This window comes from Betta splendens, chromosome 6, assembly GCF_900634795.4.
Source record: "Betta splendens chromosome 6, fBetSpl5.4, whole genome shotgun sequence".
NCBI lineage: Eukaryota > Metazoa > Chordata > Actinopteri > Anabantiformes > Osphronemidae > Betta > Betta splendens.
This window is the reverse complement of record NC_040886.2, coordinates 11,702,448-12,207,089: the sequence shown is the minus strand read 5'-3', so window position 1 is coordinate 12,207,089 and position 504,642 is coordinate 11,702,448. Positions and strand designations below refer to the sequence as shown.

Genomic DNA, 504,642 nt, shown 5'->3' with positions numbered 1-504,642 from the left:
TTTTTCAGAGCGCAAAATAGATTTTTTTTTACATTTTCTTATTTGTTTTTAGAGGCGTGAATACAAATCTGCCTCCTCTATAGAAAGCAACAGCCTATTCCGGGGTATTAAACAAATACATTAGAATTCCGTCACTTTATGCAATCGAGTAGATCAAATAAAGGGTCTCGGGCCACTTCATTCTCCCTCATTCACTTCAATTGAAAGTGCAAAGAATAGCAAACTTAGACTGGGCCACCAATGTAGATTTAGCCTTTTTTCCAGCAAGACAAAAAGACTGATTTTTCACAAACACATTGCTGACTGGGGAACTAGGAAACGAGCTGCGAGACCCTTTTGGAATTTAAATCCACCCCTCCCCCACGGACTGTTTGTACAACAGTGTTAGTTTTTTTTCTCCCCATTTGGTGAGTGTGTTTGTGTGTGTGTGTGTAGCATTAATTGTGACTTTGGATGTTTACATGACTTAAAATTGCAACAACACATTACAAGCTTTATTGTTTTTTCTTGACGTGAAAACCACATTAGAAAAACCTGGAACATTTTCGTTAGGGTTTAAAAACAGTTCACTCTTTTACCACCTGTTTCACACAGGTAAAAGCTGTAACAACGTCCAAATTGAAATTTCCCATACATTTTTATATTTATTCTGATCCCTCTGTATTTAACTTTGTCTTATTGGTAGCCTGTGTATTGCACTTTTATGATTAATATGTTAATTAACGTCTTTCATTGTAAATTCATCTCAAAATGTGTAAAAACAACTAAAAGGTTCCATTTGATGCATCATGTGTTAAATAAATGCAATATAACAAATGTTATCATTTAAAATGCAACATCCCTTTTCATAAGTACTGTTGGACCACATAAATGTTACACATCAGTGGCAGGAACTCAGTCTAGGCAAATACATGAGGCTGCTGTTCCAGCTGTTGTATATGAAACAACGCTCATTAAAACAAAATAAAAAGTCTGGCAAATGAAGTTGCGTTTTTTCCCGACATAATTCACTTAAAACCTGTTGTGAGTGTTTGTGCAGTGCAGACCACACAGCATCAGCGTAATGTGAGTCTGCATCGTCCTTGTTCCCTCCACTACATTACACAAAGAAGAAGGTCGTAGGAGGCAGGGGATGAAATATAGACCACATGCAAAACCCCAATGTTGTAGTTTAATTAAAATAATTCATTAAAGTGGTGGCCCAAGGTAATTAGCATGTATAATTTATGATTTGCTTAATGCATGCAGGCAGTGGCCTCCGCAATAAACTCAACTTAACCTCAAGTAGGGAACTGATACGGACAGGGTGTTATTTACTGTGTGTTTATTGTTTGGATGTTTGTCAAGTAGGAAGCAAGTGTTTCATAAAACCCTGGCCAGTGTCTGGCTTCCTCTGGATAAAACAACTTATTTGTTTATGCATTTATCTTGTGGATTTATGCTCACTCATAAGTGGAAGCTGTCACGCTGGTGGTGAGGGAAGCACATTTGCTATCGCCCTCACCTCTTTGCTGATGTGTATGTATTTATAGAACCGCTCGCTGGTCAGTTGGCGGGAAAATAAAGTTTACGCCGCCTCTGTGAGCTGACAGAATGAGGACGTGCGAGGTAGCGCCCCCCCCCCCCCCCCACCGCAGGCTGTCAGCGCTGACTTTTAGGAGAAGCCAGATAATCAGGGATAGACAAAAGTTGCATTAATTATGCTCCGCAAACGTGTCAATCCCTGACAGGCCTTTGACACCTTAAAATACGGCTATTGGCTATATTTTAGGTTTCCCCGCGAGTGCATGCGGTGTTGCAAGGCGTAAAAACAACAAGCTAAAACAAATATTTTCAGACGGAGCCGCGGACCACGGTAAACAGATTTATTTCAGTGCTAAGTGGAGCAGCGGTGCTACGTCGCCGCTCGTCACAGGCGCCGGACTGCGAAATAACCAGCCGTCCGGGCTGAAGGCCGAGTGGAGGGGCCAAAGGGCAGGTATAGTGGGCCGCTGCAGGGAGAGGCAGGGCATTCAGGGCTGGATCAGCCAAACACCCGTGTGTGCATGAAATTAGAGTGTCAACATCTGATTCATGCTGCTGGGTGGCGACTGTGAAACAAATTATGTCAGCGGGTGGCAGCGGCAGAGCTGCACCGAGCGGCAGCAGACAGCGGTTACGCGGGTGCCGTTTCATGAGCCGGGACCAAGCTGTCTGGGCCTACGTGACACGTTTAAAGGGTCGAGTGAAGCCACGGGGACATTTTAGGGCTTTAAATGGAGGCAGATCTAACGGCTGTGGGACGTGGGGCTGATAAGTGGGAGGATGAGTTTGCATGTTTTTTTTCATGTTTTTCTACAGATGTTGCGTTCAGGAACACAAAATAACCCGTAAAACATCATTTTTCAAACATTGACATGCTTTTGACGTTCATTCATCTTTCCTTTTCCATTCCCTCTACTTTGGGATCCCTGCCGTATCAACGGGCCTCGCTGTCCCAGCCTAGTGGCGGTGGGTCACGGTCAGGTGTTCATCCGTGCCGTCTGATTGGCTCCTCAGCCGCGCCGGTCGTGTTGAGACAGGGCGCCGAACGCAGAGCGCTGTTCATCACGGGTCGGGCTCCAGCCCTGTCATCCTGCACCTCCAGACATGACATCTGACACCTCACGTGCGCTGCTCGGGTTCGGCATCAAAGCCCGACACCTGATAGAATCTATATGTTCTCCACATTTACCTGCCTCACCATTTTGAACATTTTTGCTGGAACCCGGGGAACGTCGGGCCTTCGTCGCGCTCTGCCCCGTGTTGCATGCCTGTGCAGGGTGTGTTCCAGCTCCACTCCAAGCTGCCGCCCTGTTCCAGCTTGTCTCCCCTAGTGCATCTGTTGCACTTGCAGCATTTCGGATAATTATATTTGTTATTTCTTCAAAGAAGCTGGAGTTTGAGTGTGGGAATCCGGCCAAGTCCTCCTACAAACAAGTTGCTTTAATGAAGGTACTTAACAGATCTGACACTACAATGTTTTTGCTTTCTGAGTGCGTTAGCCGTTAGGTGTTAGACCTGTAACGGATCCTGTGGATTTTAGCAGCCTGCTATTTCCCCCCTCCCTGTTAAATGTGGGACGAGGAGCTAATTTATCACCTTTCCTGGGGATCTTATCGCACCATAGCCTCTCCAGCCATAAACTAACACTTACACATGACTTCAAAGGTGCGCTAGGTAGCAGAGGTGAGAAAAGAGCCCACATCCACTTGAGGCCAGTTCCTTCAAGAGATGAGATGGAGCTGATTAACAGGAGTGCGCAGCAAAGCCCCGTGGGGCAGCAGCTGGAGGAGCGGTCCCCACGGGAGGGGGGGGTAGGTGTGAGTTTTGACAGCTCCCGTCTCTCCCCCCTCTGGATACTGCAGGGTCAGGGCGGCCTCAGCGGGCCCGGGCCCCGCGCTGGATAGGAAGTGGGCAGTAATTGCCGTTCGGCCGGTGGGACAGAAGCGGAGGCAACAATGAGCAGCGAAGAGCACGCGGGCCGGTCCCTCCTTTGTCCGAGCGCGTTTGAGGAAGGATGCTACCTCCTCTCCGGCACAACAAAGACGCAATAAAGGCCTCCCAGTCCGACCCGGCGCGGCCGAAGCTGGCGAGCGGCGTGCACGGGGCTGCGCACGCGGACCCTTCTCCCTTCTGCAGGGCCCAGATGGCTGCTGGTTATTGCATAACAAGGCTGCATTGTTTTGCTAATGTAACTTCATCTGTCTTTGATGTAATCGCATGTTGTCGTGGCCGGTGTGAAAATCCCCATTAAGTGCATGATCCTGTACCGCGCTCATTGTGATTGTGATAATCTCCCGCATTGAGATTCCACTTTGTTCCTTTGTTTCTTTGTTAGCGGACACAATGCGAGGTTAATTAGCAGCCACTGGTAACCTCCGCGTTCCTGGATGCTTCATCACAGCTAAGTGTACTCCTCATTGAGGAACGCGGCCGCCGACACGGACGAGACCAAACGCGGGGCTTTGAGGCCGAATACAAATGTGGCGGCGACTTAATCCCTTTCAGACGAACACGCGGGCCCCTAAAGCGTCGACTGTGATACTGCCTTCGTGTCAATAATTGCTCTCGTCATTGTTTCTGTCCGCGGCCTGAAAACACACAGAGGTTTAAGTGAACGACTTCGGCGTCAGGAAGATGTGCGCTCGCAGTAAAGGCTGTGTACATTCTATTAACGCTGCTGTGGTTATCATGCGAATCCAGTGTGTCAGTGTGTAATTCTCAGTTTCCTCCCTGGCACAGAAACTCACAGAACAGTGCATTTATCTGCAGCATTGCCCTTCCGCCACTTCAGATCTCCCCAGTCCCTGGTGGTCTAATTTATGTTAAGTCACAAACCTCCCCTATGGCTGTTTTGAAATGTTCAGAATGGAGACTGTGTGCTCCAGGTTTATGCCAGCGCCACAATCCCCTGTGTAATTGTTCTCTATGGGAAAGCACATCTCGGTGAAACCATCTGCAAGTCCATGGGGCAGTTTCCTAAGAATGAGTGGACTTCTTAGGGGGTTCCACCGCAATCCAGTTTCTCTTGTGAAGCAAGTAATTAATTCAAATCTCAGGAAGTCAATAGCTGCCCGGATCAGAGGCACGTAGCACGCAGCTGCTGATCGCTGCGAACACACCGCGCAGGAAGCAGCCAGACAAAAAGGTTACAGCGGTTTGCTCGCACCCACACGAGGCTCGGATAACACTGGGAGCGCCGTGCACGGCCATCGCAAGCCGTGCACGTCATTGATCTCAAATTGCAGTGACGATAAGCGCCGTGAACGCACATGGGAACCGGCTTCTTCATGAATGATGTAATGTGCGGCCAATAAACAAGCTTTCAAGGTTCTGAGGGTCCTCTAGCGATAATTATTTCATTTTTGTTTTTTACATTAAAACAAGAGACTACCTGCTGCAGACGATTTGGGAGCATGCATGACATATATTTATTACATATATATTTCATTTTCACATAGTTGAGCCCTGGGTGTGGCGGGTTTTGTGATTATGCGCGTTTTCGGGGGTCGTTACACTCATCAGCCAACACACAGGATGATGAAATGTGATGAAAGCGCCGAGGCGGCGCTTTAAGAACCGCCAGCCGACGTGCTGCCGTCCTTTCCGTCCACGAGCCGCGGAGCGACGGCGCTCTCCGAGGCGTCCAGCCGCGTCCACCTTTGTAAAAAGACAGCAAAAAAAATAAAAATCAAGGGGGGAACCTGAACGTGTCGGACTATTTCCAGACGCCAGTACGATCTCAGAGGAGAAGAGAGGGAGCGCCTCCACTTCACGTGTGGGAGCCCAGAGTTCGACTCGCAGGCTCCTGGAGACGGGGCAGGGCCGGGCTGAATGCCTCGCTGGGCTGCTCCCTCCAGCTCATTGTTCTCCGGCCCGTGGAGGAAGCCACTGCTGTGCTTCCAGCCTGTCTCTGACAACAAGTGTAAATAAGGATCTAAATAACAAACAGAGGAATGCGGCTTCACAGGGCCCCGTCCTGGCCCTGCAATGTTCACCTTAATGGCTCTGTCAAAGGGAGCGTGCAACGGTCGGCTAATTTCCTTTCTTTGGCGCCGTTAGATGACACTGTAGCGGACAAATTGAAAGCGGGGGCCTGTGCACGTGTGCGTGTCGTGAGCAGAAGCCCACGCTGGTGAATGAGGCCGCTGTTCGGGTTAGACGATGGGACATTCTGGGGGAAAATTCCTGTGCGCGGCGTGATTGACGCGGCGTCTGGGCCCCGCAGCCACGTATGAATTATAAGTCTTATTTATGATTCACGCTCGGTGAGTATATAGTGTAAAGGTTGTGATAGATTCACTGCTCAGTCGTGTACGCGGAGCTTTACGAGCTATGTTCGACACGTCACCTGCGGTCCCCAACACCTGTTTTTGAAACTTCACGTCAGCGTCGGTGTTTCTGATGAGAGAAAACGTATACACTGGTATTTGCGTGTCGCTTTTTTCGAGTGCTCGCGGCGTCGTCCGAGTCTCCCGCCACTTGACCTCCGGCGGTCAGGAGCCGCTCCTCACTCCACTGAGGGCCCTCGAACGCATCAGCCTCCGTCTGACGGCCTCCCCGCTCTCTGGCGGCAGCATTGTGTGCGGGGCTGGAAAAGGGCCTGGCCTTCTGGCCACAAATCAGCAGGGAAAGCGAGCCTGCATCTTCAAAGGGCGGGCGTCCCCCCGTGATTTACAACCCCCACGGAGATGAAGTTAGGCACGGCCACTGTCTCTGCACCTGGGCCTTTATCAAGCAGCCAGGATGAGCTCTTTGCAGAAGACATTCAAATGTACAAGGAGCAGATTAGGCTGACTCAATCTTCTTTTGCTTGGAAAGAGCGGGGGGGGGGGGGGGGGACCCGACTGACTTCAAAAAGACCCCTTTCCCCCTGCTTCTTGAATGAGTGAAAGGGTTTGGGGATGAAAACAGCCTTGTGTATTCAAAGTGCTAATTCACAACTTATTCCTCTAATACACTCATGAAGCACTCTTAATTGTGTTAGTTCGCATTCCAAAGACATGTTTGTAGCTTTTAATTGGTGGTCTCTTTGAAATCATTGAAATGCATGACTTGTGGGGCCAACTTAAACAGTTCTCATGTGCTTGGCTTGAAGTCTTGCTGCTTTTAATTCCCAGGTCTGAGCAGCAACCAAATATTGGCTCCCGGAGAAAAAGTCGTCAACAGTCATTTGTGCTGAATTTCTCTTTTCTTACAGGTCATTTTGAAATATTTACAGGCAGTAACACTTCAAATTTAACTATATACTTTACAACAGGTGGATGTTTAATGCACTGATTCTTAATATATTCAATAATAAGGAGTTTATTTTCCTCATCCATAAAAAAATGTGGAAACAGCTGGAATCAAATGTAAAATATTTATCACTGATATGTGAAATATTTCAGTGTGTGAACACCTACACACCCTGAATGGAATGGTGTGTGTGTGCGTGTGTGTGTGTGTGTGTGTGTGTGCGTGCGTGCGTGCGTGCGTGCGTGTGTGTGTGTGTGTGTGTGTGAGAGAGAGAGAAAGAGAGAGAGGATGGAAGGGACTACAGCATATTTCTCTGTCAATCCCCACACATGTCCACAGTGGTAAACACACTCTGGCAGCCTCTGCTGATCTCAGTTACTTTTTTCAGATGAACTCTCTCTCCTTGAATGGACTCTTTCTTAAGCCGTTCTGCCGTCCTCTCCTGAACCATCCTTTAATCAAAAGAAAAGGCCCCGAGAACTGGCTGTCATTTAACGCCGCCACTGCCAGGACTCTTAGCTTAAATAAAGTCAGTGTAGCATGAATCTAATTCTGTGGATGTATGGGCCTGGGACGGTGAAGAGCCGGTCCTCCTCAAAACCTCCGTGCGAATGCCTGGCGACTGCACAGTTACCACAGTGAAAGGACCACCCACTTAGGGTTGAGAGGGGATTTGAAGCTTCCCTGCCTGCTCATTCCTTTCCAGGCCTTTCGGATACTGTTTGTAGCTCATCCAATTGTGCCCCTCTTAATGTTACTCTATAGCTTTCTGAAAGTAAGCTCCAACTGTCAGTCTTTCTTTGGGGACAATGCCCGAGTGTGTTGATACATCTTGAAGGATTTTCTCATAGATTTAAGTATACTTTATTAAATCTTGTTAATAGTTAAGTTCACAACAAACACAGACAATGCAAATATTGAGCTTAGACTGTGGGATTTAAGCAGAGACTACGCAAATGCTGCCCCTCACTTTACGAACGTAGCTGAGTCGAAATGCATTTAACGACGTTACTCATTCTTTTGCACTAAACTGTGTTTAGACAATCCAACGTTTAAGTGTGCAGACTTCTGAATCGCGGGCGTCGTTCGAATCCCAGCGCGTCACAGCCGCCGTCCCCGGGGGCCGCTCGGCTCTCGCTTTCGCCAGTTCGCTTTGAGGTCTTGTATATTTGGATTTCCCGCTTCACTGCTCCACCCCAACATGTTCATTTCCAACTGCCCGTCTCCATTTACAACCTGTTTTTATCAACTTTTTCCACAAAGCGCAACAAAACAAAGGGAGGGGAGCTGCGCTGCTTGTGGGGGGCTAACACAGCCTGGAACATTGTCCATGAACTTCTCCTCATCTCCATCCCCCAGTGTTATAGACAAACAATCCTTTCCATATGCAGTGGAAGGGGTCATGGCGTTAACAGAGGGAGGAATGCTTTGGGGAGAAAATATTGTTCAGCAATGACACAGAAGTAATTTGGGTCTCACTGAGTGATTTCATCAGGGTCTTTTGTTGCCTCAAAGTGTTTGACCCAGAGGTCCCTGTCAGCCGTGTTGTTAATGGGAGCCGGAGCAGAGTGACAGGCCCAGAAAGTAAAACATTTTACTACTAATAGCGGGCCTCCAGAGGCTTAGGCATAAATATTTAAGCTCTTCTCCCTTGTCCCAAATACTGGGGGGTCTCCATGGTGCATTTATCTATAATGCAAGAAAAAGAGCAAATATATCCGCTGGATGCTACTATACCGGCTTGCTGGCATTTGTTTCCCAGCTTTGTTAAGTGGAATAGGAGCACAAGCTGGAAAACGCTAAGAAATTGAAGGGAAGCAGCGGTGGAGCCTGAGTATTACTCTGGAAAACAGCTATGCTCAGTGAGCTCTGAGAGGATTTCCCTAATGTAGCTTGGCGTGAAGGAAAGGTACGAGCACTGGCCTATTTCTCAAAGTAAACTTCATTAAAAAGGCTATGTGGCTTGTGAAGGTGGTCTGACGTGCCTTGAATGATGGTCTCCACAAACAAAGCTGCTACACAAGCCACCGAATTATCTCTGTCAAACTTTGGCGTAATCTGAGCTGATCCTCTTAAAAATATTTAAATGAAAACATTAGCACATCAATGGACGCCATGGCAACGCAGTGTGTATTCTTCTTCGGGGTGCCTCTTTAACACTGAGCTTTAGAAAAGCACATCTCCTCTGTTGTGTTGACAAACAACAAAACAAACAATATTAAATGGAGGCGCTGGGGCTTTTTTTTCCACATCGCTGATGGATGGAGGAATCTGAAAGGGCCGAAGGAGCCTCGAGTTGAATGAACACTCAAGTTTGAGACGCCGGTAATTGTATGATTGGTGCTCGGGATGTGTCGTTATACACAGGCGATAAAGCAGAGCGAGGGCGTGTTGAATGAGACGGCCGAGGTTGCGAGAGTGAATTTAACGCCGGACTCTTGAGCCTCCTCATCAGTGCTTTACGGCTGCATATCATTGCCCTGTGAGGAGCACTTCTCCCCCTAGCGGCAGGAAACGAATCCGCATGCATGAACTCAACCCCATCTCCTGCTGCTCAGGCTTTCACGGCGCCTCTGAATACATTAGGACATTCTTGCGGGTGCAACTGTTGCAACAAAATGTGATTATGTTTGTGAAAATAATAGTGCTTCCGCGGCGCTTCCTCTGCACTCTGGGAAACGGGCCACGGATTAATATCGCTCGTGGCTTCATTGAGTTTTGGATGGTGGATTAATTAATTTGTGGCTAATAGGCACAAACACGGGGAAAACAAACTTCTTTACTTAAAGCTCACGCTGTACATGCATTTAAGTAAGTAATGTAAATTATGCAGAATGTGTTGATTATTCTGACAAAGAGGTTTTTGTAAGAGGTGCTTTACAAGATTACTCCTTCCTGGCATTTTATCAATTGTACACTTCCATAAATAAGTTATGCAGCAGATTTGAATTATTAGCTCGCTTTGCTCTAACAAATACTGCGCAGTGATTAATGGCACGGGTGGTTTATAAGTGAGCTAATATCATTAATTTTACCGATACAACAACGTGTAGTATATTTGATTCACCATAAATACAAGTGTACAGCAGATGTGAGAGGACTGCAGCTGCCGCCCTACAGTATCACAGTGCTGAGACCTCTACTCCATGCAGGACGTGTGTGTTTTAAAGTTCACTTTACTTCTTTGTTCTTTAAACCCTCACTTTGGTTTGCCCAGGAGAAACCCCATGTCTGACGCAACTTGAAAGAAGATGTGGAGTCTGTACGTAACCGTGCTGCAATCCGTGCCTGCGAACCGATAGCTCACAGAAATAGAGCCCCTCTGGTCCTCGGCTTAGAATGTGCTTTAATCAGCAGAACATCAATTAACACTCGCAGACAAAATGTCACCTTGCCGTTTCAGGGGAGAAGGCGTCTCCCCTCAAGCTTGAGTCGGAAAACTTTCACAATCTTTCTTATGGTAATTTTCTCGTGGCACTGTGAGCTAATGCCATCTTCATCTACTGGGGCGTTAATTATATTTGCAAAGTTTTAAAACTCAAGAAAGAAAAAGCAATTATAGCCAAAATTTTATTGGTTTGATACAACCAACAGAAATGAGTTTGAAAAGATGGACTAGGTGGACAGTGTGGAGACTTTAAGGGATATTAAATAAGCATAACTACTTTGATGCAGAGCTCTAACAGGCACACAGAAAAACAAAGACACTCCAGCTAATTAAGAAATTCAACTCAAAGGATCCATTCTCCCAAACACAGACCAATTTGATGCCACAGTGATGATGGGACACTTTTGTTTGGTAAAGCGGGTAAAGGTCACACTTTATCTGGAGGTTTGGTCCAAATGACAGATTTGGCAAAAATGCAGCGCGTGTGCGGTGATGTTCGCTGGAACCGAGCAGCATTTATCAACCCACTGCCGCCTGTGTGATAATTCTCCAAAGTTAAACAGCCATAAAAGGCTTGAGAACTCTGACCTTCACGAACGAACTAAGCAGGAGAAGCCAATGACGTGGAACGGGCCCGTCGCAGCACTCGCACCATGACAAACTACGCCCCAGCTTTGCTAAAAAATAACTGTATGTCTTCAATGACATATATAGCGCCAGCATTTCAATACGATCCCAATTTATTTTGCACTAAAACGGTTTATTGTCGGCTATAAAGCATATGCAGCGAGAGGCGGAAGGACGGGGCTGCTGCGCCGCAGCGCGCGTCTCAAAGGCACATTGTTCCCCTCAGCTCGTCTCAGTGACGCGCCTCGGCTCCGCGCGAAGGCCCTAAAAACTATCAAAACTTATAAAGCTTATCATTAGTCTGCCTCTTGTCACTCATTCCTGCTACTTTGCTCACAGTTCGCTGTTTTCCTTCCGCGACTTTCTAGCGACTTGTGAGAAACTTGTGTAGCGTGCGCGCGCACGGGAAATTTGGCACAACAAAAACTAATTTTGATCTCATAAGGGGTGTTTTAGAACAACCCCACCTCCGCCCCACACACACACACACACACACACACACACACACACACACACACACACACACACACACACACACACACACACAAATACAATGAATTTACAGACATTTAGGGCTCCCGAGCAGTATTTGTCACTTTCCGTCAAAAAGTTATTATAGAGAATAAAATGAAAGACAAAAAGAGGCTTTGCGTGTTTGTGAGGCGCTGTCACAACGCGGGGTCATTTACAATCCCATAACATATTCAGACACTGAGCAGATGAGCGAGCGATACATCTTTCACCACGCCTGCCCTTCACACTTGTCATAGCAGCACCATAAACAGCATCCATAACAATTGAACCCACAGAGGGAAAACCTCCAATATGCAGAGGAGCCTGGAGCTAGGGCACACTTCGCTAACAAACTGATATGTTTCTTCAAGTCGCTGTGGAAGTATGAAAAACATCGTGCTTTTGACAAGCGATACATCCTCAGCAGGAATTTCACCGCGCAGCAAACAGCCCTATAATTAATGAATAATGTAGTGTTTAGTGAGAGCGCTGTATTATTTGTATACTTGGTTGAGGAGATCTATATGGGTGTGTAATTAATCTTAATTAAGAAGATTTTGACAAGAGCTCAGGGACAGAGCAGACAAAGCCCTCTTTCTATATTCCCAGCGAGGCCGCAGTGAAGTGATGGGAGAGGAACGCACGCAGCTAATGAGATGTGTTTCCACCAGGTCTTCTTCTGGGCTCTGGTTTCCGTGCGTTGGGGGGGGGATCATGGAGGGTTACCACCGCTGGCTGGAGAAGGGAGGATGCCGAGGATCCTCCTTGTGTCTCTGAGCCGCCTCCCTAGATCTATTACAGTGCACTCCACGAGGCTAAGTACCATTTAATTTAGTCGCCCTCACATATTTATCTGCTGCTTGTGATTTATAGGGTCAGAATCCGTGAGGTAGAAATGTGGGGTGCGTCGGCCCACAGACGTTCACGCAGCTCCGCTTCCCTCGATTACGTGTTAGTTCATTAGCAGCACATGTAATAATTATTTAGAAATGATTTCTTAGCGTGTGTTTAGGTCGTTTCTGGTGGAAGTTTGAATATTACATATCATAACATAATCCCCACAGCAGCATCATAAAACATAAAAAGCTTCTCTCCTGAGGCCAGTGCTGAACTTTGACCTCTGTATATTTGACCTTGTCTTGTACATTGTGTTGAGTGAGACCAGTAAAGTTCTCATATGCTGCATAATGTACATGTATAAACATTAAATACACGCTGAAACATCTTTGGAACATCTGCATTGTTTGATATATTATGATTTCTAATAATAAAGTAGAAAACAAAAAATCGAATGCGCGCCACCGGCTCTCTAGCATCTACACCTAAAGGGAATGTGAACACATCCTGAACTCACAGCCGGAGAGAGAAGCACTGATTAGACAGAGGTCAGCAACCTTAACATGGGGGAGAGTTCCTGGGTGACAGGAGCCTGTCAGCACCTGTGTGTGTGCGTGTGTGTGTGTGTGTGCGTGCGTGTGTGTGTGTGACTGGTCAAAGGTGTGGAGTTCACTGATTAAAGTCCTGAGCCTCTTGAAAGCCCAGAGAGCGTAAGACACGGCGGCGCCCCGTGACAGGCGACCTCGGCCCTCGGCCCTCCTCTCTAATTTTCCTTTGATTGCAGTTAGCGCGTCTGCTCGTCTGTTAGTTAATTACTTTTGTGGAGCGGCGCTGAGGAGGTGTCTGACGGAGCGGGCCGACCATCTGCAGCAGCTGCTCGCTGGATGCCCCGGGAGCACGCGTGCTGTCCTGACGCCGGCAGCCTCCAGCCGGCGCCGCTCCTCCGGTCGGGGCCACTAACACCTCTGGTTGAATAATTCAGCCAGTCACCAGCGATCCTCTGTGAAGGCGGCCCGGGGGCGTGGCCTGGGGGCGTGGCCTGGGGGGCGTGGCCCAGGGGCGCCACCGCTTACACGTGTTCCACGCGGTGCCGTAAACGACGACGTGGGTTCTGTTCAAAGCTATTGATCGATTGATAGTCAGACTAGCGATGGCGTCGGCTTCTGATGCAGAGGAGTGGAGATGTGTTGAGCGATCAGGAGAGCTGTCCCACTTGGCGAAGCGCTGAGTTGTGTTTGATTTCATAAATAATTGCAGTCATTGGGGACACACATTGTTTTAGGCTTAACCGTGTTGTTTACCCATGCCACATGTCTGAGGGAGAGACACTGTTGTGGATACACATCGCCCTCAAGGAAGCTTACCAGGGGCTCACGGTTGGCAAGCGTAATAAAGGCTTCTCCAGTGTGTGTGTGTGTGTGTGTGTGTGTGTGTGTGTGCGTGTGACAACAACTGAGGAAGAGAACTTAAAAGGGAGAGAAAAACAACACGCATGCAGCACTTGAGGTATTTGGGTGAAGCTGTAAGCAAACACATCCGCAGCTAATGAGGCTTGGCGTATGGAGTAATGATTGAAATTCATCATAGCTCACTGTTGCTCCGCTGCAGCGGCGTCGTGCTCCGTCACTCAGACAACCACTGAAAGGAGCTCTTCTCCTGCCCCGGTGTTAACAAATTAATCGACACATATGTGAGCCAACAAAAGAAAACCGAGAAGAAAGGTGATTGATTGCTCCCTCGTTGCCTTCCTGTCGGCAGAGGATACATGAAAGATGGAGACTACCAGCGCCTCTGGCGCAAATCCCACTTTGCGCTAACAAACGTAGAAATTCTTCGAAAACAACAAAAAAGCGAGCAACTTTTTCTCGTCCTCGTGACCCCAAGAGTTTTCAAGAGCGAAGAGGAAATTTCTTCTGAAGGAGGTGCGGCGTTCGCTTGTGCGTTTGTTCACGGCGAGCCTCGCGAGGACGTCTCCGGTGAGCCGCGTGCGCGTTACATCCCCGCGTGCGTACGCGTAACTTCGCGCTTGTGCGTGCGTGTGCGCGCGCGCGCGGCACGCTACGCCAACCCACGCGTGGCGCCCGCAGATGAAAGGCACTGGAGGTGGAGGTGTGGGTGCAGGTGCGCGCGAGGCGCCGCGCGCAGCGGAGGGACCGCCGCGTCCCTATTATGGGCGAGCGCGGCGAGCTCCGCGGTGCCAGCCGCCCCTCGAAGAACAGCAGCTCGGTGACGGCGGCACGGTGCCAATTAGGATGGAGCGAGCAAACACATGCCCCGCTCAAAAAATCATGATGAAAGTGCATATTGATGTCATAAATTAGCGGAGAACAATAGATTGTTGGGTGTTTGTGAGTAAATGTTTAATTAACCTGCTTGCCTACATCGCTGCTGCGCTTTGCAGCTCAGGAATCAATCTATTTAGCAGCCCATTTAACAAGGCGAGGCCTTGCATGACACATTCACTGGGGACAGCAGAGCCGCTGTTAATGTCTCCAGATTAACAAAGCCATTAACCCAAGTGATAATGGTCTGTTATGTGTGTATGTGCAGGTTGTCCAAGGACGATAACTCTGTATAAAACCTTGATCTAATTTTCTTTATGGCTTGAAGTGAATTATCTGTAACTTTAATGATCCCAGGATGCTAATCACCGAGGATGCGCCCAAACCGAATGTGTTTAATCAGCAATGGCGACGGAAGCATCTAGTGGTGAAATAATAATCAAATGTTTGTGTTGTCTTGAATTTCACTAATTCAAATATTTATCCAACATTTCATTATTGCATGTGAACACCGCGCTTATGGAAATATTTAGACAAATCTTCTTAGCAGCCGCTAAGTTCATGCCGCACACTCTGTTTTTGTCTCCGGTGAAACTCTGACACGAGCAGACTGCACCCCCCTCCTCCTCGGCAGAGATCACAGCCGTCGGAGGGGGCCGCGATGACCCCCATCCCAGAGGAGCCCGCTGTTTTTTGCCTGCGAGCTACGGGAGCTGGGATGCAGAGGAGTGTTTTGATTTAATCACCGCGCCGCGCGGAGCACCATGCGCGCGAGGAGGAGATGGCAATTATAGCGCCCGGGCCGGCCTGCTGTCCTGCCCCGCGCGCGCGCTGGTGACGTATTCCCCGAGGCACCGCGGGGAGACGGTGGCGGGGGCACCGCTGCCATGAAAGAGCGCGAGCGCACACACACGCGCGAGCGCACGCACGCACGCGCGCGCGCACGACAGGCTTATCAGAGGCGATGACGCGCCGCATCACTTAGTTGGAGCGGAATAAACACACAAAACAAGGTGCGGGCTGTTTTTGGTGCCACTCCAGAAACTGACCCACTTCTCATCCCTCCTCTCAAATCAATGTGATTACGCGTCCTCTCATCCTCGCATTAATGCTGGATTTTAAAAAACGCCCTTTTGATTGTATTGTTTATACTAAGAGGAGAGGATATGGTTTTATGATACAATATTGATATTGCCATAAATAAGTCCTAGCGCCAGCTCTCCCACATACTGCACTCGTCAGACTTTTTCACACTGAGAGGAACTAGCTCAACAACTTTTCATATTGGATCAATCCTACAAGGAATATCGTTGTTTATTGGCAAACATCCTGACACATCATCATACACAATGAAGCGGCCATGAATAATTAATATCGTCTCACACAAAATATTCACTCGCGCTCCAATGGTGTTTACTCCCCTGCAGACATGCACGCTGAGGATAACCTCTGCTGTTCACAGGAGCGCTCCTCTGCTGCTGAATGCTGAGAAGCTACAAGAGGCGCGGCAGCGGCTTGAAACGCGTCGGGAAATAGATCAGTAAATACGCAGCGGTGGTGTTTAAAGAATGGCTGGCGTTTTGTGGAACCAGGGAAACGTGGCAGAAGCGGTGGCTGCAGACGCGACGAGGCTTCGCATTATCAGCGGCGGTGATAATGAATCCGGATCTCGTTTCGAAGGCAAAGGCCGCCATTAGAACATTATCTGATGATTTCGGGGTGATTCTTAATACTTTTCTCACATTCAGAGACATTTGTGTGCACGTTAGCATCCGGTTGAGCCCTAAACCCACAGCTGAGTGAATGTTGTATACCTTAGTGAGTGCAACCCGCTCGGCTCCTGTAGACAGTGTGCAGCCGAACGCGCAGCCGCTGACTGACTGATGGAAGGTGGCGCAGCCCCTGGGAGACGTCTTTGCGGGAGTAGTGACACTCCCCTTGGAAGTCTCGGAAGTCAATGCTATCACACTGTCAAACTCAGAACTCGCTTCCAGCATTTCTTTCATTCAACCCCCCCAACACACACACACACACATCCCCCCACCGCCCCTCGTCTCCGCATTCGAAATCATTCCCACAGCCTACAGCTACGAGCGCAGACTTTTAGTGCACGTCCGCTCTGGAAGGGAAGTGGTGGTGGTGGGGAGGGGGGGGGGTGGGGGGGGGGGGGTACATCCTGGGCCACCCTCACCAGGGAAAGTGACAGCCCGGATAATTGGCACTAATCAAGCGGGCGCCGGCGCTGAGCGAATGCAAGCGTCTGCACGGAGAGGGGAACGGGTTGACCCGCGGAGGCAGAGCCCGAGGCCCGGTAGGTTCTGTCAATCCAACGCCGCGTGACAGTCGCCGTCCGTCAGCGCCAACCTTCTTTTGGTCAACGTGCAAAATAATAATAATAAAAAAAAAAGAATAAAGTCAGAGATGGAGGAGGAACGATGGAGGGGGTGGTGGGAGACGGCAGGGAGAAAGAGAGACATTTTGTATTTCACATCAGAACTGGGGAGCATGTTATGGGGAGAATACTACATTATTCTTTTTTATAATTCCTCTCACAGCTATTGCTTTGAATTACAGAGGACATTTTGTCAAGAGTGAGAAGGAGATGAATCAAAAATTCATCTGAAGAACTTCTGCATAGGTTGAGGCGAATATACCTCTGGTGGAACCAACATTTGCAAAAGTTCTATCTCCTTAAGCAATTATTAGCGGTGATAGTTTGACATGTACAAGAGTTGTCAACAACTGACTTTAAACAAAGTACAAAGCAGAAGTAAACACTGCCGCGGGCAGAATTAACTTGGGGGACTCGCCACCTCATGAATTATAGATGGCTCTCTATTACTGCAGCGAGCGGAGCTATCAGGAGGCTTCATTCAGTGGAAGAGGCTAACCTATTTTCAATCTATCTGAGAGGCAAGTGACAGCGAGGATGCAGTTGAGGGAAAAATGAGCCTGTTATTTAGTAAACGACTTGTGTAATTTCTAAATTGTAGCAAAGTAACCATGGAAACCCTCGGGGGCTGGTGTCGTCTGCCGTACGTGTCCGCCTGCTGACTGCCATTCACTTGCAAATGAATTCCCTTCGCACGGCACGTTTTAATCCGGCCAATTACCAAAGTGGCCGACGCGTAAAAACCTCTGTTTTTGCCTTTTTGGATCCTCACCTCGCTGCTCCTGCCTGGAAATGAGTGACGCGGCCTCGTCTGAGCTCGGAGTCAGCGTGGCTCCCACTAGACGCGTGCTCCTCGAGCGCGTCTGTGGACGAACGCCGCCTCGCCGCGCGTCTCGGGAGAAGCCGACGTTTCCTCTCCACATACCTTCAGAGCATTTCCTTTGCTGCAAGTCTCACGGTGGCAATCCAGTTCACCCCATGACCCCCGACGACGGAGACGAGGGAGCGGAGGAGCTCCCAGACGCGGCCGGTCGGCGCCGGCGCCGGAGCGGCATCTCCCCGGACCCGGCGCCGCAACCACCAGTGGACCCTGGACCCCGAGCTGCAAAACAAGCCACACAGCAAAGGCTCCTCGAGATGAAAGTCAATTAAACAGAGCGGACTCCCGAGTGGTGGAGGAATATTCATATGCGGCTAAATGAGCGTCACCTTTTTGTTTGATGTGACACATTCATCAGCTTTTCTCACGCTCGCACGGTTTTTAAGCGAAGCTGCAGTTTTCCCCCTCCTGTCACAAAGGGACCGGGCGCCGAAAATCTGCCTAGTTTGTCTTTCGCTCAGCACAAACGCCACGCAGCAGCCGGATCGGCGCCCGCGCGTTCCCTCTTCCCGCCACGTCTCCCTTTTTTGCAATTTGAAAAGCTTTGCGCAGCACGCGCAGCTCTGCCTCATCTTCAAACGCCCGGTAAATACAATCCTTTTACACCGGTGGAAGTAAATACATAGCTGGGTACAGTAGGAAAACAGGGCTGTGATCGAGCTCTACAAACACGGTGATTGGCAGGTGCGCGGCACAAAGGGCGCATCCAAGCGCAGCTTCACAGGTTAATTGTAGTTACGGTTAAAGGGTGTTAACCAATATATATTCAATGCTCCCTTTTTAGACCGGGTTCTGAGGAGTCACTCTTCAAGCACGGCGCTGTTGCGTGAGCCGCCGCCGTGGATTTCAGGGGACTTGAAACAGCGTTTGGAGTCAGGAGCGTCACTGCAGAACAACATGCCCTCCAGCTGTTTATTGGCAACAAAATAAACTAAAATAACTTCAGTTTGTTTTGAATTGAAAGTCTCCATAAATGAAAATAAACAGCACTGCAGCGATGTGCTGCAGAAGATTCCTCCCCTCACAAATGAATACATGTGTTTACCTTTAATGCTGCAGCGCGCGCGCGCTTCTTTAATTTGCTCTGACTTGGAGTTTTGATGAAACTCAACTTCAGTCGCGTCTCTGGACGCGCGGAGGCCTTTGTGTCTCCCTCCGTCTGTGTTTCTGATTAAGGGCTTCAGTTTCAGCTCTATGCTAATGTGCAGAACACAGCGTTTGGATGAAAGTAGCCGAGGCCTAATAAAAGGACAGTGAACACAACACTGCATACTATTAGCAAGGTGCAGCCACTTCCACCGACTCATAATTGTCCAAAATGCCTCGGAGACACGCGACGCACCAAAAATCCCAGCTCCTTGTTTTGCATAATACGCAGCTTTGCATCAAAGCGAGGAGGGGCAGGTGCCACTGATCTTCCCAGTGTCTCCAAGTCATTTTGTTTATCATTCAAATGAAACCTTGTTCCATTATCCATAAGGGACCGGCAGTAATGCGTTAACGCGTGTGGTGGCGTGGGCTGACATCCATGTCACCGATGATGAGAGACAAAAGGCAGAGCGGGCGGCGAGAACAGGTAATTACCTCATACCTACACTCCCCTCAGCGCTCATGTTCCTGTGTATTATAATTAGGCCAACCAGGCCGCAGTCTGCGATGCGTTCGAGGACACGCCGACTTGGGGACTTTGATGAATTCCGGGGTGTCAAGCTGATGAAGGGACCGCAGCACTTTGGCCCCTTCACTCGGGCTCGCGTTCAGCGAAGGAGCCGCTCTGCCTTCATGGCGCCGGTTGTGATTGATTATTTAGAGGAAAACTCCGCAGCGCAAATCAGTGTGAAGCCCGCAAATAAAGTCAAATAACAAGGGAGAGAGCAGGTCTGAGGGAGGGAAAGATCTCAAGATGTTTTTTGAAGCGAGTCAGAGTAGCCAAAGGCGAGAAGATCTTCACGCTTTCATATCCCCGCTTTTTAATATTTCTGCCCCGTTTTAATGATGTGCTTCCTATCCTTGAGTAAAGTTCTTCATAGCCACTGTTTTTGCCAGAGAGGATTTTTTTCTCTTTGAAATAAAATGTAAGTATATATTTAGTCTCCTAGTTTAGAGGCTTACAGACCAAGGCAGAAATTCAAATTTCTGCTTTTATGAATAAGCACACTGATGCATGTCTGGCGATCGCTAAAATGATAAGAATATATTAATAAACAGTGGGTGAGTTCTGCTCTTGAGCTTCACTTCAATCTGCAAATGAGCACAAATAATCACATTTAAACAATATACGTTGGGATCACTCCCATTATCTGCACAAATAGATGCACGCATTCAATGCATAACTCATAAAATATACAATGTTAAGTATGCACATACATAAGGCTGCATGTAGGTAAATGAGGATCCAGCAGGAGAGCAAGGAAAAAATCAAATATTGATGATAACAGTGGAGAAAAAACAATGAAATCGAAGGGAGCAGGCGGCTGTCATTACATCTCCTGTAAGTATCAGGGGCTGAGACATATCAAAGTCTCCCCCGTTTGATACAACCAGTCTCACAGAGTCGGCTCTGCCTTAAACACATCCATAATGAAGGCGTCTCATCGCACCGTGTCCGACTCAATTACGGGCAGGAGCCTTGTACTCGCAGCCGCAGAGCCCGAGGCCGGACGGGCACCTGCACCTCAGACTGGGAGACACCGGGCGCCGCGCACTTGAAAGAAGGCGCAGCCACTAAAGTTGGGACAGGAACAAGCAGCAGGAAGATGAAAGAGTCACTGTCACAACGTGAGAGGAGGCTCTGGACAAAAGAACGTTACACACGATGTTATATGAAATCACTGTTGAGTGTGTTTCTCTATATTGTACAGTTGCAATATGAACAACTTCCTGGCGGAGGAAGACGTATAGAGACCCCCCCCCTCCATGTCTTAAGGCACAGATAGCCAGTGAAAAAGTGCTGCTTCAGTCTCCCTCTGTCTCTGGGCATCGCTTTGATCAGTCCCACCTCCAGACTTCTCCTGGAGGGAGCGCTGCACCCCCATTCTCCGTGGCTAATCACACTTCCTGTCTTTGTCTTTATGTGCTTTAGACGAGCGTCAAATAGAAGCACAGGAACAGATTTGCCCCGAGAACCGGGAGAATAGAGCCTCTGGTTGTGCTGCGGCTCGTCTTCTCCAGCGCCTTTGCTCATGAATATTTCTGCTGTTTTGAGTGGTGGATTTCAAGCCGCTGCTGCTTTGAGAAAAGCGAAACGACTGTTTTGTGTGCGTGCGTGCGTGCGTGCGTGCGTGCGTGCGTGTGTGTGTGAGAGAGAGAGAGAGAGAGTGAGCGAGAAGCTTCTGAGAGTTCAAAATGTCAGCGCAGGTGTGCGTGGCGTCAGCCGAGCGCGTATTTTTAGCTGTTCCTACAGAGGCTGGTGACGAGGCCAGAGGTTGGATCGACGCAAGCGGTGAAACGGTTAACGGAGTCGTTTCTCATGCACGGCATATCCTGAAAGACTGTTGGGCTCGGGCGATATTGCTGCGCCTTTCACCAGTGGCGCTTTCTCACATCAGCCCAGAAAAGACCATTTCAGCCAGGAGCCAAAAAAAGAATGAAAAGAAATAGACAAAAATGTTTTTGTGGTTTTTTTCAGGGATGTTGACGGCCATGAAAAGCCGCTCCGGGCTCTAGGTCTGAAGTGATTTCCATATGCATGGCCACCTGAGGTAGGTCGGGCTGCTGCGGCCAACTTCCTCCCAGGGAGCTGTGACAGGGACACAAACCTCCTTCCATCCCGTCCAGCGCCCGCGTCACTCATGCTCCTCGCATGAGAAACAGAAACAGTCAAATCATTTTTCCTTTCACCCCCCTTTCTGCTTCAAAGCCAGCAACTCTGCTCTGTGCCCTAGGGCTAATTAATATGAAGCAAACAGCTACGATCAGAGAGAATGGAAAGTCTCCAAAGGTTAAGTGGCACATGTGAAACGTGTTGTCAGAAGAAGGAGAGGCTGGATTTTCTTTTTCCCTCCATGTTCACAGTCTGAATGAAAGCGTGGAGTTGAACTGAGGGGAGATTTGTAGACACCTTTCCAAAACTTTGCATTTCCCTGTCAGAGGAGCTGCGCTTCACAGGCCCCGGTTCAAGCTCAGTCTGTAATTCCACGACGGTTTGATGAACAAAAGGAGTCGTCAGCTTCCCGGCGCCGTCCTCGCCTGTCGACCGACGCGCTCAGCCTCTTGTGGAATATGGTTCTAATGCGCTTTAGAGAAGTACACAACACGCAGCTCCATAGTGTCATAAGCAAAAGACTGCAGAAGAAACAAGAGGCAAAAAAAATAAAAAATAAAAAGCACACAGTTAATCACTGCTTTTAAAGACCTACTCATTGAGATTGCGTCTCCTCTTGGTTCATCCCCAGCGGGGGAAAAAAGAAAATGACTTCATGATCCATCGATATCCTGGATGGGATGTGATGCAGGTGAGACGTTATGATTTCTCCGTGTAATAATTAACATGGGCTCCTCTTCTCTCCCTGTGGCTTGTCACTGACATTTGGTTCATGCTTGAGTGTCTGCCTGGCTGATTTCAATCTCCTGCATGAAGGTTAGTGTGTGTGTGTGTGTGTGTGTGTGTGTGTGTGTGTGTGTGTGTGTGTGTGTGTGTGTGTGTGTGTGTGTGTGTGTGTGTGGCGTCCAGTGGCCAGTTCAACAAGGACACTGGTCCTGTCTAGTCTTTGTCTCCACTAGATTGGATTAGGCATCATGACAATAAGGATTAAAGCCCCACTCAGCCAGTCTCCAACCACCAACAGGTTAGAGGCTGAAAGCCACACACTGAAACACAAATGAGTCTTGTCGCTGTGTTTGCCTTCACGCTGAAGTCGTATCTCGCTCCCTTCTGAATATATATTTTCACTATTCCCGAATTTATCACACCGGTGTCTTCACATTGTGTCCACGGTGACGCCACGTGCTGATTTACACCCGTCTCTGCGGATGGGAACACCTCTGAATGGTCACCTCGTCCCCCGCAGCAACAGGCCTTATTTTACATTATTACATTACGTATGCAGGCTTGAGTACGGATAATGGATGCATCTACAGCAAAGCAGTTTAATTACCCACCATCACTCTGTCGCGCCTAGCTGCACAGCACACATCTTATTAGCCAGGGTGTAAATAAACATTAATATGCCAGGCTGATAGAGGCAGTCCTCCCCCTCGCTCTCCTTAGTCACCACAAAGCACACAGACCCGAACTGATCCGGTGTCATGTGCAAACAATGGAGGAGCCGGGCCGAGATCCATCACAAGCGCTTCGTCGTCGGTGCGCGGGGCTGGAGGCCGCGTCGGACGAGGAAGACGCTCCAGCCGGCGTGGCTCCCGCGTGCACGGGGCCGTCCCTGCGCTAAGCTAGCCCGCCGCCGGGCGCTCCCAGACGGGACGCTTCCAGCGAACACAAAGCTCAGCATCCGGTCCGGCCCTCGGCGCCCATTTCTGCTGATCTGATGAACTGTAGAAAAGTCTGGTTTTGTCTGCGGGCGGGATCTTTGACGAACTGGCTTGTGAGCGATTGATCCAAAGCACAGTTAATAACAAGGCATCACCTGTTCTGACGGCGGACGGCGTCTTGTGTGTCAATACTGCACTGAAGCGGCTGGAGGCGAACTGCGCCTCAGAAATCACCTTGCAGAGAATCTGCTCGGCCCGTCAACATGACGGGCGCTGCGCTCTTCAAAGACGCGCAGCGTGTTGCGTGCACACAAAGCTCCTTTATAAACTCCTCCATACGTCTCTCCTGTCTGCGGATGGACCGGCTGCAGCCAGAACCCGAGGAGGAGACAGGCCGCATTCTGCTTTCTTACGCCGCTTCAATCACCCGTCTACTGTACAAAGGCAGCGGCCCGACGGCGTGACGACGGCACACCACTCATTTGCCTGCGCCGTCGTCTCAGTTTGAGGCTCATAAAAGGAAGCGGGCCTGGCGCTGCCAGAGGCAGGGGATCCGGCGCCGCGGTCTGAGCATAGAAGCGGCGGCGGAGTGCCGCTCTTTAGAGGGAGGTGTCCTTCAGTGTGGTGCCAACGCTCCCTGGGGCGGCAGCATGAGACGCAGCCTCTTATTTACCATATACAGGATCTCTCCGTGCCCCTAATGAGCCAGGATATTCAGCATCACTGAGACAAAGGTCACACTTTCACTGGAGAAGCCGGAGTTTTGCTGAATTAAATAATGATAATTAAGAAAATATTAATCAAACTCCGGCTCTCTGGGCCCTGTAGATGTGTTGGGGGAGCGGGTCTTCCAGCTTAGCCTGTAGGACTTCTCCTTTAGAACAAGCCCGCGACCTATAGGGCTGCAGGCAAACACACCCACGCGCAAACACACAGATGTACACAATTAAGAGCAGACATCGGTGTCCTACTCCTCTATAATTAAACACCCCATGGTGCTCCGCAGCAGAACGCCGGGACGGGTTCAGATGAGTCAAGGAGAGGAATGAAAGGAAGCGTTCGGAAGCTGTTGATTCTCTAGGTTGCGAGTTGTGTTTAATGCAATGCATTAATAAAAAGCACAAACTAATACCTTCCCAGTGTGCAGTTGCTATGTCTGGGGGGGCAGCAGCAGCTACACAGCTGTACCGTGAAAGTTTAATGTAGCTGCGCGCCTGCAGCGCTGCCTGGGCTTTGTCTCGGAGATGAAGGGCAGGAGGGTGGGCGTCCCACACGTTCCATCTGGGACGGGATTCAGAAGCGCAGGAGTTTTCGGACCCTTAAAACGACGAGGACTCGCACGTCTGACAGTCAGGAATCATCATCATCGACTCCTTATTGGCACATTTTCATGCAGCGTTTTCAGGACGATAACGTAACGCTGCTCGTCACCTTTTAGGCTTGGGAGTGTTTGTCATTTGACTCTGGTTGTTATGGTAATGTGACGCGTCCCATCTCCTTCCCAGCATGCTCGGTGTTTGACATTCATGGGGTTAAAGTCCTCTGAATGATGAAGTGCCAGCGTTTGGGACGGTAAATTGCATCGTTTCAATTGAGAAGAGAGTTCCCCTTGGGTTTGCTGGAGGTCCCCACGGCCTGGCCTTGAACAGAACAGCATGTTGTACATCCATATAAAAAAAGGGGGGAAAAATACGGTGGCACTTTTCTCTTTATGATGCAAAGATTAATCTGTCACCGTATTCACACATAAATCTCCTCGTCTGCTTTGCAAAATACTGTTTTACCCTACTTTACACTATATTTTATTTTTTTTTATTGCCTATAAACATAAACCATCACAAAGGGCTAATGTTCTCATCAATATTATTACAAAATGATCATAAATCCAATGCCTTGTTAAAATTTGCAGCCATTCCTGGCGTCAGCTACTGAACCAGAGGAAATATTAGACAGAAGCATTATTTTAGGAGGCAATTTCTCCCCTAATAATAGATTATCTTCTGTGATATGAGCTGCACTACACCACTTTTCCATTTGATTATTAAGTCCGTGCTTTCCTTCACATCCCTTCCCTCATTGCTGTGTTCAGCAGTGCTGATCTTGCCTTTTGGGGCCTTTTTTTTCTTATACTTCAGTAGAAATGCCTTGACAACACTGTGGTGGTTATTTCATCCTAAGAGACCACAAACTAAACAGCAGAAACACAGTGTATAGACGCTTGTTTAGTGGTATGCAAATTATTTAGCTGGAGGTAAAATTAACATTTTTAATTAAAATATTAGCACCAAACAAACACAGAAAAACACACTAATGATTAAATCATCTTGATAGGACTCGATAGTGAAAGATGAGGAAGATTTCTCATGATTTTAAATGCTATATATTGTAGATCAAACACTGCTCCATTCTTAGTAATAAACATTTATACTTTCAAACAGCACGGATGAATATTTATTTGAAGTTGTAATTTCTCTCTTTTTTTTTAAATGTTATGAGTAAAATCTTTTATTTTTTCCTATTAAATCTTTTAATGTGCATGTATTAACTATGTAGACCACACTGTAGGTTTTACTCTAGATCATTTCAGTATTTTAACATGTAACAGCATGTTGTTTCATATCGAAATGTTGTGTGTAAAACATTCAATCTGTACCTTTCTTGAGCTGGTATCGAACATAACGAGGCCTAGAGAAGCGGAAGACCCGGAGCCAATGAAGCTGATTATAATACTATGGCGCCACCTGGTGGTCGTCCAGCAGAACATCAGGTGAGACACAAGGAACAGGAACAGTCCAGCAAAGAGACTTTATTGTCATCTCGATGTAACGAAGTAAGTAATAATACAGATGGTTCACTTTAGCCAAAGAAGAATGATGAGAGTTAATGTGTTAATGTGCAAAAGCAGGACTTTATCCTAATCCATCACTCCATATTTAGACATGATGATGATGATGATGATGATGATGATGATTCATTCTTAGTCCTCTGGTCCACACAAGCCCAGCAGAACCTTCTGGTAGTCTCCCTTGGTGTGCTCCTGCAGAAAGGGTGCATCATAGAATAAGGCCCATGTTCCATCGTTCATAGGTCAGAAGTGTGTTGGAAGGACCACTCACCGATATAGTCTTCTGCAGAGACTGTCCAAAGTGGGCCTTGTACTCGGAGCAGACCTTCTTCAGGTCCACCTCGCAGCGTGACACAATGATTCTGGTCACAACCTTCTCTTTTGCCCCTTTACTCTGAGCAGACGAGCACAAGTCAGCACTTTCTCAAGTCGCACACGCTCCTCGCTTAACTACAGCAGCTGATGTAACACTGGGGTAAGACAACTTTTGCCAACTTTGGTTTCTGTGTTCCTCAAGCAAAATTGCACTTTCATGAGCAGATACACTTCTTTGTTTGGGGGGGGGTTAACACATTAGAAGAAAAAGATGAGCATTATAACTACCTTCATGGCTTCATTGAGCCTGTTGGCGAAGAACAGCTGTTTGTTTTCAAAGCATTGAACTGGAGGGAAACAAGAACAAAATGGCTAAATATACACTAGAATACACTTTGCTGTCCATTTATAATATCACATTTTGTCTTAATTACATTCATTAGCCATGAAGTGATCAGTAAATGCAGCGTTGCCTACGAGATTGTAGGAATAACTGTGGTTGGTTTCATTCTCACCAAGTTGTACTTATGTGAATTACTAATAAATAATTGTACCTAGCACCAGGAAAGACGCCTGCAGATCTCCTTTGACCTCCTTCTTAATACTCTCCTGCATGTCGTAGGGGCTGTAGCTCTTGTACCTCTGAAATACTATCAAGCAAAAAAAAAGTTATTTAACTTATGTGCACATTTTACAAATATGAAAAGAAATATCAACAGTCAAGTTGTCACTGGGTAATAAAAACACGCTGCGGCACCTTTTTGCAGGTGAGGTACGCTTCTCTCTGTCATAATTGAAATCCAGGTCGGCACGTCGGTTCCTTTGATCTTTACTCCGGCGTCATAGAGCGCCTGAGTGAATGAAAACACAACCTTTAAACACTGACACACTCGACCCAACAATAAGCAAAGCCTGGATGTTCAGATACTAGAATTCAAACTTACTCTGGCATCTGTATCTATCTTGTCATAGTCCACAATAGAAGATGGATCATCTCTCTTGGTCTTAACATGAGTGAGACATGACTGAGGTTAGTTACAGCGTTATAAACAAGTACATGTTCAAAGGAAGCCATCAAGACAGTTCAAACTCACTTGAACCAAAGCCAGGAGCAGCTTAGCGAAGTTCCCAGATGTGTCGCCTGCAACGTCTTTCTCCAGTTCCTTTTTGAACACTGACGCACATCAAGTTTGTTTTAGATTTTCATTTCTCTCAGTATATAATCAGAGCAAGAGTCCGGCTAGGATGGAACAAGCCTGCAGCGTTTCACTTACACTCTTTGTAGACCTTCTTGATCTCCACCAGCTCATCATTGCTGCGTGAGCACAAAATCTCAATCAGGGATTCTTCATCTGTCCCCAGGCCCTGCGGCACAAAGAAACCACGCACAACCACGACACCACAGTCAGACGCTGCAAAGCTCCTTCTGCTGTATGTCCAGCAGAGGGCAGTGTCATCATCCAGTCACGTGGAGTCATCCTGTACCTTGATAGATTCTCTGATGGCTGTGGCATCGTACTGGGTCGGACTCTTCATCAGTCCAAGGATGACAGTTTCTAGGGAGCCAGACAGAGCCGCCTTCAGGGCCGAGATCAGATCCTAGAAACACAAGAATATTGCCTGACTCCACATAATCAGAGCAGTGAAGCAGTGTTGAGCTTCTGTCCAGGCCGTACTGTACCTTCTTTGCCCGCTGTTCATACGCAAAGGCAATCTCTCTCCTTTGGTTATAGGTCCGCTTTGTCAGCACATCGATGATGGTCTGCTCATCCACCCCTAATGACAGAGTGGAACATAAGCTTGATTGCTGGAGGCAGGAATAACGTTTCAAACCAAAGCGCTGGCGTGAATGAGACGATTTTAAATACACAGTCCAAGTCTGGTAGCAAACCTTCGTGCTGCTCCTAGCTGCCAACACTAAGGCCTCAACCTGGAGCAGTTCCCAGCCTGGTCGAATGGTGACTCATAAATACCAGCTACTCATTTGTAGAGAGAAGTTTAAAAAAACACAGAATTCCTTGACAGTATTGTGTGCGTCTTGCCTTTGGTTTTGATAGCAGTCTCTATTCTAGCAGCGTCTCGGTGAGGATCAAAGTCCAGAGCTGGTACCACAGACGGGTACTTAGGATCACTGGCCTGAGGATTCAATGAGCAGTGAGAAAGAAAAAAGACTTTATCAGTATAAAACCAAATACTTTGTACTGGATATGTTAGAGAGTAAGTTACTTTACCCCAAAGCTGAGAGACAGCTGTCCCAAATATTCTGCTACCAAAGCCATTGTTGTCCTGGAAAAAGTGACAAAACCAAATTGTACTAAAAACAAGTCAGGTCAAACCACTGCAAGAGATAATCAAGCCTTTCAGTGATATGATACATGAACATGTAGTTTCTAGCAAAGTGGATGAACACTGTTCTCTCAGTCGCTCACACGCCCTTAACAGCAGCCTCAGGGACACACCCTGGAAAAGTGGCCGTGCAATGCAGCCAGCTACAGGAAAACCGAGCTCACACAAAAACAGTCTAACAATAGAGAAGTGAAGCAATAGAGAGCTGGAATTTAGTCATATCGGAACAAAAGTTAAAGACTGAACACATTAAGTGAATGAACTACTCATGATTTCAATCCCCCATCTGTGATGTAAAGTTAATCTCAACTGCAAACACTAGTGTTTCACCTTAGAGAGCAGTGTTAGAGTGAACTTACCTGGGTTGTAAAGGTTGAGATGAAGAGGATCTGACCTGGCGACGTCTGAGTGTCCGTGGACGTTTAACTTTCCTGACAGAGCAAAACGCTTCCCCTTTAAACGCCCCGACTCAGACTGCCTCCTCTTGAGTTACAACTCCACCCTGCTCCAACGAGGCAGCTCCAAAGCTCCACAGCACAAAAACCCTTTTACCTCCAGGCCATTTTCAAGCAGAGGTGGGTTTTACACAGCCCAGAAAACACAAACAGTCACCACACAAACACGAGTTTATTGCTGCTGTTTTCCTTATTTACAAAATACACAAAACATGATTCGAAGGAAGTGCTCATTTTCATCCACATCCAGGCTCGTTTCCAGTGAGGAGCCTAATCCTGTTTTTCCTCTTCTAGTCAGTACAAGTTTTGAATTATGAATTATTATAAAATGACATATCGACCTCCATAATAGATGCAAGTCAGACGGACTTATGAAGTAGTTTTTTAATATACTTGTTGCGCTTGGCTGCACGTTTTCTTTTGTTCTTTGAGGTTTTTCCTGCATTAGGCTGTCCAGGGCTGTGATTGTTGAACTGCGACGGCCGCTCCTTTGCTTCCTGTGAGAATAAAATAGAAAAAAAGAATAAAAACACTCCTTTAAAATGCAGCAAACATATTCAGGTGAAATTTATTTTAGCTCTAGATTTTCTTGAAGTACAGGAAAAGTTTATTTGCTTTGTTTTTAAAAGTTAAATGTGTTAACATTCCTACTGAATACTTCATCACCGGCTCTAAACCTGCTTTTGTCCCTATTATCAAATTGGGCTTGCGCAGCCCAAGTATGCAGTGTGTCAGTTCAGCCTGTTTGATAAGAAACCTGCGAAGGGCTTAGCACCAACCACAGCTTATTGTGGTATGAGCTGAATGTCACATATCTTGTATATACGAGTTTCTGTTGCTCCAGCGTTAACAACTTTCTGTCACACAAATCAAATACTCACCTTCAGGAACGCTTTTGGTGGGAAGGTGCAGGGGACGCGACCGTGCTCCTGGTGGAAGGGCAGGACCACAGCTGAATCAACAGGTATCCAGGGCACGTGGTTAGAGGCGGGAGGCTGTGGGACAGAGCCGTGCATCTGCTGCAGGTTGTACACGCCCCGACTCGCTTTCCCGGTAGCTGCTTTCAACAAGGTGACAAATGGCTCCCCAGCTTTGTGCACAATCAGGTACTGTCCTTCATCTAAGCTGACACCACATGGAGTAACAGAGGGTGTGTGTGTTAAAGCCACAAGTCACACAATGAAACATGTTGAAGCACTAGAGGCAGACAGCGCCTTGAAAAGTCACAGGATAACACACCTTTTGTCTGGTTAAGTAATCAGTTGTGCAACTCTCCAAAATGAAGATGAAGTCATATTAAAGGCTGCACAAAACTAACATCACCTTAAACAGAGCATGAAGACAAACGTGCCCATGCAACTGACATGACCAGATTCTTCTAGATTTCTTTGGAATGAACAGTCAAACTATTCAATACAGAAAATAAAGTTATAATCATTAAAAGTCATTACAACCACTGTTACATTGAAAACCAACCTAAACTGGATTCCTTTCAGCATAAATTATTTCACTGTAAACTGTAATAAAAGATAATACATTTGCAATAAAAGCAGATGTGCAGAGTGAAGGAGCTCTGCAGTAATTCTGCACCGTAACAACTTACCCAATTATCTTTTTCAGTAGGTGGTGAAGTATATTCAGGGATTTGGATGGTCTGTGGAGGGAGGGGAGACACCATGAAGGTACACTGTTCACTTTATTAGAATCTGAATTTTAACAAAAATGGAGATCACAGAATGGAGGCAACAACAGCAATGGTTGATGAATAGTCCTGGACCTGAATTGATAAACTGAATAAATCCTTAACTAGCCCAATCACACAGCAGTGATTGGGTTAATCATCTAAACCATCAGCACACATCTGATGTAATGACACTCACTTGAACTCGCAGGAGATGTTCTGTCTCCAGTCGTCAGGCAGCTTCCTCAGCAAAGCGACTTTTGATGTGTGTGCATTGATGTGAGCTACAGAGATGGAGAGGGAGGGTGAGAGATGCACTGAGAAAAGAACAAGAGCTAATGAGCATGCACATCAAGAGCTTCACTTCATCATCAATGCGATTCCTAGTGCTTACAAAATAATTAGTCTGTGATGGCTGCGTTGTTACAAGCTCGAGTGGGGGATAAGAAACGCTTGTTGGTCCTGTCTCCTTCCCTGCCTCCCACTCCAGCTTGTAATGCCTGCTTATTAAACAGTGCCTACCTTCAATTACAGACTGATGTAGAGCCAGCCATAAACACAGGGTTGGAGGATGCCTTGTGATAAAGCACATGATGAACTATGAACCACTAAGCAAAGAAGGAAGTCTGAGTCAGAGGTCATCACTGCAGCATAAACTGCTAACCGCTCATATCATTTAGCTTGGTGATGTTTTCTCACAGGGTATTGTATTTTGTTGTTTGCAGTAGGTTAAGGGTGTAGCTCAATATGAAAACAGAGCCCGTGTAGGGAACAGGGATGCACTTTCTCACCAAGTACGCTGTGTCAGTTATGCCACTAGGCTGGATAGGGCTACAATTCAAAGCCTGGTGTTGAAACAGCTATACGTTACACAACAGATGATGTACATTCTGTGCAATCACAAGGTCAACAAATCAATCTAGCACTGCTCGAACAGGAAAAAAGGGTGGAGGAGTTGCCAGTATGTGGCGCCCTGGGTGAGTCGCACATGTGAGCTGGCAGCAAACACCAAGATAGTTTATTCTGAACACAAAACAATATTTAGCTGAACTGTGCACATCGTCGTCATCCTGTTTTTCCCAGCACTGAATTGTGGCTGCAGTTATGGCAACAAAGTAAACTGAAGCACTACACATTCACAGCAGGATGGTGAGTCATCTGCAGACTATTCTTCTGGTTAGCTGAACCAATAGAACCCAGAGAGGAAGGGAGTACTTCTGTGCAACATGTTACTTACTATAATCTAGCTCTGTTAAGCTAAATAGAGACTTTACACAATAGCGTAAAAGTGAAAGCTAAGGGTTATTGTATTAAAGCTCAATTTAGAGAGAGTAGTATTTCAACAGTAATGAGAGTAGAGAGTAGGCTGTACCAATGTAGGAAACTGTGCTGGAGTGGAGCAACGTCTCTGTCCAAAGCTGGCAGGCCTCACTGTTGGTCAGGCACTCAACACCATAACTCATCTGGTACTCCAGCTTGGGCAACACTTTCACTGGCACATACTGTTTGGGAAGGGACAAAAGGCCCATTTAAAACCGTTCAACCACTTCAAACTGCAAAGTAAGAAATGAATGATCGTGCATACCTGGTTCTGGTTGCTGCCCACGTTTCTGGTATGGGTCAGTGACACAGAGCTGCGCACCATAAGCAGCAGATCTTGCAGGCTGTAGAGCTTGTAGAGCAGGTTGCCCCCCTCTGGGGCATCATAGTCGTGTTCATCTTCTGCACCAGCCTGCAGTTCTTGTGACAGTATTCCTGAGGGGCATTCATATATTATAGCAATAGGATTTTAGACACAAATATGAGCATGAACAACAATATTTTAAACTGACTTTTGTGCTCTGTAGAAACAATGTTCACCAGTGGTGGAGACTGAAGAGGGCCAGCACTGGCCTCTCCCTCCTGGTTCTGGGTCCTCTCCAAATATGAGGTCACGCAGGGCTTAACTAGAGACGTTGGGTGAGAGTGAACTGTGGGTGCTGGGTTTTGGGAGGACGGGTTTGTCTCTGGGCACATGGTGGAACATTTGGGTGTGTCACTGGCAGAGTGAGAGAACATTGCGGTCTGCATTCGCAGGATCTCTCCTAGTTGATCACCAGTCACTTTAGGTGGCTTGGGCTGTCGGGTCCGCCTTTTACCTTTTTGAGGGGAAGGTAAATCTGGGGTTGCGTCAGACCCAGTGGTAATGAGGGAGGGTGCAGTGTTTTGTGTATGTTGTGTCGTAGGTGTTGCAGATGGAGAAACGTTGTCATCAATGACTAGCTTGTCGTCGTCGTCATCGTCCTCATCACCAGCACCAGAGTCTTCTGTAGATGCCAGGTGTTCATTGCTTTCCTGTGCACAGTCCTGTATCCGGGAATTACTCAGAGGCAGAACGGTTTGCTCCGTCGTTGGATCGTCGATATCTGTGGAGGAAGTGTTCATTCCACTTTTATCCAGAAGCTCACTGGACCTGTTACTCTTCTTTAACGTCTGGGAACCTTCACATTTTTTACTTTTGACAACAGCATTCTTGTCATTCTGCTTTTTTTGAAGCTTGGAGGTTTTGCTGGGTGCCACCTCTCCAAATGTTTCCAGGTCGGTGAGATCCACCTCAAAGTCCAGACCCGTGTTTTCAAAAGACACTAAATTTCTGTGTGAGCTCTCCTGATTTAGGGAAAAAAAACAATCCTCAGTTTAATAGTTTAAACCAAATACTACACATATTGCATGCTACACTCATTTGTACATTAACACACCTCAGATAATTGCTTCTCATCCACTGGACGTTCTGTCATTAAATGAAACACATCCTTACTTCCATTCTTTTTAATGGACAGCTTCAAACTCTCCTCATGGTAAATATGACTCCTGTCTCTTGTTGTAGCTTCAGTCTTAAGAAGAGGTGAGTCTATATACACAGTCTTCTTCTGGCTACTGCCTGTAAAAAAATGTGGTATAGCACCATGCATATTAACATGTGATATAAACTAAAGTATCAAAGTTTTTGATTTGTTGGTGTTACACCACACATGCATATCCTCTACTCTTTTTACACAGTAGAAGCAGGCCCAGCGTTAATGAAACCATCTTCCACAGAGACATCATGATTATGTACCTTTGGCTTGGTTTAATTTGACCAAAACAGGCAGTTCCCAGTTCTCCTTAAAGTCAGGGCCATGGTTGTCCAACAGCCTAACTAGAGCATCTCGCGTTAGACACACATGAGGCTCATACCGGGAGCTCAGCTTTTCTGCATTTATGTCACTGCTGATTGTCTGTAGAGAGAAAAAACACAAATCACTTTCAGGACATCAGTAGAACCCACAAAAATAACACAATACACCAAAGTACCATCTGGATTGTAAGTGGACTCATTGTACTATGCGACAGCTAACATCCTTCAGGAACGGCCTTAGTGCTGGTTCTGCTGAGGAAGACATTAACACCCTCTGGTGTCTTTTGTGAAAACTGCAAGAGCTGAAATGGTATTCCAATAGACCTGCGGCCATGAATCCTATTCTAGCAGTAAAACATCTTTGCAACTTACTTTATTGGAGTAATTATAAAAGTGAGACAATTGCTTACAGCGTGCATGTCCTTAGCCTTTTTAGCTGGAGGAGACACTGATGAAACACTTTGATAATCCGATGCAAGCTGTGCATCAGCAGGCACTATCTTGTGGTCTGTAATATCCACATTACCCTGGAGAAATAAAGGGTGCGAAGTGAATCAACACAAAACGACTGATTCTGCAATACAGTGAAAATCTGAATATAACACTGGACAATGACATGTACAAACAACTGAAAAATCAGAACTTGTAGTCTCAAACTAAAACTTGAGGAGCTGCTCTGTATATAAGGTACTTATCAAAAGGTACATTACCATAATCAGCAGCTGTTTTTCAAAAGTCAGCATCAGCCCTGGGTTGAATGTTCCCCCGGTCAAACTAGTCATCTCATGGATCTGGTAGCTCTGAGGTAATGTCTTAATGTACTCCAAACAGTCCTTAAAGAAATCCTGACAAACAAACATAGGCTATGAGGTTCAACACGTACAATCACACAGTAGAAGCTGGTGACAGATACAGTCCTTGTAGTGTCTGTACCTCGGAATACTGCATAGCTCCTTGTGATATGAAATTGTAGTCATCAGCACAGATTCTGGCCACGTCTTGCAGGTACATCCTAAACTGCATCACTTCGTTATGTACTCGTGCACTTAGGTTCTGAAGTATTAAAATAGGTTGTGTTAAGGTAATACTGTAAAAGTAATGGCAGGATTAAAGGAGGAGTGGCAAGCTGCTACCTGTGGCGGATCCTTGGACTTCTTACTCGTCAAAAAGCCAAGATAAGTGATCTGGTCTTTGCTGGACAAGCTGGACAAACAGGGGAAGGGCAGCCTGGGCTCAGGGTAGGGAACACCAGGTTTCACTTTAGATTTTTTGGTGTCCTCACATTCATCTGCACGTTCAAATGCGTTGCCTGGATCGTTATCACAGCTGTCTCGAAAGGACTCCTTGCTCTCACAACCGTTGTCTTCAAACTCGGCATCATCTTCATTGGAAGCAGCACCACCATCACATTCCTGTTTGGTGTTCTCCACATCACTTAGAAAACAGAAAAGGAATTGGCGAAAAGTGTGTCAGACTGAAACCCACTTACTAGGCTTTAAAAAGCAAATCGGTCAGTATGTTGTGACATGTCTTACCTGTTGAGAAGGAGCCACAGTTCTCTGACATTGGGGGCAAGGGAATATTTGTCATAGAGCTCTTTAGTGAAGAACGCGCCGTCATGAGCTGGTGGGTCCTCCCTTTAATTAGACATAGAGATATTACCTATAACCCTGCGATAAAGACCTGTCCCGTGTTTATTCCAAAACGCTTCAAGCTAACGTTACTAATACCAGTGAACGTTTCTCCTGTGCTACGGAGCTCGTTAGCATCAGTAACAGCGTGGCTGTCAGCCACGACTCTTAAGGCACTGACGTTAAAGTGCAGTTTATTAGAGACCGCTATACGATAACATCAGTTAGCCCAAAGTTGGTTTACGTATTTAAACTGACAAAAATCTACATGTGTGACATTCGGTACAAGTTTGCAGTAAAAATACCACTCACCACACCAGATCCATTTGTGTTAGTCACTTTTTAGCGGCACCCAGAATGAAAACATGCCGCGTTAGCATTGTTTAGCTAACCAGGCTTCTTCTTCTCCTGCTTTTTTTCTTTTTCTTCTTCTGCGGGGTTTTACGGCAGCCGGGAATCTAACTGTGCCATTGCTGCCATCTTCTGGTTTTAATCTCTTCCTACATACACGACTCTTTAATAACAGTTCTCAGTTCTTTTTCATGTTTAAAATAATCACAATTAAATCCAACAATTTTTCAAGAAAGCCTAAAACACGCACACATTGCATCTTTTTTTCTACATGCAATTCCCATTCCCTTGCTCATTGTTTCTGCTCAAACTGTCCTGTGCTCCCTTTAACCATGAATTAACTGATGTCAAACACTTGATAAGCTGTTGCTGTGATCAAAGGACCTGAAAAAAATGCAAGTCAATCTGTTGATGTGACATCCTGATCAAATGCACAATTCTCAGCCGGTAAAACATAAAAAAAACGCATAACTTGCATATAGTTTATATGTTTTAAGAAGAGAACTTATTCAAAATTCATAACAATTATTCTACAGCTTCATCTCATTAGAATGACCAAGGTATTATGATGGAAAACTAGATGAATCCTTAATAACGCCTGCAGGGAACTTGAGTCATTCATTAAAATAAAAGACATTTTACGCCGAAAGCTTAAAATCTGGAAAATTACAAATTGTTACCACAGTTATTTCATTACCCTCTAATTAGACAAAACGCAAATGGTCAGATATTTAAATTTAATAGCTCTGGATCTCAAACAGTTTGATTGACTCATGTTCTGCTTTAAGGGAGATTTTTTAAACATATTCTGATGAATCTTGCAGCAAGAATGTTAATGTCTCACTTTTGATAAATTTCATTATAAGTAAAGTTCTCATATTACATAATGGTTTCCAGCTGCATGTACGTTCCCTGATATTTTTAAGATGAGAGAGAGACACTCGCAGAGAAAGAGACGGAGACAGTTAATCAGTCAGGAAATAAAAGCCCATTACAAGCGGTAAATTTTATTATGGGATAACAGCACATAAAGCACATCTAAAATCGATGTGTCCAATGCACTTTTAATAAAGGTAATATTAAAGGTACAGTTTCTAAGTACAATATAACAACATTCATATTAGAATGAAAAGTATTTAAAAGACAACATTAAATTTCTTATTTTTCTTTACAGCTGTATTTACAAAATGAATCAAAATACTTATTTTCATATTTAAGAATCAGACAAGAAGGAGCAAAACTACGTTTGTGAATAGACTACCTGCTAAAGAGAGTTCAAAAGAGCTGGATAAAAAGGTACATGATCATCTGTCCCCATTTTAACATCAGTAGCAAACGTGTGACCTAGAAATATATGACGACCACACACTAGTTTCGGCTTTCCCATAATTTGTACGACTTTTCCATGAAAAAAAAAAAGTCCAACCCTGCTTCGCCCACCCTTCATGCGAAGTTCCCCCAACCAACTGAGTGTACATTAAACACAGAACATTAAAGAAATCCAGGTGTGTTGTAAGTCTTCTTTTACAAACACACAAGTTATGCATCAGTATGTTTTCTGCTCTGGGCGAATTAAAAGTCAATGTAAACAAACACAAAATGTAGAATGGTGGACTGCCCGATTAAAAAAAAAAGGGTGAAATTATCTGTGAGTTTTTATTCGATCGTTGGAGATCAACATGAAACGAACTTGGAGGTTTCTCAAACGGGGCGAGGGGGTGACGTGTACGCTCTAAATGTACCGCCTACTGTATCCATCCGAACCCATTAACATAGTGCATCGACCCACGAGAACATGATGAACAACACGCAAAGAAAGAATCAGAAACAGTGAAGTAGGTGAAAGTCAAAATTCATCCTCATGTACAAAATACATTGTCACTTCAGTACTTGTGTGGAAAACAACAAAAAGAGACAATCGAGACCATGTATGCATCCTGTTACACCGAGAGGCACTCAGTGTGATACGTTGTGTATTATTGCAAGCATATCTTTACTGATATTTGCTACAGAATTGTGAGAAAAGGTCAACTTTGTCCTCAAATCGTAACACTTCCTTCTATATTGACTGAGGAAACCGCTTTGCTGAATGTGTTGTAAAATAGGGGATAACAGAAACACACTGAGGCCCCATTGAATCAAATCCGAGCACCGCTTTCCTGCATCAGCCGAAAAACTATGCAGACACAAGAGAGGTAAATATTTAGCATCCTAAAACCTGACGGACTACAGCCTCAGTGAGTGGTTTTGTACAATCAGACAAAGAAAAAAAACACAATACTGCTGTTTCAGTTTGAATATTATAATTTTTCCACAAACCAGGAAAGCAATCTTAAATAGCTTGTTAATTAGCAGATACTAGCTTTGCTATAAGTCAGAAGGAAATAAGTGCCTTATCCCAAGTCCAGCACACTGATACAGGTACTGGCTGGGTCATTTTACCACTATCATTTTAATTATCATTATTATTATTATCATCATTATTTATTGCATCCTAATATCAATAATACCTTAATATGCAATGAAATGAATGGACTAATAGGGCGGCCAGGCTTAGGAATCAATGCTTTGTTCACAAAATTAACTTTACCTAGCACCACACGATAGGGCAACACAAAGTAAATGCACACCCTATGTCTATCAAACTAATCCTAAAGAAGGGAAGCAACCTAGAAACAGAGTTATCGTACAATATGGTGTAATCCATAAACAGATAAATATTTTCACTGGGTAGGCCTTAGTAGCAGTATTTTCCTCTTACCTATACAGACAGAAGTTACAAAGCTACCTTTATACATGTGATCAATAATAACATTAAATAGTGTGAATAAACAGCTGAGAATGGGGGAGAGAGAAAGAGCGAGAAAAGAAGATCTACAGCATACAGGCCATGTCGGGTTCTCAGTTCTCCACCTGGGAACAGAACCGGTCAAATATACACATGAGACATAAAAACAGCCACAAAATTCGAAGGAAACAAAACAAAACAAAAAAACTAAAACGTGATAAATAAGAGGTGTATTTACATGCAGATGCTCAAAGACTACTATGAACCAAAGGATCAAAAATAATACACCACATATATTATTGCTTGACATTCGATTATGGCTAAAAGTTGCTTCTCGTTTTTTTCTTTTATTATTCTTATATTCTTAAACGTATTTTTAATCATAAATCCTTACAGCTGTGCTTTGGAAAAGATGAGTTCTGTTAAATCGCGACGACTGACTCGTAAGTTCTGGGCACCACACCGACACTCCAGCGCAACTGGAAGCGTGACATAACACTGGTCTTCACAACTCTGTGGTCCGGGCGACTCGTTTTTACAATTCACAGCCGAAAGCGCGGCTTGAGCTCAGGCTGTGCTGGACTCCGTCACTGTGGAGCGGGTCAAGGCCGCCCCACAGAACTCTGCAGACCTCTGAGTTGCTGAGGGCTTTATGTCACGCTTTAAAAAAAAACAAACAAAAAAAACAAAAACAACTTACTCCTATCGCGGATGGATCAAGCTCAGCGTTTTTTCAAAATAAAAGTCCAGACCTCCTCGTCCACATAACCCTGTTCCTCTGTAATTATTAAAGCCTTGTCTGGGGTTTCTTTTATTCACACACTGTGAGAACAAACACACACACGCACACACTATTGCTTTTTACAAACAGACAACAGAGCAGAGACAGAAGGACCAGCACATTTTACTGTTTACTATACACTGATTGAATAGCACACGTAGCATCGATCCCTTACTTAAAGCGGGATATCTGAAGTGAGAATATACAGGAGGACATCACTTTACAGGCCTGTGAGAAGGCGCAGGTTATAGTTATAGTTGTGGACACAAGTACTCATGTGTTTGATGACTATTTTTCTGCTTAATGGGGCTTTAGAAAAAAGCTATCAGATTGAGTCAGCTGACGGAATAAAGTCAATTCAAAAGGACGATGACTTCACTGAAGAGACCCGTAATTGTAACACAAGGCATATTGCTTGTTGAACATATTATAAGTCATTCAACTATTTAAAAAAACTAACTTACACTTTATGAGACTTCGTGTCCGCTGATCAGATTTGGCATTACACAAGACTGAATAATGTCCATGAAACAAATCATTTTTTGCAAATACATAAGAGGAAATCATCCAAATCTCTGCCTAGTCTTTACTCTCTGCTGTACTGCGTGTTCAGTGTGCTATGCCGAAGAGTTCCGCCTCCTCTCATCCTTTGAGTGCTTTTTAATTCCATCAGTTTTTAGACCTCGTAAAATTCGCCGCCGAGCGAGTAAGATGCTCCGCGGCCGTCCGGAGGAAAGCGAGCGGCTTCTTCGGTCTACCTGTTACCTCCCTGAGCGTTTACGCCTCATCCTCTTCGCTGATCTTGCCGGGCCACTGGGCCTCTCAACCTGGATTGTCTAGCAGTGTTCCAGACTGGGTTTCTTTTGCTGGGAGACTGAGGTTTACTTGTCGTAGAGGGCTTGTGCATATCCAAATAGCATTGGATCATAACAGAGATTATTACTTAGGTACAGCATATCTACTACAACCCAAACACAACAGATTTGATATTGCATAAGAATATTTGGTTTTTTCTATAACAAAGAGGGTTAGCATTTTTAAAGACCCTGATGACACCATTGGAAACCAAACAGGAATATGCCGTGTGCTGAAAAAACTCTGGTTTGTAAAAGTGATGGGGTTTAGTTACACACATTTTTTCCCCACTGCTGTGGGGGAGCACTGTGTTTGAGTCTCTGGGGGCGCCCGCTAGGACACCAGCAACGCAAAATACCGAACAACTCAGTGATTAATAGTCAAATATGTGAATCTCAACCGCGCCTCATAGAATGTCCCTGAACAAAAACATGAACTGAACCTAATGAGTACAAACAAATGTCGTCTGGAAACAGAAAGCGCAAAAGAAACCTTTCCCTGAGGGGTGACAGCACGAGGCACTAACGCCTCGTGCAAATTGCACGGCGGCGGAATGATCATGTGCAAACAGAAAACAAAGGACAAACAACTGGATCGTGTGTGACGGTTGGTGACAGATGTGTTAACATGCTTTGTTGGATTTCTAAAGGGATATCATTTTTTTTTGTTTCTCTTTTTTTTTGCCTTTTCTGCTTTTTCCTCTTTTTGTAAAGATATTTCTAGAAGCCGCTACCGACACTGCTGGAATGTCTTAGGAATCCATTCTACACTACAGACGAGTAGACTGGAAAGCGGAAGCAACGACTACCGTTTGGCACATCCAGGGTTTTTTCTACCACTTTACTACCACACTGACAAGAAAGACACATTCAACGAAACAGAAGCACGACAACAAAGCATTCTGAAAATAGCACTTATCCTACCATTTCTGCGTTTCTCCCCTAATCGCACAAACAACAGCTATTCTAATTATTGCGGGAATATGGTTAAGTGCTACCTGACATCTTTTTCTCTCCCTCGTTCTCTTTCGTGGGTTTATTAACCAAAACGTGTTACAAAAATAGAAGCTTTACTACCAGACAAGGCTTTGAATATTCACTTTCCCTTCACGGTTTCCTCGGCGTCCTGTTGCGGCGCTGCTGGGCGGAGGCGGCGGCGAGGAGGCAGGCAGAGTCGCCGAAAACCAACCCGAAGGCCGACCCCGAGGTCGGACCTGGTGCCGGTCGCCTGCTGTATCACCACCTTCCACTAGATGGAACAATAGGATTACGGCTGACGCGCGATCGGTCCGGCCCGAACACGGGGCCGGACGGGAGCGTTCGGGCCTGGCTGGGAATAACGCTCGTTCTCCTGCGGCTTCCTCGAGTTCCTCTCACAGTTTGAAACACTTATAATAAAGGGAAAAGTCTTAAATAAACAGGGCACGGGCCAGGTCTGCTCATGACAGAACACAATACTGACTGCGATGCGATTCCTGGGTTGTTAAAAAAAAAAAGAAGGTGGTGCCAGAGCGATTGACGGGTGTCAGGCCGCCAGCGTCTCTAACCTGCCTTCTCAGCCGAGCCTCTTTGTTCAGCAGCGAGCAGCCGCGGCAGCAGCCGTCCTAGCAGACAGCCCTCACGCTCCCAGACTTCCAGCATCACCCGCAGCTCCCAGGACTAAGCCTCTGTGACCACGCTTCCACTTGGGTTTCTTGTGCACATGCAACACATCACTAGGTAAATATACAAGTCTTAAATTAAAGAAAGGTGTAAATAAAAGTGCCTTATCAATTCAACAATTAAGAATGGTCTAACTACTAATATCATACATGTTATTTAAAATAGATTCTATAAACATTACTTTTTTCTGTATAGTAAGTACTTATGACCATATACCCTGTAGTACATTATAAAACAGGTGGAATGGACCCTTTTCTTTGTGTTGGTGCCCGTGCTCCTCCAGGGCACCTGTCCAGAGAAGGATTAATAGCAGATGGCCTTACATGATTTCACTATGCAACAATGGCGGATGGATGGAGTCTTTGACAGCTAAAATCATTGCGTTTTCATTAGAATTACCAGAATTCTAGGTTTCTTTTTTTGTTGCTGCTGCTGCTGCTGTTGTTGTTGTTGTTGTTTTAAACGATTGTCCAGAGAGAGGTGCTGATTGCATCACCATGCCGATGGAACCTTCCCTCCAAGTCGGTGTGAGTTTTCGATCCGAGCGCTGGACGTGAGAGAAACGGCTGAACTTGACCAAAGTGTGCGCATTTATGGGCTGTTGGTTTCAGCCTGATGACGGTGTGACGGAGATAGGGACTATTACAAATTTTGCATACAAAAATATGTTTTGGGGAGAAAAATCTGAACAACACTGATGTGCATTTATCTTTTAATTGAAGAGGGGGAGAGTCATCTATTTTTACTCAAAAAGTGGCTGATAATTTGTTTATATAATGACAATACGGATGCGCAGTTAAATCATAATAATGTGATGCAATAAATAGAGGTGGGAATGAAAGAAAGGTTTAAAGGAGTCTTGAGCTGGATGTTAAAAATGCGCACAGAAAGCTCAAATTCAACCGGACAGAAATCATTCGTCCCTATCTCCTCCTGGTGTCCCATGGGGTGTCGGGTTCCACAAGTCTTCCAAAGAGAACAAATTCGATAAAGTAAACTTTGAGATTCAACTCCCTAAGCCCTCGCCCCTCCACTGCAAAAGAAGAAGTTGAACAGCGTGCCGTCTGTCCACTCTGGTTTGTCCAGGGCACCGGTAAAGTGTCTCAGATTCCTCCTCCACATTCCCCTACGGTGGGCGCACTGGCACCGGGCGGGGACGCTACCCGTCAACGGGCATGGACTGCTCAAAGTCTGATCCGAACAGCTCCTTGTATAAGGGGGGGAAGTGGGCACGCACAATGTCTGGGTATATTGCTTTGAAAGCCGTGAGCTTCTCTGTATGCCTGCTGCACAGCGCTCGCAGTGTTGACACTTTGCATATCAACTGTGGAGAGAGAGGAGACAGGCTGTTTAGATTCACAGGGAGGCAAGGACATGGAGCAGTGGTAGCGAAAAACATCCCTCCCTACAGTGTATTCCCGCGCATACCGGGGCAAACAGACTTGTAAATATTGAGACAAGCGCTCAGGCGTGAAGAAAACTTGACACCTCGCATTATGGAGCGGGTGCAATTGATAAATAGCCACTTCTCTGCTGATAAAAAAAGACATTTCATGTAATGTCCTGGAATCTGTTGGTTTAATCTGATTCGCTAAACTGGCTCCGGCTACTTGTGGATAAAGATCCTGAACAGTGGGAGATTACAGCGCGACAAGGGGAGCGCGCGCTCAGCCGACAGCCACTCGCAGGGATAATGGATGTGTGTGTGCGTGTGTGTGTGTGTGTGTGTGTGTGTGTGTGTGTGTGTGTGCGCGCGCGCACCTTTGTGAGAATGCCGTCCTCTCTGTGGTTCTTCTGCAGCACATGCTGGAGGGCGAGCTGGATTTTCTGCTGCAGCTTCTCCACCTTCACCTTCTCCTGGAGCCAGGATCGGTCTGGAGGGAGAGGGAGCACACGCACGCGGGCCGGTTAGACGTCAGCCGGGCTCAAAGCGCTGGGAGATTAATTGGCGGTGGGGAAACAGGAGGGTGACAGCATTTGGAATGTGCGCCTGCCGTTCCCCATCCCTTTGCACCGTGAGTGACACCTACCAGCAGACATCAACACAAAGGCGGAGAACAGGGCGATCTCATCCTCAGACAGGTGCATAGAACACAAGTTTTTCCCAAACTCGAAGACGGAGCTGATCAAGTCGTCACAGCCTGCCACAGCAAAGGACACAGAGAGAGGGCTTACGACGGGGAAGACCAAAGAACAACATTCAGTCTTGATCTTTATTGGGAGAGAGGCGTGCAGGGGAGGGGGAGGGAGGGGGAGGGAAATAGAGCGGCGTGCTGACAGCACATGGGAGCGTCTTAAGCAAAACAGGCAACACTTTTACTGAGTTTTGCCTCCCAGACGAACCACTTTTGGCAGCTGGGTGGCGTTACACAAGGCGAAATGAGGCCACTATTGAGGCTTTTAGTTAAATCAATTACGGGAGACGGAGAGAGACAGGCGGACGCCAGCGCGGCTCGGGACGCCCGTCACTCCGCCTCCCCTCGCCGCGGAGCCCTCTGTGCACAACGCACAGGACACCAGGGCAGCGTCTCGCAGAGACTCGGGGATTGATAATCCGGCAGGAAGAAACCGATTTCAGCGTTTTTACAGCCACACTGGGACGCATTTACTTGGTTCCCATCAAAAAGTGGTTGGAAACGCGAGAAAACCCATGGTGGGAGACTCACAGCAATGTCACGGCAGTCAAACAGGAAGTATTTTATTTTGCCGGAGACGTTTTATGTCAGACTATCAATGGCGGTTTTGATAGCGGCCTCCCTGAAGACACTCCGTCTGGCTTTATTTATTCCACAGTTACACGAAGCCCCACTAACATCTCTGTTCTACTATAAATAACTGTTGCAGAGACAGCAATGCCAGGTGAGATCGGAGCGAGCGCAGGCCCTGAGCATCGTACGCAGCACAGCAGCCAGCTCTAATTTTGGCTGTTACACAGAGGAAAGAAGAAAACACACACACACACACACACACACACACACACACACACACACACACACACACACACACACACACACACACACACACACACACACACACACACTCACTCACTCACTCACTCACTCACTCACTCACTCACTCACTCACTCACTCACTCACTCACTCACTCACTCACTCACTCACTCACTCACTCACTCACTCACTCACTCTCCACTTACCTAATGACTTGAACACATCAGGTCCGGCATATTTTCCATCAAAATAGACTGTGTTGTTTTGCGAGTCAAAGGCACGGCACATTCTGACAAACACAACTTCCAAAGAGCCTGTGGAGACAGACAGGAACAAGATGCTGAATCTGAGCTTTGCCTCTTTTCCTTTTTCTCCCTCCTCCTCCTCTAACAGTTACACATCAGTCAGGGATGCAAAAACACATGATTGTGCTTTGTGCTGCTCTTCTGCGATATGAGTAACAGAAGCACTTTGAAATGAAGGCGCCTGCTGTCACAGGAGGTAAAAAAAATCACCTCTGCAGACGATAATATCACAAACAGAAGGCTACTCTGCTATAATGACATGCCAGATAAATGCGCTTCATTCAGCAGTGACACTGCGCATTCATTCAAGCTTTATTTAGCAAAATAGTGGAGGAATTTATTCTATCCTGCAAATTGTCCCACTCTGTGGGAGTGGATAAGAGGATCAACAAACTGTAACACAAACCATTACTTCCTCTATGAGAGTTGCTATGGGAGTCATGTCTGACAAGGGATCCCAGCCTTTATTTCATTATTCATATTGGCTGCTCCAATGTAAATAATACGGGGGAAAAAGCCCAGGAGAGGTGTTTGTATGCTCACGGCTGCCGTCTGTGTATTTATGTATAAATATGGGTGACGGCGTGCACGGAGCCCGATCTGGGTTTAACAACGTGCGAGTATGTGTATATACGTTGCGGTGCTGCGCGCCGTCTGCGCGTCGTCTGCGCTCATCTAACGCTACAGACTGCGTGCGGCGCCCACAAGGCCTCTCCTCCGTGACGCCGCGTGTGCGTGTGAAGCAGAGGGCTTTGTGCAGTCAGGTCAGCTACGCCCTTGTGACAATGCCAGAGGGGGGTGGTGGTGGTGGTGGTGGGCGAGTCTGGCGGCAGCAGGCCATGTTGACAAGCTGTCATACCTGCTTTCAGCAGCACTATCTGATCGTTCTGACACAGCTCCATGAAGCCGTCGATGCGCTTGGCGAACTCCACCACGTACTGGATGGCCTCCGTGATTTTGATAGCGCACAGCTGCCACATGACTTCCCGGGGCTGCGGGGCAGAGAGGACAGAGGAATGGGCGATCCGCCGTTGGATGCGGCGGGCCGCGGTTACCGTGGCGACGGGGCCCGCTCCTACCTTGCTCTGGTAGCTCTCCACCTCCTCCTGCAGGAAGGCCTGCCAGGTCATCTGCTGCAGCTCCTCCCGCAGGTACTGACATGTCTCCATGTGTGACTTGGAGATGTTCTGGGCCAGGTGCTCTGAAACACACGCGTGATTACAAACCCGCAACGTCACAGCGAGGATGTGGAGGTTTCTCGCAGGGCTACGCGAGAGCGAGGACCTCACAGATGAAATTCGCCACGGGGAAGGAAGATTTATTTACTGAGCTTTCAAGAAGGAGGAGAGGCGGATACATGTGGGCTCTTTTTGACTGCGAAAAGGCTTGTTGACATTTCCTTTTACAGCCCGCAGGAAGCTCATAGCTTAAGGTTGAGGCAAAGCCAATCTAGTTATGACACAAATGCATGAAGTGGAGGAGGGGCGCGAAGTTACTCACTGAAACAAAGGTCACATTTTCTCTGGGAGAAATATTGAGTATAAGAATTTAAATGGTTTTGAAAACACATCTGTTAAAAGAAGTTCCTAGGCACAGGGGAGCCTAAAAAAATGATTTCCCCAGACGCCTGCCCTGCTGGATCCTGATTGGCCCTAATTAATGGAAACTAATTACAAAAAAGAGGCTCTTTTAATGAGTGTTGAAGATGAGTCTCCAACCTCCTGCTATTTTAAGCAACCTTTGTGTCGTTTGCCCCACGGTTGAGTTGTTCTCCCCCGCCTCCCCCCCTCCTCCATCTTGCCGCCGCTCGTCCCGCCTGCCCCCGTCTCCCTCTCCCGCTCCTCACCTAGTTCAGCCATGGACACGGTGGGGGAGGTCTCGCCGTTGGTGAAGGAGCAGTAGGGGAAGAAGCCGGAGCCGGGGGCGAAGTCGCAGATGGGCTCCGGCTTTATGCCGTTGATGTCCAGGCCCGACTGGTCGGGGGACGGCTGGATGTCCAGGTAGAAGCTGCTGACGGCCGAGTCGGGCTTGCTGCCGTCCGGGGTGTGTCCGTCCATGTAGCCGCTGAGGTCGTCGTGCAGCTCCGTGAGGCCGTTGGCTGACAGGCCGTAGCTGGGTGTGAGCGGCTCCGCCTCCCCGGGCTGCTGCTGGTGGTCACGCTGCTGCTGCTGCAGCCGGTGCTTCTGGACCTCAGCGTACAGACTGTCGCGCTGCTTCTTGGACATGCGGCCGAACTTCACCGCTGTGATTGGAAGCAAATGTAGCAGATGAGGCTACTAGGTTCCTTTTATGAGCAGGTACAGACTCTGGTCCTGGTTAATAAGTGGATATTAATGGAAATTACACATCTAGGTCGTGAATTCTCACAGTAACTGACTCATTTTATCAATTCTGCTCTTCAGTCTGAAACATGCCTTCCTGTGTGTGTGTTAAATAGTCTCAGCAGCAGGATAATAAGTCTACATAGACTCATTTCAATCATCTTCTGAATATCCTTTTTTAAAATTGTAACCTCTTTAATCCACTCTTCAAGGTTTCCATGTACCACACTAGCATCTGATATGGCCCAGAGTGGAATATCTTGCGGAACCAATCAAATTATCTCACACTATTGGCTAAAGTCTTATTGCTTTGAAGCAAAAAATAAATCTCAGCACGTGAGTCTGAGACTAAATACCTTGTCTAGACATCAAGGGGAATCTTTGGTCACATAAACACTCCACTGGCTTTCAATTGTCTAACACATTCAAAGGTCATCTGTTGATATCTGCCTCTAAACTGTCATCACACTGGAAGGAACTTTCCCAATAGTGCGTCTATGGTAACGTGAATTAAAGCCGGTGCAGAAATGCGCCGGCGTCAGGTTTTCACACGTCTGCGCGCATTCCTGCTTAAAACGGAGCGAGACGTTGCAGCGCCGCTCCGTTCTGATGGAATCTCTGCCTAGTCTGGACCGGCCCGGCGCCGGAACCGCACCTGTGTGAGCCCACCACTGCGTCTCCCATTACATCACAAATTAGGCCCCAGACAGCGTTCACCCGCAGACACAGAGCGGGCGCTGGGCAACACGTTCACGACAACTGCTCCCAGACCTGTTTCCTACGCATTTAGGAGAATAATGCCCGTCAGGATGTGGCTCTGAAAGAGTTATGGAGGCGCTGTATTTCTGTTCTGGCAGCCCTGAAGCCCTGGCTCAAAGGCAGCGCAGGCTGCTGACCTCTGACCCCTCCCTCCTCCCACGTGCACCCCTCCTCCCTCACCGTCTCGTGACATGCCCACTGCCAGGCACTTCTGCAGACGGCAGTGCTGGCAGCGGTTGCGGCTGGTGCGGTCGATCAGGCAGTTCTTCTGACGGGGGCAGGAGTAGGCTGCATTGCTCTGTTGACTCCTCCTGAAGAAACCCTGCAAAGGGGAACGAGAGCGCAGAGACAGGACGATCAGCACGTGCCGTGGATGCGTTTCAGCACTGGCAAAATTCATTTGTGATTGATGGGGAATTATTGTGTTCCTAGTGGTGCTATTTCATTCTACTGCTGCCAAACAGATTAGATAATAACACTGGTGTGGCTCTACTTTCCTGGCCTGTAATATCTTGTAAAGGCACCATATTTCATCAGTGTGTACAACATGAGGGTGGTGTGTTTGGGTAGCGGCGATAACAGTGGATGGCATTTTGCTACACTCGGGTTATTAGCGTTGATTAACGCAGAGCTGGCATGCGCGGCGCCGAAGGATTGCGACTGCACACCGACTGGATTCCTCATCCTTTGACTTAATGAATTGATTCCAGCACATCATTAACATGCCCCACTCTCCTGCTCCACACACATATGTCTTAATTTGCTGCTCATTGGCTGTTTAATTACAAGAAAACAGCTGACAGCTGCCAAGTTGCTTCATAATGGAAGCCATTATGGAAACAGGCTATAACTGCCGGTGACAAGCAGAACTCCTTAATAATGCCATGATTTATGGTCCAAACTTTTGTAGTTGCACATATCATTAAAGGCCTCTCTGCCTGGACTAATTAGCGATCATTGAAGATAGATTTCAGCATTTTATTCTTTAGCGTTTTGTTCCTTCCAGCTCCTGTGTGCGAGAGAGGATGAGATCAGCTGAAAGAAGCAACCTCTCTCTATCGCTCTCTCTCTGGTTCACACACACACACACACACACACACACACACACACACACACACACACACACACACACACACACACACACACACACACACACACACACACACACACACACACACACACACACACACACACACACACACACACACACACACACACACACACACAGCAAAGGTGCAGGCTGGCTGAGGAATGCTAATGATGTGCCTGGTGACAAGCGCGGGGACGAGAATACACTCTAAGCACAAAATTCCCCTCACTGTGAATGGCTGGTGCATTTGAAACAGTACAAAAGGCGGCTTCAATGGAAGCAACACACTGTAGCAAACAGCCAACAATCTGCTATAATTCAAAGCACTCTCCTTTTGATCATTTCATTTCAAGAGCCGGCTGCAGCAGAAGCAAGAAGCTGCAGAATCACATGTCCCTGGGAGGGAGAGGCAGCGGAAGGCAGAGGACTGGCTTTGTCCTACTAATTGTGCTGTTCTGTGATGTCCTCTGTGCTGCTTGACCACTTTAATGATCGTGTTCTTAGTGTTTACACTTCGCCGTCCCGACTCTGCATCTGCGTAAAACTTCAACAACATTTTCAAACGTGTTTTTTTTTTTTTTTTTTCCTGGCAAGCAACTTTCTTTCCGCCCGTCTTCCCCCTCTCTCTCGGCTCCCCGTCCCTCACGCGCTCCCGTCAGGTCCCGTCTGCCGGTGCTTACCTTACAGCCTTCACATGTTATCACGCCGTAATGGATGCCTGATGATTTGTCTCCACAGATCTTGCAGGGAATTATTTCGATTTGAGCTGCAGCGGAGAAAGAAAAAAAAAATCACATTTTGCTGTCACAAGTCACTGTACAACACCCTCACCATGGATCCATGTTGGTACATGAAAGAGCACTGTGCTTCTAAAAACATCTCATCCGGTGGCTTTTGAATCCTCACTTCCACAGAGGATTACATGAATATTTACAGAGTGTGTGTGTGTGGGGGGGGGGAGTGTGTGTACTGTATGCTGTGTGAGGGGAGGGAGGCCATTTTAAGACCTCCAATACAGTCACTTTAAACTTTGTGTCAATTTGCATCCCAAACTTAACTCACATGAAGCCCAGCTTCCCACAAATGCTAATAGGCCATATTAGTGCTAATACCGGCCTCATGTGATGACAAAGGCTCGTTTAGCCACATGACGAGACGTATTCCCAGCTGGAAAACTTGACTTCACGAAGCCTCTTAAACTTCAAACCCGCCCCAAACCTCAGATGTAAATCCACTGTGGCCACAGAGCATCGCCACGCGCCCGCGCTGGATGACTGGTGTGTTTGCGCGTTCGCACGCGCTACAGAGGAAGGGTTCAGTGGGGGTTTGGCCGGGGAGCCGCGCCGCTGACAGGCCTGTGATTCACACGCCACAGAGGACAAAAGCACAGAGAGGACAGGCCTCATCCATCGCTGGCCTTCTCTGCAGGAGGAGACCACAGGGCAACGCGGGAGAACAGACAGAACACACAGACATCAGAGACGCAGAACTCCCAGCTTGTCCCATTGCTCTCAGCTTTATCACTGCAGCCACTGATGCCCCCCCCCCTCTCTTTTTTCTCCCCCTCCCTCCAGAGATCTCTATCTCGCAGCCCTCCTCCACATCTCCAGCATCTTCGTGCCGCCATGCCAGCAGTGCACCGCAGCGCCAGACAAACGCCGCTATCTGATCCAAATCGAGGAAAGATCACCGCGGGATATTTTCTCACGATATAATGGCTTTCTCCAACCAGCCATGCAGCCAGAGAGCCAGTCAGGGCACAAGGAGGTATTGCAACACAAGTCTAGAGCAATTAGGGGGAGGAACACTAAGATTTAGCCTTAATAAGAAATGATGATCTAATTAAGGCAATGCAATAAAATTAGAATTATTGTAAAACGTGGTGGTACACTGGCGATGTCGTGGCGTTACATCAGCCACTCGCCCCTGGCGGACTATAAAGCCTCGCGTCTCTTCCCAAGACTCCTCACATATCCCTCGTACACCTTAACAACCAGCCTCTTTAAACTAGTTTGATCACATCAAAAGTGATTTGTTGGGGTTCAATCCAGAGATCCCGGCCCATTTTAATCAGCTGCCGAGGAGCCCGCAGCGGGCCATGTGGATAATGTCCTCGTCCCCGCGGCATGCCCAGGAGAGGCCCTTAACACAGAGCCTCTAATCCACTAACCCCACAGCTTCGCTCTATTCATCCTGGAATCAGCGTCTGTTCTTCTCGCGCTGCTGGAGTCAACAACGCCGGCCATGTTTACATCGAATTAGCCTACATTTTAGCAAAGTGAACAAAAGGGAGTTGTGGAATATGCACAATTAATTCTCCTCCAGACAACACCTCCTGCGATTTGGGGATTCTCGCGCACAATGGAGGGCACGGCACCACATCGGCCCGGATTAGAGTGAAACCCAGACAGGAGGCGGGCCCGGAGAACCTAACTGAGAGGGTTAATTTATAATTAATCGTTTCCTTACTGTGCACAGTTGCTTGTTGTGTCGGTTAGGTCTGTCTCTGTATGAGTGCACTCTATTGTTTGTTTTGTGTTCTCCCTGCATGAGCATTAGCGGTGCAGTGTGTTTCAACTCCTTTAGCATTTTCAGCCTCATTACTTACATAATTTGTTCTGACATGCACTCACAACAACTGAAGCGTGCTGTAATTATGACTAGCTGCGGTTAGAGTGAACCAACGGCTGCAGTGTCGGGCCCCAGCCATTGGGTGGCAGTGCAGGGCTGTGGCCACGGTCGTCTTGCCAAGTTAAGCCAATCTTCCACCCACCCTCTCCAGCCCACAGGCTTTTGGCTCTGAGCTCCAGCCTCTGATAGCTCCGGGCTTAGGCTGCTGCTAGCTTCCCCCACCCCCACAGCATAGCTGTGAGATGCCTTCATCTCTCCTGAAGAAGCGGAGCTGGCTGGGCACTCGCTCAGGCCCGACAGAGGCTGTGCCACATCAGGTGAAAGCAGTGGGAGTAGAGACGTGGGGGGTGGGGGGTGGGTCGGGGGCGCCAGGCCGGGCAGGGCACACACACACACACGCCTCACAAAGCCCTATCTGCAGCAGGAAGGCCCTGAGTGCATGCAGACTCACCCGCGAAGACCCCTCTCACTCCACTGCTGCACGAGCCCCTGGCTGCTCAGTGCACTCAGCAGTGAAAAAGGTTTGTCTCTGGGCTCCGTAGATTCTTGCATGAGACAAAGATCTTGGTCTAAACACGCAGTTACTGTATGTCCACACTGGGAAAAGGCAGCTGTCAGAAGCCAGGGGTTTGTAGTCATCTACACCATCAACCCGAGCGAACGCGCATATGCAGTCTCTGCATGGCTGTGCTCACCCTCCTCCTGAGAGACCGCTCATAAGCTGCACACAGGATGATTTCGAGAGAACACACTCGACGCAAAAGGCCCGTGCTTGTACTGCGAGCGCCCGCGATCTGGCAGTCAATATCTATTGACACGAGCTGCAGCGCTAACTGTCTCTTGGTGTGAAACAGACAGCTGCTGGCTCACTTGAGCTTGACCAGCGCGGTGTCACTGATCCCATTCACCGCGCCTGCCTGCCCCCCCACCCCCGCCCCCCGCCAGCCAGCCCTGCCTGCTCTGTTTACGACATCAAAGCCAGGCACAGTCAGACGGGCAGCCGTGCTAAAGCCCATCCCAGCAGCAGCCCTGCCGCTCGTCACAGCGCCGTGAGATGGCCTCCGCGCGCCGCCCACTTCAAAGACACCTGCCGAGATGCCCGGATTATGAATCGCGCCACGTGCGCGGCCGGACGTCGGCGCGGGAGCGGTCTCGGACAATGGGCACGGCGGAGAGAGCGGACGGCGGAGCTGAATGTCGGCGCTTGTTCTTTGTCCGCGGCTGAGCAGTTCAAGGACACTGATTCACCAGCCCAGAGGGGGTGACGTGTCACTCAGAGCGCACGCACGGCGGCGCGGGGCGGCGCTCGCCCGGCGCCCTTCACCGGCCCCTCCGCAGCCGTGACATCAACCCACTCGAAAACCACGCGTCATTATCACAGACCTGCGAAGTGACAGTCAAACAGGAACACCCAGAACAATTTGCCAAATGCACACTAGCAGCTTACAGGGGCCTTGTCACGGTTTATTTCAGTCGGAGCGTTGAACAGACAGGCGGTGTCAGATGGAACGCCGTCTCCTGATGCTCCTGATACAAATGTCACATTGTTTCATTCAAAAATAATACTAATCACTCGCAGCACACCAGAAGACTGTAAAGATGAGAACGACAGGAGCGGAGCAGGGGATGTTTGCCTCCCAATAAGATGTTATTCAGATTTTAAAATCCAATCTAATCACAGACTCCGTGCAAAATAAACTAAACTGAAAATCCTACAGGCTGCAAAGAAGCAAAATCTGTGAAAATATCCTGGCTGTACCCACTGAACCCCTGGACTACTGACATAACGTTGAGGGATTAAGATTATCCCTTACATTAGAGACCCATGCCCAGGCCGCCGTCATAATGCTGAAAGCTTAATCCATTATTTGATTGGTCCATTAAATCATTTTCTTATGACCTGATGATTCATGATAAACGTACACAATAAGTGAGGTCTGAAACGGAGGCGTCTGAACTGCTCCGTGCACGTCAGGCTGAGGGAAAACGTGAATGGGCTGCAGGAGAAAACAGAGCTTCTGTGCACGGTGGTGTGTGTGTGTGTGTGTGTGTGTGTGTGTGTGTGTGTGTGTGTGTGTGTGTGTGTGTGTGTGTTGTGCTGACAGCTGTCAATGTGTGACGCAAGCCAGTGGGCTCATGTCTGTGATTATGTAAGGAACTGGACAGGGCACCGCATTATGAGCAGATTAACAATTCTCCTGTCATCAGACAAGCTTTGTATCATTTCTGCAACAAACCTCAACCAATAATTCATGACGTTTGCCTTCCTGCTCAGGACTGTTACCCAAAATGGCACATTTCTTTAGAAACACACAAAAAAAAAGCATCGACACATAATCAATAACTGAAACACCGCAGGCACCGAGCTAAACTGCAAATGTTCACTAAGCAATAGTTCCGCCGCCTTTCTCTGCAGCTCTTTATTTATTTATTTCCCCAACACGACACTCTCATTTGGTGATGGAGATCAGCTGTCTGCTGATAAACACAGCCTCCTCTAAACAGAGACCCGTGGCAGTCAGATCTAGCTGCAGTGAGACGACAGCCTAACAAGAGCTGGAATCAGGATTCTGCCTCTTTTCATCTGCCGGGGCTCTGCTGTCATGTGAAGTTGCACAACACAATGCTTCTTCCTCTTTTTTTCCTCCCGTTTATGCAGCGGGAGAAAGGTTATTTGAATGTCAGTGGCAAAGGACAGTGGTGGCACGGCGCACGGGCTGAATGGTATGAATGTGTTATTTGTTTGGGGCTGGCAGCCTGTTACCGCGGAGCTGTTTTAATGGCGGTAGCGCACGACGCACCTGCACAGCAAACCTCTAGATCATCATTTTAAACAGCTCCCATTCAACCTCCAAACATGCTGCAGTCATCACAATTGTTCGGACCGTGGGGATTAGCCCCGAGACATAATTGACACATTCTGATGTCTCTATGCTGCGTCTACTAATTCCCCCCCCCCATTGTCATTTAGCTGCAGAAGCTGTGATACTCCTCCACTGGAGACGAGCTATGTTTGAAGGGATGTTTGGTTTGAAAGGACGGGCCCTTTAAGCCGCCCTCCATTCTTCTTCCACGGCGGCGCAGTGACTTTGCTGGAGCTCAGGTCTGGACCGTCGCCCTGGGCTGCTTTTTGGATCAACTCATGCGTACATCTCTGTGTTTGTTTGTGTGTGAGGCCTATTAATATTTCAACACTGCCCAACTCCAGATGCCTGTACAACACAGCAGCGCCTCTCTCTTCATGTCGCTCCCTGTATTTACTTGAGTGTTTTATTGAAGTGGATGCCGACACCCTCATTGGGTGGGGGTGGGGGTGCAGCGGGAGAAGGGGGGAGGGGTGTATTCCCAAATCGCAGCACAAGACATCTCTCTCCGCGTCGCTCTCTCCACCGGCGTGACGGTAATTTGGGCCCTAATTTATGTGTTGTTGTGGCAAAGATTGACAAGCTTCCTGACTGGGAGTCGGCACACCTGCACTCTGGGGGAAACAACAAACGCCCGGCAGACGAGCAGACGAGCGCCGCGGAGGGGAGCATGTGTGCGGCGCCCCCCCCCCCTTCGCGGGCCCCACCTGAGCTCCCCGCCCACCTCTGCCCCCTTTCTCGTCTCGTCTGCGGTGACGAGTGAAGTTGCGCCCGGGTGCTGGGGACCGGAGGGCGCGCCCCTTCTGTGCTGCTGGGCCTCCGCTTGCGCGTCTACCGGCCCCTAGTTAGTCATAGAGAGCTGAGAGATGAAGTTGGAAATATTTATGTATATATGATTTGTCATTTGTCACCATTTCCACCACCTGGTTTCAAATGTGACGCACATTCTGTCGCGGCGGCGTTTAAAATGCCTCAACGCTGCGGGTTTGAATGCGGGACTGCCCGTGCATTGTTTGGTTTGCTCATTCATTGTGCACCAAGGCACTGGGTTGCATCAAAAGTCAGAGTCACTGAGGCTGAAATCGCACAGGACTGACTGATTGACTGGTGCAGACGATGCCGTTTGAATCCTGAGCCCGAGCCCAGGATTACGTGCTGCCTGCGAACCTCTGGTCTGACCGCTAGCACTAAGCGGGCCGCGGTTAAGCACCTGTCAGCCCTCCCGTCTGCCTGCAGGGACGGAAAGCATGGGGAAATATAAATAATTAATCCCCCACCGCAAACACACGCGCGCGCATAAAGCTTTACATAACAACAGAAATCCTTGTTCCACCGCGCCGGGGGAATTTGCTCCTGCCACACTATACAAGTTTATTCCTTGTGCAATTGCTGTATTAGTATTCATTTCTGTAAGACAACAAGGACTCTGCTGTGGGTTTTTGAATAGGATCTTTATACTGTTTCACACAAAGAAATCAAAACTTACATCCATACGGCTTCCTTTTGCCAGAGGGTTGACACAGTATATGAGCATTTCATTAGCACAGTGCGTATCTGGATGCCTCAGATACGCTGGATGTTGTCGGAGGAGCAGTGGGGGGTGTGATGGGGGGGGGGGGGGTCGCGGCTCATGCTGCTGCTCATAGTCAGTGGGTCAGGGGCACGCAGCCAGAACACACATGGAGAGCAGGCCGAGCAGTTCAGCTGACTGTAATTGTCCCTCTGTGGTCTCTTATGAAAAACACGTTTCCAGACGCCGCAGCCCGACAGCGATCGGGGTCCTGATTCGCTCCAGTCGAGGAGCGACGCTCAGCGCCAGCGGCCTCCAGCCACGGCGCGACTCACCGTTTCCACTGGGGCTGAAGCCGGGGGAGCGACGCATGTGTTAATAAATCAGACGATTAGTCTTATACCGAAACGTTTGGGAATCATCCTCTGCGAGACAAAGAGGAGTCGTGCCAATAGTGTCATCACTATTCATCGATCCGACCAATAGGAACTCACGGTGAAAGCGTGTGTCAAACACTGGAGGCCAGGAAAGTCTGAGACTTCATCCCACATTAACTAATCACTTTCTTGGTCTTTTTCAGATTTCGAGCAACCCTTGCCTGAAACGCACATAACGACTGGATCAGAATGTGAGAAACTAACAACCTTTTTTAATGGCAAACACAGCCGAGATAAAAGGTGAACATATTCTCAGCCGCTAACGACGGCGAGCGGAGAAGTGTCAAAGCGAACCTCAAAATCAAACCGTCCGTCGCCTAAACACGCGCACGTCTTTCTTCTCCTAATGGAACTCGGAAAAAGTTACCGGCCGCACACTTCAGCGATGAATGCTCCATATAGCAGCGCTGATGAGCGGTTTTTACAGCACCTATGCCATTCTGCTTGAAGGTCTTGGGTTTTTTTTATCTGCTGAAAGAGAGCAGGCAAGGACAGGGAAGATGAATGACATCAATGGCCAGCCGATACTTCCAGGGACGTGTGATTGAGATAAATGAGCCTTGTTACATTAGCTGGGATACTGAATCCCGCTGCTCAAAGATCCACAGCTTGATAGAGTAGAAACCAGAGGCAGTCAACCTTTCCGCAGATCACCAGTGTCACACGGGCCCAGATGAAGACGCCTGCTCTTTCAGTTTTCACCAGCACCAATTACACTTCCTCTTCATGAAAGTCCTATTTCATCTGCTCTTTTATAAGTATATTTAGCAGTGGAAGGTTTCTGGACCCCTCCCCCCCCACCGGTCCCAGAGCCATTATCTAATCCATACACTGCGCCGCTGGCTATTACTGTTTTAATAAGTGACTGGGGTCCTTCCATCATGCCTCATTTATCCCCAGTGCTGACAAATATGCATAATTGTGATTGTGACCATGTAAAGTACTTATTTGTGATGAAATGTGAAAATCATTTTACAAATCAATGTGTTTGTTTAATTTAGCCCCGGGCAGTATCAGGACCACGATAAGTAGACTGAGGCAATTAATGTAAATAGCTTGTTTAAGCTTCAGCCCACTTTATCAGTTTATCAGATTACACACACACAAACACGCACACGCACACGCACACGCACACACACACACACACACACACACACACACACAGGAAGCAAGGAATGGCCATTGCGCTCGGTTATAAAACCCCTGAATGATCTGGTTGATTAAGCAACAAGCCACTGCATTTGTATTTTCTTTCTGTTTGGGAAACGTGGTTTCACAGATTTGCAGCGGGCGCGCACAGCAATCTCCCGTGTGCTCTGCCGAGGAGCTGCAGCGCCGCTCCGCCGTCGTCCTCCCTCCCCTCCGTCGTAGCAGACCATATAAAAGGCATTCCTAGACAACAGGGGCGTGCGAGGAGTTTCTCCTGCCACGCAGAGTTCACAGACTGCTCACAGTGAGCGAGGCGCGTTCCCTCTGCACCGCTGTTTTCATAGTCCTACAGACACTGGCCTGGTTTTGTTTAACATGGCAGGATTAAGCAGCCATGCACAAAGCATGCTTCCCTCCTTGCACGCTTTGCTTACAGTGGAAGGCCCGAGTGCCCGCCGCTACCTTTTAGTGAACCAGGTTCCCCGACTGCTGGTGAACGCACCACGGCGCTCTAATCCCAGGCAAATAAACAAGTGCCAAGATTAATGATTGCATAAACACATCCCAAAGCCCTGGAATAACAATCATCTCCTCAGCCTGTTCTGCTGCCATGCAGGAGCTCTTGGAGTCAGCTGACAGCCTGCATATATCCCTCGCTCACTTCCTGCTGTCTCACAACAGCCAGAAACTGTCTAGGCTTTGTTGCTTCATTAACAACAGGAAGCTGTCAATATTTTTCACATGAGAGTGGATATGTGTAGCAGTGCAATAGGAGGGAGACTTGGGGTCTTCAGTTCATCCTTCTTTTTAGAATCCAAGACCGCTTCACAGCACGTCCGGCCTTCAGAGCCTCTCGTGACGTCAGCTCGCTTTGAAGGAAGCGTGCTCTCATTGCAACCTGCTCCTCATTATGAGATCTGAAACAATAATATCCTTGACTTGTTGTAAAAAAGCACAGTCAAGTACAGTAGACATCCAGGAGGGCATCACATGTGTTTGTACAGCCATAAATCACAGCCAACAGATCAAACAGGGCCATTAAAATGACATTAGGAGCATGGACCAGCCTCTCATCCCTGTCATCGTCGGTCTGCGACTATGAGGAAAGCTGCTTTATAATGAGAGTAGAGCAGGGGAGATTGGGGGGGGGGGGGGGGGGGGGGGGGGGGGGGGGGGGGGCAGACAGTGGAAAAGAGAAGAGACAGAGGTAAGGAGAGAGAGCAGCGCAGTCCAGTGCAGGGCAGGGGAGCGTGGGACGTTCAGATGAAGTGGGAGGCCCCTCTCCAGGAGGTTGCTCCTCAGCATGAAGGCAGAAGCAGCACCCCGCCTAATGAGGGGTGAAGTGGAGCCCCCTGTGGGACCCCCTCAGGCACATTCATTAGCAGATGAAAAAGCGTTTCCCCGCAGCAGAACAACTTTCTGCCTCGGCTCGGACATGTTTAATTTAGGGCCGCGCAGAAACACAAGGCCACACCCGCCAGGTCCGCCACGACCGGCCCGGCAACAGCACGCAGGTCCGCTGAGCCGGACCTGGACCCGCGTGTCATGGAGGTTTAGGCTGCGATGCTTCCTTTTAAGTCCTCACATAATGAAGGTGAAGTAAACTGATACTTCCAACAGAGCAGTAGGTAAAAGGGCCATTATATATGATATTATCACACGTTTCATTCCCTTTTAATGCATTGCATTTTGTTGCATCTTTCGGGCTCCGGGCAAAAATAATAGATTCATTTAGCCAGTGGTGGTTTTTAGAAGGGAACCAAGGATTATGGTAATGCAGCACTCAATGCTGCGAGCGAAATACAGTAAGAGAGAAAGTGCTGCAGTAAGAGACAGGAAGAATATCTGAGATGTTAATCTCGGTGATTGCACAAATCTGCGTGCGCGCATGCATCTGGAAGCCTCCGCGCAACTTGTGCCGCTCGCGAAGACAACGGAGGAGACGGCGCCCGTCGCCCTCCGCTGTGCGCAGAAGTTGGGTTCTCACGGCCATTCTCACGCGTGTCCGTTATCACAGCGTCTCATCCGTGTTCCCGACCAATCCTCAAATTTATTAAGGCTGTCTTCCTGCCCTGTTAGATATGTATAACCAATCTCCTGTAATTAGCAACTGCTAACCTTTGGGGTGCTAATCCCCCGTGAATTGTGGATTTGTACATCAAAGCCCACTCACTCCCATATAGCTGGTGCTTGAAATTACACTCGATTTGAAACCTGCAATTATTTGTATAGCATGGATGCAAACAGTCTCCTCTTTTATGTCTCTAAGAATCCCGTGGGTTTGCAGTAAAGAATCCTTAATCCACTCCAATGGAATCCAAATATAGAGTTAACACTAGCTCCCGAAAATTTAGATGCGCAGCCAAACGCCTGTTTTACGTAGAGTGAAGGGAGCTTCCATCTCTCCCTCTCTTTGCATAGTTAAGATTAGATTTCTTGGAGGCTTAGACGCATCATATAGGAAGCGAAGGGGCTCCGGCGACGCGGCGTCGCTACACTTACAGTTGTGATCGTCTCGTTTTCACAGGTCATAATTACGAGTCGAACAAAGCGACGGGCTTCCTCTTTTGTTTATCGTAATCACCCGTCCAGGCCGCTCTCTCAACAGGGTGAGCGCTCTGCTATAATTTCCAATTCAAGGCCAGGCTAAATCCATTGTGCAAGGAAAGAGAGATTACAGGGAGGGAAAACAACTGAGACCGCTTCCCACACACACGCACACGCACGCGCGCGCACACGCACACACACACACACACACACACACACACACACACACACACACACACACACACACACACACACACGCGCACACACTCGAACTCGACGCTTGCAGGGAGGATGCCCGAAGCATTTATTTTCTTTAATGAGAGACACGAGTCTCACTTGTGTCAGTGATGCACAGCATGGGAACAATAGGGTGGGCTTTAATTCCATCAATCTACTGCATTTATCCTCGTGCCGCATCAGTACCTGTCAGTTAAGCGGGATGAGATAAATCATGTCAAGCAGCCGGAGCCGGGGCCACACTGAGCTCAGTAAATATGCAGAGTTAAGGCTCATCTCGAAACTTGAACGTGGACGTAGTCAGACAGTCAGATTAGGACAAATTCAGAGCACGGGTCTAATACGAGATTACCTATTGGGACAACATGACAGAGAGATCATCCGAGCCGCACGTACTCTAGTAAGTGATTAAATAGCTATGAATTAACAATGATGTTGTTAGGTATTTAGAGGGAACGCTACACCTCAGCTGTCACCTAAGCCTCCTATGGAAATCTCCTTACTTACTTTACTGTCACAGGGATCTCACAGTTACACTTCTCCTACCGGCCCAAATTGGAACCGACACCCCACCTTGTGACACCCCGCATGAAGTGTGCGCGCTGAAGAGTGGCCGGGCAGCTATCGAATGACACGGAAAACTTCACTGTGACGAGCGGGACGGCGTTTCAAGGGAAGCCGGCGAGCGGCGAATCTGCGGCGGCTTCACGTGCGAGCGGAGAAAATAACATACGTGCAATAACATCAGATTTATCGTCAGATAACGAAAAAAAAAAATAAAAAAATGGAGGATTGGCTTTGAGCGATGGCAATAACCCTGCAGGCGGCCAAATGATGATTTATATACTTTGGCTTTGAGAGCGCACGGGGCAGTAATGTATATGTCTATGGTTGCTGGGCTTCCCACTGTAGCATGGAGCGACTCAGGGAGAATACATTTGGTGTAAAATTGCTTCATCTGTTTACAATTCCATTTGGAGTTTATGAGAAAGACTGGCAAACACAGGCTGATATATTGCCCCTGTGTCACGGCATGGCAGGAGCATCCACACAAAGATTCATCTCTCACTTAGAAGCCAAATGATACGTCTAATTTGCTGCGAGCACAGTTATTTTTAACCTCTCCAGCTGTCAGATAATGGAGCTTGACTGTCAGCGCTGGTGTGCGCGAGCGTGTTAAAAGGTTGCAAACTCTTTTCAATCCACCACTCGCTTTGAGTGAATTACAAAACGCGCGTCCCCATTAGTCGGCCTGATTGACGTCGCTTTTTTTTTCTCGCAGGGTTTAAATAACAGTGAATTAAGAGACTTCCAGCAGCACGTGCTGCTGTGTTGTCAATAAAGCGAGAGCCCCTCAGGAATCACACAGGGGCGCGCTGTCACGCGTGTTAATTGGACAACGTGGCGTGTTTTCATTTATCGTAGAGCGCAGGAGGTTGTGCGCAGAACGCCACACTTTCCTGCTAATGTCAAAGCCTCCACCGTTCCACCTCCATCCATCCAGCCTCACAGGGAGGTGAGTCACTGGGTTAAACAATGTCAGGTCTAATCTCGTCATTCGGGCAGGTTTCCTCTAATGCAGCTGCAGAGAAGTGTGTGGAATTAAAGCTGAGGCCACTGGTGACGGGTCTTAACCAGTGAGCTGGTTAGTGGGCCGCGTACTGGTGCCACTGGAGCTGCTGACGCTGCTTAAAGTGGGCGGAGGCTAACGAATTACCCAGCGTGTCCTCATCAGAAAATGGCGTACTGTAAATACAGTAACAGCACCTTCACATTTCTGCTGTTTTGGATCTTCCCGTTACGGAGGCTCGCGTCAACAGCGCTCTCTCCACCGCAAACAGGGCTTCAGTGAGTGACTGTCCCAATAACCAGCTGACCTCTAATGTTTGCTAACTCCGGCTTAACGGGGCGTTACGTAACCGAGCGGAGGGGACATGTGGGGACTGAGCGGCGCTGGCTTCGACCGGGCCAGCGGGGCAGCCGCCTGCCTTTGTGTGGGGGAAAAGCAGCCTCTCAGCGGGTACTGACACTTCACACTGACCAGGTCTGATTCAGCTTTCAGGTAACTGGAGACACAAAGCCCAGCTGCTCGCAGCCGCGGGCTCAAGTGAACAGTTACGGAACAGTTTGTGACCTGGTGATAAACTCGAATCTCAGACTGTTATTGATTCAGTCTCTGCAAAGACGCAACCTGGCGCTATAATACCTGCTGTGTTTGTACTGTATGTTGCATTTAATTAAGGATCGGCCTCATTCCGCGTCACGCCGCTTTATGCCAGTCACAGTCTGGAGGAGTGCGCTGTTCGGAGGCACGAATTAAAAAATGATGTGCTGCGTCTGGAAGAAATCAAAAAAAGGTATTGCGCTCGGAAATAAAAGGGAGATGGTCTCTTTTCTTTGCCTTCAAAAGATGCATGCTTATCAAAACAAGGTTTCTGCAAACAGGCTGATGCGGTACAATCTCCAGAAACCTGCTGAAAAAGCCTTTGTGGACTCCAAGCAAGCGCCCGCACGCCGCGCTGCAGCCAGTCAGCAGGCGCTAGCGCGCCGCTAATGCTAACGCCTCACCTCGGAGGTGCCTGGGCTCCGTCCTCTTTAAGGGTTACATAACCACGCCGGGACCTAATCCTCGGAGGCAACGCGATCCGCCACAACAACTTTCTACATGTTGCCCCAGCCCGGCGGGAAACATAACACTCTTTATGAATCGAAACAAAGCGCGTGGTCTGTTGACTAACAGGAAGAATGACTCCTCTCCCCCTGCCTGTTCTCCACACACCAGATCCATTTCTCTGCCTGTTCGGCTGGCACGAACCACCCCCCCGTTACAAAAGAACACCAAGGCCCGGGGAATACGCTGCAAAACGCGTTGCAATTCTTCTCCACACTGGTTAATTTACAGAAGAGGTCACAGCAGGGGGGACTTCGGAACACAGCTACCAATCAACTGCAGCAATTCTCCCGGTGTGTTTGTCAACACCGCTGCCTGGTGTAATTGGCATAATTGTCAGGTTGGAGCTGGGAACGAACCGGGCGTCCTGTTGGCGAGCGCGGGCTGTGTCATTAAAGGGACATGTTTCTGGAGGCGCTCCCGGCGACACATAACACGCGAGCGCGTTGGAGAGACAGCTCTCCTGATAAAATGGCTGCCTCTTATCTCCACTATGCATATGAAAGGCTTATGCCTTCTCCTTGACAGATTCTTTGCCTCATCACCACGGGATTTGCCCAGATACACCAGAACAGAAGCTGGGAGAAAAACAATGTATCACATGTATAGCTGCATCTTAACACTGTCAACGGAGTGTGTGTGTGTGTGTGTGTGTATCCTTTCCGAACAACACAGAGTGAACACAAACTAAATCAGCGGGCCATGATTTCCACAGTAATTCCCTGTTTATTGGCAGCACAGTGAACGTGGCAGTGGTGGAGCAAGCTTCAATTATCTTGATAAAATAATGATACAGTATCCATAATTACCATGATGAGGTGGGGTAGAGTGCGCTAAAAAATAATCATTTATATCATCACCACTGGGTCGCAGCGTTATTAATCTGACAGCACTCGTAAAGCGCTTTGTTTGTTTTCTCTGATTGCTCTTTTACTACCAAAATAAACAACGCGGCTCCTCTGAGTTGCGGCGGTGTAATTTGCAGGAGCAGCGGCGGCATTTATCTATAAATTTATTTTCAATTTGAGGTAAGCTGCAGTCGCGAACGCTAAATCACTACCAGGGAGAAGATTATTCTAATTACTAACCAACTGTCGCACGTGCCGCACGAGCACAGGATGTGTCAGAACACGGAGCGGCCCCGTAATCAGCTTCACAGAATCATCTGAGCTCACATTTGCATCTCGCGCTAAATGTTGAACATGAAATTGTCTTCATTTGTATGGTAATGTTGGAAAACTAGCAGCGGCATGTGCCAGATTTAGACACACGAACGCCACGGTCAGTGCAATGTGGGTGTTTATGAATTAAAGGGAAGGTGAGTCCAAACATCCACCGTGATCCAGCTCCGAAGACACAGAGGAACGATTCTCCTCATGTGAAATTCTGTCTCTTCCGTGCGGAATTAGACCGTGATGCTAGCGCGGCCCGGTCCCTGGGGTTTTCTTTGCCATTTGCACTGCTAGCGCTGCAATCCCCCTGACAGGCCTGTTTATGACTGCTCCGCTATCAGAGGGCTGAGCGGAGCCAGGGACGAGCCTTCATTAGAGATTAAAGTGACCGTCACGAAGTCCAAAATCATCACCGCTTCCCAGACACTGAATGGGTTTAAGCCCGCGCGTCAACAACAACTCCGTATCGGACGCGTCCTCGGCTTAGCACGCGAGTTCGTTTTAAATTTCAATATGCGTTGCGAATGACATTTTACTTTTTTTTTTTTTTTTTAAATCGGCCACAATCAATCTCTCATCGCAAACATGGCCTCGGCTGCATTAGCATAAAGAGGAGAGGCCTTTCGCTGGATGCCACGTGACATTATCTTCTAATAGCAGCAATGGTTGCAGTCAAAACATTTGTGGTTCAGTAATTTGGGACTTGTATAATATCAAGACACCAGTGCTGTCACACTTGACTTCCACTGACCGTGGAAGTTGTTCCCTTTAGAACTTTAGCCGATCTGTGTCCTGATCCAGACATTACTGCCGATAGAAATGAGACAGACCACAACCACTCAACATGCCTGTATGTCACTGGACTCATTTCAGACATGTGTCTGTGTGTGTGTGGGGGGGGGGCTCACTGATGAAGTTCTTTTGCACGCACACGCACACTGTAGGTAACAAAGAGCGACGGAACGCATAACAATACTGCCCAGAAATAACGGCGGGCCGAGGTTAAACAAAGCAACAAAGACTTTATACACATTACACGCTGGTTTCTCCTTCCATCAAAATTCCTGCTGTAACTCCAGAACAAAGCCGCTATTCTCAGAGGAACATGAAAGACAGACACCTGTCAGTCACCGCTGCCGTGACGCCATATTTTCTGTGTCAGAGGCTGCAGGATGGAGAAATGTGCAATATTCTGATAATATTTCATGCAAACTAATGCAAGTCAGAACACTTCCCTGCTGGCCAGAAGGAGGGGAAATGAGAACAGGTAATTATCGGATTGCCTCAAGGCAAGAAATGATAGAGATTGCAGAGAACGGGGATATTTAGCCCTGCTAATGAAGGCCCATGTTTTGGGAGCACCAGGACGGGGGAGCCGAGGAGAGCTAGGCTGTGGCTCAGCAGGAGGCAGAGCCTGATAAGACCGTCTTACATAATGGCCACATCCAGGCCTGGTCTGCTGCTTGGACCCAGGCTCCCCGTCCTTCATGTTCCCTCCTATACACTCCACGGTCCAGTCAGCCGCGGAAGCGGAACATTGCTTGCGTTTTCACTTTCCTTAAACATAACCATTCAATACGTCCGTCCACAAAGGTGGCGCTGGATGATTTACAGTGTTGATAAAAGCACAATATCGGTAGCAATGCAAATTTGAAACCAATTACATTGTGGGAAGAGCAACAAAGACCTCAAATGAAGGACCCCCCCCCCAACAAACTTGGCCTTGCCCATTTAACCCTACTGAAGGGTTTATGTTTGCCCATTTCGACAGCCTAACTTAAAGTGCTGAAAAATAAAAAGAGATTGCTTATTTTGTATATGCAGCACTTCCCCCGGACGGATATGAAAGTTTAATCACGGCATTAGGATTCACAGGCATTCCCTTGCCAGACCTGCTTGCAGACATCAGAATTGCTAATTTGCTGGTTTGCCCAGGAAGGGCTGGCTCGTGGCAGAGGAGGGGATGAATGGAAACAGGAGTCTGATTTGTCCAGATAACCTTGAACCCCGAATGCTCAGCTTCCTGTGGTTGTACAGAGCTCAATCAGTCCCTCTTTATCATGTTGATCTGAGCCACTGTCCAGTGCCGCGGCCCGCACAGCGCCGCACTCGCTCCTACCTGACCGCTCTGAAAGAGTGTCATCAGCCAAAGTCATTTCCCGCTCGCTCGTCTGACACCACCATTAACTTGCACTGAACGGATAAACGTGGCACAATAACTTCTTTCAAAGACGAGGCGATGCTCTGCAGCGCGAGCCCGATCAGATAGCGACATTAAGCCAAAACAAAGCCTTTGACAAAAAATCACAGCAACTGTGGCTCGGTTTCTAATCCCAATAATTAATTTCGTTTTCACGTGATGGGAGCCGACGAGGAGCGCAGACAGGATAAAGGAAAAAGGTCCTGACAGGGTCGTGAGTCAGCGAAGATGTGAAATTCAAATTGGCCAAGCCAAGCAGTTTGGAGCTGACGGTGATTCGAGGAGACTCACTGGTCAGTACAGTACAGAACAAGAGCCCAGGGCTGAAAGATGGCTGAGTTACTCATAGGTACAGGTGCTTCATCAGCAGATCACATGTGAGGGTTGAAGCACTAATAACGCCATGCTTCATCCAATGATACTCCTCACGAGTTAAAGTCAATTATGAGTTATCGTCGTCATCAAGCAAACACGTCCGGTGTTTATTAGGCAAGGGTTGATGAGCGGGTGAAAAGCGATCGGAACAGCAGCCGCTCTGAGTCCGTAGCGCGCGCTGGAGTCACGCTATTAACAAAATTAAAGCGAGCATCTATCGCAGGCAGGGGAAGACGGAGCAGCAGGAGCGCAGCGCTCGCTGTTCCCTGTCACAGCCTCAGCTGTGCACACGCGCTCTCTCCTCGCACGCCGCCATCGCTCACTCCGCCCGCGCTCGCCTCCTCGCCCGCGGCGCCCGCCGGGCCTGGGCGGCGCCGCCGCTGCCAAACGTCCATTTACTCCCCGCAGGACGCCACGCGCCCCTGAAGCCGGCCCGTCAGCCAGACCCGATTGGAGTCCGATCGGGCGTGAGCACGCGGAATTAAGCGTTTGGTTTAAAATGTGCTCCGATGATTTCTCCGGTCCCACCTTGTCAGGCTGACCGGCCCGACTCGGTGGAGGGCGGTAATTGCATCCCTGTGGGGAGCGTGGAAACCTGTGAGTGATTGTGTGGAATTACTGTACAGCACACGTGCCCAGTGGATCCAGCCAGTCAGAGCTGAAAGCACACTCATTTTACACAACACACCGTATATGTGCGTCCGTATGTGTTTGTGCACCCATGTGTTTAAAGGTTTCGGGCTCTGGGAGCAAACATGCAAACATCAGTTGACTAATATATGTGCAGCGCGACCTGAGGAGTCCCACCTCCAAGATCTTAGCCTGGAGGAAGGACCCAACCTGCAATGATGCCTTTGTCTTTGCAACGGAGCAACGGATGCGGCAGCAAAGATGGATTTGTTGGATGCTTTCAGGAATTATTAATGGCACGTTACGATCCCACGTGACCTTCAGCAAACAGTCTCCCAGCACCGGGGTACGCAGACACGCGGGTCAATGCAGAAGCACTGAGACTTCTGCTACTGTACTTTGGAAGGTCTGCTTCCATTTTAAACACAATTAAAATGCAAAAGCATCAAATCACGTTAAACACAATTGTACGTTTCAGGAATTTATTTGAGATTTATGCAGCAAACGCACTAATTCTGTAAAACCCAATTTGCTTCCCGCACAATGGGGAATGTAGACTTGAATTAATCTGCACAAAGCCTTTCCTGTAGTTTTAAAAATAAACCCTTCATCATCGGAAGCTTTTGTGGCTGCTCAAGGGATGAACAATAGTGACATCAAATCTATCTTACAACAACACATCACTAATAGCCACAGAATATCAGTTCAGCGATTAGTTTACGACAAACTGGATCAGTTCTGGATTGGTTGAGAGGGAAACAATTTTACTATTTATAATAAAATATAAATAAGGCCCAAAAACATGTACAATATCTGCAATTAATGTCAACATATGATCACTGACTAGTTCATTTCAAACCACTTTGGGACTTGCACAAGTATCTTTGTGCTTGAAGTTAAGATTATTAGTTTTATTTTGACTAATGTGAAATCTAAAATTTCACCAGTGATAAACCAGTCACACTTTACAATGATGTGTCTGCATATTTTACCAGATGCTGCTTACAAAATGCATTCTGCAAACACCAAGCATCTGTGTGCCTCAGTGAAATAAGCTATGCATAAACTATGAATGCTGCTACAAAGTGCCTGTCTTACACATGCATGGGTTCAACTGGGGTCATGCGGTGGCGGCCTTCTGGGGAAACCGTGCACAATTAAGATGATTTAGGTAACGGCTTGTAGTAAAGTTTGTACAGTACATGCAAAGCTTGCAGCCTTCGGTTAGAGAACGAATGCGATGTCGGTTCTCTTATAAGACACAGCACATCTTCAAAGAGCTACATCTAAGAGAGGAATTGATCAGACACTTTTTCTCACACTCGGTAAGAAGAGAAAGGAATAAATTATTTGAACGGTGTCTATCTCCTGATATATCACAGCCTCTGATTAATTACCTCAGGGCCCACTAATGAGAATGTGTAAATGAATACAATGTTAATCTACTATGTTTACCCAAGTTTGCTGAGGCCCAGGAATAAGAAAAAACAAAAACAAAATCCCTTAGGTATAAATTATTATAATCCCACATCAAGCGAAAGGAAAAAAAAAAATCTGCTGAGATCAAAGAAGGAAGGCCCGATGCAATCATGTGTCAAAAGATCAAAAAACAACTTCCTTACCGACTGGAGTGGACAAGGTATGTCAAACGTATAGTAGTTTTACTCTGATCATCCTGAATTGGAAGGAAATTTGCTTCACCTTCCTCCCATCATGCCTTTACTCGTTCCCCCCCCCGTTACTCACATTTTATCCACAGTGACAGCTCACGTGACTCACAACAATGAGGCTGACAGATGATGAGGAGCCTCTGCAATGTGCATGTTTTTTAATTACCACAGAAATACGACTCAAAACAAAATGTCTGTGAATTTAGATCCAGTCAGTGTCTGGAATTTACTCTATATTCTTATTTCATGTATAGTTCCAGTTAGAAACCGCTGTATAGGTGTAAAATATACACAACTAATAACAACTCATATTATTCAATTTCATAAATGCATAATTGTTCCTTATTATTTACCATCGCACACACAGACTCACGCTTGCAGAGTTTGGGAGGAGCTTGTCACCGTGCTTTGACACAAAACATGTCTGGCGTCTTCTACCACAGCAGTAGCACCTCATAATATTACATTTATACACACACAACAGCAGAGCTCAGACAATGGCCATTTGTTTACGATGACTGATGGATCTCAAAGTCCATTAGCTTTGCAGATCGAGGTGCCACGACATTAGCTCCAAATTATCTTGTCAAAAAGACCTAAAAGAAGAGAAAGTGACAGATATTCAGTTTACCAAATATGTGCATCTGCGTTTGAACCTGTGTTGTTTGTCGGACTGAATATTAATCACATTTCGTATTTCCGCGCTCCAGCAGTGAACCAGTGGCTTCTGCATTTGACTGTGAGACGTTATTAGTTGTGGGCTGTGCAGTGTTGATAGTAATTGAGGATGCTCTGTTTGGGTATATTCCTCCTCTGTTGCCCCAAGTCACACATTAAAGGCATTAAAACAGCCATCAGCACAGTAGGGAACGGGACTGTCTTCCTCTCCCCTGCAACTATTGACAAAAACAAAACTTGGAGACGACAGCTGCTGATTTGTAAGTAAGCGACAGATCCCTCCAAGCAAATGAAGCCGCTGTGCCAGTCTTTTTGCTAGAAAACTCTATTTGTTTCGCCGTGACAGAAACCCATTGAACAGCACATAAACCCTTAGACGTTTACATAAGGATACGTTTTTTTTTCTGAGGAGCTATTTCTTTCAATTTATCTGATGCCTTTGTCACATGTATTTGATTTCTGCGAGCTCTGAAAAATGAGCATGGATGGCTTTTTTTTTTACATAAAAAGGACCAGGATCCTGTTTTATGCCCAAATTAAGCTCGCGCAAGAGCGTGATCACAAGCACATCCCAAGACTTTGAGCGAGGGTCTCTGCTGACGCGGCCGTTGTTGAGGCTGGACGGGGCTGAGCTGAGCAGCGGCGTTGACAAGGACCTGTGCTCAGCACTAGGAAAGCTCTCATCCAGAAACGAGAAGCCCGGGGGAACAAAGGCAACAATATGCTAAAAAACCCACTTGAAAACAACAAAACAACCCCCGAAAAAGCCTCCAAAAGAGTCAGTGGTGGGTGATTGCCAGCTGCACTCCAGATTACCAGGCTCTCTGAGAGTCTTTCAGCAATTTTCTGAGAGCTGTAGCATCATCCCCAGCTCCTTAATCAGTTCAGCTGGGGAGGGATGGATCCTGACATGCAAAAGGCTCAGCACGATGGGGAATAAACTCATAATCAGCAATCAGATATTCTACATTGCTTGAGGGGGCGGAGAGCTCATCTCAGATAGGTCAAGGATCTCTCCACAGCCAGTTAACCCTTTTCGCTCCAACATCCACACACTCGCAGGCTGGGACACGCATTGTTTAGCTGCCTCTGAGGCCCGACTCGCCCAATTGGGAGTGTGAGACTGAAACGTGCGGTAGGAGAGCATGTTTTCCCCCTCCTGCATATGAAGCGTGTAAACAGTTTCACTTTGAAAAACACTTTCTTTAAAGCAGCGGTTGGCACCGTCACCTCACAGGAAGAGGGTCCAACTGGGGCCTTTGTGTAGCGTTTGCACGGCTCCCCCCCTAGTGGGTTTCCCCCCATGTAGGTTAAGTTAAAGTGTGACTCTAAAACTTTCTCTGTACTGCGTGTGAATGTGAGCGGGTACGGTTCTGCGGGTCCGTGCCGTCACGCCTGCGCCGGCACCACCAGCCTCCGGAGCGGACGGCCTCCACCAGCTCGCAAATGAGGCGGAATCTCATTAAAGCACCGTGTCCCTGAATAAGCCACGCGCCGCGCCTTTAAACAAAGTTCATTGCTTCGCACATTCTCCCGCCTTTCATCTTTGTAATTAGCACTGAAGCAGCATTTCTTTTATTTCAAATGAATGCATGTGCATAAAACTCAATCCTAAGCAGACTGTTCTCGCAAGGCTGTTTTTCTTTGTTATTTGTGACGAACAATGCTTTTGGAGCAGCTGAGCCGCTAACGGTGAGAGGTATTTCTCATTCCGGCCGACACGGGCTCCTCCGGGAGATCAAACACGCTGTGGAGTCTGCTGGTGCACTGTAAGATGACAATGATGTCAGGTGTCTGAATTAAGTCCTAATCGCAAGCAGACGTCTGGTGTCTTTCCCGGAGAGCACCCCCTAGTGCTCCGGAGGATTCACGTGCTTTGTTTGTGCACCGGCGCAGACGCCGGATCAGGTGTAAATGACGCCATCCTACGAGCAGAAGCCTTAATGGCCTATGTTGGGACGTGTAATCAAAAGGCTCGCACGCGTCTCCCCCTTCCGTGATCAAGCGGCGGAGCGCGTGTTGCGACGACCTTTGTTATAACGCTGCCTGTTCCCCGATCTCATCTAAATTCCGCGCGCCTCTCATTTTTCATTCTTTGTTCTCTGCCAGGGTCCTATGATGCCACAGTCGCTCTCCATGGAGCAGAGGGGAGTGTGACTTAGCACGCCGTGACCTCTGACCCTGCCCCCTTCCCTGAATCTACAGCCCACGTTTGCTGCACAACTTAAGTCCTTCACGCAAAAAACCCAGGAAATCGGCGTCTCGCCGGCGCTGGACCGACACGAGAGGAGGATGGAGGTGATGAACAACACAAACAATGCTCCTCGCCCTCGCCAGCACGCCTGCCTTACAGAGAGATCTGATTACAACTGAGAAGAGAGCAGCTTGGTGTTGCACCGAAAAGCAGGTCAACTGGAGAGTGCTGTCAGACCTCGGGAGTTTCTGGGCTGATGGAGGAGGAGGAAAAGCAATCCGACGTGGCGGGGAGAGATGGAGGATCGTCTCCAGACGTACAGTAATGGGCTTTATTTAGGCTAACATTAGGAAAAACAAACGAGAGCAGAGGAAAGATGGACACAGGAGGCACTGAGCATGTGACTCGGGGGAGAGGCGCATTAGTGTAGTCTGGTGTGCCTCCTCACCTTCTAGTCTCTCCCTCATCTGCCTGGCTTTTACACACAGGAGACGGAGCTGCCCCACTGCCAACACCTTACTCCTTATGTGTTTTTCTGTCCTCGCTGTTCGAGTCAGACAAAACGTAAAATCAATAATGCTTTTTCTCCCCCATTTCCTCTTTGATGCAACTTCAAAAAGCCAATGGGCAGCCCTCCCGAGGCCCGCAGAGGAAAAAAGCCAATGGTACGAAACACGCTTCGAATGAAAAAAAGGGGGGGGGGGGACTTCCCTCTTTAAAAACACGCTTAACTTCTTAACCCCTGGTGGAAAAACAAAGCAGGCTGAAGGGAATGTAATTTAATCTTACTAGGTAGATATTTCATTTCGCATTCTTTTAGGCCTTCAACAACTTCAGACTATGACATTTTAAATAATCACAAAGAGAACAATAACGGGATGAATATCCACTCTCCATCCTCTCTCTCACTATAAATGTAAAGCAAAAATGTTCTTTAACTCCACGGACTGTGGTGTATGATTATCTAAGGAGTGCTGACAGAGGAAGTGTTCTATCAGCAGCTAAATGCTGCATGACAGGGAGACACTTCAAAGGATCTATAAGTGACTCCTGAAATACTGAGTGAGAGTAAAGCAGGAAATTACCCTTAAGTTGGAGGCATTTGACTAAGCCCAGGTAGGTGTTTTACCTGACTGGGGAGCCAAACCGAGAACCCTGAATGAACTCTGTGGGAATGTTTCAGAATGAACAAACGAATCATCTCACGTTGCCTCGCAGCTACCTGGAGCCACGGCTGCTGCCCGGACCCCGCTGCTTGATTGGGCCGAGGACAGCGGAGCCATTTAACCTCGTCTGTGATTGAACTAAACTGGCATCAAAGTGTGACTGACAAGACACGATGACTGAGGGAGTTCACAGCTCTGAGATTACTTACATTAGAATAGAAATTTGAGTTTGAATTTGGATCTTGTTTTTGGTCATTTTTCTTATTTGTGATTTTCATATTAAGTGTTTTTTGGTCTACTTAAGCAGAGAAAGTACCAAATCATCAATTAAAAATCACAACACGATAAAAAATAAAATATTAGTTATAGTTCATTCAAACCACAAAACCATCAAATTTAGAAATTAGGGCCCATTACTCCTCTCCCCTCGTCTCCAAAGTGCACCACCCTCTTTTTCCAACTTCTCTGGAGCCAAATCAAAAATCCATGCTCTCAATGGGCAGTCAATATCTCATTAACCAGTCCCCCCACATACAGTCAGGCAGCCAGGATGTTCGTCTCAGTGTGCAGAGCGCAGACTGGCACACCTCACACACTCTAATAACCTGTGGGGACACCACTCCACTCCTGCAGCCAGCTAAGAGGCAAAGGCGAGGGGCTAAAGCTCACATCCTCCATCTGGACCAGTGACTCTTGTCTTGCCTTTTCCTCTGCTCACTTACTTTTCTTTTTAATTTGACTGTAACATGTAAATTGTCCCTTAGGGGGGGTTAAATGGAATCAATGAATGCAAGTTCTTGGAGCTGTAGGACAGTGAGACCACACACCACGTTATTTCACAATTTGCTTTTGTACACGAGAGCAGCTCTTAAAATACCCCTTCTTTGTAATTAGGTCTTGTTGTAAATCCTTGCAGGTGCTATATTTGCCTCCACCTTAATCTGTGGCCATGGTTTTTCCTCGGCTCTCCGCGTCCTCCGTCCCCACCTGGATAATAGCCAATCTTGTTAACCTCTGCTTTAATGCGAGAGCCTGCAGCAGCGGCCAGCGAGCGCTTCAATCGGCCACTGATCGAAAGCGACACAAAGTACTGAATCTCCAGCAAATATTTACAGCCTTGTTAACAACAGCCTTAAAGCGCCTTTCATAAGATATTTGCCTTTACCTTCTCTGTGGCCCCAAAACATTTCTTCCAGTCTAGTACACTTGTGTTGAATCACATATTTATGTGCAGTCTGCCCGTTAGTGGCTTTGCTTTTGATTCTCTCAAAACAACTACTCGCCCCAGTGATGCCCCCATTTTCTGAAGGATTAATTATATGTACGGTGGGAGAGACACACTTTTTTACCTTTTCTGTCGATCCACACATCAAACAACTTTCTTTAATTATGTAATTGGAATTTTCATCTTAATTGTGCTGAGTAGACTGGCTAATTTGCATGGGGTAATGAGAGGGATGTTTCCATTACAGGTAATTAGGTACTTGAGAGGCAGTGGTGTGGTAGTGAGGCTGAATAGAAGGGGAGGGGTGATTTGAGGGAGGACGGGGGGGGGGTTGTGAAAGACAGAGACAAAGCCACAGAGACACAAGATGTGTGGCATAAAGCCTGAGCATGATTTTTTTTTTCATATGAGAAATGATAACTTAAAAAAAACAAACAGGCTCTTCCAGTGCGATTGTGTAACAATAGTAACACAGAGACGAGTCTTTGTGCTGTTCATCCATTTCACTGACCGTTTTGAGGAAGAAATTACCACTGCCGTTTTAAATTAGTTTCCAATTATACAGCTTGTTCACATTTTAATTTAATTTCTGACATTCTGGGATGACACCAGCCTGAAAGTCCCAATAATGGGAAAGACTGAGCTAAAAGGGAAAGATGAAGGCTGGCTGCTAAACAGGAAGACATTCAAAACCACACAAAATGTCAGCAGGGCACATATTGATCCATTTATCAAAGTTTCATATTTTAAATTCAATAATCACGCAGTTAAAATATGCACAAACTTCTACACAAAGGCAGAGTAAGAAATATACATTTATGGAAATATAATACTGTATATAGGACACTTTTAAAAAAGCCACAACAAGCTACACAGTGGCAGACTTTTGATTCTGTTCAAAATGTGATTTCATAAAGCCCTTCACTCTAAATTGCTTTTAAAAGGACATTAGGTCAAAGGCCACTTTTCATATGTCTCACTGAAAATATGTTACAGCCCTGCATCTCTCAATTTCACACTCACCCAAATCACAAATGATTGTTAGCATCACTTCATAAATGATTTTTACGCACTCTGTGGAAGAGTAAAAAAAAAAAAAAAACTAGAGCTGCCAGTCAGACAGTGAGACGTTCAGGTTCCTAACAAGACTGGAAGAATAAAGAAATCAGCATATGACCTATGGGTTAATAATAATAGAATAGAATAAATAGAAATAGATTAAATAAATTCCAGCATATCTCCACACAGATGAGCTTGTAGCTGATACATGTCCAGAGCTATTTTGAATAGCATTTGAATATATTTTGACAGTAAACGTAACAAAACCCACGTATGTAAATGTTCTGTCTGGACAGGTGTGATCAAAACAGCAGAGAAGTATCAAATCTAACGACGGCGATGTTCTCCATTTAACACAGAGTGACAGCTGAACACGCCTCGACGTGGTTATTGCAGCGTGTGCGCGTGGCGCACATATGTTTGGATGCGGCTGCTCGTATTTCTCTATGTGAGGGCGTCCATGTGTGTCATGAACGCGATTATTGGCATGTCCGTGTGGACGCGTTCGCTCAGGGGGCTCTGCACTTGCAGCGTGTGAGTCTGTGTGTGCGCGCCCGTGCGACAGAGGGGGTGGAGGAGCCTGGATTAAGCCGACTAGATCAACATCACAGCGACTGGGAGCACCCAGTCCCGCGCTCGTGGCCACACATGTAAACCCGACTATCCAAAAAATAGGTCAGTGGAACACAACACGCTCACACTCGTAGAAATATACGCACGCACACACACACACACACACGCACCGGTATCAACTCAAAGAATCACAGTCTGCCAGTCGCGCCGCTGCCGTGTCGCCTGTCTGCGACCCACGTTCAGCACTGCCACGCACATCTTCCCGCGGAACAGACACGTCCTCTGGACTGGAACAACAGGATTAAGAAAGGGGCAGAATGGAAGAGCACCCCCCACCCCCCGTCTCCCTTTTGACCCTCGCCCCCCCCCCCATCCACGCCAAAAAAACTTCTGCTCAGAAGCTCAGGAGCTGTTCTTGTAAGAGACGCGCGTGCAAGGACCAACCCCACTGGTTTCACAACATCCCACACAACAGTAGCAGTGAGAAAACAAACACTGAGAATTACCAAATCAAAGGCGCATGCACTATATATAATTTAACAATAATAAAAAAAATCACTCTGGCATTTTCTGAATTTATAAAAACCTGTCCATGCACAAAAGGAGATTTGCAGCAAAGCTTATTTCAGTTCTCTTGCACACACAAACACAGTGTTACTGTATTCCTCTTCCCTCCCTCCCTCTCTCCCTCTCCCTCTGTCACACTCATGCCTTGCAAATGAAATGCAAAGAGTTGGCAGGCTATGAATAGCCGAGCCGCACTTCCCTACTTGTTACTCTGGGTGCAGATCAGCATGCGTTTCCCTTCTTACCTTTCATAGCTGAAATCACAAAATACATCATTAAGCTTCGAGTCCATAAGAGAGGAACTATCACCAGCGCAAAGCCCTCCACTGCTGTCTCAGCAGCAGCTGGCCAGCACAGCTCTGTCTCTCAGCCTCCGAGCATGACCACACCAGAATCCATGTGACTGTGACATCAGCGTTCATGTCTGGCTGCTCCCCACCCACTCGCCTTTGATTGGCACAGCGTGCAGCCAGTAGGGGCGCTGAGAGCTCAGGCAGGGAAGCTGGCCCTCTTCCCACTGATTGCAAGCAGAGCCTTGTAGACCTGCTTGCTAGACACAGCACACTGGCTATCATGTGCTCCTTATCTCTTATACAGTCGGCGCCTTATCTAGCAGACGCTATATTTGATGCCCTTTTTACCGACTTGGGCTCCTTTGCTTGTAAAACTGGTGCAAGGAGGTGGAAAATAACGTCAAAGGAAGGCGGTAAAGAGAGTGTGAACACTGAAAGAGGGCGATCTGTGCTATTTCTGCTGCTCAAAGATTGAAGCGCTCCTCCTCCTCCTCCCTGTCTGAAGATATGAGTGATCAGTGTGAGGCCAGATGTCTGAGAGCAGCGGTGGGCCCTGCACAGAGAGAAGATGAGTGGAGCCACAGCTTCTTCCCCTGACCTCTCAGAGGACCCACACGGGCCCCTCCCCTACACACACGCACACACACACACACACACACACACACACACACACACACCCTCACTCGCTCTGCCAGCTCTCACACTCTCTTTTTGACAGGTGAAGGAGGGGAGATAGCGTCGGAGGAGTTTGGATGATCCCCTCCACCCCACAGCGACCAGGCGATGAGTTCCCTGCTACAATTTCTCCCTCACGAGCCCCTCGCTCGCTCGCTCGCCCGCTCCCCATCCCAGACCGCCGCTCTCGCTCGGTCTCACCGACTCCCCCTTTCCTCTCCTCGCTCATCCTCTCTCATATGATAATCTGTTCTGACTCCTAAACAGCTGCCTCTCTCTGATACAATATTCTGGTTTTAGTGCAATCCAGCCTTGGCCCATAACCACGGTGCATTTGGCATTTCCATGAATAAGCTGGTGCTTGTATCATCTCGTCTCAAGACAAACATCGAGTAGCTTCAGTGTCAAACACTGTTATATTTAAAGTGTGAAAATTTAATTAAGAAAAAAATCTTTACACTGTTAATATTTTTTGTTTAGATATTTCAATTATTACTGTATTTCACATTTTGTTTTGAAAATAATAACCCTCCTTCCCACATTAACACTATGGCTCCAGACAATTTACACTGTAAATATCCATATTCATTTTATGTCTTCTATCATATTCTGTTCATTAAATAACGGCTCTTCTAAATACATATAAAATGGAAATGAGGACTGAGCAGCTTGCAACATAAATCTTCCCATGACAATGTTTCATTAGGACCTCTATGATCCATTAGAGACACTAAACACATTAACGCAGGTTGTGTCAACACTGGTCTCTTATTGCACACCGTCTAATGAACAAAATATCATTCCGAGGCTGATGGCGTCAAATGGAGCGTGCCCGGGTTACGGGAGGCGCAGACAGGTCCCGGTGAACTGTTCAAAACAATGTGATGTCAGAGGCTCATTTTAATGCCTCCCACAAAATGTTCAGAGTTCACCAGATGAGTCAGGGCCGAGGCCCACGCAGGAACGGGCTCAACTGCCACTATCTGTGGTCGTCCCGCGGGCGCCGGCTGCTGCAGCAGCTTCTCTGGAACCAGCTGTGACCGAGCTGCAGTTCAGGGGAACGGCAGAGGGTGAGCGTGACGCCGGGTCGGTCCAGAACGTGCGAGAGGACGATAATGCTCTTATCGCGACCTGAGCATCGGGAGCTGAAAGCGGCGCGTCCCCTGCCTGCAGAAGCCGCATGCGCTGGAAGTGAGGACTGTGAGAGGAAATTGGGAAAATGACTCTCACAACTGCTTTGTGACTAGTGAACAAACATATTAAATGCACTTTGCATAGTAAAATAAAGATATGGCCATGACTGAAATGCTGCAGGATGTGTCTTTTTAAAATGAAATCCCTTTCAGTTCTATTAAACTGTAAGGTTAAACAAGGTCACCTGAGGTGTCACATCCTGCTGACTTGCCTTTTGACGCTTCCATTTTTGAAAATCATATTCTAACCGCAAAATGTTATCCTTTCCTTTCAATGACTAATCTAGAAGAACACTGTGTTTAGAGTTTAATGCTGTGAGCAACACAAAGTAAAGTCTATTCATTTCTAGTGTTGTGGCAGCAAAAAATCCTCCAACAGCCACATCCCTTCAGGTGTCATTTGTTTATGATTTTGTTCAGCTGACAGAACTAGATTAACTATTCTGGATGTGGTCCTATCATTTCACGGTGACTCTTAATTGTATATAATGGTGCTTAAAAGCCCAGAATCCCTGAGGACAGATGTTTCCAATGAAGCTGCTTCATTGGCTCTTGATCACACTCTCCCTTGACTGCGTCGCATTAGCACTGACAGTATGTCAATACACGGCTGATACTTCATTAGAGCACTGATTAGGCCACAAAGACACTGATGCTCAAATGCTGTTATGTGGTGATGTGCAGACATCAACAAAATCATATTAGGTTTTAATATTTTTGAGTAGAAGAGGAATTCCAGGTCTTATGAGTGACATAGTTGAGCCACAGACACACACTGGACTCCACCACGAAGATTGGCCGCGTCATGTGTCTCACACTCCTCTCGCTAATTCAAGCAAATGTATTTGCTGTAAACAAGCCCTGTGCAGTAGAATTCAATTGAGTTGAGGTGCGGAGCATCTACTGGTGGCCCCGGAGGAGAGCAGAGGACCCGAGCTGATAATGGCCTCATTAGCAGTCTGTCACTAGCTATTCCACGCACAGACTCACCACGCAGCTGATCCACGTTAACTCTTACAACTCCGGGCTGGGCTCCAACTCAACACTGGGGGGGGGGGGGGCAGCGTGCCGTTGCAGCCTGTGACCTTTGACCCCCACGTGAGCGGCGGCGTCATTCCTTTGTTTGCATCCTGGCACCTTTTCAAGGTACCGTACCTTAAGAGGACCGAGGCTTTTATTCCACCACGGAGCCGCCCGCGTGCTCGAGACTCCACCGCCAGCCCGGAGCAGCGGCAGAATTAACAAGCTCCAACAGGCACTCCATGAAAACAATACAGATCAATTTAATATAGATGCCAAGGAGTGGAGGGCATAATATTAGAACCATAACAGCACCGGCCCACACCACACAATCATAAACCAATTTAGGGCCATTCCAGGCAATTTCCTGGGGGCTTCCACTTCTGGGAAGACTTCAATAAATCACACAGACAACAAAGGGAATATCTTTTTCAGTGAAAGTAGAGGACACTATTGGGTTATGTCCAGAGGACGGTGCAGGGCTGCATTAAAAGACATGCTTAAACAGGAGGAGGGAGTAAGATATGCTACACGCCGCTGCTGTGTGCGGATTTTATAGAATAATTGCAGCTACAGTACAGAAAATGCTGTTAACTCATTACGGCTAATGGATTTTCCATGGAGCAGAACAATGTGTCTAGTCTAGCGAGGCAGCAGCTGTTGGGGAGTCTTGCTTTGTTACGTTCCTCCAATCTTTCCACTCGGATCAAACGGCTCTATATTAGCGCCTGTATACACTGCCCTCCGTCCTTTATATGCACAGCAGCCTCAGGGCCAGCTCAGCACTATTTTCTGTCTCTTCTCTCCAGCTGTCACTCAGCACACATACACACAAATACAATATTTATAGAACGGCGGGGTCAAAGGGAAGCGATATGAAAGCGCATCATCCCTACATAGGTGAAGTGTACACCTGTCAACTGTCGTGTAATCACAATCAACATCGCGGCTCGTATAGCGAGTGCTTGACAAGGCTACGGCCTTTTGTTTTACTGTTATTTATAGAGAGAAATTTAAAATCTGCTTTTTGCAAACGTGAAAATAAAAGACGCCGGTGTTTCCAAAACTACTGAGCCCAGTGTGTTACTGTCTGGCTTGGTCCCGGTCCACGTTAGACGACCTCTTGGTGTTGGGGACAGCGTGATGAAAGCCAATGAACACCTTCCTTTCTCTGACTGATCGACACCAGGAATGTGAGGCTGGACACCTGAATGATCCGGCCTTCAAATACGACACACGCCGACCGTGGCGACCTTATGTAAATAAACCCGTTTCCGCGTTTATCACACGAGGAGGAGGTGGGAACGAGAGATCACGGGCGCCGCCGGAGTGCCATCATACAACGCACGGGACAATTTTTCAATAGATCAATAGAAATCCGATTCAACAATGACTTGCGCTGCATCTCAATTGTGCGAGGCCGCCTTTGGGGATGGGAAAGGGGGAAAGGGATGGGAGGATGGAGGGAGAGAAAGCGAGCGGGAAGGAGCGAGCGGGAACGAGGAGGGGAGATTATCGCAGGCATGGCAGCCTGTGTGAGAAGCTTAGCCCGGCGAGGCAGGGAGGTGGAACCCTGTGAATTCTAATGAACTGGCAAGACTCCCCCGAAACCAGCTCCATCTCCACGGCGCGGGGACGACAGGAGGGAAAGGAGGAGGTGATTAGGAGGGTGCAGCCCCTCTGCAGAAAACCAAACAGAGCAGGTAATTTTCCCTGTGATAATTATGGCTATAACCAGGCATGAGGGATTGGTAATGGACCTGCTTATTCTTCACGCGCTGCAAAGGCAACCGCTGCGCTTGTCAAGGGGAAAAGCACGGCGATACCTTCTGTTTTTTCACTCGGGCAGGAGCCGCAATGGCCGCCGAAAAGGGCAGCGGGGGAAACGTGGCCTTTGAGGGAGAAGTTAACGAATGAACTTCATTATTGAGGAGCATACCAGGGAGACCCCCCGGAGTGTGTGATGTATTACCTGGCGTCAAACCTGCACACTCCCCCAACATCACCGATATAGAGCGACGCCGGCTCTGGGGGGAGGCAAGTGTGTAAACTAAAATAGTTAACCTCCTGGCTTAAGGCGAGAGGAAGACACCAAAGCAGACACGCTCGACTGTGGAGGACGTCACTCACGTCAATAACGTCCAGGTCTGTTTGAAAACCTCCAAACTCGCTATTTTTTCTCCACTTAAATCATTTCTCTTCTCTGTCCTGCATCACCGCGGTGAATAATGAGGCCCGAGCCTTTTCCCGTGACTGCTCCGCGCGGAAAACCCTCGGAAGAAAACGGTTTTAGCTTAAACTAACACATATTTAATGTTCTCCCCGCGACTGCAGGTAATGCAGCGGGTCCGCGGAGGCGCTCCGCATCCACGCAGCGGAGATCACGCTCATTTATTAAAAAAAAGCAGCTCTGCTCGAGCATGACAGGAACTTTTCCTAAGTTCTACAAGCTTTGGGAAAACAAGGGATCCACCAGAGGGACTGATGTTTTCCTCAAGATTGAGGGAGATCTTCGGGCTATGCCCCCCCCCCCTCCATCCTCCAGGTCTGGATGGAGTTTCTCAACGGTGGACTGGACGAAGGAGCTCTGTTAGCGAGCGCACTCTCAACACTTTTACTCTTGACTTATGAGGATGCCATGGGTGCAGGGAAGTGATTCATCACTGGGTGTGCTCCTCGTGCACCCTCACACATTAGTAATGTGGTCCGCTGAGGAGGAGTCCTGTCATCAGTCTGTACCTGGACCCTCTGAACAAGGTAGGTCAACAGGAGGCAGCGGCGGCTGGCCCACTTTTAGTCTTTCACAGCACCTTTAAGTTTCCTCCAGCTCTACCACAGCCGAGCCCGACGGACCAGGACCGGGACCGGGACCGGCCCGGTCAAGGGGAGACACTGCTACTGTATCTGTTGACTCAGTGGAGCTCGCCCTCACAGTGAAACTGAGGCGAAGTCAGAGGGAACGTTGATTTAAGTAGAGAGATGAAGGACTAACAAGAAATGACTAACAGTTTGGACAAAAAGTTTCCAGATTCAACCGTCCGAAAGCCCCAGAGGGAATTTCATCACAAGACTCCACGGTCTTCTGTAACACAACCGCAGCTAAATAAGTGGCAAGCACATGATCATCTGCTCTTTCACAAACGCAGCGCCACTTTAAGTCAGTGTAAGCCTTTGACCTCAGCATCGCAGGTAATGCACATTTAAATACCTACCTCAGTATTCATGTTTGTCATTTTACTTGTGAAGATTAGGTGTAAAAAGGCTATTTGAAACCAAAACACAGGATTAAAGGATAATGCTGCTCTGTGTCTTGTGAGTCGACCTTGATTCTGTAATCCAGCACAATACTGGGGAACAGCACATTTCTCTCTCTTGTACATTCAATACTCTCGCTGTAGAACGGCTCACACTGATGTAATGGCAAAAGCATTATGGCACCAGGCTGAAAAAAGGAAAGGAATCTGAATTAGGGAACCTCATTGTAATAGAAGCGAAAATAGTTTTACAAGATTTGCGCAAAAGGAAAAACATAATTGACTTTGCATTGAGTAGATGTTAAAGGGAAGACGAGTGGAAGCGGGGGCTGAGAGAGGAAACACACACCCACACCCACACACACACACACACACACACACACACACACACACACACACGCTCGCACTTTAACGATCATAGTAAGGAATGAATTTGATCTTTAGGAGCAAAACTTGCAGTCGGCCGTTGTGTCATTAAAAAACGCACCACTTAATCAGCGAGGACGCCAATTTAGCAAGCTGCTAACTACACGGGGACGCTGGCAGCGCGGAGCACAGTCACCTGACACGCGAGCAGCTACGTACACAAGCGCTCCTCTCTTCCCGGCGCCTGGCTTATTTTCCTGACTCCGTATCTTCTTCTGCCTTCACTGTGCTGCAGACACAGTACAATGAAAACCTGCCTTTGATGTCTGGGATCCTATAATGCTGAGCTGTAGAAATCCGCATGCCTGTTATCTGTAGAATCTTAATGATGACGGCTAACTTCACAATGGGTTAACCACATGTCTCTGTTCTTGCACTGCACACCCAAAGAAACACAAATTAATAGCAACGGGGAAAAACAGCAATTCTCTAATAAAGCAGATTCAACAAAATGCGCACAATGCGATCAGCACAAATGTCAATGTATAATATCACCGAAAGCTTTTGTGAGCACTTCTGCTTTCTTCTCTGCCGATGCAACTTTTTATTCTTACTTTAGTTTCTGAACAAAATAACATTACTTGCCAGGCGGATACGACGTTCACTTCAAATCTACCTAATTGGCCTACAATCAACATCTGAGTCGGTTGACGCTGTGTTTGATACATTGTAACAAATATTATTGATCTTAGAATTATTCCTACAAGATATTTCAAAGAATCATCTAATCTGGGACAACTTACTCATTGCATGGTTTATTCAACAACATTCTTCTGAATTATTTAGGAATTAAATTATATATGTTAATTTCGCCCGCCTCTATTCATGCATAATATTGCATCAGAATTTTCACATTCTAAAAAATCCATAATGGAATATTTCTGACTTTTTTTTCTGCTGTGCTTTGGTTTAGCATAATGTGTTTCGATGTGCACTTCAGTGAGAAAGTGAAAGCCATCAATATACAAACCAGTCAGGGCGATAAGCTCAGACCGCGGAAGACGGCTGCGAGTCCCGACGCCGACGACGGCACAAGGACATTTAATTACGCTCCTCATCTTGACGCGCCCCCCACCAGCATTAGTCAGGATCATATCTGGAGGAGCTCCATGACCTCCGCCTCCGTCGCCCTCCATGAATCAAACCTTTCAGCGCGCGCGGACACTCCTGGCCCGTGCCGGTGGCGCGTGCGCCATGGGAAAGCGAGGAGGCGTCGGAAACCTGATGAGTGATGGATAAGCTGCGCTTTTACAAAGGCCGGCGGACGGCGAGCGGGGGCCGTCCGCGCACCCCCCCACCCCATGCCAACTGCTCCCCCTGGCAGACGCCGCCATCTCAGGCAGCACAGCCCTCGCCCCTTGGCCCCCCTCTCACCTGAGGCGGGAGAAAGCCGGCAGGAGAGCAATCGCTGGCAGCAGATGGGGCCACTTACTTTGGCTGGCCCATCCGAGCATTGTGTCCTTGTCACATGTCACTTACTCTTGTTTTTCTGCTCTGACAACACTTCAAGACAGGGCTTTTCAGTTTTTGGAGGAGACACAAAAGGGAAAGGGAGCGGGGTAAGGAAGAGCTGACGAGGCCTCCCTTTGCTCCCGCTCAGACTCTCTGACAGAGCCGACACCAAGAGAGGAACCAGCTTAAGGACCAACAAAAGCAGAGCACCCCCAGCCCCACAAAAAGCTGTCATGCACCCCTACAGCTCCGCTCAGCGCTCTCCTTATAAAACACCCCGAATCCCCCAACACAGAAGCCTATGCAAAGAAAGCGCGTGTGCAAAGGCCATTTGCAATTTTACAAAATGGCAGACATAATGCTTCTACTGAAAAATGAGGACCTGCCATATTGTGTTGGAGAGGAAAAAGTATGGGAGAATGGGAAAAATAGAGAAAAATCACGCTGGCCTGGTTTACGACAAATAGATAGCTCTATTGATTTCCCTTTTACTGTGACTGTCCATCTCTCACTGTTGTGATTACACTGACCTATTTCAGAAAAAATAGCCATCTATTATAGATTAAACCAAAATGTCCAAAAAGAAAATACTCTTTGTGGAACAAACAAATGGAGTAAGATGAAACATAACCTACAGTACAGAGGGAGAAAAAGATTGTGTCAATTTGAGCGTTTAATGTTGCTCTGGGAGGAGAGGAAACAACGAGTTCTAGCACCACGCTGAGAATCAAATAACTTTCCACAGAAGGAGCGCTTGTGCTGAGTGGGGCCCTGCGTGGTCAATTTGGGCTCCGACAAAACGGCAACAACAATGAAATGATTGCAATATCGTTGGAGCAACAGTTAAACATAGCGGCGAGTTTCCAGTGAGAGCAGCGTATTCCATAATCTGCTCTACTGTACGTGCTACTGTATAGTGGTTTACTCTAATGCATGCGGGGCTGCATGCTTTGTGCTGATGATTCCTCTGCGTCCGTGTGTGTGTGTGTGTGTGTGTGTGTGTGTGTGTGTGTGTGTGCTCGTCCTGCTCCATTATGTCTGCGCCGCGCGTCTCACCAGACTCTCTCTCTCTCCCCGCGCGGCTCAGGGGACTCCGGCTGGCTGATCTTCATTATCAGCCCTAGCTTAACAATGTACTGGATGCACTTCCCACATGAGTGCAACTAACAAATCCCCACAGAGCTGAATCAAGGCAACAATGTGATGAAATACCTTCAAACAACCACTGAGCATGGAACACTGAGCTATGCAGAGACAACTCACACTGCCTCGGGCGATTCCACAGGAGTGCGCCTGTTGCCAAGCAAAATTAGACAGCAACTGGGACATATTATTCTCCTAAATTGGCAATGTACAGCACTATTAAGGGCCATAAATCTCATGTTTGATTAACTGAAAACACCTCAACTCACAGAGCCAATGCATTAACATTCGACAAACTAATAAAGCCAAGCGGGATCTGCGTGTCATTTAGCGTTAGAGCAGATGCTTTACAAGTGTAAAAGCTGTCATGGTGCTTCGCGAACACACGGAGCGTTATTGGGATTAATAACGCTGTTATGCAGCTCCAAACACAGGAGCGCAGGACTGCTTTCACGAGGAGGAATTTGAACTTCACAAAAGGCACGGAGCTCTGTCTCTTCCTGTCTTTTATTTTGTTAACTCTGATATCATTCCACTGCTTTTCCAAGGTGGCGCAGAGGAATCCACATCACCCGCTTCCCTTAAAACAAATGAGCGCAGACCCTTGACGAGAGAAACTCGATACAAGCTGCTAGCAAATATATGGCGATGCGGAGCAGGGCCATGTTTCTCAATCAGTGTACGGCGACTGTCACCACAATGGAGATAAATGTAGTGGGGGAAAAAAGTGCCTGTACACTGGTTGTGTGGGGCTGAAGGGAGGAAGCCTCATCTGTCTCCTCCTCTCCTTCCCTGCATTACGTTTGTACTACTGCCTCCCTCTGGCCACTCTATTCCCAACCTAACCCCAGACACACATATTCTACACGTGGGCCAAGATAATGAAGAAAATCATTTTAACAGCTCTAAAACATGAAGAAGTGGAATAAAATATTACTGCATGATTAGCGTATGTCTTATGTCACACTGTTCTCAACTGGGTTTTATTATTATCAGACGTTCCTCTTATTTGGACAATTTAGTCTTTAGTACGAGGAGCTGTGCAGCTTGAGTGGACGGGCAAGCTCTGATCCGGTGTTTCGCCGTGTCAGCAAAGTATCAGGATACTGTACACGCACAGCCGCGAGCGAGCGAGAGGATCCAAGTAATCGAGCGATCTGCCGCGGCCGCCGAAGAGCATCCTGGCTGCGCGGCCTGCGTGCGTGTGCGCCGGCTAGCTCGCCGCTGTTCGAGGCCCCAGGCTGCTGATGGTAGATTAGAGGTGAGACGTCTAATCGCAGCGTGATCAGCCCAGCGAGCAGCCTCTCTCAACAGGTCCAAACAGAAAGTGGTCTCACGGCCCGTCGAGGGAGAAGGTGACGGCACGTATCTGGTCCAACATCACAGATAAAACTATGTAAAAAAAAATTCAACAAAGCTGCTGATCTGTTCTCTCATCTGTCGTCAACAGAAGCTGTATTAGACGTCATGTACTGTACAGTCACTACCATGGAAAGTCAATAAAACAGAGCATATGTAAAACTGTCAGGGAAATGTACAGGAAAACCACAGCTGACATCTTGCTGAGAATTACAGCCTTGTGGTGAGTGCTGGCGAGGGGCCGCCCCTTATGGTGACTGAAGAAAGAAGGGGATACACAGAGAGAGAAGCCAGGATGCTGCCTCTGAGAGAAAACACAGCGAGGAGGCCAACGGGTTGTCAAAATAGGAGTGTTTGTGAGAGGAGAGGAGACGAGAGGAGAGGAGAGGAGACGAGAGGAGAGGAAACGAGTCTGCCAGTGAACAGCTGCCCCTGTAATTTATATTGATGAGGGGACTGGCATGGCAGGGAGCTTCTAGCAGTTTGATCACTCAGGCAGAGTGGGGAGTTAGTCAGAGACACGGCCCATCCCTGTGGTCTGGCTTGGACTGGGAAGACCTCCTAAACACACACCAGGAGACACACACACACACACACACACACACACGCACGCACACAGAAGTCTGCCAAGCTCCCGGCGCGAGCGGCGGCGTGCACCAGCATATTGGGGGAAGCCAATGTTTTCACTCTGAGAGCAGAAATAGATCCACAGCCCCACTATAACCATGTAGGGCACAGCCGTCTCCCCCATTATTACTCCACCAGCCAAATAATCACTAGGCTCCTTTACAAAAAAAAAAAAAAAAAAAGGCCACCCCTCCACATGCTCAATGACCATTAGCGGCTTCTCGTACACGCATCTCTGATGAGGTTCTACAGACGCTTCCTGTCTGTGAGGTACAGCAATCAGCGACTTGTTAGGGGGCTTCACTTTGATTTCCTCACACGGACAAGATTTGAATATTTCCCAGTGAAATGAGACGGCGTAGTCCAGTCTCTGCCCAAGGCTTTGAACCCAAGACTCCTAAATCATGCTCTTTGATTTGAGCCACCTTCCAGTGTAGAGGTGCTTAGCGCCGCACTAATTAAGATAGTGTGTGTGTGTGTGTGTGTGTGTGTGTGTGGGGGGGGGGGGGGGGGGGGGGGGGGGGTCAGGTCAAAGACTTTCTGTTTTACCTTGAAGACATCCTGATACAAACACGAACACCGACACACATCAAAAAACACCATCACCCTCCAGACAAGCAAATAGCTTAACACGCAACCGCGCTGCTGTTTTGACGGGGGTTGTTTGAGCAAAGGTAGATCTGTCTGGGATGGAGGATCGCAGCCTCTGCCCCGCTGTCTGATGTAAGAAAGAGGTGTAAGAGGGTGTTTTTCCAGGGCGAGCCTCTCACAATCAAAACCGCCAACTGGTCTTACAGAAAAGCCCTCTGGCCTTCCCTCCCTACAAGTTTCATCAGAGTGATCAGAGTGAAGGGATAGCCTTCAGGGCTGGTTTCTTCAATTCACACAGTGGGGTATGAAGACACACACACACACACACACACACACACACACACACACACACACACACACACACACACACACACACACACACACACAGCAGTGCGCTGCACAAAAGCGCCTTTACATGCTTTTCAATTGCGCTTCACACATGTCAAAACGAACTACAAATCTCCTGGAAGTCATCGATTCATCCGGCTTCGACTGTTCATCAATTCTTCATGAGCAAACTCGAGCTGAACAGACAGCGACGGGCAGGAGAGGCGAAGCTCGCTGGCGCGCGGCTGTGGCGCCCCGACCAACCCCTGCATGCGTCTGTGCATGTGCCTCTCAATAGCAGCGATACGATCAGAAGAATACAAACTGGTAGTTAATGCAGCCTCAGAGGTTAAAAACCACCGCACAACACCACATCCGTGTTGTTCAGCTGCAAGGCCCTGCAGAAAACAAAGAGGAGCCTCAACACTCTGTCTGCCTCAGCTCTGCAGTCATAAGACGGCGCAGCATTTGACTCGGCTCGCTGGGGTTATCATCTATTCTCTTCAGCAGGAAGGTGGAGAAATACTAAATAATCTAAGTGAGTAGTAATCACAGATCTAATTAAAGGTACTGGTTTATTACCATACTACTAAAGCAATAATATGCTAATAGGCAGTGATGAAATGGCTCAGACAGAAGAAAGTGCCTGATTAGTAAAAAAGTGTTGGTACTCACAAGTATGTGTCTTCTTTGTTACTGAGATACCTGAAAAAGAAAAGCAAACATGTCATGAAAACATGAAAATAGAAATCGACTATAAAGTATCAAGCACATCCCACTATTAACATGAACGTGTTTAGCCCTGACTGATGTTCTAATAGTGATGAATAAAGCGCCCCTGTGGTCCAACAGACTGTGGCTGTCCAAGGTCAGCGAGGTGGCGGGTCCGGGGTAATTAATGGTGCAGGCTGGTGTCCGACCCGCGGACACGCCGGCATCCACAACAAGGTGGCTGAGACTTTGAGCTCTGCGGGCGACGCATGGAAATTTATACCACAGCACACAACACGTGGAATACTAATGTTGTGCGCAGCCACACTGATTAGGCCGGAGCGCATGAGTAGGACAGCAGCCCAGAGCGAGGTCAGGGCCCCTTGACCTCAACGCTAGGTAGTTACCTCTTACATCATCCAATCAACCACTTCTATTGTATAGATATAATACTAAACATTAGCAGCTGTGAAGCCCTCTCAGATACTCAGATACAACCTTGGAGGAGCTACAGCTGTGACAGGACCAGAGTCGGGGCCGCCCGGCGTGATTCAGCCGGAGCTCTGCCGCCGCTGCCCGTGCAGCCCCCCCCCCCCCCCCCCCCCTTCGGGTGTCAACTCATCCAATGAGCCACTTTGGTTCCCGCCGCGGCCCCGTCTGCGGCAGCGGTCCGATGCCCCCGGAGCCTGACGTGGACGGGCGCACAGTCAGCCGCGGTCCCCGGCGGCCCGCTGGATGCTCATGCTTTGCGGGGCGAGAGCACACTAATAGATCTCACTTGTCATGCGGAAGCAATGGCTAATTTTTCTACAGCTTGCGTCCGAAACTCGGGGGACGGCCGGCTGACATGATTCAATAACTCTCTGCGGAAAAAAAAAAAGGCGTCTGGCCGGCGATAACAATGTTTCAGACACGTTTGAGGGGAAACGAGTCAAAGAGCAACGAGGGGGAAAACAAATAAGCCCCTCAGCCGCCTATAGACACACACATAGAAAGACATAACTGATATCAACTCCACTGAGCGGAAAGAGGGAAAACAGTCACCTAGGGGCCGACACTCTGTGATTGAGCTCTAACATTGTTCCAGTGCTCAGGGCCAAAAGCTTCCGCTCTGTCCAACGGTGACATTACCAGAGGAGGAAAATAAACAGCGAGCCGCTCTTAATTCTGCACTTCAGTCAAACACGGAGGCCAGCGAGGCCAGTGATGGCCCATTACAGGAGCAGTGGTTTCAAGGTGCTGCAACACGAGGCGGCTGGAAAAGGCTGCATGAAGCAGTTAACGGGCTCAGACAAGTCCTTAGACCATGTAAGGATCACAGCGGCTGCACTTAGTGGAAAATCTATTAGGGGGAAACAGCAATAGAAACCACAATAGAAATGACTTAAATCCACGGGTTGGTTTTAAATGCGCTGCACACGGCGTACACAAGGCTCCGAACGCGGTAGAGGAAAAAAATGACGCCTGGTTTCCTCAGAACTGATGCCTCTGACCAAACACCCTATTGTCATAAACAACCCTTTGATTTGCAAAATGTTTATGAGCAGAGGAAGTGGAAGAAACACTGACTCCGAGGTGTGCATACAGTGCATATGCCCAGGGTTAGCCACAAGCACCACGCTGCTGTCAGCGATAAAGTCAGGAAGCAACAGCTCGTCTGCTCTGGGACCAAGGCCAACGTGTGTGCACCTCAGAGTTCTAGACTTACAAACGTTGTCGTAGACCGTTCGTTATCAATGATTTTAGATGGAAGTAGTATTTTTTTTTTAATTCATACACTCCCATCTATCTCGCTTTTTACAGTAGCCACACACAGCATTTCAGGAAAACTACCGCCTTCACCAACGTGGCCTTCGGCCTGTTGCTAAGCAGGATGGAGGGAGCGGGAGGGCGGTTCTCGGGCCGGCTTCCTCCTCCACGTGTCATTCAGAACCCTGTGATTGGAGGTGGCAAGGAGAAGGGGCCGCGGCGTCAGCGGGTGAGTCAGACGGTGAGGAGGACGGCGTTAGCTCCGGGCGCTGACATCGGCGATGGCTGCCAGCTCGCGTCTCCTCCGCCGGATGGCGGCTCAGAGGTCGGTCTGGAGGTGAAGCTCTCCTTGGCTGACGAACTGGCGGCTGGAAACAACTTAGCAAGTTGGGGGTGGCCTGATGAAAGCCTACCTGCCTTGTTGGAACTGTACACCGTAAAGGAATGAAGCAAAAGGTGGCCGGGGTCTGTGCAAAGATGCAGCCCCTCATGGAGCGAGGGACGGTCGTCGCCTGCGATCAGTCATATTTTCCCCTCGCATTGGTAAACAATTGAGCCTGTTCTCGTGAGAGTCTGCCCATGCTATGGAGGAAGAGGTGGTTAACCTCCGCCACATCTATGTGCAGGGGGGCCGCACATCCTGTAAACATGCCACTGAGACAGGAGCAGAGTGAGCCCGGCGCCGTCAGCCGCGGCGCTGCAGCCGCTCGCTGAGCGCCAAGCGCCGGCGCCTCAAAGTGACAGCGTTGTAATGAAGTCTGAGGCGCACGCCGGGCTGTACGTCATAATTTCAGGTTCCTTAAAGCCTGACAGGGAATGATTATCATGGATGGTTATTGTCACCCTGCCTCGCTGGGAGACGAGGCGTGCTCTGGGGTTGTTGCACCGTGACATTCAAAGTTACAGTCTCCTTCATATAATGGAGCTGTCCTCTCAGCTCGCTAATGGGAGCGATCCATTTAACCTGTGCCAGAAACACACAGACGAGGAAGTTCCTAATGCGAGGCCTCTCCCGTGGGGACGTCACACTCCCCCCCTGGCTGCTCCCTTCCTGTTGCTTGATTCATTGACTGGCGCTCCTCACTTATCCTCATTCACTGCTCAGTCTGGGGAGACAGGGAGGCTCGCTTCCTGCCGCCTGCTCCACATGCCGCTGCTGCACGCCCGCCGCTCACAAGGACACAGCCGCCGCGGGAAGACGGGCCTGGTCAACACTATGGGCCTTGGTAATGGAAGCCGTACCCGGACCCGGCAGTACCGGAGCTCCACGACTTTACAGTCCCCATAGGCTCCTTAGATAGCAAAAGACACTGTACAGTAATTAGAAGATTTGCTTATTGTTCCGCCTTAATGACGGCTGTTATGTGGGACTGGTAATTTTAGACTACTCCTGAGGTTGCCGGTAATGATAGTGTCTAAGCCATGGTCTTCTTAAAGAGTAATAGATGTGGCCACGTTCAGCAGTCCATCTTTTGACTGGTGCCACCGGCCCCACTGACGAATTGCCCCCGCGTTCCGGAGAGAAAACAATTAGAAGCAATTAATGTGCTCCTCGTCGTCACCACGGCTGAGCTCCCAGAACAGCTCCAACTGCTTCCAAAGCATGTTCAACTGCAGTCAATGACGCTGTGCACTGGTATTAGCCCAAATGTACAGTCAGGCTTTGAGTGAAGTTGAATTTCAGCAGGCGGCGGCTTCCAGTAGTTTATTACTTGGGTGTTGACGACGTCTGAGCTGAATTCAGGACCTCTCTGCTGCTCTAACTTTGTGAAGGCCAACTTCCATATACAAAGTCATTTAAACAATCCTCCCATTCGCTGTGACACACTTATTAGCTATTATACTAATATAAACTATACATGCAAAAATTTAATGATTAAAAAAGCGCAATGATTCTAATCAGCTGCCCCATAATATACTAAAACACTTAATCCATGGAGAGACCAACTCTCTGAGGAGGCTCAAGAGAAAAATGACTTCTCTGTCTCCAGGCGCTGTTATTTCTGGTCATTTCTAATTGGTTTTAACTAAAAGCAACCACTCCGAGACTCCACAGGTTACTCCAATGCATCGCTGCGGAATTGTCTGCAAATAGAAGATATACATCCAAATTAGTTTTAGAGGACACCAGAGTTGCCTTTCAAAAAAGATGAAAGGAGAAAGGTCAGGGGGAAATAAAAGGAGACATGGCTTCCTGAAAAAAGGCAAGAAGCCAGAAGATCCCGATGGGGAAGGGGTTCTACCAGGGTGACCCTGAGATCGTTAAGCCTCGGCCGACTTGAGCTAGTGTCCCCCCCCCACAAATGTCTTCCAGGTAGAACATCTTCCCCTATGATCCGCAGTTCTGCATTGCTGGGCTCCAGAGTCTCCAGGTGAGTCCTCTGTGTTGTTTGGTGGCTCGTGAATTATACATGGCGGCAGAGGAATTGACGGTGGCCCAGGAGGCCCGGCGAACAGCAGGTATGGCTGCGAGGCAGATTGAAGACTCTGATGGAATTTTAATTGTACCACGGGGAACGTGGCAGTAAGTGCCACTGTTATATGTAAGACTACACAGGCTCGGCTTAAAAAAACGACGGGCGCCAAGAAACAAGGCGGCCGTACATCGTCCAAGCCAACGCGGCCAACAGTCACTGCCTGGTCTGAGGAGGACGTGACCCGTCTACTAAAATCTATCACCACACGTACTGTACAGTCCTCAAACCGCTCCCATTCAGTTCTGACGGGGCTCAGGTGAAGCGTCGGGCTTTCTGCTGCTCTCGACTTGTTCAAGCTCTATCCCAGGCTTTGGGCGGCGCTATACAGTAATTCTGCTGCGAGTGCGAGCCGGTCCCAGGGGGCCCGACGGATGCAGGAAGGCCCTCGGCTCTGGTCAAAGCGAGGCCGGGGGCACAGGCAGACCTCTGTGTGCTCTCCCTGCCCTGGCGGTTCCCAGCCCAGCAGTAATCTCCCAGTGATCCTGCCTCAACCACACATGAAACCCAATAGCCCTTCAGCCCGCACCATAAATAAAGACAAACCGCACTCAGACCACCCCGGCTTACTTCCCTGTTACTGAGGCGCAGTGAACAGCAGCCCGGGTAAGCCCGCGGAGGCCGTGTTTACACACTTACAGATTATGTGAAGCCTTTAACTACATAGATTCGAAATAGACGCCTTGTCGAATGGCTGTTTATTTCGAGTGTCGCAATTGCACGAAGCCATCGGCTCTCTTTTTAAACTGACAGAACGTAAACAGAGGAGAGACACCGCCACTGCCAATAACACAGTGCAGGTTGGAGGTTCACATTCCCTAGAGGTAACACTATATATTGCTGTACCACAACACAGTGTGGGGGGATTCAGCCGGGGAATACAATTACGGCACGTTTGGCTAAACATTTACAGCTCAGAGCGCGCAGCAGTGAAATAATGGCCGTCTCAAATTTAGATTCCTGTATGAAATCGCTTGTCTCCGCTTTTGTCTTAAAGGACGGCGCACGGGGCCACGTACTGGGGCGCATCACGCGGGGCGGCGCTCAGCTCATGTTTCATTGGCGTAGTAAAAAGAAACTATCGGAGTGGGTGAGCTCATGTGCGACAATCTGCTACCACAACCGCCCAGACGGTGCATGCGGGCGCGCTGCGATCACCTGGGGGGAGGCAAGACGCGCTCTGATGACAAACTAATGTCAGCTAATATCAGCTCCACAACGGCTGACTCAGAAATATATTGGAACCCTTTCATTACCATCACTCATTCAGTCTCTACCCTCATCCTGTAAAGTACAGTACAGCAGGCACTTGTCTAATGAACAAGGGCCTGTGGGGAAGGATCGTTCTACGCGAGTGTGTTGGAAGTCAAGGTCCCACAACAGTGGACTCGTGGCTCTGCTGATAAGGACTTGGCTGTAATTGCTCAAAAGGGAGGGAACTGCAGCCCCATTAGGTCTGGTCTTAGCACTTGCCAATAAGCCAAACGGCTCCTCTGAAGCCTCCCATGTAATGAAAACTTCCTCTGAGATGAATTACATATCTGTCAATCCACTAATTAATATCATGGACTTGTCGTTTTTGCCTCGCTGCAGTAGCGAAGCGAGTGAGGGCGGGCGGGCGGGCGGTTGAGCGAGCGAGGAGGCTCCTCTAAACACTAGACTTAGAGGAAGGAAGGAAGGGAGGCGAGCCAGCGAGAGCAACGCTCCTGTGATTCACTGCAGTCATGGTCTGCACTTAGTGCGGCATCTATTTTTCATGTATTTCATAATTAAAACCTGCGAGTTCTGTGAGCCTCTGTGCTCCACGCAGATCAAAGGTAGTCCTATTAGCGGGGAGTTCATCAGCGGAGCCACTCTTCCATTTCCAGGCAACCGAGTCATGCTTAAAGCACAAATACAGCGTAATTACACACATGTAGACTAACGGGACAGCCGCCGCCGAGCTGGACTATGATTAATAGAACACAGATCACCGCGTTCAAAGCTAACACAACAGACGCCTTTGCACACACCGAGAGCCCGCGTGCGGCGGCTTAAAGAGCTGGATGAAATGAAACGCTGGATGCATATTTCACCCGCCGCCTCTCGCGGTGCAGGTGGAGGGTGCTTCAGTTTGTTGCCTTCTCCCTCCCCGCTGCATTCTCTATGTAAATGTAATCGGAGGATAACACGGGATAAAGCTCGGCAGAGCAGAGACGCGATGCCTGCCTTCTGCGGGGATAGAAGGATACAAACCAAGCCCACGTGGTGCAATCAACCAGTGCGCGGCGGTGTGTTATTTAGCTGTCCCAGTGCCTTCTGGGTAAACCGACGCCACAGGGCGTGATGTCTGAATGTTCTCACCGACGCTGCTCATCACTACTGGGATCCTACCTGCTCCTAATTTAGGACAATCAAGAAACATTCAAATTGTTTGGGTTAGTTTATTGTATTTTTACAAGTCATTACAAAATAAAAGTCTAAATAAAACTACACACAAGTACTCAATTTCAATAATACTCTAGTCCCTAAATCCTATACTTTAATAATTATACTTGTGGTACTTTCCACTACTGGCAATTTGACCTGATCGTCACTGACAAACAAAACACAAACAATTACCTTTACCTTTAACATGTCTACAGGATCTGTCACTATAAAGCTTCCTGCTGCCGATCGGGTTATTCTTACGCCATTGCATAACAATGAACTTGTGGTGAAGTCGCATGAAAGAGGAGCTATAATTAGCCAGACGAGCGTTTGCACACTCGCCGGCGTCGTGGTGACGTCTGTGCCTCTTTTCCATACGGAACGCATACGAACGCATGGCTGAAGGAAGTCCAGGCTCCTGAGGTCAGACTGCCCCCGTGCACCCCAGCGAGGTTCACAGTCGGACCATGATAATGCTTTCATTCGCTTCTACAAACAGGGCGTTTGACCAGAAGGCGCAGCAAGATAACACATCAGCCAAGTCAGGTTACGAAGAGGACAGATCACGAAGGATAGCTTCCCCTGCGCTGCCTGGTGAAACTTTGCATTCACTACATATATTCCTGTATAGCACCTGCAGAGGAGCAGTCTGACCCTGTGACTGTATATCTGCTATAAGTGAAGCAGGGTCTAAGGTTGAGCCCCGGGTCATGTGCACACTGCAGCCGCGGCCATACGTTGTTAGCAATGCGAGAGCTCGCAGCCGTGCCCAGCAGTAATAATTAATAGCATAGTCTATAAGCATTCCATTAGGTGCAAGCAGCTGTCATAAACATCTTAATTAATTTACAAAGCAAGCAACTGGGGAATTATGGCGACGTAGAAATCTGCTTCCCTCTGCCGCTCCATAGCACTGGAACAGATCGGGCTTTTAAATTTTTAAACATGCCTTTCATGTTCTCTAGAGCACTAAAAAGCCTTTGAACAGTCGGCTTGTTAGGAGATGCACCTAGCAGCCCAACACCTACGGGTCGTCTCGCTATTCTTTTCACACGGTGACACCGGGTTCTGGGCTTCGCTTTGCCGCTCTGGCTTGACTCGAGGAATCTCTCTTTTCCCGAACCCCCCCCACCCCCTCCCTCCCTCGTAGTTCGCTTGTCACGGTGACATAACCGCACTGTTTTTCTGTCAGGCACACATTGCACGCGTGCGGCACGCTCCCACTTACACGGACGACTCATATTTACAGTGGAAATCACGATCAGCAGCTGTTTTAACACGTTTCCTGCAGTCGCAGTTAAGTTTCCATGTGATGCAACAAACAAGGCTTCGAGTAATGGAAGACCCCCCCCATCGCCCCCCCGCTGTGCGACTTATGTAAGAGTGACGTGACCCCTAAACAAGCTGGGAAGGAATAAGGTGCTGTAGCCAAAGCCGCGGCCGAAGCGCTCCTCTTCACCTGCTCTCGCTCACAAGGGCCAAGATTAGAGCGGCCACTCCATTATAGGAGAAAGGCTTAAGAGCATTTCCACTTTCAGAGCTGGGGTATCAGCAGCTTCTGACACTAAGCAGGGCTGACCCATCGTTTTGGAGGGGACTGGGAGCAGCGTCTCAGCCGTCTGCCCGGCAAAGCAGCAGAATCATTTTGTCCCGACCACACGAGTCCTTTCACAGAAATCCACCCGCAACATACGACCACAGCACACGTGTGATTGTTCCATTAGGAAGCAGGCCAACACCTCCTCGTGTCATTAATATATATGTATTCATCATCTGCAATTAGGAATCAATTTAACTATGCATAACATTACACTACACTATGCCATTTACCAAGCGGACATTGAATTTTAATGTGCCCATTACTCTCTGATGATAGCCGGGCATCACGTAACCCCCCCCCCCCCCCCCCCCCCCCCTTTTTTTTTTCTCACTCCCATTCTAACCTGTCTCTTTCTCTCCATCTCTCTCCATTTCAGCCCATGCCATATTTGCTTAACCCAGCCACTGTGACAGCACTCAATGCTAAAGCACTCCCAAGGCAGATGATCAAAGTCAGCAGTCAATTCACATTACAATGCATTGATTTGATGTTTCCTAACCTCCCAGGCCTTTCTCAAATGCTGCCAAGGACCTTGAGGATATTTCACAGTGTACCTCCTTCCCCAGCTTTTCTCTATCTCCCTCTCTCCCTCTCCCTCTCTCTCCCCATCTGTGTGTGAGACTGCAGCTGAAAATATGGTTGACAGAGATGCTTCTCTGGTCGTATTTGCATATGGTTTGAGTCTACATTATGCCTGGTTAAAAAAAAAACGTATTATTTAAAAATAACACACCCGACTCAAAGCCCAGAAGTAATTCATATGAGGGCGACCACTTCAAAACCATCCTCCTTTTACAATGTAATTACCGCCTTTCATTCACCTGCTGTTTCAAATATTGTTTTAGAGTAAATCACTCCCTTGTTCTCATATAGCACACTTCGTTTGCTTCTCATCACTTATTCATTTCCAATTCTTTATTGAGTCGACTTCTATGCTTTAGTGAGTGCCATTTCCCTCTGAGGGGATGTTCGGAGCACTTCCATGTTTTATTCAATTATGAAAACCTAATATGGTGGAAAGGTGTGCACAGCTCTCACTCATATCCATGCATTATTGCACACATATTTATTCCGTCTCTCGGTTGTTGGGTGGCGAGGATTTGAAGAGGCAGCAGAAAACACAAAGCCGCCCTTTTGTTTCTGCCTTTAACCCTGGCGTGTGCAGGGTTAATAATGACAGAGACAGAGAGCGAGAGAGAGTGAGCAAGAGAGAGAGTCGCCATATCCGTGTGTAACATCTGAATCTATTGCATCTGTTTTGCTGTGGAAGGGTGGAGAGTTATTTTATTCTTTTCTACTCAAAGGTTGTCAAAGAGCGTGAGCATCATGGCCACGGCACAGTGACACACTGACCTACAAGCACAAAGGAGAACTCGTCTGCCTTGATAAACACACGCACACACGTGTACACGCGAACACAGAGAGAGAGAGAGGGAGAGGGGAGAAGGGGCGAGCGAGTGCGAAAGAGACAAGAGCAGAGTGGAATAAGAATTATTGATTCATGTAAGAGAGGCATTCCTTCAACAGCATTAGTCATCATGGTTGTGTGCAGCGAGCAGCCTCTTTAATTATTCCTCACAAGCCAGACAAACTCACTGCCGCGTGAAGAGCGCCTATTGATTCCTGCCTGACAGATGGGACACATTGACTTATGCTGTAGCTATTCATAGACGCTACACATGTTAAGACAGAGGCGCTCGTATTCAAACTACAGAGCAGAGCAACGTTACGCTCGGACGTCGGGCAGCCGAGGTCAAACTGCAGAGCTGAGAACCTGTTGTTGAGTTGGACTGGAGATGATCAACATGTTAAGCAATGGGAGGGTTGATAAATGAATGATGATTGTATATGAGTTTCTATAAGTGTGTTTATATATACGTATCAGAACATTTGTGACCAACTAATTATATAAATTAAATGAATGGCACCTGCTCCAGGCAGCTTTACTTTTATATATTAATAACTAAGTGCAAAGCTGTGAATCATCACATCAGGGAACCAGTTTCTGCTGAACAGATGACAAATATATTATCAGCATAGTAAATCTTCACTGGACTCACTCGTGTGCTGGCATGTCTGCCCGTGCCTATGCGTACGTGTGCAAAAGACACACGTATGTGGTACATGGTGTACTGCATGTGAGGAAGCATACAGTATTTCGAGGGTGTAATCAAAAGTAAACGCCGGGACAAATATCCCACACTGTGGTGTGAGACCGCTGGATGAACCAAATGTGCTGTACGATATTAAAATCACACTCGAAACAGGAGGAAAGCGTTAGCGTTGAACTTGAACCGCAGGCCTGGTGAGGCTTTTTCCTGCCCATTCTCTGTGAGGTCTGTGCTTTAAAGTGCACCTCTATTGTTATTTCATGAGCGGGGCCCAGCACAGAGCCGGGGCCATGTCTGCGCTGTGCAGGGAGAATTCCCCTGCATGGCTACACAATACACAGACAGCACATTTAGACATGTCAGCCCCTAACTAGAGAACAGTCAGCGAGGTGAACTCACTAACCCCCGCGTCTTTACCACGTCTAGCCTGGCTGCTCTGGAAACCCCGGTTAAAAATGCAGCGGGCGGAGCTGATGCTGTGGGCAGAGCGTGCTGCTAACATGTGCTACGCACAACCCCGGTTAGGAAAATGCCACTACTGTACGCCTCATCACCGCTGCTACTTCTGTACTTACATAATTTACACACGCGGGGGGTGGGGGGTGCGGGAGCACAGAGGCAGGGGCTACAGGGAGCTCACGTCCAATCGGTTTGATCGTGCGGAGAGCACGGTGTGTGTGTGTGTGTGTGTGGGGGGGTGGGGGGTGTTCATGCCACAGTGGGCTGTGAGGACTACATGCTGAGATGCCCCTACGACATGCTGATAGACAGTGGAAAGACCCCACCCCTCCTCCTGCAGCTCCAGCAAAACATAGACGCAACAGGAACAAGGCACAGAGTCTGAGCACATTAGAGGCGCACTGATCCAAGACCATGGCATGGTTATTTATTAATCAGCTGAGCTTAGCTAAATGCCTGCTTAGATGAGGAGCAGGGAGCTCGCGGAACACTGCCGCATCGGCCCGCAGACGGCGGCGCTGTTGACATAATGCAACTTAAAATACATGATGCATTAACTTCAGATAAAGCTATTTGCCACAGCCGCTTCGTGCATTGCTTTTATTTTGGCGGGGCAAGCGCCGCTTCTCCATTAGCGCTCACGGAGAGTGTGAAAATAATGCAATCTAATACAGAGAGAGGGAAAAAAATCTAAAGCTTAGCATTGTGAATCCATTTGTGCTTATTTGGCTACAAAACGAAACATTACTACGCGATCCAAAGTAAACACAGCGAGAGCACACGGCAAACAAAGACTGTTTGCCCATTTGCACATTATTCATCTCCTAGGGTGATGGCAGTGATGAGTAACAGCATGGCGATGTTGTCAGTAAATATACTCTAACGTACACAAAATCACCCCTTTCATGTTGTACTTTGGAGTTCACTGGCACCGCAACACTGTGCGATGATAGCGTTTTTTTTGCCAATTTCAACACCTCACAGTTGGGGTGTCAGCACATTGAAATGGTGTTGAGAAACACAGCCTTTTAACTGAGAAGAAACATCTCTTGGAGGAGAAAAAAGAGAGGAGAGGAAAAACAGAATGGGATGCTATTCTCCAGAGTGAATCCCCCTCATGTCTCTTCCACTGTTTTTTGGCAGGCGGGGTAATATACAGGAAAGCACTGGCACACAACACTCCCTCTACCTGAGCACAAAGGGAAACATCTCAGCCTGGAGTTGGGGCTTCAGAGACTAATAGGAGGCTTGCACATCACCACGGGGAAACTGAGTGTTAAGCTCTCCGCTGGCTTATCCTGTTGATGCAAGCTTTACAGACCGAAGGTTTTTTTTTTTTCTTCGCTAACTTCTTCATTACTTCAGGAGCCTTTAAAAGGAGGAGCCACGAAGGAGTGATGGAGGTTTTTTAAAAACATTTGAGGAACTCTGCAGCAGGCACGAGAGGCGGGAAGCTGATGTGGTCATTACTAGACACTTCCTTTCATCATTTCTGAGACTACCTCACACACACACACACACACACACACACACACACACACACACACACACACACACACACACACACACACACACACACACACACACACACACACACACACACACACACACAGACTTCTGCAGCACTGAGCTGGGAGAGCCTAAGCCTCTTGGACAGTTCATTTAGGATAATGCAGTGATGAGAAATGGTGTGGGGGTGGGGTGGGGGGGGTGGGGGGGGGGGGCATACGTGTGTGTCTGCGTGTGCCAACTCGTGTCCGATAAATGTATCTTTTCAAAATGTCTAATCTGACTCAAAGACATTTCAAGCGAGATGCAAAACACGTCAGCAATGACAAGAATGATTATTTTCATAACCTGCTGAAACATAAAAAGGCAATCCAAAGTGCAGACTTATAATTATTTTATGAATTCAAATGAACAACACAAAAAGGATGTTTCTCAAAAGAAATTTTCACATAAAAAGGATGGGACAGAAATTATCTAGGGGCTTTTTTTCCTTTCTTCAGACTTCAGAAAAGAGAAATTTATTTCTGCCTTCATCTCTAAATTGGATGCAATTTATTGCCTCTCCAAAGCTCATTTTTCACTGGCTTGCAGGATCCATGGGCCATGGCAGGCAATGCGTATCTGCCCGCCTCCCCTGGCCTCGGGTGCTAATATGTGGAAACTGGCCGGGGGATATGAAGCCCAACCAATGGAAGAGGAGGCAGCGGGACAGAGGAGAGAATCAATCCCTAATCGCAGAAGAGTAGGCAGTAGGAGGGGTGTAGAGGAAGTGAAAGCAAAAAAAAAAAAAAAAAAAGAATCAGGAGAGAGGAAAGACAGAAAGCAGTGTGTTTACCAGCAGACATTTGGATGCTGTCAGCTGACTGCAAGAGCTCTGGGATATCAGGAAAAGAAAAGGGAGTTATATAACCAGGCTGTTAGAGCAGGGAGAGAGAGTGCAGGCGACAGGCAGACCGAGACAGAGGATGAGAAAGGGACGCACGCACACACGCACGCACGCACACGCGCACACACACACACACACACACGCGTGCACACACACAAACACGCACGCACGCACGCACGCACACACACAAACGCACACACATGCATATATGCACGCTCGCACACACACGCACATGCATATATGCACGCACACACACACGCACACACACACACGCACACACGCACGCATATACGCACGCGCACACACACACACGCGTGTGCACACACACACACACACACACACGCATGCACACACACACGCACAAACACGCACGCACGCACGCACACACACAAACGCACACACATGCATATATGCACGCTCGCACACACACGCACATGCATATATGCACGCACACACACACACACACACACACACACACACACACACACACACACACAGTGCCATTTAAAGTGACAGAGACAACATGATCAAAGGGAGCAGAGCGAGCGGTGCACTGTGTCGCCTGCACAGACACCACGCGCAGACAGGTGAACGTCCAACGCACACTTTGGGAGCGCACGGCGTGAGAGCAGCACCGAGGTTATTCCATCCGTCACGTCGGCGCTGACGCGGAGGACGGCGTGAGGCTGCGGAGGTTTCCAGCCAGACCCAAACACTCTATCCGCTATTGTGACTGGGGCAGGACGTAGAAATAGGGAGTTAATGTGAGAAAGCAGCGTCTGACAGCACGCATGCGGCGCTGCCAAACGTAAACATTACGCGCACTTAGCTCAAGGTGCATTCTGTCCTGTGACCTTGCTGTTACTCTTCCACAGCGCAATGAATAACTATCGCATTTCTTTGGCTGACAGCTGACACCAAGAGGCCCAGGTGATATACGAGACATGACAAGTGATTCTAATTAAATGTAGGGCTTGTGGATGTAAAGTGGCAGGAAGGGAACAAATCCTGTCCAGGCAGCGAGCGGCAAAGCGGCGTGCCTCGCTCCAAACGAGATGAGCCGGGCTGTCAGGGCTGCCTCAGCTGTCCTGTAAACCCGGGCCCCGGTTCCCCAGGGGGAGTGACAGGTTTCAGCTGGAGGGGAGAAGGCTCACCGCGAGCCTCCTGCCCTTCCGCAAAAACAAACGCGTGACACACACAAACAGGCAAAGCAAAAAAAAAAAACAAAAACACAACACACACAACATGTGCACCATGTGCATTTGTCACATAACTGTGTACTAACAAGGTACAAAGCGTGGTCGTCGGAGTATCCGGCGCCCAGAAGAAGCCTGTCATGAATGCATCGGCTCCACTGTGATTTGGTGACTGAATGGAAAAACAGGCTACAATCACAAAGAAACAGTAGCTACAGGAAGGAAGACACCTCTGTTGATGCTGCATCCCGCTTGTGCTTTCACCATGACTGTATTCATCCAGCTCAGCTTGAGAACAAAGGCCTAGACACGGTGAGAGGTTCTTTTTTTTCTCTCACAGACATCAGTTTTTTTTTTTGGGTTGATGTTGTTTTTCAGGACATGGCAGAGGACCCATTGGTACTCAAGGCAAACATCAGAGTGTCAGTATGTGACACAGGACTGCACTTTACAGAGGACACTCACGGGGGCCCTCCGCTTCCCAATCAGACCCCCGGAGACAGGCCTCACCGAACCAGTTAACCTCTGACCCGTCTCGAACAGCTCCAGCCCCGAGAGTAACGGTCACCCAGTTAAAACGAGCTCGCGGACTGACGGGCCCAGTCATGGTGGTTGGCATCTGTCCACTCTCAAATATGAAGGACGGCCAGGAAATTTCCCACATACAGTAATTCAAAGTCACGGTTCGGCGGCTCCTGTTCTCTCCAGCAAGACAAAGTTCTAAGTGGACACATGTGGTGATAACCTGTGGATGTTTCCACCAGGACGGGATAATGTAATGTCTTCAGCATGACAGCGAGAGTGATTTAAAGGCTGCGCTTTGGAACGTGGGCTGTTGCTGCCTGGTTTTTCCCTTTGCCGCTCCAGAAACACAAACACAACTTCTCCTGCAAGTTATTAGTTCCAATGTTTGAAGTTATCTGGAAAAAAAGAGAGGTGCTAATAAATAATTACACCCTGAAGGAGGGTGGAAAAGTATTTCATACAGATTTAAGCCTAAGGTCAAAAACAGCTTATGCATAAAACTTGTTTTGATACCCTCAAAATTCTAATAATGTAGTCTCATGGCCCATTATAACACACATTAGGATGATATTTATCTCTGATGTTTTGTCACATGACTCTGCTTATGGAATATGGAATTATTATTATTATTTTGTACTTATGAAACAGGAGCTAGGGGCATCTGAGAGAGTTATTGCAGCTGAGTGCATAGGAATGTACAGGTACAGTAGCTCCCAGACAATCCCTCAGTCACAACCCTCCACCAAATCTAACATTAAATCTGTACTAAAGAGGCCACAAGGCCAAAAGTAACAAACAAAGCTGGATTGAAGTATGTGTCCAAATGAAGGCGAGCCTCTCTTTTACTGTTGATGTAGTGGCGTTAGCAACCATCGCTGGCTTTGGTTTTTCACGTCCATAAACTGGAAGAGGGGGCCAGGGATGATTCTAATGCACCACAGGTCCACCAGTTATTCCGATGTGTGTAGTCAGGGGTTTTTGGCCCTTTCCTGCCCAACATCTGTCTTTTCAGACACTTGCTGCAGGGCCTCGATCCATTTCCTCGGCCCTCAGTAACTCCGCCCCTTGTCCAGCCCGCAATCCCTCTATTTTGGGTGTCTCGCAAAGTCGCTGATGTGATTAGAGCGGATGATGATTACAGTTACATAACAGAATCAAATTAATGTGTGGACCGAACACAGCGGTGGCAGCAGGAAATCACTCCAGCCTCCCTCTCTCATGGTCGCTCCCCTGCTCCCCGTCCTCACCCGCCGCCCCCTCCAGGAGCACGCGGACACACCCCTCGCTCCTCCCTGCCCCTCCCTCCAGTCAATTAAAGTCACATCGAGGGATTACGAGGAAGTAGGTCAGTGGAGCATTGCTAGGGGAAAAATGCAACGCACCACGTCAGAAGTCACTGCATCGACCTTGTGGGAGACCGAACCAGCAGCATGCTCCCTGTGATGTCATCCTGCCTGCAACCAACGCCGGGGCTCCTCACTGAAACCAGGATCAGTTCCCTCAGACTACCTTGGACCTCATCTGGATTATTGTGCAGGAAACCCCCCTGGACGGGAGGCAGGGGAGCTGGGCCTAGGAGGTGGACATGTGATATTCCTCTATTCCTGAACGAACCCGCCTTCTGTGCAGGATTATACAGAAGCAGTGGTGCAGGCGAGTAGAGCCCCACTGTGGTGCAGACAGCGGCCCCCGTGTAAAGGCCCAGATCCTCCACACAGGTTAAACTGTCCCCCAGTCACTGTGTGAACAACACGAGTGGCCTCCACTGTGTGAGGGACGCTCAGCAGGGGGCGCGAGCGGCGAGAAGCTGCGCTCGTGCCACGAAAGAGCGGCGCAGCTGTCAACATATTGTACCGCATTTGTCCAACTTAATCTGCCTCACACGCGCCGATTCTACAGAGGAGCCAAAAATAATGGGAAAGCAAGTAACAAGCTTGTCACCGTGGCGCATTAACAAGTGAAAATTATCACCAGCTCGCCAGCTGTGAACGACTTGACAACTAATGTAAAGAGGGTTTTTTTCCCCCTGTGACAGTTACAGACGTGTCGGCTCGTTTAGCAGCGCCACATATCGAGATGACACCGGATCTGAAGTGAAGGGATGCTGAGTTATCGCTCTGTAATAGTCCGACTCCGATCAAAGTAAATTTCAGCAACAGTGTCCATAAACATTTAGTATATTTTAGTTCTGTGTGTAGTTAGTGTATCCATAAACTGGTCAGTTTGTGCTGGTTTGTTATTTTTATTATCAGGACTTCATCATTTGAATGAAGGTCTATTAAAAGGTTTCTAACCTAAGGCATGAACATAGGCTGAAATGCAAATACTAGAAGGTAAGAAGCACTTGATGTTGATCCATGTTAATATAAAGCTGCTGCACCGACAAATCTTATTATGACTAAGCTTCCTGAATGGCAAAGATTAAATGTACACTGCAGAGAAAATGTACCAGCGCGTGTAAACAAACAGAAACTATAGCAACCGCTGCTTAGAGCTGAGGTGCTGAAGCAGTTGTGACTCGGCCCCTGACTCCTGTCTCGTCAACAGGTGAGCAAGAAGCAACACTTCATGTAGAAAAAGATAAAAAAGAGCCTTTTGAGTGCACACACTGGGATCTGGGATGCAGACAGTGTACACACAAACAATATGATTTTCAGACTGTAATATTCTCAGCTCAGTGTGGATGAATGTGATGATCCACTTGGTGGAATGCAGCAGGGTGCCTGACGACTCGCTCCATCACTTCACTTGTTCACAGAACTTAACAAGGCTACGTCGCCGCACAAGGTTTTCATCAGGACGTCCACATAAAACGCAAATGGCCCTAGTCGCACTCGAAGCAGCGTTTTTCGCTAGATGATGATGATGATGATGATGATGATGGGCTAATCAGCCTCAGACGCACACTGACTCAACTCCTCCTCTCCTAAAATGAAACGCTGCATTGTTGGAGACATTTCTGATTAAAAAGTGGTCAGGGCTGCCGCATCGAGATGCCGTCAGGGCAAAACCTTTGTGGGGGGGGTCGCTCAAGTCCATCCCTTCAGACAGGCCCCATAATGACCATGTTATCTATCTTGATTTCAATTAGAGCAAGACACAGATCTCGACAGCTGCATGTTAAAGTGCCTGCACCTCGGGATTCCCCGCTGTTATCAGATGAAGTGATGACTGAGACAAACCTGATTGGTTCTGTGACAAATCGCTGCGGGTCACGGTTGGAAACTGACTCGAGAATCCATTCGCTGTGCCTATCACATAAAGAAATCACGAGATGTGATGATATGACAATTTTGATTCCCTAAGTGTTGTCGAGGATAAACCAACGTCTGGTTCCAACATCTCGCTCTACGTGAGGCTGAAATCCGGCGGATGCTTTCAGCCCTCAGTTCAAACAATGACTGTTGATACGAAACCACAAGGGGAATTCTTATACATTATATATATATATATATATATATATATATATATATATATATATATATATATACACACACACACACACACACACACACATATATATATACATATATATATATATACATATATACACACACACACACACACACACACACAGTATATACACTGTATATATACTCTATATATAGTGTTTTATATATATACTGTATATATATAAAACACTATATATACTGATATATACTGTATATATATATCGTGTTATAAATATACAAAGGAGTAAGCCGTCGTGTGATCCTCCCTCTGATCTCAAGGTCTAACACATTCGCAGCCACTTAATTATGTAGACAAAAACAACTCTGCGGTTTTTGGTTATTTTATCAAAGCCTCATCAACAACAACAACAACAACAACAAAAACCCTTCAAATATATATTTTAGAGGTAAAAATGAAAGGAAAGATAGTAATATTGCTAGCGAGATTAGCCGTCCTGACCCTTTGAAGAAATGGCTGTGACAGTGTGAAATTCCACAGACTCCTCAATGTTAGGATGAAAGTCTAAGAAAAGCAAAGGATGAAATCTGCATCCCCGAAAGAGCCTGCTGCTCTAATCTTTGCATTGTGAAGGCGAAAGACGAGTGAGTCAGATTTACGTCACTGTTTGTTTGCTCTTTTTTTTTCCACCCACAAATGCCTCTTCTTGCTTCCTCTTTCAGACTCGCCTTAAGGAGATGAATCGCTTTACAGTTTAGCTCCTCGTTTAAATGAAGTGGGCGGGATGTGGGGAGGGTATTTTAATCACTTATATAAATATTTGCATTCACATGGGCTGACCCTTGGAATAGTCTATTACTTCATCTCTTTCACCCGCTGGCCCCCACCGCTCATCCAGACACGCTTATTTACCTCTCCTGCTCACCCATTCAATAAGACTCCAACCAGCCTAGAGACATTAGCATAGCCACACAGCTCCACAGACCAGACAGCTATGCAGCTTTGTTCTCCGCTTTGTTCTGAGGGGAGAAATAAAGCCTGCTATGTGAGACTAGTAGCAGAGGAGGAGAGAAGGGGGGGGTTGGACCACTAGGGAGACTGGCAAGTCGTCGGTTTCTACCCTCTAATTCTTTGACAGCGAGTAATATATCGATCATAGCGTTGGGCATGACGGCGACCTTGAGATTTAAAGCAGTCGCCACGCGGCGGAGAGGCGAGGGGTGGTCACCGTCCAACGGCGGTGCGTGTGCGAAAGGCTGAGCGATAGCGATCTGGGATGGATCTCAGCAGAGACGGGGCTCCTGCATCTTTAATTGTTCAGAGGAACAGAGCCTCATCACAATTATAGAGCATTCAGGAAGCCTCCAAACTCATTTAGCTCTCCTCATCTGGGAGCAGGAATCCACTAAACACAAATTCCTCTTCTGCCGCCTGCGGCAAAAAGCCTCCTTTTTTTTTAAAGATTAATAAGATAGGAGATTCAAGAATATCCAAAAGACAGAGGAAAAGACTCATTGTTGGAAATGAAACATCTCAACGTGTCAGCATGTAAAGGGGGGGGGGGGGGGGGGGGGGCGTTATTGTCCATTTCTGATTTTAATTAAACCTTTAGTAAACCCTGAAACACATTGTTTTCTGCCCAGACGTCCCTCATTACGTCAGGTCTGATCACACGGGGACAGCGAGTGAACTCCTAATAGGAAAAACAACACAACTAACATTCATTAAAAGGCGTCCTCGTCTTCTCTGTGTACTCATAATCTACTTCCCCTTTTCGGTGCACAAGGTAAATTACAACTATAATTGAAACGTTGCACGTGTTTAGCAAAAGTGAACTCCCTCATCCATAAGGCGACGGGGTGGAGGGGGGGGGGGGGGGCAGGATGTGCATTAAAACAAATAAACTAATCAAGTCAACGCCGTCGCGGAGGATAAACACGCACGACGCCCGGTGCTGGAGCTGCACGTCGTGTCAGGAGGACGTGAGCGAGGGCGACGTTGCTGAAGTAGCTGTGAGCGTCAGCGCGCTTCCCCTCATCTTAATGGACATATTTCTCTTTGTATTGTGAGGCAGGTCCCTGGGCGGTGGAGCTGAGTGCACTCGCTGAGGCCTCGTCGCAGGATGAAGCCCCAAGGTGTGACCAGGTGCGTGTCTGTAAGATCTACACACACACACACACACACACACACACACACACACACACACACACACACACACACACACACACACACACACACACACACACACACACACACACACACTTGTACAGTATAAACGTCTGTAAAACAACGGTGATGTGAATATTGTGGCTGTGGAGCGATCAGCTGTTGCCAGCGTGCGCCTGTAGGGGGCAGAGTGATGCACGCGGGCGGCGCCGTGGTCCCGTGATGCTGACGAGAGAGGAACAGACGCGGCACAACCGTCGCCGCGGTGAGGACTCTCCCCGTGTGCGCTCGGCCGCATCCAGTGACATCACTTCCTGCGTTTCGGCACATCTCCTCCACATGTGACAGCAGCCTCTCTCTTCAAACAGGCCATTAGGTCCAACGAGAGCCGAGGCCTCGAGCCAAAGCTGCCTTTAACTGGGGGCCTTTTTACAGTAAGTTCACTGGACTCGTCTGCTGAACGCACGCCTAAACAGCACCTGGTCTGAGATCAGTGGAGGCAAGCGTTTGTACTGAGCAGAAACCAGGGTTGTGTAACACCGGCCACTCCACCAGTAGCCTTAATGAGGAGGGAGCCTTTTCAATCCGCCTCACAATGACGAGCGGCGAAGGGGAGCGCGAGGGGAGAAAAGCACCGGGCTGCAGGAATCCCATTTGTATTTTCAAGATGAGCTCCTTCAGACAAAGGTGTCGCTCGTAAGTATCACTGTGTAATGTGGCTAATCTCGCGGCGGCGATATTTTAAATGGCTGCTTAAGACCTTTCATTCATCTGCTGCACTGCTGGCACTCATCCATTCGATCGGCATCATTTAGCACGTAAACACGCTGCCGGTGACAGGTATCAGAGCCTCTCTAATCATACGCGTAGCACAGCACTGTGGCATGTCCTCATCTATCTCCCTCTCCTCAGAGGCAGCGCTGCCTCCCCGTCAGAATGGAAAATACCCCGTGGACCAACTACCACTATCTGCCCAGACAGAGCAACACGCCGCAGCTAAAAAGAGAAGACAGGCCAGGCTCATTTAGCATCGGCGTGTCGACACTAATGGACACACGGGCGACACCCTCGTGTTTGAAAATAAGGGTATTATGCAGACACGCAACTGTACCTTCGCTTTTCTCCCTAACACAAAAGGTGGTGGGGGGAAACAATTGGTTTCACGGCTGCTGTGGGGTATCATTTGGCAAGGTCGCCCTGTCTCTGCCTCGACTTTGTGAGCCGGCGCTGGTGGAGTTTAAGAGGATGGGGTATTATCTCAGACTCTTGCCAGCCCAGTGCACTCTTTGGGATAATGTTCTTATTGGGCGTGATCCCCCGACTGCAGAAGTCATGCTGTCTTTACTCAGAAAAGCAGAGGGGGTACCGGAGGTGGGTGGCTGGCTTCACCCCCAACAGATTTACAGGGGAAAAAATAAAGTTGCTGTTACACTTGCTTGAACCCACATGTTTGCGGCAAACAGAGAATTAGCAATAACAACAAAGGAAGCGATCTAATTACTTTCACAATAAAAGCAACGAGCCACATGTGAGAGATAACGGGCTTATTTTGTAATGATGATGATGAGTTTCAGGTCACCTGCACCTCAGTCTTTGCACAACTTTACAGTAAGTCAATATTTGACTCAGGCCCTTACAGGATATTCAGGGGGCCCCAGAGGGATGGAGAGTTCTATAAATATAGAGTAAAACAGAAATGCAATAACAAAATGTTGGGGCTGAGTCTAATAACGCCGTGTGAGCAAACGGTACAACCTGAGCGGACCACAGCAGCATCGCAGGCTGATGCCACCATTGTCTCCAAGCTTACAGAATTAAACATAGCATTATGTTAGCGTCTCCCCTCCAGCGTCACATCAGAGCCTCTTTTGAAGAATAAATAAACAATCTGCAAGGCTTCAGGTGACAACGCGGCGCACTGGCAGCTCCTCGGCATCTGATAAGGTCCATCTCTGCGCCCGTGGCTCACAATCGGAGAGATCAATTTCAATCTGGAGACGTGATAAAGAGAGTTGACAATGCGCCCCTGCGGCTGTAAATACACAATGTCATGTCTGAAAATAACTGATGAGAAATGATCTGAGCCCGGGATGCGCATTGATTTCATCGTCTCAATCTCATCCCGTTCCAATAATTTCAGCTTTCAGCTCCGTCAGCTGTGCGAGTCCCAAAAAAACGAAAAAAAGGAGGTAAAAATCAACAACAGGCCATTGTTCCTGCCAACATATGAATAAAAGATACTGCATTACAGCCGGTTTTCCATTGTGGTTTGCCAGTTAGCTAATCTAAACAATACATGTCACTGCATACAACAAATGTTCCTTATTAACCAGCAGACATTCTAGTCAGACTGAGGCTTGTGAGGAGGTGCTGTGTTATCTGTGAGGCCGGCTGTGCAGCTCTCCGCTGGGCTCCTGCAGCTCGAGGATTGTCCCTTACCTCTCCTACTACCCCGAGCGCCGCTTCTCCCGTGCACTCTAATTGCCTCCATTACTGTATCTGCAGTCAGATAAAGTGCTAATTTCACAGCACATTAATTTCTTCGGGCTGAACAATAAGCAACACAAAGCCCAGGCCGCCTGCCTTTGCCTGGGCAAGCGCGTCGGCAGCGCCGGGCTCCTTCCCAGCGGTGGAGGAGTGAGAGCACCATTATGCACAGGTCAATGAAATGAAGGAAAAATCCATCGATTCCACATTCGGAAAGAAAACACAGGAGAAGGGCTGAGGCAGGGTGATTTATCAGTCTCGGACGAAGTCTGGCAGTCGGGACTGGAGAGCGCTGAGGAGCAATGCTTCGTCCTCATTGGCCTGCTTCGGCCCAGCCACAAGGTGGGAACACCTGTCTGTTCAACTGCACCACGTTAAAACAGCAGGTTAATGATCTGCTGCTGGCGCCGGACTGATTCATGACTCATTTTTCTTTCTCTAATCTATTAAAGTTTCATGAGGTGAGCTACTTCCATGTCCATCATTCTTCCATCCTGGAGTTCATTGATCATCGGTATTTTCTTTGCTCAGAAGCACCCGTCTGTGTACATCAACCTAATGTCCTCATATGACATGCTTGGCTTGATTCCTCCCTCCAGCCTCCCCAACTGCCTCTGGATTAGCAAGTCCACACGCCACTTCACAAATCAAAACGTTTAACATAATAGCTCCCATCCTCTAATGGCTACACAACACACTTCATTTATTCAGCCGCGGTTTTTTAATAAGTCATTATCAAATTTTGCTTAATTCTATTCAGCCCTGCAGGACGGCGGAGGAGGAGCCGCTCGCCCCCCATGTAAAATGCGCGTTTGTTTGCGTGCACGTGCGCTCGTGCCGGCGGCCCGGCGAATCCTGACCCCGAGGACGGCCTCTCTTCCTGGGAGAGGGAGACCCGACTTCCTCCAATAAGCCCTTCACGCGAGGAGCGCCGCAGGGCTCGCTGCGGCGTGCGCCAACGTAAACAAGTCACATCAAGACACGATGCAGCGCTCTGATTAGACACTGTATTAACAGAGGTTGCTGGAATGCTAATATATCACCGGCTATTTAGTGAGGAGCATCCAGGCTGGGTCGCGTTAGGACTCCAGCAACGTCAACACGCACAGCGTCTCCACATTAGAGAGGTGGATTTAGTGTTATAGACTGTTATAGAATGGGTGAACCCTCGTGACCTCCAGCTCACAGCAAATGCATGGCAGCCGTGGCAGAAGAAGCACCTCACCGCCACCTGCAGACATGGGGATGAACAGGAGGTATGTGTTCCCTACAGCGGAACATGTACAGTATTGAGTAAGAGTCAAAGCTGGGTCACCGAGTCAAACGGCACCGCTCCACTCACACTATCACTCGGAAATGCTCGTTGACGCCGGCGTGAGTGACAGAAAACAATAACCGGCACTGAATTCACAGCTGAAGCAGGACAACCAACGGACACGGAGGTGCAGCAGGCAACTAAACGGCAGATAAAGGAGAGAAAAGCCCCTCACAGCCTTTTAGCTAAACATCAGACCACCTACTCACTGCTTTCACCACCGTCTCAACAAGCTCACTGACCCTTGTTAAGGTTCAACTGGTTTAAATGGTCCTGAACACAACTGTTCTGAATGACTGGTCCCAGGCTAACAATGAATAGCTGCTATTTAGGCTCATAACATAACATAACTATTTAGTATTTTGGTATAATTATTTTACATATCCAGGAGCTATTGTATAGTATCAATCACCTGGATCAAAGTCTATTTACTATAAATCACATTAAACAAAACAATTGTGGGTGACATATTTTTCTATTATGCAACTGTACTGTTCATAAATTCAATAACATACTATCTCCACTGCATTAATGCATCAGTTGTAAAGTGTAATGAGTCTTTTTTAAAAACTCTAATACCTCTAGTTATTAAATTCAGGAAGGTAGAAGCACTTTATTTAAAGCATTCTCCTGCCTGCTCACGTTTCCTTACAGACGCAGAGTCTAATGTAAACAGCGTGTGGACTATTACCAGTGTCAACGTTCCCACTTAACCATTTGAAAATGTTTACACGGCACCGAATTGGAGCGTAGCTGGACGTATATTGAAGTGCAGTGGGCCAGCGAAAGGCTTCAATGTGGCAAAGTGAGTTACATCACAGCCGAGCCGCTTCCCACCCCCCCCCTCCCCCCCTCCCCTTTCTAAGGCTTGTCCTGGCTGGCCTGCACGTTTCCTCCTGTTTCCATTCAAACACTGAGTGCTGTGGAAGTGTTGACAGACCGAGCACGCCTGCACTGGCTGGCTGGGGACTGGGTGGGGTGGGGAGAGAGAGGAGGAGAACGAGGGGGGGCTGAGTGGGAAGCCGCAGCCACGAGCCGCACGGGGGACAATGCATGGCATCGGCCCGGCGCTCCCAGCGTAGGAAGATATCAGTCAGGTGGTGTTTATCAAGGAGAGCTCGGCGCGGCGGACGGACCGAGAGGTGTCTCCGGTGGAGGGAGCGCTCGGCGGACGCTTGACGAACGACGGCAGGTGGGACGGCCGACGCCGCTCCCCTAATTAAACCATTACCGCGGGGCGTGGAGACTTGGAGGGGGTTACATAATGCACTCCGGCGTGCTGGAATGGGCCGGTCCCAGTGGACGGCAGGCGGCGAGGAAGACAGAGGGAAAGAGGAGAGGAGAGAGACATTTGAGGCATTTGAGATTAAGTCCCTTTCATCTTCAACCAGACTCATATTTCCTAAAGTTAAGTACTAGATGAAGACTGTGCGATTACTCTCTCCCTCATGGTCGCTCTCGCTCGCTCGCTCGCTCTCTCTCTTTCATTTCTACTTTCACACACATTCTCTCTCTCTCTCTCCTTTTTTGCCTTCAGTGGAGGACTCACGAAATGTGCATTCAAATGCTTGTGGAAGACTCAGGCCCCCAATCCCCAGTGCTAAATACAGGAATTTCTAAGAATCACAGTTCAAAAAGGAGGCACTTAGCTCTCTGCTCTCACATTTCACAAGAGAACCAGAGTCAATGGCGGGGCGAGGATGCTTGTAGTAGGTTTTACACCGTGGAGTGGATTATGGGAAATGTTTAACAGTTATTTGCTGCCATCCCCACTGTGACATTCTGGGATTAAATCAAATGCGTGTGGAAATAAATGACATAAGTGTCTGCTATTCACGGGCAAAACTGTTTCCACTAATGCAATCAAAAAGGCAGGAAAAGAAGCGTAAGGGGAGAAATATGTTGTGTTCAGAGGAAATTCAGACATGTGCTTGTATTTAGGAAAGCGCTTTTCTGAGGAGCACGACGCTTACACAATGTTGCAAACATTCTCTATGCTCAGCAAACACTTGCCTCTACCCACATGGGCCATAAGTCAGCCCCGAGGTTCCACCTACGGGGTCTCTCCCTCCTCAAAACGATAGGAAGCCGTAAAGCACGGCGGCGGCTCCGAGGGCTCGTGTGCGTAAACGGACAGGTTTCCCTAACTGCGGCGCGTGATGGAACTGTTCCAGGCCGACGCCAGGCAGGGGAGTGAATCACAGTGATTGCTCGCAAACAGCTGGATTCAGTCAAGATACGCCCGGGCCGGGGGAGCCGCCGCTCGCGTCCCCCGAGAGCCGGCGCTCCAACGCGGCCCCTCTCCACGTCAAGAGGATGGGAGAGGATGCGGTGACATGAGAAACGCCCTCGTTTGATTAAGCCGTCGCAGCAATCAGGCAGCTTCCAGGTTCCTGGAGGAGGAGGGGGGGGGGGGGGCAGAATCTGCACGAGGGCAGGGCCTGTTTGCTGAAATGCGTCTCGCGTCTCGCCAGCGACGTTCGTTCGCCGCCGCTGCCAGCTGTCTGCCACGCCATCCGCTCAACTCCGCTCCGTTCCGCTCGCCCGTTCGCCGCCGCCGCCGCCGTCCGACGCTCAGCCCCTTGTTTTCCTAACAGCTCCCGCACGGGCGGCTGGCACAGCTGTTCCGCGGGTCCCCACGGCCTTTTAAAAAAGGCAATAAATCAATCTCGGCACTCAATACAGGCGGGAAATTGACCAATTAGAGCGGCCCAAGATGCTTATGTTCAGGCAGACGATTTTACAAATTGGCCATCTATTTATACTAACACAGGCTCCGCGAGAAAAATCCACTGGCTGCTGTTAGCGCATTAATGTTTTTTGTTCTTTCTTTCAGGCAACAGACGCCACGTCCTGGTTCTCTGAAGCCCCGCTGCCTAATCACACATCCCTCATTCAACGCAGCCTTTGTATAAATACTACATGCTTTGTTACTCCCACTGTTTCTATTAGCAACATGAAGCGCGGATGCGGTCAAACATCACGTCGTGTAATTTCCCCTTTGTTTGTACATGTAGACGTTCTCGTGCGGACCTTTGATGAATCAGGTCTTATTAGACGGCAGCGCCACTTGTTTGACCAGATCTAAGAAGAGGCTGCACAAACTGCTACTAAACGATTTGCTAGAATTATATTTTCAACAAACCATGCAAATACACTATTAACTATTTATCACTTATTTATTTAACTTCTTATTAACTATTAACTATGTAATAAAAGAGATTATGTTTCTTGTTCCTTTTCCGGGCTCTAAACACCACTCTTCTGCAGCCCGGTCGCCTCCCCGACACCTTTCTCACCCCCAAACCAGGGACTGAACCCCATTACGCGCTACAGGTGCGCTGGCATCTGTGAGCAATCTGTCTGTGTACCGGCGTTTTTTCCCTCTTCTGATCTAAAAAGCATTTATTAGGAGGCTTTTCATTAAGCAGACTGAACATCGCCCCGACGCCGCTGCCGTATGATTATCAATCTCCAGGTAACAATCAAATAACAGGCTGCTCGCACCTGCATGGCTGTGTCTCCATATGCTGCTCTTACATCAGGTAACAGCAGACGTTGGTATTCATCCCCAGAACCGGCTGATGCAACGCTGGGGCTAAATCATGCATAGGATCCCGAAACGAGCCACAATGGTGGTTTTGCGGAGCCGCTGGCGAAACGCGGTAAAGCCTAATTAGTGCTACTATGTAACAAAGTCCACCGACTGCGTTGTGCAGAACGCCACCAGCACAAGCAGCGGTCCCTTATGTTATGCTAAGTAGAACTCCTGAGCATCATTATCATTCTCAGTCTGCTCGCCTGCAGACTCATTTATGCTTACATGTCACTTTCCTCCCATAAAGTCTAATCAGCTGATGAGCGCACACACACACACACACACACACACACGCGGGCGCACGCAGCCGCACAAACAGCGAAGACTTTAAAGGTTAGTGCTGCCCTTACCCTGAGCACTTAATCTAGATAACCCTCGGCGGCGGGGTTATCTAGATTAGAATAAACAGGAAATGAAAACAAATAGGCCCGTGTTGTTTTTCTCTCGCTCTCCAAAAAAAGAATGGCCTGTGGCTCCTTATCTGCAGCAAGGGAGAAAAACCCCGCGACTGCGTTCGCTCGTGACTCAATCTCCGCCGCTCGGCACGACGCGTCAGCCAGTCACTCGCGTCTCCTATTGTTATGTTGTTCGCAACCACGTTTCCAGGTCGGGTCAGTACGCGGGTCCGCTCACGTCGGAAAATCAGGGGTTGGTTTTGCTGCATTCGTAGTGAGCTTTGTGGCAGCACTATTTGAAATATTTAAATATTACAGCCGGGTTCAAACACTTCCATTTTGATGCTATCAATTACGCTCTTTATTCCTCAATTCCAGCCCCTTAAATATTAATATGATTCCATAATGAGGCTGAGTGGTCGGAATCACTCACTGTCCCTCAAGGCAGCTTCGCAGTGGACGAGTGCACAGACCTTCGCTTGATGAATAAAACCATCCCATTAAGCTACACTTCACCACTCAGACACGGCTCTGTGGAAATTTTGTCTTCCTCTTTGTCACTGGAACTAAATAAAAGGCTCCTTTCTCTGCGTGCAGGTGCCTCCCTAATACCTACATTCTTCACCTGGTGTCTTGGAGCTGCACACTGCCAAGTCAGAATTAATACATTGTAATTGCCTTACGCATTTGCATATTCAGGCCTGCACGTGTTTGGTTTTTTGTGTTTTTGGTCCCTGGCAGAAATAATCAGAACTCGAGTAAGAAAACAAAAACTTAAACGATCACTTCGCTCACTTCTTTGAGCCCCTTGATGGGTTTGAAAGGCTTTGTTCATGCTTTCAAATGAACTGCGTGATAAATCGTATGGGGTCAGTGATTTACAGGCGAAGGAGGGCCTTTCAATTACTGCCTGATGAGGCCTGAATAGACACAGTCCTCAGTGGAAGGCGCGGAATGAGAAATGAGACACTTAAGATCACTAAAATTGTTACATTTCAAAAAGCAGTTTTCTTAAATTGCTGAACAAGTTAGTAAAATCAGACACCCAATTAGGATCAGATTTTGGAGAGTGGAATTAAAGGAGTGGCTCCACTATCAGCACCGTCTGGGGTACAAGGCAACCATTGCTCATCTCCGCAGCGAGGCTTTTATGTGTAGGGCCCCGTATCACGCAACTCACACAATCTAATTAGCTCCCTCTCAAATGGAAGAACGCTCGTTTTTGAAATGCAGCTAAAAAAACGGCACAAGATAACTCGCGCTGCTGTTATTGTCGCATTTATCGACAGATCCTCCCTTTCATGTGTCATGTGAAAATGAGAAGCCATGCTACTGAATCATCACTATTTAGACAGTCAGCTAATACACTGTGAAATGAGCACCACTTCACCATCACAGAGCAAAAAAATTAATAAATAAATCATGCACTGAATAGAGCTTTGACAAGAGCGGGTATTATTTTTATAATACTAGCAGCTTCATACTTCTTGTAGTAGTACATTAACAAATCATCCTCTCTTGGAGTTGCACTGACCTTTCACTGAGCAACTTAACATAATATCCTTCAGAGAAATTAAGTGACGGCAGAATCGCACACTGTAAAAACCCAATAGTTTCACAAGCTTGTCCTTATGCCAACGCATGTACATGCATATGCAGTATTAGAGTGGAAAACACTCAGAGGCATAACAGACAAACGGAGACATGTGCGGACTCATCCAGACACGCACGCACGCTCGCACGCACACACAACCCAGAGACGAGGCAACCAGTGAACCATGAAACATCTTCATCCATCTCTGTTCCCATGGCAACAAGTGAAATCATATTCCTTTTACAACTTTGTTCTCCGTTGAAAAATGTAACCATCTGCTAAAAACATATAGTCACAGAGAAAAGTTATGTGATGAATATTTTAGGGGGCTTTGCTAGCGGCTGCAGGCATTATGGTCCCTGGCCAACGTCTTCCTTCCAGGCAGAAAACAGCCACATCCTCCCCCACTGTGGATAATGCTGAGGGGGACGTCCTTCTTCAGGAGAGTCCTGGCTGCTCGCACTCCACTCAGGCTATAATTCTTCCACCAGAACACCACAGAATTATAGCTGACCTGTCTTTTTCTCTCTCTGAGCTAAACACAATTTGTATCACAGCATATAAATAGTTTCAGGTGTTTCTTTCCGTTCCAACAGGAGTGTGCGTGGAGAGTTTCTTAAAGATTGCTACTGAAATTAAAAAAGAAAAGAGCTCATAAAAATAAATGTACCTAGTAATTAGCACTATTGTACTAATATTAATTTATCAAAAAGATTAGGTTTAGCTAGAGGTATGAAGTTAATTTATACTCAAAGCTCTTAAATCAGTAGCAGCTCTGTAGTGCTGTGGGATTTGTGTCCAGGAAAGAGTCTCTTGTTGTCTCTTCTCTGGTGTTTATCAAAGAACTAAGTGAAAAAGAGTCATTAACATCACCTTCAGACACCTTTCACTGCAAGTACTATTCCAAAAGTGTTACGACTGAATAAATGTTATTACACTGATTAAGTGTAAACACATTGTACAAAGCTGATTAATTGTCTTGATTATGCTCATTTCACATCAGTGTAATCAAATAGAAAAAAATGTATTACCGTATAATTATCAGTTCCTCCACTTGGATTAATTGAAAACAAGAAGCCCCTTTATACTTTCTCAACTCAACCAGAAAATAATAAAGACAAACATATAATTTATCTACAGTACATTGCGAGTTTACCTCAAGTCATGTTAACAACTTGTTTATGTTATTGATGGAGAAAGACACTGTAATTAAGCAAAAGCGTAAGTGGGCAGCAACACAAACCATATTATGTGTGATCACATTATACACAGGTAATATTTACACTGGTTTATAGAATATAATGCAAGGACAATATTATCGAACATTTTGATGCTGATGAGCAAATAATATAATGTGTAAGAGCAAAAAACTTTAATGTTCTGTGGAGCTGAATACAAATAAAGAGTCTGCGTTTCTTTAGATTACATAGAAAATATATATGAATACAAATAATAAGTTTAATAGCAGCTCATGTCTTTGCAAATGAATTATTGTGACATGCTGCAGGTATCAGGTGAGGATCACACCATGAGGCGTAAAGCTACTATTAGGCTTCCCCGCTGATGGCAGCAGCAAACAGGCTGCAGACGGCACAGCTTAAACTGCTCTCGCTCCCAGTCTGGACCAGCGCCAGAGAGCTTCACATGGGCTGAACCCCATTGTGTACCAGTGGGTTCGCTCGCCGCGCAATACATCACGGGCCGACAGGCCACTGCCGAGGAATAAAAAGGGACAACTGAACTAGTATATTAAGTACAGCAGCATCCAATCCATAAAAGTCAGCATTAATAGCCAGGCTGGCCATTTAATATTTCATCTACAATGAGGCCAATTTAGAGGCGTTGAAATGAGCTACTGGAAAGATGCCCGTTTTTTTAGCACTCGTGTCACAGGACACAGCAGCGTTATTTATTTCCCACTCTGCCCCCTTCACCTGCCAGAATTAATGGCTCACAAAGAGCTAATTATCCAGTTTAATCTGGATTATAATGCGTGTTCTCCTGACCGACAGCAACAGTTTGCGGAGCATGTGTAGAGAATGCGCCGCGTTCCGCTGACCCCCGTGTCCGACATTACTCTGGAGGACTGACACGCTGCAGATGGGGGGGGGGCTCCCCGCGTTCAGGAGAGTTACGAGTCTGGCTACAACAACTCACAATAACATCGCAGCCAACACATCTGCTTCATCCTGTGGCCATACTTGAACTCCACGCTGTTGCTTGTTTTTCCTACGCTGCCACTTGTCTGGTCGTCTGGGACCGACCGGGCCGGAGGAGCGGCGCGCGGCGCAGAGGAAATGTCTGCCTTATTTTCCTAAAGCGTAATGAGAAGTTCAAGTTCGGCCACAGACGTGTAATGAGCACTGTTGTGAATTTCTGGGGCAGGTTTTTTTTTCTTTCTTTGTATTTTGAAGAGGTGGAAATTACATATTCCCCGTTCAGAGTCTCTGTAACCCAAAACTCACACCCTAAAAATAAAATTAAAACCCAGCACTTCCTCCGGCGATTTCACAACACGGGAACAGAACCTCTGTCGACCCGGGGAGTCAGAACCTGACTAGGTGCTGTGTGGAAGCCGCGTGCACGCTGTCGCTTCAAGACACGAGGGCGCTCGGAGAGAGTTGTTTACCTTCGCGTTACAGCATCTCGTGGCGTCTGCAGCAGGAACACCGACACCTGCTGGGAGACGAGCGACTGCTGGCTCAACGTGGGGACAGAGGAGCCAGTTCAGCACCTTGGACCCGCAAACACCCCGCTCAAGGATTCTGCTGAGGGAGCTATAAATAATTTATCCACTTTATTCACTTAAAAATATGCCGTAATGTTTTAAAAGTGTCTGAACTAATGGCATCATAAATTCATGCAAACCCGCCAAAGTGCAGACAACAACCCGTGGTAGGATGGGGGTTGTGGGAAGTGGTGGGCACAGGATTTCAGCTTAAATACAAATACTATATCTAACCTTCCCTTGTTGACTGCATCCCCGGGCTTAGAGACAACTTAAAGTAAATCTTACTCCTTCCCTCCACCCTTCCACAACAGCTCGGCAGAGTGGAGGTGGCAGTGGGGAGGAGGAATAAATCATTTGGCACTTGAGGCCCCATGAGGAGACCAACTTTGCCTGTAAAATAATCACAAATACAAGTGAAAATGTTCCATTTTGAACAGCATGCTTCCTAATGTAAAAGTGGCAGGTGGCATATTTCAAGTGGGCTTTGATTGATCCCCAGCTGTTCGCAAAATTGTCTGTCGTCACAGAATTCAGGTCAGAGTGATAAGCATTGTGGTTCACGTGCTCTCGTCGCGGCGTCGGCGTGGCGGGCCGCGTCCGGAGCCCAGGTACCGAGCGGAGAGCAAGGTGACGGGAAACAAGTTTAAAAATAAACATCTGGAATGTGGGCCGTGACGGCGACGTGTTAACAAATGTTGTGGCTTCGTTGGAACGTTGTGCTCCTTCTTTTCCTCCTCAGAACCCGCATTACATGTAAGAAATATCAAAATTAAAGTGTCTTTTCTACGGAGCTATAACCTGAGGAGAAAGCAACGGCAGCCATGAAACGCAAGCTCATTTTAAAACAAAGTAGCATTAAAAAAGATGTCTGTTTTTTTTTTCACCATTTCTTATTTTTTTCTGCCAACCTGGCAAATAATCAAAGCCTCTCACAAAATAAGAAGGGGGGGGGGGGCAGAAAAATGAAATAAAAACTACATGAGCAGTCATACATTTCTAATGGGACTCTTTTAATCTTGCAAGGGAGACTTTCAATAGTGAATTAGTCTTTTTTGTATTCCTTTAATGCTTCCAAGAGAAATATATGCAAATCTCTGGCTAATGCTAACAGCAGTGACAAAGGAGCCATTTCCTCCCCGCTGCACTGTGTTACCCAGCCGACAGTGCGGCAGTGGCCGGAATTATGCCTCCAGATTCCAACAAGGCCCGTTGGCTGAAAACCAGGGATGAATGCATGTGGCTGTTCTGTGCGTGGAGCAGCCGGCACCTCGGTCAAAGCTTTTTGTGTCTTTTAAGCCAGCCTTCCATTCTCACCACTACTGCATTAAACGCTTTGGGACAGAGCAGACGTCTCCAGCTCCACCTTCAAAAGTTACTATGCCTCAGTTACAGGAGAAATCAACTGTTAATAGCGGAAAAAAAAATTGTGGATAAAAATATAGAGATATTTTAAATATTGTATTTTAAGATTAAATTAAAATGCTAATAAAATGCATTACATATATTGCAGATTGTCAAATAAACTCAACCTTGTTGTTGCCTGTAGTTATCGCTGAACTAATGATGAACTGATAAACGCATTTCTATATAACGTTTCAAAACACATTGATGGAGGCATTTGAAATCCATCCGTTTTCATTTTGAGGGCCTCCCTGGCAAAGTCTAAACGTGGTTAACTAGTAGAGGCAGAGTTAATCCTTTTATCTAGATCCCTGCTGCAGGGGATCCCAAACACACTCTGATTAAAAAAAGGAAACGTGGGCAATGAACAGTTTAAGAATCATGGGCCCTAAACAGATAAAGGCGGAACATCTTGTTGCTATGGCAGTGCATATGGAATGACTGGCAACAGTTCTCTCCCCATCTAATATATTCACATTATTTATGAAATATTTTATAAGTAGCATAGCAAATGCTAAATATAAATCCCAAGGAGATGCTGTGTGCCTTTCCAGCTGGAGTTGCCGAATGCCAGTGCCCGTGTTACACAGCTTCTCCTTTGCAAAGGCTGGGTGTTTGTTCACAAGACACACTGCTTTTGATTCCCCCATCCTACTATTCTCCTAGAAGAAAAAACTGTACAACAAAAAAAAAAGGAAGAAAAGGCGCCTCGATCTTTTTACATTGGCAGATAGAAACCCCCCGAACAAAAGAGACGAGATTTGATCTGCTCATGTGGGAAATCAGAGATTTACCCGATGCACTCCAGAATACAAGTAATGAGTGGCCAAACATTTTGAAATAAGCGTAGGAAATATTAATAACGTGTGGAAGAGAATCAAATGCTACATCAATATCCATAAAAATAACAGCCTTTAACTGCCAATAACAAATATTCAAGAGGAGCAGATAATAGATTTTTAAGCCTCACTGTGCGAGTCCGACTGATGTGAACTAGACATCCTGAGCTCAGGACACATTACCCCCCTCCTTCTCTATATGCTGTGACAGAGCAGGACAACTGCACTGCTATTTCTCCTGTCAATACTCTCCCAGCATCCATTTTCACCTGGCTGACACCTTTTACTGGTCAAGGGATGAATAAATCACACTTAGTGTACTCCCCTGGTAGTTTGACTAAAAAAAGGATATCAACATGAAGGAGGACTGCAGTGTTTTCCTGTCATCGCTGCCCCTGAGGTACAGTGAAAAATTACTGTCGATAAAATATCATTTTTCAAAGAGCCTTATTGCTCTTTTAATCTATCCGCCACAATGGATGGCTTCTGGGATGTGTTTCATTTCATCTGAACACAAACAATCTTTCAAAGGGCTTAATAACAGTTACACAAATGAGAGTCATTAATTACCTGCTAATGGAATAATAGATGTGTAGCTCTACAACAGGAAAGGTGTGAGGCTGTGCAAAAAAGAAAAAAAATTATCTAGGACTCCACTTGCTTTGAGGTTCATTAGTGCTCCGGCATAAGCACCATAATGCAAATACAGGCACAAAAATATGCTGATCATATTCTCTCTGATTCCAGTTATCTGTTTACATAATGACAAGAAAAATCCACGAGTAGGAATCGCTTCAGCTGCACAGGCCGAGCAAGGTAAAGAAATAATGCAAAATGCGCTTCTTCCTTATTTCTGTTTCTCCTCCACGTGAATTCCTGCCATACAATGTAATTGCGGTTTAAACTCATTCCAGGCATTAATTTGAATACATTACTTGAGTCTAAAAAAAAAACAGCCTTGCTGCAAACGACAGGGAGAAGGCGCCACCTTGGTTTTCCCGGCGACAACAAACTCTGACTGAGAGAAGGGTTCGACTTTGATTATCAAATAACACCTGACTGATGTGACACCGTCGCTCTCAGAAATCCCATTCATCTTCCTGCAGAATCAAAAACTAACACATAGGTATTTTTCATTCTAACCTTACTGATAAAACTAACAAATAGAGATGGATTTAGGGCCAGAAAAGAGTAGTTAATGAATGATGAATTAGAGACGAGGGGAAACATCATAAATTCTGACGCGCCGCTGTTGTCTGCCGGATGATAAACAGCACCGCTGGATGGAATCTGCTTCTGTGTGTATCTCTCAGACGCTGCCTGCCACTTTATCTCCTCCATCCTGCTAGATTACACCTCCAGGGTTCAGGTGGGAATCAATCATTGCTATTATTACCTGAAGTCACAAGATGCATCTATCACCACTAAGGTTACCATAACCTCAATATTAACGGAGGAAAAGCCCCTCTAATAAACAGCAGAAAGGATGGGCTGGCTGGTCGGATTTCATCTTCCTTTCACTTTTAATAAGGCACTCAGAGGAATAAAGATTACAGGCCATATTTAGCATGCAGAACAAATCAGGCTCTTCCAGGCTCTTCCTCTCTCCTCCACTTCTCATTCTGGTTAGTCATTAAGACTGAGGAGGAAGAGAGGGGGGGGGGCTCTGGTGTGAAGGCGTTCCCTGTTTCAGCAGTCATGCTGCCGCGCTCTGTGTTCTTCCACAGCCCGCAGCTGTTGTTAATAAGTCTCTTCTAAGGCCCCATATGTGTAAACTTAGTCGCGAGCCTCCGCGAGCCCGGCCCGAGCCCCGGCGCCGGCGCCGAGGCCCGTGCGGCGAGCGCTCCATCACACACATCCAGCGGAGTGGAGGGGTTAAAGTCCTGGGGACACAACCCTGTTAATGTTCATCCTCTTTTATAAGCCACCACTACACAATGGTGTCTCTGTAAAACAAGATGCAGGGCGAGAGCGAGCATCAGGGCAAAAATGGCTAAGCTTCTTTGAGGATTAATGGAATTTAGTCAAGTAGGAGTGTGTGAGTGCATAAGAGCAGCTGACACGGGGTCACCGCACCGCCGAGTGTTTTCACACGCCACCCCTGACATGAATCATTCATTGACATTCAAATGAATATCGTCTGCCGAATGAGATATCATTAGCCACTGCTAAAGTCATCCCATAATAATATACCTCCAATTAAACTATGATCAGAGCATCAAGCCTGATAATAAATTCACACCAATTAAGTTAGAAACATATTCAAAGGACTTTTCACTTTGAAACCAGTCTTGTTATTCCCCTCGACATCCAACAACAGCACTCATTACAGTGGCTCCAAAACTAGAAATGGAGAGGCCATGTAAATATTTAAAACCCTCACAAATATATAAATATTCATTCCAGAATGATTTGATGCGCTAAATAAATAATCCCTTGTTAAATAAATGACACCCTAAATAAAACTTTAAAAACAGGATCTGGGGAAATGAAGATGAGATGAATCATGAATCATAGGGGAGGCTTCTGGCGAGAGGGGAGTAAGGGGGAAATGTCAGCTATCACTCCACCCTGTTGGAATTCCTAATGGCAGCCATGCAAACGAGCCGGGCTAATTAAAGCCCAGCAACCAATTAGATTAGCTTTAGCTGAACCTTTTGGGGAGGTACCCAAGCTGCGCCACGAGAGGAGGAGGAGGGGGGGGGGGGGGGGGGGGGGGGGGGGGGGGGGGGGGGGGGGGGTTCTGTTTGCGAGGTGGAGTTACGAAGTCAACTTTCATTCCGTAACAACCCATAACACAGGTTTTCTCCCCAGCCTTTCAGATCAATAAACTGCGGGCCCTGTTTTTACCGCGCGCCAAGTGCAGCATCACGCCGGATGTGCAGGAAGGAGGCGGATGGGGAAGGGGGCATAAATAAATCAAATGTGAAAAACCTTGACTGTTTTGCATTTCTACTCTGATACTTAACGACTTTGATATAGGGCCTGTTGTGAATAATCTGTCATTGGTAATGAAATGAGAAACTGGAGGTATATTATTCATAACGCTCCAACCTCGGCGAGGAACTATCTCGCTCGACTGCTATCGGAAGTTTCCTCCTCCGTTCGGAAATTAGAACTTTTCTATCGCCCCGGCCCTGAGCCTGACCTCCGCTGATAGATGTCTGCTCCTACAGGCCTGCGCCCCCCCCACCCCGCCGCCACCACGCCGGACCAGACATAATCTAGGGTGTCGCCTGGCCCGTTCTGCCTCCCATTTGACTGCCTCCTCCAGCCTCCAGCTCTCTGGAGGGCCGGGCCTTTATGCCGCCGGAGCATGTGCTATCACACACCGGGCTGCAGGAACAGCGCTATTGTGATGGCTGTGATTAGTCTTTTGTGTTCCCAGGTAGAATTAAGATGAAATTCTACAGGCAGTCATTGTGTTCCTATCTTCAGGACACTCAAAGAAATATGTTAGGTTTTGAAGGGGTGAAATGAAGCCCGCGGGGCCTTGGCAGACCCTGCTCTGTGGGGAAATACACAGTGGAAACACAATGGGAACAATCTTGTCCTTCAGTTTCCTTTTGTGCTCTGCTGAACCTTAGTCAGTGCTGCCCATTTACTGTAGCCTCTTTTTAACAGAGCAGCATTGTCTCACTCCAGTCTGCCTTTCCCTCTTTTTTTTTTTTTTTGCTAGCTTCTGAGACAGACCCAAAGGCTGATGAGATGACAGCCACGACTTTGCCAGAGTCTGGGAGACCCTCAGGGTTTATTACCCACATTCCTCCAAGTGTTGGGTATGCAAATAAAGTTTGGGATGGCGGCTTTCAGATGTGATAATTATGGATTTATTTGTAAGCTGTCACTTCCCTTAATGCTCAGGGACATCAAAATAAGTTCAAATGCAACCATCAGAGAGGATCACATTTGCTGGTGTACCAGAGATTCAAAGAACATGTGATTCTCGCGACGCCAAAGGTCTGTCAATAACCACTCATTTAGACAGCAGTGCGCTTCGGAGACTCTCGCGGCATGCGGTCCTGCTCGAAACGTCTGCTGGAAAATATTTACATTCTCCCATTCGGTTAGATATTCAAACATCAAGGCCTTTTTATCAGCGGGTAACGCGCAAACAAAGACAGAGAGCAAATTCTTATTGCCATCTCATCCCCTGAAACAGAGAAGAGCTGTGTACAACTGTCTCAATCAAAGCTCTTATTATAAACATAAGTAGCTTTTCAGATTTATGCAGCGCGCCGAGCCAGTTGGCTTAATGTTGGAGGAGCCCAAAGTAAATACCCCTTACCCTTTAGCATTCGTAGATTACATCAGCCAGTTCGCCTGAGAGGAGTAAACGAAGAGCCGTGTACAGGGATCAAAAGCACCAAACATAAGGACTGGAACTAGTCGAATCCTCCCAGATGCTTTGCAGGAGCGAGGAGCCTCACAATGAAGTGCACATCTATCGCCGTGCCCATAAGGGGAGAGCAGGTGAGTGTTTGCAGCTGCGGCCACGGGGCCGAGCGGAGCGCTGAGCCGGCGCTACCTGCTGCCTCACATCACAGGCGGCGTGATGGAGGCAAATGGCCGACTGTCTGCTTCCCGTTCAATTCTCCAGCCCGGCCCGTCGGCCTCTGGGAGACTTCTCTGTCATCATATAAGTGCACATTAGGGCTTGATGAAAGCAATGGAAACCAGCCATCCATCCTGGTTTCACCGTTACCAAGTAGAGAGTGTGAGCACTGAAGACCTGCCGCTCAGCGGAGGAACACGGCGACAGTCGGCTATAAACAATGGCTGAGGTGTATCTGATTTAAACCGTAATTGCAGGGATGATAAATTACTGTCAGATTAGTAATTACTCCTATGATTGTTTGCTGTGAGACACCGAGGAGCTTCAACGTGCAACTGTGCCTCACATACAGTACGACACAGTTGCTCATTTACCTCGTTTGTGTTCCCATTCAAAGGATCTTGAAAACATTTAACAGTAATTACATTAATACCATCCAAACATACAGAAATGTAGAAATTTACTGACCCCAATATACTGAGATTGATGTATAGTTTTACAACTGCACTTACCTGTAAAACGTGTTGGTGATCGCACAAAGTCGCCACATGGTAGAGAGAGAGAGAGAGAGAGAGAGGGGAAGAAGTTAGGACAACGACATTCTTAGCATTAAAACTGATTTCAGTGATCCAGCTGTGCTCAAACACAGCAATAAATCCTGAAATCTGAGAGGTTGTAGACAAAGACCTTAAAACACGTGTGAATTAGCCCTCTGCTGGTTACAATCAGGAATTTAAATGATAAATGATGCCCATAATCCATCCTCCTGCTACGGAGCAGTGTGTTCACCGCAAACTAAATGAAATGTAATGATAAGAATCAGCGCAATGACAATCCGAGGTTAAATACTGTACCCTACTGGCAAATACGTGTGTTATACTGATAAATAGAGCTCGTTCCCAGAGACCGTCTCTCTGTCAGTCTCTTGGTCTCTCAGTTCCTTCCGCTCACACACACACACACACACACACACACGCACACACACACACACACACACACAGGCTCTCTCGGGGCTGTTTCACAGTGGCGCTGGGCTGCCTCAGAGCACATTCTATCACCAGCGCAAGATAGCATCTGATGACTTATGCGATGTAATTGAAGTGTAGATTACTATCTCTCATGCGCTTGCCAGATCAAAATAATAAAAATGCAGGAAGGCAGAGACGGAGAGTGGAACGTGAGCGGGCTACTCCTCTGTGGCGGAGCTGTGATGCCGCTCTGCTGCCGGAGAGAGAGAGAGAGAGAGAGAGAGAGAGAGAGAGAGAGCCTCGCCATCCTCCTCAGGAGGACGTGGTGCCACTGGAAAAGTGACCCCCCCCACTGTACGACAGGCCGGGACGTGTTCTCCTCATACAGAGCGAGGCGGCAGCCTGGCTGTGAGAGATGGAGAAGTGTTGGACGACATGGGCGTCACTGAGGGCTGAGTGACAGCGGTGACAGCGCCGAGATGTCACAAGTGGGCTTTACCGGAGTCAAACAGTTCAAGGACACCAAAGCGCTCGGGCCTCATCCAGACACCTAATGATGGACGGCCGCCTTTTTATTTTGGGAACGTATCAAAGAAATAACCCGGCGTGAATGTTAAAAGGGTGCAGGCGCACAAAGCGGGCGGAATGATAACCCAGCGAGCGACCGAGGAAGGAGCTTGGATCTCAATTCGGCCTGAAATAAAGAGCAGATCAATCAGAGGAAAACTGAGGGGAGATGGAGAAAATGGAAAAGGATGAGATTCGGGGAGAAAAAAAAAAAAAGTCGGTGCGAGGGAGAAAAAGAGACAGAAAGAGAGAGAGGGAGCGAGCGAGCGAGCAACGTGGAGCAGGAGGCAGAAAGAAGTGAGCGCACACAAAATGAGAAAATGATCGGGTTCATGCGAAGCGAGGCCACCAAATTTGTCGTTGTGTAGAAGAACCCCTCATTACCGCACCTCATGGGCACTCGGCGCGGCCTTTGAAGTGCTTTGAGGTACATCATCCCATGAAACGGGCATAGTTAATCCACTTGTTAATCAAGTGTGCTCATGAGCTTATGTCTGAAGTGGCTCTTTCTCCTCGCAAGACTCGAAGCCTTCAAAGGGAGGCCGCGGCGGGGCGGAGGAGACGAGGCATCGAAGATTTCAGACGAAGCGCGCGCCAAAACATACTGTGGACAGCACGCCGGAATGAGAAGCGGCCTCCGAATCGGGACGCTTGAGTCGCGTCTCGGCGCCGGATGCGTAGGATAAACATCTGTTATTCACCACAAACGCTGCCTGTCACCTCCTCGGGTCCCTGTTCTCGCGCTGAAGGATGAAGCCGGCTGCCGGGGAAGGTGGAGGCTGGCTTCTCATGCTTGTCTTCCTCCTCCACTCCCCCGTCCGTTCCTGATGAATGGGACGTCTCCCCCTCTCTCTCGGCAGGCAGGAAACGGACAGAAGCGGGCGAGGGACGGCTGCCTCCCCTCCGCTCTCCTCTCTCTCTCTCTCCCCCTCGCTCGCTCGCTCGTCCCCCCCCGCAGCCCGTGGGCCGCTCCGAGGCCCGCCGCCGCCGCTTCCCCCCGCTGCGCCAACAAGTCTCCCTTTCACTTCGATTAATTAGCCATAAATAACCCAATGAAGGTGTCAACAAAGAGCACCATTTATCACGGCTTTCGCCGGCTCCGGTCCGTGTGACGGGGAGGGCTCGCTCCCAGCCTACAGCTCGCCCAAACAAAGACAATGCAGGAGGAGAGAGATTTATTCCTGGACGAGCGCTACAGCCTGGAATCCATCTTGCGCGGGGACTCTCACAGGTGCAGTGATTTGACAAATACAGTCAGACTAGCAATAAATTTGGTTAAGAGTGGGGGGACAACGCTCTCACAAATCTCCCAAGAGGCTGCCAGGGAGCCCATGTTAAAGACACTTCCTTCTGTCTCACTCTACTTTGGGGCTTTGGATCACAAAAGGCAGCCTGGGTCTCACATAAAAAAAGAAAGAGCAAACACAAATGAATGAGAAAATCTGTTGAAAATACCGCGCTGGTCTAAGCAGCAGGAAGAATTGCTTTATCAGGGTGTCCCATAAATGTCACTTTGAGTCAACGAAGAGGAAAAAAATATATATACACCAGTGAATCATAGACCCTCCTCTGAACCGAATGGCTCCCAGAATCATGCAGCAAGCAGAGGTACAGTAGGAGAGCGAAGTGCTCGGGAGAAAAGACGAAAAACCCCTGAATAATATATGACAGCTTGGGTTTTGAATCCAACATTAAAAGTGATGATGTGAGTACAAACTCAGCTCTGCTTCATCTCAGATCCACAAATCAAAACCTCGGGCATAAAAGTAAACGGTAAACAGTCCATCTTCACACTCGGAGCATTTCCAGTGTGAGAAGCCATAGTAATAACAACAACAACAACAACAACGCGCTGGAGCTTTTTGAACAGACCTGAAAGCATCTTCGCTAAGCCGGAACTAGCGTGTGTCCGATGCTGCTAAACCGATTAACGCTTCCTGTTAACCCACTCATCTTTGGCCCCCCAAGATGAGTGACTGTGATTCTAAATAATACAGCGGGACGTCCCCTCTCCGCCGCGCAGCCCACACACGCTCCCCACAAAGACGCACAAAAATCGTCACTTCAACCTCTCAAACCACGGACGCACACTTCAACCGCGGGGAGCGTCGCGCGCCCTTTGTCTGGCTGCGCAGAGAATCGGCCGATCTGCACGCGTGCCAGACGCGTCGACGGCGTCCGACGCGCGCGGCGCCCGGGGAGTGGGACGAGTTGAGGGAAACAAAATCAGATCCGCGGCAGGAAAAAGGCATATTAGGTGGCGTTATCGCAGGGAAACATAGCATTTGTACCACTTTCCAAGCCCCCCCCCCCCCCAGTGATATAAATGTCCAGCAACCGTAATCAGTCTGGGTTACAGACGCGGCCAGAAAGCCGCGATAAATGACATTTCCCAAAATCACGCTGACATTTCCTCTTATCAAGCAGCAGGCACTGGCGTGGGGAGAGCAGGCTTGTCAATCAGAGGCAGACAGGCCTCACACCTTATCACAAGGGCACTCAGCCTCTGTGGAGCTAATGCCGAGGCCGGGATCGAGTTTAGGGACGGGGGCTCAGGGGGCGAGGGCCGAATCCGAGGCCACCTCCCACCAAACGCCGGAGAGCATAATTGCGGCGGGTCTCGGGGCGTTTGGAAGCAGCGACGGGTAACTGGACTCTCAGATGAGGCCGATGTGGGGGTGGGGGGGGGGGGGGGGGGGGGGGGGCACCGCCGCCGCCTGTGCTTTGGGTGAGCCCGACTTTAAAGCAGCGGATGCAGATAAGGCTGATGCCACAGCCCCCCCCCCCCACAACCTCCCCCCCGCCCGCCGCCGCTCTTCCACTCAGCCTCCCTCGGAAGCAGACGCGGAGCGGAAAATTAAATATTTAAGGTTGATAATGACGCTCTTCATTAACATGTGATTCCGAATAAAAAGTGGAATACATAAATAAAGAAATAATAGAATGCCTATAAGCGGACACGTCGAATGAATTGCGGCGGTGATAAAAGGGAGCGGGCGAGAGGGATTTCTTGGTCGGGGAGAAAATGATTGAGGCAAAAAGGGGGAAGAGATCAGAAAGAAATGAAAGTCTGGGGAAAAATTCAACATATAGTGTGCCGTACTGATTGTCATGGTTTTCCTGCAAACTCCTTACAGAGCTCTAGCATCTGTATTTATTTTCCAGCTTGTTGTGGCCCTGATGTGTTACATTCTGCAATTCATTACATTAAAGTACTTCTGTTCCATCGTTTGGGTACAGATGGACCTCGGCTTGTATCAAAGCGGCTGCTTTAGCTTCACGGCGTCCACCGGCGTCACACAGACGCGCGCGGTGAGTGGTACCTCCTCCAGCTTCGCCCGGAGGCCCGGGTGGTGGTGAACGGACGAGGCCGCGTTGGCACTGGAAGGTGGGGAGACGGGCGTCTTGCGGCGGCGCGGTGGCAGCGAGACAGTCGAAGTGGGGGTGAGCGCCTCCATCCCCGGCAGCACACGCTGGAGCCGGTGCAGCGGATCCCGCTAAGCCGCGGTGACTCACGGCGCGGCTCGCAGCGCCAGGCGTCAGCCGCGTTCCTCTGATGTGCGGCAGCCTTTCCAAGGCGAAGGCATTACTCCAGGAACGCGGGGCTCGAGTCTGCGAGGAGCGGAGGCGCCGGCAAATAAACAGCGGTGTTTGTGAGACAGGCACGTACAGTACGGGGACGCGTGGCGTTCGAGGGGAGCTCGTGGCTCGCGCCGCCGTCTCACGCCGTTCGTCTTTTCAGCCCCCAGCTGAGCAGCGCTGGGATTCCAGCTCCCAGTTAACTGTGCACAGGGAGGTGACGGATAGGTTAACAGGGTATGAATTATATAACAGCAGGTAAACGCAACGCGCTCATTAGATTCCAATGCTTTTATTTTCCCCAGGAGTAGCTACAGTAATTGATGTCTCGCTCTTCTGTCTGTTTGTTTTATCCTGACAGAATCAGTGAGATAATTCACACCCGGCTGCCACGCTGGCACTAAATACAAAGCACCAGTGTTTGTCCTGACTGCGTGGAATAAGCGGCGACTACAAGGGAATGTGGTTTGGGATTCGGTGATGAAGTCAGAACTGTAAAAATAAAAAGAAATAAAAAACGTGGAGGCGCTGTATGCATGGATTTCACCACGACAGCTCTGAATATGGTCAAATATGTGATAAACATGTGATTATATAAGATAAATATAAGATAAACGTCTGCAAGGACTGAAAATTTTAAGAGGTGCAATAAAGGAAGGAAAAACAAACAAGGCTGGGTGAAGCCGTCAGCTGACTTCCTGTTTCACACAGGAAGGATCCACAAGTACTGGAATCCAAATTCCAGCGGATTGAGTTTCTGTAACGGCCCACGGTTTGATACCGCGGCTGAAAACCCAGCACAGGAACGCCACTGTTTACTCCTGCCCGTCTCTGGAGTCCGTATGTTATGATGGTGTTTATGCTCCAGTGTGCAACAGTGACTTCGCTGCCGCCGCAGAAAGACACACAACGAGAAATTATTCATCACGCTCACACGCGCGGCGCGTCTCCGGCCGGATCCTGCGCCGGAGCCAGCGTTTCCGCGACGACGGTAGGTGCAATTTGGTTGAATTTTGCTAGTGTTTCAGTAATGGTCAAATATGTATTGCAAAGAAAAAGAGTGAATTAAAAATTAAACAAGGCCCCCCGTGCTAATGTTCAGCGGGAGAGTGTCAGTAAATCTCCCAGCAAGGCTTGGAACCACCGCCTGTTTTCCCTTCTGCCGTCTGTAATTCGCTCCCTTCAGTGAAGTCATCATCCCAGACAGCCCAACATGACAACGGAGCAAAACAAAGGGGAGCGCTCCACATTGTGTGGAGCCTATGGATTGCGATTTCTCTTTACAGTGGTCATGAAGGTTCATTTTCAGCATCTATTCCGGAGGCTGGGCTCCTCCAAGCCCCCAGTCTGTACACAGAGACGCTGATGGGACATTGGGTCCCACTCGCCTCCTTCTGACATTCTTCCTTTATTATACATTGTGTTGCGCCTCCAGACACAGTGGGCTCGCTCCCTGTCCACTCTCTTAAGTCTCTAAATGGGGCAGCACAACTGAGAAAATGTTTTTTTTAAAGTAATTTAGACTGTACTTACTCAACGGAAGAACAGGCCAAGACGTAAATAAGGCTGATCAGAAATGATAACGTCAAAGAGATTAAATTACAGCTGGAAAATCACTAACGGAAAAGTGGACGTTTTCTATTAAGAGCGAACAAAACACACTGACTGGCTGCGACGGCGCCTGCGAGGAGCTCCTCTGCCACCCAAAAAAAAGAAACTTAAAAAAAAAAAAAAAAAAAAAAAAAGCAGCCACGCTCACCATTTGACATTCATTTTTCATGGGACGTATCTGACGCCCAGCACAGTAGCTGTGATCAATATCTAATCTGGAGAAATAAATTGCCGCTGTTTGTCTTTCATCTTTGAGGAAATGTATAAGCATTCTGACAACACCATGGAAGCATTAATCAAATAATGAAATAATGATTTGGGGAGGAGGGGAAGGAACGGCAGCGCGCTGTAGTCTGCTGTGATGTTCACTGTGACCTAACGCTGTTGACATCCTTGCATCTCGGATCACGTCTTGTTACTTCAGTGCAGTCGGGGGAACTTCAGCAGAGATCATCTCCTCTCTTTGTCAGAAAGCAAAGCGATGAATTGGATATCTAAGAAAAGGTATCAGTCCCCTGTGAACGCTGCGAATAAAACACTGTAACGTGCATGGATGTCATAGACTTGTGATTCTGACCTTCCTCTATCTGACAGTAAAGAACTCTCTCTCTCTCTCTCTCTTCCTTTTTTTTATTCTCAGCCCTTGTCTTTGCAATTACCATGTTCCAATCTCGCCTTGTCCCCACAGTCACCCGCAATACCCAGAAGGATCGGCAGTCTTTCTTCTGGTGCAGCAATTACCGCCCCTATCTCTCTGAAACAAAAAGTTTGGTGTAGGATATTAGAAAATGTCAAATTCAGGTTATATTTCACTTAAGTCCAAAGGCGATACGGTGTGCACTCAGGAAACACTATTTTCACAGCCTCTGCATTATGCATGAAGCTTGAGGTCCATCATTATTTTCTACAGGAGGCAAAGGAGGACTGTTTGCTATCAGCGGCGTGCGGAATACACGGCTGAAAAACCCACACAGTAGATATTGACATTCACAGGCGAGACAGAAAAAAAAAGTTGTGCTACTGAAGGAAGCACATCTCGCCCGATCAATTTCACCAGCTCAATTATCAAACGGGAGGTGATCAACTTGCTTTTTTTCCCCTCCCTCAGCTTTATTAAGTGTCACTTTCCAGGAGTTGAGTTAAATAGTTCCCCCCTCGCTGATATGCATGAACTGTGGCCCCTTATCACCATCCTGCAGGACAGACTAATCACATTGCAGTCTTTCACCTGCATGCCTGACATGCTTTGCTAGAGCTCATGATGAACCTTCTCAGGCAGGCATGACACCGCTCTGTCATCGCCGGTGCCAGGCGCCCGTCCGCGGATATGTGCTCCTGCCACCGCTGCTCGCGCCGCAACCATCTGTTACAAGAACAAGGCTGATACTGGTGATGATTATTTAGGGAGGATCATTTCACCCCTTCCAGTTCTACGCGTTCACCTTGGCGGTCACGCCGCATCTTCACATTAAAAGCTCAAAACTATAAAAAAAAAAAAAATAGACTCAAAATGAAACCCTAAGTAAGCAGGGACAGTAGCGGGCCAAGCGTTTTAACTGGGGGTTCAATACGGAAATAGCCTTTTAAACAAATCACTAAAACCACTCGCAGTCCCTGTGGTGATGCATTTTTAATCAGCAAGAAGTTAAATACATAATTTCTCAGAGTTCAGAAGATCTGAACGCAAGAAGAGCAACTCGACAAACTTAATGAGGGGTGTTTGTGTGCTCACACGTTACAGTAGTTTAAAGCTTGACCACTTTTCTCCACCTAGCTTGGGTTTGTCATTGTTTGAAATTAATTATATTCCTGCAATTTTAGCAGTTTTTTTGAATCCAACATTCTATAAAAAGGAGCTTTGCAGCCTCGGTTCTTTTTTGGGATCTTTCACAGACTGTAGTGTTACAGTACTGCAGGTCAGCAAAAACAAAGTGATTAACAAAGTGGGAGAAGGCAAACAATAGTACTAGTATGTGTACAAATACTGTGTGCAGGGCACATGGATGTCAGGTTGTCAGCATCACACTTTGCACCAACGTGTGCTAATACTGGACATAAATGTCAGAACATTTAATGACATTTCTCAGGATTGTATTTATTCTGCCTTGTGGAAAAACTGCTTTCAGCCAAACCTCAGTAAATATTTAAGACCGAACCTCAGTGTGTTCAGCGAGTCTAGTCAACTGAGTACGTGTGGCCTGATTGAAAAGTGGAAAAGTCTGGTGATGTAACAGGCTCTGAGGCAAAGTGCTCCACACCCTGTTCCTGTCGTTACAACCTTTCATGAGACTTTGTTTCCTCCCAGTTCTATTGTTGCGTCTGTAAACCCTGACAAAGCAGAAACACAGCGTTGCTGATTTTGGACTAAATGTTGATGTGTTTTTTTCCAGGGTGGCATATGCAAAGTCTGCTCTTTAATTAAAAAGCTTCCCTGATGAGGTCACTCCTCACGGTGAAATCTGAAGCCGCTTGAAAAAGAGGATTTGAAGTGAAAAGGTATAAAGCCGTGTAAGAAAAAACCTTTGGAGTAGATCTGGCAAACAGTGCAGGGACATCTGTTTTCTGCTAGTTTAGCAACTTTATACTTGGTCAGGCTTGGTAAGGCCAAGCGAAGTGTTGGAGTTGCTATAGAAACAAAACAGGATGGACAGTATTGTTAGCTGTGGTTGAAGGCCTGGGACGAAAAGGCTTTCATTGTGTTCTCTGCTCGGCCATTTGAGGGAGTTTGTAATTAAAAAACCTCTTCTGTAATATCCTGTTTTGGCCATAGCATAGTTTGTTTAACCTTTAACCCAAGATGTCAGCTGTCGGGAGGAAAAGGAACAGCGAGCCACCAGCCTGCTCCTGGTTTGGGACGGTTCAGATGAGGGGGTCCGAACCCAGAGAGGTGCAACCAAAAGTCACCGTGGACGACGGCGGTGCCGCAGATTGAGACTCAGCACTTTGAGTGACATCGGGCAAAGGAAACAACAGTAGCAGACACAGGTCATCTTCATTCACACACACACACACACACACACACACACACACACACACACACACACACACACACACAGAGCAGAGAACAAAGCTCCGTTATTACCTGACCTCCGAGATGAGCTGTATTCTCTGTACCATCAGCGAACGCACACTTTTCAATTACTGCACCCAGGCTGGAAACAGCTCTGGGCTGCCGAACGGGTGAGCAGAGCCAGACAAGACAGAAATTAAGCTTGTTACAGGCTGATTTTCAACTTCACTTAATTCAGCTTCCCTTTACAGATCCCTCCCATAACCCCCCCCCCACCCCCACACACTCCTCAACATGGAAGCGGGATTTACATATTGCAGGTAAACTGGGGAATAAAGAATGCAGATCCAATTAAACCTCTAGGGAGCTAATTAGTTACAATTAAGTTTCTGCTTCACTTGTTGTGTGGGATTATTTGGTAAACACCTACAGAATTTTGAAAGAATCTTGGCCTTTTCCCTGAACTTGAGAGGAGCTCTATTCATCTAGCGGAAACTTAGCCTTCATAAAGATTTTTTATCACATTAATTAATCTGCGAGGATCCTGCGGTGCGTTTTTGACATCAAAGTTGATAGAGACGTGGAGAAGGAGCTGAATAGTCGGCCCGTGCCCGTGGCTTTTTGAGGAACCTATAGTGGGCACAGTGTCATTATCAAAGGCAACGACGGAGCCAATGCAAAACCAAGGGCATTGTCTGAATCGCGTGTTGACTTAGTTAACCTTGTCGATCGCCATCGAGGCTAATTCACGCCTACCACTTGCCCTGTGACAGATCACTACACTACACGTTCTCCTTCCAGCAGCCCTTCCCCGCTCCCTCACTACCTGCAAACCTCGTCTCAGAGCTCGAACCCGGGCGACGGCCGCCGCCCGCTCGGCCGAGCCGCTCGCGACCGGCACGGAGCTTGTCACGCGGCATTAACAGCGAGGGGCGCGGCGGCATTTCACCTGCCTCCGCGGACCAGCCCGGAGCCAGTCGTAGGTGTGTTCGCTGGCTTTGTCCTGTCATCACCGATCACCGTTCATTTGCACATTACATGCTTCCACACAACACGTCCCCTCCTGTTACACTGCCCACAAGTGACAGCGTTTCAGCTGCTCTGTCAAAACGTCCCCCACGTGTCGGAGATAAGCAACAGTATGAACACGACAAGCTTGTGTGTTTTACAAAATGTATAAATATAAGGTAGGAAAAGGTAGGTGTTGCGTTTTATTTAAGACTGAAGCGATAATGGAGTTCAGAGACTCACCGTAGCACCACCCGAGCAGGTGGAGGAGGTGGGGAGGACGTCTGTGAGCTACATGCCTAAGTTAACATTGGCATTCAGGGCGCTGGCAATGCAAAGTGTTTCATATTATGGCAGAGGGGGAAATGGCCCCTGCTGGGCAAACACGCCGTATATTGTAATGTAGCTTAGCAGCACTTGCCCAGCTCGTTGCACTACAAAGCAGTCCATCAAAGTGAGATCTGAGGGGGAGAGAGAAGAAGATCATGACTCCTTTCACACCTTGTCAGGCTGACTCGCCTCTTCCAGTTCCAGACAAGTCAGTGGTTTTTCCTCTGCGCCTGAGCAGCGCCGAGCTCAGCTGGCCGGAGTGAGACGGGCTTTAATCAGAGCGCTGAACTTTCTTTGCACTTTTTTGAGATTTAGCAGAAATGAAAGGTATCCTCTGACTAATGACTAACCTGATTTTAGTGAGGAACATGATTTATTCTACAGATTAAATTTATAGTAGTGAAGCTCCTACAATAACAGCTTTTTACTGACGACTGTGTGATATTGAACTGGTAAAATATTCACTAGAAAAATGTCTGCACTGCAAACAAAGGCCGTAATCTGTCCGGTAAACGGAGGAAACATGAGGAGAAACATGGCTTTTCATTGGGAAATGCAATAAAGCTAAAGCAGGCTAATTTCCATATTAATGGCCTGCTTGATGAAGCTCATTTAAATGATAAAAATGTTGTGAAATACCACTCTTTCACTGTAATTAACAAAGCACAGTGGGGCTGTGCACGTAGTCTTTATGTCTTTGTGCCGCACACTCCGAGAGGAGCGTTACACTGATTGTATATTCTATTCTCAGCGGCGTCGTGGTTACGACTGTGGAGTTTGCAGGTGTGCAGCAGGTTCTCTCCATCTTTCCTCCAACGGTCCAATAAGAAGTCATCCTAATCAGAAACTGTGAATTTCCCCTGGATGTGAGCGTGACTCTTTGTGGCCTGCCCATAGGAAAAATCCCATTTGAGCATTTGTTTTTGCGATGCAGTTCACAGCCATGCAATAAATTCTGCCTCATAAACTGCACGAGAGGCGTTTATTAATCTGTAAAGCGCTGCCAGTCGTGACATCATAATTTGCAGTACAGTGTGCGATCGCCGGCCTGCAAAGACACCGTATCACAACATCAGACTGTTAAAGATCTTCCACAGGCGGATTCCGAACCACACCGAGCACTCCCGCTGTGCAGGGGCCCGCGAAATGTCACAGGAAAAGCTTTGCCACATGCCAAAGGCACTCGTCTCCATTAGCGCTGCGCCAGGGGAGACTTACTTAGACTGACAGGCGGCAACAATACTGAAAACTCTCCCGACTGTGAGAAGAAAGGCACAAAATGAAGAGAAGTGAGAAAAATGAGTTTGGAACTTTCATTGTCCTGCGCCTTTCCCTCCGCGCAGATGCGCGGCTGAGTCGGTGCAGCTGGCCGACTGACAAATGGGAAAAAATAGTCCAATTTGAGCTGGTCGTTAGCAGTCGGAGCCCGGCATTCCAGATAAATGAGCGGCTGCCTCAGGTATGGCAGCAGATCTTCCGGAAGCATTCCTGGGAGACCGGCCTGTACCACGGCAACCCCTTAGCCATGCCTTCGATCCGACAGGCCCGACACTCCGGCAGAGGTGACCTTGGCGTGCCGCTCCTGCCGGGCTTCTTATTTTTACACTGCCCCTCACAACCCCCTCTCCTCTCTTGGCCTGCTCTCGTCTTTTTTCTTTTTTTTTTTTTTTTCTAATTCCCATTTAAAGAGACAGTGCAGTGTGTTTTTTTTTTTTTAATGTCATTAACTTTCCCGTCCCACCACTTTTGTCCGCGCGCACAGGCGGCAGCGAACAGCGAGCGAGTGGGAGGAGAGAGAGAGAGAGCGACGGCGGAGCTGCGTCGGGGCTGGATCCAGCGTGAAGGGTGGAGGGAGAGCCAACTCCATTAAGCGCGTCTACGAGGGGTTGAGCCGAGTCAAACGCTCGCTACAGATGTTTGGACAGTGACTCTCCCCTCGTCGACGCTCGGCGAGGCGCTGCGTGCGCTCGTGGCTCTCTGTGTGTGCCAGCGTGTGCCACGGTGCCTAAGTACAGATGTTTCGGTGCCAGACGCCAGAGCGAGGCCACTCTTCTCCCCCACACCCACTGTGGCCTGTGGGGCCGTAATTTCTGTCAATGCCACGCCGGTTACATCTCGCGAGGGCCCCGAACAAACGCAGACATGCTTGATTCTGCTTGTTTTTCCACTCTATTTACAGCACGGGGCGACTGTAGCGCGAGCCCCATCCAAAGGCGGCGTTTAGACTCCACCAGACTGGAGACGCGTCACAAGCCAATTTGGTTAGTGGCTGAATACCCTTGATGAACCGTCTGCGGAGACCACATGCGAGGAAGCAGAATGAGAAGCGCGTTAAAACAAACAGGCCGACAACGTCGCCATCAAAGCAGTTTCAATGTCGGAAAACAACCAGCGTCGCCACGGTAACCGCTGCACACGTGCGCACAGCGTATTCCTGGCCTCAGTTGAAACAAATCGCCTTCCTCTCCGCGGACACTCTTACGAAAGAGTGTGCGTCTCTCATCGGGCTCCTCACTTCCTGACAGCGACTTCATTGAATAAATCATGACTATTGATTAACATGCACACAAACGTCTGCGCGGGCACATTCGGAGGTTTGTTTCTTGAGTGCCAAAACTCATTTAACATGGGCTCTTTCATGTGAGTAATTGTGTGCTGCTTCTAGCCATCTACAGTGCCCCCCACACACACACACACCCTCGTATAAAAGAGAAAATCCCACAGCTATTTCTCCCACAGAAATGAGAGAATTGTGATGAGGCAAATTGAATCAATTATTGCCTTAAGGTCAAAACCTATTAAAAACTGTTTTTTCCCTGTTGCCATCAATTAACTTTGCTGATATATTCAATTTGTGCGCTTTAACAATCTGCGACACACCTTGTGATTGTAATTATCTGTTAGCCTCCTCGTCTTTAAATTCTGTAGCGTTCGTCATGGCAACAGACTCAAACAGGACTATGACTACATGAATGAATGCTTTGGTGAGGATTTCAAAAGTTATCATCATGCAATGCTTTTCAACAGGCGTGTTTTGAAACATCTTTGCTAAACCTTGTTTTTTCATGAGCAAAATAAAACGAATTCTATCTTTCAGAACGTCAACAACGAAGATGTACGGGAAATATTCCTTTTTACTATACGACCCGTGCAGCTGCACAGGGAGCAGAGAGGAGGATGCAGAGTCTGTCGCAGTTTGGACTTCTAGACGACGAGCGCTCTGGGATTTGTTGGGTCACCCCAGCGCTACAGTGAGCGCGTACATCCCGTCAGCCGTCCATAGGTCTCCGCTTCCTCCAGCAACCAACAAATGAGCCGGGCCTCTCTTGGACAGACACGCTCATTATAAATGAGGATGTGCATTTGTGGAGGTGTGTGTGGGGCGGGGTGGGATGGGGGGGGATTTCCTTACACTCTGCCCATCCTTCTCTCGCTCTTTTCCTCTTGTGGAAAGCTGAAGACCAGTAGAGGAGGGTGAAAGCATCTGGATCATGACCTTTCCTCAGGCGCACTGAGACAAATTAAAGCCAGACATCTGATGAGAGGAGACTGAGGAGACCTTCCAAGCTGCTTCAAGAGCAGCCTCGACGCTGCCACGCTTCCACGTCACTGCACATATAAAGCAGGTTACATTGTCCAGCTATTTTAATACCAAGCTGTGTGCCAGCGTCACCTTTCTCCGCCATCCAGATCACAGAGACTTCTCGGTAGGGTCATGAATAAATTACTTTTATTATGTGTTGATGAAGAAATAAAAACCAAGTGTCTTATTACTGAAAACCAGAAGAGAGACGTTTAACTGTGAGGAACTACATCTTCTCAATGACACAGCACAAGTCTCAGACTCCGAGGGAGAATTCAAGCACATAACACACTACCTCAGCTATGGAACTAATTGTTTCCATTTCAAAGCCGATTAGCAGCCTCAGGGAAACTCTGACAGTTGGACACCACAGAACCAAACACCCAGAAAGAGGAGCTGTGGCTGGCGCTCAAGCCGATCAACCGGCACATCTGCTTCCCTGCACTCTGGCATGGATGGAGGCTCACTTAGGCATCGTGGTCCATCTCAGTCAAGACCAAAAGGAGCTGCGCATTACAGCCTGGCTAGACTAAATAAAGCCTTCTCCCCGAAGTGGAAATGGAAAGAGACTCCTGGAAAGTCCATTCTGCAACGTCTTAATTGCTCAGGAAAACCGAGAGGCTGTTGCCTCACGATACATACGAGCGCTGAGATTGAGTTGTTACGGACGTAATTAACCATGGATCCAGACCGAACATGCAGATTTGGTTTAAAGTTGCAGTTTTTAGTAGAAAATGACAAGCAACTGAGGTTAGTGAACATGAGATGAGTTGATAAAACATCCAGGAAATGCATTCATGTTATTGTGATGGGGCCGAGTTAGAGCCCTTTCCTTCGTGATGGTCCTAATGATGATGATGAACTATATGACTCAGGTACAGTAAGATGTGTTAAATGCATGATAATAAAAAGGATAATAAGAAAAACAAACATTACAATAAAAACAGTTCCTTACCTGAGGTACAGAAGAAGGATGAGGTAATCAACAGGTCGACAGGTCAGCAGCGTAAGGAAAGAAAAGAGGACATCAGTAATTAGGCGCCTTGGGCTGGTGAGACAACATGCATTGGGCTCTATAATCTCTACGTACACAGCAGTTCACTGAGAACCGTGGAAAGGAAAGGTGAGCATCCCTCCTGCCCAACATTGTGTTTTGTATCTGTTACTGTTTAGCCCATATGTCCCATAGGACCAAACAAGTTTCCTTCCTGCTTCCTTTGAGTCTCATGTCTGTAGACTTTCTTTTTCAATCACACCCTCCCTCCTACGCTACGTGTTAACATAAGAGTCAGTGCGGGCAAAACAGTCCTGTTTGAAGCACAGATCATGTAGTGAAGGCAGTTGTTACACAAAGGCAAGGTTTGCGAAGCTGTAATGGAGGGGACGTGTCGGCAGGAGAGCCTTCAGCCAGGACTGAATACTGATGTGTCTGACTGATTGCCACGTCGCCGCGATCTAATTTGAAAGGTGGACAGTGATGAATGTCTTTCCTCTACGTCCTGGCCGTCTGATGTATTATGCATCCCCATCTGATCAGAGAAGCTGATGAGGCGCGGGGAGACTAGGGGTGTCCATGTCCGACGCACCCTGACATTGGTTATATAAATGACTGCACCTCCACGCCTTTCATTTCCCACCTCACAGGTCACAGGAGGAGCTAATAGGGCCGTCGTTAATAGGGGATGACTGACTTCAGCTGGGGCCGCCCGTGCATTTTGATGGCCTGCACATTTGACAAAGTCTCTTAACACACTGGCTGAACCGTGCTCCCCTGTCAGCCCGGAGTCTAATTGTCGGAGACACAAACGTGGGCAGCAGCCCGGGGATAGCGCTATCGGCTGCCCGGCCGCCACTGTGATCGTCTGTCTGTGTGCATCTTGGCTCTGCATGAGAAAAGGTGCGCTCGCCGCCGTTTGTTTGGCTGACAGACGCGGAGGAAAAAAAAAAAAAAAAAAAAAAAAGGAGCCTCGTTGTTACAGACTGCCAGCCGCGGAACCCGTGATTTAGGCCTCTCGCTTTGATCTGTGGATACCTGATAGCGCTTTTTGCTGCCGACATGGCGTTGCCTGGTGAAGCGCTGCTATTAACCTGTAAGGCGACGCCGGCGCGCCGCCCCGTGTTTTGTTCTCTCCCCAGGAAAAAGAGGGCAGGTAATTGTGGCTGAAGTGGGCTCGTTGTTTGTTTAAGTGTCCACCAGGAGAGCACTCTGACACAGCCAGGGCTCCTGAGCGCCCATCACCAGCACATTTTAATGTGCTGAAGCAATATTAAACACAGCGGCAAATAAAAAAAAAAAGGGGGCCCAGCTCAGGCAGGCTCCACGTGGGCCTTAACAAGTTTATGGCCGCCCTAATTGAGCCATTTTCACATCAGCTGCTGTTTTGGCAGATCGGGAGCCATCCCTCCGCTCCCGGCTGAGGTTTTCTCCCCAGCAGTCGGCTCACAGCCTCCACACAATGGAAGGTCATCGCCGGTGCAGATAAACCTAGTCACAGAGGCCCACAGACTGACACACCCCGGGAAAATATCTGAAAATCTGAGGCCGACGTCTCCTGGAAATACAAAACAGGATGTCATGGTTTATCGCAGCCGATAAGGAGTCCAAAGGTTGACAGGGATTTGAAGGAGCGAGTGCAAAAGTCTCTCTGATTCCAGATTCGCTGATTTTTATGCCTTTAACTTTCAGCCATTATGTGAAGTTTGAATTTATCCATGGCACTCATTTGTATAAATCCGCATGCTGATTATGCAGCAAACAGCAGTGTTTACCAGCCAGGGAGCAGGAAAAGCCATCTTTAATTCATTAGAAAAACACACTTTGTAGGAAGACTTTCAGTGGAGGCTTTACATTATAGGGCTGTTTAATGCATGCTCAGTATGCAGAGGAGGCCCGAGTTAAAGTAGGGGATAATAGGTGAAACAGGCTGGGCTGGAAATCAGTCCTCTTCCAATGAGCCATTAATTAGCGCTGAAGAAGGTGAACGACGTGTTCAAAAGCCAAGGATTCTTCATTAGTCATAGGCCGACTCAACGAGTCATAGAGAAACGCAATTAGGACTCCCAGTCGGCCTGGACGAGGCCACGGGGCGGCGTCAGCGCCGGCACCGTCCAAGCGCGGCGTCGGCGTCAGCGGTTCCTCCAACCGGCCTTCTCCGTCACATCCCCGCTTTGATTTAAAATACATGCGTCCCATTATGGCATATCTGGTCGTTATAATTAGACGATGGAGCTGATTTCACGAGGAGGCGCCGCATGTGATCCAATTAGCATTGTATTAAAGCAGCAAATCAAAGTGAATGCTTTTGTTAGAGACTTCTTTCATCTTTGGGGGATTGTTGTAAAGATTGTTCATGTCATTAATCTGTCTTGGAGATGCTAAATGAGTCAGATTATTAAGTACATGATTGACATAGTGTAGCCCAGCTGGATGTGGTACAATACACACAGTTTTTAACAGTCCTTACAATGTTTAAGCGGAATTTTTGTATTAAATAGGAATAATGTTGTTCAATTAAAATGATCAAAATACGTTTTCGTATCCCCCATCATCAAGACAAACTACTACGCCACAACGCAAACAGGAAGGGGATGTGGTTTGCGTGGAGGCTGGTGCTTCTGGTGAACTTCACAAGGTTCCGCTCTGGACATGTGTGGCATCAGCAGAGACAAGAGCAGCATGGTAGATAGGAGAGAGGGGAAAAAAGGCTGTAGCACGACGACAGGCTCCTCTGAGCCCAACATATTCCTCTACCATCATGCAAAACACACCCGCGTGCACACACACACACGCACGCACAAGCAGAGTCGCTCAAACAGGCTCCCGTCACTGATAGCCCTACAACTTTATTTTATTTTATTTTTATTTTTTTTACATTTTATTTAGCTGCTCCCTGTCGCGATGTGCTGATAAGTGGCAAAGAGACCAAACAGCGAAAAGTAAGAAAACAACAGCAATATAGACATTTACAGGGAATCTATTTTCAGTCAGGGACAGCTTCTCTCTCCGTTGCTGAATTAATCAAATCCAAAGGACATCATCTTCAAACTCGACATCCCCCTAAAGGCGAGCATCTCATTCTGTATGCAGCTGAGGAAGCTTCACAACATCCTAAAAATACAGCGCTCCTGGAAGAGAGGTGCTCTTCCAGTCTGAAGGGAAGCATGAAGAGCTAGCGGGCCCGTGGGAATAGACATTGTGATTAGATGCAAAAACTCTGCTTTCATAAACAGCATTAGTTCTTGTTAGACATCGCAACCCTCCCACAGATGCAAGCCCTCTGTGTCTCTGCAAAGCAGGGAGAAGGCATTATTATCTTATTTGCATTTTCCTTTCCTGAGCTCTCTACCCCCTCGTGTTAAACACCGGTGGGCACACAGGTGTTTGGACTCGGCGTCTGCCGGTCCCCATCTCTGGCGAGAAGGAGCCGCGCGAATGGCCATTTTATTCCTGTTTTACCCACTGCCTCTCTGAACTAATCAATTTGCTCCAGGCTATTGCTCTGCTGTGATCACATAATGTGGGTCCAATAAAAAGGCCTAATGCAGCGCTTGGATCAGCTTATTTTGTTTCATCATCAGCGTTGGCTGATGTGTGGATCATTTCATATGTGCACATTTACACACCATATATTTTCTGTCCTAATCAATTTTCTGTTTCTGGTGATGTAAAACAAGTTCTTCAAACACCGATTAAGCGCCTTCACCATGAATACAGATGATATGAGACCAGTATTTCAATTCCAACAGGTAATAGGAGCCAAAACGCTGCCCATCACTCAGTGTCAGCGGCGTCTATCAACAAATTTGTCTATCTGCCAGTTTGTCATTCTCTGGACTTCCTATTAGTCTTCTGCCTTCATTTAAGACTATATCTAATTTTAGATACAAAGTGACCTTCAACATTTCTGTCAACAAAAAAATAATCATATCGTATATAACCATAATCAAGTTTCAGGTGCAAATAAAGACTTATTTATCAAGTTTCTCTGGTTTACATTATTTTTAGAAAGGTCCATACAACAGAAAAATGGAAATTCATCCCGTGGTCCCACCATTTTCCAGCTGTGAGGCAAGTGAAAATGAGTGTTCCTACGTAATACAGTATATGCGATACTGATACTGTATGAACGTGAACTTTAAAAGCCCCGTGGATGAAATGAAATATGAATGTTACTTTCAGGCTAACGCTGTTCCAGCTGCCTTCCATTCTGGAGTTATTGTATAATAACAATTTGTAAACGCACTGAATGGAGCCCGCGGGCAGCGTTCATACCGTTTCCAAACAGCCAGAAGAAAGACACAAAAAAATTCCATAATCCATTTTGATTACATTGTGGTTTCCTCTAATTTAAAGAGGCATCTAAAAATGAGGCAGTGCTCTGCTCATTCATACTGGGCCCGTTATTTTGGTCTAATGTGTTTTGAATGTGGATAGAACCCCATCCTTGTAGCCTGCAGTCAGGGCATGTACTGTATTGTCTCCCGCGTTACCAACCGTTTGTATTTGAGCAGTTTAAACAAGTGTCAATTAAGAGACTTTTAATTATTACTCATGTGGAAGATAATATTTAAATATATTTGCTGTGCATAGATGAAGTGTGGGTTTTATATACAGTATATTATGGAAAAGTGACTTTAAGGCCTGTAAAACTGGACTAAACAATTCAATCCATTAGAGACAAACCTGCCTGAACAGCACATTCACCACTGTTGTTCCCAAGTGTGTGTTCCCATGTGTTTGTGCCACACGCCTGTTAAACCCTCATGTCCGTCAGTATTGAGAGCTTATGGATGAAGCCATTTTGTGAGAATAGATCTTACAACATGAAGTGTATATAAAGTAATAGCATTCAGGAGGGTCTCCTCTCTGCACTATGAATGAGTCGCTCCCGCCGTAGGGAGACGGTGACATGATTGTGATTGGACGAGACACAGAGAATCCAGATCAAAGCAATCTCTAGTGTTTTGGCCCCCAGCGCCGTGTAGAGCAGGCCCCCACACACACACACACACACACACACACACACACACACACACACACACACACACACACACACACACACACACACACACACACACACACACACACACACACACACACACACACACACACACACACACACACACACAACTGTATATAAGTGTGTACACTTGCACCAACACTGGAATGACACATGCATCCTCTTTACCTTTCCACTCTACACGCATGTACACTCGCATTCGGTGTCACATTTATGGGGTCTGCCTCACAAATTCAGTTTCTGTCTCCTGCAGCCAACACACTAATGCACTCAGCGGCTGCAGAGTGTTGATTTGGATGAGAACGCTTGAAGGACACCGCTGTCACATTCCACAGCAAAATATATGCAAACTGTGAAAACTATCTGTGATCATTTATGTGAAAGAAAAAAATAATGCTATGGAGCCGGTAAAATGGAATCGAATCGAACAACACAAAATGAACAGTTTCATTTACGTGCAGCTCCCACTTCCTTAAGTCTCTCCTGTTGTTGTTTCTACAGTATTCCTGCTCTCTGCGAGGAGCTGAGGTGAATCTGAGGTGATGATGAGGAAACGTGCCGCCTGTGGTGCGCAACAGCAGCACACATTCACCACGCTGCCGTCTCAGCTTCCTCTGTGCCTCTTTACTTAAACAAACCATTTGCAATACAAATACAATTATTTTGCACTTATATTTGCGCAGTGGGTAATGATGTGGCCGCGGCGAACCGCCACGGTGCAAGCAACACCATCAGCTGCAGCGCACGTGGGCCCGTGTCACTTTTTCCTCGTCATCCAGCCCCGCTCGGACTCGTGCTTCCTTTGTAACGCACAAAGAGCAGCAGAACCTACTGCAGGGGCTGAACGCGGGACCCAGCCGGTGACACGAGGGCCGAGCGTGCGCTGCGAGCAGCGCGGATGGAGAGCTGCGGAACGACGCAAACACTGCAATAAGAGCGGGGCACAGTTACCAGACGCTCCGGCTGATTTCATTCTTTCCAGTGGCTGCAGTTAAATTAATATTTTCTGTTTCAACCATCCCATAAATGGAAACCTCAATTTAATTGCTTTCACATGGTTAATCCAAATTAAGCTCGCCGGCAAAGTGAGATATTGCATCTCATCAAGATTCCAAGAAATCTTTCTTTTCCTCCTCTGTATGAGACAATTCTGAACGAATCTTGGGGAAAAAAAAACTAATTTGGGGCAAAACTGTAAGTGCAAGACAATCCTCTATACTTTCCATGGCATGAACGCTGAACGCAGCAGCAGCAGCGGAGTGTTTTGTGGCTCAGACAAAGTACATTCCGGCTGGAAAAAGTTCTTTAATTGAACGGGATATTCTATTGTGTAACATTCACATCCGTCCTCCGAAACCAAGAGAGCAGAAATTAACGTGTTAAACAGCCAAAAAGAATGACAGAATTATCTTCATGTCGCGATTCGTGCGACTCTCTGCGCCTGCTGATTTATCTCAGCAGTGGTCGGATACATTTCCTCCTTCATAATCAGCGATGAAGAGGGAATTAGAGCTGCGTTCATTAAAATCAAACACTTTCTTTATGCTGGCGCTTCCAGGCCGTGCCGGGCGGGAAGTTAAGTTGCCAAAGAGCGCGTGCGGTGACACGTTGTGATCACGTCGCCCGACCTGCCGGGGAAACGGTTAACCAGATGTTGCTGAAGACGAGACAGACTCGGGTTCGCAGATACTTGAAGGGGCCTGTCTTTGGTTTCAAGCCGTAAACTATTAGTATGAGCTCTGCTGTCTGTTTTGTCTTCACTTACAGGCAGAAGGAGAGGGAGACCTTTTTTCTCCCTACAAAGGACTTGCTCTGTCACACAGGGAGTGCTACCACCGCTCACAAAAGGGACAGGGGCCTTCAAGTCGGGAAAGCACTCCTTCCCTTTCTTCTTTTCTCCCAGCTTCACACTTGATTCCCACAGGCTTCCATTGATTCATGTGCTACAGTGTTGATGGAGAGCAAACAGATATCCCCTTCCTCAGTGTACCAAGTCTGTGTTCGCCTTTTTAACCTGCCTTTTGATAGAATTTCCTGGTTTTGAGTCCTAGGCATACTTACACAGAAAAAATAAGGCATCATTCGTATTCTACACAAACCTGCCTTATTCCGAGCATAAAAATCAGCCCTGTAAGCACAAACATTGCTGAACGGGAACGGAGAGCAAGGCCGTGGACGCGCTCCTCCCTTAGACCGCGGACAACGGGAGATGAAGCTCAGAGGAACCTCTGTGGACCGAGCGGTCCAGCCAGTCTCAGGGTGACTCAGTTTGCAAGTTCAGCCCGGGACACACGTCAACAGCTGGCTCTACGAGAGCTCTTGTGTAATTATCAACAGCAGCAGCAGCAGCAGGGAAAGTAGAAGAGCGGCCAAGCTTTACGTCATCCAGTAGGAAAACACCGCAGCCGGTGCCTGTGTCTGAAATTTACGTTGAAGCGTCCGCGAAGAAAACACTCCACTGAGCGAGCATCAGGTGCCGCCGTCCGAATCACACACGTGATGGGGCACTTTAACGGACGGTATCGCACGCTTACACCTATAAAAGGCGATAGGCGGAGGCGCGTTTACATTAACTCGTTGTAGATCGAATAATGCGGCACAAACTTGGGAGGATTCGCTGCTTATCTGGTGGGGCTGCATAGTAGAGTATCAGCAGCTGAAAGCCATCTGGTGTGGAGGAAGAACTGGCTGCCTTAACAAGTAGGCAAACTGTCAGAGAGGATTAATGCTCTACCTTAAACCTGAGTTAATAATAAATGGGCTGTTTACTTGTTCAAGGGGGAGGCCATAGATAACAGCATTCAAAACCCCTCCTCTTACTGCCAAAAAGATAAATTCTGGTTAAGTGGGGACTTGCCTGCATTGTGGCCTCCAGTTCCCTAATCATTATGAACAAAACAAGAGTTTTACTCTCACTTACTAATGGAAAAGGTCAGATTGAGCACATTTTTAGGACCCTTTTGGTATATTTAGTTCAGCGTTTCCCAAAAGGAAATGCACCTTCTCAAAATCTGAAGTAAAAAAAAATACTTTGTCATTATACCCAATAAGACATTTGCCAAGGACACTGTACAGTTGATGACCACCTGCCCGCCATCCTGCCTCCAGATCTCTCCCGACGTCGAGCCTCGACAGGATGCTGAGGGCGGCTTCAAAACCAGCGATGTGCATCACCTTCTTAGCTGCTGATGCATGCAAGAAAATGTGGGAAAGAAACCCCTGAGAAGGAGTCAAAGAAATGTCTTCCTCTCTCCCCCTCTCTCCTTCATTCCTAGAGGGCTGTATTAGCCCACGGTGGGGATTTAACTAATGAGCCTAGCTGCTCTCCACTGAGGGTATCCCAAGACAGCCTTTCTCCTACAATTGGTTCCAAAGGGTTTAAACGCACTGGTCGCTGCAAAGCTCCACTCTGTCCAGGAGATTATAAGGTAATAAAATAGATGGGAGCGATGTTGTAGAGGGGTACGCTTGCACATTATTTGCTGTTATGATGATCGCCGGGCCTACAAAGGCATGCCGGTAAGTCAATAAATTTGATCACTGAACAGTTACACGCAAGCGTTTTGCACCTGTGTATCTTTTATGCATCTGCACCAAGAAAAACACAAAAAGGCAACTCATGGAAAATAACTCTAAACTATCGTACAGGTTAAAACGAGCTGGAAGCTGTGGGAAAGCGAAGCGAGAAGGTGAACTTGATATTCACTTATGGTATAAAGAGGTGCAATGCATTGAGGACCACAGATTCTCTTCCTCATGCCTAAAGTCTTTACCCTGAGTGATCACTTGTTGCAGCTACCGCTGCTGGACTCCAATGGAGATCACAGCCACTGCTTCATTTCCTGCTAGTTTCTGGCTCTAAGGAGAATTTGTCTCAGGTTAGCTTTAAAAAGATATCACTTAAGTGCTCCCAAAACTCAGTCCTGACTGTTGGGGCCAAAATAGAACACTATGAAATGTTCCCCCAAAATAACAACAATGAGGATTTTAATGTTGCAACCTGAGATTTAGTTGACGCAACATGCGAATAGCTGTGATGGACAACACTCAAATGTGTCTAAGCATTGTCTTCACGTTAATCATGCCAACATCCGGAGAGACACGGTACTGTACATGGGCAACCTCTCTTTATATTGTTTATTTACTATTAGCATAGCTCGTTTCCATCATGATTGGCACCAGCGTACTCCGCGTGTTGGCGGTGACCGACACAGATGGGCGACACTGCATTTGTGAACAGTCATTCAGACGGAGCTCCCAGAAGATATTTTCCCCAAACATGAACATGATGTTTGCGCACAAAGACTAAAAACACAACATCAATCCAAGAGATTGTTACATTATACCCGCACACGCCTGTAATTGTATAATAACACTAAGCATTTTTTCATACCTGGGAGAAAATGGGAGATATTTTCACTCAAGTATCCATCTCGGCAAAAGAGCGATTCATTCAGAAAGATCCATTTCATTTTCTCTTTTTGTGGCCAGCGTGCAAACAAAACCTGTTATAATCCTGACTAGGGTACTAGGTTGTGTGTGTGTGTGTGTGTGTGTGTGTGTGTGTGTGTGTGTGTGTGTGTGTGTGTGTGTGTGTGTGTGTGTGTGTGTGTGTGTGTGTGTGTGTGTGTGTGTGTGTGCGCGCATGTGAGGATTGGATTCTCTTGACTGTTCCTGTAACATGAACAGCTGACAAAGAGCTTATCACAGAGGATTAACTGCTGCTTTTCAAGGTGTTTTTCCACATCAAAACTGCACTTTCTGGCACTCCACCAAAGAGCATGGGTGTGGCATGCAGCAAATCTCTTCCTCTCCCCAAATCCCCCCCTTGTGATGGTCGAGACTTTAGACAAGCCCAGCATGACAAGTTGTCTAACAGCAAGCAAGGTAAGCATTTACAATGCGTATGGAGCAGATGAAACCTGACACCCACCCTGATTACATGTGTATGCAAAGCCTGGGAATATATTACGCCGAGGTATCAGGAGGGATGCCCACTGATTATAAGGGCGTGTGGATTCAGCCACGGCGGGCTTGTCATCGCCGCGCAGCTACACTTTACTGTACTTCACCCAAACGGAGCTGTGACGCGGGCGTGTCCCCGTTCAATAGCCGCTGCCTGGTTTTCATGACAACCACTAACAAACAGACCTTCAACGCTGAATCATCCACCTCGCCAGCTCCAAGCCCGAGTTACACAACCTGGTGTCTGAGGCGATAGCTCGCAACCAGGCACAAGTACTTAGGCTGTCATCTCAGCAAACAGGAAACAAAGGCGTGTAATGCATTTTTTTTTTTTTTTTTTGCTCAGACCAAGCAAAGGGACGCGTCTTTCTCCGCTCCTCATCCTCCCATTAGGCGTCCAAGGGACACTCATTTGCGAAGCAGAAATGACGCTGTGAATATCACCCTCAACTGCTAATTCTCAGAGGTCTTGGCGCCGGTATAAATCATTAAGACAGTTGCTCCTCGGAGATGCTGCGGTGGTCACACACCTCTCGCATCAAAACACGTTTGATGCCGCTCGCCCGACGCCGGGTCTTTGCAAATTGCACAGAACGCAGCGCGATGTTAAATGTTAACGCGGCACCGCTTGCATCCCCGTTTGGGCTCATTTAAACACGGTGGCAGGATCTGCAGAAGGGGAGCGTGGGGAAGTCTGAGCGCATTACACAGGCCGAGCTATACGGTACACAACGTGTCACTGGAGTGGTTTACAATCCCGTCCCGTCCTGACGCTTAAAGGTGAGCTATCCATCTGCAGCAGATACAGTCATGTGCTATACAGAGGATGCTCATTGTGCGGGAACCATTGTTCTACTGCTAATCCTGGCTCAGCTTCTCAAGCGAGCGCCACTGAAAGCGCTGAAAAAACGAAGCAGCTCGCTTTAATTCTCCACTTTGCGCCGTTGTTGTTTTGCTCTCCTCGTAAATAATAATCGAACGGGCTCCAGAAACGGGGGCCCCGCGCCTGAATATGCATCACGGCTGTAGAAATGCATTGTGACTTGCATATCGAGTTTATTTTTTCCTCCTTGCCTCAGACTGGCGCTTGTCGTCTGCCAGGAGACGTGCAGTGGCAGAGATATGACTCTGGTGTCGAAGAGTACATCAAAGACGGGGCCTATGAGAGGTCTGCTTTACCTTTGAACACAGAATAGGATTGGAGGCTGCGCCAGCTCTCTGCTCAGACTGATCAGAGGCTGCCCAGCGCAGCAAATGCAGCAGCAGTAGGCACAAACACTCATACTATAGTCAGTTTCAAAGGAGCCCTTCTACCCACCACTGATAGCCTACACACAGAGTGATCGCGGAGGAAAACTGAAACTGTATGCCAAAGCATAGCACCCCGCTGAGCCGAGGCAGTGTCAAATGGAACAAAGTTACTGATTCAACAGTCTCTCACATGGTTCTTCCTAAATACTGCATTTCCCAATATGCCAAGCCAGCATGGGGAAAAAAGATAAGTGCATACTTGAACACCAGCTCTCAGAGGGAGGTTCACAGTGTCCACAACATTATTCAGAAAAACAAGCCGTACGTACGCACACCTCTGCGTCTGCACCAGGCAACGGGAGCTGGCGAGCAGAGATAAATCTATCCTGCTCTTCTGACCTGTTCCCAGGGATTCATTCAATTAAAATTAGCTTTATGTGGTTTTTTTTTTTCCAATCCTTCTTCAACTTCTTCTGCAGAAAATATTAATTACATGAATCGCAGTTCACACTCTACCAGTTAATTGTTCAGCAGCGGAGCGTTTCACGAGGCCGCAGCTGAGGCCTGGGAGACGACAACTGGAGGATGCGAGGGAGTCGGGGAATGATGGACGGCCACCGTGACTAAAAATGCATATGGGACCAGTCGGCAGAGAAACAAGCACCTTCACAATCACACAAGATATGCAATTACAAGTGCTGTGTCCACGTCTTTACCAGTAGCTAATATAAAATAGCATTTAGTGACGCTGTCAGTGTAGAGCTGCTTCCTCTTCCTATTTTCAGTAACATGATAACAGCTTTAATCACTGTGAATGCTCTTGTAACTTCGCAGCACTGATTGTTTTAAAATCATCCTGCAAATTATCTCACAAAAATGTGAGTGTGGGCAGAGGCGTGTTCACGAGCACAAACCATTATCAGGTTAGGCCGACAAAAGCCATGAGCCGGCAGTTTGCCTGCTTTGTAATCTCTACCCCCATATCTTTGCAACAAATTTAGTGCGGACTCCTCGTCTTACAAAGAGCGGCCGTATTCTGGCAGTTGCCCACCAATTAAACAGATAATTATGCAAATGTAGCCTTTACTTAGTCAGCGAGTGGGCAGCGGCGGCAGCAGCCGGCGCCTTCCACGGGGCAAAGGCTACCGCTGCAATCACACGGGAGAGTCTCTGCTTGAGCCACGCGCTCGCTTTCATTTGCACACACGCTTGCACACACTTCACCTTTAATTATTGGAAACAGGAAGCTTACAAGCTGAAGTCAATGACCACAGGGGGAAAAAGAAACGGCCATGCTGACTGAGCATAAATAACGGCGAATGCCACAGCGCTGTAAGTAGATATTGAATGAGTAATGGCTGTTTTTTTTCCTCCAGAACTGATAAAGGCACAAAGGCAAACGTCTTTTTCTAATGTGTGTTATTGCTTGTGTCAGTCTGTCAACAGCACACCACTTGTCACGATTCAAATAAATGAGGTTGGGAAAACAAAGCGCGACTGTAAAGTGACATAAGTGCCGATGTAGTTTTAGTATCAAAGCGGCCTCATTAGTATTGGATGAAGCGCTTTTTAAGACGCCTGCCAGAAAGAACACTTCTAGACGCACGCAGCCATTGGAGATGAACAGCACAACAAAATGCTAATGGAAGACATAAAGCAATGTGCTGACAGGATTTCAATACAGGGACTGTTAACAGGCAGAAATAGAGACGGCTGTGTCCCCGAGTGCCCGGATCCAAGCCGCCGATCTGCACGCTGGGGGGAAGAGACCAAGACGGAGCCCAGGACGTTCAATATCTGCATCTGTTTGACTGCATCTCAGCCGCATCAATGGGGGGCAGTGTCTCTGTGGCAAGGTGAAGCAGCATGGCTCGAGGAGTGCAGGATTAGACCAGACTCTGCGGGCAGACCTCACAGCACTCCGCTGAAACATTCATGAGCTTGCCAGCATGGAGGCGCGGAGGCAGCGGCCAGCGTCTGATCCTGCCTCAACCGGACCCCCAGCTGCTGCTGAACCAGGGTGAGTGTGACAAGCCCCCTCACGCAGCCCATCAGCCGCCGGCTGCGGGGCTCTGCTGGGACTCGAGTGGGCTCCGCGGGTACCGCCTGCTCACCGAGCGTCCTCCCGGGAGGGTCTGGTCGCCACGCTGAGGCCCTGTTTAGGCTGAGAGGTATCGCGCTCGGGAGGGGAGGAGGAGGAGGAGGAGGTCGGTGCTTTGCGCTTGCTGCACATGCGTTTGTTCCTCGGTGACTAACGGAGCGCCGCTTGTGCCTGAGGAAAAGACACGGTGGGGCTGACATGTTTGTATTAGAGGGTGGCCCGGCTTGTCTGCATGTCACCGTGAGGGGACACAGGGCTACTATGAGGCTAATACTTACAGAGGGAATAGTTCTCGCTGCAAAACACCAGGATGTTTTTATACTAGGTGTTCACAGAGTAACAGAAAGGTCAAGCACGTACTGGAAGTTGGCAGTAATTCTTACCTAATCTTTTTCCCAGCACTCAGAGCCTCTGTGTCCCTCCATTCGTTCAGCTCCTTTATTTCCAGACATGCTGTACGTACATCTGCGCCGTGGACCCGTGCGTTGCACAATTTGTGGGGCTGTCAAATAATTTCCCCTATTTTCCGCTGCTTACCTGACCTCGGCGAGAAGCTTTGCCAGATGTGTCAAAAGCAATATCATGAATGATTTCTGCCTCCTCACAAGCAGAAAGGTCTGAGCGTCTGAAGAGCTCAGGCCTCTCCTCTTCATTACTACAGTCATTCAACTAAGAAGAAGCTTTCGCTCCCCTTCAAACTCACCAGCAACCACACACTACAGCCCCCCCACTGCTGGGTAACTGGCAATCAGAAGTTAACTCACCTGTAGAACAGCAGCCTGAGTGTCTTGTCTTTATTTTCATGCATTTGGTGTAAAGCAAACTATAAACAGTGAATATACTGTAGGAAGTGTGGAGCAGTTAACAGGTCACATGCGCCGTAAAGATTCTGACGCCGTCGATGTAGCGAAGCAGCACAGTCAAATTTCAAAATCCCAGCGTCTCCGTTGCTGCCGCCACACTGCATGACAATCACAGCAGTGCAGACATAAAGTCAAGCTGTATTAATTTGAGCGCTACGTATCCACGGGCAATCTGCAGAAAGACACCAATTACACAGAGTTTTAAAGTGTCTAATTGAGGCCCTTCAGTCTGAATATGTTATTACCAGTTCTGATTCAAGGATGAAGACAACATGCTCGGCTGCAGCCTGCTGCTTGCTCTTCAAGGGATGCGTGGTGTTAATGGGATGGATGCTCAGCCTTTGCTTCGGCGTCCTCCTACTGAACCAACGCGCCGCCGGGTGATAATCCTTATTTTGTTGCACTGACTTATTACAATGCCAGCAGTAAATTTTGCATTTAACCACAGGCCCTGGCTGCTTGATGTGAGAGCAACCCTCTGGGGGGAGTGTCAAATATACAGAATATCATGAAATGGCCTATTATGATGTTAAGAAAACTTTTAGTTGTGAGAAAAATTATGCTTGGAAAAAACTAAGCATCACTGTTGAGGAAAACAGCCGAGCATTCTTCCTTTAGACATTAATTATGGCCATCATCGAATCGATGTTGCATTATACCCAAAATAACGACTTGTGAGTGTAAAGGTACACGCGAAGACAGACTTAAAACGACAGGACTGTGATGAATGTGAGCGATTTTAGGACTTGGAAAAAAAAACCTCTAAATTGCAGTGCTGACGAACTTGGTTGGCCTTTAATTCCACTCATGCTGCTCTGCAAACGCAAAGCTTTGTCCACAGACTCAAGTACGGGTCACGCTGATTTCCATGATTCCAACTCCAAAAACAGCCACCAGACTCTCATTAGGAACCCCATGTTGGAGAACATGAATAATGCAGCACACTTAGAACACTGGCCAGCGTCTGTACATTCACCAGTGTGTTTGATCTTGTCAAGTTTAGCTCACATTCCTTCGTTTATTCTGTGGCGTTTAACTAAGCAAGTTCCCCGAATGCACACAAGGGTGTTGCAGGCAGTCACTGGTATTTGATGGGTATAAATATGGGAACGTTTGAAGATTAACCCAAAAGATGAATGCCGCTGTAACACTTGCAACGAGGAGATCAGCTAATGAGAAGCCAGCCCTGGTCTTTGGCATCATAAACATTTTACCAAATGTATTCCAAACCCCCTGGAAGAAGTGTCTGGAGGGTTCTTCCCCTGATGCGCTGTACTTCATCTCCTTACTAGAAAGAGTCAAAAACATCGGCACCAACATTGAAGCTCAGAGCGCCCCGATAGCCACAAGGCACAAAGGTGAGCGCTGGCAGATTCAGATAAAAGTTCTAAATAGTCCATTGCGTCCGCTCGCTGGTGTGTTACAAAATACAAAGCGAACGGGCAGTTAGAACAAGTGCAAAGAAGGTCATTTTAAAAGAGATCCAGCAAAGCAGGTTAGAGTTTACACACTTGGATCTGTTGTCACTGCCTTGGTTCCTTAATTTCACACAAGTGGATCTAAAGAAAGAAGAGAAACAATAAAGAAAACGGCTGTGGCTTAGTTTTACGTAACTGTATCCGGATGTTAAATGCTCGGTGTATAGTTCGTCCCACATAATTGTTGGTGAAATGTAAAAGTGAGGCTGGATTGTTTGAGGGAATGGAAACATGTTAGCTGAGGTTCTGTAAAGTCCAATGGAATCAAGAACAATTAGGCCTTAAGAAAAGGCAGGAAAACTGAGCCTTTATGTTACGAGTCCACTGAATAGAAAAGACTTGAGCAAAAAGGGGGAAATAGGCACGTCAAGCTTAGCTTTATTGAAGGTCAGAGTAGCCTACTTGCAATGTGGGCAATCTTCCCCTTAAGTCATTTAGCTTTAATTTCCACATCTGATATCACAAAACGTGCTCCCTGTAAGAGGGATAAGCTTAGCATTGGCCAGAGCTAAAAATAATAAGTCTTAGATGTTAAGAGACCAAGGTTTGTTCTCCCAAGTCATTAGCTGAGATAGCCGTTATACTGACTTTTATTCCCTGAGAGGAGCGCGGGAGGAACGGTGCGCCGCCTGCTTCAAAGTCACTCCAAAGAGTTTGGTCTCCTCGAAATGAAAGTAGCCCTTTTCACAATTTCCAAGAAATAAGATTCCAAAACAAAATAATAAAAGATTACAGACGTGATCAAGGTCCCTTTTGTCAGTTAAATGTGACACTAAAATAACACTAGTTACTTATTTAGTCACCGAGTCGCAACCTATCAAGTCACTTTAATGATGATTATCCAGATAAACTCCCCGACGGATGACAAGCTGCATCAGCTGCATGAAGATAAGACCATCTTCAATGCACGCTGGGGAGATACTATCAATCCCCCCGTGAAAGCCGAGATGAGAAAGTTCAGCAGAATTACCGAGCGCTCGCTCAAGAACTCAATTACAGTAAACAAGAATAGTTAATTCCTTGCCAGCAGATAATCTAACTGGATTAAGCTGATAAAGAAATGATTTTTAAGATCCTGTGGCAGTGAACGTGGTGCGTGAGCCAAAAGTTCCTCCTTAAAGCAACACATTGGGACATTTGATACACAGTCACTCATCCTGCCCCTTTGACGGCAATGGAGGTAAAAAGTTGGGGGCTATAAAAATGATATACATGACAACGGCATTTCATCATGCGTTGTACCAGCTCCCAGATACTCTCTGTTAGCTCAGGACCCAGAGGAGCTTCTGTATCTCCATGATAAACTCATCTGGCATGATTTATTAACCAGTGAATCACACTCTGCTCTTGCTTCGTAACACACACACACACACACTTCTCTGGAACAGTAAGCCTTTCCACAGGGACAGTCAAAGTCATTAGTACCTCCAAACTTTTTCCATGCTAATTCCTGCTTTGATATGCTGGTAGCTCATTTAAAACATAGTTCAGAAACACGGCGCTAATGTTCAACTTTTCACAACCAATACAACTTTTCCGCCACCCCGACATGATAGAAGTCTCTAGACAAATTGCTCAAATGTTAATAATGCTTCTCGGAAGTGTCACGTTTTAAAAAATAATGACTTGCTTCGCTTTCAACTAATCGGCCTTTCCATGGATGCAGGGTGTCGCCGCCGCTCAGCACCCAATGCTGGATCGGGACAGGATGACCTTGTGGAGGTTAGGCTAAGGCAGCTGTCTTATCACATCGGCCCTGCCCCGGTCTCGAGCGGTCCGTCGAGTGCACTGCTGGCACCAGACCGCACAAAGAATGCTGGCATGGTTTTATTCTTTGAGCCTCCATCTGCCACGACTCTGACCAAGGGGCTACTTCTTATTTTAGACCATCTATTCACATCCCTGCGTCCGAGGCGGCTCATGCGGACCCCCCCTCCGGCCCATCACCCCCCGTCCCATTTACCCCTCACATCCGCTCTTCAAACGCAAAACTTGCGCTCCCAAGGCGGAGCCACGATGAACTCTATGAAGTAGACTGGAAACATCCGTGTCCTTTCCTAAACTTTGTCAGGTGAAGGATAGTGGTTCTGCTCTAATGGACAGAGGAGCAGCTTTGCTCTCTCTCGCAGCACTTTAAAAGGAAATCCCAGTCAGGCAGTGGCAGAGCAACATCCACAATACACACGCTGATCACTCTGCAAGCAGCGGTACTTTCATTAGCTAAAAACGCGCAGGTCAATTTGCTTAAGTTACACTTGTGCGTCCTGTGTGGATGCAATTGTATATTATATTCACCAACAATCTGACACGATTATATATGACAAATGTTCATGGGAGTTCTGAGCGCTTGTTCTGGTTCACTTCTATTCATCCATAAAGCATCTACAGTACGCTCCATATGGTGCCGGCTCTGTTAGGGAATATGTACAGTGCATTTTCATGACTTCTGTAACTGTTTGACACGCGAGACTGGAGACCACAACATCTGTGGCGATGAACAGCTTTCATATTAAAGATATCAAAGTAACCTCATAAAAACATACATTCTGTGTGACAGATATATATTACCGAGGGGAACGGCTGCACATAATTGAATACATATGCGACTTGAGTGAGATCTGGCCTGAAGCCCTGCAGAAACTTTACACAACAGAGAACGTGCAAAGACCAAATATTTGGTAAACCAAGCCCGATTTCCTTTGCAAATCTAAAAATGGACTTTGGCTCTTGGGAATTTCTGTCTCTGGCTATCACAACTATTAATGTATGCAAAGATGCATACATGAAAAAGGGTGTAATGATCATCTAACACAACCTGACATGTGTATGCTTCAGCACTGTTTGCCGCTTTAACCACCTTGTTGGCTGAGCTCGTACGTGCAGACACGGAGCCAAGTCAAGTAGTGAAAGATTGCCAAAGAAATGTCTGGCAGAAAACAATATTTCTCTCCTGCTGGAGGAATCTCCACGGTAGAAAAGTACACCTGAAGCCATTACTGTACCAGAACAGTTGACTTTGACTTTTTCCTTCCTGTAGTCTCACAGGTGGGACCAAATTAACTGTAATCATACCCGGCTACAAAATTACTACACTCCTTAAAGCATTAGCAACAAACTTGATAGCAGAAGCTTTTACTTTCTTTGGTAAAGTGGCTCCCTACCTTCTGGAGCTCAGCTCTTCTTATGCCGTACACCTTGTTAGACTGCCTAAATAGTCCACTGAAGATAAACTTTATGTCCATGACCTCCACATCTCCTGGCTCTGGGACTCTGGTTCACGGTGTCCCCTGGCTGCCCTGTTCTAACACGGTACATTGTCTCTTCTCCGGCACTTAGTGAAGACACGACTTCAGTGGATCTGAACTGTTCTGTGTTTCAGGATTACTCCCTAGAGTGTGCAACATAGACCCACACCGTTCAGCCTGGAATTTAAAGAAGTGCAGATTAATAAATCATAATCCCAAACTCAGCACTGCTCAGTCACCTTTTTTGTTATATCTAACACCCCAATTCCCGCAGGGCTGGGCAAAGAAAGGCACGTAAGATCTGCGCTGGAAACAAACAGGTGGCGTAAACCTCGGCGGGCCCGGCATCGCCGCACAAAGCCTCTGTGGCTCTGTCCTATCAAAGCAGGTTGTAAGACCTTGCTGCAGTTCCCTGGTAGTCCCCTCGCTATGCACGCTTTGCAGCCCCTGGGAAAAACACTCCAGGTGCTCACTGGGTTGCGTGAAGAGTGACTTTTTTTTCTCACGCTGGAGCGTTGGAAAGACTGATGAGTTGCTATTGATCTCCTGCAGCAGATGCCTTTTCTCAGGCACAAAGAGGATCATATAATAAGTAATGATTTCACCAATTATCTTATCTGGTTAATTTTCCAGCACGCCTGAGACGTTTAAGGCAGGAGAAGCCGTTTGAAATTCTCTTTAATGGTGAATGAAGCTTGTGAATCATCTGATACATGAACAATGTGCATGGAATTGGTAAAGTAGACTATTACCCATGAGTGCTGCAAGATGCCCAGCGTAAGTGAGATGCCGTTTGCTTTCAAGGACACTTAGGATCCCAAGGTACTTGTTGAAGAGGAGGAATATTATTAACCCCCCTGGCATGGCTTTCCAATTCTTTATATTTCACAGGCAGAACTGTCAAACCATTATAGTACAACGTTTCTTTGAATCGCGAAAGCTAATTTGACTTGGGGAAAATTGTTCTGCGTAAGGTCAAAACAATGCCACAACAATGGCGGAAATGGGGCATTTTAAAAATAACTAGACGGGAGGAAACTTCAGCAACACAAGCTGTTCTTTTTTTCTAGGCCAGTGTGCACCAGCTTGCCATGACTAGACACTTGTCTAAGTTTTCTTAAAAAAAGGGGGGAGCTAACACACTTTTACTTTAGAGAGAAGCCAGATGAGAGTTGATAGATGCAAAACTTTAGATTTTCAGTTCCACCATTCACTTTGGGAAACTTTGTAAAGGACCTTGAAAATAATGTACTTAGGTGACAAATTTGCCTTTCTAACGAATTAAAATACTCTTCTTGAGGGAACAGAAGCACTTACTCTAGCCGTGAATATTAGAGAAAATCTTCAAACCAGCTGAAGTGACCTTTTTCAAACTTGTTTAATATGTTTTGAAGCCCTATTTGTCGCCCTGAAGAGCTGCAGCATTCATTACACTACGATACAAAATATTAACAAACATCATGCTAGAGGGGTCAAATGCACAAAAGGTCACTGAATAAAAAAGTTCAGTTTTTTGTAGAAAGTATGAATATGAACACAAAGTGGGCATCTCCAATGTAGATGAAATGTTGTATGTTTAAGTGGAAATATTTCTAAAGGAAAGACGATGATGGAGATCCCCAAGGTTCATCCTCTGGTGACCATTTATTTTGGTGGCGTTATTAAAAATATGTGGCCAACAGTTATTTTGTGTACGTAGATATCTTGATGCAGGAGGGGTACCAAAGAAAAGGTCATATGATGACCACATGGTCAGAGATCCTCCAGGGACTATGACAGTATTCACTTATATTCATGGTAATGTGCCCTTTAAATTTTAAGGAACGTTATGTTCAAGTGAAAACTTTGGCCTGAGGGCAGTAAAGGAAAGGTCAACGGGTCACAGTAGTGAATCACAAATGTGCTTCCCAGAGGACAGCGGGAGGATATGAGCATGAGTTCTTACGTATATAAAATAAGATTAGTCTGATGACTAGACCGAAGGCCTTTAATCATACTTCCGGGACAGTAAATTGAATTTTTTACGCCGGTAGCTAGATGATAATACCTTGTGTACATAGTGGACCATTTGAGGTAATGCCTGCACTGGTGCTGCTCATGATACAGGTCCCCGTGATGCCTGATGGCAGAAAACCAACAAGTACTTTTACAACTATTAGTCAAGGAAGGCATTTTAACATCATGATGGCATTGCTCCAAAGGTCAGGGGGTCACCCACCACAATCACTACACAAAACCTAATTGCAATTCTGCCAGCAACACAAATGCACAAGGTCTGTTCAATGGAAGCCAGGGACGGAGGGGTGGGTGGGTGTCTGGTTGGGTTCTAAAGACAGTTTCCACTCTTAAAGTTCATTTCAGAGTAGAATGAGTGTGGCAAAGACAAACGTGGCAGAAACTATGGGTGCGCAGGTGTGTTTTTACTCTGGTCTTTTCTGCATAGGACATGGCAGAATGACAATATTCTGTCTGCCATCCTTAGTGACACAAGACTCTGGAGCTCCCCTATAATTAACCCTGGCTGAGCTCCAGCGCAGGTAAGGCAGCAGAGAAGGCCCGCTGACTGCCAGCATGTCTGGCAGACACCATCCATTCCCCAAAACCTGGAGATGATCCTGCACAGGAGACACTTTGACACTCTCCACCACATACACAGTGGACTCAGCAGAGCTTCAGCCAACAAACCCATCTGTGGAACTCATTATTAGATCACTGCTAAAGACTCAAGCAAGACCCACCACACTGAAGCTCAGTACTGTGAGCTGTCTGCCTGAGATATCACTATTCCAACAGCTCATTAAGTGGATGCTTTTCACTTCCTCATTCATTTTGTATTCATTGTGTATACAGTATGCAGAGAGGTGTGGATGCATTGTGATGCTTACATTCAGCTGGTAATAGGCTAATGAAATGAAAAGACTTTAAGGTGTGAGCGGTGTGGCGCTCCCACAGTATTATACAGTGTATAAAGGATCGTGGAGGCACTTCCACAGCGAGCAGAAGTGCTGAGTGCATGCATCAGCATTTCTTAAAAGGGCCCACAAGAGCTGTAACAGTCGGGGTATCATCTCAGTCGTCGTTGGATAAAGAGAATCCACAAGCCCCTCATTGTTTGCAGTTTGACCAGGTGCTTGGCACGTAAAACCCCTGCATTCGTCTGCCAAAAGCTGCTGGCCCACACACAAGACTGCACGCTCCACTCCTTGTGCTCCCCGCTCAGAAAATACGTTTCTGAGGACGCCACGCACGCCGTGGGACAAACAAAGTTGGTAATTAAATAAATATCCTGCCTGTAGCCTTATTATAACGGGTCATCATTCATTTATCTGTTGTTTCCCATAATCTGTTAAACGCACATCGCCACACATAAATCACACTAATCATACTTGCGATATACTCTAATGGTCCTGGGCAGAATGCACAGCAGCCCCGTGCGATGGTGTCTCTCTGCTGTTTTCTGATGAATGAACGTGAACCTGGGGTCAACCTCTTCCTTACAAGGACCAGGAATCAATTAATATTTAATTTGACTGCAAATTAGCCGTTGAAAAAACAGGAGGGCTTAGATTAAATTGAAGTGTTTTGGAATCAAAGGTAGCATCACTCCTCATCTGGCACAGTTCTAGCTTCACTTTGCTTTCAGAGTGATTGATTCGGGAACGCGTGGCTGCACAGGCCTGGTGCGCAACAGTGTTTCTTTCATGCTGCTAACACAATCTGCTTTTACATATCTTGGAATGTCTCTCACATAACACAAAGCACATTTGATTAAAAGCAGGTGGGGCTAATAATTCAAATATAGGGCCGGTGTTAGACATCTGTTGTGGAACAGTAGCTTTATTGTTATAACTTCATATTAGGTTATACCATGCTGATCGGCTTTGCTGGATTTAGTCTTTAAACTCAAATCATATTGTTCAAAAATTTACTGACTTTGTGTAACAGTCATGGACACTGAGCGGTGGTGTAGACTTTTAACAGGCTCCTCTGGGCCAGTATGACTCTAATTAAATTATACAATGCATCCTCAGCATCTGATTCCCACAGAAGAACTCTGATGTAGTTCAGTCACCCTGATGTTTCATGTTCTCATACACAACCTGGTCACACTAGGCATCTGATAGAAGAAATATAATTGTAAGTTCCAAGAAGAAGTTCCTAGTATACTGACTTTTTAAAGTTTAATATTTACGTGCTGTCAATGGAACTCTCAAAAACGAAACATTCGAAAGCCTGCAGCAGTCTTTGTTAAGCTTCAACATGTTCAGCATATCCAGCTGGCAGACCATCGCTACACAGAATCAGCGTTGCCAGCGATGCCCTCTCAGCACAAGCAGAAATGATGATCATCTCCTTATATTTAAATTCTCCTATCTAAATAGCTATCGAGACCTGTTGGATCAATTATTACATCCAACTTCCTCCATGTGGTTTCAAATTGAAATCCAATTTGACGGTCCCTGCTAAATACAGAGAGATACCGATCATGGAATAGATGGCTGAACGTGGGCTGACATTAAAGGTCTAACAATATCCAAATGTACGAGACAGGTTGAAACTGCGGAGCGCTCTGCAAATCAGCTGGGCACAAAATATCCTTCTGTTCCCACTGTCACCTCCTGGTACCTTCACGCTCTGTGCAGATATCTGGGAGGGAGGGGGGAGGCAGGGGAGAGCCAGAAACCAGGGGCTGAGGCCGACGAGCCTGGATAAATTAGCCAAACCACTTAGGTGATTTCTGCTAAAATTAGCAGTGCTGCCTGTGGGCTCCATCAATTCTGAACTTGCTCAAACTCTGACAAGCATGGGGGGTACTTTCTCCCCCTGGCCCCGCAATCTAGGAGCCCCTTCTGTCTGGGTCTCTCGCTCTCCCCCTCACACCTTACATCCCATTTCACTACTCAGAGCTCCAATTAGCTCTCACAACCATTTCCCATTATTAGTGTTGTTCATAACAAGGGACTGTATTGAATTCAAATCCAGAGCGTCCGTTGAAAGTCACTGGAGGAGCGCTCTTTTAAAGTTCTGAATGAATCGTCTCATTATTTCTGAGCTGCGCTGTGCTCACACTGCGGCTCCATGGTCACAGGTGCTTGTTCTGTCTGTTGACACACAACAGTGCGGTAGCTGAGAAACCGCTTGATCCAAACACTGCGGAGAACAAAGAAATTTTAAGCTAAAATACAAATGTGAGCAGCAGCAAAGACATGCGCTTTTAACCATGCAACAATGTTGATCTGATACTGTGCAAATAAAATAATGTGATTTATAATGTGGTGATATATGGTCACATTTGGTTCTCCTTGTGGCTTCAGTATTTACAGTGTAAACTAAAGAGAAGTGGATGTGGGGAAGTGTAAACGTGCGTCTCTCTAAAAGCAGCAGTGAACCTTTTATTATTTAAGAAAAAGGCAAAGACAAAAACGGCGTCAATTCAAGCTGAATTGCCACAAAAACCTCATGTTTGATGTGGAAAACATCTCCGTATCCACATATGTTTATGAAACGCGCCGCACACATTTTAAGGTGATTTATTTTAGTGTAATTAATTGCTCACAGTAGTTCAAGCTGCAGGGTGAACAGCGCTTTTCATTGCTAATCAGACAGCAACTCATCAGCACCCAGATGGCATGCGTACTGAAACAGAGCACGGGAGCATGAAAACCTAAACACATGTGCACACACGCGCACGCACACGCACACGCACACACAGAATGACAGCATTTAAAGTGATACTACCATGACTCACTGAGACATTCAATCAGACATGTAAACATGCATAAAATAGTGACGGATCACATTTGCTGCACGAGCGGCTGCCGGAGCCCACGGAGGCCGAGCAGATGAAGACAAAGGCGCTTCATGGGAGGAGATGCAGGGCTCCAACCAGCCGAGCGGACTAAATTGACCTATTCCTTAATCGCTTTTAATGAAGACAATGTGAGCCTTGAGTGCCGCCGAGACCCCGAGCGCTGGCTGCACGCGCCGCCGCGAACCTGGCTGCCACACAAACAAAGCCGGGCGGCTGATTTTTAATTCTAAATTGCAAATTCCAAAACATCTCTGCCACAGATTACCTTTTCCCCCAGCAGAGTCTCTCTAATTTGTTCAATTAATGGGACTAGTGTTCCAATTAAAATGTCATATCCACATGAATTTAATTTGAAATGAAACTGCCTGTGACAACTGGATGGTGAGAGACCTCTGACGACGGCAGCGAACGAAGCAGATGCAGTGGCTTCATCCATACTTTTTCCCTTATTTTATTTATACTCTAGAAATTTTAAAAATGGTCAATGAAAACCTCCCTTTAATGATCAGGTCCTCGTACGTCCGGCTCGTCCATCACAAACACCTGAGTGTCTCGGACTCATTCTGTTTTGTAGACACTGCACCACTAAGACAACGAGGTCAGATCAAACTAAAACTATGCGATTTGAACCCCAGCCAGCTGCCTGTTTTTCTTCTTGCCATTATGCAACTGCTAACATCTGCTACTTCTTCACAGACATTATGTGCAGCCTAATAAAGCTGCAGCATTATACGCCGCACAAGACCAAGAGCTCAAATTAAACAGGATGGAGCAATGAGGACCATTTACTCATTTAATGACTGACTCAAACATCACCAGGATAAAGGTTCAAACGTGCAAACTGGATGACGTCCCCCGTGTCCCAAGTGAAATGACTTATTTGCCCACTTGCATTCGAAATTAATTCATTTTGTCCCAACTCCCATTTTCTAGTGGGCCAGCACTGGTGAAAAAATGTTCTCTTCTGGGGAATGTCTAGCGGAGGACGTTTCTCAGGGAATATGCGAACATTCTTTATTCGCCGTAACGGCTCCTATTGTTTTGAGTTGACAAGGTGCTCCACGGAAGCGCGTCAGCTCTTATATCAAATTCGCCATTCTGACCTTCGCCCTAGTTTCAAAAGGGGGGAAGAGGAAAAAAAAAAAAGAAAAAAGAAACGAAGCGTGCACGTGAAACGGAGTGGGAGAGCGAGGGGGGGCCGGAGAGAGCGGAGACAGGAGAAGTTAGAGAGAGGAGACTTCCAAGGACAACTCCAACTTATAATGGAGTCTCCAGAAGCTGCGGACCGGTGCAGCGGCGAGCGAGAGGGCAACAGGTACAACAGCTCCCTCTGAGGGGCAACGGCGGCGCGGTGCTACGTGCTAGCCGTCAGATGAGGATCCATGCGGGAATCTTTACTCCGCTGTCAACTGGCGTTGAGCGTTAGGACATGATCTCCGGCAATCGTCGGCAGCGCTGACAGCATTTTAAAAATATCAGCCCGCTCTCCACCTTGAGAACTAGCCCGTTGCTTCCTCTCGGCTTGGTCTAAACTATGGAAGCATGAAGTATGCAAACTGTCAAGGGACCCAATTTCACACTGCTACTTATGTTGTTATTACAGACCTCCCGGTTCTAAGCTCTCCATGAGTGCTGACGGACTCCTTGCGCAGGCAAAGCATAAGGATACAACATTAACAAGGGGGGAGAGATTGTTTCTGCTTCCTTTCATTGCATCATAGAACATTTTGGCAAAGTATAACATGCACCTCCTGAAATCAGATGCAAAAAAGAAAAAAAAAACGGAGCCTGTCGACACCTTTTATAATTGAATGCAGCCGCAGCAGCATCGCTTTTCAATATCTATACGCTTGTTCACGCTACACAAATCTGTGGCCGCAATTGTATCAGAGAGGAAGATATAAAACAACATTAAGACAAATCGCTTTTGTCTCCTGTTATTTCTAGAATGACAAAGTGCTGAAAATGTCACCATTGCAACACTGTCTCCATATGCCGCCAGACGCCATCAAAAGACTATTTTTACTTTTTATTGGTAAATCGTCAACTTTTATTTGAGAGTAAAACAAATGACAGACGTTTCAGCCCCTTGGCGCTCCATCATGTGGGCAGGACAGCAAAGCCGGGCAGGCTGACGAATGCGCGGCCAAGGCAAGCTGGAGGGAAGTAAAAGGACACTCCTCCTCAAACGGCCTCGGCGCCGTTCAAAGCGGCAGCCATTAGCAGGCGCCCATCAAGCGGGAGCAGGGGCCCGTCCGTCCCCCCGGTGAGGCGGCCACAATGCCGCGGCGGTGGGAGGGAGGCGGGGGACTGCGGAGATGAGCCCCGGACCCAGTGGTGTTTGCAAGCGGAGTCAAGCCGTACGTCCCAGGCTCGCTCAATTCCCAGCCCAACTGTCACTGCTGGCACTCAATTCAGCCCCTTCAAGCGCATAATCTGTGCTCGTATGGCTGTTAAACACCACACACTCCGGTCCTTCACTCATCCCGTGCCACAGTATTGTTGTGTGCGCCGTCTCTCTGTCTATTATTGAGCCATTAAAGGATTTGGATGGAGGACCCCTTCTCAGCATATGGTGTCTTGATCAGCAGCAAGGAAACGTAAGGACAATAGTTTCCTTGCGCATTTAGAAGGTCTTTTTTTCCTGTACAGGAGGTAATTCGGAGAACCTGCCCAGATGCACGCCTGTAGCCCATTCTAGATCCTGGTGTATCTGCCTCTATCGTGGTTCCTGCAGCACAATCAGCCAGAACGGGAGAGCGAGCCGACAGAGGCTGCTGCAAGTCAGGAGGACGATCGCCGGATTAATCTCCGCGAGCACAGTAGGGTCCACGGTGGCGCGCCGCCACTTACGGCCATTCCTCCCGATGACAGAGCAATAATGTCACGAGAGTCCAGGTGAGCGCAAAACGCCAGAGTTCTTGATGCTCGGCCGGCCGCTTTAATTGGCTAAAACAAAGTCAATTGAGAGCGGTATGGGGGGGCACGCGGGGGTAAATGACGGGACAGAAGGTCACCGCTTCTCTTTTACTCCGCCGAGCGCCGTCCGCCGACACTCCCAGCATGTTCTACCGCTAATATCCAGATCTATTATACACTAGCCTTTCACCATCTGCTTCGCACGCCGAGAACCCATGCTGCACACCTTGTTATTGAATAAAAAAAAATAATAAAAAGTGGGCTCTGCTACGTGGTACAGTGTGTGGGACTGAGGATGCGGCGGCACACTTTGATTCGCGGGGATCATACGACACTCAGATGCTACTGATGGTGGGTAAATTATAACAAATGACGTAACCGCATCAAAGCTTTTAGAGTGCAAAGAGACGAGCGTTTGTTTTTCCTTTCCTTAGTTGCCCTCGGTATCCATATGGTGCAGCCGGAGCAGGGAACAATCCAGCATGATCCCACAATGAAGACTGTTATTACTCTCCAGCTTCTACGGCAGTTTGATCTTTTGATAACGTCTGTACTTTTTTTATACTTTTTAAAACTTTTATTTTATTGAAGACATGTGAGACGTGAGGGAAGCATTGGATCCTGTTCGTGTACTTTATGACCAAGCGCAGTGACAACACTTCCTTAAAACTTGTGTAGCTGTGTGTTCACGTGCATCTCGATACCCCTGCGTTAAACAAATGACCCCCCACGCCTGTGTGGGTTTCTCCCAGGTGTGCCTGATGCATGGATCACGCGGCACCGAGCGCTCGAGGGGCCACGTCGGCTCAATCGTCCTGGGATCGTCTCTGAATGTGGCCCCGAATTTGCATTGAGTGAAGGAGCGGTTCACCTCCTCGGCGCTGCCTTCGACGGAGGGGGGGGGGGTGTGCTGGAGCAACCCCCTGCAGGCAGAATCAGGTGTTATCTGTCTGACTGAGGACAACGCCATCAATCTCTCCTGTCCACTTCCCTTTGCCCAGAATCAAATCAGCGCAGGGTAATACATCTGCGGCGGCGACGCGCGGACAAGATAAGCAAGCGAGTTTCTCAAAACTTTGCCACGTGCCCGATGCGTGGAAAGAGGAGCGATAAGGTCTTTAACGCTCAACACGACTGCTGAAGTGACTGGAGGATCAAATGAACCGCCGTCGACTAAAATACAAGGTTCAGGTTCAGGTTTTATCAGATTAGATTTAGCGCAGGTGTTGCAGGCAGCGAAACATGATGTTTCCTCCACTGGAAGAACTCAAACCTAACACGTTTCATCTACAATTAAATCTGGAATGAGACAAACACAAGAAGTCTTTCATCTTTTTTGCCGTCTGACTTCTTTTCCTGTCACCGATCACACGTCGGCTTCACTCCTCCGGCTCATTCAACATTCAGCAGTTAGTCTTTCAACTGATTCCGACAGACAAAGTAACACCGCTCCGTTTGCCGCTTTTTTCATTGGTTACCAGTCGGATGAAGCATTGATCTTACAAGCTCTGCAAGGTCTGAACTCCACTGCAGACCCTCTGCGCCTCCTGTGACGGCCTCGGATTCTCCTGCTGGCTGGAGAAAACGCAGCATTCTTAAATGGTGCTAGTCTGGTTGTCGTCATCCTTTAACAACTCAAACTATTATTTCAAAATCATTTAGGGTTTTATAATAAAATGATTCAGTTTATAGTAAAAGTAAGTCTGAATTAAACAATAAAAGTTCCACAGTGGTACTAACACAAGCATTTGCTTAGACATCAGGAACACAAAACCTAGAAAAACTAAAACGTGATGCAGGAAAGCAGCGAGTAGAGGCGCAAAAGCCTCGATGCAAAAGCACGATGATCTGATGCATTTGAGGGATATGAGTTTGAAAGGCACTTTGTCCAATTAGAAGTGTGCAGCAAATTTCCACCTGCCCCTGACAGAGATGAAGTGGCTCTTTGAGACGACACTGTGGCACCGATCCAGCGACGAGAGCCCAAACACGGCAAGTGGAGCGAGCAGGAATTAACGAGCATCGCGAGCCGCACTTGTTCAACACGCGGCGACGCCGGAGGAAAAGTCCCTCAGGTCCGTTCCATATTACAATTACGCAAACAAATGAGGAACCTGAGTAAAACTGTGCTGCGCGACAATCTCTGGCTAAGTTCAGGGGCCAGAGAACATCTGCACGCCGCACCGCTATCAACAGCAACCGGCCGCCTTCATCTTCCTATTTCTGTATGTCTATTTCTGTCTGTCACATAAAAATAGGCTTTTAACAACCCAGCGTGGCGTTAATTATTGCCTCTTAGGCACCGCATTAGTAAAATAAAGCTGCAAATATTGATTGATCAGACGCCATATTTGTCAGGGGCTGGGTGCAGGACGGGAGCAGCGTACAGTGCGTGGTGAGGAGTCAGTGTCTTTCAATCACTGTCAGGAAGCAGCAGCATCTCCACATTGATTGAGGCCCGTCGTACCGTCCCGCACTCCGTCTCAGCCCGCCTCCTAAAGCGATCAATCCACAGACGAGCCAAGAAGCAAATATTCATTAGTGACTTATTCATATTCAAAAGCTGCCTTTGAACGTAACAAAGGAGCAGAGTTGTCTTTGACAGGCACATTACAATCACTTCATGACATTCTGTGTGAGGCTTGGATGATTCTGATCATCTTCCATTATTGTGGGTAAAGAGTTGCGCTCATTGTCTGCTGGATGAGTCAACGCGTGCGAACAGCCAGATTACTTACAACGATGATAGAGTTGTAATTCACCAGAAACAGGCTAAATGCTGCGATTTAACACAAACACAAGCGGCTGCTGGATTTGACAAATACTCCACATTCAGGTTGGCTTAATTTAACAAGGTCAGCGAAACTCCCCGTGTTTGGACAAGTCACTTAGTGGTGGAGCGGACGATGTTTCAGTAAGAAGCTAATAGTTTCTCACAGACTGATTCAACATGATTAATACTTATGGGTATTGTTTAACTACTCCAGCCCGTTAGTCCTCTGCAACTGGCAAAAAAAAAAGCGAGAGTTGAGCTTCGATGTTAATAATTAGTTGGTTCTGCGCTCAAAAAAAATTCTGTCCAACCTCACCAGATTTTAATCAAAGGCTGAAAATAGTAGCTGATTGTAATCGGCACTCAGAAGTCACCAGGGGTGTTTGAAGAGCCCGTCAAGCCTGAGAGTGGAGCTAATTCGATTAAGTGGCGGCAGTACCTGGAGGGGACGGATCTGTATCTCTCTCTTTTTTATTTATGAGATTAAGTTGCGCTTGTTATTCCAATATAAATAATCAAGGCAACAGAAATGACGCTGATTTTTCAAGTTGTATTATCGCCCGGGTCCCGGAAAGTTTTCCTGTTCATCACAGGTGACAAATAAACTTTGTTGAGCGATATTTGAAATCTAGTACGGCGTGTGGCAGCAATAAAGGTAAAAAAAAAAAAAAGAGACAGTATTACTGCTCGAACCAAAGGGACGCGCTGCTCCAGCTGCAATCTGCGGCAAATATTTTCATTTCCGCTTGAGTCTGCTGCGTTCCAGCACCCAGAGATCTCAAACCAGTGCTGCCTCGAGAGCCATTTAGCCAGAGAAAGCCTGACGCGGAGCAGTGAAGTGGCTCTTAAGGTGCGTTGTTTGAATAACACGCTTTGGATCCCACTACGTTCTTCTTCTCACCTGTTCAACACTCACTATGTTGCATTAAGCAGCAAAGTCCGCATCATTCGACCCACACGCGTCCGGCACCGTTCTCTTCCCAGCAGAGCCGAGGCTGTTGGTCAGTGCTGGTTTCCGGCGCCGGGGCCGTACCTGACTGCTTGACAGCTCCGCAGCCTCCACACTGATGGAGCTGTGAAAGCCTTGGCCCTGCATGTGACATACTAATTCCTCTGAGTGGCCCTTTAGGCCCCTCTCACCACCTCTTATGAGGGGCCCACTTCATATCAGAGAGCAGAGAGCAGCATGGAGCCAAGCGGCAGCACTTAGGTCACAGTGTACCACATTAAATTTAGACTCCTTTAACAGCCTCCAATAATGTATCTGGAGTATTTCCGGTCATTACTATTCAGACTTTTCTATCGAAGATACAACTTCTGTAAATGGGCCATGCATCTGAGCTATCATTCACCACTGGAGACTTCACATCAAATCTGGTGTCTGTCACTAGTTCTAACTTCCTCGCCAGCCCCAGTTAAGCCACTGGTGATTCAAACTCCAAAATAAAATGCCCCGCAAGAATTCGACTTTCAGATGTGGTCTAGGTTAAGTTTGACATTTCTAAACTTTTATAAATTCATATAGTCTGATGCGGCTTTCGCTGCAAGTTTAATTCATTTTACTTCCATTAACTGCGTCTTACAGTAGCTTGGGTGCTGCTTTATTTGACTTTTGCTCCGCAGTTGCTGTTTGTATCCCGCCCTGTTTAACAAGCGCTTTGTGATGCATCGAAAGTACAACTTATACAACTTCACTTCCAAACAAACAGCCTCAAACAACCTCAGTAAACAACAATATGCACAGGAAACACACAAACCCACTGTATGTGTAGTGACACATAGTGTCATCCTGAAGATTCGACCGCTACGCGGAAACAAAAGCAGTCGCCTCTCAGGCTTTTACTGCTGCCAGAGGAGCTTAAAGCCTTTTGCTCTCGAAACCTTCAGTTAACAGGTCCCATAAAATCATTTATGAGGGAAATGTTATTGCCCACAAAGCTGAGGCGGGATTTGAAGTCAGGGGGAATTTTTATTTTATTATTTCAACATTTAACAAGTAAATAGAAGCGCTTTGTGACAACTCAGAGGGACTGTTTTATATTGGTCAGACAGTAGCTTCTATGCATACACACAGCAGATAATATGATATACACAATAGAGAAACGGAGCAGAATAGAGATGATTTCTGTTTTATTGGAACTTGCGTCACATTAGAAAATTCAGCTTACTTTTATTTTAATAATGGCAGCATTGTCATCACTGTTGACTTTACTCCAAATCCTGATCCTATGAATGCTGACAGTCACCCTGGTTTATTGTGCTGCTGCTGCTGATTCAATTTAGTCTGACCTTTGAGGTGCATATGAACACAACTTTTTTTTTTCATACAGTAAGAGCAAATGTCACCAGCTCCGTGTAAACCAAGCAAACATTGTTCGTCTTTTTCATCCATCATTTTTTTTATCCCCAAACTGAGCTTTTATACTTTGGGGAAAAGGAGAAGTTAACGTGAACAGATCAAATAATGCATTTTGACTTCAAACGGGAAAACATCTAACAATGTTAACTGTCTGACAGTTACCAATAAAAGAGAAGAGTTTATGATGTTATCTCCTAACCCACGTTTAGGAATTGAAAACGCGAGAGGACTGAAACTCGATATTATGCTACAGTACAGAGAGCCAGCCAGGAAAAGCAAGGAAAGAACCCTAATGGCTCCTCTCCTGCACGTGTCCGAGCTCAAGGCTCAGCTACAAGCCTTCACCTGTGTCTTCCTGCTCTCCGGTGGGCAGCGAGCCCTCATTCACTGAATCTGAGAATGCCACAGCCTCAATAATGCTGCTGTCCAGTGGAGTGGCATGCGCGCCTCGTGCCAACTCCGTGATTCGGGTAAAACCTTTTTCAAAATGCCTCTGTGTCCCTGAACCTCATGAAAGTCTGTGTTCATTAAGAAAATACTGAATATCTGTAATTTCTGGCTTACTTAATACCAAATCAGCTGCTTCCTCTTAGGAAAATGTCAACACAAAATGTTTGATAAAATAAAATCCACGTGACTGGACAACGTCACAGAACAAGGTAAAAAGCAGTTTTAATGCAGTTTTAATAGGATTCATCTAGACATGATGACACACAGACGTAAAAAAGGGCTCAGGAACCTGGAGCTCATTTCACATCTGCCGCTTTAAATGTGAGGTTTCAAACTTCTGCAAACACAATGTCCAGTATAAAAGTCTGAGTGTAAAAGAGGAAGAAGTGTGACTACGTCCCACGGATCTGTCTATTAACTACACCTATTAACCATTTTTTATTAATGAATCCTGCAATTAACAGTTCCAATGCAATGAAGCAACTGTGCTTAGACTCTTATTAAACACTTACACTTACTATATTTAACTTTACTGCAGGTGATGCATGTGTCAACGTGCAAATGCAAGATTAATACATTAAAAGAAATCAAGCACCAAGCGCTAAAACATCCTTTGACAATTAAACGAGTTGCCTAACACGAAATGCACCTTAAGATTCGAACTACGCACTTTTAATGTAATCGAAGAAAAAAAAACAGTAAATTGAAAAAAACAAATCAATACCAATATTCAACTTTACATGTTTAGGGATTTATCTTAACTTGCTCTAAGTTTTTTTAAAGTTCTCCAAACTTTTATTCTCTGCAGCTAACGCTGTCTAACAATTATTCTCAGCAAAAAGGTCGAAATGCAGTGAAGTTCCAGCGCAGGGGAACTCCTTCAAAGCTGCAGAGGTTGTCCCACTCTTTTTTTTTCACTCATTCAGCATTACATAACAGACCAAAGGCGTTCTTTTTCCTGTCTTTCTCTTTGCCAGACGCACTTTAATCCTGTGCATAAAAGGGTGGGGTGAATATGGGTCAGCAGGTTAGGAGTGTCTCAAAGTCAGACTTGTGAAGGAGAGAGGAGGAAAAAAAAAGAGAAAGAAATCAATCCACGAAGCCTCGCAACTACCTGTCTTTGCCCCGCTATTACATAAGTGCTCAGACGGTGCCAGCCCAGAGAGTCGCACAGTTCTCCTTCAGAGCTTCGCGAGCGCGCGCTAAAGCGGAGCGATTACTTTAATTAAACAACTGTGGCGACCACGAAGAATGGGGGGGGGTGACTTTCTACTCCTGTGGAAAGTGAGGAGATCCGATGATTTTTGCCCTCGCTTGCGCGCCTCTGTTTATGGCTAAACCTGTTACATAACCAGCTTACATTCCACATTCACCATATCACACTCTAAATATACCCCTGCGCGCACGAGGAGCGCGGAGGGGACGGAGACGCGCCGCGCGACCGCTCAGCGTACACGTATTAAACGCCTGTCGCGTCCGCGTCGCACGGAACCGTCGTCGCCGAGAAAGAGCGACGGAGCCAGTATATCTTTGAACTCGGCGGAGCCCGGTCCGCCCGTGCTCGAGACGGCGGAGAGGGGGTGTGGTTAAATACTGTCTGTACTGTACAACATGGACGGGACGTGGTGGATAAATCACGTCTGCTGAACTGGCGCTCGGCAGCAATGCACACACTTCTGTCGGGGCTGTTTGACAGCGCAGGCCCGTGTCATATTGAATGATCCGACCACGGCGAGGTTCCGTTGAAAACGCCGTGCAGCGCCCTCGTGCCCGCAAACGCCGTTTGCACGCTGGCGCTAAACAAATTCCAGCTGCCGGGGCGTCTTTTTGCGCACGGGGTGTAAGCGAAATGTGCAGCGGGCTCCGTCCAGACGGCTGCGTGTTGTCTGGCGGACGCTGGAGCCCCCGTCCCCGCATAAAGGCGAGCGGGACTGATCGATGAACTAGTGCACAGTTTTCCAAAAGTTCACTTTTGACACTTTGACAATATCGCGCCGCAGCGGCCGGCTGGGAATAAACGGTGCTGGTCAGTTTGGAGTTGGCGGACTGATTTATGTTGCGGTCTGAGCAAATGTGACATCTGTGACCGTATCGCCCCCCTATGATTCGAGCTGTCAGCGGAGCCCGGACGTGAGCAACGCACACGCCGAGGAATAATTGCCGCCGATCGGCCAAAAGCCGCGGTGGTCCTGCACGAGCAGCCGCGTCCCCGCGGCGTCTATTTGGACGGGGTGCAGTTATTTATGGGGAAGCGATCTAATTCATTTTGAAGTTTGCTTCTAAAATCCCCCCGTCGCGCTTCATTCCTCGCGCAGCCGAACGCCGAACGTGCTCCGCTTACCTCTGTTGGTGCTGGAGCAGGTCTGCCTTCGAACCGGGGCTGGATGGTCCGCTTTCCGGAGCGTCTCCAGGTTTACCGGGGTTTCCCTGACCGGGGTAGCCGGCTCCGAGGCGCTGTTGCCCGGGTCGCTCGCTGGATCTGGAGGGGACTCCATGTTGAATTTCAGATTTGCTGTTTAACTAGCGCTAATACTTGAAACTAATTCTGTGCGATCAGTGAGCTCCGACACTACGTCTTGCTATCTAATTTAGACTAGAAGTAAGAAATGAGAAATGCGAGTGTGTCTGGAGGTGGGTGTGTAGGTTTGATTGTCCACTAGCAGCGCTAGTGAGAGCTCCAGTCATGCAAACTGGAAAGGGAGAGGTTGTCAATAGCCGAAGAATAGATGTAGGCCTGAAAGTCATCCAGGCTTATCGACCCGGCGCACATTTGCATGGAATTCGCAATATTTAATTGCGCTGTGACCTTGTGCAGCCGCTTTCTGGGTGTCTGTGTTATTTTATTACGAGCCTGGGCGCATCGTGACGTTACCACCTACAGGCTGCAGCGGAATTAGGAACTGAAAACTGTCCAAAACGGTCAAAATACATCGGCGTGACACGCAATTGCATCAGTGCATTATCCAGGCTGTTTTATTATGCAATAAAACGGAGGACAATGAATATGAGCGCTGGCAACCCCGCGGCTATTCTGCGTTTAATCACAACATATAGGTCTGTCCCTGCTAAATGCGGCCCCTTTCGTCATTATTATTATTATTATTTTATTTTCCTCATCGCTATCATCACAAGCGCACAGCCAGAAGCTGCAAAGGTCCAGGGATCGTTTATCTGTTGCAGACTCCTCTCAGTGTGGACGCCTCGCGTGCAGCAGCATGGAGGTTTCTCCCGACCACAACACAACTTTCATGTCGAAGAATTCAAACAAGACTATAGCTGAAGCGCCAGTCATTATTTCCATCATCATCACAACCATTATAATCATCATCATCATCATCATCATCATCATCATCTCCGGCGTCCTGTGGGAGGAGCGGACCGGCGTTCTGAGTAGTCTGCCGAAGCTGATGAAAGCGCTCTTCCCTGTTCTCACTGAATAACCTGCGCGTCCTCGCGCTGCCTGATTAAAATGAAGATTGACAGCAGTTTGGAGGGGAAGCGCTTTAAGACACAGCTGCCGTCAAACGTCGCTCCGGTAACCGGCGCCGGCGCACCGGTGGAGCAGGATTACAAACGCCATGCTCGCCGCATGTGATCTGCGGGCAGCGGCAGGCGCGACCCCGCCTCTTCAAAGCCGCGCACGTGGACTTTGACATGGCGCTGCCCCGCGCGCACGGGGGCGGGCCGCTGACGCGCCAGGCCGACGCAGAGCGCTGTGCGCAAACGCTACTGCGCCTGTAACGCGAACCCGTAATAGAAGGCTGTCTGTTTGCTCTCCAAAACGACGCTTTGTTTGCATATTAATATTCATTATGCTGCAGGTGGTTCACGGAGTTCAGCAGTTCCATTGCACAACTTCTTATAAATTCAATTGTTCCAGACAAGGTTTCCTGTTAATACACACAACAAAAAGACGACAGGCTATAAACACTGTGTTCCAATATAATATTCAGATCGTGTGTGCGGTTCAGTTGGAAAAACATATTCCTTTTCTCTATGGCTTAAATTGGACTGTGATGTATTAAAGTGTTATAAAGTAAATAAATACAACATAGTGCAAATGAGCTATTTGTTAGTCTCTGGTAAATACCATGGGCCCTGCCCAAGGAAATCAGACTCAGAGATGACGGCACTGCAGGAATAACAGGAATCTTGTTTGCTAATATCTTTGGCCAAACCAAAATACTAATGGTCGAGATAATAAAATCACAATTTGAAGACTGAACCATATACATTACACTTCCCACAGTGCATCAGTGCTAAGGCCAATTCACCTGTGAGCATGAACTAGTGCTAAAAACCCACAAATGACCCCAGAGAGACTTATTGAACCCACGTGGTCATACTGAATGCATCACATTCTCTAAGATCTATCTTGGCTTGGTCACAGGGAGGGACCGTGTCAGAGATGATCTATTTCATGTTTCCAACGCAGGGCTCCTTGCATGTAACTCACCAAAGAGCGCATGATCTAACTTCTGGAGCGGAGCTGCACTGACGGCCAGCCTTTTGACAGAAAGCCAGAAGGTATTTCTCACTGCCTAGTGAGGAGGCCAACTTCCATTCCCTCTGCTCAGCCTCAGCTCCTCCAGTTTTCCCTGACCTCCTGACCCGGTGCAGTTTCACTGCGTGAGCCCCACACTGACATTCCAGCCTGTTGACTGTCCAGCGTTGAACCTGACAAACTTAAACTTCAGACAGACATAAGCTGAGCTGCTTCTTTTGTCTCTCAAACACACAAATAACATGTCTGACTGAGTGGAACAACACTACATGCTTATACATGCAAGCACGCCCAGGTTTGTTATAAACTGTTTTATTACTTTGCACACAGCTCGCACACGCAAGGGCATGCATTTCATAAGAGCAGGATGTGTTACTAAATGAATACATAAACAAAATGGATGTAAAGTCAGAGTGAGTCCAAAACTCTGCCCCGTGTTGCGTTTCAACCACAAGCGATGCAAGGACAAGTTTGATGCTACCGGTTTAATTTCTGCGTTAAAATGAATTATGCTGCTGTCACATTGTTGAGCAGTGGAAGGATGCGGCGGATGTGAAGCGAGTAGAGTAAGCATGCCTGCCTGTGTTTAAAAATGATTGATTAAGCTGACACCGGCTCAGGGGTGCAACACCGCTCTATTTTTCTCCCTCATTATGTAAGGCTATATTTCAAATCAGGAGCGCACTGGAGGAAGACACCAGAGACACCAGACAGGACACCCTTCAAACAAAAAGTTTATCAGACAACAGCCAAGGAGACTGATGAGGGTCCGTCTAATCTTGTCGAGGGAGTGGTGCTAGAAACGAATGGAATGTTTACTGATAGAATTGAATACTCGTGTAGTATACTAGCAAATATCTAATCATAATTTGAAAATATAATATAATGATGCAATATAAAAATAACGATTGCTGTGATGCTGCCTCTCCTCCTTCACTTCCTGTCTATTTAAGCAGCAGGAACGAAACACAAACCATCAGGACGAGACTTTTTTTCCCGCGGACATGGTGACATATCTTTGTTGCCTTACAAATCGGACATCAGAACCCGCGCCTGGCAAACACGCAGCTCTTTGCATGCTCATGCAGTGCAGGGAGCCAGAGTGTAATGAAAGAGACATATTAATGGCCTCTCACTTATTCATGTGTCGGAAATGAAGAGGCACAGTCACATTTTGAAACGGTTGACAGAATAAAGAGCCAACATTGGGGAAATGATTGTATTTATGATTTCACTCTGACAGATGAAGGGAGCGAGAGGGAGAGTGACTGACACATTTCTGACAGTTCAAAGTGTTAAATGATATGATGTATGGCAACATACAGTACTCAGGCGCGGGGGCACTTGCTCTGACTCTATACAGTATATCTTCACTTTCAGGAATCAGAGCCTGATGAGTGCAGACCTCGGAGGCAGCTGGAAAAAAAAAAACTGCTGTGATTTCAGCAAGCCGAAAAACTGCTGTACGGTTGTACAAGCATAAAACTGAATTTTAGTGTCGTCACTCCACTCACTTGCTTGGTTTATATTTATACAGTGTCAGCAAACACCTTAATCTACAGTGTTCCTTTACTGAGTGTCGAGCCTCTACCTGAGAGGCTGCGCTAACAATAGCACCACCTAGCAGCAGCTGGACCACAGTAGATCAGTGTCCACCCGATGCATGCTCTGCAGTGCGTCTGTTTGTTTATTAAAATCTGTTACAGTCCAGGAGAAAAATTAAATTATGCATTTGTCGAAATCTTAAATTTTCATCCATTTTTTTAAAATTAGATTAGCAAAAAATGAAAGGATTTCTGCAGTCTAAAAGCCACGGCAGTCGGAGTAAACCTCTTCTGTCAGAGCGAGGACTGACTCATGGCATGTGTGTAGAGTTCATAGAACTGGGGACCAGAATGATTTTCTCAGTTAAAAATCAGAAGGTGAAAAATGGTGTGGTTATTTGCGCCTGACAGAAGTTAAGAGCTGTTCCCCACGGCCCGCCGTCTCCCCGCTGACCCGCCAGGCAGCCCTCTCCTGCAGCATGTGCTCACCTTGCGAGATCACACCTCTCTGCACCGCGCTGTCTGGGCATTTAGCGCCGGGCGTCCGCTGCCTCCTCCACTTCGTGCGTCGCCACGGCCCCGCTTGCGCTCGCTGGCGACGCGTCTGCAGAAGTTGAAACGGGCGGTAAAGCGAAACAGCAGGTGACTTAAGCGCAAGGTCAAGGTTGGATACTGGTGTAATTAGCGGTGTAATTGCTGCCTGGATCTGAGGGTTATCAGAGAATCCTGCGTGTCGCACGCGGGTCCCACAGGAGGACTTCAAAGCAGTGTCGGGGGAAGAGGGATCTCCATTAGATTTTACGTTTTAAAGGTTAAGAGGAGAGGAAGAAAGCCCACATCCAGGCCAGAAGACTTCACATGGACCAATAACTGCACATGAATATACATGATACCAGAGCCGGCCACAACAACAATCACAACATACTGTAATTGTTCTGTATGTATAATTACTGAGATCGTAGACTGTAGGTCCTATAAATGCTCCAGTATTAAGGCACACTGTGGTTGAAATAACTGAACTTAAACACGTTTTTTTTTTTTACCTCCATATTTTCATGTGAGAAATTTGAGAAAACAATCTGCAAATCTCACAATACGGCAAAAATTAATCGGACTCGTCTGTCAACACAGCACCGTGGTCGTCGGCCCTCGCTGCTGCACGTGATGATGAAAACCAGACAGTAGCGCGCCGCCAGCCTGATCCTATCTGACAATCCTCGCCCATCTGACATTACTGTGCGGTCTCTGATGTTGGGCGGCTGCTAATTTAGCCTTTAGCTCCATGGTACCGTAAATCACAACACTCAGGAAGACAAATGTCAGAACACATGTTGCCAGACTGTGTCTTTGAGCAGAAGATTCCTTTAATTGGGTGTGCAGGGACTGGGTCCAATCCCCAGCACCCTCTTCGTCTTCCTCCTTCCTCACTCTCCCTTTCTCTTTGCCTCTCTCAACATACTAACAAAAGGCAGAGAGATGAAAAAGACAGCGCCAACCCATCCCTACTTTGTGCCATTATAGAAAAGACACACTAGGGGTAAAGAGGTACGATGCTGAACATCAAGGAGAGCTTTATATAACTCTCTTTTTATTCGCCTTGTTTCATGTTTATTTTACTTCTTCAAGCTATCATGTCTGATTGACACTGCTCCCTGTCATAACAACCATTATTCATCGAACCAGTTTATGGAATACAGTGATAGCTTCTGGATATATTTGTCTGAGTTTAGGAAAATGTGTAAAGAATCAAAAATGCTCTCCAAAGTATGTTCGGTGTCATCTCATCATCAGTGTTATGATTCCACCCTTCCCCTTCCTCCGCTCACGCACACTCTGAACTTCAGCAGAGGGAATAGAGATCATAAAGAATAGATATTCAAAGGCTTTAACACAAAAAGACTTTCCTCAAAGCCTGCCTCTCTCTGGATCCACTGGGCTATGGAGGGCGAAATGTCCACACCGAGAAATCACAGGGTTCAAGTCAGAAAATGTTAATTCTGCTCAAACTTATTGTTGACAATTGAGATATGTGAGCAGCAGAGGGGCGTTTCATCATGTGATACCAGGTCTGAACATGTGTACAAATGTGAAAACTCCCATTTTATCAACACTGAAGTTCACATGGATAAAACTCCTTGTTATTAGAACTCACACAACGTTTGAAAACTTATGCGAGTGTAAAATCCAGAGCGCTTGATCATCAAACTACACAAAGTCGCAGGTTGCTCACTTAAACCAACACACTGTACCACCCAACATACATATAATTACTCGCTAGGTCATTAACCGAAGGCCATTGAACGGACTTACTTGTTGCACTTGTTAAATGAATGAAGTTTGCTGGGCTCGGAGTAAGAGTGTACAGAAGCAGCAGCAGGTTCTAAAACTGCAGCATGTGGATAGAACATGCACTGCAGCTTTTTTTTAAAGGTGACTGTTTAAATTTACATTTTAATCAATTATTAAAATAATGAAAATGAAATTCATTAAGATCTAATATTTATAATGTAAGTCGGGTTCAGATTTTTCAGATTTTGAGGCCAATACAGATATTAATAATCTGATCCAGACATCAGAAAAGCTGTAGCGCTAAGTCATTACATATCTTAATCTTGACTACAAATGTCCTGACTGGATTGGTCTTCTGGGAAATAAGAGGCTTTAATGACATCAGTCCTTCAATACAATTTGATACGATTACAACAACACTGACTGCGAATCATAACCATCCCCCTACATAAATATTGCAAGATTGTATGCCGCAGTGTATTAAACATATTATTTCTGCATAAACAGAACTAAACTATATTACAGTGATAATGTGAAACAAGCAACAGGGTCAAGGTGGTGATAAGACACATCAGCAAACGCTTTTCTTCGTGGAATCCCATCCTCAAAGTAATATTTCTGGACCTAAGTCATGGCTCACACAAGCAACACTTATTTGCTGAAATCCTCTGACATGCGATTGACATCATGAGTGTTTGTTTAGGCCCTGCATAGCTGTGGGAGTGACAGGCCATGAGCTGCACAGCACCGCTCTAATGGGCAGAGCTGGACACAGACAAAGAGAGGCTGGACTGCCTTCGGTGTCTCTGCCCGTTAACTGGCTCGCGTCCAGGATCCAGAAATTAATTTTTATTCCTTTCGGTGGCTCTGGTTCCCAGTACATTACTCTGTCTACAAGGATGTGCAAACTTCAATTAATACACCTTGAATCAATATGGCGTCTTCTGTGTTACTGTCAGAATCTGAGGAGGGAACTTATTTACTGAAGTCAAATAATTTAGCCACAGACAATATTGTATAAATCAATATACCAGCAGGACTGTGGCTCTCGAGGACCAGGGTTGGCCACCACTGGTATATATAGTCTAACCATGCTTAAAGAATGTAATATATAAAACAGAATATAATGAAAATGTGTGTGTTTTCTCTGTATATGACAATCAGTAAAAATACATAAATATATAAAATAAAAATAGCTCCTAAAAACAAAAACATCCAAATATTGCATTGATGAACACCAATATTGTATCATCCCAGAGTAACTGTCCCAAACTGTCAATCCTGACAAAGCTTTCCACAGTATGCAAAAAGTTCACAGGTGGTGAATTTATGGTCTTTATGAGTAGAAGACATCATCATTATTCACTTTAAAAGTGAAGTGTGACCAAACTTTTCAAAACTATGCTTTTTTTTTATGAAAAAAGTGTGGGCTGCTAAACAACAGACTAAAATTCACCAAGACGAAAATAGACAGCCTGTAAAGAAAATTACATAGAGACAACAGCCAAAGCTGTCGTTTTCCCCAAGGTTTTCTAACGCCTGAATTGTTCACAGTAATGTTTGTCTTCAACAACAAAACAAGTCTCTTCTCTTTTTCCTAGGTGGGTTTTTTTCCCCCGCCAGACCCCATAGTGAGCAGCAGGCACCTTTTATTGATCAACACAAAGTCCCAAATAAATGAGCGCAGAATGAGAGCTATGCTCCAGGGAGTTCAGGGGAGCTGCAGCTCCATAGGTTCCCATCAATTTTAATCACTCCACTAATGAAGAGGCTCCTCTCTGCTGGGTGTCCATAACTCACGGTGCCGGAGCTACAGTACCTCCACCGCCTCATTTCTACACAGCCCGCTTCCCTTTACAACTCTAATGACCTTTTCAAAATAAACAATGCCTGCCTTAACGGAGCTGAAACGCCGTTAATAAGAATAAAGAAGTGTTTGACAAAAGGAACGCGAGGCCGAGACGCGGCAGCTAATCAGGCTCCCTTCAACCCGTGCGGCAAGACACAAAGCGCTCCTAATGCGTTCACAATGCGTAAATCACCCCGTGAAGACGCGCAAGATGCACGGCGGTCTCAGGTAAAGCCACTTGAAAAAAGGCTAATAAGAACTAATTAAAAGTGATCATTTCTTGCAAAACATTAATTAGTTGCAACAAAAAAATATTGGATTTGATTAAAAAAAAAAAACATGTGGTTCAAATATCCAATAATATGCTCTTTGTATCATCTGCTGTACTGTACATGTGTTTTATATTTTCTTGTTTCCATTGTGTCAATAAGTCAAACCTCAAGCTCATAAATAAAACCTGACTGATCTGGGCCCTTCTGATAGTGTGTAATCGCTTCCTCTCGACCATTTTTTATCCTCCCAAGTTTTTCAGAAGTTATTGAAACTCCAGAATTCCGTGAACTAGCGATTCATGTGCGCACACATCCTGTGCACACAAACACCCACACTCATATTTTACTTCTCGTGACGTCCAGAATCTTTCTCCAGCATCTGCTCCGCTCACTGTAGGTAAAGGGAAAAATCCATCACCTTCCCCCTGGGTTTGCATAAGCCTCTCAAAGAGGTGAGTCACTGCCATTGGGCTATTTGTTGCCACGTTCTGGGATTCGCCCTGTCTTTTCACATTTGATATCTGAACTGTGCGTTGCAGGCACGTTGGCTCAGATTTGACCCAGGGTGATAAGGAGCATTAGGCATTTGCATTATAAGTTGCTCCTTGATACTTCTGTATGTGCGATAATGCAGTAAACATATCTGGAGAGTTTCTTTTACAAATGTATCCAAACAGCTCATATGATGTCACTGTAGCACGATAACAGAGACACAACAAAAAGCCTGGAGTTTAACTGGAGCACTCTCTGAGTGACCCCTCAAGTGGAACACATTACATTCACTGTGATTAAGAGCCTGCTCCGAGAGCCTATGGTGAACATTGATGTTTGATCTTTCATTTGTGATGTAGCACATGGGGCGCTCTTTGTGTGTAGTTGTCATAGCCTGTGGGCACACTGAGCTGTGTGCGCAGGCCGGGGCAGTGGGCCAAGTGGACAGAGACGTTGCTCCGGCGTCTGCGGCTGGACCGACCGGTTCCTGCATCCACAGTACCACGGGTCCAGCTCCGGCGTTGCTCTTTAGACGAGATATATAGATATAGATATCTTTGGAAGCTAGTTGTCATTTCCACAGCTTGACACGATGCATCCTGTACACAAACAAGGGCAAAATATTTTCCCTGCAAAACTAAAATTAAAGAGCACCATAATGACTACAAGCTGATGAATGAGTTGGCGTGGCAAGCATGTCTATGCTAAGATGTGCTGGTGATTATCGATCAAACTAAGCAACCTGATGGAGCCGACTGAAAGTCACCTTGATATAATTCTGGCTATCAATCACTGCGAGTGCACTCTTAGTCATGGTTGGCAGTGCCATTAGCATCACCATGGCATTGTTTGGTGAAGACGACAGGGCTGTTCCACAGTGATTAACACAATGAAGAATCATATCCTCCTGTCCCACTGCAGCGTCTATTGTTTCCCATTTAGCTCGCTAATCTCCTCTGGAAGCTTCATCTGCGCATTGTAACTATCCCAAAATGTCTCACATGTCACAGAAACATACTGCTCTTGCCTGTGTTTGTATTTTGAAGCCTCGAATTGTGGAGCAGTTGTATCACAATGAGGAAATCTACCGTGGATAATTTGCTGAGAGTAAGGTACCGCGCTGCCAGGAGATGGCTGAAGGTTTTTCCTTTTTTTAAACAGACCTCTTAAGCCCTTCCCTTTGCTTTTGTAAACAACACGGGATGTTCAAAAGGCATTTACATTAACTGGAATTAGCCAAGACCAGAACTACATCCCAGATCAATTTCCATGTGCTTCATTCGATTTGTGTTTCATCTATACAATTACAGTATCACCCCTGAGATACTATCGTCAGCAAGTTGCAATTAAGCTTCACTGCAGCACTATTTCCAGAGCAACACACCGGCCCTCTGGACACAGGAACACACACTCGCCATCATTACCTTTATTATACACCAACGTCCAGGTATGAGCTGCTTCAGCGCCAGCGTCCGCTCGCTCAACACCTGGTCCAGGTTCAAAGAGCACGACGCATTTGCCCTTCACTCTCCCATGGTCTGCATTCGGAGGTGAACTATGGGCTTCCTAAAGGTTCTGTGTGGTTGGGAGACATATGGCTCAGCCTGGTGTTATGTAACCCTCAACCCTCACCATCTGCCTGGAGGCCCAGGTGTGCAGAGCCTGCCAGCCTCCTACTGATTCCAACACCACTGGCGCTCTGTCATTCATGGCTTTTTAATCTCGCCGCCATCCCTTCCCTTGTTCCAATTACCAGACATAGACGCGTACAAATAAGCCGTATTATTACCTTCACAGAGGAAGTAAGGATCAAAAAAAAAAAAAAAAAAGCTGTGTTCGGCTGTGAACGTGGGAGGGAAGACGTAGCGGGATAGTCGTGCCCAGCGTTTGTTGACAGGAGGGTCCAGTGCACAGAGCAGGCTGGGAGTTATTGGAAAATAAATCATAAATCATCTCACCTCAGTGACAAGGAAAGGGCCTCGCAGAGAGCACATCTCCTGTGTGGCCGGTATGACTTCAGCTGATCGCCTGCCTCTGTAATGCTCATGCTAATACAGCTCTAACGAGTATGCACGCACCACACCAAGGGTGGATCATTAAGGAGAAGGGCTGAGACATGGACGGGGAAGGAAGACTCGAGTCCCACTAGCAAGAAATAACTTTGACCTCTCTACGAGCGCAACTAAAAGTCCATCTCACAAACCCGCCCAATTCCCATGAGGCATCTAGGCTAGTTTCTACCCCGAGGTGATTTAGCCAGCAACTCATTCTTTCAAAAAAAATCTATAGTGGAACTTGAAACATGGTGGGTGGTTTAATATCCAACGCCCTGACAGGCTGGTAGGGAGAGTGCAAATGCTGCAAAACCAACAAATGTATTTGACTTTACAAATACAGTGCATCCAGTCAGGTGATCAAGCCTTTAGTAAATATTGAGCGGAGGGGTGTCCCAGCAGCGTGGTCTGCAGATTTATCTGTGGAGAGGAGTACAAAGATGAGCCCTCGCGAGGATTCAGGGAGAGATGGCTCGTGTTTGATCACCCATCAGGTGTCAGCGATGTTTCGGCTGTTAAAAACACAGGAGAGGCTGCCGCTCTTGTTTGTGCCAAGCACATCTCTTCAAAGCGCCTCGGAAGCTCTGTAGCTCCTCATTTAAATTGGAAAGTTTCTTTCAGCTGATAGCGAGCACTGGTGGATCTCCTGTTGACACAGGACATTTTTTCCTGTGAAAACACATCACTGTTGTTTTTCTGTCTTGTGGTGAGATGGTGATTAATGACCAATTTTGAGACTCTATCAAAGCATCTGTGCTGCTCTGCAAATCCACCCTAATTACTACACATTGTTACGAGTGTAGGAGAAAGAGAATATCACATGAATGTTGAGACCAGAGGAAAGGAGGAGGTTTTTGTTCTTCATAAATATTTATATATTTAAAACACTTTAAACAAAGCTGACTTATTTCTGCTTAGATAATAAGTTAATTCCTGGCTTTATTTTCTTGTACTGTGTAAAAAAAGCTTGCTCGCAGCACATGCTTGATCAGTTTTAATTGCCACAGTTCTCACCTCTCCGATATAAACAGAAAGTTGAAAGTAAAAGAAAAGGGAAAAAAGCGAGCATGAAATGTATTCCCGCGTACTACGATATGGTAAATGTTAGCGCCCGCTGCATCGCACTCCATATCACTTCGCTCCATATGAAAAATAGTTTGCTATTTTGGAACCCCCTGGCAGCCATAGTGGATCACCACAGACCCAGAGCTCATTTATCTTTTGTCAGAGATGAAGCCAAACTAACGCCATCTCCTGAAGCTGCTAAAGAATGAGGAGGGACGTAGGGAGGGTAAAAATAAACCTGGAGCCCAGGTAGCTACACAAAGAAGTCATTCTACAAGTAATGGGTGGCTTCTGAAAGTGGAACTCTATGCGGAGCTGCTTCTCCACTTGGAAACGAGACTGTTTAATGCCGAAGTGTATTCAGCCACCGTTGTTGCCTCTTACGAGAGGGGGTTGCATAATGAGGAATGGGAGGGGGGTAATAATAATGTTTCCTGCCAAGATACAGGACCAATTAAATTATGATTTTGTTAGGTCCCATTTAAAGCCGCTACAAATTCATCAACGTTAGAGTCAAAAGAAAGGATGCGTCTATACGTCATAATAAGGTGCTGCCAGACCACTCTCACAGCACCTCACCATCAAATTAATTATTGCAGTAAAGACAAAACTGGTAAATGCAGATAGCAATGCTCCATTCCTACATTCAATTATTTGTTTAACAATATTCTTCATTATATGCCAGCATTAATTATTTGCTTTTGAATTTTACTATATAAATGGAATATTTAAACATCATGTTAACAGTTCAGGGACCCTTCAGATACAGTTACAGTAACAGCATTAGTCATTACACTAATGCTACTGTATGGTAAATGTTCTTATTGTGGATTAGTCAAGTCTTTGCATGATTTTTAATTGGTTATTTTTATGTATTTATTCTTTTTGTTAAGTTACCAATAAAAAGTATCTACACAGTACTAACACAAATCTATGAATGTCCAAAAGAGAACATTGATTGATTGATAGATAGTGACAGGCTGCAAACTCTATGCAACTTTCTCTAATACTGATTCTAGTCAGAAATATAATTATGTAGAAATGTACTCATAAGGTTCCTTATAGTGCAACAGTATTAAGAATCCAACTAATTTGATTTTGTCTTGAGCAGCCAGTCATGTTTTACAAAGCACAGCACCATTTCATTAGGTCTTTGCATTGCTCACAAATCAGGATATTGATTACTGTATATTATTTTAGAAATTTAAAGTTAATTGTGCCAAAGCTTCATTCAATCCCTTGTGATGTATTACAATAGCACCACAGTGGGATGTGGTCAAAACAATTTGCAAAACTTGGCAATATAAAGAAATGCAGCCACAGGTAAGAACATTTCAGTTCCATTTCAGCCCAGGTAAAGCATCATCCCTTCACAGCACCAGGTGAGACACACAGAGCCAACCCTGAAAGCTGGGTTTGCATGCGCAGACTACCTGGCTGTCGGCCATACTCTGTTCAAAATCTTACTTGGCTTCAGCTGTTTACACAAACCTTTGATACCCTGCAAACGTATATATCCCTGTTGCCATGAATAAGCCAGTTAAAAGAATATTCCTTTACACCTGTGGTGCCCCAGATACCATGGTCTGCCAGCAGAAAGACATCGCCACCAGCTACTGCCTCATGCTTTGACTCAGCTCTACTATGGCTCTATGGTTATGGTACTAAGATAATCTTAGTGGTATAACTAGAATTAAAACTTGCAGAGAAGCATTTAGGAATATATACGATATGTATATATTACAGTTTTTACAGATGAGAAATAAAGCAAATGTTTTAATGAGTGATGTTGGTGTGAGGATTTATAGTAATGTCACGTACAGTATCAAACAATTCACCACACGACTAACAATTTCACAAGGTAGAAAAGGGAAATACACAGGAAAAGACTTTGTCAGGCCTCAAATGGAAAAGACAGTTCAGCAATAAAATCAGCTCAGCAACTCATTCCACCATGAAACAGCCACAGAAATGAAGTTTTTCCTAACTGCATCATTACTGTGCATCTTCCTACTGTACTCTCAGTTCAGCATATAAACATCATCTTCTTTCTTCTGATAGCTGTTATCTAGAAATAGCAAATGCATTTGGAGGGGAAATGCCAAGCGTAATGCTATATGTCACAGAATAAATCATCCCACATATTCACAGGCCATGTGATTAGCCATGCTATGCATTTTTTTCAGCTCTCTACATGATTGAACAGATCTACGGTGCAAAAACTGGAGCTGTAGCACAGCCCATCTCTCTGACAAGGCAATGATAGACCAGTCTGTGTCGGCTCAGAATGAGCCATCTGTGGGTCCCAGTGCAGAGCTGCTTGTGGACAATATGACAGTCCTCAGGTATATCTCGCAGCATGGTGCAGGCTTATGGTGTAGCGGGCTGGTGTGATACACTGCTTGGTTACTGTTACAGATGAGTGACCCTGATGTGTCTGACTCGCCGTCTGCCTACACTGCCGTCTTTTATCTGCGGACCGCGTAGAAGTTCCACTGTGGAGGTAGGCAGACAAACACACCCAGGACACAGCCGGTGGGCCTGTCATTGGGAGAAACACACCATGACTAAAAAAGGCCCAGCAGTGATTGCCTCTCCATGCCTGATGTGGTCTGATGATGGCTCATCCCTGGCCCGGAGATGAGAACCCCGATGAACCGTCAGGAGCCCAACCGCTTTAAATGAGAAATCAACAGGCAAGAGCTGCATAGCGGGAACATAACAGACGCAGTGAAATGCGCAGACATTTCCTTGCAGGTAGTAATATGATGACTTTTCTGTCTCTGCCTTCACCACCACCAGTACTGTAGGTCGACATATCGCCTTCAATCCTCTCTGCTTAAATACAACAAGTAGCTACGGTTCCACTACAGTGTCTTGTTAATTATAAAACTGCTGAAACAGACTGTATGCATTGTTTCATGTTGCACAGCTTTTATCAAAGAAATTTATTATTCTTTCTCGCGGTAAAAGATTTCATCACATCTGCAGAGCTCGGGAGCCGGTTGACTTTGATCTCAACGTGTCGTTTTAATCAAGTTCCAAAAAAAGACGTCTTCATTGTTGCAGGCCGTGGCCAGACTGCACTGGGAGACATATGCTAAGTTTATCTTCACCAAATACATCAGCAGCGCTTTAATATTTTTCCTCTATAATGGTGTTCTTTCCCATTGCACTGGGCCCATTTGGCATTATTTGCTGCTGGGCATGACTTCTTAATAGAAACGAAATTCCAATTTGACTCTCCCGCTTACGAGCCTTAATTTAAAGACAGGCTGTCCATAGCCTTGGAAAGTGGAGGGGAGTAATTTGAGCGGATCCCTGTAGCTTTGCCACTGCTGAATAAAGCATAATTCCTGTTTTTTCCCCTTTTTATTCTTTGAAGGCTACAAATGAATTAACCGCTTTTTTTCTGTTTTCTCTCTATTCACTGAGATTACACCGCATTGTCCTGTGAAATTCAACTAATGCTGGTATGAAGAGATGTTCTTTCATTTTGTTTGTCCCCCCCGCAGAGTGGTCAAAGTATAGGGTCATGGTGGGGCTGGGGTTCGACGACTTTCACCCGTTTGTTCAAGGATACTTTAAAAGGATGGATGTATCCTGTCAAGGGTACCTGAACTCAAACCTTAGGGATGAAGGAGCACCAGATCACCGCCGTCGAACTTCGGAGCTTTGAAATTCGCAGACTGAATCCCTCAGCAGAAAGAACTACTGTAAGTTTGCTCACCTCAGCTGTAACAGCAAGAGTATTCATAATGAAATATTAGCTTTAAGGCAACAGACACAATAGAGCTGCTAATTGAGTGTATAATTACCAGAACACAGAGAGAGGCACAGTGGCTCGTGAGCTCTAACAAGCTTGTGACCAGCAGCTTTCTTGAGAAGCTCTAGGAGCATTCTAGGACATTTCTTTATGCTTGACTCTTACTGTATGCGCAACGATAGAAACTACAGAGACAACAAATTCTGAAAATTCCGAGAAAGGACTGCTGTTCATTCCCTTCTCATTAATCGATAAATTTAAAGATAACGTATTCTGTGTATTTACACATAATTAACCCAATCAATATACTGTAGGTAGCCTAATATAACCACACAGTCAGAGGAGGATCAGTGTGTTTATCATGGCTGGATGAAGAGGGGGAAAAGGAGAGAGATGAAGGGAGCGATGGCTGCCCAGTCTGCTGGCACTCAGACCCAGCTGGGTTGTGTGGAGGCAGTGGCTGCCTAATGAGCCTCTCTCACCCTGGAGAGCTCACCCCACTCCTCCCCCTAGAGTCCCTAATATAAGGATGAAGGGCTGCGCACACTCCATCACTATCACATGTGTTGCTTTTCCAACACGCAGCGGGGGGGGGGGGGGGGGGGGGGGGGGGGGGGTGACTTGATGAAAACACAATCTTCATCCGCAAAACAGCCACTTGTCTCACCAGTTAGAGCTGTCTTAAACCACAGGAGAAACACAGTAAGCACTTCCTGTTTGCAGAGACACATTTACAACTGAGCCATTTTAATCACGCCCTCCTCAGTGTCAGCTTTCACCAAGACCGTTCGGAAAACACACTCAGGGGATCTGCTTTTCACAATAAAAGCACCATAATGTCATTATTAATGACCGCCAGCGCTAATGTAGTCGTGGTGGACGCCGCTCTCTGCTTAGAGAAACACTGTAAACACATTTGGCTCGGCAGATTTAAAATTCATGGCTTGTCAATGAAGTCTTGTTTCTTTCTTAGGCTTGTGAAAACTGCTTAATGGCCTTTGCTTTGTAAGGCCAAAGCCGCAGTTCAACCTCTGCACGGGAATAGTCCCCAGACAGTTGTAAATTCCAATAAAAGGTTCATGCCAAAGTGAGCATGAGTGAGTTATTCTGTTACAGAGGGTAGTGGGCAGAACTCCAGTGGGCCTTCTTTCCATTATTGCAGCTCCCCAGTGCCTAATGGTCAAGGCCTGTCTCCGCTGGGTAAATGTTTATCCTACAATGAGAAAAGAAGTGGCTCACCACAAGCAGGAATACAGAGGCCAGCATGGGCACGGAGATAATGAGCTACTATCAGCCTCCCTGCCTAAGCCACAGCCAATGCTCATTACAGCCCTGGTGATGGGCAGGACAGCTGAATGCACTCAGTCAAGTGGTTTCCACTCTAACACAGAGAAGCCTGCCTTCATATTCAAAACCAGAGCGAAGGAATCAACAGAGAAAATATTTGAACAATCTATTCAAACACCTTGTGGATTGTACTGGAGGCAGGCGGCCAGAGAGCAGTTGTTGAGAATGGGCAATGAAGAGACTCCGGCAGTTCACTGGGTTTTTTTTGTCATGGGCTGCCAAAATGGCTTTGATTTACTGAGGGACCTATTGATAATTAATTGTATCATCTGTTTCCTCCTCCACTCAAGCCAAGAAAAGCGAACCCCAACTCTTCATCAGAGGCTTGGGCACAATTCATCCCATCAGAGAGGGTGATTGGAGCGAAGCTGGCTGCGCAGGCTGTCAGCAGATGGCAGCTAAAACTAAACACCTTTCACACTCAGCCCCAACAAGAACACGCACTTGTGAGCCCAGAACTTTGCCAAGGTATGGAGGAAACAATTAATAGTCTACTTGTGAATTCCCCACTATGGCTGCCGCTTGCCTAATTAAACAGGTTGGAAGGTAGGGAGCGGCCTACCGCCTGGTCCCCTGTAGGGGCTGACTCTGCAAACAGTCCTCCCTATTTCATAATTCCTTAATTCAGCCAGTTAAATATGGCAGGTTTGGGCTATCATCAACAGTTGCGACTGTCTGAGGATTTAATCGCTGCTGTCTGCACTGCTGTTCCGCACGAACCCAGATCTCCCACACATCTATGAAATTGTTGCTGTCTACAGCAAGCTACAGCACACGGCCGTATATGGAACATACTTTTAGCTCAATAATTCATAATCTTGGAGGGATGCTGAATAATTAAAGTGAACTTGGAGGCCTTTCAGCTCAGAAGAGCTTTGCATGTGGCTGATGGATCTGTGGGATTCAATGCACATTACAGGGGGAGAGGGGAAATATAGTGCTAAGCTGTGTTTCTGTTTTCACTGCTCATTCATTGATCAATTATTCAGCCGGGCCTTTTCACTGTGACCCACAGTTCTGAGAAAAGGCCCGAGCCTTCTCAGACTTAGACGGGTCTGTGACAGCATTTACTTCTCTTATTGTGCTGCATTTTATGCCCCAGCCAACGTGGCCCCTATACATGGCATTTCATAGGACGTATTGAACCAATCTCTGGATAGTGTTTTTTTGTTGTTCAGCTCTGGTGGCAATGGCTTCAAAAATGACAGGAGCTGCCTTTCATCTTCTTAAATGAGTCAAAGTGGTGAAGCTGCTTATGAAATAGGCATCATGGCCACTTCAGGCAACTCTGCCTCTTTCCTTGTTCTCCTTTAGTCTGGGGAAAGAGGTGAAAAGAGAAGCAGTCTGCCTTTAAAAGCTGGGGGGTCCAGTTCCCCAACTGAGCGTGGCTTTATCACACAGGCCTTCTCATGAGTGCTGGATCTTTTAATCAAAGACAGTTTTACACCAAAACCAGCCTCGCAGCCAAGATGACTGGGAGTGTCTAATTAATACAAAGGAAAAACACGGCACTAGTCCCTAAAAACACCGACCTCCACCACTGCATCTGGGATCCCTCCACTCGCTGAGAATACTGCTTTTCACAGGCTGGACTGTGAATACACAGTGCTTTTAATGGGTAAAACAAATATGGCATGTCTACTATAGGACTTGAGATAAGGTGCAGTACACTCTTCCGTATCATGTCCACTTCTGGTACAATAAGTACAGATCGAGGTGCTGAATAAAAACACAATGTCCATTATGCAGATTCAGTCCTCTGGGATCAACTTTGCATTGTTTAAAGCTCAAATAAAGTAAGTGCACCTATTGAGGCCAGAAGACATCCACACTGATTCAGAACAGCCTGATATACAACCGTTTAGAGGTCAAGCTGAGCTTTGTCTGCAATGATTTATGATCCACTCGCTCACCTACAGCTGTAGGGGAGAATACATGTCATATAACATTGCTTTGTTAGAAAAACACAGTTTGATACCGTGTTGATAGATGGATTTGAAGTTACTTGGGTTTTCTGACATGAGCTGAGTGTGTTTTAGACAGAGGTGTTTAATCTTCATCCTGACTGGTAGGCTCCTCACGTCCCCTGAGCTTCTTGTTTTCCTGTATTGATTAAAATCTGCCCTATCCACCTTCCTGGTGTAAGAACTCCTTCAAAGAAGGCTCGGTGGGATTATTCAGTAAGAAAAACTTACCCCAGTCTTTGTTCTGCTGCTTGCTCTACCTTGTTCAATGAGGCAAGTCCATGGGCCAATAGCGGTAAAGACAAACCTTGTTTATGAACGAGCAGCGAGTCCCTCTGTGAATGTTACATTTTCATAATGTATATCATGTAATTTATCATAAAGTTACATTAATAAGCGTGTTTGGAATATCGCAAAGTCAACAAGAGGAACCTAAAGGTGACCTTGGCACAGCTGTTATTTCAGTTTGACCCTTGAAGCTGTAGCCTGCGCGGAGCAAATGAAGCACGGATTGAAACAGGGGATTAGTTTGGAAATGAGCCCTGCCCTATCTTTAAACACGGACTGGCTGAGCTGGGTAGCTTACTTCTTATCGTTTTCCATTGTTGCCAGAGTTAAGGAAATAATTTGAACACACACATTCACAGGTCCTTGTCTGTGGGTATGTTCTACAAAGGTATGGTGGCAACAACCACTTAATTCGTGATTAGGGCTTTATTCAAAGCCGTGTTTATTCTCCCAGGAATTCATTAGATCCAGAAGCTGCTTCATTTTTTTCCCCCTTTCCTGCGACTCATTCCCCCAGTGAGGTGATTTAATGCTAGTCTCTAGGTGATAAAAAACTGAAGAGCATGACCACAAATACACTGAATACATTAGCTCCTTTTTTCTTCCAAACACAAGGAAGGTTATTCTATCATGCAAATTACCCAGCGCACAAACACATTTCTCATGCGTCTCATTCCACAGACATCAAATTATTTTAGGTTTAGTGCCAGGTGACTTACCTGTACTGTTTTAATGTTACTGTAGAAAAAGAAAAAACTAATGCTGTTGTTGTGGCAGATACAACTATTTGAAAAACATTCTGTGCCATGAACTTTTCAATGAGGATTAATACAATATACTCCTGCAAAAGTAAACACTTTAATATGAATAAAGTCCTGTTCCTAAGGTTAGGAGACGGTGCTCAGCTTCCCAGTAGCAGTTAAAAATAAATTCACTTCAATACATTTATTTTCTTTTTATACGTGTTTACTTTAACCCTTTAACTTCGAACTTGACAAATGGCATTTTTTTACATGGTATAATCAAAAATATATATAAACAACCTATAATTTTATTTGTCATTATAGCTCATAAAAGCCTATTTTCCTAACTTTGGATTTGGATTACAGTGTCTAAAAATGACCAAGGCGCTGCTTACATTTGAAATGACAGGATTTTACCTACAGTACATACATTAATTTACATATTGAACGATACAATTTTTCATTCTGAAGTGAGACTTTTACCAGAGAACAGACAAATTCTTTCTCTGCATTTTTAACAAGTAACTGGATTAGAAATACTGCAACAACTCTTTTATCTTATACATACACTGCAGTATATCCTGAAATGAATGCTGAAATATAATATATCCAAGACGGGACACGCTTCTGCGTGAATACGCACAAATCCAACGCGTGGCTTCAAAGACAGAGCCACCTAAGGCTGCGTCAGAATGTTTAAAGCATGGCACCACAAAGTGCTGCAGCTTATGAATTCAATTAGATACTTTTATCAGTTAATCTTATTATTCCTTTATTTCATAAATTTTTAAAGCGTCATGACAGGCACATACTTTACCAAATTAAAAAAAGACAAATATATCACGTGGTCAATTTTGATCTCCGTAAAGATCTGATGCAGATATCTTTCACATTTTGTTTTGGTGTTTAATTATAGTAATTAATAAAGTGACGTTGTAAATGTAATAGTACAGTAAAACAAATGCTTTTGTTACCTATTACCACTCATTTAGAGTGGACTCCTCCTGTGCCTGAGCAGTATTAAAGGCTTGCTCTGCGAGGGGATGATACAGTTTGTTGGCTGCTAGGGCCGTACAGTATATACCTACACTTCTGAGCGGAGTTGCCATGCACCATCTGTAGCAGCCAAGGGGACAACTGTTGCTCATTAAATTAGCCAGTTCCATCATTCTGATGCATCAGAGGAAGACCTGGGATCTCTGTGACCTTTATCCCCACCACAACCAAGTCATTTCCTTCACTAATATAGATGCAAACTCAAGTAGGTCAAGCACCAGGTATAAATCTTTCTTGGCAAGCCGCTGCAGCTTTTGCCAGGTATGCTCCACACGCTGGAGCAACGGGCTGCAAGTCAAGGTGTGGCTCAGGCTTGAACCGGGCACATGGTGGCTGCGGCCAGCAGGCTGGGACCAGATTGCCGCTGGCCGAAGGGTTTGCCTCCTACATAGGAACCAGTTGGCTGCTACAATGTGTTTCTGGAAACTGATATTTGTCATCAGAATTAAGCTGACGATGCATTTGGTTGCTGCAAAAGCTCCACTGCGCACAAAATCTGTAGTAGCATCAAACTTAAGTATTAATATATGCATTATACACCAATAAATAACTGCCATGGCCATAAACCTCATTTTTATAAGTTACTGTATACAGTCTGATTTAACACTACTGCAATCGATTTTGACCTTTGAAGTCCTACTGCAGAAACAGGGGTAATGCTCCATAAAATAAGTGCAATTAACACAGTGGCTGGGAAGAAGGGAAGGTGGATCTCATCTGGATCTGCACAACACACTAAGGCACTGATCATAATGACACCTACTGCATCTGCTAAACATTTTTTAAATGGTTAGTCCTTTTTTCTGTACCTGGGAATTAAACAGTACGGGTCAAAATCCCACATGATGAAGACAAAAGAAAACAACATGCTTTTTCTTAGTATAGCTTATCAAAATCAAACTTACAGTAAGTCTCATAGCCCACAGTCTTGGCCTGTGACACCCTTTTGGGATATTCTATTACTGAGGTCTTAAAGTGGGATGTGCACACTGGCCATTCATGTGAACACACACATTTGGTGTCACATTTCCAAAGGCCCTTCAGGAAGACTCTAAACTCCTCTCTTCTATTCCACATACAAAGGGGAAACCAAGGGAAAAACAAGGGTCCTCAGTTGTGTACATGATCATGGTATTTGATTAAATCAGTCATTTGATTACAATATCATGGTAAAATACAGCACAGATGAAACAAACTGCATTACTAATATGCATTTGGTCAGAAAAGCTATCATTAATCTGTGTGACTCCTACAGTATGTAGATTGATTGGTTCGCATGTGGGTTTGTACTGAAAACATAAGAAAACAAGTAATCTAAGAAACTATAGCATTGTTTGTAAAATCACAACATAATAACCAATGTTTACAAATATAGTCATATGTTTACTTCAATTAAATCACTTCACACTCAGGTGCAGCTCACCACAGAGAAAGTTAGTGGAAATTTTTCAGGGTGTTATAGAAAAGACATTAGTAAATCCCTTAGTGTAATAACACTAATAACAATATTAGTGTGGTAACAATATTTATTGTCAGAATAATAAAGCTCAAATTTTCAGGCTTATTCCTGAATTAATCACAGTCCACTTTGGCAAATTCTGAACAAATCAATGGCTGTATTTTTGATCATCAGAAAGATTTTAACAAAGGAATATAAAACACAATTACTGTGGCTTATTTAAAAAGATATAATATTGTAATCTACAATCATGAGCAGCAGCAAACTAAAGATAAAATATAGCTTAATAAAACTGACTTAAATGCCCTTGTTCTCCCCATCTCAACTGTATCAACTATCTTAAACAAAATGAACTGCATGAAATATATGAAAAAAATATGAAACAAACACCACATAAGAAGTTACTTTCTGTAGTTTTTGATTTGTTATGTGTATGAGAAATCTTTATTATCCAGGGGACAAAACTGACTGGACAGATTTTTCATTAAAAGGCCAAATGTGTCCAACTTATTCACAACTCAAACACTACAAACAACTAATGTGTGTCTGAGCGCAGTAAACAAATATTTTCTCCCTCTTAACTTTCTGTACTACCTTCAAAATAGAACACTGACACAAATAAAAGATGTCTAGAGGAGTGCACCCAGAGTTTCAGAGGTTGAGGAGAGTTAGCAGAGGTTGCCGTGCTTAGCCAGTATAAAAAATGGAGGCCTGTATTGAGTTTGTAGGCCTGCAGCTCCGGGCAATGGTGATAAATCCACCTGTGAGAGAGCTTGTATCAGACAGGCCCAGGCCACTGGCAGATAAATCGACTGGCCCGTGCCCTGACTGGGAGAAGCATCCCCGTGGGCTTCCCTGCCGCTGAGAGTTATATTTCCAGCTCTGTCCCTCGTAGGTTGGAGCAGTGCTCCAGGATACGGGCAAGCTAAATGAAACACTAATACACCAAGTTTCCCATCAGAAATTTCCATAATTCATTTCCACACGTTTCCTTGAGAGCACACTGTGGGATTCGAGGGAGGGGCTGGGAATCTAAATGCGCCAGCTGTGTGAAAAGCGGTGTCTGATCAACGGCTCCGTGGCTGGGGCCTTATGGTGGGAGCCAGCCACCTGACCTTACAGGTGTACTCCCTGTTTTTCTAACAAGGAATGTTTGATTTTTTTTCTCCCCCCTATCGCGGCGCAAGCAGCAGTCGGTGCAGTCAAAATGTGCTGTGCCTCCTCCCCCAGCCTCTTTGGATTTAGAGTTTATGGAGTTGAGAAAATCTATTATTTTATGTTTCGCATATCAAAGAAATCCCCTTTCTCAGCCATTTCATTTTCATCAATAAATAAGCCAGATTCTGCACTTTCATTCAGCGCTTGAATCTATGTTGAATGATTTGAGGGGCTTAAAAGTGCTTCAGCAGTTCCCTTTGTGTTCCTGGTTAAATGTTTCCCTCCAGTTTGTTTTTGTTGCTGTTAAACTACTTACTAAAACCATTTGTTCTCTGGAAAAGTAATTCTCTCTTGGATGGCGGCGCAATGAAGATATTACTTTTGATGTTGTTCTCTCAGACCAGAGGCTGTTTGTGCCTGTTGGTATATTGAACTGAAGCCCGAGATGTCCAATATTACGCCGTGCTCAAAAGGTTCAGAGCATATTTCATATAAAAGAACATGTCCAAGCTTCAGATCCGGTGTAGCAGAGTACAGTACTTGTCCCTAAGCCTTTGTGGTGGGATTATGATTCATTTACCCAGCATCCATGTAGAATAAATAATAACGAAAGAGAATAAGACTTTTTCAAACTTTCAAACTGGATGTAAATTTTAAATAACCCGTAATTTGTTCTGTAACAATAACATTTAAGATGGGTGAAAAATCCTTCAAGAAAAAAGGGAGCAGTAATGAGGCTTTGCACACATTGTTGGATGGAGAACAAATGTTTTGTACCAACAGTGTTTAGAACACAGAAATAGTCTGAACACCAGGTGCTGTAGAACAATATTCCCTGCAGTGTGATGAATTGGTTGACTAAAGAGGGTATTCATCCAAAAGCACCACAGTCTGCAATATGTGATTGCTAAACCTGACAAAGTCTATAAGAAATGGCATTTTTTACAATCTGCAATACATCAAGCTTATTCTGAAGGATTATAATGACATCAATTTCACACTGTCAACAGCAAACAAAATTATATTTTCCGTATCAACTCCCAGCAGTCATCACGATTGTCACAATTAATGTTCACTGTCAAAACCAAACAGCAGACAAAGTGACAGGCACAGTTTTGGATGAAAGCATGTCACTAAACTGCCTCTTGTTTCTTTTCACAACACTTTGCCAAAGTCACGAGCTGAATAAACGATCCGGTGGTAAAATGAAGATAAGTTTACTCCTGTGTTCCATTGTCTGGGAAACAATTCTTAGGAGCCTTCCTTCCTGGGTTGGTAAAGACAAAAGAGAAAAAAGGAAAACAATCCTCCGGGGGAGCTTTTGCCCGAGGTAAGACACAGGTGGATGGAGCCCAGAGCAGGGTCACAGTAAAGATTTATACTATGTACAAAGTAAAGAACAGAAGAAAAATGGCTGCTCGTGTAGCGTCTCAGTGAAGCGAGTGAAACAGCTGTTCATGGAGTGAGGACGTGGTCAGGTAAGACAGGCCTGGAAATAATAATCACAAGCCCATCTGCTGACCTGGGACTGCATGGCCCCCGGGCTCCCAGCACAGGCCCTCCGTATGGAGCACAGCACAGCCCTCGCCCCAGGAAACCTGGCCACGCCGCACTAGGCTGCTGACACTGCCACATGCTCGCTTTCTGTGGCCGGACCAGCCTGCAAGCCCGTGTGCTCTCTCTGGATGATGCATTCACGTTGAGGTGCCACTGCGGTTACTATCTATAACCGTATGACTGCTCGTAGACATGTTGTGCTCCCGGAAGCTCTTTATCCCGTACTTGTACCTCTGGGAGGATATTTTAAAGGTACAAAAGACCCGAAACAATCTTAGGTTAGTTGCGATGATAAATTGATGTTGAACAGTGAGTTCCATTAAAAGAAATGGGTTCATTAGACACGAGGACAAAGTTTTGGAGCAAAATGACCAACAACAGAGGATCAAGAGCCAGTCTCGTTCCAAATGCCAAGCCGGTGAATTCTGATCATTAATTTAGTGAATAATAGCAGCGTACGATGGCATTTTAATGTAACTCTGAATAAAAACACATTCATCACATTAGAGAGCATATCAGCGATTTCCTGGTTGCGCATCCTTGATGGTTCCTCCAGGAACAAATCAATATTGCGCTGTAATTGAGCGATGAGGAGGGTGAGAAGTGTGAACACCCTAATCATAATTAAAGAGCGGGCTGCGGAACGCGAGAGCGAGCGGGAGGCTGTGAAAACAAGGCGGCGGCAGTAAAGACAAAAGCAAGGTTCGTTACAAGTTCGGCGTCGTCGATTTAAAGAGAGCCCGGGTAAAACCACCCACCCTGTTTGTTCTGCGACAGAAAACGCGAGTTACAGTGAGGCAGCAAGATTGCTTTAATGAAGCATCTCTACAGGTGAAGGTACAGAATCAAAGGGGTGATAATATTCCTGTTGTCAGTACTGTATATCTGCAATCCAGTATTAAGACTAATCATAATTAGTCCCCAAATTCACTTCACAGTCTGCGGATAAACTTCAAAACCACTTAAAGGGAGCAGATCCTTCCCCCAAAATCCACCTGCTCACACTTTAAGCAAACGCATATAAACAAGCTCGCACTTAATCACTCACTCCGCCTTTATGTCTCTCTCACGCGAGCGCGTGCACATCACACGCAGACACATTATCTTTGCTCTATGACATGCCGTCAAAGCGCACAACACAAAGGCCCCTTTAATGTATTGGAGGAGAACGTGGTAAACAGATTTGCATCACTAGCTCACATTATCTGCTGACACTCTGAAATGATTTGTTTTATGCTCGCTTGGCCTTGATGTTCGCGCGCAGGTTGTCAGTGATGATAGAATTGAGGTAAATGGTGTAGACGGAGAAAACAACAACTTTGCTGAGGTCCCCACTTTGAGTTGGAAGGCGAACTGCTTAACGCAAAAAGGCAATTTTAATTGTATCGATTCAGCCATACAAATGTAGAATTCTCTTCAAAAGTGCGCGAGTCAGCACAGTTTCTGTCTTCTAACGCAGCCGAAAGGAGCTAGTTTATTTTGTAAAGCACCTCTACCCAAGAAGACGGCGCACAATCACAGGGTGGGTTTTAGTTTTGCATGATCCAACACAATGCTCAAAAAGTTATTGGACAGAAAATAGTGAAGATTGTTCAAAGACCTGTTTAAATATGATCAGCGTTGCAAAATGCAAACAGCTGGATAAATGTGATTTTTTTTTGCACTTGCAGCTTTATGTCGTTCTTCAGGTTGGGAAACGCAAAGCAGTCTTTGTTGCTTTTTTAATAGCTGAAAACTTCTTTTCTCAATGTGCAAATAAAGAACATTTAAATATGAAATATCAGAAAATAACTGAAAATACTGACAGAACCCGGACTTACAATTACGGCACCAAGGTAACAACTCATGTATTAACAAGGAGGATTTGTAGAAATACTGTAACGAGCACAAGCTGTTCCAGTGACTCACACTAGTAAGTTATGCTTTGTTTTCTATTTTATGTCAAAAATAGTTTTTGACCTGTGAACAGTTTGATGTTCAGACACTATCAAGCTATGAATCAACAAACACAAACACATGAGTCAGAGTATTTACATATTAGAAACTCCTCTCACATTTATGTAGTTCAAAAGCAGAAACATGGCCCTTTCATATTTTACATTTCCCTCTGATTATACTTTTGCTTTGGTTTCTTTCTGTTGCAAATAGTTGTGTCAAGTGAGTTAGCAAGTTACTAAAATATACAAAATCTGTGCAAAGCATTAATCATACAACCGTACAATGTACAGTAGTAATTCATTACTCAATATTAAACGAAAAAAAATGAGCCACTGTTAATATTAGCAACATGGTAATTTCACCGTATAATATTATAAACTCCAATAAAACTGTTGAACTCACTGCAGAGTTTCTGCGTCACATCACATTAGACCTCACAGGCTGTACCTAATAAAGTGGTTGGTGATTATTTTTGGTTCACTATTACATTTAAAATGTGAACCTGCTGTTGTTTCTATTTTTGGTGTGGTTGAACATATAGCACCTGTGTATTGATGTGCATCTGCACTTGCACGCTTGCTTGTGCACGGGTTTATATGCAAGTGCACGTTTGTGCGCGCGTGTGCGTCCTTGTGTGTGTGTGTGTGTGTGTGTGTGTGTGTGTGTGTGTGTGTGTGTGTGTGTGTGTGTGTGTGTGTGTGTGTGTGTGTGTGTGTAAAAGCAGGCGGTGCCGTGAATGTGTTTGTCTTTGTTGTGTCTTTGTTTACACACGCAGCCTATCAGACCATACGACGCTGCCTTGCTCTGACATGTGGTAGATGACAGGCCGGTCTGATGGGGATGGTCATTTCCCAGGTAGATGTGGGCTCACGGTGAGGGATGGCTTCTGTGAGGCTGTCACTAGATATTACAAGACGGCACATACTGCTCCACGCACACCACAAGCCCATGAAGATGATCACATTTGATACACAGATGACATTCTATCCCTGCTGTGACAACACAGGCTCATTTTTCTGCTCTGACATCCGTTGCTGTGTGGGTGTTATTCAAGTCAAATCTATCATTTTAATGGAGAACTAGTCAGACCTGAGGATTATTTGAGGGATAAATATATCATTGTCTGTTCGTTTGGTATCGACCGAATGTCACCGTGCCCTGACTGACTCTTTCAACAGGAATGCCTTTACATACCATGAAAGATATATAGACACAGTAGGTTCTATACCATCAAACATCAAGTGAACAAGTGCATCAAGCTGTAAAAGCGTAAGCTCTGATAAGGGGCTCTTTAACACAATAGCAGAGGGGCAAGGATCAGGGTAATTATGTTATCCTTGGTGAGTACAAAGAAACAATAGACCCATCAATTAAGAATCCTCAGCACTGCTCTTGTTTAGCGCTATGAGTGTAACAAAGTGAACTGTCCAACATGATTTCAACTTTTAGCAAATGTCTTTAGCGCCGTAGATCTGATGAAACTCCAATTTGCCAGTAACCCGTGCATGGGGGCACAATGGAGGATTCCAGCATATTGCTTAAACCACGGCCTCTGAAAGCACCACTAATTGCATGTGGGATTTGGTTATCCAATCCCACAGTGCATTGCAGCTGGGCGAGGAGCAAGGAGGGGGTGAATTAGAGGCTGGCGGGGTGATGCTTCTGCTTGCTGAAGCCTTGACAGTGCTTTGTTCTGAATGATTGTTCTCCAGACAGCTGACGGAGGTAGCAGCGCACACAGAGTTGTTTGAAAGCCCAAAAGGATATGCGGCTGCATCATCAAAGTCCAGCAAGTCTTCCATGTGTCAGGGAGAGATTAAGCTCTTCCAGAGAGGGCAACGCCTCTGATCACTCTATTCAATCGATGGGATTTGAATAAAGGAATAAAAGATCAGGCATTGTGTATCTGGGTGCAGTGCAACCGCTGGATAGGATTAAGGCATGTTGGAGCTGTAACAGTGACAGATGCCATCAATCATAAGTTCCCTACACTAGTTAGCTAAAGTTGATATTAGCCCTAAATAGGACACATCTGTTTGTTGCTGCACACTCTCTGACTTTAATTAATTCTCAAGTCATTTTATTTTTAGGCACGGGTTTTTATTTGTTGCTGCTCCTGTACATGTGCACAAAAATGTAAATTGCATCCTTCCTTTGCTCACAGTGAGGGGCTCACACACACTGTGATACTGCAAATTAAGCACGCACACTTAGGTTCACGTGCGCGGCGGAGCGCGCACACGGACACACCGCCCGTGTGCGTGCGCACAAACACAAACAATATGAAAGTCACTGTGCAAACAAACTTTGGTGTGGTGGTACGCTCTCGGCCTCATTTCCGTGGCTGAGTTCTCTATCATCGCCCAGCGTCTCCTCCACAGGCTGTGTCAGATAATAGCTTAGTTTCTCCACTTTTCAAGAGAGAATGAGTCTATTCCCTAGGAACCCAGTTCAAGGGTAGGTCTGTGTAACCCAGTGAGACAGACTCTTGCCAAGACCTTGGCTTCAGAGCCTGGAAATGGCCTAGTGTGTTTTATGCCCAATTTCCACACGTTCGCCGCACTGACCAGGAGCGCACCTCTCCCACATCAGGCGGAGGTGTTGATCCACCTCAGGTGCCTGAACTGCCCTTGCCATCCTACCCTTTAAGCCTAACCCACCACTAATTGTCCTGACTGTCATCTTGTTGCATCAGAAAAAGTGGTAGTTTCCACAGTTGCACAGAGATAACAACTTGGGCAATGCTCTGACTTGTCACATTGTTTTTTCCCCTCTCTATTGTCTTCTCTCTCTGAACCCTCTCCTCTACTCCTTTCACCCATCATGTCTCACAGTGGGGCATAATTACTAGAATACTTTGCCTGGCTGTGCCTTCCTATTATTAGCCTAGCGTTTAAAGCCCTCACCCTGGTCAGATGGTCAATGCTTGAGGGCAATATGTCACACTCCATGGGCACAAAAGGTAGCCAAACAATGCCTGTTGAGGATCAGGTGCCATCGCAGTAATACCATTTGGCTGCCGTTCACTATTGTGGTGCTCTGTGCTTGTTGATAAAATGCATTAATGGCTTGTGGTTTCAAGCAACCATTTTAATTAATGCACCCACGGACAAGGTGTGTGCACTCAACTGTCCATAGAAGCTATTACGGCAGTTGTCTGGATTAGCTCGTTGGCATCCTTGAATGACTCATAAAGACACAGTCACAGAACGGGGGGAATATGGCTACGCTGCACATAAAAGAATATCCAGTAATAGTTGTCCCCGCATTACGGTGGCTTTTCATCATTACGCTGCAAGAGAGAAAGGGCCTTTTTTTGTGCAGATATTCTTAGAGATAAATCAGGCTCTTTAATGATGTTTTGGAGCTAGTTATGTTTTAGTGCTCACTCAAAGGAATGAATTTGATTGGTATTCCTGACATTCAGTTTTATTCTATTGTCCTTAAATGCGCTGTCTATGACATAAAGCATTAACATGAACTTCACGCTGCAACAAAACAATTGCTTCTCTTTGTTTCCAATTTAAATGACAAACCAGTTTTTCCAGCCAAAAAACAGAGTGGACAAATGAAGTCCACAAACAAAACTGACATTAGCCAATATTCAATTTACAGGGATATGATAAATGTTCTTTATTTTGAAAAGTATTAGTCATATTGTCAATTAATAACTTTTATAATTAACACACATTCCAAATAGTTTGTTCACTGATAATTAATTGGCTTTTGTTAGTTATATACAGTATGTATTGCCTCATGTGAGCACCACTGGGGATATTTACAGGGTCTTTGACTGTGGGGTGCATGGAATCAAGGCATCTGTAGGTCTGGGTCACACTGTCTGCAGCAGCAGCCTACATCCTGAATAAGGGTAGCAGACCCCAGTCTCTTTATTTACAGCCCGATGGAGCAAGAGGTCGATACACACCTGAACCCTCCCCAGCACACAGCGGGCCGCAGGGCCCGGCAACACACAGGACAGCCGACCTGCTTTGACCTCTCCTCTGCTGTGGGCCCCTGGGACCACCAATAAGCCCAGGGACCACTCACAACCTCTGTGTTAACACACTCTGCCCCCTCAGAACCTCGGCCGAGGAGTGCAGAGCTATTCAAACACGCTCCCATTCAGGCAAACACAATGTACACATAAACAAAGAGACATCCTCAGACATTATACAGGCATCACATGTGCCTCATGCAAACACAATCTGTCACGCAGCGATGTTGCACATCTCCATCTCTACCTCTGTGTCTGTCTCAGACTCAGACTGTCCCTCCCTCTCTCTCTTACATGGAGGTAGGTGCTTTAAACTGGTGAACATCTCCATCTTGTGGACAAGGTTTTTTTCCTGAAAGATGTTGTGGGACAAACGTTTGTTGTCTGTTTAAGCTGCAGGTCAGACAGGGTCAGAGCACTGACAGATGTTTGACATCTGCTATAACATTTTAATAATGTACTTACAGTATGCTTAAGGATTATCAGCCCATCTACACTATGATATGATTTTGCTGAAACTAGCCAGTAAGCTAACTGTCAACGCTGTACACAAGTTATGTTCATGTGTGAAATAATTTGTCACATCCACAGCGTTCCAGGGTCAAAGAGGCGGCAGGGTGACTTTATCTTGAATGTCACTTTGTTTTTGGTTGGTTAGACAGTCCCCCTGTTGGATTGGCTTCTCGGATGAAGGCACAGGTGAGGCCCACAGAGGAGCAGGCCACTCTCTCTCCACAGCAGTACCTCTGCTACAACAGCCCTACATTTTAATATGCAACATCTGTGCCGGGAGAGCCTTCCAAAATGGCTGCTCCTTGGAGGATGACGGTAGAGTCTGCTCAAACTTGGGGTTGGGGCATTTGGTACTGCAAGGTTCTGCACAGATGTTAGCATTCACAATGTCACTCTGTCCTTTGCTTCAGTACCCAGGGAGGTCTATTTTAAGGGAGGGTGGTGTGTTTTCTTCCTTAGTTTCCTGAGATCACTTTATCTGCAACTGTCAATGTAAGAATTCTACATAGGCTTGTTCAACTGAGCTGGGTCTCTGATCAGTAAGCTATGAAGGAGCTTTCTCTCTGTTAATTTATCATTTGGTCTGCACCTACTAGCAGAAGTGCTTTATAATTAGCTTGGTTCCATGCAGTCACAAAACACCAAGTTGCAGTACAGCAGCACATATTAGCTAATCCCATTAAAAAGCCTTCCTATAGATATTGGAAACAGTAAGGAATGCCAAAGCAAAGCCACTGTCATAACACTGGTCATTGGACTTGCATTCGTAAAGAACATTAGCTTAGTCGCTTAGTCGCACAGAGCTGTGTTTGTGCTGTGCTTTCACAAAGAATTGCGAATATTTTCTGAACAGAGATGCCATGACCTAAAGGCTGCTTGTCAGTCGGATTATTCAACCAATTCTCAAACAAGACCCGAGACAAGGCTGCGGAAAATCAGAAAGGGAAAGAAAAGACCAAAAGGGAGAGAAAGCAAAAGCAAGGAGAGGGACATGTAGGGCGCCTAATGCATCGCTTACACAAAGAAGATGTTCATATTTAATGCTCATCATTAAAGCAGGGTTTGAGCATGGAAGACGCTTCTGCTATTTTCCCACACCCCTTGAGCCAAGTCCTTGTGACAGCCCTCCACTGCATCCCGGCAAATTATCCGCATGAGCTGCGGCGAACAAAAACAGCCCAGTGCGGGGGAAGTGAGGGCCAGCCTCAGCTCCACTACTGTGATGGGGAGGCACGTCACTTCACATCAGCTCCAGCCCTCCAAACCACATCATCTTCAAATGAGGAGAACGAGACCACTCTGTGGGGAGAGGACAGTTGAAGAGAACAAGGCAGATAAGAAGAAAGACGATAAGGAGTAACAGAACAGAGAAGGTGCCGAGTCGGAGGCACCTGAGTGCAGTCAATGCCAAGTAATGAGTGGAACTGAAACATAATTAAGCAAACAGGGCTACGATACTGATTTCTATAAAATACTCCTGCCACATGACTTACCACAGCCTTGGGCTCTAAACTGCATGACAAATGAATCACTTACATTGTAAATACTGTATTACCCAGAGCTGACTTGTGTTATGTGTGTGAAAAACATAATAGGTACATCAATAAGCAAACTGGAGATCACATTTATTACAAATAAGACAGAATCCCATTAAGAAAATTTCATCCAAAACAGCTTGGGAAATATCCTGTGATGTGCCTTGCTAGTTTTTAGTCTTCCCCATTGTTGGCGCTGAGCAACACAGTGTTAAACAGAGGCAGGGCACACTCTGCTGGACACTGATGAACCTACAGGACCCGTGTTCTCAGACGCTGGCTTCTTCGCAGAGAACTGCTTGATTTTAGATCTTTAGAAAAGTACACATGCCTGTGGCCTCCTTCTCAAGGATACATCCCGACGGCCAAGGAGACCTGAGAAAAATTGAGTTACACCAAAATAAACCTGTCTTCCAAGATGCATGTTCTCTAAGCCTAAATTGGCCTATTTAAAGCCATAACCATAGACAGCCTTTGAATAATATTGACTTGCAAAGTATGCTTAGGTCAAGGACAGGAAGCTAGTTGGCACCAAAGTGATAGAAAGTAAACTAGATACACTTAAGACTGGTGCAAAATAAAAGTTTGAGTGCTTTTACAGTATAAATAACAAATGACTGGATTTCTACAATGAATAAATAAGCTTATGGTGGAAGAACAAAAAACATTAATTATAAATATGTGGTAGTATTTTGTAGTAAAATTAAATATTTTATTGATTATTTCTTAAGAATTACATTTTACATTTTATAGTCCATTAGCATTTTATTTTTTCTTATTAGCAGCATGTGTCAAGATCATAGATCTATTACTGTACTTTTATTGTGAGCAGGATATATTTGTTATATCTTAAGATGTTAAACATTATGTGCTTTAGACAAGGATGCAAATATTCCAGCACACTACAAAATCGTTTTGTGGAGCCAACTAAGGAATTGAGTTATTCCTGTGGCTTGTGAAACATATGTGGTTTCCATATATTTATATCATTTATCAGCCATCAGGCACAATGAACTTGAAGCTGAAACTAACAGTAAAATAAGTGTCATTTTTATTGTAAGGTAAAGTGTAGTAAATGGTGACGGTACTGTAAACGGTATTGCAACAGCGTCTCTGAAAAACACATCAGAATGCAATTTTCACAGAAAGTAAAACATGTTTAACGTCCAAGGTTCCTTCAGTGTTTAGGCTTTGGAAAACGGTCTAGTATTTATTGAACACAAACACAGTACGTTCAGGCTGTCTTTCTGAATCATTGCTCACTTTGCTGCAAACCACTCTGCACAGCCAAGCACACTATCCATATTCATGTGATTTTTGCCGGAAGGCATTGGTGTCTACTAAAAATAGCATGGGCGAGAGAAAGGGTCTCACACTGTGTATCCTAACATTCATGAGCCTGGTCCTTGTGATCGCTTGTAAACAAATGTCTCTTTGCTACGACCATCTTTCATGTTGTTGAGCAAACACTTGAGGCCACACTGGGAACACATTGTACATGCAGAGCCTAAATCCACCTAGTCAAGCACAACTTGAGTCACCTTTATTTTAATTGTTATCACACCTAAGTGAAGCAAATGCTGCATGGTAAGTGTATTTATACCCAGGGAAAATGTTCTTTATCGTTTATTGTCTACTTGTATGACAGTGTTGGAGCTTTTTTATACACAAATATATATTTGTGTTCATGAGTAGCCATAGTATTCTTATACATTCTGTTGGTTTTCTGAAAAAAAAAATAGTAAGCACCAGATTGTGAGTGAATATAAAATGAAATCCCATCACAGCTGCCTTTTCACAGTTTCAACAAGAATCCATTACTTTAGGTTCAACATGCTGAGTAAGTGACACCAGCAGATGGCAGCACACATCAAGCATCATGAAGCCGGCTGCCTCATGACAACACGTAGCTGTTCTCATCTGGTTCTGCTAACAGATAACAATAATGATAGGATGCTATTAGTAACACATCCCTCTCATCAGTATATGAACGTAATCTAATCAGTGAAAGTGAATGAGTCACTCTGCAGTGTTTCTCATCAGAAGTCGCCCTATTCTCTATCTACTTTCACTTAGTTTATTATCAGTCAAATAAACTGAAACAGAGCCCACAACAAACTGTTTCTAATCACTATTAGAATTAAGCACTGGAACGTGCAGAGCTAAAACGGGTCATTTTCTATTCTGAGACAAATACTTTACATATAGATTCTCACACACCCAAAGGAAGTACATTGAGAATATGCACATACTAATGTGGCATTTCCTTTTTGAAGAACTAAAAGGCGTTGGTGCCTCGGGCTATGACTTGCCTGGAACCGGACATGGAAAATCTGACAGAATTAGGATGTGGCTGTGTGGCTGTTTTCTAGCTGACAAGACTCCAGTCAGGCCTGGGAAGGACCAGATTCACTACTGGCCCTACACTAAAAACACAACACGAGGATCATCTGACTGTTAGTGTACATACACATGGGAACCACATTAAACTGCAGCTCAAAGTGTAAAGATAACATTTTACCCAACTAACAACAGATCAGCTGCAGTAGATTTAGCCCTAGTGGCCCTTAAGACCTTGACTTATAGATTTCAGCTTGCCAGACAGTTGGGCCATCGCTGATGCATGCGATGTGTTGGCTTTCATTAGTTTCATTAGTTCCTCCAACCAGTCTTTCCTCACTCCAAACCCTGCTTTGTTTCTTTATCAGTAACATAATGTGCACCTAAAGTCCCATACAGTTAATACCACATATGAAATCCTTTTAATAAAATTATGAGATTATGACAAGTGTCATTGTATTTATGTGTGACAGTAAAAGCCATGGTGTTGAGACTGCAAGAAGCAAGTGTGATGGATCATTAGCACAGAAACTGACCAATTCCTTTGTCCACAAGCTTTTAAAACGTGTATTTAATGTGGCCTTTAGCCTTTCAACACACCTCATCAAGGCAGAAATGCTGCTCTCCAGGCACATACACTCTACACACACACACACACACACACACACACACACACACACACACACACACACACACACACACACACACACACACACACCGTGTTTCTGCAGAGGTGACATGTGCATGAACACATGCAGCCCCACACGATGAAAAACATGTGCCCTGCTGAGATCTGAGCTTTGTGCCCTTTAAATCGTGCTCGCTGCATGAGGCAAAGAATGCCCAGCTGTGAAAAATATGCATTATTGTAGCTCTCAAAGAAAACGGGGGAAATTCACCAATTGAATAAATTAAAGTTTTGATCAGACAAGCAAATTAGTGATTCACTAAGCTTCCGGCAGATTAACACGCCTGCAGTGCTAATCACAACACATTTTTCCATTGTTCATGGCGACAGTGGGGCAGAAGAGCAATTGAAGTGAATAATTATCCAACAATTCACAGAAACAGTGGTGTGAGCTACTATTTAGTAGTGAGGCTTTGTTTTAGTGAATTAGTTGGCAGTCACAGATGCCAACTAATACGTTTGGGTTTATACTTTATTTTCAAGTTCAGTGCCTGTGACAAAACAGTGAATATACTGTAAATATAGTGATAATAGAAAATATATTGATAATAGTCAGATAATACAGTAGATAGAATAGATAATAATGACTATGTTGCAGTTAGTTAGAATCACTGTATTAAAATTTGTGCAGTCATTTAAAATAGGGTAAGCTTTAAATTTAAATTAGACAATGAAAAAAAAAGATTCCAGTAGCATCGCACAAACTGAAATACTACTAATGCAAAAGACTCGACGCTCACGTGAAGCTGGTGAAGCTGACACAAATGTGTTAAATGAGCATTAGGAACCCAATGCAAATCACCCAAGAAAACAGCATCACTGATTCCCAGTGAACCGAATGAATAGAAACACAATCAGCAGTCCACCCAAAAAGACATATAAATGATCAACACTTCAAAGCTAGTGGTAGCACCTCGTTTTGGAGGGCTGGCTGTTTTTCTCACTTTCACAGTTAATTGATTCTATTACAGACTGGGACTGGTGCCAAACATGGCCTGAAACTGAGACGGACTATTTTTAATCTGGTTTATATGATTTGAAAATTTATGTGAATAACTAAAACTGTATTTGTTATGACAATCTAGTATCAATTACAGGTTCAGAAACCTATGAAGTTGAATAAGGTTTAAAGGGTTTACTGCATTAGTTAACAATAAATAATAATAATACTTTGTATTTATGGGCATCTTGTGACAAGGTCACCGTTCAGATTGAATAATAGTAGAATAGCATCAGTAGCGAGATGAAAAAAAGTATCTTATGCTTGTCTAATGTCTAATAAAACTTTGGCCTTACCTCGACCCGGTGAAGCAGACAACTCTAGAGCCATCAGCAGGAAAATGAACGTGTCTGAGAAGATCCACTGACCCAAACTAGCGAACTCCGCCGTGGCCTTGACGAGCCCGTCGTAGGCTAGCACTCGGTGTCACGACTTCTGAGCGAATCCCGACTTTAAAAAAAAAAGCTGCACATCTTAATTTCTCTAAAACTCGGTTCCGTGTGTTTAAGACGTCAGTACACAAACGTGTTAACGGTGTTCTGTTGAGCAGGAAGCGTTCTCGCCGGTGTTTTATTAGAGAGGGCTAGCATGTTGTGCTAAGAGGCTGCGGCTACAGTAGCTAAAGCGGCGCGCGGGCGGCGTTCAAACGGGTACGCTTGTTTTACCGATCGGCTCGTCCGGTGTGTATCACACCTTATGGTCAATTCGAGGGTCTCGGCACGGAGTGGAGCTGATCACGTATTTTTTTTATTAATTGCATTTAATTGTGTCTCGCAGTATATCTTAAATTGCTTTGATTCAGGTTAGAAGCACTTTTACTCACTGCCGTCAATAAAATGTAAATAAGAGAAGCTGCCTGTATGAAGTATATTTCATGTGTGATGATAGATTCACTGTCTTGGCTGGCACCTCTCACTTCCAACCCTCCTACTCACTGAAAGGCATGTTTATCTGCACCGTGTGAAGGCTGGATCACAGAATAACGGGGGTTGTACCTTCCACGCGGTTGTTTTTGATACAGCAATTCTTCTCCTCCGGATACAAATAGCTCGTCTGCACATGAGATGCCTATCACCGGTGTGACAAAGACATCAGAGTGGGTTTTAGGTGCAGGAAAAATACTGCATACTGCAAATAACAGATTTCATATTAATACGGAGGCAGAGGCAATAGTTTAGTTTTATGGCGCCGTACAGAGGATCTCATGTTTAAAGCTGCTATAGTTTTATTAGTCCCTGGAGGCAAGGCATAATTCTGACACTTTGTGACTGTTACATGTTTGGAGATCCCTAATTGAAACAGAACCTGGATTTTCTTAACAGTGCAAAGCAAAGGCTTTGGTTTTTATAGCCTGCCCCATGACACCTGGGCGTCTGCACTTTGAACACAGCGCTTACAACGTAAGATGAGAATTATTTTATTTATTTTTTTTAAGGAGGGCCAAAAACAGACAGCTCTTCCCACTCCGTATTTACTGCCGCCGCGGCCCATTTGACAGGCGTGGAAAATTACAGTCGGCTTATTCTAACTTGAAAGTGAATTCTCTGAAAGCTCGGAGTGTGAATGTACTGTATGAAAGCTGAATTCTACCCTGGTTTGTTTCAGTGCGTTGCCCAGTAAACATCACCCGCTGCAGCTTCCATGTTTACCCTCAGCTCACTGTGTCCAGAGGCTGTGGCCGCTCTGTTATCTGTCGGCCCTGATGTATTGTTGTATTAATGAGTCATGTTCAGTATGTTCGTGTACCCGTGGGAAGTGATTTGTGTAAAACCTCATGTAGCTTATTGGTGAAGTACTTTTATATGACATGGTACTTCCCTTTGCTGTAAAGTTACTTGCTTTCCATTACGTAACCTTCATAAACCACCAAACACGCCAAGGTTTGTGCAACCTCATAGTTTACTGGAAATGCTTTTAAAATCATGACAGAGGGGTCTGTGAATTTTTATCTGACAGTGGAAATAACAATTATATAACTTTGGAGTTTTGAGAGTTTTTTTGATTAAACAAAACTTTAGGTTGACATATGGAATAGGATGAGACCATAAGTTGACCTCCCCACCCCCACAAAAAAAGCTAGCTCCCCAGTCCCCAACTTTTATAATACCTCAAAGTCAGGGACAAACAAAGCGGGGGAATAGGAAGCCCCTCAGTGATTTGGATGTTCTTTGTGTAAGTGGATCAAGTAAGTAGGACAGTAAAATGACACAGACAGGCCTAGATGTGTCTCATTGCCTCCCCCTCTAAGGAAATCCGATCAGGCACCAGACTGCGTGTGGACTGGGTAGACAAAACATTCCAGCTAATGGCCACGGCCAAAGGGTCTGGACACATGGAGCTTTCACATGAAGCAAAATGCGATACCTGCTTTGGAAAAAATTAAGACACATGATTGGTAGATTTTTAATCTTATCAGCATTTTGGTATTTTTGTAGACATAATAATCATATCACTCAATGAACCCCTCCCACACACACACACACACACACACACACACACACACACACACACACACACACACACACACACACACACACACACACACACACACACACACGCGTACATGCATTTATTGACAGCTGGCTTTGGATTCAGGCTGCATGACTAAAAACGAGATGTGCCTGAATCAAACACAGAGTGAGGCAGCCTCAATCAACTTATGTGTAGAATCAAAAGCATCTCACACATGAAAGGCAAGATCTCCATGGTTTCCCCTGGAGCTGGGTCCCGTTGCCATGGGAGTGAAAAGCGCAGGCAGACAGGCAGGAAGACGGGGCCGTCTCTCCGTGCATCTACTGCTCCAGAATGAAGACTTTCGTGAGTTTTTAATACGCTATTCATTGTGTTGTTTATTTTAAACAAGAATGTTTAATTGAGTAAGGAATGTATTTTTGTATATGTTAGCCATACTCTGTAAAAGCTCCGCCCCCACCCCGCCCCCCCCACACTGTCACCCATCACTTCACCTGCACTGCACATGACTGTTTACCTAACCAGTTAATGGCTATTCAGACGATACGGCGTGAGTCCTGTTCTGAATGTCCTAATGCAATTAACGTCCCCTCTCCATGAACCTGTTCTCGAATGTGCTCAGACCCACGACACAGGGCGCCCACCAAACGAAAGCGGTGTTACACAAGGTCTAATGATGAGTTATTATTAGCCTTGTCAATATGGTGAGTAACCCAACCAAAGCGTGTGAGCACAGTAATGGCTTTCTACGGAGACTCAGCACCCGCCAGGCATAGCAGGGTGAACAAGTGCAAACAGCTTGGTTCTGTTTATATAGGTCTGGTCAGATTTGAGGAAGCGCCACATGCACTATATCTGGTTGTTATGTACCAAACAGGTCACGCTTGGATTCAGCTCCATACAGAGCCTGGCTTGATTGAGTGGGTGGTGTAACGTAGGGCAGGTGCACTGAGTGTGAGCCTGCTACGTGCAGACGCAGCATGTTGCTGTTGGCCTTATCATCATCATCAGTGAATATCTATACAGATGTTAATATGCTAGATGTTGGAAAAAATAAACATCGGGACAAAAGTAGGATTTAAAGCTTATTTTTGCGTAATCAAATATTCAGACTGTAGCAGAAGTGCTAAGGTTGTGTGTGTGTGTGTGTGTGTGTGTGTGTGTGTGTGTGTGTGTGTGTGTGTGTGTGTGTGTGTGTGTGTGAGCCAGACCTGAGCTCATCTTACGCGACATGTCCTCAAACAAGCTAATGACGCAGGTAAATTATATCATATAGTCGGCTGTCTTCCTCTAATCTGGTGCACAGCAGTGTTTACCGGTTTGATTGGTGGCTCATAAACGGTGATGTCAAGGCCCTGAAACAACAAAGCAACACCGCTGGACTGACATCATGGAAGATTCTGACCCCTCTGAACCATGCGATTCAATGGAAGCTGTTTATTATTGTAACTTAAGGCTAAATCTGACCTTTGAAGAGATTGTATATCGCTTGTATATATGCAGTATGTTCAGCTGTCTATTTTTACCCCTGGAACATAAAAAGGTGGAGTAATGGTGCTAGTGGTGACGACTCCAATGACTCAACATGTGTACAGTGACATTTTAAGGCCTATGTTATATGCTTTGGCACAATAGATGAGAGCCTGGTAAAACAGAAAACAAAGATAAGGAAACTGGTTTAAACACACACGTAGGAAGCTGTAAAACAGAGATATGGGAAAGGAAGGAGATAGTGTAGCGGGTACCTCTGGTTAAGAAACGAAAGGAGCTGAATGTCAGAGAGGAGTATACCTATTACTGAAGTACACCAATATTATCTAAACATAGTTGTTGTCAGTTCCAGCTCATTACTTTGGCATAGTAAATAGCCATTAGCTGGGCAGAGGCATCCTGGTGAATGGAGGTAACCAGGCAACTGTGTTTAGACACTCCAGATTAAGCTAGTGCACTTCCCCTGCTGTGCCTGACATTCATGATGCACAGGGAGACAGATGTTTCCTAGAGATAGTATCAAATCACTTGTGATCACTGTTGAGCACAAAACACCAAAATCATATCAGTTTTACACTTAAAAAGGCAAATAAAACACCAACATTATTAACTAGAGTTGTAATTAGAGTTGTGTGGCTGTGCTGTATATTATATGTGTATACATGTGAGCTGCTGTAATGATCACAGCGTATGAATATTCATGTTAAACCACATGTTGATGAGTCATGAGAGAAAAGCACCTTGGCTCCAGCTCCTACAGAGATGAATGTCTCACGCTCCATGGTTTAGAACTACTGAAACACCACTTACTATTATCACTATTAATAATGTTTGATTATGATAGTTGCAATATCAATTCAATTGTCGGTCAGCTGTTTACCTGAGGTGCATCTTTATTACTTGTTTTTTTATTTGTGCCTATTCATACCTTGCTCTATTGATTTATTTGTTTTCAGCCGCTGGCTGTACTTTCTCTGCTCCTCCTGCTTTTCCAACTGACAGACGGGACAAAAAAAAAAAGACCTACTGAAACATTTATGATGACTTTATATCAATTGCAGCTCTTGTGTTTTCATTCTGTGCACATTGTGAGATACATTTCTCAGCAGCACGGATCAAAGCCCTACAAAGCTGTAACCAGTGCGCGCTACAAAACCCACGCCTCTGTTCTCTCCAATGAAGACAGATCCGTGGGAATCCCTTTGAATCCTATCGGGGCTTGACCAGCGGTGGGACCACGGGTAATTCTCATTTATTACAGGGCATTTCACAGCTGAGTCAACACTCAATACAAAAGTGTCAAGCGGTATCAGCCTCCTCACAGGACCTGGAAGCAGAGCCTGGGCACAGCAGCATTGAGAACATATATTTAGGTTGCCTGTGTGGGATTTTTTACAGGAGTGCTGCGATTAGTCCGGCGTATTGGAGAAACACAAAAGTTTTATAAGCGTCACAGCTCAGTCAGCTGGGCTTTTAGCTAAAGATGGAACGCGCCGTGTTTGTCTGCAGCAGCACTATCACCTGTTAGATCTAGTATAATGTTTGCATCATAAAGCATGCGTCACTACAGCTAAGCTGACTAATTAGTTTAAAACCAATATCCCACAAGGGCTTATTTGGCAGCAGAAGCATTGATTGCATATGTACAGTACTTCAAACTCTCCATCTCCATCCATTACTGTCTGTTGTTTTGGCATTCACTGTATGAATTTGTGCATTTGTCAGCTTCCTACCAGAGCGTGAGAGGATGATTAATATTTAACCAGGAGCCACAGTGGCAGCCAGCACTTTTCAGTCTTTATTGCTCAAGGCGGCAGGTCTTATTTACCTGCAGTCTAAGTGCTGCTCAGCGTGTGTGACTGGCTGACCCACTGTACCACACACCAATCATCAGTGTGATGAGTTTAATAAAGGAACTTCAATATCATTTCCTCAAAGGCTGATCTTCATGAAACGTAACAGTTTTGTATTATAAAAAAACAGCTGCGATTACAGTGATGCATACTCAACAACAAAATACTCCCTTCTATGGTTTCGTTTCTGAGCTCTGGTGATATTTATATCACTGGAAAGGTCAGGAGGAAAACAACGGGCTTTGGGGAAATATGATGCTGATGCTTCTGCTTGGTTCGAAATAAGCTGAAAGGTGAGGAATACAATTTGTGGACGGAGCGTTCGTATTTCACAGAACTCAAAGACAAGCAAACGTTTTCTCTTTCGCCATTTAATAATTAGAAATAGAAAAGAATTCCAATAAATAACTGAAAGTGGTGGGGGCATACTCAGGTTTGTAGCGTTACAATGCTGGACAGGGGCAGGTCACAGTCGCCCAGGAGGTAGTCTCGCTTCAGCGTGGACATTTTGTTCACCACTTTGAAGCGCAGCGACCGCCGGCCCAGCTCGTCCTCCGAGACGCCGTCGAAGAAGAAGTCCTCGTTGAATATGGGATTGCGGCTCTTCCTGATCACCGTGCTGCGCTGCTTCTGGGCCTTTCCGGGAACCAGGCAGAGGCTGACGCTGCAGTTGATAATCTTGGGGTCCGTCGAGAGAGGGTAGAGGCCCTCGGCGCTGATCAGCCGAACCCGCAGCCTTTGGTTTTCGGCGCAGTACTCCGCTGAGAGTCTCAGGCTGCCGTCTCTCCCCACGGGGACCATTCTCTCCTTCATTGCTCGCTCTCTGTGCAAAGTCAAGTCCATGGGGAAGATGCTGGGGGGCGCCAGGCTGTAGCTGCTGGGCAGGCCTTCCACTAACCCCTCCGATGCCCTCCTCATCACACTGGGGCTATTGTCTGTGGAACTGCCTTCATCTGTGGACAGGGAGTTGTTCCTGGACACCATTGCCTTCCTCATGTTCCTTGACAACAGCAGTTCATGGCTCAGTGCTTTGAAGAGGGAAGACTTGGCAGGGCACCTGGTCAACAGTGGCGAGTTGAAAGGAGACGACTCCGCGGAGGAAGCCGTATCGCTGTCCGGCGCCGCCTGCCAGCCCAGGGCGCAGCCCCGCGGGTACAGCCTGGAGGCGAGGCTGTTGAGGCTGAACGAGGAGGGGGACGAGGAGGGGGAGGCGGCGGGTGAGGGGGACGGGGAGGGGGGGAGCCTGCAGCACGGGCCCGATCGGCTCCTGGGCAGCAGCAGGGGCGAGGCGCCGGGGTCCGAGTGGAAGAGCGACTCCTTCCTGCGGGTGTGGGGGCTCTCCAGCAGCGTGCAGAAGCCGTAGCAGGTCTGGGCCTTGGCCAGGTGCGGCAGCGACAGGGCGGCCTGGCTCCGGGGGTCCGCGTTGGTGCTCTCCTCGTCGCTGCCGCCGCCGTCGCCGCCGTCGTCGCCGTCGTCGCCGGGGCCCTCGTCCACGCTCTCCACCTGGATGACGTGCGTGGCGAGCGCCGGGCGGCGCGCGGCCGCGGCCTCGGGGCCGCCCGCCTTGCGGGGCGGCGCCCCGGCGGGGCCGCGTCTGGGCTCCTGCAGCGACGGGAACGTCGGCGGGATGCAGAACTCGGGGATGTTGTCCGGCGTGATGACGTTGGGGCAGCGGGAAATGCCCCTGGGCTTGTCCGCTTTCTCCCCGAACATGATGTCGGCGAATTTAAAGCTGAATTCTGCGGACGGACTGGGTAGGTTGGACCTCTCCACTGACACGCGGATCTTCTCCACCACCCACATGGATTCTCTAAAAGACACAGGAGAACTCTGTAAATCCACAGTAATAGTAAACTGTGTTGAAGCCTCTCTACATTCACTTCTCTAAGTTCTCTTACCTTATGTGGAGGCGATACTGACAATCCACAAAGTCAAAGTTGGCCTAAATAGGACAGGTGGCTCTAACCAGAAGCGCCTTCAGGTTGCTCTGAGAAACCTCGGAGGTTTAGCGGCAGCAGGTGGACGTCCTCCGTCGTCAGCAGCAGCGCGTGTGTGGCGGTTTGAGCGACGGAGGCGGTCCAGATGAAGCCACAGAGGGCTGACTCTGTCACACACGCCCCCTGTAACGCTCCAGCAGATCCTCCCTCTCCTCCTCCGGACGCCGGTTACCATGACAACGCCCAAACCACAACAGGGCCCGGTGCCGCTGTGCCGTAGTAGCCGCGGTGGCGTGTAGCCAGATAAAGTTACTACTTGGAAAGCGAGCATCTGTTTGTTTGAGATGCCGGGCTTTGGGCTCACGTGCTTGTTTTTCCATCTACTTAATATAGATGCGAACAACCTCGTCCTGTGAGGATAAACAAGGTCATCTGATAAGAACTATTTCAGGAGGTCTGAAGTGCTATTAACTGTAAACGGCAGAGGTTCGAGAGATAAAGTAAAGCCACTTGACACATTTTAAACATTTCATGGCAAAAGGTTAGATTTGGATTTATTTAACAGGCATCTTGTGGCAATGGATAAAGACTGTGAAATATTTGTGTAGCAATTAAAATAAGTGGCTCCTATAGAAATATAAATGCATGAGAAGACTGATGCTTGTACGTGTGTGATAGTTTTTAGTAGTAGTAGTATTTTTATGACTCTTACTTACAGGTAGCATTTCATCATTCGTGAAGAACAGATGTGATGTTAGAGAAGCTACCATGAGCTAGAATCTGTGCCGTGTCACGTCAGTACCGCCCTCTTGTGGTGGGAAATGATGCAAGGTGATATTTTTGGGTGACCTGCTGTTACCTGTGCGTTGCAGGAACCCAGTCATTCCTCGTCGCTTCTGTTCTCCATGTTCTCTACGTCAACGAGAAAAGTCAGGAGATGGTTTTGTTTCATGGCTCACACTGAACAGGAAAGTGGGGAAATATATATATATATATATATATATATATATATATATATGCTCTGCACAGGACAAAGTTCAAGAGCAGTAACGTGGTTACTGAGTGTTACCAAGCACCGGGGGACAAAATGTTTTCAGCACTCTGACATGAGAGCAAAGTGTCCTACAATGAGTGTGATCTTCTCAGAAATGTTTTCCTAAAACATCAGCAATTCAAGTGTAAGACTTTATTATTAGGCTCATAATTCAATATGTAAATGTATAATGAATGTTAGGTGAACCCTTATACATTTAAAGATGTAAAGATCAAAAGAAATATGAATACATTTTTCAGATATTGTTTATGACCAAGCATTGAACTCGTTAATACTGTTGTCTATTAGCAGGGAAATCGTTTTAATTTTAATAACTGTTTAATAACTGTTGCCTGGTTTCCATTAACATTAAATATTAGAAACTGGCTTGGTAATATTTAGAATTCAGAAAAAAGAAAGCGTGAAACAAGGGAAATATTATGCGCATCCATGGAGGCCACTAAATAGATTATCATTCTTTTCATAACTAATACACACAGGACGAGTGCCTTAAAAATAACAACGCACTTTACACCCGGTGTTCTTATTTTCAGCAGTCTGAACATATTCGTGCGTGAAATGTGTCCATTAGGGGGCAGTGCGTATTTAGAAACCACTTAAAGGAGAAACTCAGGCTGATATAATAAATATGTTGTAGGCTACATCTGACATATCCACACCTCCCATCATTGCCTGTTGACCTGCAATCTATAACGCGCCATCCATACATTTGTCACCCAAATTACGCAAGCCTCCCATAGCAATGTGTTCTTAAATATGCCAACGCTACTGTTCCAGCCACGGCCGGTGCGTTATGGCCACCTGCACCCGCAGTTTAACCACGTTGACCTTGTGTCAGCCTGGGGTGGCGCGCAGCAGAGGCGCGCCCTCCACCCACGGACGCCTGATCTGCTGACACGCGCCGGGCAGGTGCGCTTCGCTGCACAAATTCAAAGCACTTTCAAAATAAGAGCGGACTCGCTGATTTAACCCTTTGCTGCGCCCGTCTCCTTCATGCGTGGCCAAACTACACGGCCGTCACGCCTATTCCACATCTCCATCTGTTTGATCGGGGTGCGTCTTCGCCGTTGTGAGACACCAAGCGTGCGCGTGACGCCGCTTCCTTTTTCTTTTTTCCTTTTTTTTTTTGCAGCGCGCAGACCCGTGATCGTCGTTTTTCCTCGGTTTTCCCATCTCCCCTCTCCCCGCTGTACGATAAACGAGGAGGGGCTTGGTGCCGTGGAGGAGCGAGGCGGGCGGGCGGGCGGGCGGACAGGCGAAGCGGAGCCGCTCGTAGTGTGCGTGTGTGTGCGTCGCGTGTCGCCCGCATCCATCCGAGTCCGCTCGCATGCGTTAACGAGCGACAGACGTCAGGTAGGACGCCGCCTTTCATTTTCACCGCACATCCCCTCGGTCTCGCGAAGCCGCCGTTCCTCCCTAACCGGGCGCGCTCCGGAGCGGCGGACCGCTCGGCGTGGGCTCCACGCGAGCGCTGGAACGTTTCATAGGAACTGCATGCAGACGACCTTTTGCGTAGAAGTGCGGGGTTCTGCTCTCCGCCGTGGCCCCGCTACTCTTTGGATTCGGGATTTGCCGTCGCTCGGTATTTACCGTCATTCTAAAGCTGTCAGTCCTCTCGCTTCGCCTAACGTGTGACTGACATTGACAGATAAGAGGTAACGGAATAGTATTTCATTGACCTACTTGCTTTTTTCGGCGTGGATGCTGCATATTTAATATTTATTTTGTGCACTGAAGTGGGTTAAACAGACCCTGCGCAGCTTCAACACGCTCGCCGCTCTGCACGGGGGGAAAAAAATGTGCTGTACTGTAACTTGGACTTGACCTGAATGTTATCGGGATCGGCTGAGCATCAAAGCTGACAGCGACGGCGCGAGCCCGTGAGCGCGCGTGCAGGGATGTAACCACTGATGGTTTACAGTAGGCTGGGATTTAAAAAAAAAACAAAAAACGGGCAGTATGTGCAGAGGGCGCGCTGTTGACGGCCAGCTGGGTCAAGACTGCTGGACCTGGCAACCCACAAATCATCTGCCCTGTTATTAAGAATCTCAGTGATAAGATGTCTTCCTTTGAGCACCTGCCTGCTGGAGATCAGCCTTCTCTCACCGGGCTCCGGTTCCGTTACTTCCCCCAAACATGAGCGTGCAGGCTGGGCACCGTCCGACCGAAGGACGTGGGCCGAGCCGCTGCCTCCCCTGACTTATGCTTCCACTGTGGAGATGCAATTTATGAGCTGTGACATGTGGCTGTTTCACGCAGGTACGTGGCAGTAAATGTAAAAAAAAAAACAAAAAAACGCACATCTTTCCACGGTTGGTTTTACACTCGGTCCGAGAGTTTGTGGAACAAATGCACGAGCGGTGGGATCGGGGCTCTGTGCCAAACCACGTTAGCGGCGCGTCAGCCCCTTTTGACGTGCACGAGGAGCTCGGGCTGCTCCGGTCACGTGATCAGACGAGAGGCGTCTTTAGGTTCAAGGATGCTCGCGCCGTGAGCGAGGAGCGGATGCAGAGGAGTGACACGTTGGAACCTGAATGAGGCAACGTGGAAGGTCAAGCTCTGACTCTGGGTAGCCTTAAACAATGCTGGCACAAGCTGTCGGAACCTGGTTCCAGTTAGGAGGGTTTGGACTTCACATGCACTCCCTGGTGGTACCAGGTACCAGTCAGTGATCCTCAAATGCAGCCGTGCACGTGAAAGCACACGCGCTGCTTATTAGTATGAGGAAAAACAATGGCAGATAACTGTATCTTGGTTTTTCCATAGAAGTTCTTCACAGCACAGTACATGCTGTGCAGCGTCTCGGAACCAGCAGTCTGGATTCTGACAGTTGGACGTGTTACGCTTGGCTAATGGTTGTAAAGCTGACGACTATGGTGTAAAAAATGGTTGAATACAGACTTTCTGCAGATGATATGTTTTTTGCAGAGGGCAGAGCAGGGTTTTACGTCATATACTGGGCTGTGGCTTCACCGATGCAGGGTTTCCACTGGTTACACCTGTTGGTCCGACGCGAGGGCACCGCTCGGCGCTGGAGGCGAGAGCACAAGCTCTCCCCCTCTCTCCGCCGGTGAACGGATATAATTAGATCTCAGCAGCACCAGCAGCGTCACACGCTCACACGCAGCACGGATCCGCCGGCGGCAACCGAGGAAAGTTCACTGCTCCGTCAAACAAGACTCAGGGTTAGAAAAGCAGCGTTTGGCAGATTTTGGACTCGTGCCGAAAGAACTCGGAAGAGCTTGAATCTTAAAACACTGGGAGCAGCACCGACGTAGTGATACTGTCAGAATTTCACACGTTTTCCTTTAAGCTCCTGAGTTATCGTATGACTCGGTTTCACTTTACTGTGGCAATTAAGGCCAATTGCCGTTTAAACGGCGCCTTTCTCCCACTCGTTGCCAGCTATTGAAGAGGCCATTACCACAGTGATTCTGCATTATGGGCAGCTATTAAGGGGTATCTCTGCTACAACAACTTTAGCTCACACTCTCGGCTCAGTGCCTAATTTACTGGAAATCACAAGACTCGAACACGGTCCCGAAAAGCGCTGCACGTTCTCGTGAGTCGCTTTTGGCGTCACACGGATCCACGAATAACAACAGCGAGAGGTCATGCGGCTATTTCGGTCCACGACGTGTTAAGAACTCATAATTGCTATAATAAGGACAACGCCTCGGCCTCGATCTCCTGTTGTTCGTTGGAAAGTGATTTTCCTCTCAGCTGTTGGAGCCGCTCCGTCACCAGGAACACGTTCCTGGTCGGAATTCCCCAGGAAATGTTGGGCCGGAGGGTGGGAAGAGGTCTGGAGAGTCATCGGAGAGTGTGAGCGCTGGACCATATTTAATGCATAAGAGTGGAGGAGGTGGAAACTGAAACACACCCCATGCTGTAGCCGTGACCCGGCCTTTGTGTTCGGTGCTCGCCAGCGAAACGGATCTGTCCTGTGTGTTTTCTGCCCGCTGTCTCCGTGGTCACGGCCTCTTTAGCTGCTGGCTCGTCCCCAGATCTCAGAGGTAGATATGCAGTATAAGCTCACTCCTGTCCGGTTTCAAGTTTTAAATGTGCGTTTATCTGTGCTGTTTGGTTTCTGGCTTCCTCACATGGGCCAGACGTCTCATCTTTGGCGAATGTTTGACCGGAATGTGACAGCCCGCGGATGCAGCGGCGCTATATCTGACAGCATCCTCACAAACCGGGTCCTTACTGTACATAAAGTGATGAGGCCGTGCAGGCCATGCGTACTGTAAGCACACCGAGGAAGTAGGTCAGGAGGATCCGGCGCGGTGCCGCCCGGGTCAGAGGCGGCGGCCCGGCTAACGGCGCGTCTCGTCGACCGCGGGAGCGAGATGCCAGCTCCAAGCGGCTGCGACAGCAACAGCGCCGGATTGCAGATTGCGTGAGGCGGGCACAACCCCTCAGATGAACCGGCTGCTGCTGGACTTAAGATGAAACATCTGTGTGTGGGTTTCTGTGGGGAACGGAGGGGAGGATCAGAGGAACGCAACCCCCTGAGCCTGAGGATAATTGATTATTAACAGTAGGGATCATGTGATACCTGAGCTACAGATCATGTCTCACGTAGAGTAGGGGTGGGCCCCCCGGGAACGACCGGTGCCAGGGTCAGTGGCGATGGAGGCTGGAGCGATCGAGCCGCTTGCCGTTGATGTACAGTGCGTGAGCGATGCTTCACAGCCGCCAGCGACCCGGCACCCGATGGAACTGGCTGTTTCATAACACAGCTGCTTAACTTGAGGCGCAGTGATGAGAGACGGCCTCAAGGTGAAGGAGCTCAGAGTAGGAGCTGCTGTAGGAAAGGGCAGTGGTGGGCAGATGAACCAAACATGATATTGCTGTTAAATGGCACCGTTGGTCTCTTTATGGGGAGAATTGACAAGGCAGGAAAGTTAATTAAGGGTCATCGGGTCCTTTGTGTATGTAGCAAGGGCTGTTTTGTGACTGTCTGGGGGACAGGACTCTCCTGTCTGAACAGCAGCACTGAAATTAGTGCTGTGATCCTTTACAGGCTGTGAGAGCTGCTGACAGAGCGAGAACCCTCCGTCTTCCTTGCAACCCTTCCTTCCCTCTCTCTCTCTCTCTCTCGCTCTCTCTCTGGCTCATCCCTGTGTAGTGTCAGCATCTTGAGCCTCAAAGAAATACTCTGGAATGCCCCGATGCTCCCGTTTTATATATCATCATTTTATATATATATATTGCCCGGCGGAAGCGCACTTAGCTGCTGGATGCTGCCCCGTGTGAGTGACTGTGTTACTTTAGCGCAGTATAATCAGCTCATCAGCAGCTCGGTGACCTTGTGTTAAGGGCAAAGGGAATCTCTGGTTACGCTCGGTGAAAGGCAATATCCACGATTACGCTCGTTGCTTGTTGGAGATGAAATGAAGACCTGGGCTCCAGAGGCCGATGGCGTCATTTCTGGAGATGAACAGGGACCACTGCACTGTACTGCATATACTGTATATATATATACACACTCTATTCTCACCCTCCGCGGGTGGTCTCATCCACTTTCCAAGCTCGGGTCCTCTACCAGAGGCCAGGGAGCTTGAGGGTTCTGCGCAGTATCCTTGCTGTTCCTAGGACTGCACTTTTCTGGACTGAGATTTCGGATGTTTTTCCAGGGATCTGTTGTAGCCACTCCTCCAGTTTGGGGGTCACAGCCCCTAGTGCTCCGATCACCACAGGCACCACTGTGGCCTTCACCTTCCAAGCCTTCTCCAGTTCTTCTCTGAGCCCTTGGTATTTCTCTAGTTTCTCATGTTCCTTTTTCCTGATGTTGCCATCGCTTGGTATTGCCACATCCACCACTACGGCTTTCCTCTGCTCTTTATCCACCACCACAATGTCTGGTTGGTTCGCCATTACCATTCTGTCAGTCTGGATCTGGAAGTCCCACAGGATCTTGGCTCGCTCGTTCTCTACCACCTTGGGAGGTGTTTCCCACTTTGACCTTGGGGTTTCCAGTCCATACTCCGCGCAGATGTTCCTGTATACTATGCCAGCCACTTGGTTATGGCGTTCCATGTATGCTTTCCCTGCCAGCATCTTACACCCTGCAGTTATGTGCTGGACCGTCTCAGGGGCCTCTTTGCACAGTCTACACCTTGGGTCTTGTCTGGTGTGGTAGATCTGGGCCTCTATGGCTCTGGTGCTCAGGGCCTGCTCCTGTGCAGCCAGGATGAGTGCCTCTGTGCTGTCCTTCAGCCCAGCCCTTTCAAGCCATTGGTAGGATTTGTTGAGATCAGCCACTTCAGTTATGTTCCGGTGGTACATCCCGTGTAAGGGCTTGTCCTCCCATGATGGTCCCTCTTCCAGCATCTCATCCTCTGTGCTCCACTGCCTGAGACATTCACTCAGCACGTCATCTGTCGGGGCCTTATCCTTGATGTACTTATGGATCTTGGATGTTTCATCCCGGATAGTGGCTCTCACGCTCACTAGTCCTCGGCCTCCTTCCTTGCGGCTAGCGTTTAGTCTCAGGGTGCTGGATTTGGGGTGGAACCCTCCATGCATGGTGAGGAGCTTTCGTGTCTTAACATCTGTGGTCTGTATCTCTTCCTTTGGCCACCTTATTATTCCCGCAGGGTATCTGATCACTGGCAGAGCGTAGCTGTTTATTGCCCGGGATTTGTTCTTGCCATTGAGCTGGCTTCTTAGGACTTGCCTTGTTGTATCTCGTCAATCTCAAGTTGTGATAGCAGTTGCCGTTTGTGGATGTTGGAACACTGAGCTACTAGTTGCTTCGCCGTCAGCCTTGAGTGTGGGTTTCTCCGTTCACCGCACATTCTTTGCATGTAACCCCTCTAACTAGGGTTACTTGAGTAGTAGCATTCCAACAGAGCCTTGTTCTCGCATCTCAGCCATTTCTTTCTTGTTCCAGTAGCCCATTTCTCGCCAAGGTGCTCTGGTCTTGCCCAAGGACCCACACTGGATGCCTATTCGCCCTAACGCGGATTCGAACCGGGAACCCCCCCGCATGCAAGTCCTGTGACTTTACCGATTGAGCTATCCAGCGAGCTATATATATATATAAATGCACTGTATCCAACTGCAGGGAAATGAATGAAATGAATGTTTCTTGTTTTTTATTCCTAGTCATGCAGTTGTTTTAGTGGCAGAGAAGAAATCTGTGCTGTCATCCCTCGACATACTAATAGAGTCATGCAGATGGAGCTGCCAAGATCCAGTGTTTCTTAAGAACGAGAGCGTCCGCATTCCAGTACTGACTAATGATATTATGTCATTCCCATTAAAGCTGCACTAATCACAGTCATCACAAGATAAAATCACTACAGTATGTGCGTGTGAATCGGCTGGCGAGGCCGTTCCTACAGCGGCATCACGTGTCGGGCAGCGTTAGCAGAGGTCGAGCGGCCGGTGAGCCACAGTGGAGCTCTGAGTCACTGCAGCCCACTGCCTCGAGGTCGCCGGCTAGAGTCCATGGGCTGATAGGAGCCAGAGGAAGCAAGAACCTGTAGTTTTTGTTCTACTGCCTGCAGATCACTGGAAAATCAGGCAGACGCCATTTTTAACAACGTCACCAACCGAGACTTAAAACCCGTCAAACAGCAAACAGACCTTAGACCAGTGCTTCTGGCATTTTCTTTGCATTTCCATGGCCTCTCCTTGTTAATAAGCCACAGTTCATACTGTACATGCAGTAACTCACCCATTAGCGTTTCTGTAACCTTAAATCTGTGGACACGGCTTCGGTCGTTTTGCTGGTCCATCGCAACATAACTTCTGAGCAGTCGCCTTGGGAATAGGGTCACCTGGCCAGATGGCACCAAATCATCAGTGAAGGAAGACATTTTAATTCAAGTCAGGCATTAATTATGCAAAGTCCCGGTGTTCTCTACTGAATTCTTGTTGTTCTCACAGCTGAATGGGAACTGAATGTAAATTTTGACTTTCTCCGGAGCACGCGTTGTCTGACCAGTCCAGACGAGCAGAATTCATATCTGTGCATCTTGGTCTGTATGGATTCACAAGAATTACACCTGTGAATTACAATTGTAAATGTGTAATAAAACCCTGTAAAGCAGAATATAGGAGTCATCACATCATGTGGACTTTTCAGGGAGGAGAGAGAGGCTCTAGTCCAGAGAAGCTGCTGGCAAAGTACACCAAAATAGACCATTGTATCATGTCTGCTTTACCCTGCTGCCCTGTTATCTTCCATCTAATTTGTTTCCTGTAGCTAATTCAAAGTAGCTGTGATTTAGCCTGTGTGTAAACACGGGCGCTACCGTGAAACAGGTATTTAACAAGATCAGATTGTTATTCATAGAAACATGGAAACATATTGTGGTCTAAATCATCAAAATAAATGACTCGCATGCAAGAGAATAGCTTCTGATATATAGACAAATAAATGGTTATCCAAAAGCAAGGATTTCTCCAGGCAGACACAGGTTTTGCAAACGCAGTACGTGGGATCTATTAAACATAAGTCTATAAAATGTTTTGGGAATTCGCAGCAGCACCAGTTTTATGACATTTGTATGTCGTCTGCCTGTTCATCAACAGGCGGTGGAAAGTGGAGTCAGAGCGAACCATGAAGCACCATGATATTACATACTCACCATTGTCATCAGTGCTTGTTTACAAACAGAAGTCGTCACTACTATAAAAAAACAGCATTAAAACGCGTTTTCATAGCCACTAATGTGAACAAAGTGCTTGCGGTGCCTGTGGAATGTTGTTCTAGGAGAATATCTAATGCTGACGGTTCTCAAGCTCCAACATTAGAAAAGTGTTGAGGTTGCAGACGCATGGATCTTTTCTTTGCTTAAATGGAGATGCTTGACTGAAACGACGCGGTGTTAATTTCGCGCCACCGTCGCCATCTGTTCGGTTCACTGTACGGCAGCTGCTGGTTCCTCTCTCCGTCGAGCCTCCGGTTTCCCGGCGCGGGAGATTGATGGACCTGCAGCCAATGGAGGGAGGCAGCGCTAGACAGCCAGCCGGAGGTCAGGGGTCACCTGGCGATTGGGTACGAGCGACGGGCAGTTTGATGCCTCTGGTGATCCTTCACTCCCTCTGATTTGCTTCTGCCGCCTCTCGTTCATTAGCTGCGTTCTCTGCCCTTTTCATAATCCAAAATCAGATGTGGCGCTGCCGTACGCGGGATTATTGATGCTGTTATTTAATGACTGTCAGGATCGCTGGCATTTATTTGTGATCTATGGTCTCTGTAAAGATCCCGTACTTGGAAACACGCACTATATTTACAGTTTGATTTGATTTCTCTCAGCTCAGTCGTAAATTACCCGAATCTCAGCGAGGCACTGTGAAGCTTTATAAATTCTCACCGGGGGGAGGGACAAAGGGACGGCAGAGGAGGCTGCGCTCTGAAAGAGTGATCTGTATGAGACTTCAGTGGGAGACAGGACCCTCGACACATGGCAGCATCTCAGAAGGACTCTGGCTCTGCTCTCTGTTAACCTCATTCAGAACCTCTTTGTGTAAATAGCATTATTCCAGATTTCAAAGAGTGTTTTAGGACGGAACTGCTTGCTGATGCCTTGGCTCAGATTCCCTAGATTTATTTATTCCCAGCTGTCTTTTCGCAAGCGACCATGTTTAATTCAAACCAACAGCACTAATGACGTGCTGCCAATGTCTTGTGTGCGCTCCAGGTCTGCACATCCTGGATGTCTCAATGAGATGGATCTGTCTGCCTATCTTTAGTACAGAGCCATGGGACTAATTTCATTACACATCCTCTCCTTAGCTTGCCGCTCCCACGGGACGGCACAGCTAATCATTTGGAATCTCTGTTCGTCAGCAGTAGGAGCGGTGCGCCGGCGGTTCTCCTGCAGCATCCAGGCTTCTGTCGATGACGCTTCCTCCGTAGCTACCACAGGATTACATGTCGTCACTCCAGAAAATTCTTAGCCTCTTGACCTCTAAAGGCTTTGGTGCAGCCACAGCTGCTGCCCAGATGTGCTCCCAAAGTTGCAATGTTGACTAATGAGAGAAAAGTTCTATTTGGGGAGTTTAGTGTGCGCTGCAGCATTGCATTTACATTCAAATTCAATCAGAATCAGTAACAAGGCTTATCACTTGGCACCACATGTTCTTTCACACTGCATTGAAAACACAATGAAATATTTCTAGGAAGCAGTTAGGATCAGAATGTCAGACACATAAAACAGAGTCAGGAAGAACCAAGTAGTTCAGTTTACCCAGCCACTGATGCATTGTCCTCAACATCCACAGAGCAAATCAAAGTAAAGTAATGAAACTGATTAACGATGTGTAGGAAGGAAAAACAACAGATGATAAATGAACACCAGGGGAAATAAATGTCCTGAAATGACAATAGATTTTTGTGTAATTTATGCGTCTTGATTGTCAGTCGCTGGAGGTGATGCTCGATGTTCGGTACCGGCCGTTTCACTTTACAGTCAGCACATTTTGTGGCTCTGTGCAAACCAAGCTCATGGCTTTAAACACAACATATCTCCGATGAGCAAGGCGACACTCTTTCCCTTCATTTGGTGAAACACCGGCGCTCACATCTTGCGCCTTCCTTTGTCGCTGTTTCATAAATCAGATCCGCTGCTGCATCTGTAGAGCCCGGGCTAATGAAGTAACACCCAGCGCAGAGACACAGCATTGATTTCATTTCCTGCCTCTCTGGCTGCTCCCTGGGTAGCGAGATGGAGATTACATGACGATGTCATATAATAAGGGAGATTAAAGAGTCTGTATCCAACTGGAGTGTCACAGCTGTGTGCTCAGCCTCACAATTACTGTAAATGCAGAAGTCGGAGGTGGAACTCGGCTCAAAGGGCTTCCTCTGTGTTGCTCGGCCTTCGGAGCGTGACGCGTTGTCTTGTTAGCTGACGATGGATGTTTGCGGCCTTGTTTCTTGACCACACGCCTCTGACAGTGGATCAGATGATTCTGACGAGAGTCAGAATTATCGGGCACAGAATTCGATGCCTGCTGTCGGTGAAGAACGGCCAAACAAAAGTTTTTTAAATCCACTGAAGTTCTATTATAAAAGCCTAGATTAAATGTTATCTTGCTCTCTTTTTACCTTGTGTAGTGTTTCCCATTGCCTGATGTGTGTAATCGCCTCATTCCTCATCAATTATACCCTTTTCATGAAAACGTTGAATTACGAATGGGGTTTTGATAACATACAGTTTTTGTAGGTGCTGTGTTTATTCTCGATAATGAAATGTTAGCGTAATTACTCAAAAAGCAGAAATAATAAGCATCAGCTGGATGAATGACCCCACTTAACTAATTAGAAGCCTGTGTCAGCATTAATGAGTTGTGCGCTATGGTGGCAGAATTCGCTGAGGCAATTAGTTAATTTCTGAAAGCGCGGCTCTCTTTGGCTGAGGCCGCGGCCGCACGCTGCTGCAGGACGTTCACCAGGAAACACGTGACAAAGGGACGATGTCGCGGCGCGTTAAGCTCTGCCGCAGCCAGATATTGCAGATGAGGATTCAGTTGGGAAAGAAAACAATACAAAGACAAGATTCTCAGATAAACGTTTGACACCATGTTTGCATGGACCAGGACCTGCAGATTTTGCTCCACGTGGTGCATTAAACAGGAATCTTTCAAAGACGCTGCCACTCCACTGAAAACATGATACATTATAATGTCCCACTCCTTCTATTGGAAATATGTCACATTTTGCCGTACTGTGTTTACTTCACTGTGGTTCTGGAGGCCGACTCTCTTTCTCAGAGTCTTGTGCCGAGCGGCATTATTCCGGGGGAAACTAATTCGCATGCACAGAACAGAGTCATCTCACAAAAAGCCACGAAATGAGTCCATTCTTAAGACTCATTCACTCCCATAAGGAAACAGAGATCTGCATGAGAATAGTGGCAGGTGTTTAATTTCCTCACGGCGCTTTTAGACTCGCAAGTGTGATTGTTATGTCTCCTATTCAGAGCGGAGGCGTCGTCAATAATTAAGGAAACAGTGTGCGATATATTCTAAGTGTGATTTAACCTGTGCTTCTGCTGCCACTAGGTGTTTTTCTTCCCCGCTGCATTTCAGGGACTAGCATCGCTCCTTTGTGGAGTCTGTACTGGTACATGTGTTATTTACTGATCACGAGTGGTTTAGCTACAGTAAACCAACCTCTAATCAGGTTTATTCCCTGGTGCCTTGACTTTCACCGGCCTGGAGATGCAACGTCACGTACAGTATTTGCTCTGGACTCAATCCCGTTGATAATTAAGAGCTAACAGGTTAAGATACAATCGCAACGTGAGTGTTTTGGACCTTGTCATTTTTCTTGGAAGAAAGTGGAATCACTGTGAACTGAGAGTTAGTGAGCGGAGCATCCTCGTAGATGCCTGTTAGCATCAGTCACACATCCTCCCCTGATGGGAGCTGCCGTGTTATATTATACAGTAGTAATACCCAGAATGGCCGCACTCCCCTCTGAGTCACTGCAGCTTCATGGCTTTTTAATCACCTCAGCGTCAGACATTTAAATGTGTTCCCTTCAAGGACGCGATGCTGTCATTGCTTCTGGTGATTCGAGGATCTCAACTGCTCCCGCAGTCGCCGTGTCCTTCACCAGATGCTCTGTCAAGCGAGATTACAGGGGGAATGACTGATATTATGGGTAGTTATGCATTTAAGGATGTTTAAATGGGAGTTGTGAGTTATTATGCATGAGTGCAGTGATCGTAGGGGACCTAGCTTACTGTAACTCACTGCTGTTTAGCTGCCACTTCGCTACGCTATCATGCTATCGCTATCAACAGTGTAGTGTCTGACTGTAGGCTTGAGGTCTGTGTCCTTTGAATGAAATCTGTCCAGTGGCTGAAGACTCATGACATCCGTGATCTCTGAAACATTCAGCCTGTGAGCAGACGTTTCTCTCCGAATTTGCATTGCATTATGGGAACTGTGGCCTACCTGGCCGTCGGGGTCTGTTCATGTATGTGTTCACATACGCCGCCGTGGCTGCGCGTTAATCAGTCTGTTTGCTGTAGTTTAGAGCCGCAGCTGACAACAAGAGGCACGGAGCACATTATAGCAACAATGACTCGTCTGAGCTGTTTTGGCTGAGATGCACCTTTCTTTCTCATCGGCAGCCTTCCATCGTCGTAATCACACGCTTTGGTTTATACGTTTCTCACCCGTTTGAAGGAGGCACAATGGGATTTAATTTGCCTGTGGGTTGTTCAGTGATTAAACCAAGTCAGTCACAAGTCAACTTTATTTCCATTAGGAAAAGTGACTAAATGTTCATTAAGCCCACTTTTATCGGTGTCATTATTTCATTGGCATGCTAACTTGCCTCTTTTAAGGGTGTCACCTTGCACAGATTGCAATTTCCCGTCGTCATCCAGTAATCTAGAGGCGACTTAGCCCAATGAGCCGTGGAGCCGCGCCGGGCTCGAACCCGATGATGTCTTCCTGCGTTCGGCTGCCAGCGAGGGTTAGTGAGTGACTGAGTGAGTGCGGCGTGTTTGTCTGCAGCCACATTAGATGTTGTGCATCCAGCGGTCTCTAAGCTCATTACACTAATCAGGTTAAAGAGAGGGGAACTGGGGAGCTCTTGGCCTGCAGCTTGTTTCCTCTAGACTTCCCCAGTGAGACGGCGAGTCCTCTCACACAGGCTCCGGCTGAGCTCCTGGGACCTGGTCCTGCTCCTAATGATCAGCTCCTGCTGCTTCTGTTTGTATGAAACCCACACTGGGGTCTCCAGCTGCACCCACGCCGTCCTAATGACCCGCTTGGAATTGTGAAGCCGTTCTCTTCTCGATCTCTGATCCGTTTGTTTTAGTTCTAACGCTTTTAAATGAAATAAATAAATACTGCTGCAAAATTCTGCTTTCTGCAGTTTGCAGAAAAAGCGCCAACAATGGAGCTCAGAAGAAATCCAGATGAGGCTTCAGTTTTTATTCACAAGTGCAGAAATAGCACAGTTACCTAGACGTGACCTTCATGGGAGAAGCTCTAGTTCACATCTGTTGCTTTTGGCTTCACGGTAGTGTTGGTCTTGAGTTTTTAAAAATTACATAACCAGTCCAGCAACTGCTCTTCAGCTGATGTTCAGCAGTGACATCTTGTCTCTTTAAACAGTATGTGTAGCCTCTGCTCAAACTTCAGGGGCCATCTTAAGACCCACTACTCAAAGTCTGACCTTCTGGTCCTTTACTGGTTCTGCACAGCCCAGAAAAGGCCCCTTTCGTCTTCCCCCGAATTGACGGAAGCCACCTGACTTGGGAATGGCCCAAAAATGGGGGTTGCCATGGCAACCAGCAGATGTGGAGCATAAAACTGCGAGCCTGCGATGCCTTAACTAAGCATGACAGCATCCCTTGCATGTTCCACTACGTCTTCCGTTGCTCGCCTGTGTTAGCATACGTTTCAGCTGCAAGCTGTGTCCAGAGGTGCGGCGCTGCCTCACCCACCTCCCACCCCCCCTTTAAACCCCGCTGGCGCTCAGCTGGAAGCTCGTACAAGAAGAATTTCAAGTAGTCAGCATGGCTCTCGTCAGTTGACCTTGTTGCACAATATGCAAAGGATATCCACGCTGTGTGTGTGTGTGTGTGTGTGTGTGTGTGTGTGTGTGTGTGTGTGTGTGTGTGTGTGTGTGTGTGTGTGTGTTCGTGTGTGTGTGTGTGTGTGTGTGTGTGTGTGTGTGTGTGTGTGTGTGTGTGTGTGTTCGTGTGTGTGTGTGTGTGTGTGTGTGTTCGTGTGTGTGTGTGTGTGTGTGCTTGCGGCGGGGGTTACTCGACCAGATGTTTATGAGGCGGATTGAAGCCAGAGATGTTTGTTCCTCGTAATCAAGAACACTTGGACCTATTTTATGGTTGGAAATCCAGAAGGAGCAGCAGGAATGTCTGCTTCATAATTCATGAAAATATAGTTAGTTTACTTTGGAAATTCTTTTTCTTGTAATGCTGTAATTATGTCACTTTTTCCATGTACTTCCAAAACCTTTGAACTTTGAAGTAAATAATGCAACAGGTCCTTTTATCAACCTCTTTTTTTTATGGAGGGGCCTGCGCTCGTGCTTTTGCAGCTAAATCAAGATCCAGTATATAAATAGATTTTTTTGCTTTGAACTTCATCTCCTAGCGGTGAAGTTGGCCGTGGAGTTCTTTGATAAACCTGGATTTTTTTTCCCAAAAAAAAGCATTCTTTCCCTGTAACACCTCTCTGAGGTGGGAGTCGCAGCAGTAGAAAATCGCATCTCGCTAGCGCGCTCCTCCCAGAGGATCCCCGGTTTGTCAGGACGTGTCCTGCAGACGGACTCGGCCTGATGAACTTTGACGTGCGCTGCTGTACTCAGCGTCTCCCGCCAATTTCAACATTTGATTCCCCTGTGCTTTTAGCGCTCGCTGAGAAGAAAACAAAGCGGCGAGGGGTCGCACGGCGATCCTGTGATGGAATGTGCTCCCATGTTAACTGAATGGTGGAGGTCTTTTATTTTGGCTGGCCTTGTATGGTTCGCTCCCCACTTTTATCGCTCACAGAAAACGCTGTCCGCTCGTTCATCATTTCGGGGGAGGCGGCGCTCCTGAAGGCTGTTTGCTTAACTGAGTGTGGACAAGGTTCTTGCTTAAGTGCTTAGTGCGTGCGACCGTCTCCTCCACCGCGCCGCGAGGATGCGCTCGCCGCCTTGGAGACATCGCAGACGCGCACGCCGCCCCTCCTCCTCTCTCTGCAGCTCTCGAGGTAAAACGAAAAGTTCGGTTTCCCCCGCAGAACCTTCAGCGGGACGGCTGAGAGGCCCCGTGGATGAAACCTGCAGCCGCCGGCGTGGTCAAACCTCCCCCCGTCTCTCTCTGACCCCGTCTGCTTGACATTTCAAAGCGGACTCGGGCTGAAAGTCTTCAAATCCCCGCCGAGCTCAACCCACGGCCAAATGACCCTGGAAGCAGTCGCCGCCGCGGAGCCGAGGGCCGAGCTGCTGTCCAACCTTATATGTCCAGGAAAAGGTGGGCAGAGCGGGCGCCATGGCAACCGTGGGCAGAGCCGCTGGTCTGGAAACAATGGGCCAACAACATGGCCTCTCCATGAACCTCCTCTCATGCAACAACACCATCAACAGAGGGCTTTGTTGCGCGCAGCGGCAGACGACCGCGCTGCCGCCGCCGAGCTCACCTGGACTCCAGCTACGATCGCTCCGCGATCAAAAAAAACAGGTCAGCGAATGCGCTCGCGTGCGCCGGCCGAGTCCCTCGCCGGCTCGGCACCTTGGAGCGCGGCCAGCGCGCGTTCCGTTCCGGCGCTCTTGATGCGGTGATCGGCATGCGAGCGGTGGCAGGCGGGCGGCCAACAGAGAGAGAGAGAGAGAGAGAGAGAGAGAGAGAGAGAGAGCGAGCGGAGTCACCTGATTCTCCTGACACCACACTCCGGGAGAGAATGTACCAACGGTGGGAGCCAGAGGTGTGACAGTGTGCGTTAACGCTCCCGCTGCCGGTTCCCAGTGAGCCGTTGCGGCCTCTGCAGCGTAGCGTGCAGCTCCCACACTCGCCCCTCAGCCTCTACCTGCCCCTGCCGCTCTGCTCCGCGTTAACTAAAACACGGTGCTGTTTAGTTTAGCCCGCCTCTCTGCGAGGAAACGCTGCCTCACGCTCGATCATGATGTGGGAACGTTTGTGCGCTCTGCATTTTCATCCTGACCTTTGTAATAGTGATGCAACCATTACGCGAGCCGGGTTCGCCGTGCACTTACACATCCTCACACCAATTACTGTCAGATCTGGGCTCTGTTTTCGCCGCTAATCTTCCATTGCTTGTCTGAGCACATTTAGTAAAACAGCTACTCAGTTATGTCATGCGCCGCGGTTGCCACTTCGCCCTGCTTTCACACTGTGGGACAGCGCGAGGGCTGCACATCCTCCTCCTAATTCAAGCACTGTGCCTCAAAGGGCCTAGAAGGAGGTTTTGATGCCTTTTGAAATAGATCTTACGTTCACAGAGCACAGTGGAATTTGCAATGACCACACTTCATCCTGCCGCTCTTTTGATTAGAGTAATGCAGAAGTCTGTGCACGAGGGAGCGGATTGCACACAGCTGCCACTTAGGACTGTCAGTCCACACTAGGCCGTTCAGGCGATGGGTGCATCTGGCGTTGACTCGTCCCGGGGTCCATAGTCTGTGAGAGATGAACACATTGAAGCATCAAATCCTCCCTGTGGTTTGTACTGGGCTGTGCTTTAGGAAAACCTGTGGCTGGAATGTTTGAAGCCACTTGACCAGCACCTGTTTAGTATTTCACACTCTCAAGCATGATGAAGCTTTCACTTACTCACCAAAATATTCCATGTGACGCTAAATTAATTCATGAAAGAGGTGATGCAAATGTTTTCTGATATTCATATAATGCACATTTATATTTTTAGAAGGTTCATTAGACTGTAAGTCAAACTGTTAATCATAGACTCTAAACATGTTTGGTGTCATTACATCACTGTCTGGCACTGGTTATGAGTCAGGAACCAGATGTGGGCCCCTGGCCACGTGACGTAAACGCCGCATAAGAGATTTATGGCTAAAAACGGGCTGGATAACGATAATGAAGCCAACGTGGGCCGAGCGCTTTGTTGTTTACAGCTGATCTGCATCCACGCGACGAAGTGAAAATGTTTGGGCCACTGTGAACGGCTCCCGCTGAGACGAAGCCAGGTCAAGCCGCAGTCACGGCCCCGTGTGAAGGACCGGAGGACGGCTTGACTGGCTACAGCTGCTGGGTGGAGCTCTGGTAGCGGCTCCCGTCTCCATCTATTAGGAAGCGCGTTCTTCACTCCTCCAAGAGAAGTTACACACTAAGAAATACTGTCATGACTCATCGTGTACGACCTTTGAACCCAAAATATCTCTATAGTTTATTATTTTTTGATATTAATGATGGATTTGATGTGTACTGTACAGTAAAGTTAAAGCAACACTTCATGTTTTGTATCTGTTGCCCTGTGCGGATGTTGTGGGTCTTCATCACCTGTGGCCTCTGTAGCGAAGCTTTTTAGTGTGAGGGGAGCTGCTCTCTCCCGCCCCGCGACAAGGGCAAGATTCCTAATTTCTGCCAGTATCTGTACCCTCGAATTGCATTACGGCAGCGCTGCCCGGGGACGAGCCCGTGGAGTGGGTCACGGCGGGATTAAATTTTAAATGAACGTTGCTAGAAAAATAAGTTAGTGCAACAGTGAGTGGGTGTAAATTTAGAGCACTCTGGAGAAGTCCAGATGAAAAAATAACTGGAATAAACGTTACTATAACAACCTGGTAGTAGTAATGTAATCCTGCTCCGGGCCATTGGGCTTCGTTCTGCAGGAGCACTGATGAATTGGTTCCTCAGATGTATGGAGGAAGTGATAAGCGTGGAGGTGAAAGCCTTTGACTTATTAATTAGTTGAACTGCATTCATGGAGACTCCACACGCGGTGGGTGTCTTTGCGGGGAAATGAGCCCAAGGGCATCTTGATGGAGAGGCGCAAATGACTCCTGCATGGGAAAAAGTCGACCACTGGAAAGAAAAGAGAGCCGGCTTGATTATATAGAACTGGAATGATGCACGGTTGTGGGTCGCTACAGTATTGCCACGTTTTGGATATTTGTCTAAAGAGTCAAACCCATTACAGCTGGTTGTGCATTCATTCGCTTTATGCTTGCCGCAAATCAAGGGGCCTCCTCCTCGCATTTATATGGCGGCTGATTAATGCTCGGCTCTCGCGCTGCGGCTCGGATTTACAGAATTCAAATGAGGACGCGCAGCGCTCCCAGTGAGCTGACCTTGATGGCGACAGGGACCTGCTGAGGCCAGAGATGCCTCCAGCGCCGCGGCCCCGCCTGCATTACAGCGTAGTAACAGGCCGGCGAAGGCCCGAGATAACGCATCGCAGCAAACGGCTGCGTCGCCGCTGTTTCCACACGCGTCTCAGCTCGTTACGTTCTAATTGTCAACCTTTACAACGGCGGCGCGGCGAAACGCTAATCCACCCTTTATGCCACGGTGGCTGTTTTCACACTCGCCGTAATGGTGGCTGATTGTGTGAGTACGGTGGGAGGCTGTTTGTGTTTCTGCCTGCGACGTCCAAAGCGCCTTGTTTACCGGGGCTGTGTCTCCTGGGATCCCGGTTTAATGGGCTGACCTTGAAAAGCCTGTAGCGGCGAAAGGGGGGGGGTAAACTACAGTTGGCTTCTTTAGAATTTACTACAGGTCAGGGTTTGTGTCTGCTCCTGCAATTAATGAGGAGCGTTCCGCTTCCTACTCGTTCATTTGGTCAGACGACACGCAGCATGTGTTGGTTTAACGCACAACAAGACCTGCAGCTGAAAGTGGAGGCAGCGTCGTTCGGATGCTTTGGGGTCATTGGACGTACGGGTTTCGCTCCTGACGCTGCATTTCTGTCTCTGCAGCAGACGGGCCCCTCCATTCTCATAATATGCGTTGCACTGTAGCAGCAAACAAACCTAATTCGGTGCCGGTGCCGCCGCCGCCGCGCGCTCCTCAGATGGACCCGTGATCGTCGGGGGAGATAGCGTTGCGAAATTACATTTTTAGGGTTCACCCAGCGCTGCGACGTGGAGAGGTAATAAGAATGACTCGGATTCAGCAGAGAGTCACGAGAGCGAGTTGTTTTCCCCGGTCCTCTTGCCTCCGACGTGGACCCATCCGTGCTTGAAAGCAGAGCTAATGAGGACGCGGGCGGCTGCGGTGGAGTGTTTGCATGAGGCTCCCGGTGAAAACCGTGCCATCACTACTGTAAACTCAGGGATTATCGTTATTCCCCGGGGTTGATCTCCTGCGGTCTCTGCAGCGGGTCCGGCTGTAATCTGCAGCGAACGCCGGTCATCAGCCGTAGCCGTCTGGAGACGCTCCCGCCAAAAACGCCCGCGCTTTATCTGCACGAATTGGGCGCCGCTGTCGAGCCCACACGCGCGCCCGCCGCGTTGTCAGTCTCCGGTCTCAAGCTGCTCGTCTCGGAATAGAGACCCGTGGAGGAGCCGCACCACAAAGGCTCGGTGGGGCCTCTCCAGCAGCCTGTCTGCAGGAGAGCTCATGCAGCGCTATTACCGCCTTTCTCTTCTGTCTTTCCCACTTTGTCTGGGGGGGGGGGGGGGGCGCCCAAGAGGAGCTCGCAGCCGTGACAGAGTCGGGCCCATTCAGGCTTCCATCATTATAGGAAATTCACTTCTCAGACTTCGAGGCCGTGGATGAGCGCTGGATCCTGAGCACAAAACACTCTTTGTGGTTCGTGCGGCTGTGATCTGAATCGTCTCAGTGTCGAGATTTGAACTTTCTGCCTTTTATACTTGACTGGGGGGGAAGTAGGAAAATTCCTTTGGTGCTTTGCAGGAAAAAAAAAAAGCAACCAAAGCTCGTTAGTTCACAAATTAGTCGGCGGCTACTTAATTAGTCGGCAGCGGTTTCACTCACAGCATTGTTTGGTGCGCTCCGGGCGAAGTGCGCCGGCTGCTCGCCGTTTATCGGCCTCTGTGTTAAAGCGAAGGTCGAGGGAGAGGAGAAGCTGTGCTGCATCAGCCGCTTTCCCCTGCACGGCGCTCCAATGGGTTCGCCCCCAATAGCAGCACGTGATGAAACACACCGCGGATCCGCGTCAGAGCGAGAGAGCAGGCGGGGGGACGGGCGAGCGAGGAGCGGAACGTCATCGCCTGCGCTCGGAGGCGCCGATTGGAGCGATTGGCGCTTTCTTGCCGCTGAAAGGTCGCGTTGATTGCCTGGTTCAGATAATTCCATGCACACTGCAATCAAACACAGGCTCTTTACAGGTGCAACCCTTCAGTGTCACAACAGCGAGGCTGCGGCTTCACGCCCGACGCGTTCGTGGCGATTCGATCCCCCGTTTTTAATGATGACTCGCACGAATCGACTCGTCCTGGCGCCGCGGCCTCACGCTGCTGCTGCTGCTGCTTCTCTGTGCGTTGCAGGTGTGTAGGTCTGTCCCGGCCCCCGTTCTACCACCGAGATGGTGGCCCTGTCGCTGAAGATCTGCGTGCGCCAGTGCAACGTGGTGAAGACCATGCAGTTCGAGCCGTCCACGCCGGTGTACGACGCCTGCAGGATCATCAGAGAGCGAGTGCCGGAGGCCCAGACGGGACAAGGTCAGGGGCCGCCCGCGCCCTGCACATGACGGAAACCCACAGGCGGCTGCGTTTGCATTGCTCTGCTCTGCTCTGTGTGTCCGCAGCCTCGGATTACGGCCTCTTCCTGTCCGACGACGACCCCAGGAAAGGAATCTGGCTGGAGTCTGGACGGACCCTGGATTATTACATGCTGCGGAACGGAGTAAGATTAAGTCACAGTCTCGGGTGGAGAACACTCAGCCGCATTTGTCATGTCGCGCAGTGATTTATATTTTCCGGAGGGGACCGGGGATATTTATGTCCCGCCGCTGGCTGAGGGCGGCTGGGGATGAGCAGCGGGGTCGTGGCTGTCGCTGAGCTTCCTCTGCTGTTTTCTCAGGACATTCTGGAGTACAAGAAGAAACAAAGGCCGCAGAAGATCAAGATGCTGGACGGGGCGGTGAAAACCATCATGGTGGACGACTCCAAAACCGTTGGGGAGCTGCTTGTCACTATATGCAGTAGAATTGGTATGGACTAGGATCGCTGTGACTTTTGTTTATGTGCTAGAGTCATATTTAAAATGCAGGGTCAGATCAGGTTTTGTTTAGTGCGTGATGGGTGTGATTTGTCAATCATCCTGGACTGTTCGTCCCAAGGCTTTCCTTGCCTGTCACAGAGGTCTCCCTGACCTGTGTATTTCAATTACAACAGGCCGCATGGAGGGCAGGGATGTGTATCTGGCAGATAGCTGTATTGGAACGTGTTTGTTTGGAGTCGGCCTTTCTGCTTGGCTTCTTCTCCTCCTCTGCCCCCGTTTTAGTCTGCTGGCTCCTCACCAGCTTCCCTTCACTTCCGATTCAAAGCACGGGGGGGGGGTGCGATCGAACGCGAGGGCAGGGCGATCGGTGCTCTGTCGCTATGTCACGGCTGTGCTTGCAGGCATCACCAACTACGAGGAGTACTCGCTCATCCAGGAGGAGGACAAGAGGGACGACGGGACGGCGACGCTGAGGAAGGACCGCACGCTGCTGCTGAGGGACGAGAGGAAGATGGAGAAGCTCAAGGCCAAGCTGCACACGGACGACGACTGTAAGTGGGAGCTCTCCGGACACCTGCGAATATTACGCGGCGCAAATCTCACCTCCAGCTTTGGCTAAAAAGATTTCAGCTCAACAGAGAGCATCGTCGGGCCTCATGCTGGGCGCCAGTGAGCGTCCATTCATTCAGGCGTGTGTGTTGATTGATTGATTGATTGATTGATTGATTGATTGATTGATTGATTGATTGATTGATTGATTGGGCAGTGAACTGGCTGGACCACGGACGGACGTTCCGGGAGCAAGGCGTGGAGGAGAGCGAGACGCTGCTGCTCAGGCGCAAGTTCTTCTACTCGGACCAGAACGTGGACTCGCGGGACCCCGTCCAGCTGAACCTGCTCTACGTTCAGGTAAACACAGCTGGAGAAAACGGGAGGAGAGAACGGCTCCTGCTGAGATACAAACACAGCTCACTCCTCTTTGTGGTCCAGAGCATTCAGACTATCATAGGACCAGCTAGCTGCTCCTCTGTGCTACGGTAGCTCCACCTGCCTTCCACAGGCTTCCCTCGGGGGGGTCAACTAAGTCCAGCATGAGTCAGGGTTTCTGCACATGGATGCATCCACGTTGGGTCCTGCAGCCGAGGGGAGGAGCGCTCGCCCACAGCAGGCAGGGCAGCAACGCACCAGCACAGCATGCAGGGGGTGGGGAGGAATATCTGGAAGAATGCGCGAACACTCACATATGAGCAGAGGTGTACGCGGTAGCATATCTAAAATATGTATACTTGTTCTTATTTGCCTCTGTCTTCTCAAACCCCGCTGCGCTGGGAGTTGCTGAATACGCTCATCAAAGACACGCTGCCGCTGCTGCTTTCCTCCCTCATATCTGTCGCTTCCTGTTTTTCCTCCCCTCTCCTCCGCTCCGGCTCCGTCTCCTACACATTCTGACAGAATCGCGCACACCCTCTTAGCCTGAGACACACACACACACACACACACACACACACACACACACACACACACACACACGCTCCGGCGCGGTGCATATCATGCTCTCCTCTCAACACGGACTCATATTTCCTTTCACAATAACAACCCCCCCCCCCCCCCCCCCCCCTCCCCGCTGCCCTTCCACATCTATCTCTCTCGCAGCGTCGCCCGGGCGCTGGGATCACAGGGGCTCTTCGCGTGGCCGCCGCTCTAATTTCTCATTGCGCGCGCGGAAAGGCCGGACGGAGCCGGGAGCCGGATCTGTACGAACGGCTCGCTCCTGCAGCACACGAGCCCTCGCTCCTGCTGCTTCGCTCCCGCTTCCACCGCCGCTCGCAGCCGCGGCAGCGCTGAGTAATTGAATTCAGATTGTGGCGATGATGACAGGATTGCAGACATTTCTTTGACAGAGCCTTGCTGTGGTGATTTGGTTGATTTGAAGCTTTCATGATCCTAAACCTAACCACCCACCCACCCACACACACACACACACACACACACACACAATGGAAGCTCTGCCAGTAACAGACTAATCTCCTTTAGTACTTGGCCACTCCCTCTCTGTCATGTATTTTTTTGCTAAGTCCAGGATAAACCCTCATAGCTGTAGCCTCACCCAGTGTGTTCCGGTCTTTTTCTACCACAAGGCATCATCGCCTACAGGCTCTGATGAAGAATCTGAGTTAATAGTAGTAAATGATGCCCTTGGAGTATTGATAATAATGAAGCTTAAGCCAGTGCAGGTGATTGAGTAAAGCTGAACACAAACATCTCTCTTCAGAAGAGACGTGTGTTAACTAGGCCACACGCCTGTTAAATATTCCTCCAGCCATTGATTTATCAGCGAGCGTCCGATCGAAGCGCGTGCATTTAGCTGCTTTAGCGCGCCCCTATGTCAGCGCTTATTTTTATGGCTGTATTGTGCTCGGCCGGGCCGCGGTGGACCAGTTGACCTCAGCGCTGCAGCCTCGGGCGCCGTGTGTCACGGCTTTTGATGTCTCGTCCTTTACTTTCCACTGATGCGCGCGCCATTAAAATGCCTCACGATCGGTGCCTGGATCACTCGTCTGCGGAGCAACACGTGAACACGCCGCAGACTGCAGACATTATCACCACATGCAATATTATTATATAACAATGTCGTTTCTATTACTTCACCAACCGTATGTGCACACATCGAGTGAGACCACCATAACCCGTAACCATGGTGAAGCACTGCTGCTGTAGCATGTAACACACAACTGTTGGTGTGAAGGAGCTGATGTTGTATCTTATCTGTGCATGTGCTTCTTTAAACCTCACTGATTATATTATAATCTAAACATTAGTAGGAGCCACAGTTAAGTCATTATTCTCTAAATGCTGTTTGCATCCACCAAGCGGTTATTGATTATTATTATTATTCCCCCTTGATTTCTTTTATGACGCTTCAGAATCATACAGTGTAGTGAGCGCCAGTGTGAATGGCATGTGTGAGGGCTAATTTTAGAGTGCTCCTCTTCTTTAGCGAGAGCTTATCTACTCCAGCGCGAATTGCACGGGGGAAGGGACTTGATTGTGAGTGTTGGAGATTGTTGTCCTCATTACAGCAGCGAGCGGCTGCTCAGCCCTTCGCTGACGTAACGGGACGCCGGAGCGAGCGGAGTCCGCGCTGTGCGCCGATATGGTAATGGTAAAAGCACCGATGGAGCCTTCCTCACTGTCAGCAAGGCCTCTCAGCCTCTGGAGCCATTAATTTTGCAGCAGTGAACTAGAAAGAGGGAGTGAGGGAGGCCAAAGATGGAGAGAGAGAGCGAGCGAGCGAGCGAGAGAGGCAGAGCTGACTGCCCCCTGGAGAACACAGCACACACTGACAACCGTTTGAAAGATGTCAACAAAGGTTTCTCCCTTTCCATCTGCCTGAGAGGTGAAGATAATGCAGACGGTCTGGCTGGAAACGCTGCAAACGCAGCTGAGGACATTTTGCGTTGCTGTAACTACATATTGAGGGCCATTCGGTGATGCAGACGGGGACTCGCGAGAGACAGATGCGTTCGCGTAATGTGTTTTCCTTTTTAATAGCGCGTAATGAGCGCTTGTTAGGGCTGCCGGCAAGAATGGATGTTGCTGTAAGTCCTGTTCGCCTCCGTTTCAGCGAGACGCCTTTGCTCCAGGAGCCCGCGTCCTCTGCGAAACAGCGAATTCCAAGCGCATGATGAAGCGCTCATTACGCAGCTCGGAGTCGGGTGAATTCTGGGTAATGCTCATGCCTTTGTAGTTCTATGCTTTTCCTGAACGTGTGCTTCCCCCCACCCCCCTCCCTCCCCCGGCTCTCCTCGTGTCTCCTCCAGGCTAGGGATGATATATTGAATGGATCCCACCCTGTGTCCTTTGATAAAGCCTGCGAGTTTGCAGGGATCCAGGCTCAGATCCAGTTCGGACCCCATGTGGAGCACAAGCACAAGCCCGGATTTCTGGAGTAAGCCTCTCTCATCACGAACGATGCATTACTACCAGCATTTATATTAAATGTGATATTATTATTACGTACAGTACGCAGCTGCACACGCATAGTAGTAGTAGTACTGTGGTTATCTCGAGCTACAGCTCAGGCTGTTGCTTCAGGGACTTCCTCTAGTGGAAAGCTCAGGGGTGATGTCAGCTGCTACAACTGTTTTCTTGATATGTAGGCAGCAGGGCAAGAATGACCTCATATGTAGAGGTATGTTAATAGAAAAGGAAATGCCTGTAGCGCGAAGGAGTAACTGTGTAAAAATGTCATTTATGTCCCCAGCCTAAAGGAGTTCCTACCTAAAGAGTACATTAAGCAGAGAGGCTCCGAGAAGAAAATATTCCAAGTATGTACATCAGTGTATGTTCAGAGTATTTAAATGTGTGTTTATGTGTGTTATGATTAATATGTGTTAATATGATGATCAGCATGAGAAGGTGGACTTATTGGCGCATTTTTATGCAGGAACACAAAAACTGTGGGGAGATGAGCGAGATCGAGGCCAAAGTGAAGTACGTGAAGCTGGCCAGGTCCCTGCAGACGTACGGCGTGTCCTTCTTCCTGGTGAAGGTAACACTTAAACACCGCTCACGTGTGCTTGCATGAGGTAAAACGCTGAGGAAGAGGAGGGGACGTGTGCTGTCAGATGGTGGTAGAGGTGGTAGCGAGTAAAGCTTCATACAATACCAGCAGGTGTGTTGTTGATATAACAGAATTAAAAGCTCCTAATTAAATCCAATTAATGAGATTTCCTTTTAATCATTACTGGGTTTAATGGTACATCTGCCTCTGGCCGAGAAGCGCCGCTAACGAGTGGCAGCTGTGACGAGCGGGCCGCGCTGTCACACAGGTACGAAGGCTTGTTGGAAGCACCGCAAATTCCATTATCACAGCGAATCGGCGGCTTCAGAGCCGGCGCTCGCTCGCCCGCTCGCTATTCACTCGCTGCCGCGACAATAGCAATCCTGCTCTGGTTTGGTGAGCATGAAAGAGGAATGGAAGTGCATCAAGCGAGCGCGCTTGAAGTCGCCGCGGCGGCTTTTATCAAGGCTCCCTGGCTCGGGCCCGGTTGGCCGCGAATTTGCAAGAAAAGGGAAGAAGATTGTTGTTTTCTGCTGTGGGCCCTTAATGGGCGATAAGTGGAGTCAGACTGGAGCGGGCAGATTAGCTTCGCGGGCTGGTGTGTGTGGTAAAGTGTGCACGCGTCTATGGGATGAGGAGATGTAGCGGAGGCGATTTTAGGACTCTTAAATAATTCACTTCAGGTGCTGGATGGTAGCAAAGATCCAAGCACGGATCTGAGAGCATTCGTTTCCCATCTTATAAGTACGATGTGAATGGCATCGTTGGGGTCCAATGAGTCTAAGGCTGCATTTACTGTACCTGATGAGGGACAATAGAAAACCTTCAATCATCAAGGTCAGCCTATTTTAATCAATGGACAACTTCAGCTGCTCACTTCAGATTAGATAACACAACTTCCTGTTTACTTCAACCTTGGTGATAATAATGTTCAAGGAGCAAATACGACAATGGAGGATTTGAATAAAGTAGTGTTTGAACAATAGTGATGGAGTGGATAATGTTACCTGTCCTTGTGTTTGAGAGATCTTGACTTTGACCCAGACAACAACATAACATGCACACCCCCAGTGCTGACAGTGACTAAAGCCTGTGGGGACCCTGCTCAATAGAGCAGCAGTTAAACAAGACTGAACTCTGCTGGGTCACTTCACAGCTGCCCTCCTCCTCCTCCTCCTCCTCCTCCTCCTCCGTTCAGACACAGCATGCGTGTGACGGCAGCGACCGGCGGAGCGCCGGAGCGGCGCCGCGACCCCGCGTTCGCTCCTTCAGTGAATCACGAGCGTAGGCGTCGGGCGCCGCCGTGGATGTTGTCTGATGTTTTTTTTTTGTTCCCCCCCCCCCCCCCCCCCCCCCCCCCCCCCCGTCGAACAGGAAAAGATGAAGGGCAAGAATAAGCTGGTGCCGCGGCTGCTGGGCATAACCAAAGAGTCGGTGATGCGGGTGGACGAGAAGACGAAGGACGTGGTGCAGGAGTGGCCTCTGACCACGGTCAAGCGATGGGCCGCGTCGCCCAAGAGCTTCACTCTGGTACCGTGACGCCTGCACGCAGTCAGATCCACTTCCAGTAGCAGCTCATATGCACTAATAATCCTATGCACAAACTCAATTACTCCGTGTGGCATGAGCTACAGAGCTCCGCGTCACATATTCAGTCTTTCACCCAGTTTCATTTCCCAATACAAACAGCATCCTAGAAATTGTTCAGACCTCTGACTCCAATACTGAATGTTTTCAGCTTTTCCATCTTAGTTAACAATAGATGCCCAGGGAAGAATGTGCAGAACCTGAATGTATTATTTATCTGGAGGCTTTTTCATTTTTCTTTACCTGCTATTGGCGACGGCGCTGTCAGCTTCCTGCTCGTAGTAGGAAGGAGGGCTACTCTTAAAGATTAATAGATTATGCAAATGCGGGCGACCCACTCCGAGGTACATTTGCCCACGTTGATTTGAACTGAAACGTTCCCCCTGCGTTTCTGCAGTGAACGCTTCGAAGTGAACAGTCCGCCAGACGCTTTGCCTTTTCGTCAAGACAGAAATGATGAAGGCGCCGCCAAGTTTATTTACAACCTCACCCCCAGTGAGGCGCTCCTTCATTTGCAGGCAGACTGTACGGCTCTCATTAGGTGCAGAGCACTGCAAATGGATTTGTGTTGATTCTCCGCATGTCCTCGATGCATTACAGGATTTTGGGGAGTATCAGGAGAGCTACTACTCTGTGCAGACGACAGAGGGGGAGCAGATTTCCCAACTCATCGCCGGATACATTGACATCATTCTGAAGAAGGCAAGTAATTAAGCGTGGAGGAGTGAAGCCTGGATTGAGTGCTTTGCTGCCCGCTCTGATGCGTGTGTGTGTGGATCTCGTGCCCGCAGAAGCAAAGCAAGGACCGCTTCGGCCTGGAGGGAGACGAGGAGTCCACCATGCTGGAGGAATCCGTTTCCCCGAAGAAGTAATTAAAGCCCACGTCCCACGTCCGCGTCCACAGGCCGCAGAGCGCTGACCGCTCCCACTGGGTGAACGCGCTCCGGTTTTAATGAACTTACTGTAAACGCCGCTGTTTCATTGTGTGTGTAATCACATTTCACGTGCTGGGAGTGAACAGGAACGGAGCTCAGCGCACAACTTCGGTTCATTGTAAGGTTGTTCTTTGCTTTTTGCGAATGTAAACACAAAATCCCGCCTCGGGCCAAAGCTACAGTACTAAATTATCATTTCACTTTCAAAAGGGAGCTGCATCATTTGCAGATTAAGATATCACGGCGTTTAACGAATCCTTGTGTTGGGGGCTGTTTTAATCAGTTGTTGTTGCACTCAGCTGGTTGCAGTCTCTGCTGGTTTTCCCGCGTAGCTCAGTGACTGATGGGAGTTAAGCTAAGGCTGACGGACCATGCGAAGCTCGCTGTCACTGAAAGCCCCCCAGAGCTCATGCAGTAGCGAGAGCACTCTCTCTCCGGTTGAGCGGGGCGTCGTGTCCTTGCTGGTTGTACTGCAGGCCCATCGGCTCGTTCTCGGCGTAAAAACATATTTGCTGCCTCTCAGAACCAGTCGCAATTAACCAGCGGCGTCATGAGCGTTTGTCGAGCTGAGCTCGGTTTAAAAATGGCTACTCAGCAAAAGAGCGGTCGTGAGCATTTCTGACATCTTCACCAACGAAACACTTTCATCGCTTCCTATTTCAGGTCCACTATTTTGCAGCAGCAGTTCAACCGGGTGGGTCGGGTGGAGCACGGCTCGGTGGCACTTCCGGGTATCATTCGATCCGGCTCCGTCGGCGGCCCTGACACCTTTAATGTGGGAACCATGCCCTCCGCCCAGCAGCAGATCACCACCGGGCAGATGCACCGCGGACACATGCCCCCACTGGTGAGTCTCAGCAAGCCCGATTTCTTTGTGTGTTAACGGGTTTTGATATCAAATCAGACCTTTGCACGATTAAAGCACCGTGTGAACTTCATAAGTTATGCGACAACAGCATAATGTTTCATCATTCTCACAGTTTTATGTAAATCCGCTCCCCGCTGTCGACAGCAAACCACAACCAACGATGTGACTCTGGCTGTGAATAAGAGGAGGAGAAGCCCGTCTGTCTCCTGTGGTTTATCCACGTTAGGCTGAGACAATGCTGCGCGTCGCACTGTACGCGGACGCTCGCTGTGTATTTGGATTTCTCTGTTTAGTCTGCGTGTGTCTGCTGTTTGCTGATAGAGTCTGGCCCAGCAGGCCCTGATGGGAACCATCACCAGCAGCATGCAGGCTGTGCAGCAGGCCCAAGCCGACCTGGGCCACGTGGATAATCTGCCCCCACTGGGCCACGACTTGGTGAGGACCTGTCACAATGAGTGTGTGCTGCAGAAAGCATCAAGCCGACTGCATCGAAGTCAATCGTATTTCTCAGATGTAATTGGGACGTAGATGTGCGTTGGTAAATAAGGGCGCTTCCAGAGTGTTTCCAGAGCCGTAGGTGTTCCACAGCCCTCGTCCTCTAATCATGCACAAGACAGTTTATATGACGTGAAAGTCTCCCACTGCGATGAAAGCCAAGGCTCCTTGTCTGCTCCCTCCGTGCACAGGCGTCCAGAGTGTGGGTTCAGAATAAAGTGGACGAATCCAAACACGAAATCCACTCTCAGGTAGATGCCATCACGGCGGGAACGGCCTCCGTGGTCAACCTCACTGCAGGTGAGTGGCCGAGCGGACGCTCCGGCGCCGCAGGGCCGAGCTCCAAGGTTTTCCCATGATGCTCGGCGTAACACAGGTCAAGTTCCCGCCAGCCTTTTGTGCCTTAATCCAACCTCGCCATCTGCCTGCGTGCACTTACCCTCCCTCCACTGTCTGATACTAAGTTCTTCCTCCATCAGTGGTGGAACCGCCTCCAATAGGCTTTAATTAAAACACTGATGTGTGTGTCACTGAATCGCGTTAGCAGAGGTTTGTGATCACGAGGCCTCGTGTGCAGGTGAGCCCACGGACACGGACTACACGGCGGTGGGCTGCGCCATCACCACCATCTCCTCCAACCTCACGGAGATGTCCAAGGGCGTGAAGCTGCTGGCGGCGCTGATGGACGACGAAGTGGGCAGCGGGCACAAGCTCATGGGCGCCGCCAGGATGCTGGCGGGGGCCGTGTCGGACCTCCTCAGATCTGTGGAGCCCGCGGCGGCCGAGGTGAGACGCCCGCCGGGTTGTTCTAGCGGCTCGGCTCTCCACGCTGATCCCAGGAGCTGAGCCTCACACGGTGTCGAGCCGGCGTCGCGCTTTTACATATTTGATCGGCGTCCCGTCAATGAGCTAGAACAGAAGGGATTTCTGTAAAGATCTGTGATCCAGAGTCCTGTTTCAGATCATTCATAGAGGCCTGTGTGAGTACTGGCCAGGCCGGTGTACTGACTGTGGTGATGTCATCCTCACACGCAGCCCAGACAGACGGTGCTGACTGCAGCAGGAAGTATTGGACAGGCCAGCGGGGACCTGCTCCGTCACATCGGGGAGGGCGAGACCGATGAGAAGTTCCAGGTTGGACGCCACCCACTCACTGTTCCTATGACTCTGCTGGCCAAACAGGAAGACACATGTGATTCATTTCAATGTGTCAATACACATTTATGTAATCGCCTCCAGCTCTATTATTAGACTGACGCTTCACTGTAAGTTTATTGTATAACCGTGTAAAATGGCATAGTTTATCTGCAGCTTCCACCAAATGCCTCATTTATTCCTTTACATATAATTTATTTACCTGCTACAAATCTCTTTAGGTCATTACTTAGTTCTTGTCTCTGACTGGAGGGGCTTTAAAACATTTATTTAGCCACATGTGCGCAGCTGTGCCGTGTTCCAGTGAAGGACATTGATTAATATGTTGCAGGACACGCTGATGAATCTGGCCAAAGCAGTGGCGAATGCAGCTGCTATGTTAGTCCTGAAGGCCAAGAACGTGGCCCAGGTGGCCGAGGACACCATATTGCAGAACCGGGTGATCGCAGCTGCCACTCAGTGTGCCCTGTCCACCTCGCAGCTGGTCGCCTGCACCAAGGTAATGATCCAATGTGAGACGTGTTCGTCTCAGCGGCAGAATGGGCGGAGGACGCATCCTCCAGGAAAAGGCGTGTTATAAACGTGTTATAAATGTGTTATAAACATGTTATAAATGTGTTATAAGAATGAAGTGTTTGTCTGTCATTCTGTTTCTGCTGGTATAAATACACTTTAATGAGCCGCGGCCCTGAGTTTGTGCCGTGTGCGGTGCAGGTGGTGAGTCCGACCATCAGCTCCCCGGTGTGTCAGGAGCAGCTTGTGGAGGCCGGGAAACTGGTGGACCGCTCCGTGGAGACCTGCGTGAAGTCGTGCCGCTCGGCCAGCGACGACGGCGAGCTGCTGAAGCAAGTGGGGGCCGCGGCCGGCGTGGTGAGCCAGGCCCTCGGCGACCTGCTGCAGCACGTGCGCCACTACGCCAGCTGCGGAGAGCCCATCGGGCGCTACGACCAGGCCACGGACACCATCATGAACGTGACGGAGAACATTTTCACGTCCATGGGTGACGCGGGTGAGTCCCCAAAAGCTGCTTAGATGAGTACCTGTTTGTGTACAAGGTCCCTAAGATGTGTGTGTGTGGTGAGTAAAGCGTTTTCAAAGCGAAGGCTATTTGTTATGTCGTGAGTGGTGACGCTGAAGAATTTCCAAACCCGGCCGGTTCTCAAAGAGTTGTAGGAAACATGTCATCCAAAACCACTACAGAGCTCCAAATCTGGTCTCAATCAGCGTCAGGGAGGCTTTGAAACTTAAAAGGAAACATATGACCTGGGTATTTTGGAAAAGACAGGCTTCTTTTCTTTCTTTAAATGAACAAGTGAAAAAGTTAATTCTACAGGTTGATAATAAAACGGTGGATTTCCATCTGTAGGATGCGAAGCACCTGAACGTCTCGTCTTTCACAAACCTCTCTGGGTGAACTATTTCCAGCAGCATGTGGGTGTTTGGGAACTACAGCTTTTTATAGCGGGTGTGTGGGGAAACGATACCATACTTTATATTGGACGACTTTCATTTGCGCGCGAGAGGGTGACTCACTGGAAACCTTCCGCTGTGAGAGCATGTGAAGGTGAGAACAAAGGTGTGACTTAACAGGAGGAAGACAGTTACAGACAGTAGTGGGGTGGGTGGTACGATAATAAGGTCTAGTGCCAGACATTCCATCCCACACTTGCTATATAATCATTATATCTCTGGGTGTATTAGGATCTCGGTTCTACTTTAATAGTGGATATTTATAGAGAATTTGAAACGATCTTATCAATAAAAAATGTGCCTGCGAGGCCTTTGATACTTTAAATCTAACTGCGCTAATCCTTCACTGACCTGAAAAGACACCTGACAGCTGTTTGTGCTGACAGGCGAGATGGTGCGTCAGGCCCGAGTGTTGGCCCAGGCCACGTCGGACCTGGTCAACGCCATGAGGTCCGACGCGGAGGCCGAGGTCGACGTGGACAACTCCAAGAAGCTGCTGGCCGCCGCCAAGCTGCTGGCGGACGCCACGGCTCGCATGGTGGAGGCTGCTAAGGTACGCACGCAGGTTCCCTCACGCGGCCAACATTTGGTAGCATCACAGTGCTACCAGTGCACCGGCGACTCGTGCTCCCTGGCAGGATGTGGTTTCTGGCTTTGCTGCACTGGCTGCAGCACCAGCGTCATTCCACATCTGAAATGAAAGGGTGCAGCATCAGTGACTCTTAATAAGCCCCTGGCACAGCTGAGCAGGATATTATCAGTGTGAAACACCCAAGCACTGTTTATGGCTTGTTAGATGTTTTTGATCTGTGACACATTAATCACCACATCATTGCCTTTTATCAAAACGGAAGTGGGAATCTCACACTGACGGTTTCCTTGGAAACTGACGGAAAGCGGACGGAGCTGAGCGCTTCTTTACATCTATTGCACACGACTAGCTGGAGTTGTTACCGCGTTACGGCTGACTCATAGCTACTGTGTTGTGCGCACCGCTCACCCCCGTGCGCCCGCAGGGGGCCGCGGCCTACCCGGAGAACGAGGACCAGCAGCAGCGGCTGCGGGAGGCGGCGGAGGGGCTCCGCGTCGCCACCAACGCCGCGGCTCAGAACGCCATAAAGAAGAAGCTCGTCAACCGGCTGGAGGTGAGTCCAAGGAATCACGTGCTGCACAGTCAGTCCGACCTCGGCTGCTTCTCGCCTGTCTTTGCGCGAAGCAGCGGGTTGAGATTTTCGACAGCAGGCAAACGGCTCCGCGTGCCAAAATGCAAATATGAAACACCTCAGCAATCATTTGTGCAAACATGGCCCATTTAGTAAATCTATCTGCGTTATTTCACTTTCCCCTGGCAGTGAGCTATAAATCCCATTAGTGCCGCGAATGAGCTATCTGAGAGTAAAGATCTGTGTTTAGCCCTTGGTATCAGTTTGCCCCTAATGACTAGCCCCTCTCTGCAGAGCGCAGGCACATAAACTATGCATTACCCTGGGCTGGACTCAGCCCGCTATCACATATATCTCAGTCCACCTTTCTGCATCAGATGGCCACACTAATGGTGCTAATGGTCGCCTCCATCAAAGCAGTGTTTGAGCCAGTCAAGAACATGATGTCATGAATCTGGAAGTGAACATGTAGCAATTACCGCAGGCGCATTCAGGCCCCTTGAGACCCCCTTAATCTTACCTGACATGCTGTCATTTAGTTGCTCTGCAAAAACACACAGGCTTTTATTTAGCAATATATATAAAGAGGCCGTATATAATAAAAACTCTGCCTGTCTGTCATGTAATTGCTACATGCAGCTCAGCTATTTTCCACCATTAAGACGTATTTTGTGCTTCTGTTTTTTCAACCTCGCCTCCTCTCGTTTTGACAAAGGACGCTGTTTCCTCCGTTTTCAGTCTTGTCATCGCATCATCGAAGCTTTTCTTGTATTAATGACTCGACGTGAGCTAAGTGGTACATTTTTAGTGCTTCCCTTTGGAACCGTAGCAGGAAGAAAGCAATGTTGATCACTAGAGGAAATAAGAACCACGTCGCGCTCGTCGTGTTGTTTTCTCTACTTACAGAACGTTTTGGTCTATGAGCCCTCGTACACAAAAACCAAAGTAAATGTTAGTGTACCGCCGGGCACCACTTTAGCCTAAATGCTCCCACCGTGTGTCTCCTGAACAGATTGCTGCAAAGCAGGCCGCGGCTGCCGCCACTCAGACCATCGCAGCTGCTCAAAACGCTGCTGCTTCTAATAAAAACACTGCCTCGCACCAACAGCTAGTGCACAGCTGCAAGGTACGGCCGCGCTCCTTTCTGCTATGTTTTTCAAGCTCTTGACTGAAAACACGGTCTAATAATGTGCATTGAATGTGTTCAAATTCAGGCAGTAGCAGACAGCATTCCCCAGCTGGTGCAGGGCATGAGGAGCAGCCAGGCTCAGCCTGAGGATCTGGGGGCCCAGCTCGTGCTCATCATGGCCAGTCAGAACTTCCTACAGGTTTGTGTGATCAATGCACTTAATGCACTCAGCCGTTATGCAGCTAAATCACCTCCTAGTGCAATAACTGTAGCTCTCCTGTCACTGCCCCTTAGCCTGGAAGTAAAATGGTGGCATCGGCAAAATCGGCGGTTCCAACAGTGGCCGAACAGGCTGCTGCTATGCAACTGGGCCAGTGTGCCAAAAACCTGGCTACCTGTCTGGCAGAGCTCAGGACGGCGACCCAGAAGGTATGGGCCGAACACACACGGCCGGGCCTGCATCCTGTCTGCTCTGCCCAATGGCTGCGTGCTATTTACACTGTGCATGTGTTGTGTGAAGGCTCACGAAGCGTGCGGTCCCCTGGAGATTGACTCAGCCCTGAAAACAGTGCAGACGCTCAAGAGCGAGCTCCAGGATGCCAAGATGTCAGTCATAGACGGGCAACTCAAACCTCTGCCTGGAGAAACGGTCAGTACAGTACAGTAACGCCACTTACTGTGAAGTTCAGGCTTTATTCTGTAGATATCAGAATTATTATTATTAATACGGAGGGTGAACTGATGATGTATTTGGGCATTGTCCTCCTCACACAGCTGGAGAAGTGTGCTCAGGATTTGGGAAGCACCTCCAAGACCGTGGGCTCGTCCATGGCCCAGCTGCTGACATGCGCCGCACAGGGAAATGAACATTACACAGGTAATGGAAGATTTTAATAACAATTTAGTTCTGCATTCACTGCATATAGCAAAGAAAGGCAAATAAAACTTCCTTAAACTCACACTGAGCCTCCTGATGCCGCTTTTGCTTCACACCGAGTCTTTGGCCGTCAATTCTGGCCCAATTGAAGATCTCGGGAGAAAAGAGATAAAGACAGATAGACAATAGCATTTTCTAACGATGGATCCTCCCAGGCAGCACTCCATGCTGGGGCCCAGGGTCCAGCTCGCTACTCATTAATCTTCTTTTCACTAGATTTAACATTCCATCAGCAAATGGCTCCACTTGGCTGGTTAATGCAATTTGATGCAATTTGCTGCTTTTCTTCTCGGTCCCTATGTATGATAAGTTCGGGGCACTTCCCATCTGGGGCCATATTTATGACATCAACTCGTTTATTCAGACAACAAGGGCGTTCCACTATCACACTGGGTTCCCAGCGTGGCACCTCCAGCCACTTGCCCAGACATTATGCGCGTGCTGTTAGAATTCCAGCAAAGACAGGAAATACAAATACCTCTCAATTTGGATCACTTAACCGGGCTGCTGCAAAGCAAAACTAATGAGGCCGAAATTAATGTGCTCAGTTAGACGTCTGTTTCAATTTCTGCAGGAACATGGTCACTTGGTCTCTATGCATAGCGTCTTGCAGCCCAGGAGAAATCTGTTTTCCATACGTCTGTGCTGTAAAACACCTGCTTCGCCGAGCTGTCATTACAGCGGCAGGATTAGCTCTGCTGATTTCACGCCATTGTTTGCATCTATGACTGGACGCCCGCAGGCGTGGCGGCCCGGGAGACGGCGCAGGCTCTGCGGACCTTGGCCCAAGCAGCCCGAGGCGTGGCGGCCAGCACCAAGGAGCCGCAGGCCGCGGCCGCCATGCTGGACTCGGCCCAGTGCGTCATGGAGGGCTCGGCCATGCTGATCCACGAAGCCCATCAGGCCCTCGTCCATCCGGGAGACGCCGAGAGTCAGCAGCGGCTGGCGCAGGTAGTCTGGCTCCCATTAATACATACCCCAGAGGCGGCGAGAGTCATGTAGCAGTCGCGTTGTTCCTCTCAGGTCCCGTCTCACTCCTCTGCTGATTTGTAAACATTTCTTCTTTCCATAACAATCACCCCCTCTAAGCATTGCTATTTTCTGTCTCCTGCCTCGCTTCCTCTCTCAGGAGTGCCAGAGTAAAGCTGCTCATTCTCCTGAAGCCCTTTAGGGGATAAATATATTGTTTGGCATATATCTGTGACAGCAGCATAAATTAGTGACACAGATTGCACCGCTGTGAACTCAATTTGCATTTGAGATGGTTTTTTTTTCCCTATATAGTTTTGCTCAGGGACATTGTATTGTGTAGCTAGAATGACTAATGGGGGTCCTCTGACAAAGCACTGTGCCCCATTTTCAGGTGGCCAAAGCTGTGTCACACTCCCTAAATAATTGTGTGAACTGCCTGCCGGGCCAGAAGGATGTGGACATGGCTCTCAGGAGCATCGGAGAGGCCAGCAAGAAGCTGCTGGTGGACATGGTGAGTGCTGCCAAGGGCTTCGCTTGACGTTTTGTGCGTGCGTGTGTTTGACGTGTGTCTTGTCTTTGAAGCTCCCTCCCTGCAACAAGACATTCCAGGAGGCTCAGACTGAGCTGAACCACACAGCAGCTGAACTCAACCACTCCGCAGGCGAGGTCGTCCACTCCTCCCGCGGAACCAGCGGCCAACTGGCCGCGGCCTCTGGGAAGTTCAGCCAAGACTTTGATGAGTTCCTGGACGCTGGCATTGAGATGGCAGGACACACCCAAGTAGGTTCCACGATCATGCAGCCCATCCACACATCCACGCTGAAGCAGTGTGATGATAACCTGCCGCCTCCAGTTACTTAAGAGACTTAAAGAGGAAAATTCAAACGCTTTCATGGGTGTGCTGAGGGTTCAGCGTCATATTTTTGTGTTACCTCAGGTTAAAAGTCATTTGTTAATCTCGACCTTTTTCAACTAATTAGGTTCATTATTGTCCCCGAGAGCAATAAACACAGGCAGATGTAATGAGATTGTATGATGTTCGTGTTCTGGCTATTTTGCTCATTAATTTGCAAAGATCATCTGGATTGGAGTTGATGTAGCATGAAACTGGAGCTTTAGCCAGGCCCACAGAGGAGGAAGGGGGACATGCAGTAGTAGCTGGTCGGGACACGGGAAATACTGTAGCTTGTTTAAGATGACAGATGCTAAGTGCTGTGTACAGCTACATAGCTGCATTCAAAAAAGCTCAGTTCCACTTGTTTTTTGCCTGTGCAGAGCAAAGACGACCAGATCCAAGTCATTGGGAATCTGAAGAACATCTCAATGGCGTCCAGTAAACTGCTGCTGGCCGCCAAGTCTCTGTCCGTGGATCCAGGTGCAGCCAACGCTAAGAACCTTCTAGCTGTGGCAGCAAGGTGCGACCAGGAGATGGATGGATTTGAAAATCACACCAAAATAGCTTCATTGGACCATTTTGTTGTCACTATGAATGGAAGCGTAGGTTTGGGCCTGTAGTAAATACTCATATTTAATGGTTAAATCCAGAGCTTCTCCTAAGCTGCGTCTGTCTGCTGGAGGGAGTATGAACCTCCCTCTAGTGGAGAGAAGCCAAGCAGCTGGTCCCGTAGGGCTTTGGGCCTGACTGACTCCTTTCTGTCTAATTAGGAAGATGGAAGCCTTGGCTGGAGCTCGCGTGTGTGCTCACCAAGGCTGAACACAAACTCACGACCGTCTGCGCGCTCTCCCGTGTGCGGCGCTAGCGTCAGCGGCGTGTTTGAACAGCGACGCTAAAAGATCAGTGTGTGTGTGTGTGTGTGTGAGAGAGAGCTAAGAGGTCTTGTGTGTGTGTTTCAGGGCGGTGACAGAGAGCATTAATCAGCTGATCACGCTCTGCACGCAGCAAGCGGCCGGTCAAAAAGAGTGCGACAACGCCTTGAGGGAGCTGGAGGTACAACACACTGAGTAGATTCAGATGCGTTGGTTCTACTGCACCAACAGACTGCACTTACCTTCACTTCAATGTAGTCGCTGACAACTACAACACACTGCATTTAAAACCCTGATTATTACCCGTCAACAGTGGAGCAAGCGTGATTTACGCTGCTGCTCCCTTTTGTCGAAATCTAAATGAAATAGCAGACGAACATGAGCAAATATCTTCGGCGTTGTGCCCGCTGTCATCACATTCAGTCTAATCTTTGTGTACAGGCTGTCAGAGGCCTCCTGGAGAATCCCAGCGAGCCCGTCAGCGAGCTCTCCTACTTCGACTGCATCGAGAGCGTCATGGAGAACTCAAAGGTGCGAGCTTCCCCAACAATGGCACGTCAGATTCCTTTTTTTGTTTTTGTTTTTTTTTTTATTTTTCCTCCTTTCCCGCCTGTCTCAGGTTCTGGGCGAGGCCATGGCAGGCATCTCTCAGCACTGCAAGACGGGCGACGTGGTGGCCTTCGGGGAGAGCGTGGGCGTGGCGTCCAAGGCTCTGTGTGGGCTGACGGAAGCTGCAGGACAGGTGACGGAAACGCGAGAAAGCTCACAGAAACGGCTCTCCTGCGGTGAAGACTACGAGCTCTTTACCTGTATATATATTTATAGCCTTGTCCTCCTTTCCTTCTGTAGGCATCCTATCTTGTAGGTGTGTCTGATCCCAACAGTCAGTCAGGTCATGAGGGGCTGGTGGATCCCATCCAGTTTGCAAGGGCTCACCAGGCTATACAGATGGCTTGTCAGAACTTGGTGGATCCAGCGAGTAGCCCTTCACAGGTAAGAGGGTCTACGACAGCCCTGTCGCTGGGCTAAGCGTGTGTCTCGTTTGATGGCGTTTGCTCGTCTTTCAGGTCTTGTCCGCAGCAACCATCGTAGCCAAGCACACCTCCGCCCTGTGCAACGCCTGCCGCCTGGCCTCCTCCAAGACCTCCAACCCCGTGGCGAGGAGGCAGTTCGTCCAGTCGGCCAAAGAGGTGGCCAACACCACGGCCAACCTGGTCAAGACCATCAAGGTCAACTCCCCAACGGAGCAAAACGTTGAGTGTGAATTCGTTTTATCCCGACACGTGAGGCGCCGCGTGCGCGATTCCGTCGCCTGCAGGCTCAGGCCCAAGTGATCACATGCCGTTTCCTTGTTTCAGGCCTCGGACGGGGATTTTTCCGACGAGAACAGGAACAGGTGCCGCGTGGCCACAACGCCTCTCCTGGAAGCTGTGGAGAACCTGTCGACCTTTGCCAACAACCCTGAGTTTGCGAGCATCCCGGCTCAGATCAGTAACGAGGTAGAGAACAATCCCCTTCATTTTTTACACAGCTTCCAATCACTTAGCTGAATGAAAATGAACAGCAGCCTTTAATGAGGTCCAATTCGACATTTGTTTCCACTCGTCCTACGGAGGATCTCGAAGCCGCTCTTCATAGCAGTTTAATGAATGTTTGTGACTCGTGCACTCAATCCCCTTGAAATAGACGTTCTTGCACGAGCCAACAAAGAAAGGTTAGCACCGAGAACATGATGGGAATTGGATTGAGGTCCAATTTTCCTTTTTCTTGTTTTATTTTTCCATTCTCTCACGGTCCTCTAAAAGCTTTACAGCTGTAATCTGTTGGAGGGCAGTGTTTAACTGCACTCTCCCTCAGCACAGCTGCTCTAATCTTCATCTTGTTAATCTAATTGTCGAGGGAGGTTTTGGCTCGGATCACGAAGACTGAAGGTGTTTCGTCCTGCATCTGTGTAAAGCTGCCTTTCTAATCTCACCCCTGCCTTTGATTGTACCTTTGATCTCGCCAAGGTAGTCACGGAATATTAACGGCTCCGTCATGCCGGTGGGTGTTCGCCGCCGTCGAGCTGTTACCTGATGTTTCACCTGCACCAATTCTTTAATTTCCACAGGGCTCAGCCTCACAGGAGCCCATTGTGCGCTCGGCCCGCTCCATGCTCGACAGCTCCACTTACCTTTTAGAAACAGCACGCTCTCTGGTACTCAACCCCAAAGATCCTCCTACCTGGTCCATACTCGCCGGCCACTCCAGGACGGTTTCTGACTCCATCAAGAGCCTCATCACCTCCATTAGGTTTGTATTAATCCCACCCACACCCGTGTATGTCTCTAAAGGATTATCCACGATGATAGTTTTATAAAGGTTGGCTCACACTTTGGGGAACAAAACCTGGAAGCGTATTCACTGATATCTGTTTATCTTAGCAATAAATTGCTGCTGCCTTCTAATAAATTAGTGCTTTAATACAGTGATGGGTTGATAATGAATGTGAATCACATTTCACATTTCCACCTACCTCTAGTTTCATCATCAACACCCATCTATTCATCTCACTGCCTTAAGGCTTTGACTGAACCATCGCTGGCAGTATTTTAACAGAAAACAAAGAGTTTTGTCTCCATAATAAATATCAAGGTAAACTAGCAAAGGCCAGTAAGTCTGTTTGGTCTGAATGGCGTGTTTTAATATTTCTGGTGACAGGGACAAGGCGCCAGGACAGAGGGAGTGTGATTACTCTATTGATAATATCAATAAGTGCATCCGTGACATTGAGCAAGCTTCTCTGGCTGCGGTCGGGCAGACTCTGCCCTGCAGAGATGATATCTCCATGGAAGTGAGTTCAAGTACTCCATCGGCTCTGTCTTGTCTGAGAGAACTTAATGGGATCTGTAGTCTATCCATCACGACTTATACCGTAATTCTTTGCTGTTGTAACTCACCAGGCGCTCCAGGAGCAGCTGACATCCTCCGTGCAGGAGATTGGGCATCTGATTGATCCCGTCTCCACAGCGGCTCGAGGCGAGGCTGCCCAACTAGGACACAAGGTCCTGGTCTGATCATATATCCCTTGATCCCCTCTGGATTTAGAGAGAGAAATAAACCATTGTGTGTGTTTTTATCTTGTGAACCAGACAGCTCTCTTACTTGTTCTCCCAGGTGACCCAGCTGGCTAGTTACTTTGATCCTCTCATTGTGGCATCAGTGGGCCTGGCCTCAAAGCTGCAGGACCACCAGCAGCAGATGACCATTTTGGACCAGACCAAGACCTTGTCTGAGTCTGCCCTGCAGATGCTGTATGCAGCCAAGGAAGGCGGGGGAAATCCAAAGGTGCTTATCACTTCATAACATTCAGACAGTGGATTGGCCATTGATACCATGTGATAATGACCAATAAAGGCTTTCTTTCTTTCTTTTCTTTCTTTTTTATTTAAGGGTGATCTGTGCAAGTAAAGTTCCTTTTAACTTGTTAAAGGCAGGTAAAAAAGTTTATCCACCTACCCTGAATTAAACAGCTGACCGTGTCCACAGGCGTCCCACACCCACGATGCCATATCTGAAGCAGCCCAGCTGATGAGGGAGGCTGTGGATGACATCATGGTGACTTTGAACGAGGCCGCCAGTGAAGGCGGCATGGTCGGGGGCATGGTGGAGTCCATTGCTGAGTCCATTGGAAGGGTGAGCGTGTTCCCATATCATAACACGTCTGCTCATGTGCTTTAGTGGACTTCAGGTTGATGCAGTGACACAGTACAGTAAAGTAATCAGGCTTCTTCTTATGTCCTCTTTATTTTATCCTCAGCTTAAATATAGAAAAGCAGCCACCATTAAAATACCATTAGCATATATGAAGTGAAACCACTTAAAATTATGCGCCATAAAAAAACATTTATATGTTCTTCTTAATAGCTTTTTAATTTTTAAGAAATGACAGTGCCTTCAGACCCCTTCCTTTATTTCACACGTTATTGCCTTATTTAATTTTAAATAGGTGAAACTCCCTGTACTCAATTAATAAAGTCATGTGTGCAAACTGAGCATGGGTCCGAAACAGAAACCTCCTCAATGTGAAATGTGACCCACGTTGCGACCAGGTTCATTTAGTTAATGTAATATAATTAATTGCACATAAATTAGAAAGATCCTTTATTAATATTGTTGTACATTCACTGCATCGTTCTGTCGACCTGGACAGTAAATGTTTTGCGAGGCAATGATCTAAAGCTGTTTCTAAGTCGTTGAGTGTTCTCAAGAGCGCAGTGGTTCCAAGACCATAAAATAAATGTCTGGAACCGCCAGGTTACAGTCAGAACACAGGCAAAAAGGTGCTTGTTCAGGGAGACGACAAAGAAGCAAAAGCCTCTTCAACAGAGCTTCACAAGTGCTCTGCAGAGACTGTGCTGTAGGATCTGAAGCTGCCTCTGCTGCAAAAGGCCTCTACTGTACACGGTCCTGAGGAAAGAGCCTGGATTACTAGCTTGTTTTAGGCTGCTGGGTGTTTTCTTTTGCATATTCATCTGATAGTTATTAATCCCATCTTGATTTTTGCAGCTGGACGAGGGGACGCCCCCTGAACCCGAGGGCTCTTTTGTGGACTACCAGACCACCATGGTGAAGTTCTCCAAGGCCATCGCCATCACTGCCCAGGAGATGGTGAGCGCTGACGTCCACGCCTGACCCACCGCTCTCCTCATCTGCACTGACAGGGTTTGTTACTCTGCTGCTGGTGATGACACGTGACGCGTGTGCCTTTCAGATGACTAAGTCGGTGACCTGCCCCGAGGAGCTCGGTGGCCTGGCCTCTCAGGTGACGGTGGACTACGGGCAGCTCGCGCACCAAGGACGCCTCGCCGCAGCCACGGCGGAGCCAGAGGAGGTGACGCTCTTTGTCTTTGCTGAGACTGTGGAAACAAATCACAGGACTGAACATCACGCCGTAGATCCCTTTACTGTCGCGCCCCTGAAATGTCAGAGTGAAATAGCGGCTTACTGCACGGCGGCATTTAGGGTTGGAAAAAGATGCTCTCGGAGATGGATTCGCGCGCAGTGATCAGAGCAGATGTTTGCTCTTCTTGGAAGCGATGCCCTTTCCTCGAGGCTGAGATCAAATAGAAATAACCCCGCGGCAGCTGTCACTCTCAGCACCTACACACTGCTTTTCTGTGTAGTCCATAGGATACAGTAGATGTGGGTGGAACCATTGCACTAATAAACACACAGCTCTTATCAATATCTTGTATATAACAGGCTGCTGGAAACCCTGCTGGTTACCATAGCGACATTGTGCCTCTAAAAGTCTAAAAGCCTATAGTGATGCTTATAATGAAGTACCACCCACCCATGAAGCTCTGTCTGGGAATTAAAGGTGCAGTGCCACCGTTGGGGCTCAGGTTGTGATTGTGTGGCTGTGCTTCCAGATCGGCTTCCAGATAAAGACGCGGGTGCAGGAGCTGGGCCACGGCTGCATCTACCTGGTCCAGAAGGCCGGAGCCCTGCAGCTCAGTCCCACTGACACCTTCTCCAAACGGGAGCTCATCGAATGCGCCCGCACGGTCACAGAGAAGGTAAGTCCTCGCTCCTTTTTCCTCCCACATCTAGATTTTTCAAAGCGAGTTTATTTTCGCTGTCATAGTTTCCCATCTCTTGCTGTTTGAAGTTTAGAGGCAGCGTCAACTCAGCATTAGCATTTTTATGAAAATATTTTTCACGCATCCTCGTCTTTTAGTGCATTCGCTGTTTATAATCATATTTATGAGAAAAAAAAGAGTGTTGGAGCCATGAGTGACTGGAATCAACTGCAAGACTGGAAGCAGTTCAGGTGTAAATGATTGTTTACTTGCTTGTAGTTGACAGCCCTGCTTCTTCCTGTATGTTAATGGCTGTTTTTTTTAGGTTCAGCTTCAGGCTCAGCTCTGCTCTGCCCCTCAGTCGGCAGCGTACAGGTCTAATGTGCGTTATACGAGCTAGTAATAGCTGATGCTCTCCTGTATTACTGGACCACTCATGCAGGTCATTAGAGCACGCTCTCACACTGAGCCGTTAGCACAGTAATAATACTAATGTCTCTCCACAGCAGCTAACCGGTGAATTGCTCCCCACTCTGACGCCGTGATTCGATTCTGGGCTGGTATCAGATTTGAATCATTTGTTGAGTCTTCGCTGATTATGATTGCTGAAACGTGAAGTTCACGGCTTTTTGGAAATGCACCTCTCAGGGCTTTTCCTCTTGTTTATGAGGCACGGGCAGACATCAGTCTTCGCGGGACTCGTGTGATTTGCAGTGTCAGGCTCATTGACTTATTGTGAGCGTGCCGCACACTCTGATTTATTGCATAGACAGTGCGTATATCCCCGTGCTCCTCTCACACCCAGCTTCCTCCTCTAACCCCGCCTGTGCAGATATTTCACTGTTACGTGTGATTCACAAAGCCGTCTATAACATCCTATTCAATAAACACGTGCAGTGAAGCTCGACTTAATGTTGGCTGTTAGGACACATTTGGAAACTGCATGTTTGAATTCTCCCTGTATGCATAATACACAGTCACCTGCCACTTTCTGGGTGCAGCTTGCTTATATCAAGTTAGAAAATTTGTCTTTATTTATTGCCTCAATTCGTGGAACCTAGAGATTTTGATCCGTGCATGAACTCCTACGTCATTCCAAGTGTAGCGCCTCATTCTTCTTCATTTCCACTTGCGCTGAATTGCTGCCGTGTGCGTGTGTGTGATATAGATATTTGCATTAACAAGCGACTGAGCAGACAGTAACGACACGGCGGATGAGTCAGTGTCTTTGCCTCTCGCCTTCCAGGTGTCCTTGGTTCTGTCTGCACTGCAAGCGGGCAACAAAGGCACCCAGGCCTGCATCACAGCCGCCAGCGCCGTCTCCGGCATCATCGCCGACCTGGACACCACCATCATGTTCGCCTCCGCTGGAACGCTGAACCCGGAGAACGAAGAGTCGTTTGCCGACCACAGGTGCGAAGTCACGACTCACTTAGTGGAAGTGGAGTCTGCCAGTAAAGCTGAAGGCGGTGATGCGTTTTGCATCAATTACCGACGAGCAGCAGCTTCCGTTCATGTTGCTGCTTCCTGGGTGGTCCTCAGGGAGAGCATCCTGAAGACGGCCAAGGCCCTGGTGGAAGACACCAAGCTGCTGGTGGCCGGAGCCGCGTCCACGCAGGACAAGCTGGCCCAGGCCGCCCAGTCCTCGGCCAAGACCATCACCCAGCTCACCGAGGTGGTCAAACTGGGAGCGACCAGCATGGGCTCCGAGGACCCTGAGACGCAGGCAATAAAAATCACTGGCTTTAATTTGTCTGTGGTGTCAGCGTAAGCTTGCGTTTATCTGCCACGCTCCGTATCTGTATCTGCTGCTCCTCTCAGCTGAGTCTGAAGCATCATGACTAGGTGGGAGTGATAAGAGCTGCAGTGTCAAATCCTCTCCCCAGGGTGCAGCTGATAAACCTATACTCTGACCATTGTGCTCCATTGATTCCAGCTCTATCTCCTCAGGTGGTTCTGATAAACGCGGTGCGGGACGTGGCCAAGGCTCTGGCCGAGCTCATCGGCGCCACCAAATGTGCCGCGGGCAAAGCCGCCGACGACCCGTCCATGTATCAGCTGAAGAGCGCTGCCAAGGTAGAAGGATGCTGCTCAGTCACATGAGCGTCGTGTCAGGTTCCGCTCTGTTCTGACTCACAGGCTTTGGCTGCATGTAGATGTACATTCTCTAAAGGTTCATCATTCAGCCTCACGGTCACTGATTTGAATCCCGGCTCAGTGTTGATGCTGAACCTTCACTCTGTGGTGCCTGAACTGTAGCTGGAGCTTGACGAAGCTGAATTATTCATTGAATAAAGGATTTTGCTACTGATAATAATATTAACATTGTACATTTAGGATGTGAACAAAATATACACAAGAGGCAAAAGTCACTTCACTGTATAGAGTTAAGGGATAAATGCTTTCGCCTCCAGTAGCTGCAGTGAACCAAAGATTTGAACTTGCTCAGATCTATTGTTATAGTCGCTTCCCTGATCAGTGGGTGCATGTGCTGCATGTACGTGATGCCCAGGGCTTCTTGTGCTTTTCATCTGAGAGGAATTAGGACCTCCCTCAGACCCGATTGGGTTAACAGGTTGTTTCTGTTCCTTCGACATATGGTGACCTTCAAACGGGACCTCTGCAGACCTCTCATATTGCTCAAATTCCTTACTCAGCGCCGCGCGTTGCGCTCAGCAGCTTTCAGACGGCGAGGCGCCTTCACGTGCGCTCGTCTTCGGGTGTTCGCGTGTGACGATCAGTCGCGTCGACGTCGGGATCAGCGGCTAATGTTTTTCTATTGGCTGAGCCGAGGTTCTGCAGCTGAGGGGAAAGGGCTCCACCTACTGGTGGCACCGCGCGCCTCACGCTGCGCCCCTCCTTCCACAGGTCATGGTGACCAACGTGACGTCCCTTCTGAAAACGGTGAAGGCCGTGGAGGATGAAGCCACTCGCGGGACGCGGGCGCTGGAGGCCACCATCGAGTGCATAAAGCAGGAGCTCACGGTAAGCTTCCTTTTTGTCTGTTCGGGGCTCAGCCACTCTGACACAGGCGTGAAGATGGTCAGGGATGAGAACGTCTAGTGTTCTAAACCAGGAAACCTTTTGTGCCTTTGTCTTTTATTATCTGCCCTGCTCCTATAGGATTCTCACAGCGCTTATCAGGTCCTGCGTGGCGAGAACAGGCCGGCGGAGGCGGGCAGACGAGCTGCTGTTTTTGTAATTTACTCCTAATGCTTATCAGGAGCAGGGCAGAAACAATCAAACTCATCTCAGCAACTTTTAATTACGCCGCTGCTCATGCCCAGCGTTTCAGGTTCCATGAGGGAGCCTCTTTCAGTTCGGCACCAACCTCCCGCGTCTGCCATTTGTCTTCATGTCAGGTGTTCCAGTCCAAGGACGTCCCGAGCAGATCCAACACGCCCGAGGAGTTCATCCGCATGACAAAGGGCATCACCACGGCGACCGTCAAGGCAGTGGCTGCGGGCAACTCGGCCCAGCAGGAGGACGCCATCGCCACTGCCAACCTGAGCCGCAAAGCCGTCTTTGACATGCTGACTACCTGCAAGGTGCTGATCCAGAGCGGGCCCTGCCAGAACGTGCGGCGTCAGGCTGCCGGGGAACATGAGAGCACGGAGGACGTTAGGGTCCTGGCTGCACCGTGGCTGCTCCCGCTGCTAGCGGCTGAGTCACTTTATCAAAGTCACACCAAGGAGCATCCGTCAGGATGTCCTTCTGTGACAGCAGAGCACTTGTAACGAGCCGAAGCTCGGAGAATAGAGCGCCGTGCTTTTAGAAGAAGAAAAGATGCCGATGTACAGTGAATGCCATCACAGACTCCACATAACAAGTTCTCCCCTTGGAAATAACACAGATACCAATTAACCAATTGACAATATATGCATTTTCTACTGTATTTATTCAGTTTTTTTTATTTGTGTCATATTTATTGCATCTATTTCATATTTATTCCTCTAGCAAGCGGCACATCACCCCGAGGTGAGTGAGGAATTGAGGAGCAAGGCCCTGCAGTTCGGCTCTGAATGCACCAATGGATACATCTGCCTCTTGGAGCAGGTGCTGCAGGTGAGGAGACAATCACATGTGTCATGAATAAGTGATGGAGCTACTGTACGTGTGTGTATTTTTTCAGCTATGGGTTAGTGGAGCCTGATATTTTACCACCTAGTAAGGTTTTGCAGGTCAATTGAAAAAAAAAAAACAGATTATATCCCGTCACGCTTGACAAAACTTTCCTGACTTCCCATCACTTATGCGCTGTGTTTACTGTAACATCGCTGTCAGCTGAGAGATGAACCCTACCTCCTGTGCTGCAGACGCTCACTTCTAATGGTCATACTTGAAATGAGCAAGTCATAATCGAGTGGGGAAAATATTTATGAATCTCTGACTGCAACAAATTAATAGTTACATTTTCTCACAATTCACGTTACAGCGGCAGAGCTCAGATGGACGTTTATCTCTTTGCCTCCTCCTTTCTACCATTGTTTCTGCCCTTTCACTTTTTCAGGTGCTGCAGAAGCCCACTCCCGAGCAGAAGCAGCAGCTGGCCGTGCACTCGAAGCATGTGGCGGCGTGTGTCACCGAGCTCGTCCAGACAGCGGAGGCGATGAAGGGTGAGGCCACACGCGCTGCTCCCCCACTCCCACGCAGCACACATCAAGGAGCTGCCTGTGTCCGTTTTGCTGAGTATATTTGGGATTTTAAGGTTTTATTTTGTTGAGAAGGGCATTAAATATATAATTGATATAGCATAAAAAAATTCTTTATTGTTAAATCATCATAAGACAGTTAGCTGGGACCAGGACAGAGTAGACCTAAGCTGATGATGTCATCAGGGACTGTGCTGCCTGTGTCCTCCCGTCCTCAGGAGACATGACATTTTCAAACTCCAAGTACAGGGCTGCAAGATTTTTTTAGAAGCTTGTTGCTCTCTGTTGGGTGCTGTCCAAATAATTTTTGGGTCTTCGATCTTAATTTAGAAATGGCTATTAGCCCTTATAGGTACTGCGGAGTATAAATTGGAAAAGTTGCTTTTGCCAAATAAAATGTTCTTTAAAAGCAACAGGATTCCCATCGGGAGCCAACTCAATTAGATAGAAAGACAGGAGATTAGTCAAAGGAGCCATAATGCTCTGCTGCATGAATAATATTATTGAGGCAAACCACCAGACCCGCGTGCGTCACTAATAAAGGTCACGAAAAACACTTTACAGAATTGAAACTGTGCTGCAGATCGACGGTCGCGCACATTTTTCTAACAAAGCTGCAGGGTGGTTATGACACCACCACGCCGGAGTGTTTACCGTGGACGCTGCGCCGCCGCATCAGACGAGTAATAGATTGTCGGCATGAGAATTAGATTTCAGCGTATCGCCTGCGACCCAGCTGGGCGATCCGCTTCACCTCTCTAATGTCCCATGTGTTCTCTCCCTCCCTCTCCTCTGCTCTCTCCCTGCCGCCTCAGATGGAGGTAAGTGGGATGTGGTGTGTTTTGTTCCTCCGGATCACCTTTCATAGAGCCGGAGCGGGCTAGAGGAGCAGGGCTCGGGGGGGGTGGGGGTGCACAACAGATTTCCCCAGAGCTCAACGTAATCTATAAAAACATCGCTCCATCTGCTTTAGCCAAGCTGTTGCCAAACAGCTCTGTTTTATGGGCACTTTAAAACCTATAAAAAGACGATGATCCATCAAATGTGCATTTCTGCTAACTTTTACCTTATCTTATTTAACTGTGACACATTGCAGTCGTGCTGCAAACAGTTGTTGGAGAGTTTGTATTGAAGTGGGCTGAGACCCTCTCATCTCTGATGTCTGGCTTGTATTAATGAGTTCATGAGCCTGGAGCCCCTTGTTGGATGAGATAGAATGACAGCGTGCCGGCGTGGGGATGAAAAAAGCGTGTGACAGCCGTCGCCCGGGCGCGTGTTGACCCCTCTTTCAGGATCGGAGTGCGTGGACCCCGAGGACCCCACCGTCGTCGCCGAGACCGAGCTCCTCGGAGCCGCGGCGTCCATCGAAGCGGCGGCCAAGAAGCTGGAGCAGCTGAAACCCAGAGCGAAGCCCAAGGTACAAGCAGAGTTTTGGCGAAACGCGTCGCTTTGTTGAGTGAACAGATCCTCGGAAAACGTTGCTCCACGTGGTTTTGAGCGGAAGCGCCGCGACCCCATTCAAAGCCGAGGGCCTCTGACTTATGGAACTGATTTCCTGTTTTATTGCAGTGTCGCCCGTTCCCAAACTTCCACCTCGCGCTGTGACCTCACAGACTGCGCCCGGGGCCGCGTCCTTGCCGCGCCGCTGCATGATGACTGTGTTGTGTCGTGCGTCTGTCTCTGGAGACTGGATATTTGAACTGTAGTGCTCTTCCCCCGTGTGCCTGCAGTGCCCCCCCCCCTTTCTACACCCCTTCCCGCGCAGCACACACCCCGCGACGCGATACGAAGGCACACGCCGCGTGTTTAGGTTCCCTGTTTTAGCAAAGGCCGCGTAATGCTCTGTCTCCTGCTATAATTCCTCAGCTTCAGACTGCTTCTATAAAAAGGGGGATTAGTGATTCAAAGGCTTCTCGCCGCTCAGATGTCATTGTCTCCCTCTAGCGATCTAATAGGAGGCAAATCTCACCCGGTAGCAATTTGCATTCAGCAGCACAACGTACAAATGAAGGAGCACAAAGGGCATTCAGTGGTTGTAATTAAAGCGGCATACGTGATTTTAATTTGGTCGCGAGGCAGAGGCAGGATGCATTCGATACAACTGATGCAAACACACACAGCTTGGATTCTCCTCCTTGCTCTCTCCCCTCTTTTCTCTCCTCTTCCTCCCTTCCTCCCACCCTGTAAGGAGGGGGGGGGGGGGGGGGGGGGGGGGCTCTCCTGCTCCCAGCATGTCTCCTCTGCCCTCCCTCCCTCCCTCCTCTCCTCTCTCTGAGCCATTGTAGACCTGGAAGCCTTCTCTGCAGGGCTCTGTCTGATATGTTTGATATATTAGGTTGTTATTCAGTCCAACTATATATCAAACATATTCCTACAGTGTCCCGCCCTGTCTCCAGCCACTTGTGCCTTGTGTGTTTATGGAGGTCTGTGGTCAATCAGGTGCACGTGACTGCCAATGCAGGGCGGCCGTTCATCAGCCGCCGTTGGGCCTGTCAGTTATTGTGCTCCTGGTGGTTTTTCTCCCTGCTTTTTCAGGGATTGTGGAATTTTAGGAAGGTGGAAGGGAGATTCCTCATTTAATAACCTGCTCCTAAGCTAATACGTGGTCTTCTTCCAGCAGGCCGATGAGACGCTGGATTTTGAGGAGCAGATCTTGGAGGCGGCGAAGTCCATCGCTGCAGCAACCAGCGCCCTCGTTAAATCTGCGTCTGCAGCTCAGAGGGAGCTGGTCGCTCAGGGCAAGGTCAGTCTCACACACACACACACACACAGGTGCACACACACACACAAATCCAGCGAAGTCATCCCATGTTTGCCCTCTGCTCTCGACCTCTGCCTCAGGTCGGATCCAATCTAGCCAACGCAGTGGACGACGGGCAGTGGTCGCAGGGTCTCATTTCCGCCGTAAGTTACTTTGCGAGGGTTGTTGACGCGAACCGCACGGACGTATGTAAATCCCACACCCTGTGCTTGTCGCCGGCCGCAGGCGCGCATGGTCGCAGCCGCCACCAGCAACCTGTGCGAGGCGGCCAACGCCTCGGTGCAGGGCCACGCCAGCGAGGAGAAGCTGATCTGCTCGGCCAAGCAGGTGGCGGCGTCCACGGCCCAGCTGCTGGTGGCCTGCAAGGTGAAGGCGGACCAGGACTCCGAGGCCATGAGGCGGCTGCAGGTGAGCGAGGGCGGGCGGGCGGTGGGTTAGCGTTAGCGTTAGCGTGGCGCTGAGCTAGCGCTAACGCGGAGGCCGTGTGCCCCACAGGCTGCGGGCAACGCGGTGAAGCGGGCCTCGGACAACCTGGTGAAGGCGGCGCAGAAGGCGGCGTTCGACAAGACCGAGGATGACAGCGTGGTGGTGAAGACCAAGTTCGTTGGCGGCATAGCGCAGGTGAGACGCAGGCGTGGAACGTGAACCCGCCGCGTGCCGGCGTTCGATGCGGCGAAATGCCACAGTTGTTTTCCTGAACCTGCTCCAGATAAACAGCTCATCAGCTTCATTCCTGTCAGACACCCACAGTGGCAAAACATCACACCATCAACAGTTTAGACATCTTTTTTTCTTACAGCTGGCAACTTGCTGTTTTTTTTTTATTTTCGCAGTAAAAAGGCAGTAATTGAGGAGTATCTGTTTTCAAAGCACCAGGCTGCTACTGGAAGCTTTAGTTTGCTTCTTGATTGACTGAGACCGGGTCTCAGTCAGTGACGCAGCCCAGCTGGGCTTCAGCTTCTTACTCTCCGATCTGGCTTAGTGTCTATTTAACCTTTTGGGCCTGTTGTATTATTCCAATCATATACAGCATATGTTTCATTCAATCCTAACTGCTTTGGTCCTAATGTGCATAGATCATCGCGGCTCAGGAGGAGATGCTCAGGAAGGAGCGCGAGCTGGAGGAAGCCCGGAAGAAGCTGGCTCAGATCCGACAGCAGCAGTACAAGTTCCTGCCCAGCGAGCTGAGGGAGGACGAAGGCTGATTGGCCGAGCGGGAGGGATGCGCACCGCGCCGATGAGGCCCTCTGGTTATGGGGTGACGCCGCTGACGTGCTATTGGCTGCTTCCCGCTCATGTAACCGAGGAATATACAGCACTTGAAACAGGCCTGTTTGACAAAAAGAAAACAAGTGCCTGCGCTCTGCAGTGTATTTGTGTGTATGTGTGTGTGTGTGTGTGTGTGTGTGTGTGTATGTGTGCGTGACAGAGTGTGTGTATGTGCATTTGTCATTGAATGATGTTGACGTTTTAATAAGGAGGAACTTATTACAATTACGAGAAACTAAGACAGTCGGAGAAACGCATCGTGAGCATCGCTGACTGTTACAATCACGAGCTGAAGTTGGTACAAAGGCAGAAATCCTGTATAATCACTGAATGTTTTAAAATAGCTGAGGGTTTAGAGCAAAGAAAAAAGCACTGAGACAACCTGTGCAACTGGCAGAACAAGGATCCATAGTTTCTATTCAATATGTAAAAACATAAAGGCAGAAGGACCCATTTCACCAATGACTAGCATGCACCACATTGTCTATACATATCAATGAAGCTTCTAACCAATAGAGTGGAAAGGCACTTATATTTTACTAATATATATAGATATATATGTATACACACACATACATAATTTGAAGTTTGATGCTAAACTAGCTAATTGTTATTAACCTTGACACCAAACAATGAGGTTTTCTGATCTCACCTCTGGCCAACACTCGCTGAATCCATTCATTTGTCCTGGATTGTTTTCAGTGTAATCTGGACTCAACGTGACCAAATGCATCACTGCACCCACACAGAGCTGTGAGAGGAACATGCCCATAACACACGCACGCAGACCCTGTCAAGACATTTCACCTTAGACTGTCTATAGCAATACATCCAAGCAAGGCAGAGTCTGCTCACATTGGTTGTATGTAAACACGCATACGGCTCTTTTAATGAAGTGAGCCATTAATGCACTGAAGCTGCCCACACACACATGCACTGAATGAAGAAGGCAATTAAAATCTATCCTATCTATCCTATAACGATGAGGAGGACTCTACAGGTGGCTCTTTCTATTAGCCCATGACTCTCCTCAGTTGGTCCATGCCAGTGTCTTGGTTCGCATTGTGTCCTAGTGCCTTACTCGAGCTGAAGATCAGGCCTGGGAGCCTGAGCCTTTCCCTCTGTGGGTCACCACATCACAGTATGCCAGTCTGCTGTCACCTGCTCCTTTGCCATATAATGCAATGCCTTGTGTGCTGGCCTGCCTGCCTACAACACTCTACCGCTGACATTAAAGGGCATCCCTGGATACCTTAGGACTTAGAGGCCATAGTGGGACGAGAGCACCAGACCGCATTCCATGAGCGCTCGGCGATTTGCGACTGAAGTTGGGAAAATTCATCACGCCAAGTCCCTCCGTGCTGGACTAAGTCCTTGTTCCATCCGTTAGCCACTATAAAACTACGTTTCTATCAGTAAATGTAATAATTACCCTCAAATATATCGTCTAACTGATTTGTCCGAGTATTACCAGAAATAGATCCAGTTACTAGCTCTGTAATGAATAGGTGTTGTGCTTTCTTTAACAGACTGCGTTACTTCTATGATTTGATGCTGTATGTATGATATTTATCTTGTCACAAAAGTATTTTTTGTATTCACCAAAATAAAAGGGTTTCAAACAACAGCGGCGTTAGGGTGATTTTGTGCTGTCGGACCACATACTTTCCAGCAGATGTCAGCGTTCTCCTTCCCACGTCAGCCGGTGGTTGTTTGGAGAAACCTTCTAGAGGAAGGACCGGCAACGTTGCCTGACCAAATATGGACATGGCCCGTGGGCTTTTTTTATCTGGGTTCACAGACCCTGAAGTATGCAGAGATTCTCGTGTGGATGTGGGGAATGAAGAATCCACGTTCCTCTTGTCTTGTTGGGCTGCTGCGGCCCAGAGGATGGAGCACAATGCCGCGGGCCGGCCGGGCCAGCGCCATTGTTCCACCACCATATTTGGCGGTGCCGCCGCTTTGGTCTCACGGCGGGGGAACCGAAGCCGTGCGTTTTCCTGGGAGTGCCCGTCCAGCCGCCGGCCCGCTCCCTCCGAGCCGGAGAATGTTTGTCTGGTTAACTGTGGCATTTGAATGGAGGGACCAAAACCTCAGTGGATTAATGGTGCGCAGCAGAGCCACGGTCTAGTCAAGCCCTTCCTCTCATTGTCCCGAACGTCATGATTTAAGACTAATTAGTAAACCACTGTGTTACAGCTATAATTATGTTTCCACCAGGATTAGGAATTTATAGCTTTTTTTTTTTAGAGGAAGCGTCATGGTCAGTGTGATGATTGCACAGAAAAATCTCAAATATTTGAAGCCTAAGCTGCTGCTCACGCGTCCTGAACAGCCCCTGTATGTTCTCAGCCCCATGGATCCTGTCACATACCTGCTCATAGGTACTGTAGCAGCATGAAGTGCGGCTCCACCTTAATCGCAGTGAATTCCTGTGAAGGCAGCGTGAGCTGTTTCTGTCCGGGGCTGTGCTGGTGGGGGAAACTGGGGCGCTGTGGCTAAGAACAGCCTCAGTGGAGCGGACAGCCGGCCCATGGGAAGGCCCAGTAACAGCCTGTTAATAATACCCTGAAATTTATGTTTGTCAGGTTGAACGTTTGCCATTTACGGATTTGTTTTTTAGACCAAAGAGGGAATAATTGCTTTTGAAAGTCTCTCGTACCTCGTGTTTTTGCTCTAGAGATCATGGATTAGGATCGTGCATTCAGTGATGGTTTCTCGTTTGTTATTCTCTTCATCTTGTCAGACAGAAGCGTGTGCAGAGAAGTGTGTGTGTGTGCGCGAGTTAATCCTAAAAAGCAGCCTTTTCCAGCGTCCTAGCGCTGATAAAACAGTGGAAAGCAGCGTTGTTCCTGAGCTGAAGGGCTGCAGCCAATGTTTGGCTCGGGTCCATTTTGTCAGGAAGTTCCACAGACCCAAAGATGGAGTCGTGGAGAGAAAGAAGACGGTGCTTAAGAAAATTTTCTCCCTTCTCTCCTGTTCTAGTCCATGCGTTTTATTAGCGAGCCAGCTCTTTGCGCGTGCTGTGTGTGGACCTAATGCAGTTGCAGTGATGTGGCTGAGGTCGGGCTGTTTAAAGGCTGCCCTGGGTTTACTCATACTTACGCTGGAGTCGTCTGCCTGCAGCGCTTAGCATAAACCTGGGAGACAGCAGCTGATGGATCTGAGGAAAACCTTTACCCCGGCCTGGAACACATGACTATTTTAGGTCATCAGCAGGGTTCTCAGCAATGTTTGCTCCGTAACTGACTTATTAAGAGCAGTAAACAGAGTGACGGCGTCCTATATGTCACAGCACACGACCGGAGCCGCCGTAAATGGCGCCGTGGTTGATTCTTCAACCTCCAATCTCCAATCTGACAGATGCTCAGCCGCCCGAGGCCAATTAGGCAGGATTAGGTAAAAATCAAAATCAGCGTCTCTGAAGAATCACAAATTAAGCATGTTTCCACAGCGGAGGCTTTAAATACTCAGCCACATGACATAGAAGTGATATTTTAAGTGTCATATTACAGGAACCGGCCCATATTTTGGGCCTTACTGTATGTGTGTACGCTACATCACACAGACTTCACTCGTTCCTATGAGAGAGCAGGGGGGTGCTCTGAGTGTCCGTCACCTTCCACAGCGTCCATCCTGCGCTGAGTATTTCTCCGGTGAGGCCACAGCGGCTCGTTTAGCCCTCGTGTCAGGGAAGCGGAGTATTTCTAAGTCAGCAGCGACAGCAGGGCTATATTGGGCCCGAGCTGAGGCTCACGGCTTGGGTGCTAATTTTGGCCAAGTCCACGAGTAACGGGGGTATAAATTATATCATCTGACTCCGGGGCCGTCTTTTAAAGTCAGGCTCGTCTCGCGGGCGAACGAGGGTGATTTCGCTGGGTTTCGGCCGCGTCGTGGACCCGTCTGTCTCAGACCGCGCTGCCGACTGGAACTGATCTGCAGGGTCTCCCGGGATTTAAGCTGTCTAGAGTGAAATGTGACCCTCGTCCATCCGAACCCTCCTGTCTTAATAAGGAGGCTTTGCTCAACACTTGTTAGATGACAGGCCACATTTCTGCACAGGAAAAAGTGCTTGGCTCCTGTTCTTCCCCCGCCCCCTCATTAAAGCTGAATAAACAGCTCAGTGCTCAGCAGACGTTTGATGCCAATTCCAACAGAGGATTTTAGTGTGGAGACAGTCTGAACAATTAAATATTGAAATATGTCTTCTTACACGGTCCATAGTTCCCATACAGTAGCCTGATGACCTCTACAGGACCAGGACACTCCCTGCTCATTCTTCCCTAATTGGTTTATTTCCTGGAGTGCTGCACAAGAGAACCTTTAACTCTTCCTACATTTTAGAGGAGCTTTCGTTTGAAAGCAACCAAAGCACTGTGTCCTCCACCCACTTGTGTTACTGTAAGGCTTGGTACTTTTACCGTACATTAAGTAAAGGCTCTAAGTGCGTTTCCTGTATTTTGATGTAAGTGATGTTGTCTTTCTGCAGCTTAGCAGCGTAATAACCCTCTTATCTGACTCTATATTGTTATCATTCAAGGATGTTTAAACTCAAAGCCTTTGGGCAGGAACTCACCAGGCCTAATTGTAACATCCATCCGCTTGCTTGTTGCTGTGTAGCGAGTCGGAGGCTCCCAGCATCGGGTCAAGCGCGGGGCGGCGGACACGTCCCCTATAGGTTCATTCCTCACTGCAGAGAGGCCGCTGTGACCCAGTGCCTCAGAGCACGGGCTGCGAGCGTTTAAACAGCCACTCAAAACCACACCGGAATGTCCCATCACCAGAGATGCTCACACTGCTCTGATTATGGCTTTCTCAGCCACGGTATGGTCACCGAGCAGCTTGGAACTCATGGAGAACTGGACGTGAAGCTTCTCTTTCTTATCGAATTATCAGCGTGTGACAAACAGTAACGTAAATGTTCTGTTCCCGTGACTGGAAGTCCTAAAAAATACAAACAGAAGCAGCCCTGCATCCTGCTCCTCTTGCCAGAGCTTTACTCTTTCTGTGCCACGGGGCTCCGACAGGCCGCAATGGAGGAGGGAGAGCACAGGCCGAGCTGGAAGCGCATACCAGGAAGTTTTACAGCCTGGTGGAATGGAAAGAAATATCTACGTCGTTGGACCTCACAAAAAGCCCCCGCAACAGAGCCCTCTGCTCCGTCTCTCACCTCGCTCACGGGAGAGAGAGAGAGCGAGCGAGCGAGAGAGAGAGCCCTTATATGGACACACATATGAAATGTTCTCCCTCTGTGTGTAAACAAAGAAACGTCCGGCTCCGTGACATGACGGGCAGAAGACCGAAGGCAAATATTTAAAAGAAATTACAAGCAGCTGTGAGCCGAGATGCGAGAGCCGGCGAGGTGAGAGAGGGAGAAGGTGAAGGTTTCGGATCTGAGGGACGAGTCTCTTATCTGGAGCCGGGAGAAGCTCAAGCTGCCTGTAAACAATCATTTACTCCCACTTCCCCCCGTAACTCGCCCTTCGCTGCGCACAAACAAACACACTCTAGCGAGGCGTCCTGCATGAGCCGGGAATGCATCGCGACAGCTTCACCCCTGGATGATTTCTCCTCCCCCTCCTTTGGGTCGAAGCTGAGTGAGCGGCATCAGATACGGCTGAGATTCCTGCCTCATCGACGGAGGGGGAACGCGAACAAGCGGCCTGGGCGGAGTCCTGCCGACGCCACAAATATTCCCCCATTATGACTTCTACCCACATTTGTGTTCGCAGCACTGTTGGAGTTTTTACTCCATACTCAGCTCGTTTTCTTTCGGCAACTCACAGCTATTTGCCTTCTGAGTCACTGAGGATTCTCCTCCCACTTTTACGGGCCTGCAGTCTGAGAGACGACTGATCCTTTCATTTAGCGGCCACTTGGCACGGGACGATGCAGGCCGTCTTCAGTGGAACACCTGCAGCCGCTCTGTTTGACCTTCACAGCCCAGGAATTTGACTCTTTATTAGATTAATAGACGTGGGTGCGGCGGCCTCATGCTCCACTTTCATGTTCCCGTGAAACAAACTAAATACGTGCTTAAGTGTAATTCCAACCAGCTGATGGACGTTTCTGTGGGATTTACACCTTTAATGACCGATAATGAGTCAAAGGTGTCACAGCTTTAATCCAACAATGCATCGGGTAATATTCTGTTGTTGTGGTGAAGTCTCAAGTCTCAGGGCCGCAGGTACACGTCAGTGGGGCATTACAGCAGCAGAGGAGCATCAGGTGGGCTCCGGTTTCAGCTTGGGTTCCGCCCTCCGGCGACCCCACCCCTCCTCCCCTCCCCGTTTGTGCTATGCCCAATGATTATGCCCCTGCATGGAGCTATTTAATCCCAGGGGTGCTGTCCCAGGGAGCATGGGCGTTCGCTATATATATATCTGGACGATGTCTGCAGAAATCCTCAGATGACATTTGAGCAGGAGCTCGCCAGCACCGTGCAGTGGATGTGCCCTCAACACGGAGAGGAGGTTCACTCAGTGGTTCCTCACTGTGGTGTCTATTGGAATTAATAATACATCATCAGGCAATGATCACATTATGTGACTTTACAGTCTATAGCCTCAAGCTAAAGATGAATGTGAATCTAATCACTGCAGCACAATAAATTTTTCTGTGACCTCAAATGTGTCTCTTGTTTCATTTGGGTCTGTGTACCAACATTTTTACAACAATGTTAATAGCGCTCGCTGTTGTAAAAGCTCTGGCATCTTAGGAAAGAAAAGGTAACGACAGGGAAGAGAAACCTGCTCGCTGCTCCACCTGTTCCTCTCAGCTGTTGCCTGGAGTGAATCAGGCTGTCGTAGGTGCGCTGTCTGGTCTGACCTGCTTTTTCTTTTTTACACATAACACACGTTATGTGACTCTGCCATTCCATAAAGTCAGACCACATCCTCTCGGAGCCTCCAGAGTCTTCAGAGGCATTGAGAAGCAGATTTTTTTCCGAAGAGCACAAAATTATATGTCTGGGATTGTTTTTTTTTTTTGTTGTTTTTTTACAGCCTTGAAAAAGAAAGTCTCTCTGAAGTTGTGGTGACTTTCTGAAAGTGGCCTGAAATACTGAAGGAGTTTGTCATTGCTTTAATCCTAATGCTTGAACCTCAGCTGCCCCTTACGCTCTGTAGCTCTGTTGAAACGCGAGGCCCCTTTTAATTTTCTTGGATGGCAGTAGCCTTTCAATAGCGTCTGGACACGAGGGGAGATTTGTGACTGCTTTAATCAAAACAAGCCCATTGGGCCCGGAGCTATTTTTACTGCACTAGTATGTTAAAAGAAAACACCATAATGGAGCCTATTATCGTTCCCAGAATGCCCAGTGAATCCAACATGCCATCAACACACTGAACCCCTGTCCATCTTAAGACTATTAATAATTAAAATATCCATTAAACCTGCATTTAATAACCTATATTTAAAATGCAAATGTCAGAACCATTATAATCATTATCAATATTCATATGGGGGCTGTAAACACTTCATGAAGCCAATGAATTATTTTTTGGTCTTTATTTTGAATTCTCTGACTTAACATTGTTAAAAGCAGTAATTTCCGTAATGGTTTTATTCAAAAACACTGGGCCTAAAGCCAAATTTAGCCTTTACTGTGCCTGTCAATCAAACATTAAGGTTAAGGCTGATGATTACGTTACACCAGGACAGCGAAGCAAACGTTAGGATGAGAAACATTCAACCACTACTGCTTTTTACTGTACAAACAATAATGTATGAAACAGGCCAAAGCTCGAGCAGCACAAGGATTATTTTAGGGGACATATCTAATGGCGTTGGACCTTCGACTCTTGGCACAGACTGTCGGATCCATATTACAGACGAAGGCAGGTGCAGGAAAGAGAAGGAGGTCCTAAAAATATCCTTGAGAATCTTTGAAGAGCTGAAGACACTTGGTGTGTCCTCACTCCTCACACTTGTGCCGCTCGTTTTTGGCAACAAGAAATACAGAAAACTGACAAATATATTGTCAAATATTATATATAGACTTTACCAGCATGCGCTTGCCTGCTTAGAGGCTTCATGTTTCTAAATGCACTGCATGTAAACTAGAATATAAGTCTTCAGTCAGATTTCTCAAATCCCAAGTGAATCATTGGCTGAGCTGCAGTAATTAAGACTTTCAAGGCCATCAGGTCTGGCTGGAGTCACGCACACACATCAACAGTGTACAGGGAGGATCCAATACATTATCAGGTAAACACTTCCCTGTCTCGAGCCCTCCCCAGATTGCGAACAATGCCTCTGGGGCTCGCATGGCTCATTGAAAGCATCCTCTGTCAGTCAGCTCACTCCAACTTCTCCCAAAGGAACCTTCACGCCATCACGTTCACACACACACACACACACACACACACACACACACACACACACCGGCGGCTGCGAGCTGAGGCTGAGGGGAGCCTGTTACTGCAGCTGCCTGTGGTCCCCTCCCAGCTGGACAGAAAACTCTGTCACTGACACATGGAGGGAGATCATTTTAGTCAACGTGAAGAGAAACTCCGGGAAGCTACAGGGAAAGAGAGCACATAAAAAGACAGACGGGCGAGACGGGCTGCTTTTAAATGAGTCGTCACGCTGCTAAATCAACGCTTCCTGCAGGGGTGTAATTAAATGCTCGTTCGGTAAGAAGCGGCCACGGTCTGCACCATCTGAATGGCTTTTGTTACATTACCATTTGGACGCCGTTCCGTGGGAGCTGCCCGTTTGTCCATCACGACCCATATAAAGGCGTATCAAAAGTCAAATGCTGGGAGGCAGCGAATGGCGGCGCAGAGCCTTAAAAAACGCCCGGACACCCACACACGCCTCCTCCAAAAAAGTATTGGATGTCCAAAGGAATCCAGTCACCCCCCCCTTGAAAGTACATATTTGACAGGACGGAGCGAGGCAGAGCCTGCACTCCAGCTTAGCGTTCAGTTAGGCACAGACGCCCGAGCCCCTCTCCCGCTCGCTCCTTGCTTTTCATTTGGACGGTCCGTCGGTGCAGCCGCACAGCAATAAGCAGCCATGGATGCCATCAAGAAGAAGATGCAAATGCTCAAGCTCGACAAGGAGAATGCCTTGGACAGAGCTGAGCAGGCCGAGTCGGACAAGAAAGCAGCAGAGGACAGAAGCAAACAGGTCGGCTGGTTGCTGTGTTTTTTACCTTTTTTTTTTTTTTTTTTGCTTTTGTGGAAAGTCCGAGAAAAATCCGTAGAAAAAGCGCAGGAAGACGCGTAGCAGTTTAAAGCTGCTGTAAATGGATCTCTGCCTAATTGCGGATTATTGTTTTCATGGATAAACCCAAATAAGGAGTGAATTAAGAGTTCAGACATCTTTATTTCTATTTGTGGATGCTATAAAGTCTATTTTGGCAATAACTATATTTATAATGGAATTTTTAAATGAAGGAAATGTTTAATAATAACCTGTAACAGTGCGTGTTTATTTTATACCCTGTTTAACTTTCTAATATTTCATATGCATGTGTAGTTAGAGGACGAAATAAGAGAGATGGAAAAGAAATTGCGCGTTGCTGAAGACGAAAGAGATAAAGTGTTTGAGGAGTTCCAAACCGCTGAGGAAAAGCTGCTCAGCGCAGAGGAGGTCGCCACCAAGGTATCTGGTCCTGACGTGCATGAGCTTCCCTAACTTTCCTCTTTTCTTTCTTTCCTCTGTCCTGTCTCCTCCCGTCCTGTCCTCCCGTGTTTCACTGTACGCGCTGCCTCGCGCCCCCTGCGCGCGCTCACGCCACTGCCGCCCGCGCGCTGATCACGCCTGAACCTGTCCCGCACTGAAACTCGCTCCAGCTCGAAGACGACTTGGTAGCTCTGCAGAAGAAGCTGAAGGGAACTGAGGATGAGTTGGACAAGTATTCCGAGGCTCTTAAAGATGCCCAGGAGAAACTTGAGCTGGCTGAGAAGAAAGCCACAGATGTAAGTAGGGAAGAGGGTTCACCACGCCGCCATTCCCGCACCACGCTTCCTCACACCTTCATTCTGTGAGACATTCACCCCCATATCATCTATTTGTTTCCCTCGCACAGGCCCATTCTATGACATTGTCAAACTCCAAATATATTTTCAAACCCATGTAATTAATATGATGGCAGGTCGTTCTGCTCTACCAAGAACCACGTGCACGATCGCATACAGCACAATTCGGCCCTAAGAGCGTGAAAACCCAAACGTCTCCTACAGGGTCGAATAATGTGTTTCTGACGCGGAAGTGCGCAGTCTTGTAGAGCTTTGGCCGAAGAAGAACTTTTTTTTTCCGGGGTGAGAAGGGAATGAGCCTAATGTGCAGTCTTCCCAAGAGCTCGGAGAGCGAGGGCCTGGATAAATATAGCCTACTGCTTTATATGGTCAGGCTGGAGCTCACATCTGCGGGCTGCGCGCTCCGCTTACCAAAGGCAAAACACGGTTTGCCATCAAAATGCCACAGGCAGCTTCTAATTAAGGAATAATGGGCATAAAACGCACCCAAAGCAAATAAATAAATGAACACGCTACGTGTTCTATTTAATATTAAACCCATGATGGGAAAAGTGTTCAGGATTAGAACGAGCAGACAGATATTGGTTCACAAGGCTCAGTGACAGGGATCAGTCTGCAGTGTGGCTTAGAAGCAGCCTCTAAGAAAATCAGGGTGTAATAATCCTTTAAGTGGATTTGTTGACGTCGTTAGGCCAGAAGGTTAAAACCCTGCTGCCTCCTGATTTTTACCGTATCACCAGTAGCTCTCGATCGTCATCGCGCCTGGATACCGGTGAGGCTTTAAGTTGTGGCTTTGTCAATTCTTTTTATTAACAGCGCGCAAAATCACCCAGACTAAATCCGTCTCGCCGTCCGTAATAACTGGGGACGTAATAAATGAGACCTGAAGTGTACTACTCTTGTGTTGTTTGCAGTTGGCCGGCAGAGGGCGCTCTAGCGCCATTGGTTCGCCACAAGCATGATTATTGCAGGGTGCTGGATGGGTGTGTTCCCATTATAAAAAAAAAACAAAACATTGTCATTCAGCATAAATAAAAATTCACATACTATTATGTTTTTCACGTTACGCTGCGGATGTTCCCGTTAGTGAACAACGCCCAATACTTTTACGTCTTGCAGATGTGTTTTGAAATCTGCAGTACTTCCTGGACAAATACCAAGCGTTGCAGAGTGCGTGTGTGGAAAGCCTGCGCATTCTCTCGCCTGCCCGCGCGCAGCTCCGAGCGCATTCAAGGACGTCATCTCGCTCCTTCGCAGTTTCTCGGAAATCGCGCTGCGCGTCAGAGAGGAGCCTTTTAGTCTTTTATTTGTACATAGCCGTAGAGTAAACCATGGCCGGAGCCACGTCGCTGGAGGCGGTCAAGCGGAAGATCAAATCGTTGCAGGATCAGGCGGACGGTGCTGAAGAGAGAGCCGAGAGATTACAGAAGCATTTGCTCGAGGAGAGGAAGGCGAGGGAACAAGTAAGCGTGTTTACCGCCAGACGGGGGGCTGCTTATCGGGCGCAAAATGTCACGCTGAGCTCCCGCAGCCGCTCCCGCGCCCGCGCGCGTGTGCGTGCGTGCGTGCGTTCACTTTGTGCAGCTTCAGTTGAGACGTAGCGGGATTCGTTTTCGCCTTATTCCGCAGCGCAGAAAGCGGAGCGCTGCTCGGTGGCGGTGTTTCTGGGCCGAATTCAGCGCAGCCGAGTTTTTTTTTTTTTTTTTTTTTTTTTAATTTTTTGCAGCATCTCGTTAAATTCACGTGTCCTAATCCGGTTCCCTCCGTTACTTTAGTCACGCGTTGTGTCAGAACGAGGCGCTGCCAAGATTTGACAAACTACTACCAGGTACCAGGAAGTGACAACAGAAGCGTGACAACATTCAAGGTGCCGGTTTGCGCTGTGGGTTTCTGCTCTATGACTTGCCCATATAAGGACAATAGGCTTTTCACTGCTACTACCAGTGATTTCCCCTCGTGCACACAGTGTTTTAGGCCTGGGTTCGTACCTGCTGAGCACACTTCAAAGCAGGACCGGTTCATTAGAAGCTGCTACTGTTTCTCTGCACACATTCTGAGTCCGGTGCTGACGTGATCCGGAGCGGCCCGGCCCGGTCCGGCCGCAGGTGTTCTGATCGCTGCTCCTCTCCCTCCAGGCCGAGGGCGATGTCGCCTCCCTCAACAGACGCATCCAGCTGGTGGAGGAGGAGTTGGATCGCGCTCAGGAGCGTCTGGCCACTGCCCTGACCAAGCTGGAGGAGGCCGAGAAGGCCGCTGACGAGAGCGAGAGGTGCGTGAGCGGCGCCGGCAGAACCGGGCCGTCCGTACGGGCGGCGCCGCTCACGCAGAGCTGTCTGTCTCCTCCCGCAGAGGCATGAAGGTCATTGAGAACAGGGCCATGAAGGACGAGGAGAAGATGGAGCTGCAGGAGATCCAGCTGAAGGAGGCCAAACACATCGCTGAGGAGGCCGACCGCAAATACGAGGAGGCGAGTTCTCCGGAACCAGAACCAGAACCAGAACTCCCCCCCCCCCCCCCACGTCTCTAACGCTCTGCTGTGACCCATCCACAGGTGGCCCGTAAGCTGGTCATCATTGAGGGCGACCTGGAGCGCACAGAGGAGCGCGCCGAGCTGTCAGAGAGGTAGGAGACCCCCCCCCCCCCCCCCCCCCCCCCTCACATCCACCCACCGCACACGCTCACTTTGCACCCCCACCTGCATGCGGCCTGTGGGAACAGCCGGAGCTTCCAGCACTAATACACACGTGCAGACGTAGTTTCCCTGTGGACAATGTGCTCTGTGTTCTGACTGTGTGCCGGTCATTTGCATGCCGCCCGCGCTTCGAACGGGTTCTGGCTTTGGCAACGCGCGCGCCCGCGGACGCCGCCCGCACCCCACCCCCCCCCACTAACAGACGCGCTCGGAGGGCGGAGGATGAGCTCAGGGCTTTGGAGCAAGGCGTGAAATCGTTAGACTCTTCAGTCGCGCAGGTACAAAACCGGAGACAACGCAACACAACACAACACACGTGTGTGTCCGTCTTCCGCCTCCATTCACGCTGCTGAAGGAAGCCCCTCGCTTTTGCTTGCTGCGTCCTCTCCTGTCACGTGACTCCGATGCCTCTAACACGGCAGAGACAGTGCAAGAATAACGCGCCCCATTTCTAATTATCTTAACATTTTGTGGGTGATTCTTCACATTTACGCCGCATTCTCACAGCTTTGCTCTGTTAAGGCACTTTTGACGGTACTAAGGGTTCTTTCCTCATTCAATCCCTATAGTTCTTATTTATTTTGTGTCCTCTCCCTCCCTCTCTCTCTTACTTTACCTCCACCCCCCCCCCCCCCCTCCCCCGTGTGCTTCTGGTTCTGTCCACCTTGCCCCCCCCCCCCCCCCCCCCCCCCCCCTTTCTTCTTCTCCCTCGCAACTTCATCCCCTTTTGTCTAAAACACCAGCAAATGCTCTGAGCTTGAGGAAGAGTTGAAAACTGTGACCAACAACCTGAAGTCACTGGAGGCCCAGGCTGAGAAGGTAAGCGTGCCCTGGAGGCAGTGCGACCAGTCAGACCCCGCCTCCCCCCCAGTAACCCCAGTAACCCGCTGTGGGGCAGAGGAGCCTGAAGAAGCACACATCTTAAAATAAGCAGCGTCCATTTGAATCCGTTAGTTCAGGATTTGACTCGGCCCTTGGTTTTTCGTCCCACAGTACTCACAGAAGGAGGACAAGTACGAGGAGGAGATCAAGGTCCTCACCGACAAGCTGAAGGAGGTAGGTTCCACGGGGCCTTCTGAGGGGTAGTAGGTCAGTGGTGGGGTCTGGACCCACTCATAAATCTGCCTCTCCACCACAGGCTGAGACTCGCGCTGAGTTCGCTGAGAGATCAGTAGCCAAGCTTGAGAAGACCATCGATGACTTGGAAGGTATGATTCCTTTGAGTGACTTTGGTGCAATGATTATCCGCTGGGTCGTCGTATGTGAGTAAGCGCTGCGTGTTCAGGCTCTTAGTCCATTCTTCGCTTCGCCCTTCATTCCTCTTTCTGTCAACATGACTGTTCCTCCGCACCGGGGCTTTTAATCTGGCGACTCGTCTCCACTTTAAGTCTCGCTGAGTTTTAAGGAAGAGCAGGACGGGTTTTATGCATTATCAGGAATTTGCACCTCCATTCTCTCATTTTCTGGTGTAACTCTGTTTTCCTCTTTTGTTTTCTTTTCCCGTCACCTCGTCTTGTTAATGTTCTGGGCCCTTCACCCCCACCTCCTCCTCCTGTTTTCATGTTCTCCTCCACCACTGCACCTCGTCTCCACCAATAGATGAGTTGTATGCCCAGAAACTGAAGTACAAGGCCATCAGCGAGGAGCTGGACCACGCCCTCAACGACATGACTTCCATGTAATTTCCCACTTGCTGTGCCTGCCTGTCCCTCGTCGCCCTCGTCCCACCCTCACCCCCCTCCCCCGCTGCCTCCTCCCCATCATCTCTTACACTTACCAAACCGTGAAGTGCGCCTGTTTCCACGCGGCAGCCGTGTTTTCCTGTAGCTCGACGTCGTGGGGCAGACACCGTGTTGCTCCGTGTCTGCCTACTTGACTCTGTGAGAGCGTTACTGATCCTGAGTGTCATTTGTCATGGAGATACTTTTCGACGGAAGGGCGCATGAACAGAGACAGCATGGGTCTGTTTGGACGTTTTCTCTGATCTGATCCTGTAAAACGTTTGTGAAGTCATCATCCCTGAGTTAGTATGTCCATGTTTACTGATAGGCCCCTAATTCCTGACATCTTCAGTGCTGCATGCAGGATGTCTGTTGAAATGTCATAGAATGTGTTGAGGAAGCATTTCAATTCAAGTCCCTTTGTAGTGTTTCCACTAAACCGGTTCTTCTGTGCAGAAGAAAAGCCCCCCCGTGTTGTCTTTTTGCCCGTTGAAGGCTAACTGTGTGTAACCGTTAGATTTCCCCGGTCACTCTGTGGGATGTGAAAAGGTGCAGCACTTGGGTTTGTGATGAAAACTCCTCCACCCCTAATCTGCTTGTTAGCGTCCGTGCATTTCCATTTGCGGTGCCGTGTGGTTCTGGTGTTTTCCCGTAGCTCCCGCTCCGACGTCCCTGGTTCACTGTGCGTCTTCTCTCCCACACAGATAAATTGTTTACGCCTCATCAACGAAGCCTCCCGCCAGCTGAGCAGCCTCTGTCTGCTCTCTCCGGCCTTCTCTCCATATTCCTCTCCTCCTCTGTCTGTGCTTTCCTTCCCCCCTCATGTTTTCACCCCCATCACAAAGTTAAGTGCATCCCATCTCTTGTACAGAATCCTAGAGTCTTTCTGCGTTGTGTAAAAAATAAACGTCCTTCCTTCTATGTAAGCTGTATCTCTTCACTCTTTGTTTTCCTTTTCATTTCTATTTATTTATTAGTGGCTTTAATACAACCAGGAAGCCTTGGATATAAATTATGTTTTTATTTTTTTTCTGCGTCTTTGCAGACCTTTAGTTAGGTTTACCTCTGCTTTCCTTAATGTAGTTCTGGAGATCTCAATGGACTCAATTGTAGTTTCTTCAAATACTGTTCTGTGAAGCAGCTATTTTATTAAAATCACATCAGTGCTTAGGACGAAAACCTACAACAACCACAGGTACCTGACTGAAAGCTGAGCCAAGGTGTCGTCTCTCTTGGTGCTTGAGAGTGACGCTTAGAAGCACTTTTCAATATTTAGCACTGACAGGACGAGCCGACTGGAAAGATGTAGTAACTGATTGTAATCGGGAAGATGTGTGGTAAAGTTGAGTGATGGGTGTAACGGGGGAGATGCACAGCGGTGTGTAAGGTTTGTAGAAGCGCATCTGGCTGCTGGAAAGATTGGATGAAGCTGATATCGGTGATGATGACACATGGGCTTTGTATGATACACAGTATCCTGTCATATATTTGAATAAATGTACAATTGCACGTTCTGAGTCTTTTTATTAAGTTCACTGCCATGAAGTCAGACACAGAAGGATGAGCAGCAGAAGTGAGCAGGTCTCTGGAGGTTTGTGTGGTGTGTGTGTTAAGAGCTCATAATTCAGTTGGACCAGTGGAACAACTGTTGTGTCATATCCTTAAATTCTAAGACACTTAGCCAACAGGAAGACGGGGATCAGCATATGTTAATGAGACGCAGTTGTCAGAAACAGCCACACCTCTTCATTTTCTACTTTTTTCATTTTGCTTCCTCGGTTTGTTTCCATCTCTCCTGCTCATCCTTTGTTTTCACTCAGCAAACTGTCCTTCGCCTCTGTTTGCTAAAACATCCCAACACTGTCCGATCGTGTCCGTTACGGTAAAAGATTTAAAGGGGCCGCTGGCGATCTGTTCTGAATCCAGGTAGGTGTGAACAGGCTCAGCAACGTCTCCAGTTTCTCTGATTTCCTCTCCTCTCTCTCTTTTTCAACTTGCTTTCTGACTGCAAAGATCGCCTCTACCAGCAACTCGAGAAAAATCGCCTTCTCACTAACGAACTCCGTGTGGCCTTGAATGAGGACTAAGCTGTGTGATTGTTGGCATGGATTTTAGTGTGTGTGACAATCTAATCCGGTATAAGACCCAAAAGTTCTTCCCTTTTGAATTATCCACGTGTGATGCCTGCACTGACTGAAGTTGTGTATACATACTAATATATGAACATCATCTGCTAATCTTAAAACATGTTATAACGTTAAACAGTGACACTCCTTTGTACGTTATTATTGTGTTTATGTGAAGAATAAGTTTGTTGTAGCCTGTTTGCATGGGTGCTTACTGTATCATACCATGGGCTTCCTGTAGTTCAGGATAGAAGGCACTGGTGTAATGACTGACCTGAATGATGTAGCAATGCAAATAACACTTACCCACACGTGTGAAAATAAACTTCTTCATTTGATGTTCTAACAGAAAAACTGTCAGTTGCTAAAGAAGAGAACCTCGCAATGCACCAGATGCTGGACCAGACTCTAATGGAACTGAATAATTTGTGAGAACACGGTCCGACTCCCCACGCTCTGTGGTTTTGGCTTTTTGTACTTGCACCTTGCTTACCTTAAACCCCTCCTCCCGTACTTCACTCACGGTGGAGAACAAACAGCCAGATGCTTTTCCTATCGCACCGTCCTGCCTTCAGCAGAATTCAGCCAAGGAGAGAATGCTTAGAGGAAGTCGAGCATAGCCCTTTGAGGAAGACTCAGCAGAGAAACACAGTTGATTTCGCAAGCCAGTTTTTAACTTGTAATGATGTCTGTGGTGTTTATTCCTTGGTTTTATCTTCTATTTTTTTGACAAGTCATTTGGTGACATGATATGTGCCAACGGTTGCAAAGATTTTTTTCTACATCTGTGTTCATGCTGATGTGGTACGTTCCATTCAACATTCATTATGCACATACCAAAGGACAAAGTGAAGAAATTTTGCACTTAAATAAACCTCACCGTTTTGCATTCCATGAGATTTATGTTTGGAAAAAGCATTTTCTTTTCTTTGTATACTGGTGCTACTGTTTTGTTAAGCAATGGTAGAAATATACATTACAGTATAAGTTGTTCAAAACCATCAGTCAGAATTTTTTCATTTTGTCTTTCAAGTACGATGTCAGTCATCTGGTTGTGCAGTTTGTTGTCTTAATGTAGATGTTCCAGATGTTTATCGTTTCAGAAATGTCAAAATTTGACTATAAATAAAAGCACGTTTTGAAAGTTTTCAACCTTTATTTGTGGTTTATACAAAACTTAATTTGTTCATTTTGGTGGGAAAGTAACTTAGTCAAACTATTTATAGATTTTGATGTGATTGGTTTAACTCAAGGAAACAAAAGACGTATTAATAGGCTCCGTCTTTCCCACAGAAGTGTAGGGTGCATTAAAGTTTCAGGATGAATGGAAAACTGTTCATTTTGCTGATTTATTGCATTACTTCTGGCTCATTTCTTGACTTGCAGCTGGGAGAAAAACATTGTCACGTGTTTCTTTGGTTCATTGGAGCTCAGCACTCCTGAACCGTATCAGTTCAACTTCAGAGAAATTGTGGTAAGAGATCTAACATCATTTAGGTTGTCGTAGAAGCAGCCATCATTATAATTAATTATTAATTATTTGCTGTTCCCATCAAACAGGTCTAAATATTAAGTATACCTGTACAGTTTGCCACATGCAATAGTATTTAGTACATTTTTCAGGCATGGGATTTTCTTCATGTGTGCTGACAGCAGAAAAGGATTCAGCATGACCTCTGTGAAAGCATTTTGTTGCAGCAGTGTGTAGATAAGGGTGTGTGTAAAAGGGTGAGCTGCAGCTTATGCAACAGTACAACAGACCAGGAGGATGACCTACAGATTGGTAATGTACTAAGCATACAGATATCTCAGGCATAGGCTACATGAACCTTTGTTTCCCAGATGAAGCATAATGTACTTGTGTGTTTATTTTGTTAAGTGTTAATGAAATCCGAAACTTCCAACTCCTAAAGTCAAACATTCTGTATAGTATATATTAAGTGCTATATTCAGTGTCATGACCAGAAAGCAAGCTACCCTGTCAGTCATACCTAATTTGATTAATTGGTCAATTACTCTAAAAAGTTTATTTCTTTGAACCTAGTGTAGTAACACACGGGTAGTGGTAAACAAGTAATTCGATTTCAGGGCTTTCTAAATTATTTGTTTTAATATTTGGGTGGATATTTAAAATGAAGTAACTAATAAGTAAAAGGCCTTTTACAGAATCAATGTTACCCCGTTCTGGCTGTAAATACCGCTCCGGGGTTTGATCAATCACCAATATGTCAGTCTGGGTTTATTGAAACTAGGGCACGTAATGCAAATTACATTTCTCACACTTGTGTTCAGATCTGAGCGACATAAATTACCAACAATAAAAATACATATAAAAAGACCAATGTTTTCACTACGTTGATGTATTTCTAGTCAGTAGACACATAATGATAATCTGATCAGTGATCGGTGACCTACTTTCCTCTCGATGTTTTCGGAATCTTGCTCGATTGATCTGGCCTAGTTGAGGACGCTAGCATAATGCTAACAGGCGGCTAAAGAGTTTGTTCTCGTCAACAACGAGCAATTTTCGACCAAAAAGAGGAGCCGTGTTCTTGCCATGTCGTGGCTATTTCTGCCGAACCGTGTTTGTGCCAATTGTGCCCTGTTTGCAGTGCGTGAGTCCCATTTGCTGTCGCTTCGAGCCGGAGCGAGAGTTAAACCGCGGCTCTCAGAGAAGCGGAGGGTTTTCGAACAACAGAGACGATACGTCGGGGGGTCGCACACTGCCTCTAAACACCGGTCCCGGTCCGGGGTGTGGGTGTGCGGGCTCGGCGTGGGTCTGGCTGTAGCCGTCGGCCTGAAGCACCGAACTGACACCACCGGTTCGTGTGACGCAGATGCTGAAGTAGAGGGGACGGCTCGATACAGCGCTGCCATCAGAGTTAGCAGAGAGCTCGTGGAGCGGATAAAGGTAGGCGCAGAGGTAGGCCGGCTCCTACGGTGGTTATGACCCACTCCCACGGTTCCTAAGATCCACTGGTTCACTTTAGCGCTCTGTGTTTTGCCAGGCTGAGGTGGGGGCTCCGGGTGTAGTGGTCGGAGTCTCTGTGGATGGGGTTCAGGTGTGGTGTGAAGGTTGGTGCATCTAAAGTCACTCTGAACCATGAAACCAGCCTAACTGGACCGGGTCTCTTTGTTGGGTTAGGGCCACATCTGCACCTTACAGCCCAATGAATGCCAGAACTTTTAAATATTGATTCTTGTGAACATACAATCACATCCCGGCGTGATTTCTTATTATTATCCTGCTGTACTTCAGGGCTGGGCTATGCTGATTTGGAGAACCGGGTGCCCTGCAGTCCTCAGACTGTGATGCGTATCGCCAGCATCAGTAAACCCCTCACAGCTGCAGCTGCTGCCCGACTGTGTGAGGAAGGGAAGCTGGAGCTTGATGTGCCGGTCCAGCAGTACGTCCCAGAATTTCCCCAGAAGCAATTTGATGGACGGGCTGTAAGTCGTTTTAATCAGGATAAATTACAATATTTAAGGTTTGTGTGAATGTATTGATACTCATCCTAGTAACACTTGTGTTGCTTTAGGTCACTATAACCCCCCGGATGATTCTGTCTCATCTAAGTGGTATACGCCATTATGAGAAGGATGCAAATAGGGTGAAGGAGGACAAGGAGAAGGCGAAGCGACTTTTAAAGCCACCTGTAACAAAGAAAGAGAATGACAAAAGCACTTGTGAAGACAATCACAAAACCACAACGGAACAAAACACCAAAGCCAAAGAAGCTCCTAAGGCTCAGAAGAAAAAAGAGTTTGAGCAGGAGGAGTATTACTTGAAAGACAACTTTGAAAGTGTCACTCAGGCCTTAGACCTCTTCAAGGACGATCCACTCATTTTTGAACCTGGTAAAGCTCCCTCCCTTGTTTTAAAGCATAACAGTGCAAATGTTTTGATGAATAACTTATTTATTTTTGTTTCCATTTAGGCACCACTTTTTTGTACTCCACCCACGCCTTCACGCTGCTAAGTGCTGCTATGGAGCGGGCCGCTGGCCGTCGCTTCCTGGATGTCATGATGAACATGTTCCGTGAAATCGGCATGTTGGACACGGTTCCTGATGAGAACGAGCCTATTGTTTACCACCGCTCCAGGTAAGTGATACTCATCTGTGTCAAGTTATGTACAAGTTAAAGCCAAATGGGGGAGTCCTAACTACCAGGTGATGTTCATCCACAGATTTTACCATCTTAACAAAAGAGGACGCGTTGTGAACTGCCCATATGTAGATAACTCCTACAAGTGGGCAGGAGGCGGCTTCCTGTCCACCGCCGGTGACCTGCTGCTCTTCGGAAACGCGCTGCTCTATAGCTACCAGGTTGCTCACATTAAGGACACGGAGAGCTTCCTGCCTGGCTTCCTCAAACCCCAAACTGTCATAGATTTGTGGGCACCTGTTGATGGAACAGACCCTGGCTGGGATAAAGATGGAGCGTATGCCCAGGGCTGGTTGGTGGTGGAAAAACTGCAGAAATATGGTGAATGCAGGAAGCGCAGACACTACGTGTCGCACACAGGAGGTGCTGTGGGGGCTAGCAGCGTCCTGCTGGTGTTACCTTGCGAGGAGATGTGCCCGAGCCGAGGACAAGCCCCCGTCCTCCCACAGGGGGTGGTGGTCACCATTATCACTAACATGCAGTCTGTGGGACTCAACAACACAGCGCTGAAAATTGCGCAGGCATTTGACAAAGCCCGAAGCCTGTGAGAGTAAGTTGTTTACAAAAAGGTGGGTTTACATTGTACTGAAAAGTAATTTCAGACACAACTGATGCTGTTGTGTAGTGTTCATGCTGCTTTATATATGTAGGAAACCTTTTTTTAAACACGCGTTTTACAAATGTTTTGTGAATTCTGGAAAATATTCCAACGAGGGCCTTTCTGCCACTAGGTGGAAGCAAATAATCACATTTGTTTAATACATTAAAAAAAACATCCCATTGACCTAAATTGATTTAGTGGTTTTATATGTAGAAGTATATGTAACAAAGCAATACATAAAATATGGTTCCTTTTTTTTAAAAAGCAGCTTTTTAGACTACTTGAATGTCATGTGGAATTTGAGTGTTTAGTCTCCATTGATTTTGGAAGTACTAGTTTTTCTATTGCAGTTAGATACTACTCTGTTCACAAGCGTCCTGGCGCTCCAGTGCAGTAGTGAGCCTTACAAACGATTAGCTGTGTCGTCCTTTCTTAAGCTGACTGAATTGAAGCTGATTTGATGTCACTATTCTCATTAAAAAAACTCCTGGGATCTCCTCTGACCCTGTTTTTAGCTTTAAGGGAGCTGATGACTTGGGATAAACTAATTATACAGACTCCGTCACAAAGTGCGGTGCGTGTGCTCCTGTATGCCTGCAGACTGAAGACGGTGTTGGAGAGGCCAAATACCAAATAATCACACAGTAAAATAATTCACTAGTGTTCATTATATATATATATATATTTATATGTATATATTTACACAATTACATTAATGCAAGGCTTTTTTTCCTGCTTTACAGGGTTAATATTTAGAATATTTGACAAAATTATTTTTCAATTGTCCAACTATACTTTTAAAATACATTTTAGACAAAGCATATAGATTGAAATGTGATTTCTAACATGAGTAACACCAGAGCCAACCTGATAGCTGTTAAAGAGGCTACTGTGAAAGGTGTGATTCAATTCCCGCTCACTCACACTCGTTTCACACTCCGTTTGCGTGTTAATGAATTACGCTCTTGTGTGTCTTTTCCTGTGTGGAACCTATAATTCTCATGAGAATGTTCAGCGTTCGGCAGCGCTTCACCTGCCTTGACTTGGTGAAGCAGGGTTGCTCTGCCGCTGTTTTTTTTTTTTCATTGTCATATTTTGATCATCTCATCAGACATGCGTAGGTGTGCTCATACTCGTGGGGTTCACCCTCCAATACGGCTGCGGAGTGTTCTGCTGGTTCTGCTGCTTGGCTTTCAGCGTCCTGTGTGCAGACACAAGCAGTGGCTCTTAGTTCCAAAGTAAGACATTCTGAGTAACGTACACTTCCAAATCCTAATTTAATTTTTAGATGTTTTAAGCTCGACAGAGCCATGATGTACTTACTTGTGTGTGTAGTAGATAACAACCGCCAGCACTACTAAAATTAGGAGGGCAACAATGGTCACGGCTGCAATTAACCCGGCCTCTCCAGGGTCGCTGACCTTGCTTGGGAGCTGGAAATGCTCACATCTGCCGCCTTTGTAATCCTTATTGCACCTACAGTGAGACAGTAGGGTGTGAACAGTGTTGGCAAATCATAATATATTCCTATGTAAGTATTAAAAGTTCAAAATGACAAGTTTATTCAACTTACACGCAGGAGAGAATGTATGTGCCGTCTATAGACGGTATTTTGTAGCACGTCCCCTCGTTCATGCAGTAGGAGGCTTCCTGCCCATCACAGGGGTCACCGTGCTCTACACAGACAGTAACATTTCAGTCAGTTGTCTCAGCGGGACTTCACACTCGCCTGCCACATGTTTGTCAAATTGCGTTTTTTCCCTCTCTGACGTGTTTTAGATTTACCTGCCATCGTTTAGGACGATTGTCTCGCTGTGTCCTGTGAACACGAGAAAATGTGTTGTCACGACAGAGCAACCACAACTCTCACCGCCGAGGAAAGGATCTGATGATCACAAGCTTCACATGCCAGAAAGGAAAGCATAGCTGTGTACTGTGTGCAAACATTTTCCTAAATCTAAAAAAACATCAGGCTGTCGACGACTGATATTCAGCCCTAAAAGCTGTATAACATTAACATAAACAATGAGTCTCCACTTACCAGCTTGCGGAGTCACGGCTTTTGCTGGTGTAGCTTGTAGTAGTGAAGGTGAGTCATAGTGAAGCTTTCAAACAACTCCGGACTGCTTTTTGTTCCTCTGCAGAAACTCTCCCGTGGGTGTGTTCCTCCCATTTCGTAAAAGAAATGTTGCGATTGCAGTTTGTCCACATTGTAAAGACTAAATGTCAGAATCCTCAGCGGATCATCACTAATTTGTTACCTGTGCCACAAATAGCATCATTTGCTGCTTTGCGAGTGATGACGTCATTCACAAATAGATACCAGGCATCTAAAAAGCCTCTTATGAAAAGTCTACAAGTCTGCGTCATTCTGCGCTGATGTTTTGTTGCACTATGAGACCAGGCGTGAGCTCGCTTAGAAAATTACCTGTTGCGCAGGTGAGGGCAGTCAAGCTGGGTTTGACTATGGCAGGTATGCAGAGAAGGCATGAATGGAATACTGAGCATTTATTCATTGTCTAAGCTCGCACCACTCGTGTCACACACATAATTGATAGCCGAGACTCAAAACCGTTATCAACTGGCTATTTAAGGATAATTTATCTGTGCGTATGTACACACTTCCTGTCCCGTTCATCGGGTGCAGCCCCACAAAATGATGCAATCCAGCACAGCAGAAGCTTTTTTTTAGCTTTTATTTTTAGTTCTTAATAAAGGAAACTAATTTATCGTTTACATATACTTGAACTTGTGAAAAGGAGAATAAACAGTTACATACAAAGTTTGAGGAAATTTAAAAGGTGTTCAAACGTAAGTGTATCTTGTGTATTTCTCCAGTGTTTCTGGGGCCTAATCTCTATGCAACATTCATATCTCAGCATATCAAGTGGTGCAGACTGTTATATCACAATTTAATCAAACAGTGGCAGTCATCACTAACAGAGCGCCACAGTAAGAGTGTTGTTTTTTCTGCAGGTTGTTGTTGTTATCGCGAGGAAGAGGTGAAGCGAAGCCAGTGAGTGTCTTTCCACGTCGACGCTCCCACGGCGACACGGGAAGACGGCATCTGCAGCTTGTGCGTGCTAACGTGAGGTAGACTCTTGGTTTGCCTTTTATTGGACGCGTGCTCCCGTGAGCGCGACCCGGTTTCCTCCGCGTCGACGACGCAGCTCGTCCGTCGCACATCTGTGGCCGCTGGAATCGCGTTTCAGCACCTGGACAGCTCCCGCTCCCCAGCCTCCTTGCTCCGGTCGGGCACATGGTGTCCCTGGCGTGATCGTGGGGGAAGCCCCGCGAAGACGCGATGCATCCCTAAGATGTCGTTATCTCCCCTCAGCCACTGACAGCCACGTCGCCTCCGCTGAAGGATGCTGCCTTTAATTCGGCGTTGGTGGTTTCGTCGTGCGCTGTCTTCTGAAAGGCGATACGGGTCCTTGGCCAACGCGTATTTAAGGGGAATTGCAGCCTACACACAGCAAGATCCGAGCGTCCCTCGCACCGATCCTCACCACCACCACCATCATCATCATCAGCATCGGCGATGAGGACGCTACTACCATCATCACTGCGAGGGCAAAGGAGTCACGACCGCACTTTGCACAATGTAGAGCTGGGAAACGCCGGAGGTGAGTGCGTCTTTGTGCTTCTCGCCCCGTCGGGGTTCAGTTTGGCTCCGTCGCTTTAAGCGCGACCGACACGGAGCGCGGCCTCTGAGACGCGCAGCGGCAACGCGTCCACGGCAGCGTGCAGCTGAGACTGGACGTCGGTTTGGTCGAACTGCGGTCAAGTGAGCCGTCGTTCGTTCATCCGTCGTTCAGCCAGCCGCGCTTCAGAAACGTCTTGCGCCCGTATTACACGCTTTACAGCAGAGCACAAAACACGCTCGTCGCGACTTCCTCTTTTCATAGCGACACGTCTGGTCTGTTCAAAATATTGAAAAATACGAAACAAAATATTGCATATATAGAAAAACTGTCGCCTAATAAAGATCTGTATACTTTTACTGTAAAATTAAGCATTTATTAGTATTTAAAACTACCATGTCATACTGTGAAATTTTATAATTAATAACTTAACTTTGGTGCATAGTTCCCAGGCCCAGACCACTTTCCCCTTGTTCTACTAGAGGTGTACTATTACCCCACAAAGATTCGTGTATTTTTACTGTATAGTTTATGATTTATTAGTATTCAAAACTACTATGTCATACTGTAATACAGTCAACTTTGATAATCAATAACTTGACTTTGGTGCATAGTTCCAGGCTCAGACCACTTTCCCCTTGTTCTACTAGAAGTGTACTATCACCACACAAAGATTCATGTATTTTTACTGTATAGTTTATGATTTATTAGCACTTGAAAGTACTATGTCATACTGTAATACAGTCAACTTTGATAATCAATAACTTGACTTTGGTGCATAGTTCCAGGCTCAGACCACTTTCCCCTTGTTCTACTGGAAGTGTACTATCACCACACAAAGATTCATGTATTTTTACTGTATAGTTTTGGATTTATTAGTATTCAAAACTACTATGTCATACTGTAATACAGTAAACTTTAATCATTAATAACTTGACTTTGGTGCATAGTTCCAGGCTCAGACCACTTTCCCCTTGTTCTACTAGAGGTGTACTATTACCCCACAAAGATTCGTGTATTTTTACTGTATAGTTTTGGATTTATTAGTATTCAAAACTACCATGTCATACTGTAACTGTATGGGCCGTATAGTCAACTTTAATGATCAATAACTTGACTTTGGTGCATAGTTCCAGGCCCAGACCACTTTCTCCTATTTCTGCTAGATGTGTACTATCATCACACAAAGATTCGTGTATTTTTACTGTATAGTTTTGGATTTATTAGTACTTGAAAGTACTATGTCATACTGTAATACAGTCAACTTTGATCATTAATAACTTGACTTTGGTGCATAGTTCCAGGCTCAGACCACTTTCCCCTTGTTCTACTAGAAGTGTACTATCACCCCACAAAAATTCATGTATTTTTACTGTATAGTTTAGGATTTAGCAGTACTTGAAAGTACTATGTCACACTGTAATACAGTCAACTTTGATAATCAATAACTTGACTTTGGTGCATAGTTCCAGGCTCAGACCACTTTCCCCTTGTTCTACTGGAAGTGTACTATCACCACACAAAGATTCGTGTATTTTTACTGTATAGTTTAGGATTTATTAGTATTCAAAACTACCACTTCATACTGTAACTGTATAGGCCGTATAGTCAACTTTAATGATCAATAACTTGACTTTGGTGCATAGTTCCAGGCTCAGACCACTTTCCCCTTGTTCTACTAGAGGTGTACTATTACCCCACAAAGATTCGTGTATTTTTACTGTATAGTTTATGATTTATTAGTATTCAAAACTACCATGTCATACTGTAATACAGTCAACTTTGATAATCAATAACTTGACTTTGGTGCATAGTTCCAGGCTCAGACCACTTTCCCCTTGTTCTACTGGAAGTGTACTATCACCACACAAAGATTCGTGTATTTTTACTGTATAGTTTAGGATTTATTAGTATTCAAAACTACCAGTTCATACTGTAACTGTATAGGCCGTATAGTCAACTTTAATGATCAATAACTTGACTTTGGTGCATAGTTCCAGGCCCAGACCACTTTCTCCTATTTCTGCTAGATGTGTACTATCATCACACAAAGATTCGTGTATTTTTACTGTATAGTTTAGGATTTATTAGTATTCAAAACTACCAAGTCATACTGTAACTGTATGGGCCGTATAGTCAACTTTAAATCGTTAATAACTTGACTTTGGTGCATAGTTCCAGGCCCAGAACCACTTTCCCCTTGTTCTACTAGATGTGTACTATCACCACACAAAGATTCTTGTATTTTACTGTATAGTTTTGGATTTATTAGTATTCAAAACTACCAGTTCATACTGTAATACAGTCAACTTTGATCATTAATAACTTGACTTTGGTGCATAGTTCCAGGCTCAGACCACTTTCCCCTTGTTCTACTAGAAGTGTACTATCACCACACAAAGATTCATGTATTTTTACTGTATAGTTTTGGATTTATTAGTATTCAAAACTACCATGTCATACTGTAATACAGTCAACTTTGATCATTAATAACTTGACTTTGGTGCATAGTTCCAGGCTCAGACCACTTTCCCCTTGTTCTACTAGAAGTGTACTATCACCCCACAAAGATTCGTGTTTTTTTACTGTATAGTTTTGGATTTAGCAGTACTTGAAAGTACTATGTCATACTGTAATACAGTAAACTTTAATCATTAATAACTTGACTTTGGTGCATAGTTCCAGGCTCAGACCACTTTCCTCTTGTTCTACTAGATGTGTACTATCACCCCACAAAGATTCGTGTATTTTTACTGTATAGTTTTGGATTTATTAGTATTCAAAACTACTATGTCATACTGTAATACAGTAAACTTTAATCATTAATAACTTGACTTTGGTGCATAGTTCCAGGCTCAGACCACTTTCCCCTTGTTCTACTAGAGGTGTACTATTACCCCACAAAGATTCGTGTATTTTTACTGTATAGTTTTGGATTTATTAGTATTCAAAACTACCATGTCATACTGTAATACAGTCAACTTTGATCATTAATAACTTGACCTTGGTGCATAGTTCCAGGCTCAGACCACTTTCCCCTTGTTCTACTAGAGGTGTACTATTACCCCACAAAGATTCGTGTATTTTTACTGTATAGTTTTGGATTTATTAGTATTCAAAACTACCATGTCATACTGTAACTGTATGGGCCGTATAGTCAACTTTAATGATCAATAACTTGACTTTGGTGCATAGTTCCAGGCCCAGACCACTTTCTCCTATTTCTGCTAGATGTGTACTATCATCACACAAAGATTCGTGTATTTTTACTGTATAGTTTTGGATTTATTAGTATTCAAAACTACCATGTCATACTGTAATACAGTCAACTTTGATCATTAATAACTTGACTTTGGTGCATAGTTCCAGGCTCAGACAACTTTCCCCTTGTTCTACTAGAGGTGTACTATTACCCCACAAAGATTCGTGTATTTTTACTGTATAGTTTATGATTTATTAGTACTTGAAAGTACTATGTCATACTGTAATACAGTCAACTTTGATCATTAATAACTTGACTTTGATGCATAGTTCCAGGCTCAGACCACTTTCCTCTTGTTCTACTAGATGTGTACTATCACCCCACAAAGATTCGTGTATTTTTACTGTATAGTTTTGGATTTATTAGTATTCAAAACTACCAGTTCATACTGTAATACAGTCAACTTTGATCATTAATAACTTGACTTTGGTGCATAGTTCCAGGCTCAGACCACTTTCCCCTTGTTCTACTAGAAGTGTACTATCACCACACAAAGATTCATGTATTTTTACTGTATAGTTTTGGATTTATTAGTATTCAAAACTACCATGTCATACTGTAATACAGTCAACTTTGATCATTAATAACTTGACCTTGGTGCATAGTTCCAGGCTCAGACCACTTTCCCCTTGTTCTACTAGAAGTGTACTATCACCACACAAAGATTCATGTATTTTTACTGTATAGTTTTGGATTTATTAGTATTCAAAACTACTATGTCATACTGTAATACAGTAAACTTTAATCATTAATAACTTGACTTTGGTGCATAGTTCCAGGCTCAGACCACTTTCCTCTTGTTCTACTAGATGTGTACTATCACCCCACAAAGATTCGTGTATTTTTACTGTATAGTTTTGGATTTATTAGTATTCAAAACTACCAGTTCATACTGTAATACAGTCAACTTTGATCATTAATAACTTGACTTTGGTGCATAGTTCCAGGCTCAGACCACTTTCCCCTTGTTCTACTAGAAGTGTACTATCACCACACAAAGATTCATGTATTTTTACTGTATAGTTTTGGATTTATTAGTATTCAAAACTACCATGTCATACTGTAACTGTATGGGCCGTATAGTCAACTTTAATGATCAATAACTTGACTTTGGTGCATAGTTCCAGGCCCAGACCACTTTCTCCTATTTCTGCTAGATGTGTACTATCATCACACAAAGATTCGTGTATTTTTACTGTATAGTTTAAGATTTATTAGTATTCAAAACTACCAAGTCATACTGTAACTGTATGGGCCGTATAGTCAACTTTAATCGTTAATAACTAGACTTTGGTGCATAGTTCCAGGCTCAGACCACATTCCCCATGATCTACTAGAGATGTACTATCACCCCACAAAGATCTGTGTACTTTTACTGTATAGTTTAGGATTTTAGTAGTACCATGTTATGCTGAAATATGGCCCTTACAGTCAAGCATAAAACCAATAAGTACTGCACTACAAACAGTGTTGTGTGTAACTTTCTTTTTTATTGTTTTAAGTCTGTATTGTGAAGAGAGAATAATTGCATTAAATCTAATCCTGAATATTTGGTTATATACATTTTGTATTTACATTTTAGTGTTCAAAACTAGATATTACAATGTGTAAGAACAGAGACGGCAATAACTTTGATAAAACAAACTCCAGACATGGGAAATGGTTTAATGAGAACAAATAAAGATTTCAGCATCCATCCATTTTCAACCGCTTTTTCTGGGGGCGGTCGCGGGCGCAACAGTCTAAGCAAACTCCAAACTTCCCTTTCTCCGGACACTTCCTCCAGTTCAGCCCAGCCCAGGACCTGTTTGCCTTGGGAGACCCTACCAGGGGCATTTACCCCCCGACAACATAGCTCCCAGGGTCATTCAGGCACACAAACTCCTCCACCACGTTAATGTATGTTTCACACATAAATATTCAGTTTTTGACTGTTCAATGACTTTATATTAAACATTAAACATTTAGTTTCAATATTAAAAGTCACACTTTGGAGTCCTAACAGATGGTAATAAAAGGATTTAATGTGTGTGTGCTTAGCCTCACTCACAGTTTTTTATATGAAAAGTGACATAATCTGGGCCTGGAACTATGCACTAAAGTCAAGTTATTCATCATCATAGTTGAATATAAGGCCCATAGAGTATTACAGTATGACCTGGAAGTTTTGAATACTAATAAATCCAAAACTATACAGTAAAAATACACGAATCTTTGTGTGGTGATAGTACATCACTAGTAGATCAGGGGGAATGTGGTCTGAGCCTGGAACTATGCACCAAAGTCAAGTTATTGATTATCAAAGTTGACTGTATTACAGTATGACATTGTACTTTCAAGTACTGCTAAATCCTAAACTATACAGTAAAAATACAAGAATCTTTGTGTGGTGATAGTACACATCTAGTAGAACAAGGGGAAAGTGGTCTGGGCCTGGAACTATGCACCAAAGTCAAGTTATTGATCATTAAAGTTGACTATACGGCCCATACAGTTACAGTATGACATGGTAGTTTTGAATACTAATAAATCCAAAACTATACAGTAAAAATACATGAATCTTTGTGTGGTGATAGTACACTTCTAGTAGAACAAGGGGAAAGTGGTCTGAGCCTGGAACTATGCACCAAAGTCAAGTTATTAATGATCAAAGTTGACTGTATTACAGTATGACATAGTACTTTCAAGTACTAATAAATCATAAACTATACAGTAAAAATACACGAATCTTTGTGGGGTAAGAGTACACCTCTAGTAGAACAAGGGGAAAGTGGTCTGAGCCTGGAACTATGCACCAAAGTCAAGTTATTAATGATTAAAGTTGACTATACGGCCCATACAGTTACAGTATGACATGGTAGTTTTGAATACTAATAAATCATAAACTATACAGTAAAAATACATGAATCTTTGTGGGGTGATAGTACACATCCAGTAGAACAAGGGGAAAGTGGTCTGAGCCTGGAACTATGCACCAAAGTCAAGTTATTGATTATCAAAGTTGACTGTATTACAGTATGACATAGTACTTTCAAGTACTAATAAATCATAAACTATACAGTAAAAATACATGAATCTTTGTGGGGTGATAGTACACTTCCAGTAGAACAAGGGGAAAGTGGTCTGAGCCTGGAACTATGCACCAAAGTCTAGTTATTAACGATTAAAGTTGACTATACGGCCCATACAGTTACAGTATGACATGGTAGTTTTGAATACTAATAAATCCAAAACTATACAGTAAAAATACATGAATCTTTGTGGGGTGATAGTACACTTCCAGTAGAACAAGGGGAAAGTGGTCTGAGCCTGGAACTATGCACCAAAGTCTAGTTATTAACGATTAAAGTTGACTATACGACCCATACAGTTACAGTATGACATGGTAGTTTTGAATACTAATAAATCCAAAACTATACAGTAAAAATATACAGATCTTTGTGGGGTAATAGTACACCTCTAGTAGAAATAGGAGAAAGTGGTCTGAGCCTGGAACTATGCACCAAAGTCAAGTTATTGATTATCAAAGTTGACTGTATTACAGTATGACATAGTACTTTCAAGTGCTAATAAATCATAAACTATACAGTAAAAATACATGAATCTTTGTGTGGTGATAGTACACTTCTAGTAGAACAAGGGGAAAGTGGTCTGAGCCTGGAATTATGCACCAAAGTCAAGTTATTAATGATCAAAGTTGACTGTATTACAGTATGAACTGGTAGTTTTGAATACTAATAAATCCAAAACTATACAGTAAAAATACACAAATCTTTGTGGGGTAATAGTACACCTCTAGTAGAACAAGGGGAAAGTGGTCTGAGCCTGGAACTATGCACCAAAGTTAAGTTATTAATTATAAAAATTTCACAGTATGACATGGTAGTTTTAAATACTAATAAATGCTTAATTTTACAGTAAAAGTATACAGATCTTTATTAGGCGACAGTTTTTCTATATATGCAATATTTTGTTTCGTATTTTTCAATATTTTGAACAGACCAGACGTGTCGCTATGAAAAGAGGAAGTCGCGACGAGCGTGTTTTGTGCTCTGCTGTAAAGCGCGTAATACGGGCGCAAGACGTTTCTGAAGCGCGGCTGGCTGAACGACGGATGAACGAACGACGGCTCACTTGACCGCAGTTTTGGTCGAATGGCGCTCGGGAGACGCTGCCCGCGCGTTGACAGGCGTCTCTATGATTAGGCACTAATGATCAGCAGGAGCCCAACACGCCGAGTGCGTAACTCGGTCGCTCTCGGGCTGTGACTTACTCAGGTGCGGGTGACGTGCGGTGCATTTTCACTTCAACGCACACTCACCTCTGGTTCCACTCGCCTTCCTGTGCACATTTACAGTGACTCCTTACGTGAGCCTCCTGCTGCTTCTCCCGACTGTGATGCCGCTGCAGCAAAACCGTATCACTCATAGCCCTTGAACGACCGAGGCTTTTTCTCCCGAGCAGCATTTAGTGTGCCGGGCTTCACTGTGAATGCTGACTCCTCACCTCTTCAGGTCTGAAGGTTTGTTCAGAAAATGTCGGTCAATTATGAAGCAGGGAACAACAGTGCAAACTGATTTGTGTTAGTCTTAGTTTGGCCCGGCTGTGTTGGTGGCTGCTTCTGGTCAAAGCCGTGACTGCTTTGTGACTTTCCTGTCTGGTCATGTCATGTCTGCTCCCTCCAGAGCCGCTGAAAGTGGGCTTTTCACTCGGCGGACATGAACATCAATGGCTCTCTATGCGGTGACACAAAGAGCTAGCATCCTGCTGCACTTGCTATGCAGGAGGTGCGGTGCTCCTCGGCCCCCGATTCATGCAGAAGGAGATTTAAGATCCACTACGGTTTAGTGGGACACAGGCTAAAACTATGAAGTCAGGACAGGTTGCCCACAGGAGAACATGGGCTCAGACACTGTAGACAGACTTGCACCTGCACGTCAATCCATTAAAGATAATTGATCATAATGAGATAAACGCTGTTTTATATTGTTTGTACTGCTGACATTGTTTGCATTGTCTGTAGGTGTGCTCGGAGCCGGGACTGCGCTGTGGTGAAGCCCCTCTCACACGTGGCGCCCTTTCCTGTGGATGTTTGCTCACAACAGCAAGACCCTCAACATGAGCAACCTCCAGTAAGTGCAACAAACACCCGCTCGCATGAAGCCGAGGGCGAAGGGAAGCCGCGCGTGTGTATTTGTGAGCATGCAGTCTGGCGCGAGCACGCGACTAGCAGGACGGGAGGTGCGCTTGGTCGCGTCGCTTCCTGCGAACCGGGGATCGACGGGAAGGTGCAGCGGCCGTCCCCGCCGGCGTCATTGGGCATTCAGGAGGGATGCTCACTTGTCATCTCGCTCTTATTAATAATTACTCCGTGTGTGGTCCTGGAGACGGCCCCTGCATTCTGATGACAGCCGTGGTGGGGGGGGCGAGGGGAGGGAGCGATGCGACGGAGTGAGGGGTGAATGCAAAGCGGGTCCCGCCCGCTGCATCCTGGGGTCGAGGGCGCGGGACGCGGCTTCCAGCAGACAGTGATCTCGGCGCTGGCCTCAGCAGATTAGCACCGCTGATTGATTTTCCAAGCCTCAGCGCGAAACATCTGTAACTAGATGAGAATGCAGAGAATGCGGTGACTGGTTAGCAGCACCGAGGCCCCATTTAATGCTGCTGAACGCCAGGGACTCTGTGAAGTGACAGATGGGAAACGCACATGCAGAGAAAGGCCTTTAGATTTATTTTCACTCCTGCTCCTTTGGACTCGATGCTGTAAGTCCTCGCTCTGTGTGTCTCCCATTCGCCGCCTCTGATGCGTTTCCGCTCTCGGTGGCAAAAATCATTGCACATTTAATATATTATGAACAGGAGCTTTATGTCACAGCTGCTGACCGTTGGTTCCATTTTAGCCAAGTGTCCATAAACAGTGTCAGTGAAGGAGGGAGCAGCTGGCCAGAAGCTCCGAACGACAATGATACCGATGCCCTCGGCATCGGCTCATGCTGAGGCGGCAGTCTGAGCCCCGGTGAGGCGGCAGAAGCAGAGTTTCCATCAGAGGCGATAGGCGTCAATCTCACCCCGTATGCTCATTTCATTCATTCTGCTGTCATTCAGTAACAGTCATGAGCTGGTGTTAAGCTTTCAGCTGAGCGTTCATATTAGTATGTAGTTATTGCCCATGGAGCGGTGACTCCTGTGTGAGGAAGGCTGAGTGCTGCGCTATAGGATACGTCAGCTACGGTTCCAGAGGCAATGTGAAAGGAAAGCCCACTCAGCTGCATCTGCCTCAACGATTACCTGCCAATACAGTTCAGCGGAGCGCTGGGGGCCTCACGGTTGTGTGTACAACGCACAAAATCCAGAGAAAGTACATGATAAATGAATGGGGCACGTTTATAGGACATGAACCTGTGTGAGTTTGAGCTGGTTAGAGTCGTTAGTCAGATAATGTCGGCATCGACAGGATCAAAGGCAAAGTTGCTCTATTGATTGGATGGAATTAATGTAGCTCTCGCAGACTAATCACATCCTAAAATACGTACATATGCATTCAGCCTCAATCTGAGACTCGCCTCTGGAAACTACGGCCTTCAAATGTGTCTGTAAGGGCAAAAGCACTGCACCAGCAAACAGGAATACTGGGAATACTGGGACCCCTAGTAGCCAGCCTGATTAGCCGTTTGCTAATTCCGCCTCTGAACAGATCGCCGCCTCTCAGCGTGCCGCTGCAGAGCCCCCCCCCCCCCCCCCCCCCCCCCCCCCCCCCGCTGGGCGCTGATCATCCCGCCCTCCCGGCCCCCTGCTCCGTGGCTCTCTGCAAATGGGAATTTGATGCACTAAACAGTTTGAGTCTGACACGGCCGGTTAGCGTCCTCGCTGAAGTCGGTCCGAGGGGCCAAGTGCATGTGACCATCACGAGAATGCGTGAATGAATGGCGTGTTTTAAGGCAGGAGGAGGCATGTGGGTGAGGCTATTAGGCCACAACTAGTGTACTGCAGATGAAAGACTTTTCATGTTCACTTTGCCTCCCGCGCCGCTTCACCTTCAGCACAGAGGTTATAACACTCACCTACCCGCGACTTCTTTTTCCCCTGTATCTTGTAATCAATGCCTTCCTGAAGCGTTCAGCACCCGAGTTATTGATGTCTCCACGCCGGCTGCTCTGGGACGGCTGCCAAGCTCCAAGGACCACAGCCTTCCTCACGCGTTTAAATAGAACAGTCTTATTAGCAGATATGAAGCTTTTATAGAACTGTTTGCATAAAGTTTAAATAAATATACAATGGACTTATGTGAGAAGCCAATTCAGAACATATTTCTTCAACTGAGCTCAGCTGAGCAAACTGAGCTAGTAGTGATGAATAGAAACCTGTGGTGGACCAACTCCTACCTCTTAGTCGGAAGTCCTGGCCTGGAATTTGAAATACGTGAAAGGCCGTGTGCCTGAAAGTAGTATCTATATGGTATTGTTTCTGCATGTGTGGGATGTAAATTGCCATCCTGGCTGAGACTTGCATCACTGCATACTCTGCTAATGAGTAATGCAGATCGGAAACAACTTCCAGGTAAGGTAAAAACAGGTGTATGTGTTTTCATTTTTCAGTGTGTGTGTGTTTGTGTGTGTGTCTCTCTCTCTCTCTCTCGCTCTGTCTCTCTCTCTCTCTCGCTTGCTCTCGCTCAGGGCTGCTCCCAAGGCCGGGGCCTCAGAGTTGGAGGTGATCTCCCAGCAGGTGGAGGAGGACAGTCAGTGTGTGGCCCCCGTCCAGCTGCTCAGCTTCTACAGAGACTTGCCTTTGGCCGCTCTGGACATCTCCCTCCCCGGGTCGCAGCTCATCTCCAACCCAGACGAAGAGGACAACAGAGACGGGTACGTCCCACAAATGTCCACGTCGCTGTTTTCTGAAACCGACCCCGTGGCCGTGACTGTATTAAGGGAACCTGAAGCTCACGCCATCGAATCTTACAGAAAACAGATGAGTTTGAGAGTCACCCGAAAGCCAAAAATGTAATTACACATGGATGCATGTGCAGATACAGCGTCTGCTCTGCAAAGGTGCCTGCGCTCGCTGCATTAAAGCGCTACATCCATAATTAAGGTAGAATCCCAATTACTGCCATCCATAATCTCCCTGGGCAGAAAAAAAAAATCTCTGTTGCTCGTATCGCACCTGGAATAATAAATCACCCTCATTTTATGCTTTAGGACTCGGGGATCGTTGTCGTTAGTGACACTGTTAAATCCTGGGTTTGTGTTTTCTTATCACCACACTCGTCTCACTGGGCCCCAGTGCAGGGCACAGCCCCCCAGAACCCCCTGCAGTAGGAGTCCATGGCTGAACCCACTAAAGCGCGTGAATGCGCTTCAGCTCCAGGGAGCGTGGAGGCGTTCACCGTGTCACTGCGCCCTCACGGAGCTTCTTCGATCGCAGATCCAGATTTTCTGGTCTGTCTCTGGGACGTCCCCGTCGTCGCGGTTCCATGTGGGCACCGCTCGCTCGAAGCGCCCGGCCCGGGGTCACGCGGCCACGCGGCCACGCGGCCACGCGGCGGTGGGGGTGCGGGTGGCGCCGTGGACCCAGCGGCCCCCGTTGCGTCGTGGGCCCGGTCCAGCGCTTTTCCCCGTCCCGCCGGCGTCGCGGAGGCTCCTCCACTTTCACTGTCGCTGGTGCAGAGGCGCCTGTGTTCCGTCGAGCCGACCTGCATTCCTCAGATGTTTCACATTTTAACCATGTGTGCTTCCGTCGGGCCTCGCTCGGTTTGGGCCGCGGTTCACGCCGTCAGACCGGGAAGAGTGGGGACCTGTTTGCGAGTTCAGCCTAAAACTGTGACGGGGCCTCGGCCGCTGTTTTGCGCGAGGCTGTAAAAAAGGAAGACGCAGTGAAACCAGTGCGGTGCGTTCGGTCTTGCACGGCAGCTCCTCGTGGCTCTTCAGCAGCAGACGTGGGCGGATTCTGCATGTAGGAGGTAGATGCTTTTGCAGACTACCAGGGTACAGGCAGTACTGAGCTGTGGTGAGCCGGTCGGGATTATTAATAGATTTTGGCAGAGCCGTCCTCACCAGAACTTTCTGCGAAGAGGCGGTTCGGGCCCACGTGCGCAGTCGTGTGTCAGGCGTGTTTTTTCTTCAGATGGAGTAGAAGCAGCGTGTTAAAGCCCGGTGCTTGTTACCTGGTGATGCAGCTGCTGATTGATGGGCTCAGACTCATTAAACAACACGCACGCAGTCAGAGGTTCGATAACATCATCGGACAGAAGGTAAACTGCAGAGCGTGGGACCTTGGGACACTCCACTATGAGCCGGGGCCGTAGTAGTATTTCACGTGGCTTTGGCATCCAGGCTTTACTGCACCTGTTCTGTGCTGATGGATGTCTGGACAGTGTGCGTACCAGTAGACAGAGAGAGAGAGAGAGAGAGAGACAGAGACAGACAGACAGACAGACAGACAGACAGACAGACAGACAGACAGACAGACAGACAGACAGACAGACAGACAGACAGACAGACAGACAGACAGACAGACAGACAGACAGACAGACAGACAGACAGACAGACAGAGAGAGAGAGAGAGAGAGAGAGAGAGAGAGAGAGAGAGAGAGAGAGAGAGAGGAGAGAGAGGAGGAGAGACTTGAAGAGAGAAGAGAAGAGAGGAGAGAGAGAAGAGACCGAGGAGAGAGAGAGAGAGAGAGAGAGAGAGAGAGAGAGAGAGAGAGAGAGAGAGAGAGAGAGAGGAATCCTGGGGAGCGGGAGGGAGTCGCCTCTGACATCACGGCCCAAACAATGTCCTCCTGTTCAGTCGGCCTGGCAGCAGGTCCCTGAGACGTTCCTCACGTGCTGCGACAGCGTCGGTCCAAGTAACGAGCTGAATCGGACGCAAGAGTCTCAGTTTCACTCGGCCGTGTTCGCTTTCGCGTGGGCGGGTTTTCGTGTGGGTTCAGCTCCGGATTCTGTCTAAAGTTGTTTCAGAGGCCTCATCTAAGAAAGAGTTGGTTTAATATACGGTCCAGGTTGGTTTGTTGGTAAAAGCAGGTTAAATGATGAATCCGTTCTACAGCTGGAGAGCGAGAGACAGCAACTGTTTGACATCTCTGCTTAAGACACCATGTTTGTTAACTCCTCATAAGGATATTTAATAGTGGGTCATGTGTCAAAGGTCAGTGTCCTCGTGTGCTGCGTCAGAATGAGTTTGATTTAAATCCCCAACATCAATCAAATCTTCCAATGTTTTATTTAGAGGCCTGGCGCTGGCACGGAGCTATTTTAAGCTGGGCGCATACGTCTTGTGGGAGCGGTTGCAGATGTGTGTGTGTGTGTGTGTGTGTGTGTGTGTGTGTGTGTGTGTGTGTGTGTGTGTGTGTGTGTGTGTGTGTTACAATCAATATCTCCGATGAGTTGATGGAGTCTTCTGGGCTCATTAGTTCTGAATGAATTTGCTTTAATGTTCCCCGTGCGGCCCGTGGCCTCACACACACACACACACACACACACACACACACACACACACACTCGCCCCGTCGTTTAGCTCACGGCCAGATTTCATTCCCATCTGACTCGTACCGTCTCGATTACGAGAGGCGTTTGAGGGAAGGAGATGCTGCGTGTGACGGGTTTCCTGACAGCGCGTGAAAAGCTCTGGGCCTGACGTCTCAGTTACTCTGCTGCAGGTCCTGCTCTGTGATAGTTTACCTGAGGGCACGTGCCTCACGTGAAGGAGGCTCAGCAGCCGACCAATGTCGACAAAAGATTTCCCCAGAATCAAGTTTTGAGCTTGTTCTAATCCATCACTGCCGTTTACCAGACACGCCTGCTCTTCCCAGGTTTATTAGATCCCTTCTCTGCCGCGATGGTGGTCTGTGGGTCCGGTCTAACCAGGAATGAGTGTGCAAACGACCCCCCCCCCACCTGTTTGTGGCTCCAGGTGTTGAGCTCATAAGCATCAGGGAAGGAGGGGGCGTGTAGTTCTTCTACTACTGCAAATGCTATAATAAAACACCACCACTATTATCGCTAAGCTCCAGAGTGAGCAATTCGGTTTTTCCGGTCGCAGGAAGAGATCAGAATAAATGGCCTCTCGTCGTCTGACAGGCATCGCCCATAGCTCTCTGTGGGCGACAGGTGACAACGGATAGCTGCTATTTTGGAAGGAACATACTGTCTGTCTCACTGCCGCCTCCGAGAACGGGCAGTAACCGTGCTCTCACGCACGCGCCCGCACACACACGCGCGCACACACACACCTTCGGAGAGCACATCTGAGCAGCGTCGCTTTGTGAAATGCAGAGCTGCGACAGGAAGGGAAAGCCCCGTGCGCCCCTCGGAGATTTGTCATTATTTATCGACCGTGAATCCCCGGGAGTCGCAGTCAGTCACAGTGTGCGCTTGGAAAGAGTCGGAAGGTGGCGTGGACGTGGATTCAAGGCGCCGTGGAGCCAGCACAGCACCAGGGTCGAAGGGAGACAGAAGATTCTGGTCGGGAATTCTGCACGTTCCAGATCCATTTCCCGTCCAGGCATGCAGCACGCGGGGGGGGGGGGGGGCGTTTCCCACTCCAGGCTCGGCGCACGTTCAGTGCAATTGAGCCGTGACGGGACGGGCGTGACGCAAAAACAAAGCCTTTAATGTCTGGACGTGGATTACAACAGATGCCGCGTAATCCCCTTCCAAAAATAGCAGCCTGCTGCGGGAGGTGGACCCGATAACGGCTCCAAGGGACGAAGTGGGCCACGTGGGCTCCCTGCCGATTCATCACCTCGGCGCCGATCTCCGCGTGCGCAGCCTGTCTTATTCCGCGCGTAACGGCCCGTCTCCCCCCTCAGGTCCAACTGCCTGAAGCCCTGCTGTGGACGGCGCGCGGCGCTGTGGCAGGTGTGTCTGCTGTCGGCCGGCTTCAACTGCTTCCTGGTGGCCTGCGTCGTCCTGGTGGTGGTGCTGCTGACGCTGGAGCTGCTCATCGACGCCAAGCTGCTGCAGTGTGAGTGCTAGACGCGCGCGTGCGACGCTCGTGGCTCACTTAGACAGACGTGCGTGGGTCCGGTCACTCGTGCTCATATGGAAACTGTGTCGCTGGTGATGGTTTTGGGGACCAGTCCGGCTCCAGTCACACCCCAGCATCACCCTCACCTGCGTCCGCGGCGCCGTTAGGTCTCAGTCTCAGCAGGTGAGGAGTTGCGACCCGCGTGACGTTAGAGAGTGAAGCAGCAGGAACCGAACGTATTGGTTTCCTCTCCGGTACCGACTGACTGACTGATGAGAGTGGGAAAAGTAAGACGAATGGCCGACGGGAGATTGGCAGCCACGGAACCGGGCCCCGCAGACTCGGGCGGCGGAAGATGAATGGCCTGATAGATCACTGAACACGGCAAACAAAGACGGATGGGCGGAGAGGGGGCGCGTGGCGACGAGCGCCGGTTGACGCTGTCCGCAATTAGCCTGACGAATAGACGCGGCGACGCGGACGCGCGTCCGTGCACGAACGCAGATATTTAGTCGTGCACGCGCGGGTGCCTTCATTTTCACCCCCTCGCTTCACTTTCTTCCTGTCCCACAGTTTCCAACGCGCCCCAGTTCGCCAGCATCATCCACTGGATCAGCCTGGGCGTCCTCTCCGTCTTCTTCACCGAGGTGAGAAAAAAAAACCCCACACCACACACGTGCTGACGGACCCGCTGCAACGCTCACAACGACACCGAGCGGACCCGTTCCCGTTGTTACGGCGCGAGCTCAGCCGGACCGTGCTGTTGGTGAGGCTGCAGCGCGCGCTCCCTCCCACGGCGCTGGATTGATTTACACACACACACGCGCGCACGCACGCACGCACGCACGCACGCGCGCGTTAAAATGCAGATGGAGCCTTCATGCGCCACTAGTTCTACATCATCCCGAGGCTTCAGGTGTGTTTCATTGATTGCCGTTTTCTTTACAACCCGCCACATTTGTCTCAGTTCCCTGCAGTTAGCCAGCAGCAGGGGTCCTGCGCTACTATCCGTTATACAGCTCTGAATAGTGGCTGAGTGTAGGTAAAGTAGCTGATTCTCCGGCTCTATTTATTTGGACAGGCTTCAAAATTATTAGTGGAAATGACTGCGGAGCCATATTCCACCACAACGTCCAGCCTCTGTTCTGCTTCACTGTACCTGCTGGTAATCTGCTGTCTCCCTCAGACTGTGTTCCGGATCGTGGTGTTGGGGATATGGGATTACATCGAGAACAAAGTAGAGGTGAGCTCCCACATGGCTCCCATTAGTCCCGTCACTGCAGTGTCATTGCCTCAATGTCATACATGAGCTTGGGGAAGTGCCGACGCAGGACTAATGCGCTGTGGGTGTGTTGAAGGTGTTTGACGGCGCCGTCATCGTCCTCTCTCTGGCCCCCATGGTGGCCTCCACAGTGGCCAACGGCCCCAGCAGCCCCTGGGACGCCATCGGCCTCATCGTCACCCTGCGAATCTGGAGGGTCAAAAGGATCATTGATGGTGAGGCTCTTGCCCCTTGTGAGATACTGCAGAAATGTTCACATCTACCTCAATCTGCTGCATTCAGTCCTGAGAGTCCCATTTTATATATTTTTATTTACCAGGAACCACTGAAATGAATTTCATGAACTGGGAACCATGTTTCTCCCAGCGTTGTAGCGCCCCCTTGTGGTTGCGCGTATCTCCACAGATTTCTACAGGATACTGTGGTTAAATTAAATTAAATATCCTCTCTTTAGCCTATGTGCTGCAAGTGAAGGTGGAGATGGAGATGGAGATCCAGCAGTGCGAGAAGGCCAAGGCAGTGAGGGATGAACAGCTGGACCGCCTTACCCAGATCTGCCAGGAACAGGCGGTAGGTCACCAGCAGAGGGCGCCAAAGAGCCATCAAAAAAAAAGGGTCCCTACTCAAAAAGGCTAAAACCTGATTTAATATTATCACTGTACAAAACCTTTCCCAGCAGCCTTACAGATATCCGATAGCTGGTACCATCCATTCTGCCAAAGCAATCTTCTCAATTTAATAATAATATTGGTTCTGAGCCACGTTAGCCAGCTACAGAGTATCTTTATCTTTAACCTTGCAGACTTAGCTGCATCATCCATGGCTCAGATTTCATCCCTCTGTCTGACAATCACAAAGTGTTCTCTAATCAGTCCAACTTTTCCTTTAGTTTGAAATCAGGCAGCTGAGGGCCCACCTGGCGCAGCAAGACCTGGATCTGGTAGCTGAGCGGGAAGCGGCCATGCAGATCCACCACATGTGGGGCAAACAGAACAGCAGCTTCCAGGAGGTGGACGGACTGGGCCCTGGGGCCTCCGAGCATAACGGCCCGGCCAAAGCCAGGGAGCCCGGTGGACCCGCAGGTACGGTACGGGGAGCACCTGAATGTCAACGGGCTCTCGCTGGGTGGGACTGACCTCTTTCTCCTCCAGACCCACATCAGAATTCTGGTACCACACCTAGACGGACTATAAAGCTTTCACACGGCGACAGGTCATAACTTACAGGGCTTAAAGCAACAAAGCGCAGTCAGGGCTCAACACACTGAGGCTTTTTCTTTATCAAAGCTATAAATCACAGCGCGACCTGCCATATGTCCGAGCCAGATGTATGGCAGACGCCCTGCTGCTCGTGCACTCATGTGGTATTGATCTGGAGATAATCCCTGTCACATTTTAGGCCCGACGACGAGCGGCCCCTCTCGGGATGCTCATAATATGAATATGTCAAGTCCAAACATGAATGAGCGTAAGCTTTCCAGCAGCCCGTTGGGACGCGGGGAAGCACTTAGAAGAAGCACTAGGGCTGATTTAAGACCTGTAAAACACATTCACACACTCAGCGCTGAAACAATTAATATTATTACAAGTAAAACAAATGTACCAAGACAATATTTACACATTTTGTCATCAGTAATATTTTTGGTTTACATTACTGTGTTTTTAACCTCTTCAGGTCACCACGGCCAGGATGACATGAACAACTACATCAGCCAGTACTACAGCGAGCCCAGCAGCGGTGAGCCTCCCACACATCCGCTTCCTTTCTTTTCTCCGGCCCGTGCGGCGCCGTCACATTTCAGTGCCCTGTGTGCGTTGCTCTTGCAGATATGGGCATCCCCGACCCCGCGCGCGTCATCACCACGGCGGCCATAGACGTGCACCGGCCCAACAACCCCAGCCAGCCGCTCTCCTCGCTGGCCAGCGCCGACGCGGCGCCGTCGGGCCGCCTGCGGCGCACCGGCAGCTCGCTCAGCGAGGCCTCCACCACCACGGCGTCCCGCAGCAGCTTCAGCGCGCGCCAGCACAGCGCCAGCAGCCACACGCTGGGCTCCAGCACGGACTGCAGCTCCACCGTGCGTGAGGCCTCCACCTCCACGGACTTCAGCGACCAGCGCTGCTACCCCCCGCCCTACAGCAGCCCGCTGGCCGTGGGCGCCCAGCGCGGGAGCCCCAGCGCCGTGGTGCAGGAGCTGCTCTCGTCTCTGTCCGAGGAGTCGTGTCTCACCCAGAAGGGCCTGGACCCCGTCAACCTTAAACCGCCCAGTCCGACGGGCTCCACCAAAACCAGCCCCGAGCTGGAGCACAGGGTCAACATCTACAACAAGAGGAATCAGGAAAGCCGAGTGGGGCTGCACTCCAAGCCACTCATCCATCTACAGGCCAACGAGCCTCTTCTGGAGGAGAAGTACAGGATGATGGAGCCAGTAGACGCCACAGTCAATCGACTGTCGGAGACATAGAACTGCCTGACGTGTAAAAATTCACAGCGCTCAGATCAACTGCAAGAATTAACACTCCTATTAAACTCCTCGGTGGTTGGAAGTCACTGGCACAAACTATACGTCGTCCTCTGTACTGTTGGAAACAGGAGTGTGACCTTGGCAGAGCAGCACAAACAACAAGGCAAACGTCATCAGGAAATAAACACAAAAAAATAAGCGGTGAGGGGGACGAAAGCAAAAGAAACCAGCATCAGGGCTCGAGGCCATATTCTGTGCAGAATATTTGGCTTTTGATACGTTGTGGTTTGATTTCTAGCAAGCGGTGTCAGTGAGGGGATGGTGCTGAGGCCTGAGCGCCTCAAACACTTGGAGCTGGAGATGCTGGACTGATGATGACAGATGTGATGAGTTCAGACTCGTCAGTCGAGTGTCTCCAAACTCAAAGAAAAGTCCTCTTTGATGGACTGCTGCAGGGTATATTGGCTCAGTTTTAACTTCTTTGTATCCTTTATCTTTCTATAATAGAAATGTCAACATTTTTATCTCAATTCTTTGACTGAACAGAATGAGGCAACGTTTTTGACCGATTGAGTTTTAATCCAGTTGTCACGACTGGAAGCTGACTACACGAGTCAGCGTTGACTGAGTGTTTGCAGCATGTCCCTCATGCACTTAATGATTAAGAATCTACCTGCACATGATAGATCTCATATCATTCAGGTCTAAAATACTACCTATAATAGTACCTTTTGTAATATTTGGAAGATTTGTAAATATTGGAGTGATTGTCATGTCACAGGTAAAAAGATGAGGGCCAAAAAAATTAAGTGGAGCTAAAATTAAATGTTGCAAATAAAACTAAAGCATGAGCCTTTAAGGTTTGCCAATTAAATATCACACTGTAAACAGTAAATTCTTATCTCAATCATGGAAATAGGGCATTTGCTGAATTAACCCAATAAAGGAAAACATTAAAAATAAATTTGTTATATTTTTAATGCATTGTTTCTTAGATCATCTCATTGTCAACTACATCACAGTTGAGTCTAGAGACAAATGAAGGTTTCCCAAAAAAACTTCCTGTTACTTACCAAAGGTAAGTACAACCTGTCCAGTGATATTAATGTGTACACATCAAATCTGCCATTTTGTTTTGTCAGACACTTCATACAATGACTTCCTTACAAATGCTCACAGCTTCAAAAATGTGTCAAGGCAGTAACTGAGCCTTCCCGTGCTCAAAGTTCTGCCAACCGTGAGATCCAGCTGTGTGAAGTGATGGAGGTTTGGAGGGTGCTGATATGACTGTTTATCCTCACTTGCTCAGTGCTTCTGTCATCTCAGGAACAGCCTAAAGAAAAAGCAATATTTGATTAGTGATTAATTGGATTTGATTATTCTGCGTCAACTGCTGTAAATAAGTTTAACTTCAAGTTGAAGATGAACTAAAGTCATCAGTACTGTTTATATCATAGGATTATGGCTTTATTACACTAAGCTCAACTGAAGTTTGTCATCAAGTTGAGCAACTTCAGAACTGAATTATCAGCCACTGCCAGAGTTGGTCCAAGGTATCAACTGACCATTTGGGGGGAAAAGTAGAAAGCCCATCCATTTTAATCAGCTATCTGAGGAGTGAACACATGTAAAATGATCTCACCCAGTAAGTCACAACTCTCCTGCCACTAGCTATTATTACTGATCACTTCTTGAGAGTTTGTCAGGACACCTAGGCGGCTCATGCACTGCTGCAGAGTGGCTGAATAAAACATGACCAACAGGGGACGCATGAAAATATAAGCTACTAGCCTTACACAGTCTGCGCTGGTCCCCTGTGTTAGCTGTGCCAACACCTCTGGCTCGACACTACTAAGTACCAGAATGATACAGAAAAGCAGCTGAGCGTGTAACGGGTCTGGCAAGTGGACGGTGAATACAAAACACGGGCAACCTTTGAAGTAACTACTGATCACTTATGTCTTCAGAGATAGTCATGTGTTTGTTCCTCAGCAGCACACTCTAGCCAAAACTCCCCTCTGATTAATTCAAAAGCTTAATAATTCAACGGCTACACATTTCCACGAGGTCATTAGGTGGAATAAGCCATCGTGCAAAATTTATCAGTGCAAAAGCAAATGTTATATTATGACTAACGCGCATCAAAATACACAGGGGCAAGAGTAGGAGCGCAGCAGACCTCCTTGCTGACATCTTTACTAATGTAAGAGCGGAAATTATTGCAGCATATTAGAGACTCACCTTAAAAAGATCAGCAACCAAGCCATAGTCAGCCACCTGAAAAATGGGAGCCTCTGGGTCCTTGTTGATGGCCACAATAGTCTGAATTTAATTTTAAAAAATGCAAACAGACATAATCAATATAGAATGCAGTTGTCATGCGAGTTTAAAACAAAACATGGAAAATGGATGGGAAAATCCTTGGCGCCACAGCTTTACCTTGCTATCTTTCATTCCAGCCAGGTGTTGAATAGCTCCAGAGATACCAACAGCAATGTACAACTCCTGTGGACATCAACAAAAGATAACCAGTGTTACTTACTGGTAGATGTGAAGCGTAATCTCAGGAAAAAAGCCACAACCACTGTCAGCAGAGGTGTCCGGCTGTATAAAGCCAGCAGGTGTGTAATCTATCAGACGGGGCCTGAGGTCAAACATTCCCAGCCTTACTGAATCAGCTGGGAAGCTAATCTTTGCCTCTCTGCTAAATGCAGTGTAATAGGAATATTTTAGTGCGTCAACAGTAGTGTGGCAAACGCACAAAAGCGTCAGACACAAACCACTTTGTAGCACAACCACAACTGTTCAAATGCATTTACCTCCAATGTCTGAGGCAGAAACATATCCAAGTAAATTGTATTTTATCCTATATGCTTACAAACACATACAATACACGTTATTAAACAGATTACATTTAATTAATTTAGCCAAATTTAACAGGCTAATTATAATGCGAGAATTTAAATTAGTAGTCTGGCCTTAGGCTCTAACCAGACATCCAGTGCAGACCAGCTAAGTCAGTTAAGCCACTAAAAAGTGTTTAAGTACATTTTGCAGAGCCTAATGTGTCAATAATCATAACTGTGGTAACTTGTCTGTATCACATAATGTGAATTACCAGGTTTAAACAAGCCGGAGTCCACGCCCTTAAGATGCTGAATTTGACAGTGGACTATATGGGTAAAGGTCATTTATCGCAGCAACGGATGTGTCCACTGGGACGCCAGAATAGATTATTTGTGCCAGCCATTACACACAATTGCAATCATTTGTGTTGATTCAAAATGTTCATCCATGTATTCCTTTATTTTTTTCCTATCAGATGAAGCAAATGCATAGAACCACTTCAGAAAAAGACAGTATTTACCGGCGCTACAATCTTGCCTGTCTGTCCAACCTGCATGTCATTGGGGACAAACCCAGCATCAACTGCAGCTCGCGATGCACCAACTGTTAAAAAAAAAAAAAAACAATTTAAACTTTAATAAATTACTATAACCCTAATTAGACAGCAAAACTACAGTGGGTAATAAATGACACTGATATTATCTTACCTGCAGCATTCAATTTGTCAGCAAGGTCATAAAGTAGCTTGAAGTTTTCTCCACTTTTCAACCCCCTTCCTGTAAAAAATAAATAAAAATAAAATAACCAAACTCATTAGATTTAGAAGTCAAAATCCTGTAAAATAGGTAGAGTAGTTTAGATTAATCTATTGGTGAGCCAGCTTTACACTTAGCTTTTGAGAACAAAGATGAAGAGCTGAGCCATGCGTACCTCCTGACACGACAACCTTAGCGCTCGTCAAATCTGGACGGTCGCTCTTTGTTAGACTCTGTTCAAGCCACTCAGAAATGCCAGTGGGTGAAGAGGAAGCCACTGTAGATCAGAAGATTGTAATAATTTAGTACAGGTTTATGGGTTTATGCCAAATAGCAGCTCGAACATCTGGCCCGTAACAAAATAGCTATTATACCATCTTCTGAAGTGGCACTTCCTCCCTCTGTTGAAGCAGCTTCGAAGGACGTCCCTCTGACTGTGAAGACCTTGACCGACTCATTACATTTAACTGTACTCAAAGCATTTCCTATAAAATAAAAATATGAAAAGTTCAAAAAGAAAATACATAATTAATGCAAGATTAGCTCAAATCCCTGGAAACAAACAATTACTTGTGAGTCAGTGATCAATCAAATCTAAGTAATACAAGTTAAAAAGATGAAGCACCTTAAAACAGGCAATTTACTAGATTAAAAATTATTTGGAACAAGTTTAATGCTGTGATTGGTTTACCTGCATAGATGGTTCTAACAAATGTGTCTGGAGACTTGATCTCAATAATATCTGAAATTGGTGCAACATCCAACTTCGCTGCCACTCTGGGAAGTAGATTCTGCAAACAGAATTGTAATTTGCCTGTTAAATATGCCTCAATCATATGTAGGCCTCTTTTGCTGCATCTGGACTACAATAATCAGTCAAGAATTCTTAGTTGTACATCCAAGTCATTAGATTGAAGCTCAAATGACACATGTGCCTCACCTTTCCAAATGCAGATGCACCCGCACAGATGTGGGTAAAGTTAAACTGGTTTTGTGTTGCCAAGATCAGTGGAGTCAACTCCTCTGTGGAAAAAAAGGCAGTTTTAAAAAAGTTCAAAATAAAAGCAAACATAGATACATAGATGCTCTTCACAGCTCACACCAAACATCAGCTGTGAACATGTGGAGCTGAATAATGAATCAGGCTTTTATTTAAACAACAACAACAAAAACAACAGTATATAGTGTCCCATATGACTAAACTTGAACAACAGATTAACCTTCTGTGATGTCACATACCTGGAAGGGCACCTTTGTAGGAGTCATGCTGAGCCACTAGGACTTTCTTTACACCCTGTACTTTGCTGATTTGTTCCACAACCTGACAAGAAAAACACCACATCCTTATTGTACCCATGTATTCACATGCATTTTCAAAATATAATTGTGCTAATGGTTAACTTACCTTTGCACAGTTTGTTCCAGCAACCAGACAAGACACTTCTCCACCCAGCTTGCTGGCAGCAGTGATGGCATTGAGCGTAATGGGGGTCAACTTGTCATTGTTGTGCTCTGCAACCACCAAGGTGCTTTGAAACCTTTGGAGGAGACCACTCTGTTGGAGAAAAAAAAAATCATCATTATAATCATCATCTCAGCATGAATTGCACAATTAATGCAGCTGACTTTGCTGTATTAACTGCTTTACACGTGAAATTATCACACATGATGAACCCTTAGTCTGAAAATATTACTTCAAGAGCAGGTCAATGAATTTATATTATAAAACATTTGTATGTTCTTCCACAATGTGGCCAAGTGTCAGTTATGAAAGGTCATTCAGATAAAGTCGACCAGAGAAAAAGCAGAAGTGCCACATGCAATAATTGATCTATTAAACGCTACGCGTCCCAGAACAAATCAAAAGCTTCTGACAACACGCGTGGATCATGTTGCACTTTAACTGTTGTTTAACATTTACACGGTATCATAACCACTAGGCTAGCTATGCTAACTCAAGCGACCTTTGGCTCAAATACTCAAATTCTTTACTTATATTTCAGTTACATTACGACATATCTACTAACCCAATAACAAATTACCCAAAACAACACCGCCACACGCGTAAATGTAACACACTGAATGACCGACTCGCACGACATCTGTTAGCTAATGCTACGTCTGAATTAGCCAAGCAGCTCTCAGCTCCCTAAAAACAATGCATTACAAATGTTTTCATTCACGTTTTCATTTCGTGATAGAAGCCCAATGGGTCGATGTTTCATTAACTGCGATCTTTCCCACTCTTACCAAATGTTTGAGGCTCGTTTTGCTAAAAGCCCTGTTCATCTTCACTGTAGCTGCTCGCTCCTCAGTGCTGCAGAAACTGTGCCAAAGGTTATTTAACGTTTACGACGAGTTCTCGCGAGATATGGCGAGCAACAACGCTAACTTCCGGTCACCCCGCGCTTTCAAAATCAAGGTCTGTCAATGTGTATTACATTTTAGCCAAAAACATTTTCCTGAGGAAAATTTATATCTGCAGATATTTCAAGACGCATGAAACACAATTCTGAACTGATAGACAACACTGGTTGAATATAGGCACATTGTGTATGAGCCTCTGAACGAGTCCAGGTAGAGGGCAAACAGAAAACAATTATATATGGAAATACAACACACATTGCGTTCCTCTCCAACTTAAACAATACGTGCAATTTTTGTGCTGTCCCACCTCTTTATAAACGCAAAACAGGTCTACAACCTTGTAAAATGAAAACTTAAGAGATTTGGGCTAATTAGTTTATTTCTGTCTATCTGCTATCAATCACCAGCTATATCTCATAGATTTACTTTGAGTGTGATGGTCAAATGCTAGTTGAGTTCTCCCTGACCTGCTTCAGAAGATATCTCATCCAGTAGAGGGCTCTCTACAGTGGCGCCGATGAGCCAAAGAGCAAGAAAGTTTTAATCATCAAAAGAAAATAGAGCAGTTTTTTGTAATTATTAAATTTCTACCACTGGAATGGTAAGAAGCAATGTTATAAAAATAAAGGCATTAAAAATAAAAATTGTGAATAAAATGTATAGAATAAGAAGTGAAAAAAGTAGAAAATTTCAATGTAATAACATTGACGTGTTTCCAGCAGCCTTACTCCAGACATAACGTGATGCATTTAGTTTACATCAATACAAAGCCAAATTCCCAAATAATAAGAAATTGTTTTACAAAAACTGCAATCCTACAACTAGCGACTGATGTCAAAGTTCTTGTGACTGTAAAATAAAAATCGCGTTTTTTTTTTTTCTTTCGAAACTAGAAACGTGCGGACATTGCAGTAATACCGAATTTAAAAAAAAAAACACCGTCTCTCGCAGTCAGTCGAAGAAGCCAATAGAAAAAAAGCAGGGGTCTAGGAGTGGATTTGCATGGCACCCTCTTCCCGGACCCATAGAGGTCCAGGTCTGCAGACGTCACTGGTCGAGAATCTTTGTTTTCTCTCCACCTCTCGGTGGAGGAATACAAGTTTATCATCCAGCCAGGGACGGGACGGTCTCGTCTGCCGCTCCTCTCCTGTATCTGTCGGCGTGCACTGGGCTATTTCTCCTGTATGGTGGATATTCTTCTCAACACTTCTTTCTTGGATGATATGGGGGATCATTCAAAAAGTAAGTCACTGCTCCGTTTCCATTCTGTGGATTTATTGTGCGCTTTTACCTCAATCTGTGTGTGTCTTGAATTTGAACTTTAGCTGCAGACTATTTTAATAAACGAGGGCGATTATTATAAGGCGGAAAGCCTCTACAGAAACCATACAACAATTCCATATAAACTTATTTCAGTGCTCGTGTGTTTAAAGTTGTCCGTGTCCTGTCATGGTGATATTTTTAGCATGTGCTCTGATAATATATAATATTTCAGTCGTATTCTTAGAAAGACCCACATGTTTGTTGTGATCGCTCTCCTTCAAATGAAGAGGGGGCAACAACAGACATGTCATTGGGGATTAAAAGAAATGCTGGGTTGTATTAATGGAGTCACCCCTTTAAACAGAGAAGTCGGGAATCGCAATGTGTGTGGGCTGTGGAAGTCAGATACACGACCAGTACATCCTGAGAGTCTCCCCGGACCTGGAGTGGCATGCAGCCTGCCTCAAGTGTGCAGAGTGCAGCCAGTACCTGGACGAGAGCTGCACTTGCTTCGTCCGAGACGGAAAGACTTACTGTAAAAGAGACTACGCAAGGTGAGGCTTTGTTCGGCTTGACCGGCGTGCAGAGGCGTCAGGCTGCTGAGCAGGGAGATGCGGACGGGGGCACCTGAGATTAGATTGCGTTTAAAAGGCCGATTGTAAACAGTTCATCCGTTGCACATAAACATGCAAAAAAAAAAATATGAGCACCATCCGTTGCACCGCTTGATTGCAACTTGAACCGACGCGTGATTCGCGTATTTCCAACTTAAACGCACGAGGCCACGCTCTGTTTTTCAGGTTATTTGGCATCAAGTGTGCAAAGTGCAACACGGGCTTCTGCAGCAGCGACCTGGTGATGAGAGCCAGGGACAACGTGTATCACATGGAGTGTTTTCGGTGCTCGGTGTGCAGTCGACACCTTTTGCCGGGAGACGAGTTCTCCCTGCGGGACGACGAGCTGCTGTGTCGGGCGGACCACAGTTTGCTGGTGGAGCGGGCCTCTGCAGGGAGCCCACTGAGCCCGGGGAACATCCACACCAGACCGCTGCACATTTCAGGTAGATGGATATTATTATTATTATTATTATTATTATTATTATTATTATTATTATTATTATTATTATTATTATTATTATTATTATTGTTATTGTTATTGTTATTGTTGTTATTATTATTATTATTATTATTATTATTTCTAAATGTTTCTTGGGAGCTAAATTTTAACTAAATAATAACCATGTTTTTATTATTTTATATGTCACTAACTGTGGTCAGTGTAAGTTTCAGTGTACGTTGTTTGCTTGTTTACGTTTTATAATTGTTCTTGGCAAATTAAAACAAAACATAAACACTTGTTTATGACATGTATTAAAATAAAATAATTGAGGGTTTCCTTTTTTTCATTCAGACCCGGTTTCGGTTCGCCACCCTCCCCATCATCGGAACCACGTCCACAAGCAGACCGAGAAGACCACCCGGGTACGGACGGTGCTGAACGAGAAGCAGCTCCACACACTGCGGACGTGCTACAACGCCAACCCGCGACCGGACGCCCTGATGAAGGAGCAGCTGGTGGAGATGACGGGCCTGAGCCCCAGGGTCATCCGCGTCTGGTTTCAGAACAAGCGCTGCAAAGACAAGAAGAAGTCCATCCTGATGAAGCAGCTCCAGCAGCAGCAGCACAACGACAAGACCGTGAGATAACAGTGCTTTTACGCTGCGCAGCTCCCGAGGACAAATAATGAATACTCCCTATTTTTGTGGCTGGCGCCACTTCTGGTTAATCTAGTAATTGTAGGAAAATGGGCCAAAGTCAACAGACTGCAAGAAAGAGCAGCCAAGTGATATTAAGCAATAACAAAGAAAAAAATTAAGTGTCATCACTGAAACGAAACGAAAACATAGTAGATCAGATTTTGGAGTTATATCATTAATCCAGTTTATATATTTCAAACACTGGCTTTTATTTTAACAAATAAGAAAATACACATAAATCCAGTATTCATAATAGATAAGCTTACATATTTTCTACACGCAACATCACATTTTTTCTATTTTACAGGTTTATTGAATTTTATTATGGATTTTGCACATTAGATATTTGTTAATTCTCACGAATGTCTTGTTTTATAATATTTAGTTTGTTCTATCTTATGTTGACGTCCTCGCCTTCAAAGATAAATAAAAAAAAAACAATCATAAAACACAAGTTATAAATTACATAATACAAAAATATATATTATTAGACAGTATAAGAAAGCAGGACTTGTTGAACTGAGCGTTCTCGTTTCTCCTCCAGAATCTGCAGGGCCTGACAGGCACGCCTCTGGTGGCGGGCAGCCCCATCCGACACGACAACGCCGTGCAGGGGAATCCCGTGGAGGTGCAGACCTACCAGCCACCGTGGAAGAGCCTCAGCGACTTCGCCCTGCAGAGCGACCTGGACCAACCCGCCTTCCAGCAGCTGGTAGGGTTACGACGCTCATCATAAATCAGAATACAAATGCGTAACACACACACACACACACACACACACACACACACACACACACACACACACACACACACACACACACACGCCACTTCGGCGCAAACAGGCTGATTATTGCGCAACCGTTTCGGCCCCCACGTGGAGCCAATTGATATGCTGATGGTGTCTCTGATGCGTCGTGATGTAATGTGACATATGTTTTCAATGGGTATAAAAACTAGAAAAATAAATGAAACAATCAGTTGTCCCTAAATCATTAAACCCCTCACATTCATCACACGCTGCCAAGAGGGAAACGAAGGCCTTTATTTCCGTTATTAAGCTCTGTTGTGTTCGGCAGGTGTCTTTCTCTGAATCGGGGTCTCTGGGAAACTCCTCGGGCAGCGACGTGACCTCCCTGTCGTCGCAGTTACCGGACACTCCGAACAGTATGGTCCCGAGTCCCGTCGACACGTGAGGAGACCCCCCCGGGATCAGCTGGAGCCCCCGTGGCCCTTAGAGACGCGCAAATGGCTCAGTGAGACGCAACAGCGAATAACGGATCGGGGTGGATTATCTTCGAGGTCCCCTGTGGAGTACTGGAGGCCCGACTGTTCCTTTTCACATTTAGACACTTTAGCTCACTATTTTGCTCAAGGACACTTCAGCAGGACAGCAGGACATGTTAACGGGGCGTCTGGGAACGGGACACCTTGACCTCTACATGATGCCAATGGTCGAACTGGACATAACGTGGGGAGGATGTTGTGGCAGCGCGTCAGCGTGTAGCTACTGGACGTCTCAACGTTAATGCTTAACAGTATGTTTATCAGGAAAATACAAACTGTGTAGATGTGCATGATTTCCAAGTGTCACTGTCGACTCGTGTAAATTACCTAAACTAATAACGAAACATGCGCATTGTTGGCGTTTCCTCCAGAAAATAAGTTATTATTATTTATTATGGTGACAGACATAGTCGATCTTATCAATAAAAACATAGGTCTAACTGAATATTGCATGCAAAATCCATTTGTTCCGCAAGCCGTCAGAACAATTAAAGCCGAGAAAATAAATCAGTTTTGAGGAAAACGAACACGCATCTGTTGCCTGGAAAATGCTTTAAGCCGATCTCGACGAGCTCCTGCAGGAATTTAATTAGTTTAATTTAATATAAGTTACTTGGGCAATCAGACAATGGGCATTTCAGCCACAACAAATTTTCAGTTTCTCTATTCTTCTTCTTACTCTGATTAGTTTTAGTTGCCTAAACCCTTGGCCCGCAAGGCTCGCTCAGTTTCTGGGCCAAGTGGATCAGTGACTGATGGATGACAACATATTAACCATTTGCCCCATAGGTCACTGAATCCGCCACAATAGGTGCAGGTCCCGGTTTAATGTTATTATTAATATTATGACTTCCAAGTGGCCTGCAAATACTGTTTTGTTTCCGTTATAGTAACACAACGAGAAAAAATGATCCTATTTAAACAAACGTCTTAGTGCACGTCCAACCCGAGGCCCATAGTTGCAAGTCTAGACAGAGGACAGGCAGCGGCGGCCCCTTATCTGCATCTGGCATCACCTGTAAAGGATACACTGAATGGACCCACAACAAAACGTGCAGCCGCGCAGCGCTGAGGGGACTCCCAGCCGGCGGACGCATCCTGGCGTGCCTCGAGTTTATTTTCATTCCAGTAGGTATCCTGATCGGCAAATAGCCTCTGGACAGGAGAGCAAGCAGGTCAAGCTGGGCCTGACACACTACACCCCAACAATTTGTTGGGGAGGATCGACTTTTATCAGTGAAGGAAATGGATCCTAGGTGAAATTCAAAATCTCATTAGGTCTTTAAGATATGCCGATGTAATTTATGCGGGAACAATTTATGCAAATCTGAAAAAAAAACACAAGATAAAAACTAATAAACAGATTATCAGTTTTAAAAAGCAAACAAATGCTCACTTCTGAATACATAATTGTCATAAGTGCAAAACTAGAGGCAGCAATGATGTTGACAAGTACTTCTAAACAAAAACGGTCACTGTATGTTGAATACAGGTCAAACATTGAAATATTTAAAATAATAGCCAGGTTTAGAGAGAGAAAATAATGTCCAAATATACGTTATACATTTTTTCACTCAAACCACAGGCAAAATAAACATTTTCATGATCCATTAGGTCTTAAAACCTCAGTACATAATACAAACGTGTTGGTGTTTGAATCACAGTCATTAGTAGGTTTTAATTTGTTTTGTACAGAATGAAACCAAATAGACAGTGAATAACAAAGTCTTTTATTTTATATGATGAAGGTAAATTATACAATAACTTATATTAATCTCATGTTTCTCTTAAATGAAGAGAGAAAAGGAAAAGATGTGATCTTAAAAAATAGAAATCTGAACATATATTCAAACAGATCACATAAACTGTAACTAGCATAATGTAGAATAGTTATTTTTCATTCACATGAGACACATACAATAAATTAACCTAATATTGATGAAAATATTTGGCAAATTATTACAGTTTAAATACATTATATTTCAAATTATGTTGTCACTGTTTTAAAGAGAATCTAACATTCACAACGGAACTGTTAACGTACAAAAACACGTGTGCAAAGTAATTCTTATGAGGCAGCAAACACCGAAAAAGGCTTCACAAACTTTACATTTGACAGTTCGAAGAACGTAGATCTGAAGTCAGTAAAAAGGGAACAGAAACAGAGAAACACGGACGCGTCTCAGTCCCTTTTGTAGTGTTTGTATTGTGCTTCTCCATTCTGAGCAGTGTGCAACCTCCATCATTCCTCCTGCTTCTTGAGAAAGAACTGCAGCGCAGAGTCCCACTGATCTCTTGGGAAGCGGTTGGACAACTCGCAGTAATCCAGCAGCTGGTAAACTAGAGAAAGAGAAATGAGCGACTTTATTATGTGGACGTGAAACAAAAATCCTCATGGGCAAAAAAACAGCATTTGATCAAATCACACTCAGAACAGCAAGTCTGAGTGACAAGAGAAAAATGAATAATGAATACCACAATGAAGTGCAAAATAAAAATATCAAAAACAGTTTAATTATTAATAGTTTATTTATATTATCATTATTACTTAGGTGTAAAAATAAATTAAATCAGTCCAACTAATAATGCATTTCATACAATTTCCAGAATAACGCACCTCCTTGCTTCGCCTTGTTGTCGGTGTCTTTCTCGTTAGCAGCACAGTCCTGGGGGCGATTTAATAAGGAGCATTAGCAGCTACTATAAAAAGAAATACTACAAGCACACACAGTAGGTTATTTTCAGTTTGCTAATCAATCCTACCTTTTCCGGCCAACGCCACATAGAATAGAACCGAGCTGCATCAAATTGTTTCACTGTGAGGAATGCTCTCGAGGTTAACCCAACAATGAGGGCAGCGGGGCGAGACGCCATGCATTACTGCTTGTTTGAAAGAAATGACAATGGCGCGTCTCCCTTTGAATGGGAGCTAATCTGTGTCTAAACAGTGGTGGTTGCAGGGTGGCGAGAGCCGCGTTGTCGTAGGAAGATGAAGGAGACAAGCTGTTTACTGGGAGCTGAACCAGTGGCAGGTAAATCCACTGTGAGCAAAGCCATTTATCTAAGGACCTGCCTGCTACAGATTCACCAGGATGAGCAGAGGTTGGAGGGAGGCCAGGGTTTGAATTCTGAATATCCGAGTGTGTTTTGAGACGTAGGGCGTAATTCGTATTCACATTCCCTCGGTCCGCTGTGAGGGTTCTGGTGCCGTGGCGTGTGGACCCGGTCTCCTGGAGGCTTACCTGGATGAACGTCGCCAGCAGCACGCAGCTCATCTCCTGCTGCAGGATCACCTTGTTGTGCGGGTTGTTGTAGCAGGCCGAAATGAGCGAGGGGAAGAGCACTCGGATGAGGCGCGGGTGGCTGAAGTACTGGAAGGGCAGCTGACACAGTTTCTGCAGCACGCTGGGCTGGCGGCCAGACTGCACTATCACCTGGAACACACAGGGAGCAGTCACTGAGCCGGGCGGTGGCACTGCTGCGCGTAAATCATCGCTCTGGGCCCCTCCCACATGTAAATCTGCCACTAAAACAACACACAAACAGCCATTAGAAGGTGACCTATGGAGGGGGGGGGGGCACTGCCTCCCACTACACAATTATAGGCTATAAAACACAATGATGGGGTGTTTTGTTCCTCCTTCGGCCCAACAGTAGTGAGTATACGGTTGTCAATATGAGCGGATGAAGCTACACTTTCAAGTTTTGTTCAGCAACTCGAGCACAGGACGAGTGCAGGAGGTGAGAGGGCATTCACAGTGCACCGGGGACGTGGAGGTGCGAGGCGGGCTGAGCCAACCTCCAACCGCGTGGCCACCCCCACTCTGCGGAATGAGCAATACCATTAATTGTACTTTTCACCCTGCCGACATCCTGCTCTTCATCACACCCCGTCAACCGCACAGCCCGTCGCATCCGGGCCACCGGTATTAAAACCAAATCACTCCCAGCCTCATTTGATTAGAAGGAGGGCACTGCTGCACAAGAAGAGGTCCGGGTCTAATGGTCTGGTCCCTGAGTGGCCTTTGAGAGCCAGGGGGGTCAGCACGCTAAATCCTGGCTAGAAAAAAAAAGAAGCTTTACAGGTACAGACTGTGGGACTCAATGGAAACCAGAAGGGCACAGTGAGGTCCCCGAGTCAGAGCGACATAAATTCACTAGATTTATAAGATTTTGAGAATACACTGGGTAAGACTCGGGCTCCTTTGATAGCGCGGCCGGATAAACAAAGCGATATTTCATGGCTTTTATCAGTCCAAGGTGAAGCTGCTCAGAGCTGCCCTCTACGGCGTTCAAAGCGACAGAAAGCATTTCCTACCATCATTTGTCTGAAGAATCCATGCGGACAGGTCGGACGCGTTGAACCGCGGGGCATTACAAATACTTCCAAATGTGAGGAGCGCTGCATTTGTCAATTATAAAAATATAATTTATGAAGCTGAGAGAGAGAGAAAAAAAGAAAGGCCCTGGTGTTAATTAATAAGCGCAGTGTTGAATTGGAAGAATACAGAAAAAGTGTGTGTAAAAGTGGGGAGGAACAAAATCCCCACAGTTTCACTGACTCACGAGTGTTTTTCACAAAAGGAATGTGGGACTTACTGGACAAATTTGAAGGAAGGGGAAAAAGACGAGCTCTGGTTGTTTTCAAGAGCAGAGCTGCTTCTTTTCAGTTCACCTACTTTTAGCATTTTAACGCTACTTCGCACCAAATCCCACGTCATCATATTTATCTTCTCCGTTGCAACAGAGTGAAAGGTGAACAAGGTCTGAACCAGCTGGAGATTCCTTTCATTTTTGCGTTTTTAAATTCAGGATGTTTATGGTGCGGTTATCATAATTTAACACCCTGCAAAGTGTTGGATGTTTGAACTGGGGCTCCAAGGTGATCCCACCCACAAATCACGCAGCTATCTCATAATCCTCCGCCGCGCACAGCTCCATCTTCAGCTGCCTAAACAAATTGTCCACTCTCAAGTGCCCGACGCAGAAAAGATATAAAACAAAGGCCGGTGGCAGGAGAGGCTGGAGGTAACAAAGAAACCACGTCCTCTGCCAACTTTCCACGCCTCAACCAGGTTTCCAAGCAGAGATTATGCTGCAGCGTTACTTCTCCCAGTTCAGTATTCTGCAGGCTGACATCATAAAACTAACAACAAGCATCTGAACCCGTGCGTCTGGCCTGCATAAACGCAGGCCCTGCAAAAAAAAAAAAAAAAAATCAGAGGGTCCCGCCTGCTCTGTTCTTTCTTAAGCGGGGAGAGCTGGCGTTTTCAAACAGCGCTGAGGTTTATGGCACTTCCATTACATAACTTCCTTCGCCGTCCTCAACGACAGCAGAGTGTGTAAAGTTAATGTCCCAAAACACAAACAAATTCCTGCGGAAAGCCATTGTTGAGGCAGGAAGCGAAGCTGCAGCGGTGCACGAGAACCCGATCTCAGTGCAAAATGCAAAAGATTAAATAGCATTTTAATTCATATTTCACAAAAGTGATCATTTTAAAACACTTGGAGGATTCGGAACCGTCTAGACATGACGATGCGTTCAAACACCTCAGGAGGAACCAGACGCGCAGACCTACAATATAAACCAGATCCATCCTCTTACTGATAAGACAAGCAGCACAGCAGACACCACAAAGTTAGTTAAACAACACTTTAGTGCTTCTTTACAACTTTTACAACGTCTTTGAGATGTGCACAGGACGCTGTGTTAATTACCGTTGGACAATTGGACCCTAGTGATCCAGACATTGACACAGACACTCCAACTTGACTTTTAAGGCAAACGTCAGTACCCATAAAAACCCGATGTTTACACAATAAAGCTAAATAACTCTTTATTTATCTCTATGAGCTGATGCTGTCATTCCACTCCAGATCACGCTGCTGATAATTCTGCCCTAAAACTAAGCCGACGACAGCGTTACAGACAAATGGAAACCGCTCACTGAAAGGTTGGCGGGGATAAAATGTCCTCAGCTTCACTTAAAGGCAGTTGGACCTGCGCTCACCCTTGAAGCGCAGTGTAAATCATCCACCGGGCTAACAATCAGACCCTCTCCTGCCAGTCAGCGGAGAGAGTGTCTGTCTGTGTGTCTGCGTCTGTTTACTCTGCCGGGCGATACGGAGTGTGCATTCCCCAGCGCTGGCTCCCTATGGTCTACACAGGCTGCACTTAGCCTGCAGGCAGTGAGGGCTTGGTTGTCTTGGCAGTAATGGACTGCTGAAGGGAGCGTTTCAACATCAGGTTAACAGGAATCGCAGGCACACAGGTCGGTTTGGGCCCGCGGGGCAGAGGAAACGCCTCCATAGGGAACGGGAAGGAGAGGAATGACCCTGCAGATAAGGCTAGGGGCGATCGAGAGACGATCCATAGCTCATGAAACGCTGGCCGACATGAAGACAAAGCCGTTTCCATAACATGAGCAGAGCCAGTGCTTTTACATTTTAAGGAGTGCACACACTACCTGAAACTACCTGCTTCTGTCTGTATCAGGAGAGCAGCAGCGTGTGTGGCTACGGTTTTCTCAATATTTCCACACTATCAACTTACTTGGAGTCTTGGGGAAAAAAGAACATATGAATCAGGTGGGTTAACGTGTCAACAGTTTACAATTACAGTTCCGTCAGCTCAAAGATTCAACAAATCATCACCACGGGTGAATCACACATGAATCACGGTATTCAAAGGCGGAGGAGATTACTGGGGAAGAGGAAGTACAGGTACATGTCAGCTCTGAAATCGGGCTGAGTTGTTCTTAGCTGGGGTTTGATGTGAATAGATCTCCATGGATGCACCCACCAGACAATGAAACATATGGTTACATGGCTCAGTGGCCCCCATGAGCAAAGACACACTTGAAAAACACACAAGCCTACATATGTCACTCTCCCAATGGCTTTTTATGTGACAACGTGAATTATTCATGGCCCCAGAGCAGAGGGAATACATCACCAGGCACAGCGCTGCTTCAAAGTTCTGCTTTTTATGTGAAGCCTTATTTCTAGTGGATACATACGTATACATAAACAAAAGCTGGTGTGCCGACGGTGAATCAGCAGTCTGTGCGACTGCACAAGCCTCGGGTCGGGCTGCTTTTGTGTCCTGCCAATGCTTACATTAGCTTGAGAAAAGCTCAAGCTGCTCTAAATATTCTCCTTAACGCCATCCATCTTGGTGCGGTACGGGATGGACACATTCCAGGAGCCGGACCGCTGGCAAAGATCAGCTCTGTGTGGAGGTAGTGTTGAATCCTGTTTTCCAATCATATGAAGAAGCCAATGCATTTCTTGTTGGCACTGCTTAGGCTGGATGTAGGTATATTACAGATTCTCAGCAACCTACAGGTTTTTTATTTTGGCGGGTCAAGCACAGCTGTGGTGTGTGTCAGTGTACCAAGACAAATCATCTGTCACCTGCCTAATTTAATCATTAGTCCTCATTTAATTATTCAATGTGATATGCAAATTGGATCAGCAATGACCAACAAATGCTAATCCTGTTCATCAGAATAATTAAATTGTAGGAGCGAGAGAGATGGAGCTTAGGAGCTGTACTTTAAAAAAACTTTAATTTGAAATAAAGAATCTAGCAAATCAGAATCAGCCTATAAAGTGTTCCAAAGAGGGTTTAATGTGACTGAGCAGACCATAAATGACATAACAGAGGTTTAAGTATGGAGTTGTTGCTGCAGCTTGTGTGGGTCAGGCTTAACACAATCAAAGCCCAGTCAACTGTAACATAGATAATCAGCAGCCCCGTTAGGTGGGCCATGCATGGCAGCCAATTAAACAGCAGCCAGGTCTGCTTCATCACACCCTGCTCACTTCCAAAGGGCCAGTAAGCAGCTTTAGAAGGACGGCACAGTGGGTACAGTAAGTGACGTAGAGACCAATAGTAAGAATCCTTCAGCATTTTTGTTCCAATTACGTAATATACCTTTTAGTTTTTCTCAAATGAAAACAATAAAGTTAACAAATTAACGTTATTTACCTGGTTGTCAGGGTGGTTAACCGTGAAGTATCCCACACAGATGATGACTTCGTGCAGAAGCTCTTCAGAGGAATGCTGGCTGCAGTACCAGAGCAGAGAGCTGACAATGTGCCGGAAAGCTAGAGACAGGCCCTCAGCTCCTAGAACAGACTGACGGGTCACAGACAGTAAGGACTTTATTTTATTGCATACATCATTTATAAAATGTTAGAATAACCATAATATATTACCAATGCAAAGTCATAAACGGTTTATTTATATAGTGTAGCTTGTGAAAAAACACACATGGTGTAAGAGCATAGACAACTGAAGCAGGATCCCACCATAAAAACAAAACCCAATCCTACTCAGAAATGAGATGCTAGGAGCCGCTCACAGACAGTATTTATTAAACATGTCAGCGTGACAGAGCACAACAAGATCAGCGTGAGAGTTTGGGGTGAAAGCAGTGTAACATTCATTAATGCAATTCATTTTAGTTTGCATATACAGGGATTAAAAATGTATGGAGTCTCTCTGCAAAGCAAAATGCTAACATACATTAAAAATAATTTAGCATAGTGGAAAACTTATTTTTAGCTTGAATTTTTTTATTAAAAAAATGTTTTTTTTTTTTTAATTTGTTAAAGTCTACATCAAAACGTTAATCTTGGAGTTAAAAGCCTAATTCCTGCATCCACTCCACTGCATTATGCATTAGCTGCTTGTTAATGTGAAATACAAGGTGATTACAACTGCTGGCCAAAAAAAGAATCATTATTTAAAATGTTCATAAAATGCCGACAGTGAAACGCTTTCATTTGCAGCTGTTTCCAGTTGCCCGAGTGTGGCAGGTCAGCGAGAGGAAGCTGCTTCAAAGTAATTACCGCGAGACATTAAAATAATTAACAGCATTCTTGCTCTTGTGCCTTTTCGTCTATGCGGTGTCTTAGCACAGTGAAGCTGTCGTCCTCTCCTCCTCGGCTTGGGTTATGTACAGCCCAGCTTACAGTACTAATCATTCAAACTCTGTCCTAACGAATGACCCACCAGCCTCTACGCAGCTCCAACAACTGACCTGGGGTCAGAGGGCGCCTGTGTTTATGTGCTCAGGTCAGCTTTGTCCTGAGGAGAGGAACTCCTTTTCTAATGGCTCTTTACAAAAGGAACTTCATACATTCTAAAATACTGCTATTTTTTTTAATGGAGGCACATCACTGTCTTAAAAACTTGTTTCATCCAAAACAATTTACTATTATAGAAAAACATAAAAAAAGTGTTCAAAATTAGTTGGCTCTATAATATGTCCTATTTGTTTTGTTTATTTTGTTTTTTGTGTGTGGGGGTTTTGGATTTCATAGAAATACCTGGAAAGCAGATAGGTCGATCAAGGCAAAACTGTTGAGGAAGCGGATGCCTTGCAGAGCCACCTGGATGACCCCAGCGCTGTAGGGTTCCTGACTTTGGGACGACGACTCCGGCAAGAAACTGTGCAGTAGGATGCAATACAGGGTGTGCACCACTCCCACGAGGTCCGTGGACTGCAGCAAGGCTGTAAGTCCGGTCGGGTCCTGGCGTTTGTTGTCAAATATACTGGGGGCACTGTGGGGGAAGAGACGAGCAACACATTCTGTGCAAAACTCCAAAAAAACGCTTGGAATCGAGCAAAAAAATTTGCAGCTTCTAAATTCTAAAATTGTCTGACTTGCACTGCAATAAAGATATCGAGTCCGACAGATTGGATAAGACTCCAGTGAAAACCAATGGCTAACCCAGACAATTTAAGACGGCAGCATCTATGATTTGCAGCCTACTAGAATGGAGGGTGTGTGACCTCTTGATGGAACCTACAGTGCATGCTGATACTTGATGTTAGCCAACAGGCTCTGCGTGAAATATGCTGCTAGGCAAGAACACAGCCTCCTAATGCCATTATAATCCCCTGACACAGCAACTGGCATGGACAAAATATTCTACACGCTCACAGCGCTCTCCTTATACATGACACACGGAGAATCTTGGCAGAACAGAGGCTGCTGGCCACAGTATGGACCATAACACTGGTCTCATTAAACCTACATCATATGACAGTACGGTTTCTCACAGATATACAGTGACAAACAGGAACAAGGTCCTACTGTTGTTGTCTTTCCCTATGCTGATGTGAAGCAGCTGGTGACTGTTGGTGCAGCACCTTACAGCTGGCAAGGTACAGCAGCGCACACTAAAGCTAACGACAACATCCTGGAGTGACCGCGGCTGAGTTGTGACGTTAGCGCTGCTCAGCCGCTGCCACATCGAAGCGGTTCTGGGCCTGCACCCATTGTAGGACGTCCCTCGGTGCGACTGTATGCTTAGGCTCTGTCAGCAGGACCACTGAACCTCTCCAAGTGGAGGTCACTGCGGCACACGTGGGTGGGCTCCCCCCGCGCTGCAGGCTAGGGTTTATAGTGAGTGACAGAGCGCTGGGTCAAGGAGATGCCTATCTCTATGTGCAGTAACGACAGCCTGGTCAGCTAGCCAACTAGCTGGCTGGAGAAAAAAAAAAAAACACTGCTGGCTGATTGAAGTGGAGCCACAGTGTTCCTTTGTGTAACCCTGAGCTTGTCTTCACGGAGTCTTCCCGTCAGTGACTGAGCCTCTGTCATTAGATGCGAGGAGAGGTGTCTGTTTGAAGCGTGTGCTCACCGTCCAGTTACGACAAAGCACAGCTTACACACGCTGTGCAGCAGAGCGGAGGCTTGCTGGAGGAACGAGGACATCTTGGGGTGTTCATCCACGGGCCCTTGGACAGACAGGAAGCAGCCGTACAACTTGTCGATCAAACCCATATTTACCATGTAACTGCAAGAAAGACACAAGAGGAGGAAAAACACACGGTGGTTAGTGGCAGTTCTACTAAATGCTAAAGCGAATTTCCCCTGGATGACTTGTTCGTAAAAAGCTCATCTCACACAGGCAAACAAAGGCCTTTACTGTGCATACTTCCACCAAAGTGCAGCTGAAAGCAGATACCTCAACCTAAGCCCTCGAACCCCTGCTATTACTGTGATATCTCCAATTTGTCTTTGCCAATGACAGGTCTCATGATCATGTTCCCTGTACTCTTTTAGCCACAAATCACTGCTAATAGTGTCATTAGATGGCTGATGTGGCCCCCCTGCAAGCCCAGTTCTGGGCCCTTGACAGTCTGCTGACCTAGGGCCGTCTTCTCACAGCTCCACTGTGTGCCCGGGCCCTTGGGCTTGGCTTAGATAACAAAATTCTACAGAGCGAGTGCAGCGATTGCCAATCAAGTCTTTTAAGACTGTAAAGTCGCTGTGATTCTATGATTCCGACACTATCTTTCCTTTTGTTAGAGCTGTCACTCATGGAGTTCCTGCTCAAACAGGTGATTACAGTCGTTTTTAACCTCCTCTACAGGCCATTTGACACTTGAACCTAGTCCCATTGTTTTGACTTGATCCTCTATCGCAGCTTTACTTGGGTTGAAAGGATCCGTTTTCATACTGGCCTTTTTTTTTTCAGCGTCTGCTCTCTGTTTGACAACCTGCTTGGTGGTCAAACTCGTCCCTTTGCGTCTCATTACATCAAAAACATTTACAATGACAAGGGACTAAAAGCACTGAAAGTGAGGAAGTGATCAGAGGTAAAGGAAACGATGATCTCCTTTCTATGTGATATATAGGTTGGCATAATGGGAGAGGTGTTGCAAAAGCCAAACATGTTTTGATCTTTTGTCCTTCCGCACCAGCATATACATTATACAGGCAGTTTAGGTAAATCTTGTGCTCGTACTTGGGATTATCAGTCTGACGACACCATTTTTCTCAGGCCCTCCCCTGTCTGCAGGGTTACGACTGGGTCAGTGGATGAGAGCGGTGGGCCTGTGCAGCTGCTCTGTCCACATGAAACATGGCTTGTAGGAGAGCGGCTGGAAAGACTGCACTCGTCCATAAGGCTTCACCAGACTGGGTCTGTCTTAACTCACAGGCCACATTTCTCCTGCACAGTGGAACTCCTACAGTCCAGACCAACACGGGTAGCTCAAACACCAGGTTCAAGGGGACTTTTCAAAGCTTTGGAAGTGCTCTTTGTTTATGCTACTCTGTGCCCCCCCCAAACCCATTTAACTTTAAGTGTGTGTGTGTGTGTGTGTGTGTGTGTGTGTGTGGAGCGGGGGGGGGTCACAAGCTGGAAAGATGTCAGAATATACAGTCACTACTACACAACTACCATTATAACATGATACCAGTTAAACGTGACATTTTATCACACTGATCTTTACATGAAGCTTGGAAGAGAAGAACACGCAACCCAGCAGAGTGCAGGAAATACCCACACGAAGAAATAAAAACATCCCGAGATGAAGGGGGCAAAAAGGTGCCATGTAGCAGGAAGGGAAGTGTGAGAGCAATAATAACAAAAATACCTGATTAGGTCTTGTGCGCGAGTGTTGAAGGACTCCGAGGCAGAGCTTTTGACCTTGGCATCTGGGGAGGAAATCCACATGTTTTCACCTTGTCCACATTCCGACATATGTGGCAACAGGGACCCGAGGATGGTCGCAGTGGTCTGCAGCAGCCCCGTTGTCAAGCCCTCAAAGACCTGCTTGTTCACACTGCGTCCAAAAATGGACTTGTCCTCGTCTGGGACATACAACTGTGGGAATAGAAAGGATGGTACAGAAAAGCTCAGAAAAAGTCATCACAATGGTGGTTTATTCTAGAAATATTATTCATCGTGTCCAATGAGTAATAAAGGCTCCGCTACATCCTGAAAAATGTTTTAGGTTTGAATAAAGATTCTGCAGTAGGGAAAAAAAAAGAGTCACCCATACATTTTTCTTTTTTTGCACTTCTTCAAACACAAGCAAATTTAAAATATAGTGCAGCTGTTCAACATTGAGAACGCTGTAAAGGCAAACCTTCTCATTTGGTCTAATGGTTGGGGCGAATGCTGACAGCATAGGTAAATCCACCGACATTCTCCACAAATCTAATTAAAAAGTGGACATGCTCATATGGCACCGCTACCCCCACTGCTTCACTCCGGTCCTAACTCACACGCACAGAGTGTGACGCACCACCTTCACACAAACCATTCGACACCACAGCATTTTAATGTGCGTCTGAAAATATTACAAGATTGTTGTCCGAGTTGTAACGCAAATGGTAACTCATCGTCGAGGGGTGTATAATTGTTGGATCCAATTCATAATGCGCTGGACACATGCAGCAGTTTGTTAGTCCCCTGCAGTGCTGCTGGATATGTCAGTCAGCAGAGCAGCTGCTGGGATATGTTTTATATAAACTGAGGCATACAGGCTAGCCTCTCCCCGTGTGCCCTAAGGAAATATGACAGCTCTGGATTGGAACTCTGCGCTGCAGAAGGAAACCTCAGTAGAGTTCACGCATGTAGTGCAACCCTGTTCCTTGTCCCCTCTGTGCTGCGAGTGCAGGCGGCCCCAGTGAGCCGCCATCTTTAGATGTTTGGAGTGGACTGATGTTTACAGTCCCTCGCACCGAGTGCTGAGGGATATGGGCTGACATGTCGCCGCAGTGCAGCCTGCCTGAGCGCTCACATTCCCCCAAGTCAGGAGGCATCTGCAGAGAGATTGGGCAATGGTTGCTACTTGCTAGCTCGCGTCTTGGTCTGTCTTTCATTAGCAATGTGGCAGAAACACACACCAGCAAGAAGGCAGTGATTTCTCTGTGGTGAAAGAACTGTATGTCAAAACAGAAATGAAGACAAAGCAGAGGTAATAGAGACAACACATACAAGACGTGTTGCTACCTCAGAAATAATAAGACACCATGGTAACAACAACCGTGGTGAGTGCAAGAGTGAAACCAGTCTGAAGGTAAAGTAGGTCCTTTGTGTACTGATGCAAAGACTTACAGTCAGTTGATGCAGCAGCAGGTCCATGAGGAGAGCGATCTTGTTGCTGAACAGCACGTACGAGCAGTTGAAGGGGCAGCAGGAACATGCCAGGTAGTAGGAATTTACAGCGGCACAGAGAGATCTAACACAGAAAGACGACAAACCCATATAAATCACAGGTTAAACACACACACACCCCTCATGACACACCGCTACTCCCCTCGACGTCCGTCGAAGGAGCACAACTACTGGGATGTAACCGTCTAGCCCTGGGCGCTGACTATCTGCAGTCATCAGGAAACTAAACACACTCTTCTCTATTTGTGGTTCCTTAAGGGTGTAGTTTGTCTTCACAAGTCAAAGGCATATCTCGCTGACAGCACAAGCAAAGGAAGCTGATTTGGGGAATAAAACACTCATATCGGCGACTTGTGGACACTCCCTTCACCAGAGCCATGTTCGGGGGGAGCTGGACACCATCGCCGGCCTATCTTGGCGGAGATGGTGCAGCATTTCCGCTGCAGAGATAAAACTATTCCTCTCAGCAGCCCCTCATAGCCGCGGCCAGCGCTGCGCCAGCCAGCCAGCGTGCCTCTGTATTATGTCTGCTCTAAAACCAGCCACAGAGAAGATTAATGCTTCAGATAACTGACCAATCTTTCTGCTGCGACTACGACTCCCACTCCCCCCCGTTTCATCAGTTAATATTTTCTGACAACTGTATATTTTAGCCATTGGTGAAATGGCGTATCCTATCTTCCCGCTGGAAGAATGGTATCTGTCTCTCCGGTGCCTAAAGTAGGCCGTGTTTATTTCAACTGGTAAACATTTTGATATCTACCGAAACCTTCACATCTGCTCTTCGTTTTCAGGCAAACCACGCTCGCAGAGCAAAGGAACATAGATTAGGCCGAGGCACAACCCAGTCTGTCAATAACTTTCTCTAGTCTATACTTAGCATTTGCCAGCGGGCAGATCAGTCGCTTTGCCATTTCATTATCGACGCTGGAGTGTAAAGCTGTCAGAAGTGGAATGTGGTGTTAATGTGAGAACCACTACATTTGATGTGATCGGACGGTGTCCAAATGTGGCATCTAAGCGCAGTTCAGTCCACCTGAAAACAATAACCGACCACTTGCTAAAAACGATTACACAAAACTGAGCTTTCATGTAAATTGCTGCGGCACTATAAGCCAGCAACGCTGACAGTAATTCTGTTAAAGCATTAAGACAAAGAAAGTTAAGCCATTATAGTTGAGTGGACTGGTAGAGCAGCATGTAGGGGAAAAGCGCTGAGGTAACGAGATCCCAGCCTAACTATGCTTGGGTAAAGCCATGCAGCATCAGGACTCTGATACTCTAGTAAACACAGGACTAAGATCAGCCTCTGTACAAATACCAAAATGACAACTCAAACACTGTTCCTTCAAGGTTAGCTTAGGTTACTGTTGGGGTATTTAAGATCATGTTCCCATTGAGTAAAGCAGTTAATAACAATAAGAATGTCAAATGACCAGAAATGAAAAGACGGGGCAGAACCTCAGAGAGCAGCCAGATTTGCCTTCTATAATGACTGAGATTACACTTACAGGAAGGAGTTTGTTGTTGTACCACACACACACACACACACACACACACACACACACACACACACACACACACACACACACACACACACACACACACACACACACACACACACACACACACTGTAGTGTCACCACATTGTTCACAACACCTTCCTGGAATGCTGCCATACATGTCCTAAACTGTGTGTGTAATGGGATATTTAATCTGTCCTTCAAAAAAAAAAAAAGGAATGAAGAAGAACTTTGAACTCTCTGCTCATAAAGCTCTTTCAGTTCAGCAAACAGTTTGTGTTTTGTAATGTTCTCATGGTCTAGGGAGAGACCAGCCAACTAGGAGATTTTTTCAATAAATTTTTGTTGATACACAAAATGCATATATATTTAATTTTAAATTAAAAGAAATATCCTTTATATTTTTACTTTACTGTACTTTACAACTGTACAATACTTTATCTAATGCTGTCTTTGTGAAACTCTTAATAATGAGTTATATACTAATTTTTGGTTGAGATAAAAACAACCAAAAGTAATTTTAGTTAGTAGTCAGATAAGTAAAGAAGGCTAAAGAAAAAAATTAAATAATGATCATTTAATTACAACTAGCTGTAATACAAACCAATGCTAACCAAGGGAGTGGCTGTGTTGTCCATCCCTGACCTGAACAGCATCTTCAAAATTAAATCACTTTTCTTCTGGCAAGACAAAACTGTCTCACTCAACTGCTCATGCAATTACCGTGCAATTGCTTTGTAACACAGCTAATCAGGCTTGTCTCTGGTCATCTCTGAACAAATGAGGAGCCTGTCAAAAGCATGTTTGAGTTATGCCCTTACACCAGCCTGTACAATGAACCAGCACAGTGATCTGTCTTTGGTTTCCTCCCACCTAATTGAGCTTGATGAGCGCGTCACCTGATAGCCTCCCCTCTCTGGGAATCACACTCTCTCAGTATCACCCAGTGACAGCTTCAGAAAAAGATTTTGTGGAACAATTTGGTAAAGTGCCGCACCGGCCTGTCTCATGTTGCACAAAAGCGTTGTGGGGACTGCTTTATGCCAGTCTATCTATATGCAGGCAACATCCTTCACCGTCACCTTGATGGTGTTCCATCCATCATCCAGGTTACACAGATAACACAATGACCACAGACACTATATTTACCCACGTAGGGAATCATCACTTTGTTTAAACACACAGTAGGTGCTGGTGCTGATTGAAAAGATAGAGAAATAAAGAGACAAATCATTAGTGATTGTAATCTGCACACTTACACTGAACGGCTTAACCTCAGACAGCCAGGGAAGACCCATTTCACCTGCAAAGCGATTCAGAATTATATGAGGTGGAGGGATAGGGCACACCTGATCCTGTCTCACCACCCTGCAGAGGTGAAGTCGCTACCTGGGTGGCCAATAGTCCCACACATGATATGGCAGAGGGTTGGCTGATTTGTAAAATCCTCATAAGCAACGGTCAAGGCAGTAAATACTCCAGTAGACCAGAATCTCTCCACAATGTAACTAAAAAAGCATCTATAGTGCTCATTACAGCACAAATAAGAAGCAATGGCTCTAAACTAAATTTGAATAACAGAAAAAAAGTTACTTTTGTCTAAACTTTGTATTTTATAATTAGAACATTTATTATAATAAATGGCCGACTGTCAGTTCAGCTGACAACAGGACAACAAGCATGTAGAGGACTCCTGATGCTTTTTGTCACTGCCTTGGGTTATCAAGCCAGAGATCTGTGCTCTTCAACCCAAGTCTCAGATTTCTTGCCCTCTCTGTGCGTTTCCTATGTGCACAGTCAAGCCTGACTGGAGCAACGCTGCAGAAATCTGACCAACTTCCAGATCAGGTTGAGTCCCTGCCACTTAAACAGGGTAAATTTGTGTTCAGGGGAAGAAAAAGAATCCAAAGCCAAAATAAAAGGTGAGGACCAAATCCATTCCCTTGTGCTGTCCAACAATGCCTTCATTCACTGCCATTTAAATGACATTTAATTTGATTCTGCTGTTGATCTCTCTGATACCCTGAGTGCTTCCAAGACATCCACTCTGGCTGTCGTGCCACACTGGCCAGGTATGAAGAGGAGGAAATCTGATGAGCCGTCACACAGCATCACGCACAGGAGAAGAAGGAGCACGCGCACGCGCACACACGCGCGCACACACGCGCGCACACACGCGCGCACACACGCGCGCACACACGCGCGCACACACACACACGCGCGCACACACACACACACACACACACACACACACACACACACACACACACACACACACACACACACACACACACACACACACACACACACACACACACACACACACACACACACACACACACACACACACACATCCAAATGGCGGAAAACATCCTGAAATAAAACCACAGGTAGCAGGTCTGATTTCACAGGATACACCAGGTCATGTGAGACAGAGGTGGAAATACAAATTGGCTCAACACGCAGTGTCCAGGGACTCTTCTGAGACCAACTGTTTAAAAGGTAATAACTGTTTAAAGGACTGTTTAAATTTATTCAACATCAGCGTAGTCAATGTATATCTGATATCTGAAAGCAATACAATCTGAAAACCTGACTTGAAGACCATCTGTTTTTTTGGTTTTCTAAAGCTACATAGGCACATGGATTCCTCCTCTCACATTAGATAAAATGAAGTGGATTATTTTCCACAAGTTCTGAAAATATATAACAAGTTCATAAGACAGAGTTGTGCAAATTAACTGTTGCATATAAAAAAATTAAAATTATGAAAACAATTTAACAACAAAAGAATGATTTTTGGATATGCATGGATTTAAAATATTAAAAAAAAAATCCAAATATAGCTAAATTAATTTTTTATGTATTTTGCTAAGGCCATTGTTCCTCTTGCCAGATAGCATCTTTTCAGGTGATGCTAATGACAGTGGCTGCATAAACTCCGATCTAGACATTCCAGTGACCACAGGGTTACACCAGGACATTAGCGGAGCCTCGTAAGGGAATTAGCTCATTAATGTAATGGTAACAAGATGGAATCAGCCTCCCCAGGGAGAGATATGGCAGGAGCATCTCTGCAGCTGCCGTTTTTGGTAAATCACTCTGCTTATCTGGTAGGAGGAGGTGATCAATATGGCAGCATCACTGTAAACAGATAATGTAGCGCACTCTGGGGCTAGCATCTGTGCAGCAGCCCATTAGGCCGCGCAGTCGTTCAGATGATGGATAGTGATAAGTAGACAGTGGGGCTGCGTCGTGACACTAGCTACCGACTACATTGACTGAGCTGCATTACAAGGTTAGAGGGTGACCTTTCCTACACGGTTTACAAAACAGAACAGGGAGTCAGATTCATTTGATAAAAACTTTAAGCATTCAGACGTGCACATGGAATGATAAGCAGAAATAGATCTTAGTTCGCTACACCTGCTCTTACTTTAAAAAAATCCTAATTTGTTTATTTATCCTTAATTTAAATGCACTGACTGTTTTTGGATACAAGCTAGAAAACAAACTGCATACGTTGTTGATAAATGTCACCATGTGGCGGCATCAATATGTTCATCGGGGGCTTATCACTAGTTCAACTCTCAGCTGGCAACGCTCTCAAGTGTCCGCTAGCGTTAGCAGCACAGGAGCCCAATTATAAACAAGCTACTAAAATAATGTGGTAGAAGTTGGGCATACTGTGGTGCGTCTGTCACTGGGTTAATCTAAAGCTTGTGTCAAACTGCTCTGCAGAGAAATTTGTATAGCCATGTGCGAGATTTAGCTTGAAAGAAAGGCTAATTCTTATAATTATTAATAACACACTTCAGGGCCGGTATGGACCAGTGTACACACACACACCCAAGCCTAATCTTCACTATGTCATCTTAAAAAACAGGCATTGTGTGCATCTAAGCCAAGACAACATAGATGTGCAAACAAACTCAAAACCAAAGGAAAACGTCTCCATTAAAGAGAATAACAGTTTTTTCCAATTCCAAAGTGACTACTTGAAATTCCCTCAGATTACAATGATTGAGGAACAGAGAGTACAAAAAAATCAATATACATGTTATGCCCTTTAAAAGCCTTATAAATATAAGAAGCATTTGTCCATTAGCAGAGATTCAGAGACCAGTAAATGTTAATGAATGGGAAAGCAAGGCCATTCGAGTCCATTACAAAGTCCCACTAGTGACTACAGCAACCTCTCTGAGGTTATCTACTGGCAGGCCATGCAAAACACCAGACCCACAACTCAAAAATACTCTGCACTCCAAATGATAGATAGACACGTGTGCTCTCGGAATTTTCAGAGAAAAGAATGGACACGAATTGATTAAGGAAATGGAAATGATTTCCATTTCTAGAAGCCGAGCACTGCTACGCTTTAATACAAAATGAGAGTATTTATTTAAGTGGTGCAACTATAAACACTGATAAAAGTTAGTTAGTTGAGATAAGCTCACTCGCTCTACACGATTGCAAAAGAAACCACAATTATAAAATAAAACACTGTTTTTCATGAGGTCAAAGAATGGATACACGCTACAGCTGTTCCAGGATTTAGCATTTCTAAATCGATTAAAAATTAAAGATTGTTTAAAGGCATTTCCATCATAGTAAATACAATCTGTTATAGCCCCTTTTACTTCTTTGGAATAGTTACAGTAGCATTTATCAGTGTTACATATTTTGTAGGTCAAAAATAATTTACTGGTATCTGAAATAAGATATCAGAGTAATCAATCGGGTTGTAGCTACAGATAATCCCTAAAATGCTGCCGCACAGGGAATTTCTGTCATTGCTGAACGCCCCCTCCCTCAAAAAACACAGGGTCCAATTCTGACAAACCTAAATTTAGACTGATACCTACTGGAGCCAACAACATGACGCTCACTCATGGCTAACACAGCCTCAAAAACTAATTTATCAGCATTTTCAAAATCAAATTGTGCTAATAAGCATAAGCTAAAGAGACAGCTCACCCTGCTGGCTTGAAACAGAAACTTTATTAGGTCACGTAATGTAGTGTAGGTCACAGCAACTGATTTAATCATTTACGTAAAGTTAGAAAAATGCCGTGGCTCAACATAAACTTTTATGCACTTATACATATTATGTAAATGAAAACTGAATATTCATTTACATAATATGAGCAGATTTCTCCTATAAATGCAAATACTGGTGATGGTACTCACTTGAGAGGAATGCGAGGGACTGCGGTGGGTGTGGAGGCAGCGGTGATGACCTGGAGAATTTGCTCCAGAGTTGACAGGCCGCCGCCCACTTGGAAGGCCACTTGGTCTGCATTGTTCTGTTGAGGCGAGAACAGACAGAAACAGAGGTACAGTCAAGGGACGAGGAGCCAGCGGCTGGACAGGGGATTACATGGCTCTCGCCAGGGAGGGAGCCCGTCTTTCTCCTGCGGGGCGAGGGATTGAAATCTGAAACAAAGTGATCCCTGTAGTATTCCTGTTTAATCTCAAAAGTGCACGGGCTGACTCCGCCCCACAGCAGTCAAGTTTCAGCAGAAGGCAAACGCTCTGCAGGCTCCAGGTAGCACCCGGGGTGGTCTGGGCCGACGACCACAGACAGAGTGAAAGCGAGAAAAGGCTAAGGAGAGTCCAATTAGAAAAATTCTAAAATTAAGACAACTGCTAAGAACAGTACACACTGAACTGTAACATTATCTTAGAAGACTAATATTAGAAGACATTCATTAAGGCACTGAAGGATGCCAGACCTCTCCTTTTGCATGGAATAAAAAGCCAGAAGTCCTGCATAGAGGCTTTTAAACCTTTTACACTCAAAGAGCTGCAGAGTCGCTCACAATAATTTCAGACATCTTCCCTTTTGTTACATTTGTCACTTTTAAGTGTTTTTCCTCTACTGGCCCTGTGTTTGTATTTTAATTTGCCCTGAAACTCATACATTCATAGCTAATGTAATAACTTCATATTTATAGCTTGTTCAAGAAAACTGATTAGGTTCTGTTGTATTTTTCCAATTTCATTTACAATAGAGAGAAAAGAAATGAATTCACTTGAGCCCACTGCATTAGATTTATGAACACGTGTAAAGAATTAAGTCCTGTCCTCCTGTGATGACAGAGTAACTGGCAGTACTTCAGTTTAGATGATGCTACTACAGTGTTTAATAAATCAACAAGTACAGTGTAAAGCCCGGACTAGCACTGACTATTAGGCGTATTTGTTCCTGGGCTGACAGAGACGAAAGGCGCACAAGGGGAGCTGCTGATGGAGAACCTTCTGCACATGACTGCAGAGGGCCGCGTTACACTGCCGGTCACTCCTCTACCTAATGAGGTTACAGGCTCCTTACTGCAGTGACAGCACTAAAATCCAGCCACTTCACAGCGCTTTTGTTCCACACATGGGAAGTTGCCAACAAGCCTGAACACATTGAGAGAGAAGCGCTTTACCAAATTACAGATAAGCTCTTCATCTGTCATTCATGCCGGCTGCTGGGGTAACTGCTCCTCGCGTAAGGTGGTAGGGAGCATGAAAAAAAGCATGCTGAACAGTATTTGAGGCATGGAACAACATACACCAAAGATTATTTACCTTCCACATAATGAAAAAACGTCTCCAAGACAATTTCAAGGTTTTTAGGATTGCTTGGGGAAGAAAGAACTTCATTCTGGCTTCCATGCAGTTTCCCTGCCTAATCAATTGGGTCTCACTCACTGAGCTTGGCTTAACCCCTCTCTTAACACGCACCCATCAACACACCTAGCTAAAAGCTTCTACGGTAAATGAGAAAAGGAAGGTCTTTCATAGCAGCTTATCAAACGGTATTAAAGAAGGTGACTGGGACCTGCCCGATCCTGGCTGTCTCGTGCAGAAACCAGACAAGAGTTGCTTGACTAGTCTGTGCCTTTTTTGCCTCTGCTGACAGATTTATCTGTGGTGACGATGGAACAATACCAGTGAAGAGGATTACATTTAAACTACCTGACATCCTATCTTTAGGTGGTCTACACATGCAATGGTTCACAGAAAACAAGAGAGGCACTCGAGTATTCTCGCAAGAACATACACTTCACTGAAAACAAGATGTTCAAAAGGCCCTCCCCCCACATAATAACACCTTACAAGCCAAGTTCATAAGGAAACTATACAAGCATCTGTTGACGTATTGTCCCTGTGGAGGGCAACAGAAATCTTGCTTGTATGTAATTTGTGTACTTAGAAAGTTGCTGTTGCCTACAGAAGCTAGATGCTAGTGGTTATAAAGGTCAGCAACTATTCACAAATTAAAAAAAAAAAATCCTCCACCTAGTTTTCAAATACTTCGGAGAAATAAATTCATAATAAAAAAAATGTAATTAATTGCAGGAACAAAAGGCTGGAAAAGAAAGATTTATTAAAAAGAAAAAGCTGAAAGAATGTTTTGGAGCTATGAATTGGCAACAGGTCAGTTTCTCAAAAGATGAAAAAAAGGCAGAGCTTCGCCTACAAATTTCAGCATCATCGTTTACTGTACATAAAATTGCAAAGAGTTTAAATCTGTACTGTTGATGAGGACACATTTACAGATCCTGGAAAAATGTGTGAGCAAAGCTAAGGCTGAAAGGTGATCTCTGGGTGTGATTCTGTGATGGATATGACTGCATGGGCTCAAGAATTCTGTATAATGTAACAACACTTTCTGTAATATGGAAAACTTTGCGGGGCTGAATGCTGACAGCATCTCAGATGATGAGGGTCCACTAGAGTCTATAAAATTGGCAGCACGCACATCTGGACAGTCACCATCAGTGCTGACAGATATATCCAGGTTTCAAAGCAGCATATGCTCTCATCAAGACAAAATCTTTTCAGGCAAGGCCTTGCATGTTTCAGCAAGACGATGCAAAACCTCTCATTGCATCCATCACATTGAAATAACTTTCTAAAAAAGCCTGGGTAGTAAACAGTCTAGACTTTTAACCAATACAGCAACTGGTTTTCAGACATTTATAGGCTGTTGTTAAAGGAAGACAGGATGGTAAACCATAGCAAAAACTACCCTGTCTCAGCTTCTCTGAACAAGTTGGTGCCATTTATTGAATATTCTCCCACTAAAATTGTCCTTTTCTCAGTATAAACATACAAGTTTACTATAATATACTGTGAATAAAATATTTACAAAACCAGTCTCTTCCTGTAGTTTCCACTGCTTCTGGATTGTCAAACCTCAACAGAAGCTACAATGAAAAGAAAGTAATTTTACTAAATGGGGGGGTTGGGATGAATGTGGGGTTAATGCATTGGAACAATAGGAAGTGGGCCGACTCCTGAATTATACAACAGGGGGAATCTTAACTTATCCAGTTATCAATTATTGTCCAGGGTGATCATTGTTATCCCAGCTGATCAGAAGACCAAACAGCTGGTGATTCCTGCTACAGTGTCCACAGAGCAGCACACCAGCCAGATTGCACTCTGTGCCCTCCTCCCACCAGACGCTTTAATTACAGCAGAAAGGAGGGTAGAACCTCAGCGGTCCTGTCCCACCAACAGATGGACAACAACTGGCAGAGTTCATCAATGACTGCCCTCAATTTGGATCTGCACTCTTCACCCATGAGTTCACTCCTAACAACCTAACAAAGACTGAGACAGAGACAGAGAATGACAGATCACACTCTCCTTACATGAATTTAATCTTTATACAGTCTTATTGAAAAGCCAGAGAGCTGTAAACAAATCTCTGTGGGCCGAGGAGACTATAAACCACACTATGGCTGTGGGAGTAAACAACTTAAAGTACAGTATAAACTTTTGTGTTTACAAGACATAATGGCACATGATTCAGTACATTATGAGAGTACAGGGCCAACATGGAAAGGGATAATTCCACAAATTATGTTTATTCTATCAAATGAGCCAAGATTAATCAAAAGGCCAGTGTGGCACAAAATAAATCCTGCCACAGAAACCACAGACAGCCTCCAGTTGTAACTAACACCAAGAAGCTAAACACCATTTCATCCCCTGTTGGTCTTGTGGCAACAAAATACAAATGAGACGGTTTGGGAAGACATGACTGTGTCGAGTGAGAAGATACAACAAAGCAGAACATATGTGTTGTTATAATATATATATAAATAAAATATGCAGAGTGGTTTGATGTAATAGGAAATGAATCATCACCTTATTAATGAAACACATTACTTATAAGCACAGGCAGTCAGGTTAAATAACATTTAGGAAACGTTTACCCTAAATATGGAAAATTATTTTTCTTAAACAGCCCATTTCTGAATTGATGTGAATAGCACACAGTTCCCTGGTACTCTGGGCTGTATCTGTCAGTGTGCTGGAGGCCCTGTTAACCTGCCACTGTGCCCTTCACCTTCCCCCTTACACACCCCAACTAAACTCCCACAGGTCGGCTGCACAGCCCAACCAGGTTCTGACAGCTGGCAAATGAAAATGTAAATACACTCTGCAGAATCAGAGCATGTTCCTGACAGTTCTTTACCTGTCAAACCTTTGGCCCCTTTACTAGACGGGCTTCCATTTAAAAAGGGGTAAACATTTTGGGCAGTATATAAATAAATGTGTTTAATAATAAAGCAAGGAGGCAAAAAAGCGGCACATAGCAGCAATTGCTCTTCTCAATGATCCAAACGAAAGAAAAAGATCATGTTTGACACAAAATAAACCATTAGAAGCCACAGAGGGAGACGCAGGCAGCGGTCAGAGTCTAGACGTGGCCTAGAAAACAGGGGAGTGGAGAGTGGGGGGTGGGACCCAAACGGCAGCGTATGAGCGGGTTGTCGGGTGTTGTCCAAGGAATTAGCAGAGAAAGTGGAGACTGAATCAGATACGGGGGACAAAAACAAATCTCTAGGTGAGCCAATGACATGAGAGATGCTTGTTAGGTCAAATAATATAAATGGTCGCGACTTGAAGTGACTCAGAGTCTCAGTCGGCACGGCTGTCTGGCCCCTACAGTATTTATTTGACTTTGTCCAGGGATTAGAGGAGGAAGTGCTCCCCCGTCTGCCACACTGACCAATCACACTTCTGCACAGGTCTGAGTGGACATATCTGTAAGTGGCCAGTGTAGAAAAGGTTTAAAAACTGTTTTTGGTGTTTTGGGGTTGTCTGTTACATCAAAGTTGCTGATCTGCCTCTTTGCCCATGACACCACTGTTGAATAGATGTCTTTTGTGGCCCACTGACCCTTGAACTCCCACTGGGAGTATGGGGAGCCGAGGGGAGGAGCACCCGTGTAGTGACAGCTTGCGAGCTACTCACATCACACTGGTCTCCTTCTCTTTCCTTACAGGATGCCGTACCACCCACCTCAGCAACTTCTTCCTTTGCCTCTCTGGGGAAATCCAGTAATGGCCTCTCCAGCCGTCCCACTCGTCACTGATGGGACACCATAATCTCTTTATCCTCACACTTACAAGCATGCACAGTAGGACGGTAGGATGTCTAAAACCACAGCTTGGCACAAAATTTATGTCTCATTACAGGAAGTGGGTTGTATATTGTCCTCATCATAAATATGACGGCAGGTGTTTTAGTTCCAGCTCTCAGTCCTAAACAGATTTTACTGTAGAAAATAAAATTTTAAAATAATGTAAAATAAAATGTTTACATATGTCTGCCCCTCTCTGATAATTAAACATATTTACACAATAGTGTAAAATGTTAATTTGTGGCAGAAAAGAGACAAGTCTGAGCATGTGTATCTCCTTTTTTGGTTCAGTGAAGTGCATCACTGGCATTTCATCTGGAAATCCAATTTACCATTGTCTAAACCAGCGACATCTGATTCGTGCAAGCAACAGACACAAGACAATGCTCGCTCTCGTTCTAGGAAGCTCCTCTATTGGTTCCATGTGCACAATGAAAACACGGTTAATCTGGTCTTCATTAGCCAATAACCAAAGGCAAGATGGTTTGGAGTAAGTAATACTCTATACACAGAGGGTGAGACAGATGGAGCCACAGCCAAACACAACTTCTGACTTAAGAGACATGCCAAAGGGCTGGCATGACCTTTGCACTGCTGCAGACTGTCGAGTCAAAGCAAAGCAACAAAACTGCACCGCCCCATGAAAAAAAAAGAGTTTGCAATAGGCATCTTGAAAACATTTTAGTAGAGAGAGATATGTTGAAGAACTGTTATTGTAAAAGGTGCAAAAAAGATCTGCTCAATTGTGTAAAGCCAAGAAACTGTGCATTCAGAACGATCACAGTCTACTCTATGTGATCCAAATGCTGCTCTACCTGTTTCTCCAAGATGCGAGAGATCTCTCCCAGAGTTCTGTCCAGACCAGACACTTTATTGGTGGCCCACTGGCCGCTGTCCTGGCCCTGCAGCTGTTTTAACAGGTCCTTCACCAGTCGCTGCAACCTGAACATACACAAAAGCCAAATGTTACAACAAATTCATAACAAGGAAATGGAGCAGAATCCCTTATTATAGCAATGGCCTGACAAAACACAAATCTATCCCAAAATCTGCAATACAGTTAACTGATTTAGATTTCATTAACACTAACACTAAATAATACTGTTGCAAACTTAGCTATCCTCTTGCATTTTGGGGGAAAACAAAGCAAAAGAAGAAATTATACTATTAAACACAATACTTTCAGCCATATACCCAATTATATTCACAAATGAGGTCAAATCATAACAATGAAATTGAAATGATAAGCACTTACTTGGCTTTGTATGGGGAGTCAGGGACCTGTGACTTTGTCTCTATTGACGTCTCATATTCCTTTGCTCTACAAAAAGGAAAAGTAGGGAAAAAAATGTAAGTTTAAATTCAATCAAAAGTATTTGGCCTCCTAGTAAGGGACACAGCGACCAAATGCGTGTAGAGAGTAAGGGAGAGAGAGAGAGAGAAAAAGTTGTCTGTTTATTTGGCCTGTCAGCCGTTCACCAAGTCAATTGGCTAAAATAATCAGACACTGGTTCCATGGGGACAAGTGTTTTGCTGAATTGCCGTCCACTCATTTTACCAAGACCTAATTCTCTGTTTAAGTCCTCGGGCCTATGATTCATTTTAACAAGGGAGGCTCAAATTTTATATTACTCATTGTCAAATAAACAGTTAATGAGGTTAGGAGCAACATAAGCAGTGTTTTGAATGTGTGACCTCCTTAGAGGTCATGGTCATTAGGGGACTGACACCTCTGTGGCACTACTCCAACAGCCAGATACTGAAATGAAAACTGTGCGTGTGTATGTGAGTCTCTGTCAATCAGGCTTTCCCAGACAAATAACTATTGATCAGAGATAGACTGATGGTTTTCCAGTAACACTGATAGAATCAAAGACTTCTTGGAAGTCGACAGGTGAAATCTTTCCCAAAAGATCAGTGCTGGACCAAACATAGCCCATGTCCTGGGAGAGAGATAACCAAACAGCGCAGACTTGCTTTTACAATGGCCTGAACTACTGTATACTTACCCTATTTGTCATTCACGATATTACAGTATTAATATGTGACAGGTTTATAGCTAACTAGGTTAAATAGAGAGCAATTCCTGAGCAATTCATTACTGTCAGAGGCAGCCAGCGTGAAATGGGCCTAAGGCAATAAATAAAAGAGTAGCAATAAGGAAAAAGCACAAATCTATATTGCATGTATAAATAGTTCATAACATTTCTTATACCATTCTTTTAAGAGTTTTTCTTTATTAATGCAGTAAAACCCCATAAAACAAAATATATGTTTTTACTTGCAGTAAGAAAAAAAAATACTTACAGATACACCAGTTCAGCAATTCCTCTATGAACATTTCTGTAGCTTGCTGGACCCTTATTAACACTTCATCCTGTATTTCATGTGTTTTACATACACACCATCACTTGTGTAATGTTTTACGAAAAGGACGACAACACATTAGCCTCTCTCAGAATGCATGAAGAGTCTCAGCATTGCATTACACAATGTTGGTTAGTTTGATGCCATTGTCATTCCTGAAGCACTTCCAGCACTTCACACTGCTGCATGTGGCCTACTCAGTCACAATTTAACAGACACCATAAGCATTCACATAAAACGGTTCATTTCCACTCCAGGGTGAAGCTGCTCACCTTTACGTATACTGGGGCTCAGGGTTATTTATGACCTTTGAAATCCTGCTGCCTCTAAGTGCTAGTCTCAGCATGGCTGGCGCAGCACTGACGGTGAGCAGAGACAGGCCGTGTTGTCACTTTTTCAGTCCCACAGAGCTTCAGAAAGCCAACAGTAGCAAGACTGAAAAAAAGAGGCTTTAGCAAAACGCATGTTTCAATCTGAATCTGTCTCTTGGCCCTCTTTAGGATAAGCACTTGTACCTGGAGAGCATTAGACTCAAATCTCTATTAGGATATCTTTTTGGCTGGAGACTCTATTAGAATAATTACGTCTTGCCGTAAAAACAAAAGCATAACTGTTCTCCATCACAGATAGATTAAAGTCTGGACCTTTTAGAGAGGTCATCTCAACAACACCTCTCTTCTCACCAATCACTATTTTCCTCATTTTTCTGTGAATCATTAGAAAATAAGCATCTAAACAGAGATTGAGTAAAACTGAGCGTGACTGGTTGCTTGTCCAGGTTGTATCTGGCCTCTCACCCAATGACAGCTGCAATAGCTCTTTAACCCCCTGCTACCCTTACAAGGACAAGCAGTTCATAATTGATGAATATGACATCTGTACTGAAATTATTACTAGAAAAATTATTTAATATATAATTTGCAATCTCCATCCTTCCTTCCTATTACCTCACCGTTATATTCTGCTGCTGCCTCCATGACAGATTGCACCTTTTAAAGTATGTAAGTAAGGTATTCCAATCAGACTGACCTTTTGAGGTATGTGCCGGGAGAGTAACACACCCTTTCTCTATAGCTCCGTAGCATTTTCAAAATAGTTTTTCATATGTAAATATTAGGGCGACATGGTGGTGCAGTGGGTAGCACTGTCGCCTCACAGTGAGAAGGTCCTGGGTTTGTTTCCCGGGGAGGACTAAGTGCTTTTCTGTGTGGAGTTTGCATGGTCTCCCCGTGTTTGCGTGGGTTCTCTCTGGCCAAATTGCCCGTAGGTGTGAGTGTGCGAGTGTGTGTGTGTGTGTGTGTGTGTGTTGCCCTGCGCGTACCCTGGTGTCCCCCGCCTCTCGCCTGTAGATAGCGATTAGGAAATTTGCTACCCGATCGCAGAACGTGGTGTCATAATGTAGACACATCAGTGTTACCTTCTGGATATCCATGATGGACATACCACTAGCTTTTCATCTTCTTGTCAAACACAAAACAAGTTTTGTCCTCTGTGCCTCTGACATTACTGAGACACATATTGTGACGAGACAGACACTGACAACTGTTACGTTACCTGGAGTTCATCCGGGCCCGGAGCTTCTTCGCCTTCTTCCGTGCCTTCTGACGTTCTTCTCCATCCTTTATGCTCTCTGAAGAAACAGAGCTGTCCGTCACTATATCCACAATGTATTTCTTTAAGGACAGATGCTCCTAAGAGAAGGGAAAAAAAAACCAATCTATTAAATTATACATGGTATTAAAACTACAACAGCTTATAGAAGTGATAAAAGGAAGAAGAGGTAATAATGTAATATTATGATTTACTGTTGGAAATAAAACTTGTTTATTCATAGTGAGAATTAGTTTTTCACCAAAGAATTAAAATGGCAATAAAAAAAGCCAGCAAATATTATCCTGACTAAAAGTGAAAAGGAGGTGTTCTTTGTGACATGTACTTCTACACTTCTCAATGACACCATTTTATCCCATAATTACCTCCAATACTTTGGAGTCTTTTGTAGCCACCCACCCATGGACATGCTCAAGGGCTGGAGGTGTTGCTTCCTGTCTGGCCCTGTCAGATGATTCTGATATTTCCACCAGGAGACAGGCGAACGTAACCCAATTTGAACAACATGATGCATGAGTGAGAGAGCAATTACCCAATTATGCTGTCATCCAGCACCCAAGAGGATAGGATGGCCTCACAGATAAAGGGTTTCAATTTTAAAGTCAAGCTAAATCTGTGTGGGATGCCGAAGCCTTTGGTCGCAAGGTTCGTAAATGCACCTGCTGCCTGAATAGGGCTCGTTTTAAAGAACCCAAGGCTATTGTGGGAAAAAAAGCTTATATGGGCTAAAGTGTAAAAAGTAATTTACTGCCACAAATTAGAAGGAACTGAGCCAGCTTTAGACAAATATGATCAATCAATTCTTAATAACACAAATTAGCTGAGGGTTTGGATTTTACATAATTATTTAGAACTCCAGTCAAAAGTGTTGTTTGAATATTTGATTCAAATGATGCATCATTAATTCTAAACTGGAAAGACTGACTTATTTACACACAGTGGAAGGAAAAAGCAGAAAGGGAACAACCGTAACCTTGGAAATAAACAGGCTACATCATGTGACAGCATTGGGTTTCTAAGGATAGATGTGTGTCTTTATTTGTATGCGCACCCCTCTGCCCTCTACTCCTTGATACGACAGGTCAGTTACCACTATAGCTGTCCTTCACTTGGGATGTAGCTGTTCAGTAATCTCTTTGAGAGGCAACCCAGGGCCACGGACACTCACTTAATGGAATTGTTTCAGTAACAACTCAAAAACAAAATCAGTGGAAACACAAAAAAGTAGCTGAAATATTAAACTGCCAAACTGAGTTAAGTGCTGATATACACTGTGATCCTTTTCAAATACATGTATAACAAGAGCCTATATCCTCTTTCTAGAATGAGTGCCTGAAAGGAAGTTGTGTAGACTTGGAGCGTTTGAGACAATCAAACTTGTGATGACAGACCGATGTCTGCGACTGAACTGCTATAACAAAGCAGCAAAGATGCTGACCTAAGGGCATTGCTACTACACAAAAACGAAGACGGCCTCTGGTGGGAGAAACGCGATACCACTCTAAACATCTCGCCTTTTTCCTGCCACAAAACCAGCTATCAGAGATCTAAAAGGGAGCCTACACAAGGACAGAGTCCATGGGAAATGTTCATCCGCTGCTGAAGGTTAGGATTCCCATTCAGTGTAGTTCATCTTAATAACTAGAGAAGATATGAAGCTACAGTGGCCTGAGTTACTGTCACACCAAGACGTATAATTTAAAGTTCATGGGATTTCCCTTTCGACAGCAGCTTCAATGTTATAACCAGATGAGTGCTGGATCTCAAAACAGCATGGGGAGACAGAGGTTCGCTTCAGCTGGCAGTTTGAATATTTCACCAAGGTTCTTAATATGTCGTCAGTACAGCTTCAACAAGACCTTGAGGACTATGGAGTGTATTTAGGAAGTCAGCCCTGGTGCACGGAGGCCTGGGCATTCCCTCTTCTGGCAGTGCTTGACAAACACTACAGGCAGAAGAACAGAAAAGTCTCCCCCAAAACAAATTCCCTAAGTAGTGATGTGGGGGTGTCAGGGTGCTCTCTGGCAATCCTCAAAGTGGGGGGTTTTATTTTGTGAACAGCAGCTTACCCAATTAAAAAAATAATTGCTGCATTTATAATTTAATTTTTTAGCTATTTTTCAAAAGAGTAAAAAAACTACTAAATATGACAGCTGGGCATTTGCTCCCTGCTTCTACAAAAAAATACAAAGAGTAACCTCTGCACAGATGAGCCAACCATCTTCATTTTAATTAAAAATCTTTCAGTGCTTGAAGATTTATGGACGTGCAGCCTGGAGAATAGTTGGCAGTGTATGAATAAAAATAGAAAAATGAAGGATAATATAAATAACAAAAGGGCACATAAGTCTATCTAAACAAAGTCTGCAGACATACACCTAGTGGCCAGCCTGAATAACTTACATGTGTAATGAGAAAAAGTAGATGTGGACATTTATTAGACATACTATAATGGATACAGTAGATGACCAACCCAGTAATAACCAGCTAATACTAACTGTACTGATCCACTACCTACTGTATAAGCATGTGCACTCTTTCTAATGCTATAACATTGAAGTGCTTCTCTCCACATCCTTGTTTATCATGCTGTCAAAATGAAAAAAATGAACTGCATTTGAAAGAGAAATTGTTTGAGGTTAGGGGGTGACAATTATTCTCCATTGGGAGAAAAAAAAAAGCTCTGGATGAAGAGCTGCCGGGCCAAAGGTGCTGTGTACAGCAACGACACTTGTCAGCTTCACAATGAGGAACGCAGAAAAGCCAATCTCATATTGCAGCCTAGGAGGGTACCTTGCATTAACGAGCTGCGTTCCCATGGCAAGCACTCCCTGGCAGAAATGGCCTGAAGACAAGAGGGTGATGTCACCCCTCCTCTGAAGCGCTGAACCCTAACTGTGTACATTTCGAGGCCCATTTGTAATCGCACAAAGCCAGCAACAGAGCCGTAACAGTATATAAAGGGGAGGTGCAAACATTAATAATGACCGTGCCATAAAAGTCATGAAGGCCGTGTTGCTTTGTCCTTTTACATGACACAACAGCAGCAGAGCGAGCACTATTCTTAAGCAGGAGGACTAGATGTTTGTTCCTGGCAGGAGTGGGTGATACGCACCACTTCCTCATCAGAGAGCTCCCGGCCCTGGATGCTGCTGCCGTCTCTCACCGCCTGCTGGTGCCTCTTGCCCTTGGTGTGGCTGAACAGGTGCACCTCTGAGGTGATCTGCAAACACAAACATGGTGGTCAGAGGCCACTGCTGAGAACACAATAGAGGCAGAGCTAAGAGAGGGTCAACGGGGGCCTATTGGGAATTGAAACTATATACAGCTGAAAATGACCTGCCTCTCCTGAGGGTCACAAAGGAGAGAGGATCAAGCAAAAAAGAAAAGTTCATGTGGAATACGTAAAGAATGTAGTTTAAATTGGTGTGTTTTTTATGATGATTAGAGCTCTACAGCTTTCTAAATAAAATATTAATATAATATAATAATATATTGCATGTCTAACAAATGGCCACAACAAGAGGCAGGTGTCCAGCAAAGGTTTCCCTCTTCTTTGGAAACAAGCCCATTTGCAACGGCTTGTTTAATGTCATTAAATAAAGTGCTTGCTGCTGACCCTTCCATGACCTCTGGTGTCACATGCTGGCCAAGGTCATCTGAAATTTTAAACAGAGATTCCCTGTTTCACGCCGAGCCTCCTTTTTATCCAATGCTGGCTAAAAACTCAAGGTGTCCCAATTCATGTTGCGGCGGCAGAAGGGATAGATGTGTCCGTTTGTGGATTTGTTGCCACTTGAAAAGGCATCATACCACCCAGTCATAAATCTCTGTTTAAGGGACTGTAAGGTTTAGTCAATTTATGGAAAATTGTCTTTTCCTTTTTTTTCCTTTACTGTATCCAGTCTGCCAAAAACATGCAGTAACAAAAAAAACAATATGCACAAAAAATATACACACACACACAACTAGAGAAACAGTTTAAGTGTTAGAGAAACACAGTGAACATAGTGTATATACACATATATAGTGTATATGAAGCCTTACATACCACAACCCCACATAGGGAGCACTGTTTCTTGCGCTCATATGGTGTCAGTTTGGGGGCATAGTCTGTGTTAGCATGTCGACCACTGCTGAGCTCAGCAGCCTTCTCCTTCCTCTGCTCGATCTGCTCCATGTGCCTACGGCTGCTCTCGTCGTGCTGTGGAAGAAACCAGAAACCGAGGGTCATGTGGGAAATGAGGATTCCCGAGTGGTGTCCTTTAGAGAAGGGACGTGGCACAGTATAAGCTTACCTTCATCTGAATTTTCTTCTGTAGCTCCTCCATGGCCTCCTGCTGGGCAGCACTGAGGGCAGCCAGGCGTTCTTCCCTGTCTCTTTAGAAAGAGAAGAAAAAAAAGTGTAAAACCACTGAGATATAAATGCAGGTATGGCATTAATTTAAATGACTCAAGCATGAGAACTGGTGTAGTGATGTAGGTGTGGGTGCATTCTTTCACCTTACTGATTGGAGACTACAAACCTGGCTCTTTCCCTTGCTGCATCTTCTCTGGCTTTCTCCTTTTCCTGCCTCTGCTGTTCAATACGAGCCTCCTGCTCCTTCCTCCGTATTAGTAGCTCCTCTACTCTCGCCTGCCGCTCAGCTTCCAGGACCCGTTTACGCTCCTACAGAAGTAAAACAAAAACAGTATGACAACCAATTGTCATAATTACTCTTCCAGAGGTGTTCTTTGGGTGAAAGTGTTGGTTTGTGTGTCACCTGCACGGCCTCATCTCTGGCCTGCTTCTCCTCCTGCCTCTTCTGTCTCTCCTCCTGCAGCTCATTAAGTCGCTGCTCATATTCATTTAACTTGGCAAGGGCATCGTGTCTTTTGTTCTGGGCTTCCAGAGTATTGATGAAAGCTATTTCATTCACCTGTACCAACACATTTATGCACAAGTTGTAAAAACACAGGTTTGGTGGTGTCTGTAGCACGAAAGTCAAAATATACGGCTTTGTTTAATATTAATTTAAAAAAATTATCATTTGGATAGCGTCAATCAAACTGACACATTGATAAATACTCCAAGTAATAATGTGTATGTACAAACGTAATGCAACACTATGTGAAAAATAAAATGCACGTCCTGCTTTAGTTGCAAAATTCCTCAGCTATCACGCACAGATGGTTATGGTTATACTGGGAATCCCCTCCCATACCTTGGCATCTTCTTCTTGGGCCTTCTTCACAATCGCCTGAAGCTGCAGCTCTCGCTTAAACTCGGCATGTAACAGCTTTTCCTCCATCATCCTTCGACGTTGCTCCAACAACTCCTCCTTCCATTTCCTTACCTCCTTCTCCTACAGAATGCAGAGTGAAAGTGAGACAAAATCTACAGCACATTTTCCAGGACAACACAGATAATGGGGTTCTAAGCTTTAAGCTATCATCTTTAGTTAAACCCACGTGGAGATTCATATGAATATACACCACTTCATGCATTTATGTGGCTAATCCTGATTTATTCTAGGGTTCACTCATCTTGCTATAGCACAGAGAACAAAAACAAACTTCATGAAAGCCTGTTGATTTTGGCATATTGATCTCTCGCACAACTGTCTGCGTCCAGCTGGCCTGGAAGCCACTGGAGGTGGTTGTAATATTTAGTGATTCTATCGGGCAGTTTGCTGACAGAACCTCTCATTGCAGGCCAGGCTGGGCTTAGTTCGCAGAGTTTCCTCAGGTTGCTTTCTGTCAAGTCGGCACAACTTCCTCACCCTCTCCAAAAGCTTCTGCATTTTGAGCGTCTTTTCCTCCCGGAGTTTGTCCCTCAGCTGTTGTGCTTTCAGCTGTTTCTCCTCATGTTTCTTCTTTGACTCTGCAATAGTTCTGTCACAAATATGGAAACACATCACTCATCTTATTGTAGTTCCTCATCAGCAATGCAGGTGGGCAGGATTAGGTCCTGGCATTCTGGGTGGTACACAAATATAAAACGACACTAAACAGTAAAAGGTTTTACCTTTTACGTGATGGTGAGGACAGTTTCTCATGCATATGAATCCCATGTCCAGGAGGACGAGCAGGTTCCTCTTCCACTATGTCCCCCCACGAGGTGCTTTGACGCCACGTCTCCCGTGCTGTAAAGAATAAAACATCTGTAAATGTTTCTGTAAAATGTTTGTTTGTAAATGCATTTGAGATTGAGTCCCATGCATACAATCATAATCTGCCAACATGTCACTCCAGTCCATATTTAGTCCACAACCTCCGTTGCCAATGCCAGTCTGTAAAAACAAGTTATATTTTTATGTCAACATACGACAGTGTGAAACAAAATGTGCTAAAGATTTATTTAAAGACATATGACTCTCACAGAGAAGTCACTTTCGTTGTCAGTCTCCAGATCATTGTTTTCAGCCTGAATCTCTCTGGTCAGCTGCTCCTCCTCAGCTATGGCACTGGCGATCGCCTCCTCGTTTGCCTTCTCCAGTCGGTCAGCGAGCTCCTCTTTCTTAGCCAGGACCTCTGCCATGGACTGTGGCTGAACACATGACACATTCCATCTCACACAAACATCGCAGTGCAGAAATATTATGATGTTCAACATACAGAGATAGGAAAACTGAAATCATTGAAGTATGCTGTAAGCGTGCAACAATGTAACTTATGTGTCTTAGGACAGTGTGTAACTGATCTGATTTGAACTTGTGTGCATAAATAAAACAAAATGACCATATCGACCCAATTACATGTTCTACCACATAATCATCACAAAAATCACAAGTGAGGAAGCATTCACTAGTCATGCACTGCACATTTACCATGAGGATGAAGAGATGGTGGAAGGAGGCAAATGATAGTTGGACGCTAAGGATTTAGCTGGAAGTGTGTGGTTTAATTTTAATGCCCTTGACATGTGTTGAGTGTGGAAAGATTTTAATCTAAGTGTCTTAAGCTTAACGTGCATCTTGTAGACAGAAGTTGTTTAAAAAATGAAATGCATGATAGTTTCATGATTTACAAGATACATGAGACTTCATTGTTATACAGCTGACTCAGCTGAACTTAAACATGAACCTGGTTTCACAGACCAATGATAGAAGATAGAGATAGAAGTTTTGTAACTCCTTGAATCACTTGTCACTTGTTAGTTTGTGTTTTAACTCTTGGTACAGTATACAGTAGTCAATGTTTCCTGTTGTTAAATGGCATGCATAGACACTGCTCTGTTAGTGACAACAGTTTTTTTGAACTTACACTCCAAAAATATATATAGTGATTTACAGTGGTTTAAACTTTCACAGGCCCAATTTAGACAATATCAAAAGCTATGCTAGTGTTAAATGTGTTAAGTTATGTGTACAGGCAGTGTTCGCCAGCGGTTTGATGCTCGTGAATATGAACTAGACACTCACATCAATGGCCAAAAAACAATAAAACAAGTTGGGAGATTATTTTAGGAAACACCCTGGGAGCACTTGGTTGAGTACAAAAGCCATCTACTCACAGCTATTCTTCACGGTAAATGGGGCTATAACAACACTACACAGAGCTATGCAGTCTTGACGTCACATTTGGTCTGGAGGTTTCTTTAGATTGACTTTGTTTAGGCGATGAAGGACCCATGGGGACCCCTGCCCTCCCCTCCCTCTGCTCCTCCATCTCTCAGCACTCACAGTAGAAAGCTCTGTGGGGTCCAGCACACTCTCCAGTTTCAGCGCTGCCATGGAAGTCTCTGCCTGTCCTGGAGCAGATGTGGCCATGCCCTGTGACGCGCCCCCCTCAGCCACACTGTCCCCCAAAGCCAGTGCACCAAGCCCATCCATCTGTGGAGGATCTGGGGATGGGGAGCAGGTCGGAGGGGGGACTGGGACTGACAGGGTAATGTCTGTTGGTGGGGTTGTGGCTGAGGATGGGGTGGGCTCTGGGACTTGGGAAGGGGTATGAGCTGCTATGGTGGGAGGCGCGTCTTCACAGGATGTGTCAACACACTGCTCCAAATCTCGTGCAGTCTCTGCTGGGGGCTGCACCGACAGTCACACACAAAATCAATCAGTACATGCATATTACAAGCAATTACTGAGAGCATAAACAAAAAAATTAAAATCAAAACAATACAACACACGCACAGCTGAAACACAAATCATGCAAGGAAGCTGGTATTGACATGCCCTAAACATCCATTTATGAGAAATATGTAAAAGCATGTATCTCAGAAATACTGATCTGTGTTTCAAGATTAACTGATGGTTATAATACACTCCTGCCAAATGTGTCTTGAGGCAGGGACAGCGTATTTATTTCATGAGAGTGAAAATGGGTTTTCTGCCTCTGAAATGTCAGTACACAATCAATCGCCTTAAAGCTGATATGCCTGTCTGGACAGCCTGTCTATGAATACCATGGAGCCCAAAACAAAAACAAATGTGGCTGATAAAATGGTCTAGTGTTACTCTGCTCTTTGTGAATAATTGATATCCAGGGACTGCTCTGTACGAAAGACGTCACAAGGTACTAAACCTCAGTACCTCCATCATGTCCCTGTTCTCAGGACGCCCAACCTCCTCCAGGGGTTTAGGCTCCACAGGGACTTTCTGTCCAGTGTCCGTCTGGGTCGTGTCCTTGGCCGGAGGACAAGCAGGGTGCAGTTGTGGCTGTCCCTGTGGCGGCACATGTGACTGGTTACCCTTCGTGTGGTCCTGTTTCGGGTTGACTCGAGCCAAGACAGGACTGACCTTGGCAACCATGGCAGCAGAACGAGGCTTGGCAGTTCGGCCTCGCTGGACGGTCTCCCAGCCCTCAGCATCCTTTTTACCTGGAAGATTAGCCAAAGAGACGATGATTAATCACTGTGCTCTCAATGCTGGAATAAATCTGACTCTTTCATTATAATCTTGAACGGCCTTGCAGGGATGCCTTACAGGGTTTTTCTACCAAGGATGTGGTCGGTTGACTGGAGCTAGGGACGGAATGAGTACACTTGACTCGGTCTGCCCAACTGGGTCCTGTGTGAGAAAGCCGAGTTGCAGCCAGTGTAGACGTGGGGCCACTGGAAAAAACACACATGATGCATGAGAACAGTCAAATATACACCTGTATAGAGTCAACGTATCTTCATAACACCAGCAGCAGTAGAAGCTGCTGATGTTATGCTCGTCTTTGTCTGCAGACCCGTGAACTTTCTGTCTCACCGCCCTGCACTCTCCACTCACACATCAGAGATGGCGTGGAACAGGCCTCCGTCATGATCAATATCCATTTCCTGCAGCATCCGATTACAGAGCAGTGCACGTACTGTATTGAACCAATGCTTCAGCAGCCTTTAACTGACACTTTCATCTACACCTTCTACAGAGTCTGTGGCCAAAGAGCGAAACTCAACAACTGCATTAAACAAACGCTTCACCGTCACTAATCAATGGCTGAATTGCTAGATAATACAAAGTCCATTTCCTAACCCTTTCAAAAACAGGCAGGCATCAGACGTACTGTATTGACTGGCGTATAACAGGATGCTTTATGATACAATGGAAATCAAATAAAAAGTTTGCTTGGAAATAATGCCAGTTAAACAGAGCTTACCTGAAGTTGAGGGTGCGGCGGGCACCTGGAGATGGAACCATTCTATCTGCTGAGGGGGTGGGTATTACATGGCGGCCCGGAGACATCTTACGCACCTCCCAAGCTAAAGAGGTGGGTCTGAAGAGTGAAAGCAGTAAACTTGACTCAACTAATACTACAGTTTGCCCAAAACTCATAAGCTTAGTAATACTTTGGCAAATCATTTAAACGACCGATTCACTTGCAGCAATTCATGCAATAATTGAAGCATGGAAAGGTTTCAGGTTGTCCCATTAATTAACAGTAAGCTTTAAATGAACTAATTGAGAGTCAGCACTGAGAATTTCCTTTCCTACTCAATTTACGATTGCCGTGGTCACAGTGTTAAACAGAAGCCAATATACTCAAGGATCCTTTTGTATTAAAGCCAAGACTATTGATCCAATCTGTTTGTGACTCAAAGCCAGGGACCAGTCACAGATACTTTACCTTCAGTTTCACCTCAGGGAACAATTCAAAATGGAAGGTAAATAAAGGCAACACAGAGAAGAGAACCGAAAAGAAGAGAAACTGAACATCACCTATTCTGGGCGTCCGTTTTCTCCAACTTCTCCTGAAGTTGGATCCAGTCTATGAGAGCTTTGAAGTCTCGCACATAGTTATCCAACATCATCAACACCTCCTAAAGACAGACGTTATAGAAGTTATGAAGACTGAAAAACAGCAGGCTGTAAACATAGTAATAGCTGGGTAATGAGCATGTGTTGCTACGTACAGTGTAAAACTTCTTCTCAATATGCCCACCATTGTTTTTGTATTCGTATTTAATAACCACTTAACGCAGATATAAATTAGAGATTTATTTAAATCAAGCCCAACACCTGACATTTCAAAATGCTTGAGTTCAAATCTGCCATTCAATTGCATTTAAAACCTTCTGAGGCTAATTCAATTGAAAGCTAGAAAATGTATCAGGAAAATCAGGAGTGTTGCTGACACATGTAGCATGTAGAGCAATAGGAAAGTTTGACAAAACACAGACGGACCACATTCCTTACAGCAAATGTCTATTATCTGCACTTGGACTGGCTAAAAGTGTTGGTTATCCAGAGGTGGTGAGCTGTGTGGAGCTTTTTCCCAGAGCTCTAATGAATCGGACACAGATGATTGATGGGAAGCGTGAAGGGAGTGGTAATTGAGAGTAAAGCTTCACAGTGCTTTTAGTTAATAGACAAGTCAGGCCAGTGAAAGATGTGTCCAGAAGCAGGCCTGCTGATTGGAGCTAGTTAACAGGCAAAGAACGCCACTGTGGTCCACAGTTCATTTGGCAATGAAGGCCAAAATGGAGGGGCACTAGCTGCGCCTCTGACAGATAAACCAACGGCAAGTAAAGGAACCATAAAGTGGCTTTTAGCATGTTAACAGGAACACTTAGCTAAAAACAACCTTCACATAGCATCCATAACGTTCTGAGGGGTTGCAGTATATTAGAATGGATAAGAAAGGGTTTTATCTGAACAAGAAACAGTTACAGACTAGCAATCAAACAAACAAAAAAAAAATTCCACCAAAAAAAAAAAAAATCAGGTGATGCTGCGGAGCAATAGCTGTAATGAACTTGAGGTTGTGTGTTAATGAAATGGGGGCATCATTATGAAACAGAAATGAATCATTTTCTCTGCGTGGAAAATTGTATTACATTAGCTCTGCAAACTGGTTCGAATTCAAAAGAAAGTGTTACAGTAACAGCTCCAACAACAAATTAGGCGTCATTTCCTGATGATGGTTATGTTTACGCCCATATGTTTTAGGTGGAAAATTGTGAGGCATTTGTGTGAGAGCAAACAGTGCAGATTGCCCACAGCTACACTTGGGGATTGTGGCTGGGGGCTATCGGAGCACTCTGCTTCCGTTCTAGACGACTCCATCATCTATCAGTGTCCATTAAGTCCAAGCCAGCTGGGATGGGGAATTATGACGAGCACCCAGCTCTGTGGCCATTAGACGGCATTTGGGTGTAGGGAGAGACAATGGAATGGGAAAAACAGAAATCTAGTAGCAGAGTGTAATACACAGGCCAGCTGACAACATGCCGATCACACCACAGGGAGGTGCACTGTGGCACTGACAGCAAGACGACCACACCGCAGGGAACAGGGCTATGGTACTGACCGCAGGCCCTCACCAGAACCATGTTTAGCATAATGCAGAATGGCAGAAGGATCAATAAAAACACACGCCCAGCAGTGCGACACCAGTAGAAGCTGGAGCAACATCATATTACCACAAAATGAAAGATTCTTACTATATGCTCAACTTGCAGGTGAAAGAATCATACTGGAATTCCAGGGAATGCTTGACAATACAACATACAGTATACGCAGTATCGTTTTTAGTCTGTCATCAGCTCAGCCCGCCAGAGCCCTGTGATAATTCTCTCACCAGCAGGCCTGCTGGGAGACCCAGTGACAAAAAGCAGAATTTAGAGGAATGTGAGTTCAGCTCTAAGATGAGAGATCTAGTTCAGACGTGAATGGCTCCCTCTAGTGTCAGTTATCCCACATTTAAGTCTCCCTGCCTCCTGTTTCGAACAGCTCACACACCTTTAACAAGAAATCCCATTTCCCAAGACCCCACTAACCTTGCACTCTACGACGCTCTGATCAGATTCACAGGTAACATAAATCTCGTCCACAGCGCGCCGCAGATTGTCAAAGAGGAAGGCCCAGTAGCGTGCTCGCAGATCCACCTTGCGGGGCTGCCTGGCTTTGGTGGGGCTTTTCTCTGCCCCTTTGTCCAACAACACACCAGCTATGCCCTTATTTTCCACGACATTCTGTGGAGATAAGCAGAAACAGTTTTCCATCAAGAACCCAGGTTTTTGCAAATTATATGCAAGAGCAACTAAAACTTATAACGCATTAGAAAACTGAACATCATGAACCCTAAAGATCCAACAGTGACTTTGTCTTACTGCATCTACATCAACGAAGCAGAGGACAAAGTTGCGTTAGCTTAGCCAACAGTGCCTCCTAGTGGATACAGATGATACACCAACCTGTTTCTTATTCCTCTGCTGTCCAGAATGGATCCTTTGACCTCTGGAGTTACCGCTGCAGTTGTTTTTGGACTTTGCTATGTACAGAACAGTAAGAAGGGTTTATATACAGACACAGCAGAAAGAAACAACAAAAAACAGTTGACATGTGCATGATGTTTATAGACAATCATTAAAACACTCATGGTAATGACTGATTAAGGTTTTGGCTGGGAAATACAATGTTAGATATGCACAGTAAGAGGGGGGGAACAGGAGACTCATTTTCTAAACTTCTAAAGGTAAAATTCGATTTTTATTGCTCCAGTTAAAGCATGTGATGGAACTGCTCAAATGAGTTTTAAGAGGATTCCTGGCTTTCATGACAAATTCAGCAGCAGAAAAGCAGCCTTAAATAAATGATTGAACTGACCCACAAAGAGGAGTGGGAGCCCAAGTAAAAGTAAGAAATGGTGGAAGGCGCTGGTGGAGGTTCTGAGCAGGCCGACTGACTTAAAATCAGACTTGTTTAATATGAATAATGCGAAGGCAGAAGAAAACTACAATGTCCATTTGAAGGAAGCAAGTTGGAAGGTATCATTTTTAAAGTAACAACAAATCATGTAAAGCCCGCTGGATACTGTTAGTATGCATTCACCAAACATTTAGGGGATAGAACACAATAGAACACAACATACAGCTGTATAATGTTTGTTCAGACTCAGGTGACCACAAGAGACTTTTAGTGCTTTACAACAATATCTTAGTGCAGCCATGAGACCAAAAACATAATCATTCCACTACTCCAAACAAATAACAATATAGTCCATTTTCCCTTGAATATGAATCCTTATTAAGTAACAGTAATACAGCTACTAACCTTCCTCCTCTTTACTCTCCAGCGGCACACTCCAGGCTATGAGGTTTCGAGCAGCGCGGCCCTCTTCAGCCACTATCTTGCGCACTTTGTCATGGCTGTTGGAGCGCTGAAAAGAAGCCTACAGGAGAGACAAATTCAGCGCAAATATTCCTCATTTCATCCAGGGGTCAAGGATAAGACGGCACAGAGCAGTATGGTTTGAATGTGACAAAGACAATTCAGAGAAATACCGTACATTTTTGTACTTGGGTATAGACATTTCATTTGACCTCCCTGCATTAACATGCTTTGGAGCTTCCAGAAGAGCAGGCTGACAACAAGACAACAATCCCCATCATATACAGTAAGCAACTAAATGACCCTATTCGAACTAAAGGGGTGCTACACGTGATGTTAGAACGATAACCTTGTAAGGCAGAAGCAGGCAGACCTTTAATAACCAAACTAATAACGTGAACTAAACCCAGTGACTGGATAACTAAATCCAGTCACGTTAAATAAGTAATGGTAAAAAATCTAAGAAGTATTTTCTTCATCAAGTATTTATGGTGACACACTGGAATGAATACAAACATACAAAGCATTGTTTGTGGCCAGTTTAAACTAAATGATTGGTTATCAAGTAGTCCCTCTGTATTCAAAGCCTGACATACAGCTTCTGTGCCACAGAGCTCCACATACGCCATCTGTCCTGTTCCTTTATTATGATTAGTCTGAACAGGATATTCAGATTCTGCCTGCGGCTACAAATCCACTGCTGCGAACAGCTACATGCTGGTAAACACTGCAAACTACATATTCATGGTGCATTCAGTCTTTGCCACAACCAAACAGGCTTTGGGATAAATGCCACACACAGGAAGGGACTTTTGTTATTCTTCACGGCCAGCATAATAAAGTGCTTTTATGAGTCAGCCAGAAGCATAATTGCTATTAAAGCGTTATTTGATTTTACCCTGGAAAAAGTGGAAAGCACTATCTTTAATTCCAACAGCATAATGTAATATGCCACTTTAAGTATTAGTCTGTTACATTATTTAATAATAATAAAAGCTTTAAATGTACATATGGGGTCTACTGACAGACCCCAAAAAGAAGAATTTGACACAATTTGCAAAACAAGAACAACAGAAACCAATTTACCTAGGGAAAATAACATGATGTACCAGAAATACCTGTCATCTTACATCACTGAACAGTTTGACTTCTGGAAATCTGTTAACAAACCAGCACAGGAGCTTATACCTAAGTGTTTATCGTTTTCGATCTTCCACTCACTGTGTCTGCTCCCGCTCACACTGTATCTGTCCTGCTCATAAATTATTCTAATATTGACAAAATTCCAAACCAAACTTAAAACAAAAAAGATGTGGCCTCATATTTAAAATGCATCACTACCTGAAACCAACACAAGAATGGAGAGCTAGTTCTCCTCCTAAAAGCAAATGAGTCATGGAACAAACGGGTCTCTCTTTTCCTGGCTGTCTCTAACTAGCATCGCCATTCAGACAAGAAAGCTACAGCGAAATTATTATTCCTCTGTGACACGCACCTCTGAGCTCAGAGCCTGAACACAAGATATGATAATAAAGCCTGTATTTATGCACCGATAACAATCCCAAAAGCTCATTAGGTGTTACACATGCAAAAGCAGCATGTGTGTATTTATTGGTCTGATACTATTTAATGTCCCTAAGGGAGATATCCAGCTGACCTACTTTTAGTGAGCAAAATTCTTTACATGTCGAGTGGCCTGGGCTTTAGTCCACCAAACAGAGAAGGACTGCAAAGAGATAAAAGAACATCAAACAACACAGGGTCTCTCAAAACAGCAATAACTAATGAGGTAGGCTACAGTACATCAATGCACCATATACCAACTGCAAATATTTACACTGCCTTTCCCTGTTTTGGCAGCCATTGAATGACAGATGAGTGTTGCGAGAATACCTCACCTACTCACAAGTGATGGCTGACTGTGTGCAGCAGCCTGAGAAAAAAACGGATTAGAGCAACATTCTCTTAATCCAGTTAATCAACGACAAACAAGCTATCTCCTGGGTTGAACTATAAGGAATAAGGTACATAATGGAGCATAACATCTTGTGTATTCGCTTGTCAGGCGATCTCCTCATGCGGCAGAGAAAGTGTTTATCTTCTGTGCTCTGCTGAATGAGGGGCAAGTGTAATGTTTCCCCTTTGGCAAAGACTATAAACAGCAAGCAGGAAGACAGAGAGTGACAACTGGCTCATTAGGAGAGACACAGAGAAAATTTCAAGAACCAAAGGATACATACAGAATAGAAGTAGAGTCTGTAAGCAGGTTCCTCGTCCTTGTCCAGCCCTGACATACTTTTGCAGCCCACTTCAGGCAACCTGTTCTCCCTCACGAGCACATCGTCATCTGACGAGGGGGACCAAAATAGACTCCTACTGTCCAGTCACCACCGCCACGACTTGCCCAGCTGTGTCCATGCCTCTCCCAGTGGCGACTGAGCGGCACAACTGCCTGCCAGCCCTGCCTTTCGCTTTGACTATTCTGTCTGCAATCTATCCTGAGCTCTCAGTGCCTCTGCTGAGTTAGCAGCGTCTTGTCAGGCCCAGTTCACCGCCTGCTGTTGCCTGTCCGTCTGCCTGCCACTCTTTCCTGCTCTCCACTGCATGTAGCCTCCTATATTTACAGCTTCTCTCCTCTGCTCTGCATCAGAGCTCTCACTCTCTCTCCTCCTCTGCCAAAACACTGTGCAGTCATGTGCACACAGCAGGCCTGCCGCTCTGCCCCCTATTCCGGGCTGCCAGTGATGAGTGTTGCTGCAGGCTCAGAGGCGGTGTGTGCTAATGCAAGCCGGGCATTAGCCACAGAGAGTGATGCTTTGGATCTGATTGGACTTAGCATTTGATGATTCATAGGCTTCTGGGGGGAACACACGTAGTCCACATGGCCTGTCTGCCTACAAATGGTGCAAACTTACAAAGTCTACAAGAAAGAGGGAGCTGTGACAAGCTCTGATTATTAAATAAATATACACGAAGACGCACAAATGTAATGATGCTCTATATGGATCAGAGCTAATGGGCTTGTTTGTTATCTCTGGGTAAATTTGGAGTATTATCTGGTAAAGAAAAGGACAAACAAGGACCTGGAGGGGACATCAGAGCTAACAACGTGTTACCTAGTAACAGGTACCTAGACAGGTAAGGTCACCCATTTAATCCCAGTAGCGCTACCGCTTAGCTTAAACCAGCTATAAGGCTGTAGACGGGAAATGTATGCATTTGCTGTATTTTAGCCAACAGCGGCTCATTACACACCTTCAAAGCAGTTATGGATGCATTCTTGCTCTTGCCTCCTCCGTGCGAGGAGCCGGAGCTGTTGCTACCAGACCTCTCCCTCCCGTCTCCACCTTGGCTAACTCTCGGACCGAGACGGTGCTGCCCAGCGCCACGCCGTCGCCCATCGTGGCGGTTGTCTTTGGACATCGTCCCGCTGTACGCTTAGTGCACTAAGTGGAACTAATGAGCACGGACAAAGTTGTGTTGTTGTCACGGCTGGTGAAAAAACATGTCAGATAAATACATGACAGTGAGGACAACCCAACAAAGCAGGAAGACGGCTGGTAGCTGCTGTTTTGACAGACGGGGCGGTTATCCAGTACGTTGACCGTAACTTGGATACGACAGACACGCTGGCCAATCGCGTTTAGGATAATTTGGGTCAAAAGGAGGGACAATATTTTAAGGGGCGGGACCTTGAACTTTCTGCCATGGCAACCGGGAAGATCAGGCGGGATGTTTGGTTGAGGGCCCAGAACTTGTCAAGTTAGCTAGAGCAGCAGGAAATAGCTTAAAACAGGGGGCATGCTTTCAAAATATAAGTAATTCATTCAAAGCGCAGGTAGCTTTGGTAACTTCGTGCCTCTATATAGTATTAATATGTATTGTTTAAAAAAGTCGTAAGTGTAAGCCATCATCATCTGTTGAAAGACACAAAAGACCCCAAAGAGATAAATGATTAATGCAAATCAAGCTACATTATAGTGAACTAGCAGTATTAAATTAAAATATCATCATAGAGGATGAGGACGTAGAGAATGGCCTGTCGCTATTACTAAAGTCTTGACTACATCCCCGCTTTCTCACCTGGCAGAAACGCTGCTGTGTACTGTACAGTTATTATAAACCCAAACCCTCGCCTAACCACAAACATTTATTTTGGACATTATAACCGGAAGTACATCCTGCTTCAGGGTGAATGTCACCAAGCCATTGAACGGGGGAAGTTTTCACGGTAATAGCAACATCTGAACGTTTACATTATTTTCCTATTTTATCACGTTTACTTCATCATTATTTCTGCTGAGTTGACTATACTGTGAATGTGTTTCTTTAGTGCCAGTGTTCCCTCGATTCTGACGCATCGCCGATTTGTATAAGCTATTGTCACTCACCCCCACAACAGATCATCCCCATAATCAGTAATACAGTTAAAAGAAGCAGCGATGCGTCTACTGGCTCGCTTTATTTCACCTCGTCTTGTGATCAGACGCAGTTCTTGCTACGGACAACTAATCGGTCTCACTGTTATGCAGGACGGCAGTCTGAGCTCAGCGGTGTGAACTTCGTCCAACTGACCGCCAGGTCGCACCGTTGCTTTGTGCAAAAACAACAACTGTTTTTTATTTTTGATTAAATGTGTTACAGATGACTCCCGCTGCGTTATGGGCTCTGCTGTTGCTCCAGTTCGGCCTGGTTATAGGCTCTCATAAACATTTGCATGAAGATCACTATACTGATCAGCAGCACAATCCTGAGCACGACATCAACGTTCTGCTGGGAGATGAGGTTGCCAAAATCATGTTTACTGATTTTCATATCCGCAACTCTTTCTGCAACTCACATGTTCATGTTATCCACCTGTAGAACACAGAGGAGATAAAGAAACTCAGCCCAACACAGCAGAGGAGAACAATGATGGAAATCGTGAAGAAGATTGACACAAATGCTGACAATCTGCTGAGTGCAGGTGAATCTCTTGACCTGTCAGTATTCTCACATAAATCACACTTGATGGCACTTGACTTTCTTTTCCCACAGAGGAGATCACGCTGTGGATACAACACGTCTACAGAAAATATGCCGTAGACGACGCAAAGGAGCACTTCCCGGAGTATGACGCCGACGGAGATGGAGTTGTAACATGGAGGGAATACAACACAGTCGCTCATGAGCAGCTCATTCGCTTTGATGACGGTGCTGCTGTGGAGGATCCAGAGCAGGAGTCTCTGAGACATGTAGGCACTGTCCTGTTGAATGAATTGCGTCACGGGAGGATTCAAAGTCTGTGTAAATCAACTTAATGAAGACTTGTGTGTCCATTAGCTCTATCTGAAGGAGAAGAGGCGTTTTGACTTTGCTGATGTGGACGACACTCCCGGCCTTAACGTGACAGAGTTTCTGGCCTTCACGCACCCATCGGAAGTGGATCGCATGGCTGTAAGACGGTAGCAGCTCCTACTGAGCCTGATATGTTACTGCCTTCTGCCACTTTGACGATATAACCTTTCCTTTAAAAGGATTTTGCCATTGAAGATGTGTTGAGTGAATATGACACAGACAAAGACGGATTCATCAGCTTAAGAGAATTCATCGGCGACATTCGTGGTGACGGTGCGACCACACAGACGCTTTTAAAGCGGCGCGTTTACGGTCCATAACCCAAAGTGAACTCACATGTCATCGACTTTGTGCTGCGCTCTCTATTTCTACTAGAGGAGTCACCTTCGCAGTGGGAGATTGAAGAGACGGTGCGGTTTAAAGACCTCTACGATCAAGACAAGGACGGCAAGTTGAATAGAGAAGAGCAACTTCGCTGGGTGGCGCCGAACAGCTACGGCTCAGCCAGAGAAGAGGTGAACCTCACTCTCTATCCATCTGGAAGGAAGAGTTCCATTTGAACAACCGCGTGTTCATGTAGTATCCTGCTGATTCCATTTATTTCCTACCTATGATTTCACTTCCTTCTCTCTGCTTTGCTGCCAAACAGGCTCTTCACCTCATCAAGGAAATGGACCTGGATGGAGACGGACAGATCTCACAAAGCGAGGTTTTGAAGAACCAAGAAACCTTCATGAACAGTGAAGTGACAGACTATGGCAGACACCTACACGTGTCTCATGATGAATTATAACTAATGTTTACTGGTATAAGATGTAACGTAGTCCCGGGGTTCACACCAACTCATCCTAACTTACCGTTCCATCATCAACCTACATGAGGAAAGTGAAGAAAGAAAGACAGAACTACTTGGAAGATATTGCAACAGCCGTGTTGTATGCACACATCCTCTACAACGATCCTCAGTGTTTTAACACCTCTCTGTCAGTGTCAGCACATTCTGACCGGCAGCAGCTTTGCAAAACCACGTGTTGCGAGACCTGATGATCTTTTTCTTGATTTTTTTTTATTTTGTCACTCACCACCGCCTCACGAATAAACAGGGAAACTGGGAATATTTGGCTTAAGCGGCTTTGTGGAGAATTTTAATAAATCCAAACAAAACACGGTTATTCAAATATACACCCCTGCACAGAAAAAGGACTCTGCGTGCTACAATAAAAGGCTGGTTGAGCTGCAGCTGCAGCCGTGTGGCGTTGATATTCGGTCCGTCTACTTGTGCCACAGTGCGACCCGAGGCGAGTATCAGTCCAGCTGCGGTGGCTGCTGACATGTTGCGGCTCTTCCTCATTTAAATCAAATGAGCGAGTGTTGCTGTTTGAAGGCTGGTTTCCTGAATGTGTCATGATCCGTTTCACTTGCACCCAGTGCAAGCCCTTCATGCCGCTGTGAAGCGATTTTAAAGTGGATTTTTTGGACGGGGACAATTTTAACTGCCATTAGGATGATGACCCTGCAGTTTAAAGACGCGTTCTGGGTGAGTCGGTGGGAAGTCACTGATCCATGTGTATTTTTACTCTTTATTCTTATGAGCTGAGACCTAAGTTAGTCACAGCTTTGAATCACTGGTGTTTTTGAATTATAGTGCTCGTCTTAGTGTGTGCTTAAATATCTGTAGCCATCATCCGACGCCTCATTGGTTTTCTTTCATTTTGCTGCGACAATTTTAAATCTTATTCAGCGATCAACAGAAACAGTTGATTTTATCTTTAGGTTGTAATTTTATGTATTCATTTCTAAAACCACGTGTCACACAAACTGCATCGTCTGACTCATTTCATTAAAATAGGTTTATGGTTTAAGTCCAAAAAGAATAAGCATTTGCTTTAATACAGATCGAGGCATATGGATACGATAATTGTCAAAATGTCTCATTATTGCGAGTTTTCTGTCAGCCACACAAATCTACATAATCTTTTCATATCTGAACAGAGCTTCCTTGTAGCACATACTGTACACACCCCTCGGACGAATCAGAAGTCTATGTAACCAGTTAATGCGATACATCATAATCATATCATAAGCAGTATGAACATTTGTGGTTTTCACTATTCATTCTATATTTCCATGTTAGTGACATCAGGCAGATAGTTGGTTACGCCTTCCTCTACATTTGCCTACTGGTTATTTCCATTTAGGGCTTGTGTAACGCTTTCAATTCTGATAAATGGAGATTTACATATGAAGCAAAGAAACGTGCATTTTCTTTCAGCTAAACATAAAATATAATGTTGTAAACATCTTCTCTTACTGTACACATTTTACTGTTTGGTATTCACGGTTTTTAGGGATCAGACTTCATCAGTAATATTGGGTATGAGACTATTATTCAGAGACTCAACAATGGCAGACGGACGTGCAAAGACATGGAGGAACTCCTGAAAATGAGGTGGGCTCAGAGATTATGAACGTGTGAACGGTGTTATGAACAGTGCAGTGATGTGACCGTCAGCTGGGCTGTGGGCTTGTCCTTCCAGAGCATCTGCTGAGGAGAAATATGGTAAAGAACTGGTCACGATTGCACGTAAAGCCGGAGGCACACGCGAGGCCTGGTGCGTTGGCACATTCGAATACGATTAAACTTCTCATTTCACGACGTGGGTCCGTGTGAAGTCTTTTAAGAATTTCCTGTTCTTTTGTTTCCACAGGACTTTGAGGACGTCTTTCGATGAAATGAAAGCGCGTAAGCACGCAGAAAGGTTTTGCTTTTGAAAAGAGGGCACCGTTCATTCGGATTTTCTAACTGCACGCTTTTTGCTGTTGTGTAGAAATTGAGAACATGGGAAACCTGCACATTCAGTTGTCCACGCTGCTAAAGGAGGAGGTGAAGAGGATGGAGCAGTTCAGAGAGCGACAGAAGGAGCAGAGGAAAAAGGTGCATAGGTGTTTTGCATAGAGGGGAAATCTGAAAACAGATCTGCCTCTGTCAGTGGCTGTATTTGTAATAATATGGTGATGCTCACATTTTAGTATGAAGTCATTATGGAGAAGGTTCAGAAGACAAAAGTCTCCCTCTACAAGAAAACGATAGACGTGAGTACACTTTTGTTCACCGACCACTGCACGATGACGTCTGATGCGTATTTTTATTCTCATGCTCTTTGTGCTAGTGGTGAACGGCATCTCAGAGCTTCTTTCAGTGCTGGCGAATGTTCATGTGCGTCCAGGCATCCTCCCGTCAGTTAAAACCGTGCGACGGTGAGGAAGTTACTCAAACTACCAAGAAAATGGCACGTGTAACGTTTAATAATAGAGGCCTGAGCTTATGTTTGCATCCCTCGGCTCAGAAAAAGAAGGAAGTGAGCCCTCGCTTGATGCACTTTATCTTTCCTGCACATGCACCCCCCCCCAGCCCCCTTCCTGCCACGGCCTCATAGGGCACAGAGGACCATGACTGGGTAATTTATTACTTTAATTTAACGTATGTACTGTAATGTCATGAGGCTTCTGTTCTGTCTTCCTTCCCAGTCTAAAAAAGCTTACGAGCTGCGCTGCAGAGAGGCGGACGAGGCGGAGCAAGCGGCCGAGAGGATGGAAAGCGCCCAGACATCTACACCCAAACAGAGTGATAAGGTAAATCTGTAGCGCAGTGATTTCAGTCCACCACAGGCGACGAATGAGGCCTTCACTTTCCTACGGCGCTGCTCTGTGGTTTTCAGGAGGCAGAACGATTCAGGGTGTGGAAATGCCCCACACCTTTATGAATGTGTACATACAGTACATGTTTCCACGTAACACTTGTGTAATTACATCCTGGACCCTGTTCGGCTACGGGAGAAATTATAATGTGACACAATCATGCTAGAGATTCTGTAATCTACAGGTTTATATTGAGTAAAGGCAATATGTCATTTTGCAGCTTACTTTTCTTATTTCAGGCAAAGACCAAATATAAACAGTGCAGAGAAGCTGCCGGGGAGGCCGGTAAGGACAAAGCATGAGCCGTGCAGCTTTCAAGTCACATTACTTCCCGTTTATGAGAATAAGTATATCTAGATCCAACCCAAATTCTCCTGCGTGCGTGTAGAGATCCAGTACAAGTCCAACATCGAGCAGCTCGACAAGGTCCGTCAGGAGTGGGAGTCGACCCACGTCAGCACGTGTGAGGTAAAGAGACACTGGAAGCCGTGAATACACTGCCATTCAGAAGGAGGCCAGTTTAGTCAGTGGGTTTGCGTAATACTTCCTATTTACTGCATATAAACCCACTATGTAACAGAGTGAAAATAACAGTTCATCAGAGTTGAATGTGTTGTTGTAGTATTTTGTTGTATTATGAGCTGATTGCTTCACTGATGCTGCTGTTGTCTGTGTGTACTGTGTTTTTGTCTGATGCTGAGTGAACAGTGAGTGTTATTCACACCTACTCCACGGTGTTACAGATGTTCCAGCAACAGGAAGAGGACCGCATTAGCGTGCTGAGAAATGCATTGTGGGTGCACTGCAACCATCTGTCGATGCAGTGCGTGCGAGACGACGAGGTGGGTGCAGAGGCTTCCAACCCGCCCACGGCTCACTGAGCCTGACCTTCACTGATGGAAACTCCCGCTTGCCTCTTAGTGCTACGAGGAGGCGAGGAAAGTGCTGGAAAAGTGTGACGTCATCACAGACAACAACGGCTTTGTGGAGATGAACAGAACCGGCGCCGCCCCACCAGGTATTCGGCCTGGTTTATCTCCATATCATCCGCTGCCCGGCCCTGTGGCAGGAGGCCGGCCTCGCTCAGAAACAGCTGATGGATTGCGGGCCACTCTCTTCTCATTCACAGCTCCGGTTACGTACGAGAACTACTACGACAGGGACGGCACGGCAGACCGAAACGGCAGTGCAGGGATCGTGGGGGTCATGAAAAGGTCACGCAGTTCAGAGCACATATTGTTGTATAACGGTGTTTCCTGTCAGTCACTGACGACGCTTGCTCCGTTTGCAGGTTTTCAAACCTTCTGCAGGGGAACTCCGGCTCCAGGACGAACATCGCTGAGCCGGTGACGCAACACACAGGTACGGTGTCACGCTCATTCAGGCAACCCTGCGATTTCCGAAGTCATGACAGCTTGTGGAAGCCTGTTGTGCTGACAGCACCAAGGCGAAACAGCAAAAAAAAACTAAGGCAGGATGCAGAACAACAGCCTAAAAATCCGTCCATATAAGTCTATACAAGGCGGAAGCTAGAGGCCTCGTTAGCAGAGGCCTCGTTAGCAGCGGTCTCTGACACTGGTCTCTCACAGAACTTGGGTTGATCTTTGATTTATCCTTCAGAACAGGCGCTCTTTAAATCTCAGATTTCAGGCGACACCTTCTGTGTGTCCCAAACGCTCTGATGGGTCATGTGTTGCTGGCCTTTCAGGGCTCACTGCATCCTGGAATAGTCCTCCCATTCTTTTTCTTACCACACAGTAAGAAACCCTGCCAGTCCATGTGCTGGTGGTGACGTCGGCCTGATGGGGACATTTAGGATTTGAGACATCGGCCTGTAAACTGTGCTTTTCCTTCGTTGCTCAACAGCCCTGTTGCAAAGGCCTTTGGGGAGCTCTCCATCTTTACCCTCCATCACAACTTGAAGCTGCCACACAGGGCTCAGTCTTTTTTTAACAGCCATAAGAAAACTTCAATAGTTTTTCTGTGTTGTCATATTGAGTTAACGCCAATGATTAGATATGATTTCACAATGTGTCGAATATTTCCCCCACTGCAACCAGACAGTTTTAAGGAGAGATAAAGCCTGACCATTAAGTATTTAAAGATCATGTACATTTAGATCACCACCTTATTTTGTGTTTCTTCAATGAAAGTATTTACTTATCATCAGGCAGCATCTAGTTTTAAATCTAATTAAATGCAAACTTCCTGTTTTTCTAAAACATATACAGCATCAGTTGCTCAATGCAATAACATGTCATTTTCACAGGTCTGTCAACAGAAAGGTCGGATGGCGTATATGCTTCCATCCCTGGGGTTCAGTGCTTGCTGAACAGCAGCGAATACAAGGCCTTGTATGACTACGTGGCGCAGGTGAGCGTCTCGGCCCTGGTGCCGCACTGTGAACAGAAGCTTAAACGTGCTGCCTGGTTTGTAACTAACTGCTTCTGTTCTCGTCCAGGGCCAGGGCGAGCTGTCTGTGTCCACCGGTGACGTGGTGCTGGTCGTGGAGCAGGGCGAGGACGGCTGGTGGACGGTGCAGAGGAACGGCCTCGTGGGGCTGGTTCCAGGCTCCTACCTCTCCCAAGAATGAGCTCGCGCAGCAGGGACGGCCAGGACGGAACCCTCGGGCCTCGCTTTCGTATAGTTTAGGTTCATCTGCTGTTCCTTTTCCTGTCGGGTCGCATGCATGGACTCCCCCCAGTGGTCACACAGTTAAACACAGTTACCACAAGTCAAACCGCATGAATCTAACCAGAACGAAAGCCGGGCAGCAACACCTTTTCTGTTTTATAGATCAACTTTGCATTTTATAAAGCTGTTGTCACACACGTTACATTATTTATTGCCATGATACATATTCATACTGTTAGTGCTCAAGAAACGTTTATACTTTGGTATATTTTTGTTTGGACATAATGTTTCCACTGTTGGTATTTTCACTCTAATGTGTTTGTGTAGTTATGATTTCTATTCTGAATGCTAAAAAGGACGCAATGGTAAAAATGTATGCGTCACATTTTTTTTACACAGACCGACCAAAGCGCAAACCAGTTTTGTGATGAGCTATTTAGTGCAGTGAGGACTACACTTTAAGCCACACAAAGCACTAAATACAGCCAGGGCTGCTTGTTGCGTCGTGTAGCTGAGGTGTCTGGTTACTCTGCGGTGCAACGCTGACTGTGTCTGACTCACGGCCAGAGTGGATTTCCTTTCCCACCATTTGGGGTATGAGGGTTATTTAGGGATCCCAAATGCTCTAGAAGTAGACACAGACTAGTGATCGCTGCCGACTCTGACAGCCGTGCATGTTTCATCTTAATCTAAATAGGTAAAGCCAAATACAAAGAGAACCAGAGAACGAACATTTTAGCTGAATATGTTAAACTGACTCAAGGACTGAATTGACTTTTTGCATTATTAGATTGTTGCATTGTTAAGATTTCCACAAATGGAACATTCACCTTGAACTTTCCCCTCACATTTTATTCACGTTCTTAAGTCTTCTCGTTGCTACCTAACAATCCCAAACACTAAAAGGAGATTACAGGGTTCAAACTTAATAAAAGCCAGAAAAGCAAAACTAAGTGAAGAATCAGTTTTTGTTAAAACCTGTTATGTGGACTGTGGTGTCCACTGTTACTTGACACAATACTGCTGGTGACAAGTGACCTACACCTAAGCTGTAATAGAAGTAGTAGTAATAGTAGTAGTAGTAGTAGTAGTAGTAGTAGTAGTAGTAGTAGTAGTATGAGTACAACAGTAATAGCAGTAGTATTAATAGTGGGGGTACAGAGTAAAGCTATAGACCCTTTCATTCAAGTACATGACAGATTTAAATAGTATAAAAGACAGACACAGTGCAAACCAGGACCGAGCTCCACGTGACTCCTCCTCCTCTGAGCCACGGTGCTTTCTACTTCTTATTCCCGCTGACCATTAGTTTGGTCATCAGCTTTTCTCTTCGCGTTGGAAAGACAGGTAACTCTATGCAGCTTTGATTTAGTTAGTGTGGTAAGAGGTTATTCTCATGCTCTGACATTCTGAGTGTGCGTTTAGGCGGTCTCCTTCAGGCGATCGTGCCCCCCGTGATGAGCAGCTCGTAGGCGGGATCCCTGCTTCTGCGACACAGCACCACACACGCGCAGAGCATCCCCAGCATCTAGAGGAGGAGACGGACACTTCTCATCACGCTCCTCATCAGTATTACAGTGTGTGAATTCTAAGATTCTGCAGCTTTACAGACAATAAAATGGACACCTCTTAGGAAAACCTATGTGAGAAAGGCTGTGAGAGTCATATATACCTGGATGGCAGCGAATGTCAGAGCAGTCCAAATGACGTACATCATGATTTCCTTCAGCTTCTTTACCACCAGAGCCTCACAGCCCTACGACACAAACAAACACAGCAGAGGCACTACCATTAAAACGCATGCGGCTGCATCGGTGTGGACGTGTGATGAATCTGGAGGAGACGTACTTCCTGGTAGAGGTCCTCAGGACGACTGAGGGACCCCGTGCAGCTGTCAACACTTGCTATGCAACAGCTGATGGGCACGCTGTTGTTCTTTGACTCCTCATACCAGGGTGTGTACCGCCAGTCGGAGTAGCTGTGGATCCCACAGCAGTGAAGCTGTGGATATATCAAAGCACAGGTCACGGGCGAAGCCTCGCAACGACCGACGTGGATGTGGATGTGGAGCCGGGACTCACCTGTCTCTGGACGTAGTCGATGGCGCGGCTCTGTGCGTTGCTGTTTGTACCGCTGTAGTCGTCGTACACGCTCTTGATAGAGCGGTTAACTTCATCTTCAACCTGACAAAGGTTAAAAGGGTGAGTGCAAAGCAAGCACAGAGACTCGATGAGATTATCTGGGGTCACAGATAATCCGCGCTCCTCTGGGTGCGGGTTATCAGGGAGACCTGCCCCGTTACGAGTTCTCTATCTGTAAAAAAACACTGACTTGTATTTTACTTCCTTACCTTTGCTCTGTAAACGTACCCGAGAACCACCACCGCCACCTCCGTCATGAACACCAGCAGGAGGATGACGACAAACTGCGGATTGAATCCAACAATGAGACACACAGACTGCCTCGCTCTGGCCTCCTCCAGTGACCTTCTTTATATTTTATGCCCAGTGAGTCTAATAAATGCGTAAAGCCTGCTCTCAGGTAACACATAGGTCTCAGCGCTTGTACTCACCGTGGTGAGCCCACAGTAGCTCTCCCTCACTGTAGCGCAGCATCCAATGAGCCCGATGATGAAGAGGAGGCCTCCAACTGCAATGATGACCACCGCAGGGATGAGGGTGTACACGTCTTCAAAGAAGTGATCGTAGTCATCATATGTGATGAAGACGTAGGCGCCCACGTAGCACAGGATACCAGCAGCGGCCTGTGGACGGAGAACACGAGCATCAAGACCTGATCTAAGGCCATTCTCAGACAAAAATGCACGTTGACGTAATTCTCTCCCATCCGTTGTTTACAAAAATGTGAAACCCGTCATGTACGCAGCTCATCCTGCCTGCAGATCAGTCATTTAGCAGTTTGATGATGTTTAGGTAACTTTTGTAAAACTGACACATTACACAAATACAGTAATGCGTGTTATGTCATTTCTATGAAACTACGTGCACGTATGGCTGATTCACGTCGTGTTGGTGGCTGCAGTCAAGCTGCTGCCCTGACTGGTTTTACGCAGATGGGCCTTTCCGCACCAGCAGACCGCACACGCGTCGCTCACGGCTCCGCCGCGGCCTCAACACTCCGCTGCCGTGAAGTCACTCGCCCACGGCCCGCTCCCACCCTGGCTAAACAAAGGTCGGCCGCGGAAGCTAGCCGCGGAGCCGAGCGGAGCCGAGCGGACACGTAGCCGCCGCAGCTAGCGGCCGCGCCGTGACGCACGTTCGTCAAACCGCAGCCAAATGGACAAACTCACCCAAAATATGAGGTTCAGGAAGACCAGGACCGTTTTCGACGACGTGACGCCGCACTGCCCCATCTCTCTGACGCGGCCGGTTCACTTTGGGGTAAACGTGCAGTAGGCGGCCGCAGGCAGCTGCTAGTCGGACATGTCGTGCTCTGCGCAGCGCCACCGCGCAGTCGGAGGCACCTGCGGCGCAGCGCCACCGGCGAAGCCCGTCGCAGCGCACGCAAACGAGCGTTAAGAGGCACCGGAGCACCGAAGAGTCCCTGGAATATGAAAAGTGCAACAATTTTACTTCAAGCAGCCTTTATTTGCGATTTGGAGACCGAAATGATAAAAAACTTAAATGCAACTGTGGCGATTGAGGTTTTTGTTAACTTCTACTGGATTTACAATTTGACTTTACTTTTTATTTTGCTTTTTTTCTGCATCTTTCACTGTGTAGTGTGATTTCTACATATACTGTACGTATTCATAACCCGATTTTACGAGGAATCACTGAAATGTCACAAATAAAGATTTACAGAGGAAAGGTGGGCTAATGTAAGTGTTTCTTCTCCATGTCTGAGAACACAAGAACACAAAAAATAAATTAAATTAAAGGCAAGATAATACATTTCATTTTTATTTATTTTACAGTACATAAAACAAATAAAAAGTGGGAAAAAATGCATTACATTAAAAATGTATTAAAATAAGGAAGGTTATTGTGAAGTCTAAAACCACAGGATCAGTTTCAATACAAAGAAACCAGACACAGCAGCAGAGATGCCTTTAGGTAAAGCTCAAATAGAAGCTTTTAACATAATAACGACAAAGCTACTAAAAACCAACACATCTACTTTGACAAATAAGCAAAAAGCTTTAAAAATCTAAATCTTCACATCATTTAGGGAAAAAAACAACACGCATTATAATGCACATATGTTTATGTGTAGCTGCTGTTCTTCTTCTCATTTCACAGCTGGAGCAAAGCTGAAATCAGCATGTGTTCCTAATAACTTGTCCCAGTGGCTGAAGTGTGGTGCAAAGTTGGTGTTGGGTTTCTGATGGTGCACGTCGTGTTTGCTGGGTCCTCCGTAAATGCCAAAAGGTATCAGACGGGATGTGGACCAGGGGAAGTCGTAGCCACAGTGATCCTCTATTGACACATACACATGCAGCACCATGAAAACCCACGTGGTGAGAAGATGGCATCTCAGGATCATGGGATTCAGGGTGGTCCAAAAACCCACTGTCACCAGCTCCCACCCACCAAGACACTGAGTGGCGAGAGCAAAGGGCGCTGAGTACTCGTGATGGATGGCATGAAAAGTGACATACAACCAGCGGATCCGGTGATGCAGCAGGTGCCAGATGAAGTACTGCAAGTCGAAGAGCAGGAGGCTGCCTATCACGCCGGCCAACAGCTCCAGGAGGGACGGGGCCTTCTCCGGCAGGTCCACGGGTGGCCTCCAAGCCCACTGAGCCACTGATGCCGGGAGCACAAAGAACACATGATTGTACAGGGTGACACCTGCACAGTGCATCAGCGTGGAGGCTGTCGGCCGACGTCCGGGCTGGATTTTGAATTGCTGGACCCATGCCCACCTGTCCCCCATGATGTCACAAACAAGGTAGGGAAGGCAGAAGACAAAGTAAGAAGACACAGTGAGAATAACGGGGAACAGGGGAGATCTCAGACAGTCACTGTGGTCGGTCCTCATGCTGTCCCACAATGGCTGCAGCACGGAGTCGTTTCCTAAGCATGTAATGCAGAGATCTACGATGCCACCTGTAAAATGCATCTCGGGGAAAAAAACTTACAAGGCCAGTATTTCCTAATGTCAGCGGGATGTAGGTGTTCCAGCTCAAAACAGCCGCTTTGCCAAAGACTCTGCTTGTGCTTTTCTCACTGCGCGCTATCAAATGACCGGTGATACAAATTATTCATACTCCCCGTGTAATTGTATATAGCCCTCGTTATAATATAATCCTTTAAAACGGAAAATACACTTTGTATTAATGATGGATTTGTGTTCAACTTAAAGCGAATTTATTTGTTTGACATCGTTGTTTCTATATAGATTTGGAAAGATCTGCGTAAATCCTACCCACACAGGCCAAAGCGTGATGGAGATGTGGCGCTTCCAACTTTACTAATGGGCAGCTAATTCCCGCAGAGCAGCATCGTGTCCACACCTCCACGCACACGTGTCCTGCCCGGTCAGGGTGTGCGAAACGATCCCCGAAGCGCCAGACAGACACGGCACCACCTGTAATGCGCCGCCACTCGGCTCCGTCTCCGAGGTTCTTCCACAGACGCGATGCTCGCTTGTTTTCAACACTGCATCTCCGCCACAGGCTTGCATCTTGTTCCAACTGTAGCGATCCACCACCCAGTCGTGCTACGCGATACTTAAAACAAACCAACCCCGTCTGCTGACGCTACACGCAGCAGTGAATCAATCAGAGATCAGATGGCATCCTAATTTAAAATATGACATTATGGAGGAAAATGTGGTGTGTAGGTGGTTGAGAGCATCCAGTTTCATTTAGACATGCTTTTGTTAATTGTATTAGTTTGAATTAACTTAAAAGTAACTCCAAACCTAGGTTCTAACCTGTATTCACGCCACAAGTTCGAGAACAAGATTTTATATCAGGGTATGAACGACCTCCCAGGCTGTAGGGGGCAGTAGCGTCTATTTTTATTAACTCTAGCGCCGAAACCCCTCCTCGCGTCGGCAACCAAAATCTCCGTAACGTTTACACGCCATTATCTCTCTCGGTGACGTCACGGACCCGGTGGGAACCCACTGTGATTGGGGACGTACCGTCGCACGTCATGACGCATACGGCTGCGGCGCTGTGAAGCGGCGTCGGTTACAGACGCATCAGGTACAGAGTTGTGAAGTCTTAGATCGTTATCTGTATCATTTACGAAGATAAAGTCGCCCACGCCGTTGACTTCGTGCGTTCTCAAGGTAGTTTATAGTGACTCGGTCACTTGAATCAAATCATTGAACTTTAGCAAAACAGTTCTCAGTGACGTCGTGAAGTCTAGCATTAGCTGGTGAAGTACTGTAAACCGTTAGCGTAGTTGTTTGTTGTTATTATTACATTATGATTCATTATATCATATTTTATCGTGTTGGATAATTCACAATTGAACAAAATGATCACCTGTCACACAGTTAAAAGCTAAAGTGTAAGTTAGCGTCACTGTCACAGGTTTGTCCATTTACTTTGACCTTTGTACTGTTAAGGATCTAAAACGAGGCTGTTGAGTGCTTTTTATGTCTTGCCAATATCTTCGTTGTGCTTTCCAGCGACTCCTATTTAAAGTGACACAACAATAGTTTTTAGGTTCTTGTGTTGGTAAAGGAAGTAAATACATCTTTATAATAAGTTTCTTTCTGTATTTCTGTATCTTGCTGATTCAGGAATTAATTGGTATGGAGACTGATGGTTTGATGGCAGGGGAACAAGAGCCAGTTCCTCAAACACCGCCTCTGTGCCGCTTCTTCTCTCAGGGAAGACACTGCAGTTTTGGAAAGAAGTGTAAATTTCTGCATGTAAGAGATGAAGGCGGTACCGAAGAGATGGATACGACACCAGGCCAACCAAACCCAGAGGGCCCTGCTGGATGCGAAGCTCCAAGGCCTCCTGCCACCACCAAATCTAGCGCTGCTCCGGCAGCTGGGCGCCGCCGCCCCTGCCGCTACTTCATGTCGGGCCACTGTACCATGGAGAACCGGTGTCGCTTCTGGCATCCGCCGCAGTTTCCCCCAGTGGATGACCTTCCTGTTGCAGGCAGGTGTACAGCACGTGTTCAGAGGATGCCGGCACCGCGCCCTGGCCTCCGTCAGGAGGCCAAGCTGTGTGACCTGACGGAGGAGGTGGCCAAAGAGCTACGAGACACCGAGATCAAGCAGCTGATGAAGCGTTTTCCCAAAGACCAGCTGATTGTTCAGGAACGAGACGATGGCAAAGTTACGTATTACAGGGCGACAGTAGAGGCCACTGATCCAGACTGGGTAAGTGTTTTCCCTTAGCTTTGTTTCTTTTACTCTTATGAATTATTGAAAAAATAGAGCCTTTGATTAAACTTAGTATTTTGTAAACACATACTGATCGTCTGTGTTTACGCTTGTAGCCATTTGACCTAAAAGAAGTTGACATCATGGTGACCTTCCCAGACAATTATCCACAGGAGGTAAATATAAACTAGGAAATTTAGGGAAATAACTTCAACAAAATATAGTTCTAATGTTTTTTTTTCTTAGATTTTCACACTGGACGTACCACTGGACCAGGATCTGCCACCAGTAATGGCAAAGTAAATTCACCGTGTTTTTTTTACTACATAAATAAATTAAACTGAATGATTGAAGATGCAGTCATTTCTGTAACATCTGTCCAAGCAGATATGTACAGCAAGCATCTACGGAGTGGCTTCAGGCAAAGCATGCAACTAATGAGCTTCTAGGAAAGGTGGAGCTGCTCTTCCTGCCTTTCCTTCGCTGGCTTGATCGCAGTATGGAGAGACTTTTTACTGAAGGCGCCAGGCAGGTGAGGTTGCAGTCTGCTGCGCCAGAAATGTTATTTTTGTTAATCTTATTTTAATACTAATTTTCTTGTTTTGATTTTTTCTTTTGTAGTTGAAAAAAGACATTGATTTAGAAAAGGCTGGACTGCAGTTCATACCATACCAGGATCTCCAGGCAACAGTGGGTTTGCCTGGCTCTGCTCTCGGTGCAGATCAGGACTCCAGCAATGAAAGGGAAATGGAAAAGACAGAAGTTGAGGGGTCAGTGGACGTAGACATGTTAGTGCAGCAGGAGGATCAAGGCTGTGATGAACGCGAGCAGCAGGAAGAAGCAACTCACCTGGTGGAAAACATTAGGATCAGCGATCCCCGCAAAGGCACAGAGGTGAAGTTGTTGGGACTGAGACTGGGGGAGAACACAGCCACAGTTGCTGCCCAGCAGATCACGGTTTGCCTTCAGTGTAATCGGTAAGAAAAGAGAAAAAACACGTGAAAAACATATCGTGTAGTCTAACTTATGTGTGTTGCCCTCAGGTGTAAGGTGACGGCAGACCTGACACTCACAGGAAGGACTCCCTGCACAGCTCAGTGTGAAAAGTGCAATGCAAGCATCAACGCTGCATTCAGGCCCTGCATGCTGCACCATTACAGTGATGTCATGGGATACCTGGACCTCCACAATGCTGCACCTGCTGATCTGGTGCTTCAGGAGTGTGTGCTCATTGTAGGCTGCCTCAACTGCTCCCAGGAGGCTCCTTTGCAGGTACACACAGGGCTTTTATGTCACTATCAGCACTTAGAATGTCAGCACAACATATCACTATGAAATGGCATGTTTCCTCTTCATTAGAATCTTTCCTATGGGCAAACTAAGGAGTTTAACTGTGAACAGTGCCACAACAAACTTAGTATCCTGGCTGAGAGCACAAAGTTCCAGTATATTCAGCCTCGTGTCGTCAAAACAGGTCAGAGTTCATTTCTCATCAGAAGCATGAGAGGAGGTTTTAAACACACTGCCTGCTCTGTTTATCTAAATGAAGCAGCACGGTGATTGTGTGAATAACACCCACACCCTATTTTGTGCAGATTCTAATGCTGGTAATTATAAGACAATAAGAGACCCTGCTGTGCAAAGAGGAAAAGCGCTGCCAGAAAAAGGAACATGCAAACATTTTAAACAGAGCCATCGCTGGCTAAGGTATCGTCCTAGATCATTACTCGTGCATGATGTGTTGGCAGCGACAAATACCTGCAAGGTGTCCATGGCTTTGTCCTAATGTCATTAGGTTCCCCTGCTGTGGACGCGCCTACCCCTGTGATGTGTGCCATGACGAGGATCAGGACCACCCCATGGAACTTGCCACGAGGATGATCTGTGGATTCTGTGCCAAGGAACAGGTGCGCTATAGGTTTAATGTTTGTTAGTTGCCTTCACTGGCTCAGTTCAGTCTTTAATCAAAACCAAATGACTAAATCTGATTTCACTTATAAGCATTGATGCATACAACTGATTTTACATTTCAATGGACACTAAATTGTAGCCTATGATCTGACATCTTGCAGCCGTATGGAAATGGAAAACCTTGCGTCAGCTGTGGAAGCATGATGACACGCGGCACACGCACCAGCCACTGGGAGGGAGGACTGGGCTGCAGAAACAAAGCCAAAATGAGCAGGTACACCCGCCCACGCCAGTAGGGACTCATGGAAAAAAACAAAGCTAGAAATATGGTTTCAATTGTTTTCCCCATTTTTAACCCCCTAGAAACGATCGACAGAAGTACAACAACATCAACAAAACTGTCTCGAAGAAAGCAGCCAACGAAAAGAAGTAGAAGTGCATTTATCTGAGAACAGATGTGACGAACCATAATTTCAATGAAATTAAATAATGAATCCTTAAATCGTCCTGTCACTGAATGAATAATCGGTTCAATCAGAAACACTCAGATCAAATGTTTGTGAATCAAACTAAAATGATCAATAAACACACCACATTTAAATAATATCTTTATTTGTCACAGGAAATAAAAAAGCAAACCAAGAATGTACTCTATCAGTGAAGACTCTTATTTAAATACTGCACAAACATGTTGGAGATTTGTCCCGTGTTCTCCGTTGGGTGCGTCTTGGTGTAGCTGATGAACTGACGCCGCAGTTTGCGCAGCTCTGCCATGTTGACGCTCCTGCTGAGCTCAATGTTTACCACCAGGTTAAGGACGTGTGAACTTTGAATCACGTGTCTCCACTGAACACAGGAGACGCAATAACTCGACGTATCTGAAGGTCACAGTGTCGCAGCGTAACCCTGTAGGAATGCACCTTAAAGCTGGTTTCTGCTTGGACCGTCATGTTCAAAGGGGGAAAAAAATCAAAGTGTGAGACGCACACGCTGCCAATGAAAAAGAACTCTACTGATCTAAACAGTTCAGTCAACCTCCACCGTACAAATCCAGCAGCACAGACCTTTAGCAGCGACGGCTGCTGTGACTTTCATTTCTGTCCTTTGATGTGATCCCCTTCTAACAATCCACTTAACACCTCCCACTGATGACGAACCAACAGGCTGACGTACAGTATTAGTTATGAGTGATTGGCTGTAACAGATCACTGCTGCTGCACAAAACATTTCCAGAGGAAAAGTTTTTAAACTGAACATTTGAATTACAGGTAAAAAGGATATTTTTTCTGTGGCTCCTGGAACTGGAATGAGATCCCCAGGAACACTCGTCTTCTGTGCGTTAAAAATCGCCTGAAATCATGAAATTGCAGTAACTTAATAAAGGTTACACATTGGTTTGAGTTGGTCTGAGAGGTTTATGACGCGCAATGAACGTACCATTAACACATCTTGTGTGATCTTGTCCAGCTCGTACAGGAAGTTCACAGACGACAATGGTTGCTGAAGAGAAAAGATATAAATTAATACTACAACCAGAGAGCGCGCGCACACACACGCGCACACACACACGTCGGACGCTCACACTCTGAGTGGACTGATTGGGTGGGGGGGCTTTTCTTTTGAAGAGCGCATCAGAAATGGCTTCGAACGGAGGCACGTCGTCCTTCAGGACGGTGAAGAGAGGACTGTCCCATCGGTTTCTTGAGTCCGGAGCTTCGAATCTTAGAACTAATGCGTCAAATCTGCCAAAATATAAAATCAACATGAGGAAAAAAAAATCACAAAAACTGACATATGCATGAATGACCATGTAGAGTTGGAGTCCCCTCACATGTCCTGCGTGTACTGCTCAGCAGCCGGCCTGCAGGCGTTCCAGGAGGAGCTCTGCTCATCTGATGTCAGACAGTAGACCTTCAGAGAAAGCACAACACCTGCCTCATCTCCTGTTCACCTCTACAAGCGTGAGCTGTGAGCAGACGGCCCCTTCTTACCAGGCAGTGCGGCGTCTGTGCATGTTTAGTGAGACAGAACAGTTCGTAGCGGTAGCCTGGAAGCAAACAACGTGCCATCACTCATCTTTTAGTAGGAACAACAGAGTAGTCGTCACGTCACTACTGACCTTTTATGTAATTTAATGAGTCCAGAATTACAATGTCATCCTTGTTCACTTTTCTAAAGGAGAAATAAAAGTTAGAGACGCAGAGGGTGTAAAACGTCAGCAGTGTGAAAGTGATGAAACCCACCTCTCCACTTCAGCTTTCAGAGCTGCTCTCACGTCTTTTTCCTTTTGTGAATCTGAAACATAGTCAACAGGATGTAGATGGTTCACTACTAATGAGAATCACGTAAGAGAAAAAGGATTAATTGTAGAATATGTCTACATCATAAACTCCAAAACTGTAAAAGTATAATTGGTTTTTCAGAGGCCAAGAATTAATCTATTGTAAGTTTATGTTTATGAGAGTTATTGTACATTCAGCTTGGTGGAACCTAACACACCTGGACCTGGTTATTCACAAAGGTCCAGGCTACACACACGGACTCGCACCAGCTTCACTCGCCTGCGTAAACAGTGTTTCTGTGAACGTCCAGCGCCGCGTCTCCCACGACGTGGACCCTCCTCCCAGGGTTCTGCTCTAAATGAGCCTTCAGCTCCTCCGCCCGCCGCGTCTTACCGCTGCAGGGGTACCCGCACATCACGACCAGCGGCATCGCTCCCGTGTGCTGTCAAATGAACCGGTGGAAACGCCGCGTTCACCCGGATGTGATCGTTAAACGCGTGCCCGGTGCGACCAGCAGGGGGCGACACAAACACACCGGAGCCCGGAGTTCTGACACTGGCGCAAAAACGGAACACGCGTCTTCCTTTTTTTAATTTTTTATTAAAATAAACCCGTATTTGCAGGAAAATGTTTACAAACAATAAATTAACACTAGTGAATATGACACAAGAACAAAGCATTGCAGACTGGTAATATCCATTATGACATTACATTAAAAAACAAACACACCAAACACTTTATGTTACAATGTATCTTCACAGTTTTTAAAGGTGTTCTTTTTCAAATGGTGAAAAAGTTCCATCCCTCAAACAGGATCTGCATCTCCTCTAAATGAATGGAAATATATAATTAGTTACACAGCAGCAACAATAAGAACATAACAAATCTGATGGTAATATTAATTATCATAACAAACTAACATGTCCAGTTTGTGTTTCTGTTGCATTTGTTGAGCAGCTTTCAGCATCTGAACGAGCAGCGTCTTCAGGTCTTTCACTCTGTGCACAGGTTGACCAGCTCTGACTTCAGCAGGAACACCCACATCTCCAAAGGCAGACTCCGTGAAGGAGCCAATGCTTTTCTTTCCCATGAAATGTCCTTTTTAAGCAAAGCATACATTCACAAATAAGAGAATAACTTTAAATACCACATCAGAATAAAGCTATTTCTCTTACCTGTTGCCCACAGTTTCCCCCTTGGATTGACTTTGATTTTCGATACTTTATTTCTCAGCTCCGGTAAATCAAGAGTCATTGACGAGGTCATAGCAGCGTAAGTGATTATGATGAAAGAAGCCAGAAGTCCTGCTCTGCAGATGTTTGTCAACGTGCCTTTCATTCCTTCGTGCTCGATGTGACTTAGTTAATTAAAACCTCCTTGCCTTCGTGTTCCCTCAGAAGCAGTCAGTCACCGAGATATGACCGGCTTAATATTCTAAGAGGACGAAAGCGCCCATCTGTGGTTGGACTCTTATTGGACGCGTGAGGCAGAGCAGGGAACCCTGGGCAGCTTTGATTCGCTGTGACCACAGTCAAATATGCAAATTCAAAACCATTTTACATCTAAACCCATCACCCTCCCCCATTGTCCAGTTAAAAAAATGTCTGCAAGACAAACAAACACATATGTAATTAAATGCAATGATTTATTTGTTAGTACTGTGTAAACATAACAGCAAGGCACAAGTGCCACTGCATGCTGAATAGATGTAATGGCTTAAGAAATGCTGTGAATCCTGTTCATTGACTACTGTATGTACAAAGGTTCCTATCCTACACAAGTCCTCACTGTACACAGTATCAAAAGTACAAATGTCTTTCAACAAGCATTAGAAAAGAACAAGTTACTCTTTTCAGCCTCTGCAGACTCAGAAGCTGCAGTTGGTGATTCAAGGACGCAAGATTACAGAGAAACAAAGCTGACACAACACTGCCATAGACGCCAGTTCAGTCAATATGACCATATAGTCTGAGCTGCTTTCCCATAATAATTTATAAAATTTAATAATGTGGGATAATACACATTTTATGAACTAATGTTTTACATTGCACTAAGATCACCTGCAACGCTTCAAAGCCTTTCACCGTTTAACAATCAGATATTTACCACGGAGGTAGAATCCGTCGTCTACTGAGGTTGGTAGTGCTCATGTGAAAGATGTTCACCCCTTGAGTCTCCGTGTTCAACACATTCCTCGTGTTTTTAGTGGGTGATTTTATGCCACCAAGCCTGACCTTCACACCTTCGGGATGATCTGAAATAATTCACCCTGACTTCTTGACATTGACCGTTCACCTGCCTGAAAAATACACTTCTGGCAATATGAGGTATTTTCAATACTGCTGCACCACACATCCAATACCTCTCCACGTTTCCTCCGCATACTCATAAAAAACAATATATTTTTTTAAAAATGCGACATGTGCACCCACAAGTCAAGACATGTTCCATAACTGTGAAAATTAGCATTTCAGAATGTTCACATATGCTTCACACAGCGCTTTGAGCTGAATACTGAATTACACCAGTCTCTGATAAATGGACACCAAATCTTCTATTTCAGATCTGAACAATTATTGCATTTCATAAAACGTCCACCTGAATCTCATTCAGGTGATAGTGTGTAGCATTAAACATTCTAGATTAGCTGTTTAATCTATTTAAATTACTCCAATTACAAAAACAAAATAAAACAAGAGACTCTGGACTCTTTTCATGGTGAATGGAAAGAACATAGCATAAAAACAAACAAAGTAGTATTACTGCAATTGTGTATAAAAGGCAAAAATAATATATTATCAACATGCAAAGTTAAATAAAATGATTAATAATTTGTCCTCTTATTGATGAAAATACTGTATGAAATGTTACACCACACAGCCTCAAAACAATTAAAGGCCACTTGGTACCAACTCATCACCCATCTGTTGCTTTCAAGTGGCCAATTAAGACATTGAAGTAGGTTTAAAAAGGTGGTGACATATCACTAACAGAGGGACACTGATTGTGTCTGCGAGTGTGTGTTCAGGTTCAAATTGCAGCCCGTGTTTTTGTCACAGTGCAGATGTGTTGTCTCGTCCGTCTGTAGCGGCTCAGTTTTGCTTTGCTCCGTTAACCAGTTATTCACCTCAGCAGTCTCCTCTGATCGAGTCGACTGATTATCCGGCTCCTTCTCCTCCACCCCTGCCTCCTTCTCCTCTTTGTCTTCTTTCCGTTCCTCTGGATGCTTGATTTTGTGGACAATGAAAAGGTGTCTGCTCAGAGACAGCAGGGATGTGAAACACAAGCCACAGTGGAGACATTGAGGAGTGTTTTCATCCATTTTGTGCTGAGGTATATGTTGCTGGAACTGGGCACCGTCTTCTGTGATGAAGCCACACTTTGAACAGCGTAACTGAGGCTTCAGTCGTTTTGCTGACGGAGGCTCCAGGCGAGCAGTGGCATCCTGCCCCTGGTCCTGTGTGCCAGCAGGTGTTTCTGATTCAAGCACCTGCGAAGCACAGACGCCATGCAAAAAAAAAGAAAGAAAAAGCAGTCACACCTAATGGTCATGTTTTATCGTTTAGTGGTAACGCACCATACACAGCTGCTGACAGAAGGTAGTTACCTGGTCATGGCGTGCTTTGGATTCCTGAATGGCTGTTTTTGCCATCTGTCCAAGGTCAGGGTTTTTGATTCCGTGCATTAAACTTAGGTGATTCCTCAACATCACACTCGAGGTGAATGTTTTCTTTGTATCCGTACAATAGCTTAAGTAAAAAAAAAAAAAAAGGATTACAAATGAAATGACTTTTAGGGGATCATCTTGTCATGAGACTGTGGTGTGGCAAAGCAATATGTTCAAAAATATAAATGTTACCAGCAAGTGTAAATTTTCCTTTTCCCGTCGTGGTCACTACGATTATGTCGTCTCAGGCTGGTTGCAGAATTGAATGACTGCTCACAATGTCGACACGGATACTTTTTTACTAACTGTTGGAAATTATATGGTCAAATGAAAAAAAGCAACATATTAGGGTATTAAAAGGTCAAGAAAACCCTTTTCATTAGTATTAAACATCTTAAAAAAACATGTTTGCCTGTAAACAGCTCATTTCAGCAGGGTGCATTTACGACCCCTCACCTTTCCATGTGTGGTCTTAATATGAGAAACATACGATTCTCTTTCAGGAAACCACTGGACGCACTCGCCACACGTCCAGCCGGTGGGCTTCACACGTGGCCGGCTGTGGTCAGCCTTTTTCCTCTGACTGTCTTTGTGTTTAACACGACCAGGGCTCTTCTGGTCAGGTTGGACAGAGGGAGTATCCTGGTCGCAGTCGGCCTTGACAGATTGTTTACGCTCCTCCTCTGTCTCTACCGTCATGACTCCTATGTGCACGCCCTGCAAAGCACAACAAATGGTCACAACAGAGAAGATGCTTTTTCTCCTGCTCATCATTATATACTTTACTTCAAGCTGACAATATACGTGCACAATAACATACAAACCTTGAAATGCTGCATTAAGAGCTGCTTTTGTGGAAACACAGAGTTGCATTCTGGACACTTAAATACACACGTCATGCGTTTGCTGGCATTGTGATGGAAATGCTGAAACAGCAACTGCTTCTTCTTGAAAATGGTTTCACATGAACACTTGAAGATTATCCTGGAAAGGAGAGAGAAATCGGGTAAAGCCAAGTTTAAAGCAAGTACAAGGACAACTTTCAACAGAAATGTCAACTCACTGAGCGGATAATTTTCCAGCACTGTGGTTATTTTGTAAGTGAGATTCACAGCTGTCAGAGGTCTTGAAGGCAACTGGACAGATGGAACACTTGTAAAAGACTTCACAATGTTTCTCTTCGATGTGAGTCTTCTGTCCTTGAAGGGTCTTGAAAACCATATCACAATGAAGACATCTGCAAACACAAGGAACGCAGAATACCACTTTTCTGGAACTTTGCACTGGTTGTCATCAGCTCTGAGGTGCTTCTGTGTTTCATGCTTGCTTACTTGTACCAAGCTTTTCTTGCATAGTGCAGACAGTTTTCCTTGACGTGCTTCTGGATGTCTGCGGAGCGACTCAGGGCGCCACACTCAGGACAGCAGTAAGGAGACTTGTGTGCATGAATGCGCTGGTGAGCTCTGAAGCTGCACTTGTTCGGCAACAACATCGAGCACACCTTACACAGCTGAAAACAAACAAACACAAGGCCACAAAAATATAAATGTGAACCTTTAAAAACAGAAATGCTGCTTACGAAGCTTTAGCTACATTCTCTCATTGCTATCAAATAAATATTGACCATTTCACACTACAGTGCTTTCAGTACAGAGTCAACCTGCTTTATACTGTAACATTTGAATAAAATATCTACTCACTAGTGCTTCCACATCTTCTGAAGGCCTCTGATAATGACCTGCAAGTGCTCGGTAGTCAGGTAACTGCTTGTTACACTCAAGGCATCGGTGTCGGTGGTAATCGACGTTGTCTGGATACAAGGGCAGGACAGGCTGGCTTTTACATGAGGCGGATGGGGAGGCGTAAGCGTGTGCCTTCGCCCGCTCAGTGCTCAGGGGGACAAACATCTGCTCCTCCGCTATGGGCTTCACGTTGACCTGCGTGCACTGCATCACGGTGCCGTTGTTCTTGTGCTCCCGAGCGTGGGCCATCAAGGCGCACTTGTTGAAGAACACCAATGTCTGTGCGCAGTGCGTGCATCCCACTTCGATGTGTACGCTCCTTCTGCCGTAATGATGCGCCAGACTCCGCTCCACGCCGAACGAGTCCCCGCACTCGAGGCAGCAGTACCCACGCGGTGGGAGGCTGATGTTGCTCTCTGGAGGGGGAGTCAGGTTGGGCACGTATGTAGGCACAGGCTTGGCATTGTTCAACAGGCGGTTCAGGGTTCCTGCTGTTGTGTTGGAGCCGGACACGCGAGGACCGGCTGATTTCACCTGATGCACCAACGGGACAGTGCTGCACACGGTAGAGGAGAGCGTGCGTTGGCTTTGCTGATGGGAGGTGGATCGGGCAGCGACTGAAGCAGCAACACTGTGGGGGACCAGATTCAGGCTCGCTAAGTGCATTGCTTTGGGGAGATAATTCGTGCTAGTTGTATGCGCTGCTGTGGCTGATCCTCGCTTTGGTTTCTGCCCCTTCTGCACAACGGACCGTTTCACATGACCACCCGTAGTATGAAACACAGCTGCAGAGCGCTTTGTGCCAGGTCTCCTGCTGCAGGCTTCTGATTTGTTGTGCAACACTTTCAGCAAAGACGCACTTGCTGGGAAGCCTTTAGTGTGTGTTCCAAAAATGCCATCAGCAGCCACACCGTGAGACTGATGAGGAGACATGTTGCAGTAGGAATCATCACTTATCATACTCTGGGAGGGCGAGGATTCATACGCAGAGTGAAATTCATCGGTTTCAGAATCGGGCACCACACTCGTGACTGTGCGCCGGATCTGCCCGGTTGTGGTCTTGATGGTCTTAATTCTGACCCTCGGGATGGCAGGTGGTGACCCAGATGCAACTGCAGGCGATGCTTTGCCGCTACTATCGCTGCAGATGCTTACGGGGCTATCGGAGGGTTTCATCAGCCGCTTCACCACTTCAAGTGGACTTCTCGGACTCCGTGGGGATATTGGCACCTTTGGGCTAACTTTTATGCAATCATTCTGACCCACTGATGGCTCTCTGGGGTTTGGTTGCTCACCCAGATCCTTTCTAGCATTTAGAGCCACAAGAGCCTCAAGGCAGGAGGATAGTTTAGTTGTTTGAGATTTGGCAGGTGAAACAGAGCTGTGAACGTGCATTGAGCTTCCCATCTTGTAATTGTTCTCGACAGAGTTCAAGTTACCACTTTGCAGAGGAGGTGCCTTGTGTCCTCCAGCTGTTTTATCAGTCTCATTATTGGCACAGATGTCAATGGACGCCTCGCGTCTATTACTTTCGGCTCTGCTCTGTTGGATGTTCCTGTAAATCTCAGAGTCCCTCGGACAGTTGACGAACATGCTGAGGTCCAGGTCTTTTGAACTTTCTGGGACTGATGGTTCCACCAAACCCGAGGCCTTTGAGAAACAAGGCATCTCGTGTCTCGAGCGCATTTCATTCCTGCTACATTGTGCATCTTCACACTCGGGGCTGGAAACGGGACTAAAACGAGAAACTGACTGGGAAAATATCGGCGTTCCATCCGGTTTGTGCTGAACAGGAGCCTTTCCAAGCAGCTCTCTGGAGCTTTGTCCGTTTAGAGAAGACGCAAATGACCTGGAGAAACCAGCGTTTACTGCCTCAACGCTGTCAGTGGAGGTGTCCTGTGCCCTGAATCCATTTTGTAACACCTGTCCTGGGTGAAGCTTGTCACTAAAACCTTCCAGTGACTCCTGGCGACTTGTGTTTTTCACAATAACACTCACAACGGGAATGTCCGCTGTTGTGACTGCTTGGTCACTCAGCAGGTTGTCGTCCAGACATATCCCCGTGTGTTTGAGCTGACAGTCCGTCTCCTCGTGACTCCCCTGGATGGGCTCCTTAGCGTCCAGCCCGGTGGCATCCGGGATGTCAAAGGCTGCCAGAAGATCATCAAAATCTGGGGTTTTCATGTCACCCATGGCTGCACAGTCTCACCAACCTGCAGACGCACACACGGCCACAGGCTGTTTTATTATTGCACAAGCTGCACGTTCTTGGCAGAGCATTAAGCAGCTGTATTATAATGGGGCTAATAGGTAACTGTTTAGCAGTTGGGTTAAGCTAACGGTCTGACGTTAGCTTTAGCCAGCAAGCTAAACGTTGACAAGCTCTGTGGGTCTTCGCTCATGCAGCGATGTTGCAGCCAAACACGCATTAACAGTCGTCAACAATGACTTAGCATTGAATGCAATCCAGCACACGTACAGAATCACCAAATGCCTATTCTTTCCAAATTACATATAAGGAATTATTGCATTAGTGCAGCTAACAGTTAGCCGAGTAGCCACACAGCATAGTCAAACAGCCGTTTAGCAAAAGAGCCTAGCAATATGCTAACGCGCTAATAATTCACGCAAACCAATATGTGTGTCAGTTACTGGCATTTAAATGCACTCACCATTTGATCTGGTTATGTAAAACAGTGGTAGCAAATAAGCTCCACACTCCTGTCAACTGTAGCGGAGGCTAGAGTTAGCAGCTGCAGGGTTTCATAGCTAGGCTACAAGCTACTAGCTAGCGTTAACTTGGCTTTTCTTTTCCTGTTGCGGGGGAATTCAAACCCTGAGCGCCGTCTCCCAGACGTGAGGCGGTGCCACTCGCCGTCTGAAACGTTACTTACAGCATGTCCCGCAAGAGGAGGGAGGGTTTCTCAGACTCGGCCGCTGAAGTATAGCTGCAGACGCCAGATCGCCGATACAGTGTGTTGTAAGTTATCAAATTTAGGGGATGTTGCGTAACGCACCATGTTTATACCAAGGTTAAGCTCACTAGCCAGCAGGTTAACCTTGTTCTAAATTGACTTACGCCAAAATAGTAAAAAGAGTGAAAGATGCAGATGTTTCTGTTTAAATTATGTAAATTGAATTATTGATTTCCAGCAATACTGTACTCATAACCAGGATGTTAATAAAGGTGAGCAAGCAGCGGCTGTTTGTTCCCGTAAGTAGCTGGATGTGGTGGAAACCACAGCATTACAGATAAGCCTTACAAAGATAAGCTGGTTTGCTGTTTATTTATAATTCATGCACGTGCGTCTCCCCACGGTTGATAATGAATGGAGAGGTTCTACAGGTACGTAACAAAATAAAGAGAGTTTAAATGTCAGTCTAGGTAATAATATGCTATACACGCTCCCAAGGAAACAATGAGCTGCTAAAGGACACGTTTGAGTCATATCCTATCAGACTCATGAGACTCATTAACCTGCCCTCCCACTCCTGTCGAGGTTATAGACACAGATGCTTGATGCTACGTATGATCCGACCAAAAATAAAATAACTTTGTGAGTAACAACTGCAGCAATGATGGAACAGGATCATAAGAGCTATTGCACTTTACAGCCTAAACTTACCAGCTGGTCAGATTATTTGAGACATGAACATATTACATTCAAGAAGTAATTTACATTATAAAAAATGTTGATTGAATGATTAAATAAGACTAAATGCAACAAAGGCACTAAACTGCATGTATGCACAGTCATGCACATATAAGTGCTAGATATAAATACCCAAATAGGTCTTTTGCCAAGTGAGCGGATGGTGGATAAATGTATTCAGTTCAGGATCATTTCAAGCTTTTTGACGCCATTCTGACATCATTCTGTACTTTAACGAACAATTAAAGTTTATCACCTTGGTTCAGCCAGACGGAGGTGCCATGGAGGGATACCACCCATGAAATAACTATTTCTGAAGCTGTCTGGATTTCTTTGTGTGTGACAGCAAGTGGAACAAATAGTTGTTCTTATAGTTAGACATTTATTATCACCCTGAAAGTGAAGTGCAAATGGAGTAGCAATAGGTTTAATGAGCCTGATAAAAGCCATTCGCAGGAGGGAATACTGCAGGATACTTCACTAGATACAGTTTGATATGTTTATGTGTATGCACATAGTTTTATCATATTGGTTTAATCACAAGACAAGAATAGTGTTAGGTAGGTGTCACTTATTGTGCTGTGCATGTCACAAGAATATTTTTACAAACTCTTACACTTGATCACTTGAAGCATGGGTGGAGCTCACCCACCTACAGATAAACAGACTCATGATAAACGTATCATCATCACATCATCAGCTTTTCAGGCTCAGAGTCCACTCCTGTGTATTTATCTACTAAAGACTCTTATCATCGGCTGCTGTTGTGATTTTGTAAATGACGAACGTGGCATATGAATTAATACTTATCACACGTCTGCGTGCTTCCTGGGGCAGACCTCGGCAGGACGTATGTGTCTGTTAATTAATGATCAGATGAGATGAGGGCAAAGTATGCTTCACCTGCCGTGTATTGCAGCGCAGCATTGACAGCTGGATTGAGGAAGACGCACAATGTGTAAGCCATTAGCTCTGCTTTTCCTTGAATTAAGCCGTTTGTTTTGCTGTTGTGAGCTGGTATTTTTATGCCTGAGATAAGCCTCCAGGACTATGTGTGCTTAATTTAAGGCTGTATCTCACACAGGAACACATAGAAACTGTTTACTTCTGTTCAGGTTGTTCAAGTCGAGGCTGCTTTCCCAAAGCTTACAACATAGTGGTAACTGATATTCTGCTTTTCAGCTGAAGCCAGCAGGGTCCGAAAAGTGAGCCAGACTAATGGAACTGGCGTGGACAACCAGGCCTTTGAAATAGAGGTACTGTATGTTTCACTTAGTGCCATTACAGAAAATAACACCTGATTTTTGTTTTATTAAAAAAAATACTAAAACATTTTCCCAGGAGGATAACATCACTGATAGTATCAGTGTCAAAAGCCAGACAGAAAAGAAGAAGAAGAAGGGACTGGGATCATACTTAGGGTAAGTCAGTGTATTCCAACACAAATGCAGGAATAATTGTGTGTGTGGAGAACCGGGTGCAGTTTGTATATCAGGTGTGTGTTTGTGCGGCATGTGCATTATTCATTAAAGTCAAGGCTAAGCTACTGTTTTCTGTGCTACTGTAGTTTTTGTGATTACAAGATACAAAAATATGTGTTTGAAGCACATATACAGAAATGGGAATAAAGGCATTTATATTCAAGTTTTGAGAAAAAAATTTTATTTGAACTTTGTTGGATCTGTTCTGTGCTTCAGCAAAGTTTCCAAGCCGATAAACGCCACAGAGGATTACATCAAGTCTCACTCGAAAACCTTCAAATACGTCGTGCTTGGAATCCTGGGAGCAGGTAATGTGCAAGTTTCACAGTCTGCAGGGGTTGACTTAATGGAAACACGATGAGCAAAGTGGGCTAATAGTGGTTTCTGCTAACGAGCTCCTTCCTCCACTCTGCAGGTTATGTGGCTTACTTCATCGCAGCCTGTGTACTGGATTTCCACAGGGCCCTTGCTCTGGTGGTTCTGACCAGTTTGGCTGTTGTAATTACATCACTTGAACTTTTAAAGAAGTACAAAGGAGAAAGCATCAGTCGGTGTTTCAAACCTGCAGTCAGATGCTTTAAAGCAAACCTCCGGTGGATCAAATGGTGAGTAGACGTCCGGTCTTTGCCTGTTTGGTCTTTGTTGAAATAAAATGAGTGAATGTGTAATTGTTTTTGTGCCTACAGGGTTTTCATACTGGTGGTTGTGGTTCTGCTTGTGCTGTGGCTCGCCTTAGACACAAGCCAGCGTCCGGAGCAGCTTATCTCGTTTGGAGGCGTGTGCATGTTCATCCTGCTCCTTTTCCTCTTCTCCGCACACAGAACAGCAGTGAGTTCATTCAAACACCTGCTCTAATCCAGGATAACAGTGTGCGGATGTCTCATAGCAGCACATTGTTTGTCTGTTGAATCTCTAGGTGTCATGGAGGACTGTGTTTTGGGGGATGGGGATGCAGTTCTGTATTGGCCTTTTTGTTATTAGAACCAACCCTGGACTCGTAGCCTTCCAGTGGCTCGGGGATCAAGTGAAGGTTGGGTGTTTTCATTCGTGTAGCATAAATAATTCCATTCAACGCATGCAATTGTAGTATAACCAGGTAGTAGACAAGCTAAATATTAAAATAAATAGCAAATTAGCAGTATTTGTTTGAAGACTTGAGACTTTAAGATAAAATTCTTTATTTTCTGTTTCATAATTCCAGTATTTCCTCGACTATACCAGAGCTGGGTCATCGTTTGTCTTTGGGGGTCTGATTGATGACATTTTTGCCTTTCAAGTAAGTGGATGATGACTGAGTCAGTGACTCAGTGACTGATAATGTGTAATTATTTTTAAATACAAACACCACGAACACACCAAGATCGTGAATGATTAAACTGACTGAGTTCAACTTCCCTCAACAGGCTTTGCCCATCATTGTGTTCTTCAGCAGCGTCATGTCAGTGCTCTACTTTTTGGGGGTGATGCAGTGGCTCATCCTGAAGGTAAAAAGGCTAAAAACGTCTCCGTCTTCCTGCACAGTAGGCGTAGATGCCGTATGCTTGTATTCTTTGACCGGGAGCCACATGTTTTGTGTCCACGCAGATCTCATGGGTTATGCAGATAACGATGGGAACCTCACCAACAGAGACCTTGAGTGTGGCAGGCAATATATTTGTTGGACAGGTATTAAAGCATAACAGGACCATGGTTATCTAGAATAAGAAACCTCCTGTTCCTTACTATGTTACATTTGCATGTGTTTTCAGACTGAAGCTCCGCTGCTGGTCCGCCCCTATTTAAAGAACATGACCAAGTCTGAGATCCATGCTGTTATGACTGGAGGATTTGCTACAATAGCAGGCAGCGTCATGGGGGCGTTCATCTCCTTTGGGGTGAGTGGAATAAGGCAGCGCTACTGTACCCGCACCATGATTGACTGACTGGAAATGACTCTTTGCCACAGTTGTCCAGCAAAAGAATGCCAGCATGTAACCTAAGGATCTGTGTGATTTGGTTTGCTTCAGCTACTAAGACAAAAGGACTTTTAGAGATATTGAGTTGAGACCATGCACAGATACTATATGTGAAATCATATTTAGTCTATAAGTCTCTTTTTTGTTAATACCCAACTGCAGCTACAGTAGGTGTAATGGTGCCTGGAGGGGCAGACGAGCCTAACACACGTTCCTTCATTTGGAGTTGTTTTCCAAATTCACGTTACTGGTTCAAAGTGCTTTGACAGAACAAGGCAGACTGTGCGAACTCATGTTTGAAGGCTGCTGGAGAGAAGCCAGCGTGGGAGTCAGTCGGACCTCCCTGAGCATGCTGCTGAGGTCAAGAGCCCTCAGAACAGGAAGAGGACGAGCCTGAGGTTAGGGAGGACTGGGTCAGACTCTTCTTGAACTTGATGTCTTTTTTTCTTTGCAGATTGATGCATCTTCCCTAATATCAGCTTCGGTGATGGCTGCACCTTGTGCGCTGGCCATCTCCAAGCTTTCTTATCCAGAGACAGAGGAGAGTCCCTTCAAATCAGACAAAAACATCAAAGTGGCTTCTGGGTGTGTACAAACTATCTGTCCTTCAACTCATACCTTTAATGACTCTTTTTGGTCAATTTTTGTGAACTACATTTTCTTTCTTGCTAGTGATGAACAGAACATTTTGGAGGCTGTTAGCAGTGGAGCGTCCGCCTCCATTGGCCTTGTTGCCAACATCGCAGCAAACCTGATAGCTTTCCTCGCCATCCTCGAATTCATAAATCAGGCTCTGAGTTGGTTTGGAGGTATGGTGGGGTACCCTGAGGTCACGTTTAAGGTACGATGTAGTGGAAGTCTACTGTAGCTCAAGGCTGACATGAATTGAATTTAGACTATAGCAAAACTGTATTAACTTAATGTATGATGCTTTTTTATGTTTTTGTAACAGATATTTGAAATAACTATTTTTTTGTTTTTGTTCTTAGTTCATTTGTTCGTACGTCTTCATGCCTGTGACCTTCATGATGGGAATTCCATATGCAGAAAGTTTTAAAGTGGCTGAACTAATTGGCACGAAGCTCTTCCTCAACGAGTTTGTGGCCTATGAGGCATTGTCTAAGCTGAAGAGCAACAGGCTCAACGGGCTGGATGAAGTCATCGGAGGTGATAGACAGTGGATATCTGTGAGTAAATGTCTCAGCTGGAGATCGAACTTTGTGAGTACGAGTGAAGTGAGCGCAGTTGACATGTTTTTACTCTGCCTTGTTTCAGGTCCGATCTGAAGTAATCACCACTTACGCTCTTTGTGGCTTTGCCAACTTCAGCTCACTGGGCATCGTGATCGGTGGTCTGTGTGAGTATTTGCTGTTCTGCTTTCATCTCAGCTCCGCCGTGCAGTTCATCGGTACATGACTTGTAACTAAATACTTTCTCCTGTAAAGCCTCCATTTGCCCGCAGAGGAGAGGCGATATTTCAGCCTTGGTGCTGAGAGCCATGATCACTGGGACTTGTGTGTCGCTTGTCAACGCTTGTATTGCAGGTAAAGACTTTTCACTCACATTCGATGTACTTTTGCCTGCAGCACCGTTTAACTGAGTTTTGTTTCAGGGATCCTCTTTGTTTCTGAACTTGACTGTGTCGAGCTCTTCAAGACGTCTGTTTTCAATGCCACCAATGCAGATATTCAGACCTGCTGTCAAGAACTCTTTGACAGGTGCGTACTTATGTTTTTCATATAAAATGTTTTACACATGGTTTGCTGAGAAAAGGTCCATTCAATGTCTACTCTGTCTTTTATCTCCCTGTGATGTGTTGTTATTCTGTTTGTACTTACATTTCACATGTGTTGTTTTACAGCACTGTGAACAATGGGACCATCTCATTTACAGGCTCATGGAGCACAGTAGCTAATGTCACACAGTTCTTCTCTAACTGCTGCCAGTGTTGTGGTCTAACTTCTGTGGAAGTTTGTCAATAGTGGAAACAAATGTCACTCATTGTATTCAGAGCCTCCTGACATGTCTCATCTGGTTAATATACATCAGGATGAGTGTGTAATATATTGTAAATGAATTCAGATACAAGGATTTATTTAAACTCAAAGATTGGAAGGACACACCTTAAGAAATATACCTCAAGAAATACTCCAGCAACACTCTGACGAATGTAAATATGTCAAATGTAGAAAATAAGTTCATTACTTTGATAATAATTTCTAATGTCATACATTTAAAACATATAATAAAAAACTATGTACATTTAAATGCAAATCATGTTTTGGACACAAATGTTTGATATATTTATTTAGAAAAACATTTGTTGATGCCGTGTAACATACCAAAGACAGTCTACACTAAACACACCTTTGTCTCCTCACTTACACATTCACACTCTCACACACATTTACCGCTTTTCTTCACACTACTTTAGATATTTAGTCTGACTTTATATACACATAAACACAACGTAGCAGTTTGCCTGCATGAAGTCACACCTTAAGGTTACAGTGTTTTCACCAGCATCAGGCAATTACAAATTTTTGCTATTCAAAATATTCCACTCGTGTGTAGTTTATTTTATTATGTTTAAATGCAATTCAATAAATTGGGGGGAGAGTGGCTCAAATGGATTTGTTTGAAGACTTTCACTGATCATTAACAAACCACCAGTAACAGAGATTCTGTTTAGTTCTTCATTGTTTTCTTAAAGGGAGCTGACCTTTGCTGGAATTTAACCACGATTGATCGCACAGTTCACAAACAGCAGCCTGGCGATGCTCACGGCCCCACTGCTCAGTTAAAGGTAACAAAGGTGCCATAAAACATTACACACCTTCCAGGAAGAATGCCTGAGTGATCAATGGGCTTCTAAAGATCCTGAGTCGGCTTTTTCTCCTATTTTCTTCATTGTGTATAGGTCAGGTTCAAATAACTCAGCTTCATTAGCATCAGCATGCCTAGATATGAGGTTAATAGTAAGACCCTTACTGCTTATTGAGGAAGTGGCATTCGCCGGCATACTGTATATTCTAACACACTAGAGGCCGACCGCCTCTAATACAACCAGACAGCAAAACATCTAGAAGGACATGGCAAAAACAAAGTGCACACAAATGGCTCAAAACGTGCTGTTACTCCTCATTATGAGCTCAACGTTGCTGTGTAAAGAAATGCTGTTCTGTCCCACACACGTACTGTACATCACAGATGAACATGCAGTGCTATTCATGGCTCTCACTTGAAAACTTCACAGTTGTTTTTAAAATCAAAACGCTAAAATGTTGACATCCTCTCAATAAATAATGCGTGATATGTGGTTGTTTTTCCATTATTAGTATTATTATTATAAGCTTGCAGAGTTGGTAATCCACTCATAGAGATGAGAAGACCCCAAGGCATGACGTAAATAACTAACATTATGTCAACTCTTATGTGCTTTGTTTTGTTTTTCATTCTCTTCATTAAAAAGTCTTGATCAAATCTTACTGTTTGGCACCTTTGAGCTATAAAGTCAAAACCTTGTGCCCATCTTTCCAAACATCCACATAAACTGTTTCGTTAAAAGGTGACTGTCAACAAACATTCTTCAGCTTTGGTAGCCAAAAAGTAACAGGTTATACAAAAATAATTAAAACCAAAAAAAAGTACTAGAAACCAAACAGGCCCTGCTTTCTACCTCGCCTCCATAGCATCAACAGTCTCTGTAGATTTGGGTTTAGTGTCTGACTTATTGTCTTCTTTCTCTTGAACCTTTCTACCTGCTTTCGGGCTACAGTTTGGCTTCCTAGACGTCTGAGGGCTCCCAGAACCCAGCTTGCGGTTGAGCAGGGGGCTCCTGGAGCCCTTCATCTTAGTGGGCTGCTGGAGACTTTCCATAGTCTTAAGGGGGCGTAGGCCAAGAAGTCCACAGTAGTAGTTACACTGATGGTGTGTCAGGAACTGCTCGAATATTTCAGGAGATCCACTCTCGGTTAATCCTTGGTATCTGAAATAGAAAGAATCTTTTCCAGCTGTACAACCAGAAATAACATCAAATTCAACTTTGCTGACTGAAATACAAACCCCTTTGACTTGGTCACGACTCTAACATTGGTAAGCTTCGTTTCAACACCTGCAGACACGTATGAGATTACTCATATTTGTTTTTCAATGTATAGATGCGATTTGTGTCATAAATGTAAGTGTGGCTAACCTTCCAGGCGAGTGACGAGCAAATTTCCATGTGTCCACTGATGGATCCAGTGCTGGAAGGTGCTACACTTCTGCTCCACCTCAGAGGCCGTGTGTGTAATCAGCTTGCCTTTAGGATCCATCGTACAGTACGTGCTGAAGACACCTTCCATGTCAGCCTCCACCGATGCATAAGGCACAGAGTTGGCAGGCCGGTACATCAGATACTGAGAAATCACTCTACCCAAAGGGACAACGGGTTGATTGTGAGCAGTAATGTTTAATTAGGTGTCAACTGTGAGGTACCGTGTGATACTTACTCTAGCGAAAATCCAAAATTCTCACTAACTCTTGCTTCAGCCGCAAAGATTTTGCAGTACTCACGAATCATGTTTTGCACCTTGCATTCCTGACAACACAGAGTAGATGCATCTATAATCACTGGAGATGTCCTGGGAGTAACGCTCCCACAGCTGGCTGAGCAGCCGCGCACCGCTCACCTGCTTAGTTATCTGCAGACTCCTCTCTGCAAGAGTGTTGTCCTGCTTGGTCCCGTAGGCGATGGGGTTTTGAACTTTCATGATGCAGCTGCTTCCGGATTCGAAGACGGGATCCAGACCGTAAATGACCTTGACCCTGCTGGCCTTGTGAGCGCAGCCAGCCCCAATGTGCACGGCCTGTGTCATAATGCGGCCGAAGTACTTGTCGCCCCAGCTGCCACAGTCACCCAGGCCTTTGGCAAACACCATGGGTGTCATCTCTATCTCCTCTCCGACTGCAAAACAAATATTCATGGTGAACCATAATGTCACGACAAATTGTAGAACGGGCTGATCAGTGCAGTAGTGTTCAGATGAGTGTACCTTCCAAATCATCTTTTAGTAGTATCTCAGACAGAACTGTAGGCCAGAAGACAAATGCAGACTTGTTAAAGCATTTTCAGCGTTTGGTTTAGATTTTACGCTCCAGGCACATTGTGTCATACCGTCTTCACTGAGCAGGAAGTCAGTGCTGTCCATCCCATATTCATTTTTAATGGTGCAGCCATATACTCCACAGTCTGGACTGGTGGCCAGGACAATAGCCAGCGCTACTTGACTTTCATCTCCTCCACTTGAGAACAGAAGAGGGAGAGTAACATGTCAGGCTGAGTGGGTGGTCAGAGATTCAGCAACAACCCACAAGGTGCCGCTGTGAGACAGCCACACTGTGTGTGTCTGCTGACGCAGCAGCTCACACATATATAGACCTTTAATGCCCCCCGGAGAAGGGAAAATTATTGTGTCAGGTTACAGCTTGTGTCTAGCCAGAGATTCACCTCTCTGTGCCACAGCTGTGGGTTCACAGTCACATGAGCCGGACATCTCTCCAGGGACAGCATGAGAACGACAGCGGGTCAAATAAATCCTGTTCTTCAAGGGCCGCAAATGTATTGTTTCTCATTTGATACCTACCCATATTATAAGTCCCATAAGATTTTTCCCAGCTGAATAACAGCAGGGAGAAAAGGTGAAAAGGTGTTACGCTATTAACGGCGAATCATTTATAGTGTGTGATACTGCGGTTCGTTTGTGTAACGTGTGGTTAGACTTGTGTTAACACTGTAAGAGAAGAAGGGGGTTTACCATCGTTTTAGCTCTAGGATTTCTTCTTCATCTCGGTACCATTTGATGGTGGAGTCGCTGAGCACGTTGAAGAACTGGCACCACAGCTTCAGGTGTCCGGAGGCATCAGGAAACGGCTCTCCCCTGATCTTACGGATGACCTGCGGCGCTGTGGGCGCACGAGAGAGGGGGCCCAAGGTAAACATATACGGCACCGGAGAGCGGAGACTTTCTAATGTTTCCGCTTCCTCAAGTGCCAGTCTAGCCGTCAGACTCACCTGCTGACAAACGCCAAAACAAACACAAATAATTGGTATTCTATTCACGTCCACGTGCACCGTTACCTTTCAAAGGGTCTGGTTTCTTCTCCTCCCGCTTGGTGCTGGCCGGCTCCTCTTTGGGCGTCTCCTCCATGACCTTTGGGACCTCCAAGGTGGCCTTCCTGCGGCCCAGCAGCGGGGAGCGCCTCTCCATGGGCGGCGTGTTCTGACCCGGCGGGGCCTGCAGCAGCGCCGCCCTGCGGGCCTGGCTGGGCGACATGTAGGGGGTCTCCTTCTTGCCCGGCGTGTCCAGCCCGCCCAGCGCCGCCCCCTCCCCGTCTTCCTTCGCTTTGGGCATGAATATCTTCCGGCGGGCTCCCGAGGCCAGCTCCTCGGGCGTGGCCGAGCGGATCAGGGTCAGGCTGTCCCTGCGCTTCAGCCGCGGGCTGCTCTCGCAGGAGAGGGAGGATGTCGGCGTCGAGCCGCCGCTGAGGTCCTCGTCCGCCTTGTCGCCGTCTGGGTCTGCGGCAGCTCTGGACATGAATTTGCGTAGACTGCCCGGGCTCAGTGACGGATGCGCTGGCGGCTTACAGGTGAGTCTCTCAACAGAAACTTTGTTCTTGAGCAGATCATCAAGAGACACAACGCTCTCTGTCTTAATAGGAGGTTTTACTGACGTTTCCACAGCACTGTCTTCTGGTGATTTACTAAACAGTGGCTTATTTTCTCTAACCTTTGGTGTTAGAGCTTCATCTCCTGGGGAAGACGTGATTTTGCTTCTTGACCTTTCTTCCATTTCCAGAAGCGTCTGATTTGTACTGTAACTTTTTTCAGGCTTCACAGTGTCATCAGTGCCAACATCTGTCTTTGTTCCTCTTTGAGTCACCAACAAAGTTTCTATTTCCTGACAAGTGGCTGAGATTGGTAGCACTTCGAACACAGGCACAGATGGAGTTTCAGTAGGGTGAGGTGTACTTGACTCCTGGACAGGAGCCTCCTTGTCGTCAGTACACGACACGTTTATGACAGGAATGGACGAACAGTCCGTTTGAGGGAGCTGTTCGCAGCCTTTTTGGTGTTCAAGCTTTCCTGTCTCGTCACATAATTGCGAAACTTCCGTTACTTTCTCTGTCAGCGAGAGGTTATAGTCATTCTGCACGCTTCTTTGTGTGGGCAACGTGCCCAGAGGTTGAGCCGGCCCCGGGTCTTGGATTCTTATCTCTGACATACGAGTTACATCATCATGTTTTTGCTCAATAGCAGGCTCTGACTCTGGCTTGTTCAGAGCCAGAATACTCAGCGGCACGCTGCATTCTTTGTACTCAGGTTCCATTACTTCAATTGTTGGGATTATAAACCGTTCATTTTGGGTTTCATGTGTTGCTGTTGGTATTATATCTGGGGTGTCGTCTGTTGTAGATATGTGGATTTGAGGAACCTGGTCTAAGGACCAGCCCAACCCTTCTTCACTGCCATCTAGATATATATCATTACTGCAGTTCTCTAAAGCATTAGTATTGTTTCCCTCTTTTTGTGTTACCGAAAGGACCTTTGGTTTGTCCAACTCTACATTCTGTCCTGATTCCACCGCTAACTGTGACCTCTCATCTATCACATCCTTGCCCTCATCTTCTGCAACGGCCTCCTCCTCTGCTTTTATATTTTCCTCCAAAGCAAAATTGAACACCTCCCCAAAATGATTTGACTTTTCACACTGGCTAAAAGTTGAAGTCGGTACTGCACCGGTGCTATTCGTGTCAGTGCTTTCCTCTACTACAGATACAGTGTGTTCATTCTTTATTTTTAGGTCACCCATCTCTAAATTCTCTGAGGCTGCTGTGGGCGGAACTCCTACATGCACTTCCTGAACAAGCAAGGTACATTTGGTCTCTTCTTTTGCATTCTGTCTCTCTGGCCCGGCATGCAGTGGTGAAAGCACCTGATGCGGTGCATTAGATTCACACGGGTCTGTTCTTCCTTCTAGTGTAGATGTTGTTAAATCAGTCATGTCTGGTGGGTTTATAAATGAACACGGCTGTTTGCTCGATTTCACTTCAGCTTTCTCTTCCTCACATAACTTAGACTCTGTGTCAGGTTCTTCTTTGCCCACCTTATCGACCTTCATCTCCTCGTCTTGCATAGTGGGTGCCTCTTTCAGGCTGTGACTGTCTGATATAATAATCTCGGGGGGAGTCCAGCTTTCTTCCAGACTAATGAGGGTTGGTGTAGGAGGGCATTCTTCTTCATAAGCGGCTTTGGTCTGTGGAAAGCTTGATATGTTTTCCCTGGGCGCAGACTCATCTCTTTTTTGATTAGGATGTGGTGAAGAGAGACAATCTGGCTCTTGCCGGTTTACAGGAACCTCTTTGATAACAGTGACTACCAGAGAATCTTTGTCTTCCTGTTTTTAAAAAAAAGTAAACAAAAGACTATCAGTATATGTTTCTGTTGCAGATTCAGAGTTTGTCCTTTACAGGACATTACATATAGAGTAGCACACTGTCCTTTTTATCTATGCAAAATATTTGCACCTGTTTCATTGATTTTGCACAATTAAAAATAGTTGTTGTATTGCAGTGTCAGTGTAACAGTGTAAAAAATCATTAAAGAGCACTATCCTGTAAAAATTGGTACTACACTAAAGCAAGACATTTTTGTGTCATGCTATTATAGAAATATGCAGGGCAGCTGAATATCCAGAATTATGATCACTGCGAATGATCATGAACGTCTTATTTAAAACTTATTATGTGGCATCCTTCATGTTTGTGGTTTAGGCAGATATGAACATTTGATTTGACATTTGATTGGGAGTTTCTTTGTGTACTCTGTGACCTAAGGTAAAACATGCTCAAGGAAAATCCCCTGGGCATCTATTAACATGTGAAATGAGTAAACTAAACACTAAGGAGTGACAGCTTGTCAACAAGAGAATAACAGGATTGAAAATATATGCCATACACATTTGTATTTAAATATGCTTAGTTATTAATAATACTAAATTCAGAAAAAAAGAATTTGACCTGGCAATGAATGTGAACCTGCAAGATGTTGTTGGGTTTTCCCCCTCACTCTCCCTGTTGCTGCCATTCACACCGTTAAATTGTGCATAAGAATGAGGCCACGTGCCGCCTCGTGACAGCCTGTTTGGCCAGAAGCGGCTACCAAGAAATAAAGAAGTTGTTGCTTTCGATGGAAGGGAACTGGTGTCACATATAGTCTAAAAATGAAGCTCTGGTCACTATCACACTTCCATGTGTAAACAAATGTCACATCGGTGTGAGAAAACATTATTTAAATCAATCTTTTGACTTCCTTCACTCAGCCACTCATGCATGAAGCAGTTCCACATTATGGACAGACAAAATGTTACACAGCAACAATATAATTGTGTAACATGATGATAATATTTGAACATGGCAAATTTAGTTCCTGTTTCCACATGTCACTCTTACCAGAAACTGCCTAGTAATGCAGATATATATAGTGTATATTGCTTTATTTAAAATGTCACAATGGATGGGGTTCATCAGATGAATCCTTTAAAATTATTCTAGCAATCATTTTTAACTTTCAGAAATGATACTATTTAGCCGATACAAACAAAACAATGATCGTTTTATGAGGGCATAAAACTACTAACTTTTCAAGTGAGGTCAGGTAAGTAAACATTTAAAAAGAACTTCACAAAAAGCCAAAATCCAATCATAAAAGTTCATCACGGCAACCATAAAAATACCAGGCGTAAGAAGTCTCAGCTTTCTTAATGTACGACTTAACGTGTACAGCCCTTCAATAATACTATGATAATCCAAACTCCCTAGACATTAATTAAGTGACATGACACAATTCTAGCTGAATGCTGAGATGAAGTACCGCCTTCCTCCCCCTTCTCTATTTTAAGACGTGGGGAGGGAAGGGGGGGAGGAATGTGTCCAGTGTGACAGACCCTCCTTTCATGCTGAAACCGGCTGAAGGACTCGCTCTACTACGCAGTCGCCTCTCACGCAAAGCTCCGCCTGTAACGTGAGAACTGCTTCTGACATTCAGTTTCATCATGATCTCTGACGCACTGCTCTCCCAGTTGTGGCAGCCAATATGTGAGATATTCCCCATCCCGTCTTACAGTTTGCACTGGTGATACACAACATCCCCCACTCCCACATGCTTTTAGTTCAGCCTGTTCTGCTCTCATAATTGCGTGCGTCTGGTTGTTTCGGCTGCTCCTGTGCAATACTGCGTGAAACCATTTGCTCATGTAGCCAAACTGATTCACCACACCACTACATTTTATACTGTATATTATAAAGTGTCTGTATGTCTGTCCCACACTGTCCTGTGAAGATAATACCTTCAGATGTCTATTATCAACCACATGTATAACCAGCAGCAGAGGCTCAAAGCCAGAAGTGTTTTATAGCCGACACAGGAGTAGTAGAAGTAGCTCATCTTGTCACACAAGCAGCTGAGTACTGTACATACCTCATTTAGACCTTGAATCCCAGACTCTTCGCTGGGACTGCTACTCCTTCCTGTCTCTTCCTGGGACACCTCCATGGCGTCCACGGCATCGCCAGCCTCCTTGACCCGCTGCCCCGCGCGCTCCTGGCTGTCAGACGGCGGGGCATGAGCCGATGGCCGAGCCACCTGCAGGTCACTGTCGTCCTGCTTGTGTTCATGCAGCTCCAGTGTCGCCGACCGCTCTTCTACCGCCACGCTTCCAGATGACTGAATGCTCGGTTTATCGGTTTCCATAGGCTCGCACACGCCTGTATTGTGTTGGGGTTGCAGTCGAAATGACGGTGGCGTTCCAGAGACAGGAGGCTGTGTTGTGTCCAACTCTCTCTCACAGGAGTCTCTTTTGCTCTTACCAAAGAAAAAGTCTTTGACCGTGTGGAGCATGGAGGAGATGGAAGCCTGGATGTTGTGGTGGTCATCCTTGTGGGCTTTGCTGTGATGTTTGACTTCTGAACCATGTTTATTGTGAGCTGTTGCATGAGCTACGTCCAGTGGACTTTCTTCTTCTCTTGATATGGACAGATCCACTTCTCTCCTCTTCTCTCTCTCTTGCTCTTGTACTTTTTCCTCTTCTCCCTTCTCATTTTGCATCGTGTCTTGCTCCCTCCCATTCCGTGCACTGACATTTAAAACGTGTGCATCCAGCTCTTGAGGTTTGTCCTCAGCTGCTTTCGACTGAATCGTCTCAGCCAGAAACTGTGCTAAACTCATTCCTCCATCATAACAGTTTTCATTTCCATTCACCATCATATGACTTTTGCTACTACTGCTGCTATTAATGTCTGCATCTAAACCATTTGAGATCTTTATTTTCTTGTTGGCCAAGGCCTCCTCAGGTGGAGGTATTTCCTTGTCCAGACCACTTTCTATAAGTTCAGGGCCAATGCCATTAGGTTCTGCAGTTGCCCCCAGTTGTTCTGCAGCCTCAGGCTGTTTTACAGCCAGCCTATCCTGTGGTAGTGGGACATGCCGCTTCCTCGGAGGGCGCTCTGGGGTACTCACGGGTTTCTCTCCCTGCTTGTTTTCTTTATCTTTTTGATCCTCCATAGATTTCTTTTTCTTCTCTGCTTTCTGCTTCAGCTTAGCAAAGAACCGCTGGTGGATTTTGTACTCGTCCATGATGCCAACCTCTAGAACTCCCGAGCAAGAGACAATCCCTTTACTGTTGCTGGCTGATGCTTGATAAATGGCTGCGTCATCCAATGTGCAGCTGTAAACAGAATCATCCATTAGTGTTATACTTAAATGAATGTGTGCAAAAATACAAAGGCTATAAATCTGTACTAGTGTACGTATTGTCACACATACTTGTAAATATGGAGGGTGTGGGTTTTTCCATTCCGATGAATTTCATACTTTGGGAGCCCACAGTACCGATCCATTTGCATATCATCCTTATACCATTTGAGTTCTGGAGCTGGGTACCCTGGGTACAACAAGGACTAATTGTAATACACATATGCTTATATAGAGCTATTACAGCACTAGTACTATTCATATGACTGCCTCATGTAAAATATCATCTGATATGAATGACTACTGGGAAAATACTAGTAAACAATGATGTTTGCAACAGGTGATGTGTCACACAAGAGCAGCTGCTCCTGGGCAGCTTGCCTGTAGTCAGAATAAATCACCTTGAACAAAGAGCTTGTATATTTTCTATTACAATAAAAAAGAAATCAGGAAGAATTCAGTAGATTACACTGTGGTTTAAACTAAAACCCGTCCTTTGTTCTGAGATTACTCACATCCTGTCTTTTCACACCACACACAAACAGAAAAGTTTCAGTTACTCCGGCAAACACAAAGTAAAAGTGTTCAAAGACGCTGAACCCACCTGATACCACGCAGGTGAACTTCACGTTACAATTTTCTGATACAGATTTTGATTTCAAGGTGGTCTCAAAGGATGGCTGTATGTCCTCACTCAGCTGAGCCATGACGCTGCACAGTGTGCTCCTACAAAGAAACACTAACGCATTAGATTGTTCATGACCTTTGTTTTAAGTAGGAGACATTTTCATGTTCCAGTCACATTTCGGTGACCTCTTCACCTCTGTGCAGTACAGTACATTCCAGTCATTTAGGAACAGATGTTAAAGAGAAGTTCTGGTAGTGAATAGAGTATAAAATTGTGACAAAAAGACTTGTGAGATTTCAGGCAAACCAAAAGTGTCAATCCAACCGATTATCATCAAATCACTAATAATAGACGTGACGTCGAACAAACTGGACATTACATTACACTTAAAATATATGAAAATGTTAGTCGGGAGGAATGTTTCAAAAATATAGTTTACCTCAACGGCCTGTAGTGAGAATACCTTGAATAGCTATTCAGAAGGAGGCAAATGAATGGACGTCAGTGATGAAATAAGATCAATGTGTATATGGAAGCCACCTAAATAAAAAGGTTCACCAACAGGCCCCACTTTGGAAAACTTGTGATACGTTGCATGTCTGTGTTTAAAAATACATTTGTATAGCACAATGTAAATGCTCTTTGCATAATGTGACATTTGATGCTATCTACAGTACCTGTTTTCAGGCCTCACATCTGAGAGGTACGGATTGCGGCTTTCTGAGCGTCCATTGGAAGAGTTACCCTCCTCTTCACTGAAGCTGCTCGACCTCCCATTGCCAGAAAAAGAGCGTGTCATTGGCCTTCTAGAAGTCATTGTTCAACTAAGCAGTTACCAGAAAGGCAAACTCCAAGGAAAAAGAGTCACCCGAAGGAGAAAACTGCTCCGTGTCCAAATTCAAAACTTGTTAAAGTATGAACTGAATGTTGTCCATATGAAATAGCACCTAGACAAGAAAAAGAAAGACTTTAGAACAGGATCAAAACCTGTAGGAAGGTAAATGACAGGAAGTTTGGATTAATTGTGACTAAAAACCAAAAGACATAGTTCAATCCCAGTGCTTGTTCATTCTGACCAAGCAAAGTCCCTGCATTAAAGCAAGATAAAAATAGGATCAGCTATCGACTGAAGGTCTGTTAGTGGTTAAACACAACTTCAATAAATTGTAATTATATGTACATGTTGAAATGCAGTTCGAATATAACTTGGTCCCCTTAAAACATGACCAGTTTTCCCACTTACCCCTGAGATGTTGTCAATGTTGCTTTGAAGCCAGAGTCTGTGTAGAAAATCTCTGTAACTGCTTATCATAGACGAGCATGTGTTGCCAGCAGGGACCTATTTATAGTAGACCTACAAATAGGTGCAAGAGCACATCTGATTTTCCTAAACTAGACTTTAGACACAGCAATAAAAAAATTAACTAACAGACATGTTCAAAATATTAAATACACCCACTTAAAATCAAAAAAGTATTTGTGCTGTGCCCTATTTGTTATCCTATCTTTGTAGGACACGGTAGTATTTGTAGAACATGTAGGCTTTCAAAACATGTTTAGTTCATGATGTAGCTGATGACAGCCAGCAGACTATGCTTTGCTCAAGGCTTTCTAAGGCACAGCCCCCTCTCACTATTGCAACACATGGTCAAAAATTTGACCCACTTGCTGCTCGCATTTCACATCAATTAGACGAAAATAGGCTTAGCTGACAAAACCCAAGCTTTGATTTAATGGTGTAATGCAACTCTTATGTGTTGTGAATTTATTAAAAAAATAAAAAAAAATTAATCGTGAAATATGTAATCAAATATGCTCTTCTTCAAAAGGCCATTATATAAGTTTAACTGCATATCCTATTTCAAAATCTGACATGTATATATAATATGTATGTCAAAAAATAATGTAAATATTCCATTATGTATTTATCAGTTGAAAGAATAACAACAATAGCCTTGTATAAATTGATTATTATAAGACTTTAATTACATAAGGTAACAATGATTTTTTGAAATTGCGTCATGGATGTTTACATACACATTATTTGCTTTGAGGTTGGGCAACAATTTTTAATTCTAGATTTTTGTTTGTCCTTCTGCTTTTGAATAAATCACCAGACACCAGTCTGGCGTATAAATCAACTGTCAACTGTGTTGTGTTTGCTTTTGTCTTAAAATGCACTAATTATGCAATTTTCCAAAATTCCAACAAACAACTTCATTGTTTGGCACCTGACCAAAAGCCAGATTGCTCATAACCGTAATGTCAAATAATTCAGCTCTATTTGCCCTTCTTTGTGACATGTATTAATAATACAACCAACACAAGGTCTGTCAGTGTAATTAACGACATCTTCTGATTCTGAAATAACAACAAACATCAGTGAGTTTTATGTATGCCATGGCTGGGAAAGTCAATATACTCTAGTAGCCTCTCATACTACAGTCTTTACGGTAATGCGTGTGTACGCTGTGTCGTTCCGGGAAAGGGGAAGAGTTTACTCAAGACAAATTCAGTTATGAGGATAGAAAGAAGGAAAATAGACTCTGTCTGAGGTCCGACGGCTGCTCAGGTGTTACGGGGCCGGCAGGTATGCGCTAAAGCGTGTGTGTGAATGCTGACTACTGTCCTTTCTACCGCAGTTAGACGCGACTCTGTGGCGGACACTTAACAGCTGACTCCACTAGACAGAAAGCGGTTCAGCGCTCGGGCTCGGAATGGAATCAGCGCTTTAGCGCTTGCGGATAAATTATACCGGTTTCCCGTTGTGTGTTCGTACTTGGAGGTTATGAGTTTCAACTGCTGATTTTAAACTTTGATTTTTTTTTACAGTGTGGTAGACTAAGAAGAGGAAAATGCACTGATGACTGTATTCCGCACAGAAGCAGTTCCAAAATGATCAGAGGTGAGCCGCGTTCTTTCTCCTCAACATTTAGGCATTTAGGCGACAGTTACATATGTAGCGCCGCACGCTTTGAGCTGACTGTGATTCCCCGTGATCTGTTTCAGACATTGTCATAGTGAGGCATCCTGTCTCGGTGTGTGTGCCAGTGAACCACCTGGTGACTCTCAGTGTCTGCGCTGAGGGCACAGGTGTCCTCCAGTACCAGTGGTTCACTGACCAAGAAAACGAGGTGACACAGGTTTGTGAATAGGACGAACGTGTTCCCAGCTGCTTGTTGTGCATAGGTGTCTTTAAAAACACACTAATTGTTACTTTTCATTTTTGAGGTGCTGGATGGGACTGAAGCAAACCTGACCTTCAAAGCAGAAAAAACGAAGCTCTATGTGTGTCGTGTGAACGATCTCTTTTGTAACTCCGTTTCCAGTGAATGGGTCAAAGTGAAGGTGCTGGACATTGATAAACCAGGTATACACCAATGATTTTATGACACTGATTCATACTGTAATTATAATATAATAAATTGTGTTCAGCCTGGTACATTACAGTTTATTGCCGTGTCTTCTGTCAAACAGGCTTGCCGGTACACTGGCAGGGTGAGCCACACATCGCTGTCAACCCTAAACCCCAGACAGCCCGACATGGTACAAAAGTCACCCTCCAGTGCATCGCCTTCGGCATCCCCACTCCTCACTATCAGTGGTACAGAAACGGACGGCCCCTAGCGAAAAAGACGAGCGATACGCTGCAGGTACAGAAAAAAACAGCACGTGGTTGTTTATTCATGACAAGGCTGAGAGTCATTGTTCACACTGTGCTATGCAATATCATGTTTTTACCAAAGGTGTGATTCATGGTTGAGTAATCTAACATTGTAATTTTTCGTGATACTTGCAGATTGACTGTGCAACAGCTGAACACAAGGGATCATACCTATGCTCAGTTTCTAATGTGCTAGAAGAGAGCTGGACAGAACCTGTTGACGTTGACATTGGTAAGTCAAATTAAACTTTTATTAACTATCATAAGACCCGTAAAAGTATTTTCCTATGTTCTTGAGTATATTGATCTCAGATTTTACTTACTCCTTTCATTCCACCGATGCAGCACGGAGGCTTGAGGTTGTTTCCATTGTGCTAGGGGTACTTTCCCATTTCTATAAACTAAAAAGGAAGTTGTTAGACTCCAAATAGTACTTGGTCCTTCTCTTAGACACCCAACAGGAAAGTGATGTAAAGAGAAACTAGTCTTTGCAGCATTTTCTCATGTTTATTTAAACAAACAAGCATTACACAAAAATGTGGTCACATTGTTAAACTGTACTCCCCTGTACCGCCTCTTCCCCCAACCCCTTTGTGATTCTATTCTTTCATATCCTCTAGTGAAAACTGATCAACTACCTCCGGCAGCACTTACAGGTACAGTTTAATGGAAATGATCCTCCACACTATTCTTACTGTGGTAGAGGAGAAACCTATTGTGTAAAGTATGTGAGAATTTCCTTGAGTTGCTATAATTGGATATCTCTTCTTGTCACAGCCACTGATAAAGTTGCCCTGCTGATTGGCAACCTGAATTATTCCAACCACATGGGCTTGATGGCTCCCATTATGGATGTACACGAGCTGGCCAACCTCCTACAGCAGCTTGGCTTCAGGGTGGTTTCGCTGCTGGATCTCACCAGAGAGGAGATGATGGCTGCTATTGATAAGTTCATTCAGCTTCTTGACAGAGGAGTTTATGGTGAGCATTAGTTTAAAATGGTAAATCATAGTTTTATTGTTTTGCTTTGATCAGTGGTTTTCTACTAGTCGTGACACATATGATTTACAGGATAGTATTTTGTTTTAAGTGGGGTGTGTGTAAGGGCAGATAAGGAAAAAGTGCCGTTTCGATGACCGATGTTCAATGTTCACTTTGTAAGCGTGTAGGTACTCTGTAGCATTACCCAAATTCCTGTAAAACTTACTAATAAGACAGATTTAAGTTTATAAGTGAAAAGTAAACTAAACTCATTTTGCGTTCAATACTGTAATAATACAGCTCTGTTTATAGAGTAGGAATGTGTAGTTGTAAGAGATACCAACTTTTATTCATTAATATCCTAATGGTCATAGGAAGTGAGTCACTCATTTTATTACTCAGCAGACATGTACACTGGTATCCTTCAGACAAGTGTATAAATATGAAATTTTCAAGGAATTATGTTGACGCGTGTCATACTTGTGTGTTTCACAACGTTGATGTCAATTACTAGATGAACATGGGCATGTCTTATGAAGCATATGGTTCTGTTTATACATTGGTATCCTTATCTATGACCACAGTAGTTATCCTCATGCAGTGTCTTTCTGACTGTCTGTTTCCAGGCCTTTTCTACTATGCGGGTCATGGGTATGAGCGTGCTGGGAGGAATTACCTGGTAGCTGTTGACGCTCCACAGCCATACCAGCCTGAAAACTGTGTCTGCGTGCAGAGGGTCATGCAGAGCATGCAGCAAAGACGGACTGCATTGAGTGTGATCCTACTGGACACCTGTAGAAAATGGTAGGATATAATAATAATGACTATTTGTCTATTTGCATTTGCCGATTGTGAGATACATATCAGTTGCTCTTGTCATGATACAGTATCTCTGTTCTAAAAACGGCGTTTCACTTGTTTCCCTCTAAAGGTACAACCAGGATTGCATACCCTCAATCATCATGCCACTGAAACCCAGTGGAAATACTGTTTATGGTTATGGCACGTATGTACTTTTTTAAACTTACTTCTTTAACTAACTGATAAAGAAACAGAACTATTATATATAGAAACATTCAAAGCCAAGTCACTATGTTTCTGAATAAAGTGCCTTTTAATTAGACTTTTTTCAAATCAGTAAACATTCTGTGAAAATGAAAGTTCTATATTTAGACATAGATTTAAAAATAATGAAACTACTGTAAGCCTTTGAGTTTCAGTGGCGGTCTAACATTTCTATTATGAATGTTCACAGATGTGAAGATGCCGAGGCTTATGAGGTCCAGGATGGAGGGAAAAGTACTGGAATCTTCACTAAGTACTTGAACAAGCACATTTTACAAGCCAAGAAGGTCACACACGTTCTGGAAAAGGTGTCTGAGGGTTAGTATTTCTCTTTTATACAACATGCATTAGTCCAGGAATAATCATTGTGACTATGCATTAGTCAATATGCAGTACGTAGAGAAAATGACTGTTTCAACTGAACATTTTACCATAATTGAAAGTAAATTAATCTAGTTCAGATACAAGCAATTCTATTTACAATAATTGCAATGCAATTTTAATATTTTGTAATGCTATTATATTACCAAAAATTAAAGACAATGTTAGAGTAAATAACATACAAGGAAATTGATTGTTCTGTACTGTGTTACGTGGACTGACAGTCTTATTAACCCTGGGAACTTATTTTTGAGCTACTGGTTATGGTTTATAGTCTCATTTGTTTCTAATACTATTGAAATTCATAGCTACAGTTCAGTAATTTCTCTGGGAGTCGTATTATCTGGGACCTATTTACAGATGGAAAAAGAGATGCTGATGATGAGCTGCTGGCTCGTCATCTATTATGGTAGCATAGTGAAGACAGGCTACCTAAAATATTCCTGGCATAAAATCTTCCGAAAAGCCAAGCGTAAGCGTGTATCAGTTATCCAAGCTACTACTGACCAGCCTTTATACCCGCTAATCCTCAGAATGATTCCCGTGTTTGCATGTATTTAATTTGACAGGGGGCTTTCTCAAATTAACTTCTCAAATAAGTTCCCCAAAACAAGCCATGCACATCTAATGAAGGTTTTCTAAAACCCTCATTCTTCGCTCACTGTGCTTGTTCCGTATCCGTAAAAACAGTAGTCAATAATTAAAAATATGAGATTATTCGTAAACAAATAAAACACCCTAGAAATATGTATGTGAAGTTACTTTGTAGTTGTGTGCTTTTAGTTTGATAGGCATCTGACTTATACACATTTTGTTAATATCTCCTCACCAGATCTCGGTAAAGACCCTTTAGTCACAGGCAAGCAGGCAGTGGAGATCAAACACACCCTGAAAGAACCTCGATCCCTTGTCGATCCAATTCGGACCACAGGCCACACAAGGGAACTACATATACGAGACGCCTGCTGGAGACAAGCAAATGGTGAGATGGGGGAATATTGCCCCACCTGTTTATTTCTATGTTCCAGTAAAACGACATTTCATTAGGTTTTATTTTCCAATAATTTGTGATAAAGCTTGTTCCCTCTTAATGAGAGAAATTGTGGTGATGACTTTGCCTCACACCTCCTACACAACAGCATGTGACAAATCAGGTACAGATAATGTGGTTTCGTGTAGTATTTTCAGCACCATTCACAAGGTGCTTTTAAGAAATGAAAACAGGAAAGTTCCACTTTTTACTACAGTGTAATTATGTGCTCAGGGAATGGGAGTTTTTTTAATACATAGTTAATACTAAATCATGCCTTTTATTATGGAATCTTGATAACATGGGCTTATCTGAGAATCGACCGTCAGTTTAAGATAAATGTCTGCAGGTTTAATTACCAAAGCAACTGAAAAGTCCCCTTTGTAGGTTAGTCAGTAGCTCAGTGAAACCAGTCACTATGAATGACTGTTGTGTTGAATACATTTAGTCTTAAATAAAAAACATCATACACTTCTTTTATCTTTATATCTTTCAGAGGTACCGGAAAAGATGGGGCTTTTGTTTCTGTGTGGAGTAGACGTGCAAGTCAGCTTCTCGGCTTTGTTCTCTAACATCTTGGTGGCTTTTGCCACCATAAAGAATACAGGACCCCGAACCGAAGACTGCACCGTCACGCTGAGCAGCGTACCTGTAAATATTTATATTTCTTTCATACTGTCTACTTAACTTTATGTAGCCTATTTGTCCTTCTTAAACATCTAAACGGTGATAGAGACCTACTAAAAGGAAAAAATGAATAATTTATCTAAGCACATAACTGCCACCTCAGTCAATATTGAACATAAAAGTTGCAAGCATTAACTACATCATAAATTCCACATTGCTACCACGCGGCACATTGTCACTTTCCATTAGCCAGCAGAAATTTCTTGCCGATGACCAGTCAGGCCCACGTTTCACAAGTTTGAGGAAGTCCTGCCCATATATAGACTTTCAGTCTGAAACCACAAAGTCACAGCAGGAAGTAGACGGTTAAACTTAAACATCCACTGTTAGATTACGGAATATTTGGCCATACTGACATCTAGTGGGTCATGCAGTCAGACAACTGGTACATGGATTCTTTTGTGAATTACTAAATTTAGGAAATACCAATTTATTTATGACATGTTTAATAAAAATACATGATATTAATCAACTTTTTTGCGTTCTACATTCCTAGCCTATGGAAGATATTTTTTCCGGCCCTGGCAGGTCAGAGGAGATGGAGAGCCTACTATTTAAAACATCCGATAACCCAGATTGTACTCTAAGACTTTGTGCTCTTCAGAAGCTGAAGGTATGCAGTCTGTATGATGGGAACTGTGCTGCTATAAAGTGTTAAATATACACAAATTACTCCTGGTCTGCACATGTGAAAATACTTCGTCATTTGACTTTGACAGGAATCACTAGTCATCAAGGTGGATCTACACTATACTCACACAGACAGCAAGCTGCGCCACACAGAAAGTCAACTACTGGACATAGGGAAACCTCTGGTGGCATCGTGTAAACTGCACAGAATGAGGAGTCAGGCAGCGACAGACAAAAAATGCGAAGGTGCTTCCGCTCAAACTATGGGGAACCTCTCAAGAAGCAGACCCGTCCTGCATCAGACTCTGGCCGGCCCATGTCGCCCCTTCACCAGGAAGGCGGAGTGTGCCACTAAAGTGGCAGTTTCCAGGTGCAACGAACCGGAAGAGAACGATGAAAACGAACTGCATGACTTCAGCCGTCATTGTTAGTCCCACCTGCTCCTACTCTGTACTTTTTACTAGTGTGATCTGGAAATCCTCAGCTGATGAGCATGCGTTTTGACTGGCAGTGGTTGATGATACTGAATGAGTGAATGATTGGAATTTGTGTTTAGTTTGTCTTAGCCTTAAATTCTTAGGTTAACACTGAATAAATATGAACACTTTTGCTAAGCACTGATTACACCATAATCTGTTGATAATATATAATATATTACTTATGTGTGACACTTTTTACTGTATCAGTGACAAGCTGGCTAGCCTAATTTATCAATAAAAACTGTTAATATAAATAATTTATCGAATAAAGTCTGATAGGTGAATTACCATGTTGTATGATATTGTATGATGTTATCTTAACATTTGTATTCTCTTTTCATGGTGAACGTCTCATTATAAACTAGCTCTACAATCTCTCAAAACCTACCTAAAACGTAACTTATCTGGCAACAATTAGTTAAACTTTTCCAAACTTACATACATTTTATTAACAGCTGAGTGGACTAGAGTGTAGTAGAGGTTGCACTTAGCGCTACATGTTTTAACTTATAATATATAGAAATTTATAAACTCTGTTATTTGTCCTATGGTTAGTTAAAGTTTCGCTAGTTTGGGTTAAGTGCACTGTATTAGCTAAATCACGTTAGCATCTCTGCAACAGACAGAAATATGTTAAAAGTACGTATTTCTTAGGCTCGTTACTGACGTTTATTATTAAGGTAATTCACATTAAAACAACCAACCTGGCGTTAAGCTGTCTGGCTTTCTGTGAAGTCGGTAAATGCCTGCTAGGAAATGTAAGCGTGAGGTAAAGTTCTAACGTTAAATATCTTCATCGTGGCATATAAAAAGATAATAAACTTAAAAATAACATAGCTTGGTTATAAGGACAACATTCTGTGCACCGTCCCAAGTCCCCGCTAGCTCGCCGTGATCGTATAGTGGTTAGTACTCTGCGTTGTGGCCGCAGCAACCCCGGTTCGAATCCGGGTCACGGCAGGAGAATTAGTGATAAGGGACTTTATTTTACTTCTATTCCAGGTAAACTCCTCAGCTGTAGTCCTAATAAGGAGATATTATATGGATAATGAAGCTGTTTTATTACCAGGCTGCAATATATAAAAAGACGCTTTGTTATATCCCACACAGTACCCTCAGTGTATAATATTAGAATGGATTATGTTACACGGCTGTTATTAAATACAACAAATACATATTTGCTTTATTATTTGACTTAAACCCATGAAAACTAATTTAGCAATGCAATACATCTGAAAATAATCGATGGCATGTTTATGGTTTATCTACACTGGAGTGTTCGGCGCGCACCAATAACGACTGACCTACAGGTGGCAGTAGAGTTCACGTTATACTGACCCGCTATGAGAAATGAGCCCTTCGGCAAACCAGACCATCTGTTTATCAGTGAAGTACTGGCTCACCTGAGGCCAGCGGCTGTAGTGTTACAAAAACACCGTAAATGTTTGAGATATGTTCACTTTAAATGCAAGGTTGCGCACATTTTTTAATGTATATTTGATGTTTGATGATCAGTCACCCCCTGTCTGGGTTTTCTGAAATAATGCATTTTTGCATAGTGCCGTTTTAGCAGAACAGCACGATTAGCATCGAGGAAATGTTTTATATAGAACAGTATAAAAACACACAAAACCCGAATCAAAACAATAATATTGGCAAGAGCCACACGCTCCAGTTGGCTGACTTTGACGTCAGTTTTCTCTGGGACCCGCCCGCCAGCTCAAGTGGCAGCGGTGAGTGGGGAGAGAGAGAGGTAATCCTCAGCTCGACCACAGACGGGCAGAACGCTGGACTGAGCCGCCTCTGGATCTGGATGCGGGCATCCTCGGATTCTGCCGCCTGCTCGGGCCCACTGCGCGCAAACTTAGCGGGACAGCAATGGTGCACGCCTCGGCGGCGCAATCGGCGGCTCCCGGTCGTGTAGAGGAGCGGCGAATGCGCTCAATGTGACGCTCGGCCGCGCGCGTGGTGTCGAGTTTATTGTTCTGGTCCGAGACGCGGAGCGACGAGTCCCCGCGAAGATGTTGAGCCGATTCATGAGTGGCAGCATCAGGAATCTCGAGCGGGAATACAGCTGCACCGTCAGGCTGCTGGACGACACGGAATATACGTGCACCATTCAGGTTGGTCACCTGTCGACTCTTTATTCCCTGAATAGCGGCGATTGTGTCCGACTTAGTGTCCGCACGTCCCGCTGCTGGTGTATAGACTAGGGTAGAAATGGGTGAATAGAAACCCGTCGCTGTGACAAGTCTGAACAGGGGGGTGGGTGTATTGTTCCAACATGACCCACTATCGCCCGCACCCCCATCTGTGAGCTCGGTGGGAGGCTCTGAGACGCCAGGCTGCTCCGTAGCGCACATATTCCCTTTAAGCTGAGCTCGACGAGCCCGCTGCGCCTCGTATTTCTGAATGGACGTGCAGCAATAATGCGCCAGTTTGTCCGCTGCTGGTGGAAATCACCACCGTTCAGAGCTGCAGCTCAGGCGGTGTGTTAGTGAACCTGTGACATCAATAATGCACGGGGGGGGGATCCCATTGCTAGTCTGGGGCCAAGTTTCACCCTGTGGCTGTTGAAGATTTACACCTAATATTATGAGTTAGTGAGTGAATGTGTGCGTGCATCCTGAGACGGGTTCCCCTCATTGAAGTCTACTGCAGATGCTCTCATCGGAGACACCATGCTTTGAAATGCAAAGCGACGCTAGGCCCTGATATTAAAAATGTCATTCCATTCCTTTTGTGTCTCCACTACAAGCTATGCTTTGATGACTACGCGGCTTTGTGCTCTCCCTGATTTCAGACAAAGTCAGCGAGACGGCCTGTCACATCAATTACAGGGAAAAGTTATTCCCCTTTGCGGGATCTTCAGGGGATTCTCTGCCCAGTCAGCAACACGTTCATCCCGCTGCGTGGACGATCACACATTAATACCACGCGCTTGCCCCCTAATGTCTGCCGCCATTGTTTGCTCCATTCTGCCGCGAGCGGCTGTGAAACGGACACCGCAATTACTGCAGGATGGCGACTGTGCGCGCGGGTTGTAAACAGACCCGCGGTCCTGTTCGGGGAGCCGAGCCAGAGACGGACTGTGGAGCCGGCAGGTGTGGAAGCCTGCGGTCTGGGCGGCTGACGTCAGCAGCCTGGAGGCAGAGGGGTGGGGGGTGGGGGGGTGGGGGGGGGGGGGGGGGGTAGGAGGGAGCAGGCCCATCCGCTCGCTCCCAGCTCCGCTCGGCGTCTGCATTTAGGGACAACTTCCTCTGGTCGTCCTTCCCTCCAACGTCTCCCGGGATTTCAGGGCAGCTACACTGGGGGATTCAAAGCCAGAGACGTAACTAGGTCATATATTCTCACAATTGCCTCTCTCTCCTTTCACCTTCCCATGCAGTTTCCAGTGTGCTGAGGTTCTATTCCCACCGGAGCCGTTTCCATTATACTCTGATCCTTTCCCTAAACTGTCTAATGGCTCCAACCTCAGATTTGCCTCTGGCTCAGATTAGCCTCCTTCTCTTGGCTGACATTGAGCCAGGTGTCGGGGCGAGGGACATCGCCACGGCGACCACGTTAATAAAGCCATAATGAAGCGGGGATGGAGAACGCACGAAATGAGCGAGCATCGAGGAAAAACAGCGAGCGCTTTCAGAGGAAGGGCTGCAGCTGTGATGCATTACGTTAAGTTAGGCTTTAATGAATTATGGATCTTCTCTCTGGGTAAAACGTGAGCGCCCTTGATTGCACAGCGCTGCATTTGGCTCTGGCCTAAGTCACCGGTTCATGGAGGTGAAGTCCCCGTCGGCCTTCAGGCTTCTGCTGCTGCAGCGGAGCGCAATATCAAACACTGAACCTGGGATTGTTTACTTTGACTCATTTACTCGTACAGAAGCCTCAAATATGCCACTGTCAACGCGTCAGCTGCCAGTGTGAATGCTGTGTAGGCAATAAATGAATGAGTCTCCGCATTGTTTGGCCTGTTTAAGTTGTCTTCCACCGGCCCCTGCTCTACAAAATGCCCGGAGCGATGCCAACGCGTTCTTCTTAACTGTAGCAGCGTTTCGTCACCGTGCTTGTAATTAATTATAGATTTATTGAATAGCTGTCAGCACTGTAATCTGGCCCACTCAGATGCAGAGGTAATTATAGTTTACACCCGTTGCAATGTGTGATTTCTGCTTTTTGCTTTCTTATTAATGGTTAAAGAAGCTATGCTGAAACCAAGAGCTCTCCGGTTGCCGCCCTTTGACGACATCAAAAATCTAGAGAAACCTACAAAACATGGCAAATCTTCTCAAATCTGTGTTTTAAGGAGGAAATGAATGTGTTTCTGCCCGTGGACCAAAACTAGTGGATTACAGGCTCTCTGGAGGTTTGTCCTAATGTCCCAGCAGGCACGTTGTCAGGAGATGGTGGCATCTGTGTGTGTGTGTGTGTGTGTGTGTGTGTGTGTGTGTGTGTGTGTGTGTGTGTGTGTGTGTGTGTGTGTGTGTGTGTGTGTGTGTGTGTGTGTGTGTGTGTGTGTGTGTACCGAGGGGTGCCTAACTTTGAAGCACGGCTCCAGGATATCAGCTGTTGCTACGGCGTCTCCACGGTTACTCAAACAGAATGAGAGCACGCTCGCCGGTCAGGATTCCCCTCGCTGAGGTCCGACAAAGCCTCGGCTGTTCGCCCTCCCAGGAAGAGCCACCGAGCGTCTGGGGACCGTCCCGCCTTCAGAAGTTGTAATTGCAGATGTTCACGTCTAGATTGAATTTCGTGCATGTAGGGTTAGCAATCACGTTAAATGTGTCAGTACAGAAGCACAGGTACAGAGGATACAGTCAAGGATTGATGGATTCGCTCGTGCTGACTTCAGGCCCCGTAGGATATTAGCAACACCTGTACTTCTCTGAAAACACATTATCTGATAATGACAGTGGAAATGCTGGCAGATGTTTTGTTATTGTGAAACAGGATGCGTTGGTGTTCTGGGTGTTTGTGAGCTGTGTGTTCTTCTTGCGGGTCCTGTAGGTTTTTATGAAGAGCGACCTCGAGGGGACGCCACTCGTGTGGTGTTCGTGTGCACGGGACAGCGCCGGCCCGCGGCCGTCTCCAGCCGCTTTCATGGGGTTCTGACACGTGGGCAGTCACTTGCCAGTTTCACTCTATGGGTCTCGTCTCGCTGACAGTAATGGAGCTGATGCGTCATGCGAAGGTTGCAGGGAGTCGGCGCTCCGTCGCTGCCTTTAGTCCTCACGCTTGCATTTCCGTGCGTTTTTTCCATCACAGGGAATTTAAACTCTGCCTGACCTGAACTGGCTCACTGGGATTCATGAAAGAGCTCGGCTGAAGTCACGATGCCAGATGAGTGTACACTCTCACCAGCTCTCATCGTGTCTTCCTTCGCACGCGCCAGGATGCTCGGGCCGCAGAACGCAGGCGTCCGACTCAGCAGGGGGCCCCTCTCGTGTTCCCTGGTGTGTGTCTGTCCCTCCATTGTGCTGCCTGAGATGCATTGTGTGACAGAGAGAAACGGAGGGAGGGCGCCTGAGGTTGCACTCTGCACAGACCCACGACTATCAAACCAGAGCAATATCCTCCTCATTGTGACTACTCAGCTGATGAGAGTGGAGAGGGAGGGGACGAGGCCATATTTATACATTTTGGTGCCTCCTGAATGAAGTAACAGGACGCGGTGCTAGGCTCGAAGACGAAGGGGGAATGTGGCAAGGCCGCAACTCGTGAATGAGCCTCGGCTGCGTTCTGCGGCACAAAAGTTGCTTTGTGATGGAGATTTGCAATATTGCGTGGTGTCGTCGGGTCCAGATCAGATGTGGAGTGACGGGCGCGGCCAGAGCAGAGCGGGGAGGAATCTGGAGGAGCGCTGGGATTCGTTGAATCCTTACCTCTCAGTGGGGTCTTTGTCTCACCTAAGTTTGATGGGGGGGGGTCTTCCTGTTCATGAGCTCTCCTCCCTCTCCCCCCTCTCCTCCCTCCTGCTGCTCATCCCACCCTTGTCTGCTCTCCACCCGCTCTTTCTTTGCATCCGCAGGCTCTCTGCGGGGGCTTTTGAGCTAATGGCTCCTCTTCCCCTCCTTTTCCAGCGCCGTGTCTTTTATTCCTTCTGCCAGATTCACCTGCTCACGCCTGTGATGTTTCCAGCGGACGCTCTGCAGCCAACGTGTCACTATCCCAGTTCTTTTAAGGACATGGTTGACCACACGTATGCAAAGTTCTTGCACGTGCACATACATGTATGATACCATGTGCTTTGGGTAACAAAGCACCACGCTGTCGTGTCCACTGGGTCCACGTACTGGATCTCACCCTGTGGTTCAGGTGATTTTCATAGGCCTGTCTGAAACATGGATCATGTTGCTGTGGGATTTAGCTTTAAAAGTGTTACCTCAGTGACTTTGTTTCAGCTGGATAATGTCACAAATAATGAATTCAGCAAAGGGTATTTGAAGCGTTTAGCCGGCTCCTCTGTGTGAAAGCTGTCAGGTCCTTCAGTCTTTGTGCTGAGCCTACACAATTTTTTTTCTCTTCGTAGAAACGCTATTCAGATGTTTCACACTCACCGTATAGGCTCAATATTCACCTTGTAGATTGCTCAATACGAAATATAAATAAAGAACTAGCTCTCCCAGACAGTGAGTCACGCATAAATAAAACATAAGCATAAATGCCGACAGGGTTAATAAATTCATCAGTGTAAATAGTTTGCTCTGTGGTCCATGTTTTAAGCAGCGAGTTTGTGCTCAGTAGATATTATTTCGCTGGGAGATGTGCTATAAAAAAAGAGTAATACGTCAGCAACAGGCCCTCATCGATGCTAGAGGTGGAGCAAGGTCTGCAGATTTGCATGATCGTATCTGAGGCTGTGCTCCGATTGTCCTCCTGTAGGTAAGAACGAGGACGTGAGACCCGTGAGGACGTTTATTTAAAGACACGTGGGCTTTTTTTCCTCCCGCCTCCTGCTGTGTTTGAATGAACGCGAACGATCCCGACACTGGTTGACCGACTGCCTGTTTGCCGCGTCCTCCACAGATGGAGTCATGTTTGCATAGATGCTGCCTGAGAGACAGTGTTCCGTGTGGGCATGTGCATTATTTACAATGTTTTATTCGATCTTCAAATCAAATAAGGGCTCAGGTGACTTCTCTTGGTCCAAATGCACACGTCTGGGCCTGCAGATTACACCAGCAGCCATTCATGCATGCAATCAGTCTCCTGGTCTTTTGTGTGTGTGTCAGCACAGCAGTCAGAGGAGATGAGTGTCTCTGGAGAGAAAGATAGATGAATACGCACACGAGACAAAGAGCCGGGCCTGTGGAAATGCACAGCAAGCCAAACGCAAAGCGCGCCGCCCTCTGCAGCTTCTGCAGCCTTACTTCACTGCCACATTCTCAGCTGGGAAGAGCCGTCCAACCTGCAAATCACCGCGTCACAAAGAGAATTTGGCATTTTGCTACTATTCTTTAGTTGAATCTCTCCCATCCTGACCAGCATATAAACCAGACAAACTCTCTGTTTCAATTAGCAGGAGCACTCCTGTTGCTGCATATTTCCCAGGTGTCTCCAACTCAACCCCACTGCTGGAAACGAGCGAGGCCTCATCCTCCCCTCTCGTCTCCTCTCCTCTCGCCTCTCGCCATATGGCTGCATTAGCGCTGAACAAGCTTTGCTGTCTTAAAATGGGTTTTTAGGCCAGTAGTGACACGGGTGTAGGGTTTAACGGTGGCGCCTCGGCGTGTCACCGCGCTTGTTGTGTGGCGACGGAACAAAGAGCGCACAGCTCTGAGCGATGTTTGCGTTCGCTGGGGGGGAGTTGACGAAATTTAACATGATTCAAGCTATTTTGAGTCAGATCTGTGCTTTGAATGTAGTTGTGCCACTGTGTTCCTGCCTGAAAGCTGCATATCAGTGCGTCCCATGTGTATTACACTGAGCTTTCCAGCTTCTAACCCTGCAGTTCAGACACGCATGAGGCGATGCCTCAAACGCAGCCTCCAGATTAAGTTCATGGTTCTAATTGTGTATTAGTGTATGAGTGGACTGTGGAGCTGCAGGAAACGTGGAGAATCTAAAAAGAAAAGACCCGGGGAAATAATTTAGTCCTTTGGTGGCAGCCCGGCGTCTTTGTTTTGACTGAGTACTCAGACATATGGCAGCAGAATAGCGCGTCCCCACCGTCCCGAGGGTGCGAGACAGGTGCTGCTGAAGGGAATTAAGGGCTGTTTGCACAGCCAGGCAGCAGTCAGACGCCGTCCAGCTGTGCATACAAGGGGCAGCAGTTCAGCTCATGTGAAATGGTGAGGCGTTGCAGAGGGCCTGCAGTCCATTTCCTCTATCATACTGTGATGTAAGCCTTATACTAACCGACAAGTCAGCCCAGCGGGTGCACGGGTCGATGCCGTCCCGTGGCCTGTGGGGAAAGCGATGACGCCGCGCGCGGTCCACTTTCTGGCGAGCGTAGCTGTTTCTGTAGTACGAGCCATTCCTCAGCGCAGGTACAGGGAATAAACTACAGAGGAGTTGGCCTCGCCACCTCCGCCCACACGCCACTGCCTCGGGCTCAGTGCAGCCTAATGAATCACGAACACAGTCTTTGACTATCGTTCCGTGGTCTGTCGGCGCCTCGGTGCGAGCGGGAGGACGCGCTGATACGCCTCGGATTGATTGCGCTGCTGATACGAGGCCACGCTTTTATTGCCTTTTTAGCTGGAAAGAGGCTTTGAAGGTTTGCGGCGTTACATAATGCCCTGCCTATAGGCACGTCCTCCGATGGAGGTCACAACTGGGGAAGCTAATCCAATGACAATGATGGGAATTAGCACAGCTGCGACTTTGCCGGGCGGCACTCAGGATTTTTATTTTATTATGACGTAACATAGGTGGAAGGTGTTGTTTTCACATGTGTGACCGCTCAGCGTGCTGTAAGCTGTGGGGTGAGGGGAACCACGATGCGGTGGTCAACAGAGCAGGTATCGACCTTCGCAGTCACGGCCATCGAGCCTGTGGCTTGAGTTCTGTCTGCGCGCAGCAGGAAGCAGCGATGGCCGATGAGTGACCTGCAGAGTTTGGCGTCAGCATCCTTCTCGCCGCTCCTGCGGCTGTGGGCGTTGCTCAGACCTCTCTCATACGCTGGATGACATAATGCGGGTGGGAGGGGCTTTCAGGACATCCCCTTACACACCTCCTCACAGCTGCTGCTCTCGGCTGGGGGGGGGGGGGGATGACCTGGGGCTGGTTTGGATACAGATCTACTGTATATGTCAGTATATCATTTCTGTTGTTTTGTCAAAGATTAACCTTCAGGAGATTTGTAAGATTATGGGATGGATGGGATTCCTCTTCTTCTGTTGGTGCCTGAGATGAATGCATCTGTATTACGATATCACTTCCTACCTCTTCCTTCGTGTTCCCCGGGCTGATTATTGGTAACTCATGCCAGGTTCTGAGCTTTCCTCTGAACTGCAGTGTGGGCTAAAAATGCATGTTTGAGTCTGGGCCAAGGCCGTGCCCTTCTGCGGCCGGCGCGGTCACAACCGCCCAGCTGTCGGCTGCTGTTTGCTCGTCCAGACTCCGCTGTCGGTTGAGTTGGATTTGAGTCGTTGACGCTTGTCTGAACCCGAGTGTGAGACAAGGCCTCTGAAGACTCACGCAACCAGAACCGCCGTATAAAGACGATACTCAGAGCAGTGTCCCGTCGGCTTAACTGCGAGGTGTTTGGATGAAGCATGTTCCTCCGGCCCCGTTCGAACCGACACAGGCTTTTTTGGCAGCCGTCCTCCGTACGTGCTGCACATTTGTCCCTCAGGACAGAGTTTGGCACATTGCACATGCTCCACTTTTTCCTCCCTCCGTCCTTATTCACTTAACACAGATATAAAGAAACTGGAGGGCGCAGCGTTTCCTAGCCGTTCACTGGATCAGCTCGACGAGCCTGAATCACCCGCCTGTGAGCTGGTTCGGACGCCGCGGAGCGCTCGGCAGAATCCTCCGTAGACGTCCGGAAAGTGAAGCATGACTAAATAAATGTTTGGAGGCCCCCGCGATTAGGGAGATGACAGATGGAGGGGAAGCGAAGGCCAGTTCTAAAGTGCTTCGTGAATCTTGTGAGTGTTGCTATGCTGCGCGTGGGTGCTGAGGGTCATTTGTCAAGGTTATCGCCTGATGAGTCACTGCGAGAGGGAAGGAGCGAGGCGGCCGACTGGATCCTTCACTATGTCGACACCACAGGAAGTCACATGATGCCTCGCTCCATCCATGAAGTAAGGTATCAGGGAGGCAGCAGGCATTTAGTTCACAGATAATTAAATAAGCGATAGATAAAAGGTTTAAGCGTTATTTATCCTTATAAGAGAAAATAAGTGGCAAATTTGAAAATAATTTAGTCTTATGAGCGGTTGTGGCCAGTTTTACTCCAGGTTTTCAAGCTCTTCTGCTTCGCCACTTTCTTCCACACACACAGAACGTTATGTTTAGATCACAGCCCACTCGCCAGGTTTTCTCTCTGTGACCCTGTTCTGATATCCAGTCGTGGATTATTTCTCTCTCAATCAAGATGTTTTATGTAAGCGCCGGCCCGAGGGGATTAACCAGAAACATTCTGCTTTCAGGTTTTAGCCCAATGAACCACGAAGACGTAGCTTCAGTCATATGCTGGACGCCAGCGATAATCCTTCTGGTGTGAAATGTGCCTGATTGGACATTTGTGAGGGATAAATGGAAAACTAACTTTAAATATGTATGAAATGTCCCCAGAACGTCCCGCTTGGTCACGCGTGCAGACGATGTCCTGCAGCCGCTCGTGTCGCGTCTCTGGGTGGCAGCCAAGGAGTAAAAATGGCATTTCCACGTCCTTGGAGTTCTGGGATGCTGTAGCAGCGCGTCGCCATGGCAACTGTTGATTTCGTCACTGCTCCCCAGGTGTGCAGTGTAAGACGTGCCCAAACTCTCTCTCACCTCGCGCGGCACTCGCTCAACTCCTCCCGCGCTCGCTGTTTAATGACGCTCCTTTGTTTATGGGAAGCTTTTACTCTTTGCTTCCTCACCTAATTTGTGAGCCACCACCATAGTCGGTATGCAGACGGGTGTCAGACCTGTTATCTTCGGGAGTTTTACACCGACTTCCCTTCATGTATTAGGGAAATTCAGCCTTCCAGTAAATAGTGGGAGAACAACATGAAGGAGCGAGACATCACAGTGAGCAACGCAGCCCGCAGATGAAAATCCACTTGTTCTGGTACAGTAATTAGTGCCTGAAGGGCGCAGCATTAGCACATACTGCTAATCTATTGTCAGTGCTCCAGCGGGCTCAAGGCTGGGAGAGTAGGACAGAATCCCACTAGAGCAGAGGGATGACGTGACGTGAGGGGGCCCTGATCATTAAAAGGGCAGATTACATGGCAGTAATGAGATCAGCATTTTGGGCTTGAGGCTGGAGGTTTGCAAGAATTCAGTTCTTTTTGAGCTCTTACAGCTTTTTTTTTCTCGCATAAATTTGACTCAAAGTCGCGTTTGTCTTACGGGAATTTATTGCCCTCCACACTCTGTGTTCTGACATTGCCCAAATTAACAAATCTCACAATTTTTCTAACACCTCGTCCGTTAGAAGCTACAATAATAATGACGATTATTAACATCGCAGGTGTACGTTAACTAATAACATCTGGCATTTTAAAAAAAAGGTGATGCATCATTTAAGAGCCTTTTTCACCCGCCTTCATTCATCACTGTCACTGCAGCAGACAGCCTGTCACAGATGGTGATGATGTATGCGTGCACATTAGTTATAGGTGTGTGTGTGTGTGTGTGTGTGTGTGTGTGTGTGTGTGTGTGTGTGTGTGTGTGTGTGTGTGTGGTTTATGCAAATGATTGTCTTAGTTGCCGACTGTGTGTTTCCGTTGAGCCTAACACACGCACACATGTTTGGACTGTGTGCTTTTTCTTATTGGTGAAACCTTTAATGTGACTTTGTTAATTCACCTATGGATCATCAGCTGTTTGTCTCTCTCCTGAATTCAAGTAATGAACATGAATGGGTGGTTGTACGCTCCCTGGTTGATCCCAGAACAGGGATTACAGTTTGATTACAAGTATTTATTAATTAGGGGAAGTCAAAAAGCCTCCTTTGGCAGGATTAATGCAGATTTAGTGACTGTGCTGAATCTGTGGGATGGAAACAACTTGGCTCCATTCACTTTCCTTGCACTCACATACTGCAGTGAGTGAATGTAGACTGAATGTATTTCAGGACAGTTTGGATACGAAAAGCACTTGTCATGTTTTTTAAAAGCATGAATCAGTGTAGCTTTTAGCAAAAGATGCAATATTGGTCACAAATAAAATGACTTAATTATTACTATTTTCAGTTTTTGGCTTTCTGGTTTCCTGGTATGTGAAGCAAATGTTTTGTTCTGTAAATGCATCATCATCAGTTGACACTGAGGATGACTAAGCTAATGGCTGATATTTACCCACGACTTTCTACCAGGCACTGGAATAAACAGGCATATTTGGGCCTTTGTCTGAATCTCGGCGTCTGTGCAGGGCCTTTTGGAGAAGCTCACAAGGACGGCTGCCCACTGCCCGCGGTGCTGGATGACGTCATTGTTCTCAGAGAGCGGCAGGACAGAGTAGAGGTTGGAGGGGGGGTCTGCAGCCTCCCACAGCACCCCAGCCCCAGCAACACCAGACCGCATGCCACCCTGTGCAGCCAAGCCATGCCATTCCAGCCCCCCCACCGGGGGGGCTGGAATGGCATGGCTAACAAAGACCCCTTTCAGGCCAATCCCTACTGTGATCATACAGAGCAGAAGCAATCTGTTCCTCTTGGCTGCTTGCTGTGAAGTGACCCAGCCTTTTCCCCGCTACGGCATCGCTCAACAAGCCAGGCCGGGTTCTGTACTGTACAGAAGCAGAGACGACACCTCCTCGACGGGCGACACATCAGTGTGTGTGTGTGATTTTCATTTCTAGGCCTGAAGCTGGTGGTCTTGTGGTCTCTCATTCATTCTGAGCGTTCTGGGACAGTAGAAGAGTAGCTCAAAGTATTTTGCTGACCCACCTTCCTGATGCATTTGGACGCTCCAGGGTCAGAATGCCATTTGTTTGAGTGATGAGGTCCCGGCAGGACAACTTGGAACAGCATGCACATCTTCACGCTCCCCTGAGTATTAAAACATCCATCACTGCATTTTAAAGGCTTACAGAAACACTGATACGGCAATAACTTATGAATATTTGCATTTTGCATGAAAGGATTTTCTCTGCTGACGTCCACTATGTGGATCTTAGAAACTTTGCTTGCGTTCACGTATAATGATGACAAAAACACCCAGCTCTCACTAATTTGAACTCTGCTAATTGGAGCTGTCAGCGACTGTGTCTGAACCGTTTCTTAGTGCTTACACCATTATAGGAGATGTTCAAAGGGGAGGTATGAGAACTAGGGTCTTTCATAATTAGTACATGGCTTATCCAAAGTAACCTGACAGTACTTGAAATGGGACAGAAGTTGAACAGAAACGTCAGTCACCACGATTGTCACACTGCAACTTCAGTACATAAATAACAGTAAAAAATCCAGTGTTCTTCTAGTGTTTTAAACTCAATCTGCTTTAATAAACCAAAATGACTAAGATGTGTGTGTGTGTGTGTCATTTTAACGGACCGATCGCAAGAGCCTGAACTAAAACTGATCTTTGGCAGAATGTAAAATATCAGCTCTGTTATTTACCGTTGCCGTGTACTCGTGCTCGTTTTCCCTTTTGAAGTGTGGCACTCGCGGATCAATACATTATGTAAGCCATGTGGGAGACCGCTGAAGACGAATGTGAGACTCAGTTACTTAAGAGTGCTATCTTTACATTGTGTATGTTCTGCGAGACGTCGCCTACCTTCATTCAGAGGCTCTCGCTCTGAGGCCGGGAGTAAGAGCCTTTGTGAGCGCTGCTCACGGAGGCCGCCGTTGCTATGAGACAGTTGAGATTGTGTTTGAAGCGCAGCTCTGCTTTGAGGAAAGTTAAAATATTTTTAACACCCGGCGCTTGGGCTGATCTGCGCCAAATATTATGCTAAGCCCTGTGCTGAGAGCACGCGGCAGCGGAAAGCAGCGGGAGCGCGAAGGCGGCGCTGCAAAAGTACAGTCCTCGCCGGCCTCGTTCTCTGTCATCGGCTGTCCGATCGGTTTACGGGGGACAATTAGTTAATCCGGTATGAACAACACGGGGAGAAAAGGCCACATGTGTCTCTGTGGGTTTGTGTTAAGTGTTTGGAGGTTGAGGGAAGTGCTTTTGGGAATGGAAAGGGCACGGCACTGTAAACTGTAACCCTCTGCTGAACGTGCTGGAGGAGACTCACTCCCTCTTTGCTTTGTCCTACCACGTGACGATGATGATGATGATGATGATGATGATGATGATGATGGATTCTCGTTAGCCGCTCTGAGGGTTTGTAACCGTGAGACAATCAGCACCGAGCGTCCCTGGAACACGAGCGAGCCGCAAACCGAGCAGCGGCTGGAGCCTGCGAAAAGTTCCATTTCTCGCTCTATTTCTGGAGATTTATCCTAAGAGGCTTAATTTACATTAGCTGTACAATCAGATTGTACCAGCTTTTAATTAAGTATGCAAACCAATTATGTTATGCTCCTCTTCGTTTTCCCTGCGGTTAACCTCAAACAAGGTTAGCTGGCGAGGCCTCGGCTGTCTTCCTCTAAAACAAGCCATCAAGCTCCTGCTGCATGTGATGAAATAGTCCACGCTGCCACCGTCCTGTAAGAAAATCCTCTTATCATGATTCTGGATTTATAGTCTAGATTTAGGTTCATTTTGTTCCACAGTCTTGAAGTTTAAACGATTTTAAACACATTGTCCTGATGACGCCTTAAGTGAAGTATTACAGACACGCACTTTGTCAGCGGGTGATGACACGTAGCCTCAGAGGACTTATTCCTTCTACTTTGTTCAAGCGTGGCCACGCTTTATTTCCTTCCTCCCGCTCATTAACATTTTGATCAGCGCGGCTCCTCCAGCGCGTCCAATTTGCCGCAGCTCCAGCAGCGTCGAGGATCAGGCGATAGAGGGACGCTTCATAAGTGACACCGCAGTAAATCTCTCAAATGAGCCGTCACTCCGAATCCCCGGCCCGACGTCGCGGCAGCACTTCCCAGCTCGGCCCGGCTCTGCGTCGGGATGCCAAGCACAGCGCGGAGCAACGGGTCGCAGGCGGCGGACGCCCTCGCGGTTAAACGCCTCACGGCCGCCGAACCAGGTAATCAAGGAAAATAACCCGATCTCAAATAAAAGTGTGAGTGTTTGTAACTATGTCCAGTGCTCTGCACCTTTAAAGAGGGACTCGCTGTGAAAAGGCACTCACAGTGAAACCTAAACCCTCTGGTCGCTGGAATAACATCCTCACCTCCGTAATCTCTCCCTGCTGAATTGAATCAATCTTCACTTCATCTGGGGGCAAGAAGTCCAATGACCCTCCTCGGGCCGGGGGAGCCCCACATGTCATAGCGGCGACGAGCTGCATTCTTGGAAAGCATCGTCCCTTTGAATCATTTATTGAAAATATTGCCTCCCCCCTGGGCGTCCATTAGAGCGTTGACACGCGGGGCAGCGGTGGGCCTCTCACGCCTGTGTGCACAGGCAGCCGCTCTCCCGGGCCAAACAGCTTTCTGCATTTTCATGGCTGACTTCACCACTGGAAAGTGATCTTTCCCGGGGCTCTGGAGACAATGGGGAGGGCGAAGTGGCACCGCGGAGGACCCCTCCGCTCAGCGGGGGGCGTTTCAAAACATCCAGAGGGCGCTAATTCGGAGAAATGAAGCGAGGCCCCGTTTCACCGGGCATTTAGTGGACGGAGCTGCTTTACTGCTGTTGTTAAATTACAGAGGAAGACAGAGGCACAGTTATAAGTTATATTTGGATCTTGAGTGGGCCTCGCAGTACGAGCGCATCTGTCGAGCACACGTTATTCCACCTGGGAGCGACTGGATCAGCAAAAGCCGGGACAATCCATCTTCCGCTCGGGTTCGCTCAGAACCGGTACCTGTTTTCGCTGGCTAATGGCAGCGCTAAGTGTGCAGTTCACCTGCATTACGTAATGCGAGGTCTTTGTTCCTTTGGCTGGACGAAGGGTTCGAGGTTTCTGAAGCCATCTGTTGACACGAACAGTTGGAGAACAGAGGCGTCTGTGTTAGAAACAAGGGGGTTTAGTGAGCCCTAAAAAGATTCAAATTCCACTTGGTAACAAATGCACGGCTCATACTTTGGTCATGAATTAGTCAGAGGGATTCACAGGGAGGGGGGAAAGTAGCTGTCGCTGTGCCTTAACCACAGAGGCTGCTGGTATTATAACATGATGAGCTCATAGCTGTACAACCATCACCTGTTTTGGTGACTTTTCCATTTATTTGGTTGTTTCTTGCTCTGAGCCAAGGCACCAGAATGGGCTCCATTGAACATCATTCCATCCTTACTGACGTGTTCGCACGTATAATGAGACGTAAAAGGTCCCCACCTGAACTCCATTACGCTCCTCTGTTTGGACTCATTAAGCGTCCCAGACTAGGTGACGTGTCTGTCATCGCCTCTCCGGCTGACGCCGGTTGGAGGTTCTAAGGCGAGTTGAGCGCTTTGGACAAGGCGGCCCCAGATTAGACTAAGTCAATGTGACAGAGGAGTGAATCGGAGGAGCTGAGGAAGTTCTGCTCAGCCCCGAGGCTCCTTCACTGCAATGCAGCTTAAGAAGTGCAAAGCTATTCCTCACAGCTATCCGGACACGCATTATTGTTTTTATAATAACCAGGATGCAGTATTTATACAGCGTGGCTGTCAGATAATGGGCAACACGGCAAAGGGGCTATTTCTGATATTTTTTTACTCTGACTTCACATTCAATCAGCCCACTTGACAAAAATAGCAGAGGATGCTGCTGGGAAATATCCTTCTTCAGTAATAATAGAAAAGACCAAGAATTCAGAGGGGAAATTATAAATTGACAGCACAAAGATAACTGTGGTGAGTGAATCCACATTTTTTTTTCAACAGGCCTTTTTCTTTCTGCCCTTGGAAACAGGGAAAAGACACACAAAGCTGCACCCAGCTGTTTTGTTGGTGTCAGCATTCTTTGTAAAGGACCGCTTTGCAAGTCCAAATGTTGCATGTGACAGAACAGAAGGAGCCGTATGAACGTGTTAAAGTGCTGATGAAAGGCAATCGGAGTTTATCTGCATGGGGGCAGGAGGGGTAAAACCCCTTTACAGTATCGGCACAGCAGCGTAATCAGGCCTCACAGGAGGAGCTCAGTGGGGTTGGTCCACGTGAGCCGGAGCCGGTTCTGAGGACTGCCCGGTGGGCTGCAGCTGCACAGAGGACGGCGCCGGAGCTCAGGGCTCTGATCGTTAAAAAAACCTCACTGAGAAAGTTAGAGACCAATTAGTGAAGGCAGTCGTGTAGCGCGGCTTTAACAGTGACTTAATTAGCCTGCTTGGGAAAAGTTTCCATCCAGGTCTAATGTTCTTAAAACCCATTTAGAAAATGACTGAAAAACACTAAAGGCGTCTGAGAGGCGCTAATGTGCGTCGCTGCCAAGAAATTGAGCAGCGCAGTCGGTGCTTGAAACTACTGATAAACAACAGGCGTTAGTCAGTGTGCGAATGGAGCGAGTCCAAAACGCGCACGCCTGGTTCCGTGCGTCACGCCGGCGGCCTAAACCCGGACCCGGTTCGGAGGTTGGCGGCGCGTGAGAACGGTACGAGAGCGGTAGTCGTCGCCGCCGCCGCAGCCGCTCCGCCGAACCGGCGCTGCGTCGCCGCCGCCGCAGCTGTACAAAAGCCAAAGAAATGAAGTATTGTCCCGATGCTAATCCCAAAGCGTGACACCAATTGTGCTGCTCGTTTTGTTCCGGGGGGGGGGTGGGGTGGGGTGATTGGGGGGGATTTGTCACACCTTTTGGCAGGAACCCCGACAGCGGCGGGAGAGTGGGAGCGACTCACGACTCACGTGTCTCTGGGCGTGTGAATTATCAGCAGCGGCGGCGACGGCGGCGCAAAGCAAATGAGTGCTATGAGTCCAACATGGGGGGAGGAGGGGAGGGGGGGGGATAGTACAATACTGTATGTAACACCAACAAAAGGTGACAAAACGCTATTAGAAGGAGACTGGCGCTAGAATCCACCAGCAGTGGGCTGAAGGACTAATGACTCAGACGTCGTCATTGAGGAAAATTCATTTCCTCGTCTGATCCGAGGCCTTGAATTATCCACGCGAGCGTCACCGCCGCCGTCTGTCTGCGTCTGCGTCGGTCTCCATCCAAAGTGCAGCACTTCGGCTCCTCCTTTCTCACGTTTGGGATGCTTAAGAGCAGTTGTCGCGTGGATTTGATGATTGATGAGTTACACGCGTCTGAGTGGCGCGTTCTAATCGCCTGTGAGACTTCCTGTCGGCATCTATTACACGATCTGCGTCCCCGGACTTCCCAGGGCGACACACTGTAAGTCAGGGACCTGATTTAACAGCTGCCATCGAGCCGCTACAAAGACAGGAAATGTTGGAATTTGTGCTGACTAATTGGTTCCAGGCCTTGAAGGGATGAGTCATTAAGTTTAAAGCTTTTTACCAACCGTTCCCTGTGTCTCTTCGATTTTCTGTGGATCCCGGTCAGATGTATAATGATGATTTGCTTTTAATAATCATGTTATAGTAAAATTTAGGATGATATAATGTTTTATTAATGGTCTGCTGCAGTAAATTGATATAAGACCCTTTAATGATTATATAATAAGAGACATGACCATTATACACTAGGGGCTCTTTAGAGAGTAAGACGACCCCTGTGTTGTTTCCTGATGCTAGAATGAACAGTTCTGAGATCAGTTCCTACTGTTTCTGTTTAACTATGACATTTGGCCACAGGTGATGTCCTCCTAAACGAATCCACCCCCTTCGGCGCGATCCTGCATTTGAATTGTTTGTCCTTTTGTTTCGTGACACTGTGTTGAAGGGGACGGGGGGGCAGGAGGCTTATTTATCCAACAAACGCCACCGCGGGGCTGAATGTTGTAACCAGGCTACAGCCACACACCTACACGTCCAACCCGCTGTGCATGTGCCCGTCCTGTAGGCTATTAGCGCTCCTTAGAAACCCTCTCATCTGCAGTGGGCCCCGTCCTGTGATGGGAGACACCAGCAGGGCAGCAGTGCTCAGTGCTGAGCAGAGACAGAGGGACCCCGGACGGGAGGAGGGGTGCATGTGCTGCTGAATACTAACAAACTTGCTCTTTTCCTTGCAACAAAGGAGCAGATGTCCTTTCCGAGTCGGCGTGTCCTCCCGGGGGCGGCCATTTTTTAAATTTGCGTTTGGCTTCGTTGCTCCCCCTGGCTTCCTATAGCGGGTTCTCAGCCCACTGATGAAAACCACATGCTTCATGCTTTAACAACAGAAATGATTCTGTCATAATATACGCGAGAGTGACGGTCGGTACAGAAAAGTCCGCCGCCCCCGTCGTGACACTCCCACTGTGGATAAGTGACGGGCTTTTGTCCTAATGAAGTGTCCACATCCTGAGTAATGACATGGAGGGAAGCGCTTCCACCGACTCTAAGGTCAAACATGCAGAGACAGAGGTTAACATGAAGAGCGGAGCTGCTGGCTGTGTCGCCTTGACCTTCGCTGACCTCCTCATTATTATTAAGGGTTGAGGTCCCAGTGAGACCACAGACTGCAGCCCACATTCATTTGAGATATAATGCTTTTGATGCTTCAGCTGGAGTAATTATACATTTCATAAATGACTACATGGAACACAAACAGGTGCTGGACTACAGCGACTGCGTCATTCAAATCACTGGACCTCACAGCCTCCATCCGGACCTCCTTTCACATAACATCATGTCCGGTGTGATGAAATGCCCGGGAGCAGTGGCGCTTCTGGGCGCCTGCGTGCGCTGGCTGAGCCAACTCCAGTTAATCCCCCACGGAGGCCGGTTCACGATACAGTGCCTCCCTGGCGCGGAGGAAGACAGTGAGACACGCAGAATCCGGACCGATTCCTCCAAATGACGCAGCTCAGCGCCCGCTCGTGGAATTAGCCTCTGAAAAGGAGAGCTTTCTGAACCGCAAGCACTACTTGTTGTGTGAGTGTCGTGTGCTGCCTGTTGGATGCTGTGCTTCCCAGGAGCTGCTCCGGGGGCAGCTTCAGCATCAGCGCAGCCCCAGTGAGCGCTCGACGCGTTTAATCCACCCTGTCACCGAGCGCCTCCTTCAGCAGCAGCACCCTTCAGCTGTCTGCGCTTGTGCCGCTGCCGCATGAATCCGAGGCATCGCGTCCCGTTCTACTCCGCCAGCAGGATATTGAGGCTCAGGACTGTGGCCCCCGTCTTTGTTCAGGCTGCGTGTTCAAACACGCGTGCGCTCCGTCGCTGAATGATTGTTTTCCTCCTCTTGTGTTTCAGCGCGACGCGAAGGGACAGTATCTGTTTGACCTCATCTGTCACCACCTCAACCTGCTGGAGAAAGACTATTTTGGCATCAGATATGTGGATCCAGACAAGCAGCGGGTGAGTGAGAGTGTCTGCTTGATGGAGAATCGGAAAACTCCACTACAGTACCTACAGTGTGTACATACACTAGTTCCTGTGGGTCCTGAGGGTTATAACTAAAATAACGTCCACATCTGGGTAAAATATTCAAGGTTCATCTAATGTTGATGTCTAATGTTGTTTTCCTGTGTAACTATATCAAGTTTACATGCTTGACTTGGAAAATGGGTCGCATTTGATTTGGTCCAAGACTGAGAGTCGGAGTGAAAAGCTGTGTTCCGCCGGCCTCTCTTATTCATGCAGCCTCTCAGACTGACCGCGGGTCCATCAGCCTCTTCCTCCTCTGCATGGAGGAGGAGGAGGAGGCGCCGCTTCGTTCATGAAGTATTCACGCGGCCCCGCTGCATCTCCCGCGCTGTCGCTCTGGGTGCGTTGGGTCGAGTTGAGGAGGCAACCGGTGGGAAAGGCTGAGCCGAGACGAGGAGTGTCTGCTAATCAGCAGAGCACAACGAAAACGAATGACGGTCACATAATCACGCTGGATAATGTCGTTTACTCTATATATGAAAAGCGCTGCTCACTGGTTTCCCACTGAAGTGTGAGTAGTAGCAGCCGAGCCTCACAGTGACTGTCAGACAGCGTGTCGGCTCAGTGGTTCATCGCCTGGCGTGATCCTGTAATGAGTTGCATGTACTGTATCTCTTCTTTCTATTTCCCACCGCAGCACTGGCTGGAGTTCACCAAATCCATCGCAAAGCAAATGAAATGTAAGTAACATTCGTTCAGGGGCACGTGTTGTCGATGACTATAGCTCAGTTTGTGTAATAGGAAGAGAAATATTGTGTCTTTTTTTTTTAATAAAAGTCATTTTGATATTAGCTGAACAGACGACTGATCAGTAGACAGGCTGACGCTGTAAAGGCTTCTGTAAAGGTTCTGAGCTGATGAGCAGAACTCAGATCAGTTCAGCGTCTCCTCCAGTCTGCTGTTTAGCGTGTGATGTCTCCCCATCAAAGCCCTCCCATCTGTTTCCTCACTGCTCTGTGTTTGTTACCTCCAGCTCAGCCTCCGTTCACCATGTGTCTGCGAGTCAAGTTCTACCCTCCCGATCCCGCTGCTCTCAAAGAGGAGATCACTCGGTATGAGACCCACGCTGTTGCCCTGCTCCTCGCCGCTCTCGCTTCGTCTTAGCAGAACGGGAAGGAGCCATGTTTGTCACGAGCAGACCGCCATCGCGAAAAGCAGCTGCGTCTGGGCTGTTTTCTTTGCCTGTAGTGCAGATTGACTCTGAAGTGTTTCGACACAGAAAACATGTCCCTTTCTGAATTATTATTTATGTCCTTACATATTTAAAGTGACAGAGTACTTCACTGTCTGAGCCATTATGATAAATATTACACAGTTTGCAGGAGGAGCTGTGCAGCAGGGGGGCTGGAGGGGTCGGGGGAGGGGGGGGGGGGGGGTGCAAACACACAGACTTCCCCGACCGCTGACTGCAGCAAGCTGCTGCTGAATGAATGAATGAATGCGTGCGCACATCACCGAGGGAGAGGAGTAACGAGATGTAATGTAGTGATCCGAGCGGACGGGGAGGCCGAGGGGTGAAGGGCGCCAACGGAGAGACCGGTGGCGTGATACATGATGAGAGCGGAGTGGCGAACACGCGGCCAGGAGGAGGCCACAAATCCATCACCCGTGGAGCTTCTCTGGACACGGAGGTCCTCCCTCAAATTCACTATGAAAAATATAGATACATACATTTTTACATGAATCAGATGATTAATCATGTTTTTCGGTCTCTGAAACCTTGCGCCGCGTGAACATGTCTAATATAATATAATATATACCATTCAGACAGAGCGTTGCCAGTCTTTCCAAATGGCCTCGATAGAGAGAGCGACGGATGAACGCCTTATTTTGAAGGAGCCTGGCAAACGTCGCCGCCACAGTGAGAATAATAATCCAGCCCTCCTCGTTGCCGTCCCGATATTCGCTGCACACGCGCCTCCGAGTAAACGGATTGGCTGGGTGTCTCTGAAACTAGGCTGGAGGCTTTAAGGGAAGCGTGGCGCCGGTTGCAGCGTTTCCCCCCCGGGGGCCGTGCTACCCCCCCCCCCCCAAAAAACCCTCATTTGGGCTGAATCAAAGGGGAATATTCAAAGCAGCCGTGGGGAAGGTGAACCCCGCGGCCTCTGAGGCTTCTTAGGTCCGTCGTCTCCCTGCTCCAGCTCCTCCAGTGTGTTTTCCGCTGCATTGAGCACGCGTCGCGTTCCTTCCTGAGGCCGTTTTCTGCCCTTCTGCGCAGATATCTTGTCTTCCTGCAAATCAAGAGAGACCTGTACCACGGACGGCTCCTCTGTAAGACCTCCGACGCAGCCCTGCTGGCCGCCTACATCCTTCAAGGTAACGGGGGCCGACGGCTAGAAACACCTGGAACGCCCGGTTTCACCAGTCACCAGTCGGATGCACAGACAGTATCAGTACGACGGTGTGGACAGATTACACTTTAAGACACATAATAACAATTCAATGAATCCTTCTCGCTCTTTAATTACCGAGAAAACACGCCTAATTATGAAGTCTTTGAACTTCTTATGTAGCATTTTATCGTCCCATCACTTCACTTCACTTCATAAGATAAAGGTGCTGTGGCCCAGGTCAGATCACAGAAAGCCTGTGTTTGAGGGGGACTCAGGTCCTCGGGAAGATGAGCTGATGAATTAAAGATGGGCTCCCCGGTCCGCCCATCCTCGCAGGGAGGAATCAGCATCGGGGTCATCCGAGGAGGAGCGTTGTGGCGCGAGGAGACACAAACAACCAATGTGAATACGCTTAACATTCACCTTCCGTTGTCCCGTTCCTTCCCGCAGCTGAGATCGGCGACTACGACCCCGGGAAGCATCCGGAGGGCTACAGCTCCAAGTTCCAGTTCTTCCCCAAGCATTCCGAGAAGCTGGAGCGGCGGATCGCCGATATACACAAGACGGAGCTAATGTAAGCGCAGCGTCTAATGCAGGGCTTCTAAGTGCCTTTTGACGTTCATGTAACCGACCCCGGTGACTGTGGGATGTTGGAGCGGAGGGCAGATGAAAGCGCGTTCTTCCCCGCTACCCGCTCCAATGTCACCGTGGGATTGTCTTGCGGTCGGCGGAGCGGAGGAGTGTCAGTCAGGTGGTCAGGTGTGCGCGAGCCGCTGTCTTCGCTGAGTCTGGTTGGGGGGGGGGGGCGCGCGGGACGCAGCGTGGAACTCTGCCGCCCCCTAGTGGTTAAATCCCTCCGCACCCCAAAGTGGTGCGTCTGCGCCACAAATGCATGGATTTGGCTGCAAAATGAAGACGAACAACTCTTCGTAAATGTCTACGTTTTTTTTCATATTGCGTTATTTTTTTACTGTCTCCACGTGTTCACACCTTTGGAAACATGCCTTTCATGCCTTGTTGCCTTTCTGAGTGTTGACACTAATGACTCATACAGATGTTGCTGCTCTCCCTCAGCGGCCAGACTCCTGAAACATCAGAGCGGAATTTCCTACAGAAAGCCCAGATGCTGGAGACATACGGCGTCGACCCACACCCGTGCAAGGTTCTGGCGGCGCCGCGCTATTTTCACACACGACGCGATCGAAACACGTGATTTACGTTCTATCCCTCTTTCAGGATGTGTCCGGGAACCCGGCGTTCCTCGCCTTCACGCCGTTCGGCTTCGTCGTGCTCCAGGGGAACAAGAGGGTGCATTTTCTCAAATGGTGAGCGACGCCAGCGGGCGGGTTTCTCTCACCGACTGATGGAGGGAGCCGCGTCGATACCGGAGCTGACACCGGGCCACGTGGGAGCGCGTGGCTCTGACGCAGCCTCCACCTGCGAGGAGCCGATGGCTAATTACTAATTACAACCGCTGGGACGTGTAGCGCAGCTCCAACAAGATGCTGAATTAGGACTTGAAATGTATATAACGTGCACGTGTGAATTCGTTTTTAAGGTCATTGTCTTGTTTTACAACGTCTGTGGCAGCGCTCGGGCTTCTCCCACTCGCCGCTCCGCCGTCTGCGGGGAATATTATCACGCGTTTGTTTTGTCGGCCGCACGCGGAGCTCGGTGGCTGTTTATGTGATCCCAAAGTGGTTGCCATGAATATTTAACGAGACTGTGGCTGCTCCGTGTCTGCGTCCGCCCGCCGTTTGCGTGACCGCTCTCTCTCTCTCTCTCTCTCTCTCGCTCTCTCTCGCCCACAGGAACGAGGTGACCAAGCTGAAGTTCGAAGGCAAGACGTTTCACGTATATGCAAATCAGAAGGAGGTGAGAACAGCAAGTGGTGGATGCGGGAGCGTCCCTGTCTATCATGACTCGCGTGTCTCAGGCTTTTTTTTTTATATTGTCCTGCACCGTCTCTCATTTCTAACGTGCAGGACGTGAAGATGATCTTGACTTACTTCGCACCCACGCCCGAGGCGTGCAAGCACCTCTGGAAGTGCGGCGTGGAGAACCAAGCTTTCTATAAGTGAGTCAATGAAGCTTTCATTTCCTTTCGCTCCCCTCCGGTTGTTTATGGGCGGAAACGAGGTGTGAGCTGTAGTAAACGAGTGCAGCGTCACGCGACCGCGACCACGTCAGCACTTTTTCTCCTGCCGATTGCTCCAGCTGTTGTTCTTACCTTTGTCCTGAAGCACAGTTTAAACTTCGCGCCCTCTTCATTCTGCTCTTTGCTTGAACTTCTGGACACTAACATTCCATCACCCCTCTCTCTTCTTTTTTCTTCCTAAACTCTTCCATCAGGCTTGAGAAGTCGAGTCAGGTGCGCACGGTGTCCAGCAGCAACCTGTTCTTCAAGGGCAGCCGCTTCCGTTACAGGTAGAGTTCACCACAGCGCTGCTTGGCTGATGACAGGGAGGAGAGGCCCCAGCTGGAGGCGGAGAGAGCTTCTGTGCTGCGTCAGAGGACGCCTTATTTATATTAGAATTGACTTTAAGGCTATCAATGCCCAATTAGGATTAAGGGATGAACAGTCAGTTCATGCCGAGTCAGTTAAATGTTGAGTTTAAGGGCAGGAGTCATGATCATTTTTTTGATAGTTCTGCCTGTGTGTGTGTGTGTGTGTGTGTGTGTGTGTGTGTGTGTGTGTGTGTGTGTGTGTGTGTGTGTGTGTGTGTGTGTGTGTGTGTGTGTTGTCTGACTGGTATAATTCAGTTACGCGTAGTTGAATTTGCCGGGTCATAATGCTCATTCACTTTATTCATCCACCATGTTTTGTGATATTGTGTCACCAGGTTGTCTGAATATGTGAGTGTGTGTGTGTGTGTGTGTGTGTGTGTGTGTGTGTGTGTGTGTGTGCGTGCGTGTGCGTGTGCGTATGTGAAACTCATCCTGAGCATCGTCTCTGTGCTTTATAACAGTGGCCGAGTGGCAAAAGAGGTGATGGAGCAGAGTGCCAAAATCAAACGCGAGCCTCCAGAAATTCACAGGTAGAGTTGTAACCCCGGAGACGCCAGAACGCTCTCGATCACACTTTCCTTTCTTCTGCTATTGTGTCGGGCGCCAAGCTACTGTAAGACGTCTGAGAATGGGCAGCGCCGCCTCGCTGCCTCCGCGCTGACGCCGCCCGTGTCTCTGTGTCTGTGTCCGCAGGGCCGGCCTGGTGCCGAGCCGCAGCTGTCCGTCCATCACGCACGGGCCTCGCCTCAGCAGCGTGCCGCGCACGCGCCGCCGGGCCGTGCACATATCCATCATGGAGGGTAAGCGCTCGGCTCTGGGGGCTCCAAGAGTGGATGCCGTATTGTTTACACTACAATGGTAATTTGTGAATATTGTGGGACAACAGCGAACTGACAGATAGAACATTTCAAATGGATTAAGGACGCATTAATCCTCTTTGTGAGGAAACTCACTCTCTCTCTCTCTCTCTCTCTCTTTCGCTCGCTCGCTCTCACACACACGGTGTAACTGGAGCCTTTCGGCCCACTTTGTGCGCTCGGTGCTGGTGGGAAACGTTGCAGTTGTGTGCGTCAATCAACCTGCTCCACTGCAGCACTTCAGGGCTGCACAGGATTTGTGTCCCGGTGGTGGCTCGGGGGAGTGGGGGGGGGTCGGACCCAGCGTGGGGGGGGGTGTCTTGTGCGGCAGTGAGACATTTAGTCTTTGTCTCCGTTGCTGAGACAGGCAGAGGTCAGGGGCTTTGTCTCTGGGGCTTTAAGAGTCATAGGAGCTTCCTACCCTCAGCGTGTGCTGACTGGGTGTCTTGCACTGGTATTAATACCCCAGCTGAAAATAGCCCAGCGCTTCTGCTCCATGTATGTCTCTGCCCTGGGTGGGGCCAAGGACGCCGGGCCACTGCTGACAGCCTGAAACCCAGCGCTTCGCCGCGAACAACAACTAAGACAAGACTGCGGCCTGGACTCTGGGACAGGGAGCGCCAGGAGGGCAGGAACACGCGCGCGCCGCAGCCATGGTGAAGTGTCTGATCCGCATCACCACCCGGGTGAACGTCCACCTGCGCATGATCAACCACTGCTACCGGGACGTGAAGGTCCGCGTGCTGAGCCTGGGGCCCCGCATGCTGGGCAAGGCCCTGGGCGTGCTGCCCCTGTACCCGGCCCTGGCGGGGCCGCAGGACTCCGCCGGCGCCTCCCCGCTTCCTGGCGCCGCGCTGCCCTGTGTTCAGCCCAGCAACCCGACAGGTAAACTTTAACCCACACAGAGGCGGCGGCGGCGGATGCAGCGGCGGCGTCTCCCTGTGTGGCGTTTAGAGGAATGCTGCTTTGGTTTGGTTGAATATCTGGCCGATTGACATCCAGGCTTAGGTTTACTTTTGCTGCACTTCATTTTAAAGTCTCCTCTCTGTAGTTGGGGGGTGTAATGTTACAGCCCTGTGGAGAATGTGACGTTGTCAGCAGGGAGCTCGGTGACACTGGGCCTCAGGCTGCAGAATGAGGGACACGTCTACAGGCAGATGTTATGGATTAAATAGGTTGGACTGGTTTAGCCTCAGTTTCTTTTTCCAGCTAAGCCTGAAAGCCTCATGTTACCTTCTCATCCCATTTAGATGGGCTGTACTTTGTGCGTTTCCACTCTGTGGAGATGTGCAATAATCAGGCTTCAGTAAAAGGTACTGTTCTTCACCATCCTTCTCTCTCTGAACCCTCCACCAGGTCTGGAGTCCCTGCGTGACAGCGCCCACTCGACACCCGTGCGCTCGGTCTCCCACGGGGAGTCCTTCATGCCGCGCTCCCGGAGCCAGGCCACGGACGCCAGCGACGGCATGGCGGTGATCTCGGACGAGGCCTACAGCCCGTCCGACAGCGTCCTGCCCACGCCGGTGGCCGAGCACAGCATGGAGCTGGCCGTGTCCCGCCAGATCAACGGGGCGCCCTGCAGCATTGAGGAGGAGAAGGAGTCGGAGGCGGGCACCCCCTCCCACGGGGAAGGGAGGGATTTTGTGGATGGTAGATTTGCACAGGAGGGCGCAGGGGGGGACTCGGCCCTCAGCGAGGTGGAACAGGTGAATAAGTTTGTCTTAAGTGTCCTCCGTTTGCTCCTTGTGACCATTGGACTCCTCTTTGTCTTGCTCCTCCTCCTCATCATCCTCACCGAGTCAGACCTCGACATAGCATTTTTACGTGATATCCGCCAGACGCCCGAGTTTGAGCAGTTCCATTACGAATACTTTTGTCCCCTCAGGCGGTGGTTTGCCTGCAAGCTCCGCTGGGTGGGCGGGTTGCTCATTAACAAGTGAGAGTGAGGTCGTAGAGTTCGTAAACCTGTCAGGGCTCTGTGAAGACGGTTAGGACTCCGGAGTGATGGAGGGCGGCCTCGTCCCAACCATGAACCCCGCTTCTCCCATCATCCTCCTGCAGACACACAGCTTGGACCACTCCTGGTAACACTGGGCCAGGATCTCTCCTCCCCTCCTCCACTTTGAGTTAACCCCACCCACCCAAACCCCTTTCGCTTTGTTTTTCTCGTTTTTCTTCTTTTTTACGAAGCCAGAAGATCTTTTTGTTTTGATTTGATTTTTTATTTCGACTCATTTCACGTCGTTTATTTTTTCAAAAAATTAAACATTTCTTTTTATAGGAACAGGATATTTTACGGCAACCCAAGAGTGTTGCTTCCTTTTGTTATTTATTGTTAAACCTTTATTTGCATAAGAAAAGAGGAGGAGATAGTGAATGGTAATTGAGGAAGTTGATTTGTTATTAATGGTGGAAGTGAGTTAAGTTAAAGCTGATTGGTCGACTGCTGTGAAGTATTTGTAAGTAGAACGTTTTTTACACTATTTCATACACACCACTAGACAAAAACAGCTCAGTTGGACATGAAAAACAATCTGAGGAGTAATAAAAGTTTGGTGAAGGAAAAGCACACGGTGATTATCAAATGCCTTTAATGGAGCCGTCTGGTTGGTTTGTTTTAGGACACAATTCCTCTTTAGGAGACCGTGGTGTACAAAGCAAACCGCTAACGAGCAGTGTTGTTTTTCTAACATTTTATAAGGACACAGTCCAGTAAACCAGTACCGATAGTGTTATGTGACCCAGTAGTGTCAGATCGCTTAGAGAAATGTCAAGCAATGATTCACTGGTACCAATAGATACTAGTCTACATAGATGTACAATGCTAATTATAATAATTACAGTACATACTTCTGAATGTGCCCATTTGCTCAATTCTGTTATTTCTCCAATTGATTTGATTTTTCATCAACTTGAAATTCAACGAATTTCAAATTTTTTCTTTGTATGAAAGAGTTTACGATTTATTTTCGTTTCATCAACTCTGTTTATGTATTATATTATATTATTATTATTAGAATAAGAGCAATGATGTACTTTTTGTAAAAATTAGTTTGTTTCCTAATATATATTGACAGGTTTTCCATGTATATTTTAACAGAACTGAAATGTTATTTTGTTATTGCAGATTAAATTATACCTTTTTTAGCGCTGTGTTTCAGTAAGGTCAGAAACTTTGACGGAAATGTTAAAGGGGGGACTAAAAAAAAATCTAAAACAGGGTCTTCATCCAGATCACACTCCTCATCACTCCGCCAGCATCAGTATGGGAATCACCTAGCACCGCAGATACCAAATAACCCAAAAACCACATTCATCTGTCATGAACGTTACTGTATCTTTTTTTTACTTGAAGACTTTGTAGAGGTGACTGAGAGCCTGACTGATGCAATGACAACCGATTCCCCCACCTGTGGTCTAAAACCAAGGAGCCGTTAACCGACTTAATGTTGAAATATCATATACTTTTCTGGTTTCAGCATCACTGGTGTGTGGGTCACCTGCTTTTAGCTTGTTAAGCTCTAAAATGATAAACAAATCATTGCGTAGTGAATAAATCAAAGATGAAGAATTAAATGGGTGTAAAACGGTAATAAGGTTTGAGGTACCTCATGAACTTTCTTCTGAATCATGTCCTAATTAATTTTCATACCAAGTCTAAATAAAAGCAAATATTAATGAATATTATTTGAAAACATAGTATATATAAACCAATATTGAAACGTCGGTCAGGCTCTAGACTCTTCTGCCTTAGCTGCAGGGAGCAATAATTGTCATGGCTGCTGGACTCTGTAAAATCAGTTTTTGAATTGCACGTCTACCTCCTGTACAGCACAGGTGTAAGTTAGTGTGTCTGCACGAAGGATCGGAAGCAAGACTTGAGGCGATAGGGAGGGAGGCTTAGGCAGATAATTGAAAAATCGATTCACATGTTGGAAAGACTTGTAGGAATGAGAGGGGAAGAGAAGGCTGAAGGAAATGGGACGTTCAGGTGATCGGTCTGCTTCATTCAGCATGGGGTTTGATGATAATATATAAGTGTCGTGTGGTTCCAAGCCCACACCATCCCTTAGATGCTGTCAAAGGCAGATGGTGCTACGCTCTGTGTAATCTGAGCCTGTCCGTCATTGGCTAAGCGTAGTGCTGACCCCAGAGTGGTGCACACTCTGGCAGTGTGGCTGGATCCACTCCTGTAGCTCATTACCCTTCACTAACCACAGTGACCTGAGGTGGAGGGAGCTACTCTACGTCGGCAGCTAACAGTGTAGTTTAGTGTTTCTAACGCAGGTCTGTGCAGTGAACAGCACATGTAAAGATGAAGCACACGTCTTCTAAGCAAGGATGAAGCAGAGCGGAAGGGTTGACGTCTCTGTGGACACACATACTTTATATTTATGACTTTATTGCTGATGTAAAGGTCACATGACCAGCCGGTCCGGCTCGCTAAGATGTTACTTTGAAAAGTTTGCGATGGTGTTTCTCATACATTTATCAGCATTATGTAGCTTCTATGGTCTCTGAACATGCAACAGTTGAAAAAAGGCAGCATTATTCAAGGAGCAATAATCAGCTGCTAAAGCAAAAAGATTTACAATCGTGTGTAAAATCTGATGATGAAAATGTCCTGTTTCATTCTGTTTTTGGAAAAATGTACCAAATTGCTGTTGTGCTGACTCTAAACAACGATGTGACCACTGGGACAGTTGGTAAATGTTGCATTCAGACATAGCCTTTTGATGAAAACCCGTTTTCCTTGGAGATCTGGTGTGGATGTTCGTTCTGCTGTTTTTCGTATTGTTTTCATGGTGAGGTGACAGAGTTGCCTGGACCCTGAAGCTACACTTTACCAAAGCAGCAAAGCTGGAGGAGGGGAAACGATGGCGGCATCAACCCTGCGAGCCACACCCTGTTCACTGGGACACCCAGACATATCTGTCTTAATTTGTCTCTGACAAACCTGACACTACATTCAGTTGCTGTGTCATGTTTACACCTTTTCTGTTCTTTTCCATGAGACGGCTGATGCTCGATGCTCAAACTGAATCTACAGAAAGGGCTCGATAACAAACACTTGCGTGGTACAATAAGGGAATTTCATAGAACCAAGTAACAAATCTTACATGTGTTAGAGGCTGTAGAAAGGTTTGAGTTCATATATGAGGTTGTTTTGTGGCCGGTGCACTTTAGAGGCATTTTTGTTGTTTTGTTTAATCTGTATTGCTGCATATTTTTAGCAACTATCAGAAAAGTAAAGACAAATCCCTTTAGATGTACAACATAGTCTGGACTCTAGTTTTGAAGATTGCCTTTGGCGTTTAATAACAGATGATTTTTTTTTTTAAATATACATTGATAGAAAATTAATTATAGAACCAATTTATATGACCAGAAACATATGATTTATGCACAATTTGTTCCTGTCACACTGATGTGGATGATGCAGGTAGAAAACAGGACTTGGGGACAGTCATAACCAAAGATGGTTGTATCTGCTCTTTGCCCCTCGGTCAGCTCCCAGTGAACAGACCCTCACAACCATGGGCACACATCAGTGAGTGTATATGCATATCCATGTCTGCTGGTGTGTACTGTAGTTGGCATCATTCTTATCCATCAGAGGTTGCTGTTTAATTATGTTCTATATACAATAATATATAAATCCATGTGCCAAATCCCCTTCTTGTTCAGTCTGATCCATTCCAAACCCGCGTTTGTACTATAAGTAACTTCTGTACAAGTCAGTATGAAATATTGTTTCTCTCCAATAGCCCCTTGTAACTGGTGCCATTAATTAAAATCTATTCAAACTTGAAATAAACACTGAATAAAGTGTGTTAATGTGTGGTCATGGCTGTAGTCTTTTGGATCAAAAAAAAAAAAAATTAGCACAAATTGCTTTTTAACATTTAATAGAAAATGTGTCTTTAATTAAAAAAAATTCTTTCAAGAGACAAACAACTTTGCAACAATAAAAACTGCACAATCTACAGAACATAAATACACCGTGTTAAAAGGTATTACAACATTTACAAACTCCACTTGGACTGAGACGCAGTGAGCTACATGTTTGAAAAGGCCGGCTTTAAGAAAGGCCGTGAGCTGCTTTGAGGGGTTGGGACAGTCAGGAACCCCGGCCTCCTACCTGCAGACGCATCTCCGGCACAGTTTCTGGACCCACGACCTGCAGCTTTTGATCCACCTCTGGAGTTGGAGGACGACCATGACTTATTGTTGCTGTAGCCACGACTGATGGAAAGACAAAAAAAAAAATCGATGAAGAGGTTTTAGGTTTTTGAGGTGAATTTTTATTTGGCCGAGAATAGAATAGAATGATAACACTAGACAACAGACCCTTTAGAATTGTAACTTGAGTTGCCATATCCCTTTTTCTTCTTGGAGTACTTGAAGAATGGAGCTTTCTTCCTCTTTTGTCCTTGTGCGGCTTCTCTGCGGAAGTAAGTTGAGGATTCTGCATCATCCTCGTCGTCATAATCGATACGTGCGCGACCTCGTGCAGTGTCTATCCAACCGTCCCCACCACTCTCAGTCTGCTCCTCTGCTAGAGACAATGTAAGGGAATCACAACACTGTGTAGAACAACTTCAGCTAATATATAGTGCAGGAAGATGAAATGAGGTCTTTTACCTGGTTGCTGCCACTTGGAGTACTTCTGTAGGACCTGAATGACTTCAGCCCCGTACTTTTCCAGTTTGTCTTCGGTCACACCATCAATTTGCAGCAGAACCTCGGGGTCAGAAGAAAGCCTCTCTGTCCAGGTGGAAGAAAGCTCATGTAATAAAATGCTAGTCATATCAGACAGTCTGTCTCAACATTAAATAATACAGAATTTACCAGATATCTTTTTTAATGTGGCAGTGGAGAAGATGTTGTAATAGTGGATGCCAAATGCTTTTCCCAGCTGCTTGCACAGATCCATTAGCTCCTTCAGACACTCTTGAACCATCTTCTCTCTCTCTGAGACGTTATTGGCCACAGCAGCTTTGTGTTTCCTGATACTAGACGCACTCTCTGTCTCATAAAACTCCACCTGGGATGGGACATGTACCAGTTAATGTTAGGTGTTCAATAGGCTTTTTAGGTTGCCTTGCTGCTGAGGACATGAATCGTTACCTGCATCTGCCCAGACAGCACATTCGTGGCTTTCGGTCCAGCGGAGATATAAGACACAGCTTGACCATTCACTGTGATGTAGAGATCCTCAATGAGAATGTTGTCCAGAACCAGCTTTTTGAAGAGACGGTCAGCGTTGTGTCTGGAGTACGCTCCTCCGATCCCAAACATTCCTGTCTGTACCTTTGCAGATTTGGACCCTGAGAGATTTTAAGTTTGCCCAAGAGAAAATTCAAAGCTCTTAGGTACAATCGGAGAATGTCTGTACAGGACTCACCTGCTCATCTTTAGTTTTACTGTTGGAAAACATGAATGTGCATGTACTATACCTATGAAAATATCCACCAGCATGTTCAGAGTGAGTCGGTTTTGCTGAGCAGTCTTGCCAAACCTTCCTCCAACTTTCTCACAGTTCTCTTGGGCAAACCTCACAATCTTCTTGACATCCTCGGTAACGTTTCTCATCTTGTATTGCTGCATGCAAGAACATTCCACATAATGAAACAATTAAAACATTCTGAATTTGTGATAAATGCAAGAAATGACTCCTACATTGGGTTTGGTGCAGTTGTCACAGCTGACATCGAGGTGCTCCTTACAGAAACTTTTGTTGAACTTTAACTCGCCAAAATAGGCAAGCAGCTGAATCCTTCTGCACTCCATCACGTTCTCACAAAAGTGCACCATGCTGTGGAGGTTATTGTAATGAGTCGCCTTCGTGTGTCTATCACCTTCTCTGTCCACTGTAGCGAAAAATAAATAAATAAATAAATAAATAAATAAAAAAAACTGAACTTAGCTCACATTAATAATGCAATAAACCATTCAGGAAGGAATGGAAAGGAGGAAGATACCAATTGCAATAATAAAAATACACCCAGTCCATTTCTTTATAGGTCATCATCGACCTCCTACTTCCCGAGAAATAGAAATATTCATATTTCTGCCACATACTGCTGATAATCCTCTTGATACGTTGGACGTCAGTGTAGGAGTAGAAGAGAATACAGTGAGAGATCTCTCCATCTCTGCCAGCTCTTCCTGATTCCTGGTAGTAACCCTCGACGGACTTGGGTAGACTGGCATGAATCACATAGCGCACATCCGGCTTGTCAATGCCCATTCCAAAAGCGATAGTGGCACAAATGACCTGGTAAACAAAGAGGACCAGTAAAGCGAGAGCAATGCATAATACGTCTCTGTTTACAGTCTTGTGTGGGGGGCCACACCTGGCAGCCGTCCTGATTGATCCACTTGCTCTGCACATATTCTCTGTCACCGTCGCTCAACCCGGCATGATATGACAAAGCCAATATCCCCGCTCTCTGCAGACTCTCAGCCATAGCGTCACAGTCATTACGGGAAAGGCAGTACACAATGCCAGAGTCACCTGCAGCATGGAAGATTAATGAAGCATTGCACTGATGACAATGGTTCACAATCAAGTGGACTTTTTTACCAACAGCCCCCTTTTTTAATATTAATTGAGTTTTTGTCTGTAAGAACAATTGAAGTTGAATGGTTTACGTGGGTAGTGCTTCTTGATCCAGCCGATGCAGTCCTCATCAACCTTTTTGGGTTTCTTAGGCAGCACAGCATACTTCAGGTTTGTTCGGTTGAAACTCATCGTGAAGCTAAAAATACATCAGATGGAAAATGTGCAAGCAATGCTCGCAAAAAAGAACCAGTGTTAAAAATATGAAAGTTTAGCCACATCACTTACACCTGTGGTCGAGTCATGTTCAGTTGGTTGAGGATGTCTTTCTGGACGCGGGGAGTGGCCGTGGCTGTCAGAGCCATCATTGGAACGTTGGGGAATTTCTGACGCAGTTCATGCAGCTTCTTGTAGTCTGGACGAAAATCGTGGCCCCACTAAAACATTCAAGGTGATTCAAAATGGCCACTGCAAAATTTATACCATGTGATGCATAGTGTAGGTTGCATTTGAACTGAAAACAGAGGAACTCACCTGACTGACACAGTGGGCTTCATCGATGACAAATCGGACTAAAAGGCCTCTTTCATACAGGTTATGTAAGGCGGAGATCAGCTTGTTACTTGCACTCACCTTAGGGAGAAGATACAGTAAGAAGTGCAGTAATCTCATCATAGCAAATATCACAGACGTGAGACTTCTCACCTTTTCAGGGGTGACATAGAGCAGTTTAATGATAGGGTCTTTCCTAGACAGCTGCATATAAATCCTTGACGCTTCGCTGTCACTTTTATCACCAGACAGACTTGTTGCTGGAATCTGAAAAACATCAGCCAAAATAACCAACACATATCATACGCGTGATACTAATTTCTTGTTCTCTGCCGTATAAAAGGAGGTGTACATGCTAACATACTTACATCCAGAGTGGTGAGTTTCTGGACTTGATCCACAATAAGTGATTTGAGAGGGGAGATGACCACAGTTACTCCTGGTGACACGCAGGCAGGCAGCTGGTAACACAGGCTTTTGCCACCACCTAAAAGGCATCAGAACTGTTACTGCAGTTCATCCAGAGCCGCAGTGCATTTTTCCATAATGCATGACCTTTACCAACCTGTGGGCATCAAAACAAACGTGTCTTCTCCCTGAAGCGTTGCATTAATCGCCTCTAGCTGATTGAACCTGAACTGATGTAAACCAAAACGCTTGTGAAAGATCTTCATCATTTCCTGCGAGTATGAGAAGTTGAACCCTCTGAATCGATCATGGGCTGGGTTCCTGAATGTGGGCTCTGCAATTGAAAAGGAATTTTATTAAAAATGCCCTAAGACATGTATATATACACATGCACAGCAAGTACCGTATTTAGCAAAAATCTGGTTAAACCTAGTTTACATATGTATATTTTACTGCTAAGCGATTTACCAGGTGAGCAGATTTTTGAAGGTTTTGGTGTAGAAACGGGTGTTGTTGGTTTCTTTTCCCATAAAGACTTGCTTGGTTCACCCTCTTTAATTTTTGTAGTAGCAGTGCTGGAGTTATGTCCTGTCAATGCTGAAGGCGGGGGCTCATCAAAGTACTCAGGGATATCAGAAACATTAAAGTCATCTATGTCAAAGTCATCATCGTAAAAGTCATCTGGTTCTATGTCTTCTGGGTCAGCGGTTACTGGGATATTTGCTTTGCTCTTTACAACAGTTTCTGACTTCCTGGGTGAGAAGAACAAATCTGACTTATCCAGGTCTGTGATTCCTTTCTTAGAGAAATTAAATGATGGTTTTGTCAGACTGTAGGTTGATGGAGAATCACAGACTATCTTGTTTTCCATATACATTGTCCCATCGTCTTCATTGTGGAATGGTTGCATGTCAATAACGCTGCCAGAGTGATCAGAGTCCACAGAGATGACTGAAGATCTCCTCATCTGAAGACGTTCTTTGGAATCCACTGACACGGAGTTGCTAGATGACATGATACTGGATGTGTCACAGCTCAAAACAGATTTTTCTTTTGTGCAAGGTTCAGAAATCACTGTGCTGTCTGGCTGCTGCATCTTGTACAAAGCTTCACCACCTGTTGCAAGAATCCGCTTTCTGCAAGAGAATGATTGCAATTAATATTATCCCTTAATTAAATCTCTATTAGTGCAAAGCTGTTGCAGTGACGCACAAACCTTTGAGCTCTCGTGAGTAAAAGCTCATTTCCACAGGACAGACCTATTAGCTCGTGTTCAGGGATGGAATCAACCAGAGAACAAATTGCCTCCATGATACTGAGGAGTTGCTCATCTGAGAGATGATGAGGGAAGAAAAGGATCAAACGTGAATACGATTATGTCCTAAAAAACATGAATAAAAATAATGAACAAATAAAAGCATTGAATCAAGGCTTAAAACCCACTTGTTTTGTCTTTTGAATTAGAAGGTGTTGCAACAGGTCCTTTTGGTAGCGCAGGGCAGTCTTTGTATTCATCAACAGCTGATTTAGATCTGTTAAAAAATATATATAACAATCATCAAGATAAAAAAAAGCTTTTCCTTTAATAACTAGTACAGTTAAAAGACAGTAAACCTATGGCAGCAAGTACTGTTTTGATTAGCGACATTTCATGCAGACGACAATATTTATCAAATTCACAAAATTGTAAAAAATTATTCATTAACAACAGTAAAATCCAGAATTAACCAAAAAAAGCTAACCTTGTCATTGACTTTGATGTAGTGTAAGAGACCTCATTCAGGACTGGTGAAGGGGGAATGTAATCAAAGTCATCTTCTGGCTCTGAGTTGTCAATCGCTATTACCTTTGGGTCAGTCCATTTTTTCTTATCATCTAAAAAGGGCAAAATATTTAAGAAACATCATATATTATAATAGAAAATATACCTTTGACATTTTAAAAAAATGAAAAATAACAATTGAATATATATTAGCCTGTGTATCGTTACCTCTTCTTTCTTTACACGGCACAGGCATAGAATTACTTTCTTCTTCACCATCACTGATAACAGCAAGAAGACGCTTTTTGGCCACTTTAATGGGGGAATCCTCTACGTCGGAATCTTCTGGGTCCTGCTTGAAACCAGGTCCGGATGATATTGCGGATTTGTTGACACCACAATCCAGTTCATTATCTTCCTTACAAGATAGGTCCATTCTGGAAGCACCAGCTGAATCATTGTCCAACTTTGTTTTCACAAGATTAGTCTTGTGGTTTACTTTCCCTGGGAGTTCAGTTTTTTCTTCAGAAGGAGATAACGCAGACTTATTGTGCATCACAGATACTTCAGAACTGGAGGAATCCTTTTTTGCTTTGGTTGGTGTTTCAAAGTCATCAATATCATCCCAGTCATCTACTGGAAACCCAAGAGATGCATCCAGGTTTGTGGCTTTGCTTTCATTGCCACTAGGAATCTGGCTTTTAAGGGCCACGTTAAAACCAGACACTGCAGGTGAACATTTATCTGTTGGGCTGATGGAGTCCGACTTGGCTTTTGAACTCACAGCAAAGAAGCTGTTGATTTTGGACTTTTGAGTCTCAGGCTTATTTGAAAATGTCAAAGAAGATTTTGTCACCAAGTTGTTGTTAGAAACATTGACATTTCTGTTTGCCAAAACGTTTGAGCTGATTACCTTGGCGTTGACATCAACCTTGGTTGTGCCTGATGAGGACTTCTTTTTAAAAGAAAAAGCCCTAAAATACACAGATGAGAGATTAAAAACACATTTGGACAGAAGTCCTGATTATAATACACTGGCTGGCTGACTCTCAGTTGCACACAAAATGCAGTCTCAGTGACAGTAACACACCTTAAATTTACAGCCATAGAAATATTATCTGTGCGAATTTCAACATGAAACAGGTTCAACACAAATATACACGTTGCACTTTAGTTCCCTGCCCTCCTGTACTGCTACACTGACTACAGTTTCTCAGTTGACAACAGCTGAGAGCACGAAGCTAACTGCTAACTGCGTGACCTATAGATACTCACCCCGTCTTGGGTTTAGCCAGGGACAGCTTGCCCTGAGCAGCATTGCTGTGCCTGGCCAGTTGCTCCTTTAAGTTATTTTGTGGAAGACTGGCCATTGTTGGCCAGGAGGTAGGGGCTAGCTGGCTAGCTAGCTAACGAGCTAGCAGTCCGAGCTCCGTTCACGAAGGGGCCAACATTGCATTGCTCACAACAATGAACAAGACAAATAACCGTATGCACGCGCGTTTATTCTACCGGTTCTGCCCTGTAATTTATGAAAGTTCCGTAAACTGAGGCCGTGTTCTAAACTCGTCTAACCGCTAAATCTGCAGAGTGCGAAATGTACACAGACAGAACACGGATTTTGCGCCCATTCAATATACTGCCTCCTTATTGGTCTACGCTGGGCAGGACACAGAATTTTGGGAAATGTAGTCTGGCGATAAACTGAACCTGTCACTGTGTCGGAATCCTATGAATGTTGTTAAAAAACGTACAAAAACAGCTTGTGTTCAAAATAAAAAAAACACATGCAAAGCAGAAATATTTAACAAGTTAAATTTTATTTGTGAATTTATTTACTTTAAATGTATGACTGCTGTTTAAGTGATTATTTGATCATAGTGTTTTACTGAATGTTAAGACTTATAACATTGTGTATAAATTTGTTTGGCTTATTATAAAATTTGTACTGTGCGTAAAAAAAGTATAATTCACACAACAGGGAAAGATGAACAGGCAGCAAGTCCACACATATTCTTCCCACGTTCTATCAGGAAGTATCTGTAAGAGTAGAACACTGTGTTAAATTTGACTTTCTCGGTAAACGTTTAGTTACTTTTTCCTGTATGCAATAGGTGAGAATTTACCCATCCATCCCCCAGCTGGATCCCCAGGAGTTCTTCACTATCCAGTACGGGATGCCATTGGCCTGTCCATACCCAACTGCTAGTACCGCATGGTTGACCATGTCAGTGGTGCTGTGGCATTGCGTACTGAAAGCAGGAAGTAAGAGTATCTAATTCTGATCACATGACTCTTCTAATATAGAATGAGGAACTAAATCTCAAGCGTTAACACATGTACTGACAGCAAATGTCTGGATTAAGTTATATTGCGTTGTGAGTCCCTCTTACCTTGTGTACACGCCCTCGTGGTAACTCATGAAGTCTGCGGTCACATCGAAGGCAAAGCTGACAGGATTGTGCGTGGCAACCGCATCCACCATACCCATCTCATCGTACTAACAGGCGACAGAAACCTCATAACTCAGGCTGTGAATAACAACATCCACCGTGAAGCCTGTCAGCGACGTATACTCACAGCTGTTATGTTCACCACGTCCTTCACAAAAGCAGCTGCCAGCTTAGGTGAATACCTGCACGGACCTTCCTGATTTAACAAAAGAGTGAAAAAGCTGTGAGTTTTGTGGATTTAGTTTTGTTATAAGTTAAGTTATAGGGCTAAATACTTACAAATGCATTATAGGGGTAGTCAGTCTCTGTCATCAGCCCCTTGTTGTACAGTATGTACTCAAAGGCTTGGCTGGGAAGGCCGCTGGAAGACAGCACAAAACAAGTTTACTGAACACTGAGGGGATTACTGTACAGGCATCATCAGTATCACAAGATCAGGCAAATAAAGTCTTACCCTTTGCACCCGTGGTTGTTAAAAGCTTGTGCACAGTCCACCAGCTGTTGTTCTGACTTAATGACGGAGGAAAAGGTTGCAAAGGTGATCGATAAGAGAACAGCTCCCAAGATCAATACATAGAACAGAATACAATAGAAGCAGTTCTGACGGGTGCGTGAAAAGAGTTACCAGTGGTACGAGCTTCCCAGTTCCAATGGCGACCACAGACTCCAGACAGCCCGTTGTTGAGAAAGTCCAGCAACTGCCACACGGTCCCTGCGGTGCAAGACTCATGTTTATTACATAGATATTTGTGTATGATTACATACATATTATCACCCAGTTACTCTCCTCCTCCTCAGAGTGACCAGTTATCATCAGAAAACCTCCCACTGTGACCTTTGAGATCAATATCAAGACATAAAATTTGTTTGTGTGGATGTTTGTGGTCTGCGGTGAAACTTGACCTGATTCTTCACTGGTGTCAAGTAGTTTCCCTTTTTCCTCCAGTCAATGGAGTCTGGCAGAGGTGCGTTGCTGCTGAGGTAGTTCCCCTTGGTGGCCGAGCAGTTCTGCAAAAAGGCAGTGAGCAAATGAATCCGCATCCAGTTGGAACAAAGTCTAAACTGCGTCTCGATCGGGTGCAGTTACCTGCGGCTCAGACAACAGGTACGACTTCCGAAACTCACTAAAGGTCATGTCTGAGAACTGGTTCAGCCGCACTGCGGGACGAGAATAAACAAGGCTCAGCGCATGTGGAAACACCAGAGGATGCGTTAGCTGCTCTTCCTACTTGTAAAGGAGTGATTTCCTGCATTGTGTTTGTCAATCCTCCTCTTGTTGTCAGTGAAGATCTGGAGTCTCTCGTAGTACTCCTGCGGGCTGTACACTTTGTTGTACTGCGAGGAGGAAGCTGGGTTACTTATACTTTATTATTTACATATAGTCTGTTACTACAGGTCTACAGCGTGTGGCGTGACCCACCTGAGACATCCATGACCTGAAGTGGAACTCGTCTGGAAACAACGAGAAATAGTTTACTGCAACACCAAGAAGCGAATACGCGCCGCGGCTGATTACGAAAGCGAAAGCGTGCGTTACTCAGAATAAAACCGGAGCCAAACGTCGCGACTCGTGAATGCTTTTACCTTGTTCCGGCAGGTGAACAGCCGCGGCGGCGGAAAGCGACGCCAGCAGAAGCCACGAGGTCGCCATGGTCACGTATTCCAGCGCGAGCGGCAGATGACGGCGAGCAGATGTGAAGCGAAAGTGAGCGCGTGGCGGCAGGTGTCCGTGCAAATGTCAGCGATCAGCCAATCGGCGCGAGGCTGACTGCGCGCGACGTGAGTTAACGAGACACAAAGCAGCGTCAAAGTGGCGAAGCGAGCCCTTCAATTAGAACGAAAGTAAGGGGAAGTGCTGCTTAATATAGTCTGGGATTCTTGTTGTAGCAGTTGCATATTCGACTGTACATAAATAACAGTAATACTGTAGCAGTTACGTGTATATTCTTAATAGCTTGTTACAAAGTTGCTAATAGACCTATAAAAACACCTGAGACAAAATGCCCCTGAGATAAAATGGATTTATTAACAAGAGGTAACTGGGAAACATATACATAGTTTATTTATCTTCATCATCGTCATCATCAATATCACCACCACCATCATCGTCATCATCATCATCATCATCATCTTTTCTGTTTTTTTTTCTTACAAAACTGGGAATAGTTCTTAAGGTGTGGAAACATGAGGGCTGAAAGATAATTTTCATACCACTGGGTATTGCTAACAGCAAAATGTTTATTTGTTTATATATCTCATAAGAGTATGTGCATGTATAAGTGTATACAGCATAAGTATATAGTATTATTCTGTCTGTGAGTGTGTTGCATGCCTGCCACGAGCTTCAAAAGTGTACTGTACATACATAGTAAAAATACATACAAATATTCACAGAATAAGCACTACGTTACTATATTCCTGCTAACAGAAATGGTTATAGACAGGATTACAGTATAAATGCAAAACACTTTGAAGTTGTCTCCTACCTCTAAGTCATTGTTTCAAGACCACACAGTTGTAGCTCTGTTTTGTGTTTAAGCTCAAGATACAACTTATTCTGAAAGGATTACACTGCTCCACATTGAGAAATATGCAGGGTTGCATGTACAAAATGTACAGCACACATCAGTGAGGTGAATTAACAACAAAGTACAAAATACTTCCCCATGTTCATATAAAGAGCAGGTCACTCTCTCATATACTACTACAAAAATAGTGTTTGAATGCTGCAGGCAGAGGTCATTCACATACATTTTATCATAGTTTTAACAGCGATGCATATAACCGAGTGATATACAGTCACGTTCCACAATCACTGGAACAGCAAAAGGGACAGATTGTCTTTTAATTACAGAAGAGCAAACAACCTTTTACTCGACGTGGCCGAACCTGAAGGTACAACACTTACCATCGCGTGTGATCATTTTCCCGTGAGCTCGAGTTGAGAGGCGTAAGATCCGGACAAGGAGGGAAGTGACTGGTTTCCCTCACGTGTGGGAGAATATGACGGGGGCAAGTCTTTATTCCTAGATCACAGGCATCGGAACCGTTCTTCACTGTGTGTTGTCGCATCGTTTATGAACTAAAGTGTGTCAGGCTACAAAATAAGCGTATTAGTGTGATTAAATTGACGCTTTTTGTCAATTTGAAGACATGTATGTGGGAACAGAGGCTCCCAAACGCAGGACTGGACCATTACAATTACCAGGAATGCAACCGTGTCACTCCGCAGAATGAAAAAGAATACAAACGTTTCAAAAACAATGTCTCGACTGCTGAGGTTTGCACAACCGGTGCTACATTTTTAAGTGCGCTGTCACACGTCATAAGCTAAAAGTTGATTTCAGCCAAACCAACGGCAGGAGTGTAATTCTGGGAGTGGTGACCTATTTGTTCTTTCATTTCCTTCCCGCCTCAGCTGTACAGGCAGCGGCCGCCGCTGTTGTGCTTTGCTTCGTATTAACCCCAGTGAGCTGCGTTGGCCTTTTTCAGCCTAAAGGTCTATCTTCCGCTGAGGTCTTCAACTTATCCTGCCCTCGTATAGTTCTAAGCCGCGCCTGCTGCGCGGACGCTCGGGAGCCTTTGTCTTTGGAGTCGCGTGCAAAAGCGATGGAACGAATCCCCCTCGGTTTGGGTCGGTCACGCCTCAGTGACCCCACGGTCTGCTCCCAGCAGCGGATGCAGCTGTACTTCTGTTCTCTGTGCTCTTTTACCTGATTTGGTGCGGTTACATTTTTTTTTACAATGCTACATTAGTTGCAGAGAAACTCAGTCATCAATAAAACTCGAAGCATAGAGAACGACGGCGCGAGTGCTCGGAGGAGTGCAAAGTTGACACAGAGTGACGCGATGCAAAATAATGTCATTGGTCGCCGTGGAGACACAGTCGCGTGCAACCGAGGCGACCTCTGTTATTATGCGTATGAAGCCAGAAGAAATAAAAACAGCGACGAGGGCGCGAACCAAAGAATGAACACTGAAATGTCCTGTGTAGTTAAACATCTACTGTACAAGAGCAAAGGGCTTAAACATGTACAACTATACAAAAAGCCATGTGTAGGTCAGCTGATGTGCGGCGTTAACGGAGAAAGGAACGGGCGACCACCTTCCCCATCAGTTGGGCACTTTGGGCTCGATTCGGAGCGAGGCTTCGTACATGCTCTCTTCGTCCAGAACAAAGCTCCTGTCCAGCAGATACTGGGCTACCTGAGAACCAAGACACCACGCCCTCCTTACACGCAGGTTCATTTGCTGTTAACCATCATCCACCCTGAGCCCGTTAACCTCACAGATACTAGATGAACAGTGTTCAAGGTGGTCACTTTCCTACAGTTTTGAGGAATCATTTAATTAATGATGTTATGAAATAAATCTACCTTTGGTTGCAGGTCAATCTTGTACGCCGTTTGCTGAAACTGCCTGATTTCTCTGATGATATGAGAAATCTGAAAAAGTTGAAGTGCAATTAAAATACACATGAAGCGTGCGCACGCGCACACACACACACACACACACACACGCACGCACGCACGCACGCACGCACGCACGCACGCACGCACGCACGCACGCACGCACGCACGCACACACACACACACACACACACACACACACACACACACACACACACACACACACACACACACACACACATCTCACCATCCTCATCTTGGAGAAGTTGACCAGGTTGTCCTCGGTGTAGTTCGGCGTCCCCTCCTCGATGAAGGCCAGGTCCGTGAGGTACATCCCCAGGTAGGGCACGCAGGGGGGATCGCAGCTTGTGGGAGGAAGAGACACACACACACACACACACACACACACACACACACACACACACACACACACACACACACACACACACACACACACACACACACACACACACACACACACACACGTCACTGAACGTCTGCGCCATCGATCCACTACCCACCGGAGCACGTCCTTGAGCTGAACTCACTTCTTCAAAGCCTCTCGCAGGTTTTTGAACCTCCCCTCTGACGAGACCAGCTTCTGCAGCTTGTCAATCAACGCCTTCGTCTGGAGGAGAATTAACGTCAGGAATATAAAGCTGGAGAACGAAAACGAAGGGAGAAACGAAGCAAACAACGCAGCCAGACCCACCGACCTGCTTGGAAACCTTGAGCCAGGTCTTCTTGAGGCGGAACACGGAGCTGCGGTTCAGGGAGGACGTGATCTCCAGCACGGCGTTGTAGTTGTGCAGGCAGCGGCAGATGTCGGCCACCGCCACCCACTTCTCTATGACCGCCACCCGCGTGACCACGTCCTCGCAGCGCAGGATCTCCGTGGCGATGAGGTTGCTCGTCTTGGAGGAAGCAGAGAGACAATAGGTCTGACTCAGTGTTCAGTCACAGATGATGTGTCTAAAGGGGCTCTGGCTGCAATTACGTCGTTGAAGTGCTTCGTGGTCCTCATGATGTACGGCGTCTTCTCGTTCTTGTCGTTCTTCATCCAGCCCTGTCCGAAGAACTCCCTGAAAGGAGAGGAAAAGGGGTGAGCCGGGGGTGGGGGTGGGGGTTGGCGTCCGGCGGAGGGCGCACTCACTCGTAGGGGATGACCTTAAACACCAGGTGGTCCAGCAGAGTCAGCTGCTCCGCGATCTCCAACGCCGAGTGATTCTCGAAGGGCTCGGCCTTCCCTCCTCCCACCTGGAAGACACCGCGAACATGATGGGGTGGAAACGGGATTTAAATACTTACTGCTCTTCACTTCATCTGGGTGGAAATGTCTCACTTGTTAATTAGGGATTAATAATGAGCAGAGTGAAAATGATTTAATGACAGCTTTCGGCAATCAATTACTGGCTCCAAAAAGTTATTTAGCAGAAATGATGAAATCAGTCGTATTATAGGCGATGGTATTAACCAAGACAATAATCTTCATTCATTTATGCATATGCAGCTTTACCCACCAGCTGCTTCACGTCCTCCAGGGTGATCTGGTTGTCACCGTGGTCTTCCTGAGTCAGAGTCCTGACAGCGGAGAGGGAAAAGGTCAGACTCTAAGTTACGGCAACGCGCTGCGCGTCACTCCGAGCGGCGCCGTACCGGATGATGTTGGCGGCTGCCTTCCGCTCCTGGGTCAGCAGCTCCGGGTCGTGCATGACTTCCTCCAGGAAGGCGATGACCTTCGTCTTCAGCTCGTTGTTGCTCTCGAAGTCCTGGAGGAAACGCCAGCATTTAGTGTTAAACTGATGGACGGCATCGTTCATTTCCATTAATTCCCTGAACATATGCCGTTGTGCAGACCTATGCATTGCTGACACTGAAGCTAATGTGAACTAACTGACAGATGATGGAGCAGTGGCGAAGTGTGCCAGTGAATGGGCCTTGGCTCGTGTCGGGGTATTTTACCGGCGAGTGCTTGGACACCCAGTGCCTCAGGACGTTGAGGACCCTGTTGGTCGCTGCTCGTCTGATCACGAACTCTTTGTCCCCGTTTCTCTGATCCGTTGGGAAACCTGCAGAAAACGTTTCAGGATTTTCAAACGACCAATGCCATTCGGCTGAGGCTGCTGCAACTCCAGCCTGGAAACTAAAAACAGCAGCATGCTCGGGTTAAAGCATGACAGACCGGTGCTGGCCAGGGACATCCGTCGATATTTCTCCTTCGTGGGGGTGCCCTCGTTGGCTCCGGCTGTGGCGATGGCGAAGGCGGAGGCAGCAGACAGGGCACTGCGGTTGTTGTCGAGCTCTCGACACGAGGACATCACCATGCCGTTGTTGTAGGAGAACAGGGAGAACTCTGAGGAGAGAGAGGGCGCAGACGATCCAGCGGCTTATTTTAGCGCCATAAAGATCGAATCCCCGGTCAGTTTCACCAGAGGAAGCACAGGACGACTGTGACATTATATAAAACCCAAGTAGAGCCGAGTGTAGCTGCTGTGTTTTGCCATCAGAACGACCCGCGTCTCCTCAGCCAAGCAGCCACTAGGGGGCGCCACAGGCCAACACAACCCGCCCCCTCCAGACTCGCCTTTACAAGATGCTTTGATATTCAAGACGGTTGCAGCTAAATATAGCCTAAATATCAGCATAACAGAGGAATCAACAGATTCTCTGCAGTCTGCTATGTTTAAATCCCGGGAACATAGACAGATCATAAGCAACACATAATCCTACACTAAGGGAGCTACACACCGCTTCACAATTCCAGCGAATTCACACGTACCGAAGCAGGCGTCGCTTTCAGACCCTATTGTGTGATTTTGTCATGAGATTTAGAAGGCAGAGATAATCTCGGTTCCTATGAAACAGCCTCATTACTGGGGGCGGCAGGGAAAACACGCTCTTGATGCAGTTGCTATGACACAAGTTTCCCTAACACCTACCGAAGCCAAGTGTTGGCTTTTCCCGCATGTTCATATCCATGGACAAATTAATATTTTATATGATTTATGCTTCTGGCAGGGTGAGTAGTCACCAGCGTGTGCAGTTACAAGCTCGGATCTGACACCATCAAACGCGTGTTATGTCAGCGTGCATTCCTGGGACACAATGTACCTGAGGAGTTTTTGCATTTGACGTTTTTCGGAGTGGTCGGCGACTTGGTGGGGGACGCTTCTGGGTCCCCGTCGTCGCTCTGCGTTTGATCGTTGTCGCTCTCCTCCCGCACTGAGAGATCTGCGGCAAAAGGAAAGCGGCCCGGGTCACTGGCGGCGTCGCTACGACAAACCCGGCCCGTGGGCGCCGGCTAAACGCGGCTGCAGACCACCCACCTTGCTTGCACGCCGAGGCGTCTTCCACCTTGTCCTTCTTGTCCTCGGCCTCGTCGGGGATTTTGCTGGCGATGGGGCTGGACACGTAGAGCTTGTTGATGTCCAGGGTGGTCTTGCTGAACGGGGACATGGACGAGTACATGCTTGCATAGCCATTGGAGGAGCAGCTGAGGGCAGCCAGGTCGAGAGCTTTGCCCCCGGTGATGATGGGGATGTTGAGGGACAGCTTGCGCCGGCGGTTTGGGGAGGAATTCTTGGCGATGGCGAGCGGCGGCGGGGAGGAAAACTTTCTGCTGGCCCTGGGGGAGCTGGGGGGCTCTCCATACAGGAGTTTACTGTTCTGGCTGCTGGCAAAGAACAACTCCAGGGACCTGCATGGGGGGGGGGGGGGGGGGGATTCATGTAGTTGAAGTTAGGACACTGAAATACAATTCGTGGATATTTAGTGCGCATATAAGCGCTTAGCTAAATACACAACACCTCTTAAATAATTTATGCAAACAACCCAGCAAGCAGAAGTCTCTTTGCAGTCATGTCTCATCGTTTTAGAGCAGGATACAGGCTGCAGTGTTGCAGAAAACCTCTCCCACTCCCTGCCACCCTCCTGGCGACCTCGCAGGCTCCCATAAATAGCGCAGCGAGCGATTGTGCGCATGGCCACTGCTGACACAAGCAGCCGAGTGTAGGTGTCTCGCGGTGACATGACAAGCACCGCGGGAGCGCATGCCGCAGGGCGTGGGCGTGGGGAGCTCCCCTTGATCCGGACCCCACAGCGGGGCCCTCGCTGAAGGGCTGCGGGGTGGTGAGTTAGCCCCACTGCAACACTCCATCAATATTTCACACTATGGATCTTTTGCAGACAAGGAGCGAGGAGGGGAGGGTGGGGTCCTGCAGCACTGAGGTCGGTTGCCATAGAGCGACAGAGCCCAGTTGAGACACTCCCAGGCGAGCGGGAGAGACCCGACCAAATTAAACCTGGCTCTGACCGTAAATACACAGACGCAGTGATGGCGAGGCGTCGCAGAGGAAGAGCCTCCCTCTCACCTGGGTTCACGTACACCGACTAGACAAGCGCACACAAAGCCCTGACGAGCCCTGCTGCAGCGTCACATACAGCACGAAGTACGGGACCGAAAGCATCTCATTCATATTCAAGTCTAAATCGTAGAACATTCACATTTAAAACTGTGTTTCTGAAGCTGCTGAGCTCCTCAATAAAACACACAACTTCGCTTTTGATGCTGCATGAATGACAATTCCCCCCCATCATTATAGACCAGTCTCATCTTTACGCAGCGTGTTAAGGTGTGGAGGGATGCCAGACACATCCAATGCGATTAGTTTGCTCATTGCAAACGCTGTCAACAACCTTTATCCCAAAGTAGCGTGACTCACCGGGCAGGGATGGCACTGATGGGCTTCTTGTAGATGGTGATGAGTTTGTCTAGCACCACGTCAGCCGTGGTGAACACGCGATACGAGTGCAGGAAGGTGTTGAGGAAGTCAATGGAGAGGAAGCGCAGGTCGGTGAGCCTCTCCAGCAGGCGCTCCACGCTGGCGTAGCGGATCTGCAGCACCTTGCAGGAGTTCATCATCTTGCTGAAGCGGATGTCCACGTCGTCGCAGTACAGGCTCGAGTCGGACCTGCTCGGGGCAGAAGCGCGGGGGACAATGAGGAGCTGCAGGGGAGGACAGCCGCACGGGGAGTGTGCATGTTAACCAGTGGAGCCTACTTGATCATCTGTGGCACCGTGACTTTGGAGTTGTCTTCAAAGGCGTTCATCATTAACCCATTGCACCGAATGTTGTCTATGCACTGTGGGGCGGATGCAGCCAAAGCGAGAGAGAGACAGACACGTTAGTTTGCTTCCTGCCGACATCCACCGCCTCTCGTCTGACTCGTGGAGACGGTGATCCGTGTTGACGTGCCTGGCTGATGTCGCTGGTCCACGCAGACTTCTCCTGCCTCGAGGAGGCAACCAGGATGACTGTGAATGACTGGCTGTCCTTTGGCTCCACCACAATCTTGAAGTCCAGGTGCTCCATGTCCTGGCCCGTCTTGTCTGATTTGGCTTTGAGGTGAAGATAAAACTGTACTGTAACAACACGTCTTTTTTGTAACCGCACATATTTAAAAAACAAAAACAAAAAACACCTGGTCGTCCACTATACACAGCATCGGCTATGGCGTATGAATAAAAGACTCACACTCATCGTCTGTCCCCTCAGGCTCCTCCATCAGAGTGCAGTCTATAAGCGAGACCACCCCGTTCTGTAAACATGTCATTTACATCCAGTCAGCATCACATAACCTGCATTTCCTTCATACCATATAGGTCAAATGTCGTGTGTGTCTGCTACATGTGAAAATACAAACTAAAATATAAAATATGCTAGATGGTGTCGGTTCTGAGCTTAGAGCAGGTCGAGCCTCATAGCTTTCATCTCCTGTCAGTTTATGCATCCAGTCTAACTCAGAGGCTCCGGCCTCTACAGGAACTAGGATTGTGATGTACGTAATAGAAGGCTAAGCTAAGCTAAGCTACGCTAAGCATGCCCACCTTGGTCAGGTGGAGCTTCCCCCCAGAACCGCGGGTACAAATGATTAAATGCTTGGAGAAGAGGAAGCACTGCCTCTCCCCCTCCTTCTTCAGCGACAGAGAGCCCAGTCGCCCACGTGTGATCTTGCCCTTCTCGCTCATCGGCACCTGGATGAGAGACCCTGCATGCGGAAACAAAGGAGGGTGCACAAATGAGTGAGAGATAGGGAGGTAGGAATATAAAAGAAGGGAGACGGGGGTTAAGGTAAAAGCACAAGGGGCCAGAGGAGAAATTAAATAAAAGATCTGAATACGTGTATTGTCACATGAGCATTAAATAATCTAACATTTTTTATTTTCCCGTCTTTCATCCATTCAGGACTGTTGGGGACGTGTGACATTTACAGTCCCAGATTCATCATCAGTTTGCCCCAGAACACTTTAATTACACTTGGAAATTACAGACTCTAGAAAGGAGGAGCACACATTGTTCCCCCAGAGACACTGCAGAGCATTTTTTCTAAAAAGAAAGAAAAAAGACTATTTCCGCTCAGCGCAGGGTTGGACATGTCCGACAGGTGAGGAAGGACAGGGAACCGCCCCCTGCTGTGTGAGCGGGACTTACCCTGTCTGACAAAGGTCTGGCTGGTGTCCAGGAGGATCTCGCAGCCCTCGACGATCATGCGCTCTATCGCCAGATTCTTCCTGATGTTCTCAGTCTCGCTCACTTCATCGTGCATGATTCTGGTACAACAGACACTCCACTACATCAGATCATAGCGAGGAGGGGGGTGGGAATGGAGGGGAACGCAGGCCTTTCGCAGCTCACCTGGACAGCTCCTCCAGCTTAGATTTGGCGTAGTCCAGACTGTTCCTCTCTATATGTTCATGGGGCGTGTGGGCGAGGAGTTCGTGGAGCGTGAGGATGTAACGGGGAATCTAGAGAGCAAACAGGAACCGGGGGGGGGGGGGTCACGCTCAGACATGGCAGATCACTGTACGTGTCAACATAGATGTAACCGGGCTCTTTACACAAACACGACGCCACGCGAACGGGCCCGTGCGCTAATGAGAGGTGGATCAGTGGAGGGAGCGCGATCCACCCTCATCAGCACAAATGCTCCTCGGCGCTGGGCCCCGGCACAGTGGACTGCTGGGAACCGGCGTGCCGTGCCAGAACGGAGCCGTTATTACAGCCGGCGCTCCAAAAAGCAAGCGCTTTTTATAGACACGGAAAACACTACAGGGATATTCTGAGCAAACGCAGACAAATGCCTGCTGCTTCTGTTGTTGATCGGCCACGCGACGGCGCGGGACGCTGCCGCTGATCAGGACGGACCCATTTACAGCCACAACACAGGATACTTTTCATTTAATCCGGCGTGAAAATGATCCCAATTTTGAAAATCTGATCTCTGTCTACGTGTCCTGCATCGCTGTCAAATAACAACCAGCTGTTGGCTTGTTGGCGCTAATGGAGGGAGCTGGATCAGCTTTTATCTTTAGCTTAGCCTCAGATAAAGAGATCGATGGAAGCTTAATGAGCGGCCAGTGATACGCCCCGCGGACGGCGGCGGCGGCGACGGCGGCCGTGTGGTTAAGACGTACTGCAGGTCAGTCGCAGTCAGGTGTCAGCGGCGCATTAGTCACGGCGCTCGAGGTGCGATGTAATCAATGCACACATTAAAGGAGCAGTCAGTCACTCGGCTGACGAGCTCGGCCACGTCTCCGGGGGCTTCGCCTTCCCTCGTGACGGCCCGCGTGGGGAGAAGCCCCCCCCCCCCCGTCACCGGTACCATGAAGCTCAGCAGGAGTCACCGTGAATTCCCTGGTTACGTTTAGAAAGTGTGAGCCCGAGGAGTGGAATCTCCCTTTAAACAGGAGCCCACAGTGTCTCTGGAGCTTTAAAACACAAATCACGATAGAAACCCCTGAAAGGGTCCAGGTCCAATTCACAAATTATTATTAGCCAACCAACAGCCGCCTAATATTAGCTTAGTGTAGAGAATACAGTACGTAGGTCCAGAGACAACAAACGGAGAGCCCTGCCTCAGTGACATAATGAGCCGACCTGGAACATGGGGTAGGTGAGGAAGGTCTCCAGGGTCCTCTCCTCGCAGTCGGGCTTGGCCTCGTACTGCTTCAGCAGCTTGTCGAAGTCCCTGTTCTGCTTGCAGTGAGCGAGGATCTGAAGGCTGTACTGGTGGTTCCTCACAAACTCCTGGTAGATGTTGAGCATGGGCAGCAGGATGTCGAACAGGTCGGCTGCGGAGAGAGCGAAGGGTGAGCAGGAGGTCTCGGCAACGTTGATGATGATGGTGATGATGGAGATGAGGCGGTTAGAGGACGCTTACCCAGCACCAGCGTCGGCCAGCTCGCTATCCTGGCTTTTAGACCTTGGTAAAAGATCTGATGCAGGAACATGATGGTTTCACTGGGGAGAAAAGCAACAAAACAATGGGAGTTCGAGCGTTAGTTCGCCCGCCGGCGCTCATCGGGGAGCCCTGGCAGCAGACAGAGGGAGCAGCAGCTCGTGTGCAGGTTTTGAGCTGGAACAGGCTCGGATGAGTGCGTGGGTGGATTCTGAACAGGCCAATGACACACGCAGGCCAGCGTCTCCATTCTAGTGGCCGCGTCCAACAAAGTCTGAACATGTCCGATGTCTGCACGCGTGAACCTTTTATAATACACACATTTATTATCCTTATTATTGCGTATCTGCGCTGCAGCTTCCCAGCGAGAGCCCACCTGTTGAGGAATATGCTGCTGACGTCGTCGTGGGTGATGGGCGGCTTCTTGGAGCTGGCCGCCATGCGCAGCGGCCTCAGGAAGTTGTTGACCAGGATGTGAAGCTGCTGCACGTACTCGGCCTCGGAGTCCAACATGCTGAACACCACCTGGTTCCTCTTCCTCATGCTCTCGGCGTGCGGCGAGCGGATGTAGTCCTGGATGATGGTCTTCCACTTCCTCCTGCAGATCCAGCCTCGCAGGAAGCTCTGGACCTGCGCCACCACAGCACCGGGGGCTTAAAGGCATGGACTGCACGGCCGAGCGGCACTCGGACCGGGCCTTACCTTCTTGATCTTCTTGATCTCGGAGTCGTCGTCGGTGGGCGCGGCCGCCGGGCTCGCGTGGATCTTCTCGTTGTCCTTGAGCAGGCCGGCGATCTGCCGGGGAAGCAACCGGGAGAAAGACCAACCATTCGCACTGACTGGACACACTTCGCTTCTTCTCACTTACTGTACCAGCTTGTCAACAAAGTGACTGAGTCAACAGACCTGTCAACACTTGCATGGTAGTCTGACTAAACTGATTTGTCCACTTGGCTGCTGTGTCTCCATCGGTACTTGTCATTGGTCGTACAGTAACGAACCTCCCCGCGTCGCGTGTCGCCAACAGGTGAACGCTCCTCCAGCCGTTTGAAGCCAAGTGTCTCCATTTAGCTCGCGGGCCGCGAGAGACTTCATTGTCATTGCGTTTCGCGCAGCAGATGCAACGCGAAGCCATGTTCATGCATATTCAGCGCGCCATTTGATTTCAAGCGTCGCATTTGCACATTAAAGCCCAGCGACTATTTGATGTGGAGAACGCGGAACGCGGCCCCGCGCGAGGCTTTGTGCGCGAGAGGGGACGCGGCCCGAGGACGTAGGTCTCCGCCCGGCGCGCGCGCCCACGAGGCGAACACGGGCGGTAATCAGCGCCGGCTCGGCTCAGCGGAGGTTCTGGCAGGTTGAGACGGCGACAGAAGGCGGACGCGTTCTGGGAGGGACTCGACTGCAGGTGCACGGAAGGAGCCCGTTTAAAAAGAGGCCTGGTGAATAATGTGCACGTGAAGACGTGTCAGTCAATTTAACGTCCACCGGCCGTTTTATTAAATACACCTGTACAATCTATTTGAATTCCATGCAGCCACTCTGCCATGAATGTACAGCTTTTAGGTGAATAATGTGCTATTCATTATAATGTGATCATAAGATCTCACCATTCACCTGGATTACTTATATCCTAAAATATACATTTATATGCACTGATTGAGGCCGTACATTTGTCCAGTGGTGAGGGATGTGATGCGCTGTTGTGTGTCTAAATCATGTTTTGCCGTTTGTTTACATGCTCACGGCCGAGCGTGAAGGAACGAGCATTACCTCCGACTTAAGCCGCTCAATCTCGATTTCCCCATCTTCTATCTGTTGTCGAAGTTGCTTAGCAACTGTTTTCTCCGTCTCCACAATCTGTAGCAGATGAAGATACTTCTGCATGAGCGTCTCATGCTCGGTGGCCAAGTTCCTGTAACTGCACACAGACAACACACACACACACACACACACACACACACACACACACACACACACACACACACACACACACACACACACACACACACACACACACACACACACGCGGTTGGTGTGTCGTCGCTTCACCGCAGGATTTCACGTTAATGGAGGTGGCCGGCGTCACTTCGCATCATTCACGTGCTTCTCTTGCAGTCTGTCATGTGTCAACTGCCTCTAAGAGCCTTTACCTGGCGTGTGATATTGCAGCCACCCATTCGTCGCAGTCCTTCACGTCTTCTGTGCGCAACTCGAGGGCCTTTTGGTTTTCATGGGTGAAGCTGACAGTGAAATAGTACTGAAACAAATGGGGGGTTTAGTTAGAAACAAGCAAACTATCATTAAGCTGACACATTATATGTACGACACCCAGAGGAGCATTCATTACTGGACAGCTCCCAGATAAAGCCGTTATATAGAGGCTTCACTGGAGCTTCTCTGAGACTTGTGCCTTTGTGCTTATTCCGCTGTCTCGCTGCAGCAGACATTAAGCGGGTGATTTAAAAGCACACGAGGCCTGGGGAAGCCACAGCTTCCTCGCCCACCAGCGCAATTGATGGCACACGCTGAGGGAAGCCTCCCCCAGCTCACTTCCTGGGATGTCACTGGTTCCCGGGAGGAAACGCCATAAGACATGGAGGCTGGAGCCATGACCAATTACATAACTGTGCGGTACCTGTTTCCTAGCAACTCTCGTCAATGCGAACACCCGGGCTGGTTTTCGTGTTTTGTGTTTCTTTGTGTGTGTGTCGTCTGATTAAACATGAGCACGCTTCCTTTACTCTGAGCTCCCAGAGACAATGCACTGACGTGTTAACATTTGCACCATTTCATGTTAGCCTGGCTCAGGTCTTTCCTCCGCTCACTGATGTCTATCTTTGGCAAAAGTACTATGTAGAGATCCCTTGAGGACGGAGTTATAGCTGTTATATTTTTAAACTTTTTTGAATTGTTACTTGATTATGATCTCATAAACTGATGGAGGACGCGGCAGGAAGCAGCAGCTAGTAGCTCCTGGTTCTTCAGGCGTCTTGTGACAGTAGATTAAAATGGAACTTGTCTGTATCTGACAAACTCTAAATCTGTTGTAATGAGCAAATTTTGGGTTTGTGTAACTAATTACAATTTCCACCTGGACACATGTGTTTTATCATTTGTGGCCAGAATAGATTTTAAAAACACTTTGATATACATGTAGCGGCTTCAAATGCAAAAGAACAAAACTGCTCTAATATATTTGTGACATTTTCTGGCATCGAGTCAAAAAATGATCGCCTGCTTCAGTATCAACAGATTTTGCTTAATTCTTTAGAATTGCCTAAACGACTGCTCTTTTTGAAATCCTCATCACTCCTCACACTTCATGAGACAGACTTTCCTGTGGTCTGTTCCACACTGAGCCAGTCGGACTGAGCTTTGGCCTGCAGACGTTCAACAGGCTGCAACCTGCAACCGATGCGTGTTCCTAAACACCATCTCTGTATTCATTAGGTTTCCATGTTCCCCTCAAAGGTCTATTTCTAGCAGCCAGACATCTTGTATTGTCTGCTTCCTCTTACTTACTGGCAAACAAAGATGTGTTTAAATGCTCAGAATTGGTTCTGAACATGAAGCAAACGTGCTTCTTTTGCGCTGACATCATAAACTGACTGGTGAGTCTCGCTGAGCTTACATCACACAGTACGTTCTGTAACACATCAGCCGCCGCTCGCTCCCCTCGCTCCTCCTGCTCATTGGTCGCAGCGCCGCCGCTGTTTCCCAGTGTGAGGCAGCTGCATTTTCTATAAACGGACTCTGACCGCTCGAAGGTACTGCAAGGAACAAATTTAGCCCAGAAAGTGCTCGCATTAATGGGAAAGATGTGACACAGTACTTCTCTCTTCTCCTCCTGCAACTGCATCATTCTTTAGGATGCAAATAAGGGTTGCCATAGAAACCGTGGGCTCATCATATTAACTCTAACTGCATTTGAGGATAAATATAATGGGGATTATGGTGGATTGCAAAATCAAGACTGTATGTGTTTTTTGACTCTGCTCTTTTGCAAGTTGTTTACATTAAAAGGCAACTTTTCATATTGATCACATTGATCAGTGTCTATAATGGACCTTGTAGTGTCTGTGCTCATTGCAAACAGGATTCTTCTGGCGTTCACAGCACATGCTGCCACGTTCACCACAGCACCCGGACTCCTTTCGGGGAGTCTTTTGGTGTCGCTGCTGTGAGTGCACAACATTAGCCAGAGCCCAGCATTCTGCCTCGTCAGCATAAAGGCAGCTGTTCGCAGGAGGAGCCTGGACTCGCTTTGGATTGCGGCCCTACGGAGTCAGACCCAAAGCCTGGAGAGAGGACTGAAGAGTGTTGTTCCTGGGTTCCAGTAACTTGCTGTGCTAAATGATTACTTAGAGGCCAGTCAAAATAACAGCAATGTTGCATACATGATTTCAACACTTCTAAAATGAAAGAATCCTGCTACATACAGTCGTATAACCACTTTTTTAAGGATAGACACAATATATACAGACTGTTGACAGGAACTGGCTACTACGTGTAATTTGAACCTAATATAAATAGAATTATACCGTTCAGGTCAGATCAGCGCTGACAGATCACTGGCACCCTGCTGCTTCTGCAATTATACAATTTCACCACAAGATGGCAGCCCTGAGGCCACAACTTCTATTATTTTATTTATTTATGCTGCTTGTTTTATTCGCTGGGGCATTAGGTACAGTACATCGGTGCACCCTTAAAACGTGCGGAAGACGGTGGCTGAAAGTCAAAATGAACACATTGGACCAAGCAGGAGAGGCAGAAATCCCCTTTCCATTTCATGCGCCGCTGAAAACTCTCCGACCAATAGGAGAAGAAAGGCGGTCGGGGTTTGCTGCAACCTAAAGCAAAACACTGCATAGCCCGTCGCCAGGGCTGCTGTAATGTCATTAGGTGTTAATATTGTTACCTCATCATTAAAGCCACGCATGGATTATATAACGTGCAATACAGCTATTTGGAAGCTCGATTTATTCTGCTGCGCTGGTTTTGAGGTCATGATACGATGGGAAATAAGAAGCAGATACGCGTCGGGAAACCGCTCCGTTCTGCTCTCAAATACAGTTCAGGGGTATTTTCTGCGCAGCGCGATAATATTCAGTCCTGCATTTCGTCCGTAGTTTAACGGGAAGCCTGAAAAACAATGTAGCAGCGCGCGCGCGAGTGTGCGTGCGTGTGTGTGTGTGTGTGTGTGTGTGTGTGTGTGTGTGTGTGTGTGTGTGTGTGTGTGTGTGTGCGTGTGTGTGTGTGTGTGTGTGTGTGAGCGCGCGCGCTCTCCATACCTGCTTTTCCAAACACTCCTTGGCTGACAGCGAAGGTTTCGGTGAAGGCGCCCTGTCGCACATGCATCCCTCCAACAGGTATAATCCAGAGGGTCGAGAGCTGGACTCGTTCTCAAAATAAAAGAGCATATTCTGCAGCAAAGCAAACCACTTTGTGTGCCATTTCGTGTTGTCTGAGCTCTTTTTGCTCAAGCTCCCTCGTCTCGTACCATCCTTTTTCGCCAAAAGCCCCAGGTAGGTGACATGACCATCATTGAGTCGTATTCCCTTCTGCATTTTGATGAGGAGACTTCTGCTGCGCCAGGTGGATCGTTACATCTTTCTTAAGTGGCTCCGGTGAAAATTCGAATCGAGAGGAACAAGATGTTGACTTTGTGAATGCGGACCTCTAGCAGCGGGCTCGTCCACTCGGTCCGACGCATTCACCGCGTTGGCATTTAAGTGAAAAGAGAGGAACGAAACGAGCAGCACAAGTGCAGCATCCTAAAAAATCTTTTGTCATACTCCGAGCGCTACGAAGGTCCACATGATCCGATCGTGCGGGGGAAAAAAGACGGAAACGGGGGCGGCAAAGCAGCCTAAACAGGCAAGATGAGAGGGAAAATGGTTCGGGGTTTGTCCCTTTCTCACATGAAATCTCCAGAAACCAGTCGGCTCGGCGCTGAGCTAGGCAGTGCTGGGCGAAGTCACATGACGCACGATTGGGAAGGCAGATTTCAGCACCTTGGACAGGGACGTTCGGACAAGATGCCGCAGAAGTTGGGTTTTACGCAGAGTCGTGGTTTTGGGGATGTGGGAAAATGACCGAGATGCAGAGAAAAACCCGCATTCACGTGGAAGGAGACCAGTAATTCAAAGTTGGTTTACAACATACTGTATTTAATCTAAAACTTCATCTAAACAAAGTTTCGGTATCTAGGATGAGATTTGCCAGTTTGGTGCAATTTAAAGAAAATATTGACTCTTTAGCTTGAATTAAAATGATTTCTTCACAGAGAATGTGGAGAAAAACTGCTGACAGGTGTTGCCTGTATGATTAAAGTGGGTCTGGTCAGATTTCAGCCAGAATGACTGCATTACAATAATATAATTACTTCTAATTAGTGAATAAACATTTACATTTGCACATACATCATTCAGCCATGACAGGGACCACCTGCCCAATAATCTGTTGGTCCCTTCACTGTTACCCATTTAGGATGAAGGTGGCTCCACACTATCATCCACATGATGTAAAAAAAACCTGATTCATCAGAACCATTAACATAACCAGCAGTTTGAGTTTGGGCGGCTCGTCTGCGTCCACTGCTCCATCCTCAGATCCTTCCTCACTTCTACTGTAACACACCAATCTTAAGGTTGACTAAAGTTGGCTAAAGTTACACTTAACATTTCTTTGTCACCGAGTTGAAGGTTCTGAGAAATTTTAAAGCTGAGTTTGCAGCGTGCCGGACTTGTGTGTTCTGGCGAAATACAAAACAAGAGTCAGTTCACGGGCAGCATTCCTCTCTGAGCAGCCGATTTGTTTAAAAGGCACAGGCCCTGCCCGTCTTTCGTCAAATATTCACCAAATGTAAAGCGTGTGTCGGTTATCAGTAAAACGTGGCGCATGTGGGGACCACAGCGATTTCTTGTCTTTTGCGTTCATTCAGTGGCAGCAACGTCACTGCAGCAGCAACATTTTGAATAGATTTGTATAAACACACATGTAGTTGGACGCCAACAATGTCGGCATTGTTGGCGTCGCTGTGTGAGGCCACGTCTAACGCAACAGGCCAAAATGTCCAACTGAAACCCAGGGTACGAAGAAAATACTCATTTGAAAGCGTTTCAATTTAACGCTAAATCTAGAGAGTGTATGTTTTCAAATCCACATGCAAACAATCCATGTGTTCAGATACAGACAATAATAAATATGATATATGAATAAAGACAAGAAAAAAACTAATCAGACATCACTGTCAGCCTGGTTTGACTTTGTGATCTGTCCTTGTTGTGTGTGTGTGTGTGTGTGTGTGTGTGTGTGTGTGTGTGTGTGTGTGTGTGTCAGATGGCGTTTTCTCCAACAGCCTGTACTGTAGTGCTGTCAGTGTTCAGCAGAGGCTGCTGCCGCCGTGTCCTTGTCCTTCCCCAAGCCGCCTATGAAAAGGCTCCAGTCCTAATTACATGAGCCACCAGGCTTCGAATTCGCCATACTCTTCTCAAATGACATTTACTAATTACTCCTTCCTTTTTTTAGAAACAGCCCGCTGGATTTTATCCAGGCCCGCTCGTGCTCATTGTCATGTAAGAACAAACAAGTTGGCTGTTGTGGCAGTCGCAGCCTATTTGATTGAATGTGAGTAAGCAAACATACAAACAGGCGCCTTAAATCCCTTTAAAGCATGATGTTGTGTTGAAGGGTTTGAATAAGCTGCAGAGAGAATCAGATGAATGGACGTACAGTATCTGGGGAGAAAACTGCAATGCAGTCATACTGGGACAAAAAGCTGAGTTGTGAAAGGCCACAACCCAGATATTTCTCTTCTTTGTTCAACCTCCAGCTGCACAACTACAGCGACACTGTAAATACACTACGTTCATATTATGGGCTGTTGGACACAAATACTCCAGCTCTGTGTGAGGGCAGGGTTTATTATTTACTGTGACACCGTTATGATTTGACGCTCTTCGCCTTCCACCCAATGCATGCTGGGATTTTCTCTCCTGTGCCCAGTGCTGCTTAGTTGGGCTTCGAGCAACACTAATGCTTTTAATAATGCCTTAAAGCCAATCTACTGTACAAGTAAACGAGTCCTCACAACCTGCTCAAGGGCTCGTCAGTGCATGTGAGGTGAGATGTGAGGATGGTGAATGTCAGGTGTTTTTTCTGGTTGCGCGCGTGGTCCGTGCTGCGTTGTATGCTAACACAGACGACCCACAGCGTGGCAGGAAGGCCTCCCCCCCACGCCCCCCCCCTGTCGACGCCGGTCAACGCTGGTCAGTCGTCCTGCCACTCACAGACCCCCCCCGCCAGACGGACGGTAACACCACTGTGTAACGGAGACGCTCCAACGCCACACGGAGGCCGGGGTCTCGCTCACGTGCAGGAAGCCATGCAAATTTCATGTGTGCTCGGTTGAAAGTTGCCCGTCCGGAGAGATTCAGCTCCTATTTATGCGTTGCTCACCGTCACGTCGTCTGATCTCGACTTTCGCCACACACACACACACACACACACACACACACACACACACACACACACACACACACACACACACACACACACACACACACACACACACGCAGCCACTACAGCCTGAACCCACCGAGCCGCTGTCGTCTCTAAATGATTAATATCATCTTCCTTTCGTTGGATAAATTGACAAAACAACAAACGCTGTTTCCTGCTCCACTCGCATGCTTCCAACGTTTGCAGCCCCCGACAAAAACGCCGCGTACTATTGGAACGCTCTATTTTAAGAGCGGGACATGAATTATAGAGGGAAGCGGCCGACAATGTGTACTGCAATCCGTTTCTAGCGACCTGAGTGCAACGTGAGAGAGACAGCGAGTCTGAGTGACCATGAGCTGCTCTTGGAGAGTCGGTGGCAGAGCCCCAGCTCCTGGCGGCGGCCCAGGCCTTTGTGATGTGTGCTGGGCGCCGCCCGCAGGGTCGCCACCTGGCCGCCGCTCGCTCCAACCTCCCCGGGAGACGCGCGCGGCGCATCCGCAGCGGGCCTGTAATTGAATTTCACACGAGTCGCCGTCGAGCTGACGGTGCGGCGATTTACCCGAGGAGCGGGAGCCGCGGACGCTGGTTTCCATCCGACGCGAGTCGGCGTCGGCGGGTTTCCTTCCACGCCGTCGCTGCTGCGTGGATCTTGAGCAGCGTGATGAAGGAGTCTTTTGTCCCACTTTGTAAGGGACGTGTTTGACCTTTACTGGGCCTCGCTGCGTCCCAGGCTGTGTGCTGACCTACAAACAGCCACACAAGCGGAGCCGTGGGTGCGAGGCATCCCAGCAGAACGCTGCCCCGGCGTCTTCAAGCACGTCCAGCTCAGGAAACTGAGAATTTACAACTTCTCAGGAAGTTACTGTAGGTACCAAATAAAGCTTCCTTAGTGTTTCCCAACAAAGGTCAGTGCCTTTGTGAAAATCTATATATATAATTATATATATATCCACTAGTGGAATGAAAAGACGGGGAAACTGTCCCCATCGTTGCTGTAGACAAGCGCTGCGCCAGTTACCCGTCACTACGAGTACGGGCAGTAATGCATCGTGGCAGAGCCCACGAAGAGCGGCCGAGGCAGGGTGTCTTCCTTCAGCTAACATGAACTCAGAGGGGACGCGTAAACAGTCCCTCCGTTACATAAGCGGCCTCTTTCTCCTCGGAGCATCTCTCGTTTCATACGCCTGTTGCCCGTCATGGCTTCTCTTTGCTCGTTGGCCGAAGCGGCGGGTGAGGGTGGCTGATGTTGCCTGATCTCCCGCTGGCCCTTGTGCACCCACATCACCTCAGATATGCATGCAGGAAACGAACCAGCGAACAGTCACACTGCACTTAGGTTGACTCGTTCCAGACAGACCGGTTTCAAACCCTAAATATCAGCATGACACGCACGTCACGTGACAGGAAATGCCTTCGCCTACTGGCCCAAGTGAAATGACTGGAAACCCCCGCGTCGGGGTTATTGCCAGTGTGCTCCCGGCAGCAGTCAATCACCCTTAAATTAAACTGCCAGCCAGTGACGGGTTAGTGGGTCACATTTAGATCCATACGCTGACCTTTCGCTCGGCCGTCTCCTCTCAGAGTGCCCATCATCAGGGCTATCAATAGGGACTAATGAGCCTTAATGGTCAAATCCTGGCCGCGTGCCATCGCTTACACTACGGCCCGGTGCTCACCAGGCCCAGGCGCTGGTGCACCTCTGTTGATGAGTGCTCCCAATAAAAGTGTTGTGATCTCAGTTGTTGCAGAGCATCAATTTTGCTGATTATTGTCAGCTAAATTGATGGAAATGAGTGGAAAAGAAAACACTATATTAATAATAAAATAATAATAAAATAATAATAATAATAATAATAATAATAATAATAATAATAATAATAATAATAATAATAATAATAATAATAATAATAATAATAATAATAATAATAATAATAATAATAATAATAATTATTATTATTATTATTATTATTATTATTATTATTATTCCTAGTACTTCACAAATGCCACATCCTCCTGGTTGAACGGGGGCTGCTGGACACTAGCGCTCGGCTATTTTGGGAAATTGCTAAGCTCTTTTTCTAAATCAAAGCGTACGTTGGCGACCTGTTTTTAAAGATTTACGCAGGGCAGGGCAGACGAGCCGGCACATATTGAGAGCTGGAGTGATGCAGCGCCGGTTTGCTTTATTGACCATAGGAAAATTATAAGCTGCTTACCCGGTGGAATCTGTTGGTTACAAACGATGGTGGTCGGCCCTGATGATATTACATGACCTGCGCAACGGCGGTGACCTTCTCACACCAAGGTCCACTGAGGTAAAAGTGTATCATCAACTTGCCACCTCTGATTTATATTTGTTTATCAAAGCGCTGCCCTTTCCAGTGTGCAGCTAATAGAATACAGATCATCACGTGCTCAATTTGTCATTGGCTTTATTGCGATCATCAACACAGACATGGGTTTTAACCACAACGACAGGGATGAAGCGCTGTAAATCAGACGCGCCCCTTCTTTCCCTGTGTTGTCTCTCATTGGATGAATCAGCTGTTGTCGCAGAAGTAAAAATCTCCCAGTGCCTTTCCAGCGCTTTTATTTCTGATATCATAATGCACTTATGAACAAATTCGGACTCTTGGGTGAGATTTTATGCATCATAATACAAATGTGCAGGCTCACCAGGGCTTACACGGAGTGACTGAGCCGTGAACTGTGAAAATGTCAGCCCCTATTAATAACAATGCTGGATCAAGCCTCAACATCCTCCCTTCATGCTGTATATTTATATGATCAACTTTCGACATATATTTGTGTCACACAGCGAGCGCAGCGCTGCCCTGATTGTGGCCTTCAGAGGGAAGCTGCAGTCCGGGGATTAATAAGCCTCTCCCAGTCGTCCTCGGTTAGACTCAAAGCCACAAAGCCACAAGGAAGCCGGGCAGCAGCCGCCTGCAGCGCATAACAACGGCTCCAACTCTGATGGAACTGGACAAGTGGATGTGAGGGTGTAATTCTTGTGGAAAAAAAAAATACTGTTTTCATGCTCCGTGGCTGTACAATTACAAAGCTCTCGTAGGGCTGCAACTGATGATTTGCTTCAGTGTTGTATTATTAATAGAACGTCAAAAGAACAAAAATAATCAGATAATGGACGAGATGACTGACAAATGATTCAGCCCAGACTTTTACCTCACTAACCTATTTACTTATTTAAGATTTTAATGATTCCTTGTGTTTGTAATATGTCGCTGTGAACGTTCAGCCTGCGTGACGTCTGTTGGTGTAAACACAGAGAGGCACCAATGGGAGAAGAAGCCTGATTGAATAGTCATTGACTTATTGGATTTCCGTTTCTGTGTTTGTTAAACACACATTTTAACGCCTGTGAGGACGCTCCCTTCACGGGCTGCATTTCCTGCAGCCGCGGAGCCGTCTCACAGCCCTGTTTGCTCCAGCCTGAGGGCTAATTGCATTTGCATAGTCCACAGGTCCCCCCCCTTGTCGCATTGTGGGTGACCTCCTCCGCTCCCGGGCGGAGGATGAAGCAGATTTTTTTAATTGTCACCCACCGGCGTCGTCCTGGACACGACGCCATCGTTGAAACTTCAGGAAGTTAAGGCTTATTAACACGCAGCTCTGAGTTCGCGGTTGTTACGAGGCAGCGATGCTAAAACCCGCGCATGCAGCGAGGCCGCGCACGAAGCCGAGGAGCAGAGAGAGACACAGAGAGGGAAGCACAGTTGACTTCCTCTGTCGTTACTCACACCTGCAGTAGGATGCAATCTCCATAGCAACAAGACTTGGCAACACTGTGCAGAGTTGATATTTGAGGTTGTGATCTTTAATACCCCCTTTCTCTCCCTTTTACTGCAGTATTTTGCAGAAATGCATTCCGCCGTGTGTTTTCCACCCATCTTCACTCTCAGCCCGTGTTAATGTCACAACCTCCCGGAAACCGTCCCTCGCTCGTCAGTACGTCGCATTGAAAATCCTCGTTAGGGCGCAACAATCCCTGCAAATCAAGCGCAGCCGGGAACAAACTGGTGCCGTGGCTCGTTTGCCCGCGTCTCTCGTTTCCCGGTCGTCCGTCGCCGAGGCCTGTTACGAGGCGCAGATTTGCATGTGTTGTTAATGATGCGCCACAGTTTCGTTTGAATCTGAACCACGTTCAGCCCCGTAGAGTCACGCGTGTGCAATACAATGGTAATCATTCACTCAGCAAAGTCAGTTTAGCAGGACGAGCTTGTTTATCTGAACCCGACTACTGAGCAACGCTTTTACCTGCTCAGCTGTAACTGACTGAAAAGGAAAGAACAAACTGAAAACACCAGAAGCATCTTCACAATGTCCTGTTTATTATTTCTTTTAAGCATCCTTGAATGCACCTTTGCCACATAATGTCCTCTCAGCTGAACATTTACTGAGCTCAGAGCCTCACGGTTGGTTTTCCGTCATCTCGGTGACCTTGAGCGTTCACTTGTGTTCAGTGCAGTGCTGCTCAGTTTGTCGCCTCTTCATCCCTTCTAAATATTCACCCAGTAGCCTGCATTTGCTTCTCTCCAGAAGTGCAGCCTCATCATGTGCTAATGATGAGCCTGGTGGCCACACAGCTCCTCCCTATGTTTGACTTGACAGCGCCATCTAGTGGCTGAGACCAAGAGCCAAGACTGCTCTAATTCATCAGTGTTGATTTGACTGTATTTTACCTCAGATGACTGGATGCTTCACAAATTACATTACATAAATATGTAAAAAACACTCCTTTATTATATTGTGTATTAAATTCAAATGTACAACTCCATCATTACATTGTACATCAAGCTTTTTATCACTTTATTTTAAACAACTCTAGTAATTAGTTCTTTCGTTTTCCTGCCTCCATGATGCAAACAAACAAAACCAGCTTGTGATCGGGGATCTCCTACCTATTCTTCCTCCCTTAGGCTTTAATGAAAGCCTACTCAGTGTGTCACAAAGTCTGTTAAACAGTGCACATATTTATTGTGTGCGTATATAGCTTGACTATCATCTGAAACCTATAGCCTTCTTCATACGTCCGTGCCTGCCATAAAAAATGCTGTCCCCAGATACAAGAGGAGAAGGCTGCTTGTCACAGTCAGTACATCAGAACAGCACTCATGGCCATGTTTGCTGGGGACCGTGCATATGCTCAAACACCAACCCACCGACTGATAGCACGCGCTGCTAATGCGCTTTAACCTGCCTCTGATGGTGGCGACGACTCCTATTCTTCCCTTCTGTCTTAAGACGCATAACATTTCCTGTAACAGCCATTTTGTAGTCATGGACACAAATAGAAAAAAAAAAAGGTAGAAAAAAATGAAAACATCATCTGTGTCCATAGCAACTGAGTCAAGTTTAGTGCTGCCAAAAATGGTTTAGGCAAAAGTCTTCTCAGAGATGTGAGATATGTGGATCTGGTGCCAGCGCCTCATACGCAGACCAGTAACCCAATCAAAGCAATGGTTTGCATGTAAAAATAATAAACATGAACTGCTGCTGCTGAGCACCGTGGCACACAAGGAATGACAGCATATATACTGATGAACACCTCGGATGCTGAATGTCTGCTGTGCGGTCTCCTGTCGGTGCTCAGTCGGAGAAACGAGCGCTCCTTTTCCCTGAAAACAGAGCAAGGCATCCTCAGGAAGCCTCTAATCCCCTTTAGAAATCTTAGTCAACTACTATAAATAGAAAGCATCCACGGTGCCCTCTGCTGGAGATTAATTTGACTCAGCGCCGTGCGCTGCACTGCATTTTGGGGCATCACGAAATGCTGCGGAATCGCTGGAAAGCCGCTTGCGCGTGGGGTTCCGCGCGTCAGCTGTTTTCTGCACTGTGACGCCGAAAGCCGGCCGTTTTTCACCGCGAAGACGTCTCCGCGCGTGCATGCCCACACCGTTCTGCAGGCAGCCAATCCATAACCTCCTCCCCGCTCGCTTTCTCCCAGGGCATCATTAGTGGGAATTACCTGGGCTCCCCAGGAAAAGCCTAATCAAGCCTCCGCTCAATTGAACGCCTCCTTTGTTTGCAGACAACACAACACAGCGAATATCCCCTTTCTGCCGCCGACTGATCGTCTATCATTAGTTTGCAACCGGCAATTATGACCCAGAAGGACGCGGCGGGGGTCCGAGGTCACTCCGGGCACCTTCCGCCGGGACGCGACCTCTTTACGCTGGCTGAGGAGGAGACGAGTGAGATAAATAGTGACAGGTGGTCGGAGGTGGAGACATGGACGAAGGAAGACAAGCTCATTTATTCTAGCAAAAGTGGAGGGTGGTCGAACAAGGAGACTATCGATCCATTTTTATTTAGCTCCACATCTTAAATAATGCACATGCAGTGATGGGGCTCCTAAAATCGGAGCCTTTCGTTGTGTCTATGTCATGCTGCAGCCTGCAAGCGTGACCCGATGATGTGTGCGCTGAACTCCTGTTTACACAATCTGATCCATTGTCCCCAGGCCGCGAGGTCACAACAAAACCACAACCTCTCCAAACTTTAGTCACCCTGCAGCAGCGGTCCGGCTTTCCCAGTAAAGAGCAATGAATGTGGACCGATGGTGCACGTGAGAGAGAGAGAGAGAGAGAGAGAGAGAGGGAGTCAGAGAGGCTGGAACAGATAAACCAGACTGGTGTGAATCTGTGGGCGACAGATGAGCAGAGGGAGAAAAGGAATTTCTGTGTGTCTGTTTGTACAGGTGACTCCTCCCCTGCCTGTGTGTGTGTGTGTGTGCGTGTGTGTCATCTGTGTGTGCGCGTGCGTGTGTGTGTGTGTGTGTGTGTGTGTGTGTGTGTGTGTGTGTGTGTGTGTGTGCGTGCGTGCCTGATGGCCCCGGTGGGAATGCGCTGCGACTAATCCCAGAGTAGAGCAGCGCAGCACAGAGGAGATGCTCGGCAGATCTCCCCTCATCCGTGTGACTGCTGTTGGCGGCTGGTGTGGAGAAGAAATCCGGAACTGGATCAGGAAGCGAGCCAGCCGTGCTTAATGTGCGCGGGACTTTTCACACCGAGGGGAGGAACTCGGCAGAGATAACGGCCACTAAAGCACACAGAGAGGTCCGCTGCCCTCCCCTCGGAGCTGCAGGAAGGTGACAGGCAGAGCTTCATTACCGGTGCTGACCTAAAGATTTGTGTTACAACAAAAGGGGCAGCGTTCGCCTGAATGTGCTCTGCTTTAAGGACAGGACACACATGATGTCTACATAAAAGTGTGATTGGTGACCTGCATGCATCTACTGCTCATTGACTTGATACATCAAAAGTGACCCTACAACTGGATTATTGAGTGAAAGTGTGTGTATTCATACATACATACGTTATGTATGTTGGTAAAGGTTTTATCATGAGCTTTGCAGTCGTTCATGGGGGAAACTAACTCCTCTGATAATGAAAGACGTGAGGCCGTTGTCCTGGAATAAACTTTATGTGAGACTTTATGAAGCTTAAACATAACATAGAACATAGAACTGTTGGCTTTCACTTTTGGAGCAAAGCCGTCCAACAATGATGGAGACAATGCGTTCAGATTATTCAACGATAATCTGAATGTTTAGGCTCAGCCAGTCAGAGACGAGGCCGCTCCGGGGCCGAGGTGGGGCCACGGTCGTATAAAAACGCTCCCGGGACGCGACTCTGCACGTTGGACGGTGCTGGATGGACGTGGAGCCGAGCGGACGCCAGCGAACGGGACGGCGCTTGGGTCCCGATGAAAAAACACCTCCTTCTGGGAATATTTGTATTTTGAAACCCTTGTTATGATGCTATGACGCTATGAAGTTTTTTTTATTCGATTTCTGACTCCTGTGAACTTTGCTACGGTGACGTCAAAGCTGCATTTGCTGTGTTGTTTTCTTGTTTATTACAAAGTGCTGTTCAGGTTAATATGTTGTCGAGCACATCTCCTTATCACTTTTCCAGACCAGCTATCTATCAAATGTTTGTTGGACGGAGAACTGATAAGGGTATGTGTCTGACACTTTGCTTCACTGCTAACTGGACACCATGTTCTGTCTCCTCCTGAAATAAACTAGTGACTGTGTCGTTCAGTCTTCATCTTTACAAATTAAACAGCTCCATTCGACCACTTTTGTCAGGTTCACACATTGTGAAGTATTTAATAATATCAAGCTGCTTTATTTAAATGTTACGATAGGAACAAACCCGATTGTCATTGAACATGGCCTTGTAGTGTTAAAGATGTACTTTTCATCATTATGTTATTCCAACGTGTGCGGGGGCATATCGTCCACCTCAGTGAATCATTTAGCATTTAGCATAATTGTGTGTTGGGTGAGTTAACATTAAAGACTAACTTCCTTCCACTTGTTTAATTTATCTTAGTTTTTCTCTTAGATTTGTCAGCATGTTATTTTTCCTCCATTTCGGTTCAAGGATTGACATTCAACAAATATGTGTATATATCCGTAAAAAGTAGCTGAAATATAAATAAATTAAAATCTTATTAATTGGTTTTGAACTAGCAAGCTGCTGCTGCTCACCAGCAGAACACTGTGGAACAGCACCAAACAGCCAGGGCCCAAATTAAAAGCGGAGTCACCACATAAATGATCATTTCTGTGCAGGGAACACAGCTGTGCTGACACGTACAGATCACAGATAGTGCAACTGCACCGGTCGACACAAGAGGGTATTGTTCCACTACTTTTGCCTCAGCTTGCTGCTGATCAGCTCCAGGTACGGTTCCTGCCTCGTACTCACAACGGTGACAACCAACGCGCCGACGCCGGCACCGTCGTGACCGCATCCAAACAGCAAAGCATCAACCTGAGCTAAAGATGCTGGACGCCGGTCACCAGACGTCGAACCGCGGATCAGGGCGTCGTTCACCTGCGCTTCACGCGCTCACCTGTCAGGAGCGGAGTCGTCAGCGGTGCCCTGTGATCTCACGGATCCACCGTTCTGCTCGCTGAACGGATCCCACTTACACATTCACAGCTGGCTTCTATGTGCACATTGTGCTGCGGAACTATTTTACAGTGATTAAGTGAAAATGAGGCCTGCGAGCAAGTGATACCTCCAAGATTAAAGAGTAACACACCTTCTAATAGGACAAACAGAGATGTCTCGCTGTATTTAAAGTCGCAAAATTTAAAGCATGACGCAGAACAGTGACGCTCCTTTGAAGTCCTTTGAATCCATCAGGAAGCCATTATTTATTGCAGTACACAGACATTTATGACTGTTTATCACCATGCGTAGATTTGCATAACAATATCTGGTGCAGTCTTCTCATCTTTAAACCAAGAGTCTCCTTCTCCGGTGACTGTTCATTCAAGGCAGACCTGCCCTGAACCTGCGAGCAGCTCATTATGCCCCAAACCCAAGGTCCGGTTTTCACGTGACCTCCAGCAAAGGAGAAGGTTGTGC

At 46.7% G+C, this 504,642-nt stretch overlaps 26 protein-coding genes, 1 long non-coding RNA gene and 1 other non-coding gene across 66 annotated transcripts; 13 read left to right on the top strand and 15 right to left on the bottom strand.

The window, feature by feature from the left end:
* Positions 1-25,896: 25,896 nt before the first annotated feature.
* Positions 25,897-29,110, bottom strand: LOC114857301 (annexin A2-like). The gene is made up of 13 exons (XM_029153665.3): positions 28,971-29,110; positions 28,497-28,551; positions 28,308-28,401; positions 27,947-28,041; positions 27,751-27,864; positions 27,540-27,630; positions 27,360-27,439; positions 27,210-27,269; positions 27,023-27,116; positions 26,820-26,915; positions 26,554-26,612; positions 26,222-26,344; positions 25,897-26,142 (listed from the first exon to the last, which is right to left on the bottom strand). Exons 2-13 carry the CDS (start codon positions 28,542-28,544, stop codon positions 26,083-26,085), a joined length of 1,014 nt encoding a protein of 337 aa, XP_029009498.1. The 5' UTR covers positions 28,545-28,551; positions 28,971-29,110; the 3' UTR covers positions 25,897-26,082.
* Positions 29,111-29,219: 109 nt separating this feature from the next.
* ice2 (interactor of little elongator complex ELL subunit 2) lies at positions 29,220-35,995 on the bottom strand. Of its 6 annotated transcripts, XM_029153660.3 has the most exons (15): positions 35,848-35,994; positions 35,440-35,541; positions 35,038-35,338; positions 34,838-34,957; positions 34,615-34,749; positions 34,315-34,431; positions 33,845-34,004; positions 33,486-33,667; positions 32,580-33,393; positions 32,333-32,502; positions 32,120-32,249; positions 30,947-31,031; positions 30,670-30,720; positions 29,948-30,191; positions 29,220-29,563 (listed from the first exon to the last, which is right to left on the bottom strand). In XM_029153660.3, exons 1-15 carry the CDS (start codon positions 35,859-35,861, stop codon positions 29,426-29,428), a joined length of 2,763 nt encoding a protein of 920 aa, XP_029009493.1. In that variant the 5' UTR covers positions 35,862-35,994; the 3' UTR covers positions 29,220-29,425. The 6 variants fall into 6 exon arrangements, 2 of the variants coding, with proteins under 2 accessions (XP_029009493.1, XP_055365936.1); XM_055509961.1 differs by lacking the exons at positions 35,440-35,541; positions 35,848-35,994 and having other exon boundaries at positions 35,038-35,107; positions 35,187-35,327; XR_003786194.3 differs by lacking the exons at positions 29,220-29,563; positions 29,948-30,191 and adding an exon at positions 31,270-31,355 and having other exon boundaries at positions 35,848-35,995.
* A 4,386-nt stretch (positions 35,996-40,381) lies between these two features.
* On the bottom strand, positions 40,382-218,352 carry roraa (RAR-related orphan receptor A, paralog a). 3 transcript variants are annotated; one of them, XM_029153663.3, is made up of 11 exons: positions 218,038-218,352; positions 89,986-90,015; positions 50,076-50,161; positions 48,486-48,627; positions 47,072-47,467; positions 46,305-46,426; positions 46,085-46,217; positions 45,127-45,234; positions 44,002-44,112; positions 43,733-43,845; positions 40,382-43,295 (listed from the first exon to the last, which is right to left on the bottom strand). In XM_029153663.3, exons 1-11 carry the CDS (start codon positions 218,069-218,071, stop codon positions 43,131-43,133), a joined length of 1,440 nt encoding a protein of 479 aa, XP_029009496.1. In that variant the 5' UTR covers positions 218,072-218,352; the 3' UTR covers positions 40,382-43,130. The 3 variants fall into 3 exon arrangements, with proteins under 3 accessions (XP_029009496.1, XP_029009495.1, XP_029009497.1); XM_029153662.3 differs by lacking the exon at positions 218,038-218,352 and adding an exon at positions 180,665-180,981; XM_029153664.3 differs by lacking the exons at positions 89,986-90,015; positions 218,038-218,352 and adding an exon at positions 77,196-78,056.
* On the top strand, positions 107,419-117,470 carry LOC114857302 (uncharacterized). The gene is made up of 3 exons (XR_003786196.3): positions 107,419-107,486; positions 110,425-110,495; positions 117,155-117,470. It is a non-coding gene; the product is annotated as an uncharacterized LOC114857302 (long non-coding RNA).
* Positions 218,353-222,697: 4,345 nt separating the features above from the next.
* Positions 222,698-226,228, bottom strand: c2cd4a (C2 calcium dependent domain containing 4A). The gene is made up of 2 exons (XM_029153723.3): positions 225,456-226,228; positions 222,698-225,367 (listed from the first exon to the last, which is right to left on the bottom strand). Exon 2 carries the CDS (start codon positions 225,358-225,360, stop codon positions 223,987-223,989), a length of 1,374 nt encoding a protein of 457 aa, XP_029009556.1. The 5' UTR covers positions 225,361-225,367; positions 225,456-226,228; the 3' UTR covers positions 222,698-223,986.
* Positions 226,229-227,528: 1,300 nt separating this feature from the next.
* tln2b (talin 2b) lies at positions 227,529-281,057 on the top strand. Of its 4 annotated transcripts, none has more exons than XM_029152684.3 (58): positions 227,529-227,901; positions 247,469-247,642; positions 247,729-247,826; positions 248,004-248,133; positions 248,546-248,695; positions 248,911-249,053; positions 251,966-252,093; positions 252,409-252,472; positions 252,592-252,696; positions 254,083-254,238; positions 254,896-254,997; positions 255,087-255,163; positions 255,894-256,077; positions 256,420-256,533; positions 256,785-256,893; positions 257,171-257,379; positions 257,629-257,727; positions 258,080-258,247; positions 258,463-258,757; positions 259,605-259,771; positions 260,235-260,363; positions 261,394-261,507; positions 261,596-261,709; positions 261,805-261,939; positions 262,031-262,159; positions 262,285-262,387; positions 263,190-263,398; positions 263,811-263,930; positions 264,002-264,199; positions 264,695-264,834; positions 265,274-265,367; positions 265,628-265,717; positions 265,806-265,928; positions 266,036-266,179; positions 266,254-266,439; positions 266,545-266,685; positions 267,297-267,478; positions 267,887-268,019; positions 268,129-268,230; positions 268,343-268,513; positions 268,715-268,861; positions 269,735-269,836; positions 269,940-270,059; positions 270,601-270,747; positions 271,997-272,163; positions 272,293-272,476; positions 272,701-272,826; positions 273,619-273,735; positions 274,113-274,298; positions 274,708-274,815; positions 275,261-275,366; positions 276,218-276,223; positions 276,695-276,819; positions 278,020-278,145; positions 278,244-278,306; positions 278,389-278,571; positions 278,659-278,784; positions 279,240-281,057. In XM_029152684.3, the coding sequence occupies exons 2-58, from the start codon at positions 247,507-247,509 to the stop codon at positions 279,366-279,368; spliced, it is 7,659 nt and encodes a 2,552-aa protein (XP_029008517.1). In that variant the 5' UTR covers positions 227,529-227,901; positions 247,469-247,506; the 3' UTR covers positions 279,369-281,057. The 4 variants fall into 4 exon arrangements, with proteins under 4 accessions (XP_029008517.1, XP_055365540.1, XP_040927043.1 ...); XM_029152685.2 differs by lacking the exon at positions 227,529-227,901 and adding an exon at positions 227,930-228,203; XM_055509565.1 differs by lacking the exon at positions 276,218-276,223 and having other exon boundaries at positions 278,023-278,145.
* Positions 281,058-288,329: 7,272 nt separating this feature from the next.
* Positions 288,330-297,107, top strand: tpm1 (tropomyosin 1 (alpha)). 12 transcript variants are annotated; one of them, XM_029153579.3, is made up of 10 exons: positions 288,332-288,567; positions 288,919-289,044; positions 289,236-289,361; positions 291,557-291,690; positions 291,771-291,888; positions 291,973-292,043; positions 292,857-292,932; positions 293,107-293,169; positions 293,252-293,321; positions 296,310-297,107. In XM_029153579.3, the coding sequence occupies exons 1-10, from the start codon at positions 288,454-288,456 to the stop codon at positions 296,390-296,392; spliced, it is 981 nt and encodes a 326-aa protein (XP_029009412.1). In that variant the 5' UTR covers positions 288,332-288,453; the 3' UTR covers positions 296,393-297,107. The 12 variants fall into 12 exon arrangements, with proteins under 12 accessions (XP_029009407.1, XP_055365429.1, XP_029009412.1 ...); XM_055509456.1 differs by lacking the exon at positions 296,310-297,107 and adding an exon at positions 293,713-293,795 and having other exon boundaries at positions 288,333-288,567; XM_029153571.3 differs by lacking the exons at positions 289,236-289,361; positions 296,310-297,107 and adding exons at positions 293,713-293,791; positions 294,539-294,755 and having other exon boundaries at positions 288,334-288,567.
* Positions 297,108-298,301: 1,194 nt separating this feature from the next.
* lactb (lactamase, beta) lies at positions 298,302-301,221 on the top strand. 2 transcript variants are annotated; one of them, XM_029153323.3, is made up of 6 exons: positions 298,302-298,883; positions 298,969-299,035; positions 299,220-299,410; positions 299,500-299,818; positions 299,899-300,064; positions 300,150-301,221. In XM_029153323.3, the coding sequence occupies exons 1-6, from the start codon at positions 298,518-298,520 to the stop codon at positions 300,673-300,675; spliced, it is 1,635 nt and encodes a 544-aa protein (XP_029009156.1). In that variant the 5' UTR covers positions 298,302-298,517; the 3' UTR covers positions 300,676-301,221. The 2 variants fall into 2 exon arrangements, with proteins under 2 accessions (XP_029009156.1, XP_055365428.1); XM_055509453.1 differs by having other exon boundaries at positions 298,370-298,871.
* Positions 301,222-301,391: 170 nt separating this feature from the next.
* Positions 301,392-302,901, bottom strand: LOC114857148 (pro-neuregulin-4, membrane-bound isoform-like). Of its 2 annotated transcripts, none has more exons than XM_029153325.3 (5): positions 302,770-302,901; positions 302,514-302,547; positions 302,302-302,404; positions 302,052-302,204; positions 301,392-301,929 (listed from the first exon to the last, which is right to left on the bottom strand). In XM_029153325.3, exons 2-5 carry the CDS (start codon positions 302,518-302,520, stop codon positions 301,836-301,838), a joined length of 357 nt encoding a protein of 118 aa, XP_029009158.1. In that variant the 5' UTR covers positions 302,521-302,547; positions 302,770-302,901; the 3' UTR covers positions 301,392-301,835. The 2 variants fall into 2 exon arrangements, with proteins under 2 accessions (XP_029009158.1, XP_055365433.1); XM_055509458.1 differs by having other exon boundaries at positions 302,514-302,627; positions 302,770-302,845.
* A 557-nt stretch (positions 302,902-303,458) lies between these two features.
* Positions 303,459-324,305, top strand: tmem266 (transmembrane protein 266). The gene is made up of 11 exons (XM_029153322.3): positions 303,459-304,354; positions 312,658-312,766; positions 315,308-315,493; positions 319,441-319,595; positions 320,172-320,245; positions 320,785-320,841; positions 320,957-321,095; positions 321,335-321,450; positions 321,770-321,962; positions 322,555-322,617; positions 322,707-324,305. Exons 2-11 carry the CDS (start codon positions 312,723-312,725, stop codon positions 323,339-323,341), a joined length of 1,662 nt encoding a protein of 553 aa, XP_029009155.1. The 5' UTR covers positions 303,459-304,354; positions 312,658-312,722; the 3' UTR covers positions 323,342-324,305.
* etfa (electron transfer flavoprotein subunit alpha) lies at positions 324,302-329,335 on the bottom strand. Its single transcript, XM_029153324.2, has 12 exons — positions 329,194-329,335; positions 328,349-328,498; positions 328,183-328,264; positions 327,884-327,966; positions 327,635-327,734; positions 327,318-327,428; positions 327,119-327,220; positions 326,896-326,964; positions 326,709-326,791; positions 325,781-325,846; positions 325,583-325,663; positions 324,302-324,674 (listed from the first exon to the last, which is right to left on the bottom strand). The coding sequence occupies exons 1-12, from the start codon at positions 329,230-329,232 to the stop codon at positions 324,639-324,641; spliced, it is 1,002 nt and encodes a 333-aa protein (XP_029009157.1). The 5' UTR covers positions 329,233-329,335; the 3' UTR covers positions 324,302-324,638.
* Positions 329,336-330,340: 1,005 nt separating this feature from the next.
* Positions 330,341-334,141, top strand: isl2a (ISL LIM homeobox 2a). The gene is made up of 6 exons (XM_029154960.3): positions 330,341-330,552; positions 330,938-331,127; positions 331,374-331,633; positions 331,984-332,270; positions 332,875-333,042; positions 333,407-334,141. Exons 1-6 carry the CDS (start codon positions 330,495-330,497, stop codon positions 333,521-333,523), a joined length of 1,080 nt encoding a protein of 359 aa, XP_029010793.1. The 5' UTR covers positions 330,341-330,494; the 3' UTR covers positions 333,524-334,141.
* A 1,182-nt stretch (positions 334,142-335,323) lies between these two features.
* On the bottom strand, positions 335,324-380,567 carry scaper (S-phase cyclin A-associated protein in the ER). 5 transcript variants are annotated; one of them, XM_029152691.3, is made up of 32 exons: positions 380,259-380,567; positions 376,947-377,064; positions 376,088-376,164; positions 375,671-375,865; positions 373,611-373,711; positions 373,051-373,167; positions 372,390-372,517; positions 372,204-372,283; positions 371,997-372,128; positions 371,145-371,492; positions 369,842-370,009; positions 369,686-369,752; positions 369,488-369,605; positions 369,243-369,354; positions 368,685-368,825; positions 368,244-368,399; positions 368,007-368,149; positions 367,779-367,860; positions 367,532-367,684; positions 366,596-366,703; positions 363,424-363,560; positions 360,758-360,823; positions 360,318-360,444; positions 354,261-354,376; positions 347,488-347,611; positions 346,019-346,248; positions 344,275-344,430; positions 342,954-343,188; positions 341,608-341,757; positions 336,857-337,048; positions 336,232-336,280; positions 335,324-335,954 (listed from the first exon to the last, which is right to left on the bottom strand). In XM_029152691.3, the coding sequence occupies exons 1-32, from the start codon at positions 380,424-380,426 to the stop codon at positions 335,857-335,859; spliced, it is 4,392 nt and encodes a 1,463-aa protein (XP_029008524.1). In that variant the 5' UTR covers positions 380,427-380,567; the 3' UTR covers positions 335,324-335,856. The 5 variants fall into 5 exon arrangements, with proteins under 5 accessions (XP_029008524.1, XP_029008523.1, XP_029008525.1 ...); XM_029152690.3 differs by having other exon boundaries at positions 371,997-372,283; XM_029152692.3 differs by lacking the exon at positions 380,259-380,567 and adding an exon at positions 379,244-379,654 and having other exon boundaries at positions 371,997-372,283.
* rcn2 (reticulocalbin 2) lies at positions 379,858-383,455 on the top strand. 2 transcript variants are annotated; one of them, XM_029152697.3, is made up of 8 exons: positions 379,858-380,141; positions 381,648-381,788; positions 381,867-381,969; positions 382,041-382,237; positions 382,326-382,439; positions 382,520-382,613; positions 382,716-382,855; positions 382,990-383,455. In XM_029152697.3, exons 2-8 carry the CDS (start codon positions 381,648-381,650, stop codon positions 383,131-383,133), a joined length of 933 nt encoding a protein of 310 aa, XP_029008530.1. In that variant the 5' UTR covers positions 379,858-380,141; the 3' UTR covers positions 383,134-383,455. The 2 variants fall into 2 exon arrangements, with proteins under 2 accessions (XP_029008530.1, XP_029008529.1); XM_029152696.2 differs by lacking the exon at positions 379,858-380,141 and adding an exon at positions 381,163-381,234.
* A 284-nt stretch (positions 383,456-383,739) lies between these two features.
* On the top strand, positions 383,740-389,622 carry pstpip1a (proline-serine-threonine phosphatase interacting protein 1a). Its single transcript, XM_029152694.3, has 15 exons — positions 383,740-383,877; positions 384,689-384,789; positions 384,878-384,952; positions 385,049-385,083; positions 385,169-385,275; positions 385,371-385,433; positions 385,869-385,973; positions 386,279-386,324; positions 386,428-386,507; positions 386,783-386,881; positions 386,961-387,057; positions 387,169-387,253; positions 387,331-387,401; positions 388,309-388,412; positions 388,501-389,622. Exons 1-15 carry the CDS (start codon positions 383,845-383,847, stop codon positions 388,630-388,632), a joined length of 1,233 nt encoding a protein of 410 aa, XP_029008527.1. The 5' UTR covers positions 383,740-383,844; the 3' UTR covers positions 388,633-389,622.
* tspan3a (tetraspanin 3a) lies at positions 389,505-392,387 on the bottom strand. Its single transcript, XM_029152701.3, has 7 exons — positions 391,984-392,387; positions 391,246-391,437; positions 391,024-391,098; positions 390,755-390,856; positions 390,522-390,674; positions 390,346-390,429; positions 389,505-390,201 (listed from the first exon to the last, which is right to left on the bottom strand). The coding sequence occupies exons 1-7, from the start codon at positions 392,044-392,046 to the stop codon at positions 390,109-390,111; spliced, it is 762 nt and encodes a 253-aa protein (XP_029008534.1). The 5' UTR covers positions 392,047-392,387; the 3' UTR covers positions 389,505-390,108.
* Positions 392,388-392,568: 181 nt separating this feature from the next.
* Positions 392,569-394,400, bottom strand: LOC114856867 (cholesterol 25-hydroxylase-like protein 1, member 2). 3 transcript variants are annotated; one of them, XM_029152700.3, is made up of 2 exons: positions 394,065-394,396; positions 392,569-393,561 (listed from the first exon to the last, which is right to left on the bottom strand). In XM_029152700.3, the coding sequence occupies exon 2, from the start codon at positions 393,498-393,500 to the stop codon at positions 392,925-392,927; it is 576 nt and encodes a 191-aa protein (XP_029008533.1). In that variant the 5' UTR covers positions 393,501-393,561; positions 394,065-394,396; the 3' UTR covers positions 392,569-392,924. The 3 variants fall into 3 exon arrangements, with proteins under 3 accessions (XP_029008533.1, XP_029008532.1, XP_040927026.1); XM_029152699.3 differs by having other exon boundaries at positions 394,069-394,396; XM_041071092.2 differs by having other exon boundaries at positions 392,569-394,400.
* Positions 394,401-394,710: 310 nt separating this feature from the next.
* Positions 394,711-398,553, top strand: si:dkey-24l11.2 (uncharacterized protein LOC100034462 homolog). 2 transcript variants are annotated; one of them, XM_029154661.3, is made up of 12 exons: positions 394,711-394,851; positions 395,397-395,990; positions 396,110-396,169; positions 396,240-396,292; positions 396,381-396,525; positions 396,615-396,970; positions 397,037-397,265; positions 397,353-397,467; positions 397,589-397,700; positions 397,789-397,900; positions 398,066-398,178; positions 398,268-398,553. In XM_029154661.3, exons 2-12 carry the CDS (start codon positions 395,409-395,411, stop codon positions 398,335-398,337), a joined length of 1,947 nt encoding a protein of 648 aa, XP_029010494.1. In that variant the 5' UTR covers positions 394,711-394,851; positions 395,397-395,408; the 3' UTR covers positions 398,338-398,553. The 2 variants fall into 2 exon arrangements, with proteins under 2 accessions (XP_029010494.1, XP_029010493.1); XM_029154660.3 differs by having other exon boundaries at positions 394,783-394,937.
* kti12 (KTI12 chromatin associated homolog) lies at positions 398,496-400,670 on the bottom strand. Its single transcript, XM_029154662.3, has 9 exons — positions 400,466-400,670; positions 400,148-400,199; positions 400,024-400,076; positions 399,896-399,951; positions 399,736-399,815; positions 399,487-399,646; positions 399,342-399,404; positions 399,186-399,254; positions 398,496-398,702 (listed from the first exon to the last, which is right to left on the bottom strand). The coding sequence occupies exons 1-9, from the start codon at positions 400,614-400,616 to the stop codon at positions 398,559-398,561; spliced, it is 828 nt and encodes a 275-aa protein (XP_029010495.1). The 5' UTR covers positions 400,617-400,670; the 3' UTR covers positions 398,496-398,558.
* Positions 400,671-401,812: 1,142 nt separating this feature from the next.
* On the bottom strand, positions 401,813-408,633 carry znf592 (zinc finger protein 592). Of its 2 annotated transcripts, none has more exons than XM_029153316.3 (9): positions 408,490-408,633; positions 405,554-407,808; positions 405,185-405,363; positions 404,917-405,090; positions 404,678-404,837; positions 404,310-404,570; positions 404,046-404,158; positions 403,794-403,935; positions 401,813-403,676 (listed from the first exon to the last, which is right to left on the bottom strand). In XM_029153316.3, the coding sequence occupies exons 2-9, from the start codon at positions 407,786-407,788 to the stop codon at positions 403,173-403,175; spliced, it is 3,768 nt and encodes a 1,255-aa protein (XP_029009149.1). In that variant the 5' UTR covers positions 407,789-407,808; positions 408,490-408,633; the 3' UTR covers positions 401,813-403,172. The 2 variants fall into 2 exon arrangements, with proteins under 2 accessions (XP_029009149.1, XP_029009148.1); XM_029153315.3 differs by lacking the exon at positions 408,490-408,633 and adding an exon at positions 408,268-408,473.
* A 1,355-nt stretch (positions 408,634-409,988) lies between these two features.
* slc28a1 (solute carrier family 28 member 1) lies at positions 409,989-414,682 on the top strand. Its single transcript, XM_029153318.3, has 18 exons — positions 409,989-410,206; positions 410,431-410,504; positions 410,590-410,669; positions 410,946-411,037; positions 411,145-411,334; positions 411,416-411,557; positions 411,646-411,759; positions 411,931-412,005; positions 412,133-412,213; positions 412,314-412,394; positions 412,478-412,603; positions 413,139-413,269; positions 413,357-413,525; positions 413,674-413,871; positions 413,960-414,041; positions 414,130-414,228; positions 414,297-414,402; positions 414,546-414,682. Exons 1-18 carry the CDS (start codon positions 410,203-410,205, stop codon positions 414,664-414,666), a joined length of 1,965 nt encoding a protein of 654 aa, XP_029009151.1. The 5' UTR covers positions 409,989-410,202; the 3' UTR covers positions 414,667-414,682.
* A 79-nt stretch (positions 414,683-414,761) lies between these two features.
* alpk3a (alpha-kinase 3a) lies at positions 414,762-434,747 on the bottom strand. 3 transcript variants are annotated; one of them, XM_055509540.1, is made up of 16 exons: positions 434,725-434,747; positions 430,425-430,540; positions 429,091-429,168; positions 425,781-426,050; positions 425,080-425,201; positions 424,548-424,665; positions 423,204-424,449; positions 418,806-421,122; positions 418,483-418,630; positions 417,843-417,970; positions 417,721-417,756; positions 417,358-417,632; positions 417,178-417,266; positions 416,880-417,097; positions 416,750-416,798; positions 414,762-416,672 (listed from the first exon to the last, which is right to left on the bottom strand). In XM_055509540.1, exons 4-16 carry the CDS (start codon positions 425,918-425,920, stop codon positions 416,360-416,362), a joined length of 5,199 nt encoding a protein of 1,732 aa, XP_055365515.1. In that variant the 5' UTR covers positions 425,921-426,050; positions 429,091-429,168; positions 430,425-430,540; positions 434,725-434,747; the 3' UTR covers positions 414,762-416,359. The 3 variants fall into 3 exon arrangements, with proteins under 3 accessions (XP_055365515.1, XP_040927088.1, XP_055365514.1); XM_041071154.2 differs by lacking the exon at positions 434,725-434,747 and adding an exon at positions 432,024-432,048; XM_055509539.1 differs by lacking the exons at positions 429,091-429,168; positions 430,425-430,540; positions 434,725-434,747 and adding an exon at positions 426,347-426,979.
* Positions 427,432-434,308, top strand: malt3 (MALT paracaspase 3). Its single transcript, XM_029153319.3, has 15 exons — positions 427,432-427,693; positions 427,936-428,008; positions 428,113-428,246; positions 428,335-428,473; positions 428,581-428,756; positions 428,903-428,999; positions 429,388-429,423; positions 429,545-429,748; positions 430,375-430,552; positions 430,680-430,754; positions 431,004-431,131; positions 432,027-432,176; positions 432,721-432,875; positions 433,408-433,524; positions 433,631-434,308. The coding sequence occupies exons 2-15, from the start codon at positions 427,999-428,001 to the stop codon at positions 433,970-433,972; spliced, it is 1,941 nt and encodes a 646-aa protein (XP_029009152.1). The 5' UTR covers positions 427,432-427,693; positions 427,936-427,998; the 3' UTR covers positions 433,973-434,308.
* A 161-nt stretch (positions 434,748-434,908) lies between the features above and the next one.
* trnah-gug (transfer RNA histidin (anticodon GUG)) lies at positions 434,909-434,980 on the top strand. The gene has a single exon. It is a non-coding gene; the product is annotated as a tRNA-His (tRNA).
* Positions 434,981-435,755: 775 nt separating this feature from the next.
* LOC114857074 (FERM domain-containing protein 5) lies at positions 435,756-466,174 on the top strand. 3 transcript variants are annotated; one of them, XM_029153181.3, is made up of 14 exons: positions 435,756-436,143; positions 454,465-454,569; positions 455,276-455,318; positions 455,612-455,690; positions 456,857-456,954; positions 457,422-457,545; positions 458,046-458,133; positions 458,208-458,296; positions 458,783-458,846; positions 458,957-459,048; positions 459,324-459,398; positions 459,941-460,009; positions 460,173-460,279; positions 461,693-466,174. In XM_029153181.3, the coding sequence occupies exons 1-14, from the start codon at positions 436,042-436,044 to the stop codon at positions 462,274-462,276; spliced, it is 1,719 nt and encodes a 572-aa protein (XP_029009014.1). In that variant the 5' UTR covers positions 435,756-436,041; the 3' UTR covers positions 462,277-466,174. The 3 variants fall into 3 exon arrangements, with proteins under 3 accessions (XP_029009014.1, XP_029009016.1, XP_029009015.1); XM_029153182.3 differs by having other exon boundaries at positions 435,757-436,143; positions 458,966-459,048; XM_029153183.3 differs by lacking the exon at positions 459,941-460,009.
* A 56-nt stretch (positions 466,175-466,230) lies between these two features.
* Positions 466,231-473,261, bottom strand: blm (BLM RecQ like helicase). Of its 3 annotated transcripts, XM_029153180.3 has the most exons (22): positions 472,900-473,261; positions 472,538-472,598; positions 471,853-472,447; positions 471,605-471,737; positions 471,306-471,394; positions 471,079-471,193; positions 470,331-470,998; positions 470,020-470,196; positions 469,823-469,941; positions 469,608-469,721; positions 469,437-469,535; positions 469,191-469,339; positions 468,995-469,101; positions 468,697-468,857; positions 468,422-468,617; positions 468,020-468,210; positions 467,797-467,941; positions 467,468-467,667; positions 467,189-467,384; positions 466,982-467,104; positions 466,688-466,895; positions 466,231-466,582 (listed from the first exon to the last, which is right to left on the bottom strand). In XM_029153180.3, the coding sequence occupies exons 1-22, from the start codon at positions 472,992-472,994 to the stop codon at positions 466,396-466,398; spliced, it is 4,128 nt and encodes a 1,375-aa protein (XP_029009013.1). In that variant the 5' UTR covers positions 472,995-473,261; the 3' UTR covers positions 466,231-466,395. The 3 variants fall into 3 exon arrangements, with proteins under 3 accessions (XP_029009013.1, XP_029009011.1, XP_029009012.1); XM_029153178.3 differs by having other exon boundaries at positions 471,853-472,598; XM_029153179.3 differs by having other exon boundaries at positions 466,688-466,892; positions 471,853-472,598.
* A 161-nt stretch (positions 473,262-473,422) lies between these two features.
* ctsh (cathepsin H) lies at positions 473,423-475,864 on the bottom strand. Its single transcript, XM_029153748.3, has 12 exons — positions 475,659-475,864; positions 475,495-475,526; positions 475,304-475,409; positions 475,162-475,232; positions 474,978-475,082; positions 474,700-474,786; positions 474,529-474,584; positions 474,354-474,435; positions 474,202-474,270; positions 474,015-474,121; positions 473,748-473,873; positions 473,423-473,661 (listed from the first exon to the last, which is right to left on the bottom strand). Exons 1-12 carry the CDS (start codon positions 475,723-475,725, stop codon positions 473,592-473,594), a joined length of 978 nt encoding a protein of 325 aa, XP_029009581.1. The 5' UTR covers positions 475,726-475,864; the 3' UTR covers positions 473,423-473,591.
* A 211-nt stretch (positions 475,865-476,075) lies between these two features.
* Positions 476,076-492,742, bottom strand: rasgrf1 (Ras protein specific guanine nucleotide releasing factor 1). Its single transcript, XM_029153747.3, has 27 exons — positions 492,019-492,742; positions 488,875-488,981; positions 488,495-488,642; positions 487,424-487,516; positions 487,098-487,351; positions 486,704-486,783; positions 486,421-486,614; positions 485,179-485,288; positions 484,975-485,093; positions 484,371-484,531; positions 484,018-484,081; positions 483,739-483,881; positions 483,543-483,625; positions 483,205-483,453; positions 481,810-482,180; positions 481,595-481,714; positions 480,666-480,836; positions 480,446-480,552; positions 480,140-480,252; positions 480,004-480,064; positions 479,637-479,740; positions 479,481-479,565; positions 479,200-479,397; positions 479,032-479,111; positions 478,731-478,848; positions 478,451-478,519; positions 476,076-478,280 (listed from the first exon to the last, which is right to left on the bottom strand). Exons 1-27 carry the CDS (start codon positions 492,292-492,294, stop codon positions 478,188-478,190), a joined length of 3,771 nt encoding a protein of 1,256 aa, XP_029009580.1. The 5' UTR covers positions 492,295-492,742; the 3' UTR covers positions 476,076-478,187.
* Positions 492,743-504,642: the final 11,900 nt, after the last annotated feature.

What these genes read in the sequence shown, in the direction of transcription:
- kti12 (XM_029154662.3), bottom strand. Translation starts at nt 400,616, where the DNA reads ATGCCGCTGGTCGTGATGTGCGGGTACCCCTGCAGCGGTAAGACGCGG. An exon ending in GAGCAGTACACGCAGGACAT is followed by an intron (nt 399,647 to 399,735) that starts GTGAGGGGACTC and finishes ATATTTTGGCAG; the next exon opens with ATTTGACGCATTAGTTCTAA. An exon ending in TTCCAGGAGCCACAGAAAAA is followed by an intron (nt 398,703 to 399,185) that starts ATATCCTTTTTA and finishes CTGGTGGTAAAC; the next exon opens with ATTGAGCTCAGCAGGAGCGT.
- pstpip1a (XM_029152694.3), top strand. Translation starts at nt 383,845, where the DNA reads ATGATGACCCTGCAGTTTAAAGACGCGTTCTGG. An exon ending in AGAAGCTGCCGGGGAGGCCG is followed by an intron (nt 386,325 to 386,427) that starts GTAAGGACAAAG and finishes GCGTGCGTGTAG; the next exon opens with AGATCCAGTACAAGTCCAAC. An exon ending in CCCACGTCAGCACGTGTGAG is followed by an intron (nt 386,508 to 386,782) that starts GTAAAGAGACAC and finishes ACGGTGTTACAG; the next exon opens with ATGTTCCAGCAACAGGAAGA.
- LOC114857148 (XM_029153325.3), bottom strand. An exon ending in ACATACATTCTCTCCTGCGT is followed by an intron (nt 302,205 to 302,301) that starts GTAAGTTGAATA and finishes GTCTCACTGTAG; the next exon opens with GTGCAATAAGGATTACAAAG. An exon ending in GTTATCTACTACACACACAA is followed by an intron (nt 301,930 to 302,051) that starts GTAAGTACATCA and finishes GTCTGCACACAG; the next exon opens with GACGCTGAAAGCCAAGCAGC.
- tmem266 (XM_029153322.3), top strand. Translation starts at nt 312,723, where the DNA reads ATGTTTGCTCACAACAGCAAGACCCTCAACATGAGCAACCTCCA. An exon ending in GAAGAGGACAACAGAGACGG is followed by an intron (nt 315,494 to 319,440) that starts GTACGTCCCACA and finishes CTCCCCCCTCAG; the next exon opens with GTCCAACTGCCTGAAGCCCT. An exon ending in CTACAGCGAGCCCAGCAGCG is followed by an intron (nt 322,618 to 322,706) that starts GTGAGCCTCCCA and finishes TTGCTCTTGCAG; the next exon opens with ATATGGGCATCCCCGACCCC.
- alpk3a (XM_055509540.1), bottom strand. Translation starts at nt 425,920, where the DNA reads ATGACTTCTAGAAGGCCAATGACACGCTCTTTTTCTGGCAATGGGAGG. An exon ending in GAAACCAGACCCTTTGAAAG is followed by an intron (nt 418,631 to 418,805) that starts GTAACGGTGCAC and finishes GTGCGCCCACAG; the next exon opens with CGCCGCAGGTCATCCGTAAG. An exon ending in AATTTTGGATTTTCGCTAGA is followed by an intron (nt 417,098 to 417,177) that starts GTAAGTATCACA and finishes CCCTTTGGGTAG; the next exon opens with AGTGATTTCTCAGTATCTGA.
- roraa (XM_029153662.3), bottom strand. Translation starts at nt 180,818, where the DNA reads ATGGAGTCCCCTCCAGATCCAGCGAGCGACCCGGGCAACAGCGCCTCG. An exon ending in CTTTGTGTTGATGTCTGCTG is followed by an intron (nt 43,846 to 44,001) that starts GTAGGTGTCACT and finishes CTCTCCCTCCAG; the next exon opens with ACCGATCCTGGCTCCAGGAG. An exon ending in AGGACGGCATTCTCACAAAG is followed by an intron (nt 43,296 to 43,732) that starts GTGCGCGCGCGC and finishes CTCTCTCCACAG; the next exon opens with TTGATATGCAAAGTGTCAAC.
- rasgrf1 (XM_029153747.3), bottom strand. Translation starts at nt 492,294, where the DNA reads ATGCAGAAGGGAATACGACTCAATGATGGTCATGTCACCTACCTGGGG. An exon ending in ATCAGTGCCATCCCTGCCCG is followed by an intron (nt 482,181 to 483,204) that starts GTGAGTCACGCT and finishes CCCCCCATGCAG; the next exon opens with GTCCCTGGAGTTGTTCTTTG. An exon ending in GCAGCCGCCAACATCATCCG is followed by an intron (nt 480,065 to 480,139) that starts GTACGGCGCCGC and finishes CTCCGCTGTCAG; the next exon opens with GACTCTGACTCAGGAAGACC.
- slc28a1 (XM_029153318.3), top strand. An exon ending in GGACTGGGATCATACTTAGG is followed by an intron (nt 410,670 to 410,945) that starts GTAAGTCAGTGT and finishes TCTGTGCTTCAG; the next exon opens with CAAAGTTTCCAAGCCGATAA. An exon ending in AACCTCCGGTGGATCAAATG is followed by an intron (nt 411,335 to 411,415) that starts GTGAGTAGACGT and finishes TTGTGCCTACAG; the next exon opens with GGTTTTCATACTGGTGGTTG.
- rcn2 (XM_029152697.3), top strand. Translation starts at nt 381,648, where the DNA reads ATGACTCCCGCTGCGTTATGGGCTCTGCTGTTGCTCCAGTTCGGCCTG. An exon ending in TGACAATCTGCTGAGTGCAG is followed by an intron (nt 381,970 to 382,040) that starts GTGAATCTCTTG and finishes CTTTTCCCACAG; the next exon opens with AGGAGATCACGCTGTGGATA. An exon ending in AGCAGGAGTCTCTGAGACAT is followed by an intron (nt 382,238 to 382,325) that starts GTAGGCACTGTC and finishes TGTGTCCATTAG; the next exon opens with CTCTATCTGAAGGAGAAGAG.
- LOC114856867 (XM_041071092.2), bottom strand. Translation starts at nt 393,758, where the DNA reads ATGCATTTTACAGGTGGCATCGTAGATCTCTGCATTACATGCTTAGGA.
- tln2b (XM_029152684.3), top strand. Translation starts at nt 247,507, where the DNA reads ATGGTGGCCCTGTCGCTGAAGATCTGCGTGCGCCAGTGCAACGTGGTG. An exon ending in TGAACCTGCTCTACGTTCAG is followed by an intron (nt 249,054 to 251,965) that starts GTAAACACAGCT and finishes TGTCTCCTCCAG; the next exon opens with GCTAGGGATGATATATTGAA. An exon ending in TCTTGGAGCAGGTGCTGCAG is followed by an intron (nt 274,816 to 275,260) that starts GTGAGGAGACAA and finishes TCACTTTTTCAG; the next exon opens with GTGCTGCAGAAGCCCACTCC.
- ctsh (XM_029153748.3), bottom strand. Translation starts at nt 475,725, where the DNA reads ATGGCGACCTCGTGGCTTCTGCTGGCGTCGCTTTCCGCCGCCGCGGCT. An exon ending in TGTTCACCTGCCGGAACAAG is followed by an intron (nt 475,527 to 475,658) that starts GTAAAAGCATTC and finishes CGTTGTTTCCAG; the next exon opens with ACGAGTTCCACTTCAGGTCA. An exon ending in TGACACCAGTGAAGAATCAG is followed by an intron (nt 474,787 to 474,977) that starts GTCAAGTTTCAC and finishes CTTGCACCGCAG; the next exon opens with GGACCGTGTGGCAGTTGCTG.
- LOC114857301 (XM_029153665.3), bottom strand. Translation starts at nt 28,544, where the DNA reads ATGGCTTTGGTAGCAGAATATTTGGGACAGCTGTCTCTCAGCTTTGGG. An exon ending in ATGAACAGCGGGCAAAGAAG is followed by an intron (nt 27,865 to 27,946) that starts GTACAGTACGGC and finishes TTGTGTTTCTAG; the next exon opens with GATCTGATCTCGGCCCTGAA. An exon ending in GGCTCAATGAAGCCATGAAG is followed by an intron (nt 26,345 to 26,553) that starts GTAGTTATAATG and finishes TCGTCTGCTCAG; the next exon opens with AGTAAAGGGGCAAAAGAGAA.
- malt3 (XM_029153319.3), top strand. An exon ending in CTGGACACCTGTAGAAAATG is followed by an intron (nt 430,553 to 430,679) that starts GTAGGATATAAT and finishes TTCCCTCTAAAG; the next exon opens with GTACAACCAGGATTGCATAC. An exon ending in GTGCTCTTCAGAAGCTGAAG is followed by an intron (nt 433,525 to 433,630) that starts GTATGCAGTCTG and finishes TGACTTTGACAG; the next exon opens with GAATCACTAGTCATCAAGGT.
- etfa (XM_029153324.2), bottom strand. Translation starts at nt 329,232, where the DNA reads ATGAACAGGGCTTTTAGCAAAACGAGCCTCAAACATTTG. An exon ending in AAGTGCCACTTCAGAAGATG is followed by an intron (nt 327,221 to 327,317) that starts GTATAATAGCTA and finishes TCTGATCTACAG; the next exon opens with TGGCTTCCTCTTCACCCACT. An exon ending in TGACAAATTGAATGCTGCAG is followed by an intron (nt 326,792 to 326,895) that starts GTAAGATAATAT and finishes TTTTTTTAACAG; the next exon opens with TTGGTGCATCGCGAGCTGCA.
- c2cd4a (XM_029153723.3), bottom strand. Translation starts at nt 225,360, where the DNA reads ATGTGGGTGGTGGAGAAGATCCGCGTGTCAGTGGAGAGGTCCAACCTA.
- ice2 (XM_029153660.3), bottom strand. An exon ending in AACATCTCCTGCGAGTTCAA is followed by an intron (nt 30,721 to 30,946) that starts GTGAGTGTCATT and finishes CTCCCTCCACAG; the next exon opens with ACCATCCAAATCCCTGAATA. An exon ending in CTACTGAAAAAGATAATTGG is followed by an intron (nt 30,192 to 30,669) that starts GTAAGTTGTTAC and finishes ATGTGGTGTCAG; the next exon opens with CTTAGATGAAGGACAGTACC.
- LOC114857074 (XM_029153181.3), top strand. Translation starts at nt 436,042, where the DNA reads ATGTTGAGCCGATTCATGAGTGGCAGCATCAGGAATCTCGAGCGGGAA. An exon ending in ATACACAAGACGGAGCTAAT is followed by an intron (nt 457,546 to 458,045) that starts GTAAGCGCAGCG and finishes GCTCTCCCTCAG; the next exon opens with CGGCCAGACTCCTGAAACAT. An exon ending in AGGGTGCATTTTCTCAAATG is followed by an intron (nt 458,297 to 458,782) that starts GTGAGCGACGCC and finishes TCTCGCCCACAG; the next exon opens with GAACGAGGTGACCAAGCTGA.
- znf592 (XM_029153316.3), bottom strand. Translation starts at nt 407,788, where the DNA reads ATGGGTGACATGAAAACCCCAGATTTTGATGATCTTCTGGCAGCCTTT. An exon ending in TCTTAATGCAGCATTTCAAG is followed by an intron (nt 404,571 to 404,677) that starts GTTTGTATGTTA and finishes TGTGCTTTGCAG; the next exon opens with GGCGTGCACATAGGAGTCAT. An exon ending in CCAAAGCACGCCATGACCAG is followed by an intron (nt 403,677 to 403,793) that starts GTAACTACCTTC and finishes TGTGCTTCGCAG; the next exon opens with GTGCTTGAATCAGAAACACC.
- scaper (XM_029152690.3), bottom strand. Translation starts at nt 380,426, where the DNA reads ATGTCCAAAGACAACCGCCACGATGGGCGACGGCGTGGCGCTGGGCAG. An exon ending in CGCGCACAAGACCTAATCAG is followed by an intron (nt 344,431 to 346,018) that starts GTATTTTTGTTA and finishes TCTTTCTTGCAG; the next exon opens with TTACATGGTAAATATGGGTT. An exon ending in TGCTGGCGACGTTCATCCAG is followed by an intron (nt 336,281 to 336,856) that starts GTAAGCCTCCAG and finishes AATCGCCCCCAG; the next exon opens with GACTGTGCTGCTAACGAGAA.
- lactb (XM_029153323.3), top strand. Translation starts at nt 298,518, where the DNA reads ATGTCGTGGCTATTTCTGCCGAACCGTGTTTGTGCCAATTGTGCCCTG. An exon ending in GGATAAAGGTAGGCGCAGAG is followed by an intron (nt 298,884 to 298,968) that starts GTAGGCCGGCTC and finishes GTGTTTTGCCAG; the next exon opens with GCTGAGGTGGGGGCTCCGGG. An exon ending in GGTTCAGGTGTGGTGTGAAG is followed by an intron (nt 299,036 to 299,219) that starts GTTGGTGCATCT and finishes GCTGTACTTCAG; the next exon opens with GGCTGGGCTATGCTGATTTG.
- si:dkey-24l11.2 (XM_029154661.3), top strand. Translation starts at nt 395,409, where the DNA reads ATGGAGACTGATGGTTTGATGGCAGGGGAACAAGAGCCAGTTCCTCAA. An exon ending in CTGCCACCAGTAATGGCAAA is followed by an intron (nt 396,293 to 396,380) that starts GTAAATTCACCG and finishes CTGTCCAAGCAG; the next exon opens with ATATGTACAGCAAGCATCTA. An exon ending in GTTTGCCTTCAGTGTAATCG is followed by an intron (nt 396,971 to 397,036) that starts GTAAGAAAAGAG and finishes TGTTGCCCTCAG; the next exon opens with GTGTAAGGTGACGGCAGACC.
- tspan3a (XM_029152701.3), bottom strand. Translation starts at nt 392,046, where the DNA reads ATGGGGCAGTGCGGCGTCACGTCGTCGAAAACGGTCCTGGTCTTCCTG. An exon ending in GCTACTGTGGGCTCACCACG is followed by an intron (nt 391,099 to 391,245) that starts GTGAGTACAAGC and finishes TTCAATCCGCAG; the next exon opens with TTTGTCGTCATCCTCCTGCT. An exon ending in TGACATTCGCTGCCATCCAG is followed by an intron (nt 390,202 to 390,345) that starts GTATATATGACT and finishes CTCCTCCTCTAG; the next exon opens with ATGCTGGGGATGCTCTGCGC.
- isl2a (XM_029154960.3), top strand. Translation starts at nt 330,495, where the DNA reads ATGGTGGATATTCTTCTCAACACTTCTTTCTTGGATGATATGGGGGAT. An exon ending in TGTAAAAGAGACTACGCAAG is followed by an intron (nt 331,128 to 331,373) that starts GTGAGGCTTTGT and finishes TCTGTTTTTCAG; the next exon opens with GTTATTTGGCATCAAGTGTG. An exon ending in CAGACCGCTGCACATTTCAG is followed by an intron (nt 331,634 to 331,983) that starts GTAGATGGATAT and finishes TTTTTCATTCAG; the next exon opens with ACCCGGTTTCGGTTCGCCAC.
- tpm1 (XM_029153579.3), top strand. Translation starts at nt 288,454, where the DNA reads ATGGATGCCATCAAGAAGAAGATGCAAATGCTCAAGCTCGACAAGGAG. An exon ending in TGGAGGCCCAGGCTGAGAAG is followed by an intron (nt 292,933 to 293,106) that starts GTAAGCGTGCCC and finishes TTCGTCCCACAG; the next exon opens with TACTCACAGAAGGAGGACAA. An exon ending in TCACCGACAAGCTGAAGGAG is followed by an intron (nt 293,170 to 293,251) that starts GTAGGTTCCACG and finishes TCTCCACCACAG; the next exon opens with GCTGAGACTCGCGCTGAGTT.
- blm (XM_029153178.3), bottom strand. Translation starts at nt 472,994, where the DNA reads ATGGCCAGTCTTCCACAAAATAACTTAAAGGAGCAACTGGCCAGGCAC. An exon ending in AGAAACTCACCACTCTGGAT is followed by an intron (nt 469,722 to 469,822) that starts GTAAGTATGTTA and finishes GATGTTTTTCAG; the next exon opens with ATTCCAGCAACAAGTCTGTC. An exon ending in CTCCAAGTGGCAGCAACCAG is followed by an intron (nt 466,896 to 466,981) that starts GTAAAAGACCTC and finishes CATTGTCTCTAG; the next exon opens with CAGAGGAGCAGACTGAGAGT.